General features: G+C 45.9%; 2 protein-coding genes across 9 annotated transcripts; one reads left to right on the forward strand and one right to left on the reverse strand.

The window, feature by feature from the left end:
* The first annotated feature begins 1,086 nt into the window (after positions 1-1,086).
* On the forward strand, positions 1,087-139,717 carry LOC133342866 (protein furry homolog-like). 7 transcript variants are annotated; one of them, XM_061552215.1, is made up of 62 exons: positions 1,087-1,379; positions 10,879-10,932; positions 27,375-27,514; positions 30,768-30,864; positions 37,108-37,187; positions 38,472-38,552; positions 39,530-39,698; positions 40,603-40,695; positions 43,863-43,961; positions 45,226-45,327; positions 52,188-52,232; positions 55,025-55,128; positions 55,873-55,981; positions 56,713-56,974; positions 57,946-58,072; positions 59,255-59,362; positions 66,893-67,190; positions 67,640-67,825; positions 68,477-68,563; positions 70,054-70,313; positions 70,857-71,052; positions 72,095-72,219; positions 72,827-72,884; positions 74,458-74,549; positions 74,982-75,154; positions 75,897-76,057; positions 77,012-77,122; positions 78,686-78,840; positions 79,635-79,734; positions 81,257-81,425; positions 81,969-82,297; positions 83,095-83,235; positions 83,905-84,073; positions 84,909-85,011; positions 86,187-86,287; positions 86,977-87,121; positions 88,156-88,259; positions 89,980-90,168; positions 90,693-90,921; positions 96,230-96,351; positions 99,010-99,197; positions 100,581-100,675; positions 101,746-102,233; positions 103,167-103,382; positions 104,867-104,964; positions 105,231-105,401; positions 108,340-108,480; positions 110,045-110,188; positions 111,000-111,179; positions 112,261-112,335; positions 112,807-112,983; positions 116,623-116,820; positions 117,156-117,248; positions 121,445-121,644; positions 122,356-122,539; positions 123,439-123,588; positions 124,984-125,082; positions 126,155-126,247; positions 127,564-127,581; positions 128,796-128,906; positions 130,581-130,816; positions 133,513-139,717. In XM_061552215.1, exons 1-62 carry the CDS (start codon positions 1,257-1,259, stop codon positions 133,769-133,771), a joined length of 9,210 nt encoding a protein of 3,069 aa, XP_061408199.1. In that variant the 5' UTR covers positions 1,087-1,256; the 3' UTR covers positions 133,772-139,717. The 7 variants fall into 7 exon arrangements, 6 of the variants coding, with proteins under 6 accessions (XP_061408199.1, XP_061408201.1, XP_061408204.1 ...); XM_061552217.1 differs by having other exon boundaries at positions 66,893-67,166; XM_061552220.1 differs by having other exon boundaries at positions 128,711-128,906; positions 133,513-133,678.
* A 32,367-nt stretch (positions 139,718-172,084) lies between these two features.
* LOC133342867 (relaxin receptor 1-like) lies at positions 172,085-482,583 on the reverse strand. Of its 2 annotated transcripts, XM_061552221.1 has the most exons (19): positions 482,279-482,583; positions 398,063-398,191; positions 377,743-377,829; positions 326,933-327,038; positions 314,441-314,512; positions 308,948-309,019; positions 275,422-275,493; positions 271,921-271,992; positions 269,965-270,039; positions 263,454-263,525; positions 237,106-237,177; positions 235,014-235,085; positions 212,719-212,790; positions 210,634-210,705; positions 195,300-195,529; positions 191,564-191,783; positions 189,723-189,913; positions 183,804-184,022; positions 172,085-176,240 (listed from the first exon to the last, which is right to left on the reverse strand). In XM_061552221.1, exons 1-19 carry the CDS (start codon positions 482,319-482,321, stop codon positions 175,678-175,680), a joined length of 2,511 nt encoding a protein of 836 aa, XP_061408205.1. In that variant the 5' UTR covers positions 482,322-482,583; the 3' UTR covers positions 172,085-175,677. The 2 variants fall into 2 exon arrangements, with proteins under 2 accessions (XP_061408205.1, XP_061408206.1); XM_061552222.1 differs by lacking the exon at positions 308,948-309,019.
* Between the last annotated feature and the right edge of the window lie 94,133 nt (positions 482,584-576,716).

Here is a 576,716-nt window from a genome sequence, read left to right on the forward strand (position 1 = left end):
GAGGTTCGGTGCGGCTGAAGCACGCTGTTAGGAAAGAGCCTTTGTTGTGTAAACTAGGTGCGGATGATGTAAAGGTGCATGTAAAAGGGACTGAGCCTTTTTGTTATGTAGAGATGATGCGGCTTAAATCGCTGCCAGGAAATTAGTCTTTGTTGTGTAGAATGGTTGACTGAGCCTATTATTATGTAGAGGTGGTGCGGCTTAAATCGCTGCCAGGAAATTAGTCTTTGTTGTGTAGAATGGTTGACTGAGCCTATTGTTATGTAGAGGTGGTGCGGCTGAAATCGCTGCCAGGAATGCTCCAAATATGTGTAGTTAAATCTTTTTTGCATGGCTAATAACATCTTTCCAATGATTACTAAGTTTGTACCCATCATCACGGTTGAAATTATGTCTGTGTTTGTATATTTGGATGGCCTCGTGTCCAAACCTTTGATGGTAGCAAGGAGGCTTGCAGAGCACCTTAGTCTCGGAAAAGACAATTTCATGGGAGCCCACAGCGTTGTAGCAATGATCGGCAATGGCGGAAGAATCAGTTTTGCCGTTTTTCAGATCTGACTTGTGCTCGCGGACACGATCAGAGATATGACGTTTCGTTTCTCCAATGTAGCAATCACCACAACTGCAACTCAGTTTGTAGACTCCAGGGTATTGTAAGTCAGGAATGACATCTTTGTCTGGTACGTTAGAGAGCGAGCTGTGCTAAGAACCTCGGTGAACTGACTACGATTGTCAGCCACGACCAACATCATCGGCCAGTGATATCAGAACCGGTGCCTCCGCATCCCCCATTCACCAACACACACCGACCAGCATGGTGAAGTATGGCCAACAAATCCCTGTGAAGTGACATGGTGTGGTGGGGGAGACCATCAATTGGTGGATTGAGAAAGTGGCTGCAATATGTTCAATCTTTGTTTGACCTAATTGAGTGCACTGTACATGGTCTATTAATGATGACAGCGGTCGTGCGTTTCTCATTTGTACTCGTACGCTACCGGCAACGCAATCGCTTAATCATTTACGCGGCATTTAATATTCATGCGCTTCCCCCCCCCCGCCCTTTGTCCACCCCAGCAGCGTCGCCACCGTCGGCCAACGGCCTGAACCGCTCTCCCGCTGCTCCTCCTCCTCCGTCGAGCGGCCACCCGTCGTCTCTCGAGCCCCTGGGCCGCAGTCGCAGGGGAGGCCCGGTGGGGGGCGCCGGGGGGGCGGCCGTCACAGCCGCGGCCGCACCGACCTCCTCGGCGGGGGCCATGTCGTCGTCGCCGCATGTGGACCCGGACGTGAAGCCCGGCGAGTTCGTGCTGCGCTCCCTCATCGCCGAGTTCACGGTGCACGCCGAGCTCAAGTTGCACTCGGTGCTTGTCGAGTCGCTGGTGAGTGGGGCGGGGGGGCCGCCACGCGTCAGTCACAAACTCGCCCGCGGAACTGCCCATCGCATCCTGTGGAATCCCTACAGCTTTTGGCTAGCCAAGTTTTTTTTGTGCAGGTCTCATTAATTACACACAAAGTGCTTGCCACAAGTGAACCACAATATCTTGCTGATCACGTGAAGGAGCACAAACCATCGTGCGAACTCGGTCATCCCCGTAGCAGTTTTTGGCTGGCCATCAAACAAAGACGGTCACCGCATCGCACGCTTTCAAATGCACTTCTGCGGCCGTCTAGAGTGCTCTGCCTTCCAATATTACGGAAGCCACTGGAGCTATGCACTTTTAAATAATCTAGAATGAAAACCCATTTCTATAGATCTTATTTTTGTGTTTAGTTCGTTCTCCTTCCCCCAGACCTACAATTAGCACGGTTGGCTACGTATGGTGCATAGCTCCAGTGGTTTCCTAATATCGTGAAGCCACTCTGAACATCGGTAAGCCACACCCATGCCCCAACTGTATATTTAGCATCTTGCCTTTACCCGGTTCTTTTTTGGAGTGTTTTGCATGTATATGGAGAAAATATCAACTTAAATACCCACAGACGTGTCAGGATTCTGCCTTCCCTGCTGCCATCTTTTAGCCACTGTGTAGCTCAGTAGTTTGGGAATCTTTCAGCACATGGTGATCTCTGAATCATCCACTAACCCTACCTCAGAAGTGCTGAATTACAGATTTAAACTACAAGCCCACAGAGATGATCCTATGGATAGTCTGGCCCCTGTTATAAGATTGTGGAAATTTGTAAGCTGGTTTGAGGAACCCAACGAATATAAGTACACCGTCTAACACTCCAATTATCCTGATTTATATGATGCATTATTATTAATGTATGTCACAAACTAAAAAGGACATCAATGTATCCTCCAACTGCGAACACAATTGTAATCTTAACCGTATCCATAATTCCCTTACATAACACTCTCCGTCGATTGGCCCATTGTGAGTCTCACGTTATTTTGAATGAGAAAACTTGTTGCAAAAACACAAAGCACCGTCAAATTGAGACCAAGCTGGCATTGCTCGTGCAAAGTAGAAAATCACTTGCATTTTTCAATAGGGCTCACTGTGTGTGTGCGCGCGTGCATGTCGTGTGCATGCCCTTCATGGTGCGATGTGATTTTTTGAATGAATGCTGCACATGCCGATATTATTAGTCGTGGTAGTAGTACGGTTAATGCTCTCATTCGCATGGCAGAGTTAAGGCGTTATAATGGCTTAGATGTCATTTACTTTCTCAGCCAAGTTTCTTCTTTTTTTCTTGTCATCACATTCTTTGCATCGTGCACTCACGCCAGGCTAATCGCGCACGTCCAAATGGAACGCAGCTATCTCAGTTGGCACCAACGCATTCCATGCTGATATCTTGTACCGAATGTATCGCCATGACCATGTAAAGACATGACCTAGCGTGTGTGGATATTCTACGTTGTTATTGCTGCAATCTTCATTATATCCTGCCTGGTGGTGTCGTGGGTAGATCGCACAAGTAACAGAAGGCTTAAAGTTGACATTTCAAGTGGTAACCAGTTAATCTTTCATCCATCTGGGGGTGATAAATTGTGTAACGATTTGTGGAAATTCAACAGTGGTTGTCCTATGGTGAGACAGATCCCTTCTCGAAGAAAGGTTTCTCTATAAGCTCGTTAAAAAGTGGTAATGTGAGTGACATGCATTGCAGGTTTATTAAAGTGGGTGGAGTGCGCAAACTTGGTGGGTGTTTAATTACAATAAGCCATCATAGCCAATTTATATATTTTTTTTATCATGATGCTTGTTTACCTAGGAAAGCCTCACTGAGCCTCAAGACATTTTCAGGCGAGTCCTGTCAAGTTTTCTTAGTAGGGGGTGATATTGCTGTATGTAATGCAAATTAAATTGCATTTCATAATTCAGCATTGGGATGCTTTGGCATATATATTTATTATATGGTTTTCCTTTGAAAAAAAACAGAGAACTCAGGAAAAATCCCATGCAGGACAGGAGGACATAACACAAACTCCGCACACAGAAAGGAAGCAGAGTTGGGAATTGACCCCGAGGGCGTCTTACTGTGAGGCGCAACTGCTCTGCAACTAGGCCCAGACTGTCCAGAGGGCAGCAGTCCATAGGGCAAATGCCCTTTGGGGCTGGTCTATGTGGGGAAACTGGAAATGTGATCAGAGTAAAACATTTGAATATACATTTTTTTATTAAACTATTTTACTACCTCTAATTTGCACGCTTCATTGCTTATTTAGGTTCTTAGTAGGCAATAAGTCCAATATTCGGCAGCCCCAAAGATTTTTCCTAACCGGCCTATTTGATTTTAGACCCAGCTCAAATGGGCCAATAAGATGGCACTACAAAATCACGCTAATATGTCACAACACAATTCTACCTACGAGTATACATTTTGTCGCACAGCCGATTTTTTGTTCATTAAAAAAATAATTTCCCATAATCCCGAATTTGGGCCGGTGTGTTTACAAATGCTGGGGCCGATTTTATTTCTCCCAGTCCATCACTTGCCTGTAACACCCATGTGACGGAGCTAGACCGCATCGACAGTTGCATCAGAAGGTAAACCATACTTCACCGGTGAATCAACGTAGTTATTTTTTTCAGTGTTTACCTGATAAAATATATATTATTAACACAACGTAAATAATGTCCACCGTAATTAAAGACACATTTTAACATTGAGTGCTGTACGGAGAACCAAATGTCAACCCATTTTATGTACCCCATGTGTTGGAGGATTATTTTACACTAAACCTACTCTCTTTCCATTTATCTGTATACTTTATAACACGGAGCATCCCGTGTTTGCATTGGTCCCCGCATGAGGCTATAGTGTTACGGTGTTGTCGCTAATTGCACTACATTTCAACATTTCAAGAGTACGGCGGGACACAACTCAGCTTCTTCTGTCAATTTAGTGCCAAAATACGTTGTTCGTAAAAAAAACACATTTACAATGTGTGGTGTATAACCCACATATGAGATGATGATTACTGGTGGTTGAAGGGTCATCTTTCACGTCGAATACATTTCATCCATTTGACAAGGTGAGAGTTAATGGATGTGGAGGACAAACTTGTACAGAATCATTAGCTTACTGCAATTGAAATGGTACCTTTATTTCTGCAGTTGAGCATTATATGCACGCAAAAACATTTTCGGGATGTGTGGGAATTTGAGAATCAGAATCTTGATTTAAGCTGGAGGAATCATATGAGCCTGTGAAGCTCATTTTTTCCACAGATGTCCAGGAAACCTCTGATACCAACACGTGCAGCTCTCGCACCAGTGAGCCTGGCTTGGGTAGGACGCGTCGCTAGAAGGGATGATGGCCCATGGTCAAAAATGCTGATGGAGTGACAGCTAATGAAAGGGATGCATCCGAAAGGATGTTGTACACCAAGGAGATGGTGGGTTAAACCCGGGTCATGGAGTAGAAGCTCGGTAGATTGCTACGTCGCAGGACTGTGAGAGATGGCGACGGATTAGGGGAAGGCCTTCAACCAGCAGTGGATTGATTGTGGGTGATGAATACTGATGACCAGCGCACATGCTTTTTGTTATGCCCCATCACTCTATGGATTTCGTTCGTCGATTTTTTTTTCCCCATTCTAATCACTGTCATCACGGGCATGATATAACCATCGTTATCCTCAATTTGGAAAAGAGACTCATGGAATACAACTCGGCATGCAAAATGGCTGTGGGTGAACTAATTGGCTGTTATATCCATGGCTTTATAAGTGTCTATACAGTCATCTTCATTGCCATCAGCATCATCGTCACCACCATTGTGATAGCGGTCCACCAGGGCACAGAATGCTGCATTATGGAATCGGTCAAACGTCCCAAAAAATACTTTGCCAATAAAGACAGTCGAGACTCAGTCTAGGCTTTTCCAGATAAATAAATAGACATATTGTTGTTATTATTATTATTAGCTGGAAATGTCATGCGATTGCCCTTTAGATATGTTGCTCATGGATAAATTGTACCAGATAATGTCCTGCTCAGTGTCTGTGGAATGAATCACAGAGCAATTATGTAAGTCTGCCCTTTCCTCTATCCCTCCCACTCATTCCCTCCGTCTCCCTTGCATTACAGCACTCACATCATAACCATGCATCCGTGACTACGTGATGTGTGCGTATATATACGGTGTACAGTGTCATCTAAAAAACACATCTGGAAAACACAAATTGTTACATGGTATGTGATCTAATGCACACATTTGTTCACCAAAGCCGATCTCTGTGCATTGGTGTAGATATTTCCAGCAGGTAGCATCTTCCAGAGCGGTTTCATGGAACGCATATCACGAATATTCACACTGTGGCCTGGTAAACTGTAATTCAGAAAGGGCGTCACGTATCTGACCGTGCCATATCCACTCTGACCAAGTAACCGCCCACACCCATGTTAGTATTTTTGCACTGTGTAATTATCATTGCCCACCGGTGCAGATTTGCGATAATATATTATACACTGATGAGAATATCTTAATCTTTATTGGTAGCCGTAATGGCTACAGCAGTGAGAATTCCACATTCCTATGACGTGGATTACTCCTTCGGACCAAACGCTGTTGATTTCCCACAGTTATGTTCTCGACATCGAGAGATGATGGGCTGAGTTACCCTATCATTTATCAACCTTGTAATTGGTAGTGAAGTGCATTGACCACAGAGCCGCTCAGCCAGATTGTACCTGAAGGTTAGAAACAGGAGTATAATGGTGGATTGTGGGGGATTTATTACGAGGGAAGGCAAGGGCAAATATCAAACATTTAGCATAACAATGATTCGTCCCTGACACGATGTAATGAATTGTCATCATAGAGGGTCACAATTTCCTGAAAGAATGGCTTTTATGTGCTGCTGTTGTGGCAAATGTAGTGCCTCTAGTGGCTGCAGGTGTCCACATTGAACCTGTTCTGTATGGAGTATAGAATTTATATCTGACCAAATCACCTGGACTAGACATCTGTAAAAAAAACTACTGGACATCTGTGAACAAGCGTTTTATATCTCATCGGATTCCTCCAGTATAAATAAATATTCTATTTCTGATGTGCTGCCACGTCTATACTGTCCGCCTTCACCAAACCGCACTCCGTGACTCATACGGCACACAGAGGCCTTGATCCAGTAGTGGACTTTAAAAAGGGATCTACATCTACGTCCATGCAAATACACAAAATCTTTCCGTGCACGCATCATGATTCCATGCATGCACCGACTCAACCAGGGATTTGTTGCTGCTGCTGCTTAGCACGCCTGGGGTCGTTTTTGCGGCATGATGCAACGCTTCCGTTTTTAGCCCCGGGAGCTGCGACCCGAGACACAGTGAACCCATGGGGGTGAGAGCAGTGGGAGCTATATCCAGTTACTAGGAAATGCTTGTTTTGTTGGCCTACGGGGCGGGCTCCCGACGACTTGGTGGGAAAGTGGAGGTTGTGTGTGCGCTCTTGCTTAGGAATGCGAGCACCGTGTACTGGGAGGAATTATTATTTCTGGGTACACCACAACGTACGTTATTGTATGCAGAACTTCCTTCGCACCGTACATAGCCGAGCGTGCTAATCGGAGATGCGGGGCTGCTGCCATGGTGCAACGGTTCACACATTGAACCCTCTTTAACTCCCCCCCCCCCCCCCGCTTATGTCCATCTAGCAATATAAATGGGTACAACGCAGTCGATTGGCGGGCCTTGGGTGTGGGTAACTGGTACCCCTTCAAAGACGTCTGGCCAGTGCGGAAGAAGTAGGCATGATGATGTACACGTACATCATCAGTTTTTCTTCCGATTCCATTCCGCTTACGTGCGTTTACCTCTTTGGGACGGAATCGGAAGTAAAAGACCGTGTGGGAGTCCGTGTGGCACAGTCTGACGCCAGCTATCGTAGGGTGCGGTCGTGTCGCTACAGTTATGTGCGGTGCATACAGTCTTACAACAGCGGCGCTATGCCTCTCTAAATAAATTAACGTTGAACTGCTTGCGCGTTCCGAGATTCAGCGGCGAACGGGACCCACACCCTGGAAGTATTCACCCTGGAAGTGTGAATAGGAGCTCTCTGGAACTCCCTCTCATGGAAGCTCTCCTGCAAAAAGTGGCGTGATGAAGCTATTTCAGGGCTGCACCTTTACCTTTTTGCACTACATGTATTCATCTGATTGCGAGGTGCTGGAGCAGAGTGCTTGATGCACAGTGGGAAGGTTGCACGTTCAAACCCCAGTCAGTGAGTCACTTTGATCCATCACATTTATGACGTTGATTAAATGAATACCGCTTTGTGGGAAGTGAGCAGTATTTGTCCTGTGGATGGACCATTTATTTCCTTAGTAATGTAGAATTTCAATGACATGTCAGGAATACGAGTGATTTAGATTCACCTTAACTGGCAAATGATTTATTTGAACACATTTGCAAAGTCGATTATCATGGTTAGCTACGTATGGTGCGAAAGAAGTTCAACAAACATAAGTGGCATTTACATGATTTAAAAAAAGAATCGTCATTGATGTCCTTGTCTTTTTTGACTTTGTGATGACGCTTCCCAAATTGCTAACCGTATGTTCCATGGAGTTCATTGCCACTTTTGTTGAAAAAAAAGTTTCAAGCTCAGACTTTCTTTGCACATCTACATAGTGTAGTTTTATTTCAATACAAAGAGGCAGGCGTGTTGTTTCACTTCCTCATTTTTGCTTTGTACGTATCCTGCAATGCTGCTGCTATGTGCCCGGGATTTTCTCTGTCTCTGGTAAGAAGGACACTTTGGGTCCCTGAGCCTTTCGTTTCATTTTAAGGATCGTCGTAGGCTTTAGCTGCCAGCTTGATGTTTAAGCAGCTGGTTCTGTTTTGGCTCGGAAAATTGCTTATTTACCATGAGTGGTTTATTTTGGCTGACACTTGTTGCACAAAGGTGCGGCCTTTCATTTTTTTCTCTCTAGGGGCTTACAAGACTGGATCAGATGTCCCCACAGTTAATCTGCTGTCTCTACGCGTGTAGCGCTGTCATTACTATGTCAGGACTTGTTGCGTGGCTGGTATGAAGCATTCGCTCGCATCTTTTGAATCCTTGATGCCTGTTTGGTGCAGCATCCGCCGTTGATAGATTGTGCAGTGGAGAGAAAGTGTAGTTTCGAGCGCAGCATCGCATGAATGGGACTTTGACGAAGGCGATGATTTGTGGCGATTTTGGTGCCAACTTGTTTGCTGCATCATTGCGCACACGACATTCCCCCATCACGCCATGTTCCCCATCATCAGAGCTCAGTCAAATACCAGCATTTGATATTCAACTGGCATGCATAGTAGTTGAATACAAGTGCATTTTATGGAAATCTATTGCTGTAGAAATGTGGGCCCTTGTGTATAAAGTGTATGTATGTAGACCTTTCACACCGTACGTAGCCAATCGTGTTAGTTGGAGGTGCGGGGGAAGGACAACAAACTAAACGCAAAAAGCATTTATAAAGAAATTACTTTTAATCTAGATTTAAAAGTGCATAGCTCCAGTGGCTTTCTAATATCAGAAGTGAGAGATTTCCAGATGTCCACAGAAGATTTTAAAGGAACATCTCAGTCCTTTTGTTTAACATTAATGAAGACTACATTGAGCCCAACCACCTACAGAACTTGTATCATAAGCCAAATATTTCACTCAACCTCTGCAGAAGAATTGCGCTGCGTTTCACCAGCCATTGGAAACTCATTCTGAGCCAGGCCGGGCTGTTGTACTGGGTACGGCCCATTGTGGCTCGATCTTTGTCCCCAACGCATCGTGGTGGCAGTGCATTGTCGGCTTGTCTTCTCTCTCCTGAATTGCCCGTGCCCTCATTTCCCTCCATGGCCAAAGAGAAGCAATCATTTGAATTTATTTCATATTTTATCAAGTTTAATATATGGTTGCGTCTAGCTTTTACTACCCCGAGCCAACATCTTAATATTTATTTTAATGCTCTGCAATGTTTAAAAACAAAGGCAGCCGGCGTAAAAGGAGTTGCTTCCTTCACTTGTGCCAATGCATTGGGAACCCGGCGATTTGAGTTTCACCCCGGCCATGGCTAACATCAGTGTCGAGTGATATCTGAACTTATCCCCACTGACCAGAGTGGTGAAGTATGGTCGATCCGCTTCGATGACCAACATGGCATGTGGGGATGTCTAGCGATGAATTCACAGAGTTGTAAATTATGGTTACGAATGACATTGTAAAATGAGAATGGTAAAAAAATCTAATTATAACTCTTGATTTTCCATAATGATGATGAACCATCCGATTGGTCCACGAAGAAGAATATATACTTGAGCCATTGTGCTAAATGTGTAATGTAGCTCTCAGAGACACCGTGTTGTCTTTATATATATTTATTATGAATAAAGACGACTCTATTCTGAGACAACATAGCTCTGGCCTAAAGGGGCCTTACATAAATGACGTCACGCACCTGGGTGGGGGGGGGGTCAGACATTTGTGACGATGTGTGACGAGGGGGGGGGGTTTGAGAAATGCGCAACTTTAAATATAGACAACACGTTCTACTTAATTAAATAGACTTTTTAATAAACGTTTTCTCCTACAACATAAGAGTGCAGCACCACATTAAATACGCACTACAATGACAATAGTTTAAAGCGATTTGAAGCATGTTTTATTTTGGGGGGGGGGGCAGAGCTTTGTGACGCCATCTTTGAGGGGGGGTCTGACTTTTTGTGACGCCGTGTGACGAAGGGGGAGGGGGGGTAAAAAATTGTCCAAAATCGCGTGACGTCATTTATGGACGGCCCCCAAGACAACTCGCAGACGATGGAGACGACCCGTTCCAAGGTGACGCCAACAGCTGGTCGCACGACCAGGCCACGCCCCTATTCTCGAATTCTCGCTCAACGCACCTGGCTCTATCAATCTCCGTCAATCTCCGCCCCTATTACACTTTGCCTGGATCACGTGCTTCCCCTCACGTGACTCTGTCAACGCTTGTCCCATCAATCATCATTAGCACTTCCCTTGGTAACCATGGTCCTGGGGAACCATACTGTCCCTCTATTCCTTCGTACTGTCTTTACAAATGGTTTAATGCAGTTTCAACTGACTGTTCAATGTATTATCAAGACGCCGTGTCAAGTTAATGTGAATGCATTTGGCATACCATAGTAAGGCTTAATTTGAGCCAATTACGCCGGTGAACGGTCATCTCGTTTTTATGTTGAAATGAAAAAATGATTTAGCAATAACAAAGTGTCCTGCATCTGATAAAAAAAACATTCTCAATAACAAAATGTCAGATTAAGACGTGTGCCATTAGCACATGCATAGTACATTTTATTGTTTCTAAACTCTCACGGAGTGTGGTGTTCGTAGACTCAGTGCTCTACGAGACGAGAGCACGATGCGATATTCACGTGGCTTTTTGCATTATCTTGTTTGTGCCTGCAGGAAAAGCCTCTGTCCAAGTCATTACAGAGAGGAGAAGACCCACATTTTGATCAGGTAAGTTCAGTAGAACTAGCACACACACACATACATTTGGATTGTTTTGGAGTTAGATTTTATTGGTGTCAGCCTGCATGTGTGTGCGTTTTGTGCTACACCTTGTGACCTCTGGTTGAAAGGTATTTTAGAAATGTAAATTATTATTATTTTTCACAAGTACATGTGCCTTATGCAAATTTATGACATAGAAGTACATGTTTCATGGAGGTGTGTGCGTGCACATTGTGTAATGCTTTTTTTTTGCAGGCCTGTTTTACACATCATCACAATCATCTCTACACTTATATGCTGTTTATAGCGCCTTTAAATTAAGATCGTGGTTCAATGTGTGACTCATATCATCCACAGTGTGCGTAGTTCACAAATAACTCACATTATCTAATAGAAAGCCAGATATAATAGCTAGGACACCCCACAAAATAAATTGAGCGTAAAATAATAAGAACATTAATGTAGTAAGAACATTTCACATCACACATTTCGTGGTATAACAAAAAAAATGGCAGTTAAAATAAACAATAGTATATTTCAAGGAAAGTTACTTGAAAAAAGGAAAGTTTACATAAAGTGTGGCCGGTTGAGTACAATCCTGCGGACATCTTATAAACACATTTTTGTAGTTTCCACAGCCATGATTAAAATCCATATTTCAACTTTATTCGGATGTGATTGCATCACCGGCCGTTTCTTACAAACAAGCATTTGTAGTGTGCTGTGAATAGCAGTGTGCAGGCATACATCATATACCATGGACAAGAGCGGCTGCCTTGCACAGACAAAGTTACGCATACTTGTCCCATGCAGGTGCTCATGTGCGGTGCGAGTGAGTGCGGTGTTCCGAGCCTAGGCCAGGTGGACGGCTTCAGGGCAAAGCACCACTTGAGCTTTATGTGTCAAGTGGTGAGCTACATAGCATCACCATGAGGCATCCAAGTCTTTGAGTCAATAATCGCGTGACTTGGTGCATATGTGTGTGGTAGTGTCGTGGTTAGGATGGGGAGTGGTAATGCAACGGTTAGCGTGCTGCGTAGCTACGAAGCCGGTGACCCGAGTTCGATTGCCGCTTACGGTCAACACCAGTGACGATTATCTGAACCGGTCCTGGACCACCCCTAGGTCGACTCGGCCTCAAATGAGTACCTGGTGCAGTGTGTAAACATAGCCACTTAAGAAGACAAAGGCGGCCGGGCGTGGTGCTGGCCACCCACCCCCTCGTGGTGCCGTGCCAGCTTTCATAGGTGCACGCTAACAGCTTTTGCCCCAACAGCCTGTTAAGCCTATACAGGAGATCTTTGTTTGTGTAGTGGTTAGGGCTCTGCGCGACCAACCCGGTAAGCCGAGATTGGTTCTCGTTTGTGGCTTACATCAGTAGCGAATATCTTAAGTAGTCCTGAACCTCCCCTGGGTCGCCTCAGCCTTAAATGAGTACCTGGTGCAGTGTGTAAACATCAACTTTGACGAGACAAAGGCAGCTGGACACGGTGCTGGTGACATTACGCCCTCATACACCGTGCCAGCCTTAATTGGTGCTCGCTAAGGGTGCTTCTCACTGCAGTCTGAGGATGCAGGGATCCGTCTTTGTGCGATAAAAATAAGTCAAATGTAACCAGCGCATGTCTGGATTCTAAGTAGACCAGCATTAAACTATCAATATAAAATTACCTTGTGAAACCTATTTTATTGTTCAAATGTCAAAGCAATGTATTCTAATAACTGGCATTAAAATGTTTTGTTTGTAAATTCGAAATTAATTTTGAGTAGGCCAGAATATCCTCTAAGTCAGTCATAATGTGCAAATCGTCCAAACGAGCTATGCAGTGGAGCATTATGAGCACAGATTGTACAAATGTTTAACCTAATTTAGTTTAACCTTGATTGAAGTGGAATTTGTGCATGTCCTAATGCGAATTGTAATAGATAGCATCTGTCTTCGTGAATTTTACTTACATCTAATCATAAGTTCAATGACAGTGACATGCACGTTATCAATTTTTGTGAATCATGTTAGAGCTGCGAGATGTGGCAGTTGTAATCTTGTTTGCGATATTTGTCCTTACTCCAAGAGACATCAATAATGGCACTGTGCCTTTATTATAGCAGCAATATTCGACTAATCTCAAATAGCCTTTGCCAGAAATTTTATAAAATGAGGCAATCATTTTTCTCAATGTTGTCTCAAGTTTTGTACGGCAATCATCGCCTGACCTTCCTGGGCTACTCATTAAAATTCTAAATTTCTAAGCAGAATTCCAGTGCTTTATATTCATAGGGCCAAAGTACTTTTGATAGCCAGTTGATTGTAAACGTATCGGTTGTTATTCACTTCAGAATATACTGTAGTACAGTGAAACTCCTCTTATCTGTGGCCATATTTTCCACCGCTATTTATATCCATACCTCCATGTAATTTGGAGACACTCCTGTAGGCTGAGTGTTGTGTCTTAACCACCTCGCCTGGTATACAGGAGCTTCATGGTTTCGATCCCGACCCTGACGCCTGCTGTATATTTGGAGTTTGCATGTCTCTCTCCCCGTGTTTGCGTGGATTTTTCGGGTCTTCCGGATTTTCCCTCCACATTAAGAATCAACAGGCATTTAGAGTATTTGGGTGCTATACATTTCCACATGATAAGCCACTTCGTTGAGCTATCATTTGTGGTGAGGTTGCTTTCGAAATAGAGCTATATAGCTCAGTGGGCCTTGCCTGGTCAAATAAAAAATGGTAATAAATACAATTTAAAAGAGTCGTGGTTACATGTGGGTGAGAGGAGCCACTCAGCAGTAGTGCCAAATTAATTCTGTTATCCACAGTTACCCATGGATAAGAGGCCCTTGGAAGTGGTGGAAAGCTAATCCTATTGTTCATCTTAATGCACCACGCAAAAGTCTGGAATTATTTTCGCAGATTGGCACCGGATAATTGTATCCATCAATGGAGTACCCCGGCCCCCACACACCAATGTTGATCAGGAGAATTTCACTGTAAAAGTCAGGCGATGTAGGGTGTGTGCGATCGTTTGTTACGGATGCACAAGTTAAACGGAAACAAATGTTGCAGTTACACAACTATGAAAGCATAATGAGCAACATGAAGTGCACAGTTTGTTAGTGGAGCGTGACACCCACCCTGTCCGTGTAGCCGGAGGTGAAGTTAACTCACTGATTAGGTGTTGAGAGAGAAGTCTTAATGGAGCAGCTGTTCAACGGGGTTTGGCAGGAACAAGGGTCAGGGCAGGTGTTTGTCAGCATCAATAGAGGATACAATATTTCACTTAATTTTTTTGTGTTGGGATGGCTCTTGTTGGCTGCCTACAAGGAGGGGGCAAGTGCCTTTACACAAGGACACTTCCCACTACTTAAAGGCACTCGCCAAGCACAAAAAAAGATCATCGCCGCCTCTCGTTGCCACGCAAAAAGGGGGCTTTTGGGAGTATCGTGTGGCCCTGGAGCTCTTAAAAGAGAAGACTGCGGCTTTCTTATCAGCTCTTGCGCATTGATGGCGAATTTGGTAATGGTTCGCAATCCTCCAAATTCACCTTCTCCCTTTCTGCACTTTGGGTTCTATCTCTGAATAAAAAAAACACAAATACCGCACAGCAGTGCCATAGAGAAATGGTAATGTCATTGTAATGAAAACCCTTTTGGCCATAAGTGATGGCTATCTTTGCTGCGCGTCCATCACAAGCCCCCTTTTTACCAGGCGAGAAGAGAGACATGCCCTCATGAGTCCGGCCTGGGAGACCTTGGGTTCGGTAACCTTGGGTGGTGTGCTAACCACTTTGGTGTTGCATTACAGACATGGGAAGAAGCTCGAATAGCATTGCTTCCTGAAGCGCCATGCTGTCATATCTTGAGCGTGTTCTTCAGAGAGGGCCTTGATAGCTCAATCGCCCCGCTCGGGAGTGTGTTATAGGCGCTCATGACTGGCTCGGGGACACATTTTTGCTGTCCGAGTTAGAGGCTCGGCAGTTTGAAAACTCAAACCGGTTGCAAGGCTCTGACCGAGTGAAAATCATAACACTTGGCTGGAACGTTACACAGAGGCACCCGTTACTTGGTTGATTTAAGGCATCCCCTAACACTGAACATTGGTAAGATCGCTATGCCACGGTGGCTTTTTAAATCCAAGTTTTTAAAAATGTACATCAACAAAGTCAAGTAACTCAAATTGCCTCCCCGTCCGCGTGAGTGTGAGGCCATGATAATTATCTGTGTTGGTGGCAACTGAGCATCTGTGGAATTTCCAAATTGCCTATTGCGGTAACCACTCTCCACATGAAGACCATTGATGATTTCCCACTAAGCAGTACTCATTTCATGAACCCAATAATGGTGATGAGCTCAGAACAATTGTAGATTTGTCAAATTAATTTCTATAGAGCCATTGATGACCAAGTTAAAAGCAAAATTTCACTAATCTTGATAATAGTTTTTTCACCTTTTATCTGGCAACAAAACTGACACCTTTTTTACAAGGAGTCATGTTTGCATTGACCAAAATACCTGCAGTCGGAATGCAAACAAAAAACACAACTCTGATAATATATGCATTGTCCTTGAAATTGATTGGTCCACACCCGAGACAGCTTTCCTTAGAGCCTAGTCTCACATGGTGTTGGACCAGATGACGCCAAAAGGCGCACAACTCAAAAACAATGCACCATCAGAGTATGATAGCTCGGGGTAACCATTTACACCATTGGAACCGCATTTGCCAGTAGCAAAATATGATACTTATCATATTAGCAAAATATGATACTTATCATATTTTGCTAATGGCAAATGAGGTTTCACTAATCTTGGTTCGAAATGTAATCATGAGTTTTGAATATAGGATTCGAATCCAGGACCTTATAATTGGATGCTCGCGGCTCCAATGCAGTCATTAGGTCCCTGAGCATCACGACTTAATTATATCGGTTAAGTTAGCTGTCAATCTATTTTCATTCATTTTGGAGGTTTTCAGATTAGGCGTAGAGCCATAAATCCCCCACACAACAAACCTGGCATCTGAAATCAATAAAGGCTAAATGAGGCATTAGCTGTTCTCACTTTAGGGTTTAACTTGAAACCACGTGTCCAATAAATGCTGAGCATGGCCAAGTTGCAATAAGTTTCGTGTCTGTGGCCTAATTCATCCCTTATTATGTACAGTACGTTTCTTAAGAAACATTTTACCTTTGAGTTGAACTGCATGGTATTGCCCAAGAAGGTGCTTTCCAATTAGTTTCCTAATATAATGCTTTTTTTTGCCACGTGGCGCTGCTTTCACAGTCAAAAGGTTATACGTTAAAATCGTGATTGCCAATTGACCTTTTGTGGGAATTGAAGTGGTCTTGAGCAACAGCTGGTCCCAGCTATTGCAATGTAAATTTCTCACCAGTGTGGCTTCGGGCTAACAATCAAGATGAACATTGCTCTTGTTTCTTTTACAGGCGGAAATGTTTTTTTACTTTTTGTTCTTGCTGTTTGTGTATATTGGAAAAGACAATACCCCCCCCCCCCCCCCCATTCGGGTGGAGTGGTGGCGCAGTGGTTAGCAACGCTGCACTATTGATCAGCTAACTTGGGTTCAACTACATGCGATGGTTAGCTTTAGTGGCGAGTGATATCTGAACTGGTCCTCAGGCTAGCTCTCTTCCCAAACCCAAACTGACCAGCATGGTGACGTATGGTCAAACTAAACTACCCCCACGAGAGACATGGCATGAGGAGGACCTCATTGAGCAGTGGATTGACAAAGGTCTGTAAAACGACCTCTAATTCTGCACTATATATAACCTAAAATCAACAATTAAGAAACATCGTTCTGTATATTTGTTCCACCACCACGGTCATGGCCGGGTGATTACTTGACATTTAATGATGCGCAGAGCTGAGTGCCCGTCGCCCTTCATACAATTGAGAGGGCATCTCTAATTTCACCATTGTTCAATGGGCTCACTGATGACTTGCTTTGTTCATTACATGTCACGGCAGTCTGTCTTCCTGTCTCGGCCCCCTCTTGATAAGTGTGCAATTGCCTCGTTGGCAGTGGTAAGCTTTTTTGCAGAGGAGAGTCATTCCTTAGCTCAGAAAGCACTGCCACCAGTACAGTTGAACCGTAATTAAATCAATACATTTGTTCTGAGCCAGCAAGCCAGACTTTGAATCAAGATAAAATGCCTTTTGAGCAGTGAATAGTAAAGAGGTTGGACATCACGCCGTTGTCAGTAGGACACATACACATTGAGAATGTGTGTGTGTTGTCAGGAGGAGACGTACGCATTGAGATTGTTTGTGGGTGTTGTCAGGAGGAGACATTAATTGAGATATTGTGTGTGTGTGTCTGTTGTGAGTGGAACATACGCATTGGGATTGTGTATGTGTGAGAGAGACAGAAAAAAGTAGTAGAGCAGTGTGAGGTAGTGGTTCGCAGTGATGAGCACACTAGGCTCTGATTACGGTGACTTTGGCTTGATTTCCAGCCATGAATATCATCAGTGGCAAGTGGCATCTGAAATGCTCCTGAGTCACTCTGAGGTTGGCTCAGACTGAAACAGGGAGGCAATTTTGCTGGCAAAATCACCTCTTTGCATGCATTGTTGGTCCTATTCACTCTGCAATACTAAGATACTGGTCCCAATTAACATTGATAGTGGGTGGTACCTGAACCGGTTATGGGCTTTCAGCTAGGTCGGCTTAGCCTCAAATGAGTACCTAGTGCAGTGTATATAGACGTATGTAACTGGAGAGGCAAAGGCGGCCGGGCATCATGCAGCCTCACCATTCCCTTGTGCATCATGATGGCTCTTTACGAGCTGCGGTGGCTTTAAGAGCTATTCGCTAACAGCACTTTCCCCTATCAGTCTGTATGGTAAAATGGGGGGGGGGGGGGGGGGGGTGTGGGGGGAGGGTCTTTGGCTTTGTATTTCAGGAATATTTGAGCTTAAGCGGTTGGGTAGTGTAATGGTCAGTGCACTTACCACGATTTGAACTCGCAATCTTCATAATTTGCTTGATAATTACGCAACAAAATACTTAACCAAGTCACACAGTGAAAACAATAAAACACCCCACTAATGCATTAATAATGGAGAGATTCACGTGACAGTGCCATCGCTAACACTTTAAAATTGCTCGCGTTATATATACAGGGTGGTGGCCCACATAGGGTTATATATATATATATTTTATTTTTACCAATCTCATCGGGTTTATATAAATTATTTTCTCAAATGTTCATACTGAATTCCATGAACATACATTTTCTTGGGATGAAAAGATTATAGGTGTCATCTTAGAACATTCGTACATTTTTGTCTCGATTCACTCTAGGTTCTTGGTCGAGTTCTGTAACAACGAATTTGAGGTGACCCCCCCAGAAGAAGAATTAAAATAAATATTAATAATGATAATAAATAGAATATTACCTTAAAGAATAAACAATAAAAAATGTTAGTGCCAGTGTTAAAATAAATGTAATAACCCAATGTGTCCTGATCTTTGGGCCACCCTGTTTATATTAAACCTAAACGGCCAGGCGGTATTGTAGCATATCAGAGCAGCTGAATAATTATATATCAGAAGGCTGCAAGTTCAAATTCATGTTGGGGGGGTTGACTTGGCCCTTGATCCCTTAAAGCATCAATAAAATCAGGACCATTTTGTTGAAAGTGGTACCGACACCTACCAAAGCAAAGTAGAATGTTTATGCACGGCTTAGGGCCATCAGATTCTGTGAGCACTGCCCCATATGTCATTGAGATTGTGGCGGTGACTAAAAGAGGTCCTTCAATTATGATATGGTTTGGAAATTCTAGTTTGGCATCATTAGCATGCCAAATGTTGCCCTAAGGCAAAGTTTGGCATGAAAATTCCGTGGTTGGAAACTCAGCACATAGATGTATATTCTTTATAACCCTTGAGCTACACCCATTTCAAACCTTTTTAAAACAGTCTGCCTCAGCAGCAGACCATGTTTTCCCACCTGATGACGGACGCTTGTGTTGCACCCGAAACGTCGTGATTTAGTTTATTTCATACCTATGTGACTTTACCGAAAGAACCAAAGAGTATGGATTCCTGCAGTCACGAAAGCTTTAAACCAAGATGGTATGTTTAGTTATGACAAGCAAAAACGTTGATGGTTTTCATACTCACGACCTGCTTCTGGAAACGTAGATACTTAATCTTCTGAGTAATGTAGTTATTATACATTGTGAGTGATCCCAGACATTCCAAACTGTATGCACAAGGGCTCATCTGATGTCAAGTTGCTATCGATCTCAAGGGATTAGGAACAGCTTGACTCTGGGGTGTGTGTGTGTGTGCATATGTACTTGGCTTTCAGGATCCATACCCAGGCTTGACATAAAGAAGTATTCATTTAATCTAGGATGACACATTGCAATGCAGGATTATGAGAAATGGTGGCGGCTTAGAGCTGCCTTCATCCAGCAGTAGATTGAGCATGGATCATAATGATGATGAGAGCGGAGATGAGTTGAGTCATCTCTTGACTGGGAATTGAACTGGCAATCTTCCATTTGATAGCCAAATGCTTTGCCCCATCAACATCCAGTTAAAAGTCACAATCTGAAATTGTATTAATACGTGCTTGCCTACAGCACTGGCCTAGTCGGTTTTCACGCATTTGAGTTTGAGGCATTGAGAGTGGTGTTACGAATTTATTAATGGGGGGGGGGGGGGGGGAGGATAACAGTACTGAATGGAAAATGCAATCCAGGTTTCTATAGCAATTTGAAGCCACTCGTTAATGTGAAGGAGAGGTCGGACACGCGAGCGCCGAATCATTACGTGTGATGTGCGTGGCGTCACAGCATAAAAATTTAACTAATGAACATAAACGTCAGCTTCGCCCTTAAATTTATGGGTGAGCCGGGTTGAACTGGCGTGGTCTGTCCAGTGTGAATGCCTCAGAAGCGCCTGCTGCATAAAATCCCTTTCCAAATTTTAGACGGCCGCTCAGTTCAGCATTTAGTGGTGGTTCATTTTTACGTTCTGATCGGAGTTAATGGCTATATTCGCAAAGCAAGGTCAGGAGATCATCACTGGCAATACTTTTGACGTTGATTATCATCTTGTTCACAATCGCACAACGATCACACCGAGGGGATTCTGTGCGGTGTTTGTAGCAACGTCTCCCGATCTTCCATGGGCAAGACCCCTTTACATTGCTTTTGAAATGAGAATGAGTTGCAGCAGAGTTCTTGCCCCACACTTGAAGGTTGCGAGTTCAAATCCTGCTCAGTGGTAGCATCGGTCTATTAACATTGCTAGATGGATACAGGGGGCACCATGGCGCAGCAGTGGATTGGCCAATGGGGTAACCACCAGTAATGCATTGGCATGTTTTGTTTACGTGATAAACTTTACTAATTGGCTGTGTCAGGTGGTGGCGGGTTTAACGACACATATTTACGTGATCTAACCCAAAAACCTCTTATGGTTTAACGACACATATTTACGTGATCTAACCCAAAAACCTCTTATTGATAATATTGGTCGCGAAAGTTTACGTGCTCAACCACCAGCCTATTAATTGGCATTTGCATAGATTGGTCTCTGCCATAGGAAAGTGGAATTTACGCAATTGGCTCAGGGACTTCTTACGGAGTTGATCACCCGCCCCTTGCTCGCGAACGTAAACACTTTGCACATTATTAAATAAAGGCTGTGTAAGACTTTTAACTAATTATCTTTAATGTAGCACGTTCTAAATTCCCTTTGGAGAATATGTTAACAACATTTAACACATTGTGATTTTGGTAAATGTTTGGTGTAACTACACGTATTGAAAGTTAAATTTGCACTCGAGTAAACATTATGTGCCCCTTGTCGCACACCATACTGGAGGAATCCGATGTGCGATTAAGCTCGTGTTCACAGATGTCCATTCGGGGTGGGTCAGAACGTTACAACAACAAACAATACAACAACACGATATGAGTGCAAAATATAGGAAAGGTAAGCAAGTCACAAAAAATTACAAGTAAAACTAAACTATTTTTTTCATTTGATCAGATTAAGCCTACTGAGCTATTAGCAAATTTTTCAGAAGTGATCTGGCGACAAATGGTAGCTCAACGAAGTGGCTTAACATGTGAACATTTATCATAGCCAAATAGCCGATATAATTTAAATGCATGTTTAGATTATTTGTGTTTCACAGCAAGAAGGCTCAGGCCCCTTTCTGCATGGCGTTTGTATTTTCTCCCCCTGTTGTTATGCACCGGTTCCTTCTGGGTGCTCTGGTTTCTTCCCATTGCAAAACAATACTTACATTGTTACCAGTTTTCGGCTAAAATATCCCATTGCTAAAATAAATTACCTTCAAATCACTCTTGGCATTGCACAAAGCGACATCGCACCCGACTTGAGAAACTTGACAGGACCCTCCTGAAAGAGAGTCTTGAGACTCGGTGAGATATTCCTTGGTAACAAGCGTCATAATAAAAAAAAATACGTATGAAAGGCAGTTCGTCATGTGCCGGCTGTGGCGTGGAATTTGTGGGAGTCTTAAAAGTTAAACCAAAGTTAAACCATCAGTAAGGTAAACATATAAAGAGGCATTCATAAATACGCAATGGAAATCTAGAGCAGATCAACTGCAGATTACACTCGTTCATATGAGAAGAAACACTTTACGCCCAGTTATGCCCCATTGCTGTTGACTCGCGTTCCATTATTGTCATTTAAAAAGATGTACCATTTCTGGTCACTGCAAAGCACTTATTTTTTTATCTCTTCCTGAAGCCGTTGTTTTTTTTTTGTTCCGTGGCACTGCACCCTATTCGAATTTCAAAACCTGTACCTGCTCATAAACAAGAACCTACGTTCCCATCCTATGATGCAACACCGCACAGAGTAATTAATGCAGTTCAATTTTAGAAACTGAGAGGCGCAGCGAAATGCAACACAGTGTTAATACAACACGCTGACAGCTTTGGTTAATTTCACGAAGACAAAATAAAAAAGCTTTTTTTTTGCTTGCGATTTTAGAAATTTCGAGGCCGAGACGTGCACAGAAATACATTAGTTCACGATGACCAAAGATATTAGTGAGACACGCGTGCATCATAACAAAATAGCTTTTTAGCACTTGTATATGACGTTTTGCGACATTTGAATATGAACTTTAAAAAGTGATAGTTAAGTCAAAATTTGTCTGCTTCAATAAGCAGAGATCTAGTCCACCTCTGTGGGTAGTCCTGAGCCAATGGAAGAGATCTGCCACACTTCCACGGTGGGGGTCACTCTCTCTATGGGGTGACCGCCGCTGACTTCCCACAAAGTGACAGTCATTTGAATGACCTTGAAGGGATGAGTCAAACTTGGAGTAAAACTTTTAATCTTTCCATTGTGCGTGGAACACTCTGCCACGGCCTCAGAAAGTAGGATACTGACCGCTCTAAAGCAGACATTTATTTCCGGTGGCATGAATTTCAATGATCGCAGTCAGAGAGCCAGACACACACACGGTGCTATCAGGACTCACAAAGCCAATGCCAGGTTTGAGATGGATGAGAAAAGATAAAGTTCACACACAAAGTCCCAAGTTTAGCCTCAAGGACAGCAAGACTGATGTGTTAATTATGCCCACAATGTAGTACGATGCTTATGGGAGATTTCATTTTGTAGGGTTATTAATCTGCCAGATTGCTAGACCTTTACGTAAGAGTGACATCACATTTTAATTATAAATAAAAAAAGACTGTGGCTTATTGAAAACACTGGCTCAAAGTGCAGGGCATAATTGAGTTTCAAGATTACTCATTGTTTTGACGCTCAGACATGCAGTCATTCCTCATTTGGTGTCTATCAAATTAAAACAAAAAACAAACTGCCCATCTTGCCAAGATGATGACTGTGGAAGGGCAAATAACAAAACATAAATACTATTTTGATTGGAAGCTTTCGTGACTGCAGGAATCCATACTCTTTGGTTCTTTCGGTAAAGTCACGTAGGTAGAAAAATAATAGATCACGACGTTTTGTTTGCAACACAAGCAATCGTCATCAGGTGGGACAACCACAGCAAGAAAAAATTGCTGAAGTAGGTGAGAGATCTGCCGTGGCACGAGGTTATATAGGCCTCGGCAGTAGGGGGGGGAGTGAGGAGGTAGGGGGAGAGAGGGGGCAGGGCAGAAAGTAGACCCTGCGACAGCACTTGGAGAGATCTGAGAGATCGGCTGCAGGGGGGGAGAGACAGGGGGGGGGGGGAGGAGGCGGGGCAGAAAGTGGACCCCGCAGCAGCACCCGGGTTATTGGAGTAGAGATCAGAGAGAGATGCACAGAGAGAGAGAGAGAAAGACACACAGAGAGTCGGAAATAACAGCTGATATAGGCAGGTAGGATGGAAACATCACAGTCAGTTAATAACGTCCTTCCAATGATTGCTCAGTTTGTACCCATCTTCTCGGTTGAAGTTGTGTTTGTGTTTATATATCTGAATGGCTTCATAAACAAATCTCTGATAATAGCCGGTGGGTTTGCAGAGTACCTTCGTCTTGGAAAAGTCGATTTCATGTGAGCCCACTGCGTTAGAACAATGATCAGCAACGGCAGAGGTATTGGTCCTACCGTATTTCAGATCTGCCTTGTGTTCGCGAACGCGGTCCGAGACATGTCGTTTCGTTTCCCCAATGTAACTGCTGCCGCAGCCACAACTCAGTCGGAAAAAAAATTATCCAGCAGTGGAACTGCTGAAACAGCGAGAGAGCTGTTACAACAATGATGGGCAAGCAAGCGGGGTCTGAGCTGGAAAGGAATTCCATCCCCGGACGCAAGCACGGCAGTCGTGTTAATGGGGGAGATTAGGTAGAGAGATTAGGGAGAGAGATTAGCATGAAATGAGCTTCCGTCGCAGCATAAGAGTATCATCCTTGCATATGCGCACAACAGAAGTGTTAATGGGAGATTAGCACTATGTTGATGGGAGAGATTAGGCAGGGAGATTAGGGGGATTAGTAAGTTAATGTCACGTCTTGGAGGACGACCGCTTATGTTGCGATCGAAACGTCATGATATATTAAATATAATTTTTTGTTTTATTTTATTTTCTACCTACGTGACTTTACCGAAAGAACCAAAGAGTATGTAATTAACGTGACCAATACAGATGTTCGAATGTCCGTACAACTTCATTGACAAGTGAATAAGGTGAACATATTTTGTTCAGGCAGTCAGTCTATCATTTGTCAGTGGTCACCATTCAGCAACTTTTGAAGTCACATTTCAACACTTGAGTGATGCTGTAGGTGGTGCATTGGTTCGCATACTGGGCTTGCGATCCTTAGGTCACCGGTTCGATTCAATCTCCCGTCCCAGCCGTTGAAACAATGGGGCGACTTTCTTGAGACCCGCCACCTCTGTCCTCCGCCAGTATGAATGGGTGTACCGCAGTCGATCAATCGGCAGGTCGCGTGAGGTGGGGTCAAGTGTGGGTATATCCACCTCTTCCAAGACGTCTGGCCAACGTGGAAGAGGAGGCCAAATACCCTCATGTGGGGTTCCCTGTAGCTCCGTCTAGTGGAGGCTCTTCTGCCGGCAGAAGCTTCAATCGAAAAATCAATCTTTATTTTGCGTGCCAATATCGTCCTCAATAAAGTTGACGTCAGTAGGCTTAGGCACCTTATCTTTTACCTGGGAACACCTCTTGTATTTGTATTCACGTACAAATGCAGCGACGCTTGAAAATTGGCAGTTTTCTTAATCTATCTCGCTCTGTTAAATGTACAATACATATGCATCCTATTATTTTGCTTGCTAGCGCGTTACAGTAGGTAGTGTTCAGTCATGTTTGGTTCCAAATTGCAAAACTAAATAACAGGATATGTTCAACAATGAATGCGGTGTTTCAACACTCGCATGAAAAACATGTCCTGTTGAATAAACCTTGAGACCTTTGGACGCGCTAAAACAAAACACAGCTTGGTGCACCCACAGGAATTTTTGGTGCGTGCTACTGTCTGAAGAGTCAGTGTCATGTCAAAATAGGGCTTCGATGCCAGATAGAGATGACAGGTATTGCTCTGAAACGAGTCCTTCTGGTGTTCCACCGCAGTGAGTGAGGTTGTGTCTCAGCAAAGCTTTGCTGAGATTAACAAAAACATATTTTTTATAAGGTGCAGCAGAACCCCACAAAAGGGCCTCAGAGTGCCGGATGGTAAAAACAAACAAAAACATCTCAAATGTATCTAACATATCATGGCAATTAAGTAGGTTTTATTTTATTTATAATTGGGAGAATCTCGCCGGTTATGTGCAGTTCTTCAAGCAGAGCGTTCCAAATTTTGAGGGCCAAGGACCGACAAATCCTGAGCTCCGAAACTTTTTCCCCCCGATATCTTAACAGTACTTGAAAAAAATGATGGCAGATAGTGAAGAATATTTTACCGAGTGTCAACCAAGGAACAGAATACTTCTGAGAGGACATCCACCCAGGAGGTGGAGCGATGAAATCCGCTTTGTGTGCAGCCACATGGTGGATTCTTTTTTCTCAGGATTGTGAGAGATGGTGGCGGTTTGGGCAGGCCTTCATCCGGCAAGTGGATTAACCCAGGCTGAGTGCTAATTTCATACGAAGAGTTTGAATGTGCAGTAAAGGAAAGGGAAAAAATATTTGTGAAATCAGTCTTTGTGTCTCTACACATTTTTCATCGCTTGAGTATGTACGTTTTCTCTCCCCCTATTCTGCATCGGTTTCTTCCGGGTACTTCGGTTTCCTTACATAGCAAAAAAACAATGGAACTGGTCTTGACAGAACATCTTGAGTCCTGAACAATTACCTGCAACTTTGGGATTAAACAAAGCAACAGCAACATCGCAGCCATACTGCGAAAAACTTGTCAGAAACCTCCTGAAATAGACTTTGTAGGCTCGGTGAGGCTTTTCTGGGCCCTTGGTGCTGGCCAAGACCAAATAAAGTAAAACAAAACTCGTGTATGATGTGGTATTTGTCTGTGCAATCATTGGTGACTGGGCTGAGACCCGTGAACTCACTTTCCATCAGAGCCTCGTTTTCATCACGGGCGGCTGTCCCGCACTCACACCAGGATCTCAGCAGCGCTGGTTCAATGCTAACGCAGACATTAGCCTACTGAGCAAACCTGCCACACAGTATTTCCACTCTCTGTTTACTTGACCACATTCCACAAAGCACCGCGGTCGAAATATTGCCGTCCGCAAATGAGGCGGCAACGTATGCAAATCCGGCCGCCTACGTGGCACTCCGTGGCCAGAGTGGTTGTCTCACAAGTTGATGATTGCGAGTTCACGTCCCAAACGGGGGGGGGGGGGATAACGTTCTTCCATCATCACTCGGGGCACGGGGTGGGAAACCTGTGGCTCCGGAGCCGCATGTGCCTCTTTAAAGATTCCTTCAAGACGTTATTCGCATGCATTACGGCTCTTGATATATTGAGGGTTGTTTTTTTTTTACCGAATTCTAAGAAAAATTGCTGCTCTTGTTATTTTGTTTCAGGCCCCTGCTTTGGGGGTCAGTATAAGGCTTACGTGCAATACAGCATAGAGAGTCGGCCAACACAAGTCAGCACCTCGCCTGGTTGATTACGTTCTTCCAAAGATTGCTAAATTTGAGAGAGAGACAAAACACAGACACGGAGACACACAGACAGACATACATACAAACAAAGAGAGACAACACAGACACATAGAGAGAGACACAAAATAGACAAACAGAGACCCAACGCCTGTGTGCCGAGGCCTTAAATAGAGAGGGGGCAGAGAGAGAGGTGGGTCTGCTGGAGCAGAGAAATTAGCATGTCAATGATAGAGCTGTGTGGAAATCCACCCAAAGCGGCTGGGGGAGAGAAAGAGCGAATGGACATATGAGAGCCTGGTAAATTTTATAGAGAGAAATAGGCAGTTTGAGAAAAAAACTTAGCAATTTTTTGGAAATGTATTGCAATGCAATACAGAAAGTCGGTTAACACACAGTTAACGCATAGCCTGGTTGATTGCGTTCTCCAGAGATTGCTAAATTAGAAGTTAAGTGTGAAATTTGACAAACAGACACACAGAGAGAGAGAAAACAAACTTAAATCCTCCCCGTAGAGGTGGTTCAAACTTGATTTGAAGCATTCGTGACTGTAGGAATGACTCTTTGGTTCTTTTGGTAAAGTTTGTACGTGACTTTAAATTTTCTACGTGACTTTACCAAAAGAACCAAAGAGTAATTCCTGCAGTCACGAAAGCTTCAAATCAAGTTTTTATCTATTTGGTGTTGGAAGATCTTAACACCTGCTGTTTTATTACCTTTTCTTATTGTTTCTTATTGTTTCATCAATAATCCGTTTGCTTCGGTAAGGCAAGTGCTCTCATTCACCGAATTCTTTTACAGATAGTAAGTAGCATGATGCAGAAAGCACGTGTTAACCAGCTTGTCACCGTTGTTGTTGTGTCACTGACGGCAGCTCATAAGCTCGCTGAGCGCAGTGGCCGAGTACTGCCTGCCCTCCCTGCTGCGCACGCTCTTCGACTGGTACCGGCGGCAGATCGCGTGCGAGGATGGCGCACACAGCTATCGACCACGCTCCAGCACAAAATCCAAAGGGTGAGTCCTGAGAACTGAGGAGTAAGTGCGGCTCATTTCAGTTTAACACCTCGATTATGGACAGTCCATTCCTTTAGAATAGTTTTGTCTGTTTGTTTAGATTGTTGTCCTTCCCCCGCACCTCCGGTTATCACGGTTGGCTACGTACGGTGCGAAATAAGTTCAACATACATAAGCCAGTGCATCAGTGTGTGTGTGTATCAGTACATTGTCTGTGTGTGTGTCAGTGTGTGCCTTTGGGATATGAGTCTTACAGGTTCCAAGTTCAAATCCTAGTTGGGGGTTGACCCGATCTGTAATCCTTCCAGGTTCAGATAAAGTAAGTGCCCCCAATGTGGAATGGCAACACTGCTTGTCCCATGGAGACACTGCTGGCCCCAGCCATCAGAATGTGGAGTTTCGGTCACTGAGCCAGGGTCCGCCATTGCAGATGAATGCTTACGCCATTGCTTGATGGAGCAGGGAGACACTTTGACTTGAGCGCTTCGTTTTTTTTTTAGGTTATAAATCCCCTTTATTGTCTTGGCATACGGTGTCTGACGTTTTCGCTCTCCGTGTGCCGGCAGCTTCTTTTTGCTGCAAGCTTCAACTGAATTCAGTTCCTGAAGGAGAAGGACTCGAATTACATTTTTTTATGAAAATTTTCCTGCACGTCTCAACTGTGTTCAGTTCCTGAAGGAGGACCCGAATTGCATTTTTGAATTGAAATTTTGAATTGAATACAATTTTAGCTGCGAGCTTCAACTGAATTCAGATCCTGAAGGAGAAGGGCCTGAATTGCATTTCTGAATTTAGTTTTTTAATTGAATTGCATTTTTGCTGCGAGCTTCAGCTGAATTCATATCCCGAAGGACACGAATTTAATTTCAGAATTGAATTTTTGAATTGAATTTTTGCTGCGAGCTCAAACTGAATTCAGTTCCTGAATGAGGAGGACCCGAATTACTACCCAGAAACACGTCGGGAGAGAGCTTATACAGTGCACCCACGAAAACCTACGTTTGTGGTCCACTTTGACTTTACTTAAAAAATCGAGCTGTTTTCACCTGTGTAGTGGGTCCAATCAGGCGCACACTAGAACTTGGAGGCAATGCAGTTTATTAACTAACATCACATAACCCTTAACGGAATAACAACATTAGGTGGTAACCCACCGTTCCTACACTTAGCTATATACACTTGGAGTAGATGGCTATTTACATTCTGGATGGGCAACTACAAACCGGACCGGGTCAGCCAACGCGCTCCTGGTCCACGTGCGCGGCACCCAGAGACCCGAAGACCCGCCGCTGACGATGGTTTCTTCCAGCAGCATCGACCCCAATGCCCCCCCGGGGCTCGGCTTTTATCTTTACGGCGTGGCCAGGCCCCGCCTTTGGCCACGCATCTTTTCCCGATCCTTCGTGAGGGTTCAGAGCAAACCTCACGTGTTCCTCAACCCTGACACCCCCGTCCACACCACCTCTCGTCACGTGCCCCTTCCTATTTACCCAGCCTCCCCTGGTATGCCCATCCGGTGTCCGGGGAGAGGCTCCGCCCCTACAGTACCACCCACAGGGTACTGTCTCTACACAACGGTACTCATACCAACGACACTACATCTGTAACACCCGGTTTCTTATAACCTCGTGCTGGGCAATGTTAACTCGGCTTGGCTTCAAAGTGCGCACCTAGCCTGACACATTCACCACTTAACAGTGAATGGCGGCTGTTATTGCCACATGCTTGGTGTGCAGCATACCAGGCTACGTGCAATACGTCAGCTTGGCATGCAAATATGTACCGAGCAATGAACATCCGCAATGGGAAGACGAGGCAGCCAAGGATTGCATTGGTGGATGCGCGAGCAATGTGGTTGAGCCATAAATCCAGTGGAGCGGTCAACTAAACTACATACAAATGTGAGGGGAGATAACTGAATGCCTCCAGCTAACCCCCCACCCCCCTCCACACATCAGTTTTGGTTGAGAAGTCTCAGGACAGAAAAATCAATGCTTTACACGGTGAAAGTCAAAGTTATCTTCGCAACCCCCCCCCCCCGACTGCATCATCTAATGCCTCGACTGGACATAAAATATCAATAGCTCAGGGATGCTCTTATGCCGCTCATATAGAATTCTTGCGACATTTACTACATGCGGCACACACAGCATAGTCTCCGGAATAATTTTTAAAAATAAATTTTGCCAATTCCTTCAAGCGTGTTGGTTTTCAAGTTGACAAACTGGTCCCTGCCATGGGAATGTGAATGTTTCAACCCTCTGGCTTAGCTCTCAACAGAGATGAGCACAGATTATCTTCTCTTGAGAATGGACCTGATTTGATTTAATTAATGCTCAAATTGGAACAGTTGATGCATCTTATTCTTCGATGTGAAAAGTTGCATTATTGCGTTGTTTGTATAGTACATGTGTATACGATGCAAACAATATTCTACAGTATATTGGTAATATATTTATAATTTCCATTTACACACAGTAACTCAATCATTCCAATGTTTGCAGTCTCACCTGACATTGAATTGTACAAAATTAGAGAAATTATTACATATCTATCATTATACAGGCCCTCATATTGTTCAGTGCCGTACAGTACTATATACTGCATTCAAGTAGGTATTTCTGTGTACACGCGTACGTGCGAGAATACTCACATTCACCTGCATGCCTGTGTGTATAAACCGTGAGGTTGTGATGCTCGCACTGCATTGTAATCTCAACAAACTGGTATTGATTCATGCACAAGACCATTAGCAACTGATGTCTGAACTTGACGTAAGCCTCTCCTGGGCCACCAACCTTAGTACCGTAGAGAAAGAGGGGGCCAGGCACAGTTCTGGCCACACCACCTTCTCGTGTGATGTTCTGTGTATGTACGTATGCTGAACTTGTTTTGCACCATGCGCAGCCAACCATGCTAATCGGAGATGCGGGTTAAGGACAACAAACTAAACACGAAAAGCAGTTCTATAGAAATGAGTTTTTAATTTAGATTTAAAAGTGCATATTTTGGCCTTAATAGGCGCTCGCTGATGGCTCTCCCTCCAACAGTCTGCGTGACTGAATGCGGACAAGCTTCGCCCTGGCTTGTGTTGTGCGGAGGCCAGTATGTGTTTACACGCGAGCCTCCGAGTGCCTCTGCGTCAAGTTAATTATCAAAGGCACGGCTGGTGTGCCACTTGTCTGAGTACGCTAAGCCCCGTGTTGACATCCGAGCGCGCCCTGCAGTGCTTGCTTTGTTACCGTGTTTGCAGGGAAGAGCCTTCACGAGAGCGGGACCCCGTGATGGAGAAACGCGAGCTGGCGATCGACTTCATCTTCTGCCTTGTGTTGATTGAAGTCCTCAAGCAGGTGCAGTCCGCTTTTCCACCCCATTTAGAGTTATGAATGCACCATGTGTTTTCGCATCGAAAATCCTATCTTATTTTTTAACTTATATGATGCTTTAACCAAGGCGCTGAACAAAGAGTCAGCTATTTGTAGAGCAGAAGTGTGTGATGAGATGAGACGAGTCGATGAGAAGGATGGTAGTTGCATGAATATGATTGTGTGAAATGAACGATGATGAAAGTGACAATTAGTGGTTAATGATGAGCGAGTGATGATGAATGGGTCGGGAAGTTGGTAAAGGGGATGATGATGATGATGGTGTTAATGATGGGTAAGGGAGGGAAATTAAGTAGAGAGTTTAAGGAAAGAATGAAAAATAGACTGTGAGTCTGATTGACGTGTAGGGGCAGCTTGTTCCAGTATCAGAATATTGATTTGTACTGAAGGAATCCGATAAACTATGAAGCTCTTTTTCACAAATGTCCAGTAAGGGCATGAGGTCCGAATGTTACAACAACAATCAGAACGTTACAATAACAACAACAAAGGGAGCCAGAAGCGAACAAGAATAGAATCGTGATAGGGCACAGGGAGGATATAAAAAGACCACATCACCCCAGTGCTCCAGTCGTTTCGCTGGCTCCCAATTCAATCCCAGATCAAATTTATGATCCCTCTCACCATATTCAATATCCCCCATGGACTTGCTCCTGCCTACCTCTTCCCACTCATCTTACTCTACTCCCTTCCATGTACTCTCTGCTCCAGCAACCAACCATTTCTCTAAAGCCCCCAGTCAACTTTCACTCAGTGGGATATTGCTCATTCTCCTCTGCTGACCCCAATAATCTGGAACTCCTTTTCATGAGTCATCCTTTCTAATGACTCCATTGAAATCCAGCCTCAAGAACGTTCTTTTCTTTTTCCATCTGTCTGTTTTTCTCTAGAAACTTCAACGTATCAACTATCTCTGTACAGCATCTCGCAATGCGGTTGCATATAAATGCAGCCAAATTGCGAGATGCTGTACAGTTCCGTACTGCTGTGTTCTATTCCCCCGTGTTCGTGTATTTTCTGGTTGGCTCCACCTTTCTTTGCATGCACTGAATATGCAAGAAGGGAAGGGTGGCTTTGTGACTCAAGGCAGAGCGTTTAATCGCGACCACTGAGACCCCTTGAGGTTCAATCTGGGCAGTCACCTGTGATTAATCCAGGTTCTCAAGAGTAGCGAGTTATGGACTACGCAGCCTGGTCAGCGTCGACTGCACGCAAAATGTCATCTCGTTAATCTTAGGATTTTACTTAATTTGCAAAAGTTGTAGCTCTGAAAAAAATGCCATTTTATCGTCACGTGAATTAACATTTAAGTTTCAAGGTCGGTGCGCGTGGTGTGCGGGAGGGAATATGCACCTTCTATTGTGCGGATACAAAAGGGCGCTTTGAACAGATGTGAGAAGTAGTTTCATGAAATCTCTTTCTGCGAGATTTTCAAAACACATGGCGGTGGTAGTGGCAGGGAGGGGGTTAGAGGATAGGCTGCCAAACTAGATGCCAGTCGTGCGATTGGAATACATTTGGGGAAAAAAGAAAAACATCTTTATTAATCCACAAACGAATTTGCTAAAGAACCAAATGGAGGACCATCCTGAAAGTCTGGTGACTCAGTGAAGTTCTACCGGATAAAAAAAGGATATATATTTTTTTGTAAATGGAGAGAATTTTAAATATTGTAAAGGCAAAAAACCCGTCATGATTATGGATTGGCAGATGGATTGTATTCCCTTCTGTATGCGTTTTCTCTTTGGGAAATTTTATTTTAAAAAGTCTTATTTTCATAACAAACATGCTATGTTTGGTTTGGAAATGTGAACTTAATGAGCGTCTCTTTAATGTGTATGCATTATGAGCCGATCCTTAAGCAATGATTAATTTCCACATACATTCTTCCAAAATCTTGACTTTCGTGGCTGCAGGAATTCATATTCTTGGGTCCTCTGGTAAAGCCACGTCGATAGGTTCTTCCTGAAGACGACCGCTTGTGTTGCGATCGAAACGTCGTAGTTTTTTGTTGTGTTGTGATCGAAACGTCGTCGTTTTTTGTTATTTTTTTGTTATTTTATTTGAACCTATCTACGTGACTTTTCCGAAAGACCCAGGAATATATTTTTCCAAAAATTTACAAATCTTGTTTTTGCCAGTAGGCAACTGTTGCATTTTTAAGCATTGACATGTCTATTTTTAATTCAGAATCATAATCTTTATTCAGACTGCAGGAGGAATCCGATGAGGTATGAAGCTCTTTGACAGGTGTCCATTATGGGCAAGTCAGCAAATTACAACAGTAAACAATACAAAAACACAATAGGAGTTCAAAATAGAGAAAAGTTAAGCAAATCACTAAGTATAAATGCATAACCTATCAGTCCGATTTATCAAGCTTGGGTAAGGCAGCAAAACAACTAAAAAAGTCCCAGACCATACTCTTTGGTTCTTTCGGTAAAGTCACGTAGGTATAAAATAAAACAAAATAAATTAAATGTGATTTAATTAAATGTAATTTAATTTATTTAGTTTTATTTTATACCTATGTGACTTTACCGAAAGAACCAAAGAGTATGGATCCCTGCAGTCACGAAAACTTCAAATCTAGTCCCAGACCACACCAAGATAACCCCGCACAGCAGTACTCCCTCAATAAAATGCCACATTAACATTGAACTATCGATACACGGGTAAGGATCAAAGTTACAAATCGCATTGCAAAAGCGACTGCGGTATCTCAGCGCTAATCTTCTGCTTCGGGATATTTTTTTTAAGGAAGATTTACGATGTTAAGGGAGGTAACAAGGTTGTTGTTGTTCAAAAACGTTGGTGCTGCAACGGCAAAGGCTTTGTCACCTATTAGTGGCAGCCTACTCCACTCGCAGTGGCACTGCTCCCATCCCTGGCCCCGACCCCCTTTGTCTTCCCAGTGCAATGCCTCATTACTTTCCCGCGCCCCAACTTTCCGTCGCCTCCCCCCCCCCGCCTCCACCCCAAGATACGGCCATGCCTATCCCAAGCCCTCTTGTTTCACTCTCTCCTGTTCTACCATCACTCGAACTACACCACCACTTTCAATAACCCAATTTTTTATTTCAAATAATTATCATCTTGTATACAATTTTATAATTGCTCTAAAGTGCCGAGGAAAAGGCGCTTTGCAAATCTAGATAAGATAAGATAGAACTGTAATGTTTCAGATGGATACAGTACTTATTACGTCAAGGTCAGTGCACACAGTATAAACCAGAATTTAAATAACCAAAGCAAATGCATTCTCCAAAACACCAGGGTCTATTAGACTACCAGAGTCTATTAGACTCGTTAGTAGAGGCTGGCCTCGTGCCACAATATAAAGCATTTATATTGTCATTTTGCGTTTAACTAAAACTTTAAATGGCAAAGATATAACTTCTATATATATAAAAGGGAAATTTGTGAATGTGTGTCTGTTCGAAATGCTTAGGATACTTCCCGAAATGCAACAAACTTGAAATTTGGCATGTGGGTAGCTTCCAGACTACACAATGCAAAAAGTATAAAAATTTACTTTTGTATTTTGGGGGGCGGGCGGGCGCAATAATGCAGTAGGCCCTGTATTAATCCAAGACTAGAATCCAAGTCTCGGGCGAAGCCGGGTAGTAAAGCTAGTTATTTAATAAAAAATATATGAGTGTTCCCATTATTAACCCATGGTCCACTCTTCCATCTCTTCCAATAGACATACATGCAGAATGCATTGTCTGAATGATTCACATATTCATGATGTAATTTAGCACACACGGTGGTTTGGTCGTTTCGTACCATGGAGAGACGGCTTCTAGTCCAAAGTTTTCTCTTGACTGATGTAAACAAGGAAGCATCATGACGTGAAGCGTGATTTTATCGCCTGGCGTGTGGCGTCATCACCGTGGCCGAAAAGGCTGATTGTTTTTTTTTTGCCTACTTAACGAGTAACCCATTGATAAATTTAGCCTGTTTTCTGTCGGGTTATTCCACCATACCAACACAAATCTACGTGAAAGATTTTACTTATATTGAATATTTTTTATGAGCGTTATCATGAACCCCCGCTGCCGATTGAGGGGAGCTTTTCAACTGTAGTTGGGGAAGTGTTACAATGCACACGTAAAACAATTGATGGGGCAGGGCATCATAAAAAAGTATATTTTTCTTGAGAACCCCACAGATACAGTGAAGACAAGACATGAATTGTGTTGCATACTTTGGACCTTGTATTAAATAATTTTGTTTGAAAACCCAGATTATGATGAATAGCATTTCTACACTTGTGTATGGAATTACGTTCAGGAGCTAATGCCAATGTCGAGGTTTGATAGCCACGAGAGGGCTTCAGGAGAGACAGAGAGTTTGTGTAGTTTTGCTATTTCTCTGTTGAAGGAGTGAAAACTACACTGGTTTACTTAATGGTTCCTAGTTTGGGTTGCATGGCCACAGTCACACGACTGTGGATGGTCTTAAATGTATCTCTATGGGTCTCTGTGTATCTCGATGTGGTCATTATGTGTCTCTATATATCTTTCTGAACTTTATAGTAAACCCATAGAGACACAAGTCACAATTGCACTGTGGCTTGTCATTAAATTTCCATTCATGAAGGAGATGTGTGCATTGGCCTGTTGATGTTCTTAATGCGGTTTATGGTTCCCCAGCCAGTGTCATCGAGGAGTAATGTGGTGGGGTGTTTTTGTCTCGAAGAGCATTGGTAATTTGAAATGCTGTGATCTAGCATTTTTATCTGAAATAATTCACTTTGGCGAAGTGTTGGGAAATTTGGAGGCTAATTAGTTTCCACGATGTATGACCGACATCATAAATTGTCCTTATTGATTTTCTTTGTATGGACGTTGAATATCTCAGTGACGCGCAACAGTAATGTCATTATCCGTTTGTCAACGTTCACCTTGCCGAAGTTTGTCCTAATTGAGGTTGATAATAGTACAAGTTTTACATTTGATGTGGGGAATTTATGGAAAATAAGGCACCGATGAGGACGTAACACTTGGTGACTGCATGTGGTAAAGAGGAATTTAAGGGTGGCAATTAAGCAGAGCGCTTCACTCAACATTTTTACAGCTAGCATCACGACTTCAGCAATTCCCCGTAGAAAATTACCTAGTGGCTTTAAAAATGCAATTTTCAGCTAATCCAACCAATTAAAGATTACAACTCATTCATGTCTCGTAAAGTCAAACTGTCTCCACTAAAACTAGGATTGGGGCAGTGCTCATGACCACTGTTGACTTCCTGTGAGTTGGCTATTACTCTTTTGTTCTGTCGGTAAAGTTAAAATGAATTAAATCACAACGTTTCGGGCGCAACACAAGTGTCCATCATCAGGTGAGACAACCACAGCAATCAGCAATTGTTTCTTGCTGTGGTTGTCCCACCTGATGACGGACGCTTGTGTTGCGCCCGAAACGTCGTGATTTAATTTAATTTATTTTATACCTACGTGACTTTTCCGAAAGAACCAAATAGTATGGATCCCTGCAGTCACAAAAACTTCAAATCTCGTTTATTATTTTATCATCCACCAAAGCAATGTTGGCCTGAGGGGACCCCTCACTGGCATTTGAACTCCCAACCGTCCGATGCTATGTGAAGCACTCTAACTACAGAGACACCTGCCCATACCACATTATCGGTAGCGTTAACAATATGTATTTATGTACGTTGAAGTTCTTTCGCACCATACATAGCGAACCGTGCTAATCGGAGGTGGAAACTGATAGAGGTTTATTTTAGTCGGAAATCGAAATAAGGAGCACCTCCGATTAGCAAGGTTGGCTATGTACAGTTCAAAAGAGGTTAAACATATGAAGTAGTTAGAGATGGGAATGGCTTAAGAGGCACTTTATTCAGCAGTAGATAGATCATGGCTGATGGTGGTGGTGGTGATTGTGATTACTCGAATAACACTTACAAAAGAGCTTTAGGCATTCCATTTTTTAAACATGATGGTTCGCTCACGGTTACCTTTACTGTCCAGATTTCCTCGGCCTCTTTTGGGACTTTTGAAATCACTGCGTTTTAAAAGTCAAATCGCCTATTTAAAATAGGCACACGGCTCATAATTACTTTGAGAATGCTGCCGGCAAACGTTCTTTTAAGGTCAGATGGGGCGAGGCATAAACTGTGCCTGGAGCATTTGGCAATATTTCCAGTTTATAATGTAATGTCACTTTGTTTACTTTGCAGATTCCTGTCCACCCTGTTCCAGATTCGTTGCTGCAAGATGTGATTAACTTAGCTTTTAAGCACTTTAAACCCAAAGAAGGGTAAGTCTTGCCGACATCATGCACATTCTCCTGACAGCAAGTGTAACCACGTAATTAATAATATTTTTGCAACCAGTTACATTGCGTGTCTGTCAGCAAAGGGGGCTTACATATTGAACTTCGTGCACCTCCTTAGGATGTTGTTTTGCCTCAATGTTTGAGCTTTAGTCTATGCTTGATCTAAATCGGTTGAGTCAGTGCACCGAATGTGAGACCGCGCCCAGGCAATCACATGCAGTTGTTATTGTTTCGCTGTGTTGAACTATGCGTGTGACGAAGTATGGAGGATGAGAAAATAATAGTACAGGCAAATCCATACGAAGAGCTCCACTTTATTTTCAACATCGCAAACTTATCATGACTGTCGTTGCATTATCACGCGTGATGAATGCGTAAAAATTGGTTTTCAAATTGAACCTCGCATTAGTTCAGCGTAGCTATTTGAACGACAGCTCTCTTAAAGCATCTGCAACTTATCAGATGTATATCAGTATAGGTATACGGACTACAACTTACTCAATTGGGATTACACATGGCAATCATCGCCCCTTACCGGCAGACTAATTCCCACCAGCAGGTCAGTGCTGAGCCAACTTGTACTGCACAGGCACAGCTGGAAATGGGGGCTCCCCTTAGAATGTTTGAGATGGGATGTGACGCAAGGAGCTTTGAGGTGCGGAGGCTGTTAAGCAAGCGGCATATGCATGCACAGGATTATTATTATTAGAGTATAATTATGATTAACTTGGCTAAAAATGTCATGTACGGAATAATTGTACTGAATATTTTTTTCATAAGTGTTTTATAATGGTAAACTCAAGTATACATGCATAGCTAGTTCAATATGAGTCGTTGGGCAGAGTGTTTGATTAATGTAAGGAACACATGGTAAAACTAACATCCAACTAATAACGTAACATTTTGCCCATATTTGGATAATTGTTCCTGGCAAGCAGCTGGCCATATTATGTGGTCCAAAGTCGATTTAAGCACATTCCACCATGGATATGGAATGCTTGTGAAGCCTAAGGGTAAAACAAAATACCTTGACACTCCTCACAAGTTCAATTATAGCTTTAAAAAAAACTGCACAATAATATTACTGCAACGTAAAAGGTGTGAAATCACAGTGAATAAACACTTCGGTTGTGTTTAAAATGTCGAAATGAAGCGCGTGGGAATAGGATTTTAGAGAAACTTGCTTCTGGTGGTGGTGCGTTTTATTGTTTTTTTTATGTTCGGGTGAATTGTCCACTGACGGTGACATCCCCGCTGCCGCTGCAGGTACAATGGACCGAACACTGCGAATTTGCACATTGTCGCAGACCTCTATGCGGAGGTGATTGGCGTTCTAGCACAATCAAAGTAAGTGTCGCTCGCTCACCTGCAGAACACTCCGCTGGCATTCAAACTGCAATTCTCCAAAGTTGCAAAGTATCTCATACTGTAATATGTAAGGTGTGCATAACGCAACAACAGAAAGCCAGCATTAAGCCAGAGTGTCTCCCTGCCTTACAAAAATTCGGGTTTAGCTCACATCTGTCAGTAGCTCTGAGCCCCGGGGGAGAAAATGTCACATTCCTGTGATAGTCCAGTCTCTCCATAGGATAAACCACTGCTGATTTCTCACGGTAATATGAACTTTTGAATTGAGTCCAGTGGGATACTAGCCTGAGTTAACCCTCTGACCAAGGTTTGAATCCCAGCCTTCCATTGTGAGTTGAGCACTCTTGCCACCATACCACCCGGACAGATCTAACTTTTAACTTGCACGTGATTTGGGATTTGTGCTATAGCACTGCCACACAATTGTTTACTCCTTAAAGAGTGTTCGACTCCTTTATCACTGGCTGCAAGTCGACGCAGGACCCCTTACAGTAATGGGTGGTTTTCCACTGGCTTTTTTCAAAGTTGAGCCAGAACCAAACAATGCCACGCTGGACCTCCAAAAACATCTGAACCTTGCTTGGGGCCAAGCGGCGGTGATAATACATCCATTGCGTGTGACGTCAGTTCATTGAACTACGTGCGTCTCGACGTGTCCATTGCGTGTGAGGCCATCGGTACGACTCTGCTTTTAAAACAACCTCGTGCTTCCTGAGCCAAGCTGGCCTGGCTTGGCACGGATCCAGTACGGCTCGGTTGTCCTATGAAAAAGGGGTTGTTAAAGTCCAGTTTATGTAGCTGGTGGTACAAGTTGTGGTGGTGACTCCGGCAGAATTAACAGCCGCTTACACGAACCGAGTTGAGTTGGCTCGCTCGAGAGCAACATTCGTAGCTTCAGGGTTCAATGATGAGCTCATGGTACCCCCCTCTGCCACGTGTTCCCTAAATCTGGCCAGGTTCCAGGCGGTGAGGAAGAAGTTCATGACGGAGCTGAAGGAGCTGCGGCAGAAAGAGCAGAGTCCCCTGGTCGTTCAGAGCATCATCAGCCTGATCGTTGGCCTAAAGTTCTTCAGGGTCAAGATGTACCCGGTGGAAGAGTTTGAAGACTCCTTTCAATTTATGGGGGTGAGGAGAAGGCTCTTGCCTCCTCGTACACACAGCACATTCGAACAACGATGGACCCTGTCCGCTTTGGCTCTGTGCGATAATAATGCTCAGCCAGGCAAACTTGTGTCCCCGTGAATAATGTGTGCGGCCTTATTCACACATAGATGTGTTTGAGCTTTTGCCTCCCAAATTCCCATGGTTAAATGTTAATATGTGCGTGTGTGGAGTGTTTGTATGAGATTGTGTGGATAATGGAGGCACAGTCATTACCACAGCGCACTGTGATACTTGGCAATTCGATGTCAATTTCTGAACGTGCTTTCTTGTGGGATTTGGTCCGTTAGGCTTACCTGGCCCTGCCCTAGATTGATTTGGCTTAAATGAGCACCTGGTGCGCTGTGCATTCAGCATCCGTGTACTGTGCAGACAAAATGATCCAGGAATGTGTGTTTCTGCCACCCCACCCCCTTGTTTGTCCTGCTGACCTTAATTGGTGCTGGCTAATAGCACTTGCCTCACATTGCTTAAACAGGGGATGTTTATCCGTGTGTATACATGTGTATATGCAGAAGTGTGCCAAATACTTCCTGGAAGTCAAGGATAAGGACATCAAGCACAGGAGTGTAGTGATTGGTTAGCGTGCCATGCTACGAACCCAGCCACCCGAGTTCGATTCCCGCTCACGGTCAACACCAGTGACAATTATCTGAACCGATCCTGGGCCTAGGTCGACTCGGCCTCAAATGAGTACCTGGTGCTGTGTGGAAACATTGCCACTTAGGGAGACAAAGGCGGACGGGCGTGGTGCTGGCCAACCACCCCCTCGTGTGCCGTGCCAGCTTTTATTGGTGCTCACTAACAGCGCTTGCCCCAACTGTCTGTTAAGGCTCTATGGGGGGTGTTTTTGTCTTTGTATATGCAGGAGTGTGCCAAATACTTCCTGGAAGTCAAGGATAAGGACATCAAGCACGCCCTGGCTGGCCTCTTTGTGGAAATTCTAATTCCCGTTGCAGCAGTAAGTCACATTACAAACGCTCAATTGCACGTATGTGTCTGCAAGCCGATGTTTAATGGTAAAACAAGAAACCACGTGATGCAACATGGCATAAAACTACATTTATTGGAAATAATACTGTAACGTATAGTATACTTATTTTTAATAACAAAAATGTTGTTGATCGCACATTATTTAAATATAGTCTCACTCATTGCATGCAATGTCATACTTTTTAAAATTCTAATTCAGTAACAGAGCACATAACAAATGGTTCAGTGTCTTTTGCATTAATGAGTTTTTGGGTCAAACAAGACTATCAAACCGAACTATCTTTCCAATGGCTGCATATTTGACAGAAACGAATAGAATTCGGCTCATTGCATTTTAGCCATTTTCCATCATCTGCACAGCTGTGAATTGCAGTGGTACTTTCACTGTTGATGAATGTTCCGGTGTCTCGTTCACAACCATTCCCTATCATTCTTCTTGCCAATCTGTGGACCTTGCTGTGAACCGCATGGTTACGCATAGGGACCTAGGACTTGCCATTACATTGGGCTGATAAATTAAGCTATTTCTGGTTTGCCTGGCTGTGTTAAGAGACACAGATGTCACCACGTCCCCCCCTGTGTTGTGTTCCTGCACATGGGAAAATGATGTTGGTGTCTTCCGGTTCAAAAATGTTGCTGTTCTCACGGAGCTTAAAATGGTGTGTGAATACGTCCTGAGCCAGTGTTGCATGGAAATTCCACATTTCTATGCCATATGTTGGGGAGTAACCAGTTACTCATTACGTATTACTCTTATCAGATATTGTGATCCAATAGCTTGACATTGTTTTCATTTTTCTTGGTTCTTTCGGTAAAGTCACGTAGAAGGGAAATAATAAAATAAAAGAAATAAAACTATATTTTGTATTATTTTATTATTTCCCTTCTACGTGACTTTACCGAAAGAACCAAAGAGTATAGATTCCTGCAGTCACAAAAGCTTCAAATCAAGATTGTATTACTTTTCAAGACTAAGTGTTGTGAGCACACCTTGGTGTGTTACTAAATACGTTTTACTGACCGTGTAGACACTGATGATGATGGGGCTGAGGTTGGATGACCTGAGTCAGGATTTGAATTCAGGTCCTCTTGACTGGAAGCCTGCTGCTCTACTACCTCAACTATATCCCAGCTGAACCTTTTGATTAAAATAACAATGATTTTATTCTCAGCTGTCACTTCGTGTGCATTTGTGCTGATCTGCAGTTGAACATTATATTTATTGCTGTAATCTGTAGGCTACAGAACTGCCTGAGGTAATCATATATATATAAAGCAAAGGAAGGTATTAAGCATACTTTCAAATTGGATTATATCCCTGGTCAAAAGAACATGAGGCAGTGTTGATCTCCATCATGACCCTAAGTCAGTGGTATAAATGGCACATTCCTGTGAAAGGGTCCAATTATGGAAATGTACCACCTCTGTTGACTTCCTGCAAAATGGTACTTATTTTATACACCCTAGGGGAATAGATGGATGAGTCAAAGCCTAGCCCTGGGATTTCCACTGTCAACCTGCCATTTGCAAGGCACCACCCAGCCGGTTGAAAACTCTTGCATTACAATGAGTTCAATTCAGTATGCTAAATAGCAAGTCATCATCACAGCAATTTGGAGATCTGTTGATATAGGCTATGCATATGACCACGCACACTTTAACACTAATTTAGATTCTTTCTGTAGTTGCTGATAGCTCAGAAATTAATCAGTGTGGCTTGACAATTTTGTGGCGTTTTGTGAGATATAAAAGCACTAGGATTTAGTCGAAGGTGCTGAATTTAAAAATGCTATAAATGTGCAGTAGAGCATGCCTTACCAGTAATGGCTTTCATGTAGCTCTAGGGGGAGCACAGAAATAGTGGCGTCCATGTACTGAAGGGAGGTGAAGGGAAGATTACAGTGGGATGAGAATAGCCTGGAAGGAATTAAATTAAAGTGTGCACATTTATCGCAATAACGGGCCAGGCTGGCACACAATTCATTATCGCAAGGGTATGGAGCAATAACCTAATTTTAATTAAATATTGCAATATTTTGTTATGTTAATGTTACTGCTTATATTTGCCATCACCTTTTCTAATGCGAAGTTTATAGTAACATACAATATCTTTTTTTTATTTCTCATTTTAAAGCTTTTCTTTAAATATTTAAGCTACGAATCTAAAAAACAAGCCACATTTTTATTGCTTTTCTACCTATTTTACTGCTCGTTGTGTATTCAGAAATGTATTTTGTCATATCCACATTTAACACTTGACAATAAGCCAAGGGTCAATGTATTTCTGCATGCAAATATATATCAAGACGGCACTTCCAATGGCAGCCCTAGGTATTCATGGAATTTCCACAGTCCTGTGGCAGAGACCAGTATATTTGTTGCAGTGTTAAACACTCATTTTCAGAGGTGGGCCACTTTCGCTAGTACGACTTTAGTGTGAGGGCCACCACACATTTGAAACCATTGGGGTTGGACAGCATGATGGGGTGTTTTCACATTTGTGTATTGCCAGGGGCTGCACATCAGGGGTATTGCAATGAAGAACACTAATTCATAGGGTGGCCACTGGTGAATTCCTGCAAGTGGTACTCATTTTGTAAACCCTGGAAGGATGATAGCCCGGGTTGAGTGCTGCTTCGATGACTGTGCCACCCAGTGGGATGCTATGTAGCTCGCCGTTTGCCTTCACGGGGGATCCACGAGATTCTAATTGCCCAGTCACCGAGAGTGGAGAATACCTCTGCTATACATTGACATCTCTCTCGACTTCGTCAGCCTCAACGATACGAATGTACATGGTGATCCATTGATAGATATCGCACGGATTTCCAACAACCCTCTTAGATGTCACTGACCTCCGCTTGCACATCATTGGGGCAAATCACGCTGGCTATGTTGTGCAAAGTGTATCAGCAGAGAGTTAAACCACTTAGTTCATGTTTTGAGACTGATTGGAGACATATAGAGGCTTTGAATTCAAATGTTGCTTTCTCCAATATCTCCCCATTATTTTAGTCGGGGGGTATCCATAAACGGAACGGCCAGTTACCCGCATGTTCCATTACAGAGCTGTGTGTGGGTGCCGTATATAATTAATGTTGCGTTTTGTTTCGTGTGTTTTTCTTTTGTTTCCAGACGGTTAAAAATGAAGTGAACGTCCCGTGCCTGCGCACCTTTGTGGAACTACTCTACCAGACCACCTTTGAGTTGTCATCTCGCAGAAAACACTCCCTGGTGAGGCGCGCATCTCTTCGGGCGCCACGGTGGCTCGGAGATGTTAACTACCTTGCCTGGTATACAGGAGGCATGGGTTCGATCCCGACCCTGACGCATGCTGTTATATTTGGAGTTTGCGTCTCTCTCTCTCTCGCTATTTCTCTCCCCGTGGTCACATAGATTTTTATCAGGGTCCTCCGGTTTTTCTCTCCACACTTAGAATCAACATGCGTTTAGAGTTTTTGGCTACTATAAATGTCTACTTGATAAACCACTTCCTTGAGCTATCGTTTGTGGCGAAGGTCGCTTGTGAAAAATATCTATGTAGCTTAGTTGGCCTTACCTAGGAAAAAATCAATGTGTTTAGTTTCATGGTAGTTTTTCTTTGCATGCTTCTCCAGTTATCTCTGCAGTCATCTTATCATGCATTCCCACTGCTCTCTTCAATAAAGAAGTCATCGTGGTCAATGCCTTCGGTTCTTCAAAGCAGTGCCATTGCTTCTTACCTTTTGCCAGATTTTGCAATCATTGTGGATTAGACACTCGACCTCACAGTCTGCCTTTAAAGTAGCCCCCAAACCTCCCCTTCTGTGTGGACCAGAGGTCACTTGCATGTATTTCAGCAGTAGCTCTGCGATATCCACTTACGTGAGCAATTCTCTAACACGAAGGGATATGCAATGGTCTACGAGAGATCCGAATGGATACTGCATCTCATGACTTGATTCTGATAGCACAATCGGAATAAGATTTTGTGAAAATTAATGTTAAAATTTTTTTATGTCAAAGTCCTATCTTGTGGCTTGAAAACCACAGTGCTTCTGCTCTGTACCATTCCCAATAACATAAATACAGTATCCATGATTAGAGGAAAATAAGTTCCCGATTTTAATTCACAAAAGTTTTAAAATAAATAATTTTCATCTCATTTCACTTTCATGGTTTTTGTCAAAATGGTTACATTATATCTGCCTTTTTCAAATGAAGGGGCTATTGATGCCATGGTGCATTGCATTATGTAAAATGTATGGTCGTTGCAGTGCATTAAAGTGAGAAATCAATGAGTTGAGATTTAGAAATTAACATTTTTTGCTGCATTAGTATTAATCGCAAAACTTATTTTAAATTGGAATTAACCAAACATGCTTATGCAGAATCCTAGTCTGAAATATTTTCGACATTCGTGGAGAATTTATTAGCTAAAAAAATATTATGATGATTTACTTTGTTATTTCATGACGGTTTGAGATGGAAAATCACCACCTTGGAATGTTGTTCGCAGGCACTCTTCCCGTTGACCACGTGTCTACTCTGCGTCAGTCAGAAGCAGTTTTTTCTTAACAACTGGCACATCTTTCTCAACAACTGTCTATCCCACCTCAAGGTGAGCAGTGCGAAATACGCAACATGGAAAATGCATCTCCGCCAAGTTAACTGGACCCTTTGGTACATCGCGAGGAGCAAATGAGCCGTGTTTTGGGACGTGTTTAAAAAGATTTGCGTTGAAGAATGCAAGCGTTGAAAATATAGTTAACTGTAGTCGTCATAATTGTTACAGCTTGTACTCATTAAAGTGTAATATCTTCACCACCAATGCAAACAAGCATAATTTTACAATGACACACACTGCGTGTGACACTGTTATAACGTTAAATGTGGAAAACAAATAAATTGTTTGTAAATACATTCTACAACAAGGGAGGACTGTCTAATTCTAGCCTTGTTTTAGTGGCCACTAACTTTGAGATTCTGAGTTTTTGGCTTCAGGCATCAGGCAGTCGTTATGTTATTTTTCTTGGATTTGGCTGTATCCATCCTAGAGACTAAAAGAAGGTATTAGATAATGTCTAGTACTATTGCCTCCACATTTTAAGAGCGTTTTGTATAGAGTGCAATCGTTAAGGGAAGCACATTGCATTTGGGGATATCCTGCAGAGCCTAATTACAGGACCATTCCTTGCCAGTGAATTTCCATCTGGGAAGCAGTTATGAAGATGGAATATAGATGTTCACTATAATTTCTGCCAGTCACGCAATTGGCAAAAAAACTTTGATATTCTGAAAATGCAGTTTACCTTGCACCCATGTGCTAATCTTCTATTCCAAGTAAATTACCTATGATTCAATCATTCTGGCAAGACAACCCTTAACACTTATCTACAAACTCTTTGGTTCTTTCGGTAAAGTCACGTAGGCATAAAATAAAACAAATCACGACGTTTCGGGCGAAACACAAGCATCCGTCATCAGGTGGGAAAGCATGGTCTGCTGCTGAGCCAGACTGTTTTATGACCTTACTCAAGAGAGATTTTAAAAAACCCACAACAAATGTGGTTCCACGATCTTAACAACTTTGTGGTCAGGTGTCTCCACCATGATAAATTGCGTTTGCTAGTTAAGAACTGGAATTGCAAGGGTGCGTGGCAGTTGTTTTGGAGAATGGAGTATGATACAATGCCCCCACTAGTTGGTTGTCCTTCCCCCCCACACCTCCCATTAGTACGGTTGGCTACGTACTGTGTGAAATAAGTTCACCATATATAGATAGGCTGTGCAACAGGACGTCTAGAGACTGGTGTTGTCTCCCATAATTGTATATTATGACCAGAGGGCAGGAGGTCACTGGCCGTAAGATGTGACTGATGAGGGGCCGTGCCAGAGGTACATTTATAGCGATCCGTAATTTATTATTTCGCTTCCCTGGTGCATGAGCGCGTGAAGGTTCAAGGGCTTCAATTAAAAAGAGATGCACGTGTCAATCGTTGAGAGTACATTGGAGCCTGAGGCCCGAATCTCAAGGGCTGCCCTTTCTCACTCGTGCATTGGTCTCTTGCTCCTCTTTTGCAGAGTTCCCAGCAGTGGGCTGCAGATTAGCACATTGATTTTGAAGCACATGTCTAGAAATTATAGCTCACTTGTTTATTGCTGATGTCAGTGCAGAGAGTATGGTGAGGAGCAGTTGAAGAATGTACTCTTCAACTGGCACAGATTAGTGAGCGGTTTGCTATTGGTCAAACTCTCAGTGTCTTCTCTGTTAGTGGGGCTTAAATAGTATTCATAATATAGGTTTTTGGGTCAGATCGCGTTATTTATAAATGTGTCGTAACCCTCCACCACCCGACACGGCCAAACAGTAAAAAATGTCACGTTTTTCAAAGGACGAAATAATTCACTTCTTTCGCCCACCGGTGTGTTGAAGAGAGAATCAACAGCATTTAAAAATTTGAGTATGACGTTTCGCTGGTAATTGCAATCAGCTTCATCGGGCAAGAATGGTGAAGCTCTCCTGTTGCTCCCGGTCTTAAATAGTAGTTGAAATTCGACATTCCAGTGGCAGGAGCTAAGCTATCCAGAGGACAACCACTGTTCTTTTCTCAGGATACTCTAATGAATTCATCTGGATGAAAGATAGGCTGCATAGTCCTTGGGGATGTTATCTTGCCAAGTGCTCTCACTAAAATCCCACCTGGCTGGATTCACTCTGAGAAATCAAGAGATATCAGACACTGGCCCCTCTGAAGCCAAATCGTTTATTTCCAGTGGTTTTGGCCATGAGACTTAACAAGCCCACCCTTTAAAATACTCAAGTTGTCCACTTGGCTAAAATTACCTCTAGAGATAATTAGGAGGCGTTCGACATCAACAGATAAATCTTGGGGTTCTATGAGGACAAACATTTAGCGAAGCAGCCTCACTCTCTTGCCCTTCCCAACTGTGCTGACAATGGGAAATTTCTTAATTGCTGATTATTGACCAGCAGCCCCCACCCGCTTGGCACGCCCGGCACTTCACTTGTAAATTGCTTTTACACAAAGTACTCCAGCATTAGAATAAAATTCGGGTGCCGCAGAAACATTTTCTGTTTGGCCATTGCGCTCTGTGGTTTAAAAGTATTTCGCTTGCAATCAGGTCACAATTCCAGTCCCCTGTCTGGGTTAACTCGGCCCCGCACTCCGCCTTTGTGTCAATGAAATGAAGTTGACGGTGGTTACCCCATCGAAATGCTTGCCCTCCTGTCCCAGGATGTGGTAAAACTAAACTAAACAATTTTTTATTTTACCAGGTAAGGCCCACTGAGCTGTATAGCTCCGTTTTATAAGCGACCTGACCACAACTGATAACTCAAACAAGTGGCTTATCATGCGGACATTTATAGCAGCCAAATACTATAAATGCATGTTTCTAAATGTGGAGGGGAAAATCGGAGAACACGGAGAACAATCCACGCGACCACAGGGAGAACATGCAAACTCCAAATATACAGGCGTCAGGGTTGCGATTGAACCCACGATTTTTTGTATCCCAGGCAAGAGAGTTAACATCTCGCCACCATGGCAAGAGCAACTGCTGGCTCAGGCTTACTGGTGGAGAGTGTCACTTCTCCAGTGCTTATTTGACACTTTAAACTTGATGTTAAAAAATTTTATAATAAGTAAGCAGAATTTAGATTGACAATCGGGAATGGTGATGTTCAGCAGTGACAAGCACACAAAGATCCTAGAAACTTGGCAGTGCAGGTGACGAGAATGACATTGCGCTACATTTTTCTTGCACACTTTTCCCTGTCCACTTGGCCTATTGCTGGGGTGAGACCTAAGGGTGAGCAATTGCGGACGAAGCATTTGCGTTCACGTCACGCGCGGCAGGTGGCACATGGATGAACTAACGTGGCACGTTCCTAGCGTTGCAATGTCATTAAGGATAGGAGGTGAAAAACATTGGGGAGGGTTTTCACGCATCTGTTAGAGCTTTTCCACATTAACATCATGCTAATCCCTCACATTAACACAGCCACTTCCGTGCCCTCGTTTAGGAGGTCGCTCTTCTATCTTACAGTTACATGCTAATTTCTCACAATAACATCACTAGCCCCGGCCACTTATTTATAACCCTTGAGCTACATCCATTTCAAACATTTTAAAACAGTCTGCCACAGCAGCAGACCATGCTTTCCCACCTGATGACGGACGCTTGTGTTGCGCCCGAAACGTCGTGATTTATTTTGTTTTATATCTACGTGACTTTACCGAAAGAATCAAAGAGTATGGATTCCTGCAGTCACGAAAGCCTCAAATCAAGATTTGGCATATTTAGACTTCAAAATAGGGTGGCTTCCTCGGTTTAGAATATCTACCCGTGGGGCACTGTGGTTAGATCCTGCAGTTCACAAATGGAAGGATGATGCACGTTTGAGTTCAGCCAATGGTTGATTCGGCATTTTTTTTCTCTCTCCAGGTGTGGTAACATGTGTTGCAGTGTGAGGGTAATCAACATTGTTTGGTGTATGGACGTCTGATTTCCATCACTGGCATCTGACTGTTAACATGAGATTAGTACCACTCTGTACTTGCTTTTAAGCGATAAGCCACCTTTGTAATTATATTGTTTTACAATCACGCTTTCCTGGTGTAATGGTTAGCACACCGGACTTGCTATCCAGAGATGATCAGTTTGATCCTTCAACATGGCATTGAAGACAATGGGCACGTTTCTTGGATACCCCCTCCCACCACCTCTGTCCAACCAGCAGTATAAATGGGTTCACCACAGTGAAGTCGATCAGCAAATCGTGTGTGGTGGGGTAAAGTGTGGGTACTCCCACCTTTAGCAAAACAATTTGACCAGCCTGGAAGAGTAGGCCAAATATTCTCCAACAGTGACTTCCTCGAGTTCCCTCTACTGGAGACCCTTCTGCCATCGGTTGTTTGAGCAAGCAATTGCAGGGCTGCACCTTTACCTGGTACAATCATGCTCGTGGTTACTGTCCTCCCGCTCAAACATGGGGACACTGATGTGTGCAGTCCGTCTTGTGTGAGCATTATACATTCTTCATAAATGTGACAGTAATCAGTCACTCCATTGGAGAGCGACTTGTGTATCATCAGATTCTTAACCCAGAACTGCATGTGCAGAAAACACACTGCACCCCGAGCGAATTGCACGCTTTCACTAATGTGATTTCTATAATCAGCGTCACCTTGTTCTTTCCGGATGATGGGTTCCTATGCAGTGACTTGGGCGAGTGGACGTGATCCAGTTGAGCAGGTTTAATGTGACGTCTCTTTTATGAAGGAGGCCTGGCCTGGGAATAGTAAACATAGCGTGTTGTTTAAATATCTGGTAATAGCCCGTTTTAATAGAATATATATTTGGAAAGTATTCGCTGGACAGATGATCATAAAATATGAAAACAGTTTCCATGGGATTGCAAAATTGATACTGCATCAAATTATTGTCTATCCAGTGAATTTTGTTTTTAATAAATTGGTGGCTGTAAGTTTCTACAGTGGGTGATCATAGTGGCTCTTAATCAATCCTAGGATTGCTTTTTTTCTCGCGGGCACTGGAGGGAGGGGGAGGCCTTTGCCCTGAGTTTACAAGCACACGCGTGTGCGCATCACGTGCCTCTTTGACCTTGGCACTGCAATGTAAAGTGACCAGTTTTACACACGTGACGTGCAATCACCATTGGCATTGTTCCTGCACGTAGCTTGCTCAACCGTAGCTATTTGCCCCTGCTACATTTGCAATGTTTTGGTTACCTCATAGCAATGCATTTTTGTCACTGATTACCTTCGTTGAGGGTTTTATTTATTTACCTGTTAGCTGTTGATTCTTTGGCAGGGTGGCCCCTGTTTAGTTTTCCACAACTTGCAATTGTAAGGTTTTAGAGTTGTTGGTCAGACATCGGTACAAGTGAAAAATACTTTTGGAGGAATTCAACAGTGGTCACTCTCTGGATAGACTGGTCTCCACACAATAGCAATGTGGAAGTTTTCATCCTGAATCAGGCCTGCCAACAGGGATGGTGGCCACTTCATTGTGCCTCTGTGTTATTTATTTGCTTTGGTATTAAGTGCTGTAATTTATTATGATTAAATGTGTTCTAGTTTCTGTCAAGGTAATTCCTGTCAGAACAGCCTCCACTAGAATGGTGCTCAAGAGTGGTTATCTAAAGGATATTTTGGCCTCCTCTTACACACAGGCCACGCATTTTGGAAGCAAAGGAAGTACCCTCACTTTACTCCACCACACGCGACCAGCCGATCGATTTTTATCAATTAGTGTTGAGGTTGATTTGAATACTGCACTAAGTTACCCTTTGAGAATTTTTATAGATGTCGTGAATTACCTCATAAATATACGCTTTGTGGAAAGCTATTCGTAAATTTAATTACAATAGAACTCCAGCCACATTCCAGCAAATTGTATGCAGGTTTGGTGGTTCATTATAAGAATCTTGTTTGTGAGACATCCATCTCTAGGGTTAGTGGTATGTCTGTAAATAACAGTACAACAAGTAGGCTGATGATCTATCTGGGTGGAATGTAATTGTTCGTGCATCATACTCTTGTTTTCCTCCTATCTGATACCAGCAAGTAATTATTAATCAGACTGATTCGTTTTTAAAAGCAACCCTTTAAACACTGACATCCCATGACATCAAAGTAATCAAAAGTAAATGTCCACTCTCAAAACTGTTTAAAATTAAAGATGAATGCATAGCTTGCATCAGCATTTTGACTTTGCATTTGAAGGGAAAAAGGTGGTCAACATACTAACACCATGGGGGTGTGTGGGAATGGAGTTTGGAAATGTCTGCTTTACAGAATGCCTTTTCCAGCAATTGTTAACATTGTTGTCTCAAAGTGTACACTCGCGTATTATGCAATGTTATTTATATCCCGGCTGGGTAAAAATGTGGAGAAGGCTCTCAACTCACAATCGGAAATTTTTGGCAGTTGAAATCCCAGCCTAGGGGCCTGGTCAACCTGTAATCCCACTAAGTTTGATAAACTAGGTCAGCAATGGTTGCCCTTTGGGAAGACTGCCCCTCCACCTCTCCGCCATAGGACGAACATTTGGGTAGAGAGACACTTTGATATATTTTCTTACTTTATATAATTTATATTTGGCCGTATTTATTTTCTTAAAACGTTTATTTTCAGTTAACTCCTGTAATCTTCAAACTATTTGCTGAATACCATTTCGGAATTGCTTAATGTCAACACTTGCTGAGCAAACGGTTTTCTTTAGGTGTGAAACACATTAACCTGGTTTTGCTTTGCTTGAGTATTTTTGTCCGCTTTTAAAATGTGTTTTTTTTTTGCTTTTGCATTAATGAAATGCCGTGTTTGCCATTTTTTGTTTTGGTTGTGCTTAATACGCATGCTTTATGTTTGTTTTTCTTTATGCCTCCCACGTTTGTTATTTTACTTTTGGCCATGCCTCGCTTAAATATAGATGCCATCCACCAGCACGCTCAGAAAGCCAATCGATTCACTGCAGGTAAGTTTGAAAATAAAACCATCTAATTTTATATAAATAACAGTCGTTGACTTTTTGCAAACTCAACATTTTGAAAACAGTGCATTCAACCTAATCAAAGGCAATATTGGTGAACATTTGCTTTTAGGAGTTATTTAAAGAACATGGTAAATTACTACGGACATACCTATATCAGTAATAAAATAATATTATCGTCAATAATCCTTTGAGGGCCAATGTATTACAGGAGCACGTGTTTAAGCAGGCAAACACGGAACTGGTTTCTACTTGCCAAATTTTATCAGCAACAACCGTACCTGGTGAACAAATGCGAGATGGGTGGCCAAATCCTGTAGGCTGGACCCATCCACATATGATCTGTGATCTGTCTTTGCAAAAGAGTAAAAAAAAACAGATATTGTACCCATGTAAATGTGAAATTTCGTGTTTGGTCACTCGGCATATCAGCCATCTGAGCCAACATTTAATGGGGGAATTTGTATAAGCAGGAAAACTTTTGGCTGGTCTTCGAGTCTCATTGGCAGAGGCGTGATTTATGCTAATTCATTATAGTTGTTCTCGCGGGCAGCACACATTGCATGGGATTTTTACATTTTTGACGTTTTGCACTGAATCGGGACCCACGGAGCATTTGGATGAATGGCTCTAGCCAATAACGGTGGCTGTCCAGCAGCATTTGTTCTTGAGGCTCCCTTAAGTCTAGACGTCTGCTTATGCTGCTGTAAAACAATGGCCCAGAATGCCCTGGGGCTGAGGGATTAATGTGTTATTTTTACGAGCAAACGGATGGCTTTTTGGTTGTTATTTTCCATCAACCATTTCGCAATGATACATAAGGAATATTGCCGTGTAAACTTTGTTTACGCACAAAAAAACACATGGTGAATGCAAGTTTACATTTGCGTTTCTTCAGCTATAATACAAAGTTTGGCAGATTTTAATTTATACAAGACGTCATTATTTTTTGGCTAGAAAATGTTAAACATCTACAATATTGGCATTGCAATAACCAGTACTATATTTTGCTCCATGGAGAATACATTCTGGGAGTAAGCATACATTATATATCAGTATATTTCACTTTTCACTGATTCTGACAATACTTTCTTCTTTTTATTGTGTTCTCAAATCACAATTATCATTTGCATGTAGAACATGCCTTACATGATATCTAATCCCAAATCATTACGATGTCCAGAGAGAGTAGCTTTCAGCCTCGGGAAACCCGCAGTGGCAGCTGTCCCTGTGTGGAACGAGGTGTGCACACCACCGTCACGTCATCATTGGTGTTCATCACGAATCAGACCGCACTTATGTCATGGTTATTCCACCCGCAGTATTCAGCAGGATGGCCAAACCCCTGCAAGAGGTGGCAAGGGCACTACCGCTCAACCATGTAACTGCCCCAGATGATTTCACGCTACCTGTTTCATGGTCGCAAAATTATGACTGCATAGCGGTAGTGTTTATAACGGTCCAACTGCCGTGATTACACCATCTACTTATATTTACCATTGTTTTTAACTAGACGTTTTATTTGTATTCACCACAAAGCGGTTCATAAATAGTGTCGTGTTCTTGAAGACAAATATAATACATTGATGTGCCTCTGTTTAATGGACACACAGCATTGGGATATGCACATTGACTCACACAATAGACTGTGCAGTGCACTACCAGGTGCAGCTCATTAGAGGTTGGGGTTAAAGCCTAATCGTACGTGTACTGGAATACAATCAAGCTTTTTTAGTGCCATTTAACAACATTTATCCAATGCATTTACAATCTAAAAGGAAGTACAGCATTCAAATACAATACAGTCCATTGCGTAGATTTAGCTTGGTCATAAATAATAATAAAAAATCTGCTTTCATTACTGAAATAAAATAAAGTCCCACGACTAATAAACCTTCTGGAGCATGGTTGAAGACAAACAAACTTAACAGTTTTTTTATGTATTTACTACCCACAACCTGCCGAGATGGCTCAATGGTTTTGAAGAGCGTGACTTGGGGGTCCCACCACGATGCTCTAGTAACATCGAGTACCTCCCTGCCGATCCGACTCAACCACGCTCAGACGGTCTCCATGGTTGTCCTTGTGTTAAGCAAATGCTACAGAAACCACATTGGTCTTCATGCGTGTTGTTTAATGGACTTAAATGGCGCATTAAAATTCGATCGAAACACGTTTTAAAGATATTTATTTATAACCAACAAACTTCACTTTTGTCTCTCAAGTATTGTTTTTCATTCGAGAAAATTGACAATTGGATCATGCACAGCCCATCGTGAGACTGTTAATACAATAATATACAGCTTTTTTTCGATCTACTGCTTGATAAATGCCTCTCTACACCGTGTTAGTCTATGGGAATTTTTTGACCATACTTTACCATGTTGATCAGTGCAGGTTGATGAATGAGGAGCATTCCAGGCCCTGTTCGTATATCACTGGCCATTGATTTTAGCTGTGGCCCAGAATCGATCCCAGATCGCCAAGTTCATAGCGCAATGCGCTAACCACTGCTCCACCACTCAATCCATGGGGGCTATTAGCTAGCTGCAATTGCAGATGCAGGCTACACTTCGAAAATTGATCTTGCTGAGCAAAATTTATGAAATCCCGAAAGCAAAATGTGCCTGACATGAACCAAAATAACGCCCAAATTGCAATGAATTTAAAATAAAATGCAGGCGGCACTTTGCCCTGATGTTACGTGGCCCCTGACTGCGCATGGTTACCGGAGGTGTAAACTGAGCATGGGTGCTGCTTTGCTGTCGCTGCATTAGAACCGGGATCCGAAGATGTCGCGAGTGGCCCTGGAGTCGCTGTACCGCCTGCTCTGGGTGTACATGGTGCGCATCAAGGGCGAGAGCAACACCACCACGCAGAGGTGGGCACAACAAAACAAAGATCCATCCAAACTTGTAGCCCTACGTAGGCTGTTGGGAAAAGTGCCCTTAGCGAGCGTCTATGAAGGCCAACACGGCACATGAGAGGGTGGTGTGGTCAGCACCACGCCCGGACGCCTTTGTCTCCCCAGTGGTGATGTTTACCTGCCGTACTAGGTACTCTTTGAAGGCGGAGTCGACCTTGGGTAGGCCCTCGATCTGTGTGCAAAACATGCGTTCACAGACACACGTGACTACCATTGGAACAGCACCATCTACGGAAACATCTGCTGTATTGCATTGGTAGTAATAAGGACAAATGACCGCCCTGGTTTGATTATGATTTGTTTTATACTATATTTCATGAACTTAAGGGCATTTATTTAGTTATCTCGCCAGATGACACTGTGGGTAGAGCACTCGGCCTCACGGTTGAAAGTCGTAAGTTAAAATCTCGTTTGGAGTTGGCTCAGCTCACATCTCACAGTTCCGAAAAAAAGTCAGTGCCCCTGTGCAGGAAATTCAACAGCGGCTGTTCTCATGAGATACTGGTGGCTGTCTTTTTTTTGTTTAAATGTAGAATCACCACCTCTGACTTAGGGGCTAACAATTGAGATGGAGCACCAATCCAAATCTCATTCGAGCAGGGCAGAAACTTCGGCCAACATTATGACCACGGTCAGCGAGAGTGCACTGAACGCGAGAGTCACAGATGACGGAAGAGCTCTCGTTTCCCTTCCCGACAGCCGGCTGCAAAGCATCGTGTCGGCGCTCTTCCCCAAGGGCTCGCGGAGCGTCGTTCCCAGGGACACCCCTCTCAACATCTTCGTCAAGATCATCCAGTTCATTGCGCAGGTGAGCTGCCGAGTCCAGTGGCGTTGCTACACCGTACAGGTCATTTGGGCTCCAAATCGATTTTCGATACACGAGGATGAGGCCGGATAAGGCGCGCAACATGCATCCTTGCATCCGCTTAGAGGATGATCGATTCATGTAAATTGTTTAATAACAATGCCCTTAAATTGTCGAATTTCTTGTGGGTGGAAGAGTGCTCGACAGTCAGTTTGAAGTTTGCAAATTCGGTCCGTGGTAAAATTAGTCCATAATCCTTCTGGGTTTGTTAAAATAGATACCACTGTGTGGGTAGTGAGTGGTTTTAGTCCTATGGATGGACTGGCCTCCACCATGGCAATATGAAATATGCCTCACTAGTTTAGGGCCTACAATTAAGATGTGTGTCAATCTCTTGCTTACTTCATAACATATATATTTTTTTATCAGGGCCTCGTGGTGTACAGGGCAGTCCCCAACTGTTATTCACTCCATTTCTTTGGTGCTTCTATGTGCGATGAAGTAGGGCCATTTGCCCAAAACGTACCCCCGTTTATATTTGTTTCCTCTTAATAACAATATAATTGCAAATTGTGCCAAGGGAAATTGTTGTTGTCGAATGTGTGACGTTTTCATTATGATTGGGTTTGCTTAAGCATCTGGACACTTTAAATGCCTTGAATACTACCAGCATATTGTGAGCCTCTGAACAAAGTAAATGTTCCCTTCTGCCTTTGATCCAATACCCTCGACAGGAACGGCTGGATTACGCGATGCGCGAGATTATATTCGACCTCCTCAGCGTCACCATCAAGATGCCAAAGACGCTCACCATCAACCCGGAGCGCATGAACATTGGCCTGCGGGCCTTCCTGGTCATTGCCGACAGCCTCCAGAAGAAGGAGTGCGAGCCGCCCATGCCGACCACCAGCGTGGTGCTGCCATCGGGCAGCACTCTGCGCGTCAAGAAAACCTTCCTCAACAAGACGCTCACGGAAGAGGAGGCCAAAGTGATCGGTGGGTAGGCAATGGTGGTCCTCTCCTATCGGCGGTTTCATTGGGCTGGCGCTGACGTTGCCGTGCTTGTCGTCATTGCTGTCGAAATGTTGTAAGTAAGGCGCTTGACTTGGATGGCCGTTGTCATCGTCGTCATCGTAGTCATCGTCGGCCACGGTTCCTTCCTCTGCTTGATGGCCTCCCCAAGTCGTCGCCATCTTCGAGCGATGCGACGATCCACCCAGCACTTGCGCACGAGCCGATTTCATGATTCCATCTCTCCGTTGAATGTCCTCCCGGACTCGTTCCATTATTTTGGTTGCCACTGTTATCACACGTCTTGATCCACCGGCAATCATCCCTTCTCACTATGTGTCCTGCCCAAGTACACTTACTTTTCTTAACAGTTTGAGTTCTGTCTTTCACCCAGCGGCCTGTGTTCTCTTAATGCCATGTTCCTCTTTCTATATCTCAGTGTAATTCATGAGATACTTTTCATCAATCCGCACTGAAACATCGTTGATATCATGTATTCATAATAATTTAATTCAAGCTAATTCCATCTCGCAATACCATCATGCAGTAATTACATCCAAATTAGCATTCAGGGCTAAATCCTATTTATTGCAATGATGATTAATAACCACCGTCCTTATTTGGCCAAGTGTCGTTGTGGTTAGAGCTCTCAGCTGATGATCGCGAGGTGAGATTTCACACCCGGTAGAGACGAGTGTCACTCCACGATCGATTTGAGCAGAAATTACTTATTTTGTTGTCATCGTCAAAACTAATTGTTGACCTTATACATTTGTTCAATCACCTTGTTTATACCACTCAGTTACTCGACTTATCTGACGTCATTGCTGTGGCATTTTCGTGAGGCCAGTGCTGGATTTGAATTCACAGTTCCCCGAGTCCCGTACTCGTACCCTCATCCCATCACCCTTTGCCGTGCCGACGTTACTCCTTGTCGTCTGCCACTACCCTTCCAGGCATGTCACAGTTCTACCCGCAAGTGCGCAAGATCCTTGATCTCATGCTGCGGCAGCTCGACAAGGAGGTGGGACGAAGCATGACCCTGGGCGGCGGGCAGAACGTCGCCAAGGAGACCGAGATCACGTGAGCCCCCCCCCCTCCTACTTCCTTATGCTCCGCCACTGAGAGTGAGAGAATCAGAATATATTTGTTTTAGAAAATGTATCTTTCCTGGAGGAATCCGATGAACTGTAAAGCTCTTTTTCGGAGATGTTCAGTCGTGATCGGTGGGTATACAATGGAGGTCTCTCATATCAGCAGTCTCTTTGACCGGCACTGACGTTGCCATGATTGTCGTGATTCCGTGTCTAATTTGGAAGGTGCTTCGATTCACGGGATACCTGTTATCATCATCACCACCAGCCATGGTCCTTCCACTGCTAGGATATCTGCCTTTCATAACCTACTAGGAGAAACATCTTTGTCACTCGGATTGTTGAGTGGGACCTTTTTTTTGTTTAAAGATAAATGCTGATCACCATCGAATTGAGGTTTTTATAAGTAAGGTAATGCCACCCAAATCTCAAATTTCGTTTGGTTTTACTGTAAATATGTGATTGTTTTTATTACTTAAAATTTATTTAGGAGGATTATGACAACACTTTCACAGCAGCATGGTAACTCACCCAGCATGGGTAACTCACCCTTGAAGGAGTAGCTGGTGTGATGTTAAACATCAGCAGTGGGGAGACAAACGTGCCCAGGGCATGGTGTTAGCCACGCAACCACCTCATGCACTGTGCTGGCCCAAATAGATATTGGCTGACAGCACTTGTCCGGACGGTCCACAAGCATAATGCCGGGCGGTGTTGGTGCCGCATGCCTGTGATCCAACACTGTGGAGGCGGGGATTGGTGTATAACAGAAATGTTGAAAAAACTCCTTTCTTGTGGGCCATTGAGGTCCTATGCCCTAGCTTGCAGGATAAGTAATGTGGAGTTTGCCTGATTTGTCTGTATGGAATCGAGTGTTGCATCCTCACTCACATGCGTGGGTTTTCTCCAGGTGCTCCGGTTTTCACCCACATGTAAACGCTCATTAATCGGCTGATAACACCTTAATATATAGAGGACTGCAGAGCTTCGAGGGAATGTGGCAATGGCTCATTGCCTGGCTGCTGCCTTCCACTTGTCTGTGGTTCCTCCCGAGTCATTCTCTCTCATTGAGAGTGAACGAATACTTGGTGCCATGTTACAAGTTGAACTTTATTATTATTATTGCTACAATGTTGGACATTTGCCTTTGTGTTTTTGTCTGCTTATGCAGGGGAGAGAGGAAACCTAAGATCGACCTCTTCCGTACGTGTGTGGCAGCCATACCCCGGCTACTGCCAGATGGGATGAGTCACTCGGAGCTGCTGGAGATGCTGGCGAGGTACCTCCTCAAGCTAAAGCCATAACCCTATGTTTCCTCTAACTCTCGCGGTTATTTGCATTTGTTCATTGGCCAGTGTGAAGTAATATCCAGCCAGGCGGCACTCTAGTTAGAGCACTTGACTCATAGCTTGCTGTCAATTTAGCTCTTCATCCCTCGGTGAGTTCCACTTTGGAGAAAGTTGTCAGTGGTAGTCTTACAAAATACGTTTTTCTTTCTTCTCCCAAATTATGTTCCAGTTGCTATTAGTGTCCTGCTGGCTTGAATCAGACACGCACATTTCACATTTGGATCTCTTGCAGCCAGAATTGCACCACCCTCTGGCAGTGAATGTCACTGCAATTAGGCTTGTGGGGGAGCGGTAGTGTAGCGGTTAGTGCTCTGCGCTACGAACCTGGCGACCTGAGTTTGATTCCCGCTCACGGCCAACATCAGTGATGATTATCTGAACCGGTCCTGGGCCTCTCCTAGGTCGATTCAACTTCAAATGAGTACTTGGTGCGATGCGTAAAAACATCGCCTCTAGGGGGTTAACTCGTTAGAGGTAGCCAGTTTCTGATATCCCATCGTGGCAATTGAATCGGTGGATTTTTTTTATTCTTTCTTTTCCAATCCCTCCACCTCGGGCCTTCCAGCAGTGTAAACCCAGAAGCACCGCGGGTAGGCGGTCGTCAATTCGTTGGGGTGGGGTAAAGGTGTTAACAATGTGCCTTCCCTGCAACGTGTGCTGTGTTGTGAACGTTATCCTTGAAAAATTATGACTGATTGACTGGAGATTTTAAAATAATGTAACATAAAATACTGGATTTACTATACGATGAGCACTCTTTGATGATATTAGGGTGGAAGAGCATACCAATATGTTGTCTAGAGGAGCAACTAGACCTCCTGCTAGTGGAGGCCCTTCCACCAGGAGTGACGTGAGTAAGCAATTGCAGGGCTTTACGTTTATTTACCCTTCTCTTTTCGTATGGATATGAATTAAGTAGCAACTTTCAGTCGATGAATCCGGGTGCTGGCTTCCTGGCACAACAAGTGAATCGCACCTGGGCCCTTACAATGCTCGCAGTAGACATGAGTTTACACACCCATAGACTCGCACACAGACGCATAAACTGGCACATAGACCCATAAACTCGCACAGAGACCCATAGACTCGCACAGAGACCCATAGACTCGCACAGAGACCCATATACTCGCACAGAGACCCATATACTCGCACAGAGACCCATATACTCGCACAGAGACCCATAGACTGGCACAGAGACCCATAGACTGGCACAGAGACCCATAGACTGGCACAGAGACCCATAGACTCGCACAGAGACCCATAGACTCGCACAGAGACCCATAGACTGGCACAGAGACCCATAGACTGGCATGGAGACCCATAGACTGGCACAGAGACCCATAGACTCGCACAGAGACCCATAGACTCGCACAGAGACCCATAGATTCGCACAGAGACCCATAGACTCGCACAGAGACCCATAGACTCGCACAGAGACCCATAGACTCGCACAGAGACTCATAGACTCGCACAGAGACCCATAGACTGGCACAGAGACCCATAGACTGGCACAGAGACCCATAGACTCGCACAGAGACCCATAGACTCGCACAGAGACCCATAGACTCGCACAGAGACCCATATACTCGCACAGAGACCCATATACTCGCACAGAGACCCATATACTCGCACAGAGACCCATAGACTCGCACAGAGACCCATAGACTCGCACAGAGACCCATAGACTCGCACAGAGACCCATAGACTCGCACAGAGACCCATAGACTCGCACAGAGACCCATATACTCGCACAGAGACCCATATACTCGCACAGAGACCAATATACTCGCACAGAGACCCATAGACTCGCACAGAGACCCATAGATTCGCACAGAGACCCATAGACTCGCACAGAGACCCATAGACTCGCACAGAGACCCATAGACTCACACAGAGACTCATAGACTCGCACAGAGACCCATAGACTCGCACAGAGACCCATAGACTCGCACAGAGACCCATATACTCGCACAGAGACCCATAGACTCGCACAGAGACCCATAGACTCGCACAGAGACCCATAGACTCGCACAGAGACCCATAGACTCGCACAGAGACCCATAGACTCGCACAGAGACCCATAGATTCGCACAGAGACCCATAGACTCGCACAGAGACCCATAGACTCGCACAGAGACCCATAGACTCGCACAGAGACCCATAGACTCGCACAGAGACCCATAGACTGGCACAGAGACCCATAGACTCGCACAGAGACCCATAGACTCGCACAGAGACCCATAGATTCGCACAGAGACCCATAGACTCGCACAGAGACCCATAGACTCGCACAGAGACCCATAGACTCGCACAGAGACTCATAGACTCGCACAGAGACCCATAGACTGGCACAGAGACCCATAGACTGGCACAGAGACCCATAGACTCGCACAGAGACCCATAGACTCGCACAGAGACCCATAGACTCGCACAGAGACCCATATACTCGCACAGAGACCCATATACTCGCACAGAGACCCATATACTCGCACAGAGACCCATAGACTCGCACAGAGACCCATAGACTCGCACAGAGACCCATAGACTCGCACAGAGACCCATAGACTCGCACAGAGACCCATAGACTCGCACAGAGACCCATATACTCGCACAGAGACCCATATACTCGCACAGAGACCCATATACTCGCACAGAGACCCATAGACTCGCACAGAGACCCATAGATTCGCACAGAGACCCATAGACTCGCACAGAGACCCATAGACTCGCACAGAGACCCATAGACTCGCACAGAGACTCATAGACTCGCACAGAGACCCATAGACTCGCACAGAGACCCATATACTCGCACAGAGACCCATAGACTTGCACAGAGACCCATAGACTCGCACAGAGACCCATAGACTCGCACAGAGACCCATAGACTCGCACAGAGACCCATAGACTCGCACACATACCCATAGACTCGCACACAGACGCATAAACTGGCACATAGACCCATAGACTCGCACAGAGACCCATAGACTCGCACAGAGACCCATATACTCGCACAGAGACCCATATACTCGCACAGAGACCCATAGACTCGCACAGAGACCCATAGATTCGCACAGAGACCCATAGACTCGCACAGAGACCCATAGACTCGCACAGAGACCCATAGACTCGCACAGAGACTCATAGACTCGCACAGAGACCCATAGACTCGCACAGAGACCCATAGACTCGCACAGAGACCCATAGACTCGCACAGAGACCCATAGACTCGCACAGAGACCCATAGACTGGCACAGAGACCCATAGACTCGCACACAGACGCATAAACTGGCACATAGACCCATAAACTCGCACAGAGACCCATAGACTCGCACAGAGACCCATAGATTCGCACAGAGACCCATATACTCGCACAGAGACCCATATACTCGCACACAGACGCATAAACTGGCACATAGACCCATAAACTCGCACAGAGACCCATAGACTCGCACAGAGACCCATAGATTCGCACAGAGACCCATATACTCGCACAGAGACCCATATACTCGCACAGAGACCCATAGACTCGCACAGAGACCCATAGATTCGCACAGAGACCCATAGACTCGCACAGAGACCCATAGACTCGCACAGAGACCCATAGACTCGCATAGAGACCCATAGACTCGCACACAGACGCATAAACTGGCACATAGACCCATAAACTCGCACAGAGACCCATAGATTCGCACAGAGACCCATAGACTCGCATAGAGACCCATAGACTCGCACACAGACGCATAAACTGGCACATAGACCCATAGACTCGCACAGAGACCCATAGATTCGCACAGAGACCCATAGACTCGCATAGAGACCCATAGACTCGCACACAGACGCATAAACTGGCACATAGACCCATAAACTCGCACAGAGACCCATAGACTCGCACAGAGACCCATAGATTCGCACAGAGACCCATATACTCGCACAGAGACCCATAGACTGGCACAGAGACCCATAGACTCGCACAGAGACCCATAGACTCGCACAGAGACCCATAGACTCGCACAGAGACCCATAGACTCGCACAGAGACCCATAGACTCGCACAGAGACCCATAGACTGGCACAGAGACCCATAGACTCGCACAGAGACCCATAGACTCGCACAGAGACCCATAGACTCGCACAGAGACCCATAGACTCGCACAGAGACCCATAGACTCGCACAGAGACCCATAGACTCGCACAGAGACCCATATACTCGCACAGAGACCCATATACTCGCACAGAGACCAATATACTCGCACAGAGACCCATAGACTCGCACAGAGACCCATAGATTCGCACAGAGACCCATAGACTCGCACAGAGACCCATAGACTCGCACAGAGACCCATAGACTCACACAGAGACTCATAGACTCGCACAGAGACCCATAGACTCGCACAGAGACCCATAGACTCGCACAGAGACCCATATACTCGCACAGAGACCCATAGACTCGCACAGAGACCCATAGACTCGCACAGAGACCCATAGACTCGCACAGAGACCCATAGACTCGCACAGAGACCCATAGACTCGCACAGAGACCCATAGATTCGCACAGAGACCCATAGACTCGCACAGAGACCCATAGACTCGCACAGAGACCCATAGACTCGCACAGAGACCCATAGACTCGCACAGAGACCCATAGACTGGCACAGAGACCCATAGACTCGCACAGAGACCCATAGACTCGCACAGAGACCCATAGATTCGCACAGAGACCCATAGACTCGCACAGAGACCCATAGACTCGCACAGAGACCCATAGACTCGCACAGAGACTCATAGACTCGCACAGAGACCCATAGACTGGCACAGAGACCCATAGACTGGCACAGAGACCCATAGACTCGCACAGAGACCCATAGACTCGCACAGAGACCCATAGACTCGCACAGAGACCCATATACTCGCACAGAGACCCATATACTCGCACAGAGACCCATATACTCGCACAGAGACCCATAGACTCGCACAGAGACCCATAGACTCGCACAGAGACCCATAGACTCGCACAGAGACCCATAGACTCGCACAGAGACCCATAGACTCGCACAGAGACCCATATACTCGCACAGAGACCCATATACTCGCACAGAGACCCATAGACTCGCACAGAGACCCATAGATTCGCACAGAGACCCATAGACTCGCACAGAGACCCATAGACTCGCACAGAGACCCATAGACTCGCACAGAGACTCATAGACTCGCACAGAGACCCATAGACTCGCACAGAGACCCATAGACTCGCACAGAGACCCATATACTCGCACAGAGACCCATAGACTCGCACAGAGACCCATAGACTCGCACAGAGACCCATAGACTCGCACAGAGACCCATAGACTCGCACACATACCCATAGACTCGCACACAGACGCATAAACTGGCACATAGACCCATAGACTCGCACAGAGACCCATAGACTCGCACAGAGACCCATATACTCGCACAGAGACCCATATACTCGCACAGAGACCCATAGACTCGCACAGAGACCCATAGATTCGCACAGAGACCCATAGACTCGCACAGAGACCCATAGACTCGCACAGAGACCCATAGACTCGCACAGAGACTCATAGACTCGCACAGAGACCCATAGACTCGCACAGAGACCCATAGACTCGCACAGAGACCCATAGACTCGCACAGAGACCCATAGACTCGCACAGAGACCCATAGACTGGCACAGAGACCCATAGACTCGCACACAGACGCATAAACTGGCACATAGACCCATAAACTCGCACAGAGACCCATAGACTCGCACAGAGACCCATAGATTCGCACAGAGACCCATATACTCGCACAGAGACCCATATACTCGCACACAGACGCATAAACTGGCACATAGACCCATAAACTCGCACAGAGACCCATAGACTCGCACAGAGACCCATAGATTCGCACAGAGACCCATATACTCGCACAGAGACCCATATACTCGCACAGAGACCCATAGACTCGCACAGAGACCCATAGATTCGCACAGAGACCCATAGACTCGCACAGAGACCCATAGATTCGCACAGAGACCCATAGACTCGCATAGAGACCCATAGACTCGCACACAGACGCATAAACTGGCACATAGACCCATAAACTCGCACAGAGACCCATAGACTCGCACAGAGACCCATAGATTCGCACAGAGACCCATATACTCGCACAGAGACCCATAGACTGGCACAGAGACCCATAGACTCGCACAGAGACCCATAGACTCGCACAGAGACCCATAGACTCGCACAGAGACCCATAGACTCGCATAGAGACCCATAGACTCGCACACAGACGCATAAACTGGCACATAGACCCATAAACTCGCACAGAGACCCATAGATTCGCACAGAGACCCATAGACTCGCATAGAGACCCATAGACTCGCACACAGATGCATAAACTGGCACATAGACCCATAGACTCGCACAGAGACCCATAGATTCGCACAGAGACCCATAGACTCGCATAGAGACCCATAGACTCGCACACAGACGCATAAACTGGCACATAGACCCATAAACTCGCACAGAGACCCATAGACTCGCACAGAGACCCATAGATTCGCACAGAGACCCATATACTCGCACAGAGACCCATAGACTGGCACAGAGACCCATAGACTCGCACAGAGACCCATAGACTCGCACAGAGACCCATAGACTCGCACAGAGACCCATAGACTCGCACAGAGACCCATAGACTCGCACAGAGACCCATAGACTGGCACAGAGACCCATAGACTCGCACAGAGACCCATAGACTCGCACAGAGACCCATAGACTCGCACAGAGACCCATAGACTCGCACAGAGACCCATAGACTCGCACAGAGACCCATAGACTCGCACAGAGACCCATAGACTCGCACAGAGACCCATAGACTCGCACATAGACCCATAGACTCGCACAGAGACCCATAGACTCGCACAGAGACCCATAGACTCGCACAGAGACCCATAGACTCGCATAGAGACCCATAGACTCGCATAGAGACCCATAGACTCGCACAGAGACCCATAGACTCATAGTGAACATTTCACGATGCTTTCTTCTCTTTGTCGTGATGCGGTCACATTTGGGCAATTCATTTATTTTTCAGTTTAACACGTAGGCTTGCGCGACCAATATCATCCATAATATAGGTTTTTTTTTTGGGTTAGATCATGTTAAGTTTATTTTCCATTTGTGGAAGAGGTGCCTTTGCCAGTTTGGATAGACTTGAAGGTAGCCCACTACTTGTAGTGAGCTTCTTGATGTCTGGGGTGGTGCTGGTGGGAGTAGTGGGAACCTCAAAGGGATTTACCCTTTGACATCACAGTGTACATTGGGGTCTGCCATCTGCGACCTCGTGCTGAAGCAGCCTGTGGCTATAGACATCGTCGGTGGCCCCTCCTCCGCACATTGTGCTCAGCAATCTCTCCCCCCTTCAACCCCCCGCACCTCCCTCCCTTCCCAGGCTAACGACGCATGCAGACGAGGAGCTGCGCAACCTGGCGTGCGCGTCGCTGCAGAGCCTCATGCTGGACTTCCCGGTGTGGCGCGAGGACGCACTCATCACCTTCCTGGCGTTCGTGTCGCGCGACGTGGGCGAGCACCACGCGGCAGCGCTCGACAACGCCCTGCGCATGCTCCTGCAGCTGCTCACGCAGTGGCGCCTCGCTGTGCAGGCGACCACGGCAACGACGGCGACAACCGCAGCCGCGAACATGACCACGGCCATGGCCGCCAAGGTGCAGGATGAGCGGCAGGGCAGGGTGAGCGGCAGGCAGCCGAGTGATTTGGGTGCCGCGTTGGAGAGGTGTTAACTACCTCGCCCGGTATGCAGGAGGTCGTGGGTCTGATCTGAATCTTGACCGTAGTATTGTGGTTTGAACATGGCCCAACCAGGCAAATGATTTGTTTGTTACTTTATTTCTCTGGATTATAAGAATGCTCAGGAAAGTGAGATGCACCTAAACTTTTGTCTAGGTCGGTAAGGTTATACACCTACTCGAGTATAAGATGCACCACCCCCCCCTCATTGCTGAAAACAATCAAAGGGAAAAAGTGTGCCTAATCATCTGAAGAATACGGAATATTCCGTGGCAGAATTCTCATCTCGCATATGGATAGTTGTGTGTTCATGTCACTGTTGGCGAGCGGGTAATTTCGATTTTTTTGTCACGAATGCGCAACGGTGGGGTGCCTGTCGTGCCGCTGACAGGCGGAGTGTGCTGCTGCAGTGGCGGCGGCAGCTAGCGAGCGGTCGCTGCACCATTCGCCCGTGCTGCACGCCGTGGAGGGCCTGGCCCTCGTCATGCTGTGCAACACAACCGTGGGCACGCGGCGCCTCGCCGTGCTGCTGCTGCGCGAGACACGCGCCCTCGCGACCACCCTGGGCCACTGCAAGGTGCGCACATGCGTTGCTGCCCTCGAGCTGCTGCGTGCGTGCCTGCTGCCTGCGTGGCTGTGAGCGTTACTTTGAGCGTTGTTGCACGAGGTGCTGTGTAAGTTTGTGCGACTGTTACTTTTGAACGTTGCTGAGCAATTTGCTGCAAGTGTTGCTGTGCACAAATGTTCATTAATGTATTTTGTGCACAAATGATGTGTGCGTGTTTGGGAATGTGTGTGGGAATATGCGTGCATGCGTGCATGTCTGTAGGTGTGCGGGTTGGGGAGTGGGAGCGCAGCGGTTAGCGCGCTGCACTCCGAACCCGGCGATTCCCGCTTTAGGCCAACATCGGTGACGATTATCTGAACCGGTCCTGGGCCTCTCCTAGGCCTACTCAATCTCAAATGAGTACCTGCTGTAGTATAAACATCGCCACTGGGGAGCCGGCCACCCACCCCTTCGGTGTACTGTGCCAGCCTTCATGAACAAGTGCAATGAACGAGTGTAATTATAATAAAGAAATATCTAATCGTGAAGGTTTTTTTTCTCATGTACACAGGACTCTGGGGGGGCTTCAGTAATAAATAGCATCCATCCGTGCTGTATGTTTGTACGTTCACCGTACGTAGCCAACCGTGCTAATCGGAGGTACTGTCATCTGCTCTTTAGGTGGATGAGGAGCTGGTGATCGACATCCTGGAAAAACTGAGTCCCTCTGTCCTGGAGAGCTTCATCCACTTGACCAATGCTGAGCAGGTCGGTTAATGTCCACCCACACCACCCGTGATACCTATGAGAAACATTCATGGGCATTTCGATTTGCGAAATGGAAAGGCCTTTTTTAGCCTAAATTAGTGCGTTTTCTGACCTTGAAAATTAAATACTGAAATTGAGGCCGTAGTCACTATTAATGACAGGTTTTTTTGTCAACAATGCAACGAGATTGGCGGAATACAGAGACACTAGACTAGACGATATTATTGAAGATGCTGCATTGTGTTTGATATACGTATGTAAAACGTGTGATGTGTACGTCCGTTATGTGTATTGCATCATGGACATATGTAATGTGTTATGTATCAACAAATTAGTATCCACTCCGAAAGAATCCATTCTTCGCACAAAGACAGTCACTGCATCGCATGCTTTTAGATTTGATTTTGCGGCCGTCTGGAACGCTCTTCCTTTCGATATTAGAAAGCCACTGGAGCTACGCACTTTCAAATCTAGATTGAAAACGAATTTCTTTTTTACTGCATTGTTGTGTTTAGTTTGTTGTACTTCCCCCACACCTCCCATAAGCAAGATTTGGCATCGTAGGGTCCGAAAGAAGTTGAACATACATACACACAGTCCCTCTGCTCCATGGACTCTGTCCTCTTCCTTGCTTCCATGATCTACTGCTCTACCACTGGCGGCCACTTTCGTAGCCACTCCTGCCCTCCCCTCTGGAACTCCGTAGCCAGGAAACTTCACCCGTGCCCCCCCCCCCCTTCTCTCTCTACTTTCAAGTCTCTTGAAAAAACCTTCCTCTTCAAACTGTTTAGATTATTTAGAGTATTTGGCTGTTATAAATTTCCATGGGATAAGCCACTTCGTTGAGCTATCATTTGTTATAGTTTTTTTGCGATTTGCTTACCTTTCCTATATTTTGCACTTCTATCTTGTTTTGGTATTGTTTGTTTTGTTATTATTGTAACTTTCTGTACATCTGTGGAAAAAAAGAGCGTTATAGCTCATCGGATTCTTCCAGTTTAAATAAAGATTCTGATTCTGCCTCCGGATCTCCTGCAATCGCTTCCTTTCTCTCCTTCCCTTCGCTCAGTCCCTTTCTTTCCCTCCCAAATGTCCACGTGTATCTCTGCGCCCTGGGTCGTTTGTTATGTTATCGGCGTAACTTGTTAAGATCAAAGCTCGCTTTATTCCCCCCACTGCCTCTACTCCCTTACTTAAGTTCTTCCTCCCTCACTTTCCCCTCCCCACATAAAAGTACAGAGAAACGGCTCGCAGTCCCCACTCGGTGGACCAGCGAGCCCAATCTCCTCCCTCCTCTAAAACCAGGAGCACAGTTCGGGACCTACAGTATGTCCACAGAGTTTCTGTGCCCCCTCCCTGCATCACCGTTTGTGGTCTGTACCGGATTCCTATTGAAATATAATAAAAACAGTTGAATAAAATCTCGTGCTATAATTAAGACCAATGCTGCTGCCCTCCCCCCCGCGCACGTTTCGTGTTCCCTGGGCCAGGCCACGCTGCTGCAGCTGCCACCGGCTGTGGACCTGCAGTGGCTGAGCGAGGGCACAGGCGTGCCCGAGTGCAGCATGCTCGACACGCGCAGCGCCTCGCACGTTTGGCTCTTCGCTCAGGCGCGCAACCCCTGGCTGCTGGCGCTTGCCTCCCTCCTCGGGCACGAGCAATTCCAGCGGAGCTGCCCGCTGGCGCAGGCGTGGGCCTGGTCGTATGGCATGGTGCGCCTCACGGCGCTCACGCCCCTCGTCGACCCGGGGTGAGGCCCGTCGTCGCATCGCGGTGAAAACGATGGCGTCCATGGTGATAGGCTATTGGCTTAGGCCGAGTACATCATGGAAGTCGGACTAAAATCTTGACTCCCAAGACCTTGTCTAGATGATGCTTGACGTAGTTTCAAGCGAAAGGTGACATTATCTGCTTGCGAAATTCGCTTACAAGAATTTCTATTTAGTCTACCGGTAAGCTTAAACAATGTTTGGCCTGTTAAACACTTGTAAACGTGACGATTTAATTTGTTTGTCGATGTCTTAATAACACAAATTTGGCCAGATCATGGTGGCCTAACCTAAAAATCAATTCTCGATCTTATTGGCTCGGAAGACCTAAAATATCCTCGGCTCTGTAGAGAGCACTTTAGTGGAGGCCCTTCCAACAGTGAACAAGTCATTTCACCCCAATATTCATCAGGCAGCATCATCTCACATGACATTCAGACACTGTCGCCACCACAGCGCGACATTATCATGAATGTTACTCTCCTGTTCTCGTCTTTCTCCGCTGACCGCGTGTTCCGGCACAGGAACCCCGCGAACGCCAAGCGGATCAGCGCCGTCCCGACCACTGACTCCCCCGTGGGGCTTTGGCGGAATTACCTGGTCCTGTGCTGCAGCCTGAGTCCCGCGGGCGTCTCGGCCGGAGGCGGCCACCAGCTCCGCGGCAGCTCCCCCGAGACTCTGGCCTCCACTCCGGAGAGCTCCTACAGTTTTGACGGCAAGGTGTGTGTGGCGAATGGTTAACCGCCTCGCCTGGTATGCAAGAGGTCGTCGGTTCGATCCCGACCCCTGACACCTGCTGCATAATTGGAGTTTGCGTGTTTTTTTCGTGGTCGTGTAGATTTTTCTCAGGGTCCTTTCCTCTTGGTTTTTCTCTCCATATTTAGAATTAACGTGCGTTTAGAGTATTTGGCTGCAATAGATTGTCACGTGATAAGCCACTTGGTTGAGCTATGCAGCTCAGTGGTCCTCACCTGGTAAAATAACAATAGTTTCGTTTTAGTTTATGTCTGTTACGTACCAATGGACAGCCCCAAGCGAGCTGTCAAAATGTCATATTCCCGTAGTGGGAGCCAGTTTCTCAATATGATGACCCCAACCAGGATTTTAACTGGAATTAAAATCCCAGCATTCGAATGGAATTAAAATCCCAGCACTCGAATCACACTACTCATCTGCATATAACGACGCAATGCCCGATGCACAAATAAGAAGGAGACATCGATACACTCCGCTGCTCCTGATGGGGTTGTCTGGCTTGACCACCTGATATGTAGTTGTTGCCCTGCTCAAACGCGCGACGGGGTGGCGCGTATATTCGTCGGTAGCCCAGAGATAGTCGAAAACATTCCTCATTCTCATGGCAGATGCCAGGTTCTCTGTACAGTGGCCACTGTTGACTTTCCTCAACGTTTTTATTGGCCCACGGTTTGAACTCATATCCTTCCCCCTGTGAGGAAAACACCTCAACCCCGCTGCCACCTCGCTGAATTATACAACTTGTTTATACACTTGGTGGTGTGAATTCTTGTGATTAGAAGTTGTGTTCTCATACAATTATTATTTCCGGGCTCATCTATACTGTCTCATTTGTGATGTTAATAATGTTTCTCTTTTGCTCACAAATAGCTGTCATATAACATTGGCAGCTGATTTTCAGAAATGAAAACCGATTTGGATGAATAGCCATGAGGCTCGTCGCTGGTAGCCTATCTGACACAAGTGCCATGTGCGCCCTGCCCCTGCCTTTGCTGCGTGTGAGCAGAGTGTGGGGGGCTCATCCCCGGCTGCCCTCTTCCACTTGGTGGTGCCGCTCATGCGCTGTGAGAGTCTGGAGCTCACAGAGTGCTTGGTGCTGGGTCTTGGGTGCACCAACTCGGGCGCCTTCCGGTAAGCACTGCCTAGATCGGTGTGAATGCGTGCATGCGTGCATCTTAGGGGTGGAGTATTTAATGCACTGCTCTACAAACCCAGCCACCCGAGTTGGATTCTCTCTCATGGTCAACACCAGTGGTGACTATCTGAACCGGTCCTGGGCCTCTCCTCGGTCAACTCGGCTTCAAAATGAGTACCTGATGCAGTGTGTAAACATCGCCACTTGGGAGATAAAGGCAGCTGGACATGGTACTGGCAACCTACCCCGTCGTGTGCCATGCTGGCCTTATTAATAGGTGGTCGTGAAAAGCACTTGCCCAACAGTCTGCATGTCTATACAGGAATGTGTCTTCTTTACATATGGGGGACAGTGGCACAGTGGTTTGTGCTCTCATTATGATCGATGTGAGCTGGGTTCAATTCCCATTCAAAGATTAAATCCATGGCATGTGGTATTATGTGTCTGTCCTGGGCATTACCATGAGTTTACCAAGCTTTAAATGAGAACCCAGTACAGTGTATACACAGTGGCACTTGGCAGACAAAGGTGAAGTGGCTTGGTGTTGGCCACGCGACCCCCTTGCATGCCATGTTGGAACCTAATGGTTGCTCTGTCTTGCAGTGAACTGATGGAGGAGCTGAACCCGATAATAAAAGAGGTCCTGGATAAGAAGCAAGAGGTAACGTGACTCCCCTTTGACTCAAAACGTCTGCTTACAAATCATGTTGTATGTTGAACTTCTTTCGCACCATACATAGCCAACCATGCTAATCTAAAGCATGTGTCAAGGACAATAAACTAAACACAAAGCAGTTCTAAATCAATGAGTTTTCAACATAGATTTAAAGGTGCATAGCTCCAGTGGCTTCCTAATATCAGCAGAAATATCTTTCAAGCCGCAGAAGTGCATCTGAAAGCGCGCGATGCAGTGGCCGTCTTTGTGTGATGGTTCCCCAAAAGCCGCTGCGAGGATGACCGGAGTTTGCGTGATGGCTACTTATGCTCCTAAACGAGATCAGCAATGTATTGTGGTTCATTTGCGGCAAGCACCTTACGTGTTACGAGTGCAACCTTATAATGTAACAAAAAGGCTCCTCTTTCTCTCATCGTGAGTTTAGACCTCACCACAAGTTAACTTAGACCATTATCTCTCCTGGGTCGGTAAACAAGCACCACAGTGAGAAGTTAACAACATTGTCCGATGGATATAATGGTCCCTGCCATATTCATGTGGAATTTCCACCACTGGCTCAGGATGACCAGCGGATAGTGCCACTACATGATGCTCATTTGAACGTATGGGAAAAATAAGTACAGTCATTTAATTGTAATATTAATGTGTCGTAATTTTAATTGAGCATCTGCAATCTACAGTGTGCAGAATAGGGCCCGGCTTCAGTGATGTACAGAGCTGCTTCTTAAAGAGCATTTAATAAATTCCTTTGCTTTCAAATCCAGGCTACAATACCTCTGTAGAGCCATGATTGGGACTGATGCCATTCATTATGAAATTCACACCAAGACTCGGAGCTTCTAACATCCCATTCTCCATCAGGCTGTCAATCACTGCCTTTATTCAGAAGTTCAGTCCATTCTTGTTGAAAAATGTGACGTTCCTTCAAAGACTCCTGAAAACCTTTTCAAAATACAGTTGTGCATAAATCTAGTAAATTATTTATTTTCATTTTTTGTTAAAACTGAACTGTATAATTTTCATATTTATTCTTCAGTTCAGATATCGATCACAAAATGTAATGCTAAAATACAACAAACCCACATCATATAGCAAATGTAATACACCCATTTACTATACAAAACATATATTTATGCAAAACAGTTTTGATGATCTTATATATTTGGTGATTTGAAATACTGTTTGGTTAATGAAAGTGCATAAGGCCATACTGCACTTCTAAACAAAGCGAATTAATACCGTCTTCAGGCACCAGTGAATGTGGGATGATGCTCATCTCAGACGAGTGAAATGCACTGGGTCAGCTGTGTAAATTTCACTTTTTTCTGAAGCGTCAAGTCTATCCTTCAGAAATTTGACTTTCTGCAAAGCGCTATCTTTTGCATGATGAGCTGTGGATTTGTTGTTGTTGTAACTTTCTGACCTTCAACTGGACATCTGTGAAAAAGAGCTTCATAGCTCGTCGAATTTCTCCATGATGAATACAATTTCTGATTCTGCAAATCCTTCCATCCAGAATTGAATATCATTACGTTCATTGTCGCCCTTTCCCTTACAGAATGTGCGTAAGAAAAAGAAACGAGACATCCTGCGGGTGCAGCTGGTGCGAATCTTTGAGCTTCTTGCCGACACTGGGGTTATCAGCCACAGGTAAATGCCGAGCCAATTATCGGTAACTTTTCAAATGCTCAGACAGGGACCAATCTAGGCATCTTGACGATGACAATGAAACTAAACCTACTAAAACGAAACATTTTTTTTTATTTTACTGGTAAAGCCCACTGAACTATATCACTCTGTTTCAAAAATGACCTGGCCACAAATGATAGATCAACGAAGTGGCTTATCATGTGGAAATTGATAGCAGCTAAATAATCTAAATGCATGTTTCTAAACGTGGATGGAAAAACCGGAGGACTCAAAAGAAAAATCCACGCAACCACAGGGAGACAAACGTTCAAACTCCAAATATACATGTGTCAGGGTCGGGATCGAACCCACGCCCTCCTGTCTACCAGGCGAGGCAGATAACACCTTGCCACGATGATGATGATGATGTTGATTGGTTGGTGCGCCGGACAGGGGTAGTGGTGGTCTCGAGGCAAGCACGCACACTCTGAGCAGCTCGCTGCTGGAGTACGTGGATCAGACCCGGCAGCTACTGGAGGTGGAGAATGACAAGGACTTGGATTCCGTGCGCGACGCGAGGATGCACTTCAGTGCACTCATCGCCAACCTCATCTCACACCTTCCAAGTGAGGACTCGCACTGTATCTGTGCCTGTGTGTTGAACTTCTTTCGCACCGTACGTAGCCAACCGTGCTAATCGGACGTGCGGGGGAAGGACAACAAAATAAACACGTAAAGCAGTGAATCTGGGTGATTTAAAAGTGCTTAGATCCAGTGGCTTCCTAATATCGGAATGAAGAGCATTCCAGATTGCCGCAGAAGCGCATCTGAAATGGAATGAGGTAGTTCACTTACTGAGTCGCCAACTCTTGAGTTCCTGGTTGTAATACCTGAGCAGGGGCAGGCATTCATTGAGATTTGCTGTGACAGACAACGGAATGTATACCACGTGAAAGCTTGTATCAGTTTAAACAGTAAATGCTTCAATAATAGGGTTTTTCTCCTTTTTCTGGCAACAAAACTGAAAGCTTTTTACGAGGATTCATGTCTGCATTAGCCACAATACTTGCAGTCAAATTGCAAACAAAAAACACACTGATAATAAAAAAAGGGGATAAACCCTATTATTATATTTTGGTACTGGCAAAGGAGGTCTAATGATTAAGTAATTGCTTCCCTGCGAAAATGGGTATGGAGCAGTCTTTAAGTCCTGACATTGCTGAGAAAATATATATTTATATGATGGTGACCGGTCAGTATAATGTAACCCTCCAAAACAGTGGCTGCATGTTTCCTTTATTGGTCACGTTTCACCTAGAAGTGACACTGCTGCTCTGTGTTGCCTTTCCTTTCACCGCTTGTGAGCAGTATCGGAGCGACGCTTGCTGTTCCCCCAGCAGAGCTTACGGCACAGTTTATTCCACCTTCTCAGCCAGTGGGCAGGCCCGTTCCGTCTCATCTCCACGCAGCTCGAGTGGAGTACGGAGAGGAGTCAGCCCATCACACGCCAGAATTTCCTCGCTCTCAAGGTGACCTCGCCGCTCTAGTTTTCCGCCGTATGTGCCCAGTCGCTCAACTCCATGGTGCCCTGATTCCAGACTCTACTTGCAGCTTCAGCTGATTAAATGCCAAGGTCAAGAGGTGACAATGGCCAATGCCACCACCCCACCTTCAAAAGCTCACTCTTACAGTGTCCCACCATCTAGGTTTAGGTATTACCATTGGTTGCTGATCTGTGGGTTTTCTCGAGGGCCTGTCTTGATAATGCACACATGATCCACCCATTGCATAATCCTCTTTCTGATTACTCTCCAATACTTTTCTGCCGTGCCCTATTCGTAACTTTTAAGTGGCTTACCTTTCCTTGCCATGGAATTCCAAATATTCCTCTCATCCATATTCTAAAATTTGTTTTCTAGTTGCTTGGCATGCATCTATATTTCAAGGTCAGAAATGTATTTGTAGTCGATTGTGTTAAAAGCTAGCTGACTGACGCACACAGTGCAGCCATTACCTGTCTCAAACATCCATCTCTTTGTACTAAAGTTGCCCTCTCCTCTTTGAAAGTGGTTTATGCAGTCAATAAAAACTCCACCTTGCAAAAGCAACACATTCTCACAGCTGCGTGAACGTGGAGCCGCACTTGAGTCGGTCACTCTTTGGGATTCAGCGTCATGTTAAGTTTAGCATTCAGGTGGTGCTGCGGTTAAAGAGCTCGACTCCCAATTGGAAATTTGTGATTTTAAAGTCCAGTTAAGATAAAGGCACAGGCCTGAAATCGTTTGCTCACTCCTCCGCTGGCAGAAGGACCTCCGATAGATTAACCTGTAGAGAGTCACTTTTAAAGGATATTCTATGGATGTATGTTACCTTACTTTTAAAAGTACAGTTTTATCAGAAACGAATATTTGACGGTAACCTTCACAATAACACTGCGTGGTGCAAGGGGGAGCCTTTTTGTTTACACTGCGTGTTGCTCCCAGGCTATGGCGGCCGTGCTGTGCTGCGGGCCCTTGCTGGAGAGCGTCGGTCTCCCCATGGACGGGTACCTGCAGCGGTGGTTGGACAGCATTCTGGGACACCCGGACCCGCAGGTGGGTCGGTGAAGGAACGTGTTATTGTTTTTATTGTTTCGCTTGTTATATCCCAGGAGAGCCCTCACTAATTCACAAGGCTCGTCTTCAGGAGGGCCCTGTCAGTTTTTTGCGGAAGTGGGCAGGAGGGGGGGGGCTGTTGTTGAGTGCGATCCCAGTGGAGTGATTTTGCAGGGTGCTTTTTCAGCATTTCCATGTTTTTCGCCCAATACCAGTATGGGGCCATGCACCGTCAAATCTTCAGTGAGAACCTCCTTCCCTCAGCCAGGGCATTGAAAATGGGTCGTGGATGGGTATTCCAGTATGACAATGACCCAAAACACACGGCCAAGGCAACAAAGGAGTGGCTCAAGAAGAAGCACATTAAGGTCCTGGAGTGGCCTAGCCAGTCTCCAGGCCTTAATCCCATAGAAAATCTGTGGAGGGAGCTGAAGGTTCGAGTTGCCAAACGTCAGCCTCGAAACCTTAATGACTTGGAGAAGATCTGCAAAGAGGAGTGGGACAAAATCCCTCCTGAGATGTGTGCAAACCTGGTGGCGAACTAAAAGAAACGTCTGACCTCTGTGATTGCCAACAAGGGGTTTGCCACCAAGTACTAAGTCATGTTTTGCAGAGGGGTCAAATACTTATTTCCCTCATTAAAATGCAAATCAATTTATAAAATTTTTGACATGCGTTTTTCTGGATTTTGTTGTTATTATTCTGTGTCTCACTGTTCAAATAAACCTACCATTAAAATTATAGACTGATCATTTCTTTGTCAGTGGGCAAACGTACAAAATCAGCAGGGGATCAAATACTTTTTTCCCTCACTGTAACTTACCGTTAATATTGTAAACAAAGACGATTTATATTAAAAAGATATATATTATACGGAGAGTATTAACATAAAAAGCGATATAAATAAAATAAACATGGAATAAACGTAATGTTATTCTTATTTGTAAAGTAACAGAGGTCGACGCATAATTTTTTTATTTCTGTGCATTTAAATATTTTATTTTAGTTATCTTTTTTTGCATTCCGTGTAAAATAACGGTTAAAAAAGCTCAAAAATTCGTTATACTGAAACGTTGTTTACCAAATATGCGCATGCGAGAGGTATTGTTCTGTATGTTGTTTATACTCTGTGTTATATTTAAATCCTGTTGACGAATGTTCAAAGATTACACCTGTGATCTTTAAAAAAAAAGCCAAATTCATTTCAAAAGAGAACTAATATGCACATTCATGTGAACGGAAGTCGCCTTGCACATTTTGTTGAAGTAAAAATGAAATAATCCCTGGTGTGGACCAATCGGTTTAAAAGACAATGCATATACTATCAGAGTGTGTTTTGTTTGCATTCTGACCACTAGTATATGTAGTTAATGCAGACATGATTCCTTGTAAAAGATTTCCGTTTGGTGTTTTAACATCTTAACACCTGAATTTTTGCCAGAAAAAAGGGGAAAACCTATTCTCATATTTGGTACTGGCAAAGGAGGTCCCATGATGAAATAATCTCATGCGATTTGTTCAAATGAATGCAATAACCCTACGCGCCCTGACTTGTGCATTTAGGTGCACCAGCTGGGCTGCGAGATGGTGGTGCTGCTGCTGGAGCTGAACCCCGAGCTGAGCTACCTGCTGCAGTGGGCCGTTGACCGCTGCTACACGGGCTCGCCGCTCGTGGCCGCTGGCTGTTTCACCGCCATCGCGACCACCTTCACCAGCAGGTCAGAGCTCACCCACATGCCCTGCGCTCATTGTAGCTCACGTGTGTGTATGTGTGTGTCTGGTGGGGAGCGGTGGTGTAGCAGTTGGCGCTCTGCACTACAAACCCCAGCAACCCGAGTTCGATTCCCACTCACGGCCACCACCAGTGACGATTATTTGAATCGGTCTTGGGCCTCCCCTAGGTCTGCTCAGCCTCAAATGAGTACCTAGTGCAATGCATAAACATCACCACTGGGAAGACAAAGGCAGCCGAGCATGGTGCTGGCCACCCACCTTGTGTGCTGTGCCTTCATAGGTGCTCCCTAACAGCACTTGCCTCAAATATCTATTGAGGCTATGGGGGGGAGGGGGTGGGGATTTTTGTCTTTATGGGGAGTGGTAGCAAAGTGGACTGCACCCGAGTTTTATGCCCGTTCATGGCCACCAACAGCAGTGACAAATATCTGCGGTGTATAAACACGACCACTAGTGAGACGACAGCCAGGTGTGGCGCTGCCCATCCACTCCCTCGTGTAGCTCTATTAAGGATCTTTGTGCGTGTCATTCCTCTGTCAAAAAGATCTGTAATGATTCACGCCCTCGCAGTTTGATGAATTTGGCAATGCAATTTGATTAAAAAATCTATTCGTTAATATTTTTCCCTGCTGTGGTGAATATAGCAGCCTTTAGTGGCAGCACCCCTAATATCAGACCTGAGCCTTCTTGTAGAGTCCAATACTTTGTGAATAACAGCTGATGGCTAATGTGGTGGCTATAATGGGCCTCTGTGTGCTGTTTGCCGTGTGTGCGACAGGGATTGGCCAATGGGCATGATCACTTTGCTCAACCTGATCCTGTTTAAAGCGGCTGACCCATCCCAGGAGATCTACGAGATGGCGCTGCAACTCATGCAGGTGTGCATTCAAATTCACTCTGAGAATTGACTGAAGCTTTTGCTACGATAAAAATAAGTAATTAAACAAGTATAACCCGTAAAAACAAAGTTTTTCACTATAAATCCTTTATATGCGTGGCGGCTAGAGTCCTCTCGTCCTCTGGCTTGAGATGGCTGCCACCTATGGGTCAGATGATTGCATGGCACCATTAAGCAATTGGTAATTAAATATAATATTTTTGTCCTAAAAAGTGTAAAATTTTGGAGATTTGATTTCACGAAAATTAATTGTCACGCACAACGAGTCTGTGTGGAAATTGTCAGCTCGATTGGATCACGGGAAGTGGGTTAAAAAACGACCGAAAGATTTGCACGGTCGTAAGCAAGCAAGCAAGCAAGCGCGCAAGTGAACTTAATATAAAGGATTTAAAAAAATGAATGAAATATACCGTACGAGTAATGGCAGAACTCCACGACTCCAGAAAGTGGCCTCGAAGTTTGCCACAACGTAAGGGGCGTGGCCAATTACAGCCAACGTCAGTTGAGCGTGGACAATTAGACCCAAGCCGAAACATAACATATAAAAAAGATTGTTTAAAAAAAAAGTTTTTTTTTAAATGATAGAATAGAGTATTGTCACAAGTATGACATACGTATACCAAGTTTGCAGTCGATATGACATTGGGGAGTGGGTTAAAATTTAGTTACAAGATTTGAGGATACGACAACAGACAGAGTGAGTTTATCAAAGCGTGTAAAAGAATGTTTTAAAATATATGTTTTAGATTTTTTATGATAGAATATAGTCTGGTCATCAGTATGACATAAGTATACCAAGTTTGCCGTCGATAGCACATTGGGAAGTGGGTAAAAATTGAGTTACAATATTTTTTGAGGATACGACAACAGACAGAGTGAGTCAAATAAAAGCGTGTAAAAATACGATGCTGTTGTATACAACAGATATCAGACCTTGCAGTTACTTACTGACACCCTCTGCTGGCAGGCAGAAGGACCTCCACCAGAGGTGGCTGTAGAGGGTATTTGGCCTGCTCTTCCACACTGGCCAGATATATTACAAGAGGGGGGAGTACCCACACTTTACTGCTCCACGTGTGACCTGTCAGTCAGCTAACTCTAGTGAACACGTGTGTACTGCTGGGCGGGGAGCGGGATTTAAGAAACTTTCCCCATTGATTTAACTGCCACACCAGAAGATTGAATCGAACCGGCGACCTCTGGATTGCAAGCCCAGTGTGCCCGAACCATTGCGGCAGCAGCATTCCATGACAAGAGAAATATCACGATATGAAAGTGCATTTAGAAAAATAACATACGATATTCCTTTTGCTTTTAGTTTTTTTGGTTCTCCTCAGAATTAAATTGCTGTCGTGTTACCAGTGTCTCTTAATAAGATGACGATGACACAATGTGCATTTCTGCACACACGCGCACACCCACTCCACCAGTACGGGTGAATTACAAATCGCCAGCAGACGCCTGCAGCATTAACAGTGGTTGTCGCTGTGTCCTTCCACCAGGTGATGGAGGAGAAATTATTTGGGTACACAGAGCGAGACGAGTCGGGAGACGTGGACGGCCTGCTGAGTTCGCCTATGCCACTGCCTCCTCTCTACTCCCTCTCGGCGTACTCGCTCTCTGAAGAGCTCGCACGCCTCTACCCCGAGCTCACCCTGCCACTCTTCTCTGGTGCGGACAGAATGCACCCCCACTCCTCCATCATTTACGCGTGGCTATGGCTACCTAATATCCTCTAATATGTATGTTGAACTTCTTTCGCACTGTGGACGTAGCAAACCGTGCTAATCGGAGGTACGGGGGGAGGGACAATAAATTCGACACAAAAAGTCGTTCAAGAGAAATTCGTTTTCAATCGAGATTTAAATGTGCATAGCTCCAGTGGATTCCTAATATCAGAAGGAAAAGTGTTCTAGACAGCTGCAGAAGCGCATCTGAAAGGGCGGTGCGGTGACCGTCTTTGTTCGATGGCCAGCCAAAAGCCGCTCTGTGTCTTCACACCTCCGAGCTCTTCGTTGTCCTTCCCCCGCACCTCCGCTTAGCTATGTACGGTGCGGAAGAAGTTCAACATACATACATCCATACATTTGAAGTTTTACAATCGATTAATTAACAGTGCACCTGTGGCAGCATTCAAACCTGTCGACTACTTCATGTGCTCATGCTTCGATCCCACCTCCACCTCCCACCGTTTGACCCCGTCCACCCTTACAGAGCTGAGCCGGCGATTCCAAACCACGCAAACCCCAGGCCGCCAGGTGCTGCTCTCCTACCTTCAGCCGTGGCTCAGCAACATTCAGCTGGTGGCGGGTGGCGCCGGCGGCGCCTGGGGTCTCCCAGGCGATGCGGGGAGCGGCGGCAGTGGCGGTGGTGGCGGCACGCCGGAGCGGAGCGCCGTCGAAGGCGCCGGCTGGGACGAGGAGGAAGATGCGGAGGCGAGGCGCGACTCCGGGCAGGGACGGCGCTGGCTCAAAGGCTCCGGCTGGGGATCGCCGCTCGCCACCGCGCTGGTGCTCAACAACCTCCTGCACATGACCGCTCAGGTACGAGCTCCCAGAGGCATCGTGGTCGTCATCATCGTCATCGCAAGCCGTCTCCGCAAGCTGTCACCCTATCTTTCCCGATCCTGATGACGATTGCTTGTGTTGCGATCGAAACGTCGTGATATTTTTATTAATTTTTTATTCACTTTATTTTTATTTTTATTACTTTATTGTTACTATTTTTTCTATCGACGTGACTTTACCGAAAGAACCATAGAATATGAATTCCTGCAGTCACGAAAGTTTTAAGTCAAAATTTGATCACAGAGCACCTGTGCACAGGTTTTGTGCATGGGGTGCGAGTTCACAAAAGGTGGCAGTGCGGCATTATAGAGCAGTGTTCCAAGACAACTTTGGTGATGTTTTTTTCATGTTGACACAAATCTAACGTAAAAATATTTCTCTGATAAAAAAAAGAAGTTGTGGGCAGTGTTCGTCTGCCTTGGTAGTACTGAGACTGGTAGAAATTCCACATCACTATGGCGGTGGCAAGTCTACCCATATGACAACAACTGTTGACTTTCTCCAAAGCGGTACTCAATTTATCATCCCTTTCAGGGTTGTAAGTAAAATCTTCCTCCACCTTACATTTACAAGCCATGTGCTGCGACTACAGTACCGCTTATCTTAACTGGGTCAACAGTGCACGTGTATATATGTATGTACGTTGAACTTCTTTCGCACCACACGTAGCCAACCGTGCTAATCGGGGGCATGCACGTATGCACAGTGGCAATGTGTTTCATGCCGGCTTGTTTTCCGAATAATAATCGCAAACCAACACTCCCGCATGCCAGTACGGGGAGGGCTCCCCGAGTGCAGAGCTGGAGAGTGTGTGGACGGCGCTGGCCGACAGCTGGCCCGGGAACCTGCGTGTCATCCTGCAGTTCCTGATCGCACTCTGCGGCGTGCGCAGTGAGCCTGACCTGCTGCCCTCTGTGAGTTACGCCCACTGCTCCTTGACAGTCCTCGCAACCTTGGCTAATGCACAACTTTGGTATTACTTTGAATGTATGTTTGTATTTATGTGTGGACAAGAAGCAAGAGGTAACGCGACTCCTCTTTTACTCCGAACGTCTGCTTACAATTCACTTTGTATGCACAAAGAAAAACAGTTTTAAAGAAATTAGTTTTCAAACCAGATTTAAAAGTGCTTAGTTCCAGTGGCTTCCTAATATATTGGAAAGAAGAGTGTTCCAGTTGGCCGCAGCAGTGTAACGTAAAGCGCGCGATGCGGTGACCGCCTTTGTTTAATGGCTAGCCAAAAGCCGCTGCGGCGAGGATAATCGGAGTTCGCGTGATGGTTTATGCTCCTTGACAGATGATTTCTATGAGTACAGGACTCATTTCAGGAGATATTAGCACCGATCATAGGGCTTGGCATTTATTAATGCAAGTTTATAGTGTTACGGCGTCTCGTGGTGAAACAGTGCTTTTAATTTGTTCCAGATGCTCCTCGTGACATATGCCGCCACACTTACTTTGCTCTGCATTGTTCTCTTGCCATCTCTTACCTCTCTCTGCTCTCTGCTCGTCGATTTTTCTTCTCTGATTCATGCGTGCTTCCCCTCCCATCGTCACGCCGTGTTCCCTGGCCCTGCGAGCAGATCAAGAAGGTGGTGATCTTCATCTGTCGGGAGAAGACGGTGGAGACCCTGGAAGAGCTGCTGCCCGAGCTGGAGCGCATGGAGCCTGTCAACTCCATCCTCATCCGCACCAAGAACCCGCCGTTCTACAGGCTTCTCACGGGCCAGCGGACCTCCCCGTCAGCCTCTGGTGCTGCTCTCTCTCCGCTCAGTCCTTGCTCCTCACCTTCTCACAGCTCAATTCTTCATCTTTTATTTCATCGTAATCATTTAATATTATCATGAAGATGATGATGGTTAGGATGAGGAGGTTGTGAGTTCAAATCCCGATCAGAGGTTGACTCGCCTAATTGTCCTTTTTGAGGCTGATAAAAATGAGGAGCACTTTGTGGAATTATAAAAAAAATTATTTTTGTCTAGATGGGCTGGCTCCCTACCATTTAATGTGGAATTTCCACTACTGGCTCATGAATATCATTGAAGATAAGCACTGTATCATGCTTGATTGAGCCTGGAGACATAACTGTCAACTGGGATATTGATCATTACATTATCCAGGAATACTTTTTAACAAGCTAGGTAATCTACTAAGTTATTGTAGGCGTTAGCCGATGTATGTATTACGTTGAACTCCTTTTGCACTTACGTAGCCAACCATGCTCATGGGGGGTGTGGGGGAAGGACAACAAGCTCAAAAGCACGTGTGTCAGTAATTAAGAGCTGACCATTTTTATTCTCATTCCCTGCAGTCACGAAAGCTTTAAGTCAAGATTAATTTTTATTTTCGTTTCATGGCTTCAACTATAACATGTTTACATGTAATTGCAAACCAATTTGAGTGCCAATTTCTTCATTTCTTTCTGGCGACCGTACGTATGTGTATGTATGTATCTTAAATGTATTTTTCACAACCGTACTTAGCTAACCGTGCGAATCGTGCTCCTACTGGTTCGTGCGGCCACACGTGAACCACTTCTCGCCACCGTGTCACTACATTCCCTCCTGCCCCTTCCTCCTGTATGCAGGCACGAGCTCCAGCAGCCACACGCTCGCAGGGAGCGGAGGCGCTGCCGGGATTGCGCAAGGGCCCGACAACAAGATGGTCAACGGGGCGAGCTTTGAAGAGAGGTGCGCCACCTTAACGCAACCACTCGGCGTGTCCCCCTGCTGCGCGCACCCAGTCACACAGAGAGCTGGTCGCCTACTGCCAACGGTGGCCCTCATAGTGACGGGGATGCATAGCTGGCAATGGTGAACATCTAGCTAATCAATCTGCCATTGATCATCGTTTATATTATTTGAGAGCCCGTTGAGTTCAGTACCTTTTTTTATAGAAATTTATGCGAGACACCTGGGGTCAAATCCAGAGGTAAACATGATGTGCAAGCAGTAGAGAAGTGCCGATCTCTGCTGCCAGCCCTTAGCCAGTGATAGAAATTTGACGTTCCCATGGCAGGGGCCGGTTTCTCCATAGGATGACTGCTGTGGACTTATCGCGAAGTGGTTTTAACTTTTTAGACCGAAGAAATGAACCCCGCAATGCAAAGTTCCAAAAACAACAATAACAACAGCAACACAAAAACATGCACTGTTCGTACAAAACACTCTCGACCTCTCAGCCTTGTGCAAACCCACCATTTCCTGAAGAACTGCATTGTGGTTCTCTTGACTTAGGTCGCCATCAAAATTTGAACACAATGTGACTAACCAACAGGCAGCAGTGAGACAGACAACTGTAGACCGGTTTCTTGCTTATTAGAACTCATCGTTACGGTAATCTTCATTGCTCGATGCTGCCAAGTCTTTCGTTTGGAACCTCGTATGTGTAGAGACGTGATATCTACACGACGGGGAGCTATTTACTCCCCTAATGGAATCAATAATTAAAATCTGTAAATGACGAGAAAGTCCACCATAAACAAAAATAAAGAATTGCCTGCACGAACGTTTATGTCCGTGGCAAGATGTTAACTACCCCGTCTGGTATACAGGAGGTTGTGGGTTCGAGCCGGACCCTGGTGCACATATATTTCGAGTTTACATGGTCTCCCCGTGGTTTTGTGGATTTTTCTCTTAGTCTTCCGGTTTTTCCAACCTCATTTAGAAACATGCGTTTAGAGTATTTGGCTGCTAGAAATTTCCACATGGTAAGCCACTTCATTGAGCTATCTTTTGTGGCCAGGTGGCTTCTGAAAGAGAGCTCTGTAGCTCAGTGGGCCTTAGCTGATACAAATAAAAAAACATTTTGTTTATTCTTTAGTTTAATGTTTGCTACGTGCGTTGTTTCTCATTGCCTGGGACAGCCACCCTCACCAGGAGGTGAACTACGGCATCATGCGGCCGCACCCCCGGCTTGAGTCGCGCTACAGCAACGGCTCGGGCAGCTCCAGCGAGGACGACAAAAGTACGTGACCTTAGCAGACTGTTGGGGCAAGTGCTGTTAGCTAGCCCTGGTGTACAAAGACAGCGATTCCCTGTATAGCCTGTTGGGATAAGTGATGTTAGTGAGACTCAGCGTGCAACACAGATCCCCCTGTATAGCCTTAGCAGACTGTTGGGGCAAGTGCTGTTAGCTAGCCCTGGTGTACAAAGACAGCGATCCCCTGTATAGCCTGTTGGGGTAAGTGATGTTAGTGAGACCCAGCGTGCAACACAGATCCCCCTGTATAGCCTTAGCAGACTGTTTGGACAAGTGGTGTTAGCGAGAGCACCTGTGAAGGCCGGCACGGCACACAAAGGGGTGGGCGGCCAAAACCACGCCCGGCCTCCTGTCTCCCTAGTTGGTGATGTTTATATGCCGCAAAAGGTACTCTGTGAGCCTTCAGAGTTAATATTACTGAAGAAATCCAGCTATTATCCTAAGAACAACACATTTCCATGAACACTATGTCCGGCATGCTTCACGTAACACTGCCGTGTATGCTGTCCATGACCAGAATGCCATCCGCTCTGTTAACGCGTCGCTCTTTGTACTTCCTTAACGCAATGACCGTAATGTTTTGTTGAAGCGATTCGAATCTTGCTCCATTACCATTAATGCAATGCCCGATACGCTCTGTTAACGCAATGGGGGGGTTGTGACGTTGTTAACAGCTGAGCCAGCATACATGAGCTGGAGGGTGCGGATGGCGGAGGCAACACGCCCGGAACCCCTGCCCATGCCTGCCTCCTTAGGCTACTGGGCTCGTCTTACAGATCACTTGCCTGAGACCTTCAGCCAGGCCCCTCCCCTGCACAGGTGAGAGGGCATGGGGAGAGAGGGACGGAACTTGTGTGTATGATTGTTGAAGTTCGATTTCGCCATACGTAGCCAACCGTGGCAATCACAGGTTGCGGTACTTTTGTTATCGTTTGTTTTGATGCAATTAATTTAATTGGGGTTTGTTTTTGCTTCTGAATTCTCTACGCACCAAACCCAAAGACAACATTTTCAACTTGAGTGTGAAGGTTAAAGGCACAGCCCTCCCAACTGTTCACACAGGCCACTGCTGGTTGAAGAAGCTGCACTATACCGGAGAGGCAACAGCAGAGACATGAGGGACCAGGACAAAATTCACGAATAGACCATCACATCACATCAGCCCTCCATAACCACATTTGTCTTATGTCCCCATGAAGTTACGTATAATCATAAGGTCTGATTTTTCTTCACCAGATTCTTAAAAACAGATCCCAGGACAAATGCTTTGGCAGTCCTTGTTCCATTAGCAAGGCAATAAAATAATGAATACAGAGAGAAGTAGTGAGAGAAATCTATTATTATTATTTTTGTTGTTATCCAGGTGATCTCATGAATGATTGACTCTTCTTCAGGGATTATATGGTGTAAAGATCCAATTACACTATTCGCAAGAGTAGACTTGTTGTGTGCCAGTTCAAATTTTACAATTTACCTGCCAATTATTTAATGGGAATATACATAGCATTCATGGCCCCTTACTGCAAATCTTGGCAGGGCTCGACTGAAAAAAGCCATAACCTTCAGTAAGACTTTCCTCATTCAACAAGCATATTAAAAATTAATTAACACAAAAGTAACGTGTCAAATACGAAGTGGAATTAAATATATACAGGGTGTGAGACACTGGTGAAAAAAATGTAATCGATGCAAACATGCAAAATTCTGCACTGTATCATGTTAAAGTATCGATTGCGGATTTATATGTGTTTGCTATGATCAAAAAATGAAGTAAGAAGTGTTGGGGGGGGGTCTAAAGAAAATGTACCATGTACCAATTCTGTACTGACCCGGCGGCGTGTGCTCTCACACAGGTGCAGCATCGCGATGATCCTGCTGACGGGACTCGTAGTGGACCATGGAGTGCATTTGGAGTGGAGCATTCATTTACCGGTGCTCCTGCACGCCGTCTTCCTGGGTGAGTTCAGCACGCACTCGTTTGCATTTTGACCACAAGTGTTGTGGTTAATGCACACATGATTCCTCGTAAAAAGGTTTCAGTTTTGTTTCCAGAAAAAAAGGGAAGACCCTATTATTATATTTTGGTACTGGCAAAGGAGGTCTAATGATGTAGATGCTTACCCCAAGCCCTCATTGCTTTGATAGTGCATTGTCTTTGAGCTGTACGCCTTTTGGTGTCCTCTGGTCTAGCACCAATTGAGACGAGGTTCAAAAGAAAGCCGTCTCTGGTGTGGACCAATCCGTTTCAAGGACAATGCTTATATTATCAGTGTGTTTTTTGTTTGCATTTTCACCACAAGTATTGTGGTTAATGCACACATGATTCCTTGTAAAAAGTTTTCGGTTTTGTTGCCAGAAAAAATGGGGAAACCCCTATTATTATACACACAAAGTGCCGCCACAAATGAACCAGAGCACCTCACTGATCTCGTCGAGGAGCGTAAACCACCGCAGCAACTCCCGTCATGCTCGCAACGACTTTTGGCTACTGGCCATCCAAATGAAGACGGTCACCGCATCGCGCACTTTCAGATGCACTTCTGTGGCCATCTGGAATGCTCTTCCTTCCGATATTAGGAAGCCACTGGAGCTATGTACTTTTAAATATAGATTGAAAAGTTTTTCTTTAGAACTGCTTTTTGTGTTTAGTTTGTCCATCCCCCGCACCTCCGATTAGCATAGTTGGCTATGTATGGTGCGAAATAAATTCTACATACATAAACTTCACACCATATACACGACACAGTGCGTTTAAGGTTGAATACCTTCATATCAATAGAAGTGAGTGTGATGGTCCTTTGCGTAAGTGAGAGCGTGCAAGCAAAATCAAAATGCGTGCAGCACAATGAAGCTCTATTACAGTCTCTTTGTGCATCAATGGAAAGCGATCGTGAGAGATGTACTGGCTAATATACAAAGTATTATCAGTGGCTTCAGTTCTCTACTAAACTTTAGTTTCACCAATGTGCCAGCACAATTCTTCTTCTATCCACATGACTACAACCGTTGGCTTGTAATAACGTGGGACTCATTTTATTAACCTTCAAGGCATCTTTCGTTGAGTCATCCCCTGGCTGGATTTTGAACCGTGCACTTTTAAATTGTGAGTTAAACGCATGAACCAGAGGGTCATCTGGTGAGACTAAAAATAAGCATATCGTACTCGGTGTCCAGGATGCTTCCACGATGTAATGGTTAGCACACTGGGCAATGCAGAGGGTGGTCACCACTTTGATCTCCCAGCGTGACAGTTGGAACATTTTTCTAAATCCCCCATCCAGCCAGTGGCAGTATGAATGGGTTCACCGCAGTCAGTCGGCACATCTGCGTGTGGTGTGGGGTGGAGTGTTCTTTACTCCCACCTCTTCCAAGACATCTCTGGCCAAATACCTTCCAGAGGGCTCTCGAGCTCCCCTCACGTGGAGGCCATTCCACCAGCAGCGGCATGAGCAAGACATTTCAGGGCTGCACCTTTACCTTTTTTTTGTTACGATAAAATGCCAAAGCTGATAATATTGGTACTCAAGACGATGATGACGGTGATGATGGTGATGACGGTGACGATGATGGCGACGATGACGATGATGGCGATGATGACGATGATGGCGATGATGACGATGACGGTGAGGATAATGCTGATGACGATGCCAATGTGTGGGGTAAACCGCGGTACGCAGGTTTCGACCACCAGCACCCGCAGGTGCCCGAGCACAGCAAGCAGCTGCTACTGCACCTGCTGCTGGTGCAGGTGGGGGGGTTGGATGTCCACCGCTCGGTGGCACGGGTCCTCCTCGCCAACCGAGACTTCAACCACAGCAAGATCCTGGCCGTGCAGGCGTCGCCTGCCCAGCACAGCGCATTCCTCGGTGAGACTGCCCAGCGCTACGGCGCTGCGAGGGTGAAAAGAGTCGGGGGTGGATATGAGAAATACGCGCCATTGGGAATAAACTTCCCCTGTACATTACCTACGATTAGCACCGTTGGCTACGTGTAGGGTGCGAAAGGAGTTCGACAAACATTAAGCAGTTCCCCTCCTTAACCTCCTTCCATTCCTCATTTAAACCTTACCTCTTCTCCATCGCCCATTCTCTTCATCTTCCCTCCCCTTGCCCCTCCACTCTTTCCCAGTCGTGATCCCTCTATCACTCATTCCTCAATGCAATGCCCCCTGCCATCTAACTTATTATTTTCTGTGACTAAGTGTTGTCAGGTGCCTTAGCCAATTATATTAGAACTGGCGTGCCAGAAGGTTGCATTTTAACCGGTGACCTCCGGATCACAGGGTCCGGAGTGCTGTTGCACCACGACAGATCTCCGCCCCAATTTGAAACGTCCTAAAATTTTTTATTGTTGTCATCATCGTTTGTGCGTGCCACGTCCCATGTTGCAGGAGCCAGCGAGCTGCGTCAGATCTCGCAGAGCCCCTCCGCCACCGACTCGGGCCTGAGCCCCAGCTCGACGGGCTCCAGCCTGAGCCTGGGCAGCACGGGCGAGCATGCGGCTGCTCACGCGCCCACGCTGCTCCACGCGGCGCTCACGGTGGCGCCGCCCGACGAGCGGGACGCCTCGTGTGACGTGGAGGAGAGGGCACGCGCCCTCGTCCATTTCATCAGCACCAGGTTCGCCTACCCGTGCTTTCCAGTTGAGCCGCGCTCGCATCTGCAATCCAGAGTTGTTTTTTTACACAACTCCTATTAGCTATTTACTTACTATTTTTTTATTTTACCAGGGAATGCTCACCGAGCTATTAACTCCTCTTTCAGAAGCGACCTCGTCACAAATTATAGCTCAATTAATTGGCTTATGTGGACTTTTTTTGCATCCAAATACTCTAAATGCATGTTGATTCTAAATGTGGATGAAAAAACTGGAGGATCTGGAGAAAAATCCTACGCAACCACAGAGAGAACATACAAACTCCATATATACAGCAGACGCCAGGGTCGTGATCGAATCCGTGACCTCCTGTATACCGGGCAAGGAAGTTAACGTATTGCCACAAAACGCCGATCACAAAACAGAGGGGGAACAGAAACTCTGCAAACAGCGGCCCGGCTTTGGTGCGACATGGCCCAATGAAGGGGGGAAATTGGGCTCACTGCCCCACCCAGGTGCAGACCACATGCGTGGACATGAAGGTTTATATGGGGAGGTGAGAGTGGTAAGGGGGAAGTAAACGAACATACTGGAAGAAAGAAAGGGACAGGGGGAAGGAGGAAGGGGAGGAGGGAACTGGGGGGGAGGGGAATGGTGGGGGCGACCCAGGGTTGTTAAGGAGCAACCAACCATTCATCCGTACCCGCGTGTATAGATTTGTTCAATGTTTGTGTGCAATTTTATTGAGGGGACTGTGTGTTGTCTTGGTGTGGTCTGGACTTCTCTTGCTGTTGTTTTGCTACTCTGCCCAAGAATGGTAATTGGTGTACTTTTGCAATTTGAACATATACACTTTATCTGTTTTACATATTTATTTTTCAACTTGATTTTAAGCTTTCGTGACTGCAGCAATTACTCTTTGGTTCTTTCGGTAAAGTCACGTAGAAAATAAATAAAATAAATAACAGAATACGACATTTCGATTGCAACACAAGCAACCATCATCAGGTGTGAATGCAAGCTCGGAGAGAGACCCATACAGAGAGAGAGACAAACACAGACACAGAGAGAGACAGAGAGAGAGACAAACACACAGAGAGAGACAAACACAGACACGGAGAGAGACACATACAAAGAGAGAGACACACAGAGAGCGAGACAAACACACAGAGAGACATAGAGAGACACACACGCAGACAGCGACACTCACAGAGACACACAGAGAAACAACGCCTCTGTGATGAGGTATTATATAGAGAGCGAAGGAGGGGTTGGGGCAGAGGAATTAGCATGTCAATGAGAGCAGCAGGGGGAGAGAAATTGGAAGTTTGAGAAAACAAACTTAGTAGTAAACTTAGAGAGCGGCAGGGGGAGAGAAATTGGAAGGTTTTTTTGTGTGTGTCTCTCTCTGCGTGTGTGTCTCTCCTCTCTCTGTCTCTCTCTCTGTGTGTTTGTCTCTCTGTGTGTGTGTCTCTCTCTCTGTGTCTATATCTCTCTCCATGTCTGTGTTTGTCTCTCTCTCTGCAAATGTCTCTCTCCGAGCATGCATTCACACCTGATGACGGTTGCTTGTGTTGCAATCGAAACGTCGTATTCTATTATTTATTTTCTTTTCTTTCTACGTGACTTTACCGAAAGAACCAAAGAGTATATTTATTTTTAGTGATTTTCTTACCTTTCATATATGTCGCACTCCTGTCGTTTGCTGTATTCTTTGTTTTGTTGTTGCGACTTTCCTAACTGCCCCATCCTGGATATCTGTGAAAAAGATGAATGCAGATTCCGATTATGATTTTACCAGCTGAGGGAGCTTTCTGACAGTGTTGAAGTAACGAATTTGTGTGTGAGCCAAGTGCGTGCTCTTCATCCTTGGGTTGCGTGTTGTATTAACTTCTCGTAACAGATAAAAAAAACGTGAATTCTCAATTCACAATGGGTGAAGGCCTCCCCCATTTCACGTCGATCTTCCCAGGGTGTTTTTTACACCATACTTCACCCAGCCTGTTCGTGCCTATTGGTAAAGGTGGGGAGGAGGACAGTACTACTTCTCTTATAACTCAACATTGATATAAACTTTGGCCGGGAATTGAACTCTGCTTGCCGGGTTCATAGCGCAGCACCGCTAACCACTTTACTAATTAAGTTTCACGAGCATTTATTAAATGTCCATTTTTTTGCATGTTTGTTTTTTGCAGAAATAAAGTTGTTAACCATTTAAAATAACGAATTATTACCGGGCCAGCAAACAAATTCATTTTCTTTGCATTTTACGCGAGACCTTGTAATGTACTATTTATCCACCTGGCTACAGCAACTATTGACTGACCGACATCAAACTTGACTTGATCCATAGACCCCGGAGTGCATTCATGTTTTGAATGTACTGTGGTTATATTTACCTGCACAAGGTATTCGATGATGTGGCTCCTAATCCCCCTGTCAACCCACACCGTCATCATCTCCCACGGTGATTTTTCGTGACAAGGCTCTGGTGGGAGCCCTTAGCCAGTTGAGGAAATTCCACATTCCTGCGGTGTCTCGGACACAAGTAGCTGTTAATTGACCACGGAAGAATGCTGGACCGAGTTGATCCCTCCACCCTTCCCCTTGCAATTAAATTGATGTAACCAAAGTTACACCCAGTCATATTCCCTTGAGAATAGGTGGCAAAAAATATATGTATTGAAAACATTAAGCGACGTTTTTGGCCACTTATATGGAGCAATACAGCTTCAGATGACATTGATATAATTACCAGAAATATTTGCCTGGCTTTGATACAGAATTTGGGTCATTTAGGTACGTACATTTAAACCTTCTACATCATCACAAAACAACTTGGACAACTATAATGGCAGTTCCTCTTACCACATTTTCCAAGAGTAATAAGAATCACCCTTAGCCGGGGTAAGGTCACCCAGAGAAGTCAGTGCCGCCACACTCAATCAAGCGTGGCCTGCTGTTCATTTCCACTGGCGGCCGTCAACAAGCTAGTTTTTTCCCATCTCCTTATTTCTAGACGCTTAGACAATTTGGCAATTAACGGTGATTTTTGTCTCGCACCCTCCAGTGGCTAGTTTCAATAATTTAACGTAGAAAAAAAAATTGCACTTAAAAAAGCAACTGTGAAACACAGCACAGTGGCTCGTTGCTGAGCACTACTCCGCGGGACTTTCCACTTCGTACGAGCAGAAGGAACGGGGGGGGGGGGGTGCACATGAGTGTCATAATGTTCCTGTAACACCTCAGCAGAAGCACACGCAACACTGGGAAGGGATGATGCATGTGTTTTAATGCCTCTGGAAAGAGGCACGTGCTGGCTGTTTCAAGGTGTGTGTGTGTTTTTGTGTTAGCGCTTCCTAAAAAAACTTCAGATGTCGGGTCAACATGTTCGCAGCGGTTGTGTTACGGAGGGAAACGTCCGTGTTGTGTTCCTCGCAATCCTCAAGCCTCGCGAAATAAGAGTGTAGGTTGTTGATAGGCAACCATGTTATATCAGTGCCAATGTGAAGTGTTTGTAACGTCTCCTGTTGCTACAGGTGTGTTGTCTTAATCTGCAAGTCGTTCAACTGGACATGTTCATTAAGCAAATAAAAAAAAATTGTATTTTATTTACAATGTAAGTTAGACGAATGCAAGACTAGGATCCAGTTTTCAGAAATGCTAAATGGAAGTTATTTCAATAAAAAATGTAAATGTAAATAAAAAATGTAGATGTTTTATCCTCCGAAATAATGTGAGGCATTTATTGTAGAATAACTATTATAATAATAAGTCCTTGTCCTGCTTTATGTGAGCTGACCCTTTGCTGAGGCATTATGCTATTTGGCCACATATTCATTACTATTTAGTTTAATTGTCCATATACTTCCAATCATTATGCGGAACAGCTGATTGTGTGTGACAATATGTGAATGTAAAATTGTTTTCACTAATTGTAACAGTGATTCTCTTGGGCTTTTGCTCATTAAAAAGTTGTTATGCATTTACATAATTTTCAGGGTCAAGCATAATTTTGACCCTGTGGCCATTTCCCAAGCTTGCCTGAGTATAAAGTTATTTAAGTTGAGACAATGTCATCGAATATTTTGGTAAATCAATAATTTACCAACTTGTTGGGAAACATTTTGGCTTGGCTGCAAAGAACAGTTTCAGAAATCATCTAAGCACAACAGCAGTGGACATAGGCGGCCCTCCTCCAAATCTGGTTGCTGGACACAACAACTATGCAGCCTTCCATCAGAGTATGATTATTAGGTTCCTGCACTGCACACTGGTACTGCCTAGTGATGTCGGTTTAACACCGCGGGGTGCCACGATGGCGAGATGTTAAATTCATCGCCTGGTATACAGGTAGGTTGTGGGTTCGATCCCGACCCTGACATCTGTATATTTGGAGTTTGCACGTCTCTCTCCACGTGGTTATGTGGATTTTTCTCCGGGTCCTATGGTTTGTCCCTCCACATTTTGAAACACGTGTTTAGACAATTTGGCTGTTTTACATTTCCACATGATAAGCCTCTTCATTGGCCTATCATTTGTGGCCAGGTCTCTTCTGAAAATAAGCTATATAGCTCAGTGGGCCTTATGTGGTAAAATGAAAAATAGTTTAGTTTATAAGTGAACAGGTTCAAATCATTCCCTGGTGAAGGCTGTGCTGCTATTGATGTGTGGAAGCCACAGCTGAAGCATGTTGGGCGGAGAAAGCTCAAGGCTTAGGCTGCCATCTGCTTCTGTTGCGCTAAGACGCTTGTTAAACATATTGCACGTACAGGCATGATCCATTATTAACGAAGTATAATTATTAAGCTTTTTTTACTCTGGTTGACTGCGAGGGTTATGTGCAAGATTAAATGTGTGCCTAAAAAAACCAAACAGTTTCACCGATCAATCATCGTCGGCAGCGGGAAACAAAAGCAGTTCGAAACGCACGCATCAAGATGTTGCTGAACGAGCAGGGTTCTCTGAGATATTCTTCGGATGTGCGTCGTCAGTTCCATTGCAGACCTGCGAGGGGTTAGCATGATCAAACTCATGATAGAATTAATCATCGTACTACCAAGTGACGTGAGAGATGGAGGAGGCTTGGGAAAATCTTACTCCAGCAGTGAATTGACCATGCCTGATTATGATGATGAGTACCAAGTGTGTGTGGAGTTTATCAACCTAACTCAAACCGCTGTGTAATTATAATTTCTGAACAATGGATGACTGTACCTTTATGGACACCCTGTTTATTATCGAATATATTTTTAGTTTAATAACAGAGTATATATCCACAGAAGTAGCCATAATTATCTTGATTTCTTTTCCCTGCCTGTGTCTCTGCAGAAAGTATGGGCCCCTGTGGAATTACGAAGACATCTCCACCAAGAATCAAAACATTCAGAGTGCAGAGCAGCTTAGCAAGTTCCTCTTGCATGTTGTTTCAATCTTCAAGGACAGCAGGCCAGGTGTGTGTGTGTCTCTGTGCATATCAAAACGTGTGTTATGGTGAGCGGTAGTGCAGCAGTAAGTGCGCTACTCTACAAACCAGGTGACCTGGGTTCCATTCCCGCTCACGGCCGACACCAGTGACGATTATCTAAACTGGCCCTGGGCATCCCCTAGGTCGACTCCGCCTCAAATGAGTACCTGGTGTGCTGTGTAAACATTGCCAATCAGGAGACAAAGGCAGTCAGATGTGGTGCTGGCAACCCACCCTCTCATCTGCTGTGCCGGCTCATTGGTGCTCACTAACAGCCCTTGCCCCAACAATTTGTCATGGCTAAATGGGGGATCTTTGTCTTTTTTCAGTGTGTGTGTGCGCATTTGAATGTGTATAAACAGAGCCTAATAAAACTAAAAGTCCATCTGGCACAGACTCGGAACTGAAAGAAAAATACTACAATAGAGTGTTGAAAATTGTTATTTGTTAGACACCCATGTTTGCCATTCAAGAAAGATTATGACCAGAATTTGCTCGAGAAGCAGGAAGCATGCCCTTGCCCCTAGGCATGTTTCACTAAGCCCTGCGTTGTGTAAGCCTGTTGGCACGCTAGTAAGCGTGTGGGCATACACATGCTGTTTTTGTGTCTGCCCATGTGTGCGCGTGTGGAATTAGTGTATGTGCAATATGTGAAGATTGGTGGCGTTCGATTCCCAGCCACCTTTTCTAACATCAGTGGCGAGTGATATAAGAACCTGTTCTGGGCATACCTTATATCAATTCACCCATAAATGAATGCCGGTTGTGCTGTGTAGACATCGGCACACCATATAATCTCCTCATGGATCATGCCGGCCTTAATAGGTGATCGCTAACAGCATTTCCCCCCCCACCCGGACATTCTTGAGCATAACTATATTTTGGCATTAAGTGTATATGTCTACATGTGCGTGCATGAGTTCCTTATCCGCGTTTGTTGTGGTAGTTTAATGCAGTGGGGAGGGATATTCTAGCGGTTAGCGCGCTGCGCCACAAACCCAGTTACCTGGGTTCGATTCCCGCTCACGGCCAACACCAGTACCGATTTTCTGAACCGGTCCTGGTCCTCCCCCTAGGTTGACTGGGCCTCAATTGAGGACCTTGCGTGATAAGTAAACATCGCCATCGAGGGAGACAGAGGTGGCCAGGCATGGTGCTGGCCACCCACCCCCTTGTGTGCCGTATCGGCCTTCATAGATGTTCGCGAACAGTACTTGCTCCTAAAGTCTGTTGAGGCTATAATAGGGGAAAGCTTTGTCTTTGTTTCAATCAGAAGGGCTGTGTTGAGCTGTTTCCTACAAGGCATTGATCTCTTTATCATTACCGCCTACATCGGGCACCACATGGAATGCACTTTGCCATGTTGTGAATGTATCACGGGGGCGTACAGCTTGTAACTTTGTATTTATTTCATAGTGTTCTTGTTGTTTCGTAATGAAACGGCAGGAAATGTGGAAAACCGTGAGTTCTATTTTGAAATAATTAGGTCACAAGTTGTACTCTATTGGCATTGTTCTTTGGGTTGAATTACTTTGCTTTATAAATAATCTACACAGTGCACATGGAAGAATTCGCATTTGAATCACTTGTAAATGTATACGTATTCATCAGAATAATCCTTCAAGGAGAAAATATATCAAGGCTTGAAAGCGTCATAGACCAAAGGAATGTGATGCAGGTATTTAAAATATCCACAGTAATATAAATGAACAAGGAAATATAACACTGTAACAACATTTTTTGTTTGTTCCTGGGTAGTAAGTGTTATTTCCTAATTGCTTATGCCTCAAAAGTACAGATTTTGGCGATTATTCCCCACAACTTTGCTTTTGTGACCAGGACAGTGATATTTTGAAATGTACCTATTTTCAATGAGAAAACAGGCGAATTTGTGTCTTTTCGTTCACATAAAGTCAGAAAAAAACAACATATGAACCAAAATTAACATGTATTTAAACTAAAGGCAGAGGGGCCAACTCTGTGGTACAACCACTGTGAACCTTCTATGAAAGTAAGAAGCTTAATCATGCCCCAGCCAGGATGTTAACACAACACTTTCTTCTTGCAAGTTGCAACCATAGTACTCCAACAGCAGGATAACCTCAGTGCAAGCAGGCTATAACGCGAGTGCACGGTTAGTATGTAAGTAATTATGCGAGATGATGATACACAGATTAAACAGTGAATGTCCTTAAAACTTTGGTGACTGCAGGAATTCATATTATTTGGTCACATGTTAATTTCAACATCCAGAAACTTTGACTTGGACTATGATATTAAAAGCACATATATTTATCATTCTCCTTGAAGTAGCAGCAGTAGAAGCTTGAAGCGAGGTGTATAGAGACGACACGCGCTTGACGAAGGACCATTTGCAGGCCGGTGCTGTGCACACCTTGTGCCACACAGGGAGGTGTTTGGTGGGTGGGTTCTGAGTAGGTGGGTACCCACCCACCTACTCAGAACCCCCTCGGCTAGACTGCAGCAGGGCAGTGGAATGATTGAGATGCGAGGTGCTTTGAGTTGCTGGGCCTTTTAAGCAATCGCCCTATAAATTTCATACCTTTTTGATGCTTTTTACCCCTGCCCCACCCCAAAACTCACCCGGCCTTCGTTCCGTGATGTCGCTTCCGCGATCCCGCAGGCTCCAACCTGGAGCAGCGACTCGGCGAGATGGCGCTGCGCCTGGCGCTCGCGTGCCCGTCGCGCCACTACGCCGGGCGCTCCTTTCAGATGCTGCGCGCCCTACGTCAGCCGCTGGGCATGCACAGCCTCTCGCTGCTGCTGTCGCGCCTCGTCGAGAGGGTGGGCGACGCGGCGGAGGAGACTCAGGTGCGACGCCCCTCCCTCGACCGCCCTGCACCACCACGCGTTCTTCCGTTGCTCTCCTCGATTTTATTTTTGTTTGTCCTGTCATCAATATTGTAATTGTTCATCGTCACGTGCGTCAGCTTGTCGGGGTTAGGTGTGACTACTTTATCATTCTGGGTAAGCACACATTTACACACAATTGTTAGATTTTGGCAGTCTTTGACAAGTATATTAGCACTAGGTTGGGGAACAATATTTTTCTTAATAAAGTTTTTTCTTTTTGTGTTCGATCGCGGAAATATAAATGTGTCATTAACTCACCACCACCCGACACAGCCAATTACTAAGGTGCCCATCACTGACTACTTCAGCTTACTGGTGTGTTGGAGAGTAAACCCACAACATTTACAGTTTGAGTCACTTTATGCTGGTGATTACCACCAGCTTCATCAGATTATTTGCCAGAATTGTGAAGAAGTCTTCCTTTATCTTAAATAGATTGACAGCTTGCTAACAGCACTTGCCCCTACAGTCTGTCAATGCTATACGGGGAATCTTTTTTTTGTCTTTGTGTGTGGGTTGATGTTTTTGAGTGTGTGGGTCGATGTCTGTGTATGTGTAAGTTGATGTGTGTGTGTCTTTTTCGCCCGGGCAACGCCGGGTACTTCCCTCTAGTCTGTATATATAGGTCCACCCAAGGAATCCTGTTAGTGGGGCTTTGTCACTCACTGGGGCCTTGCTGTGCACCAGGCATTGTACAAACACTATTTTTACTTCACATCCATTTAGGCGTAGCTGGTATATGTTATTGCACGAATGTAAAGTTTATTAAAATACTGATTGAGCAATTTATATAAACGTTACTTTCGATGGCTCCCATATCTTATGAAATATTTGATGGTTGTAGTGACATTGGTGAAACACGTGTAGAGGCTTTGAACATAAATATTTTCAGTGCGTTATTTTACGAGAGCATCGATAAATGGATCGTCCCTCTGTATCTGTGCCAAAGATCTTAGCTCACAATCAGAAGGCTGTGAGATCAAACCCAACACGGCCCATCATCTCTCTCATGTCAATAAAATGAGTACCACTTTTGTGGGAAGTCATCCCATATATTGAATGGCCACAAAAATATGGAGTTTCACCACTGGCTCCAGGCTGCCAATGGAGATGATTTTCACTCCATGTCTTGTTTATAAATGAAACTCTTAAAAGAGAAAATGAAGTAAATGTTTGTTTACTAACAAAATGGTTTTTCTGGCTTAACAATGTGTATGTTACGTTAATTTATATTTATTTGCTTTATTGCTGACATGCAATAACACAAATAATTATAAAGTAACTGTCACAGATCATCAATAATGTATCACTGTGAGTAATGGTGTCTGTTTTATGTGACAGGGAAATGTCTTGGAGGTGCTTTTGACTCTCGAAACCGCCGTGGATACAATAGCGGAGTGCTCCAAACTTAACAACTTTCTCATTGCATTCTCTGGGTGAGTGGCGTTAAGTAGCGCTCAGCAAAAATGACACATCATAAAAGACATTCGGCCAAAGATGGTGATGTAACGTCTGGGTTTCCCCCCCAACCGTGGTGTATGGTTCTGCTTCGGGATGTAGTTTCTGGAATAGAAAATTAGAACATGCCTCAAGCTTTGCCATAACATTGGAAATGTTACTAATGGGATGGCAGGTCTGGTCCAAATGTCTCCATGCACAAATGGGCATGAAAACACCTCCATGTGACACTCATCTCTGTTCCTGGCCCTGAGCCAATCAATGCAAATTAGCATTTATATTGGAGTTTTCATTCTTTCCCAGTAGGACGCCTGCATCCTGTAAAGTGGGGTATGCAGTTTGATGTGTTAAGAAAAAGGAGAAGTAATCCAGTGTTGGTAATTAATTATTGAACATGCTTGTAATGCAGTGCGTTTGGAGGAAGGGTTGCTAGAGGTCTCAGATTTCATAAGGTGCGGTGAAACTCCCATAACCCACTAGGACACGAGGTGGCCAGCGATGGCAAGACATCCAATGGTCAGAAACCCATCGGCATGGTCGGCCCAAGTTTTTTTTATTTTAGGAAAGGCAATACATGCGTAATGTTGATTTATTATTTTTTTCTATTCATAATCGGGACATCGGCAAATGTTTATAAAAAATTATGGCAAAGGGGAACTTTCATCAATGAGAGAATCTGGCCCTTGGAGTGCTGTCTCTTCTTACGCTTATGTTTTATCAGAGCAATGTGATATTTAAAAAAAAAAATGTCCTTGAAGAATAATTTCGCAAACTTCTTAAATGCGGAAACCTGCTCACAAAATAAACTGAGACTTGGCGAGACTTCCCTGTGAAAATGTAGTATATTACATTTCCTACTGTGTAAATTTTTCATGGTTGTACTATAAAGTTCTCTACTATGCGTGTTTGGGTTGTACCACGTGTTGTTTGCATGATATCCGACGTCTCCACACGCTGCGAGCTTCTTTAAGAACTCGTGCAGGAACGGTACGACCTGAGCGCACGTCAGAGATGTATTACATTCATTTATCGCCTTTCTGTTGCTCAGTTCCCTGGACCCGGCGCTCTCCACCAAGATGGAACCGAGCCGCTGCAGCACGGGGCAGCTGCATCTCAGCTCGAGCCCCATCCGCACTGGTAGCCTGTCGAGCTGCCACAGCGCCAGCCCCAACATCATCATCAGCAACATCATCAGCGGCATGGGCAGGCGCAAGCGCAGCAACTCGGCCTCGCAGAAGCACGCGCTGCTGGCGGATGGGGGCTCCGAGTGGCGCAGCATCACGCTGGACCGCCCGTACGAGCGCGTCCGTCGCAGCAGCCCCCTCGCCAAGGCCCGCAGCCTCACCTCGCTTGCCGATGATGGCGGAGGGGCGGCGGGGGGCGTGGCGGGGTCGGGAGCGGGATCGGGGATAGGCACGCCGCCATCAGACCCCTTGGCTCTGCTCACGGTCATGTTCTGGGGGGCAAGTGCCCTGCTCGAGTCGGACTACGAGAGCGAGTATCTCATGGGACTCCGCCTTCTCGAAAGGCTGCTGGGTGAGCATGAGACGAAGAATCCAGCCAATTTTTCGCCAGAGTAGTTGTAACCCTTCGTGTCCCTGGGTGAACAAGCTTTGTAATAATGACATTAATGTTACGGAACAGCCCACAGAAGCAGCTAATACAGAAGCTACCTTTGAGAGCCCTTGAAGTAACTTCTCATCGACATATCAGTGTGCAGAATTGTCCCACGTGGTAAATATGTGGATAATGTTCGACCCATGGTAGTCAAACCAATATATTTTGTTCAATTAATGGACGACCGAATTTAAGTTTATAGGAAGGTTGACCCAATCCTTCATCCCAATTCCAAGGTCGATAAAATAATTACCTAATTTGGGCATCAGGGGCCATGACTGTCATCACCATAGCAGCGTGGCAGTTATTTTGACAACGATTAAGTCACGATCGAGGATGGGCTTTCGAGCAGTGATTGGCAAATTGTAACTTGAACCGAGAGAGCTGCATATGATTCCCGGCCTATAAATTTTCACATGAGAAGCAACTTCATTGAGCTATCATTTGTGGCCGGGTCGCTTCTTAAAAATACCTATATAGCTCAGTGAGCCTTACCTGGTAAAATAAAACATAGTTTAGTTTTTTAGTTTTAAGAACTCCATTGGGAATACAAGAATGGAATTCTACACATGGTTGCTACTTGCCCTGGTCTTCCCAGGAACATCTCCTATTTGAAGTCACTGTCCTGGGATATCTGTTAATACTTCCTGGACATTGGTCGTCCTGTTTTTTTTTTAACCCTTTTCCATTCCAATGCCGTACGTGTACGTCATCGGGATTTGATTGTGTTTTGCGGCCTTGTCGGTCAGTTTTCAAATGCCGTATGCAAAAAAAATAAGATCAAGTTCGTAAAAAAAAAATTATCACTTTTCCGTCCCTACACCCCTCATCGGGCTCCTACCACTGACGCAGGCCACGCGCTACCTCTGGATGATGGAGCCAGTAGCAAGGTGTGGGAGCGCCTGGAGAAGGCCCTGGCCCAGCTGCGGTGGGCCGGATTCCCAGGCCTGCAGCTGTTGCTGCTCAAGGGGCTGACGTCCCAGGCCACTGTGGAGCTCACGACGCGCCTGCTCAGCCGCCTCACTCCCGTCTCCCGTGTCGCCGTTATCGACGCCTCCCAGGCAACAGGTGAGGGCTGCGATCTGTGCTTCACCTTTGTCCATGGTCACCTTGTAAAACAATATACTTTGACCTTACATTTACACATACTGTAACAAGAATATACCGTATTCTTGACACTATAAAACACACCTTATTTTAAGGTAAAGGTTGGTGGGGGGTGCATCTTATAATCCGGAGACTTCATGGTCTTCTGGAAGCTGTGGTTTAATCTAGTTCAGGGATAGGCGACCTATGACTCCGGAGCCGCATGCGGCTCTTTGAGGGCTGCTTCGTGACCACCGTCTTGTATTCACCACCACTGTGAATTTGCGGCTCTTGAAATATTTAGGGGGTTTTTTCACCCAATTCTAAAAAAGTGGCTCTTGTTACTTTGGTGGCTGACCCCTGATCGAGTTGTTGAGAATCATCTTCCGGAAGATAGTTACCAGAGCAATACATTGACGGAGGTGCAAGGGAAATACACCTCGTTATTAATTGCAAAGGCATGATGGGCTGAGTTGACCCCTCAATGTGGATTTGAGCTTATTCTTTGTGAGTTAAACTCTATAATCACAGAGCTACCACACTATGCAAAATTACAGTACAACGATGGGGGGAGGTGTGGCACAGCAGTTCCGGCACTGTGCTGTGTTTTTTTATTCGACAACATGTACGGAACGCAAGCGCTTTCACGTTGATTTATTTTGTACATAGGGACATTCATGATACGTTTCCGTTTGACTTGAAAAAAAATTCTATCATCAGGTGTGAACAAGCTCCGATGCTTTTTGGTTTACAGATCTCCACCATCACTGCGGTGTTTGGATCTTGTCACCTGTAGTAATATTAGGAAGGCAATGAGATAGGTAGCCATTACGTGGAGGGAAAATATAAGAAAAAAGAAACTAGTGAATTAAAAGGCCTGTCTTGTTATGATAGATAACCCAAGCTGTGCGATTGGCGATGAAGGTGTTTTACAAAGTTAAACATTTTGATGATGCACTTTTATGGTTCAATAGCGACACGATGCTGTGGGTAGAGGCATTGGCGGTTTTGCCAGTGTGCCTCTCATTGACTTGGCATTGTTGCCCCATGCTGAGATCTTCTCATCACTGTCCCTCCTTGAACAACGTGACTGCCGTGCAGTGCATGCAGCAGCAGCCCCAAGCCTCAACGCATAATTAGCCCCAGTGTTTATTAAATAATGAGGAACACCCTCAGCCAAACCCAAGTGGCTATCCGCAACTTGTAGTGATTATGTCTGGTGTGCATTGCCTTCAGCTAGTAGTCCATATGTTATCACAGTTTGGACTATTTTATTAACCGCAATTGCCCAGTAACTCCTGCGAGGAAGTATCATAAGTATGCCCTGCATTGCTCACTTGTCAAATCAACATAGAAGACACCCCGTGTGCCGTTGTCACCGAGTGGGTTTGCGGCCGTTTTCTCCACTCATTTGCGATTTGCGTGCGATTGTGTGTGCGCGCGCGATTTGTGTGTGCGCATCGCAGGTTTCCCACTTAACGTCCTGTGCCTCCTGCCACATCTGGTGCTGCACTTTGACAACCCCACACCGTTCTGCAAAGAGTGCGCTGACAAAATAGCGAAGGTAAAGCCTGCCTGTCACGACTGTGCCGAGCGGGCCAGGTGGCTCTCAAGGGGTTAAGTAATGAGCCGGAACCGTTGAGATATCCTGGATTTTAATCCCGACAGCCGCCAGTGATTAAAGTTTGTTCTCGAGTGGAGCGATTTAGTGGTCTCAGTCCAGTTACCAATGACTGTACAAAACCCATTATGTTACATTTTGCTCTTCCACTGGCGATGTCAAAATTCCAGCTCTGGTAACAAAATGACTTTGGCCGTTTGTGGGTGCAGGTGTGCCTGGAAGAGAAGACCACGAAACTGCCCAACCTAGCCCACGTGATGTCAATGTACAGCAACCGCACGTACACGCGCGACTGCACGGTGTGGATCAGTGTGGTGTGCTGCTACATCCACGACACCTATGGCGACTACACACTCAACCTCGTGGGCTACTTGGCAGAGGTGACGAAGCATTCCTCTATACCAGCACAGAAATACTGTCGTACGGATGCTCACCATATATATGCTTAAGACCTTATTAACCCTTTCCCGTTCCGACGACGTACTTGTACGTTATCAGTCTTCGGATTCTGTTCCGGTGACATACAAGTTCCGATGACGTATTTGTACGTACGTGTATGTGATCGGAATAGAATCGGAAGAAAAATTCCAACAAAATAACCTTATCGGTAACGAGGCACCTAACAAGGCCATGCGGGAGGGCGTGGCACAGTTTGGCGCCAGCTATCATGTAGAGTGCGGTCGTGTCGCTACAGTTCTCTGCGGTGAGTACAGTGTTTTTAAGAGTAATGGCGCTACGCCTCTCTAAATATAATTAACGCTGAACCGCTTGGCCGTTGCGAGATTCAGCGGTGAACAGGACCATCCCTGCAACTTGGAGACGTCTTGGAAAGGGGAAAGGGTTAAGACAGAATTGTCGAGGTGTGGTCCTGAGATTGTTTGCTCACGCCACTGCTGGGGAAAAGGTCTCTGCTCGAGTGAACTTGAGGGTCCATAACAGAGTTTTTTTTGGGTTCTATCGTGTAAACATAAATGTGTCTTTAAACCCGCCACCACCCAACACAGCCAATCAGTAAGGTTTGTCACGTAAACAGAACATACCAATTCGTTACTAATACAGTACAACCGGTGTGTTGGAGAGAAAATTCACAACATTTACAATCTGAGTACGACGTTTCGCCAGTAATTTACAACTAGCATCATCAGACGGCAGCGAGATTTAACGACATTTATATTTACGCGATCTAACCCAAAAAAACCTGCATTATGGATGATATTGGTCACGTAAGCCCTACGTGTTGAACTGAACTTGAGGTTGTTTGGACTACTCTTCCACATTGACCAAATGTGTTGGAAGAGGGGTGTGTAAGCACACTCCTCCTCACCACACGCGGAGCTGCGGAGCACCCGACTCTGCTGTGCCCGTGTGATACTGCAGAGTAGAAAGAGGCGGAGGTGATGTGAGGAACGTACTCCATAGTTTTAACTGGTGCGCCGGACGATGTAATGGAACCGTCAAGCTCGGGATTGCAAGTCCAGTGTTTAAACCGTTATGCCGTGGCAGCTCCCTCAGACAATATTATATATGCGCATATGCTTCACGCCTTATTATATATGCGTATTTGCTTTACACTTTGTGAGATGTTTGTTCGTGAGACTTAAGAAACTGTAATACATGAGACTACCGAAAGACCTAAAGAATATGAGACTGCAATTAATGTGCCTCAAAGTTAAGTTTATTATGGAAAAATGATTTAAGCATGGGTCCTTTGCAGAAGACTAATGCAGCCCTGCTGACATCCTGGATTAATATCAGGCAGTCACCCATGCCTAAGTCATGTTCTTGAGTGTAGCTTTAATGTTTAAGTCTAATCACCAATGAATGCATAAATATCCTTCTATAAACATTTAATGGTATGCTTAATTCTTCCAAGATCTGCTTCAAGGGTTTATTTTTCAGATAGAATGAGCAATGAACGTTTATAAGCACAGCTAACAACTGCATCATAGTTGATACATAAAAGACCCTTAAAGGATATTGAGAAAAGGCCCCGTGATTTAGGCAAAACTCTGCTCTAGTGGTTAAAAAAAAGACAACACAGGAATGCATAATTGAGCGCTGCAGGTTTACTCAATGGATGGATGTTTAATTGTGAAATTAATTGCACAAGACGAATGAAATGATGTGTGTGTGTGTGCGTGTGCAAGTGTGCGGCGCGTGTGTACGTGTGTTTTGGTGGGAGGGGTGGCACAAAGGTTTGTGCGCATTACTAACCTGGCAAACCAGGCACCGTTTCCAGCCAACGATAACATCAATGGGAAGTGGTGTCTAAACCTGTGCAGGACCTCAAGGTCAACTGGGCCATTAATAACTCATCAGCGCAAAACGTAAAGCTTCGGCCCCGGAGAGAGACAAAGGTGGCTTGTCGTAATATGGGCCTTCAGCAACCCTACCATCTGTCGTGCCTACCCTTGGGTGCTCGCTCACAAACCCGTGCCTCCTGTAACGGCAAAAAGCGAAGGTGCTCAGCACCTGCAATTTCTTGCTCGTGCCACTGCTGGTGGAAGGGTCCCCACTGGGGTGGTTATTTTGGCCTTCTCTCTTCCACGCTGGGCGTGATGCTTTGGAAATAGGTGAGAGAGTAGCCACGCTTAGCGCCGCAACAGGCAAGCTGCCAAAAGGAGGAATTGATGTCCCCAATGTGTGCGTGCACGCGTCTGCGCTTGTCTCCTTATATATCCGCCCCTCCGATTTTAGCACAGTTGGATTCGTACGGTGCGAAACAAGTTCAACATCATTCATACGCGATGCCCATACCTCGCATCGCCCATTCGTACTTCTGGGTGCACAGAGGCGCATGGTGGGGGACTTAATAAACTTGCACCATCGTTTAATACGCTGTGCCGGGAAATCGAACCGGTGACCTACTATGACAAGTCCGTTGTGCTAACTATTATGTTGCATTACACCACAGCGGCATCCCTTACCCCTAGAATGCATGAGGCTAAACGGATCGTAATACGTGTGTGTGTGTGTACCGGCATTGGGGAGCGGGTAGTGTAGCAGGTAGTGTCGCGATTAGCAAGCTGCACTATGAACACGGTAATCCGGGTTCCATTCCCACTCACAGCCAACACCAGTGACGATTATCTGAATCGGTTCTGGGCCTCCCCTCGGTCGACTCGACCTCAAATGAGTACTTGGTGAGGTGTGTAAACATTGCCACTCAGGAGACAAAGGCAGCCGGGCATGGTGTTGGCCACCCAACCCCTCCTCGTGTGCCCACAGCCGGTCTTCAGAGATGCTCCCTAGCAGCACTTGTCCGAACAGTCTGTTAAGGCTACACGGGGGGGGGGATCTTTGTCTTTGTGCCGGCAGCTGCTGGAAAAGGGTCTGGCCAGCATGCAGCGCTCCATCCTGCTCACAATGCACAGCCTCCTCAGCCAAGTGGAGCTCACTGCCGCTCCCCTCAAGCACTTCAACCTTGAAGTCATGAAGGTCGTCAGCAAGTATGTCCAGGTATGCGTACTACCGGCAGGGAGATCTCCAAGGTGACACTCGGAACGGCGGTTAGCTTTTGTGTTGTTTCCCTCGTCTCGCAGTAAATGTAGGATCGTGCAGACCGAAGATATTTCGCGACCATCGCTGTTGTCTAAATTACCCCCCCCCCAACATCTGTCATGCTTACTCTCACCCACAGTGACTTAATCTTGAATGCACAGTAATGAGCCATATGTGTGTGTTGTGCTCCAATTTTGTTTACTTCTATAAAACTAGAAACTTTTAAAATTTTACGAGGTAAGGCCCACTGAGCTATATGGCTCTTTTTCATAAGTGACCCGCCTATCACAAATGATAGCTCAACGAAAGTGGCTCATCACGTGGACATTTATAGCGGCCAAATACTCTAAACTATCAATTTAAAACCTTTACTGTCTTCGGCAAACTGACAGCATTATTTTGTGAGTTGGCTGGCATTCATATTGAATTGGAAATGTGCAGTCGGTCACCCGTGACAGCGCTGGTAGCTGGTAGAAGCTGGCCCCACCCACCTTGCTCACCAATTTTGAGTGTATTTTTATCTTAAGTTGTGAGTACAATACATTTTTTACCAATATGCCTTTAACTCCTTGTCATCTGTATTGCACGTGTGAACAGGCAGTTTAAAGCTGTCGTGTTCTCTCGCTGTGTGTGTATAGTCCTTGAGATGCGTAACCCTGCCCATTACTCGTTGACCCAGATCACTCTTGCAGAAGAGACTTGTCATCCCTATGAGTTCACGCCTAGTGAAATTAAGTGGAGGTAAAGGTGCAGCCCTGCACTCGCTTACTGATGCCAATGTCGGCGAGCGATCCCTCCATTCGTGGCAGTGTTCTTCATTGCAAAGCCCTCGAGCCACTTGGAGCCCCCTGGTGGCCTTTAGTGCGTCCCCTTACGTGCGGCCCCCGACACAATACGCAAATGGTGAAAACACCCCTTTTCAGGCAGTGTGGCGGCCCTCCCACTGAAGATATCTTATCGGTGATAACGGCCCCTCCCTCTGAAAATGAGTGAAGAACACTGATTTGTGGGCACGAGAGACGCTACAGAGAGCATTCGGCCTACTCTTCCACCCTGACCAGATGACTTGAGAGGGGGTGGGAGTAGCCACACTACACCACCACATGGAACCCCTGCCGATTGATTAACTGTTTACAGCACTGGGTAAACAGGGGCTGGAGGATATAAGAAATATGCCCAATGCTGTGCCAAGAGAATGAACCAGTGACATGGTTGTTATTGTTTGACTTGCATCCCACTGGGATTTTTTGCACACAGCGTTGAAATACGGTGTTTTTTCTGGAAGACTTTGCTGTTTTTTCCAGGATTTTTCTGTTGCGTGCAGTCACTTGAAGATGTTTCTTGTTCATGTTTTTGTTTTGTTGCGGTTGCACCCGAGTCATGAGCTGTATAGCTCACAGGGTTATACCTAATACATGAAACTGAAACTGACATCTATATTGCAAGTCCAATGGTTCATGTGACCATTACACCATAGCAGCATCATAGAAATAACGTATATTATTATTCTGATTATCCCCAGAGCCCACACTGGAAAGAGGCACTCAATATCCTAAAGCTTGTGGTTGGCCGATCAGCCAGCCTTGGTGCCTCCAGCTCTGTTGCGGGAAATGCCTACAAGGGTCTGCCTGGAAAAACCCTGGAGTTCCAGTTTGACATCACAGAGGTGAGTGTGCATTCACGATGTCTTTGCACCATGTCGAGATCGTCGTATGCCGAGATAATCTATTGCCTCCCCGTGCTGTGAGGCACCGATACGTGGCAGTGCAGCAAGTGGGTTCAAGTGATCTTGATCAGTACATGTACTCGTGTAAATGTACAGCCATTGTTAGTCCGCTGTTGATGAGGGCCTCCCCCACACGATTTGGGTCGTGGGGGATATTTGACCATACTTCACACCGCTGCTGGTTAGTAAGATTTTGCGTTGAGTAGAAATGCAATAGCAGTTAACTTTTTTCCACTCAGCTCTCTGTTGCCCACGACACAGCCTCACAATCTATCGCCTTTAACAGCTGTCATGCATGGGTGGTCTCCCATCCAAGCACTTTCAGGATCTTCTGAGATTGGGCGCATTCTGGGCAATGGGGGCTCCACGTCTGAATGTTTGTGTATGCATGCATGTTCATTCGCGCGCGCGTGTGTGTGCGCATTTTTCTCTTAACGGGGAGAGCGGTAGCGCGCGGCATGCTGCCCTACGAACCCAGCGACCCGAGTTCGATACCCGCTCATGGCCAACACCAGTGACGATTATTTGAATCGATTTTGGGCCTCCCCTAGGTCGACTCAGCCTTAATTGAGTACCGAGGGCGATGTGTAAAAACATCACCACTCCGGAGACAAAGGCGGCCGGGCGTGGTGCTGGCCTCCCACCCCTTTCGTGTGCCGTGTCCAGCCTTCACAGATGCTCGCTAACAGCACTTGCCCCAACAGTCTGTTAAGGCTACACGGGGGTCTTTGTCGTGGCTCGCAAACCTCAGATCCCGATAGTTGGGAAGCGGCGGGACGATCGGTTGGGTCGACTGGGGCCGGACGGGCTCCTGCGTGGCATGGCGGTCAGCCGCAGCGTCTCCTCCGCCTCGTCCGGATCGGGAGCCGGATCCGGAACTGGGACCGGGACGTTGCTCCACGTCGGTTGGAAGAGACCCCATCTGTCGCAGGTTGGCAGGAAGCACCTAGTGGGGGACGTTTGTCGCCACCATGTTTAGAGTGATCATTCCGGTCAGGTCAAGGTCGTCCCCACGTTCAAGGAAGCCATGGGGAGTAGTGCTTATTTCCTCTGGAAGACTTAATCCATTAATGGAAAGTCCATGTTTCTGTGACAGGGGCCAGTTGTTTTTCTGTTATTTTTTGTTATTTTCTTTGAACATAGCTACGTGTTTTTACCCAAAGACCCAAGAGGCAAATAAGGCAAGCGATGCGTAAGAATAAGAGTAAAATACTTGAACCAAATTGCCACCAAGCCAGATCACTTATTATTATTCCCCACTAATCATATCTCTTCATAATAAAGGTTTTTGGGTTAGATCGCGTTTTGTTTAAATTTGTCAGAATAGTGAAGCCCTCCACCTACCCCCGGTCTTAAATCGAGCAGTAGGGTGATGTCATCATTTAACCCAATCAGGTGCAGAGATCAGAGGCGGAGAGGGGGGGTATTGTAATTATAAAATAGATTAGTAATCAATCTAGATTTGAAGTTTTCGTGACTCCAGGGATCCATACTCTTTGGTTCTTTCGGTAAAGTCACGTAGGTATAAAATAAAATAAATTAAATCACGACGTTTCGGGCGCAACACAAGCATCCGTCATCAGGTGGGACAACCACAGCAAGAAACAATTGCTGAAGTGGGCCAAAGGGCTGCTGTGATAAGAGGATATATAGTAATCAGTTAATTGTTATGATTAGTTGTAATGTGTATTATTTAATAACTGAACCCAAACACGATACCCAATCAGGTGCAGAAATCAGAGGTGGTGGAGGGGGTCAACAGGCACATGGGAAAAAAAACATACAACAAATTTAAACAACGTAACCTTGTTCTTCCCCCTCACCTCCGATCAGCACATGTTCACTAGGTACAATGCGGAATAAGTTCATGCGAAAATACGAGGCATTTAAAAGGAATACATATAATGCCAGGGTCGTATAGTTAAATGCTTCAGTGAGATACTTCTGCACTATGTCAAAGTGTTGACTTAACAGCCCCGGCCTCACGCGTTTTGCCTGGCGTTGTTTCACAGCGGAGGGTACGAGAGCGACTGGTGAACGTACTGTCCCTTTGCGGTGAAAAGGTTGGCCTGACGAAGAACCCATCTGTGAGTAGTGAACACTTGCACCCATCGTAGTGGCTCCAATTCGTTAATGTGGCCACGTGGCACTGATAAGAGCACATGATTCACGAGTGCGAGGGTTGTAGATTTATTATCCTTGGGTCGGTGTGCAAGTCAACAGCACCCATCATGTGGTTAGATTGACCCCACCGTAGCTGTGTGCAACTCTTAACCACTGGCTCAGGGCCCCCAACGAACACGAGCACCGTGCCCTACTCATTCGAGCAGGGAGACAATTGGACTCTGTATGAGACCGCATTACAAGATACACTTCAAGGTGAACTTGTTTGACCTTTGACCGTGAACTCTATGGTAAAAGTTAACATCTACAATTCCCATTCGTTGACATAAACACAAGCCCATTCGTTGACATGAGCATTAACCCATTCATGTACATGAACACATGGCCCATCGTTGACACGTACATGCTCGGGCCTGCTTGGGGTGACTTTACAGGTGATCTTCTCGTCCGACGGGGAGCTCGAGCTGCTGGAGCAGCAGGGGGGGCTGGGCGGCAGCTGCGAGGAGGCCGGCAGCCAGGACATCGAGTCGACGGAAGACACGACCAGCGAGCAGCAGTTTGGCGTCTTCAAGGACTTTGACTTCTTGGACGTGGAGCTCGAGGACGTGGAGGTGAGGGCTGCGTTGTGCGCGTCTGGCCGACCGGCGGTATCGGCGACACATTTGGCTGGTGTGCAGTACCGGTGGGGTAATTGTGCCGCAGTGGAGTCCACATGGGACACATGCCCTCGAGGTGCCTGTAGGATAAAGGGTAAACAAGTAGGTGCCTGGTCTATCCATGTGAAGGTTTGAACGCTTTTTCCCCTTACAGTTTCGTCGATGATGTGTTTTCGGGTCGTACCCGAATGTTGTTTGGCACTTCTTTCGGTAAAGTCACGTAGAAGGGAAAACCGCCACTTTTTTCAAAATTTCATGCTATGGATTTCACACCTGATGATGATTGCTTGTGTTGCAGTCGAAACGTCGTGAGAATTTGATTGTTTTATATTTGTAATATTTTATTATTTCCCTTCTACGTGAGTTTACTGAAAGAACCAAGAATATGAATCCCTGCAGTCAGGAAAGCTTTAAATAAAAAAATGATGTCAGATGCTTGGCTCCACGTGCTAGAAGCTTCTTCAGGAACTGCCAACATGTGGAGTGAGGCATTTCGCATTGTGCCGGACAGCACCGCGACGGAACACAAAAAAAACGTCCCAGAGTGATGCAAGCACTGTTAGTTTCCTCCTCAACCCCTCAAAGTCCGCGGCCAAGATCCTTGCTTCTCATCAGAAGTTACGACGTCTGAATGTGCCAGTTTCTATCGTCTCAAGCTCCGTAGAAACTCGTTTCAACCTCAAGTTGCTGGGTGTTACACTCGACAGACGTCTCGCCCCTTTGAATCACGCATCAGCGCGCTAATCCGGTGATGCGCTCACCACACCTGAGCTCCATGTGACATCGGACAAGGATGCTGCAATACCGTCGCTTGTAGTCAAGTTTCCACATTCCTTGATTATCTCAACTTCCTGCTGTACGGAGTCAACAATCACCTTGGCAAACGCCACCAGTGTCTCAAGAACACCCTCATAACCAGAACCGTTTGCCTGGCCCCCACGTCTTGCGAGCTCTTTAAACCCTTTGAAGTCGCTCTGCACTGGTTACCCATGCTCGAGAGAGTCCAGATCAAGGTCCGCAAGCGCTCGATTTCATAGCAAAGAGAAACCAGTCCATCCACCCATATGTATCATCACAAAAGCTACACTCATCTGCTATGGAGAAGGGCTGCTCTGTGTGAAATCCACTGAGCTTAGGACAGCAGAACTAAGGTTTTGCATCTGCAGCCTCGTTGTCTGGAACAGTATGTGGCAACTTAAGTCAGCTCAGCCTTGACAATCGGTGCTTTTTAGACCAGACTCAAAATGTTTATAGCCTCTTCTGTATAGTTTAATTTAGTTACATTTTCTCAGTGCCATTCAACTTATGTATCCCGATGTCTTTCTGACTACGGCCAGTGATCATACTTTGGATGCACCGGCTCCTGTCATGAGAAAGTGGAATGTTGGCGACTGAGCATCAAGAATCAGACGACCACTCTCCCACTGTTTGTGCAAGGAAACACTTTGGCTTACTTTTGCTTCGTTCGATGCCCACATTAAAAGTAGGTTATGAATCACAATATGTATTTATACTGGAGGAATTCGATGAGCTATAAAGCTCTTTTGCACAGATGTCTAGTAGTTTTCACAGACGAATGCCATAGCACGGGTGGGGCGGGGCGGCTGTAGGCGCAAAGCATCCCGCTCGCAGACCCCGCGGCGATCCTGCCCGTCCCGAAAAGCCTGGTCGCGGCACACCGCCATGCGAGTTGGCCAGCCTTGGGTTGTAATGCATAGAAATTCCACCATTGCTTATGTGCCGGTCAAACATGCATTGCACGGGAAGAATTCTTGAAAGCCACAGCAAGGAATGGAGCAAGTCAGAATGACGGGGGACTAAACTACTCTCACAGTCGATAGGACGTTCCCACCCACACTCGCTGTCAGATTGAAACCATCTTCACGATGCATATGAAGGCAAGCATGTTTGCAGCGTTATTTACCCGCAAACGCACTGGGATAGCCCTGGCAATCTCTCACCTGTGCGTGCTACATACTCGGTTTGATTTATCCAACGACGGTGTTTTCTACCAGATTCCACTTGTGGTATTTCTTTAACAAGGCGTGCTGGCCTGTTGCTGCCAACCTGTCGAGTCATATAGATTATTTTAAGCCACGTTTCCCAATATTTTACGGTCTCCATGCTTGAATAAGCATTGAATAATGTTCATCTCCATTGAATAATTTCATCTCCATAGGTGGCCTTTAGCCAATGATGGAAATTACATACCGAAGGCGTGATCATCGATGATTATGAGTGAATTTGCAGGGACCAAATTATAGAACAAACAGAGAGAAATTTATATGGGAAGTCAAACATTATTTGAAGCCTATAATTCAAGGCAGTGAAATGGACTTTAACGAAAAGTACTCTTCTAGATACTTAGATTGTATCTATACTTGTGTGTGTAGTCTTATTTTTATGCGCAGCACTTTGAGATACTTCTACATGAAAGGTGCTTTCTTATTATTATAGATACAGTTAGCCACAGGATGTCTGCTACGGCAGAAACACGCTCTGACAGAGCTTTGAAAGAAATGTTGGAACAATTATATTTTGGTAGGTGAAATAATTCATTTCATTGCAGCTGCAACTGAACAAAAAAGTTGCACTAATATAATAAGAGATTTGATCCAAGAGGGAATGGTGCACGACGACGACGATGACGACGACGATGATCATGACGATGACCTGGGAACATTTGTTGAGGGACATGAGCAGGATTCAGTTTCTCAAAGAATTGGATGTCTTTCGTACTTCCTCGTTGTGGTCAATGCTCGGTTCCATTTGGGCCGTTTGTTTCACTTCCTCGTTTCCGTAATAACGCGGTCCCTTCTCTCCTCGCTCCCGCTGACTTGCAGGAGCTGCAGGTAAGCTCACGTTTCGGTCAGCCGTCTAGTCGCAAGTGATGCATGCTTTCTGCCGAGTTGCGTTTGTCAAAGTGCATCTGTCACGCTGTCCCCCGCCCCCCCCCCGTGTTATGTTAACTGCCTCCGCGCTTTCAAGGTTGGTTCGTGACGTCACCATACACGTTAATTAGATGCAGTCCACGGCCACAAGCGTTGGCGAGTGACGTGCTTGCCATTGAATCGGTTTTACACTGTCAGGCGTTCAAGTAATGTTGATTTACTTAACCACACCATTAGTCTACAGTAAAGAGTAGGTCATGGCATGGTGGTTAAAGGTAAAGGTGCAGCCCTGCATTATATTGCTGAAGCCACTGCTTTGTGAAGTGGAAGGGCCTTCACTAGAGGGATCGCTAGAGAGCCCCTCTATGGCGTATTTTGGCCTAGTTCTTCTACTCGAGGCAAAAGTCTTGTAGAAGGAGGGAGTACTCACACTTTACCCCACCACATGTGACCTACTGATCGACTGTCATTGTGGTATCATGGTGACAAAGGGGTAGCAAGACCAAAATGTACGTATGTATGATGAACTTGTTTCGCACCATACGTAGCAAACCGTGATAATCTGAGGTGGCATTTTTTTCCGCTTTATCAATGTAAATAGTTGTTATTGTTGTGATTACAATTAATGAGGGCCCACCCCTCCCCCGCCAGTGCCCTCTCACCGTCGCGTTTCTGCCCTTTGCGCCCTTTGACTCGGCCGCAGGGCGAGAGCGTTGACAACTTCAACTGGGGCGTGCGGCGGCGCTCGCTCGACAGCATCGGCAAGGACGGGCCGCCCGCTGCCCAGGAGTCCAACTTCGCGGGCTCCACGCCCAGCCTGCACCGCCTCAACCCCGACGACACAGACGAGTCGAGCGAGGAGGATCAGCTGACCGTCAGCCAGATCCTCACCCAGTCGCAGGTGCGTGGCACTCGCAGAGAGAGGGCCTTGTTGTTTTTGTCGCGCTCGATTTTGCTCGAATCATCGGTGCTTCAGGGGGCTCTTCCGAGGTGGATGACGGACCAATAAGTGGTGGCTGTGACAATGTGAACCTTTTGACTTCTACTATTATCTACTTTGGACAGAATTGTTATTCCATAGAAAACCTTTTTTTTTGCAGTTTATGGAGGCACAATGTCTGGTGCTTGGAACAAATAAACATGGCTCTTTACCCTTTGGGTCTTTCGGTAAAAAAAGCGCCTGCCCCCACGGGTTGCACGGCACTCACCCCATCATGTCTGCTTTGTGCTTCACAGTTGGCGCATGACTTGCCCGGAGAGGACGTCTTTTATACTCAGCAAACAGATGCACAGAGCAGCGATCTTGTGGCTAGCCTGCTTGGGCATGAGGTGGGCGATCAGTGGGTTGGATAGCTTTCTGCTTCGGCCTCTATAAACTCATTACCCTATCCCTTCCTATCTGTGTTTGTCTGTTTGTGTAAATTCTCTTCTGTGTATAAACACGCTCCTTTTTGGGTGTTCAGGGCTGTGCATTTGGGAAGCTTTGCAGATGAAATTTTGATTTGCTTTTCTTTTGCATAATCTAGGATGCATTTTTCATTATAATCTGTGAATATTACGTGTGACGTGGGGAGTCCCTTAAATTGCCTTCAACCTGCATGCTGGAAAAACTTGAATTCTGCACAGCTTTTTTTTGCGCACTCTAGGCTGTTCCAATTATGAAATTCGTAATTTGTTAAAATATGTACGTATCAAATTGACTGAAATGTGACACATTTTAGTGTAAATGTAATAATCACCATTGCATTGTGCCAAAAGCAATGTTTTTAATTAATGTTGCCAATTGTATTTTGAAGTAATATATCTGTTATTAGGTGTTAAACAAATATGCCATGGAGCCAAAACATATAGCCATGCGCCTTTAATTCACCCTCGGCTGTTTCAAAATAACCCAATCATATCTTCAGACTTTGGTCTCTGGGATATATATTTTTTGTATGCATGCAAACCCCATGCATAAAGGGCCTAGAATGAGGGTCGATCAAAAGCTATTGCCTACCTCTTGATTTTCCCTCGGGTGGTGGTTCTTTGTAATCGATACAAATCTTGCATAACTCTGAGCTTGCATGATTGGTGCAAAAAAAAAGCTAGCCAGCTGCATTTGCAAACGAACCTCTAATCGACCCAATGAAGACCTGAAGCTACAGAATTTTTCTCCAAAACCTGCAACTTTCAACGAAGCCCTCTGTAAAGGTTGGTATCGTTTAATCCACGCCATTTTTGCTTCTTTCAGTGCTGCCCAGATACATTTTCGGAGTTGCATGCTCAAACAAAATTGGAATCGAACTGGGAGCTTGCATGACTCGGCATAAAATGATTGGGTTGTTGTCTATTTTTATTTACCCTTTTAAAATTGGCACAGATTGTACACGTTGAAGCTTTAAAGTGCTAACGAAATTCTATGTTTTATTCAGCGACGTACTGTCAAATATAGGGTGGCTGAATGGCCTAGCAGTTGGCATGCGAGCCAATTGAGTCCGTTTGCATGGATATGCTATTTTTATTTCTGCAACTGCCCATCAATTTGTGGAGGAATGAGCACAGTAGTCTTCTGTTACGGAAGCTGCCTACGGTCATTCACCATGAGGTCACCATGTGCCATAAATTCTAAATGGGGGGAGAAAAAAAACTCCATTTCTTCCTGCCCTATCAAGCTATAGGTTGACGTTCCTCTCTGTCAGCAGCCCTTGGGAAGTGGTGGAAATTCCACATTATCATGACATGGGCCAGTCTATCCATAGGTTGCCTGTAGTTGGCTTCCACGAAAATGGTGCTCATATAATTAGCACCAGAGTTTGAATGAGTCGGATCCACTGCGGGTTTGCACTCACAATCTTCTAATTGTGAATCAAGGACATTTGCCAAAATGCCACCCAGCCCAATTAATTGTAATTGATTGATATCAAAATAAACTAAATATGATAGAAATATAGCATGCGAGCTTACAGGCTTATTTTAATCTTCTCTTTCTTTAAAGCTTTCTGTGTGATAAATGAGGCAGTGCCTGTTTAACGTTTCGGATATTCGAGCTGGGTTAAGGAAAGATAAAGTGTTTGTGTATGTCTGTTTCTTTGCTTTGTGAGTAATGCAAGCAAGCCTAGAATTGTGCATCGATTGCGGTGCTCTTGTTTTCAAAGCTTGTTTGTACGCATGGCACACATTGCAAGTGTGGGGCATAGCGTTGGTGCAACAGCACTGCCTTTGTGTGTAGTGTGTGGGTGTGCCCTCATTAATCAAGAGGATCTTCAGTAGTCTTCTTGGTTCTTTCGGTAAAGTCACGTAGAAGGGAAGTAATAAAATAATAAAAATAAAACATAATAAAATAAAATAATTCTCACGACGTTTCGGCTACAACGCAAGCAGCCGTCTTCAGGTGAAGAATGAGACACTACCAAGCTAGGAGCTTATATATAAGCTGCGTTGGCGTTGGAAGAGCGCCTTAACAAAAAGAATGTGCATATGAAGAGGAATTTAGCATATTCATGGAAATGCGTAGGAGGTGGGTGGGGGGGTTTCAAAGTCATATTATGCCCATGCATTATGCAGGATCAGCAGCACCAAGGGGGGGTGCAGGGATTAGCAGTAACAAAGGAAAGGAATGTTAATGATATGTAGCTGCAGTTACTCAACAACCACGTAGAAAACTAAAGTATAAACTACATAAAAAACTAAAGTATAAACTGCATAGCACCATCAGTATACTTACTATACTCTACAATAAGCTGAGTTACTAACAGCAAGTAATACATTACAATTCTTCAGTAGCTCGCTGTTCAAAAACACGGGCTTGCAATCGGATGGTTACATGTTCAAATCCTACTCGGGTGTATACTTGGTCCATCCCTCTAAGCTCATGAAATGAGTGCCAATTTGTGGGAAGTAAACATTAACTTTTAATATTCTATGATTCTTTCGGTAAAGTCACGTAGATATAAAAAATAATAACAATAAAATAATAAAAATAAAGTAATTAAAAATATCACGACGTTTTGATCGCAACACAAGTGGTCGTCATCAGGAACAGGGAGGTTAGCCTCTGAGGGAAAGCTGTTTATAAAGGTTTAGAGATGGGCGGGGCAGCTAATATTAATGTAGGAGATGGCCCCGACACCGGCAGTAGGTCTCCACCAATCAAAGAGCTGTTTATAAAGGTTTAGAGATGGGCGGGGCAGCTAATGTTAATGTAGGAGAAGGCTCCGACACCGGCAGAAGGTCTACACCAATCAAAGCATTGCACCTCGCTCCACACACCCACACTGCTGACGTGGAGGTTGACAAGAAAACACAAATCAAGTCATGACCCAAAGTGGTTGATGACATCTTTACAATGATTGCTTAGTCTATAACTTTTAATTTACACAACTGGCTCAGGGCTACCTATGGGGATTAGTACGAGCCTATGCTCATTTGGGCAGAAAGACAATTTTATTTCCTCGACCTCACCCTGGGATAACTTTCCCTAAGGGAATACTTGGCGTAGAAGCATAAACTGATCTCGAGCACCATGTTGTGCACAGTCAACATTGGTCATGTGTTGGAGAGATGGGCCCCTGCCATAGGATTCAAAGAATTTCCACTGGCCACCTTTTTGTGACCAACAAAGATGAGTGAAATCCCTTTTTTCTCATTTGAGCGGGGAGACAGTTTGACTTTTTTTAAATCCTTTATATTAAGATCGCATGCTTGCTTGCTTGCGTGCTTGCTTGCTTGCTTACGACCGTGCAAATCTTTCGGTCGTTTTTTAACCCACTTCCCGTGATCCAATCGAGCTGACATTTTCCACACAGACTCGTTGTGACAGACAATTAATGTTCGTGAAAAAAAAAAAATTTACACTTTTTAGGCAAATTTTTTTTATTTTACATTTATTCTAATAGAACTCATTCATGGCTTTGGCTGAACGTCACAGTATAGGAGCCCAGAGCGTAACCCCTCCACAGGCCGTGGCGGAGTAGCGCAGTTGGTAGCGCCCTCGCTTCCCATGCCAAAGGTCGCGGGATCGATCCCCGCGTCCTCCACAGGCGAATATATTTTAAATCCTTTATATTAAGTTCGCTTGCTTGCTTAGGACCGTGCAAATCTTTCGCTCGTTTTTTAACCCACTTCCCGTGATCCAATCGAGCTGACATTTTCCACACATACTCGTTGTGTGTGACAATTAATTTTCGTGAAAATTTTTGTTCCAAAATTTTACACTGTTTAGGGAAAACAAATTAAATATTTAATTACCAATTGCTTAATACTGGCAGACAATCATCTGACCCATAGATTGCAGCCATCTCAAGCCAGAGGACGAGAGGACTCTAGCCGCCACGCATATAAAGGATTTAGAGTGAAAAACTTAGTTTTTACGGGTTTACTTGTTTCAACTGAATTGGCATTAACGGATAGCTAGGAGAGGGATGGCGACAATGGTCATGTTTGTACGTACGTTGAACTTCTTTCACGCCGTACGTGCTAATCGGAGGTGCGGCGGGGGGGGGGAATCGAACGAACTAATTAAACGCGGAACCTCTTGACCGCAGGCGGCCTGCGACGACGCCTGCGATAGTGCCCAGCGGGAGGAGCAAGCCGTGGACAGCGAGGAGTCCCTCACCGCCCAGCCCACCGTCTTCTTCCTGTGCGACGGCCATCCCGCTGACGACATTACCGACAACCTCCTCGCCTCCCCCCACTCCGACGACGGCCGCGATGACGACGATGAAAGCCAGTCGGTGCAGTGGAAGTGAGTGCACGCGGCTGTCATGTTTGGCTGCTATGGTCTGGAATTCCACACAAATCTCTCATTGTTCTCTACACCAATCCCCCCCCCCCTCTCTCTCTATTTAAGGCCTCGACATAGAGGCACTGTCTCTCTGTTGGTCTCTGTGTTATCTCTCTCTGCTTGTGTGTATGTCTATGTGTCTCCATGTCTGTGTTTTCTCAAATTTAGCAATCTTTGGAAGAACGTAATCAACCAGGTAGGGTGTTGACTGTTGTGTTAGCCGACTCTCTGTGTTGTATTGCATTATATTTCCAAGTTTACTATGTTTGTTTTCTCATTCATTCTTACCTGATGGCGGTTGCTTGTGTTGCAATCGAAACGTTGTATTCTATTATTATTGAATTAATTTTCTTTCTACTTGACTTTACTGAAAGAACCAAAAAGTAGTGTTACTCATGTGAAGTGTGAGAGGTGGCATTCGCACACCACCATTATGTAACCGTCACATTTATCTCTCCTCCTTTATGGTAATTTTCTTTAAACCACATGTGCTCGTAATTCGCATGTTCCACTATCAGGCTCTCCCCCTCTGACATAAACCTTGCTTGAGTCACGTTGCTTCAGCGAGATCGTTCAGACGTGAAACCGATTTCATGTGTGTATACTCTCCCCCCCCACACCACCCTGGCCTTCCCTGCTTCCTCTTAAAACCCGTCGCGATCGCTCCACCAGTGAGCCCGAGCCAGCCTCACCGCCGCCACCTGCTCCGTTCTTCTCGGCGATCCTTGCCGCGTTTTGCCCGGCGCCGTGCGACGACGCCGAGGGGACGTGGCGCCGCCACCTGGCCCAGCTCATGGCCGACGCTGATGGCTCCTGCGCCGTCTACACCTTCCTCGTCTTCTCGGCCCTCTTCCAGGTGTCCACATCGTCCCCCCCCCCCGCCCCCATCAGCACCGCCATCACAAAGCCGTGAGGAGGATTATGGTTGCCACCTCGAAGGTGACAAAAACGTCACATGTTCGTCGTAAAGATTTTTTGGGTTAGATCGCGTAAATTTAAATGTGCCATTATATTTACGTGTTCTGACCCAAAAAATATTAATAATATCAGTCGCGAAAGTCTCTGTGTTAAATTGACTGTCACATATATATTGTTTAAAGAATAATATCTTACAATACCGGTAGAGGGTAGAACTGCATGTGCACGCATTGTCTCCAGTGGTGCTGTTGTTACGCAATTGACAAAATACGGGATGGCCAATTTCCTTGGAACACTTATACATATCCCAGAAAAGCGACTTCAAAGAGGGGATGATAATGGGAAGATCAGGGCAAGTGGCAACCAATTCTAGGATGCCATAATTGTGTTGCCGACGCAGTTCTGTAATGATTAAAAAACTAAACACATGAAATATGAATGGCTAATGTGTTGGTTATGTGTGCCTGTGCACAACCATCAACGCGCTGTTACGTTTGTCTTAGTTTATTGCCATCTTTTATGTTAAAACATATGACACTATTACAACTCTGGAGTAAATTGTAACCTATACATAATCTAAATGCAGAAACATCGTGACGCAGTGGCAGTCTTATTCCACGCAGTAATCATCCTAGCATTTGGGAGACATTTAACGCAACGTACATTTTTCAGTTGCCCCTAAAGCGCAGTGGTTCTTAACCTGGGGGGTGCAAGATGCCGTTGCTGAGAACCAAAGGGGTGCAGTAAAGGTTAAGAACCACTGCCTTAAAAGGACAGTTTTGCAATTATTGAAACGTCCCTTCCCCCACCCTGTTCCATTTACCGTGTGGTGTGCAGAGCATTCAGAGCAAGTTTTGCCTGCTGACCAACGACGTGGCCGGTTACCTGGGTGAGGGGCTGAATGGGATCGGCTCAAAGTTCACGAGTTCCCTGGAAGTTCTGCTCTCCTGTGCGGAGTGCCCCACGGTGTTTGTCGACGCCGAGACGGTGAGCTAGCGGCCGCCCTCGCGTGCGTTTCCCTCTCACTCTCTGTCTCTGCTGCCCTGTCCATCCACCCGCTCGGCTGTGGGGAGCGGTGGTGTGTATGCTTGTGTGTGTGCGTGCGTATATGTACGTTGTGGGGGAGCGGCAGTGTCATGGTTAGTGTGCGTTGCGCTACAAACCCAGCAACCTGGGTTTGATTCCCGCTCACGGCCAACACCAGTGACGATTATCTGAACCAGTCATAGGCCTCTCCTCGGTCGACTCAACCTCAAATTAGTACCTCGTGCAGTGTGTAAACATCGCCACTCGGGAAACAGAGGTAGCCGGGCGTGGTGTTGGCCACCCACCCCCTCGTGTGCCATATCAGCCTTCATAGGTGCTCATGAACAGTACTTGCTCCTAAAGTCTGTTAAGGCTTCATGGGGGATATTTGTCTTTACCCCCTCCATCCACCCGCACAGCTGATGTCTGCTTCTGCTGTGTGTATGTCTATTATTAGTTTTCGAACGGGTGTTCTTAAAAACCTTCCTTCAAAATATATCCTGAAGCAGAAGATTAGTGCTGGATACAAACACATTTGCAAACGTGATTTGTAACTTTGATCCTTACCACCTATGTATCGATAGTTACATTTTAATGTGCCACACTCCAGTCCAGTATTTGCGAGTCGTTCTGACTGTCATATTCTGCAGATGTTTTCCCATCCAACCTTTTCACATATCTGCCTGTACCTCCCGAGTCCTAGGATTCTCTTGCCGCACAGGCTTGTTGTTTTACTGTATTTGGGGCACCACGGTGGCGAGATGTTAACTACTACCTCTCCTGGCATACAGGGGTTTGTGGGTTCGATCCTGATCCAGACGCCTTTATATTTGGAGTTTGCATGTCCTCTCTGTGGTCACGTGGATTTTTTTTCGGATCCTCTGGTTTTCCACTCCGATTAGCTATCATTTGTGGCCAGGTCACTTCTGAAAAAGAGCTATATAGCTTAGTGGGCTTTACCTGGTAAAATAAAAAATTTAGTTTGTACCTGATTCAAAATTTAAGATTGCAGGTCTCAGAAAGATGGTAATGAATCTCACATAAATCTCAGAGTATTATAAAATGTACATCATATGTAGGTATTTTGGATGCGTGTATGTGAGTAATGTGTGTTCACATATCAGGGTTTGGTTGTACCATTCGCTTGTGTAGTCAGTGGCCACTTATTTATGTCACTATTTCAATACCGGCACCAACATTTACAGCTTCTCCCATTACACACTTCTAATTGTGTCTCCTGCAAAATTAGGCCTAATTCAGATTCCTACTTTGTGATCCTTGATGGTACTTTTCTGATTCGTTTGGATAAAAACACGTGAATGAGATGTTATGTCCCGTGCTGTGCCTGCCTCTTAGCTGGTGTCCTGTAATCTGCTGGAGAAGCTGAAGTTCAGTGTTCTTGAGCTGCAGGAACACCTCGACACATACAACAACCGGCGGGACACCACCAAGCAGGTGCGTGCACGGAGGGAGGTGCCTTTTAAAAATGCATTGTGCCATGCACCAGACCCCTGACAGTGCTTTGCCATTCCATTTCCACCCTCCCCACCGCCCTCCCACCCCTATTCTGCCTTTCCCCTCCCCCTCTACCCCGACTCGCTAAAAAATAGTTCAGCCCAGAGTGCCAATTTGATGCGGGAAAGCACAGGTGGTGTACAATGCAGAGATTCGGCACAATGTGCTTGATTGGTATGGATGTAAATGTACGTGTCAAAGAAAAAATGAGTGTATAACAACACACCACATCACATTGTGCTGGGAAGTATTTTCGTCTGGGCTGTGTACATTATAAGCCACACTTGCACCAGCGGCATCTCTAAATTAAAACTGAACATTTTAAAAATATTTTTTTAGGTAAGGCCCACTGAGCTTATAAAGCTTTTTTTCATAAGGGACCTGGCCACAAATGATAGGTCAACAAAGTGGCTTATCATGCGGACATTTATAGCAGCCAAATACTCGAAAGTTTCTAAATGTGGAGGGGAAAACCGAAGAACCCGGAGAAAAATCCGCATGACCACGGGGAGAGAGAGACATGCAAACTCCAAATATACAACAGGCGTCAGGCTCGGGATCAAACCCACGATCTCCTGTAAACCAGGCGAGGTATTTGACATATTGTCACCATGGTACCCATGCTCAAACCAGCGCTTAAAAAATGCATGGGGAATATATATTTTTTTCTCCAATTGGCTACCCTCCTCCCCGCTCCCCACCCTACTTAACCAGAATATGTGCCCTCCTCGTGTGAATAAAATTCCCTGTCGGGAGAGTCGCTAGCCCAGAGGACACAACCCTCAGATGGCCCCCACACTTCCCCCCCCCCCTCCCTGCTGAGTGGTCTCTCCCCTGTAACTGTCGGATATGCAATGGGTCCAAAAAAAGGTACATGGGGGAAACAAAATCCAAAAGTATAAATGAAAGCCTACATTTTGACTTGGATGTCTCCACGCTGTGCCAAGAAGACACTGCCATCTCTAATTGGACGCCTCCTGTTGCTACATTTCCCCCCCCCCGTCTCCCGCAGTGGCTGGAAGAGTGTCGGAGAACATTCCCTTCAGAGGAGGCCATGCACCCAGAGATGTTGATGCAGCACCAAAGGAGCTCCCTGGATGAAAAGGTAAGGCGGTTGTGGCAAGATTGGATAATTGCGTGCAATTGCCCAATTCCCTTCGGCACACAGCAGCAACAATTGTTTTCATTGTACAATTGTGATAATGAAATTATGAAGCTATAAAAATACAAATGTTCTCAGGCAATGGTTGAAGATGAGGATATGCAAGTACCAAGGGTAGTGAGTCCCAACCTTTTTTGCTTGTTATGCATCCCCTACCTGACCTCTCAACACTCGGTGTACCCCTGCCAGCATATCGGTATATATACTTAAACAAACCAAGTGGTTTATTTTCTATTTATTATTTGTATACTTCAAATAATTGACACGTCAACACATTCTACACTCAACACGTACGACGTAAAAAACCTGAACAACGATTAGCTAATCCCACGCAACAGATTAGGATTTGCGAGTGCACGCACGTGGAGTGGCACGGCCGAGTGACCCCTTGCGTGACCGCCGAGAAACATCCCGGCGGGCGCCTGTATATCCCCCCTTGGGGGGCTCGCGCACCACGGGTTGGGAACCGCTGTGGACTAGTCGACTTGTGGGTATTTAACACGTAGGCTTTCGCGACCTATATTATTCATAACAAAAGTTATTTTGGGTTGGATCTTGTAAATATAAACGTGTTGTTGACCCACCACCACCCCGACACATCCAATTACAAAAGGTTTGTCACTTAAACAAAACCGGTTGTGTGTTGGGGAGTGAAATGTTGTGGGTTTACTCACCAGTAAACTCACAGCGTTTTACTGACTGGTCACCGGGCTTCTAATCGAGTGTGTTAGCCACTGTGCACTGCCATTCCACCCTTTGCATTTAATAAAAAGGTTCAGTATAGCCGACAAGGGGATATTCACATGCATGTTTATTTGTCATGAGTATGGGATTGTAAGTTCCCGTTGCTCCACAATCTCAGCAATTTCTGTAACATAAATTATTCCACGCTCTTTAGCCTGAAAACTAAATTCAAGTGCTGTGTATGTGTTAATCAATGGGCTGAGTGTACCCTTTATGAAATTAACTTTCTTCTCATTAAAACGTGGCTGGGAATGTTTTTTTTTTAGATTGGTAAGATTGTTTAAAATAGTTATGGGCTTAATGCATCCATTTGTACAAAATGTACCTTAAATATGAACTCACCCATGCATGCTGTCCAACACAATTAAACCTTCTGAAAGTCATTACTGTGTGTACACACACTCACACACGCGTGTGTGCGTGTTTTTGCATCTCTAACCACTACTCATTCACGTGTCTGTGTGCATTTCTTTCTGTGTGTCCTCTTCCTTTTTCCTACTTTCCTGCCTGCTTAGCAAATGGAAACACTAGCAGTAAGTTGCTGATGATAACACCTCCTCCGTTCAATCTGCAGTCCAAACACGTGTCCACATTTGCTCATCGTTCCAAATCAACGTAACACTCGTTCACACGCACCCTGTCGTGCGTGTGCTCTCGGATGGGATGGGAATATTTGTGCATGAATTCTCGCTCTATTCCAGCGCGAGCGTATACCAATCGCAGCCACAGTCTTTGTGTCTCACTTTGCTTTCTCTTTCTCTTATGCATTTATGTTCTGTTGCTCACGCATTATATTTGTATTCAAATCCTAGTCGGGGGTCGATCCAGGAAAGTGTTCCTCCTGCCTTGATACAATGACTTGTGGAAGTCAACAGTGGTTGTCCTATGGAGAGGCTGGCCCAGGTCATTGGAATGTGAAATGTTTACGATTTGCTCAGGGCCTCCAGTGACTTCACTTGACACTTCAGTTTGTGTGGAATGATGTGTAAATGATTCACCAATAATAAAATTGTTTTCTCTCTCCTTCCTGTTTCTGAATCTCTCCCACAATCCTCTGCTCTCATCCTACTCCTGTCATCGTGCATCAAAAAACCAAACTCCCTACCTGTTTGTATCGCTCACTCAAACTCCATCATCAACTCCTCACCATTCCTGAACCTGCTTCCTTACATCCCTCTATCTCCTACTCGGAAACCTCCTTTGCTTATCTGTTTTTCGATTTTATTATTAATCTTCTATTGCTTCTATTGTTTCGTCTTTCTTTGTCCTCTGAATCATCTGTGTTTTATTTTCTTATTCATCTCCAATTGCCTTATTCAATTTATTCCGTTATTTAATATTTCTCTATTGTCTTATTCGATCTCCGATTGCAATCGTCCATCTCAATCTATCTTCTCGCATTGTCTTATCCACGTTACACTTTCTCCTCCATTATTTTCTCTCTCTCTCTATCCATCACCCCAACTATCCTCTCACTTGGCACCTACTTGCTCCCTCCTCATCCAACTCCTCCTTGCCACCACACACAACCCTAAACATCTCTCCCACTACGATTCTCCACTCCCATCGACTCTCTCGCCCGCATCGCCTCTGCCTGCCTCTCTGGACCCCACTGCCCCTTCACTCCTGGCCCCTGGTCTCGCCATCTTTGCCTCCATCCCGGCATCCCTCCCCCCTGGACCCCCGCGACCGCCGTGCGTCCCTGCTCGCTCCGCGGCCGCTGTTGCCCACGGCCGGGCACGCCCAGCGTCTCGAGCTCTCTCGCCGCCTCTACAAGCTGCACTTCCAGCTGCTGCTGCTCTTCCAGGCTTACTGCAAGCTCATCAGCCAAGTGGAAGCCGTGCGGTCGTTACCCTCGGTAATGCGCGGCGACCTACGCTCGGTTTGTTTTTAGAAGCACCGAGGAGCGTGCGCCGTCCACTGGGCGATGTGGCGCAGCCCTCTCTGGTGTGTGTGCGTTTTGTTGTTGTTGTGGGGCGCGGTAGTGTAGCGGTTAGCATGTGCACTGCTGTACGAATCGGTCAAACCCGGGTTCGATTCCCGCTCATGGCCAACACCAATGACGGTTATCTGAACTGGTCCTGGACCTCCCCTAGGTCGAATCAGCCTCAAATCAGTACTTAGTGCGATGTGTAAAAACATTTCCACGAGGGAGATAGACAGCCAGGCAAGGTGCTCGCCACTCACCTCCCTCGTGTGCCATTCGTGCCTTCTAAGGTGCTCGCTAATAGAACTTGCCCCAACAGTCTGTTGAGTTTATACCCCCCCTTTTTGGCCCTTCTCTCCCGATACTTTCCATTCATTGGCTACCACATTCTGATGAGCCCCCCCCCCTCTCCTCCCCCCTCAACTCGCTTTTAAGGGATTACATCTTGAATCATTGCCTCACTTGATGCAGCTGATCTGGCTGTGACTGTCCCACCTGATGACGGAGACTTGTGTTGCCTCCGAAACGTCGTGATCTTTATTTTTATTTTATTATTTTATTAATTTTGATGTTTTACCTACGTGACTTTACCGAAAACACCTAAGAATATTTATACTGGGGGGTTTTTGTCTTTGTGTTTTTTTTGGGTCGTACCTTAGTGCCATTCAAGACGACGGTCCCGATTGTTTCGCTCCATGTGCTCGGAGCTTCTTCGGAAACCGACGTACACGACATGTCACTCAGGAACTGAAGAAGCTCCCAGCTAATGGAACAAATGTCTTGCCGATTTCTACGTGTGTGTGTGTGCACGTTTAACTTATTTGGCATCGTACATAGCCAACCGTGATAATTGGAGGTGTGGTGGAAGGACAACAAACTAAGTGCAAAAAGCTATTGTATAAAAAATAGTTTTCACTCTAGATTTTAAAGTGCATCGCTCCCAGTGGCTTCCAAATATCGGAAGGAAGAATGTTACAGACGGCCGCAGAATCGCATCTGAAAGCGCGCGATGCGGTGACCGTCTTTGTTCAATTGTTAGCCACAAGCTGCTGCGAGAGCTTGCGGGTCGCTCCGCATCCATCTACAAAGTCAATGTAACACTCGCGAAAGTCAGAGTGAGCAGTCAGAGCATCTGCATAGATTAGTAATCTGTCTGGATTTTTGCCCTGATGATGCGTAATGTTGTTTTTAGCGCAACGTCACATGTCTCATTGATACATTTGGGTTGTGAGGATTGTTTTTCAACTCAACGGTGAGCTGCACGGTTTCTAATATCACGGATATGGCCAGATCATTTCGTGGCCTGACCAAAAGCTCAATTCTAATTTAAAATATCGGCTGCAAAACCTACTTGTTATGTTCTTCTACATTTACGTGGTGAGCAGACCATTGTTCAGTCAAATCAATCTATTTTTCATTAACACTATTCTGGCACAAATCTGTCCCAAAAGGCACCATCACAGTTTAACAAAAGAAAATGTAATCAAGTTGTTGCTGTGAGTTGGTTGTTGTATGCAAGCGATACAGAGACATGTTTTGAGGTTGCGTCATTCTGGCCTCAATAGGGGTTCATTGGGGCTAAACTTCTGTTGTTTGTCCTGCCAGCTGCTCGACATGTCCGAGGAGATGGAGAGGCTGAGGGTGGGCTTGCGGGCGGCCTCCGTGAGCCAAACAGGAGAGGCAGATGGGGAGAGCCGAGCGGAGAGCGGAGACCAGGGGGCCGAGGCTCCACAGCAGCCGGAGGGGTCCTGCAGCTGCCCCGAGGCGGCCATCCAGTGCCTGATCGAGTGCCTAAAAAACTGGGAACTTAAAAGGTCCCTGGTCCTCACTCAGTCCTTCAGGTGATGCAACCCGTCCTTTCTGGCATTCAAATGGAACGAACGCCGTTGCCTTTTGACCAAATCACCTGGAATGTACCTGACCTTGTCGGATGTCAGAAGCTAAGCAAGGTGTGAGTCTGGATTGTGCTTGGATGATGTGAATGGACCCCACCGTGTTATCTGGGTAACAGAGCGTAGTGCAGTAAAATCCATTCTTACTCTTTGGTTCTTTTGGTAAAGTCACGTAGGTATAAAATAAAACAAAATAAATTAAACCACGACGTTTCGGGCGCAACGCAAGCGTCCGTCATCAGGTTGGACAACCATAGCAAGAAACACTTCAGCAATTGTTTCTTGCTGTGGTTGTCCCACCTGATGACGGACGCTTGTGTTGCGCCCGAAACGTCGTGAATTAATTTATTTTATTTTATATCTACGTGACTTTACGGAAAGAACCAAAGAGTATGGATCCCTGCAGTCACGAAAACTTTAAATCTAGATTAAAATCCATTCTCGTCCTCGCATTATGTGCCCCCCATCCTCCCCACCTTCAGCAACCTGGACTGTTCAGCTTGGTGAAGTATGGTAGAATAACTCACACTGCCCAGTCGATTGACAAGAGTGGCTGTACACATACGTATATCCATCGTCTTCATAACTTTAAAGAAATATGTGTAATGTTGCTCTTCTCGGTATGACGTTAATCAAATGTGTATTGCTGCGAACTTTAGATTGGAGCAGCAAATGGATTTTGGTGAAGATATGTTTAATGAGTGTGTGTTGCGTTGTTAAATCCTGCTTGTGCGCTCTTTTCTATTCATCCGTGTAACTGTTCAGAGCCCAAAAAACTAATTTCACAATGTTTTGTGACTCGAAAATTGCATCTGTCACAGCATGCGCTTGTTCTTATGCCAGTGAAAAGGACAAAAAAACCACAATGCCATTTGTGTGAAAGGATTGATACCGTTACTGACATTTTTGTTCTCAAAAAAAAGTTGACGTATATATTTGTCGTATCTTGCAATTATATATTTAAATGAAGCTTGTGTTCACGTGTTTTATGTTGTTTTATAACAGAAAGATAAATGACAAAGTAATGATTCAGGTGGTCGTTATTCGTTGCTAACAGATATATTGTATTTGTCAATTGCTTGAAATAGCTTTGTGTGAAATATAAATCTATAGGTGGCCTCTATAAGCCCAAGATCGAAAGTCCACGTATCTTTGGTAGGGGTCAATCTCTCTGTAGGACAATTCATGTTGATTTCCCAAAGGTAGTGCTCATCGAAACCGCAGAGCGATTGTTCTGAACTAAAAACGTATTTGCCTAAATGGTAACTTAATTATGGCTATTTTATTCAATGTGCACACATTTGACAATCACATCAGCCCACACAAGTTAATCAAACTAGAACATATTTCATGGAAGTCAACAGATTTCCTGTTGCAAGACTTCAAATATCGAATATGGAAGTACTACTTTGTGATCAGAGACCAAAAGAAATTAGATCAGCACAATGATTGATTAAATGTGTCGTAGCCCTCCACCACCCGACATGGCCATTCAGTAAAAAATGTGTCACGTTTACAAAAGTCAAAGAGTTCACTACTTTAGCCCACCGGTGTGTTGAAGAGTGAATCCACAACATTTACAATTTTTGAGTACGACGTTTCACTGGTAATTACATCCAGCATCATCGGGCAATTTGCCAGAATAGTGAAGCCCTCCACCTGCTCCCGGTCTTAAATAGAGCAGCAGCAGGGTGACGTCATTTAACCCATTCAGGTGCAGTGATTTGTAAATGAGTCACTCTTCAACACGCCGGTGGGCTAAAGTAGTGAACTATTTTGTCTTTGTCAACGTGACACTTTTTTACTGATTGGCCGTGTCGGGTGATGGGAGGGCTACGACACATTTATAAATAACGCGATCTAACCCAAAAACGTTTATTATGAATAATATTGGTCGCAAAAGCCTACGTGTATTATGCATTGTTTTAGAGCGTTATGGATAAAAGGTTAAAGGTCACACACTGCTGCTGAGAGAATGTTTCCTACTCTTCCATGCTCGCCAGACATCTATGAAGAGTGAACAGCATTGTGGGAATAGAATTACGGGTAACAATTTATGTCAACAGACCGACATTCTCTGTCTGCACATACCCTTACAAATAACACATTTTTGTTAGTTATTAAACATGTCAGCTGTATGTGGAGACACTGAACAGAGATGTTTGTATACATATATACAGGGTGGCTCAAAAGTCAGGACACAGGATTTTTATATTTATTTTAACAAATGCACAAATTTACTTCCATTCACATGAATGCATGCATTTTCTGTAGATTTTTTTATGATTCCAGATGTAATCTTTGACCATTGATCAATTTTGTTTCGTCTCAATGCATTCAGGGTTCTTGGTCGAGTTTTGTCAACGACGGATTTGATATAACCCCATGGGACAAAGACAAATCGATATTAACCATGATGATAGATGCAATCTGAACTTAAATAATAAACTAAAAATTTTTATTCCAGTGTTAAAATTAACTAAATAACCCCGTGGGCTCTGACTTTCGGGGGCCACACTGTAGATATACTTGTCAAATTAATTTCACAAATTGGTAAATTATTAAGCGATTGCGTAAGTAACGCAATTGAATGCACCAAAAACATCTTTCCTCCTCCCCCCCCCACCTCACCGTGCTTGCAACAGGTCTACGTGGCCCGATGACATATTCGGCCGCTCGGAGGATGACATGGTGCGGACGCTGCTCAACATCTACTTCCGGCACCAGACGCTTGGCCAGACGGGGGCGCTCGCCGTGGTGGGCTCCAACCACGACCTCACGATGGCGTGCACCAAGCTCACCGCCATCAACCTGCAGCTGAGCCAGGCTCTCCAGCAAGCTCAGGCTCTTGGCTGTCTCATCGGCCCCTCGGGAAACAAGCAGATCCTGAGCACCAGCTTCTGAGAATCTTCCGCTTCGGCCCGTGTGTTGCGGCGGGGAGTAACACGTTAGTTGTTTAACGTAAATTCGTTACTCCCAAGGCGGGCAGCGATGATCCCATGGCCATTCTGATCCCGTGGCTGGATGCTCCCAGGGTTTGAGGTCCAGGCTGGAAGGCGACATTGGGGGGCACCCTTATTAATTGGCAACATAAAATACAGGTTCGTTGGTGAGGTCATCTTATGTGTGAGGCCTGGGATAAATAGCCCCCCCCCCCCCCCCCCCACCTTCTGTTGCAGTCCTGATCCAATGCTCTTGCTCTCTTTTCAGTTTTTTTTATTCAGCATGTACGAGTTGCTTTCTTTTATGATTACTTTAATTTTTGAGAATTTTAAAATGCCTAAACCTCCTAAAAAGGGGGAAATTATTTGTCGGCAGTTTGAGGATAATGTGGAGGACAGCAGAAGCCAATTCATGTGGGTTATACCACAACGAGCTTACATTTGCGGTTTAGTGCCACACTTTCTGAGGTGAACGAAGTCTCTCTACGAGCATTGGGCAATGCTCATCACTGTTGGAGACCTTCAGCCATTGGTGGAAATTACACATTTCTATGACGGGAGGCAGTCTTGATATAGGACAAACCACTGTTGACTTCCCAATACTTGGTGGTCAGTATTTATCGACCCAGAGAGGTATTGGGCTAACTCAACCCCTGACCGAGATTTTAACTTCGCACCCTTCCAATTGTGAGTCAATCGTTTCAACCACAGAGCCCACCGAGATTAACGTCTTCAGTGTCCGACGAACCTACTGTACGTTCAGCCACAGTAATCGTGGAAGTAATCGGCTTCTCAGATTACATTACAGATATACCGCATGTTTGCATTAATAACATTGCTCAATTAGACACCGATTTATTTTCACATGTAACCCACGTGTGTGGTATGCACACCTGCACTTGTGTGTATGTGCATGATTGCGTAAGCAGGTCTGCTCTTTTTTTTTTATGGTGTATAGGTTTTTTGGGGAGGGAGGTGCGTGAAGTTGGTACATTTACAGGAAACCGCATGCACGGCACGTTGCAGGAAAACCCTGCTGAAATTGAATAATTATGCTTTAATCATGGAATAAGTAAACAGATTTGCATCGAATCATCGAAATCTGTATTTAGACTGCAGGAGGAATCCGATGAGCTATGAAGCTCTTTTTCACAAATGTCCAGTATGGGTGGGTCAGCAAGTTAGAACTCTCTCATTCAACCAAACAAATTAGGTGTTTCCAGACACACATTGACACTGGCACTCAGCATAAGGACGTTCTGAAAGTTACGGTAATACAGCTTAGAGGAGGGTTGCAAATAGTTAACGACTCGTATTAGTGGTGTTGTTATAACTTGAGCATCATGTTGGCACAAGCAAGCACTTGATGCGCAGTGGGAGAGCATTAAAGGGAAAACTCCGTCTGTTTTATTTTGAGTCCACAGCACCTCGTTCTCTGATCACCACGCATCGATTCATTCAAATTTGTATTTTTTTTACGATTCAATTGAATTGTGATAATTTTAAAATTACGTCTAAATCTAAAAAAAAGGAGGGTTAGGGGTAATGACGGTGGAAGTCATCCTTCACCGAAATTAATATTCTGCCGCAGAGTAATGATTGGTTCACGTTATCGGAAATGTTTAGTCATTTGCAAATGTACAATGTTAATAACAAGATCCTCCACAGAGACCAGGGTCCTACTAAGGCTGACAACTGCGCACGGGCTGGTGCGACCGGCAACTGATATTTAGACACTGCGTTGAAGGCTACTTTTTAAGGCTTAGGCAACCTAGTAAACATCCATGATCCACGCAAATAACACTTGCGACCCTTATACACGGCCGGGAATCGGACAAAGGTCACCAGGATCGTAGTGCAGTTAACCACCACACCACCACCACTTGTCACATCTACACATATATTCATAGTATGTGTGTGTATATATATGTGTATGTATGTATACTTGTATATGTACACCCAAGTGTAGACTATATATATACCTAAATGCACACGTGTGTTACATTATATGCATATGTTGTGTTGTAGCTTTACACAAAAAAGAGCTCTAATCAAATACTGTACGAATTTAAAGCGCAATGTTTCCTCTTGGTCTTGCGAGTGATGATGTGGTTTTGTAATCACTGAACTTAACCCTCTGTTATACTCTTCCGTGCAAAACTGCCCACGTGCCCAAGGCGTCAATTACTCGCACATCGTGCTCATTGTGAATGATGCATTGACGGAACCACCAGGATGGCGAAAGCCGTGGTCGTGTAACCCTTGCATGCAGTGCTTCATTTATGACTGTGGTGACCAGATGCGTAATGCTTTTCCAGGCCGTACTGCTGCAGCATTTGTACCAAAAGTTCAGCGGCGATGATGCTTCAACTGAGACGATACTAAATGCGTGTAAATATATACATGTATATATGTGCGTGTGTTTATACGTGTATCTGTGTTCAAGTATGCACAGTAGATTGTTTTATATATATACTTGCATATAACTATTACTCGGGCCTAATACATTGCACAGAATGCACCCCCTTTGCCCAGCATCCCAAGATACACCAAAGTGGATACACTGTACTTTAATTACCCCCCCAAAAAATGATAACACATTTCCCACCAATATTCAGTTGTGCAGTCAAACAAAGAGCGTAATTTCTGCGCAAGTCGTTTCGCTTCCTCTCGCCGTGTGTCGATGTAACCACATTTCACGCCGTCTCTCTCTCGCTGCTTTTAAACGATTCAAAGCCACCTTCATCACGGTCACGGAACTTTTATTTTGTGACATTTCAATGTTTTTGCTCTCCTGCCCCAACTCCCCCACAAAAAAAATGCCGATTGGTGTCAAGAGAAGTCAACATTTTACAACAATCATAACGCGATGCACAAGTCACCATGCATATTTAACTTTTTGGAAAATCAAAATAGATTATGATTAATACGCTTTTTGATATAAAATATCTTGGGGAGAGGGGGGGGGGATAAGGGTTCTTTGTTGTATGCCTCTTTTTTGTTGCACGAATTTGTTTTGTTTTTGAGTCACATCTCTTTAAGTGGCTCCCTGATAGTTTTCTGGTTGCTTGCTTGTGAAATCAATGGTTTCGAAGGCTGATGTGTTGTCGGTGATGCCTACAGAACAATTCCTTACAGCATAGAATATTCATGGTAAAGAGTGTGGTTATGATTGGAATGTTTAGATTTTTTGCATGATCTTCGAGACTACTCTAAAAATCACGAGCTGCTTGTTATCACACTGTATTATATAAGGGCTATAAAACAATTACACTTAACTGATGCTTAAGGTATTTGAGGCATTGTGGCGATAAATTCCTTGCGCACAAAATTTGGTGCTTTAAAAACATTTGGAAAACAACTCTGTATTTAGTGCTTGCTGTCTTGAAATAGTTTTAGGCCTAAATGAGGTTGTGTAAGCATACACATGTGAGCTGCATACGTGCCACAAAACAATAGTGGAAGTACTATCACGTCTTGATGTATTGTATATTTAGAATGTCTTCAGGTTACAGGGTGCCCTATACATCTAAAAAAAACTGCTTATCTTATACGGAGCGTAGTGTTCGTATACGCACGTGTACGCTTATGTGTATGCATGTGTTTGTGCATTTGCGTGCGTGCGTTAATCCGTGCATGTGCGTGTGGTTGTGGGCTAAAGGTTGCCGCGACGTTAGGTTAAGGAGGCAGGCTAAGGAGGCCGAGTGCGTCCCCCCAATTGATGGTTTAAATACTCCGTCGTTACATGCCTCGCTCGAGTCATCGTAGAGATAAGCCAATTATTTTACTCTTTAAAAAGCCGGGTCGCACGGCCAGCACCACCAGAATTGAGGCTGAGACATTGTGTACTCTTTTCTCCAGCGCAATTTGCCACTGAATTAGTTGAAGCGCTGGCCCGCTTTTTCATGTCCATGCTCAGAAAACTCTTAATTGATGGAATGTGGGGACACGATGTTATAATTCAAATTGAGTAAATAATGACATTTAGCGAAGGCATGCCTAGGAAATCATTTCTACTGCAATTGCCATTCTACACTGTTCACTTGTGATATGATTCATCAATGCAAAAAGGGATTATTTATGTTGAAGCTAGTATATATAAAATTGCTATGAATCGCTTTTAAGGCAGTGGTAGATTTGGCAAAACAAGACTGCCCACAGAGGCTATATATTTTTTGCAATGTTTGTTTTTCAAGCATGTGTTTTTTTAGTTGTATTGTTTAGGTCGCCAGGCTACTATGTTATGCAGTGGTCTCTTGACTCCGCAAATGCATGTGGCCAACATTTTTAAAGCATTGCTGAATGTACTATTGGGACGCGAACTTTTTATAGATCTGGATTCTCATAGCTTGCCATCGGTATCTTGTGATGATCCAATGTGTGTTTTTGCTGTTGCTTTTAAATAACGATAGCAATTATTTAAACAATCAAGGCAATTCAGAATATGTATTTATACTGGAGGAATCCGGTGAGCCTATATGGCTCTTTTTCACAGTTGTCAATTAGGGCCTCCGTGGTCCAAATAACACTTGGTAGTGCTCGTATCCATTGGCGCCGGTGCTGCAAGTGGTGGAATTTCCCCATCGTGTTGGACACCGGTATCTGAATGAAACAATCACTGTTGACTTCCAACAAAGTGGTACTTTATAGTCCCCAGATGGATAAGTGGCTGAATTTATATAGAATCACGATTTGAGCTTACATCATTGAGAATCGTGTTCTCTAATAATAAACTACAATTACTGCATTAATATATGTGTATGTACCACTTATGAGCAATATTGCAAGTATTTGTTCACGCTGGTTTAGCTTAAAACTCAAGAGGGAGGCTGCATGAGGGAGCAACTGGTGATCCTTGTTTTTCATAATTTAATACTTGCAGTCACTGTAAAATGTGTGCTTTTAGAGAGGATAATGATCTACGGGTTGATAGATGTCACAGGACATATAATATCCACTGAAAAGCACACTACACATTGCTGTTGCCCATGTTTCTGTAAATAAAAAACGCATCAGTTGTCCATTTAATTTAAAGCTCCACATCGTTACAATAGTACCGCCCAATGACAATTGAATGTAATAGTTACTAACAAAATATCGTGAACAATCAAGTTTCAAATATTAATTGATACTATCATGCAATCAGCTGAGAATCCAGGTCTGTATAATTTTGTGTTCATTGTGAAGGCACAACAAAGTTGCTCTGCACTGGATAAAAACATATGCACAATTTTGTTTTAAATGTTTTGAAAGTAGTTCTTCTGGATTTAATGTTCTACATCTATAATCAAAAGTGGATTATTTAACTTCACCAATAACTCTGTATGTAATGAACCAGCGAACACCTTAACAGATCCTAAGCAAAGTGCAGCATCCAATAGAACTAAAACTCTTATTGAGTGCTAATATGTACAGAGATATATTATAACCTAGCCAGCTTCATTCAGATATCTGTCAGTTTGTAGTTATATTTTCTCTCCCTTTTTATTTAAAAACTAATTAATTTTATCTTGTAGATTCTCGCCGAGGGGTTTTTAAATGCTGTTGTGTTCGATAGGCTAGATGAAGCAGACCTCATTTGCACTACTGAAGGCCTTGGCATGCGTTGTGTCCAATTTATAAGCGTGTTTGTGTCGTGAACTCATGTCAGTGGAATGCAGGTCTATCATAACGAAAACATTTAATTAAAAAAATAAGCAAATGTTCTGTAAGTATACAAGAATATATACCGCCTTACAAGTATGATTCCTTGCATAAAAGGAGGAAACGCAACTGTAACTAAGTTAAAACACTGTACATATTTTGAAACGTGTATAAACAATAAGGGAGGAGCTGTCATTGTTTTTTTTCTCTCTCTGTAAAATCTGTAATGTGAAAATACAAAAGAATAAAAACTTATTTCAATTCATCGCAAGTCTTTCCCCGTGGCTTTTCTCACCAAAGAGGGCGAACTGCTCTGTAATATTCAACGGCTGGTATGCTGCAAGCTCAAAGACGACACTCGGAAAACACTTGACATTTCATACTAAGGACGCTTCCCAACCTACGATTACACTTACGTCGTTGCATGCAGTGCAACGTCGCATATCGCAAATCCGTCCAGCTGACCGATGAGCCCACCCTCACCGGGTGCGCCATTATTTGTGCGCGGTTATCTTCCGTAGATTATATTATCCCACTCTCTCCAGTAGCTCTGTGATATCCACTTCTGTGTAGGCTGTGCTCTCCCATGAATGGTCGTAACTGTTCTTGCTGGAGACTCAAATAAATTCTGAATCTCGTGAAATGGTCCTGATAATGCAATCACCAGCATACAAACATTGATGGGGGGGGGGGGGGGTTGTAAATATATAAAGGTTTGTTTTTAAAGACCCAAGAACGTGGTGGGTGTCTTCCTGCATTTTCTGTTTGCACATAGTCACAGTCACTTTAAGATGTTTTCTTGTTCAAGTTTTTGTTTGTTGCAGTTGCACCCGATTCAAGAGCCGAATAGCTCACGGGGCTATACCAAATAACTGAAACTGGACATTCGATGAGGGCACTCACGTTCGCTTTGTTCCAGACACTGGAAAATGGGACCTGGGCAATGGACAAGCTCGGTGTTTCCTGAGGTGGAATGAAACGTTTGTTTTCCCATGTGTTCTGTCGTTACTTTTTTTTTTAACACGCGCGACATGTGTGTGGACTATTTTTGGTAACGTTTATTCCATTTAAACGGGGACTCGTGAACGTTAACCTTTATGGTTGTCTCCTTTCCAAATACCCATAATAGCTTTCTTTATTCAAGGCCTGTCAGGCTAAAGTTTGAGCATAGGAAGGTAACATCTCGCCACCGTGACATAGTGGTCTCATCCGACATGGTTGCTACGGGTTATTAATTTCAGCGGGTGCTACTTTTCATTTTCGGTCTTGGACCCCTGCAAGTTGACTCTCTTTAAAATTCCCCCTCTCTGGACTTCGCACGTGAAGGGCTCACAAGTGACGTCGTCACATCTACTCCTCTAAGGAACGAAACAGGAGGATTTCTCCACAAATCTGGGTATCACCTGATGATGCCGGTTGTAATTACTGGCGAAACGTCGTACTCAGATTGTAAATGTGGATTTGCTCTCCAACACACCGTTGTGCTGTACTAGTAACGAATTGGCATGTTCTACTTAGGTGACAAACCTTACTAAATTGGCTGTGTTGGGTGGTGGCGGGGTTAACGACACATTTATATTTAAGCGATCTAACCCAAAACAACCTGTATTATGGATGATATTGTTCGTGAAAGCCTACATGTTAAACTTAAATAAACCACTTTATTTTATACATATTAGATTACACACACAGAGTTGCACCCGACATCATTACATTTCAGAAGATAAGCAGACGTTAGTCTGGACTGTGAAGTAGAATGGAATGAGACCGCAGTTCTCACTTTTTGATTTCAGGAAAATAGGATTTTACCTAAAGAGGTCAAGAGATTTCAAATATATTGAATGCTAGATGCTGAATGCAGGGCTGAATCATGGTCCCATGAGGCCCCTGGGCACATGTCTTTTGGAGGACCCCCTCCTCGCAAAAATCATCCACTAGGTCGTCCAAATCAAGCCTGTCTGACAAGGTCTGACTCTATTGGCATAAGTGACAATGAGCTTTGACGTGTTTGGCACATGCTACTCCGCAGCTAATATTTTATTCTGCCTAAAAGGGAAAATGCCCGCTCACCCTGGAAGTTTGTCACAGGCAAAGTTAGAAAAATCCAAAGTGCCAAGAAAACATTGGGAAAACTGACTGCAGAGTAAGTGCCTGCAACATCTCAAGCAATTTAGTTGGGCACTTCTCACCTTCAGAGTCAGATATGAAAGACTTGAATTGGTTTTAGTTCGTTGGCAAAGTTCATATCCAGGTCTGATGGATATGCAGCGGAGAGTGCATTTACCTTTTCCACTTTGACATCACTGTTAGACACCTAATCTGACATAAGCAGAACTCCAAAGAGACTGGTCAAAACACGTTCCTTCGGAGTGGGCAGGTAGGAACTTGGTTGGACAGCGCGGCATTTGGGGGGGGGGGGCAGTTGGATGAGTGGGCATGTTGATTCTTCCCCCCCACCCTCCCCGACATCGTCAACCAATCGCGGCGTAGCTTGGTGTTCGGTGGGGAGGTGCATGGGTGGGCGGAATTCCGGATATGCACGACAGACAGACAGACACATAATCCCTGGTGGGCAGTGTGGAACCTGTTGTTCCTACCTGTGTAATAAAGGACTCTTTCTCATATGTCGATCTCCGTTGTCCTTTATTGGGTTCGTAGAATCTCATTACCACGGTGTCCTCGCTCAGGCCTGCGTCTCTCCCGACGATCACTCCACAGCCACTCTGCTGCTCCGATATGCAGTCTCCCTGCTGCTCCGCCTTGCAGCGACACCGCTGCTCCGCCTTGCAGCGACACCGCTGCTCCGCTCTCCAGCTTCACTGCTGCCCCGTATACAGCTAGCCTCCCACAGCCCGCTAGCTCTCTGCGTCTGACACCGATGGCTGACGGTGTCGACGTCTCCCACCGCGTGGCAACCGCGCCACTCTCCCCGTACTGCCCAGCGTGGCCTCCTCCCGTTTCAATCCGTCTCCACTCCCCGTCCCCCTTCCGGTTCTCTCCCTAAATCCTCTCTCCCACGTGACCCTGACTCCTCCCTCTCCCCACGTGACCCAGACTCCGCCCCCCCCTCAATCCTTGCTCGCATTACACGAAAACCCAGCCGTCCCCGGCTACAATAAATATAATAAAATAATGCGAGCAACATTTTAACCATCTGGCATCACTGGACAACGAAGAATATAACAACGATAACAAGAACGACAAGAACAAGAACAATCAACGAAAGGAAAGGGATTTGGAACGCGTGCGGGTCGCCGGCCCGTCCCGAACGGGCGGCGGTCCCCCCACAGACCGAGAACGCGACGGGGTTTTAAGATTGATGGGAGTAGAACTGCCCGCCGCTGTTGGAGGCCCGTCAACGCCAAGGTCCCGTTCCCCAGAGAGACCCAAGTCCGGGGTCTCTGGCAACCGTGTCTGTGGTGGGTTTGGAGGGGCAGCGGGGTCAAGTGGCCCCGTCGCCGTGGTAGGCCCACCCAGAGCAGGATTCGCCGCATCCGCCTGCGTCACGGCTGGTTCGTCTGTAGAAGGCACGACAGGTGCGCTTGCAGAGTCAACAGGCAAGGGCAGAGGTGCGTCGGGTGCAACAGACACCGGCAAGGCAACATCAGGGGATGATGCATCCGTCCGCGGGGCCACGTAGGGCTTCAACCTAGACGTATGGACGTACCAGCGCCGCGATCCGAACCGAACCTGCGCGGACTGCGGGTTAGGGACTTCAATAAGCTTAACCGGCCCTTGCCATGGTTTGTGAAGCTTAGGGGAGGCCCCCGGCCGCACCTGCGGGCAGTGCAGCCATGCCATGTCCCCCACTCGCCAGGGGCATGTACCGGTCGAGCGCCGGGCGCAACGCTCGTTTCGCGCCTGAGTCTTGGCAGTAGCCAATCGGGCCCCCTCCCGTGCCTCGGCGACGCGTCGAACAGTTTCCTGAATGTACTCGGGGAGAGGTTTAACAGGACCCTTCGCCCCCGTACCCAGCTGTACGTCCACCGGCGGCATATTCTCGCGGCCGTAAATTAGAAAAAATGGAGAATACCCTGTGGACGCATGAGGCGTCATCCGATACGCGGAGAGTACCCCAGGTATATGCAAGTCCCAATCAGCTTGTTTCTCGTCAACCGTGTGACATAGCATGGCCGACAGCGTCCGATTAAGCCGTTCCACCATGCCATCCGTCTGCGGGTGGTAAGGAGACGTACTAACCTTCTTGGTTCCCAGAGCAGCGCACACTTCCGCCAACAATTTAGAAGAAAAATTTCGTCCCTGATCCGTGAGTAGCCTCTCCGGCGCCCCTTTGTCCAGCACATATCCAAACAGGAAGGCGTCCGTGATAGACGCCGCCGACTGGTCGGGTAAGGGCCAAGCCATCGACCAACGGGAAAGATATTCCACCCCGACCAGCAAAAATGTATTACCCCTAGCGGATGGCGGGAAAGGTCCCAAAATATCCAGCGCCACCAACTCGTTGATTCGAGACACCTGTATAGACTGCACCGGCGGCACATAAGGGTTTTTAGGCGGCTTCCGCCGGGCACACTCGGGACACGCCCGAATGTGTCCGACGACATCCGTTGTCATGCCGTGCCAGAAGTAGTCTCGCTGCAATGTTAACAAAGTCTTCTGCACCCCGAGATGTAATAAAGTGTCGCCGTGCAGAGTCCGAATCAATTCGTACCGTAACAACGACGGTACTACCAGACGCCAGCGGTCATGCAATACCTCCCTCCACATGAGCAAACCATCCCGGAGAGCGGCCCCCGGCATCCCACCGAGCAGCAATCCCCCCGCTCCCTTCGCAGCCCGACTCCATAAAGCCCCCAACGAGTCGTCAAGCAATTGTTCGCGAATCCATACCGAGCGCGGCAGGTTCAGAACCCCATCTGCCGGTCCTGGGCACACCGGAGCCCCAGGCACCTCGACAGCTGACACGACAGGCCGAGGGGGTAGCTGAATCGGCATACACCTATTCGTACCCGACGCGCAAGCACAAGGGGACCCCTGTGGTAATCTGGAGAGCGCGTCCGCATTCGCGTGACGCGACCCCTTCCGATATTGAATGTTGAAGGAAAATTCCTGCAGGGTCTCCAACCATCGTGCAAGTTGGCCAGATGGTTGGTCAACTCTCAGGGCATATTGCAGAGCCGCATGGTCCGTGCGCACAATAACGAACGGCCGTATAGATACGGCCGATATTGGCGGAGAAAATAGACAATAGCCAATAGTTCGCGGCGAGTAATGCAGTAGCGGGTTTCTGCTGGGGACAGCACACGGCTACCGTAGGCTACCACGCGTTCCACGCCGCCCTTGGACTGTGACAGAACGGCCCCGGATCCCAGGGTCACTAGCGTCCGTATCCAGAATAAAAGGGCGATCAACCGATCGCGTAGGCCCTCAAACGCCGCTTCCTCCGGCGGACCCCAACTGAACCTCCGACCCTTACCTGTAAGGAGGTGCAAGGGCCTAGCGATCATAGCAAAGTTCAGAACGAACCTGCGATAATATGAGGCAAACCCAAGGAAGCGACGTACGTCCCCAACCGAGGCCGGGGTTGGCCAGTTGCGGACGCACGCTGTCTTCTCTGGGTCCGTGGCCACCCCGTCCGCACTGACTGTGTCCCAAATAACGCACGGATCGTTGCAGTAGGTGACACTTTTTCGGTTTGAATTTTAGATTGGCGGAGCGCATCCTAGCAAAAACCGTCTCCAATCTCTGTAAATGTTCGTCAAATGTGCGGCTAAAGACGATGACATCGTCTAAATAAATCAAACATGTCTCCCACTGCAGACCCGTTAACACCAGCTCCATCAACCGCTGAAAAGTGGCGGGGGCCGCATTCAAGCCCATCGGAAGGCAATTAAACTGAAACAATCCCTGCGGCGTACGGAAAGCCGTCTTTTCCCTCGAGGACTCATCGAGGGGAAGCTGCCAGAATCCTGAGGAGAGATCCAGTGTTGAAAAGAACTTCGCCCCGGACAAGGCATCGAGGGAATCATCCATATGCGGCAGGGGGTACGCGTCTGCGACGGGCACCTTGTTCAATTTTCGAAAATCGACGCAAAATCGCAGTTTCCCATCCTTATTCTTCACAAGGACTACCGGCGCGCCCCATGGACTGTTAGACGGGGATATTATGTCAGCGGCCAGCATGTCCTCCACTGCACTGAAGACCTGATCCCACTCCGTCGGGCTCAACCGATGCGAGTTCAACCGAATCGGAGCGGCATCCCCCGTATCAATGTGGTGGGAAAGCAAGGAGGTGCGTCTCAAGTCAAAATCATCCGAGCTGAACACGTCGGAATAGCCTAGCAACAGCGCGCGAAGCACGGACCGTTGCTCTCCGGTCAGGGATGAATTCTCCCCGCACAACTCGGCAACCCAACAATCATCCTGCCCCGTAGGCCCCGAAACCCCCCCTACCATGTCCCGGCGGCCCCGGTTGTCATGGGCCATGAACGCGGTCGTGGCGTGAGCCAAAACCGTTTCGGCCGGGACACTAACATTCTCTGCACTCCCATTCAGCACCTGCAAGAACAGGGGCTGGCCCGGCCGGACAATCGTTTGTGCCCCAACCAGTGCCGAGCCGCCCGTTATAGCCGTGGATAGCGATAACAAAACCCCCGCCGCTCCCTCAACGCCAGGTACTGGCTTCCGATATATCAACGGGATAAGTATCTGCGAACCAGGTGGAATGTCAACAGATACCTCGGACAGCGCCTGTACCTGGCAAACAGGGGCAGACCGGCCCCATGGCGACGGTAAGAACGAAATTTTCCGCCCCCCTGGTAATTCAATGCAATTTTGATAAACCCTTATTTGAATGGGCATTTTTGCCAGGAAATCAGTCCCCAACAAACAGGGTACCGCGAGGGACCTAGAGATCAAAACGGTCCCTGAAGCCGACACCCCCCCAATCGATATGTTGGCTTCCACCTGGCCCACAATGCCCATACTTCCCCCGTTCGCCGCTATGCACGAATCATAAACCGCTCGCACTCTCCCTGGCGGAATTCCCAAAAGATGGAAAATGACATCCGAAATAATGGTCGCGGACACACCGGAGTCCACCAAAATACGCACCTCGACCCCCTGAATAGAACCCGGTACCGTGGACGACCCAGTAGCGACCGCAACTACCCTCCGTGCCAATCGCCGCCATTGCATCAGCGAGCGACACGGGTCAATCGGCGGCACCTCGTTGTTAACGACACACGGACCGCGCGGCGATGGTGATGCATGAGGTGACAGGCCTTGCTGGGTGTCTGATGCGCACCGACTTGCCTGTCCTGGCTGGTCTTTTCGCGCGACGTCCGTGGTCGAGGCCTCCTGCTGGGGCGGCCCCGGGATGCGAGCCCAACAGTCCCTGGCGAAGTGGCCCTTACGGCCGCAGCGGAAACACTCCACGTCGTTTCGGCGCGCGGCACCCCCTCTGTCCCGACGCTCCCGCGCCGGCGGGCCGGACCTCGGCCCCGTTCCCCCCCGAGCAGGCCACTGGGCGGAGGCGGCCGTCAACTCCTGCGGACCCTTGTCATCAGGAACGTAGACCGCCTTCTTAGGATCCCACCCCGTAGCACCGCCTTCAACGATGGGGCCCCCCGTCCAAGCTGACACCTGTTTCCAGTGTCAGAGATTAAATTGAGCATCCAAGCACTTAGCCGCAGCACGGGACGTCAACTTATCATGGCTGCACGCTGGCATGGGGATCCCCAGGTCTCTAGACAATTCCAGCATCTTGCCCAACACAAGGAGTTCCAACAAATCCGGCTCCGTCTCGGGGTATGCTGCCATCGCCAGTTCCAGAACGGCGCCTCTGAAAGCCACTGGCGATTCTTCAGGCGCCCGTTGCCGCTGTACAAATCTACGATGGGCATCGTCCGGAGGCTCGTACGCATCCGCCATTTCCTCGAAGACACCCTGCAGCGTCCTCTTCTTGTCGGCCTTGATGGAGCGGAAGAACTTGACGGACTCGTCGTCGAGAAGTGTTGGTAGGATTTCCAGTGCCTCCGCGTCCGTCCATTTGGCGGATCGTACGGCCGATTGAAAACGGCAGGCGAATGCGCTCCAGTCGCTGCCGATGGAGAATTCTTTGACCGTTGTTAAATGACGGCTGAGGGTCCTTGCTCCGCCGTCCTCCGCCGATGGTGACTCACGCGGCAGCGACAAGATGGCGTCACTCCGCAACGTGTGCAAGATGGCGGCTTCCCGCGGCGGAGGGCGCAAGATGGCTGCTTCCCGCCGTTCCTCCTTCGGCCACGCCCAAGATGGCGTCTTCGTGCCGCGTGGTCGAGAGGGCTGATGGCGACGGCAAGGCCCCGGCCCGCTGTTCCCCGCCGGGCCTCCCCGAAGTCGTCGCCGGCGCCACAAGGTCGCACAACTGCGCCAACACCGTCTTCAGTGCCTCCAGTTGGGCCGCCACCTGTCGCCATCCTTCATCAGCGTCCACTCGCGCGGATGGGTCCACCGAGGCGGCCACGTCCTGCACGCTTTCCTCCTCCATCGTCTGTAGCACCACCGCTGGAGGGAGGTCGTCGTCAGAAGATGCTGCAGAAGATGGTGCAGGGACGTTCTTCCTTCTGAGCTGTTTTGACATGTCGTTTCACTTCTGACACCAATGTAATAAAGGACTCTTTCTCATATGTCGATCTCCGTTGTCCTTTATTGGGTTCGTAAAATCTCGTTACCACGGCGTCCTCGCTCAGGCCTGTGTCTCTCCCGACGATCACTCCACAGCCACTCTGCTGCTCCGATATGCAGTCTCCCTGCTGCTCCGCCTTGCAGCCACACCGCTGCTCCGCTCTCCAGCTTCACTGCTGCCCCGTATACAGCTAGCCTCCCACAGCCCGCTAGCTTTCTGCGTCTGACACCGATGGCTGACGGTGTCGACGTCTCCCACCGCGTGGCAACCGCGCCACTCTCCCCGTACTGCCCAGCGTGGCCTCCTCCCGTTTCACTCCGTCTCCACTCCCCGTTCCCCTTCCAGTTCTCTCCCTAAATCCTCTCTCCCACGTGACCCTGACTCCTCCCTCTCCCCACGTGACCCACACTCTGCCCCCCCTCAATCCTTGCTCGCATTACACCTGTATAACACTCTAGGTAACTAAGACTCACAAACACATACACTCACTCTCACACTCTGAGACTCACACACACACACTCACCCTCACACACACACTCACTCTCAGACTCACACACACACTCACATCTCACACTCTCAGACTCACACACACATACACTCACTCTCACACTCTCAGACTCACACACTCACTCTCACACTCTCAGACTCCCACACACACTCACACTCTCAGACTCGCACACACGCTCACTCTCACACACACACACTCTCACACTTTCAGACTCACACACACACTCTCAGACTCACACACACATACACTCACTCTCACACACACTCTCACACTCTCAGACTCACACACACACACTCTCAGACTCACACACACACTCTCACTCTCAGACTCGCACACACACACACACTCACTCTCACACACACTCACACTTTCAGACTCACACACACACTCTCAGACTCACACACACATACACTCACTCTCACACACACACTCTCAAACTCTCAGACTCACACACACATCTCACACTCTCACACACACATACACTCACTCTCACACTTTCAGACTCACACACACACACACTCTCAGACTCACACACACACACACTCACTCTCACACTCTCAGACTCACACACTCACTTTCACACACACACTCAACCTCACACTCTCAGACTCAAACACACACACACTCACTCTCACACTCTCAGACTCACACACATACACTCACTCTCAGACTCACACACACACACACTCTCACACTCTCAGACTCACACACACACTCACACTCTAAGACTCACACACATACACTCACTCTCACACTCTCAGACTCTCACACACACACACTCACTCTCACACTCTCAGACTCACACACTCACTCTCACACTCTCAGACTCGCACACACACTCACACTTTCAGACTCGCACACACACTCTCAGACTCTCACACACACTCTCAGACTCTCACACACATACATTCACCCTCACACACACACTCTCACACTCTCAGACTCACACACACACTCTCAGACTCACACACACACTCACTCTCACACTCTCAGACTCACACACATACACTCACTCTCAGACTCACACACACACTCTCACACTCTCAGACTCACACACACATTCAGCGCGGCGTTCAGGGGGGCACAGTTGGATGGGTGGGCGTGTTTATCTTCTACCCACCCTCCCCGACATCCTCAACCCCCTTAACTATCGGCCCCTCCCCCTTGCTTAGGCACCTCCCCTTATCCCCCTCCCTCAGGCCCCTCCGCTGACCCCCCCTCCCTTAGGCCCCTCCCCTGACCACCCCCATATCATTAGGCCCCTCCCCTGACCCCCCTTCCCTTAGGTCCCTCCCCTCTCCGTACCTGGCAGTAGGTCTCCACCAATCAAAGAGCTGTTTGTATTATATATTTATTTATGCATGACAGACAGACAGACAAAAAATCACTGGTGGGAAGTGTGGAACATTGTTCCTACCTGTATTATTGTAAGCGTCCAAGCGATGTTCAAGGCATGCCACTAGTTTATCAATGTTTCTATTTTGAACTTCTCCCTCCCCTCAAGTGTCACACCTGGCTCGGAGCGCTCATCTGAAAATGTTTTGCGTTTCCTCTTTCGCTGAAGATCGTGCTCACAGTGAGGGAAAAAAGTATTTGATCCCCTGCTGATTTTGTACGTTTGCCCACTGACAATGAAATTATCAGTCTATAATTTTAATGGTAGGTTTATTTGAACAGTGAGAGACAGAATAACAACAAAAAAATCCAGAAAAACACTTGTCAAAAATGTTATAAATTGATTAGCATTTTAATGAGGGAAATAAGTATTTGACCCCATCTCAATCAGAAAGATTTCTAGCTCCCAATTGTCTTTATACAGGTGAAGTATTGGAAATGACGGCAGGAACTCCTTGACGGGTAACACACTTTTTATTAAATCTTGACGTGTCACGATACAACGTGTGGTCTCTATTCTTCTGACTATACACTTCACTTAACTCGTGTAGACCCTATGCCTCTGGCTACACACAATGCATTCGACTCGTGTAGACCCTATGCCTCTGGCTACACACACTGCATTCGACTCGTGTAGACCCTATGCCTCTGGGTTACACAGAGTCCCGGTCCCTTTAGGACAGCGGGACTAGGTACCGCAGGGCCCTATCTCTTCGTCCCCGTCTTCAGTCTTCGCTGGTTACACACTGCCTTTACGCCTGTGTGCATCCCCTTATATAGCCCCTGCTCACGGGAGACGGAGTGGATGCGGACCTCGACGTGAGCATCGCTCCTTAGTTAACCAATGACGACGCGCTATCTCTACGATCCGTTTTCCCCAGCGCGTGTTACCACTACCCAACCAATCACACCGCGCTGCCACCCGATCACTCCCTCTCAAGCGCGTCACCGGCACACAGCCAATCAGCACCACATAACCCACGACCCCGCGCTGACCCCTGATCCTTCACCGTCAGCGCGCGTCACCACATACACAGCCAATCACTGCGCGTTGGCACACGATCCCTACCCCAGCGCGTATCACCACTACATCACCCCCTCCCACATAGCTCGCAGCCGGCCCGGCTGCTAACCAACAACACAACCCAACGTCAACACAATAAAAAAAACCCCACCCCCCAGTGTGCCCCGTAACGCAACAACAACAACACAACAGCAACACTTAAATAAGAAGCAATGTACAGCCCGACGAACAACACAATAAAAGCGAACTCCAGAAAACGAACGCGCCAAGTGTCTCTGTGACTAAACGCAGTGACGAGGCGCTCTGGCTGCCTCGACTCCTCACGTGGTAGGTCATAAAAAGTAGCGCGACCTAGCGCGAGTCCGTCTGGCCGGTCCGTCGTATGGGACGGGACGCTGACGACCGTCCGGTGGCTCCGGCAGCTCTAGACGGCGCGGATCGGGCCTGGAAGGACCGGCCCCGCCGCGCAGATCCGGCCGCCGGTGGTCGGCAGCTGTCAGTTCCGAGACACCTGGGAGCGGATCAGGCGGAGACATGTGAGGATCAGGCAAAGACATTTCCCCCTTTGGGTCGTCGGTCACGTCACATGCTCGGCCCTCACGACACAAGGGGAGGCCATATGGAGGCGAGAACGGTTTCAGTCGGGAGGGGTGGACGTACCAACGGCGCTTTCCCCATTTTATCTGAACGCACTGGGGGCGTGCAACCCGCACGACCTCCACGGGTCCCCGTCACGGCTTCAACAATTTAGGCGACGTAGCCAAAGGTGCCTGAGGGCAATGCAGCCAGGCCCTGTCACCTGGTTCCCAGTTGTGCACGGACACCTTCCGTGCACGCAACCGCTCGTTTGCAATTTGGCGAGCCCGCGAATTAAGCCGTGTGGCCTCCCTTGCCTCTGTCAGCTTATGAATATTAAATTTAATATGCTCTGCCAATTTTGAATTAGTTCGTGGTGCGGGCAGGCCCAGCTGCGTAACCATGGGCGGGTCGGCTTCCCGACCGTACATCAGATAGAATGGGGAAAATCCCGTTACTGCATGGGGGGCCATTCTATACGCGGCGAGGACCCCCGGGACTTGCAGGTCCCAATCAACATGTGCCTCACACACCTGCTGGCACAGCATAGAAGTCAAAGTCCTGTGGAGTCTCTCCACCATCCCGTCCGTCTGCGGGTGGTACGGGGAGGTACGCACCTTCTTAGTACCCAACAGGTCGCACACCTCTTGCAGCAATTTACTTGAAAAAATTTTCCCTTGGTCGGTCAGCAAGCGTTCGGGAGCCCCCTTGTCCAGGACGTAGCCCTGGACAAAGGCGTCCGTCACAGCCGCCGCCGACTGGTTGGCAGGTTGCCACGCCATAGTCCACCGGGTAAAATATTCGACCCCCACCAACAGGTACTTATTACCCCTAGGCGTGACTGGAAAAGGCCCCAGAATATCGAGCGCAACGAGCTCGTTAGTGCGCGAGACCTGAATAGATTGCAGCGGTGGATTAGCTGCCACGGGCGGTGGTTTCCGTCTGGCGCACTCAACACATCCCTTCAGAATATTCACCACGTCACTCCCCATCCCCGGCCAATAATAGTCACGCTGAAGCAGGGCAAGCGTTTTGTTTACTCCCAAATGCAAGAGGCGTTCGTGTGCGGCCAAGACAACTTTCCCCCTCACAGCGGAAGGCACCACAAGCGCGTGCCGCCGGGACAAACTGTCCCATCTCATTAACAGGCCTTGCTTAAGTACGTAGGAGCCAGTCCGTTCCTGGTCCTCTTCGGAACCCCCCACCCTGCGGCGCAATGCTAGCAGGGAACTGTCCGCCATTTGGAGACGGCCCCACTCAATCAGCGACAGTGAGAGCAGCGAGTCCTGACCCCCTGGGGTAGCGGGAACATCCCCATTTGGTGCGCCCGCGGTCGCAACCAATGCCCCCATACCTTCCGTAACCGGCGGTTTACAGCGCGCCGATCCCGATAAGCACGCACATTTGTGACAAGGCAACAATCGCGACAGAGCATCGGCATTTGTGTGTCGCAACCCCTTACGGTATGTGGTCGTGAACTGATAGTCCTGGAGGACTTCCAACCACCGTGACAATTGGCCCGAGGGCTGGGCGACCCTCAATGAATACTGGAGCGCCGCGTGATCCGTCCGGACCGTAAAGTGACGACCATAGAGATACGGTCTGAATTGTTGTACGAAAAAAACAATGGCAAGCAGCTCGCGACGGGTGACGCAGTAGCGCTGCTCCGCCGGCGACAACACCCTGCTACCATAGGCGACCACCCTTTCGACCCCCCCAACGACTTGGGATAGCACCCCCCCAATGCCCGTGTTGCTAGCATCCGTGTCTAGCAAGAAGGGACTCGCAAAGTCAGGATAGCGCAAGGGTGGGGCACTCACCAAGGCGTCCCGGAGGGAGCAGAATGCGGCCTCCTCCTCCGGTCCCCATCGGAACTTCACTCCTTTCGCCGTTAGAGCGTGCAAGGGTTTTGCAATGGTGGCAAAGTGCTCAACGAATCGGCGGTAATAAGAAGCAAAACCGATGAAACTGCGCACGTCCGAAACTGACGTGGGCGTCGGCCATGAACTGACACAGTCCGTCTTCGCAGGATCGGTAGAAATCCCCAAAGAGTCGACAATGTGACCCAAGTATCTAACGGACTTACGAAGAAGGTGGCATTTGGCCAGTTTAAACTTTAATTTAGCCGATCGCATTCGCAAGAACACCCCTCTCAATCGCTGGAGGTGTTCCTCAAACGTTTTACTGAAAACAATGACATCGTCAAGGTAAATCAAGCACGTATCCCATTGCAAACCCGACAAAACCAACTCCATAAGGCGCTGGAACGTCGCGGGAGAGGAGTGAAGTCCCATGGGTAACCGGTTAAACTGAAACAGGCCCCCTGGAGTCCAAAATGCTGTCTTAGGTTTAGACTCTTCGTCGAGTGGCAACTGCCAGAATCCCGATAATAAATCAAGAGTCGAAAAATATCGCGCACCAGACAATGCATCGAGGGACTCGTCCATCCTGGGGAGCGGATACGCGTCAGCCACAGAGATCTTATTCAGGCGACGGAAATCTACGCAAAATCGCAAGGACCCGTCCTGCTTTTTAACGAGCACAATAGGTGCTCCCCAAGGACTGGAAGAAGGCGAAATAATGTCGGCTTCTAGCATATCGTTGACGGCCGACTGAACATGTTCCTTCTCAGCAGGACTCAGTCGGAAGGGATTTAGCCTGACCGGTGCCGCATCGCCCGTTTCAATGTGGTGGCGTAACAGGTCCGTGCACCCAATGTCATACTTATGTTTACTGAACACATCAGAAAATTTTATCAGCAACCCGCGCAGCGCACCCAACTGTACCGCTGACAAACCGTCAGAGTCCGCGCACAGCGAATCGACCCATTCGAGGTCCTCCTTCGGTTTAATGTTCTGCGTGGGGCTCGGATCAGCCTGCGCAACCAGCCGCTCTTCCGCAGAGACCCGTGCCGCGTGAGCTAGCACGGTGCCCTGCTGAATGACGGCCGGCCGCGACCCAGCGTTTAAAACCATCACAAACGGATCCCTGTCAGCCCCAACCAAAGTGTGAGCCACCGACAAATCGAGACCTCCGACAGCCCTATTAGAAGGACCCAAAAGCATGCCTTGTTCCGAGGTCTCCCTCACCCATGGTTTCCGCAACCGGAGGGGAATTAACATTTGTGAACCCGGGGGCACGTGCACGGTCTGTGTCGCTAACGCTTGTATCGTAGCGCACGCCGTCCGAATTTCAGTAGGGTTCGTCAAAAATGAAATACGGCGACCCGATGGTAGTTCAATGCAACGCTGATCGATGAGAATTTTAATGGGCATTTTTGCCAAAAAATCAGTGCCCAATAGACAAGGAACCGCCAAGGAGGACGAAACGAAAACGGGTCCCGACAATTTGATATCTCCAATGCAAATGGACGCCCTAATCTGACCGATAATGCCCAACGATCCCCCATTAGCGGCGTAAAATGGCACATCCACTGGAAGCAGTGGACGACATTGGACGGGGAGAATGTTGTAAATGAGGTCCGATATAATAGTCGCCGATGCCCCCGTGTCCACTAACACCCTGACTTCGACCCCATCAATAGATCCCGTAACGACAGATGAACCCGCTGAGGCAGCCACTATTCTGTGCCTCAACTCCGACCATTTAATGTCTCCCCGGTCCCGGCCGAACCCCCCTCGCCGAACCGAATCCCCGAACCCTAACCGGCTCTCCTCCGCCGCAACGCGACGGCCCATGCGTGTCGAGTATGCAGGCCGAGCATGTGAGGTGCCGCGACTTGCCGGGGTTTGTAGGGATGACTTGGGGCCTTGGTCGTCGTCCAGCCGAGGTCCCACGGCGCGCTGACGTGGGGCGCGGCAACCGGACGCCACGTGGCCCCGGAGGCCGCAGTTATAACAAGTGATGAGGGTCGTCGGAGATCTCGGTTGCTCCAGCTTGCGGGCCGATCGCAGAGGCGAACGACCCCCCAACCTCCAGTCCCCCGGTCGTCCCGCGGTGAACGCCTCCTCTCGTGGGCTGACGACTTGGGGTTCGGTGACTACCGGGCCCGGAGCTGAGGCCACGGCAGCGTTGCAGACGACCCCCTGTTTACGTTGAAGGACCTCGTGCGCTTGTATACTTGTAGCGACCCGCAAGGAAGAAATATCGATCTCGTCGGCCGTGTTGATGGGGACCCCCAGGTCCTGCGCCAACTTGAGCAGTTGCTCCAAAACCATCGCATCTTGGCCCTCCTCGTCCATACGAGGGAACGCGGCGTCGGCGAGAGCCAGCAACGCCGTGCGATAGGCGAGCGCGGTCTCCGTATCCGCCTTCCGCCTTGCATAAAAATGATGGCGACACGCCGAGGGAGGTCCGTAGACCTTGGCCATGAGACCCAGCGCAGCCTTAAGCGTGGAGCGGTCCGACCTCCGTGCGGACGTGAAGGCCGCGAGCGCGTTGTCGTCCAGCATGGCAGGCAGTGCCCGCAGCGCCGTAGCGTCGGACCAGGCGGACATCTCCTGATGCGCCAAAAACCTGCGCTGAAATTGGCCCCAGTCCCCGCCTTCTGCCTTGAAGGCTGACAATGTGGGAAGGCGCTGTTGAAAGATGAAGTCGTCCTCCGCCTCGTGGTTCCTCTCCGCCGCCCTGTCGGTGTGTAAGATGGCGGCCCCAGTGGCGGGTGTCTGATGGCGGTCCGCAGCGCGCGTCGGTGACGTAAGCGGGCGCGCTTGGAGAACCGCCGCCACGTGGTGGTGTCCGTTCCCGCCAAAAGTCGGCGCAGATGAAATGGCGGGAATCGCCAAATCATTTTGGCGGGAATCTGCGGGGCGACCCTGTAGAATGTCCGCCGCCGTCCCCGCTCCTCCCGACGAGCTGATTTCCGCCAGCATGGACGCGGCGGCGAGCAGCAGCTCTGCCAGACGGGAGTGCGCCTCGCGGAGCACGGCATCGGTCCCCCGTCGCTCGGCCGGCGCCGTCGGCGGATCCTGCAGCGTGGGCAATTCTTCGTCCTCACCCCCCGATGCCAGCTGGCCCGAGTCGTCAAGGTTATCCTCGCGGTCAATCCCGTGGGTCCGACGGGTCTTCCTTGTATCCATGCTTGGAAGACCGTTTCACTTCTGACGCCAGTTGAAGTATTGGAAATGACGGCAGGAACTCCTTGACGGGTAACACACTTTTTATTAAATCTTGACGTGTCACGATACAACGTGTGGTCTCTATTCTTCTGGCTATACACTTCACTTAACTCGTGTAGACTCTATGCCTCTGGCTACACACACTTCACTTGACTCGTGTAGACCCTATGCCTCTGGCTACACACACTGCATTCGACTCGTGTAGACCCTATGCCTCTGGCTACACACACTGCATTCGACTCGTGTAGACCCTATGCCTCTGGGTTACACAGAGTCCCGGTCCCTTTAGGACAGCGGGACTAGGTACCGCAGGGCCCTATCTCTTCGTCCCCGTCTTCAGTCTTCGCTGGTTACACACTGCCTTTACGCCTGTGTGCATCCCCTTATATAGCCCCTGCTCACGGGAGACGGAGTGGATGCGGACCTCGACGTGAGCATCGCTCCTTAGTTAACCAATGACGACGCGCTATCTCTACGATCCGTTTTCCCCAGCGCGTGTTACCACTACCCAACCAATCACACCGCGCTGCCACCCGATCACTCCCTCTCAAGCGCGTCACCGGCACACAGCCAATCAGCACCACATAACCCACGACCCCGCGCTGACCCCTGATCCTTGCTGGAGAACAGTTTGCATGCAAAACAGTACACACAACCTGTTGAGGGTGAGTACAGTAGCCATTGTCTAGAAACCTTCTACCAATTTGGTAATATACAGTTCAGAAGTTCATTGTTGAAACTTCTAGTCTTTCCACCAAGCGCTCTATCTCGGACTGAAGCTGGGTATTTTTCACTGCGGTTTTGGAAGGGGATTGCTCCTCTTTCAATAAGCACTGACTTAACAATGTCACTGGAAGTGCTTTGCCATAATGCAGGGTCAGTGACCTTATAGCACCAGGAATGGCTTGGTTGCTGATTTGATTCTTGTGAACTGCCTAACTGCTCCTGAAGTGGAAATGATGGTTCTTGTATACCATTAGCTGTTGAGGGTTCGCCTTAAAAGGATGGCTCTGGGGGAGTGACAACATTATTGGAAACTGAACTAGTGATAGTACCTTCCTCACAGCTGACAATAGTGCTGCTGTCATCATTATTACTATCAGAGGATTTTTGAAAGAAGTTGGCAATGAGTGGAACACTTTGAAGCAAAACTGACTCTCTAGCCTCCTTTTTTTTCTTGGCTTTCCTTTTGTAAGCACCACTATTCCAACGTTTGTGGCCCATATTTCAGAACGAGTATGCTATTTATTTGAATATATTTATAGCATATCTCAATCCTTATGAAATAATTATTTAATTAATATTTATTAATAATGACAACACCCTTCAAATCCTGTTGTTGGAAAATACAATCAAGTGGTAGTATTTTCAAGTCTACTTGTACCAAAAGGCAGCTTTGAGTAGATAAAAGAAACAAATAGAAAAGCACATAAAAGAAAATAACCCTAACCCTTTCTAAAGGCTGTTAGAAAATAGTCCTTAGGAGGGATTGTTGAAATAGCCTTTAAAAAGGCTATTGTTTTAGAAAAAGATGAAAATAGTCTGTGAATATATTACTGTGGTGTACCAAGCAAGAAAACAGGCATCTGTTTGTGTCTTTTCCTACCATGAAATGTCTTATATACCTGCCTGACACAGAGATAATTATGTTGCTTGAAATTCAAAAGATAACTTTTTTTTCATTGGCTGAACAACCTACAAAGGTTTCTAATAAGTCAGTGAAATTACTTGGTGGAAACTATGCACATAAGCCACACCCCATTGATGGGGAGGGGAAAAAAGACCTCGTAAGAGTTGTCGACAATTTGCATGTCAACGTTAGCATTATCTACTTCCGTAGATCTAAAACAGACGGTCTATGCCTCTATGGAAACAAATTATGGGGGTTTCCTTCATCTTTAAGTCTGGATTGGGTCTCATATATGCGTTAGTGTATGAAAAAATATATCTTTTGGCATATTTTGTAATGTTTCACAAAACCGCGGTGTATTTTTCTATTATTGACTTGTCAGCGGCTAACTAAGCTCTCAACAAACGACGAGCCCTCGGTCTCACTAGTTGGCTTTTTAATGCAGCTAATTTGGTTGTAAGAAAGCTAGCTGGAAAAAATGGCAGTTAACTAACTAATTTGTATTAACAAGCTGAATCATAATGGCCCCTAGCTAGGGAAAATGGTGCAGCTAGATAAAATAAAGGGATAGCTAGTTACGGTGAGTCAAATAACGAACGGCTTGCCATAATATGATGCCTTTCAAACTGTGCTGTTCTGCAGAATGAACTGAGTTGTTGGTGAATATTGAATCGAATCACAGCATATTGTAGCGTGCCAACCAGTGGCTCAGTTGTACAGAATCACTGTACTCTCCGAGAAGCTCTCGTTTTCAGCATGCACTGTATGTACCAAGGGGCCCAGGTGTTACGCTCGATGTATGCACCGAGGGGCCTGGTGGCCCTAGTGGTCAACTCATGCTTTAGGCGCGGAGGGGCCCAGGGACCCTCACACTGGAGGTGCCGAGGGGCCCAGGGGCCCTAGTGGTCAGCTTACGTTTTAAACACCAAGGGATCTGGGGGCCCTCACATTATAAGCGCCGAGGGTTATAGAGAAGCAACCAGGGGACTATTGGTCAGCTCGCGCTGTGCACACTGAGGGTCCTGGCGTTCAACTTCCTTCAGAAGTCTTGGGCCACGCACAGCGCACGGCCTGAGGCTTGTAGGCCCCCTGGCAGTCCGAGGCCCTGGGGCACTGGCTCCACTGGCCCCACTGGCCCGGTCCATAATCCAGCCTTGGCTGACTGCAAGCAACAGAGATGCTTTGCAACTGTGTGAAAATGCTATTGCAGATCACGCCCTGTAGCACGGTTGGCTACGTACCGTGCGTAGGAAGTTCAACCAGAGGCGTAGCTAGGGGGGCGGGCAGGGGGGTACACATGTCCCCGGGCGCCAAGGTAAAGGGGCGCCAAAATGAGGCTTACAACGTTACATTATAACTTATTGCGGCGGGCGCGGCAGCCTGAAACTACTGCACAAATCTACACCTCAACCTAAAAGTTTATATATCCCGCCACACACAGCCTACATGTCATGTAATAACATTTTGGTACGCGCGCCTATTAAGAACTTACATGGAAGAACGTCCCAAACAACAGACAGGCGCAGTCTTTCAGCCTTAAAGTCACTGGCCTGTTTTTTGGTGGCGAAAACTACGACGGCCTGTGTTTAGTTCTTATTAGTGACACCACCACGCTCCAGGTGGCTGCAGCAGCCGGAGCAGCCCACGCACGTCAACATAGCGTGGCCTTCATTTAGCAGCATTTACTACAAGGCTCACTTATACGTGTACGTCGCTCGTACCTTATATTTGAACTGACCTAAGAGCCGAGCCATGCCCGCTGGCGGACACTAAGTGAGAGTGTTACTGTGTTAGCTAGACCACCGTGCCACGACTACAAGCGTCAACCTCGGCGGGTAAGTCGATGACGTTACATGGCCGCGTACGACCGACAGTATAAGCTTATAGGCGGTGGCATCCAAAGCGGCGACCTATTTTGGTTACTTGAACAACAAGAGGTATGTTTTATGATATTTTTTGATAAATAAATGTAAAAAAAATATATAGAATAAATGTATATCGATATTTTTAAATATCTGCAGCATAATCTGCATTTAAGCGTAGAAATTATGTACTTTTAATCTGCATGTATAGCCTAATTATAATAATTATTTATTGTAGTAGCACTATGCCAGTGCCACTGTGTTATTGTCTAGGCCTACAAATTTTTTTCACTTCAGTGATATAATATATTTATAATTTTTTGTCAGCCATGTCAGGAAGAAAACGAAGTGGAGCTCAATGTCGTAAAATAAAAAAGGAAGCTGAAATGGCATCGAAAAAGTCAAGTACATTACTGGCTAGCTTTTTAAAGAAAGCCAAGAAGAAAGAAGCTGAAGCTGCAAACTCCAACTCTTCAGAATCAGAATATGGCGGCTATCAACCACCTATTTCAGAGCATGTAAACGAGAAGGTTAAAGACATTGAGGACTCGGAGAAAAACATGGTTCAGACAGATGTTACTGTCTATGCTGAGGAAGACTCCGAAAACACTGAAGACCAGGGCGTCGTCGTTGAACAGGTTCAACATGATGATGAACTTGTTGACAGTAACGGGGAAGATGAGATAGAAGAATCTTCTGATAGAGAAGCTGAAAATACTCATTATGATGCTGTTCCTGCTGTACTAAGGTTTCACGATGTTGGCTACTTAGAATTTGATAAAACGACAAAGCTATCGAAAATATCACAGCCTCTTCGCAATGAAATGATTACTCTCGGATCCTTGCCTTTTCAGCACAGAGACAATCTATCATCAGTATCCAGAGAACGCTCAATTACATCAGCATGGTATAAACGCCGACTAGTGAACGGAGAGGAAGTGAATCGTTCGTGGCTATTATATTCACCAATCAATAAAGCTGCTTACTGTTTCTGTTGTCTATTATTTACATCATCGTTCAAACTCACGAGCTTCGTTTGAGTTAACAAACGGTTTTAATAAGTGGAGAAAGCCTATAAAAAATAAATTCTCATGAAAACAATCCTAGCCACCGCACAGCTTTACTACATGGAAGGAAGCCGAACGAGGGATAATTGATGGTACTGGAATTGACGCAGTGGTTCAAGCTCAGAAAATGCTGCTCAGTAACCGGAATGAAGTTCTACCAGAAACCCCTTTGGATCTTCTTGGTTTTGTGTTTTATGGTGACGACATATTTCCGAATTTGAGAATTTCACTGCAAATTTGATTAACAATAGCAGTTTCAATTGCAAGCCGTGAGCGGTCGTTCAGCAAATTGAAACTTATTTTGTCATATTTGCGTGCTTCAATGGGACAAGATCGCCTCAGCGATCTTGCTCTTCTTAGCGTTGAAAGAGAAACATTGGAAAAAAATGATTTTGATTACGTGATTGACCAGTTTGCGACACTGAAATCAAGAAAAAATAATCTTTTGTAGACTATGTCAACCAGTCTACGACAGTGACTGAGTGAGCCATGTAATATTATTTCTATAAATTTGCTTCTTTAAATACAATGTTTCATAAAAATTTAATTTGTTATTCCTTATTCGATGTAATAGGAAAATGTGATTAAACGGGGGGGGGGGGGGGGGGGGGGCGCCAATTTTATAGTTCGTCCCCGGGCGCAAAATATCCTAGCTACGCCTCTGAGTTCAACCGTGACATCCATAACTTCCTCCTCTTCATCCTAACAAATGTATGTATTTATGTTGAAGTTCTTTCGCACCATACGTAGCCATCCGTGCTAATCAGACGTGCTGGGTACATTTGGGTACATTGGTGTCGTCTTCTCTGACTCCTCTCATTCCTTTCCTCATCGTTGTTCAGCGTTCTGGTGAATTCGGCCTAAAGTTAAATGCAAGACGGTGAGGGCGAGCGTTTTGACTTCCCGTCTGCAGCTGCCACGGGTGTGGAACGCATATCCCGCCCTACATTAGCCAAACTTAAGTCCCTTCCACTACTTAAATCCCATTTGAAAACCTTTTTTTGTTTACTGCGGCCTTTAAATGTAGTTGACCTTGCTTTGTCTCCGTGCCGTTTGCCTTGTGAGGATATTTTTTGTTTAATTGTCTTTGTCTATGTCCAGCGTTTTGAGAGGCAGTTTAGCATGGACGATGCTTTTTATAATAATGTAGTGACATAAATGAAGTCACTATGGCGTTTAGCGCCAGCTACTGCAACAAGAGTGGAACTGTGCGTCTCGAGCCTCTCTCTGGCACCAGAGTAGGTATGGCATGGAAGCGGGCCCTAGGAGGCATGGTTCTGGTGAGGGTCAGAGAAAGGGCAAGTAAGACAGTCTGGGTGAACCCGAGAGGGCACGTGACGGGGACAGGGTAGCAAGGGGGGCCAAAAGGGGGCTTGAGGGGCACGTGATGCTCGGTCGAGAACCTTCTGGTGAGATCCAGAAGGGGGCGTGGCCGAAGGCGGAGCGACGCCACACTCGGGAGCATAGAGGGGAGGTCCCGAGAGCAATTGCAGCTGTCTGTTGGAATGGAACCCGTCGGTGCTACGTCTCTTCAATCATCGGTCCTCGGTCTTCGGTCTTTACGTTCGGCATCGTGGGTCAGGCAGTGTGTTACTGACTGACCGCTTATGTAGTTAACCCGTTGTGGTCTAGTTAACCGTGTAGTTATCACCTATATGTATAACCCGTTGTGACGTTTATGTATTACCCTGTTGGGGTTGTGGATTAAACGTGTTGCCTCCAAGTTCTAGTGTGGGTCTCCGTGAAGAACACTAAAATAATAATAATAATAATTAAAAATTATTAATTCAGTCTTGATAATTGTTTTTTTACCCTTTTATTTAGCAACAAAACTGACACCTTTTTTTACAAGGAGTTATAATACTCTGGAGACGGCTTGTGGAATCGGTCCTTTTATTTACTTATCTCAGTTCACAAGCACTCCCCGTTGCTAGCAGGCAACGGGAAGTGGGCAGACAGATCGCAAGAGACGCACCGCCACGTGGCACTCGGAGCCACGCTCGCGCGTGGCCCCTCTCTCTCTTCGTTCCTCGTCTGACCACGTGTCCCTCGGCTCTTCCCTTATTTAATGCCTGGGTCACGTGGTACGCTCCAGCCAATCCTTAATAGCCTGCGCTGAATGTTCCAGATTCCCCCATCAACTCCCGGGACCACGCCCCTGACTTGTCTTCCCATTGGCTGAGGCCAAGACCAGCAGAACCAATCATCCTAGCTGACATCCCTCGATCACGCCAGGGCCATGCTCCCAGGCTCTCCCCCCATTGGCTGTAGAGCAGGACCAGCAGAGCCGATCACCACGTGAGCCGGACATAGGCTCTCATTACATTTGCATTGACCACAATACCGGTGGTCGGCATGCAAAAAAAAAACTCTGATAATGTATGCAAAAAAAGGTGTCAGTTTTGTTACCAGATAAAAGGGTAAAAAACCAATTATCATATTTTGCTACTGGCAAAGGAGGTTCCAATGGTGTAAATGCTTACCCCGAGCTCTCATACTCTGATGGTGCAATGTCTTTGAGTTGTGCGCCTTTTGGTGTCATCTGGTCCAACATCATGTGTGAGACTCGGCTCTAAGAAAAGCTGTCTCGGGTGTGGACCAATCAATTTCAAGGACAGTGCATACATTATCAGAGTTGTGTTTTTTGTTTGCATTACGACTGCAGGTATTGTGATCAATGCAAACATGACTCCTTGTAAAAAAGGTGTCCATTTTGTTGCCAGATAAAAGGGTAATAAAACAATTATCATATTTTTCTACTGGCAAAGGAGGTTCCAATGGTGTAAATCAGTCTTGTTCAGCGTGTCTGTCGTGTTTCATGTCTCTCTCTCTGTGGATTCAGATTAATTTGTTATTCGTTTTTTTACCTTTTCCTGCTTTTTGTAACGCTTCTGGCCATTGCTACGCGAGTCATTGCATTATTTTAAATAGTCACATCAATTTCTACATTTAGTTTCTCAATAAAAAATATACAATCTCTTGTTTAGATTTAATCTTAATTCTGCTTCCTCCTGACCTAGATTTTTTAATATAATCTTTTGTTGAGATTTAATCTTAATTCTGCTTCCTCCTGACCTAGATTTTTTAATATAATCTTTTGTTGAGATTTAATCTTAGTTCTGCTTCCTCCTGACTTAGATTTTTTAATATAATCTTTTGTTGAGATTTAATTTTAGTTCTGCTTCCTCCTGACCTAGATTATTTAATACAATCTCTTGTTGAGATTTAATCTTAGTTCTGCTTCCTCCTGATCTAGATTATTTAATACAATCTCTTGTTGAGATTTAATCTGAATTCTGCTTCCTCCTGACCTAGATTTTTATGCCAATTATCCTGCTTCTGCATGTAACTTACTTTACCCCTAATTGGCTATCTTCTAGTTCACTCGCATCACACCCATGCTTGTGATTGCTTCCTGTGTTCACTTTGTTGAGGATAAAGACGTCTCACAATCTCTATTACACGCTCATACGACTATTTAAAAAAAATATATCAAAAAATGCCTCGAGTTTCCCGGCTGACTGCTGGCTGGGCTACTCTCCACCCAAACAATAGCTCTGTTGTTCGTGGCTGGCGGCCGTTACCGTGGAAACCAGCTGGGTAACTGGCTAAACGGGAATTTCCCGTGTTACAAAAGGCATTGGATTATATAGAAATGGTGGAAAACCACGTCAAGTTTTAACTGCTGTGATTTTCACTCACCCACCCGTGCTGTTTTCGTTTACTAAGTCAAGCTCATTGACATGCTAATTTGTCCAGCCCCCACCCATCCCTGCACGCCACAAACCCTCCCCCATCTACCCCGTGAACTCCTGCAGCCACGACTCTACACCCCCCCCCCCCTTACCGTGCCTATATAAAGCCAGAACAGCAGATCATTCTTTCTCACCTGATGACGGACGTTTGTGTAGCGACCGAAACGTCGTGTTCTTTGATTTTTTTTTTATCTACCTGACTTTACCGAAAAAACCAGAGAGTACACAATATTTATACTGGAGGAATTCGATGAGTTAAAAAGATCTTTTTCACAGATGTTCAGTAGGGACGGGTAAGAACGTTGCAACAACAAACGATACAAAAACACGATAGAAATGCAAAGTACAAGAAAGGTAAACAAATCACCCAAACACATACAAATAAAATAAAGGCATCTCCATCCTACCAGACCAAGTCAACTGAGGTATTAACTTATTTTTAAAAACGACCTGGCCACAAATGATAGCTCACCAAAGTGGCTTATCATTTGGACAAAGCAGCAAAAAATTATCTAAAGAGTATAAATGTGTGTTTATAAATGTGGAGGGAAAAATCGAGGAAAAAAATCCACGCGACCACGGAGGAAGAGGCACGCAAACTCCAAATATACAGCAGGCATCAGGGTCGGGATAGAACCCCCGACCTCCTCCATAGCCATCGAGGAAAATATAACAGATCAAGAGCCAAGAAGTACCCATGAGTTCTCCAAAGAGCCAAGTGTATTTATATATTGAAAGTTTTCGGCACAGCACGGGACACATTCATTATTTCGCGAACACAAGGCAGATATGAAACACGGGAGGACAAATACCTCTGCCGTTGCTGATCATTGTTTTAACGCAGTGGGCTCACACGAAATTGACTTTTCCAAGACGAAGGTATTCTGCAAACCCACCGGCTATTATCAAAGATTTGTTCATGAAGCCATCCAGATATATAAACACAGACACAACTTCAACCGAGAAGATAGGTACAAACTGAGCAATCATTGGAAGGACGTTATTAACCAGGTAAAGTCTTAACTGACTGTGGTTTCCATCCTACCTTGCCTATGTCAGCTGTTATTTCTCACTCTTTCTCTCTCCCTCTGTGCATCTCTCTCCGATCTCTACTCCAGTGACCCGGGTGCTGCTGCGGGGTCCACTTTCTGCCCCGCCCCCTCTCTCCTCACACCTCCTCGCTCCCACCCTGCAGCCGAGGCCTGCTGTGGTTGTCCCACCTGATGACGATTACTTGTGTTGCTATCGAAACGTTGTGATCTATTATTTTTCTAACTACGTGACTTTACCGAAAGAACCAAAGAGTATACAGTAATTATTCTTTGCTACTGTGATAGCGTGTTCTACTTTATGCCCCTTCGATTGAGCCACATGTGGTGGATTAAAGAGCCTCATGGGGCTCGGGAAACGCCAGTTGGCCACCGAAGCACTAGAGGGTATTTGGCCTATTCTTCCACACTGGTCAGACATCTTGGAAGAGGTAAGTGTACCCACACTTTATCTCACAACACAGACATTTCTGATCGTCTAAACTTTAACTATAAAATTCTAACTTTTGAAATAACGATGTTTTTTGGGAAAGAATTACACATTTTCAGACTAAAAAGTATAAATTTTCATCCATTGAGGACAAAATATTTTTACGAGGGATGTTTGACAAATTCTTGGGTAAGTTAAATTTTTTAATAATTTAAATCTGTGGAAACTACGAGCCTCAAAGGCAACAACCTTTGGAAAAACATTACAAACGTCGTGTTTAATGAAATAATTTTTATTTTATTTTAGAAATAATGTTCAATTTCACACAGCATTTAAAATTGTTGAATGTATCATGGCAGAGATTATTATACAATACATTTTTTTGTAATAAAATACATTTGTATATTATTAGTATTCTATGTGAAGGCATATGTATAACATTCCACTTTTTGTAATAGTTTAACGATTTATACCACGATTACTTCGATTTATTTTGCGTTGTTTTCCAAATTGACCGATACACATTTGCACAAAGGTAATATATACTGTTCTCCATTATGACATTACAAAGGGTTTAATATTAAAACAGTGCAATGATGGTTTGTTAACGTCTACGCATTCCTAAAAAGCACGCAAACATTTCCCTTTTATTTTGTTGTAATATTCACAACAAGTATTAATATTTTGGCAAACACATACTATTTTCTATCAATATATATTTTGCAAACACGTATATTTTATATGAATTTCAGCATATGTCTGTGGATTGTCTTAATTGTAGACTGACCTCCAACATAAGAACGTGGAAGTTCAAAGCTGGCACAGGGCCACCAATGGAGGTCATAGATGTCTCATGCTCATGCATGTACATGAACCTAAACATGTTTCAAGACATAAAAAGACTTTCTTGTAAAACACCGTCCCATCTGAAAGAAGTTATACATATAAACACAAAGTGGTAATTCTCATTTTATTTTAACAATATTTTTTTTTTCCAAGAGGAATTGTGAATTCTGGGGTAATTTTGCATAGACATCAGCTCAAGCAAAGTTTCTCAGTGCTCAAATGAGTGTCGGTTGGCACTAATCTCCAATGACAGCTGTGGCCAGTCGTATAAATTTCACATCCTCATGAGAAGGCCATGACTTCCCAGAAAGGGAGAAAAATATTATCGACCGAGAGGTATGATGAGCTGAATCGATCACTGAAATAAATTTAAGGTCCTGACTTTCCATTTGGCCAGATTATTAATCCGTTTGCAAAATAACCAGGATGACGATAATTCGGGAATTGGCTGGGTATACAACAAGGCCGATTGTTTTCCACTGATAGTGTTGTCTGGAGGGTATAGCATCATTTTACACTGTGATGTTACGTTCTGACATCCAATCAAGAGCTTTCGCAGAGGTTTCTGGGAAAGGAGTACAGTGGGCAGTTGTTTCCTGTTTGTGTTCCACTACTAATACCTTACCGAGATTAAATGAAATGAGCGTCACATAAGCAAAGTAATAAAAATACAATCCAACACATTTTGCAAAAGCTATTCGCAAAACAAAAGTATCACTAACTCAAGTATAACCAAAAGCGTGACCAGGTGACTGCTTAGAGCCTTTTGACTTTGAAGGTCAAGTCTGAGTAGAAAGATCAAGTCTGTGTAGAATCTGTATTTCCAATCGCAGATGCTTGATAATTATGATGGCAGCAGGGTGTTTAAAAATATGGACCCGATTTGAAATCGCTATATCTCTGTAACCACGAACCGCCCATGAATGAAACTCTTACCACTTGAAAGGGCGGGGCATAGAGTTTCAAATGATTACTGCTAGATGCCTCTCCCAGCGCAAAAACAGCCCCTAGCCTCAGTCATTCTCACACACTGCCTCAACGTTGGATAGGTCGCACGGGAAAGACGTGGTGCTATACTCTTGGCCCCCAACATCCCCAGATATCACACCCTGCGACTTTTTCTCGTGGGGATACGTCAAAGACCGTGTTTTTGTTCCACCATTAGCGACTAATCTGGATGACCTCAAAAATAGAATCATGACAGCAGTAACTTCAGTGGAAGAAGACACTTTGAGAGGCGTTTGGGACGAATTCAACTAACATCTCGATATTGTCCGTACAGCAGGTGGTGGACACATAGAGCATGTATAACATGGTTAGTAAAACTTGATAACTCATTAAACCGTTTGTAACTTTTTGTGTAATTGTAACATGTTGCCATCGTGAAATATACTGCTTTTAAATTGGGTCCATTGTTTTCAAACACCTTTTGTCCATCTGCTGCCGGATCAAGGCTTCCCCATGCCATGTTCGTCACAGGGGTTGTTTGATTCCACTTCACACCACACTGATCAGTGTAGGTTGGTGAAAGGGGGGGGAGTGACTCAGGATTGGTACAGATATTACTCGCCACTAATGATAGCCATGGCTGGGAATCGAATTCAGATTCCTGGGTTCAAAGTGCAGTAAGTTAACTACTGGACCAACGCTCCACCCCACAAACTGCTTCTCTATACAGCTGCTTCCGTAGCGTATACATGTGTAGTGACATAAGGGAGGGGCTGCTGTAGGCTCTGGGTTCCCAGGTGGGTCCAGACGCGTAAGCCTCTGGGCGCCAGGCACTGGGTTCCCAGGGGGTCCAGACGCTTTTAAGCCTTTGGGCGCCAGGCGTTGGGTTCCCAGGCGCTTAAGCCTTTTTGGCGCCGCCAACGGGGGGGGGGGGGGGGGGGGGCTGTGTGTGCTCTGTGGGATGTCTGGTGGCGCACACGGCCCCACCCCTCGTCGGACCAGGCATAAAAGGAGAGCTCCCTGGACGATCGGGGCCCAGTTGTAACTCAAGACCCAAGACCCACGACCAGCCATCTGAAGACCCTGGGTTGCTGTGAGAGCCAGTGGTGGGACTCTGGAACTCCCGACTCTACGACCTTGTGAGGGCGAGCGTAGCCAGAGTAGAGTATCTAGAGTATATAGGCTGTGTAGCTAGGCTGTGTACCTAGGCTGTAACAGAGTATCAGGACTGTTGGAGTGTTGTATTGTAATAAAGAAGTTACATCTACAAGTGTCTCCGGAACCCGTTACATTTGGTGTTAGAAGTGGCTATGGAGACAAGAAGTAAGCCACGTACCTTCAGTCCTGACGGCGATGAAGAGGAGCAGGCAGCGATGGGGCGGCCAACGCCGGCCGACAGCGACGCCGCACCGCCGGCTGAGCAGCTGTCTGCTCCGCCGACCGTCCCCTTTCCAGCGTCGGGAGCAGAGATGGAGGAGGCGCTGCTTCGCCTCGCAGAGCTGCTCTGCGCCACCGCCTCCCTCCTGGGCGAGCTGCGGTGCTCGCGGCCGATGGCGGGAGGGAGAGAGGAGGCGCAGCGCTCGCCCGAGCCCGCCGCTGCCGCCATTCCCCCCACGGATGTGAGGGATACTTCCGGGTGTGTCGTCACTTCCACCAGAGGAGCAGTGACCGCTGGGAGCGACGTCACTTCCGGGCCCAGCGTGTGCCAACCCGACGACGCCGCGTCATCAGCGCTGCGTCCCTCACCGCCGGACGACAGCTGGCTTCAACCTAGCATAGCGCGTCATCAGCGCTGCGACCGGACAGTGAGGGCGCCATTCTTACTGTAACCAGCGCCGGGGCCGGCACATGGACCGACACGCTGGTCGCCGCCTTTGCTGCTCTGGCCAAAGGTTGGAGGTCGGGAGACCAGGCCCCTCACACTTCGTACATTTACGCGCTCCTGATTAATGATTTTTTTTGTTGACATTTTCTTCGTTGTCGTCGGGGAGTCGTGACTGTTGTTGGGTAAACTGTGTTGAGCTTCGCCCGTGAGTGTTGTCAATGTGTGTGCGAAACTTTGCTTGTGATTGTTAACAATGTATGGTTTATATTGAGCTTATTTCGTGATTGTTAATGTATAGCTTGTGCTGTCATTGTTAACAATGTATATACTGTATGGGGCATTTATCTTGAGATGGTGACATGCTGCCAAGGATTGGAATTGTAATGCTGGCTCTCAAATATCTTGGGGCGCAGATCCTGACCAGGATGTCCCAGCGGGTGTTGCGTGTCTAACACGAGAGTTGTGGTCCCGTCATGCTATGGCTGACGGCTTGACCTGACAGCCCGGAGATTGAAACACTCCGTGGCATGTCTAGCCTAGTGGGCTGTGTGCTCACATGGTTCGGAGAGTGTGGTCCCGTCATGCTATGGCTGACGGCTTGACCTGACAGCCCGGAGATTGAAACACTCCGTGGCATGTCTAGCCTAGTGGGCTGTGTGCTCACATGGCTCGGAGAGTGTGGTCCCGTCATGCTATGGCTGACGGCTTGACCTGACAGCCCGGAGATTGAAACACTCCGTGGCATGTCTAGCCTAGTGGGCTGTGCGCTCACAGGGCTCGGAGAGTGTGGTCCCGTCATGGAATAGCTGACGGCTTGACCTGACGGCCCGGAGGTTGAGACCCTCCGTGGTACGTCTGGAGCAGTAGGCTCGCCCTGATGGCCCGGAGATTGAAACACTCCGAGGCGCGTTGAAACAGTGGGCTGGAGATTCGTGGTGTTCAGGTGTAGTTGTCCCGTTACGTTGGGACTGTATCCCTCAGTTGTTAGAGTGCATGTTGTGCAGGGAGTGAACAATGGGTCGTCTCAGATCGGTCGGTACAGCTATATGCTGCGATGCGAGTCTTGGAGAGAGGTTGGGTCTCAGATCGGTCGGTACAGCTATATGCTGCGATGCGAGTCTTGGAGAGAGGTTGGGTTTCAGATCGGTCGGTACAGCTATATGCTGCGATGCGAGTCTTGGAGAGAGGTTGGGTCTCAGATCGGTCGGTACAGCTATATGCTGCGATGCGAGTCTTGGAGAGAGATTGGGTCTCAGATCGGTCGGTACAGCTATATGCTGCGATGCGAGTCTTGGAGAGAGATTGACTTCTCGACCCGGGACGTAGACAGACGTCCGGATAAGTGTGTGTAGAGGGATGCTCGACATGTTAGTCTTCGCCTTCTCTCCACCTGACGTATGGGAGGCTGGCAGAGTGGTGTGGATCCCTGCCATCCATGCGGTGGTTATGTGATTTCGGTTCGATTACCGGTGTTGGTTGTGCATCCAACGCGTCGGAATCTGTATATTTGTTGTTGTTAATTCCCCGTTTTCTATGCGGATCCCGAGGAGGGCTAGGTGTGCCGCGGGTCGTTTGTTCACGTGTTATTGCTTCACCTTTTTGTTGATTGATGCTTGTATATAGTGTAGAGTTGTACAGGTTGGTTATGGTTTTTATGGTTGCTTTCTTGTTCTCTTTTCTTTTCCTGTTGAGGCTCGCATATTTTTTTTCTCTCTCTCCCTTTCGTTAATTTAAACTTTCTAATTATTGACAGCCGGGACGGCTGGAGGCTACGTAGAGGGGGGTAATGTAGTGACATAAGAAGGGAGGGGCTGCTGTAGGCTCTGGGTTCCCAGGTGGGTCCAGACGCGTAAGCCTCTGGGCGCCAGGCACTGGGTTCCCAGGGGGTCCAGACGCTTTGAAGCCTTTGGGCGCCAGGCGTTGGGTTCCCAGGCGCTTAAGCCTTTTTGGCGCCACCAACGGGGGGGGGGGGGGGCTGTGTGTGCTCTGTGGGATGTCTGGTGGCGCACACGGCCCCACCCCTCGTCGGACCAGGCATAAAAGGAGAGCTCCCTGGACGATCGGGGCCCAGTTGTAACTCAAGACCCAAGACCCACGACCAGCCATCTGAAGACCCTGGGTTGCTGTGAGAGCCAGTGGTGGGACTCTGGAACTCCCGACTCTACGACCTTGTGAGGGCGAGCGTAGCCAGAGTAGAGTATCTAGAGTATATAGGCTGTGTAGCTAGGCTGTGTACCTAGGCTGTAACAGAGTATCAGGACTGTTGGAGTGTTGTATTGTAATAAAGAAGTTACATCTACAAGTGTCTCCGGAACCCGTTACACATGCACGGAATATAAGTCGGACTCTGAACGACATCGCATCGATCCAATGAAACCTTGCAAACAAGGGTCAGTTACAGTATTTTGAAAACAACATTAAAACTTTGACCTCCCTGGCGAATTCAATCTCCACGCTAAAATACGCAGTGTTCATTTTTCTTCGTGGCCCTGCGCCAATTGTATACATTTCCGCATTCACTTGTGGAAACTCAACAGAAACACAACTGCTGTTGACTTTCCACAAGTGGTACTAATTTTATTGACAAACAATAAGCGGCCTGACTCGACCCCTGACCGGAATTACAATTTGTAAATTCTTCCCCGCTGTTTTGCACTGCATTAACACGTCGCTCACACGAGTGCTCGAGATGTTGGTCACTTGGCGGAGCTGCAGGGTTCACGATTGCTATAGTTCACGGGGGTTCAAATTCTGGCCAGGGCAAACGGGAGTTGGTCACTGCCCCGCGAGACATTTGCTGATAACAAATTCATTTTGGCGCGTACTGGCTCCCTCCTACCATTGTCCCCCTCTTCCCTCGTTTTCTCGCTCCCCTTTATTAAAAAAAACCCCGATACTCCTGTTCATAATCCCCACGTGTGTGGGGGCAGTGAGCTCAATTTCTGCCAACTCTTTGGACGCAGGAGTACTGAGTTTGAGGGCTTTTGGTCCGCAGGAGTTTTCTGTCCCGCCTCCACCCCCCTTGTTGCGGTTTATGCCTCGTACCGAGTACTTGTCTTGCAAAACAAAAATTAAAAACATATTCTGGTCAAGGTCTGCTCTCAGACTGTCATTCCTTCTGGGTCAGTCAAATGAATGAGCACCACCTCGTGAAACTTTGCCAATTGACTGGACTTTCTCCCATGGACACACGACTGCCAGTGGACACGAGCACAGCTCAATGCTCATTTGGGCATGGGTTACATTTAAGCCAATAATTTAGAATCCTTTGTCAATCCACCACTGGATAAAGCCCCCCCCCCTCCTCACGTGGTGTTGGTCATGGAGTTTGCTTGACCATACTTCACAATGCACATCAGTGTGAATCCATTAAGAATTGAGCCAGTTTTTCTCTCTATAGAATAGTGCATCGTCTGTCTGTTTGTATTGGTGTGAGCACCAGTTGCTCGGCTGATCTCAATCTTCTAATTATGTTAAACAATTGTGGAATTGTCTTGAAAATGTTTTATCGACTGAACTTTAAAGTTCCACTTTTAATTATACCATATAAAAATGTTGTACTTCGTAATTTTTAAACACTCTTCCCATATTTATGTTCTAATTCCTTCACAGTTGTGCAATTGTGTGTAACATTCCTACGTAATCGTAGTAGTACAGCTCTAGAGCTTACCCAGTAAGTCCAACATATAAATAATGTCATATAACACTTTTCATAATGAACTCCTACGTATGCCCGTCATGTAATTATTACTTTTCTTCAACTATTACTCTCAAAGTACGCCAAAAAAATTATGATATGCTTAAGTTGATGCGAAACAAGTTAAATACATGTTAAATATTTTACAATTCCTATGGGATACCCACACAATCGGTTTAATAATTAATTTGGTCATTAAGAGGATTTAATCCTGTGGTAAAATGTCCTGTGGGAATTTCGTTGTCACTGGACTTCCGGTATAAAATGGTGGCGGCTAATGGCTCCAATTTGAGAAGGCAACAAAGCCCCAGTTTTCCGCCTCAGGTGACACGTTTAGGAAGATGTATTGAAAATTGGAAGGCGATAAGTACAAAGCAAATAACGTTACGATTTTGGCACGGTAATTTTTTTGTAAAATTGGTGAGGTGCAGGAAAAGGTAAGGTCATGGAATAAATGCGGGGGTGGGGCACCGCCTAAAACATGTATTATTTTTAATTACATTACTTTTTTTACGGTGGCTATTTTTTTAAATGTTATTTTTAAAATGCTATTTCAAGGGAGAGCCTATGCCCCCCTCCACTGTCCTCTCCTGAAAATGGAGACTTGTACTTTAAGCGCGAAACATTTTTGAAAGGAAGTTAAAGAAGCGGCTAAGTTAAATGTGTGTTGTTCAGCCCATCGTGAACAATTTACGGATTTTACTATTAATTTATGTGACCACAGTGACCCCCGTGGCTTCAACAAGGGGGTTGGGGATCGATATCCAGATAGCTTCCAGAATTATCTTAGAATTTTAAGATAATATATTCCAATGTAAACGTAATGCACATTAATGTATAGGTTTTCTGTAAATGTGATTAATGTACCATCCGTGAAAATGTATTTGAAGCAACGAATAAAGTAACAATAACCTGAAATGTATCATGGTTATTACTGTGGACTTCATAAAGATGTAATATTATTATTGTTATTTTGACATACACCAGTGTATCAAGTTTATTAGGCAAACATTCTGAACACGTCTACGTTTGTACGCATGTAAATATTACTATACTGTATATTATATACGTAGAAAACATGTATTTTATTTTTAGATTTTATTTCAATCAGCTTATTTATAGTCCCTGACTTAGAAACACGCAATTACACAAGTATAAACGGTTTAAATCATATAATTTGTTTTATGCTATAAACGCCCATATTTACACAGATGATTTGGCTAAATGTGCAGCAACACTGGAGACTGAGGATAATGAAGTTTAATTTTGTGACATCCACGTTGCTGTTTCTTTTTTTCCATTGTCGTCTTGCACATTATCAACAATACTGAAAAAAATATCCAAATGTTACCATTGCATGCACACTGCACGTATATAAATAATCGCGTCCTATGACTGCAAAAAATATTATTCAGACTAACTTCAGCCAGTGATCGGCATTAACGGTTCACTAGCTTAGACGACAGTAGAATCTAGTGAAAGGGTAATGCTCAAAGTCACATAACTCAAAATATTCGCGGTGCAAACTGAAGGCAAAACGGTTTAGCTTTTCATAAAGCTGCATTTCCAAACAAGAGACTTAGTTGAATTATAAAATAAAACAACAGAAAAACATTAAGACTGAGACCACTCTGAATTATTGGTCCAAGAGATGTAATAGACTAAAAATTTATAATAACCGATTTGTCATGATTATGAAAAACATTGCTGCCAAAGCCACCGATGCCCCACACCTCAACTGCCACTGCCCTGTGTGGCTCCACAGCTGCTGCACAGGCACTACCCGACCTCTAATGTCCACTCTCGAGAGCGCAACCCTTCCCACATCTGCCTTTGAAATATCTACAACCTCAATTAAATCCATTGCGGGCTTTTTTCCAGTCCTCTGTGCTGCGCAGACCTTCCATCAAGTTCCCCTCGGCGGTGGCGGCGGTAAGATGATCTGATCGATGTTGGAGAAGCGTTTGAGGAAGCCGAACCGGCACAGCGCCGACGTGGAGGACGAGGAGGAGGAGGACGAGGACGACCGCGGGGTCGCGCCACCGGCGCCCGTCGTTGTCATCGCCGTCGCCGCCACCACCCCGGCCGTCGCCGCTCCGGCCATCACCTGCCCGGCGGCACCCCCGTTAGTCGTCACGATTGCCGTCGACGCGACGGTGGCGCCGGAGGTCTTGCCGTCGAACGTCTCGAGCCATATGAGCGAGCTGGTGAAGCCAACCTTGGCGTGGCTCGGGGAGGCAGACGGAGGTACGGATTGGGCACCGCCGGCGGAGGCAGCCGTGCCGGTGACGGCGCCGTTGGCGGCGGCGGAGGCAGCTGCCTCGCTGAGCTCGGAGCGGCGGCGCCAGCGCTCACGCAGCAGGTGGCGCACCTTCTCGCGGAAGTAGCGCGTGGTGAGCGTGTAGAGGATGGGGTTGAGCGCGCTGTTGATGGGCAGGATGAAGATGACGACCCACGACGTGATGCTGCCTGTGTGCGTTGGGAGAGGGGGGGGAGAGAGTGGAAGGAAAAGCATGACGGCGTTCGTGATGGAGCGGCGGTTTGGGAAAAAACGAGGTTAGGATTGAGCTTTGGGGTTTTTACGTTTGCCAAAGTTACACATGGTTGATGACAAGATATTATTATTAGCAGTCATAACAAACTTCCCCTCCACACTGGAACACATTAAGCAAGCACCCTCCCCGTCTAGTTTCTGCTCCTCCCTCAAGACACATCTCTTCTCCTTGGCCTCATCCATCCCTCCATCCCTAGGTACCCCCCATAATTCTCATTCCCACTAACCTCCCTCCCCATACCCAGACCTATCGCCCTCCCCTCTTTCCCCTCCTCCTCTCATATGCCATCATATCACTTTGTGAGAGGTCTCTGGGTGTCACACCAGCCACATTGCTGGAGGGGCGCCGAGCGCCGGGTGCCTAGGACAAGTTAGCCGCACTTAACAACAGAATCCGGTGTTCAGTGCTTTGTTTAATAAACGCATTGCCTCCTACAACAGTGTGTATGCCTCAGGAACGCCGCGGCAGGAAGGAGTGTCTCAACGACCTCGTCTCTGCCGTCGCTGCTCTCGCAGCCGCCCTGCTGGAGGAGGACGATGACGATGAGATGCCGACGCCGTGTGCGGGAAACGGGCACAGAGGGGGATGTGCGAAAGCCTGCCAACTCTCTCGACGTCCGTGCTGCTTTCACCGTCGCCCTGCAAGCGGGGGATGACTGCAGGACACCATGCCCACGGACTTCAGCGGAAGCTGTTTCCTGCGGGCGTGAAACCGCAGGAGCGTGCGGCACGCCAGAGCCCACCAAAATGTTTAAACCGCCGGAAGGCGCCCTTGCCAATGCCGTCTTCCCGCCGACGCCGCTGGCTCCCACCCGCGGACTAAAGAAGCGCCTTCCTTTCTTCCGGGAATTCACGGTAGCGGGCGGCGACTGGGTGGCATTCCAATGCCGCTTTGTTGCCGCCTGCAGCCTCGTGGAATGGACGGAAGAGGAGGCGCTGCGAGCGCTACCTACGGCGCTCGACGACGATGCATTGGCGGCCCTCAACGCCATTCTCGACGAACAGAAGACAATGCTTACCGCAAGCCCTGGTGCAAATGGGGGCGATTTTTGCTCCAGCCTCCGCCAAGCGCCACAAGTTCTCCACGCAGCAAAGGGGAGAAGCAGAGACGTCCCTCGCTTATCGCGCCGCTCTTCTGGCGTCCACCAAGGCGGAGAGAGACTCCCTGGTCCTGGAAAAGCTGCTGTCGTGGGCCGAGGACCTTCAGGTCATTATACCGGCCACGGAAGATGATGACATCACCTTGCTCAAGGTCACCCGCTGTCTGGAGGCTCACCTCCATATCCGGCGACGACGCGAGATGGTTACAGGTACTGCACCCCCAGTGGAGGAATGAGCAACCACCGGTGGACTGCATCTACAGGTGGGGGTTTTTCGAGTCCTGCAGCGCCGTTGAGGAATTCTGGAGAGGACCGTTGGGGTGGGCGAGATGGGCCGGCGAGGGTTACCCCTCGTCAGAGAGACGGGCCCGTCGTCTGTTTCAAGTGCGGCCTGCCCGGGCATGTCTCCGTGGGATGCCGCACGCGACAAGGAGGATCCTCATCATCGACACTGGCCGCCGATCATCGCTCCTTCTCTTCACCAGGCCCTAAAGTGAGTCGTGGTACGCACAGTCCCCTCACTCACCTCACTCATCGGGTTCGGGGTCACGGGTTGTGAACTTGCGGCGGGGGGCATCTCGTGATGTACCTCGACTTTCGGATCCGGAGTCGCGGGTCGCGGGATTACGTCAGGGTGGATCGCGTCCCGATGAAGGGTTGGTGGGCGAGGGGTGGCCCAAACGCCCCGCGCAATTGACGGCCCTGGGCCGCCGTATTGTGGCGGCGGCAGCGGGTTCGTCCGCGGTCATAGGGACGGTCGAGGTTGTTGACGTATGCCTCCTTGACACCGGTGCGTCGGCCACCATCGTCTCAGACATGTTTTTCGAAAGCTTCCCGCCTACAGTCGTGCGCCATTTTATCCGTCGCGATTCCCTGTTTCGCCGTGAACGGCCAGTCACTACGGTCAGATTTCGGCCACAATTGGCATTGGCGACATTCATTTGTCGGGTCCGGTACTAATTTCCAAATCTTTAGCCGTACCCTGTCTGTTAGGGACCGATTTCCTAGGTAGAATGCCGCTCAAAATCCTGGTGGATCAGGGCTCCATTGAGTTGCCGTCGGGCCGCTGCATGGCTTTCTTGTCATTACCAACTTTGTTTCGCACAGCGAACGTTTTGGTCCCTGCCATGGCGAACCAAATGGTTAAAATTCCCCCCGGGGTGCAGATGCTGATCCCCTTGCAGTTTAAAAAGCACCTAGATCGCAAAATGACTGCGCATGGGTTGTTGATGGTTTCCTCCACCAGGGCGGTTCATGCACAAAATTTGGTTGCAAGCGATAGACAACCTTTTATTCAGGTCCTGAATGTCGGTCCGGATACGTCAATGATTCAAGAGGGCACTGTCTTAGGTCACGCGTCAGCCGCAGGTGGCGTTCATAAAATATAGGTATTGCAGCGGCTGCGGGGCAGGGTGAGGACATTGACGAGGCATGGTTAAACACGCTCTGTTCTGAGAGCAAGGACCTGTCTGATGCACAGAGGCTCGAGCTGCGTGCGCTCTTATTGGAATTTTCCGATATATTTAGTAAATCAGAATTCGACATTGACTGCATGCCTCTATTGCGCCATCACATTGACATGGGAAATCTGGGCCATATTCGTCAAAACCCGTAACGCCTGAGACCTGTGGAGAAGGCCCATGTGCGCCAAGCGGTGGATGAAATGCTGGCCGCAGACATTATCGCTCCCTCCAACGGTCCATGGGTTGCGCCCATCGTGCTAGTAAAGAAACAGGACAGTAGTTTGAAGTTGTGCATGGACTTCCGCAGACTCAATAAAGTCTTTGTGGCGGATGCGTACTTCCGCGGAAGGATGACTCGTTGGAAACGTTGTCAGGGGTGCGGTTTTTCTCCACGCTCGATTTGCTGTCGGGATTTTGTCAGTTGCCCTGAGATGACAGCTCGAGGCCAAAGACTGCATTTCGCATGCCCCATGGTCTTTTCGAGTTCTACCAGCTCCCGATGGGATTGCACTCAGCCCCGGCCACATTTCAACGGCTGATGGAGCTAGTGCTAGTGGGCCTACAATGGGATGCGTGTTTAATTTATCCCGACGATGTCATAGTGTTTGGACACACGTTCGAGGAGCACCTGCAGAGGTTGTGGGCTGTTTTCCTCAAAATGTGGGCTGCTAAATTGAAGTTTAATCCACAGAAGTACTATCTGATGTAGAGATTGGTCAGATACCTAGGCCATATCATCGACGAATCCGGGATTTCGATGGACCCTGACAAAACCGTGTGCGTGTGCACGTGGCCAACCCCCAAGTCGGTTGGTGACGTACATAGTTTTGTCGGGTTCGCTTCTTATTATCGACGTTTCATCCCCAGGTTCACCACGATCGCAAAGCCGCTCCATGTCCTCATGGCCAAGGGCCAGACATTTCGGTGGGGGGCGGAGAAGGCTGCGTTTGCCGAGCTGCGCGACAGCCTGGTCAACGCACCTCCCCTTCGGTACCATCATTTTGATTTGCCCTTCGTCCTCGATACTGACGCTAGTAATACTGGTATTGGCGTTGTTTTGTCGCAGGTGGTGGATGGAGTAGAGCGTGTGGTCGCATACGGCAGTAAGGTGCCTTCTCCGGCGGAGCAATGTTATTGTGTTACACACCGTGAGTTGCTGGCGATTGGTTTTTTTTGTTCAGCAGTGCCGGCCGTACCTCTATGGGCGGAAATTCCAGGTGCGATCAGACCACGCGGCCTTGCAGTACGCACTGCGTGTTGAGAAGCCGTCCGGCCAGCTGTCCCATTGGCTTAAGGTCCTTCAGGACTATGCATTTGAGGTCTCATATAGAAAGGCCGTCCGCCACTCGAATGCTGACGCGTTGTCTGCCAACAGGTGACGAGTGCGCGTGCACATTGGGCGCGGGACGGTGCAGGTCCGCTGATTCCGCTCCGCACCGTGAGGTCGTCCATGCGGCCGATGTCGCGCACACGGACGCAGCTGACACATGTGACCACACGCTCGGTCTCTCCAACTCCAAGTGGGGGCGACTCCAGGCCGAGGATGCCTCCTTGTTAGCCAACAGACGCCGGGTTCGCGACTCTGCAGAGGATGACAGCCGACGACCGTTATCCGCGGTCATTCTGAGAGGGGGCCTCCTCATGCGCTGGGACTCAGAATTACTAAATTATAACGTCGTGGTTTCCACCGTCCTGCGGGGTAGGTTGGTATGGGCAATGCACGAACATCTTATGCATTTAGGGGTCGCGAAAACCCTGTCCACCCTCCGCCTGAACTTCTTCTGGCACGGCATGGGGGCGGATGTCCAAAATGTGCTTAGAGAGTGCATCGCATGTGCCCGCCGGAAACCTCCACCGAAATTGGCATGCCCCCCTCTCCAATCCATTTATGTATCGTTGATGAATGAGCTCATCGCACTCGATATGCTGGGTCCGTTCCCCACCATTCCACGGGGTAACAAGTATCTGCTCGTGGGGGTAGAGTATCTTTCTTGGTGGTCGATGGCCTGGCCGGTTCCGGACCAGTCGGCAGCCACTATTACGGATGCCTTTCTCCACAGGTACGTTCTGGATAAGAGAGCCCCAGAATTCCTCCTTATGGACCAGGACAGAAATTTTTCGTCAAAACTGCTTAAGGAGGTGTGTGACCTATTGGGCACTAAAAAGATCCGCACCTTGCCCTATCATCCGCAGACCGACAGCATGGTGGAGCGCCTAAATAGGTCGCTCACATCCATGCTATGCCATCAGGTCAACGAACAACAGACCAACTGGGACTTGCATGTTCCAGGGGTCCTGGCCGCATATAGATTGGCCTCCCATGCGTCCACCAGCTACTCACCTTTTTTTTCTATGTATGGGAGGAAGCAAGATCTGCTCATTGACGCACAGCTAAATCCGCATCTGGCTCAAAAGAAACAGCCCAACCCCGTAGGCTTACCCTCCCGCGCCTCCCGCGGGAATTTGGCTTTGAAGCAAGCTGCTAACGAGCGGCAGTTAGGTGCCTGGGAGACTGGGACCAAATGAACCAGTCGGGGATGGGGCGATGCTTCATTGCCCCCAGGTTCCCGTAGGGATGTCCCCTAAGCTCTACAAACCATGACGGGGGCCCATGGAGATCATCAAGGTAAAAAGGCCGCAGAGCATCCGCATACAATTCGGTCGAAGGCGCTGGTTTGTACATACAGTTGCGCCTCAAATCGTTTTGTCCGCTGGATGACGCTCATTCATCTCAAATCCCTGGGGGCTGTGTTTCCGGTGTGCCCAACGAGCCAAGGCGCGCATCCACGGGAATGATGCCTCAGAGATGTTCCACCTCTTCCCCCTCAGGGTCCCAGCTACTGAGGTCTGGGGAGCGCAAGTCAGGGGCGGACAACCATCGTCGGGTCCTTTCTCTCCGGTCGGGCGGCCTTCTCCTTCGCCACCTAGAGAGGGGCCGCGGGCCTCGGGCCAGCCTTGTCACACGCCGGAACCACCCGCGGAGGTCTCCCCTAACCATCGGCTGGCGGTCTCGCTCGCGAGCCGGGGGGGGGAGCCGGGGGTGGACCTGGCCCCATCCTTTGCTACGTGGGGGGGGGGGGGGGGGAAGGCATGCGTACGGTGGTGGGACGGGGCTGGCTGTCGGGAGGGTGAATCACCCCTTGAGATTGCAGTCCTTTCTTCTTTTAACTCACGGCTCTTGTGTTGTGTTGTTGGGGCACGTCGTCCGGGATTATTGTTACGCTTACCATTCACATTACATTTGGGCTCGCGCTTTGTTGAGAAATTGGCGGTGAGACGAGTTGAGGAGTTTTTTTTGGATTGTTCGGAAATTGTTCTCCTCTACTCCTTCCATTCGGGGTTTCACAGCCAGGTCGGCTGAAATTTTATAAAAAGGGGGGGGGGGTAGTGTAGAGACACAGTTAAAGATCTCTGGGTGTCGCCCCAGCCACAGTGCTGGAGGGGCGCCGAGCACCGGGTGCCTCGATTGGTGGAGTTAAGGGCATGTGACCAGAAGCAGGGAGCCCTGGCCTTGATACAGCAAGGGGCATGGCCGAAGGCGGAGCGGAGGTGCGGCCAAGGGATAAAGGGAGAGCGCCAAGGGGATTCGGGGCTCGTTTCAGGGATCAAGCAAGAAGGGGAGCTTGGCTTGGACGCCGCTCGTCGTGAACGTGGAGTTTAGCCGGGAAGCGTGGTTAGTGAGCAAGTGCTACAGACCCATTCGCTAGCTAACACACACGCACATAGTGGGCAGCCTAGGACAAGTTAGCCACACTTAACAACAGAATCCGGTGTTCAGTGCTTTGTTTAATAAACGCGTTGCCTCTTACAACAGTGTGTATGCCTCAGGTCGTCATACACTACACATTTATAACTCTTGTAAAGCGCCTTGGATATAATGCGCTATATAAATATAGGTAAGATTGTGCAGTGTATTTATTTGGGAAAGCGTCACTGATCTTGAGGTTACTTTCAAGGAGGTGCCTGCGCTGGACCAGAGCCAACAGTGAAGATGATCACCACCCTCATCGCTCAAGTGGAACAAGCGGAATGGTTTTAATTGCTGCACATGAGTTTCCGACGTTTTCGTTTTTAAAATTCAATGTCAAGCAGAAGAAAACATGAAAAAGGACTGCATTGGTTTGTGTTTATAAAAGTCAACGTCTCTCCCCAAATGAATGAGGCAATGCTTGTCCTCCACATGTCTGATGGTGGGGTTCACAAAACAAAAGATATTGAGAATGTAGAAAGTGGTACTCAATGTACAATTCCTAGAGGAATGATGACGATGATGATGATGACCTGAGTGGATCCTTGACTGGCATTTTAACTCATGGTCTTCCCAACTGTGATTCAAATGGCAACCGTAGCGCCATTCAGCCAGAAGACGCGCAGGCGACGGCTATTCTTATAATTAAGGCTACGATTTTGACGCATTTAGGTGGAGTAAATGTACGGCCGCGATGTGGGGAAATAAACAACGGCACAAGGGAAGGTCAAGGGGACACGGTGAGATGGCGGCTGCTTTGTTGTAATAATTTTTTAAAAATAAAAAACATTTCAAATAACCGCTTAAAAGTTTTAACAAAAATGCCACCAAGTGGCTAGTTTAAGTCATTCTCTTAAGTTGTTTTATTTTGACAGACTCAATAAAAATTAAACATAGGGCTCCTAGTTTTCATCGCAACAGCCCGATTTCTCTCATCATCCCTCCACCCCCACTACACCCCTCCACCCCCCTCCACCGCCCCCACAGCCGATGCACACTGAAAAGACGGCCCACGCTGTCGGGCGAAATTCGAAAAAGGCGAGTAAAGTAAGCGCCGATTCTCACGTATTTCCGTGACCACCTCCAAGACTTCACTGATGTCTGCTCAAAGTCAACGTCAGCCCTCTCCAGTTGCGAGCCTCATTTCGGTATCGGGGCGTTACACACCGGGGATCTCGGCATGCAGCAGCGACAGCAGCTTGAGCAGGAAGATGGGCAGCCAGCAGAGTGCGTCAGTGAAGACGATGAAGAAGAAGCGCTTGGCGATGCCGATCTCCTTGCTGATGCGGTTGCACAGTTCGGCTGTTTGGAGGCCCGTGCGCCGTACACTGCAGAACATGCTGATGTAGCAAAAGACGATGGTGACGAACGCTATGAGGTTCACTCCTGCACACCGCACAAACAAGAGGGGTTAAAGAGGACTTCAGCAACGCCAGTGCAGGTCAAAGGAGAGAGAAAAAAAAGCAGCGGCAATCAGTCAAATCCTTCATTTCAGAAGCCAACGTGTCTCGAAGCTTAAAACAAGTTCCAGGCAGAGCTCATATCCATTTGTAGCCATGAGCCAGTGGTATGATCTTCACATTTTCGTGAATTCCTGAGGAGGCCAGATATTTCAGAGGTCACACCACTGAGCTGTTACCATGGAGATCCTGTATCTGCATCTGGGATTCAGCCATTATTAAAGCAGGTGCTAGAGTGTTTTGAATTGGTGGTTATAGTCCAGACACTAATGAAAACATGAATAACCCCATGATACAAATACAATTTTCCTTATTTCTGAGTAGCACGGCTATAACACATACAATTTGTAAATACATTGGAAAATTACATGCAGTGACCACTCCTTAGAGAACATGCAGGAACGCTATAACATCTTAGAGGTGCCACAATGGCGAGATGTTAACTACCTTGCCCCATACACAGGAGGTCGTGGGCTCGATCCCGACTCTGACGCCTGTATATTTGGAGTTTGCATGTTCTCAGAGTCGCGTGGAATTTTCTCTGGATTCTCCGGTTTTTCCCTCCATATTTAGATTCAACATCATGCATTTAGAGTATTTGGGTGCTATAATCGTCCACATGATGAGCCACTTTGTTGAGCGTGAATTTGAGGCCAGGATCACTTCTGAAAAAGAGCTATGTAGCTCAGTGGGCCTGACCTGGTAAAATAAAAAATTGTTTAGTTTTAGTTGGTATTCAATTGACACGAGAGGTAGTTCTTTGGTATCATCGTCTGGGATCACTCCCTGATGCAATATTAGGTTTTATTGAGTCACAGAGGTCACAGATGTCCGATGTGTTTTCGGACTGCACCATGTGTTGTTCGAGCGGGGATGTCTGACATTTCAATCCACATGCTCGGAGCTTCTTCCGCTCCGAAGCATTTCATTTCCTGAAGACGCTGCCAGTACATGCAGCGAAGCATTGGACACCATGCCAAACAACACGTGGGAAAACACATTGGAGAGCGACGCAGCACACCCGTGAAAGCCTACACAGTGACAGAGATTATAGTAAGAACAATCAGTCAAAACACAACGCATATCTGAGACTCCCATGATTCACAGCACAGTATGATGGAAGCCAACAATGGTTGCTCTTTGGATGTTTCAGTGCCTGCGCTGGAAATGTGGAATTCCCACCACATTTTCTGCATCGCCATCTTTTTAACACGTACAGTTGCATCAGTGAGACTTTGAATTTGGGTCAAAAATTAGTGACGCAAGTGCTGTTTATAAAATGGACTTTACTTTAAGAATAAAATTAATGCCAAATCCCCGTGGGGTGGGCCCTCACCCGGGTAGGCCCTCACCCGGCGTATGCAGTACAGACCCTTATTAGAATGATTGCATTTGGTTCATCCAAGCCGCAGTTGCGTACATAATACACACATGTGTCCATGATTGTCCGCATTGAAACAGTATAATTTATTTGCAATGGTGAGATATAACTCGCAGCCATATCTTTTGAGCATCAATAATGGAGCAGTAAGAAAAAAGCAGGTCTTTTGATAAGCATTGACAATGTAATTATTTTCTCCCCAGGAGATGCACGCACATGGTTCCCTTGGAATTGTATGTTATATCCTGGTGTGTTTGTCATCAAACTGCCTTGACTTCCCCCAATGAAGTTGTACGCCGTGATGAATAGCATGATTAAATGGACGACGTACGATGTTTACCTTACAGCTAACGTGAGAACATTCAGAGTATTTTCCGTCCTGCATCTGCACCCCCCCCACCCAGAATGTGCCAACAATCTATTAGATTACTAGCGGGAAGTACCCGGCGTTGCCCAGGGGCAAAATATATTTAAAACTTTCACTTAAAATTCTAAATGTAACATATACACACTATTGTGAAAGCCAGGCAGGCCATTTGTCTGTATATTTGTCCATTAACAAAATTAAAAGAGGCTTGCAGAAGTCCAAGAAGTTATATAAAGTGGGGGGTAGGTAGCTGATCTAAAAGGTTTCTTAAAATTGTCGACCCCCCCCCCCCTCAAAAAAATGTTTTGCCCCCACGTAGGCATATATACCTACACACCCTACATACAATAGAGTGAGTAGTATCTAGTGACTCAATAGCAGTATCTGAATATACTGACTCTACAGTAGTATATATTGACTCTATAGTCGTATCTACAGACTCTATAGTAGTGTAGTGTATGATATACATGGAGCCACACACACTATAAGTTGGAGGCAATACGTTTAATAAACGTCTATGAACACTCTGAGTCCGTTTGCTAGGTGTGGCTTTCTATCGCTATGTGCGTGTGAACTAAACAAACGGGTCAGCAGCATATAGCAGTATCTACTGACTAGATGTGGTATCTATTGACTCTATAGTAGTATCTACTGACTCTATAGTAGTATCAACTGACTCTATAGTAGTATCTGCTGACTCTGTAGTTGTATCTACTAATTGTACAGTAGTATCTAATGAGCCACGTAGTAGCACTGACTGTATAGTTGTATCTACTGACTATAGTAGTGTAATAAAGGACTCTCTCTCAGATGTCGATCTCCGTTGTCCTTTATTGGATTCGTAGAATCTCCGTACCACGGCGTCTCGCTCAGGCCCGCGTCCCGCTCGACGACCTCTCCACAGCCCTCGGCTGCTCCGTTGTGCAGGCTCCCTGCTGTTCCAATATGCAGTCTCACTGCTGCCCCGTCAGGCGATCCTTGCAGCCGCACCGCTGCCCCGCTCTCTAGCGTCACTGCTGCCCCTTACACAGCTAGCCTCTCACTGCCCTGTTAGCTCTCTAGCGTCTGACACCGATGGCCATCGGTGTCGACGTCTCCCACCGCGTGCCAACCGCGCCACACTCTCCGTCTTGCCCAGCGTGGCCTCCTCGTATTTCACTCCGTCTCAACTCCCCCTTCCCCTTTCGGTTCTCTCCCTAAATCCTCTCCCCCACGTGACCCTAACTCCACCCACTCCCCACGTGACCCAGACTCCACCCCCCCTCAATCCTTGCTCGCATTACAGTAGTAACTACTGACAGTAGTATCTGACCCTACAGTAGTATGTACCGCCTGTATAGTAGTAGCTACTAACTCTATAGTAGTATCTGCTGACTCTATAGTAGTGTAGGACTTGGAATATGGCGCGCCACGCGTTCTCTTGCGCTGTTGCTATGCAAGAGAGCAGTGTACAGTGGGGGGGTATTTGAGGACGATGTTGTTGTTGCTGAGGCGTGAGGAAGACGCCGTTAAGTGGCGTAACAGGTGTTAAGGGTAACCGGGGATACAGGCCGGTGATTGGTTAAGAGGGTGAGTGCTTAATGACTGGCGTCGCCCAGGCGGGAATAACAAGGCCACGTGAGGCTGGGGGCCTGGGGGCGAGGGGTAAAGCGGGGGGTGAGATAATTAATAGGGACTGATTGGGGTGGAAGCTGGAGTGATGGTGGCCGGTGATGGAGAGTACGGTAACGGTGATAAATAGAGCAGAGAGTACGGTAACGGTGATAGAACGGAGAGCACGGTAACGGTGATAGAGAGAGAGCAGAGAGTACGGTATTTGGGATAGAGAGAGAGAAGAGTGTAGAGTAGAAGAGAATCGTACGGACTTTGGGAGAGAGAGAAGAGTGTAGGGTAGAAGAGAAGCGTATGGACTTTGGGAGAGACGGAGAGAGCGGAGCGGGATTGCGGAGCGAACGGGGAGACACGGAGCGGTGACGATGAGGAGGTGAACTCTAAGTGAATAAAGCGAACGGAAAAACAACCCGAGTACGAGTCCTACACTAGTATCCACTGACTGTAGTAGTATCTACTATCACTATAGCAGTATATACTGACTGTAGTAGTATCTACTATCACTACAGTAGTATATACTGACTGTAGTAGTATCTACTATCACTACAATAGTATATACTGACTGTAGTATTAGCTACTATCACTACAATAGTATATACTGACTGTAGTATATACTATCAATACAATAGTATATACTGACTGTAGTATTAGCTACTATCACTACCGTAGTATATATTGACTGCAGTAGTAGCTACCATCACTACAGTAGTATCCACTGACTGTAGTAGTAGCTACTATCACTACAGTAGTATATATTGACTGTCGTAGTAGCTACTATCACTACAGCAATACATACTGACTGTAGCAGTATTTGCTATCGCTACAGCAGTACATACTGTATCTGCTATCGCCACAGCAGTACATACTGACTGTAGCAGTATCTGCTTTCACTAAAGTAGTACATACTGACTGTATCAGTATCTGCTATCACTACAGTAGTACATATTGACTGTAGCAGTATCTGCTATGACTACAGTGGTACATACTGACTATAGCAGTATCTGTGCTCATTACAGTAGTAGCTACGATCACTACAGTAGTATATAATGACTGTAGTAGTAGCTACTATCACTACAGTAGTATCTGCCGACTCTATAGCCATATATACCGACTCTGTAATAGTATCGATCGAGTCTATAGCAGTTAACTATTAACTTAAGAGTGTCGTGGTGAGGCCTAGTCCCTTGCAGAGCCCCCAGCCTCGCCTAGATTGCCCAGCCGGCCAAGGTGGCACCTTGGCAGGCTGGGGCTGGGCCACTACACCCCCCCCCCCCCCACCGCTCTACAGTAGCAGTAACTACAAACTCTACAGTAGTATCTACCTACTCTACAGTAGCATCTACCTACTCTTTAGTCGTATATACCGACTCTATAATAGTATATATCGACTCTATAATACTAACTTCACAGAGTGCCGTGGTGAGGCCTAGCTGGCCGGTTTGGTGCCTTGGCCGGCTGGGGCTGGGCCGCTACTCCCCCAGCCCACCATCCCCCCGCCCGCACTACAGTAGCAGTATCCACGGACTATAGTATTATCTACTGACCCTATAGTAGTAAGTGCACACATTGGGGTGGAGGGAAAGATCATGACATCACACACAGCGTCGTTTTTTTTTGTGACCCCTGTGTTTCCTCTGTTACAGTCACTCATCCCTTGGCCCTTTCACACCCCTGCCATCTAAATCACTCTATTTTCGTAACCGCTTTTAGACTATGTAAAGTGCCTTCAGCTAAGGCGCTCTAGACATATAAAATAAGTCCACTGTGGTCTCATTTTATTGTCAACCAACTAAATTAAGCAATCAGATAAAGTTGTGTGAGGGCTGAAAGGGTTATTCTTTCAACTCTCCGGTGAGGTAGAAGAATGATAATTTGCATGTAAAATTTTTACACACCGCATGACAATTTTATTTATTTGGCTGTGGAGAGTCTTCACGACAAAAATTGCGGGACCAAACCTGAGGCCTAACAAAAAAATCTACTTATGGTTTGTGATATTGGCTGCGATAAACCAAGTAGGTGCTGGCTAATACCACTCGCCAATTTGTAATACAAGGCTGAGTGAGGGATCTTTGTGTGTGTGTGTGGCCACACCACCCCCTCGTGTGCCTTCATAAGTGCTGCTGCTACTCGCTACGTACAGCACGTATCCCTCGAGCCTGTTAAGAGGCTACATGGGGGGCCTTTGTCTTTGTAACGTATGGCACACCAGCCTTCACAGCCAGCTGAGAGTTTATGAATATGTTGTTTTGTGGATGGGCTGTTACCTAGGAATATGGCCACGGAGTAGGCCTGAGCCCCGGGCCTCTCGGTCTGGTCCGAGTGCAGTGGGAAGCAGACCCCGTTGCGGCCATAATAATTCCCAAAGAAGTCTTCATTCCACAGTGGCGTGAAGGCGACGGCGAATCCCAGGAGCCAGATAGCGGTGAGAACGGAGAAGGTGCGGCACCGCTTCGGCCTGAGCGACAACGGAAACTGCTTCAGTTCACATTACACTTTGCTAAGGTTGCCACCTCTGGGGTAAAAAAAAACCGAGACATATCATATCGTATCATCATGTCAAGGAGCATAAACCATCATGCGAACTCAGGTTATCCTCGCAGCGACTTTCACCTGGCCATCGAACAAAGACGGCCACCGCATCGCGCGTTTTTCAAATGTGCTTCTGCGGCCGTCTGGAAGGCTCTTCCTTCCAATATTGTGAATCCACTGGAGCTATGCACTTTTTAATCTAATTTCAAAACTAATTTCTTTAGAACTGGTTTTAGTGTTTTGTTTGTTGTAACTCCTGCACGTGCGATTACCACGGTTGGCAATGTACGGTGCGAAAGAGATTCAACATACATACATTCATACATGTTTATGCATTTTCTTGAGTGGTGTATTATAAGACCTTCAGATATGCCAGGACAGCTAACTCAAATAAAAAATTATCCTGGAAAGAAAATGGAACAAGTGGCAAACCTGTTAACAGTAAAACATGATAAATACTGCTGCGCTGCCTGATGTCATCGGCAAGAGCCATCCTCCATGAACACCGTGGGCCCGTTCAGCGCAGTATCTAATTACATGTTGTCTTGGTAGAATGGGAAAGTGCGGCACAGTACATGAGGGGATGGGAGTGGTGTGGCCAGAACCACGCTTGGCCGTCTTTGTCTCCCCAGTATTGATATGTACACTGCACCAGGTACTCATTTGAGGCTGAGTCAACTCAAGAGAGGATCAGCACTAGTTTGGACATTCTTCACTGATGGCAGTAGGAATTTAACTCAGGTCAACAGATCTCACCAATACCATAAAAAGTATATATTTGTACGTTTAATTGAATGAAAAATGCATTGAGCTATACAGCTCTTTTTCAAAAGTGACCTGGCCACGAATAATATCTCAATGAAGTGGCTCATCATGTGGAAAATTATGAAAGCCAAATACCCTAAACGCATGTTTCTAAATGTGAAAAATCGGATGACTCGTAGAAAAATCCACGTGACCACGGTGAGAACATGCAAACCCCAGATATACAGACGTCAGGGTCAGGATGGAACCCACGCACCTCCTGTATACCAGGCGAGGTAGTAAAATTCTCGCTACCATGACCTCTCAGTACTTAGAAGAAAGCGCTCCAAAGAACTCAGGGACCTTATTGGAGTGTAAAATGTAATAATTTCTTACAAATATTGCGGGGATAATCCATTGGGCATCTTGTAGGTCATTGTTTAAATCCGGGAAGCTGCCCTGGTGAATAGCGCGGGTGTATTAACCATCAAGATATGCAGTTCGCTTTGCAGCGGACGTTAGCGATCTCTTGGCGTCTTCTGAAATTAGTGGGTTATTGTGTGCTGGCATCATGGTTCAAATTTGAACATCTGAAACAATTACAGTACAGTACTCGTTTGGAATTACACATAGCAGCGTCGTTTCCCCCTGCTGGCGGACTACATCCGTCTGAGAAACGGCGCATTCACGATAGCCACGTGCTGTAACGATGGTATATGTATGTATGTTGAACTCTTTTCGCACTGTGCGTAGCCAACCGTGCTAATCGGAGTTGCGGGCGAAATATCAAACGCACCGGATTACAATGATCGTAATTTGTAGAGGCGCACACCTGAAGTTGCTGAAGGGAAAGACGATGCAGAGGTACTTCTCGATGGTGAGATAGGTGAGCAGGAGCACCGAGACCTCGGTGGACAGCATGGCGAGGGAGCCCATGATGCGGCACGGCACGCTGGCCATCCAGAGCTGTGCGTGGCGGTTGTACTCCCCGCGGTAGCGCAGGTCGTACGCCCCCACGAAGAACAGGTAGATGCCCATGAGGCAGTCGGCGCCTGATACAGAGGGTGCACATGATGGCATGCTATGGGGTGGTGACTTAACTCCTTTCCTGTTTGCGAGAGGTCTGCAAAGTCGGTACGGTGGGGTGGGGTCCCGTAAACCGCTGAATCTCGGATCGCGCGAGCGGTTCAGCATTGATTTTATTTAGAGAGGCGTAGCGCTGCTGTTTTTAAAGACACTGGACTCACGTAGAGAACTGCAATGACATGATCGCACTCCATGATAGCTGGTACCAAATTATGCCACACGCCCTCCCACATGGCATCATGGGAGCCTCGGAACCGATAAATTATTGTATTTATTCATTCCGATGACGTACACGGAATTGGAAAAAAACTGATGTACGTCATCTGAATGGGAATGGGTTAACAGACTAGTGGAGTGTTAGCGACACAGTACATGAGGGGGTGGTATGGCCAGAAGCATGCTTGGTCGTCTTTGTCTCCCCAGGCTCAAAATCAGTTTAGACATTCCTCACTGATGTCAGCAGGAATTGAACTCGGGTCGCCAGATCCCACAAATAGCATACAGAGTATATATTTTAACGTTTAAGTATTATTAATTTAATGAAAACTGCGCTTTTAAATCGTAATTGAAAACGAATTTCTTTAGAACTGCTTTGTGCGTTTCGTTTATTGTCCTTCCCCAACACCTCCGATTTTCACAGTTGGCTACGTACGGTGCGAAAGAAGTTCAATATACATATGAAAATAGGTCCTGTAGTGCTGGCTACGCCAAGTCAGTGATGGGGAATTTCTGTTCTTTTATTTTTTTTCTCAATCTTTGGTTGGCCATTGCTTGCCCTATTTGCCAATTAAAATTATAATAACGTGGCATGCACATTCTATCAAGAGAGATGTGTTTATTCTGCATGCTAATTTGTGTGATCTGAACATATTCTGTGGCTTTATTTGAAGGCCAATACATTGCGTGATGTATCATATCGAAATTTGCAGACTTACCTGACAATTGCTAAGTTATTAGATTGTCCTTGACCAAACAATTTCTGGAAGTTCATGCCTACAACACCAATGCGGTGGATATTTCTGTTTCGTCCAAAGCTCAGGCAAGCCAATCGTGTAACTTGGTATATGGATGATGAATGGAAGTTAAAATGCTAATAGCCACATTAACCCCCTCCCTCGGGATAGAGCAGTGGCACAGTGATTAGTGGACTACACTGAGAAGTCAGATACTTGAGTTTAAATTCCAGGCTAACATCAATAAAGATAAAAATGCATTCCTACACTTGCCCGCTCATGCCACTGTTGGTGGAAAAGCCTCCACAACAGAGAACTCTAGAGAGGCTATATTGGCCTACTCTTCCACCCTGGCAAGACGTCTTAGAAGACGTGGGAGTACCAACACCTTATCCCACCACACGCGACCTGCCGATCGACTAACTGTGGCGCACCCATCGTTTCCGATGGGTGCCCAGGATTTAAGAGACTTGGCCACTGTTCAAATATTTCGCCGGGAGACCGAACCAGTTGGCCTCCGGATTGCAGGTCTAGTGTGATAGCCACGATACCACGGCAGCATCATCATCAACAGCGAGTGTGATAATCGAACTGGTCCTGAGATCCCCCCCCCGACCCACCCCTTTGCAAATTAGCATTGACCATTGTGGAGTATGGTAAAACAACCCCCCCCCCCCCCCCCATGGGAGGCCTTAATCATGCATTTGGATTTCCAAAGGGGTTTCGAAATTTCCACAATTTTTTTGGTTTATTTTAAATAAAGGGGTATATCCCGAGCACCAGAACATGCGCTCTTCATATTACTTGCAATTCGGGCTATTTAGGTGGCGGGGGAGGGCGGGGAAACTATTGCTAATAATGAAAGCTTTATTAAAGTGATTATATCGGTAAAAAGGTGATAAGTAATCCATATAACCTATTCTGATGCAATAGAAAAACAATATTTTTTGTTAATCACTTTCTTTACGTTTTAGATGGCAATTAATTTGTTTTTCATTTCACGTACCCGTTGTTTTGCAGAATTGTATGCATTCAAACAGACATGTTTAAATAGTTTACTCCAAAAATTTCGAGATGTCTTTTTTAGTGGATTTATAGATTACGTTAGATAAAGATTTATGTTTTATTTTTTTACATTTACTTTTAAAGGCAAATTTATTTCGTTCATTTGGCTTGCGCAATACACTTTGTATTCTTTCCACGTCTGGTGGTAACTGATTTGAATGTCACACGCAGTGCACATCATACAGAGTGGCAGTCGTAATGTATATATGGATAAACCGGCCCCCAAGATAAGAATATAAAATATCCACTACTGGCTCAGTACTGCAAATGATTCGCCCTGCCGTAATGCCCATAACAGCATAGAGGCATGTTGACTTAACTTCAAATGTATAACTCCAGTATACATAATTGTCCATTATGCATGCATTCAAACAGACCATACAAATGTCTTACACATATACACACTCATAGTTGTGCACATTCAGTCTATTTAGAACATATTTCGATTTCACATTCACAGTAACATTTCTCTGCAAATAAAAATAATAATGACGTCTTAGCACTATTGTTGAAATCCCAAAAGTCATTGGAAGTCATTGCTATATTTCTTGTAGCTTTTTCCCCCCAAGTTAAGAATAACAATACAACTATACCTATAATCAACACAAAAATGTCCATTAAATCTGCTGACCTAATTAAAATGTCATTCCAAATTTACAAGAAATGCTTTGGATCCCATTTATCAAGCCTGAAATCTTAGAACACGGTAAACGAACGCTGTATACACGTGTCATCGACATACATTCTGCCAAAATTGCATAGACTTGTTATTTTACAGAGTATTATTTCAAACGCACAGCAGAGCCATTACACAACACAATCGTGGAGCCAGCCAAGTGGCAACATAGTTTGAGCACTTGCCTGACAATTGGAAGGTTCTGAGTTAATATCCGACTGGGCAATTCAATCAGCTTATCATCCTTCCAGAGTTAAACAAAGGAGTAACACTCAATGTGGGAAATTAACAGAGGTTCTCCAATTCTTCAGAAATAATTTTACACTTGGTTTTACGCAGGAGACTCTCCCCTGAGTCTCAAGACTCTTTTTCAAAAGGGTCCTGCCAAGTTTTCGTGATGTTGCTACATGCAATACCGACTGAATGATTTGCAGGAGATCAATTTTTTGCATCGAGATGTTTGGCCAATACCAATTAAATTTTACCCGTGAGTAGAAAACCAGAGGACCCAGAGGAAGCCCATGCAAAACTGGGGAAGACCATACAAACGTCACGCAGGAAGGCGCCCGAGTCGGAAATCGAACCCAGGCCCTCCTTGCTGCGAGACTACGAGTGTTACTGCTACGTCGATTTGTCTGTGCCACAACATAATTGCATTTTTTACCACAGACTCAGGGCGGCCAAACAGAGGAAACGAGTGGCGGTCCCAATGCTCATCAGCACTTGGGTCAGACAGAAGCAGTCGCCCGTAGTGCGGTGGCCGTGGGCGGCGTGGTGTGGCCACTTACAGCAGAGCGATTTGATGGACAGGGCGTGCAGCTGATTCTCGGCGCGGATGTACGTGCGCATGCACACCACGAAGAGGTTCCCGAAGCATGTGGCGAAGGCCACCACCCACACGAAGACGCGCAGCACCACGTTGGCGAGGAGGTCTTCGAAGGACGAGATGCCGTCCGTGTTGGGCTTGCAGCTGCGCACGTGCGGAGCGTAGCCACAGTACTGGAACTTCTTAAAGTATCTACATAGACAGAATTGTAAAAAAAATTTACACTTAAGTCTCACGTAGCGAGTACAATGCCAGCGCTGTTTTGGTGAATATAACCCCTTAGGATAAATAAGGACTGTGTATCCATTCCATGGACAAGAATGTTAAACATTTTTGTTACGTATTTTTTTGTTGTAAAAAATGCAAAAAAAACATGTTTTGAAATTGCTAATTCAGTTCTCGGATGTCCAGGCCAAAAATGCATCAGAAAAAACCGGTGGTCTGTTCAAGTTACTCATACTATTTTTTATTCAGGCCAGTCTAGCTTGTGGGCTTAGTTGATATGGAAGTGTTGCAATCGGTGAGTGAGTAGCACGTTTTGTGCACTGTGACTGGTACAAGCTTGGTATGGCCAAATTTAAGGATAGCTCTCTGTCCAGTTGCAAAGTGGAAACATACATCCTTGCCTATGCGTAGTCTGTCAAGCTTATATCAGAAATATTTACTCATTGTTTTCTGCATTCAGAAGTATTTTAATTACACAATAGTTATCAATAATAAAATAACAAATTTACTATGGAGAGTATGACCCTTGCCATAAGAATATGGAATTTCTACTATCTTCTCTGGGCCACAAAAACATATGCATGTCACTCTGTAGATAATTTCAGCCTCGGAATTGCATTGACTGGACTGACAAAGGGCATCATCAATCCATTTCTGACTGAGAGCATGGGCATGCCGTGAGGATCATGGGGGCCTTTTAACCATACTTTATCAGTACGGGTTTGGGAAGACATAGAGCTTCGATGTGGGAGCATATAAGTAGAGTACAACAATTTATTTAACTGTATTGCCCTGTGTTGCTCACCATTGTCGCCCACACAGCAACACTATGACAATTAATTCATGCGTGGTGGTCACCCATCCAAGCACTATCCAAGATCAAAACCTGTGTATATTTGAGATCTGACGAGACTGGGCACATTCCAAATGATTCGGTCGTAGAAAAAAAAACACGTAGGAAATGTCTGTTAGGTAACAGAACATTGTTATTCTTTCATGTTTTAAGCTACGTATGTTATTGATGATTAGCACAAAACCACAGATTCAAAAAGTACATTTACTGTGTCCTGAAAAACAAAGTGTGTTATTATTGAATGTGGATAATGGGAATCAGCTCAATCTAGATTTGAAGTTTTCGTGACTGCAGGGATCCATACTCTTTTGTTCTTTCGGTAAAGTCACGTAGGTATAAAATAATTTAAATCACGAAGTTTCGATCGCAACACAAGCAATTATCATCAGGTGGGAAAACCACAGCAATTTTTTTTGCTGTGGTTATTTTTATTTTATACCTACGTGACTTTACCGAAAGAACCAAAGAGTATGGGAATCAGCTCCTTAAATGAATCAACTTGTGCTATCGTCACATCAACCCAAATTGCCAAAGTGAAAATTTACCCAGTTGAATCGTTTTGTAATAATTTTACTTCGCTTTTAATCGAAATAAACATGAAGGGGGGAAAAAACTTCACTTCCGCAAAAACCGAGTCCTCGGCCAGTTGGGACAATCCAGAATCCCAATGACAGATACTGGACCCCCACGTGGCACCCATTAATTCTAGACTTGAAGCTTTCGTGACTGCAAGGAATCATATTCTTAGGTGTTTTCGGTAAAGTCACGTAGGTAAAACATCAAAATTAATAAAAATAATAAAATAAAATAAAGATCACGACGTTTCGGAGGCAACACAAGTCTCCGTCATCAGGTGGGACAGTCACAGCCAGATCAGCTGCATCAAGTGAGGCAATGATTCAAGATGTAATCCCTTAAAAGCGAGTTGAGGGGGGGAGGAGAGGGGGGGGGGGGGCTCATCAGAATGTGGTAGCCAATGAATGGAAAGTATCGGGAGAGAAGGGCCAACAAAAAGGTGGGCGACGGCGTAGAAGCTATTGTGCGCAAGCGACACACTGCTGCCCACGCCAACGCATAGGGCAGAGAGGGGGGAGGGGGGAGGTCTGATACACATGATAGAAAAGAAAAGAAAATGCGTATGTTTATACCAATGCTGGCTAAACAATGAAGAGATTACTGTTAAACACTGGGGAAGTTAACACTCGGTAAAGTAAAGTAAACAAGTGTCTGTCAGATAAGATGGTCAAAAAGTGTAATTAAGTCTTTTTTGCGTGGTTAATAACATCTTTCCAATGATTACTAAGTTTGTACCCATTATCACGGTTGAAATTATGTCTGTGTTTGTATATTTGTATGGCTTCGTGTACAAACCTTTGATGGTAGCCAGGAGGTTTGCAGAGAACCTTGGTCTCGGAAAAGACAATTTCATGAGAGCCCACTGAGTTGTAGCAATGATCGGCAACGGCCGAAGAATTAGTTCTGCCGTGTTTCAGATCGTGTCCGCGAGCACAAGTCAGATCTGAAACACGGCAGAACTAATTCTTCGGCCGTTGCCGATCATTGCTACAACTCAGTGGGCTCTCATGAAATTGTCTTTTCCGAGACCAAGGTTCTCTGCAAACCTCCTGGCTACCATCAAAGGTTTGTACACGAAGCCATACAAATATACAAACACAGACATAATTTCAACCGTGATGATGGGTACAAACTTAGTAATCACAGCATTGGTATAAACATACGCATTTTCTTTTCTTTTCTATCATGTGTATCAGACCTCCCCCCTCCCCCCTCTCTGCCCAATGCGTTGGCGTGGGCAGCAGTGTGTCGCTTGCGCACAATAGCTTCCACGCCGTCGCCCACCTTTTTGTTGGCCCTTCTCTCCCGATACTTTCCATTCATTGGCTACCACATTCTGATGAGCCCCTCCCCCCCCTCTCCTCCCCCCTCAACTCGCTTTTAAGGGATTACATCTTGAATCATTGCCTCACTTGATGCAGCTGATCTGGCTGTGACTGTCCCACCTGATGATGGAGACTTGTGTTGCCTCCGAAACGTCGTGATCTTTATTTTATTTTATTATTTTTATTAATTTTGATGTTTTACCTACGTGACTTTACCGAAAACACCTAAGAATATGTGGCACCCATTGTTATTTTCCAATGAAGCAGTACTTATTTTGTCAACCACGGAGAAAACTGGGTGACTCAGGGAGTCAGAGCGCTGAGCCAGCACCACAGAGATCCTGGATTTGATTTTCCCAGATCTCAATGCAGTGGGTTGATAGTCTCAGTCCAGTCACCAATAATGGCACGAAAACAAAACGCACATTGAATATCGTTTTTACATTAAATTGCCTTATTTGAACAATGAGCATTGCATTTTTCAGTTTGATAACATTGCGAAAAAAATATGTGCAGGGCATCAAATGTGTAGCTAAAGATGTATATTCGTGTGAAGTCAGCAGTTAACCCTTTCCCGTTCCAAGACGTCTGCAAGTTGCAGGGTGGGGTGGTCCCGTTCACTGCTGAATCTTGGAGCGCGCAAGCAGTTCAGCGTTATTTAATTTCGAGAGGCGTAGTGCCGTTGTTTAGAAAGACATTGTACTCACCACAGAGAACTGTAGCGATACGACCGCACTCTATATGATAACTGGCACGAAACTATTCCGAAATTAGGAATTTCGATCGGATCATTGGGGGGCACGTGCCACCCCCTCCCCCCCCCAATTGGCTCCGCCAGTGGTCTCCGGTCTTTGCGCACGTGGACCAGGCAGCGTGTTGGTTGCCCTGGTCCGATTTAGTAGTTATCCCATCCAGTATGGATATAGTCACCTGTGGTGTTCACCCCTCCAAGTGTATATAGTTACTCGTGCTGGTCACCACCCTTAGTCGTTATCCAGTTAAGTAGAGAGTTACCTGTTGGAATTAGTGAACTAACGTGTTGCCTCCAAGATCAAGTGTGCGCCTAAATTGAACCCACTACGCATGTGGACAATATGTGCCGGAGTTGAATGCCAATGATAAGGTCTGCGAGCTCTGAGAGTGCTTAGGGAGAGAGAGTTTGTGAAGTTTTGCTATTCATCCTCTGTTTAACAGGTAGGCTTTCACGACCAATATTAATCCAACTCTGGCTGTCGCCTGATGAGGCCGAGTTATAATCACCAGCGAAACGTCGTACTCGAATTGTTAATGTTGTGGGTTTACTCTCCAACACACCGGTGTGCTGAACTGTTTTTTAAGTGACAAACCTTACTAATTTGCTGTGTCCGGTGGTGGAGGGTTTAACAACACATTTATATTATGTGATCAAACCCAAAAAACCTCTAATATGGATGTGGGTTGCATTGGCACAGTCGCACTCCTGTGGTCTGCGTCTTTAGGTTTCCACTTATGAAGGAGATGTGGTGCGCATCGGTCTGTTAATGTTCTGATGATGTGGTCGATGGTCACACCACCGGTGTCTTCGAGGATGGAATGTCAAAGCCAGGGGAGGTGTGATGCTTGGGTCTTGAATGAGGAGGTGTTTGTTCTGGACATCTATGTTGTTCCGCTCTGTTGGCCAGCATTTTTCTGGATCTGGGCGAGAGTCTAAGATGGTGACAGCGCGATCCCAAAAGGGGGATCGGGACTTGATTCGGTTGTGAGGGACATTGTTGAGGTCTGGTTGTAGTTGGCAAGAAAACTTGTGAACTCCCTTGTCGTTTGCGCGATGTCTCTGCAAATATTTAGAGGCATTGATGTTCGCCAGAAGAGGGAACCAGGGGATTGGTGTCAGTTTCAGTGTGCCGATTATGATGCACATCACTTTATCAGTTTTGTGTAGGAGCTGCTGGACCAAGCTAGAGCGCGGTGACTCTGACACTTAGTAGACTCTGACACTGAGTAGACTGACACTGTGGTGACTATGATACAGAGTAGATCAGTGAGAGGGTGGCAGTTCGCAGCACATCTGCTGTGGCATCCCAGATCGTTCCTGATCGTTTCTGTAGCAGAGCCATTCTTGACATGGTCTTTTCACAGATTGGTTTAATTTGTGGCTTGAAGGTCAGGCATCTATACTGTTCCCTAGATATCTCGGATTGGGGTCGTAGCATATTGGGTTACTGCAGAAAGACACATCAAAGGTGATATCTGCTGCATGGTTGTTCAGGTGGAAAGCACTTGTGGTGGTTCTGGAAGGAATTGGTTGGTGTCTCCAGCGACACAAATATGCCCCCAATAACATTCGACCAGCCGTTAGAGTTTTAACAATGTTCTTGAGATTCGTGCCCTGAGTCAATCTCCACCTGGGATTTGAACTTAGAAGTTTCTGATTGTTACTCAAGCACTGTTATCATAGCACCACCAGGCCGGTCGCGAATTACCATGTGATGGGAATCGAATTGTTGACTCTGTACAAAATGTCCAAGTGATGAGTACTCCCGAGAACAATTTTCCATTACCTTGCTACGAAAAATACACTTAAACAAATCAAACACACGAAAATGACTACTATTGGCTTTTCCTATAAAAAAAAAGTTGTATGTGTGGCTGATGTGCCACCCTGCTGACAGCCACGATCCATCCATTGATCCCTGTCTTTTCTTTGACCCCGCCACCCCCCCCCCCCAAGTGAAAACAATTGACCAATGAATAGAAATATGGAAAAAGAGAATGAACGATGCCTTTTTTTCAAAATTAAAACATACAGCCGTTACCAATTGCAACTGCCATCATAAATAACCTCCCTCTAGAGATATGCAACTGTTTGAAGTAGTGCATTTTATAAAAAAATATAGATTTTACTTCGTGCTATTTTATTAACGTACATTGAATAGTTTAGGTCGTCAATGCTTGTTGGACATGCAATGTGAACGTGAGCGTGATGAAAACATACCGTAACTTTTGACGCATTACCCAATAATTATATTGGTATTGCGTGTGCAAACATGGATATCTCATACCAAGTCTGGTGAATAAAGGAACATGTTTTTTTTTAAAGAAACTGTCACTTCGTGATAGAACTACCATGACTGAGAGCACGAGGGCTATCGAGTCAAGTCGGTCTTTGCTTCTTTAACCTGTTCGTGTCCATCCACTAAAGCCAGATGTCCTTCCAGCATTGCGCTCATCTCAGCGCTTGCAGATCGCCTGCTGCAAGATCTCACGCTGTGCAGGGGCCTACCTCAAGCAGTGGGCAGAGCGAGAGGTGCCACGTAGTGGGCAGAGCGAGAGGTGGCACGCAGTGGGCAGAGCGAGAGGTGCCACGTAGTGGGCAGAGCGAGAGGTGCCACGTAGTGGGCAGAGTTAGAGGTGCCACGTAGTGGGCAGATTTAGAGGTGGTACGCAGTGGGCAGAGCGAGAGGTGGCACGCAGTGGGCAGAGCGAGAGGTGGCACGTAGTGGGCAGAGCGAGAGGTGGCACGTAGTGGGCAGAGCGAGAGGTGGCACGCAGTGGGCAGAGCGAGAGGTGGCACGCAGTGGGCAGAGCGAGAGGTGGCACGTAGTGGGCAGAGCGAGAGGTGGTACGCAGTGGGCAGAGCGAGAGGTGGCACGTAGTGGGCAGAGCGAGAGGTGGTACGCAGTGGGCAGAGTGAGAGGTGGCACGTAGTGGGCAGAGCGAGAGGTGGCACGTAGTGGGCAGAGCGAGAGGTGGCACGTAGTGGGCAGAGCGAGAGGTGGTACGTAGTGGGCAGAGCGAGAGGTGGCACGCAGTGGGCAGAGCGAGAGGTGGCACGTAGTGGGCAGAGCGAGAGGTGGCACGTAGTGGGCAGAGCGAGAGGTGGCACGCAGTGGGCAGAGCGAGAGGTGGCACGTAGTGGGCAGAGCGAGAGGTGGTACGCAGTGGGCAGAGCGAGAGGTGGCACGTAGTGGGCAGAGCGAGAGGTGGCACGTAGTGGGCAGAGCGAGAGGTGGCACGCAGTGGGCAGAGCGAGAGGTGGCACGTAGTGGGCAGAGCGAGAGGTGGTACGTAGTGGGCAGAGCGAGAGGTGGCACGTAGTGGGCAGAGCGAGAGGTGGCACGTAGTGGGCAGAGCGAGAGGTGGCACGCAGTGGGCAGAGCGAGAGGTGGCACGCAGTGGGCAGAGCGAGAGGTGGCACGCAGTGGGCAGAGTGAGAGGTGGCACGTAGTGGGCAGAGCGAGAGGTGGCACGCAGTGGGCAGAGCGAGAGGTGGCACGCAGTGGGCAGAGCGAGAGGTGGCACGTAGTGGGCAGAGCGAGAGGTGGCACGTAGTGGGCAGAGTGAGAGGTGGCACGTAGTGGGCAGAGCGAGAGGTGGCACGTAGTGGGCAGAGTGAGAGGTGGCACGTAGTGGGCAGAGCGAGAGGTGGCACGTAGTGGGCAGAGCGAGAGGTGGCACGTAGTGGGCAGAGTGAGAGGTGGCACGCAGTGGGCAGAGCGAGAGGTGGCACGTAGTGGGCAGAGCGAGAGGTGGCACGTAGTGGGCAGAGCGAGAGGTGGCACGTAGTGGGCAGAGCGAGAGGTGGCACGCAGTGGGCAGAGCGAGAGGTGGCACGCAGTGGGCAGAGTGAGAGGTGGCACGTAGTGGGCAGAGCGAGAGGTGGTACGCAGTGGGCAGAGTGAGAGGTGGCACGTAGTGGGCAGATTTAGAGGTGGTACGCAGTGGGCAGAGCGAGAGGTGGCACGCAGTGGGCACAGCAACAGCAGCAGCTTCGTGACGTTATTCACGAAGGACCACCGTCTCGCATTCACATTGCATTGCGGCTCTTGGAATATTGAGTGTTTTTTTCCCCGCACTCGAAATGAGAGTCTCTTCTTGTTATTTGGTTGCCGACAACCATAGCAGAGAAGGGCTACTAAGTGCATGTTTAATGACTGTAATACACCCACTGTTCATTACAGATGGTTTGTTGCAAAAACATCAAAAATAAAATATTGTACTGCAGTATATTATTAGTATTAGCACGTCACCGTTACGGTAATTAAAAGCCAATCCAAACTGCGTGCCAGATTGGATCAACCGATTGATTCTGATTGATTCAGTTGAATCCTGGATCGAAACCTGGATTGGATTTCCAATTTCAAAAAAGGATCAAAGGGGTGTTTTCACCCCCCATCCAAACTCCACACCCCGAGCGAATAGGCTGCAGATCTCTCTCTCCGTATTCTCAGTGCTATCCCCTCATGGGGGCTTGTGTTGTTTTTATACACGTGCAGCCCAGCACTGAGAGACACAATTGTTCCAAAAGCAGACACGTTCTAAAAAACTAGTCTCAGAAAACGTTTTTTTACGGGACAAAACAGGGGATGTTTAATTAACGCCAAAAATTTAAACACAAGCCTCCAAATGTCACATTGTGCTCAATCAAACGTGTTTTAATTCGATCAGGGTACACGTGAAGCTAATGCCAGGATTAATTGCTTCAATTGCAGCCAACGCATCAGTTAAATCAGGTGCAATTAATGCACTGGATTTGCAAATTAAGGCGATGATGTCAAGCGCGGTAGCTCGTGTGCTAACGGGATGGAGACGGTCGTACGGAAATAACTCTACGTCCAGTGCAGATAAACCATCATGCAGACAAGGTCAAGGCACCAATACGGAAAATGGCATTAATACCACCACACTTTGTTCCCGTTTATCTCGTTCTGCAACTGATGCACAGTAGACACGTACAATACGTTATACGCGGTGACGGGGCCTAGTGGTAGCGCGTTCGCCGCTTGTTGTTTCAGAGGCTCACGGTGTTGAATCCAGTGGGCTGCCCTGATTAATATTGCGGTGTGGTATTAACCGAACAATAATAATACCACACGCAGTCTGCTTCACAGTGGAGGTGAAAGATCCCCTGACGTCATTTGCAAGAGTAGGCAATTGTGGGCCGGCATCAAGGTCAACGTTTTCCACGTAGAAAATTAAATGTACCCGTAAATTAATCAATTGAGATTAAACATAACCGTCATCACCCCGTACTGGCAGACTAATGCCCCAGGTCACTTACAAATGAGACCCATCCTGGTCTCTTCAGCTCCCACCTGCTTAAACAAAATACACTTGAAAGATTACAATTTGTATGCGTGCAGCACCGTAATGCAATGGCAGCGCAAGCCGTTGTACCGAAACAGCATGCATGTTTTATTGTATAGTGCAAGGCAGTCGGTTATAGACATAGGTGAAAAAGTTCTGGAGCCTGAACTTGAATAGGCACAGCGAGTTGACTGCAGATATTTCTGTGGAAAGGGAGTTCTGCAGTCAGCAGCAGCAGAGACTGAGCAACCTCCAACTGAGCAAAAGTTTACTGGGAACTTCAACCGAAAGCCTTGGTTGCTGGAGCAGAGGGTGCGTATAGGGGAGTAGAGTGAGATCAGTGGGGGAGAGGTAGTGTGGAAAAGGGGCGAATCCATGAAGGATCTGAAAAATTATGAGCATAATATTGAAATTAAACCAGCATTGGATTAGGAGCCAGTGGAGGAAATGGAGTCATGGGATAACGTGGTCTCATTTGTGGATGTGATTATCTAGACTAATGTCCACCAAGGGGTCTGCCCATATGGTGATTTTTACAGCTGCCTTGATACGTGTTAATCTGGGTGATGTCAGAGTCAGAGTGGGAAACAAATGGGTGTAATGATGCACCAATCAATATCATTTAAATGCTAAACATACCTGCATAATATTACTCAAGATTGAACTGACGTTTTTTTTCCATTCACGCAAATTGCGCGCACACGATATGCTGCTACGTTTAAGCTAAGCTGAGCGATCAAAACATACCAATGAGGGGGGGTGGGGATTTTGAGGGGGAATGCAACAAGGCGATATAAACTTGATTGGAAGCTTTCGTGACTGCAGGGATTACTCTTTGGTTCTTTCGGTAAAGTCACGTAGAAAGAAAGTAAACAGAATAAAAGAATACGACTTTTCGATGTATTTAATTTATTTTATTTCTACGTCACTTTACTGAAAGAACCAAAGAGTAATTCCTGCAGTCACGAAAGCTTCAAATCAAGTTTGAACCACCTCTTCGGGGAGGATTTCCACACAACTCACACTTAACTTCTAATTTAGCAATCTTTGGAAGAACGTAATCAACCAGGCAAAGTGTTAACTGTTGTGTTAACCGACTCTCTGTGTTGCATTGCATTACATTTACAAATTTTACTCAGTTTGTTTTCTCAAACATCCTATTTCTCTCTCTAAATTTTACCAAGTTTGTCAAGTTCCAATTTTCTTTGTCTATAGGTCCATTTTCTCTCCTCCGGCCACTCTCATTGACGTGCTAAATTATCTGCCTCAAACCCCCCTCTCTCTATATAAGGCCTTGACACAAAGTTATTGTTTCTCTGTGTGTCTCTGTGTGTGTCTCTCTCTGTGTGTCTCTCTCTGCTTGTGTGTCTCTCTATGTGTCCCCGTGTCTGTGTTTTGTCTCTCTCTCAAATTTAGCAATCTTTGGACAAATGTAATCAACCAGGTAGGGTGTTGACTAGTGTTAGCCGACTCTCTGTGTTGTCTTGCATTACATTTCTAAGTTTACTAGGTTTATTTTCTCATTCATTCATACCTGATGACGGTTGTTTGTGTTGCAATCTAAACGTCGTATTCTATTATTTTATTTATTTTATTTCTACGTGACTTTACCGAAAGAACCAAAGAGTAAGGCTATACAAATTTAGGCAGAAATATATTTTCAGTACATTCTTAAAAGCAAATCATGCCCCCTTGAATCCTAAAACATTTGTCAAATCACCGTCCGCAGAAGAATCGTTACACCTCTGTGTAGGACGCGCTACGGTGCGGGGTTGGGTGGCTGGCAGGATGCCTCTACTATCGCTCGTGGATGTCGTTCGTTAGTAATGTTTTCCTCTGCTATTGTTTACGACCGTCCAGGGTCCCGCTGCCCTGCTGCGAGTGCTGTTGGTCCTCGGGTAGCAGCACTGCACTGGGGGAGCCAAACTTGTATTGAAGCTTCGGGGGTTGGGGGTCGTGGATGGTTTGCCAACGTCACTCTCAATAGGAAGGGCGCAGCACGTGCCGTGCAGTTCAGAGCCAAGTCCTACAAACCTTGTTATACAGTCATTACGAAACCGCACATCTGGAGCGTTATGAAGGTGTTCATTAATGTTCATTAATTAAATAGAAGATGTGCTTAATGACTGTATACAACAACATCACAACCCCTGTTTCCCACCTACATTTCATAAACGAATGCATTAAGCGAAACGTTGTCCATAGCTATTGTTCAACACAAGACATCGATGAAAATGTCAGTTTTTTTTTCTTTTCAATAATTCACTATCATCTCACGAGTAAATATGTATGAAAAAAAACAACAAAATAGTACAACACCATAAAATTATAGCTTTCCTTGGTAGGAAATGTCACGTGCAAATAAGAAAACAAAGCATTTGCAATAGCAGAACCCTTGTTCCCGCGAGTTGTGATTTGTTAGACTTAAGCTTACGGATGAGTCAGCAGTGCTAATGGCGATGCCTTTGAATGGCCGATACACTTCACAACCATCGTGTCCTTTTATATCCGCGCACTTGCAAGCAGCAAAGCATCGATGAAGTTTACTGGGAACTTCAACCGAAAGCCTTGGTTGCTGGAGCAGAGGGTGCGTATAGGGGAGTAGAGTGAGATCAGTGGGGGAGAGGTAGTGTGGAAAAGGGGCGAATCCATGAAGGATCTGAAAAATTATGAGCATAATATTGAAATTAAACCAGCATTGGATTAGGAGCCAGTGGAGGAAATGGAGTCATGGGATAACGTGGTCTCATTTGTGGATGTGATTATCTAGACTAATGTCCACCAAGGGGTCTGCCCATATGGTGATTTTTACAGCTGCCTTGATACGTGTTAATCTGGGTGATGTCAGAGTCAGAGTGGGAAACAAATGGGTGTAATGATGCACCAATCAATATCATTTAAATGCTAAACATACCTGCATAATATTACTCAAGATTGAACTGACGTTTTTTTTCCATTCACGCAAATTGCGCGCACACGATATGCTGCTACGTTTAAGCTAAGCTGAGCGATCAAAACATACCAATGAGGGGGGGTGGGGATTTTGAGGGGGAATGCAACAAGGCGATATAAACTTGATTGGAAGCTTTCGTGACTGCAGGGATTACTCTTTGGTTCTTTCGGTAAAGTCACGTAGAAAGAAAGTAAACAGAATAAAAGAATACGACTTTTCGATGTATTTAATTTATTTTATTTCTACGTCACTTTACTGAAAGAACCAAAGAGTAATTCCTGCAGTCACGAAAGCTTCAAATCAAGTTTGAACCACCTCTTCGGGGAGGATTTCCACACAACTCACACTTAACTTCTAATTTAGCAATCTTTGGAAGAACGTAATCAACCAGGCAAAGTGTTAACTGTTGTGTTAACCGACTCTCTGTGTTGCATTGCATTACATTTACAAATTTTACTCAGTTTGTTTTCTCAAACATCCTATTTCTCTCTCTAAATTTTACCAAGTTTGTCAAGTTCCAATTTTCTTTGTCTATAGGTCCATTTTCTCTCCTCCGGCCACTCTCATTGACGTGCTAAATTATCTGCCTCAAACCCCCCTCTCTCTATATAAGGCCTTGACACAAAGTTATTGTTTCTCTGTGTGTCTCTGTGTGTGTCTCTCTCTGTGTGTCTCTCTCTGCTTGTGTGTCTCTCTATGTGTCCCCGTGTCTGTGTTTTGTCTCTCTCTCAAATTTAGCAATCTTTGGACAAATGTAATCAACCAGGTAGGGTGTTGACTAGTGTTAGCCGACTCTCTGTGTTGTCTTGCATTACATTTCTAAGTTTACTAGGTTTATTTTCTCATTCATTCATACCTGATGACGGTTGTTTGTGTTGCAATCTAAACGTCGTATTCTATTATTTTATTTATTTTATTTCTACGTGACTTTACCGAAAGAACCAAAGAGTAAGGCTATACAAATTTAGGCAGAAATATATTTTCAGTACATTCTTAAAAGCAAATCATGCCCCCTTGAATCCTAAAACATTTGTCAAATCACCGTCCGCAGAAGAATCGTTACACCTCTGTGTAGGACGCGCTACGGTGCGGGGTTGGGTGGCTGGCAGGATGCCTCTACTATCGCTCGTGGATGTCGTTCGTTAGTAATGTTTTCCTCTGCTATTGTTTACGACCGTCCAGGGTCCCGCTGCCCTGCTGCGAGTGCTGTTGGTCCTCGGGTAGCAGCACTGCACTGGGGGAGCCAAACTTGTATTGAAGCTTCGGGGGTTGGGGGTCGTGGATGGTTTGCCAACGTCACTCTCAATAGGAAGGGCGCAGCACGTGCCGGGCAGTTCAGAGCCAAGTCCTACAAACCTTGTTATACAGTCATTACGAAACCGCACATCTGGAGCGTTATGAAGGTGTTCATTAATGTTCATTAATTAAATAGAAGATGTGCTTAATGACTGTATACAACAACATCACAACCCCTGTTTCCCACCTACATTTCATAAACGAATGCATTAAGCGAAACGTTGTCCATAGCTATTGTTCAACACAAGACATCGATGAAAATGTCAGTTTTTTTTTCTTTTCAATAATTCACTATCATCTCACGAGTAAATATGTATGAAAAAAAACAACAAAATAGTACAACACCATAAAATTATAGCTTTCCTTGGTAGGAAATGTCACGTGCAAATAAGAAAACAAAGCATTTGCAATAGCAGAACCCTTGTTCCCGCGAGTTGTGATTTGTTAGACTTAAGCTTACGGATGAGTCAGCAGTGCTAATGGCGATGCCTTTGAATGGCCGATACACTTCACAACCATCGTGTCCTTTTATATCCGCGCACTTGCAAGCAGCAAAGCATCGATGAACCCAGGTGACGTCACCGAGGGCCCCTTGCGCGCGATCTGCCGCCGAAAGGCTACTCCGCCGAGCATCTGGCCACTTTGCCTCGGACGGGAAAGTGCCCTGACCAAAACTTTGGTGTAAACATGGACCGGGATTCAAATGAGCATTCTTCACGTTGCATTTCATGGCTGCTTCCCGCTCACGAGTTCTCATGTCACTGGCTGAGCGGCATTCGGCGTTCTACTCTCCAAGTGAGTGACAGCGGCCTCTGTCCTTTGCAAAGGGGTGGTTGAGTTTAAAAGAGGCGAGAGTGCCCAAAGCAGTAATATGGAAATTGCACCTCCTACATTTTGCTGTGCATAGGCCCATAGGTCAATGTTTTTGCGAAGCAGTTAACAATGAAGACCATCATTGATGGTATATTTGATATTTACTATTAATTAATATCGCAGTGGAATAATATATGATGTATAATAGTTATATTGTAAATTACATAACACCCTTTTTTCAACCCATCACTGCATACAGTCCTCCGCACACACCTTTTGGTTGTATATGTTGCCTGACCATATTCACCACACTGTTCAGTATGGGTCGGTGAGTGCGGGTAGAGGGGGGGGGGCAGGAACAATTTTAAATCCCACTCACCATTGATGTTAGCCGTGTCTGGGAATGGAACTCAGGTCGCTGGGTTTACAAAGAAACGAGTGTGACAACTGCCGCACCATCGCTCCACCCCACTTATAAAATGATAAAAATGTACATACCGAATTCCCTCGTTATTCGCGAGGGATACGTTCCGGAGATACTCACGAATAGCATATTTTGTGGATAATGATATTTGCGTATGGATTACCTTAAATTAATACGTAAATATGCTTTTAAATGCATGGAAATTACCGTAACACATTACTTTCTCATAACTTCATCTCGTTACTCGATCTCTCATCACTTTCTCAGAAAGCATTTTCTCTCATCACTTTATCTCATCTCTCTACAGAGTCATGTCGAGTTTCAGATGCGATTTGCTGACAGCAAAAATCGCGTCTAGCAAGTTCGTGGGGAATACTGTAGTTTTCTCTGGATTGGCAGGTGCAACAACAAATGCATGAGGTGACTCAAATTTTAAGCATCTACTCAGCGTTTCCCCTGCTCAAAGGACCATTGTGTCATGCACATGTACAGAGGTTGTGATTGTTGGCTACATAGGGTGCGAAAGAAGTTCAACATACATACGTAAATTCCACATTTCAATGGTGAGGACCAGTGTCTCCATATGATAACCGCTATTGATGTCCCAACATCTGCCCGAGAGGGTGGATGAGTTGAGTTGTCCGCCGTCTATGATTTAAATTCGTAAACTTTCGGTCGAGACTGATCTCTGGCACCGCACCAACCTGGCCCAGAGATATATCCTTAATAAATAATAAATAACTACGTGAAGAAAGATGAACTCACATGTGGGAGAGGGCACGGAGTGGCTTGAACATTCGATTCTGAATGTTGTTGATCTCAATTCCTTCCATGCTCCTGTAGGGGGCAAAGCAGAGCTGTGTAACGTATCCGAGGAGAAAAACCTTGTTATTCGTAGCTACGAAGGCAACCGATACGCTGTTATTGAGCAAGCAAGCAAATTTTGCCTATGGGCCAAAATAATTTTCCACAATGTATCCATAAAAAATGTTTTCCTCCAATAGTATGCAATTATACTTGTATTAAGTCATGGACGCGCACATGTGTCTGTTTAAGTTTTATTTGCATATTTTGGCTATTGAGAATGTTGGATTTTTACAATATCTGCTTTAACTATGAACTGTTCTATTTTTGCCCTTCAGTTTATATTTTCGTTGTATTCTGCAATGTCTCCTTCGCAGGGGATGTCTTATCTCATTGTCTGTAAAATTAAATGTACAATTTCCCCTGTGCATGTGCACTGTGTCATTACAAATCTGTCACTGAGACTGGGTGTACTGCTTATCCACGCTGGGTAATCTAAAGTGTCCCAAAGTGATGTTGGAGGTGTACACGGTGATTATTTATAGAATTAAGTTTAGAATCGTTGATACATTTCATTTCCACGGTTAATAGGCCACACACAGCTGCACAAAACTCAATTTAATTCCATTTTGCATGAAATTTTTGTATGAAATGTGCGGTTCATGAACTAGCTCGCGAGATATATATTTTATCTAGATGTGAAGTCTTCATGACTGTAGGAATCCATACTCTTTGGTTCTTTCGGTAAAGTCACGTAGGTATAAAATAAAATAAATTAAATCACGACGAGTATGAGTAGATATATATACTTGTTTTACTCCATTCGAAATGACAACTCTATTCTTCACTTAAGTATTCATAGTCCAGGCATTGTTATATATAAATGCACCAGAATATGTATCATTCACAAAATGACGTTCATGGTCACAAATATGTTTGAGTCGTTTATTGCATATTCTTTGGTTCTTTCGGTAAAGTCACGTAGATAGAAAAATAGCTAAATACAAAATGCATTTATCAAGAAATTAGTTTTCAATCTAGGTGATTTAAAAAGCGTGCGATGCAGTGACCGTCTTTGTTCGATGATTAGCCAACAGCTGCTGCCAAGCTGATGGAAGTTTGCGTGATGGCTTATGCTCTTTGACGAGATCAGCAAGGTATTGTGGTGTATTTGTGGCAAGCACTTTGCTTGACTATGATGTTCAGTGATACCCCCAGTTTACGTCGGGGATGAGTTCCTGAAATGTGCAACGACAAATATCGAAACGATGCAAATCAAAGTGATTTACAAGGTTAGGTGGTGGAAGCGAAGGTCGAGAGGGGACGGATTACGAGCAAGGACGGACCATGCTGCCAGCGATGAAAGTGTGGATTGAGGCGATGCAAATCAAGTCGTGGTATCAATTAAGTGACGGCGTATTTGTGAAACGGGGGAGACATAAACCGGGGTATTACTTCACTATATTCCAAACTTGGCCACTCTAACTTGAAATAGTGAAATGAAATGACACATTGACTTTTCAGTTTTGTATCCACAACACATTTATCTATGACTAAAGTACAATTACCTTACAGCTACTTATGGTTTAATCATTGAGATTCATACAATTGGTGAATTAAAAAAGTCGTCAAAATTTTTACTCAAGACCAAGATAAAGCGTATTCCTGTGCAAAATAGTATTCACCAGTACTTATTTTCATTGGTGTTTCGAGACAGTTATGGAAATTACACATTTACATGGCAGGGGCATGTCCATCCATAGGACATTCAAGCAACATTCTGAGCTGCATTTAATTAAAATAAAATAAATACATCTCATCATGTGCACTATTTCTGTAGAAAGACATTCCGTGAATTAAACTTAACAAATATCACATACAGCTGCTGCGTTTGCCTCGGGCCAAGAGAAATATGAGGTTGATGTGGTAAGCATTTTGCTCACGGAAGAAGCACAAAAAAACCAGGGTATATTGTCTTAATATAGTACGAAAAAAATATGAGAACGTGACAGATATAATCCCAAAGAAAACAAAATGAATACTTACAAGGACTCCAGGCTCTTCAAAAAGTCAAACTGCTGCGAGTGTATAGACAGCGAGGGATTATAAGAGAGGTTCCTGGAAGAAAAATAGTTATGCATGAAAAAAGTTAGTAAAAAACTATTAAGAAAACGTCCAGGAAACAGTTTCTGCTTGTAAGGAATATGACCGAGCTACTGCCTTGAGAAATGTTGAAATGGTATATTCTCTGACAGGTTACATGCTCATTATTATTGTAGTGTTTGAAGCTTCGCTGAAAGTAGATACCGCACTTAAAATGTATCTCACTGAAGGTAAAAGTACAAGGTGCAGCCCTGCAACTGCTTGTTCCCGGCACTGCTCGCAGAAGGGCCTTCACTAAGGGGAGCTCTTGAAGAGAGCTTCTCACAAACGGTATTTTGCCTCTTACACGCTGGCCACACATCTTGGGAGGGTTGAAAGTACCCACGCTGTACCCCACCACATGCCACCTGATCGACTGACTATGGTGTGCCAATACACTGATGGGTGGACAGACACAGGGGGATTAAGGGAATTACGTATTCAACTAAACTATTTTATTTTACCAGGTAAGGCCCACTGAACTATATAGCTCTTTTTCAGAAGCGACCTGGCCACAAATGATAGCTCAACGAAGTGGCTTATCACGTGGCAATGTATCGCAACCAAAGAGTGTAAACGCATGTTGATTTTAAATGTGGAGGGAAAACCCGGAGGACCTGAAGAAAAATCCACGCGATCGCAGGGAAAGCGTATATAACTCCAAATATACAGCAGGCGTCAGGGACAGGATCGAACCCACGACCTCCTGCATACCAGACGAGGTAGTTAACATCTCGCCACTGCAGCGCCCTTGTATTCTAGAATTCCCCTGCTGCACTGTGGCAAGGTTCCACTGTATGTATATGAAATACATTTAATAAATGACTCAACTTTACCACACTATTTTTAAAAAATTAGTCTTCAATTCTCCTCAGACATTGCTGAGCTTCTAATTATATATATGAACAATGTACAATAAAAGTTGGCACATAATTAATTATTAATCATATTTCAGAGCACCTGATGCAACTGTTTAATGGCTTAATTTTTGTTTGTTTAAATGTCTAGAGTACATGGCGACATTAAAGTTCTGCACACAATGTGCTCATTGCCAAAGTGATCTTTCATACAAACATTGCGATGGAGAGATGTGCTTCCGATAAGGTCGTGTGACTGCTGAACATGTGTAGTAAGTTGCAGGAGGCTTTGGAAGACGTGGTTGGAGGCACACTTATTTATTAATACCAACTTCGTACAGTAACGGGAATACACAGCACTTGAAGGGGTATCGTCCCCTTCACTCGTCTAACAGGGAGACACCACGTCTAACCCCGCTAACCTACGCCCGAGTCCTCCACTACGGAGCTAGGGGAGGCTACCTATCCCAGCCCTGGTCAAGCTGGGATCCCGGCACCCTGAGTCTCCAGACCGGCTCTTATAAGAACGTCAGTCTGGGCTCTCGGGACCACGCCACCGGCTTGCCCTGGTCGGTCCTGACAAGGACAGCAAGCCAAGGGAGCTCCGGGGCCTATTCTAGCTGGTCTTCACTCTTCGCTGGTTAAAGCTAACACTCGACCTCGAGCCCTCCGGCTCACCACCTTTTATAGCACTGGGCCCCTGGGAGGGGCCCGTGGGGGATGCAGGTGCGGACGTCGGTGCGAGCACCTCCTCTGTGTACGGCCCTAACCACGCCCCTTGTGTTTGTTACCCATCCGTGCCCATACATCTTTACAATTACACCTCTACACATGTAAACAAAAGTAACACGGTCTGGAAATCATGAGTCCAATGGCGACTCTCATCTCAGCGTTGTTAATGAGGCTTTGCAGCTCAGATGTTGAGAATGATCCCTGTTCATTAAATAAATAAAAACATAACTCGCAAAGGACATCACTTAGTCACTCTCAATTGACGCTGTGCACACACACTAGCAGTGTTCCTGTGTTCCTGGCTACAACCATGAAATAACATAAGCTCACATAGTAAGAATCCCACCGGTCAAAAAATATTTTAAGTTATTTCTTGTAAAATTTGCTCTGCGGCAGTGCTCACGTGCTGTTTACAGCTGAGGCAGTGGCGGGAGGTCCACATTCCTGTGACAGGGATCTATACGACACATTCCGAGTAAAAAAATAAGGATAGAATGTGTCGTGTGTGTTGCAGTTGTAGTCGGCTTCCACGCCGTAGAGACGCTATTTACTTATCTACAAATGCATAACGATACACGTATTACAACAGCTGCTCTCTACTGAGACGGTACAGATGTTTGCGGTTCCAGTCAGGGGGGCCACCCTGGTTAATACTGTGGGTGTATTTACCAAACAATACATGTTGTCCACATCACAGTGGGTGTTAAATATTCCATGATGTAATTAGAAATGAGTAGGCCATCGTGTGCCAACGTCCTGGTCCAAACTTGTCAAATTCTAAAAATTACCCGCAATTTACTTCATTTAGATAACACGTAACAATTTTTCCCCCCTACTTGCAGACTAATGTCCACGCGCAAGCCAGTACTAAATTGCCTTGTGTTTCACGGGGACAGCTGACAATGGGGGTTGCCCTTCGGATGTTTGAGATGAGATGTTATGTAAGGCGTCTTGAGTATCTGAGGTACTTAAGCGAGTGGCACTGCAAATGCAAAACATTATTGACAGTCCTGAGGCTGAAGCCGAAATTCAATATTTCCATGATGTTAGCCATTCTCTCAATTTGACCATAACCGTTAACTTCCCAAAAAGTGGCCCCGATTTTATTGACCCCAGAGGAATAAAGTATTGAGTTGAACCCCGAGAACCAAATATATACTATATGAGCAGCATATTAATAAATAAAATAAAAAATTTACACGATGTGCATCATGTATGTGTAATAAAAGGACTCAGACGCTTCTCTCTGACTCCGTGTCCTTTATTTGGGGTTCGCGTTCTCCTTCCCACACGGCACTCCTCCTGAGACTCTCTCCCCGGCAGCCCCACATCTGCCTTCGCTCCCGTAGCCTTCCACGCTCCTGCAGCTCCGCTGCAGGCTCTTGGTGCAGCCCTCTGGCTGCTCTCACAGCAGCTCCATCGCTGCTCCCTGTTCCTCCGTGCGTGGCGATCTCGCCACCTCCCAACGTCAGCCCTTCGTGGCCTCTGTGGCTATCTCGCCATCTCCTACCTCAGCCCTTCGTGGCCTCTGTGGCTATCTCGCCATCTCCTACCTCAGCCCTTCGTGGCCTCTGTGGCTATCTCGCCATCTCCAACCTCAATCCTCCACTCTCTCTTCCACCCCGCTGGCTGGCGCCGTCATGAGCCCCTCAGCCACCAGGCTGAGGCACGGCGACCACCCAACGTGTTCACCACCCTTCACTCCCCCGACTGACCCAGATGGCTTCCTGTCTCCCCGCTATAACTTCTCCCCCACGTGACCCTGACTCCTCCCTCTCGGATCGTCATATCCGCCCCGCCCATTTACGCCCGCATTACATATGTAACATTGTTTACCAGGCCGACACAAATCTCTGTGGATCACACTGACGCTGGGTAAAATGAATGATGCATGTCAGCAGAAACGGATTCGCTATTGCAGAAACTCGTTAAAACTTAGTTTTGGCAGGACTGTAACTTTCAGGGTGGCACAGTTAATTCTCTTGACACAAGCAAATTACAATGCAACTTTTCCCCCTATTTTATATTACAACAGTATTAGCGACGACAACAACAACAAAAAGCAGATGCATTCTTATTTGTAACTACACGATAGACATGTCACCTCTATTTTAATACAAGTGGCACCTCATAATATAAGACCGTGTAAATGTTTTCTGGCCCTACTTTGTATTTGGATATGTACCAGTTGTCAAAGTCACCATGTTTTCTTGGACTCGTTGGTTTGGGTTTGATTCCTAAGAAAGAACCCTTGGCAATATATGTTGAAATTTAACCAAATCTGTCAAATATTAAGGATAGTAGGGGCGGACAACTGAAATCCAGAGCTGGGTGCATTGTAGAGAGACCATTATGTGCTTGGATATACCCGACTAGCTGGATAACAAGTGGACCATAAACCTATGGATTTCCAGCCTCCGCTGTTTTTGTCTGTTATGATGGGTTTCTCTTTGTCGCGTACAGATTTGGCCATTAGATGGCAGTACAACAAGTGGGATGCTGACATATCTGTAAGGACTGTTGAGCGATATCCAATTGTATCAGACGTGCAATGATTCTCTGCCATCGCGATGCAATGCATCGTTGTAATTTGAAGTAACGATTCAAGAATGGATGTTTAAATGCTTTGATGAACATAATGCCTCTAGCGGCAGCAGGGCTCACGTGAAACTATTATATACAGCATACGCATGACACAAAATAACGTATTCAGATGTGCACAATTTGATTAATGTATCGTGAACGTAAACATCAAGAGTGGTAAATGCCTGTGTGGTGCCACGACCGCGGAGCAACTCCGCAAGCGCCGCAATTCCCCCTATCCCCCCCCCCCCCCGAGTGCACGCACGCACGCAGCACACACACACACACGTAGTATCCCGGCGGGGGATCGCCTGGCACAACGGGTTTTCATCCAAAGGGCCCCTAGGTGGGGAGTCTCACGGTTTCCTGGTGCCAGGAGATTGTCCGACCCTCCCAGCACAAATTACATTGCGGTGCCCCTAAATTGGCTTAAAATTGTATGGGCGCACCAAGGTTCACCGGGCCAGCAACAATGAGTTACGCACAACATCGGGGAAAGGGCTGGGGGGTAATATTAAGCGAGCAGAGCAGACAATGAGGGCGATGGGGGTTATCCTAACGCCACCGACCAAGTACACACACCGGGTGTGTATTTGCCAGCCGGGTGCCCTCCCAGATTAAACCGGCTGAGTCAGGGATTAATGGGTATGGGCATGGAGACAATGGGCCGAAAAATAACGAAACATAACGCTCCATGTAAGGACAGAAAAACGTTCGAAAATTACAGGTAGGCGCACGATTGGCTGTGCAGGATAACGTAACCCCGGGTATTTTTATCGAAATCAAGGGGCATAAAAAGGGGAGCCCGAAACGGTTCAGGTCAGTTTTCTCATCTCTGACCGCCTGGCCGCCTAGACCGACTCCCTGCCTGCCTCCTCGAGCCGCTCGCAGCATCCGTGCGACGCGAGCGAGTGCAGCTACGAGACAGCGATAGGTAAAGTCCTCTCTCATCTCCGTCACTCCGACTCTCACAGCATCCGTGCGACGCCGTGAGTGTGGCCGTGAGGTACGTAATAGGGCATGTGATTATCTTGAGAATTGGGTAGTAATAGGATAGGTTCTGCACGCAGAATATTCCCTCCAGGCAGTACAGAGTTTTGCACCGCGAATAAAAACGTTAGCACAGAGTATCGGTGCAGTGTTGTGATTCGAGTGTGCGTGGAGCGACTGTCCGCCGGCATGCGCGTGTTCGCGTAGCCATTTTAGAGCGAGTCTTAGTGCGGGTGCGGGGTAGCGGATAACCACCCGCAAGCGCGCGCGTGTTTGCGCAGCCGCTGTGGTGTTAATCGTGGGGCGTGCGCATCTTAGAAATATAGCTGCCTGCAAGCGCGCGCGTGTTCGGACCGCCACTGTAGTGTTAACAGTGGGGCGTGTGCATTACAGAATATGATCGCTGGCAGGGGCGCGCGCGTGCTCGCCGCCGCTGTAGCATTAGTGTTGATGTGTGTGCGTGTGTGGCATAACCCCGCGTGGCGGTGAGCCAGCAATTTAGCTATGTCCCTCAGAGGGGGCGCTAACGCGGGGGGGCCGATCACCCGGTCGGCGGGGGCCCGGCGGGGACCCGGCGTGGGCCGATCGATGCGTTGGAGGAGGGAGTGGAGGAGGGAGGGGAAGGGGCGGACGTGCAAGAATTTTCACCAAACATGCGCACTATCTCAATGTCAGTCACACTGTTTGCAGCACCCAAAACACTGAACGGCTCCACTAAAGACGTGACAGCCATTCAGGAATGAAAACAACCCCCCCCGCTCTTCCTACCCCCCCCTTTTAATGCTCGTTATCTGCCCCCTTACCTTTCCCCCTCCCCATATAAACGTTCAACTTTTTTGCTCGAGGCTCCCCCACCAGGGTGGATGAGCAGTGAGCCCAATCCTTCACCAAGCCTGCCCGCGCGTCCATCTCGAGGCCTTTTGCTTGTGGGATTTATGACCACCCCCTACCACCCCCCACTTCTTGTCCTGTGATCGGTGCTATTTACCGGGGCTCGCACTGAGTTGAAATGAAAAAAAGAATACGAAAATAAAACTTCGCCTTCGACAAGACACGCACATTTGTAAAGTAAAATTCATGCAATTCACTGAGTTTGGGTAAGCCCGGTGCGGTGACACGAATGTGTAGTCACAAACACTTTTGCTGCACTTCTCCTGCTGCTTGCTCTTCCCGTGTAACTGTTCAAACTTTAACATTCCCCACAAGCGTCTCTCTCTTTTTTTTTGTATTGATGACTACGTTCGGCGTGCCGTTTATTGCTTGGGTCCCTTTGGCATTTTTGGGCCTTAAGGGCTGGTGCTCGGTATGAGAGAAACGGCAGCCTGTGTGTACGGTATTCACTTTTTTTGAGAAGCGAGGCCTTAAGGAGAGAGAGACAAGGAGGTAATGATGACATCGCAATCAGCGCAAAGGGCTGATGATTTTTTTTTGTCGGGGCTGAGATTCACGTGGGGTTTTTGGGTGGCTGGGGAATGCCACTTCATAGGCAGTACAGCAGAACCCCTCTTAACAACGCCCTGTTAACGACTATTCGCTTAACGACGGGCCTCCATAGAGCCCAATGTGTCGTGTATAGTAGTGTAGTGTATATTAGTGTAGAGTAAAACACCTCTTAATGACCACCCCCTATTAACAACGAATCACTTAACGACGGACCCCCATAGAGCCCAATGTGTTCACTTACCGACCATTCTCCCGTTAACGATGGGCTTTTGTAGATGCTGTAAATATTAATGAATGCATTGATTAACCATGTTTCTTTTAATAATACGTATTTGCAAATGTATTTAGTATATTGATGTATTAATATCCATTGTTTAAATATGAATAAATACTTTTTTGGATGAAATGGTGTAACTTTCGATTCTTTCAGAACGAATTAAGCCTTTAACGTGTATTTCCTAAACTCGCTTAACGACCTAATCACTTAACGACCTAATCACTTAACGACCGGTTTCGTGGAACCAATTACCGTCCTTAAGGGTTCTACTATAAAGTGATACCCCGATTAGTGCCCTCCCGTTTTACACACATTCGCTGTAACGTACTCAATCTATTTATACCCAATCCCGTTCCACGTACTGTGTGGCACACGTTGCCATAACGTACTGAGATTTACGAACACTTCCACGAAAGGCCACAATTTTTGTTACATTGCACGGCAAACATTCAGGCGCCAAAATGGTGCCCAAGCATTAAGCGTCCCCTGACTGTCTCTTTCATTTGTACATGGTACACGTACTCTATTCATCTCCCCCCCCAGGGCCGGATCATGGTCCCGTGAGGCCCCTGGGCACATGTCTTTTAGAGCCCCCCCCCCCCGCTTTCCTATATTGGTGACTTTTTTTGCCTTCCTCCTCGCAAAATCATTCACGGTGTAATGCGAGCGTAAACGGCCTCGCGGATATGACGTAACAGGGGGGAGGAGTTGGGTCACGTGGGGGGAGAGGAGAGCTTTTAAGGGCAGGAACCGGATGGGCTGGAGGAGAGTGTGGGAATAAAGACAGGAGGAGGCCACGCAGGGCAGGAGGTGGAAAGTGGCGTGATCGCCACAGGTCGGGACTCGGCACCGTTGGCCAGCGGTGTCCGGGCACGAAGGAGGCGGAGAGCCAGCAGCGGGGCTGCATAGAGAGCAGCCGTGGGGCTGCAGGTCGGGGACAGAGAGGCTGAGGGAAGAGCCAGCAGCGGGGCTGCATAGTGAGCCAGCAGCAAGTCTGCAAGAGCGACGGCAGCAGTGGGGCTGCCGAGCGGGAGACGGAGGAGACTCTGAGCGAGACGCCGTGCGGGCAAAGTTGTACGAACCACAATAAAGGACAACAGAGACAGACCCAGTGAAAGAGTCCTTTATTACACTGGTGTCAGAAGTGAAACGGCATGTCAAAACAGCTCAGAAGAAAGAATATCCCCGCACTATCGTCTGCTACATCTTCCGACGACGACGACCTTCCTCAGGCAGTGGGGCTGCCGACAATGGAGGAGGAAATCGAAGCGGGAACGAGTGGTGGGCCGGGGGTGCAAGAGGTCGCCGCGTCGGTTGATCTGCCCGCGCCGGAGGACGCTGACCAGCGATGGAGACAGATGGCGGCCCAGCTGGAGACTTTGAAGACCATCTTGGCGCAACTGTGTGACCTCGTCACGCCGGCGACGGCGTCGGGGAGGCCCGAGGGTGATCGACAGACCAGGGCCTTGCCTGCGCCGCCAGCGCCCTCTGCCACGTGGCGGGAGGACGCCATCTTGGGCGTAGCGGGAGAAGAACCGCGGGAAGCCGCCATCTTGCGCCCTCCGCGGCGGGAAGCCGCCATCTTTGACACATTGCGGTGCGACGCCATCTTGAATATGCCACGCGACGCGCCGTCTGCGGAGGACGGCGGAGCGAGGACCCGCAGCCGTCACTTGACAACAGTTAAAGAATTTTCGATTGGAGGCGATTGGAGTGTGTTCGCCTGCAGATTTTTGGCGGCGGTGCGCTCCACCAGATGGACGGACGCAGAGGCCCTGGAAGTTCTGTCAACTCTTCTCGAAGGTGAGTCGGTCAGATTTTTCCGTTCCATCAAGGCCGAGAAAAAGAAGACACTGAGAGGGGTTTTTGACGAGATGGCGGATGCGTACGAGCCACCGGATGACGTTCACCGTCATTTCGTTCAGTGCCAGTCGGCACCCGAAGAGTCGCCTGTGGCATACAGGGGTGCTGTCTTGGAATTGGCCATGCCCGCATACCCTGAGACAGAGCCTGACCTACTGGAACCCCTGATTTTGGGCGAAATGCTTGAGCTGTCGAGAGATTTGGGGATCCCTATGCCGGTGTGTGGCCATGAGAGGCTGACGTCTCGGGCGGCTGCGAAGTGTTTGGATGCCCAGTTTAATCTGCGCCGTTGGAAGCAGGTGACAGCGTGGATGGGGGGGCCCATCGTGGAAGGGGGTGCCATGGGTTGGGATCCCAAGAGGGCGGTGTACGTTCCTGACGGGGGGGGTCCGCAGGAATTGACGGCCGCCTCTGCGCAGTGGCCGGCCCGCGGAGGATTGGGGCCGCGATCTGCGCCGCCGACGCGGGAGCGTCGAGATGGGGGGAGTGCTGTGCGTCGTAATGACGTCGAGTGCTTCCGCTGCGGTCGCAAAGGCCACTACGCCAGGGATTGCTGGGCCCGTATCCCGGGGCCGCCCCAGCAGGAGGCCTCGACCACGGACGTGCCGCGGAAGGACCCTCCTGGACAGGCAAGTCGGTGCGCATTAGACACCCGGCAGGGCTTGGCACCTCATTCATCATCGTTGCCGCGCGATCCGGGTGTCGTTAATAACGGGAGGCCACCGACTGGCCCATGTCGCTCGGTAACGCAGTGGCGTAAATTGGCGCGGCGGGTTGTTGCGGCCGCTACTGGTTCGTCCACTGTGCCGGGTTCTATACAAGGGGTGGACGTGCGCATTTTAGTGGACTCCGGTGCATCCGCCACGATTGTATCTGATGTCCTTTTCAATCTGTTGGGCATCCCACCGGGCGCAGTGCGCCCGGTTTACGATTCCTGCGTAGCAGCGAACGGGGGAAGTATGGGCATTGTGGGCCAGGTGGACGCCAATATATCCATCGGGGGGGTGTCGGCCTCGGGGACTGTGTTGATTTTGAGGTCCCTGGCGGTTCCGTGTTTGTTGGGAACTGATTTTCTGGCCAAAATGCCCATTCTAATAAGAGTTAATCAAAATTGCATTGAATTACTGGGGGGTCAAAAAACAACATTTTTGCCGTCGACCTGGGGGCGACCCGCTCCAGTCTGCCAGGTGCAGGCGCTGTCCGAGGTATCTGTTGACATTCCAACTGGCTCACAGATGCTTATCCCCTTGCGATATCGGAAACCGGTGCCTGGTCGGGAAGGAGCGCCTGGGGTTTTGTTATCGCCGTCCGCAACCATAACGGGCGGATCGGCGTTGGTCGGGGCGCAAACTATTATCCGGCCGGACCAGCAGCCATTTTTGCAGGTGCTTAATGGGAGTACGGAAAATGTTTGCGTGCCGGCCGGAACGGTCGTGGCCCATGCCACTACGGCGTTCACGGCCCAGGACCATCTGGGCCGCCGGGATATGGTTGCCGGAGTTTCGGGCCCTGCGGCCCCAGATGATCGCTGGATCGCCGAATTGTGCGGCGAAAATTCTTCCCTGACCGGGGAAAAGCGATCAGCGCTTCGCGCGCTATTGTTGAGTTATTCCGATGTCTTTAGCTCCGACGATTTGGACTTGGGACGCACCTCCCTGCTTTCCCATCATATTGACACGGGGGACGCTGCTCCGATTCGGTTTAACTCGCATCGGATGAGCCCGGCGGAGCGAGACCATGTTCGTGGAGCAGTGGATGACATGCTGGCTGCGGACATATCTCCGTCTAACAGCCCATGGGGCGCGCCTGTAGTCTTGGTCAAAAAGAAAGACGGGAAATTGCGATTTTGCGTCGATTTTCGCAAATTAAACAAAGTGTCCGTGGCGGATGCGTACCCCCTGCCGCGTATGGATGATTCCCTCGATGCCTTGTCGGGGGCAAAGTTCTTTTCGACGCTGGATCTCTATTCAGGATTCTGGCAGCTTCCCCTCGATGAGTCCTCGCGGGAAAAGACTGCTTTCCGTACGCCACAGGGTCTATTTCAATTTAATTGTCTTCCGATAGGGTTGAATGCTGCCCCCGCCACATTTCAGAGGTTGATGGAACTGGTATTAACGGGGTTGCAGTGGGAGACATGTCTGATATATTTAGACGATATTATCGTCTTCAGCCGCACATTTGACGAACATCTACTGAGACTGGAGGCGGTGTTCGTCAGGATGCGCTCCGCCAATCTGAAATTTAAACCTAAGAAATGTCACCTACTGCAACGGTCCGTGCGCTATTTGGGACATATAGTCAGTGCCGACGGGGTTGCCACAGATCCGGAAAAGACGGCGTGCGTCCGTGACTGGCCAACCCCGGCCACGGTGGGGGATGTGCGTCGTTTTTTGGGGTTTGCCTCATATTACCGTAGGTTTGTTCCCAATTTCGCAATGATCGCGAGGTCTCTGCACCTCCTTACGGGTAAAGGACGGAAATTCAGTTGGGGACCGCCAGAGGAGGCGGCGTTTAAGGGCCTGCGCGATCGGTTGGCAACGGCGCCGACGTTGGACTATCCCGATTTTGATCACCCTTTCATTCTGGACACGGACGCGAGTGACACGGGCATTGGGGCCGTGGTGTCACAGTCCAAAGGCGGTGTAGAACGCGTGGTGGCGTACGGTAGCCACGTTTTGTCCCCCGCCGAAACCCGCTACTGCATCACTCGCCGGGAACTTTTGGCTATCGTCTATTTTCTCCGCCAATTTCGGCCGTATCTCTACGGCCGTTCGTTTATTGTGCGCACGGATCATGCGGATTTACAATATGCTCTGAAGGTAGACCAACCATCTGGCCAGCTGGCACGATGGTTGGACACTCTGCAGGAGTTTTCCTTCCAAATTCAACATCGGAAGGGGGCGCGTCACGCGAATGCGGACGCGCTCTCCAGGTTACCGCAAGGATTCCATTGCGCTTGCGCGTCAGGGACGCATAGGTGTACGCCGATCCAGCAGCCCCCTCGGCCTATTGCGTTGGCGGTCGAGGTGCCTGAGGCTCCAGTGTGCCCGGGACCGGCCGATGGGGTTTTGAACCTTCCACGGGCTGTGTGGATTCGTGAACAAACGCTTGACGATTCATTGGGGACCCTGCGGAGTCGGGCTGCTAAGGGAGGGGGGGGGACTGGTTTCCGGGGGGATGCCGGGGGCCGCTCTCCACGACGGACTGCTGATGTGGAGGGAGGGGTTACAGGATCGCTGGCGTCTTGTTGTACCGTCGTCGTTACGGTACGAATTGGTTAGGACTCTGCATTGCGACACGCTATTACACCTGGGGGTGCAGAAGACCTTGTTGACGTTGCAGCGAGACTACTTCTGGCACGGCATGACGACGGATGTCGTCGGGCACATTCGCGCGTGTCCCAAATGTGCCCAGCGGAATCCGCCTAAACACCCATATGTGCCGCCGATACAGTCTATTCAAGTGTCTCGAGTTAACGAGTTGGTGGCGTTAGATATTTTGGGACCCTTCCCGCCATCCGCTAAGGGTAATAAATATTTGCTAGTTGGGGTAGAGTATTTCTCCCGCTGGCCGATGGCCTGGCCCTTGCCTGACCAGTCGGTGGCGTCCATTACGGACGCCTTTCTATTTGGATATGTCATGGACAAGGGGGCACCGGAGAGGCTGCTCACGAATCAGGGCCGGAATTTTTCTTCTAAATTGTTGGGGGAGGTGTGCGCGGCTCTGGGGACTAAAAAGATCCGGACATCTCCCTACCACCCGCAGACAGATGGCATGGTGGAACGACTAAATCGGACTCTGTCCGCCATGCTGTGTCACACGGTTAATGAAAAGCAAGCTGACTGGGATTTGCACATCCCTGGGGTACTCTCGGCATACCGGATGACGCCTCACGCGTCCACAGGATATTCTCCGTTTTTTCTCATGTACGGTCGCGAAAACGTGCCGCCAATGGATGTGCAGTTGGGAACAGGAGTGAGAGGACCTACTAAGCCTCTCCCTGATTACATTCAGGACGCCGTTCGCCGCGTCGCTGAGGCGCAGGAGGGGGCCCGAATGGCTACTGCCAAAACCCAGGCCCGAAACGAACGTTGCGCTCGACGCTCGAAGGGAAAGTGCCCCTGGAAGGTGGGGGACATGGCTTGGCTACATTGCCCGCAGGTGCGAGCAGGGACCTCCCCTAAGTTACATAAACCATGGCAGGGGCCTGTTAGGCTCATTGAGGTTCCTAACCCGCAGTCCGCGCGCGTTCGGTTCGGATCTCGGCGCTGGTACGTCCATACGTCTTGCTTGAAACCATACGTGGCCCCTCGAACGGATGCGTCATCTCCTGATGTTGCCTTGCCGGTGTCTGTTGCTGCCGACGCACCCTTGCCTGTGCCTGTTGACCCTGCAAGAGCGCCTGTCGTGCCTTCTACAGACAAACCGGCCGTGACACTGCAGGAGGCAGAGGACTCTGCTCTGGGTGGGCCTACCACGGCTGCGGGGACACCTGGCCCCGCCGCCCCTCCAACCCCACCACAGACACGGTTGCGGGACGCCCCGGACTCTGGTCCTTCGGGGAAACGGGACCTTGGCATTGGCGGGCCTCCAATAGCGACAGGCGGTTTTGATCTTGTCGCTCATAAAACCCCGTCGTGTTCTCGGTCTGCAGGGGGGCCGCCGCTCGTCCGGGACGGGCCGACGACCCGCACGCGTTCGAAGTCCCTTTCTTTTCGTTGATTAATGTTGTTCTCGTTCTTGTTGTTATTGTTATATTCGTTGTATTCTCCGTTGTCCATTCACGGCTGATGGTTGGTGGTCGCTCGCATTACTTGTTCTGTTTCAGCCGAGGACGGCTGGAATTTTCTCTACGGGGGAGGGTGGTGTAATGCGAGCGTAAACGGCCTCGCGGATATGACGTAACAGGGGGGAGGAGTTGGGTCACGTGGGGGGAGAAGAGAGCTTTTAAGGGCAGGAACCGGAAGGGCTGGAGGAGAGTGTGGGAATAAAGACAGGAGGAGGCCACGCAGGGCAGGAGGTGGAAAGTGGCGTGATCGCCACAGGTCGGGACTCGGCACCGTTGGCCAGCGGTGTCCGGGTACGAAGGAGGCGGAGAGCCAGCAGCGGGGCTGCATAGAGAGCAGCCGTGGGGCTGCAGGTCGGGGACAGAGAGGCTGAGGGAAGAGCCAGCAGCGGGGCTGCATAGTGAGCCAGCAGCAAGTCTGCAAGAGCGACGGCAGCAGTGGGGCTGCCGAGCGGGAGACGGAGACTCTGAGCGAGACGCCGTGCGGGCAAAGTTGTACGAACCACAATAAAGGACAACAGAACAGACCCAGTGAAAGAGTCCTTTATTACAACTAGATTGTCAAAATCTATCTGTCTGACTATTGACAAAAGTGACAATGAGCTGAGACGTGTTTGGCACATGCTACTCCGCAGCTAATTTTTTATTCTGCCTAAAAGGGAAAAGTTCCACTCACCCTGGCAGTTTGTCACTGGCAAAGTTAGAAAAAGCCGAAGTGCCACGAAAACATTTGGAAACACTGACTGCAGATTAAGTGCCTGCAACGTCTCAAGAAATTTAGTTGGGCACTTCTCACCCTCAGTCAGACATGAAAGATTGGATGAGTTCGTTGGCAAAGTTCATGTCCAGGTCTGACATAAACAGAACTCCAAAGAGACTGGTCAAACGCTTGTAAGCATCCAAGCAATGTTCAAGGCATGTCACTAGCTTATCAATGACCACAAACAATGTTTATATTTTGAACTTCTCTGCCCTTTCAAAAGCCTCAAACTGGTCTCACTGTCCCACCACAAAATCCCTCAACGAAGACAAACGCTGTGCTGCTACAGAGATGTCAATGTCACTTTTCTGTAGGTGCATGCTTGTAGCATGGAACCGGTCAAGTATGACGTCCTAGAAATGTGCCATTAACACCATCTCTAGGGTGTACAATTTGAGACATAGTCCAGTGGCCTCAATTCGACTCTGCCCAAGCACTGCACTGAGTACTGGACAGCGATTTTAATGTCAGTCAGACATCTGTCTTCCGAAAGACTTTCCCCCATCTGTGTGTGGATGAAGAGCAAAATGTGTACAGTGACTGCAACATGTTAAAAAGACTCGTCAGCCTCTGGGCTACTGCCGTCTAAGGTGTTAACACAACTAAGTTAAGTGAATGCGCTGCGCAAGGCACATACTCTATCAGAGGTTTTTTTTTTTCAGGTGGGCCTGTAGCCCATTGTATTTTCCTGACATGTTGCTTGCATTGCCACATGACTGACCTCTACAGTTTGAGAGGTCCAACCCAAGGCCCTCCACCATCAAAGTCACACAGGCTGCAAACTTTTACCTGTGTGGCACTCAATTGGCTCAAAGCCCAGGAATCGCTCCACCACATTCCCGCTGCTGTTAACAAACCGGAATATGGACGTCAATTTGTCCACATGTGACAGGTCTGGGGTGGAGCCAACAATTATTGAAAAATATTTGGCATCCCGAATCTCATCTGCTATTGTTTGGCGAGGTTTCTGATCCATTAGCTCAATGAGTTTTTCACACATTGTCGATGACACATAGAACACTGTGCCACTTCCTTTTCTGCCAAACTTTTTAAAATGTTCAGCGAAGAATGGGTCAAATTGTGATAGCAATTCTAGGATGCCAAGGAAATTACCATTATGGGTTGACCCAAACCATTCATCATCTCCCCTAAACGCAAGTCCTCTTTCACCCAAGAACTTGATCACTGCTACAACTCTTTTCAAAATGTCACTCCAGTATTTACATTCCCCGTTAAGTTGCTGCATGAGATCTGCATCTATAGCACTGCAATTTGTCCGCTGGTGCAAGGCAATCATGCATGATCTGTGTTCTGCACTCTTTTCATATTCCCCTATTCTTTCAGAGTGCTTCCAGTCACTAAACCCCTGACTAAAGCCACCAAGCTTTCTGGAGAACAGTTTGCATGCAAAAGAGTCCACACAACCTGTTGATGGTGAGTACAGTAGCCACTGTCTAGAAACCTTCTGCCCATTAGGCAGTTTAGAAGGTCATTGTTGAAACTTTTAGTCTTTCCACCAAGCGCTCTATCTCGGACTGAAGCTGGGTATTTTCCACTGCGGTTTTGGAAGGGGACTGCTCCTCTATCAATAAGCACTGACTTAAAAATGTTAATATAAGTGCTTTGCTATAATGCAGGGTCAGTGACCTCATAGCACCAGGAATGGCTTGGTTGTTTATTTGATTCTTGTGAACTGCCCAACTGCTCCTGAGGTGGAAATGATGGTTCTTGTATACCAGGGGTGTCCAAACATTTTGCAAAGAGGGCCAAATTTGATAAAGTGAAGATGCCCGGGGGCCAATAGTTCCTTCTGCCATTTTTTTTACCACAAGTTACATGGAAATACACACTGTTATAAAACAATTTTCATTATCACAATTACCTTTATTTTTCAAATGACAATGTAACCAAATATAAGCCACTCAGGCAGACGTGAACAACTCTAAACACACGATTCTGCCTTTCATTCAGTCAGATAACATTGAACAAACTGTATAGAATACCTTAAATTTCCATGAGTTAAATATCTTTGCCTCATGAACATTTTAAACAGGAGTTATAAGTAATGCAAAGTGGTCTGTTATCATTAAACTTTAAAACAAGTGAATTTTGCCCTTGTCTTTTACAAGATCTTTCAGAAAGCAAAAGTTTGTGTCACATCTACAGGTACATAACATCAACAGTTATAACCAAATCTTATTCAAGAGTTTAATAAAACAAGTGCCATAAGTCCAAGTGCATTAGTGTGCTTTAGGCTTTTCACTGTTAATAGTGACAGATGTTACCGTTCAAAACACTCAATTTCAGATTGATCAAGGAACAGATAACTTGCTGACACTAATGAGAAGGGTGATACTGAAATCTAGATTTCAGTAAAGAGACCAGGTCTGGCTTGAGGGCAGTGTCACGCAAGTGGGAGTCATTCATCCTTGACCTCAATCGGTTCTTGTTTAAGTTCATGACTGAGAATGTTTGCTCACACAAATATGTGGAGCCGAATAAGCTCAGCATTTTCTTAGCGAATGCCCGCATTTCTGGAAACCTGCTTTTGTCCAGCTGCCGGTAAAAGTCAACAAGAGAACACTGCTGGTGTTTTCCATGGCACTCATCGTCACACTGCAGCTCAATGAGCTCCAGCTGCAGCTGTGGAGGAGCATCATCAGGGTCCACGGAGAAGGGAGAAGAGAAAAGCAACATGTCCTTTTCAATAACTGCAAAGTCCCGAAAGCGTTTGTTAAATTTCACAAAGAGATGCGATAGCTGTTGCATAACTCTTCATTTGCGCACCGATGTTGTCCTGTGGGAAACTATCAATGACCTCTTTCAAAGCTGGGAAGTGCGCGGTGCAGGGCTCTGTTTGGGACAAGTGTCTTTGGAAAAGTTGCAATTTGGTTCCAAAGGCCTTTATGTGAGTGTATAGCTGGCTCACCACTGCATCTTTTCCTTGAAGATTAACATTCAGCGCATACAGATGCCTCGTTATGTCAACCAAAAAAGCCAGATTTGCCAGCCATACAGGATTGGACAGTTATTCCATTGGTTGTCCCTTCTCACCCAAAAAATTTCCAATTTCCTCTTTGCGAGAGAAAAATCGCTGCAGTGCGGACCCCCGACTTAGCCACCTCACATCGTTGTGATATATTACGTCACCATATTAAGCCTGGATGTCACGCAAGAACTGCTGAAACTGTCAGTGGTATAGAGCTTTAGAGCGAATAGAATTGATTGCCTTTGCCACTGGTTTCATAACATCGTCAAATTTGAGATGTTTGGCGCAGAGAGCCTGCTGGTGAATGATACAGTGAAGTTTAATAGCATCACCTGCTTCTTCGCTGACTTTATTGCAGATCAGTGTGGACAATCCACTTCGCTCACCAGCCATGGCAGGCGCACCATCGGTAATGATCCCAGAAACTTTACTCCATGGTAGTTTCATATCATCAACAGCTTCACAAACAGAAACGAATAAATCTGTTACTCTGGTTTGCCCTTTAAGGCTTTTGAGGTCAAGCAGCTCCTCTGTCACGTTCATGTTGTCATCAACTCCTCTTAAAAAAATAAGTAGTTGTGCAGTGTCAGATGCATCGGTGCTTTCATCGCAGGCTAATGACGATATGTCCTCAACTCTCCGTGCCACAGTGTTGCGTGCCAGGCAAACATTCATAAATTTTTGCTTCTTCTCGGGGCAAATGTTCTCCACCATTTTCATGACACAGTCTTTGATAAACGCACCTTCAGTAAAAGGTTTGCCATGTTTAGCTATTAACATGGCCACTTCATAGCTGGCTTTGGTGATGTTTTCCTTTGACTCACAGGCCCGCGTGAAGAATCGCTGTTGCCGATGCCAGAGCAGCTTGGAGTTGCTTCACTTTTTCAGCGCAGTCACTCCCTGTTAGCTTATCGTATGTTGTAGCATGTTTAGTCTCGTAGTGTCTCTTTACGTTGAAATCCTTAAACAAGGCAACCGTCTCTTTACAAATTAGACAAACACAATTGCCTCGATTTTCAGTGAAGAAGTATTGTAATTCTCACCGCTCCTGAAAGCGGCGGCCCTCACTGTCAACTTTCTCTTTTTTTTATCGCCATGGCAGAAATGACTCGAGAAGGGTTCGCGGCACGGATGCAGAGCCAGATAGCATTAGAATGGTGCTGCCACCGTGTGGTGAAAGGAGGAATTACATCTTTAAAGATTTATGAGTTATTTATTCTGACAGAGCTAGCGAGCCATAAATAACACATTATAAGATCGAAGCTGCGGGCCGTATGAAATCGGACTTTGGACATGCCTGTTGTATACCATTGGCTGTCGAGGGTTTGCCTTCAAAGAATGGCTCTGGGGGAGTGACAACATTACTGGAAACTGAACTAGTGCTAGTTCCTTCCTCACAGCTGACAATAGTGCTGCTGTCATCATTATTACTATCAGAGGGTTTTTGAAAGAAGTTGGCAATGATTGGAACACTTTTAAACAAAACTGCCTCTCTTGCTTCCTTTTTTTTGAAAGCACCACTATTCCAACGTTTGTGGTCCATATTTCAGAACTAGTATGCTATTTATATGAATATATTTATAGCATTTTAACTGCATGCCTATACAAGTCACCATATGTCGATGGTGATTAACTGTGGCAGTATGTGCATGCATAATGTGCATGCGTAGTATGCATGCGTAACACTATGATTCAATGTGAATACTCAAACCAATACTAGATTGTAATTTATATGAAAACATGAACCGCCCCCCGCCCCCTCTGGTCCTCATGTAGTGGCGTAACGCGTGCAGGGTTTGCAAACAGCAGTTGCATTCATGTACGGGGTTTCAAACAGTGAGGTCAGCTTAGGATAAGCAGGTGCAGGCGGGAGGCCTGGATGACAGCAGACAGAGAGACGCCAGCAATTAGGGAAAGAGGCAGTGATTGGCTGGCTGTAAATGCAAACGTGGAGTAGGCGCCATGGAGGCGAGAGATAGAGGCGATAAGGGGGAGAACACGTGCAAGAAACGCTGGAAAAACGCCGGCTTGATGAGGGCCATCTGAGGGCACTTAATGACGAGGGGGATATAATGGAAACGTGTGAGGCAGTGGGGTTGAGTTGGTTGGAGATGAAGCAGTGAAGAGATTCAAGAGAAGTCCGGGACCTCGCCCTCCACACCTCTTCCTCCCCAGCGGTGTTGGCTGAACCCCCGCTGGGGGCACGGGCGAGGTTGGAGGTGCGGGTGTAGACAGGTTAGCAGTGGAGAGGCTAGCGGAATCTTCAGTCTGAGTGTGATAGGCTAGCGGGGTGAGAAGCTAGCAGAGTATACAGAGAGAGAGTTCGTGACAGGCTAGGAGAGTGGGGAGTAATAGGCTAGCGGAGCGAGAGAGAGTAAGCTCGAAGTAGCAGGCTATCAGAGGAAAAGTTCGCGATAGGAGTATGTGGTGTTGAACAAGAGGAGAATCCGTGTGGGATGCTGTGAATAAGTTGACACAGGAGAAAATACGAAGTTGCCCACGTGAATAAACACCACACTACACTCGTACCTGATTGGCTCACAACAGACGATGTCACATTTACCCTCTCTATTTAAGACCAAAATATGAGGAGGATATCTCCACAACTCTGGCTGTTGCCTCATGAGTTGTAATTACGGGCCAAACGTCGTACTCAAATGGTAAATGTTGTGGGTTTACTCTCCAACACACCGGTGTGCTGAACTAGGCACGAATTGTGTTGTTTACATGACAAACCTCACTAATTGGCTGTCGGATGGTGGCGGGTTTAACGACACATGTTTACGCAATCTAACCCAAAAAAAAACAAACCTTAATTATGCATACAATATTGACCAGCAGCGCATCACATGATGAATTCAGAGTTTAAGAATGAAAACCCAGGTTGAAAAAGTACGATTTTTTGCAGTTTCCAAAAGATATTTGAGCAACAGCAAAACAATTGAAAAATACTCAAGACGTCAGCCTCAGATGCAGCCATTTTCTATAAGTGCTCTCTTGCAACTCATCTTCACAATGGAAAAGCAAAGTTGTCTTAATGCTATAAATTGTTTGGCAGCTGGCATTACTGACCAAGCATTAAGCCCGAAACATTTGGTGCGTGCAACATAACCCATGGAACTGCTTAACAGTACATGTAATCCATTGTGTGCTGATGTCCTGGCCAAATGTGGGCGCTTATCCATTATATCTAGTTACCAAATTGTTCTTCCCAGAAGGCCTATTAAAGCTAAACATGCATGCACTTAAATTGCAATAATTCTGATATATTGTAGATGGTAACTGGCACGATAAAATACTTGGTACGATTACGATAGTTTTGTTTAAAAAAAGGTACGGGCGCAGTCCTGAAATCTCGCCACTGCTGGCAGAAAGTTGCGTGTTTAATTACCAATTGGATACCTCTACATTTTTTGTGAGCATTAAATCTAATGGTCTCATATTTCGATCAATTTTAAACTTGTAAACTGAAAGAGCGTGTAAATATAAACATGAACAAATCATGATGTTCCATTTGATAAATGGGACCACTAGGTTAAATCTCAAAAGAGAGGCAGTGCTAATGAATGAAGTGTTTTATTAAGTAATGTAAAGCTTACATTGATTATATTCTCACTCAAGATACCTACTATGCAATGGTTTTCAAAGAGGCATTACAAGCTCCCGTTATTTTCACTTCTACAGATATGCATTTGGTGCCGCCGTGGGAAAGTGTGGTGGGCTAAAAAGGGACTACTCCAACATCTTTCAAGAAGTCTGGACAGCGTAGAAGAATAGTGCAAAATATAATCTTCAGGGTCTGTCTAGAGCTCCTTATAGTGGCATGAGCGGGTAATTGCAAGGCTATACCTTTATTTTTTATTTATTTTTGCTGTTGCCTTTGATATGGACTATGCTCGGTGTGACGGGTACGGACATGAGGGCACAGTCAGGTTGCCACCTTTCCGATGGACCAAACCCTGACAGTTCTCAGTAGTCAGCCTCGGTCGGTTGAAACTGTGATGCAATTCAACACAATGTCGGTACCAGATCTCGGTGCAAATCCATTCCTGCCACTCGAACATAGACGCCAATTAATGGTCTGTCCAACCCGGCCCAGTGGGAACTTTCGGGAAAAGTTTTTCTGCTGCTAAGTATGTGATTGGGACGTGATGGCCAATCACACAAACAGCTCAAACACTGAGTTGTGTAAATCCCTTCATCCTGTCATGAGTCACACCCATTATGTCCTCTCTCACCACCACCACACCTTGCTGGCTGAGTGGCTGCTTGTGATTCCAGGCATGAACCTGCATGCCTGGAATATAAAAAAAAATCACACGTATAAAGAATATAAGTGTGTGTGTGCATGTTTGTTTGGTAATGACAACAACAATAATCAGAGCGCCGGGTGGCTAAAACACAGCAAATTGGCAAAGTAGTGGGCACAGGTCATGCATCTGCCAGTCATCTCAGTCAGTCAACCCATGGCATCTGAGTCTGTCCCGTGACCTGTCAGCGGGTGTTCGACACTTCACATGGTCTTAAAGTGCACATAGCCTGGCACAAGCGCCATGGTGACGTTACCGCCACTTAGTGGTGAACGGCGGTTGTTGTTGGTAATGAGTGGGGAACAGTGCTCTGTTTACTGTGTTCAGATATCAGTGTCTTAGATTCAATTCCTGGCTAAGAACAACATCGGTGGGGAGTGAAATCTGAAATTGGTCATTGAGGCTTCTCTAAGTCAACTCAGCATTAAATTAACGTAAGTGGTGTGTCGTGATTTTCACCGGGGAGACAAAGGTGGCTGGGAGCGGTGATGACCACACCACCCCCTCGTGGGCTTTCCCTGCCTTTATAGGTGCTTACTAACAGAATGTAGGGGAAAGTGCCATGTGCACATATATATATGTGTATGCATTATACGTTCCAATACTTACAAATTTGAAAGCTCTTGCAAATTCTGGAAGATGTTCAGCGGCAGCTTCTGGATTTTATTTGCTGAAATGTCACTAGAAAGAAAAATATAAATAAATATTGTCATGGAGCAAATTAATACAGAATAATGGTTAATAATAAATGTTATGCTTTGTCCAAAAGCCATAATCCATGTAAGATTTACACAGCAACTTGGCATGTATTCATTCTCATACATTCACCATCATTGATCCAGGCCTCCATGAAGGCTCTCACTTTGTGACCCCAATGTTTATTATCTTAATAAGCAAAATAAAAGACAATGGAAATTAATATAATTAATAATCAAAGTAACTTATTAACAATATATATCATCAGGCCTCTCATGGTCTTGCGATGTGACAGTCCATCTAGCTGCTGTACACAAGCTGATATAATCTCTGTTGTGGATGTCACCCTGGGCTTATTCGCCAAATGATTTATATGCCCACGCAATTATAAATACTACCTTATACGTCTCTACTGGCTTCGAATTCAATATTATAATTGGTTAAATCTCTCTGCGAAACACTGAAAGCCCATTTATCCTACTTACCTTCGAACTACATGACCTATCATTTACTCTCTCACTCTGCCTACAGTACTGTTTTGTCGTTTGTGCTCATTCAAACTTACGTACATTGTGAAGCCACTCTTTTTCCTGTACCCTTCCATTGTAATCATTCTGCTTGTGTTTTATTATTTAAATGTGTTTTTTAGCGACAAAATACAAAAGCATGATGTCGCAAGCAAAGCCTACACCTTCAAAATACTAATAAAGAAATGCTATTAATGTCTGCTTTATTTATCCATTAAAGTCTAACTCAGGATCATGATTCATTTTCAGCACTGGTATGTTTGGCCAATTACTTCAAATTAGTGTCATTCACACTCAAGGAATGATACTCAACAAATCTGCACAGATGGGTTAATGGACCCACTTGTCATACTGCTGTTTCATGGCTGTCCCACTACCCAGCAAGTTTGGAGTCTCATTGCAAGTGATGATTTCCTGAAGGTCCACAAAGCTTGGGTCCAAAGAGCTGCATTGTAGGCATGTGGCAATTTTACTACTCTCTCTTTCAACCCGAGACGAACATAAGACATTGCAATCAGGCTTCCCTTTCCAGCGACGCATTAATCAACCCTTAGCGGACTACGCAACGTTACGTTTGCTTAAAACTACTCCTACTCAATAAGTCTATATCTTGGGGAGTTTTGCAACTGCAAAACTCTATATCAGTGTGGCTATGTATAGATAATGGAGTAAGACTCCGTTCATCTGAGGTGATGTGGGGAACAAACATCGTGGATCCTATTATCCACAATGCCATCTACGAAATGACTCCATGTATCCGTGCGGGAAAACAATGTGGATAATCGCGAGGTAATTGGAAGAATAGAGGTTAATAAATAGGGGGTGTTGCAGACCCTGCAGATTCTGCTGTAGAGTCTGCTCTGTGCCAATGAGCCCTTATGCATTACATGTGAAGAGGAGTCGGAGGCTGGTTACGCACTTATTTATTATTCAAACCACAGCCACACTCGTTCCTAAAACCAACCCCGAACACGCATTTAACAGCCCCTTTCAAACCCTCCAGTCTCCGTCCGTGTGACATCAGTGCCTTTTAACCCTTGACTCCCGTCGAGTGTATTCCCACGCGTGTGATTGGTGTGTGCTATGCTGAGTGCGGAGATTTCGTGTCTGCGTGGCGCGAGTGCGTGAGGATGTCTCGCAGATTCCCTACACATGGACCAACTGTTTGAGCACGTGATGTTATCAAGCACTTAATAAACTGGGCATGGTGTGGCAAGCACCACTCCCCAGCTGCCTTTGTCTCCCCAGTGCTATATACACACACACACTGTCAGGTATTGATTTTAAGTTTGTCTTCTAAATTAAACAAGTGTTTAACAAAAAAAAGAATCGGTCATGATCAATCCACTGCTGGATGAAGGCCTCCACAAGCTTAAATCCACTCCTTCCTTTTTGTTCACCAAAAACAAAACACGCTGCCATTGAAATCACGTGTACAAACATATCAATGGCATGGTTAATGAGAGGCTTGTTCTTACAGTTCTCCCAGCTTCTTCAGAGGTGAAAATGTATTTTCGCCAAGAAGACTGAGTGCATTTCTCTGCAGAACTCTGCAACACACAGAAACAACACAGGGGAACAACCAGACACGACAACCATATCAGTACCTTCCCTTTGGGTTTGTAAAGATGTACATTTTGATTTAAGATTCGTGATGGAATTTTGGGCTAGGCCATGTAATGATCTGGCGAAATTGACACCCTCCACCACCAGAGAGACGCAGAAATTAAATTGTCACGCCGTGTACAAGCATTCAACGCCCCAATTATTATTGTTGTTACAGCTCACTCAGCGGTGAGTTGAAAAACATTTCTCGCAGCCATATTTATCAATTAGATAATGACATTTTGATTGAAACTGCTCCAAGAGTGTTCAGGTCAGAAACCAGGATGTCAGAATAACTGAAGGTGCTTGATGCCGGTTCAAGATCGCAATATGGCTGTCCAGTGCTCGCCGAGCTGCATTGACTTGCGGATGTCGAACGAATACATTATATTATCGCACTTATGGCACACAAAGAGCTTGCCACAAATAAACTACAATACCTTGCTGATATCGTAAGGGAGCATAAACCATCACGGTGAACACCGGTCATCCTCGCAGCAGCTTTTGGCTAGCCATTGAACAAAGACGGTCACTACATCGCCCGCTTTCAGATGCCTTTCTGTGGCTATCTGGAACACTCTTTCTTCGGATATTAGGAAACCACTGGAGCTATGCACTTTTATAATCTAGATTGGAAGCTCATTTCTTTAGAACAGATTTTTGTATTTAGTTTGTTTTTATCACCATGTACCTCAGATTAGCACGGTTGTCTATGTGCGGTGTGAAAGAAGTTCAACATACTCTTAGGTTCTTTTGGTAAAATCACGTAGATAGAAAAATAAATAAATAATTGATCACGACGTTTCGACCGCAACAAAAAGCGATCGTCCTCAGGTGAAAGAGAGAAACATGCCTCTGTGACAAGGCATTATATAGAGGGGGGAGGGGAGGCCGCAAAGGGGCGAGAGGGTGGGGATAAAATTCAAAGAGGGCTTGGATGAAAGAGAGAAAATAAATGTGACAAGGAAGCTTAGATATCAAACTTAACAACATTTTGAAAGGTAATGCAACTCAGAGAGTCGGCTAACACAACAGTTAACACTTTACCTGGTTGATCCAGTCCTACCAAAGATTGCTAAATTTTGCATCCATCTTCTCGGTTGAAATTACGTCTGAGTTGTGTGGAAAACCTCCCCGTAGAGGCGGTTCAATCTTGATTCGAAGCTTTCAACAATAATGCAATTAATAACACGCGCCAATCGGCGGATGTAACGGCCGCAATTCAGAGGCGCGGAGCCAAGCTCAGAGTCACTCGAAAGTGTCTCTTGAAGGAGACAATTGAGGTGATGCTGCGAATGTGCAGAGGGATTGCGTTTCAGACTGTTGGGGCAGCCACCGAGAAGCGGCGCATAGACCTGACCATCCTGGATCTTGGTATCAACATACAGTACATACATAGCACTCAAGAATCTGAAGGTCGTGAGTTGAAATTCCAGTTGGGTTCTACTCAAGATATCATGTCTGAGTAGATACAATGCACAATTTCGAGGGGTTGCCCTATGGCAGGGACTGCCATCAATATGTGGAACTTACACCATTTGCTTAGAGCCACCAACACAGACGGGCACCACCACCCCATGGAGATAATTTGGCATGCAAAAACAACAATGGATGAACATAAGGTGAGACTCTCAGTGCAGAAATTGGTTGCAGATGCCCAATGCTGGCTGAAGGGCCTCCACTAAAGGGAGCTCCAGAGACCCCTTTTCGAGGGCATTTTGCCTACTCCTCCGTGGTGGCAAGACATCTCAGAAAGTGGTGGAAGTACTCACACTTTACCCCCATCGCATGCAACCTGCCCATCGACTAACTGCAGTGCACCTCGTCCGCACTGCCGGGGGCGGAGGATTTTCAGAAACGTGCACCGTTGTTTCGGCTGCCGCACCAGGAGATTGATTTGGCGCCCTCTAGGCTGAAAATCCAATGCGCTCACCATTACGCTATGGCAGTGCGACATCGGCAAACACAGTGCGCCTTAAAAAAACAACACACACACACGAGCTCATTTGATCTTGGGTGGGTGGTCTGATTCGAACACGGGACCTCGGCGGAGCTGAATCAGCACTCTAGCACCCTGAGCCGCTCAGCCACCACGGGAAGCTATACAAATTAATAATAATACTTTCAGATTAAATGTCAGGTGCGTTAGTCATGTTCTGCAGGTTCTCTTGCCATGCACCACTCTTAGGGAAAAGCGTTGATATGCTGAATCTTGTTGGCATTTAAGAAAGTGTTGGTATGAGAACACAGAGTAGACATGACAATTGTAAACGCATGAGAATTGTTGCATTAATTAGAATTAAATATGAATTAGTATATGTGTACATTGTCCTGCATATACGTACATATACTGTATAAGCAATTGCACTTGTATACAATTACATATATATCTATACTCTTTGGTTCTTTCGGTAAAGTCACGTAGGTATGAAATAAAATAAATTAAATTACGACGTTTTGGGCGCAACACAAGCGTCCGTCATTAGGTGGGACAACCACAGCAAGAAACAATTGCTGAAGTGGGCAAAAGGGCTGCTGTAACCAGAGGCTATATAGGTAAGAGAGGGGGGAGAAACCAGGGAGGAGAAATAGAGAGAAAACTTCAAATCTATATATCTCTCGCAGGGTAATGGCATACAGAGCAAGCAAATGGGAATGCACCAATATGTTGGGGCACTTATCAGTGGACAATGACATAATTATTTGATTATAATCAAATGCTCTGAAAATGCCTTTAATTCAGCAACAATCATTCTGATCACGAGCAAATCCTTGTAATGTGTTACCCCTTGAAAATGTACAAACAGGCTACGGATGACGGTGTTTATATTATGTTGGTAATTATAAAACATAGCAGCAGTGGCACCATTTTCAAGAGTTAGCCATTATGTTCCATTGCTATTCCAAAGTTTTTCCTAGCCATTTTAACTCATCATAATTAAATGACTTTAACGTTTAATGCAAGAGATAGATTATTTTTAATCTCTGCACATTTTACAAATACAGTGCAAGAACTGATGAGATGCACTTTAATTGTGAAGAGATGGCTTTGCGGTTAGAGTACCCGACTCTCAACCAGAAGATTTCTAGTTCTGATTATGGTGTTTGTCAATTCAACCAATTACAACTCAGGGGTCGATAAATTGAGTACCACTTTGCCAGAGGTCAACAGTGGTTTTATTTGAGAAAACTACCCGCCACCACAGAAATGTATGCTTGGTTTATAGCAGAAAGACAATTTGACTGAAAATGGCAAAGTAAATCATGTATAGTCCTTTGTGAGTCAACTGCTCCATACCATGTGGGGGTTGCTTGACTATACTTCACAGTGCTCACCGAGCTGCGCTGGCTACCGGTTGCTGAACGAGCGCATTGTAATGTTGCACTCATTACACACAAAGTGCTTTCCACAAATGAACCACAATACCTTGCTGATCTATTCAAGGAGCATAAACCATCACGCAAAGTCTGGTCATCCTCACAACAGCTTTTAAGCTGGCCATCAAAAAAGATATGGTCACCGCATCGCGCTTTTCAAATGCGCTTCTGCGGCCGTCTGGAAGACTCTTCCTTCTGATATTAGGAAGCTACTGGATCTATGCCTGATAACTTGATCTAAATTGTCTTATGGTTGTTATTGTTAGACTTGCATCCCATTGGGATTTTTGCACACAACGTTGATATACGGTGCTTTTTTCTGGAAGATTTTACTAATTTTTCCTGGATGTTTCTGTTGCGTCTCGGCACTTTAAGATGTTCTTTGTTCATGTTTTGTTTGTTGTGGTTGCACCCGAGTCAAGAGCCTCATGGCTCACAGGGCTATACCTAATAAATTAAACTGAAAGTCCAGATTGAAAACTAATTTCTTTCGAACTGCTTTTGTGTTTAGTTTGTTGTCCTTCCCCCGCACCTCCGATTATCTGTTTGTATGGTATGAAAGAAGTTAAATATACGTAAATATAAGGAGGTGGCAGGAGGAGAGGCCAGGAGCATTTCAGATATCCCACGACTTTATCAGATATCCAAAACATAATCAGATATCCCATGCCATTATCAGATACCCCACGGCATTATCAGACGTTCACTTGACCTAACGGTAGCACGTTCACCGCTTGTTGAAGAGGTTTACGGAAAGAATCTGGCAGCTGCCCTGATTAATACTGCGCTGTGGTATGAACCATGCCGTCTACTTCACAGTGGACATTAAATATCCACTGACATCATTTGCAGGGTCAAAATTTGCCAAAATAAAAAGCACCCACAATTCTTTGGTTCTTTCGGTAAAGTCACATAGGTATAAAGCGTGGTCTGCTGCTGAGGCAGACTATTTTAAAATGTTTGAAATGGGTGTAGCTCAAGGGTTATAAATAAGTGGCCGGGGCTAGTGATGTTAATGTGACAAATTAGCATGTAAATGTAAGATAGGAGAGCGGCCTCCTCGACGAGGGCACGGAAGTGGCCATGTTGATTATCATTTACATGCTAATTTCTCACATTAACATCATGCTAATCCCTCACATTAACATAGCCACTTCCGTGCCCTCGTCGAGGAGGCCGCTCTCAAATCTTAGTTACATGCTAATTTCTCACATTAACATCACTAGCCCCAGCCACTTCTTTATAACCCTTAAGCTACACCCATTTAAAACATTTTGAAACAGTCTGCCTCAGCAGCAGACCATGCTTTATACCTACGTGACTTTACTGAAAGAACCAAAGAATATGGATTCCTGCAGTCACGAAAGCTTCAAATCAAGAAAGCACCCACAAATTACTGAATGTGGATTACATATCGCAATTCTTTTGCCCCCCCCCCTCCCCTATTGGCAGACCAATGCCACAGGTCAATCTTGAAAATTTTATTATTCTGGTCTCTTGAGGTCTAACCTGGTCAAACAAAATAAACTTGAACTGATGTTAGCCATGGCCAGGGGTTGAACTTGCCAGGTTCACAGCACAGTGTGTTAACCACGTACTCATGCTCCAGTATTATTATAAAATCAGCAATTCTTACGTTCAATGTTTTTAAATATATATGTCAGTTATTTTAATAGCAACATCAAACAATTAATGAATCCTTGCTTAGCGATATTATATTGCAAGACATGCTCCTTAATTTTTGTTGCCATCATGGAAAGTGGACTCGATCCATGTGCATAATACAGAATGTCTAGGAAATTGTGATCTCTCTCATTTTTGTTTCAGCACAGCACTGCACGCCACATTTGCCCCATGTTCATAAGACGTGTTTCCACAAAAATCTGTATGTGCTTGCTGCGCTCAAATATGCGTGACAGTCAACAAATGGCCTCATCTCTACTCGAGCTGAGAAACAGCTACCAGCCATCATGAACATAGATTGATCTTCAAGGCAGAGGTGTACAAACTGCTCACAGTACACAACGTGCAATGTTTAAAAATTCCAAAATGTAAAATTGTCTCCGTGTATAAATGTGCAATCGGGTGGCGCTGACCTAAGATGGAAGCCTTGAGTCATTGGTGGAAACTTCTACGGCAGTGGCCAGTTGACCGATCACAAGAGTCCCATTGTGAGGCAAATCTACAGCTGTTGTCGAATGGAAAGACTGGCCTCTGTCATAGGAATGTGGAGTTTCCAACACTAGCTTAGGGCTACCAATGCAGATGTACACTGCCCCATTAGAGTGCCTGCTTGAGCAAGGAGTAGACAGTCTTAATATAATTTTATATGATTTGTGAAAACAATGTAAAGAGCTAAACTTATTAACTAGTACAAGCTCGGTATGAAGCAATAAGTGGTAAGGAATAATGGCCATACTTTAATAATGGGTAATAAGGCACTAAATGTTTGTTTGTCACAATCTTGGCCTACCGAGATGTGATATTGGCATTTGTTGAGCACGTGCAATCTGGGACACGTGCAACACCGCAGCTAAATAAAACCAATTCTCCACTGATGCCACATTCTGTTCATTCACATGCACCTCAGAGGTGTCACCAAAGTGTTGATGCAATGTAAAATCAATCGGAAATACTGCCAATGATTATTAGTTATCACTACTTATGAAGAAGCGATTTTTCATGTTCATGCGCTTTAGGTTATTTGTAAAGGGGAGAAATATCGGGTGAATGTAAGATGTTGCAAATATGTTCACCTAGAAAACAAAGTAAGTGTCTGGCACTTGAGTTTAGGTGAATCTGGAGAATGCTTTGAATTTCATGGCAGGATAGGGTGCAATCGTTTGGAACGCATTATGGGCATAATCAAAAACAGGAGAATGTAATGTGTGGAGCATGTGTTTGCTGAGACAAACAACGTAATGAGCACTCAGAGGTTGAGGACCAAAGGGAAAATGTAAAGAGCAGAACTTGGAGGCCGGGTACTGGCTGTGAAACAGCTGTGTGATCAGGAGGAAGGAAGTCGTGGAGAGTCTTGGTAGCATCTGCGCCACTGGCTGTGATGAATGCCTCACACATTTTAAATCCAACTCGCAACTGGAGTGCACTAAAGAGTTGAATGTGATGAAGGTGATCTTAATGGGAACGAGCTGTTAGTTGGAACATAGTTGGAAAACACATCACGGTGTTCCAATGAACAGTTCGGCGATCACAGAATTGCGTTTGCAGTTAAACACAAACATGGGATTTTTCCTTCCGGATGTTAACCTTTCACACTTAACGCTCTACTTTCAAAGGGGTTGTGAATACGATTCTTGATAGCACCCCCCTGCCCCCCCCCCCATTGAGGTGATACAAAACATGAAAAACAGTCACCGAAAACACGTTTACAATGTTAAACACACCTATTGTGTTCTTTCCCAAACGAAGTAACAATAAACTTTGTCAAGTGGCACATTCACGAGTAGAAATGGGCCAAATAAAATTGCTGCGTGCGGGTGAAAATTGTTCGCGACTAAGCCAACGGGCATATTTCACGTAATTATAAGCATACAACACTCTCTGTTGATCCAAAAACGCATCACTGAGTCTCAAGACAAAGATATATTGTACCACATCAAAGGGGGAAGGTTTTTTTCTGTGAGGATTCCGCATTGGGGATTTGGTTGGCTATTAATAATGCTTGAACATGGGGAAAAAGCAGTGCCTAGAGAAAGCCAATATATAGGAGGCGATAACACTAATAGGTCCACACAGACAGATTTAATTACTATTTACTCTACTGCAGGTTAAAGTATATATGTGCTCAAATATGTGTACGGAGGCTCTCATCTCTGTATGTAGTTTTGAGTAAGAAGTAAAAATTCCACACTTCTCTGGAATTAGGATATCCTTCCTAGAGGACAACCACAGCAGACTTCCCACAAAGCAGCACTCACTTTCCCATTTATAAAAAAAACATTCACTGAGTTAATCCACCACTGGAATTTTAACTTGCAACCTTGGAACTGTCAGTCAAGTGCTCTAAACCACACTGGCACCTGGCCTAATACTGAATCATTTACAGCCCTTTGCCATTTCCACCGTTGAATGAAAGTGCGCCCCACACTGGGTTACTGCCATTAGAGGTTTAATTCGCTGGCCAGTGCAGATTGGCGAAGGGTGGGGCCCAGGTCTGTTCATGTTGTCACCAGCCACTCCTGTTAGCCATGGCTGGGAGTCAAACTCAGGTCAATCATATTTATGCCACAGTTCGCAAAAGACACTCCAACGCCATTCCCGCACTAATCACCCCGTGTAGTTTTATCTCCTGAAAGATGAAAGCAACTTGAACACAACGACGAATCACAAAGCAACAATTTTTAAATGAAACCATTTCATTTAAAAATAGTTGATAATTGGTTCTTTACCCTTCTATCTGGCAACAAAACTGACACCTTTTTGCAAGGAGTCATGTTTGCATAGACCGCAATACCTGCAGTCATAATACAAACAAAAGAACATAACTCTGATAATGTGCACTGTCCTTGAAGTTGATTGGTCCACACCCGAGACAGCTTTCCTTCGAGCCTAGTCTCATATGGGTTGGACCAGATGACGCCAAAAGGCGCATTTTGGCGTCATCTGGTCCAACCCATATGAGACTAGGCTCGAAGGAAAGCTGTCTCGGGTGTGGACCAATCAACTTCAAGGACAGTGCACATTATCAGAGTTATGTTCTTTTGTTTGTATTATGACTGCAGGTATTGCGGTCTATGCAAACATGACTCCTTGCAAAAAGGTGTCAGTTTTGTTGCCAGATAGAAGGGTAAAGAACCAATTATCATATTTTTACTGGCAAATGAGGTCCCCATAGGGTTAAAAATAGTTGTTGTGGGGTAGCAATAAACCAAATGGTGGATGTGGCCATTTTTTTAATAGGGCGCAGGTAAATAGTGGATACATTCCCGTTCTCTCTCTCTGCCTGCTCTAAAACTCGCAAGGACAAACCCCCATCACTATGGCAGGGTAATGACCCAAAAGGTGGCCAAACGATTAAGGATTCCTGCGTGAATCCAGTCGTGGTGTCCAAATACACACACGTGAAAATATCACATAGTTCTCACACTATGTACTCTGTGCAGGGAAAAGGCTGCTTGCATTGGATTCCTTTTAATGGAAAACTGCGTTATTTATGACATCAACGTTGGGATATTTTACAGCCTACTTTGAAACACCTGGTTGCATTACAACTAGCTGTTAGCGTTTGGCACTAGATGCGTACCATACCCTCTGGTGTTTGGTGCACACTTCGATGTACAACATTTTCGTGTAAGAGAATAAAATGACAAGGCAGTCGACTAATCTCTCCTCTGAAGTGAAAGAGGGGTATTTCTGATCAAGCATCAAGAGTGATGGCACTTGTTTAAATTGGCAGAGGCCAATCTCGGCATTGGACCACCTGTTGAGCTGACTTTCAGAAAACTAAATAAATAAATGTGGTACTCATAAATCCTCATATCAACAAATTCAATGTAACATGTGTATGATTGAGTTTGGTAGCTCTCACAATATCTAACCTGGAATTAGAATTCAGATAGAATTTCGAATTTGAATCGAGGGATCGCAGGGGCGGCAGACTGCCATGTCATGTATTGAGCAAAAAAGCAGGGCCCATTCGTGGAATCTATATATATAAAATCGTGCATGTCTGTCTGTGTGTGGATTTCGGACCATACGCACTTTCATTGGACGGCGGTTGCCCCTGGCAACGGCTAGCGACGCCTTCGGCGCTTTCATTGGACCTGGCAACGGCTAGCGACACCTTCGCCAAGGGCTGCAGTTTCATTGGACGGCAGTTGCCCCTGCCAACGGCTAGCCACGCCTTCGCCACTTTCATATGCTCCGTAAATAATTCAATAATAGCCATTACACAGTATTGTTGGAGCGCTGAGGGGGGGGGGGGGGGGCACGCCACCCGTACCCTGCCTTTGCCGGCTAGACAATTTTGGCGAGGCCGCAGGCTCTGCACGCTACTAGGCCTCGACACCCACCACGCCACTCTGAGGTAAATTCATCAAAGTTTTTCCTACTATTCACTCCACCCCCACCACAATGTGTGCAATTTATATTACTTTTAAACCCAATGCGCCAACAATCGATTACTTAAATGTTCACTGTACAAATAGTCATTAAGCTGGGTCAGCGTACTGCCAGTCTATCATGTAGACTGTAGCCTGCTTATTAAACTCGGTGAGCGTACTGCCACTCTATCATGTACACTCTAGCCTGCTTATGAAGCTGAGTGCGTGTACTGCCAGTCTATAATGTGGACTGTAGCCTGGTTATTATAATCGATTCTTTATATGTTCTTTGTACAAATAGTCATTAAGCTGGTTGAGCGACCCCAGTTCCATTCCAACTCACGCCCACCACCGCTGACGATTATTTGAAACGGACCTGGGCCTCCCCTAGGTCGACTCAGCCTCAAACGCGTAACTGCTGTCGTGTGTGAACATCGTCACTGGGGAGACAAAGGCGGCCGGCCATCGTGGATCCAAGTCCCGGGCGAAGCCGGGTCATGTGTATGTGTGTATGTGTTTATGTGTATGTCTGTGTGTCTCTATGTATGTGTGTATGTATGTGTGTGTATGTGTTTGTGTGTATGTGTGTGTGTATGTATGTCGGTTTTTTTGTATGTCTTTATGTGTATGTCTGCGTGTCTGTATGTATGTGTGTATGTACGTGTGTGCATGTGTTTGTGTGCATGTATGTGTGTGTGTATGTATGTGTGTGTATGTGTTTCTGTGTATGTATGCGTGTGTACGTATGTGTGTTATGTGTGTGTCTGTGTGTCTGCATGTATGTGTGTGTGTATTGTGTATGTGTTTGTGTGTATGTATGTGTGTGTTTGTGTGTATGTGTTTGTCTCTGTGTATGTATGTGTGTATGTATGTGTGTGTATGTGTTTGTGTGTATGTCTGTGTGTGTATGTATGTGGGTTTTTTATGTGTTTATGTCTATGTCTGTGTGTCTGTATGTATGTGTGTATGTACGTGTGTGTATGTGTTTGTGTGTATGTATGTGTGTGTATGTATGTGTGTGTGTATGTGTTTCTGTGTATGTATGTGTGTGTATGTATGTGTGTTATGTGTGTCTCTGTGTGTCTGCATGTATGTCTGTGTGTATTGTGTATGTGTTTGTGTGTATGTATGTGTGTGTTTGTGTGTATGTGTATGTCTGTGTGTATGTATGTGTGTGTATGTGTGTGTATGTGTTTGTGTGTATGTGTGTGTATGTATGTGTGTGTATGTGTTTGTATGTGTTTGTGTGTTTACGCTCGCATTACACAAATGTCTTGCAGGTCTAAGGCGTTCCTCGCGCAGCATTGCCGCTTTATTTTTGCAGTTGTTTACTGCCGTGCGCACCCTGAAAGTCGTGTGTGTCTGCAGCAAGCGCGTGTATGTGTACCTATGGACGCGCGCGCGTGTGTTGTGTAGGGGGAACGGTAGTGTAGTGCTTAGCGTGCTGTCTGTGTCTGTGTGTGTGTCTGTGTGTGGTGTGTGGGGAGCGGTAGTGTAGTGCTTAGCGTGCTGTCTGTGTGTCTGTGTGTGTGTGTGTCTGTCTGTGTCTGTCTGTGTGTGTCTGCGTGTGTCTGTGTGTGTGTCTGTGTGTGTGTTTGTGCGTGTGTGGTGTGTGAGGAGCGGTGGGTGTAGTGCTTAACGCTACGCTGCGCTACCAACCCGGTGAACCGAGTTCGATTCCCGCTCACGGCCACCACCGGTGACGATTATTTGAACCTCCCCTAGGTCGACTCAGCCTCAAACGAGTAACTGGTGTGGCGTATTAACATCGGCACTGGGGAGACAAAGGCGGCCGGGCGTGGTGGATCCAAGTCCCGGGCGAAGCCGGGTCATGTGTATGTGTGTATATGTTTGTGTATGTCTGTGTGTCTGTATGCATGTGTGTATGTATGTGTGTGTATGTGTTTGTGTGTATGTGTGTGTATGTATGTGGGTTTTTTGTATGTGTTTATGTGTATGTCTGCGTGTCTGTATGTATGTGTGTATGTACGTCTGTGGATGTGTTTATGTGTATGTATGTGTGTTATGTGTCTGTCTGTGTGTCTGCATGTATGTGTGTGTGTATTGTCTATGTTTTTGTGTGTATGTATGTGTGTGTTTGTGTGTATGTGTATGTCTGTGTGTATGTATGTGTGTGTATGTGTTTGTGTGTATGTGTGTGTATGTATGTGTGTGTATGTGTTTGTATGTGTTTGTGTGTTTACGCTCGCATTACACAAATGTGTTGCAGGTCTAAGGCGTTCCTCGCGCAGCATTGCCGCTTTCTTTTTTCAGTCGTTTACTGCCGTACGCACCCTGACAGTCGTGTGTGTCTGCAGCAAGCGCGTGTATGTGTACCTATGGACGCGCGCGCGTGTGTTGTGTAGGGGGAACGGTAGTGTAGTGCTTAGCGTGCTGTCTGTGTCTGTGTGTGTGTGTGTGTCTGTGTGTGTGTCTGTGTGTGTGCGTGTGTGGTGTGTGGGGAGCGGTAGTGTAGTGGTCAGCCTGCTGTCTGTGTGTCTGTGTGTGTGTGTCTGTCTGTGTGTGTCTGCGTGTGTCTGTGTGTGCATCTGTGTGTGTGTCTGTGCGTGTGTGGTGTGTGAGGAGCGGTGGGTGTAGTGGTTAACGCTACGCTGCACTACAAACCCGGCGAACCGAGTTCCATTCCCGCTCACGGCCACCACCGGTGACGATTATTTGAACCTCCCCTAGGTCGACTCAGCCTCAAACGAGTAACTGGTGTGGCGTATTAACATCGCCACTGGGGAGACAAAGGCGGCCGTGCGTGAGTGGTGAGGGAGGGAGAGTGGTGAGGGAGGGAGAGTGGTGAGGGAGGGAGAGTGGTGAGGGAGGGACAGTGGTGAGGGAGGGAGAGTGGTGAGGGAGGGACTCAGCCGCAAAACGAGTAACTGGTGTGGCGTATTAACATCGCCACTGGGGAGACAAAGGCGGCCGGCCGTGGTGGATACAAGTCCCGGGCGAAGCCGGGTAGTACAGCTAGTCACTCTTGAAACGTATGGGTGATGCCTATGTAATGCTTGTCATTACCAGCTGGCTGATATTAACCATATTCTCAATGTATAAGTATTGCATGGCTGATGTCTAATGTATGGGACTGGACGATTTCCAACCCTGCATGGAACTGAGGCAAGGAGAGGGGGGGCCTGTGTGGCTTTGCTGATCCAGGTGTAATGCCACTGAATGGATTGGGAATTCTAGTGGATGATTAATCTCAACGCGATGGCGAGAAATTAACTGCTTCGCCTGGTATGCAGGACATCGTGGGTTCGATCCCAGCCCTGACGTCTGTATATTTGGAGTTTGCGTGTTTTCCCCGTGGTCGTGTGGATTTTTCTCCGGGTCCTCCGGTCTTTCTCTCCACATTTAGAAAAATACGTTTGGAGCATTTGGCTGCAATTCTTTCCACATGATAAGCCATTTTTTTAGCTATATTTGTGGCCAGATCGCTTCTGAAAAGTAACTATGTAGCTCAGTGGGCCTTACCTGGTAAAATAAAAAAAAAATATTTTACATTAGTGATTTATGGGCTCTCAAGAATCCGCATTCATTTCAAGGTTGAGTCCTGCGTCTCTAACATTGAAGCTAATTATTTCAATGTTAGAATCCTATTCAAGTGATTGGAGATTTTATCATGGGAATCACCCAAAGAGGTAATCGTGATTCCTGCAGGAATCGCACAACCCTAATCAATACTATTCCAGAAAGAACTATGTCTGAAAGAGTAAGTGACTGATCCCCATGCATCATATAATATCCAGTACGATTCAGAAGGTTGGGTTGCTAACAGTTGTGTCTAAATAACTCTATGTGGCTGTTGTAGATGTGTTCCCTCACAATAGTAATGGGACATTTCCACCACGAGCTCAGTGCTTCAATTCCCACATCCGTTCTCTATTTTCCTACAAAGCTATCAACTGTGGTGGCCATTAAGTATGCTATGATATGATCATCGTTCTCACGAGTTCAGCAACGTAAACATTTATCGCAATTCGCATATTTGAGGGATGGGATGTAAAATGCAATGGAGGCGTGCCATGCAAAGAAAGTAATAGATCTAAATGGACTATCACCTGATCAAATAAAGGACACTGATTAATCAGAATTACATCCATTATTAAAATAGATGTTGATAAAGGTGTCATACATTTTAAAATAAGTATAATGGGATAGCAATTTTAATTAGGTGGATGAAATGTTGGCAACTTATTCCTAATGTGCTCGTTATTATATACATATAAAGAGCTTGAGTAGATATTTAACAGCATGTAACAGAAGCTTTTGAAATAATGACACCCATGATCCTGATGAACGCCTGGGGTTCATTTCCCAACAGGATTGTTGTTCAACTCTGTTGAGAGTATTTGGCTGCTATACATTCCACGTGATAATAAGCCACTTCGTTGAGTTATCATTTGTGCCCAGGTCACGTCTGAAAAAGAGCTATATAGCTCAGTGGGCCTTGTCTGGTAAAATATAGTTATTATAATTTTTAGTTTTTACATGTTGACAATAACAAAGTAGTCAGGAGGCAATTGTTAACTTTTTGCACACGTGGTAGAATGACCCAATTAATGTCACAAATGGTCTTACGGACTCAATAACACAATGTGCCAGCCTGCATGGATAATGTACTTTGTTTTTGTAACATGAAAAGACGTGGGATTGTTTCTACTATAACCTCTATAAGACGTTAGATAAATTGGGTGGCTTCCGAGCAATGCCTTCTTAACGTAGGGGTATGTGCTATTACTTTGTGTGCCAGAGCACACAACTTCAAAGGTCACGTGAGTCAACCTTTGCCGAGTTTATAAATTGAGATGGGGGTTCTGTAAATGTAACGGGCCACATGAAATGAGCATTCTATATGTGATGTCACTCCTGCGTTGCCAAGCGCCGGACCATTCATTATCACATGTGATAAATCCACTGCTGGATGAACGTCTCCCCAAAGCTGCCACCAACTGCTACGTATGTATGTTGAGCTACTTTCGCGTAGCCAACTGTAGCAATCGGAGGTCCTGCGGTGCAGAAATCTATGTTGCTACTTCACACGAGCTGATCTCATCACTCCAGCTCCTTTGTGGGCATCCTTGTGAGCACATTCCTTCCTTTGCTTGCCATTCGCGTTAGTTTGACAAATAAATAGGAGGCTTTCGCGACCAATATTATCCATAATAGAGGTTGGTTTTTTTTTTGTTAGATCGGGTAAATATAAATATGGCGTTAAACCCGCCACCACCCGACACAGCCAATTAGTAAGGTTTTTCACGTGAACAAAACGTGACAATTAGTTAATTGCTGGCGAAACGTCGTACTCGAATTGTAAATGTTATGGGTTTACTCTCCAACACACCAGTGTGCTGAATAATTAGAAAATTGGCATGTTTTGTTTACGTGACAAACCTTACTAATTTGCTGTGTCGGGTGGTGGCAGGTTTAACGCCATATTTATATTTACGCGATGTAACCCCTCTATTATGCACTCACATTAGCTTCCACTACCGGCCATCAACCATTCCTAGCGACGTTGTCCTCCCCAACCCCACGTACTTTTCTCAACAACCAAAATTACGTCTCTGAATCTGGTATGTTCTCCAATCAATTAACATGTTGCCATTTCTGCCTCTCGGTGTAATTATCAAAATGCACAGCTCCACGCTTCTTTGCACACTTTTCAGTTTTTGTTCCATTTTCAACACCAATGTCCGTGTTTCTGATCCATATGTTCATGAGCAAGTATAATACACTGATTTGAAACGTTCTTCTCAAAGCACATTGCTACATTGCTTTAATCGTTAAGTGTAGTCTTCCAATAAGTTAAACCTGCTGTTGTCCACCTTCAGGAGTGACTGTCCTAAGTATGCATACTCTGATGTTTTTTTACTCTCTAAATGGTGTCCCTCCAACAGATATTTTAGAACGTTGAGTCAACTTGTTGTACATGACAGTTGTTTATCCTGAGCACAACCGTTTTCTTTTGTTCAATTTCATGGTTTGCGATAATGATCACAACATTTGCATATCTGAGATGAATTATTATTTTATCCATTTGTGTTTATGCTGAGATGTGACCAGGTGCTAGCTGCATGTACACATGTTGAACTTCTTTCGCACCGTACGCAGCCAACCGTGTTAATCGGAGGGGTGGAGCTGTGAACACGGGGACCCAAACGCCACAAAATACTTACTGCAATTAACAGATTATAAATATATAAAAATAATGATTAATTAAAATAAAGATCAGCCTATCAGCATACACTTTCATACCATGGCTCTCAGTTTTCTGAAAGCTTCATATATTCATACTAACCAAACAGGTGACACTAATACATCACACGTTAACCTTTTTGTTTCAGAATGTTTTCCAAACAGACATTTCCCACAGGTGATGATGGCTGGGCTAACATTTTCTAAATTTGGCAGAGTGTGCAGGAGCTGACATCAGCTGAAATAATACACCTCGTGGGGGCTGGTCGACATGCCACGCTGTATTATGACACTGCGATATGCCCCTCACACAATTGCCCTTCACATCTTGGCCCAAAAGAATTGAGTTACTGGTACAACTGATGGTGGCAAATGCTAACAGTCATCTTCTTGAAGAAATGTATCTTTCGATCACAACCATGTACGATAGCAATGTTCTCGTGGCAGCCTTTGACTCGAGAAATGTTGATAAAAATGGTACCATAGTACGTTTTATAGATATGAAACGTGTTTAGATGAATAATGTATGGAATATAATAAAAATAGGAAGAGTGAATAACATACGGTGTCTTAAATAAATGGTGTCTACGCCCAGATTTCTTACCATAGTGGATACTACCGACAGTAGATATTAGTAGAACTCACCACTCCAGGCAAGGACTGATCAACCCCCTTGGCTCTTTGGTTAATTATGGGAGTTGTGGTAAGTTGGCTACACTTTTTTTGACCAATTTCACTTTCCTCCATGTGTTAAATGTGTCACCTTAATTCAATAACGCATATGATATTACCCACGAGCAAGGATATCATGGAGGAGAGCAGGAGTGGTAGAGGGGGACTGGAGGAGGAAAGAGATATGGAGGATGTACCAATGACATAGTTTTGTATGTCAAGAGTAGTTTCCATCTCCTCCCCTACGCTACCCCGAATGATTGCTGATGAAATTGTCTAACAGTAATGAGAAGTAGAACTGAACTTTAATGGGAAATTCACTAAGTGAGAATTACAAAGCGAAGGAGGAATAAATCTGGATGAATATTCCGTAGAGCAGTAAGCAGCTCTGCATTTTTCTTCACAGAAATGTGAACATGTTTCATCTTAGTCACTCGGCAGGTCACGTGTGGTGCGGTAAAGTATGTGTACTTACACCTCCTCAAGGATGTCTGGTAGAGTAGGCCAACTACCCTCACACCACTGCCTTCACAGGCAGTGGCGTGAGAAAGCCATTGCAGGGCTGTGCCTTTGCCTTCACCTTTACATGGTTTATATTTGACAAGGCGAAGGACTTAGAGTAATTACGACAGATTTCTCTACCTCATTGCTCCAGGTGCGCCAGTGGTTCTATTTGAAGTCCCATTATACAATTGGGGATATCCATATTTCAAAGATATATTTTGTAAAGATAATGTAATGGTACAATTTTTGTTTTAGCATTTAAACATATTGATTTACTTTCATTTCTTGTTTTCGTTGGAATGTACGTAAAACAGTAATAGCTTGAAAATAAAACTGTATTTTAAAACGTAGCATTCCTGTATGTGCAGGCTGTTGCCATAATTTGAGCAATCATAATAATGTTTCATTTGTATGACGCTTAAATGCCTCGGCAAACTCATACGCCTTCCATGACATCTCATCTCAAACATTCAAAGGGCACCCTGAGTGGTAGCTCTCCCTGTGCAGAACAAGGCAACTCAGAACCAGGCAGCAAGTGGAGATTCGTCGGCATACAGCATACAGGGGTGTGAACCCCATTGCGCCATTTGTTGCTCATTCAAATCAGGGTATGGGGACAATTTAACCCAAGGTTGATAAAATGTAGAATTAGAATTTGGAATTCAATATCTTTTGCTCAAGGCTTCGTAAAGCAAACAGCTGCACATGAGCATTGTTTTAATGAGTCACCCCTGAGAAGTATGACATTATTACTGTTATAGAGCTTGCCCAATGTTCCAACTAACCTGGCACGTGTGCCTCTCAGCTGCCTGCTAATGCCACTCCATCACTGGGCATGGAGCAGTGCTCCCTATAATGCACGAGTAATTGATACTCATTCCTCTGGAACGTCATCCATCACTCTGTAACCTCCACGACAAACATCCCTCGAGCTGTCAGTGCACGAGAGGGAACAAAAAAGTTTTGTATTTGCTCGATGTGATATTACGCTGCTGGGATTTGAAGCTATCAGCGGTCCTTTAACACATCTCAATAATTAAAATAAATAAAAAATAAATTACATCGTACAATTGTTGCTCAGGCATTCTTATTGGGCAGGGCTATCATGCAGGTGGATACGACGGCAGTGAATTTTGCTCATCCTATGCACTTTAAAAAAATAGATTGAATATTAATTTCTTTATAACTGATTTTTGTGTTTAGTTTGTTGACCTTCCCCCGCACCTCCGATTAGCACGGTTGGCTACGTACAATGAGAAAGAAGGTCAACATACATACGTATATACATACATACGTAAGTCTGCCAGGACAGAGTGATGTTGCTCTGAATAAACTCAATTGAGTAATTTTGCGGATTTTTTTTTAATTTGGAAAATCTGGACCATGACGCCAAGCACACAATGGCCTACTCGTTTCGAATGACGTCGTGGGATCTCGAACATCCACCGGAGAAGCAGGGAAGCAGGCGGCACGTGTATCTGTGTCGTCAATACCCAGGTGGCCTGGCGGATTCTCACCGTGACCCTCTAAACTAAACTATATAAAAATAATTATTTTACCAGGTAAGCACCACTGAGCTATATCGCTCTTTTTTCAGAAGCGACCTGGCCACAAATGCTAGCTCAACGAAGTGGCTTATCATGTGGACATTTACAGCAGCCAAATACTCCCAACACATTCTAAATGTGTAGGGAAAAAAAGATAGAGAAAAATCCACGTGACCACAGCGAATACATGCAAACTCCAAATATACAGGCGTCAGGGTCGAGATCGAACCCACGATCTCCTGCATACCAGGCAAGGTAGTTAACATCTCGCAGATCGTGGCGCTCTCAATGAGCAACGAGCAGCAAATGCACTACTGCTGGGGCCTTGTCACCGCTATGAATGAGTCAGTGTAGGAGGGTCTCACCTTTGCTATATTACGTGGACACGACGAACCTGGTGACCCAGATTGATGTTTTTTTTTATACATGTGTAGTGAGTCCAACTAAGACGCAGACGTTATTCTTTAGAGGCAACACATTTATTGTAACACGTATATACAAAGGGGTAACTGCCCCTTTACCAGATACAGCCTGGGGTGGTGACCACAAAGGGTCGGACCCTCACTCGGGTCACCGGCCACGTGTTGATGCCTCTTCAGACATAGGACGTAGAGCTTCCAGCTTGTAGAACGAAGCGACCCCGGGTCCCTCTCAGGGACCCACCTTATATCCTCCCGGGTCGGGGCCGGCTCTGCCCTCAGCCCCGCCCACCTTCGCGAGCGTTCCAGCTCCCTCTCGATCACGTGTCTACGGGGTCAACCAGAGTGCCATGGCCCGGGGCAACCCTGCCCCTGGGCTTCCGCTCCCCCTTGTGGGAGCCCACACTACACGCTATGCGTGGTGCCCGCGCTATCCCAGCGCTCACCAGGCCCCACTGGGGCTGGTACGACACCCACCTACGGGGTGTACGCGATGACAGTGCACCGTGCTGTGGTAGAGCCGGCCTCATACAGCAACCCACATGGTGCTGTTCGCGACGTAAGTACATCGCATGCTACGGCCCCTCCGGGCCGGCACCATACAGTGACATCCCCGATGGCTCACAACAGTGTCAAGTGGTGTAGGAAACTGTCTTGCAGCCTCTACTAGGTCAACTCAGCCTGAAATTAGTACCTATGAATATCAAAGCTACGGCGACGTGGCCAGGCATGGTGCAGGCCACACCACCAACCTTGTGTATTCACAGACTGCTATGCTGTGCCGGCCTTAGTAGAGGCTCACTAAAAGGAGATGCTCACTTAAAGCATCCACTTCATAAGATCCCAAGTCAGGGAAAACCAGTGGTGATGGAAACGGAGGAGTGAATGAAGAATGTATGTTTCCTTAAAAGCACACGAACCATAGTGAGTGCAATGAGTAATGAGGAATATCTTGAAACTGGGTAATTGCATGTATTCTCATATATTTGAATTCAGTTAAGGGTCAGATCAACCAACCAACGTCACCCCTCTTGAGAATTTATTCCGCTTCTATTGACACCACATTCATCAAAATACCGTATACTAATTTATGGAGGGATGGATAGCTTGCGTACATACACAAAAATACAAAGATCCCCCATATAGCCTTAACAGCCTGTTGGGGCAAATCCTGTTAGCGAGTAGCAACAACTATGAAGGCCGGAATGGCACGCAAGGGGGTGTGTGGCCAACATCACACCTGGCCGTCTTGGTCTCCGCACAACGTACTAACATGTGTGCACACACGAGACAAAAACAAAGATCCCCTGTATAGCCTGAATAGGCTGTTGGGACAAGCGCTGTTAGTGAGCACCTATAAAGGGTGCCACGGCACACGAGGGGGTGGGTGGCCAGCACCATGCAAGGCCGCCTTTGTCTCCCTAGTAGCGATATTTACACAACGCACTGGTACTAATTTGAGGCTGAGTCGACCTAGGGGAGGCCCAGGACTGATTCAAATAATCATCACTGGTGTTGGCCGTGAGTGGGAATTGAACTCGGGCCACCGGGTTTGTAACACAGCGCACTAACCGCTACACTACCGCTCCCGCATGCATGCATATATACATCCACACACATATCATGACTGTTGCACAGTTCAAATCTGACCTACAGTGAGTGTCATGAATCCTGTAATCTGGATTCGAGCCTTTCCAAGATCGCCAAAAACTCTGGGTGCCACCTCCAATGTCTGTCTTAGTGACCTGCTCCTCCGCTGTCCTGCGCAAGTGTTCCACACGTAACCGCATCCTCTTCCTCATTACGCTGCTAAGCTTTACTGGCACATGCTCGTGAAGACAACTTCCAAGTTTATTTGCCCTATTTTGCAGTGACATTAAAAACATCCTCCTCATGAAACCGACACTCAGAGTTATGTTTTTTTGTTCATAATAGTTATTTAAATTTAGAAAGCACCCTTAAACAATCATTATCAGCAACAAAGGCAGTATTTGGTGTCTTACACACCGGAGCTCTTGTCAGGATGGGTGACGCTCCCACACCTCCATCACCCCCACCCCCTCGTGTTTCCAAAATTATTCATTTCGTCAAAGTTTTTAAAATTTTAATTGAGGAATCACAGTAATAACCAATTACTTTACTGCGACTATAACGTTATACCATTTCTGACCTGCTTGATTAAATATCTAGACTTGAAGTTATCGTGACTGCAGGGATCCATACTCTTTGGTTCTTTCGGTAAAGTCACGTAGGTTTAACACGTAGGCTTTCGCGACCAATGTTATTCATAATCAACGTTTTTGGGTTTAGATCGCGTTTATTTATAAATGTGTCGTAACCCTCAACACACCGGTGGGCTAAAGCAGTGAACTATTTGTCTTTGTCAACGTGACACATTTTTACTGATTGGCCGTGTCGGGTGGTGGAGGATTACGACACATTTATAAATAAACGCGATCTAAACCCAAAAACGTTGATTATGAAAGTCACGTAGGTATACACCTTTTATAAACCTTTTATACCCACGTGACTTTACCGAAATAACTGAAGAGTATTGATTATGGCGAGACAAGTTGTATCCAGAAGTTGAGAGTGACTTTTCAGTTATTTTGTTTCCCGTCAGTAAGTTTTGCCTGCTTCCTTTGTTACCGCAACAGCACTGGAGGATACATTGCGAGACCAAGAGGTCAATGTGTGGAATGAATTTGAAACCAATTTTTGCTACCAATAGCCGACCGAGGCATTCACATAAGTACCATGCACTGCTGAAGCACGCACCCAGAAAACAATACCTTTGCTGGTCTCAAGACGCAGCGACGTCAAGCTAATTTTGCAACTTTCAGCCCAGCGTCTACAGCGAATTGTATTATAGCAATGTGAACATGTTGTATGCCCCCTGTATCCTTTGCTGATTATGGAAGGTTGCATACACCCAAGAGAGATGCGCTGAAAATGTACAGAGCGGAATAACGAACGTATTGAGTTTTTTTGGGTTATTGTAGCCAGATAAGGCTTCTGAATCACGCACTTGTAACTGCTGGCGCAGAGTGTGGCAGGATTATATCCCAAGGGACTGTGTGCTGCATGCGGATAGTACATGAGACGCTGTTTTAAGCTGTATAACCCAGGAACAGATAAAGAAGCAAATTCCCAGAAGCAATACATTTCATTCTCTAAAATCAAAAGCCAAAGAATATCCTAGCTGAAATGAGCACGAGGCAATGCTCATCTCCTTTGCAAGTGGTGCAAATTCCACTTTGCATGGCAATATTTTCCACCGTACAACCACTACCTGCCTAATGTTACCCGTTAAATTTAACCTGGAACGGCAAATGGTTAAGATGATCCTTGGAATTGAAATTCTAACTTGCAACCAGCTGACTGTCAACCATTCTGCCACAGCATCACCTGGACAGATTTATACAGATATAAGTAAGCAAAAACTGTTAATAAGTGCTATGAAATTAGAGCTGGTCCAGAGTTTCCTGCCAAATCAAATGCTGCAGAGGAAAGCATGATCCTAAAGACCCCATAACCTTACTGACTGACAATTGTATTGCATTTTGTATTTAGAAGAACAGACTTTTTGTCTGTTTCTTTACTATTTAATTAAACTGTAAATGTAACTTTGATCAACAAAAAAGTTAACAATGAAATATTATTATTGCTATTTATAACAAAATACTTCCATAATATATCAGTCTGTTGTTTGAGTACCAAATGACACAGCAAGTTGCAAATACCAAATGCATGTGTAGTGACTGTGTATGTCACTGTGTGGTGCCGGGCTTACGAAGCCACGGCGGATAATGTGTTGGCATTATGTGTAGCCCGCTTACCGGGCGTAGTACCAGCCCTAGCGGGGCTTGGGTGAGCGCTGGTCAGCGCGGAGACACCGTGTGCAGTGTGCGGTGCGGGCTCCCGGTGAGGGAGCGAGAGGGAGCGTCAGCCAGCCAGGGTTACGTTGGGGCATGATATGCTGGTTGACCTGCCGACACGTGACCGGATGATATTGGAGGGGGGCCACCGGTGGACGGGGGCCGCTGGGCGGTCACGTGGTATAAAGGAGCTCTCGGGAGCCTTCTGGAAAGCGCTCGAGAGATCTAGAAGGTGGGCGGGGTGAGAGGCGGAGCCAGCCCCAGCCCGGTCGGATATAACGGGGCCCCGTGAGGGGCTTGGGGTTCTTCGTGTTGCTGGTGATGAAGATCCACGTCGGGTAAAAGAAACCTCTAGCCATGCGGTCCGGGACCCAGCTTGTGGTCCGTGCTGGGATAGTGAACCGTGTCTAGTTCTGCCGTAGCGTAGCTAGATGGGCATTCAACACCCAAGTGTAGGTTGTGTTATGTTATGTTGAATTACTGAAACAAATAGTGTTGCTCCCAAGACAACGTCTGCAACTCAGTTGGACTCACTACACATGTATATATGTTGAATTTCTTTGGAAACGTACGTACCCAACTGTGCTAATCGGAGGTGCAGAGTATCCACTCATGTACTCGAACACCGGACTGATATATGCTCACACACCAGGTTACATTGTTGACAACAATGAGACAAGCAGCATAGAATGCTGTTTGCCTCATTTACCGAACTTTTTTTTAGCTGTTGGAGCCGCTGGTAGTTGCGAATGAATTGCATTAACCATAAAAACCCAATTGCTTAAGAGGTTTACATAAGCCCACCCATGAAGCATGGAAACAGCGTTTTAGTCACCCATTACGTATTTTTGAAATGCAAGCGTGCAGCCACAAACATTACAATTGTTCCATGACACAAAATCTAGTATTAAATATGGCTTGAAAACATTGAGTTTTAAGGTTGAGCAAATATTCGTATTATGACATTTGATGTGCGGTGCATGTGGACTTTGCTGTTAGTAACTTATTGTCGTACCCACATTGACTCACGGCAACAGCATAAACAGCAGATTGCATTTACAGATAACGTTAATTTAAGATCTAATTTAATGGCTTGGACATGTACAGTGTCAGTTGCATGTGTAACTGGGTGGAACCTGTTCTAGTTCTCTCTAAGGTCAACTCAGTTTTAGGGGTGCCACTGTGGCGAGATGTTAACTACCTCGCTTGGTATGCAGGAGGTCGTGGTGTTCGAACCCGACCCTGACGCCTGTATATTTGAAGTTTGCATGTTCTCCCTGTGGTCGCGTTGATTTTCCTCTGGGTCCTCCGATTTTTTGAGTATTTGGCTGCTATAAATGTCCACATGATAAGCCACTTCGTTGAGCTATCATTTGTGGACAGGTCGCTTCTGAAAGAGAGCTATATAGCTCAGTGGGTCTTACCTGGTAAAATTAAAATAGTTAATTTAAAAGGACTAACAGGTTGGCATTGTGGCACATGCCTATAAACCAGCACTTTGAAGGCAAGGTCTTTGTGGATCACAGAGGTGAGTGAAACCTCCAAACCCGCTTGGCTGCAAGGTGACTAGCAGCTGCCAGTACCGCAAGAGGGATTGTGACTTCATCTGTTTGGAAGCTTGAGTCTCATCTACTTGTACATGTTGGCTTTCCATGGTTTTATGTCTTTAAAAAGAAAACGGCCAAACAATGCAATGCTAAAGTCTCCGGCAAAAGTCTTGAGACAGTGAAGCTTTTTCTTTTTGGTTCTTTCGGTAAAGTCACGTAGAAGGGAAGTAATAAAATAATAAAAATAAAACATAATAAAACAATTCTCACGACGTTTCGGCCACAACGCAAGCAGCCGTCCTCAGGTGAAGAACAGGTCTGTCGAGAAGACAGAGTCTGAATGACAACCCAGGCTTGGAGCGTCTTTTTAAGCTGGGTTGGAGGGGGGGAAGAGCGCCTTGACAAAATAATTTGCATATCAAGAGGAATTTAGCATATATATAAGCTGGGTTGGAGGTGGAAGAAGAGCGCCTTGACAAAATAATTTGCATATTATATGATGGTTCTACAGGAAAGCCACCCACACGGATGCTTACCTAAAACCGGATTCCCACCACCATCCATCCCAGAAGAACTCCCTCATCAAGACTCTATACCATAGAGCCCAATGCATCTCCGACCAGGAACACATTGCCAGTGAACTCAAACATGTACGCCAAGCTCTTAAGGCTAATGGTTACTCCGACTACACAATCCGCAAAGCCATCACTCCAACCATCAAGAAGGACCCTGTTGAGGAGCCTCTCAAGACCATCACCTTACCCGACATTACTGGGGTCACAAAAAAGATCTCCAAAATCCTGATTAAACACAAGATCCAGGTCCGATTCAACACAGTACATAAAATCCGTGATCTGGTCCCGTCTGTAAAAGATGTGGTTCCAGACATACAGTACCCTGGCGTCTACAAACTAAGTTTCCTCTGTGGTAGCAGTTACATTGGAGAAACCAAACGACATGTCTCGGACCGCATCCCTGAACATAAAGCAGACTTGAAACACGGTAGGACAAACACCTCAGCCGTGGCAGATCACTGTTACAATTCAGTGGGCTCACATGACATTGACTTCTCCAAGACGGAGATTCTCTGCAAGCCATCTGGCTACCATGAGAGATTCGTTCATGAGGCGATCCACATATACAAACACAGAGACAATTTCAACCGAGAAGATGGATTCTGGCTCAACAATCATTGGAAGGACGTAATAAACCATTTCGGATCTTAACTGATTGTTGGTCACGTTTACGGTGACTTTCAGACCGCAGTCCACTCACTGGGATTGACTGTGTATCTTGTGTTCTCCACAGGGAATGCATTATTTGCTCCGCTGCGGGTCTCCTGCTTCTACATACTATTAACATTCCCTCCCTTTGTTAATGCTACCCCCTGCTGATCCTGCATAATGCATGGGCATAATATGACTTTGAAAACCCCCAGCCCACCTCCTACGCATTTCCCATAAATATGCTAAATTCCTCTTGATATGCAAAATATTTTGTCAAGGCGCTCTTCTTCCACCTCCAACCCAGCTTATAAATATGCTAAATTCCTATTGATATGTAAATTGTTTTGTCAAGGCGCTCTTCCCCCCCTCCAACCCATCTTAAAAAGACACTCCAAGCCTCGACGGACCTGTTCTTCACCTGAGGACGGCTGCTTGCGTAGTGGCCGAAACGTCGTGAGAATTGTTTTATTATGTTTTATTTTTATTATTTTATTACTTCCCTTCTACGTGACTTTACCGAAAGAACCAAGAAGATGAATCCTTGCAGTCACGAAAGTTTTAAATCGAAAAGTGAAGCTTTTCTCGATAAATAAATTATTATTACTAAATAACCTGGCATGGTACCTAAACATTAACACTGGGATGACAAAGGCGGCTGTTTATGGTGTAGGCCACACCACCCCATCATATTCTGGTGCTCACTAAACATCACTTGCCCCAACAATGTGTATTCGCTAAATCTGGGAATTGGTGTGTGTCTGTGGGAGTTAGTGGAACTCACAATACAGTCAGTTGATCACAGCCCAAGAATGTAGAATTTCTCACCGACTGGATCTGGTTTCCTTCCAGGTCACTGCCATAGAAAGAGGTGAGAGAAGGCAAGACCAAATTAAAGTCACAGTCGTCGACCGGGTGAGCACGCACATGTCAGCACACATTGGTAAAAAGCACGATACGCATTGGACATTTGTATAGTTTATGAAACTATAGTTTCCAGCCCTTTAATTATTCATAACAAACACACCAGTCTTACAGCACAAGGTTATCAAAAAGGGCTTATGTTCCACAGATGGGTGTAGTCTGCCAGTGGGTGCGATGTTGCAATGTGGTTTAATCCAACTGAATAAATTTGCTAATAATTTTGCAAGTAACGTTGAAACATTTTCTGAATTTGAATCGCGATGCCAGCACACATTGGTACACTTTTTTTTATAGCACCACCGGGTTTTTAAGAGCAGACGGCAATATTTACGTTCAAGTTTATTTTGTTTACCAGATGCGGTTAATACATCCATGGTACTAACCAGGGTGGCTGCTTGGTTTGAACTGCGAACCTCTGCCACAAGTGACAAACGCCCTGTTGTTCGTTCATGCCGCTGGCACGTCACATTTGTCAAAAGCAAGGCTGGATGAAGGCTTCCTCAAGCTGTTGGTCATGAGGAATAATGATGATACTTCACCACACTGGTCAGTAGGGATATGTGAAAGGAGGGGGGGATGCTCAGGACTCGCTGGCAAGAGGTCACGGGGCAGACCCAGATGCCACAGGTCGACTGACTGAGACGACTGGCTGATGCACCCCCTGTGCCCCCTAATGTGCCAACTGGCTGTGCTTTAGCCACACGGTGCTCCACTCATTGTTGAGAGCATCGCTCCTCCACCCTCCATTGTTGTTGGAGGGCAACTGCCTCCAACTGGCCAGTAGCGTCGTTCAAGAGCCTCCTCCACAGACGCCGATCTTGACAGGGCTGGTACCAGTCATCGGCAAGTCCACTCAGCTCCACATCTTCCTATACCACATCATCCATCTCATCTCTAGGCCATTCCGCACCCGTTTAGCCTCCTTGATCCGGCCGAACAAAAGCTGTTTAGGCACGCGGTGGCTGGGCATGCGGGCTACATAGCCCAGCCAACGCAGCCTTGCCTGCCGGAGGAACTCACCAATGGGACTTTGTCCAGATTTTTCAAGGATTTGTGAGCTCCTCACACAATCCAGCCTGGTTAAACCCAGGATGGATCGAAGGCAGGCCAGCTTAAATGTTTCTAACCGGAGATGTTCCATTAGGGGGGTCCACGTTTCGCAAGCGTAGACAAGGGAAGGAATGACCATGGCCGAGAAGACCTGAAGCTTCGCTAGGAGCGACAGACCAAGTAGGTTCCACACAGCGTGACTCAACTGATGAAAAGATAATGCCGCTCGACTGATTCGGAGTGAGACCTCTGCTGTTAAACCGGAGCTGGTCATGAGCACACTGCCCAGGTATGGGAAACTCTCCACTCTCTCCACAACTGCCCTATCACCAATTGAGAATTCTGGGGTAGAGTGTCCAATGGTACAAAATACCCAGGCAGGTGCTTAGTTTTGTTGGGGCTGATGGTAAGTCTCCACCTCTTAATGGCAAGCTCCAGGTTCAGCAGCAGTGCCTCCAACTCCTCCTCTGAGTCAGCAGCAATTACCAGATCATCGCCATACATAACATAGTTGAGCAATAGGGAGCCATTCCTTGACCATACCCAGGCATCGATCAGCCTCCCATTGTATCTAATCTAAGATGAAATTTACTCCGGTACAGCTATTGAAGGCTTCACAAACTATGTGGTCGAAATAGATGTTAAATAATGTGGGAGCTAGAGGACATCTGTCGCACCCCAAGGTGTATAGGGAATGGCTCCGACTCTCGGCCATGTAGTTTTACCTGGGCCTGCTCACCATCATGAAGGTCCTTAATGATCATGAGCAGAGGGTCAGGGACTCCGAAAGCACGAAGAACATCCCAGAGCCCAGGCCTACTGATGGCATCATAGGTCTTGACCAGGTCAATAAAGCAGAGATGTCAGTCTTGTTGGAATTCCCTACACCTCTGTTGCAGCCATCTGTGCAGGACCGCCCTTTCCTGAAACCGCATTGGGGCCCCGCAAGCTTCTCCTCAGCGTGCCTAGCACGGTGATGTTGAATAATCCTTGCCAAAACCTTTCTCGGCAAACTGAGGAGTGAGATGCCCCTGTAGTTGTTACATTCTGTGCGGTCCCCCTTCTAAAAGAGGTGGACCACCAGGGCATCCTTCCAATCCTGCGGAACCCGTCCAATGGTCCAGATTGTTGTTATGATGTCATGTAGGGCAGTCTGTGCACAAACGCCACCGTCCCTCAGCATTTCGCTTGGGAGATCATCTCTGCCCGGTGCCTTTCCTGGTCTTAGGCTCTGGATCGCCTTCAGTACTTCCTCAACAGATGACACCTCAGCCAGCCACTCACAGGGGGTGACTTCTTCTTCCAATATTTGAGGCACCGCAGCCTCGGCAGGTTCATCTCCACTTTGTTCATGTTGTTTTCCAGGCTGAGGGATTTTCAGCAAATCTGCAAACCTGTTCCTGGGGTTTGAAGTTTTCGTGACTTCAGCAATTGTTTCTTGCTGTGGTTGTCCCACCTGATGACGGACGCTTGTGTTGCACCCGAAACGTCGTGATTTAATTGATTTTATTTTATACCTACGTGACTTTACCGAAAGAACCAAAGAGTATGAGTATAGTTCTGTTCCTGGGGGTCAGAGATTGGATCACCGTTCTTTACCCTAACGATGGTAATAGGTGTGGTGCTGCAGGTTACTTTTTTGATGGAATTAAAGACCAATTTGTGATCGTGGGCCATTGAGGCAGACTCCATCTCCTCAGCAACCCACGACCACCACCCATCCTTGCAGTGCCTTACGGCTCTCCGAACCTCCGAGTGAAAGCTGCGGTAAGCCTCCTCATTCTCCGACGTGGGATGCTTAGCCGATGAGAGTGGGCCTGCCGCTTTTTCTCAGCCAGCTTGAACACCTCCTCTGTCAGCCAGGGTCTCTGAGGAGGTCTGGACCGTGTACCCAAAGCAGTCATTGCGGCTGGATGAGCCACAGTCCTAAACCTCGCCCATTTCCCCTCGACATCAGGAGGAGTGGGGATCATGCCAACCCCAGTCGCAAGCGATGATGCAATTCTCGCTTGCAACTTTGATCAGCTAACTGAGACCATGCCACTAAGGGTTTGAATGGGGTTATGGGTGTACTCCCACCACCGGAGTGGAAGAATGGCAGGCGCATCTTACAGATGATAAGTCGATGGTCAGTGGGCAGATCAGCTCCACGATAGGTACTGGTGTCAAGGACATGGGCCCACATCTGCTGTTCCGTCACTATGTAGTCCAGCAGATGTTCTTGCTTGGACCTGGCATGCATCCATGATGTTGTGTGGATGTGCCGATGCCAGAACAGTGTGTTGGTAATTACAAGCTCATGGGCTGCACAAAAATCTAGCAGCCTCCTGCCGTTGTTATTGAACTGATCTGGCCCATGCCTTCCAATCACTCCAGACTAGGTGCCAGCATCCTGACCAACTCAGGATTACTCTATCCCGAGGGGCCACATTAGCTATCACCTCTGACAGGAGGTCATAGAAGGCATTTGACTCATCGGCCTTGCCTGCATTCCTCCACGGATGTTCGTCTTCGGTGGGGGCATAAGTAACCATGACCACCACTCTGGTTGATGGGAAGGCGAGCTCAATGTAGCCTGGGGATTACAGCTTCCCATACCTCACCGCCACGCTCCCACGCCCCCTTCATTCTTTTGTTCAGAAGAAGAGCCACTCCCTGCTGTTTGACAGTCTCCTGCCCCGAGAAGAGGACTGTCCACCCCTCATGGTGGCAGGAGCCAGAGCCGGTCCACCGGACCTCCTGAATACCACAGAGATCCAGGCGGTACCGGTCCAGCTCCCGACAGAGGAGTGACAGCCTCTCCTCCGCAGTGAACATTCGAACATTCCACGTGGCCACACGTAGTGGTTTTTTGTTGTTTCTGGAGGAGCCCCGAGAGTAAGGATTCCGTCTCGACGTACACACACGCACATCGACTCACACGCACATTTGAACTTAGACACACATTATTATTGTAAAAAATACTAACTTAATTGTCAAATATTAGTTGTCTACACACACACTCCACACACACACACGTTGACTAACACACACACATCGACTGACACACACACACACATCGACTGACACACACACATCGAATCACACACACACAGGGACTTGCACACACGCCCATCGACTTATACACACAGATGTACACACACATCGACGCACACACAAACACATCGACTTACATACACATACATCAACTGACATGCACACATATCGACTGACGCACACACACATCGACTTGCACACACACACACACATCCACTTATACACACACACATGGACGTACAGACACACATCGACTCACACAGACACATGGACCCACGCACACACATGGACTTACACACACATATCAACTAACACACACAACCATGGACTCACACAAACACATATCGATGTACATACACACACACGTCGACTTACAAACGCACATGGACTCACGCAGACACACATTATGGCTGTTGCCATGGAGTTTTAGATGCTGCGCACAAGAATCCATTCAGACCTAGTTTAAAGCTTGCTCTAATCTAGCATTACTGTAATTGGCGCTGCATGGCACCGGGAAATAACAATAAAAACCAATTGGGCACCTAGTGATGTTATTACAGATGGTCACTGTCCACCCTGTGGTGGCAAGAGAAATTCGAATCTAATTGGTCTCCAATTACAATTGCTGCATTGCCACATGCTGCCACCAGTGCCACACGATTGCATAAGGGTATCGTCCCACATACAGCTTAATCATAGAGAATATATAAGTCTAGCAAAAAATACATCTAAAGAGCAATTCAATTGCAGGGTTAACTCACTCAACGGAACATTGGGCTCATATTTTGGTGGCTCCTTTCTCGTATTAATTTAAGCCCCCAAGTCAACGGTAAGAATCGTGCATTATAACGTCTGGGAATGGTCACTCCCAAGCAAAGTCGCTCCATCGCTTTCCACCAAATGTTCTACTTCAGTTTATGTGCAGGAGAAATGATGCCTATGCTCCCAAGACCGCAATTTGAACACAGCCTTCTTATTCTCCGATTCCCTTATTCAAAATCTCATATTTTACTTAACCGCAGTGAGATCACACATGTCAACTTACAAACGCACAGGTTCATTCAGACGCTGAATGACCTGTTCTTCACCTGAGGACGGCTGCTTGCATTGTGGCCGAAACGTCGTGAGAATTATTTTATTATGTTTCATTTTTATTATTTTATTATTTCCCTTCTACGTGACTTTATCGAAAGAACCAAGAAGATGAATCCCTGCAGTCACGAAAGCTTAAAATCGAAATTTAAAATCTAGTTTTGATTTTAAAAAATGTACACCCAGGTTCGTGAAAGCTTTAATCACTGCATATTTTTCCAATGAATTGTGTGCATTATCACAGCAGACAATGGTTAGGTATAATGGCATTTGAAAATTTAATAGGTCTTTTAGATAATCGGACTGACAGCATGCATGTTTTAATATGACCCATTTCTAAAACCACCTAGCTCTCATGGTTGATTAGTCTCTAAATCCTCCTTTATTTAGTTCCCTATAATCTTTGTGAATAGTTTATATTGGTGTGATAGGAGGCTAAAGGATCTGTATTTTTTCAATCAATTTTGATTCTCTCTCTCTCTCTTAGAATAGAATAATTATTGAGGCCTAATTCCATGACCGAAGCATTTTACTCACGTATAAACATTTAATAACGCAACTGGTGGAAGTATAAAAAAACTCAGATCCGTCGAAAACAATCGCCTCGACAGACCTGGTTTTCACCTGAGGATGGCTGCTTGCGTTGTGGCCGAAACGTCGTGAGAATTGTTTTATTATGTTTTATTTTTATTATTTTATTACTTCCCTTCTACGTGACTTTACCGAAAGAACCAAGAAGATGAATCCCTGCAGTCACGGACGCTTTAAATCGAAATTTAACAATGAGTGGTATTGAGCAAACGATCGAATAGCAACAAGTCTGTAATATTGACCTCAACATAAATTTGCAACAAACGAACGTCACGTGCAACAGGTTTTCTGAACAGACACAAATAATTGTCTTAAGCACGCAGCTCTAAGAAATATAGCATTTATATCCAGGGCAAATGCAATTACAGCACAAAATAAAGAGGCAAAGCGTGAACATGATGGAGTGTTTTTGCAAAAAAAAGTGATGAAAACCAACATACACCAATGTGCCAGAGGATTTCTTTTCTAGTTAAGTCACTGCATATGCACCGCTAGAAAATATTTATCAGCTAAAAAAGTATAAATATAACATTTAAACGTAACACTTCCAGTGATCTCTGCCCAAAGGTTCCCCTTCATGTGCATTTAGTGGCGGTACTCACAACCAGTTCAGCTGTGGCATTCCTTTACAGATGGACTTCCTGGGTAATTCATGAAGTGTATTGTTCAGCAATACCCTGTAAACACAAATTTTAACATAAATATGGGGGGACATTATGTTACACAATATTCACGCGGCTTCAGTGTGCATCTGTTCACCAAAAAAACTAAACAAAATGAATGATTCACTACAGCTGAATAACAAGTCAGCATTTCATCACAGATAACATCCAATGACAGATGCTATCGCATGCTCAAATATCTCTATAAGGAATTCAACGTGGCAGCAGTCTTCTGGGTATGGATGGCCCTGAGCCATCAGTGGAAATTTAATATCCTCATGGTGGGAATCCAGTTTCTGAAAACAATGACCACTGTTGACTATCAACAATGTGGTACCTATTTTATTGATCCCAAAGGGTGTGGGGGGGTAAGAGGATATGTCAACACTGACTGGGATTTTAACTCGAAATATTCCAATGTGGGTCATGCCGAGGAAGATTGCACATGGGATGTCCTCAGAACAAAAAGAGACCACCCTTCTCATCAACTGGTTTCACCGAGACACTAGAACCTGTCCCACGCTCGGCGAATTAGCCCAATGCAATCATTTGCAGAGGTACACTGCAGATGATATTTTTTTTTCACCGATTGCCCTTTTATGCCGTTGTCTTTCATTCTCGGGAATTGGTTTGAATGCCACATTTTGGAAGGTGGATTTTTTTTGCCAAACGATTAAATATTCAAGGTGAGACTGAGATGGAAAATACGAGCTCTTTATTCCGACACGCGGAGGCTGCTGTCTTTCATATTCGTGACAGGGGCATGAGCCCTTGGAGCTACATAAGCACCTATAAAAGTGCTTTGTTTCAGCAGACATCATCGTACATTCACAGCTAAAGAAATACGATTCCTCCAGTGTCAGGACTATAACTAAACCAGGTGGGGCTTAGATTATTCAAATGGGCCAAGCTGGTAGACGTAATGTTTTACCGAATAATAAAGGTCGAACTATTTAACGATGTTCTTTGCTACTGTGCTGCCAATAAACACAGTTAATATATAGTTGCATGCTTATTATGGGTAGTTTGTCTCTCCCAGCATACATATGCTATAAACACCATCTATAAACTATGTTTACTGCAATACTGCAGTCGTATATATTTCAGCAAATGTTGCTTTGGGACTTTTAGTCAACCACCATGTGTGTATTGTAATTCCAATATCTGGAGAATAATCCACAAAGGCGAGGAGGGAGGGAAATTTAAAATGTATCTACTGATGGGTCAGCAACCTACATGCTACACTACCTCGCATAGGTACCGATCTGGCCCTGCAGGTGGCAGTGTGGTGCCACCTGATCTCTGTGTGATCCACCAACTTTGACTACAGGCATGAGCCACCTACACCCGGCACAAAGTTATAATCATTTACAGGCTACGCATTAATTTACAAATATGTATACGTACTGTGATTATCACCAACAATAACATATTAACAGTGACGACTTGTAGTAACGGTCTTAGATTTGCTCGTACTTCCGTCTGGTGATATTTTTTTATTAGTCAAGTCAAAGTGCCTACATACTCAAATAAACATTGGGCATTCATCTTCTTGGTTCTTTCAGTAAAGTCACGTAGAAGGGAAATAATTACCGAAAGAACCAAGAAGATGAATTCCTGCAGTCACGAAAGCTTTAAATATAAACTTTGGGCATGCTAATTTTCGTGATTGATCACCCCAAGCCCACAGTGGAAATGCAATGCCACAGTACCACGGCATGGCCAGTCTATCCAATTGTGAGCGGACCACTCTGGGGAACAGCGAGCATCACATCATATGAATGCAGTTCGAGCTTCACCGAACGAAAAAGACATAACCAGTTGACTTATCTGCCTAGTTTTCCAGTGCCAACAATGCATGCAAAGCTGCAACGCAAGAAATCAAAGGAAACTTACAGCATAACAAGGGATTGCAGGCCAAGGAAGGACTTCTGTGATATTTTAATCAGCCTGTTGTTATCAATGATCCTGCAGAGAGGGAAAGGGGAGGCGGGAGAAATGAAGGCATTTTGCATTAACGGGCACGTGTGTGTGTATCCCGTATTCTCGGGATTGTAAAAACGCAGTTGTGTTGTGTTTAAATTTCCAAAAACAGTTTGATGGCCAAGCGTTTGGGGGTGTGCACCTCATAATTCCGTATGTGGCGTGAATGCTGGCACGTGGACATGCAAATTCACAATCTCACTCCGGCGTCCAATCTATACGCAAGCCACGCGCATTCCACCGGGTGGGTTTAAGGAAAGAAAAACATGCGTATACTTGGTACTGCACACAAGCGCAGGATAGATACATGTTTATTTATTTATTTACATGTGGAGATGGAAATCAGTTATGTTTATGCGGTATATGATTTTCCTGGTCCCGTAACAGTGTGAGACTAGCAGCTAGCGGTTGTGCACCATTCCCAAGGCAACAGCGACGCTTGTACTAGTGCGGTCATTCTCACAAAGTGTGTGTAAAGTTGGGGGTTGCGTCTTATTTTCTGGTGCATCGTTTAATCCAGAGAATACGGCGAGGGAGCAACGCATAAAAAATCTGTCTACACCAGCGGTTTTTTTTCCCGTCTGTATGTACATCTAAGCTAATCTCTCACAATTGCTTACAACCAAGTTAAATATAGCCGACCAATCTGGAAGGTGTTCACGAGTTTAAGGCTTAAACCTTTAAACACGGCAGCTGGAAAGCGTATACGCTGCATTTAACCATGTTTCTTGAGTGGATTATCATTTTCTGGAAATGAGATACTATTTGCCAATAAGGGATATTAGTTTCTAACACCTCCAAGCAAGAGTTAATCACACGCTTTGCACTGATGTTTACAGATAGCTCTGGGGAACTGAGTGAACGTCAATCATAAATGATGATGGGGTGAAACCGATTTTCATTTTTCACATGCTATCATTTACCAATCAAAATCAAGTCTAAGTGGCCCTATTCTTCATTGAGCGATGGTTGTCATCATCATCATCATGATCCATGGGCAGATATTTCGTAGGTGCCCACTGCACATTTCGTCATTTGTTTCCACTTTCCTCTGTTTAGAGCCAGTGCCACATCTTTCTGGTATTAATCTCTTATGTCGTCAAGCTCGCGGTAGTTGCACTTTTCTTTACTGCTGGCCTTGAGCATGTGATGGGAAGTTCCACTTTTTCAAAGGAGGAGACCAAAGTCATCTTGAAGGAAAGTTGCGACTCAGTAAGTGCAAGGCTATTTTCTTGTAGATGTGCATCGAGGCAGTGTGTCCCCAGGCTCTCTGCCATGAGTTTGAAGCTTTGTTCATAGAAAATATAAATTTAAACACGAGGGTCTGGTTCATCGCTTTTAAAGTGCTCTTGCAACGGGCATCGTTAATGAGTGCCAGAAAATAAGCTTAAATGTAGTTTAAGTCTCTTTTCCCATTTTCTCATTAATGCAGCCTCAAGCGCATGTCAGTTTTGGGCACACAGTTCCGGCAGGTAATTACCAGACAATGTTGTTCTTTTGAATTGAAAATATGATTCATTCGTTTAGAATGAATTTAAGATTCTGATTTTATATTTAATGTATCCACCGATGACCTTCCATTTTACTGACTCAAAAGACTAATGATCTCCGTTTACTCTGTTCAGAATTCAACTCATGACCCTGTAACGATTTGTCCATTATTCCACGTAAGGCTTGTGCTCAAAACTGACTTATCGTAGGCAGGGTTACTTTTGAAAGAAATTCAGCCTCTTACGTGCTATTGTCTAAGTAATATCGTAATCATGTGTTTGGTATTTTATGAGTAACATAATGTGAGTCATTTTGTACATACAATAAAACTTCGTTATTTCGGTATTTGATAATTCGTAATTGGGGATAATTCCACACTGCTGTGCTTTCGACATATATACAGTATAAGTTATTCGCCATGAGCCGAATTGCCGTACTGAATGGTCCAATTTCGGCATTCACGTGGAGCGACGCTGCGAGCCACGACCAAAACAATGACTCAGTCTAGTGGCGGCGCGCGTGGTGAGCGTTAGTGCAGACCTGTTGCTTTGGACTACACCTTGTTTATGCACTCAGTACAAGCCAACCCTTTGAAAAATGTAATGGAAAGGGACAAGTATAAATCCCTTAGTCTGCGAGACAAATCCAATGTTTTGGATAGAATTGAAGCAGGTGTGTCAATACGTATGGTGTGTGAAGAGTTTGGAAAACAAATTTGGAAATGTTTTTTTTTTATATTGGGGCGGGAGACATAATTCGGGATATTGGATAATTTGGCAAGGCTAAAGTCCCATGTATATTGAATTAACAAGGTTTACTGTACTTCGTTTGGTTGATTTAAAAACAGAAATATTGATCATTCTAGGCGATGTAATAAGGTCAAAATGTTTTGACTGCTGCTTGTGTTAGCCAAAGTAAAATATCCTTTGCAATAGGTTTACAGTATATGAAAAGAAAAATCATGATCAAAATGAATCAACTTGTGCATGCTCAGCAAAGGTAAACTGATTGCACAGCAATCAGGAGGAATAATGTGAAACTATAAACTAAACTACTTTTTATTTTTGAAGGTAAGACTCACCGAGCTATATAGCTCTATTTCAGAAGCAACCTGGCCACAAATGATAGCTCAACGAAGTGGCTTATCACGTGCAAATTTATAACATATACATCAGACATCAGTGGCGAAATGGAACCCATGGCCTCCTGTACACCAGGTGAAGTGGTTAACATCTCGCCAATGTGGCGCCCAAATACGAATTACCAGTACATGCCAGGAGCAATATGATAACCCTAATGCCTCACTTGCAATGTCTCCCTGTTTGACGTTGAACACACACACTCGTTTATAAAAGGCAAAGGTGCAGTTGTGCAATTGCCTGTGCTCACTGCTGTTTTCAGAAGGACCTCCACTGAAGGCAGCTGCAGAGAACCCCTCTGTGTAGTATTGAGGCTAATCTTGCACGCTGGCAAGAAGTCTTGTAAAAGGTGGGAGTATCCACATTTTACCCCACCATACGGCCTGCCAATAAAGAACTGATGTGTACCGATTTATTCGGCTGCGGACCCAGAAGGACGGGTGGAAGTTAGGACCTCTGGATTGCAAGCCCCTAGTGAGCTAATCACTTCCACCGCGAAGCCAACCCGGCACTGCGGATTCCACTTCCATCTGGGACCGCGTGGTGCCCACAATGCCCAAAGGTCTGCTAATCCAGAATTGGACTCCTCAGCCACCTCCACAGAAACCACCCAACCTGACGGACGTCATCCTCGAAGGCCGAGGGACTGTCGCCGACGACGACCACTTACTTACACCGCGACAGCATCCATGCACCCGTGTAGTATAGCTTGTATATAATGCAAGGCATGCATGTGTGTGCATCTACAACAACTACTAGCCAGAACGGTAGCGATGTCTCTTACAGCCACTCGAGCCAACGCAGGTCTTGAAACACTCTTGGCTTGAGCACGGCGATATGGTTGTGACTGAGATACCTGCAAAGTACAAGAACACTTTGGTTAGCAACAGTGTGAATAAGCGCTTTCACCAAGTGGCTTGAAACAGCAAATATCACAACATCAACCCCGGTTTTTTGCTATTTTTAGATGTGCCGGCCTGCGTTATGCTTTGCTGCAGACACAACTGCGTGTTGATCTTTCCGCCAGCATGCGTCTGTTTGCCATTATGGGTACTTAAATCCCAAATGCTCACACATCCACTCTCCCCTGAAGTTATAAACAACATATTTTTTAAATCGTCTCCTTTCTCACACCCAAAAGTGTGGATATTTACAAAGCTTGTCCATATAATGATGAGAATAATCTACAACCCGTTTGTCAATCCACTGTGAGATCAAGGCCTTCCCACACCATGTCGTCCACAGTGGTTGTTTTGACCGTACTTCAGTTTGGTTTGCTGATGGGGGAGTGCAGGACCAATGTCGATATCACACATCACTGACAAAGAACCCCCCGTATAGCCTTACCAGACTGTTGGGGCAAGTGCTGTTAGTGAGCACCTATGATGGCCGGCACGGCACACGAGGGGGTGGGTGGCCAGCACCACGCCCCGGCCGCATTTGTCTCCCCAGTGGCGATGTTTACATACTGCACCAGCTACTCATTTGAGGCTGAGTCGACCTAGGGGAGGCTCAGGACCGAATCAGATCATCTTCAATGGTGTTGGCCATGAGCGGGAATTGAATTCAGGTCGCCGGGTTCATAGCGCAGCGCGCTAACCGTTGCACTACCGCTCCCCACATCGTGCAAAACTGTACTGTACATACAGGGTTAACCATTTATAGATACCCCACGTAAATACTAAACTAACCTTTTTATTTTACGAGGCAAGGCTCACTGAGCTAGTTTTCAGAAGCGACCTAGCCCCAAATGACAGCTCAACGAATGGTTCATCATGGAGAAATTTGTAGCAGCCAAATAACAGCAAGCCCATACACATCTCCCACCAATTTCAGTACACTTATTTAATCGCATCACAGTCTCCTCTGAAACATATGGAGCCTTGGCCTTCATGAATTCCAATCACATTTTGAGGAGAAAGTGAAAGTTTACCACTATTTGTGTTTCGATTATAGTTTTTCTCCCATACCTCCGCTTAGCACCGTTGGCTATGTATAGAGCCAAAGAAGTCCAACATATGTAGATACAATAGGATCATTATACATCAGTGGGGTATCTATAAACGGATCGCCCTGTATGTGTGTTGTTTTTCATAAATAGCTCCACATTTTCAAGCAAAATTCCAACCATACATATAGCTCTTGGGCAACCAAATGGAGTTGTACGTACTTTACAATTTTTGTCCATAATATATTCCAGCTTCTGTGTTTCTGGGCAACTTAAATTAATGAGAACTCATTGGGTTTCATTATGTTTCCAGGGACACCTGGGGCGCCGTCGCTAAGTATGGGCTCGGCGAAGGGGAAAGCCCATTCCCAGTTCAGATATTGCTTCAGCCGTGGTCAACAATCAAACTCAGGTGGCCAAGAACATCGTGCAGTGCGTGATCCCCTGTGCCACCCACCACCCCCGCCACCACCCGGGGGCATAATAATCATCAACAACAAAGTTGGTCAACTCATTGCTAAACGAAAGTCGCCCCCAGCTGCCAACATCTCTCTTGATCCCAGATGTAATCATTCATTGAGCACCTGTGCGCACACCGATTCCATCGCTCCGTCTCCTTGGAGGACGTTGCCCTTGGCAGCAACTCCATCATTATTCTGGACCATCGGCCATCAATCCCTTCGAGCAGTGTGTTCTGCCCGAGACCACTTGCTTTTCTGAGCAGTTTGAATGATGTCATTGATCTGCCTATTGCACTCACATCCATCTGTTCCTCTTTCTTTTTCCCCAACGTAACTCAGAGAGTGCATCTCGCTTCGTGGCGCGTATTCAATATTTTTTTGTCCCCGTCAATCGCCGTGTCTCTGAACCGAACCCCACAGCAGGTAATGCGCACTAATTGTGCGGCGGTCTTTATAACTTTACGAAGTGCATTTACAACTTCATGCGTACATTATTATGTAGTGCGCTGCGTCTGTTGTTTTTAATGAACGGTTCTAAAAGCTCGAAGGAAACATGACCGTCGCCAAAACGCCTCGGGCAACTGAGTGGAAAGAGGCATGTGCGTATTACAACTTTGTCAACATTGCTTAATGATATATTCCAGCATTTGTGTTAATGGATAGAAGCTGCGCAGTTTTATTCATAACCCGTTATTTAACCTAATGAGAACTCACTGGATGTCACCATAATCTTTGCAATAAAAGTTGGACACTGTAGTTATGTGGTGCATTTGTTTATCACTAATATAGATTATGGTGATTTTATGTGTATTCACCAGGGCAAGTAATGCTGTGCCTGAGCAATGGACTTATCATGGGTATAGGTTGTGAATTTAATCCCAGTTGTGGGTCGACTTAGCCCATTATTCCTGCAGGGCCAATAAAATGAGGAGCACTTTGTCAAACAAATGGTGGAATATTTATCACTAGTTCAGGGTCAGCAAAATAAATGACAACCACTCTTTTAAGCTGACAATGTTGCTTGTTTTATGGAGCTTGCACATGTTTTTACTTAAAAGTTTGAATCTCGATTAAAATTATACAAATTAATTATGGATACAGTATAACTCTACTGCTGCTTATGGTAATAATTCCCTCTATGCGGGAAAGCCTCATGAAGACACTATCATCGGATTGTTTCAAATCTGTAAATGGTGAGAAAACCCATCACAATAGAGACATTGGTGCAAGATGGAAAATATAAAGTTTGGAGTGTTTTGCCAATTCCATGAACGTATTTTTGGCATGTGGGAGCAAACCGGAATACCTAGGAGAAAACTCTAGCACACAAAGGGCACATACTCCTCACAGAAAAATTTAAGCATCCATTTTTTGCACTGCCATCTCCTGACCACCTCTAAGCCCAATGCCACAACAGCCCAACGCGTGCCAAGTACTGGGTCTTTGTATGTATGTTGATCTTCTTTCACACCGTACGTCGCCAACCATCACTTAGACATGTAGGCTTTCGTGACCAATATTATTCATAATAAAGGTTTTTAATAATTGGGTTTTTACCCTTCTATCTGGCAACAAAACTGACACCAGTTTTGTTGCCAGATAGATACTGGCAAATGAGGTTCCCATAGTGTAAAGGTTTTTAAGTTAAATCGCGTAAGTCTAAATGTGTCGTTAACCCGCCAGCACCCGAAAACCTTTATTATGAGTAGCCAACCGTGCTAATCGAAGGTGTGGGGAAGGACAACAAACTAAACACCAAATAAATTCTCGAGAAATTATGCCAGGTGTGGCACCACATCTCGCTGAACGAATGAATAAATGAAATAGAAGTGGTAAGGCTGATTTAATGGAAATATAAATCAATAAATAGCCAAGCAACTAAGACAACAAACATAAACATTGAATAAATATTGCAATCCTGTAAGAAATGCAGTTTGCCCTTCATGAGCCAGTTTAAGTAGGCCTCACATTTGACTTGTGTCGTAATCGACATTAAAAATGTTTTTCTATTTCCCTTTAAGAAAAGAACAACCAACTTGCATGTCCTTTTTTATATTCCACGGTAAAATAGAAAGAAAAGAAATAATTACATTAATAACTTAAGAAATGCATTTAATTTGCTACACATCACATTCACTCGATATAGAATTATGCAACATTGCAATTTTTGGAATAAGTGGTTTACAAACACGAATAAACCTTTAAAACTTTAAATATGTCAATGTTGTCTACTTGCTCAAACAGGCATCTCTGAGCCAATATCGCATTTCCATGGCCGATTCTAACATCACTAATATACTCTTTGGTCCTTTCGGTAAAGTTACGTAGAAAGAAATTAAATAAAATAACAATACAATACGACGTTTCGATTGCAACACAAGCAACCATCATCAGAGAAAACAAGTGTCCAGCTCGTCCATCTGCTGTGGGCATGAATTCCACACAACTCCCCATATGCCCCCCCTCTCTCTATTTAAGGCCTTGACACAGAGACGTTGTCTTTCTGTGTGCCTATGTGTGTCTCTCTTTCGGTTTGTCTCTGTGTGAGTCTCTCTCTGCCTGTGTCTGTCTGTGTGTCTCCGTGTCTACGTTTTGTCTCTCTAAAATTTAGCAATCTTTGGAAGCACGTAATCAACCAGGTGGGGTGTTGACTGTTTTGTTGGCCGACTCTCTGTGTTGTATTGCATTATATTTCCAAGTTTACTATGTTTATTTTCCCATTCATTTGTACCTGATGATGGTTGCTTGTGTTGCAATCGAAACGTCGTATTCTATTATTATTTAATTAAATTTCTTTTTACGTGACTTTACCGAACGAACCAAAGAGTAATTCCTGCAGTCACGAAAGCTTCTAATCTAATTTGAATCACTAATATAATTAGCAAAGAATGTGTGTGTATTCCTGCTCATGACGTCACTCCACATGAGGCCCAAACCCCTCATTAATATTCATGAGTGGGTGGATTTTGACACTAACGCAGAGGAAGGTCGAGCTGAATTAAACATTGACTTAAAATTTCGTGACTGCAGGAATTCATACTCTTTGGGTCTTTCTGTAAAGTCACGTAGATATAAAAATAATAAAATAAAATCACGATGTTTCGATCGCAACACAAGCAATCGTCCTCAGGTGAAAAAATACAGCAGGCGGACTGCTGAGGCAGAAATAGTGCCCGTGTGGAAATTTACACTCACGCACAAGAAGGTCGCGCACTCCACATGCCGCACGCCTCCCCTCATTAATAATTATGAGCAGGTGACGTCACTCCACATACCGTACCCCTCCACAATAACCATTAATGGGTGACGTCACTCACGTGGGGCAAGTCCCCCCTCCCATCCTTATTAATAATCATCAGCTGAACTATTTTTCTATTGAATATTTCAGATTTACTGCAATATACACCCGTCCTTGGACGGGCAAAAACAACATTGTTAATCATCATCATCATCATCCGGAATGCTCAGTGCTCTGAGCACCTGGGGAACCAGGCCAACCATGCTAATCGCACCTCCGATTAGCAGAGTTGGCTAGGTACGGTACGAAAGAAGTCCAACGTATGTACACACATACAATAATCTGCCTCAATCGCTCATGATCTTGTGCTAGCCTCATCGCATCTGTAGCGGCCATCCCAAAGAGGCATCCCTCATTAAGCGGCACCTCAACGTGGACATTTTCACTGTAACGTAACTAAAATGCGATATGCGTTATGTTCAATTTGCATTAACGGAATTCTGAATCTCTAAAGTGTAATTTTTTCCAGGTGCGCATTTTTTATTATCCTGCTCGAGGTGGTTAGCGTGGTGTTTACTCCGTTCTGGTTTCCCGCACTTTCCCTGCCATTGCCCGAAGTTGGAGCAGTTTTGGCTCGGCTCCTCGTTGTTTTTGACTCCCGATCCTGTATTGTGCGGGATCTCTTACTCTTTTTTGACGTTATTACACGAGCCGAAGTCAATATGTCTGGAAAAAGAGCATTAAAGTACTGTACAAGTGTCGTGAGTTCAACTGAGTGGCAGACGTACTCTTGGAGGCAACACATTTATTTAACAACAACACACGGGGTAACTGCCCCTTAACAGAATAACTACCTATGGTGGTGACCACCAGGCTAACTACACGAATCACAACGTAACTAGCTACTATGGACCACACCACAGCGCGGATCCAGGTCCACGTGTTGGAGACTCGGTAGAATGTAGACATAGACAAAGGTTTCTTCAGGATGAACAACAACGCCGGTCCCTCTGGGGGACCCGGCTTATATTCTCTGCGGCGTGGCTGGCTCCACCCTTGGCCATGACCACTTTCCAGAATCCTCGAGCAGGATCTGGACCCCGACCACGTGACCACCCCTAGCACCCACTTGGGGCACCTTTGTAGACTTAACTGGTCACGTGTCCTCTCGGGTCAACCAGAGTGCCGTGGCCTTTAGTATCCTCATTCCTACGGCCGACACTCCCACACCCTATCCTGTAGGGGTTGGCACTGTACGCCAAGCGTAGTGCCATCCAGCGCTATCAATCAGTGCTCACTGAGCTCCTCTAGGGCCGTTACCATACCCACACCACGTGGTGTCCGCGATGTCGTTACACTGCATGCCGTGCCTCTCTAGAGCCGGCACTACACAGTGACATCCCGTGATGTCACTACACAAGTAGTAGCAGAAGTGCAAAAGAGACTGCAAAGCAATTACCTTGGATTTATGTACTGGACAGTATATTTATTTCAAGACTTATTTTAAGTTTTGTTAATATTTTATGATAAAGTTATTGATTTCCCTTGAAATATGTGTTTTAAAAGTTGGTTGCATTCTTAAATGTGATGTTATTCTATTTTGGGGCAACATTTTTTTGTCAGTAGGAACACATCAATTGTAGAATGGATGTAAATGGAAAATTGAGTTCCATTAATGGAATTTCGCTTCATGGACAACTTTTATGGAACATATCCACTCCGTATATCTTGTGATGCCCATATCGCGTTCGCACCGCCTATTCAATGCACCTTCCGCTTCCCTCTGCTCCATTTTCTGTAAATTATCCTCTTCATCATATCTTTACCTAGACCATGGCTTATTGCTATGTGCCCAAGGTGTTTTAGCCTTTGTCTTCTGTGGACAATACATTTTAGTCTCGACTGCGTGGGTTTTCACGGGCCGAGCCGCATAGCTCTCCGATGTGTTTTCAGGTTTTACCGCTTTTGGTCGACATTGTCCGGCGTTTTGCTCTATACGCTAGCAGCTTCTTCGAGGACTGAACTGAGCTGCCAACAACACCGAGCTGCCAACAACACCTACAGGGTGTTTTAAAAAGATGGATCCAATTTCAAAGCAGTATATTTCACGATGGCAACATGTTACAATTACACAAAAAGTTAAAAACTGTTTAATGAGTTATCAAGTTTTACTAACCATTTTCTAAATGCTCTATGTGACCTCCACCTGCTGTATAGACAGCATCGAGATGATAGTTAAATTCGTCCCAAACGCCTCTCTTCTCACGTTTTCCTCTGAGGTGCATGGTCGCCCTGTGCTCTTCCCCTTACATAAACAGCCTGTTTCCTCAAATTGTCGATACCAACGACAAATGATCTTTGACATGGGCGGATCAATGCCAAAACGACGTTGAAATGCACGCTGCACCGCAATTACGGATTCAGTCTTGCTGAACTGCAGAATGCAAAACGCTTTGTGTTGCAGGGTCACCATCTTGCGAATGACTGAGGCTAGGGGCTGTTTGTGCGCTGGGATTGGCATCTAGCAGTGATCATTTGAAACTCTATGCCCCGCCCTTTCAAGTGGTAAGAATTTCATTCATGGGCGGTTCGTGGTTGCAGATGTATAGCGATTTAAAATCGGGTCCATAACTTTTAAACACCCTGTACAGTATAATTAATCAAGGGAGAACCTGAGCTAAATTCAGGAAGTTGGAATAAAATCGAGTCAGCTTTTTGCAAAATAATTGTCCCATGTAGCATATTTAATTCAATAAAGAGAATACGGACATGTCATTATAATGATTCCACCAGCACTGCAAGTTATAGCTATAGCTGGCCAGTCGGTCAGATGATTCATAATTATTATTTTTGTCAGCACAAATGACTCGATTGGGATTACACATTAGAAATCATTGCCTGCTCCTGGCAGACTGATGCCCACTTTAGTCGCCTTGTGCTGTAACAGGGATAAGCTCTCATTAGGGGGTTCCCTAGGCAACAAAACTGTACTTTGAAACGTTTCCTCATGTTATGGGCATAATATAAAATAAACTATAGAATCATTATCGTGCAAAGCAAACGTGCATGCACCTCCGATTAGCACGATTGGCAATGTATGGTGCGCGAAAGCAGTTGAACACACATAGTAAAGCAAGTAGGTTAATAATCTGTGTGAATATTAGTAATATCCTCTTGGATGTGCAGCAGTTGAGTCCAACATGAAATAAAAAAAGGACTATCTCAAACACCCAAAAACAGAAACCCCTAAAAATGCTTCTCAGATTCAAAGAATATTCGTTTGAGGAAATAAACAACACTGAAGATGATTATAATATCTCAGAGAGCAGAAAACCCATATACTGCTCTGCAGCGTTTACAAAGTGCACATGTGTAATGCGAGCACAAACGGGGTGGTTGTGGGCCTTCGCGCCAATCACGCGGGCCGGAGCATTGGGGGGCGGAGCCTGGTCGATGGAGCGTGTGGAAAGAGCCACTGCTTATCTCATCTCAGCTCCAATGGGAGACGGGGTAAGCGGGGGCGGAGACGGGGCCAGGAAGGAAGGAGGAGTCTGGGTCACGTGAGGAGGAGGATATAAGGGGAGAGCCGGAAGGAGATCGGGAGGGAGAACGGAGCAAGAATAGGAGGAGGCCACGCTGGGTAGAACAGGAGGAGCGAGCGCCATCTGCCACGTGGCGTGGGGTCGACGGGGCTAGAGGGGTGTGAGTGCTAGCCGAATGTGCGGGGCACACGTGGCTAGTGAGTGACTAGCGGAGTGTGCGGGGCACACGGAGCGGGCGGTGTGGCTGGCGCGTGCGCAGGGCACACGGACGGAGACAGAGCGGAGCAGCCACCAGCGAGGCGGCCCATACGGAGTGTGCGCGGGGCGCGCGCGGAGGTGGTGCGAGTCGGGCCGAGGACCAGCGGGGTGCGGTGCAAAGAACCTAAATAAACGACACAACGGAGACCCAGAAAGCCTGACGGAGTCGTTTATTACACATGCATAAATTATCTTCGGTAGTTGTTTGGATGCTCAGCAGCATTAATAATTGGATACCAAAAATGTACAGGTCCAACGGTTATCAATGTTGTGCTTCATGGCCAGTATCCTGGCAAACAACAATAGCTAGAAATGTTCCCTTTTTTACTGTTTTGATGCCACATTTGGCATCCTTGGGGTATTTGGTCTCATTGCCAGGTTTCTGGGTCCAATGGCTCACACACAGTGTGGCTTTCCAAACTTAACAACGAACATATGCGTTTAATGTGCATTACCTACTATGCATACGAATGGATGCAGACTATTTAAATATGAATGCACAAAATCGGCTTTTGTCCACACCTGTAATGTTGGGCCTTGGGACTTTGAAGTAAAACAATGACAGTTTACACAGTACTGTATAGTTTTTTTTTTTTATAAGTGGATAGGTATCTGCCCTGAGCTTTTATATGGTAAATTCGTGATATGCTCGGGAATTAAAGAATGCCATCTGCTCGCTCTGCGAAATGTAATATTTAAACTAGAATCTTTCTTTCATGACTGCAGGAATTACTCTTTGGTTCTTTCGGTAAAGTCATGCAGAAAATCTAATTAAATAATACGACGTTTCGGTTGCAACACAAGCAACCATCATCATTATTGTTTCCGTGTCTCTGTTTTATCATTCATTTTTATCCTGATGATGGTTGCTTGTGTTGCAACCGAAACGTCGTATTCTATTATTATTTTATGTTCTACGTGACTTTACCGAAAGAGGCAACAAATGATTATTTAATTATTTATTTGCTACAGGAGACTCATTTGTTTCAATTCTCCTCAGCAAACAAGTAATTTTCCTCAATAGCCAAAGCAAAAAACACAAAAGAAAATTGCAAGCAGCCTAATAGAGCCACTTTTATGAGAAATAAAAGTGACACAAGTAACCTCATTCTTAAATTTCATCAAAGCGAGACATTATATAACGAATGCTGTAGTTCAGTCATGGATTGTCAATCGTGATATGATGTTATCGTTTAACCTCATTCGTAACATATGCTGCAATCAACAGTTTAGTAACCACAGAAACAAATGTTATTTTTGTCCATGCCAGAAAGAGCTTCAGGCGTAGATTTAATTATTTAAAAAATTTGCTCAATAACATTGCTACATTTTGTTGTACATTCATTCTGACTGCATGAATTGGCATATCGTGTAGACATGCATGGTTCATTACAGGGTTGTTGCAGATGTATTGTTTGTTGCTGTTATCACAAATATGTGGTGCATCATGATTATGAAAGCCGCAAAGCACACTGAGCTGAATTAGAGGTCAAGCTAAATATTCGCCTTTGGTTCAGAGATAAAAAATAAACTAGAATTATTAGTGAGCCCCAAGAATCTGAAGGGAATGCGTGAAATAATGTCAACTGATCCAATGCGGATACTTAAAACAAATTCAGTAACAAAAGGTCAACACATACTGATGTCTCATTTAGATAATTATTACAGTGTTATTATTATTATCATCATTTAAATTACATCTGGCTGCGTGGCTCTATGGTAGGAGCACTTGACTCACAATTGGAAGCTTGCGCGTTCGTATCCCAGTTAACATAAACTATTACCCCTCTGGGGTTGACACAAATGACTACCACATTGTGGGAGGTCACGCCTGCAAAACAGAGCTGAGAGCTCACTCATAGCTCATTTGATGAGGGAGACACTGCAACGTTTACTCGGATTATAAACATAAGTAAAGTTTCCAAAACAGACTGGATTTTTATACCATTATGTTTCCCATCGCAATTTGTCATTATACAACTGTTATTCTGCGGTGGGTCTGGCCTGACAACGTTTATTGTGTAAGTGCACGTTTCATTTTGGACATTATATTAAAACGAGATGTTTCCAGTCTGCCGGCGTGTTCCTGTGGTGGTATCATCATGCACCGGTGAGAAAAGCCGGTAAGTGTTCCTGCTCTTAATTATTCATTGCCTTTGGCTTTAAGTGGCTATGTCCCTAGATCGCTATAGAAAGCCAGGATATTCCGAAGCAGGTACATATCCGTGTGCTTTATGACTGCGGATGTGACTGTTTTTCTGAATGACTATCTCACAATGCCAACACATTGTGTTTACAACTTGTTTAAAGCTTACATTTTAAGAGAGTTATATTCGGTCGTCAATATGACAGGAGGGAGAAAAAAAATGCTTGCAGGAGGCCGTAGAGTCTCGCGATGGCCAATGATGAGCAAGGAGCCAGCACTGCTGAGTTTCTGGGTTAAAATGGAAGACATCCACCTGGTTAACCCTCCCGCATTTTTGTTTTTACATTGGGTGCTCTATTGCTCTCCAACGTGTTGTTCAACGTTTCGTTTGATATTTCGATCTGGGTGCTGCTGGGAGACTTTTTTCAGCAACTGCGATTAAAAACCTCTTCCCAAGCACGGTGCGTTTGAAGAGCTGGATGTTGTCAACTTGTAAGTGGCCATGGTCACCCAACGCAAGACCTCTCCTGAGCACAAGCCTAACTGAGATCATTTAAGCTTTTCTCATATGAAGAAATGGCAAGTAAAAAAAAAAAATTCACGTAATTTGCATAGTTCAGCTCTGAAGGTTGAATATTAAAAACAAATATAATCAGTGTACATGCTATTTCCAGACCATGAAGGAGCATCTTCTACAGATAAACTATGTCGATCCAATTTGTTGTGGGAAACACTATGGACAGATGTTGCTATTTAAATATTTCCCCATGCAAATGACTCCATATATCTGAGCAGTAGCGTTTAGATAAACACAAAAGAGAATAGATGCCCCACACCTTGCGGATCAGGTCTCTGACCTACACTGAATGCTCAGACTGTGGGATGAACGTAGCGCATCCGGGGAGATCAATCTGTCTGGGTCACTCTTTTCTATACAAATTCTCGGATAGCAGAATACATTTTCCACCACTTCTTCAGTCCGTTTTGTTATCTATGCATTATAAGGCTCGGATAATTATCCGAGCCTTATAATAGAATGAAGTTGATACCACTCCTGGGTTTATCCTGCTTATCTGTGAAAAGAGGGGGGACAAGAGTCATCATGTGTGTAATAGGATTTTGTGCTGTTTGATTTTGTATTTCTGGAAGTAGGAAGATTATTTTTGTATACGGCATATTGATATGACTGCGGACCTCCAATGGTGATAAACACTGCCTCAATTTTGTTTGAGTTCACCTAACAACATCATCGTAATCAATCCACTGGCAGATGTTCCTTCGATGCAATCATCCATTTAGCCCCCGCACGTAAAATGACAGAGAGACAGGGGGAACACACGACCACCGAGAGCAAGTACACATTACAGACAACATATTGACCGATTATGAAAGCAGACTTGGGTAGAAAACGTCGCTAAAAGGGATGAGGACCCGTGGTCCAGGTTAATCGCGTCGTGGCAGCCAAAGGAGGAAACAAGCCCAGCGGTGCACCCACCGAGGAGATGGAGGGATCAGGTGAATGGACAGTGCCAAAGTAGTTAAACATACATACTGTACATACGAAATAAGTTTAACATACATGAAGAGGTGCATGTTCACCTAATGCAGTGCAACTTAATTCGTCCTCAACACACACATACAGTAGTGCATGGACAATGGGCTATACATATGTAGTAACATAAGAAGGGAGGGGCTGCTGGGGGCTCTGGGACCCTGGGTGGGCCAGGCGCTTAAGCCTCTTGGCACCAGGCGTTGGGTTCCCAGGCGGGTCCAGACACTTAAGCCTCTTGGCACCAGGCGTTGGGTTCCCAGGCAGGTCCAGACGCTTAAGCCTCTAGGCGCCGCCAACGGAGGGGGGGGGGGGGGCTGTGTGTGCTCTGTGGGATGTCTGGTGGCGCACACGGCCCCACCCCTCGTTGGACCAGGCATAAAAGGGGAGCTCCCTTGACGATCAGGGCCCAGTCGTAGCTCAAGACCCAAGACCCAAGACCAGCCATCCGAGGACCATGGGACGCTGTGAGAGCCAGTGGTGGGACTCTGGAACTCCCGACTCTACGACCTTGTGAGCGCGAGTTCCAGAGCGTAGCCAGAGTAGAGTATCTAGGCTGTGTACCTAGGCTGTGTACCTAGGCTGTAACATAGTATCAGGACTAGTGGAGTGTTGGACTGTTGGAGAGTGTTGGGTTGTAATAAACAAGTTACCTCTACAAGTGTCTCCGGAACCCGTTACACATACATACATACATGTGTAGTTACATATACTGTCACTCTACTGTTAGCGCCAGCCACTATTTCTGGAGTGCCGCTGAGTGCCGGAAACCTTTATAGGAGGCTTGAGAGACACATGACTCGGAGCCGGGAGCTCCTGACTTGATACAGTAGGGGCGTGGCCGAGGGCAGGGCATGGCCGAGGGCGGGGTGAGGCCGCAGCCAGGGAAATAAAGGGGGAGCCCGGACAGGTATCAGGGTTCGTTGTGGGGATCAGCCTGGGGTCTCACGTCTCTTCATCTCTTCCCGCTTCGCTCCTCGTTCGTCGGTTAAGTTGTAGCTCGATATCATGGGTCAGACAGCATGTGTGCTGACTGGCCCATTCGCTACAGTAACTCGCACGCACATAGTGAACAGAATCGCCACACCTCGCTATAGAACCCGAAGTGGTTAGAGGTGTGTTATTAAACGTGTTGCCTCCAACTATAGTGTGTGCGGCTCAGTGTTATACACACTATACATGCATACTTGCTTTCAAGCATACATATGTAGTGACATCGCGGATGTCACTGTGTAATGCCGGCTCGAGAGAGGCACGGCGTGCAATGTATTGACATCGCGGGCACTACATATAAGTGGGTGCAGTACCAGCCCTAGAGGGGCTCGGTGAGCACTGCCTGACAGTGCTGGATGGCACCACGCTCTGCATGCAGTGCCAACCCCTACAGGGTGCTGGACACAGGAATGGGGTTATTATAGGCCATGGCACTCTGGTTGACCCTAGAGGACACGTGACCGGTAAAGTCTACACAGAGGCCCCAGGTGGGGCTATGGGTGGTCACGTGTCAGGGTAGAGACCCTGCTCGAGGGTTCGATAAGGTGGTCGTGGCTAAGGGCGGACCCAGCCCCACCACAGAGGATATAAGCTGGATCCCCGTGAGGGACCGGCTGCTGTTGTTCATCCTGAAGAATTTATGTTCTACGTCCTACAAGAGTCACCAACACGTGGACATGCACCCAAGCTAGGGTCCGGTCCGTCGTAGCTAGTTCCAATGTAATTAGTGTAGTTAGCCTGGTGGTCCACCACCATAGGTTATCTTGTTAAGGGGGTAGTACCCCATGTGTTGGTTTTAATAAATGTGTTGCCTCCATGAAGTGTGTCTGCGACTCACTACAACTGGTGTCGGAAGTGGCCAAACATTCTTTAAGTAAGCTAGTTAGCTTAGGATATGTACGCACGAAGCCAACCATGTACCAGGACGTCGGACGATGAGGACAAAGACCTCATCCCTCAAACAGCCCCGGGGATAGCAACCCCGGAGAAGGGAAGCGAGGCGTCGTTGGTGGAGCAGCGTACTGACCAGCCACGCGACAGCTCACCGCCGTTGGTGAAGGAGCGCCGGACAGCACACTCCCGCCTCGCAGAGCTCTTCCAAGCCGCGGCGTCCATCATCGCGGAACTCCACCGTGAGGAACCAGCGGTGGAGGGGAGAGCAACGAGCTGCGTGGGAACGAGGATCCTGCCGCCATTTCCTCCCAAACGGGAACCTCCGTGGTGCAGCCCACGCTTAGGGCCACCATTTTGATGGAGGACCAGAGCATGGAGCCCACCAAATCTAAAGATGCACCGAGGTTGCCTGTGGACGTCCCATCTCTTCGGCGATGATTGCCTTTCGTAAAATAATTTACAGCCACCGGAGGTGACTGGGTGGCCGTCAAACGGCGATTTTTGACGAATGCCGACCTGGTGGGGTGGACGGAAGCAGAGGTGCTGAGAGCGCTGCCCGCAGCTCTTGACGACGATGCCCTGGCAGCATTTTTCACCATACCGCCATCAGAGGGCCACGTTGACTGAAGCCTTTGAAGAAATGGCGGCGATCTACGAACCGCTGTCGAATGTGCGCCATAGGTTCGCTGCGCGGAGGAGGGGGGAAGCTGAGACACCCCTCGCTTTCCGTAGCACGGTTTTGGCGCTAGCGAAGGCTACCTTTCCAAAGATGGACCATGACGGAGTCGAATCCCTGGTCCAAGAGAGACTGCTGGCCCTAGCCAAGGACCTCAACATCGTCCTGCCAGCGGCCGACGACGACGACGACCTATCATCCATCAAAGTTGCAAGATGCATCAAGGCATAACAGCTCTTGCAGCGGCATAAGGTGTTGGCAGCGTGTACCGCGCCTCTTGAGGCTTGCGATACACCTGAAGATGTGGAGCCCGTTCCAGCCTGTGCTTCGACCCAGGGTGGAGGCTGTCAAGGGGACGGCATGGTGCGACGTACAGATGATGGCGGAAGTCATCTCCTCGTCCTGGGAGCGGGCTCGTCGTGTGCTACAATTGCGGCCTGCCAGGACACGTCTCTTCGGGCTGCCGCGTGCCATGACAATGCCTCCCCGGACCACCGCCATCATCCGGCCGACCATTCTCCACTCCATTACACCCGAAGGCGAGTCGCGATTCATCACACACTCGGCCCCTGAATCTACCTCACCAATCTCCGTCGTTCAGTTTCCGTTACCATTGTGTGTCGGTGCGGAAGGATTCGGACTTGGATCGGGCTGACCGGCCGCTCCGAGCAGGTCAGTGGTCGGAGTTGGCCCATAGATTGGTTTGCGCAACTACAGGTTCGTCTGCTGTTGTGGGATCGATAGAGGGGGTGGAAATTAGGATTATCGTTGACATCGGTGCATCAGCGACCATCATTTCTGAGCTGATTTATAATATCTTGGCCCCTAAATGTCATACATTATGCCCTGTCGAAGCTCCGTGCTTCGCCGTGAACGGCGGCTCATTGAGCATCATTGGGAGAATAGCAGCCGAGGTGTGCATTGCGGATGTCAAATTGACAGAACCGGTCCTTGTATTGACATCCCTTGCTATTCCTTGCTTGCTCGGAACAGACTTTTTGGGGAGGACGCCCCTGACAATTTTGATCAACAAAGGGTGTCTTGAAATACCATCCGGTCGTCGAATGGCATTCGTCTTCTCCCACTTGCTTGTGCACAGCCAACGCTACCGTGCAAGCAAATTGCACGTATGCCGGTTAAGATTCCCCCTGGCACGCAAATGTTAGTCCCTTTGAGACTGCGGAAGCTGCTAGACCAGCAGGCAATGGCAGGAGGAATCCGCTTGGGACCCTCTAATAAAGCCGCTCGTGGGTTGACGTTAGTAAGGGCCCAGACGTTGGAATCCAACGATCAAGAACCCTTCATTTCAGGTCCTTAACGCAGAGTTAGACACGTTGGTCATTCAAGAAGGTACTGTGCTAGCTCATGTATCGCCAACACTTCATGAAGGTAGCATCATTGGCAGTGTGGGGGCTGCATCAAATACGCGGCCACACGAGTTCTGATGAAGGTTGGATATAAGCTTGGTTCAGAAAATGAGGAATTATCCGAGGTCCAGAGAGGGAAATTGATGGCGCTTCTGCGCAAATTCTCGGATGTCTTTAGCAAAGACAAATTTGACATCGACCGCACTACGCTTTTGAGTAATCACATTGATATGGGTGACGCCGCTCCCATCTGGCAGAATCCCGACTGGCTGAGCTCTTAACAAAAGAACACGTATGGCTGTTGGTTGACAAAATGTTAGCTACGGATATTATTTCACCGTCCACCAGCCCATAGGGAGCCCCTATTGTCCTTGTTCAAAAGCAGGATGGTAGCTTGCACTTCTGTGTTGACTTCCGTAAGCTTAATAAGATCTCTGTTGCTGACGCGTACCCTCTACCTCGGATGGACGACTGTCTGGATGCTCTAGCAGGAGCATGGTTCTTTTCCACTCTTGACCTCCTATCCAGGTTTTGGCAGTTGCCACGAGATGAAGCCTCTAAGCCCAAAACCGTCTTTCGTACACCACAAGGCTTGTTCGAATTTAATCGGCTTCCGATGGGCCTTCATTCCATGCCAGCTACATTCCAGCAGTTGATAGAACTGGTTATAGCTGGTCATCAGTGGGACACGTGCCTGATATATCTCGACAATGTTATAATTTTCAGCCATACGCTTGATGAACACCTCGAACGGTTACGTGCCATGTTTCTTAAAATATGTGCAGCCAACCGAAAATTCAAACCACAGAAGTGTCGCCTTCTCCAAAAATAGGTTCGATATCTTGGCCACATAGTCAGCAAATCGGGTATTGCGACTGACCTGGACAAAGCCGCGTGTGTTCGTACTTGACCGACCCCCACGTCAGTAGGAGAGGTGCGCAGTTTCATAAGATTCGCATACTATTACCGCCGTTTTGTCACCGGGTTCATGACCATCGCTAAACCTCTCCATGCCTTAACGGCAAAGGGTCAGAAATTCCATTGGGGGGAGGAGGAGGCCGCATTTGTTGCGCTCCAGGATGGCTTAGTGAACGCCTCTCCCCTCCGCTACCCCGACTTTTCCTTGCCGTTCGTCCTGGATACAGGCGCCACTAACACCGAAATTGCAGCTGTTATGTCTCAAGTTGTCAATGGCGTCCAAAGTGTTGTCGCATATGGAAGCAGGGTACTGTCTCCGGCTGAACAACGGTATTGTGTCACACGCTGGGAACTGTTAGCTACCATGTTCTTCATGCAACAGTAACGCCCCTATTTGTATGGGAGATGCTTTGAAGTGTGCTCTGACCATGCAGTGCTACAGTACGCGTTGCGTATTGAACAGTCCTCTGTCCAACTTTCACGTTGGTTGGAAGTCCTCCAGGACTATTCCTTTCATGTTACTTATCGCAAAGGCTCCCAACACACGAACACAGATGCTCTGTCGTGATGCCATGTCAAGGAGGCTGACGGGGGTGGGGACTGATGAGGTGTTTCCTCTCTCATTCTGAGAGATGGCTTGCTTATGGATTTGGATGGAGGTTTGCGCCGTTATAACATTGTTGTGCCCACAGCCCTGTGGGGTAAGGTCATTTGAGTGGTACACGAGTGACTGATGCACCTGGGGGTGCATAAGACGTTGGTCACACTTAAACTGGACTTCTTCTGGCCTGGCATGGCGGAAGATGTCACTAACTTGCTGATAGGGTGTGTACAGTGCGCGGCAGAAACCGCCGTCAAAACCCTGTTATCCACCGTTGCAATTGATTCAGGTCTCCCGCATAAACGAACTGGTTGCTCTGGACATCCTTGGTCCATTTCCCACTACCCCTCGTGGGAATAAGTATTTGCTAGTGGGAGTCGAGTATTTCTCATGATGGCTGGTGGCTTGGCCGCTCCCCAATCAGTCGGCGGCGACGATCACCGAGGCATTCCTCAATGGCTATGTGATGGACAAGGGTGCTCCCGACCGATCAGGGCAAAACATTTTCTTCAAAATTGTTGTGCGAGGTGTGCGATTTGTTGGGAACAAAGAAAGTATGTATGTCACCATACCACCCGCAGACGGATGGCATGGTCGAGCGGCTGAACAGGACTCTGGCCTCCATGTTGAGTCATCAGGTCACGCAAGCCCCAACTTGACTGGAATTCTGGCTGCTTATGGAATGGCTCCTCGCACATCCACTGGCTACTCCCCGTTTTTTTAATGTATGGGAGAGAACACGACCCCAGATTGATATCCAGTTATGAGCCGCGCCAAACAAGGCTAAATCGAAAATTTCTGACACCATGTGCTTTACCCTTCAGAAGCTTTCCGAAGCGCGGGAGGCTTCCAGGGAAAATTCCAATTCATGCCAATTGGCAAATGAGCGGCTGAGCGATTTCCGTACTTCCGCACATGAGTGGGTGCCAGGGGACAGAGCCTGGTTGCATTGTCTACAGGTACCGGTGGGAACGTCACTCAAATTGTTTAATCCCTGGAGGGGGCCGGTTGATGTGATTCGGGTCGTTCGACCACTGTGTTCAGATTCTCTTGGGTCAGCGGAGTTTGTTTGTACATCCCTCACGCCTCAAGCCTTTCATCACTCCGCGTGAGTTCGTTCCATCTCCACACCGCAAAGGCCGAGTGTCAGATGTGTCCGGTGAGCTGAGGTGCTTACCCGCTGAGGATGGTCCTCAGCGGAGTCATGGGATCCCGTCCTCAGGTGCTGCGCATCTAACATCCCTGGAGCCGCCGCCTGCGCCGTCTCCACTGGATTCGGGAGAGGAGAGCCCGTCTACCCGACCTACTGCTCTTCGTGAGGAGCCGAGTTAGAAGGGACATTTGCATATTCTCCCCGGGACCTCCAGGGAGAGCGAGCCCACCTCCCCTGGGGGCTCGGCCACATGGACTCGATCAAAGACTCTTCGGTTTTCGTGATCCCCATACACACACACTCCCACACCATCAGTTGGTTGTCGCACTCGGCAGGCCATGTCGGTAATTGGCTGAACCTAGCCTTTATTGTGCTTGTGGGTGTTGTTACATGGTGAGGGTGGGAGATATTGGTGATGGAGGGGGTTCCAAGCGTCGCGTTTTATTGCATTTTGGTTTTCTTCTCTATCATGGTTGTTGTTCTGTACTTTCACCCTTTTCCCTGTCCTTTACTGTACAATTGTAGATAGTGTATTTATTGTATAGGTGGGCTGCGGTATTTATTTGTCAATGATTATTGTTGAGGCACACATTGAGGTTTTTATTCACTTTATTGAGGTTATTTGTTTTAAAAGGGGAGTTGACAGCCTGGATGGCTGAGTGCTACGAGGGGGGGGGGTGATACAGTGACATCACGGATGTCACTGTGTAGTGCCGGTCCTAGGGAGGCACGGTGTGCGATGTATTGACATCGTAGGCACCATGTATATGTGGGTGCAGTACCGGCCCTAGAGGGGCTCGGTGAGCACTGACTGACAGTGCTGGATGGCACAACGCTCTGCTTGCAGTGCTGACCCCTACAGGATGGGGTGTCAGGGTGCCGGACACAGGAATGGGGTTAATATAGGCCATGGCACTCTGGTTGACCCTAGAGGACACGTAACCGGTAAAGTCTACACAGGGGTCCCAGGTGGGGGCTTGGGGGTGGTCACGTGTCAGGGTCAAGATCTTGCTCGAGGGCTCGAGAAGGTGGTTGTGGCTAAGGGCGGAGCCAGCCCCGACACAGAGGATATAAGCCAGATACCACTATGGTGTGGGTGTAATACCGGCCCAAGAGAGGCTCGGTCAGCACTGATTGATAGCGTATAGCCTTACCAGACTGTAGGAGCAAGTGCTGTTAGCGAGCACCTATGAAGGCTGGAATGGCACACGAGGGGATGGGTGGCCTTCAGCCACGCATGGCCACCTTTGTCTCCCTAGTGGCAATTGTTATGCACCACATCAGGTAGTCATTTGAAGCTGAGTCGACCTAGGGGAGGATCAGGACCCATTTAGATAATCATCACTGGTGTTGGTCATGAGTGGGAATCGAACTCAGGTCGCCGGGTTCGTAGCACAGCAAGCTAATCATTACACTTCCACTCCCCACATATATATACACAGACGCATAATCAAATCTATAAAGCCAAAGTGTTTACATGCTCAAGCAAGCATTTTGGCAGTGCTCACTTTTATATGTTGGCCCCGAGCCAGTGATAGAATATCACATTCCTATAGTGACGGTAGTCTATTCATAGGACATCCACTGTTAAACGATCACAAAGTCAATCTTGCTGGAATAATGAAACGAGGATCATAATACACACATATATGTGTAGTGACATCGCGGGATGCCACTGTGTAGTGCCGGCCTTAGGGAGGCACGGCGTGCAGTGTCTTGACATCGCGGATACCACTATGGTGTGGGTGTAATACCGGCCCTAGAGGGGCTCGGTCAGCGCTGATTGATAGTGCTGGATGGCACCATGCTCGGCGTGCAGTGCCAGCTCTACAGAATAGGGTGTGGATGCGCCGACTGTAGGAATAAGGTTATTAGAGACCATGGTACTCTGGTTGACCCGAGAGGACACGTGACCGGTTAAGTCTACAAAGGTGCCCCAAGTGGGGGCTAGGGGTGGTCACGTGGTCGGGGTCCAGATCCTGCTCGAGGATTCTGGAAGGTGGTCATGGCCAAGGGTGGAGCCAGCCACGCCGCAGAGAATATAAGCCGGGTCCCCCAGAGGGACCGGTGTTGTTTTTCATCCTGAAGAAGCCTTCGTCAACGTTCTATGTTCTACCGAGTCTCCAACACATGGACCTGGCCAAGAGCTGTGGTCCGGTCCGTCGTAGCTAGTTATATTGTAATTAGTGCTTCAAAACTAGAAGTAATTAGTGTAGTTAGCCTGATAGTCACCACCATAGGTTGTTATTCTGTTAAGGGGCAGTTACTCCGTGTGTTGGTGTTAAATAAATGTGTTGCCTCCAAGAGTACAGCTGCGACTCAATTGAACTCACTACACATGTGTAAATGCCAAAAAATGCCAATTACATTAGCTCCGAGCTCGTTAGAAGATAACGCCGCTTGACTGACTCAGAGTGAGACCAACTGCTGCCAAATCAGGGCCTGGCCAAGTATGGGAACTCCTCCCACCTCTCAACTACCAACCCCAATTATTAAAGTATATAAGGGTGGATGGAGTGTTCAGTGACACGGAGTGCCTAGGCAAATGTTTTGTTTTGGTTGAGCTGGTGGTGAAGGTCAGCCTGTTTGCAGGTGAGCTCCTGGTAGAGCCACAGGGTCTCCAACTCATTCAAAGATTGGGTAGCAATTAGCAGCATACACGAACACGATTAACCAACAAAATAGATATGCCTCAACGGTGCACATGGGCACCAATCCGCTCCCATAGTAACTGTACCAGATGGACATTTCACTGGTATGGCCATTGGAGGGCTTTTAAAAAAAAATCATCGTCAAAAAATATGTGAAATAGAGTAGTCGTCATAGGATATATTTGTTACTGGACATCTGTGAAAAAAAGCTAAATATCTCATTAGATTCCTCCTACAGTCCAAATAAAGATTCGTATTCCGATACTTGTCACAGCCCATAATAAAGACTCTTGCTGATTATGATCAGCAATGCTCACACATCTTCCTAAATTGCAACTACTTGTTGGCTTTAACAAAACGCATAACCCCCTATAGCGTGCAAACTTGAACTGCAACCATTTGCTTGCATAGCCAGCATGTTTCATTTGTCAGTCAGGTATGTAAAAACCAAAGTGCCGCTATTTATTAAAATGCTTATTTATTTATATATTTTTTGCTTTAAGTAAAAATGATAGGTTGGCCATGCAGCAGCAGCGTGGTGTACCAAAGATTGTCAGAAAGCACACAAAATGTGTTTTCGACTATATCTTTCCATAAAAGTATCATGCGTCATTCTAGAAAAAATGCTCCCGATCCATCCTCACTTGCAAGCAGATCAACAGCCTTAAATCTGACCCTCGTGTTGTTGCCTATAGGTCTGTCTCATAAATGTGCCAGGGCATTAAGTTTTACTTTCAGATATTCCAATAAATGTTGAGAATTATTTCCCCAAAAGAAAAGACATGCTCTTTCCTTCTCTGATGTTAAAGTGCTCCGAGTTTAGATTTCATAGCTTCTGGCTCTCAGTGGAATGCACAAAAACCTCACCCAGCATCGCAAATGCATGTCCCCTATATCCATAACATTTCACATCTGCTGTGCATGCCAATTTAATTGAGAAGGCTGTAAAATAGCACGTAAAGTGATTTGGAAGGCTGAAATTCTGAAATTCAGCAGAATGTGTATGCATCTTTCTCATTTTGAGATATACAATATCCAGAGGTGATCATGGGCGATTCCAATTATGCCACCACATCTTAAAAAGTGCTTGCCAGATATGAACCACAACACCTTGCTGGTTTCGTTAAGGAGCATACACTCTCACTTAAACTCCGGTAATCCTTACAGTGGCTTTTGGCTGGCCATCAAACAAAGATGGTCACTGCATCACGTGCTTTCAGATGCGCTTCTGTGGTCGTCTGGAAAGCTCTTCCGATATTAGGAAGCCACTGGAGCTATGCACTTTTAAATCATCTAGGTTGAAAAATAATTTGTTAACAACCGTTTTTTTGTGTTGAGCTTGTTGTGCTTCCCCCACACCTCCAATTATCACGGTTGAATAGGTACGGTGTGAAATAAGTTCAACATACATGCATACAATGTTTTCTTCTTTCCTTCCTTTTGACGGACAATGCCACAGTTGCACAGTCTATATCAGATCTCCGAATCCTCTTATGGCATCATACCCTCTGGCTCTCAGTCTTTCTTTGATCGCCAACCTTTGGGTGCCACACAAGTGTCTATCTCAGTCACCTAACCTCCTCCATCCCGTACACGTTCCTTACCCATTGCAACCTCAATTTGATGCATCCCTCTATAATGATGTTCCATATTCTAGTTGTTTATCAGTATGGTGAAGTATGTCAATAGCCCCCATGAATGGAATGGCATGAGGAGGCTTTAATCGATTAAATTATTGAGAATGGCTGAAAATATTTATGTCAAGCTAAAGTAAATCATTTTTTATTTAACCAGGGAAGGCCGACTAAGCTATGTGTCTCTTTTTCAGAAGAGACCTGGCCACAAATGATAGCTCAACGAAGTGGCTTATCACATAGAAATGTATAGCCGGCAGCCAAATGCTTTAAGGGCATGTTTATAAATGTGGAGGAGAACTCGGAGAAAAATCCACGTGACTACGGGAAGAGAGACACGCAAACTCCAAATATACAGCAGCAGGCATCAGGGTCGGGATCAAACCCACGACCTCCTGCATACCAGGCGAGGAGTTAACATCTCGCTACCGCGGCTAATAATTGATTTATTTTACACACCGTGTGCGGTACATATTTGTATATAAAAGTATTAAACTATCACTGATGGCCAAAATATATATATATGACTAAAGTGTTAGGACAGTATTTTTTATAGACTTATTCCATATTCAAAAATTTAGGTTACATAATTGTCTGGAAATAAACATTATAAGCGATAATTCATAAAGAAGAATTCTGATTAGCTGTCATAAACAATGTTTTGTAAGAATATTATAACTAATGCCCTCTTGCTGTTATGGTATTAATGGAAACTTGTAATTTCAATGTTTACCATGTTTTTTGTAAAATGCAGGTGCTTTGAGATCCATTATGCCTATAATGTCTGCAATTACTCAAATGTAGAAAATTATACTACATTATATTGCCATCATTATGAAAATGCATCACGCCTGCCTTCAAGTGTTTATATGTTAATAAAAAATGTTTTACTGCAAAGGAACGTTTAGTAATGCCTAAAATGTTGTCCTCTTGCTCATGAATCTATCATCTTCAAGATCCGTGGATTATCTACTGCTGAATGAAGGCCTCCCCATGGTCCCATAATGCTACAATAAATATCACCAACACAAATGAACTGTTCTCAATGCTCCACGTTCAAGTTTGTTGTCCTCCTGGGCATATTCCTTACTTAGAATGCCACTCTGCCTGCTGTCATTATTTCCAGTGATGTGCATAGATCGAGCCCACTTAATTACACCTTCATCAATAATGTTACGTCCCCGATTTTTACTAATTAGTTCCCTGATCCTTGTGTTCCTCGCTGTCTGTTAAGTGCTGCTCTGTGCATGCTCATGAAATATAGAAAGTAATATATTGCTTTTATATGTCAATTGTTTAATGAAGGACAACAGGAAAAATCAAGACTGGTAATATTGTCAAACAATTATAAAATGCTCACTGTTTGTATAGCAAGTTTTCGGGTATATTTTTTATTCAAAAGAAGACCAATGTTGCAAGCTGTTATTATTCATAAATCTGGCCCATTGCACATCACTGTCAAATAATGCAGATGAGCGTACCACTAAGCATGTATTGAAAACATCTTATGTTTTCGTATGGCTGATGTTGATCCAGAGCAACATCGATAATTTTACATTTAGGTGGTTGAGCTAGCTAATTGCATCAAGAGTAGCAGAGTGAATCGTTGTGATGTTGCCTCCTTTGTATTTGTGAATCGGGCATTGAGTCGTTACATGTTCAACAGTCTGTTCTGGATGACCACAGTTGCACACTGAAAAGTTTTACATTTTCCACTTGTGCATTGAGTAACCGTATGTGCCATGATTCATGCGGATGCGGTTGAGGATTGTGGTCCATAAGCTCCATGGAAGTTCAAAGTCAGGGATTTTCTGCATCACTTCTTTCACAAGGTGTTCATTTGCAACTTCTTGTGAACTCCAATTAACTTAATAATAGGGCAACAAAACTGAAACCTTTTTACAAGGATTCATGTCTGCATTAACCACAATACTTGCAGTCAAAATGCGAACAAAAAACACACTATGATAATATATGCATTGTCCTTGAAACTGATTGGTCCACACCAAGGGACGGCTTTCTTTTGAGCCTCGACCCAATTGGTGCTCGACCAGAGGGCGCTAAAAGGCGTACAGCTCAAAGACAATGCACTATCAAAGTAATGAGGGCTCGGGGTGAGCATCTACATCATTAGACCTCCTTTGCCAGTACCAAAATATAATAATAGGGTTTTCCCCCTTTTTTCTGGCAACAAAACTCAAACCTTTTTACAAGGATTCATGTCTGTATTAACCACAATACTTGCAGTCAAAATGCAAACAAAAAACACACTGATAATATATGCATTGTCCTTGAATCTAATTGGTTCACACCAAGGGACGGCTTTTTTTTTGAGCCTCGACCCAATTGGTGCTCAACCAGAGGACGCCAAAAAAGGCGTACAGCTCAAAGACAATGCATTATCAAAGTAATGAGGGCTCGGGGTGAGCATTAACATCATTAGACCTCCTTTGCTAGTACTAAAATATAATAATAGGGTTTTTCCCCCTTTTTTTTCTTCCAATTAGCTTTCCAAGCATCATCATCAGGGTTGAATTTGCATTGCCGAAGGTTTAGTGCGGGCGTCCAAAATAGCTTGCGCGACTTCAAGCAGTGGTAATAAAATGTCATTTGTTGATGGTAAGGAAAGCTAATAATTGTTTCTGAACCTGGATTGCTAGGATTGTAGCTCAATGCGCTCACCAATACAACAGCATTGCCCATAACGGAGGTAATGACAGAGACACGTGGACCCACACAAGCACGGCAATGCTTGGGTATGCACACGGGCACTCAAGACATGCAGGAGTACAAATGCCGCACGTTTCTCAGCTCTGCTATACCATTTTTCACCATGTCCGTGACACCTCCTGTCTGTGCCAACATCCTTATTTCCCTACTGCTGAGACACGCATTCGTGCTTTTATTACCCCCGGCCTTGATTAATGCAGCACTCTTCTTTATAGCTGACCTAAAATCAGTAATCCGCGCATTAAAAGAGATACAGAACACCGCTGATATGCCCCCTTTATCACGGTAATAAATTACTTATATTCCAGAATTATCTTCAAGACTCAATGTACTTGCGCTTACTCAACTCCTTGGCAAAATAAATAACTTACATAGCCCCACAGCATTGGTGGGGCTGGAGGGGTCAAGCCTCCCACCCTCGTTGAAGGATCAGCCCCCCTTCTTTGAAGCTTTATTGGATATGTAATCTGTATGCAAAAGTGGAGGGATGCTGGACAGAGTGCAATAATTAGTGCAATTAAGCAATGTCAGCTACCTCGCCTGGTATGCCGGAGGTCCTGGATTTGATCCCGACCCTGACGCTTGCTGCATATTTGGAGTTTGCGTGTCTCTCTCCCTTTAGTCATGTGGATCTTTCTCCGGGTCCTCCGTTTTTTTCCACTCCACATTTATAAACATGCGTTTAGAGTGTTTGGTTGCTATACATTTCCACTTGATAAGCCACTTCGTTGAGCATTTGGGGCCAAGTCGCTTCTGAAAAAGAGATATAAAGCTCAGTGGACCTTTCCTGGTTAATAAAAAAAAGTTTAGTTTAAATAGGGGTGAGAGCTAGAGCAGAATACAGAATAGACCAAAGCTTATAATATTTTACCAATTATTTTTAGCGTTTAACATTTGTTTCAAGCAAGTAATAGAAAATGAAACAAAACAAACAAGCTGGTAGATACACCACTTGTATTTTGGGTGAGTTCCACTACAGGTGTCTCCGAGTCTGAATGAGCAGAGGACGGCGCTCATTTCTTATGGAGGCCTGAAGCCAGTGACTGGAGCCAGTATTATTAGCAAACCTGTCACCTCTGACACAAGACCTCAGTTTGGCTGTCCCTGCAAAACAGCAGACTCCAAGCTCGCCTCACACTTTTCCATTAAAATGTTGCTATTCCCCCAGAAGATTACATAACACCGAAATTCATCCAGAACATGTCAAGGACTTGGTTTTTCATACCGTCGCATATCCCCAGCGACCAACTTGTATGAAGATGCGGATGTCCAGTGCGCACGTGGAAAATAAAAGACTCCCCTGTGTGCAACCGCGGCTACGTACACCAAACCATGGGCTGTAGAACTTTGCACTGCCCCAAAAATAGATCTTAAGGCGGTGGTTGGGTGTATGCGAAGTTCACTACCTGTCAGACAAAACAATAGAATAGCTAAATCGCTCACAACTGAATCTCTAAGAGTCGTTCTTATTTGGCCATACGAGAGACCAATTGTGCACAAATAATTTCACCCTTGGAAAAGGGTGCCTGAAAAATTGCATGAAATAACAATTAATCAGAAGCAGACACAGGCACCTTCCATTTTAGTACGGTTGGCTACATCGGAGCGACGGTGCCGGCCGTCATGCCCCATTAGGGGGCTCTGCCAACGTAATCCAATTTGGTGCACGTCTCTCCAGGGAACCACCGCCATTGACGTCCCACAACGTGGGATTAAATGTTTTTGTTATTTCAACGCGGAGAGACGATGGTGACCGAGTCGACCAGCGTTTGAACTCAAAACGTTGTAAATTGTCAGACAGTTTCGACTGCTTGACTGTGAAAGCGTTGGCGTGTTGGTGATATGGGCGCACTCAGCTGCATTTTACATCAGGAGGTGTTTGCGCTAACGTCACCCGAGGAATAAAATGACATTTTAATAGCTACATTCTTTTAAAACAATCTGTTCTCAGTGGTGTTGTCACTCGAGGAAATTACTACGGTATATTCCCAGAGCAATTTGTTCAACTCAGATTGGATGGACCTCTGTGTGTTCAGCAGAAGTCAATGCGTACATACACAAGAGGAGTGAAGTCATACAAAGAATAGTAACAAGAGCTCAGATGTATTGTATTCATGGATTGGAGAACATGCACAGTTTATAGACCATAATTCAAGACAAATAATCGGCTTGAGTAGGACGCATTGTTGGAATTGATGATGTCCAATTGTCCAGAAATAATAATGGAGCTTACTAGTGAGTTGGTGAGATGAAATGAGCTAGGTGGATTATTACATTTCAGAACTGTGAGAGATCGTGGCGATTTGGGGAAGCTTTCATCCAGCAGTGGATTGACAATGGCTGAGGACAATTATTCAATGTAACAGGGACAAAATCCATCACTGATGTCAAGTTTATGTGGAGAACCTGAAAAAGAACTTAAAATAAATTCACTTCCACCAATGGTAAAAAATTAAGATGTTATTATGTATATTAAACCAGTGTTCGAATGAGGCAGTAGTGCACATTCTACATTCTATTGGCAAGAGACTAGTTTATGGGCCTTGGACAAATGATACCTCGCGAGGTGGTAACGACGATACTCGTCCCGCACCTCCCATTAGCACGGCCGGCTACCTACGGTGCGAGAGAAGTTCAACAAACATACGATGATGCTGATGGTGACCCTTACGCGACTCCTTATGTAGTGATATTGACCACTGACAATAAAGTGGACACAAACTAATACGTCTGGCTTTCCCAGATTGTCTGAGGTACATGATGTTTAGCTTTTTCTTCAATCTTTAAAGAGATATAGGCTCCATTTATCTCCTCAGCCCCTCACTCAACACCACCTCCTAGGTGCTGGTCTAGGTGGCTAGGGACCCGGTATACAAGATCTTGTTGCACTGGAAGTGCTATCATCGACATTTGGCGTCACCCATATTTTCAAAAAATATTATCCACAATTTTGTTATAAGTTTGAAACTTTAACTGATGGTAACTCAGATGATGTGCAGGTGGCTGTGTGGTTTAAGGTAACAGGGAAAAAAACGCTTACACGTTTTATATAATAATAGTGAATAATGTAGTACATTTAGTACGTGTTTTATCGTTCTTATAGTGCGAGGCTATCACTAAGGCGCTATATTTAATAATCATAATAATGTAGATGTACTGTATAAGGCGGCCTTAAACAAACGGATCTCAGTCTCACTGACATCGTCTGCAGTAGTTTTACAGTGGGGGGCGATGCTTCTGTGTGTGATCCCGATTGGGTAATTCGTGGGTAACTTTTTAGAATTTGGAAAATTTGGACCGTGACATGGGCACACAATGGCCCACTCATTTCGAATGGCATCACGAGATCTTTAACGTCCACCGCGCAGGAGACGATGCATAGTATTCTATGGCTAATGCACGGTAGTAGTAACATAGCGGCGAACGTCGGGTCATGTCACTACCTCATTATTATATGAATTATGAGCTTGTCTGTTTTCAGTATAAACATTGAGAAAGTAATATTACAGGCTAAACATGGGTTCTACTGAAGCCGCCCCCCCCCCAACACTGCCAGAAAGCCTTCTAGACTTGGCAGAGAGCCTACGTGTTTTATTAAACACGCGAAAACCAAATGACTTGAAGAGCCGCAGGAAAGCTACGTGCCGTGAGCTGCCCGATGATTTTGTTCCACAGTTGTAAATGCCGGTGTGTTTCCAGCTTTAAACACTGCTGCTATTCTAGAAAGAGTTTTGTCTGTTGTGTAAGATTCATTTTACCATTGCGATAAACCTTAACTTCACATATTGAATGACTGATTGTAAACAAGAATGCATTGCTTCAAATGTGGATATCCTGGCAAGAATGATGGTCCGTGGAATGCATATAACTAACTACATCTATAATTGCTTGTTTTGCACATTCTGTATTTTCTTTATTTTCCATGTAAATATTTTCTTAATAGTGTCCTGGTAGTTTATTTTTTTTATCCATGTGAATTATAAATGTACATTTTCAGTTTATAAAGGTTTCAATCTTCGTTTGTCCTTTGGACAGACTAAAGGTTGCTATAGGAATGTGGAATTTTTATCAGCCACTCATGGCCACGATGAGCACGAGTACAAACCAACTCTTCCTGGAAGCATACCAACAGCCAGAATAATAATTTTAATAACAAGTGTTAGTGGTTATCCAGTTTTAATTAAAAAAAAAGATATATTTCAGTTGAATGTCTTCGCCTCAATTTCAGGTCAGAGCTCAGGTTGACACAGTTGGTTGTCTTAACATTTGTGATGCTAACCAAACACAAGAGACCAGGATGTAAACATTCTTAAGTAGGGGATAAAGATTGTCCCCCACTTCCCCGCCGCTGTGGCTAATCTTTAAAATAATATATTTCTGGGATAAAAATAAACATATTGTAAAGACGATTTAAAATGTATGTGACAGTGTATGGGTCAGAGAGATGAATTAAGAAAAAAAACTGATAAAACAACAGACTGTGGCCTTTGAATGCACGTGTATACAGAAAATGCCAGTGATTTAGTGGCAAGATAGGTAGAATGAACTTGGTAGTTCAGAACAATACATACCTGTCAACTCTTTATCAGTGCCTACCTTATTATAGACCAAGTCAGACCTCATTAGTCACCTCGTGCCATTATAAATCTCAACGTTCATTCTACAAAAACCCATTACAAGGGAGAAACACGAACAACTAGGCAATGTTTTGTTGCCCGTATTGAAACGGCTGTACGCCCTATGGACCTGGAAACTCAATTTCCCTATACAATAATGCGGGTAAAACGTATGGTTTGACAGCTATGAGAATATAGCAGGAAAGTACTATGAATATAATCTGGAAGAAGAGGCTTTTGTATTGGGTGGGGGGGGGGGGCAAAAAGAAACGCAGGGGGACACGACACAGTCATTGCTAACCATGGCTGTAAAACAATGTTAAATGGAAACAGCGCGAGTAATGGATGTGGTCTGCTTTTGTCTACCGTGCATTCCAGTGTAGTTCTCACCCCCTATACACATACTCTCATATAAGCGCGCAACTTTATCTGTGATGAACGCTGCACTTTCCGTCGTTTTCATGCAGGGGGCGCTGCAAACCGACGTGCCCCCTGCATGAACGATGGAGGCGACGGACAGACGTTCGATTACGTTGGAATCGATCTGCAGACGGCGGTCTTCTCGCACGTCTAGCTCTATGTCACCTTATCTCGATCCCGCAATCCCAAACAGGTGAAATACCGCATCTAACCGAACGCCCAGCAAGGCCATCTACTTAACGACCAGACAAAATTCACACGAAATGTCGTTTTCAATTAAGTCTTCCAGATGTAAATTGATATAAGCTTTTAATGAAGAAATTAATTATCTAATCAATACAAACGATACAATTCAAAGATGTTTAATTTAAAAACTTCAAAATGGAGCATCGGGTGCTTGCGTGAATGCGTCGTTCATGTGCAATTTTTTTTGTGACTTTCCTGGCCAAAGGCCGTAAATTATATGAGGGGCGCCATAGGCGCCCCCAAACAACCCCACTGGTGCTAAATATTGAATCAACATTTTCAGAATCTTGGAGGAATCCAATGAGCTACAAAGATCTTTCTCACAGATCTCCAGTCAGGGGCAGGGTCAGAAAGTTACAATAACAAACAATACAATAACACGATAGGAGTGCAAAGTATAGGAAAGGTTAAGGAAATCACACAAAAAAACCATTTAGATTTTACCAGGTAAAGCCAAATAGTGTTCATAAATGAGCTAAGTATGGCACACATTTGCAAATATGTTTCCTGGATGAACAGAGCCCAATGTAAATTTCTTGTTACATCAAGTGATGTGAGATTGGATTTCAAGTAGAGGTCACAACAGCCGGTCCTGTATGATACATCGAGTGCAAATCGAAGAGCACAATGATGAAGCGGGTTTGGTCTGTTGAGCGATTCATTAGTAGCTGATGTGTAAACAGCGTCACAGTAGTCAAGAATTTAGGGCGGTGATCCTTGATACACTTTTCAATCTAAATTGGAAACTCATTTATTTTGTGTTTTTAGTTTGTTGTCCTTCCCCCGCACCTTAGATTAACTTGGAAGTTAAGCATATATGCATATAGGGCCAGGTGGAGCATGTGTGCATTGGAGTGGCCACCCACAGAGGTCAGGAAGAACCTCAAGTTAGATGCTGGGATACTATAGGTATCAACTGTGCATAATTTGTGTGATATAGCAAAAGGAAGAGAGTGGAGATGAGATGTGGTAGAATCAGTGACATTAGCCGCAGTAACTACTTCATTTTGATTGTAGCACTCAATAACAGTGCTTGTCAAAATTAAACAAACTGCATTCATAACGATGGATATTGCACCAAGAATATGTGTGAGGATAATTTAATTACAAGCCATGCAAATTTCAAAATTACTTTATGCTGTTGCAGGATATCTGTACATCTGCATGATTGCAAAAATAAAATGTATCATGTCATATTATAGGAAATCGTTCATAATAAAGGTTTTTGAGTTAGATCGCGTAAGTATAAATGTGTCATAACCCTCCACCACCCAACACAGCCAGTAAGGTTTTTCACGTAAATAAAACGTGCCAATTCGTTACTACTTCAGTCCACCTATATGTTGGAGAGTAAATACACAACATTAACAATTTGAGTATGATGTTTTGATAGTGATTACATCCAGCATCATTGGGCGATTTGCCAGAATAATTAAGCAATCCACCTGCTTCCAGTCTTCAATAGAGCAAGATGGAAATCGTTATTTTCATGCATCATGTGAGGAGTTAAAATGTATAAAATAATGAGTAAGTAAATTAATTATAATGAAGATGTATGTTTCAACCTATCGTTAGTTCACTGCCAGATGAAGGTCTCCCTACGCTGTCTCTGTCTATAGGGTCTATTGACTATACTACACCATGCCGGACAGTGCAGGTGGAGACGTGGGGGGTGGGGAGAGAGGTGGGGGGCAGGATTGGTTAAAATATTACTTGCCACTGATGTTAGCTATGGCCAGGAATGAAACTCGGGGTTGCTGAGTTCATAGTGCATTGCCAACTATTGCACAACCACTCCACCCCTAAGCAAATCACATGAATAATCATTATTTATTTCCGTGCTGAGAGTGATGGCTTGGTGGAGGGAATTGAAAAATCCCAATTTATTAAGAAACAACACTCAAAGACCAACAGAGACAGGCGAACATCCTACTTGCTCTTCTGTCTCACTCAAGGCTCGAGACATGCGACGACGTCGCTACATTAGGTATGCACCCACAATGTCCAGCTAAATATATATTTTCATCAGTCAACAACATAGCATCTATCCATTTACAGACACCCCAACGAATTTCTAATGAGCCTCTAACTCCCTTTCTCAACAGATGATTGAATATTCTGACATTGATGGCTCCTTATTTATTGTGCAGAGAAGAGTATTAGTGGGGTTTGTGAAGACAGATCACCCTGCACATTCACGAGGAGGTTAACCAAATAATGCCTCAATAATATATTTAAAAACGTAATTGCGTCACTAATCGTTACTCACAGGCGGGTAAGGTTGTGAAGTCCAGAAAATGCTCTGCTGGAAACTGATCTTATCTGGTTATTCTGCAGGTACCTGTGTAAACAGAAAAGGGTAAAACAACAACAGATTCTAAACGGTCACTGTATGGTTGCTGTGAAGAGGATGCGTCTTTAAAAACAGTTCACCAATAAATATATATTTTAGGAACAACTTGATGTTAACAGAAGCCTAGGTTACATTGATGATTCTAATGCTACAACACAACGCAAGGTTGGCGAAATACATATTGGATCTTCTTGGTTCTGTCGGTAAAGTCACGTAGAAGGGAAGTAATAAAATAATAAAAATAAAACATAATCAAATAATTCTCACGACGTTTCGGCCACAACGCAAGCAGCCATCCTCAGGTGAAGACCAGGTCTGTCGGGGAGACAGCGTCTGAATGAAACACCACCACGCTTGGAGCGTATATTTAAGCTGGGTTGGAATTTAGCATATTTATGGGAAATGCAGGTATGTGATTAGTACTACTTGTGAAATGCGTAGGAGGTGGGCGGGGGGGGTTTCAAAGTCATATTATGCCCGTGCATCATGCAGGATTAGCAGCATCAAAGGGAGGGAATAGGGGTAGCATTAATAAAGGGAAGGAATGTTAATAGTATGTAGTTGGAGTGACTAAACAACCACGTAAAAAAATTAAGTATAAACTACATAGTATCATCATGTTTAGTCACTGCAGCTACATACTATTAACATTCCTTCCCTTTCCCTCCCTTTGATGCTGCTAATCCTGCATAATGCACGGGCATAATATGACTTTGAAACCCCCCCGCCCACCTCCTACGCATTTCACAAGTAGTACTAATCACATACCTGCATTTCCCATAAATATGCTAAATTCCAACCCAGCTTAAATATACGCTCCAAGCGTGGTGGTGTTTCATTCAGACGCTGTCTCCCCGACAGACCTGGTTTTCACCTGAAGACGGCTGCTTGCATTGTGGCCGAAACGTCGTGAGAATTATTTTATTATGTTTTATTTTTATTATTTTATTACTTCCCTTCTACGTGACTTTACCGAAAGAACTAAGAAGATGAATCCCTGCAGTCACGAAAGCTTTAAATCGAAATATATTTGATCGTGAAAGATCACAATCTTACATGAGAGGCCAATTTCTTTAAATTACTGCTGTTGACGTCCCACAAAGGTTTAGCAACCCTGCCGGACTGATGGGCCAGGTCTCACCCCAAACCAGGATTTGAACTTGTAACCGTCACATTGTGAGTAAAGTAATATAACCACACCAGTTACTCAAATGGACATTAATTAGCAGGCTTGTAGCAAATGATTTGATTTGAACGTATCCTTACACTCATGATACAGTAATCGAATTGGGTTTGTACGAATCAGTTGTTAACCATTCAGATGCGTTATAAGCGATTGATTCACAAAAAACCGTCACAGCCACTCGAGGTTATACATGCTACACAGGGTAAGAGATGCTGCCGTGATATCACAGGCAGGGGTCCCCAGTCCGACTTCCGAGTACAGCATTTGTCTCAACTGCTGTGCTTGGAGATTGAACTGGGAAAGTTTCTTGAGTCATAATGAACCACTTCGTTGAGCTGTCATTGGTGGCCAGGTTGCTTCTGAAAAAGAAGCTAATAACTCAGTGGACTTTACCTGGTAAAGAATTGTTTACATTTCCTATACGTTGCACTCCTATTGTGTTTTTGTATCGTTTGTCGTAACTTTCTAACCTGCCCATACTGGACATCTGTGAAAAAGAGCTTCATGGCTTATCGGATTCCTCCAGTCTAAATAAAGATTCTGATTCTGAAATCCCTCCTCTGTCCACCCAGCAGGAGAGATGGGCTCTGCACATTTAGTCCATCGGCCGGTCCTGTGTGTTGGGGTAAACTCTTGTGTACTCCCATGTCTTCCAAGGTATCTGGCCAGCATGGTAGAGTAGGCCACATACCCTCGCTAGAGGCCCTTCAGTCGAGGCCCTTCTGCCAGCAGTGGTACAAACAGGTAATTATAGAGCGGCATCTTTAGCATTTACCTTTATACAAGAGTGAATAAAAATATATAATAGCCCTCTCCATGAACTCTACCTGACTGTAAAACGTACGTCCTAACTATTATATATATCTTCATTCATGCTCATTTAAACGGTGGCAGCGTGCTCGTATTGTAATGAATAGAAAGGTCAATAGTTCAAATTGCCATCAGAATCGGAACTATATCTCTTGTACAAATAACCAATTTAGTGCATTAAAAAACCCACAATAAATCATAGGATTACATACGCAAATATTTAACTCAGCTGTGTAAATATCAATGTCACAGAAGCATCATCGTATGCGTTACTGACTTAATATCCATTGGTGCGCATCTCTCGTGTACATGTAAAAAATTTCAACTTGTAGGCAAAGCGTGATACAGAACCCACACACCGTAAAATGAGTCCATCAGTTCTGGAATGAAAGAGCCCATGTCCCATTACACGTAAATTTCCCTCCAGGGTATAGATATTGTGAAGTAAACATTGCACAGAAAGTAAACACATTCAATGTGAATGTATGTTAACAACTGAATAATGATGTACTCTTTAGTTCTTTCGGTAAAGTCACGTAGGTATATAAAATAACTACGTCACTTTACCAAAAGAACCAACGAGTATGGATTCCTGCAGTCACGAAAGCTTCAAATCAAGATTGAATAATGACGTTTTCAGTTCATAAATATCCATGGTATAAGCCACCTCGAGGCTTATACCAGTAAGTGCCTGCATGTTGTGGTAGTATATATATCGAGCAAATTGTATTCTTAATGGGCAGATGTTATACGACTCCATAATATTACATTTTCGTGGACCTAGGCATTCACAAATTAAAATTCTCCTCGGGTGGAGCACTGCTTACTGTTGTGGTACAATCCTGGTCACCTGGGTTAAATTCCCAACTGAACACCAGCCTCCCCTAAGTCAATGAGCCTTAAATGAGTGCCTAGTACAATTTGGTAAACATCAGCACGAGGTAAAAAAAAAACTTGGACGTGTCCTAATCCAAGAACAAATATGTATTATTGTTTGGCAATGAAACACCTCGGATTCAATTAACGGTGAACGAGCTGATTGTGCAATTACGCCACTCTTCATACTGTGATTATGGCCCTAACCCCTGTATTATCTAAGGGTAACCAGGACATCTTTATGTCAGCAAATGGGAGAAGTTTGTATTTTGTGTTGCGTGTGTATCTGTAATATGAGGATATATCCAGCTCACTGACATATCACAACTCGTCATGGTGATTGGCTCTGCCGGTCCTGGTTTACAGCCAATGGGGGGAAGCCTAGGGGCATGGCCCTGACGTGATGGAAAGGTGACAGCTATAAGGATTGGTTCTGCTGGCTTTGGCCACAGCCAATGAGGAGATGAGTCAGGGGCGTGGTCCCAGGAGCTGATGAGGGAGCCTGGAAGATTCCATGCAGGCTAACGAGGATTGGCGGAAACGTACCACGTGACCCGGGTATTAAATAGGGGTGGAGACGAACGACACGTGGTCAGAACGGGAACGAACAGAGGAAGGGGGCCACGCGGGAGCGGGGCTCCGAGTTGCCACATGGCAGTGCATCTCTCTCTCTATATCTGTCCCTCTCATGCTGCCTATCAGCAGCGTGAAGTAAACTGTAATATAAGTTGAATAAAAGACGGATTCCAGAAGTCGCCTCAACGAGATTGATTACATATCCATCTAGAGTTCCTCGAGCGAGATGCAATACATGTTAATTATGATCACGCTACACAGAATGCTTCAACCAATTTACCTTATTTAGCTGTCATTAGTAAACCAAATAGTTGTCATACACTTGCCATTGTGGTACAATTATACATTCCTTTGGTGAAAATTTGAATCAACATAATACAACCGCTGTTGATTCCCACGTGACACAATTGTTAATTTATCAGCCTCGGAAGGATGATGGACTGCATCAGTCCCAGACGAGACTTTAACCTAGTCATAGAGACGTTGCACCTCCACCATAGCCGAAGGATGGTGAAGAAATACGGAGTATTGCCAATGAGTCGAAACGCGTGGGATAACTTTAACGTTGAAATATGCGGCAGAACAAGAACTGTTTACGTGAACTACGTAAAAGAGCATACAATCAGTATTTCAATGAAATAGACTCGTCCAACATGTGCATTTGCAATTATTTGGGCTTGGAGGCTCGCAGTTCTAGAATGCTGATGTTGAAGCATGTCGTAAAATATGGCACAAAGTCGCAAGTTGCTGTGTTCAACATGTGAAAATTATTTCACGATAAGCGTTGGACTCTCTCTTTGCCAAGAAACCACGTGTCACAATAGGCTCTCATCTAATCTAAATGAGGTGTTTAAATTGTTTGATAAATTATAGACTATCAAAATCATTCAACATGGCAATCTCTGAAGTCGGGAAACAATGGGGCGCATCAGACCATATTCTTAAAATTTCGCCGCGTGCCTTGGAAACCAAAATGCAGCAAACAAGGCCATGATATTAATATCCTGCTTGTGTTTAAGTCAATATTTACTTTCCAATGGACAGACCTGCTCATGCCATAAGAGTGGCTCAGGGCCACCAATGGACATGAGCACCATCCAAGAACATTTTACAAACTTGATTTGAAGCTTTCGTGACTGCAGGAATTACCCTTTGGTTTTTTCGGTAAAGTCACGTAGAAAAAAATATATATTATTTAATTTATTTTCTTTCCACGGGACTTTACCGAACAAAACCAAAGAGTAAAAATTTTACACTTTTAATTTTGACTTTTTACAAAGAGAGTATACTCTAAGACTGATTGTTGAATGTACATACTGATGATGCAACGTGACATGATGATATGATCAATTATTTTGTCTAGGAATACCTTGGCTAAGAGGTTATTCACCTTTTCAAACACATGGTGAATGGACTGCTTATGCTTTCTGAAGCACTATGATCGTTGTGGGTGATATTTTCTTTTTAGGTTGAGAAATGATACATTGGCCTATTCTTGCGAGTCTTATTAACAATGCAGCCCTGTAATTTATTGTTCACGCTACTAGAGAGAAATAGGGTATTTGGCCTCCTCTTCCACACTGGCGAGATATCCTTAAAGAGGTGAGATTACCTGCATTTTACCCGACCACACCTTACCTACCCATTAATTCGAGGGGTACCTATATATAGTTAAATTGACAGATGCAGGAAGATTTAACAAACGTACCCAATGTTTTAACTGCCATGCCAGAAGATTCAACTGGTGACCTCTGGATTGCAAGTCCAATGTGATAACCATTACACTATGGCAGCATCCCAGTGTTCTTTGTGGAAGGATGCTGTATGTTAATAATTAAAATGTGGAGGAATGATGTGGAATAATGCATGTATGTTGAACTTCTTTTGCACCGTACATAACCAACCATGCTAATTGGAGGTGCGGTGGAAGAACAACAAGCTAAACAGAAAAAAGCACTTACAGCTTTTCCAGGCTTGCGTATCTTCGAAACACGAATGCCGGAAGAGTTCGGAGTCTGTTTTTCTGCAAAGAACTGTAAAACACAACAAATTACTCTCATTACAGTGACAAGAATCAAGTAAAACATGCAAATACATTCAATTAGACATTCAGCAGAAAGCCAGTGCAAATGTGGGCTTTGTATACAATTCCCAAAGAGGCAATGTTGTTCAACAACATTATTTAAAATGTGACTGTTTAGACTGTAGCTATGCACTTTTAAATCTAGATTGAAAAACTAATTTCTTTAGAACTGCTTTTTGTGTTAAGTTTGTTGAACTTCCCCCTGCACCTCCGATTAGCACAGTTGGCGAAGTACGGTGCAAAAGAAGTTCAACATGCATACATACAATTTATAAACAATTGCAATTCCACTATCAAAACAATCCACATAATATGTTAGCGACCAAAACACAGCTTTGCTTATTATCATAATAGTTATACTTTCTGGGCCGTAATAATTTGTAAATATGATAAGCCAAAATCTATCATGTCAAATATTATTGAACTCTTCTGACATTTAAAATTGTCATGGCTTAGCCTTCCCGCAACACGCTTTGATAAATGCTACAAATTGTTTGGGCAATTGTAATCGAACCCAGGTGCCATCATTCTTAGCACCCTCTCTTCATTGTTTAACTGACTTTTGTCATCTGCTTAGTAATTTCCAAGTTTAAAAATAGTTTTTGTAAGTATGATATCAATGGATGAAGGTCTCTTCACATTTCGTCACAGATTTGAGTTATTGCTGCCATTAAGAAAGCTTTTCTCCCTACCTCTATGAGGTTGGCAGAGGCAGACAGCAGTGAGCATTGGTGACTGTCCTGTACTGATGATTCTTAATAAGGACAAATCCAGTCTATAGTTGTTTCCCTGCCTGCCTGTTGATTGGTCACATTTGCGCAATGTATTGATGTGACCGACCAACAATGCAGTTCTTCAGGAACTGCGTAATATTTACGGCTAAGGAATCCTTTTGTACAGACACACACTGCACCTTTTTGTGTGTTGTCGAATCAGTGCATATGGTACAACCCAAAAACACCCCGCAGAGCTATGCAGAGCACCTGCACAAATGCTATTTGAAGTCTCCAACTGTTTCCAACAAAGATGAGTGCCACTCCATAACTTGTTTGAGCAAGGCGACAACTTTACCCCGAGTTTTAACTTACTTTAGTATGTATTTATTTAAAAATCGAATAATTTGATTAGGTCTCTGGATTGAGCTTCAAGGCTTGGGATTAAGGAATGCCGATGTTGACACTTGCCATGTCAAATTATAGTAAGTCACAGGTGCATAGGGTAAATATTTTTTTTTGAAAGAGAAAACTACTAATATTAAGTTCACCAAAAAATTTCACATAATGCTGTATAGGCTTACACAGAAGTCAAGTGAGACAGCTATAAAATAAGGTTAAGGAAATTGTGTTTTATGCAATTCTTAGCAGTGATGCTGAAATGCTTATATATTAGAGTTTGCGTATGAGACCTCATATTCTGCAGACCACTCAACATGCTTCATAGTTCCGTTGGAGTTTCACTCAACGCCATGACCATGCACTTACAGCAATGCATGTCACGGTTGTATTCATACAAAATGCATTACTGCTATTTACTGTCGATCAACATGTTACTATAATTACACGTTTGTGCAAAGGCAAGATAATATCACAACGGAGTAATTACACGTTCTGCTTGCCAAGCAGTTGCAGTTCTTGGAAAACGTTTCATAATATGCAGCTCTAAAGGTGACTTATTTTAAATACAGGGGGGGAAATTAAACCCCCAGCTTAGGAATATGATTTCAAGGCTGAATTTGCTTAACTAAATGCTTGAGATGCATTTCAAGGCTAGATTGCCACGTGCTGTGCATTTCAAGAACATATTTATTGCCGAGACGTAGGACAAAGCTGTTTACTGTTACCAGAGCAGGGTTAATCTTGTGATTATTTAGAATGGTAATTACCAATCATGGTGCACGTATGCAGTTGAATTAATGGAATACTTATTCAGCTCATCTTCCCAGTTTGTGATTATAGTTGTGTGTGTGTACACGCATTTCGACTCGGCCTCAAATGAGTACCCCGTGCGGTGTGTAAACATCTCCGCCAGGGAGACAAAGACGGCCGGGCGTGGTGCTGGCCAGCTACCCTCTCATGTGCCGTGCTGGCATTCATAGGTGGTCGCTAACAGCACTTGCCCCAAAAAAGTATGTTAAAGCTAAACGGGGGAACTTTGTCTTGCATGCACACACATATACACAACTGAGATGAATGGGGCATATAATTTAAATCAATACCAATTAATGTTATATGTTGATAAGCCACTGACAATCCATTTTAGATCATATCGATGAAACAAGGTTTGGGAAATAAGTGTTAGCACTGCAATGACGCGCATATTACAATATTTACCCATGATAACAATCAAACTCTGCGAAACAGTCCCATTAACATAATTGCTTAATATAGTACTCTCTGCCTAGCCCTAACCCCTGACCATACATCTTGGAAGAGGTGGGAGTCCCCACGCTTTAACTCAGGCACAACCTGCCCACCGACTAAACTAGCATAAACCACGCATACAGCTTGGGTTGACAGGAGGGGATTAAAAAAACGTGGCCATTTTAACTGCCGCGCTGGGAGATCAATACGACCTGTTGATCTCTGGAGTGCAACCCAATTGTGCTAAACGCTAAACGAGGGTGACACCTCTGTTGAGTGTCTACTCGCATGCTAAATCCCTGCATGTACATTAAACGTTTACATTTGGCAAGTTGCCTCATACAATGCAATGCCGCGTCATTGACCGTCACATATCTCCTCCCATGTCAATTAACTGCCCACAACCAGAGCAGTAATTGCACAAGGTGCAGCAGTAATTTTCTACGGATGTTCACCTATCTAACATTTTCACATATCCACCTATACCTCAGTGCCCAGTGAGTCAGATATGTGACACTGTATAATCAGTCCCCTTGGCTATTCTATTGGCATTGAGATTCTCGGTCGTGATCCGATTCACGCGTTGATTTTTGTATTTGGAATGATGTGAATGATAGCGCCTCTAGTGGCTGTAGGTCTCACGTGAACCCATTGCATAGAACACATTGACGATTCACTCGTTTTATTTTACCAGGTAAGGCCTACTGAGATATGTAGCTCTTTTTCCGAAGCAACCTAGCCACAAATGATAGGTCAACGAAGTGGCTTATCACGTGGACATGCATATCAGCCAAATACTCGAAACGCCAAATATATAGCAGAAGGGTCGGGATCAAACCCACGAGCTTCGGCATGCCAGGTGAGTGAGATAACATCTCGCCTCCGTGCTACAATTTATCTACTGCTGGATGAAAACTTCCCTAAGATGTTGCCATCTCTCACGGTCTCGTGATGTAACAATCCATGTAGAGCATGTGATCGAGCCGATTTCATTGCCCCTTCTCTGCGGTGGATACAATCTTCGGTGTGTTCCCTCCTTTGGATGCCCATGCTGTTGTGAGTCTCTACCACCTTCTGGTAACGTATACTGACCAAGCCCACAAGATATTTTATTTTTACAAAGTGATGTCTCTGTGATTTGCATTTTGTGTCGTGATCCAAACGCTTCTCTGTGCATCTCTGTAATTCCGAGAATGTTAATTAATACCGTGTAACAGTCTGGAAAAAAAAATCCAACTCCTTGCCAATTACGTATTCAAAAACAGGAAACGAGGAATGTTGGTATTAACCGCAAATACTGTCAATTTCAAACTATTGCATATTTTCTCTATTCCATGTGTTGTTTTTTGTTTGCAGTCTCTCAGTATAACATAAACACAGACATTGACAGAGAAAATAGAACAAATGCTGACAAGTGTGAAAAGAAGCACGGAGCGATCCCCGCTTGGCATAGAACGTTTATGAATTGAAGATCATTGATTATTTACGCACCCACGATGCATTTGGTCACCCGTGTGTTCTTCTCCACGGGAGCTCACCAATTAGAAGGCTTAAGTGAATTCACTCACAGGACAGTCTCGGAACAAGCAGAACCACTTCGTTGAGCTATCATTGGTGGTCAGGTCGTTTCTGCAAAAGCAGCTAATAGGTTAGTTGGGCTTTATCTGGAAAGATAAACAATAGTTTCGTTTTATTTGTATAATATATTCTTTCTAAGTGATTTGTTTACCTTTCCTATACTTTGCACTCCTGTCGTGTTTCTGTATTGTTTGTTGTTGTAACGTTCTGACCCCGTACCCCTACTGGACATTTGTGACAAAGCTTTACGGCTCATCGGATTCCTCAAAGTAACACATTCCTGCGGAGGGAGCTGGAAGGAACGTTGGGTTGCTCGGTTAATGGCCAGGGTCAACGGCGGCGTGGTGTATTCCGCAAATATGCCCGACTGTGAGGGCGGGCACAAGCCGGCGTGAGTAGGTTAAACGTTGAGTTTTATAAGGGCACCACGGGGTGACCAGCCCCTCCCCACCCAGCCCCACCCCTCCCACCCCCCACCCAGCCCCTCCCCACCCAGCCCCACCATCCCCACCCAGCCCGTGACACGCGCATCACAGGCTTGATAATCGATAATTGCATCGAATGACAGCTTTAACCGTGTGAGTTTATTCAGTCATAATATCTCTCCTGATGGAACAGCTGTTATTCCTTCTCTGTTTCATTTTCTTTTACTTGCTCGTTTATTTTATTAAAGGAGTTGTGAACCTCGAATATCTGGAAGTTTTTATTTTATTCAAGCACTTATCATTAATAGAGTGATACAAACATTACTGCCTTCGACATTTCCTTATAATTAATCGAATCAATGTAAAGATAAAATATAAAATATCTGCATGCCCAAATGAGTAATGATAACTAATAATTGAGTGCATTTAGTGGTCGTGTCATTCTTATGGTGTAAGACTATCACGAAGGCGCTACGTGTCACGTGACATCATTTGCAGTCGTTCCACAGGAGTGGGCACTGTTGCTTCGGTTGAATCCTAATTGAGTAATATGTGGGTTGCTCCATGACGCCGGCACACAATGCCCCACTCACGTCGAATGACGTCAGGGGATCTTTCACGTCCACTGTGAAGCGGATGGCGTGCATATTGTGGTTACTACACCACCGCAGTAATAACTAGGGCGGCCTGCCGGAATGGAACCGCGAACCTTTGCAGCACAGTGGTGAGCACGTTACCGCCTAGTTACGTCACCATGGATACTGGGCAATGGTCGTCTTCACTGGGCAGCCGTGGGCAAGTGGTGAAAATTCCGCATTCAATCGCGAGTTGGACACCGACTTGGCATTAAGTTCGCACCCTTCCGATTTCGAGTCGAGTTCCCTAACACAGAGGCACGTGGCTGGATATGCTTGCTTGCCACAGGGTGCTGCACGTACACTACGGCGATTTTAAGAGGCACAAGCTACTAAAATTTTTAACACCTCCTAGGACGGTAATAAGACAAGAATGAATAATCAGTCCCAGATGCACCTACACTGAGACCCCACCGCCATCACCGCCGCTAAACTCTTCTCTGTTGTGTCCTTTAAAAAAATGTTCCCTTGTGTGTTCCCAAATTTAACAGCCCCTAACTACATTTGGCACTGCATGAATTGCATACCAATTCTATAACCCAATGCAGCATTTTGTAAGGAAAGTAAGCATTAAAACGCACAAGTGTGCAGAGACTTGTAAACTTCTTACAGGCGTGGGCTTAACATTTTTATTTTCTGTGGTTAACAAATATGGAACATTAACCATAATGAGCACCGAGGCTATATACATTTTTTCCCCTTTCACTCTTTTCCTAGGAGCAAAGACAAATATTTTGCTACTTGCACAGTCAATGAATTACGTAAAAATTCTACAGAAAACTAATTAATGTCATGGTCCAATTTAGAAGTGAAAGATTCATGTTTACTTTTGAATGATAGAAATGTTGAAGTTAAAACGCGCGGCTCTGCGACAGCTTTGCTGAAGCCACTGCTGGCATGGGGGACTCAACCAGACAGAGGTCTCCAGAGTTCCTGTAGAGGCAATCGGTCAACTCTTTCGTGTTGACCAGATGTCTTGGAAGAGGCGGGAATACTCACACTTTACCCCCAATTACACGCAATCTGCTGATCGACTAACTGTGGTGCACCCATTGGATGGACTGCTGGCAGGACAGACGACTAACTGTGGTGCACCCATTGCATGGACTGCAGACAGGACAGATGACCCGTTGGATGGACTGCTGGGAGGACAGAGATGGGGCGGGGGGGGGGATTGAAGAAATGTGCCCATTGTTTCAACTGCCGCGCCGAGAGATCAAAACAGCGAACAGCCTATCATCTGTCCGGGGTCAATAAAGTGATCACCAATTTGTGGGAAGCCATGAGTGGTCATCTTGTGTGGATAGACTGGGCCCAGCCATGGGAATACGGTATATCAGGCACTAGTTTAGGTGCCACCACTAGAGATAAGCACTGCCCTGTGTTTCATTTAAACAGAGCAACACATTTACTTAGCTACGCCTCCAATGCCGTGCGTCCAATGCCGTCAATCATCGTGACTATTCGGTGACCATTGGGTTGTCGATCGAGTTCCACATCTAAACTACCGACAAAACGTCAAAAGTAAAGAATTACTCATCATAAACGTTTGTCGTTGAAGGCTCCATGTGATCAACGATAAGCAACGGCTCTGTACCAGTCGCAAGTAGCGGACTTTCATGTTATGATAGCTGAAAGTACTGGGTTTGAAGCATGACATGCATACGACTTTTTGAGCTTCGTCTTTGTATTTAATTAATTGTCCTCTCTGCATTTATAAACGCTCTTTGAAGTTAAATTGGTTTCTTTTGGAAACCATAGCCACGAAGGGATATTGTTTTTCATAGCCAGCCACCTGTTGGATGAAAGCAGTCAGTGGCCATCGCGATCCACCATCACAGCCTTACAATTTCAAAATTCACTTTACTTCTCATCATTCCACCTCCACGGTGGTCATCCTCTCGATAGTGTTTGTCATATATCTTATCTTAACATACTCTTTGGTTCTTTCGGTAAAGTCACGTAAATAGGTTTCGATCGCAACACAAGCGACCGTCATCAGGCGGAACCGATACAGCAGGAAAACTACTGATTTAGGAGAAAGATCTGCTAATAAGAGCTTATGAAGGGTTTTGGTGGGCTCAACCGCAGGAGTAAGTGGGCGGAGCATGAGACAATTAGCATGTCAATGGTACAGGATGCTGCAGCGTTGGCTGCCGTGCTGTGAGCCAGGGGGGAGGCAAGGAGGGAGGGAGGAGGGAGATGGGTAGCCAACGCTGTAACATCCTGTACCATTGACATAATTTTCTCACATTAGCATCACTAACCCAGCTTCTCTATACCTTCCATCTATTACCTATGCCCAACTCCCTCCTCCCTCTCTCCTTGTCTCCCCCTGTCTCACAGCTCGGCAGCCAACGCTGCAGCATCCTGTACCATTAACATGCTAATTTTCTCACGTTTGCACCACTAACCCAGCTTCGCTCTACCTTCCATCTATTACTTGTGCCTAACAATATGTCCTGATAAAAAAACAGCCCTTGGCTACTTGAGATACGTGGCCACTTCGTCATTGAGACCACCCCTTGACTACATAGGAATTTGCGATATTTACAGTGAGGGAAAAAAGTATGATCCCCTGCTGATTTTGTACGTTTGCCCACTGACAAAGAAATGATCAGTCTATAATTTTAATGGTAGGTTTATTTTAACAGTGAGAGACAGAATAACAACAACAAAATCCAGAAAAACGCATGTCCAAAATGTTATAATTTGATTTGCATTTTAATGAGGGAAATAAGCATATGACCCCCTCTGCAAAACATGACTTAGTACTTGGTAGCAAAACCCTTGTTGGCAATCACAGAGGTCAGACGTTTCTTGTAGTTGGCCACCAGGTTTGCACACATCTCAGGAGGGATTTTGTCCCACTCCTCTTTGCAGATCTTCTCCAAGTCATTCAGGTTTCGAGGCTGACGTTTGGCAACTCGAACCTTCAGCTCCCTCCACGGATTTTCTATGGGATTAAGGTTTGGAGACTGGCTAGGCCACTCCAGGACCTTAATGTGCTTCTTCTTGAGCCACTCCTTTGTTGCCTTGGCCGTGTGTTGGGTCATTGTCATGCTGGAATACCCATTCACGACCCATTTTCAATGCCCTGGCTGAGGGAAGGAGGTTCTCACCCAAGATTTGACGGTACATGGCCCCGTCCATCGTCCCTTTGATGCGGAGAAGTTATCCTGTCCCCTTAGCAGAAAAACACCCCCAAAGCATAATGTTTCCACCTCCATGTTTGACGGTGGGGATGGTGTTCTTGGGGTCATAAGCAGCATTCCTCCTCCTCCAAACACGGCGAGTTGAGTTGATGCCAAAGAGCTCCATTTCGGTCTCATCTGACCACAACACTTTCACCCAGTTCTCCTCTGAATCATTCAGATGTTCATTGGCAAACTTCAGACGGGCATGTATATGTGCTTTCTTGAGCAGGGGGACCTTGCGGGCGCTGCAGGATTGCAGTCCTTCACGGAGAGTGTGTTACCAACTGTTTTCTTGGTGACTATGGTCCCAGCTGCCTTGAGATCATTGACAAGATCCTCCCGTGTAGTTCTGGGATGATTCCTCACTGTTCTCATAATCATTGCAACTCTACGAGGTGAGATCTTGCATGGAGCCCCAGGCCGAGGGAGATTGACAGTTCTTGTGTTTCTTCCATTTGCGAATTATCGCACCAACTGTTGTCACCTTCTCACCAAGCTGCTTGGCGATGGTCTTGTAGCCCATTCCAGCCTTGTGTAGGTCTACAATCTTGTCTCTGACATCCTTGGAGAGCTCTTTGGTCTTGGACATTTGTGAACAAGTGTCTTTTATACAGGTGTAATGTGAGGACATATCCGGGTTGCTGATGGATTACACCTCGTTAAGATGATTGGCTCTGCCGATCCTGGCCCATAGCCAATGGGGAGAAGTCTAGGGGCGTGGCCCTGACGTAATGGGAAGGTGACATCTGTAAGTAGAGGATCGGTTCTGCTGGCTTTAGCCACAACCAATGGGGGGATGAGTCAGGGGCGTGGTCCTGGGAGCGTACGATGGATTCTAGAAGATTCCATAGAGGTTAACCAGGATTGGTGGAAAGGTACCACGTAACCCAGGTATTAAAAGGGGTGGAGACGAACAACACGTGGTCAGATCTGGAACAGACGGAGGGTGAGGCCACGCTGGAGCGGGGTCCAGGCTGCCACGTGGCCGCGCGTGTCTCTCTCTTTCTATTCCTCTCATGCTGTCTGTCAGCAGCAGTGAAGGAGTGTTGTAAAAGAAAGGCAAATAAAGACCAGATTCCAAAAGTTGCTTCCACGACCTTTATTACACAGGTAACAAGCTGAGATTAGGAGCACTCCCTTTAAGAGTGTGCTCCTAATGTCAGCTCGTTACCTGTATAAAAGACACCTGGGAGCCAGAAATCTTTCTGATTGAGAGGGGGTCACATACCTATTTCCCTCATTAAAATGCAAATCAATTTATAACATTTTTGGCATGTGTTTTTCTGGATTTTGTTGTTGTTATTCTATCTCTCACTGTTCAAATAAACCTACCATTAAAATTATAGACTGATCATTTCTTTGTCAGTGGGCAAACGTACACAATCAGCAGGGGATCAAATACTTTTTTCCCTCACTGTAGCCACGTTGTCATTTTGAGAGTACCCCTTTGCTATTTGGGATATTTGGCCACTTCCTCATTGAGTGCACCCCTTGGCTACTGGGCTACTTGGGATATTTAACCACTTCCTCATTTGGAGAGCACCCTTGGCTACTTGGGATATTTGGCCACTTCCTCATTGAGAGCACCCTGTGGCTGATTGGCTCTTTCGGATATTTGGTCACTTCATTATGGAGAGCACTTCTTGGCTACTTGGTTACTTGGGATATTTGGCAACGTCGTCATTGAAAGCACCCCTTGGCTACTTGGGCTATTTGGTCAAATCTTCATTGAGAGCACCACGTGGCTACTTGGCTTCTTGGGATATTTGGCCACGTCGTCATTGAGAGGACCCCTTTGCTACTTTGGATATTTGTCCACTTCCTCATTTTGAGAGCACCCTTGGTTACTTGGCTACTTGAGATATTTGGCCACTTCATTATGGAGAGCATGCTTTGGCTACTTGTAATATTTAGGAACATCCTCATTGAGAGCACCCTTGGCTACTTGGGATATTTGTCCATTTCCTCGTTGAGAGCACCCCTTGACTACTTGGGATATTTGGCCTCGTCGTCATTGAGAACACCCTGCGGCTACGTGGCTACTTGGGATATTTGGCCACTTCATCATGGAGTGCACTCCATGACTACTTGGGAAATTTGGCCACTTCCTCATTTTGAGAGCACTCCTTGGAAACTTGGTTACTTGGGATAGTTGGCCACTTCCGCATTGAGAGCACCCCTTGCACTGTGACTCTCAATCAGCACGACTGGCATTCAGCATGGCTACATGAGTTTCTGCATATTTGAATGGCTTTTAATTAGTCGACAATAGTCTAAGGTAGTTTCTAAAAGCTGGTGTTTGTAAGTAATATCCCTTTTCTAGAATTGGATTCATAATCTGGACAGATTGGTTATCCGTGGGCACATTATCACGTTGGCTCATTAACTGTGTTACTGGGTTATTCCTCGTCTGTTTCTGTTATTAGCCCCTCCACAATTGTTCATGGTCAGTGACTGAGTGCCCACAAGGCCACAAACATGGTGGCAAGTAAAATACTAATGCTTGGTTTGAACAATTCATGAAAAAACTTGACATTGGTGTAAAACTGCAAAAAAATAAAGAAATCCCATCGATGAAACAAAGGATGAGCGATTACTTTATGTTACACAAACATAGGGCACTTTTATTGAATAAAGTTGTAATTAATTTGTCTACATTGTGTTCAGTATTTAACGCTAATTAGTATTTTCCCTTCGTGCGTTATGATTTTCTGTATGTAACGTGTTTTCCGCATATCTGTGTAGAATAATTGCCTCATTCTATATCTTAACCCCCATTATACAGAGATAAACAATTGATGTATTTATATTGTCTACTTTACATGTTTTACATTATCTCGCCCCTCCCTCTCATTACCACTGACTGCAGAAGTACACCTAGATTTGGATAAAGTTCTGTTTTGAAATGTCAAAAAAGTATAGTTTGTTTTCATTCGCATATAAGCATTTAAAAAACTACTCACTTATATCAAAAGCCAAGGGTGAATTGTGCCAATTCTGCTATTTTATAGCAGGGACTCTTCTCTCAATAGGACTTCTAACCCAAAAACAATGTTTGTGGTTTTAAATTCATCATAAACCACAGTGCTACCTAATCAGATCACAGAAAAAAAAACGTTATATAAAAAAAATGAATTATTCATCTGCAGTCCGTCACTGGCTTTGATGAGACCACAACATTCCTAGCAAATTGCGAGGCACTATTGTTTTTTATCACTTGTTCAAAGTCTCATAACTATAGCTATAAGCAGTTTTCAGCCAAAGCAACACTGTGAACCTTCATAGAACGCCAGATCTAGCACATATAATGTCTACGCACAAGCTCTGCCTGAAATTTCCTGAATTCCACGTGATGGTGAAGCCCAATTGTGCTGTGTTTGGCCAGGTGGCAATGTGGTAAAACTGCGTGACTGTCAAACCTGGTTTGGGTGGACACAACCCATCATCCCTACAAGGTCCTTAAAATGAGAAACACTTTGTACGTCACCAACATTGGTTGCTCTATGGATATATTTCCCCTCACCAATGAGAATGTGGAATTTCCACCACCAGCTTTGTGCTGATAATTGTTTCGGGCAAGGAAATGCATTCGCATATATTTTTTAAACTCAGGAGCAGTCTAACATGAGCACACATTTTTCACTGGACATCTGTGAAAAAGAGCCTCATAGCTCATCGGGTTTCTCCAGAATAAAGATTCTGATTCTGAAGAAACAAAAAACAAACCCGAAGTGGAATAAAGATTCGAGCTCCAACAATTGGGGTGTCACAATCACAATTATTAACTAGTTATTAATTCTAACACTCACAATATATATGTCGAATTGTGCAGGTTCGAAATTATCAGATTTAATTTGTGTACATGTCGAATTACATTTGTTCATATGACCCCTGCAGCCACTATGTATGTATGTTGAATTTCATTCGCGTTATAGGTAGCAAACCATGCTAATCGGATGTACACCACATTCTTAAAGAATTGATTCTTGGATAAAATCGTGATCCCGAATGGTGATCATGCCATTCATCGTGAGGGAGTAAATTGTTACAGGCAAAATTAATTATAATTTCTTATTAATAAACAATTTGAATATTGTAAACTTTGCAGGCTTGGTCTTATCTGAATACGTTACTGACAATTCCGCTGAGTAGAGAGACGTGGATGTTGAACTTACAAGACGGTGATGTTGGATGGAGCGTTGGGAATAGAGCGTAAGTTTAAGCCATCGCAGTCCAACTCCTTCCCCTGGCATGTGCAGCTCTTGGGATAGATTTCTAGCACTGTGGATACACAAAGAAAAACAAAGATTCCGATACAGCATATATAGACTGGTGGGATAACAGACACACACACAAGGACAAAGATCCGGTATCTAGCCCTAATAGCTGTTTGAGGTGCTGTCAGAAAGTGTTTGGAGACTAGAGGTGTTATTTTGAAGGGATACGTGGATTAGAAAAAAGAACAAAGTGGAAAAATCAGTAAGAGTTGCCATAACACAAAGCTGTCAAAATCCGTTCAACTCTCCAACACTCAGGTTATATGTGACATTAGAAAGTGTGCAGCAGTTTCACATGAACATAGTCAACAAACCAGTGCCAACGAGATCACAACGAAATGTGGTTGCAGGAAATAATCCAAAGCGTTTATGTTCATATCGTCCTTGCGTGGAATCCAGTGTAAGTCCATACAGTATTGTCATGTCAATCAGTGGGGATGCGTGTATGTGTGTATGCTGAAAGACAACAAACTAAAAGACAAAAAGCATAAGCATAAAAGGGTGCAAACGATGTGTCCAGCGGAATACCAAGACGTGAACACATTTTTTTTGCACAGGTGCTCAGCGGTGCGCGTATACCCAGCAGGCGGAAAGGAAGCATGGCTATTGCGAACAGCAGCAAATTCAATGAGGCGTATGGGGTATTTTTAGTACGGCTTATTTTCCACGGAGTGGTGGGGCAGTGGTTAACACAGTGCACCACGAACCTGCTGACCTGGCCAGTTTGTATGAGAATTGAGCGGTCTCTGAATCGATCCTGGCTGCCCGCCCTTACCTTCATCAACACTTCTAGATTTGAAGCTTTCGTGACTGCAAGGATTCATATTCCCAGGTTTTTTCGGTAAAGTCACGTAGGTAAAACATTAAAATTAAAAGTAAAATAAAATAAAAATCACGATGTTTCGGAGGCAACACAAGTCTCCGTCATCAGGTGGGACCGTCACAGGCAGATTTGCTGCATCAAGTGAGGCAAGGATTCAAGATGTAATCCCTTAAATGCAAGTTGAGGGGGGAGGAGAGGGGGGGGGGCTCATCAGAATCTGGTAGCCAATGAATAGAAACGTATCGGGAGGGAGGGGGGCGGGGCTCAAAGAAGGCACGAAGTACCACGCAGAACGCACCGGTGCGTTGGCGTGTGCGGCAGTGGTTGCTTGCGCACAACCACGTCCACGCCGCCGACTCTCGTGTGCTTTTCTGTCATGTGTATCAGCGGGTGCTTGTACATGCGCATGTCCACGTACACTTGCACCCCACGCTCTCTTTTGGCCTCCCCTCCCCCTCTCTGTCCGGTGCGTTGGCGTGTGCGGCAGTGGTTGCTTGCGCACAACCACGTCCACGCCGCCGACTCCCGTGTGCCGCGTCGTCCATCCTTTTGGCTCCGCCCCCATCCCCCTCCCGATGCGTTCTGCGTGGTACTTCGTGCCTTCTTTGAGCCCCGCCCCCCTCCCTCCCGATACGTTTCCATTCATTGGCTACCACATTCTGATGAGCTCCCCCCCTCTCCTCCCCCCTCAACTTGCATTTAAGGGATTACATCTTGAATCCTTGCCTCACTTGATGCAGCAAATCTGGCTGTGACGGTCCCACCTGATGACGGAGACTTGTGTTGCCTCCAAAACATCGTGATTTTTATTTTATTTTACTTTTAATTTTAATGTTTTACCTACGTGACTTTACCGAAAAAACCTGAGAATATTCATCAACACTCACTGACCAGCGTGGTGAAGTAGGGTCAAACTACCCCCATGACCGGTGGCTTGGGGAGTCTATCATCCAGCAGTGGATTTATAAAGGTTTGAAAATTCTTATTTTCTATTTCCTGTTTCAGCTTTCAGATATGTCTATAATGTTATGTTTGTGTATATTGTATGTATTGTTACATGTGTTGGGTTGTGTGTATTATTTGTATTACTCTTTGGTTCTTTCGGTGAAGTCACGTAGAAATAAAATAAATTAAATAATAGAACACGACGTTTCGATTGCAACACAAGCAACCGTAAGCAGGTAGAACTAAATTTGAGAGAGACAAAACAGACACGGAGACACACAGACAGACACACAAGCAGAAAGAGACAACATAGAGACACACAGAGACCCAATGCCTCTTGTGTCGAGAGAGAGAGGGGGGGCAGAGAGAGAGAGGTGGGTCTGCTGGAGCATCTGCTAGGGCAGAGAAATTAGCATGTCAATGAAAGACCCAACAAGACTGTTACATTTTAGAGAGACTTGTGTGGAAATCCACCCCGAAGCGACCGAGGGAGAGAAAGAGCGAATGGACCTATGAGAGCCTGGTAAATTTTAGAGAGAGAAATAGGCAGTTTGAGAAAACAAAATGTAGCAATTTTTTTTTAAATGCAATGCAACACAGAGTCGTCTAACACACAGTTAACGCATAGCCTGGTTGATTACGATCTCCAACGATTGCTAAAATTAGAAGTTAAGTGTAAAATTTGACAAACAGAGGCACACAGAGAGAAAGAAAACAAACTTACATCCTCCCCGTAGAGGTGGTTCAAACTTGATTTGAAGCTTTCGTGACTGCAAGAATTACTCTTTGGTTCTTTTGGTAAAGTCACGTAGAAATATAATAAATTAAATAATAGAATTCGACGTTTCGATTGCAACACAAGCAACAGTCACCAGTATAAATGGTTGTTTCATAAAAAATCTCAACAGGGTGACTTGTACAGCAGAGCACTAGACTCTACTGAATATTGCGAATGCACATTTCACTTTCCGGTCATGAAGTCTAACAGCGCTTGCCATTTGATTTCCTTGCAGCAACAACAACTAAAGCTACCGTTAGAATCAAGACACGATAATTGTGTGTCTGCTTGCTCAAACGCGAGTGGCTGGCGGACCTGAGTGAACGATCGACCATCGAGACAAAAAGTGCCGCCTCAGGAGAGAAGACAGTTTGAGTGTGCACCTCCCATACTCTGACATCTCAATGGCCAAAAGTGTTCGAAACCTTGGAGTTGCTGTTGATCCTGACCTCTCATTTTATTCCCCACATCTCAACTTTACACGACGTCTGATTAACACGGTTGGCAACGTATGGTGCGCGAAAGCAGTTCAATATGCATACCTTATGCCTTCATCTTCTCAACAACCTAACCTTTGCTGATTGGGAGGTCACCAATTCTCCTGTGGTACCTGCATAGGTTGAGACTCAATTCCCCCAACTATAAAAGCTGTCGACTTGCTGCTCCTGTTCACCTCGGCGGAGCAAGGGGAGGGAAAGTAAAGAGAACTGTAATGAGCACAACAGCCTCTAGACATGTGTGCTTTTGCTTGAAAAAAACAGAAAGCACCTGTTTTGCCTGGAAACACAAAATGAACGCAGCTCCCCTCTATTTCCCAATAAAAGGGAAATAAGAATGCTTGCTCTGCTGAGGTCGTTGCTCTTGGTGCGATAGCCCTTGTAGAGGTGCCCTTCGAGTTGATGCGATTTTTTTTGTTTGGAGTGACCGAGTTTGGCCGTCGAAATTTTGAAAGTTTCTGCCGTGTTAGCAGCTTCAGTGTTAACACGTGGTCAGACTAAGCAGAGATGTGTAATAAAATCGGTTTTGCGGCCGTAAAACATCACCGTACGGTACTCATTACCAATATAATAAGCCAAGAATGTGTGTGTGTCCCACGCGGGACATCACTCCACGTTGAGCAGCCCCTCTCATTAATAATCATGAACAGGTGACGGACCCCCCCCTTATTAATAATCATGAGCAGGTGACGTCACTCCACATAGAACAGCCCCCTCAGTAATAATAATCATGAACAGGTGACGTCGTCCAAATGGACCCCCCCTTATAATCATGAGCGGGTGACGTCATTCCATATGGGGGGGGCGTGGTGCCTCCTCCCCCCTCCTCGGCATCAACTTACAACCCTCACTACAAAGGCAGAACCCTCACCTCACGCGATCCAGGGTTGCGATTTCCGCATGGAAAATGCGGAAGGAGGGTTCAAATTTTCCCGCATTTTTGCTAAAGTCAACCGCAAACGGTGGAAAGACTACTCCTGTGACCGCGCGCTTTTAACAACACGTTAATGCGTTCTATTGGAAAGGATACATGCAAGGCCCAGCATCACGTAGGGCTTTGAGTTACTGATTGGAATGAATATATGATTTCCGCATTTCCGCACAAGAACCACATACTTTATTCAAATGCGGAGCCGTGATTACGAGCACATGTACTTTCACTTCTTCGCATTCTTCCAGCGCTTCATGTCGTCTTCGGCGTGAAAGATGCTGAGTTTTGGCTTGTCGCGGGCGCAAACTATAAGCGCGTTCAACTGCTTGCACGAGAGGAGCAACCACTCCTCGGGCTTGATGTTGTTTTGCAGAGAGAAAGCCCTCTCACAGCCGACCGACCTGTGCGCCAAAGTTTTAATCGTTAGCAGTAAAGTGTATATATTCGCAGGAGGTATAAAGTAGCTACGACAGAGGAAAATGAGCGTACGCTGGACAAGGATATTACCTGAGCGGAAACGCGTGTGTATCTGAGCGTATCGAAAACAGCGTGGGTATCTGAGCGCTTGGCCAAAATTACCAGTGGATTTCCCAACGCGCTGCAATCTGAGCGACGATGAATAGTTTTGCATATCGACAGAATATGAATAAAGAAAATGCTACAGTTTTTTGTTTTCCTTTGTCGCTACGAGTACTGCGAGGGCTCCGAATGGCAGACGCTAGGAGACATCATGGGGCTGGACAAAAGGGCCTGAGCACAGCGCCGGGGGTTGCGTCGATCCGGAAAGATGCAACCGTAGGGATTCCTATCGGCGACAAACATGTCAACGGTGGCGTCGTGTACTTGTGGCAAGTGTGCTTCATCGACGGCATCGACAAGTACTTCGACGCACAAGAGCTCGCGGCTCTCATTGATTTTTTCACAGTTCGTGCGCACCAACAACGCTGTCTGAATGCAGGAATCCATAGTTCATATATACATATCGTTTTTTCCAGAAGTCAGCAGAGCCAAATGGGCATACGCAAGATATGTGCGCCAACCGCGCGAGTACGGCACCGAGAAAGGCGGGAATCGAAGTCACGATTTGCGGAAGTCTTCACAGGAATCACCGCAAATTGCGGAAATTTGTGCGGAAGAGGGTCACAGAAACTACCGCAAAATGCGGTCGAAAACAGCATGTTTGCGGAAATTGGTGCGGAAATCGCAACCCTGACGCGATCTCCGTGACGCTGTTGAGACATAGGAGTAAAAAGGACGTCATGATGAACAAGGGATTATGACCTTTAAATGAAATAAGTCTGTCACCGCGGCCTTACAAATTGCACACGAATGGATGCAATGAATATGACGTCACGGTCTGCTCTTCACTTGCAAGTTTCAGATTTTCTGCAGTACACCTGTCCTTGGACGGGCTTTAGTCTAGTACTATAATAATGAGCCTAGAATGTGTGTCTCACGCGTGACGTCACTCCACATGAGGCCCACCCCACTCATTAATATTCATGAAGTGAGTGGATTTTTACACTAACGCAGAGGAAGGTCGAGCTGAATTAAATCATTTATTACGCGAAGTCGTGTCATATGACGTTTCTTTACAGAAAGTGACGGTAAAAAAATAAATCTAAGCAGCACAGTGCTACATCTGTGCGTTACGTCACTGCAAAAGAGCCCCCCCCCCCCTTCATTAATATTCCTGCCCGCGTGGAAATTTACACGAATACACAAGGTCACACTCCACATGCCACACCCCTCTCATTAATAATCATGAGCAGGTGACGCCACATGCCACATGCCGCACCCCTCCCTAATAACCATTAGCGGGTGCCGTCACTACACATGGGGCAACCCCCCCCCCTCATTAATATTCATGAGCTGAACAATTTTTCTATTTAATATTTGAGATTTACTGCAATATACACCCGTCCCTGGATGGACAAAAAAGCTAGTAATTTTACATATATTTTTAACAATAGTCTAAACTTTCTTCCTGTCTGAACAAGCACCGAATTTGCTCTTCTTCCTTGGCAGTACCTCAGATAGTAAAAGGAAATTCCATATTGCCATGACGGGTGGCGGGAGATAGTTTATGCATAGAATGATCCCTGATGACTTCTCAAAATGTTATTGATTTTGGAGGAACGACGAATTGACAATAAATTTGAGTTGATCTTTCTAACCACTGCGCCACTCAGCCAGACCTGCAGTGCACCTGTACACTCGTTTAACGCTTCACCATTTTGAATTCACAGCGATGCATGGAAAACACCCACGTCAGACTCGTCTCCTGTGTTCACAATCGCATTTAACAGGAGAGACACTTAGTTTTGATGGCTCTTCAAATATACGAATGTACCATGAGTATTATTACCCATAAATTGGATGCGTCATCCTGGGTTTTTTTGCCACACTAATGCACATTTTAATGTCTGCAAGGCTTGCCAACAAACGTTCCCTTTTTATGCCATTAACAATTTATCTGTGTATGGCAATGGCGTTTTTTGGCAGTCTGGTTCAGCAGGTAATTAAAGTGGGAGCAGCTTCACCTTGCATCTGTCTTTGTAAATGTTGCATAACCATGATTTTTTGTATGAGGCAATCATCTCAATAGCGACAGAAGTTCTGAATAGCGTCATATCATCATCGCTCAGGAATTGTAAAACATTAGCAACACAGTCTCCCTGCTCAAACGATGACTAGACCGCTGCTCATTGCCATGGTGGTGAGATGTTAACTCCCTCGCCTTGTATGCAGAAGCTCGTGGGTTCGATCACGACACTGATGCCTGTTGTATATTTGGAGTTTGCATGTTCTCCCTGTGGTTGTGTGGCTTTTTCTCTGGGTCTTCCTTTTTTTTTCATCCACATTTAAAATTAACAAGCGTTGAGGATTTGGCGGCTATAAATGTCCACGTAATAAGCCACTTCGTTGAGCTATCATTTGTGGCTAGGTCGTTTCTGAAAAAGAGCTATATAGCTTAGTGGACCTTACATAGTAAAATAATAACTAGCTTTTTTGCCCGTCCAAGGACGGGTGTATATTGCAGTAAATCTGAAATATTCAATAGAAAAATTGTTCAGCTCATGATTATTTATGAGGGGGGGGGGGGTTGCCCATGTGGAGTGACGTCACCCGCTAATGGTTATTGGGGAGGGGTGCTATATGTGGAGTGACGTCACCCCCTCATGGTTATTGGGGAGGGGTGCGGCATGTGGAGTGACGTCACCCCCTCATGGTTATTGTTGGAGGGGTGCGGCATGTGGAGTGCGTGAGTGTAAATTTAATGGAGGGAGGGGTGCCTCTTTGCACTGACGTCACGCATGGATGTAGCACTGTGCTGCGTTGATTTATTTTTTACCGTCACTTTCTGTAAAGAAACGTCAAATTTGAAGCGACTATGCGTAATAAATTATTTAATTCAGCTCGACCTTCCTCTGCGTTAGTGTAAAAATCCACCCACTCATGAATATTAATGAGGGGGGTGGGCCAGTGGCACAAATCCCAGGTTCCTATGCTCGGGGTCATACTTTTTACAGGACAATCACTTCTGGCTTCCTCATTATATCAATACCAGAGGGCCGTTGGGCTGAGTTGAGAGATGACCGCGGTTAACTTTACAACCCATTGGTTGTGTATCGAGTGCTGTAATCTCAGCTCCACCTGGCCGTATATTATCTTCACACCTACATTAACATGACATTTGTAATGTGGTGACCGTCTGAGGATCAGACCACAGTTATGGGTGTTTGCTGTAGCTCATTACTCTGAAACGGGTATTGGCGCCTTGACAGAGGTGGGACAAAGTCATTGTTATGCAAGTCCAAGTCGAGTCTCAAGTCATCAAATTCATGACTCGAGTCTGACTCGAGTCCAAGTCACATGACTCGAGTCCACACCTCTGCGCCTTGAGCCACCGAGCTATTTAATGAAGGTTTCAATGGAGAAGATTAAAACTGGCAAGGAACGATAAGGTTTAAAGGAGGTAAGGGTTAAGGTTGACATAGCTTATGACTGAACTACCAACGCCTCTTAAAATGCTTGAATAAGATCAGATAGTTCAGAGGAATTGCTGTTGTCACAGAAGCTGTTTTAACAACAGGCACCGCTCTCAGCCCGCGCGCGCTCCAGCACGCACAACACGATGCGTCTCCAATGCCCTGCGTGCATGCGAGGGTTTATCTTAGAGCGCAGCGCTCATGGACGAAGAGACGCCGCCTGACATTATCACAGACCACCTACAAAAGGAACCTCCAAAGGCACTCATTCATCCCTTACCCGAGGTGTCGAGCTGACACCTGATTGATACGAGATGAAGGCTTTTGCACAGGCCACGCTGACGGATGCTCCATTGTCGTCGTTGCATTCTTTATTGAACCAGGAGATGAAATGAACCCATTGAGATGCGGAAACAGCATTGCCCTCTTTTGCAAGGTTGACTTGGGCGACATCAAGATAAATGTAAAGAATACCAAAATATTATTTTTGTTTAAGTTCAACAATAAATGAATACAATACAATGTGAATAGAGTTCAGTGAAAAGGGTAACTTGCACTTAACATGATAAATATAAAGGGTATCATTTAACTTTCAAAAAGGAAAGAGGCTAACCGAGATAATGGAAAACATTGCTTAAAATATAATAAAGAGTAAAAAAAATGTCTTCGGCAGTCAGCAGACATTGACATCAAAATATTTACAAAGTTTGCGTGAAACCTATTCATATATTTTTCTTTAAACTCAATTATGAGCGGGATTAAATTGAGACAAAGTAACTCCATTTTGCAGGCACTCTCAATCGAAGCCTTCTTGAGGAGCTCGGGGCATCTTCAGAGCGAACGTTTTCAGCACCTCTGCCACCGAATCGAAAGACCTCGATAACATCGTGCACTCCTTTTGTCGGCAGTACAACTTTTGTCGAGTACAGTCGAGATTGAAAAAATAAAGTAATGTCTTCCCGTGCACTTGGGAAGGCACACACAAGCAATTTAATTTATGTGAGTCCACACTGCCAGCTGGTTCTGTTATATAACGCTTTTGTCGGAATGCCATTATGAATAATGCAAGCCACACTGAGCTTGCCTTTTGATAGCCCGAAAAAAGACAGCATCTGAGCTTACCTTTAGTCATTATTCTGCTCTCTTTGCCACTGGGCTTGGCTCCGTAAAGCTCGCTGTTGGAATCTGTTATGCATAAAATAGCACTGCGAGGTATTGTGGCGGGTGTTTTGTGACCGAATGGTGGCGTTCTTCTAGATTGAGCCAGCTTGAAAGTTGTCGGCAGTTTAAACACTGCGTCTGCTCACCAGTATTTGTGAGGAATTAACAAAGCGTCATCTTACCCGCCGAGACAGATAAGACGTTAAAGAACCCGCGACATCAAGATCTGTGAGGAAAGGGTCATCGTGTCCCGGTGTCATACTCCATGTCCAAAAATAAATTTTGGGAAATGACCCGTGAATTAGAGTATGAAACAAATATCTCCATTTCACTTAGTTTGTACTCTGGTGCAACAATAAATTTCAACAAAAGGGAACAAAAATCACTAATATTTGAGTAGAGAGGGATATATCATGAGGAATCGCAGTAATGTTTTGTAATTAATAATGAATATTCAATATTCATGTAGGACTCGTACTCGGGTTGTCTTTCCGTTCGCTTTATTCATACTTAGAGTTCACCTCCTCATCGTCACCGCTCCGTGTCTCCCCGTTCGCTCCGTTCCACCGTCCGTCATTAACGACACTCCCTGTCTCCCCGTTCGCTCGCTCCGCTCCGCGATTCCGCTCCGCTCTCTCTTCGTCTCTCCCAAGGTCCGTACACTCCTCTTCTACCCTACTCTCTTCTCTCTCTATCACTGTTACCGTACTCTCTGCTCTCTCTATCACCGTTACCGTACTCTCTGCTCTCTCTATCACCGTTACCGTACTCTCTGCTCTATCTATCACCGGCCACCATCACTCCAGCTTCAACCAAGACCCCCGTTCTAGATTTGAAGCTTTCGTGACTGCAAGGATTCATATTCTTAGGTTTTTTCGGTAAAGTCACGCAGGCAAAACATCAAAATTAATGAAAAAACCTAAGAATACCCCCCCCCCCCCCCGCTTTACCACTCGCCCCCAGGCCCCCAGCCTCACGTGACTTTGTTATTCCCGCCTGAGCGGCGCCAGTCATTAAGCATCTCACCCTCTTAACCAATCACCGGCCTGTGTCCCCCGGTTACCCCTAACACCTGTCGCGCCTCTTAACGGCGTCTCCCTCACGCCCAACAACAACAACACCGTCCTCAAATACCCCCCACTGTACACTTCTCTCTTGCATAGCAACATCACAAGAGAACGCGTGGCGCGCCATATTTCAAGTCCTACATTCAGATGACATTGCTGAATGTCTTTTCCCTTCAGTCATAATAGGTTTTGATTTATTTTCATTTCAAGGCGATTGAGTGGGAGGAATAGGACATATAATTCGCTCAGCAGACACCCCTTTATTTATCGAATGACCAGGTGGCACGATGGTTAGAACCTTTGACTTACAATCAGAAATCATGAATTTAAATCCAACATAGGGGTCAATCCAGCCTAACATACCTTTGGGGCCAATAAATCGAGGTCCATTTTTTGTTGCCCTATGGGTAAACTGGCTTTCACCAGAAAAATGTGGAATTGTAACTAAAACTAAAAAACTTAACTATTTTTTGTATTTGATGAGATCTGGTCCACTAAGGTATATAGCTCTTTTTCACAAGTGACCTGGCCACAAATGACAGCCCAAAGAAGTGGCTTATCACGTGAGAATGTATAGAAGCCAAATACACTAAACGTGTGTTGATTATAAATGTGGAGGAAGAAAAAAAAAAACTGAGGACCCGGAGAAAAATCCATGTGACCATGGGGAGAACATGTTGGCTTCAAATATACAGGCATCATGTTTGGGATCGAACCCACGACCTCCTCCATACCAGGCAAGGGTAGTTAACATCTCTCCACCACAGCACCTAATGGATATGGGCAGCAAATAAGAATATCTGCCATCCCTAGTTACATTTGAGCAAGCAGACAATTTTACCTTTGACAAGCATATTTTAAATGTTTAGAATTATACTTTAATCTGGTGATTCTCGGTCCAATGTGCTCCACACAGGCTTTAAAAGCCATAGGCGTGACCGAATAACCACTCATCATCCATCACACACTTTTTATCGTGCAAATTAATACGTCTCCGCTGCCTTGCCGATTCATTTCACCGGATGAATGTGCACTACATATTGGAGAATCTACGCCCTGCCAAGAAGGGGAGAATAGGTTGGCCAGAGGGAAGGCAAAAAGAGATGAGCGTGAGAGTGCATGGAATACACGAGTCTCGCTCATATGGTTTGGGGTTGCTGGATCTTGTTAAGCAGAGTTGACATAACAGTTGGGGGCATAGCTGAATAAAGGCTGAGAACCATTACCCCCAAGAGCATACAGCGATCCGTTCAGAGTAAGCACTGCCATTTGGATGAGCAGCAACTTTGCGTGCGTGAGCACATGTGTGTCTTCATCCGTATTTGCATCTTAGTGGCACATAGTATCTGAACCTGTCCTGGGCTCTACACCCCCCACCCTCCACCAGATCAACTCAGTCCTACCTGAGTGGGGAGCGGTGGTGTAGCGGTGAGCAAGGTGCGCTATGAACCTGGGAACCCGGGTTCAATTCCCGCTCACAGCCAACACCAGTGACGATTATCTGAACCAGTCCTGGGCCTCTCCGAGATCGACTCAGCCTCAAATGAGTACCTGGTACGATTTGTAAACATCGCCACCCTCCACTAGATCGACTCAGACCTAACTGAGTACTTGGTATGGTATTAAAACATTCTAAATAATAATAGGCATGGTCCTGGACAACAACGCTAATCATGTCGGTGCTCGGCATGTGCACCTGTGTGATCTGTTTTTGTGCGTGAATATGAGTGTTTGTGCGTGTATGCGGAACAATGGCACCAAGTTACTTGAGATGAATTCTCAGCCATGGCTAGCATCAGTGACAAGTGATATCTAAAAAAAAGTCCTGGGCTTCCTCTAGGTCCATTCAACCTTAAATAATCCCTTTTTCCTGTGTGCAAATAACAGCATCAGGCAGAGACGTGGCCAAGCATGGTGCTGAATGCATCGCTCCCATGCACGACCCGCTAACGGCGCTTGCCCCAGCCGTCCGGTGAAGGCTTTGTCCTTGCTGTATGTAAGCGTGCACATGAGTGTGCGTCCATGTGTTCGTGTGTTCGGGTTGGACTTGATGCAAAAATCGGGGAAATCCTTCGCTGAGACGAAGAATGTTGTATTTACCGAAGGACACAGCTGCAATTACAAATCACGTTTTTAATTGAGAAACTAAATCCAAATTGCTAAAATGGTAAGCCTGTGCACAAATAATGTGTTGAAGAAATCGAGAGAGAGAAAGAAAACTCAAGTGGGCTTAAGATACAAAAGTATCTACGCAAAATGCACCTCACTGAAAAGTAATAGATGAACATGTCAAAACGAATTTAAAATATATTTTTTGCGCATTTATTTCAACTACAAATATACTTTTAAAGGGCAAGGTTAAATCCCATTGAACAATTGACGAGTATATACAATACTGCTCTTTTTAATGTTTTGAACAAAGATGGCTGGGTGGCTCAGAACTGAGGGTAGCGAGCTGGTGCCACTGTGAGATACAGGGTTTTAATCTGGGTTTCCATCTGTTTGTGATTAAACAGGGTTCTCAAATACTGCATAAAAAATGTATGGCATCAGCCGGATCACCAGTATTGGTCTGAGCGATACTATTCTTAAATTGAGACGACTCACCCCTGCCATCCCACCTGACGTCAATAAAATACTTACCACTTTGGAGAATATGAGCATTGAAAGGATCCAACGGGCACCACCATGTGAATGCCGTAATTGTGGAATTTCCTTTGTTGCCTCTTGGCTAAGGGTCATTCATTTGAGGGTAGCGATACTTTGATCGTTTAAACAGCTGAAACGGTCTTGCCTATTTTTAAGGCGCAGTACATCTTGATGTTAATGGGTTAATGAGGTAGCACTCCGCAGTCAAGTGGGGGAAAACAAACTAGGCAGAGAAGGGGACATGAGAATAGAATGGGAGGAAGGAAGGCTGAAGATGAAAGGTGGTAATGTAAATCAGAAAAATAATGGCAATGCAAACGTATATATTTTGATTTAAAACTTTCGTGACTGCAGGAATTCATATTCTTTGGTTCTTTCGGTAAAGTCACGTAGATAGAAGAATAATAATAAAGTGAAAACATTTAAATAATGGAAAAAAAATCACGACGTTTCGATCACAACACAAGTGGTCGTCATCAGGAAAAGGGGGTTAGCCTCTAAAGGCAAACTGTTTAACGTTTAAAATGGGCGTAGCCCAAGTGTCAGCAGCATGGGCGGGGCAGATAATGTTAATGTAAGTGATGGTAGTAGTGGGCAACGACGGCGATGGTGGTGGGTTTCCGCCAATTAAAGGGCTGCCAGGTAAATGTTTCACATGGGCGTAGCTCAGGTGTAGCAGCATGAGCGGGGCAGCTAATGTTAATGTAAGTGATGGGCAACGATGGTGCTGGTGGTGGGTTTCCACCAATTAAAGGGCTGCCAGGTAATCATTGCACCTCGCTTTACAAACTCACACTATTGACGGTGGAGGTTGCTGCTAGAGGTGATGGTAGTAGTGGGTAAGGATGGTCCTGGTGGTGGGCTTCCACGAATTAAAGGGCTGCCAGGTCTAAAATGGAAACATTACAGCCAGTTATCACTTGAACTGGTTGATAACTTCCTTCCAGTGATTGCTGAGTTTGTACCCATCTTCCTCAGTTGAAATTGTGTCTATGTCTGTATATATGGATGGCTTCATGAACTAATCTTTGTTGACAGCCTGTGGGTTTGCAAAATACCTTCGTCTTAGAGAAATCAATGTCACGTGAACTAGAAGCATTCAAATAATGATCAGCCACGGCAGAAGTATTGGTCCTACCGTGTTTCAAATCTGCCTTATGCTCACGAACACGGTCCGAGACATGTCGCTTAGTTTCCCCAATGTAACTGCTGCCACAGATACAGACGGACGCCATCCAGGCATCCACTCTACGCCCATCCTTGTGGAAAAGGTACGTGGAAGACACGTTTGTCATCTGGCCACATGGCCGACCAGCTCGAACCAATTCCTCAACTACATCAATTCCATACACACAGCCATCAAATTCACCATGGAGGTAGAAAAGGCTGGCAAGCAACCTTTCTTGGATGTCTGTCTACAGGAAAGCAACCTATACAGATGCCTACCTAAAACCTGACTCCCACCACCATCCATCCCTGAAGAATTCCCTCATCAAAACAAACTCTACACCATAGAGCTCAATGTATCTCTGACCATGAACACCTAACCAGTGAACTCAAACACGTACACCAAGCTCTCAAGGCGAATGGATACTCTGACTACACAATCCGCAAATCCATCACCCCAACCGTGAGGAAGGAGCCATCTGAGGATCCAATCAAAACCATCACCTTGCCATGCATAGCAGGGGTAACCAAAAATATTTTTCAAATCATGAACAAACACAAGATCCAGGTCCGATTTAACACAGTACATTGAATTTGTGATCTGATCCCATCTGTGAAGGAGAAGATCCCTGACATGCAATATCTCTGCGTCTACAAACTAAGCTGTGTCTGCGGCAGTAGTTACATTGGGGAAACCAAGCGACATATCTCAGATCGTGTTCGTGAGCATAAGGCAGATTTGAAACACGGTAGGACCAATACTTCTGCCGTGGCTGATCATTATTTTCACACGAAATTGATGTCTCTAAGACGAAGGTACTTTGCAAACCCACTGGCTATCAACAAAGATTTGTTCATGAAGCCATCCATATATACAGACATCGACACAATTTCAACCTAGAAGATGGGTACAAACTCAATCACTGGAAGGACGTTATCAACCAGTTCAAGTCATAACTGGCTGTAATGTATCCATTTTATACCAGGCAACCCTTTAATTGGTGGAAGCCCACCACCACCACTAGTACCAGTACCATCATTACCCACTACTACCATCACCACCGTCAAGTGTGAGTTTGTAAAGCGATGTGCAATGATTACCTGGCAGCCCTATAATTGGTGGAAACCCACCACCAGCGCCGTTGTTGCCCATCACTTACATTAACATTAGCTGCCCCACCAATGCTGCTGAAACATTTATAAACAGTTTGCCTTTAGAGGCTAACCCCCTTTTCCTGATGATGACCGCTTGTGTTATTCTTATTCTTCCATCTACGTGACTTTACCAAAAGAACCAAATAATATGACACGTATGTATAATTTTATGTTTCCAACCGTGCTAAATCGGAGATGCAGAAGGGATTTTGTACTGGAAAATCAGGTTTACATTTTTTTTTAATGCATCATTTACAGGCCTCTGTCAATCCACCACAGGATGAAGGCATCCCCACATTGTCAGTCACGGGATTGTTTCACCCTACTTCACCATGCATGTCAGTGTGAGATTGGTGAAGGGGGACTTGCATGACTCTTTGTTAATGTTAGCTATGACTAAAACTCAATACAAATAACTATTTTTATTTAACCAGGTAAGGCCCACCAAGCTATATAGTTCTTTACTCTTTGGTTCTTTCGGTAAAGTCACATAGGTATAAAATACAATAAAATAAATCACGACGTTTCGGGCGCAACACAAGCGTCCATCATCAGGTGGGAAAGCATGGTCTGCTGCTGAGGCAGACTGTTTTAAAAGGTTTGAAATGGGTGTAGCTAAGGGGTTATAAAGAAGTGGCCTGGACTAGTGATGTTAATGTGAGAAATTAGCATGTAACTGTAAGAAAGAAGAGCGGCCTCCTAAACGAGGGCACGGAAGTGGCTATGTTAATGTGAGGGATTAGCATGATGTTAAAGTGAGAAATAAGAGGGCACGGAAGTGGCTATGTTAATGTGAGAGATTAGCATTATGTTATTGTGAGAAATTAGCATGTAACTGTAGAAAAGGAGATTAAGAGCGGCCTCCTTGATGAGGGAGTGCAACCCAACGGGTGTAATCCGAAGGGCCTGTGAGCATGAGAGTGTAATCCAAAGGCATGAGAGTGCAATGCAACGGACATGTGAGCATGATCGATCTAAGAGAGAGGCATAGAGAGAGAGACAGAGTCGAAATAACTGCTGACATATGCAGGTTGGATGGAAACATCAGTCAATTAAGACTTTACCTGGTTCATAACGTCCTTCCAATGATTGCTCAGTTTGTACCCATCCTCTCCGTTGAAGTTGTGCCTGTGTTTATATATCTGGATGGCTTCATGAACAAATCTCTGAAGGTAGCCGATAGGTTTGCAGAGTACCTCAGTCTTGGAAAAATCAATTTCGTGTGAGCCCACAGCGTTAAAATGATCGGCAACGGCAGAGGTATTGGTCCTACCGTGCTTCAGATCCGCCTTGTGTTCACGGACGTGGTCCGACACATGTCGTTTTGTTTCCTCCATGTAACTGCTGCCGCAACCACAGCTCAGTTTGCAGACACCAGGGTATTGCATGTCAGGAATCACATCTTTGACAGATGGGATTAAATCACGGATTTTGTGTACTGTATTGAAACGAACCTGGATCTTGGAAATCTTTTTGGTAACCCCTGCTATGTACGGTAAAGTGATGGTTGGATCCTCAGAAGGTTGTCTCCGCATGGCTGGGGAGACAGCTTTGTGGATTGTACGGTCCGATTATCTGTTCATCCTGAGGGCTTGGTGTACGTGCTCCAACTCGCTGGCTAAGTGGTGCTGGTCGGAGATGCAACGGGCCCGATGGTGTAGTGTTTTGATGAGGGAATTCTTCTGGGCTGGATGATGGTGGGAGTCAGGCTTTAGATAGGCACCCGTGTGGGTGGCTTTCCTGTAGACCGAATGTCCCAATGAGCCATCTCTTTTTCTTTAATATAGCTCTTTTTCAGAAGTGACCTGACCAAAAATGATCGCTTAATTAAGTTAATTATCATGTGGAAATGTATAGCAGCCAAATACTCTCAAATATGAATTTAGCTCAGCTTGCCAGGTTCGTAGCACAACGTGCCAAAACACTGCACCTATGGTTGTCATCTGTCCTTGATTTCCCAGTGTTGTTCTGTTGTTGAGGTCGATGACATGCGAAATCGTAAGTCATTCCAAGACGTTAAAAGTTCAGATTTTTATCAGTTGCGTATTGACACACTACTCAAGATAATGCATTTACCTGCACAATACTATAAGTACTCCGCTCGTCTGGTATCGTGAGAGATCCTTCTTCCCATGATCCGTCCCGTGTTTTTTCTTTGTACCTCAGAGGTGGCAACCCTAACCCCTTGGGGTTTTTGCCCAGTGCCAAATAAACCATGCGGTGCACAGTATATCCGCATGTGCTACAGATGCAATAATACTCTTTGGTTATTTTGGTAAAGTCACGTAAAGAACCAAAGAGTATGGATTCCTGCAGTCACGAAAGCTTCAAATCCAGATTAGATGCAATAATCTGTCGGTGAAAAGGTAAGACTACAGCCTGGCAACGTGACGCCCATTCATCTGAACGGCCCTGCTGTAAATTTGTATGCATAGAAAGGTTGGCAACATTGCTGTTTCTGCTTCTGGTGGCGGTAGAGTAACACTTTGCAGGAAAGTCAACAGTGTTGGTCCTATGGATGGACTTGCCCCCATCATTGCAATGTGCAATTTTTTTCACTGGCTCCGTGCTGCAAACCAGGAGCTGAACACCGTCTCAATGCTAATTTCAGCAATAAATCACTTGGACCACTTTCATATTTTGTGGAGATTTCCTCTCTGTGTTACTGATACAAAAATAAAGGTGGCTGGCGTTTGGAAGGAGTGAATTATATCACCATCAGAAGTCATTACACATATGGATCTCGTTTGAGTGAACTGTACATATTAATTCAAGTGAAAATGAAAGGGTCCATAATACTTATTAGCGACGATCCACTTTTGTGATGTTTTGGCAAAGATATGCCGTGTCTGCATCGTCAGAAAGGGGGCAGATTGCCAAGGTAACTACGTTTGTTGTTTTGTCAAGATACGCATACGGCTCCAAAGCGTTTCTATGCTTATGCAAGTGCGGGGTGGCATTTGTCCTCAGAGCCAGTGGCAGAAATTCGTGATTCCTAGGACAGGGACAAGTCTCTACATAAGGATGACCAGCGTTGCCTTACCGCGCGGTCATACGAAAAATGTGCCAACTCTGCAGAGAAAGCGTGAGCCGAATCGACCTCCCATTAAGTTTGAGCTCGCTAAATGTTTTTTTTGTGAAGCAGGTGGTGAAGCACTCTCAACAATGGGGCCACACAGCCAGATAGAACCATTTTAGACACTGAACATTGCCAAGCCAAACAGCGTGTCTTCGGCAACGACTCGGGTGTGCGTTAGAAAACAAACTCCATTACAGCCTTCGTGACCTGTTAATGCGTTGTGCCATACATAGCAATGCAGAATGTAAAAAAAATAGAATAACAGTTTTTATAAGAAAACGGAACAACAGATGGACGGAGTAGATGGGATACTTGAGCCTAAAAAAAAACGAGTGGGAGTGATGACGTTATTTTGTAAACATTGAGTGAAAGATTTTTTTAAATGGGGGGCGCTCACTAACATCTCACATGAGACCTCATCTGCATTTTAATCCTGGCAAAGTAAAACATACCAGTTTCGGGAACTTTTAAGTCAATGGGAGCCATTCATGAACGTTTGTTCATAGTAAAAATCAACACTTGTGGAAATGGCGGTATCGGTGCAATATCATATGCAGCTGAAGGCTTTGTAATCTATATATATAAAATCGCAAATCTGTCTGTCTGTCTGTGTGTGTGTCTGTGTGTGTGTCTGTCTGTCTGTGTGTCGCCGGACCATACGCAGTTTCATTGGACGAAATGTGAGGGATTTGCGAGACGCGATTGGTCCGTTTGGTTTTCCACGGCGGTTGCCCCTGGCAACGGGTAGCGACGCATTCGCTGCGGGGTGGACGCCATTTTTAATTCCCATTAAAAATATGCGCACGCATTAACACGCGACTCTCAGGTAAATTCATCAAAGTTTCACGTCCTCTTCACTCCCCCCCTCACCACAATGTGTGCAATTACTATTATAGGGTCGGTAGATAATAAAATTATAGCGATTAGACAGTATTATTTTAGCGCGGGGGGGGGGGGGGGGGGAACGGCACCCGTACCCAGCCTCAGCCGGGTGGGCAATTTAGGCGAGGCCGGAGGCTCTGCACGGTACTAGGCCTCGACACCCACCACGCGACTCTGAGGTAAATTCATCAAAGTTTCACGTCCTCTTCACTCCCCCCCCACCACAATGTGTGCAATTACTATTATAGGGTCGGTAGATAATAAAATTATAGCGATTAGACAGTATTATTGTAGCGTGGGGGGGGGGGGGGGGGAACGGCACCCGTACCCAGCCTCAGCCGGGTGGGCAATTTAGGCGAGGCCGGAGGCTCTGCACAGTACTAGGCCTCGACACCCCACCACACTATAGGCCGTACGTATTACTGCACAGCGGCCGAGGAGATCGTGGCTGGGGGGGGGGGGGGGCAGGGGTAGCAGCCCATCTGTGTATATATGTAAGGTTATTAAGAAATATATTTTTCACCCGGACAACGCCGGGTACTTATGCTAGTGTAGTATAAGTAACAACAGGGCCAGGCCTAGGGTGTGTGACATGTACAACAGGGCCTCACGCGAAACAGGTGTAGTTGTGTTCATAATAATTCCAAGGCCAGTCCTGAGTAACAAGTGTAAAGCCACAGTGACGTAGGTCATTCGTGTAATGACATAGGTCATTCGTGTAATAACATAAGTTGTAGTAACAAGTGTAATGGAAAAGTGACGTAGGTCAAATGTTTCTCGGGTTCAGAATTGGAAATGTTTATTTATACTGGCGGAATCCGATGAGCTAAAGCTCTTTTTTCACAGATGTCCAGGACCAATAATTCGTCGTGGCCAATGCTCCTGATACCACCACACACCCTGGCCATTGCTTCTTTCCTTCTGCCAGATCCCGTGAATGGTGCCAGTTGACCCCCGATCTCCATTATCCCCTCTTACAGTGCCCCACCATTTGGATTCAGTGCTTGCCTTTGGTCACTGAGATCTGGGTGCCACTCCAATGCCCTTTCCAGTAAAAAATTCCCTACTCCAAAATGTTCATCCTTCACCTATCACAACCACATCTTCCTGATTATATTTGAGATTATGTTTCTGTAAAAAAGTTTTTTGGTTAAATCGCGTAAAATATAAATGTGTCGTTAATCCACCACCGCCCGACGCAGCCAATTAGTAAGGTTTGTCACAAACAAAACGTGCCAAATAATTACTAATTCAGCACACCAGTTGTGTGTTGGACAGTAAACCCACAACATTTACAATTTGATTATGACATTGTGCTCATGATTAAAACGAGCTTCATCAGGCGATTTGCCAGAATTGTGAGGGAGTCTTCCTTTTTCCAGTCTTAAATACTGTAGAGTACATGTCATCACTGTGAGCCTATCAGGTGCAAGGATCAGAGGGGGTTAACGACACATTTACATTTACACGATCAAACTCAAAACAATGTTTTATTATGTGTAATGCCCGAAAAATAATCCCAAGCCAATATGCAGCCTAAAGGCTATTTGAAAATAAACAAAGGTCTCCGATTGGTAGAAAAAGGCCTCCACGGTGATTGATCACGAGGCAGACTTTTAAAGAGATTAGAAAAATAAGGTTTAAACGAGATCCATCGGGAAAACAAAGAGTATCCGTTAGAGGGGTAGTACAGGGAGATTGGCTAAGGGAAAAACAACGACAAGAAGGTTCCAGAAAGAGGGCTGAAGAATATAAAAGGGGAGAGCATAGAGAGTGGAGACGTTCGGGAGGAAGTTACAAGCTGGAAGACAACCACGAAGCCTATGGTCTCGTATTATGGCTGTGTCACAATAAAGTGGCTCTTATTACATCGTCGTCAGAGTCGTTACATATGAATAACATTGGTCGTGAAAGGTGACGTGTTAAACCTGCAATTATTTTTTTGACTTACAGCTTTCGTGACTGCAGGAATTCATATTCTTTGGGTATTTCGGTAATGTCACGTAGATAGGTTCAAAGAAAATAACAAAAAACTACGACGTTTCGATCGCTACACAAGCAATCAATGGAAGGAAATGATCAACTAGTTTAAGCCATAACTGGCTGTGATGTTCCCATCCTGCCACCTTCCGATGTTAGTTGTTATTTTCGGCTCTCCGATTTTACATTGACAGGTTAAATTTCTCACACCAACACAGCCACCTCCGCGCGCCGACCTTGATGTGGCGGCGGCTCTGCGATCTCCCATTAACATGCTAATCTCTCACATTAACATAGCCACCTCAGCGCGCTCGCCTTGGGAGGCCGCCTTGAGCTCCCATTAACATGCGAATTATTACCTGGCAGCCCTTTAATTGGTGGAAACCCACCACCAGCGCCGTCGTTGACCATCACTTACATTAACTGCCCCGCCCATGCTGCTGACTCTTGGACTACGCCCATATTAAACCTTTATAAACAGTTTGCCTTTAGAGGCCAACCCCCTTTTCCTGATGGCGACCGCTTGTGTTGCGATCAAAACGTCGTAGTTTTTTTGTTATTTTCTTTCAACCTATCTACGAGACATTAACGAAAGACCCAAATAATCTGCAATTATTTGTTGGCCGTGTTATATTCTGAATGTACCATTCTGTGAAATGCTTAGCATTCTAATCATGCACATGTAAAAAAAAACAAAGGTTCCTTTTGCAGTTGCTTTGCTCCGCTCCAACTCTGACCTCTAGAATAACAGACATTGCTACTCAATTAAAAACAAAATAAAAAATACAACAGTGAGACTCGTGAACTACGAATGTCATGACTAGCTGTTTCTGCTTTCTACTCAATAATGGCCTCCAAATAGGGTAATTTATATTGACTAGAAATTGTAATTAATTATATTATAAAAAGTAACTGCACGAACTACATGCTTTGGGTTGTTTCTCCCAGTACTTGCTTCCAATAAAAACAACATAAATACGAATAAAGCAACAGTAATAATACAACAATAGCAATAATAAAATTATAGCAATAATAATAATAAAGCAATTATAATAAAGCACTAGTAATATCAGAGGTGTGGACTCGAGTCATGTGACTTGGACTCGAGTCAGACTCGAGTCATGAATTTGATGACTTCAGACTCGACTTGGACTTGCATAACAATGACTTTGTTCCACCTCTGGTAATAATACAATAGCAATAATAAAACAATAGCAATAATTAAAAGGACAATAGTAATAATAAGAATAAAAATGTATAGCCCTGGCTGCTTGACCATACTTGTCCACGCTAATCAATGAGGGTAGGGCAAAGGAGAATCCAGGGCCGATTCAAATATCACTCGCCACTGATGTTAGCTATGGACAGGAATCGAACTTGGGTGATCAGGCTTAAGGTGCAACGCACTGACCACTGTACAACCCGCTCTACCCCAATTAATTAATTTAAATGTAATTTCTCTATCCAAAAATTATGTTGTCCCATGTTTATTTAACAACATTACTTAACCGAAGGTTGTGCTAAGCCAGTAACTGTGTGTACAGTTGTATTATATCAAACACATTGTTTTTTGTGATACTGTACAGAAATTGTAGGGCAACTATAAAAAAGGTCCGTCCTGAAAGGCCAATACGTTGCTATCTTGCAACAATATTTTATTTGATTTTCAGGATTGATTTTTTTTCAGAGATGGGATACACTGGATTTCTTTGATAAAATGGGAGCTATATTTGCTTTAGTTTTTTATGCTGCACGTGCTGTACGTGCAAATGTATCAGACGTTACAACAGACACCATTGATACTGGTCAATCGCCAAGCTCAATCCACCAATGAATTACGTCCTCCCGGAGGCGTTACATCCCTGGGCTGCCACTCCATTGTCATCCTTGGCCATTGGTTACCGTCCCATATAGAGAGACGTGTCCTGGCCAACCCCATCCACTTTTCTTTAGCAAATAAATGAGCAATGTGTTTCCCTCATATCTCCATTTCTCCACATAATACATATGATTTCTACAGGTCCTGAGCCACACACTGCCTCAATAGTTAGAATGATGTCGTTAACTTGGCCGGTAATGACAATGTAACAACATAACTGGTATCCAATTATCAAATACATATCCCTGTTTTCATTGTGTTCACAATGGCGGGATTGGTATATACTAGGTAATAACCTTTTTTATGCCTATGTTCACTTTGATAAAAAAAAATTACAATGATTTCTTAAAGCAATTAAAATATGGAAATCGTATCATCAGCCGCCTCTTGTTCTCATTTGAGCACAGAAGCAGCAGAAGTCACGTTCAGAGTTCTCAAGCCATGCTCCTTCGAGCAGAGTCCAGCTAATCAAGTTAAAGTTCGAGTGATTGCCAGCAATAAAGAGCACGGAGGCAGTGGTCATCTCCCGTTTGCAGCCCCCGAGACAGCGGCATAAATTCTACATTAAATATTCCCCACAGAGTGGTGCTCTATCTACTATCGTTTTTTTGGTATCGTTTAATGTTGTAAACTTCTTATCCCGTGCCCATACTAGACATCCGTGAAAAAGAGCTTCATAGCTTATCGGATTCTCCCAGTATAAATAAATATTGTGACACGTTCTGTTGACCCCAGGATTTGAACTTACAATCTTTCGCTTTACTGTGCGACTCTAAAATATACCCGATGTATGTTGACCAAAACAATTATGAATTTCATCAAATTATGAGACTGCGTTGCATTTAAAAGTCATAATCTGGTCTTAACTTTAATAACTTATGAATTCAAGATATAAACCTCGATGTAAACTGGAGTGTATAGAGTTGCGCTGGTGTTCGACCACTCAGAGCCCTGGCTGTTAGGGATGTCAGCTTTTTTATTACTCCCTGAGCTGACACCGACCACCCCAGGCAGAGGAGTTACAGCCGTGGAGCAGGCTACCACAAAGACAAGAATCAATACAAGATGAATCCACTCACACCTACGGTCCCTACCGCTTCCCCGAGACACACACAGAAGCTTTTTGGGGGGGGAGGGGGGGGAGGGGGGGAGGGGGGAGGGGGGGGAGGGGGGGAGTCGTCCACCTCCCCTACGCAACTCTGCTTCAGAGTTCCCACGTCCCTCCTCCAGGGGTTTTCCCCCTCCACTATGCAACTCTGCTTCGCAGAGTTCCCGTCCTCGGACAGTGGGAGATGTCCGTGGGCAGCCCAAGCGGGCACCCCGGTAACCGACTTCACTCTCGGCCAGTGCCAGGCTTGCAACTCGCTTGCTTCCCTGCTCCTGACATGCTCTTGTGGTCTCTGACGTCCCACCGGCCCTGGTTCATTCCCCAGGTTGGCCGCTGGAAACATATAACAATAATAATACCATCTGTGGCACATTAGGAATGGATCACTCTTTTAAGTATGTCCTTGTGCAGCAAGGGAGTAAAGTGTGGTTCTGTGAAGGTCCTGATGTACTGTGCAGTGCATCAATGCATGTGTACAGCAGCATGTGATGACCGAGTCGGGCCTGTAGGTGGCTGGCAGGGTTATTGAATGACCACGCGGATATACCAGTCAATGGTTAATGGCGGCTCTGGAGCAAGGCTGGTTGTAACACACGTGTTGTTGCATTTTACAGGTAAAGGACCCAAAGGTTGTTTTTGATCGTTATATAAATGTTCTAGACTTGTTCTAGACTTGTTCTAGACTTTAAGCTTGGATTTGGATTGTTCGTTTGTGATATATGCAATTAGAGGCGTTTTAGCACTGTGCATTGTAAAGGGATGATGCACTGTAATTAGTTACTGTCATTGTAATTCTCTAACTCTAACACTGTTTAGTCTATAACCATGCCCATGTACCCAGAGTATAACTACTTGCAATGTTATTGTGAATAGAACACATGTAAAGTAGTAAGCTGTACAATGGTGCGATACAGTACATATACTGTACACATACAGTACATAATGGGTGTAATATATCAATATAAGTGGATGGTATAGATAGACATACAGCTTAGGATTAAAATAATATTCGAATAGTGATGTGCAAATGTGATTGTCAAAGACAAAGATGGTTTATCAGTAGTAGAATTGGGTTTAAGAGAAAGGTTTAATGGATAACCGCACGTGTAAACCAGTCACATGGTTAATGGCGGCTCGGGAGCAAGGCTGGTTGTAACACACGTGTTGTTGCATTTTACAGAGTGACGGTGCTGTTCTTCCCAAGATTAATATTAACCACAATAAATAAATGTGTGTGCCCTCGATTTGGAGCACCTGCCCACGTCCTTCATTTCGAGTGTGCAACATATTTTGGCGAGCCTAGCAGGAGAGTTTCCCTGAGTTCACTGACGGGGATCAACTCTTCCAATAAGACGGACCAAGCAATTATAAAGGCAGCCTATATAAAGACATTCGTGCAAAGATCTGAACGGTCTTCACATCATGGCACTGAAACAGCTGCAGGACAAGGCCAGTACTGCTTTGGATCAGCTGCAGAAAGCCCAGCTCATGGAAACATGCAGATATTTGAAGTGTTTCAATGATGATGAGACTGGTGAAGATAAAAGCAGACGGGCTTTGATTTGTATGGCAGAAAGAGTACTTTATGGAGTTGAAGACCAAGAAAAAGATGATGAGGCCATATATTCAAAACCTGCTGTCTTTCATTGAAACAATACAGCAGAAAGACAAAGACAGCAATGGAACAAGTCAAACACTGCCACCATCAAAACTTTCTGAAGATATGGATGGTGAAATACAGGAGTCACAAGAAGAATCCAGAAAAACCCTTGAGGAAAAGAACATCTCAAGTGAAGGTGCAACAAAAACTACAGCAGCATTGAATCCCATACGAATGGCCAGACTAGGAAATGTGCCGGAAGTCACAATACGGAGAGAATTCAGGATCTGCGGGCAGATTGGTGAAAGAGGGCAAAAAGACAAGTTATCTTACACCAATCTGATGCACCAGATCGACACAGGAATCCGTAAGGGACATGCCGAGTCCGACATCATTGAGGCAGTAGTCAGAGCAATCAGTCCTGGTCTAAATTTGAGGGACATGCTAGAAATAAAAAATGATTTGACTATTTACAAGTTAAAAACCATTTTGAAAGGACACTTTAGAGAAGAAAGCACATCTGATCTCTATCATAAGTTGATTAACATCTCTCAGGAGCCAAGAGAAACTGCACAAAACTTTCTGTTCCGAGCTATCGAATTAAAGGACAGACTATTATTTGCATCTAAAGAAAAAGGAGCTGATGACCAGTACAATCCAGATTTGGTACGCAGGAAGTTCCCGAGATCGATTGGCACAGGATTGCTCAGTGACTCTATAAAATTCCAAAAAAAGCCTCATCTGGATGACATCACTGTCACTGATGAGATGCTGATTGAAAAAGTCAATGAAGCAGCCAGCTTGGAACTTGAGACAAAACAAGCTAAAACAGAATTTGGCTCCCAAAATAACTCGGATGAATGAACTGCAAGCTAAGTTGAAAGGGAGTAGGGAAGGCTGTCAGCAGGACTCACAGGGACCATTTAAAGTGGTTACATCACCAATACCACCATCCAACAACGGAAATGTCAGGACCAAAAAAGAGGGCAACAAAACATCAGCAACTGAAAGGCCATCTCGAGATGGAATTGAAAAGATGGTAAGTGAGTTAAGGGCTGAAGTTGCAGAGATCAGGAAGAGGTGGCAGGATGATATCACCCCAGACACCAAGCGAGGACACTGGAAACAACCAGCCCAAGACAGAGCAATACGACCAAGAGGCTGTAGGATGTGCCAAGAGGCTGGAGCAAGTGGTACATGTAACCATTGTTTCAAATGTGGCCAGCCGGGACACCTGGCCCGTGGATGTCGAGCCTCTCGACAGCAGCAGGGAAACTGGCTAGGGTTGCTGCAGGGGGACCAGCAGTAACCTACACATCAGTGTCCCAAGGGTATCATTACTGTTTCCGTGAAGAGAATGATGTTTACACTATGTGATCTCTTTTACCAGTGGCAAAATATAGTAGTAGGTTTTTACCCTTTTAAACTGGTACAAAACTGACACCTTTATTCAAGGCATCATGTTTGCAATAACCACAACACAAGTAGTCAAAAAAGCAAACAAAAAGAAGCAACTCTGATAATGATAATAATATGCACTGTCCTTGAAGTTGATTGGTCCACACCCGAGACAGCTTTCTTTAGAGCCTAGTCCCCATTGGTGTTGGACCAGATGACACCAGAAGGCGTACAACTCAAACAGTGCAATATCAGAGTATTGAGAGCTCGGGGTAAGCATTTACACTATGAGATCAACCTCTGCCCTCTGGGACACAGGAGCTCAAGCCAGTGTTATAAATGACGCATGGCGAATTAAGCATCTACCTAAGTCAAAAGTGAGACCAGTTGAAGAGCTCTTGGGGACTGGTACAATTACTGGAATGGCAGTTAACCAAACAGAAATACCATTCACAGGTTGGATAGAGGTGGTATTCAGATTGAACAGTAATATGGGGACCAGTCAGTGCTTTCTCATTCCAATGCTGGTATCCAGTGACCCCAGGGTTGCAGAAGATCCCATTATTGGTTTTAATGTCATCGAGGAGGTTATCAATGGGCTGGTGGAAGGAGGAGAGACAATTGCGGACCCCATTAAAGTGGGGGTGGTGGGTGAGGTTTTCTCTATCACTCCAGGAGACACAAACGTCCTCATCCACCTGTTGTCTTCTGGAAACCGGGACAGTGATGGTGGGGCAGTCAAGACAGGCAAACAGAGAGTGGTGCTACCACCAGGGCAAGTCACAATGGTTCGAGGTCGTGCTCATTCGGGACAGCTGGGGGGAAATGAAGTGATGCTGTTTGTCCCTGAAGAGAAGCCCCAATGGCCAGAGGGTTTACACATCAACGAGGTCCTGGTGACACTGAGTAGAGGCAACTCATCCTGCATACCAATCGCAGTGATCAACACAACCAAACACAGCATCACACTTGATCAGCGGGTCACCCTAGGACAATTACAGCCGGTGAAATCTGTGTATCCAGCAGCAGTAAGACCTGTGGCATACCACCAAGGCACCCCTAGTCAGGATCAGAGATGCCAACAAACACAGGATGGCCACACAACTGGTGAAGCAAAAGCTAAGGGGCTGCAGCTGAGGCCAACAATTAAAGAGCAATCCGAAAAATGGGACCCACTGGTAAACCTGGACCACCTAACAATGGAGCAGCAAATGGCAGCCAAGATAATGCTCAGAGAGGAATGCCATTCTTTTTCAAGGGATGACAATTATGTTGGGAGCATACCTTCATTGAAAATGCATATCACCCTCAAGGATAGGACTCCAGTGCAAAAGACGTACATTTCAGTCCCAAAACCATTGCATAATGAAGTGAAGCAGTATCTGCAAGACTTGATCAATCGAGGCTGGGTGACAAAATCGAGATCATCATATTCTTCACCCATAGTCTGCGTAAGGAAGAAAGACGGAAACCTGAGACTATGTTAAGATTACCGAGAGCTGAACCGGAAGTCGGTTCCTGACAGGCATCCCAGCCCAAGGATCCAAGACATGCTTGACAGTTTGAGTGGGAGTTCTTGGTTTTCGGTTTTAGACCAAGGGAAAGCCTACCATCAAGGCTTCCTCGATGAAGAAAGTCGCCCCCTCACAGCTTTTATCACACCATGGGGATTATATGAGTGGGTGCGTATTCCCTTTGGTTTGAGTTCAGCACCAGCAGAATTCCAGAGGAGCATGGAGGACTGCCTGTCTGGCCTTCGGGACGAAATCTGTCAGCCTTACCTGGATGACAACCTTGTTCATAGCAAGTCCTTTGAAGATCATGTGCGGCATGTACAAATGGTATTGCGTTGGTATCAACAACATGGTGTCAAACTGACAGCAAATAAATGTGAGTTGTTCCAGAGCAAGGTGCGATACTTAGGCAAAATCGTATCGAAAGATGGCTATACTATGGACCCAGCAGAGATTGTCCCAGTTCAAGCACTTAAAGCAAGGAAGCCTAAAACAGTGGGAGAGCTCAGGAAGATGCTGGGATTCATCTCTTACTACAGGTCGTATATACAGAACTTTTCAAGTATTGCCAGGCCACTGTATGACTTGCTTTTAACAACACCTAGGCAATTTCAAAAGAACAAAATGGTACAGGGAACAAAATCAGGCCAACTGCTGAGCAGAACACCAATAACATGGACAGATTCCCATCAAAGAGTTTTGATTCAATTGGTTGATCACCTATCCAGTCCACCGATATTGGCATACCCAAACTTTGATCAACCATTCGTCTTACATTGTGATGCCTCACAAGAAGGCCTGGGAGCTATCCTTTACCAGAGGCAAGATGGAATATTGAGAGTCATAGCTTATGGGTCCAGAACTCTCACTCCACCAGAGAAAAATTACCACCTTCACTCAGGCAAACTGGAATTTCTGGCATTGAAATTTACAATTTGTGAACGTTTCCGGGATTATCTGTATCATGCCCCTTCGTTTGTGGTATACACAGACAATAATCCCCTCACATATGTCCTCACCACTGCCAAACTCAATGCAACTGGACAAAGATGGGTTGCCGAATTGGTCGACTTTGATTTCACAATCAAGTACCGCCCGGGTAGGACCAATGCAGATGCGGATGGACTGTCAAGGATGCCCCTGGACATTGATGGATTCATAGCTCAGTGCACTGAAAAAGTCAGCCCAGAGGTGATTTGTGCAACAATGCAGGGAGTCACCATTCAGCATGAGGAATCAACAGCCTGGTCCAGATTGATACCACTCCATGCCATTGAAATACAGGAGGATTGTGACTCACTAGCTTGCTCGATTCAGCCGATCCCAAGGGGTGAACTCAGACAAGCCCAGCAAAGAGACCCAGTCATTGGCAAAGTATTGGAGTACAAAGGCAAAAATCGAAGGCCCATGGTAAAAGCCAGCCAGACAGAAAACCGTGATGCGAGGGCATTATTAAGAGAATGGGCAAAGCTTCACATCAGTAAGGAGGGAATTCTGTACCGGAAAACCAATACCAGGTCCCAGCTGGTATTGCCTAAACTGTATCACCCACTGGTCTATAAAGAAATGCATCAGGAAATGGGCCATCTTGGCGTGGAAAGGACATTGAACTTGATCAGAGATTGATTTTATTGGCCCGGGATGCAGAACGACGTCGAGCATTTTGTCACAAAGGTATGTGACTGCCTAAAGAAAAGAAAGCCAAACATACCAACACGGACACCTTTGGCTAACATCAAAACCACATACTCTTTTGAGATGGTTTCCATTGATTTCCTGCACCTTGAAACATGTAAGCAGGGATATGAATATATCCTGGTTGTAATGGATCATTTTACACGGTTTGCTCAAGCTTATGCTACAACCAACAAAACAGCAAAAACAGTGGCTGACAAGCTATTCAATGACTATGCCCTTAAATTTGGTTTCCCCACAAAAATACACCCTGATCAAGGAAGAGAATTTGAGAATCAGCTGATGGCCCAATTAAAGAAAAATTGTGGAATAAGAGGCTCCCACACTACCCCATACCACCCACAGGGTAACGGACAGGTAGAGCGATTCAACAGGACCCTGCTGTCAATGCTAAGGACTCTGACTGAAGAGCAGAAGACAGATTGGAAGAGCTCCCTGGCCAAGGTAGTGCATGCCTACAACTGTACTCGTAGTGAAGCCACAGGATTCTCGCCTTTTTATCTCCTGTTTGGGAGGTCTCCAAAACTACCAGTGGATCTGATTTTTGGGTTTGAACACCAGGGAGAGGAAGGATCCTATACGCAATATGTGGAGAAGTGGAGACAGCGGATAGTGGAAGCCTACAGAATAGCATCTGACTGTGCAACAAAAGGAGCCACTAAAGGGAAGGACCAGTATGACAAGAAAATTCATGGGACAGAGCTACAACCAGGCAATCGTGTCCTGGTGAGAAATATGAATGAGAAAGGAGGACCAGGCAAAATTCGCTCGTACTGGGAGGACAAGGTGTATGTTGTCATTGGAAGAAAAAGTAATGACAGCCCAGTTTACGAGGTGAAACCTGAAAGCGGTGAAGGGAGAACTAAAGTGATTCATCGGAATTTGCTGCTACCTTGTGACTTCCTCCCAACTGAGCAGCCATCACAAAACCAACAAAGTAAGAAAGCAACAAAGAAAACTCACCAAACAAGGACGAGAGGCCCATGGAAGGACATGAAGGAACCAACAGACACTGAGTTGGAAGCAGAGGATGGATTTGACAGAGGTTACTTCAGTTGGCCAAAAACTGTTCAGCAAGCTACAGTAATACAAGACACGGAGTCACCATTGAACCCAGAAGCTGAAGAATTCCACCCGCACAACACAGAAGGTGAACAACAGTTATCGGCAGCAGCCGAGGAACATTTATCACCAACTGGTACGGAGAGCAGGGAGACAGATTCAGAGAGTGAATATCAGTTAACTGAAGCAACTGAGCGACGGTTGTTGCCGAAGGGATCAGAATATAGTGAGACAGATTTGGCTATAACTAATGAAGGAGAGCAGTTGAGTCCAGCAGGTGAATCTGCAAGGGACCTGGAACAGAGTGATGAAGAGGATGAGAGTAGTCATCACGACAGGAGACTCCACCCTCAAAGAGAGAGGAGACAGCCAAAAACACTCACCTATGACAAGTTAGGTGAACCGACCATCGTGAGAAGGAGCCCGAGAGCACTAGGGATAACTGTTGGTTGCTACTGGAGACCATGGTGAAACAAGGAACTTTTGACTACAAGATGGGTGATCAAGCCAAACTGTAAACTGTGGTCATATAGTTGTTAGTTGTTTAAGATGTTTTTGTTTGTTAGTGTTGTGTTTAATATGTTAATAAGGGGTCATTGTCTAAGAAAAAAAATGGTGAAGAAAAGGTGTCAAGTATGTTGGTAGGCCATTAAGTAAGTACCTAAGAGGTAAATTCCACATGGCATTGACACGTTGTAAAGGATTTTATCTTGACAGGTACTGGGAAAAGAATCCTAACCATTTCTGGTTAGTAAATGTGAAGCATGGTTTAATAATACTAGAATGTCTGGTAATTCCAAAAGCATCATACAATGCTTGGGCTCCTATCTCTTCGTGCACAAAGAGTTGGAGCTCACCCCAAAATAGAGAGCTTCTGGAGTGGCGCTATCTTGGAAGGGATATGATCCCTAGAGAAATTGTGTTCAATTTCTCTAGGGATCATATGTTTGCAAGGAGAAAGGTGGAGTGTCGAGACGACACTCATTCTGTGGGGGAGAGTGTGGCACATTAGGAATGGATCACTCTTTTAAGTATGTCCTTGTGCAGCAAGGGAGTAAAGTGTGGTTCTGTGAAGGTTCTGATGTACTGTGCAGTGCATCAATGCATGTGTGTACAGCAGCATGTGATGACTGAGTCGGGCCTGTAGGTGGCTGGCAGGGTTATTGAATGACCACACAGATATACCAGTCACATGGTTAATGGCGGCTCGGGAGCAAGGCTGGTTGTAACACACGTGTTGTTGCATTTTACAGGTAAAGGACCCAAAGGTTGTTTTTGATCGTTATATAAATGTTCTAGACTTGTTCTAGACTTGTTCTAGACTTTAAGCTTGGCTTTGGATTGTTCGTTTGTGATATATGCAATTAGAGGCGTTTTAGCACTGTGCATTGTAAAGGGATGACGCACTGTAATTAGTTACTGTCATTGTAATTCTGTAAGTCTAATACCGTTTAGTCTATAACCATGCCCATGTACCCAGAGTATAACTACTTGCAATGTTATTGATAATAGAACACATGTAAAGTAGTAAGCTGTACAATTATGCGATACAGTACGTATACTGTACACATACAGTACATATAATGGGTGTAATACTAGTAGGAACGAAGTGGACCAGCCTACAATAGATTATATCGTCCGTCCGTCCGTCCGATTACGTGTAGCAACATCGCCCCCTACTGAAAACACTTGGCATGACCCTACAAAAACCTTTAGACTCTGAGGCTTTTCTGGCTAAACAAGTGTAACATTCCCTTATAATTCCCTCAGATAGCTTTTAATTAAAACATTTAAATTAATAAGGCTTTCCTGGCTAAACACGTGTAACATTCCCTTATAATTCCCTGAGATAGCTTTTAATTCAAACTTTGAAATTAAATAAAAAAACTCACAGCGCCCTAAAGCCTACAGCTAGGCCTAAAGCCTAGAACTAGGCCTCAAAGTCTCCCTTCGTATCATACCCCCGCGTGTGTGAAAGGGAGTTAATGTTTAACAATGTTACATTCCCTGTTTTAAAATAGAAACATTTACATTGAAAGCTTTTACATTATAATTAAAACATTTAAATTATACATTAATAATTAAAACATTTAAATTTAAAATTAACTCACAGCGCCCTAAAGCCTACAGCTAGGCCTAAAGCCTAGAACTAGGCCTCAAAATCTCCCTTCGGATCGTCCAATTAGGTGTAGCAACATCGCCCCCTACTGCAGACACTTGGCAGGACCCTACAAAAACCTTTAGACTCAGTGAGGCTTTCCTGGCTAAACAAGTGTAACATTCCCTTATAATTCCCTGAGATAGTTTTTAAGGAACATTTCAATTACAAATGTACTCGCAGCGGCCTAAAGCCTACAGCTAGGCCTAAAGCCTAGAACTAGGCCTCACACTCTCCCTTCGTATCGTCCGATTCGGTGTAGCAACATCGCCCCCTACTGCAAACACTTGGCAGGACCCTACAAAAACCTTTAGACTCAGTGGGGCTTTCCTGGCTAAACAAGTGTAATAATACATTATGTTTATATTCTTTGGTTATTCGTTCCTACCAGCCCACCCCGCAGGGTCCTGTTATATCGATATAAGTGGATGGTATAGATAGACATACAGCTTAGGATTAAAGTAATATTCGAATAGTGATGTGCAAATGTGATTGTCAAAGACAAAGATGGTTTATCAGTAGTAGAATTGGGTTTAAGAGAAAGGGTTAATGGATAACCGCACGTGTAAACCAGTCACATGGTTAATGGCGGCTCGGGAGCAAGGCTGGTTGTAACACACGTGTTGTTGCATTTTACAGAGTGACGGTGCTGTTCTTCCCAAGATTAATATTAACCACAATAAATAAATGTGCTTGCCCTCGATTTGGAGCACCTGCCCACGTCCTTCATTTCGTGTGTGCAACACATCACCTAATGTTTCCCTGTCCGATATCTATTCTGTAGAGTTGGAGACAGCACTCAACTCCTACTTGCAGTGCCGATCGACGACCTCCGACGCTGCTGCTGCTTCTGAGTTGCGCGCCAACACTGCCGATTCGGGCTCTCCTTTTATAGGGCTGCGCAGCCCATTGTTCGGTCCCTGGGCCAATCCCGTAAGAGGTCCATCTTTAAATAGCCTACGTTTCCATAGACCTGGTTGGCGTGTTCTCCCCCAAAACCCGTTCCCACACCGGTCTGACCACATCTCTCTCTAGCTCACGGGGTAGACGTCACGCACTCTGCCACATAAACTGTAACAAGAGGCTGATTACTAGGTCTGTAACAATTTGTCCCCTTGCTATTCAGTGAATTGCAATTCGATTTAAGACTCAAATTGTTTTTGTTGGGAGAAATTTTGCAGCCTTTAGTGGCAACAGGGGTCATGTGAAGCCATTACATACAAGCTATAATAATGGAATATCATTTATTTAACAAGCACGGTTTGATGCATGTATCGTTGACATAACAAATATTGCATCGTTGTTCCCCTACTAATTCTCAAAAGTATTTGTCTCAACACAGCTCACGAGCTAACCAACGCACATGCCCATTCATGACAAGTAACTGAAAGGAACGCATCCCAGGCTACAGAACATATGTACGTTGAACTTTGCCTACCAAGCCAACTGTGCTCATTAGAGGTGCGAAGGAAGGACAACAAACTAAACACAAAAAAGCAGTTCTAAAGAAATAACTTTTCAATCTAGATGATTTAAAAGTGCATTGCCCCAGTGGCTTCCTAATATCGGAAGGAAGAGCATTAAAGACGGTGGCAGAAGCGCATGTGAAAGCGCGCGATGCGGTGACCTATTTGTTCGATGGCTAGCCACTGGGAAGATGACCGGAGTTTGCGTGATGGTTTATGTTCGTTAACGAGATCAGCAAGGTATTTGTAGCAAGCTTTTTGCGTGGAATTAGTGTGTATAATATGCGACTAGGTGTAAGCGAGTACATACATTGGGGAGATGGAATGATGACATCACCTTGTGTGCAGTTCCGAGGTGGATTATTACATTGCAGGATTGTGAGAGCTAATGGCAGCTTCGGGAGGCTTTCATCCAGCAGTGGATTTATAATGACTGCTGATAATTTTACATTTACAGTGTAAACCAGTGGAGGCACGGGTATTGTGTGCAAAAATTGCACGGCTGCCGAGCTTTAAGTCAAAATATTTGAAGAGCCTGAGAATGACTCTCATAGCCATTTATGACATTTCATATATATTTTGAAAGCTTACAGCATTCTATTCAGATGTCAATGAAAAGTTCCATGAATGTTGATGCCACGTGCTTATATATTTAAAAAAAGTGTTATTGGATGGAGCTATTATTATAATCACCGCATGTTATCACACAAATTAGCTAATTATATCCATTCAGTGTCACCCAATTAATAGGCGTCCCTCCTGTGGCTTTAGGTTTTTGCGAAAATTAAGGTTTTTGTTGAACTCGATAATTTACGTATGGGTTCGTGCAACATAATTAGTTACAACCATACTGTTATTATTATGAAAAAACTGCAGCCTGCTGTGCTGATAAGGCGGCAGATGATAGGGAGGTAAAGTCAAGGCAGTCGCTCTTTGGGGATGCTAAGCCCGACGGAAAGGAAGATGTGCGGAATGTGTGAGTGTGCTGCCAGTGAAATACACCCAGGGACTCATTTCCACATTTTAAAGAGACGGCTTGAGAATAATGATGGCAAAGGGCATGGGTTTCAGGTAAAAACGTGTCCCGATTAGTAGTGCCCCATTGCTCATACTACGCTCCCGCAGTCGTAGTTTTAAGTGAAGATTTTGGATTGTTGGTATTGTGCTTAAATGCGTCCGTATGTTTACCCGTTTCTCTGTCCGTCAAAGCCACGTGAAAGCCTTTGTGAGTTCCTGCTCAAACGAGCGTGGGATGAGTTTCATAACAAAATAGTACTGATTTTATCCACCTCAAACGATTGATGGGTAGGGTTATATAGGTTGAGTGCTCAGTCGTTGTCACTCAGTCGTTGTCTTTCCATCAATCTTTGTGTATACATATTTCATACTGTCTGCTGAAACTTACAACTATTAAATGTAACCAAGTTGACAACTCAACGGTTAGAAATGGCAAAAACCAATTCGATGTTGGTCGCAGTTCAACTTGGTTTAGATAAAGGAAAACCTACATATATAAATACAATCTTGGCTTAAAGCTTTCGTGACTGCAAGAATATAAAAATACAATCTTTAATTTTAAATGAGAATTCTCATTGTGTAGAAAAAACTTTCAATTTAGCCTTTCTAAGAAGTATCCTGTGGTTCCATTGCCTATTTATAGGAGCAATATCAAGCTGTTGATAACACATTCCATTCACAAGGGCTCGCAGTGCTATTTGAGTAGATCATTAAATTATGCTTGCATAGCATCAGAACACACAGAAACATCTTACTTGTGGCTGCACTGGAAAATATTATAGAGACAAAAAGAACACGATTCATTGTAATATATATTGGTGTGACTTTGCTCAGACATAATGGCGTGTCTTCACGTAATTGATTGGCTTGTAGGCTTTGTTTTCATTTGGAGTCAAAATGTCTTCCAACTCAAACAAGCACGGGGTGGTTCTGCTCATCTCATTTGGTCAGGGATACAAATCCACACTCCTATGACAGAGGGTCAGTCTATCCATGAAAAAAAGAACACTGTTGATATCCTTAAAATGGCACTAATTTAACAACTTCGGAGAAATTGTGGTCTGTCTCAACCCCCCCCCCCCTGACTGGGATTTGAATGCATGCGCTTCTGCGTGCGAGTTGACCACTCTAACCACATTTCCACCCTTTTCTTTTCTCTCTCTCTCTCTCCCATGGTATGAAACAAACATGTTACTGATGACCCACAGCCAATGGCCACTGTTTAGGCATATATGCACCTCGACTGTTCACAGTCAAAGACATCTGAGGATTTTCTTTTGCTCGTTGGTATCGGTCAGGTGTTTGGGGCAGCACATGTTCCAACATTCCAACTGTTAGAATGTATAACCTGTAACCTGTTATCTAGCCCTGCATTTAAGAGTAACGGAAGGTTAAGAGGTGTATCCGAATGAAACAGGCTGTATCCAAGAATCATGCCTTTAGCGATCATTCAGCACCTGTTAAGAATACAAGAAGAAGCTCGTGATCTTCTTACGGTGCTCAGTAGTGTTATATCATGCGAATGGAACGCCAAATTCAAGTCATAGTGTCTTCCCTTTCCAACGAGCTATGGATGTGGCAGTGCTCATCTTCGTTGGGAGCCCTGAGCTGGTGTTGGGCAGGTAAACCTGTCTATTAATGACACGTAAACAAAAACAATCGCTGAATTACAACCATTTTGACTTTCCACAACGTGGAACTTATTTTATTGAGCTCAGCAGTTATAGTAGGTCGAGTGAGCTTACAAACCTCTGATTACAAGTGGAGCACCAGCCACAGCACCACTGGTTTGGGTGTCTGTATACCAGTTTCACCTTCCTTGAGTTTTGTAGCTTCACTCAGTTCAAACTAATCGTCTGGATTCTAAGCCTGCAAACGTTTGAATGCAAGTACGATGATATTACATGTTTTTTTTTGGCAGGAGGTATCTCCACCATTTTGAACACTATGTGTCTGTATCACTTCTACGAGCTCATAACCTTACAACATTCTGTGATTGATAATGATCACTTGTCTCTATTTATGCAAATATTAAAGTGAGAATGATAGGCTTTTGATTATGGCAAGCTGAATACACAAATCATACAGTAATGTAATTGACCGCAAGATATACAGGTAGTCCTCTACTTACGATGGAGATGCGTTACGACGACCCCATCGTAAGTCAAAAATATCCTAAGTCGAAGATGGCCTAGCCTACCAAGGAGTCTTAAAGAATGGTGATAATTTATCAAAACAGAGCAATTTACAGTACCGTACTGTATAAACAATATATTGTATGTATTTATTAATTACAATACTGTATTGCACAGTAAAATGTAAAGTAAAAAAACAAGGTGAATTCTTAGCCTACCTATATGAACTGCAATCTAAAATTTAATAGAAAGGCGGGAGACGCATACGTATAGTATCGTACCTCGTACGCTGCTGTGTTTGCCTGCCACGCGAAATTAAAAATATTTTACAATTTTGTCATATCGCTATCGCCATCGTAAGATCGAAATATCGTAATTCGGGGACTATCGTAAGTCGTGGACTATCTGTATATTAATCGACCCATGCATTTCACACCTTGCAAATTGTCTCTTAAGCAGACCATGGGCTAAATGCCGTTTAGTCTATGTGGCCGCATGTATCTGGGGGGGTAGCCTTGCAGTTGGAGACCATCTCTCAATCACCAAAGTGCCACATGGCTGTGAATGTGACATTAAAGGTCCCATGGTAACATTCACAAGAGTAGACCAACTTGTATTGGTATCATATTCAAAATCCCATATTTTACGAGTTATTATTGTTCTCATCATCATCAGCCATCATCATCAGCCATCATCATCAGCCTCCAAATGTTTACCCACCCACTGCTGACATAAGGACCTTTACTAACTAAAGGGAGCTCAAGGGAGCTACTTTAAGAGTGTATTTGGCCACCTTTTACACAATGGCCAGAGGACTTCGGAGAGGTGAAAGTACTCACACTTTACCCCACCACACAAGATCTGCCAACAAACTAACTGTGATGTGCCCATTTATTCTGCTGGGTGGACAAGAAATCGGGAGGATTTAGAAAGTTGCCGTTTGTCCCATCTGCGGTGCCAGGACATCAAATCGAACCGGCGACCTGTGGATTGCAAGGCCAAAGGAGCGATTGGATCGTGCTCATCTTTGTTGGTAGCCCTGTGTCATTTGTGTAAATTCCACATTCCTATGGTAGATGCCAGTCTATCCATTGGTTGATATCTGCTTACTATCCACAAAGTGATCTAAATTTTATTGGCCATATGGGTTGAGTCACGTTCCCAATTGTGAGTCGTGCAACTTGCCCACAGCTCCAGCCATGCAGTAATATGTATATCATTTGCAAATGTTACAATTTTAGCAACGACAATGCAGTACTTATTACTCGCAGCTAGAAACAGATAAACGAAGCGAGTGATTAATTAGGCTAATATTTGCAAAAGTCCTTGTGTTACGGTGACACAAAGAACACTATGTTTAACACGTGCTTTTATGTTTATGAGCAGAAAGTTGTGCTTCCACATTCTTCCAGAAGACTGACAAAGAACAGCATTGTATAATTTGGCAGAGTTTAACATTTTCCAAAGTTTCCAGGTAGTGTTTAACTCTAATTGCCTTCACAGGATATTGCCCCGTACGTTTGTGCATTTGTCCATGTAACGTGGCGTATGCTGCATACAAGGGAGACAAAAAAAACTGTAAAATATCACGAAAAGGCCGGCACCAGTAAGCCTGTGTCAATACTGCTAATTCAATGTGTCGTCAGATTAACATTTCGGCAATGACATTTTATGCTTGCTTGGGGCGGGGGGAGAATGGCGGTGTCAGCAGCTTGGGTTAATGTGAGGTCAGTCAGTAGCCAACACACACACACGGGTCACGCTAAATTGCCTGAATATCATAGCTCGTGCTGTCATTTTACATTGACCTAAAATGCATTAACTTTAATAAAGTAAGCATCAAAAGTATTCAAGTAATCAGGTAAAAAAAATTGTTACGGTCAAGTAATCAAGTAAAACAAATATTGGAATGATATTACATTACTCGTAAAGCACAACATAATTAATAATAAAATACTGATTATTTATAAAAACAAAACTTCCCAACACTCTGCACACATCATCCCATATTGCGCTAACGATTCCAGAAATGTGTCCAGAAAATACTCCTGAAACACGTATTGACATGTACAAGGGTACTGAACAGACACACCGGAATAAAAACAAGACGAAGTGCATGTTCATCATCAGTAGCAGCAACGGAACCAGCGGCCATTGACAATCCACTGCTGCCGCCCCATGCCATCGCTCTTAATCACGCTTCTGTGAAGCCAGAATCCGTCTCACTCCCACGTGCGGGCTCAGTCCATCGCTTTGTCTCCTTTGTGGCCATCCTCGTGGTCATCGTTTCCTCCTTTGTTTGCCATTCCATCAACAGTCTTGTCCATTGCCATCGTTCCTTCTAGCGATGCATCCTCTCCGAACACGTCCGTAAGGTATATATGAACAGTCGATATGATGTCTCTGATCATGCACGTGTTCATCTTGTTGCTTTTCACTTTAATTCAAAGCACGCATCTTTCTACGCTTCTTTGCACATTTTTTCAGCTTTTCATATGTTTTCTTTGTCAGGATCCATGTTTCTAATCCGTATGCACTGATTGATTTATTTCAAACACGTTAGTATCTTGCTTTTCACTATCAAGTTTGGTGTTACAAATATACTCATTCCTGCTCTAATTTGCCTCTATTTCATCATCTTTATCCTGACCTGCTTTCAATAATTGCCCAAGGTATACATAATTCGTAACGTTTTACAGTTGTGTTCATCCCGTAATTATATTCTCCTGTTGTGTGTTAAACAAACGAAAGTAAGTGTTCTAAACAGCAACACTTGACGTATAAACATGTAACTCTATGGCAATGAGTTGTCTAACCTTATGGACGCTTGCTATTTAGACAGTGAGTATGTGCCCATTAGTTAAAATGTTAGTTTCCTTTTGAAAACAATTAGGCTTTAAGTGGACTCGAAATAAAATCTAAGACTATTAGCCAAAGTAGGCATCAGTGATCTGGTAGCATGGCCTAAATTCCATGTTAAGAACATACTCGGAACTAATTTACAAAACGTTACTGCTGCATTAACATCCAATTTATAGCCTGCTTACACATATTTTCACGCCGGTGGGCTGTAACATGGCCCTAAATAGAAAAGACGGAATTTAATTAAAATATTTCTAAAAATGGCAGCTGCAAAATTCTCAATGAATGTAGCATTCTAAATGTGTATTCTTCGCAAGTTATAGCAGTGAAAAGACGTAATTTTCACTCTTTAAATACACGATTTAAACAAACCACAACTTGCCGCTTAATTGGAGTCTATTCATGGCAAACCAAACGTGTGCACTGCATGAAATTAACACCTCTGTTTAGATATCCCCGTGGAACATAGCCAAGCTATAACCAAGCCAGCTCCGATCTTGGATCTGTCTATTAATTGTTTCTTCTGCAATGCTCTCGCAAGATGCGGCTACACTATTGCGAGGTTAGGTCTGCTCATTCTTCCGAGTGACGTTGGACGTTTCAGTTGTCAGTGTATTCCCTAGGTAGTGGGCCGGGGAGAGGACTAGGAAGAAGGCAATGGATCAATGTTGTTTTTAAATCACTCAAATTATCGTTATTATTATTGAGCAACAAGTGCTTTCCACCTGAATAATCATGCAAAACTAAAACTTTTCGAAATTTAAACTATGAAACTATAAACTATATTTATTTGACCAGGTAAGGTCCACTCAGCTATATAGCTCGTTTTGAAATTTGGAGGCAAAAACTGGAGGACCCGGAGAAAAATCCATGCGACCACAGGGAGGGAAACATGCAAACTCCAAATAAACAGCAGGCGTCAGGTCGGGATTGAACGCACGACCTCCTGCATAGCAGGCGATGTAGTTAACATCTCACATCCCTTGATGTGTTCTTCCGTGGTAGCTCAATGTGCTACGACCCCACTCCAAGATATCTAGGAATTATCATGGACAGAAGCCCCATATACGGCTAAATTCACAATTAAATGACGCGATGCGCATCATCACCGGCCCACTAAGTTCGACACCAATTCCCTTGGCTCGCTGTTCTCGTCAACATCCTGCCACCAAATATCTGCAGAGACATCGGCGCAAACTGCAAAGAAGTTTACACGTTTTCTTGCCAGCGACAACCTCCCACCCATCAACCAAGACCTAAACAAAGCACCTCGCTAACCGACTCAAGTCCCAATCCAACCTTCTGGGATCAAGTCGTCACCATCCTAGAATCTCACTCAGATCTGGGAGAATACTGGCGAACAACAGCGGGACAATAGCAAACGTCCACAATGAACCCCTCCCCATTCCAGCCCCAAACATCATCGCACTGCCTGGCTTTGACATTCCTTCAATGGAGGACTAGCAAAACTACACACACTCTCTCCTGAAGCCCTTTCAATGGCTAGCACACCTCAACGTTGTAATTTAGCTCCTGAACACATCGCTATCACACGCAATTAGACTGAGATTAACTTGCAATTCAGAGTGACTTTTATTCACCAAGCATATTGTGACATGAAGATGTCACAATATTCCTTCTCAAACAACATTGCCTCCCCGAGCCATTTTATTATTTTTTTATTTTATTTTCACCTACGTGACTTTACCGAACGAACCAAAGAGTATGGATCACTGAGCCAGTTAAGCAATGATATATACACATTTTATAGAGCCTCCCTTATTCAAGAGGCAAGTTAATACAAATTGACATAAAACAAACTATACACCCTTATTGAAAACCACGGGGTTTATATGGCCACAAAAGCAGACAAACCAGACTTTTTTAATGTGGTCATCTAACAGTTATTTAATGTGTTAGATAATTACGTGTAGTCTTCACAAATCCTGCTTCCTAGTTAATTGCACTGAGAAAATTATTAAGACCTAAGGGCTACATAATTACTGTTTAGACACTGCAGTTTGTTCACGCAACAGCTGTCAACGATTATAGAAGGCACAAATGCACTGTTAAAGCAATGTTATTGTTACCATTATATCAAGTGCTGTATGTCAATATGGGATGCGGAAAATTATGCGGGGTTTAATCTTAATTTTGGAGCTTTCGTGACTGCAGGAATTATTCTTTGGTTCTTTCGGTTAAGTCACGTCTAAAGATAAAATAATAAATTAAATAATAGCATATTACGACGTTTCGATTGCGTATAATTAAAAATTAACGCATAATTGTGTGTTGACCGACTCTCTGTGTTGCATTACATTACATTTCGATATTTTACTAGGTTATTTAATTTTAGTGTGTCTTTCTCCTGATTTTCAAGCTTGCGTGCCGTGCCGCGTCGTCATCTTACTTGCAGCATCACGTTGTCGTCCACTCATTGACATGCTATTTTTTTCTCTGCCCCCTCCCTCTCTCCGCCCCCGCCCCCCTCTCTATATTTAAGGCCCCGTCACAGAAACGACCTCTCTCTTTGTGCCGATATGTGTTCTCTCTCTGTGTCCTTGTGATGTCTGTCTGCTTGTATGTCTGTCTATAGTTTTCTAGTTAGATTTTTGTTGCTATTTCTTTTATGCCTGATGATGATTGCTTGTGTTGAAATCGAAACGTCGTAATATGCTATTATTTAATTTATTATTTTATCTTTAGACGTGACTTAACCGAAAGAACCAAAGAATATGCGGGGTTTGTTTTGAACTCAGAATAATGGACGTTAAACTAACGTTTGTGTTGTACCAAGTAAAATGCCAGCGTCTTCCTGCTCATACGAGCAATGATCAGTGCTCATCTCCACTGGTGACCCGATCCAATTGTGGAAATTCCATATTTCTATGGTTAGGGCCAAGTACAGTGACACCTCGGTTCACGAACTTAATTCGTGAACTGACTGGTCGCGAACCGAATTGGTCGTGAACCGAGGCACATTTTCCCATAGGGTTCAATGTAAATCCGGTTAATCCGTTCTGACCTTTTTTTTTGGTTTTTGAAGCACAAAAATTTGAAACAATTTACAATACACATTAGTACTGTACAGTATAGTAATGTATAAAGAGAGAACACTAACCTTGCTTGAGAGGACTTCAGTAAGCACTCAAACGGGTGAACTGTACAATACAGTAAGTACAGTATTGTACAGTACAGTAGTACAGTACAGAACTGTATGTGCTAAAAAGCACACCAAAAAGCAAAAAGTCACTGAAAGTGTCTTCACAGTACTCACAGTACTTATTTCTGTGTCTCTTCTTCTCTCCACGATCTTCCTACAGGAAGTCACGACCATGTGACAGCCTGGAAATAGCATTAAAATGGCCGCGGCTCCTGTTCGTGAACCGAAGCGGAATTCGTGAACCGAGTTGTTCGTGAACCGAGGTATCACTGTACAGAGATTGTGCATGGCCATAAATCAAAACCAGTTTGTTAGGTTGATAACACAGTGAGCTGAACGTTATTGCATAATGATGCAAACAATTATTTTTTGCTCCTTTTATCTCTGTGATACAATATACAACAACCGCCATTCGCCACTAAGTGGCGGTGACGTCACCACGACGCTTGTGCCAGGCCATGTGCACCTTGAGGCCACATGAAGTGTCGAACGCCCACTCGCTGGAGGTCACGGGGCAGACCCAGGTGCCACGGGTCGACTGACTGAGATGACAATATAATATACACACACACACGCGAAACACACGCGAACACACATAAATATATTTATTATATCTAACACACAAAATACCAGGCAAATGTGCCACTTATGAATAGTAGAAAGGGTTTAAGTATCTTTGTCGACGGAAATTCAAACTAACCGTGAAATTCTGCCATTATATAAATCACTCCAGATAAAGTGTAAAACTGTGCAAAAGTGTAAAACTGCGCAAAACTGTGCACGGACCCTCTGGGTGCTACACATACGTTGTCCATTTTGATAGAGGCAGCATCCATTGCAGTTGCTTCGCATGTGACTGACCTACAGTATGCAGACAGGACGTGGGACATTTCTACAAATGAGCCGTGTGCAGCCTTTCCCTTTTACCTCCCCTATACCATGACCTTCAACACCTGCTATTGACAAATCTGTCCGTCCACTTTGCATCCTAATTGCTGGTTTTCTGTTTCGTAAGACATGCCCTGAAATATATTCTCTGTCGGTATTAAACAACCCCTATCTGCCCAATCGTTACAGTTGCCTTGAACGTGTACACTTTTTTCCTTAATTTTAGATCTTTTTTTTTATAGCCGTCAGAATGATGAACACATTAAGCAAAATGGGTCCCGCTTACCCCCCCTCCTAAAAAATATGTTATTTCTCTATTGCGCATGCAATGCTCGCCACAGCCTCAGAACATTCACTAATTTAACATACATGAGTTTTCACAATTCATTGTTCCCTTGCCAAGGCAATTAAAGGACTCTAAAGCACATCTCTCCAGCGAAAACGCGCCACAATTAGATGTGCCCTTGCCGCGATGGCATTGAAACCACCCTCATGGTCATCTTCAGTCGTGTCCCGTGAGCCGTTTGCCACATTCTGCAGTGGCTGATTAAACCCTATTCAGCACGGCTCTGTGATCCATACAGGCTCTGTGATCCATACACGAGTTTCAACCGGAAGGTCAATGTCACCAGGAAACAGCCACTTATTAGGTGTTATTGCATTTATTTTTGCTCCTTTCATCTCTGAGATTTAGAAATCTTCATAGACTGCGTTGTATGCCAAATGTTAAACATGTTCCCTTTTCCTACTGTGTGTTTATTTTTTTATTATTTTCCTTATGCATAGATGTTATATTGTCAAAGTTATACTCAGATTTTGCTGTTGCGGTTATTGCACTTTGGGTAAAATTGTCATCTGCATTGGGGGGCCCCGTAGTCAGTGGAACATTGTGTCACATTGAGGAACGACCTTGGAAAAAACGCCACACAATTTATTCTGCCAACTCACATCATGGTCATTAGAAGCTGCCCCTTCAGCTGCCCCGTATATAAACGCATATATTACGTCGATAGAAGTGATCTCATAAAATTATGCATCTCTGTGTTCAATGGCAGCATATTTGTTGCGCATTTACTTATAACCAGGCGGGGTGGCACTGTGGTTGGAACGCCAATCTTTAAAACATCTAACTTTTTTTCTCGTTTGTTGTCACGAAGGGGGTCTTTAAGTGCATACCTTGTGGGATTGCATGGACATTGACTTTGCAATGGTGCAGAGCATCCTGGGTAATTAAATAAATATGTGAATGGACTTCCATTCTTCTCTTCATATTACACATATTTCAGTCCAGCCTATGGGTCCACCAGACTAATGTTATCCAGCAGCATTTGTTTTAAGCCGTGCCTAATTCATGTATTGCCAGAAAGTCAATTCCTGCAAAAATTCTGGCAGAAAATATGATCAAACTACCATTACATTCTTCATTCGAGGCCATTTCTGTAACAAATCAGCAACAAAGCGATTTCAGCCAACACATGAATCAGTACGTTTAAGGTAGCACAACAGAATTGGTAAATCACACTAGCATTGCTTTTTTTATTGTCAAACTTTCCACTTGCTCGGCTGCAAGGCAATCCAGGCAGTGTAACAGGTGGGCCCGTGACACGCTACAGATTTTAGAGTGATCCCCCCGCCTCCCTCCGGTGTCTCAAGGTTTTCTCTTAAGTCCCTGCACTTTATACCCACATGCAAAACGCCCAATGTAAGCAAAAAAATTGTTAACGTCATGATAGAACTCTATACGTAAAGAGTCCTGCACTGAGACCCAGCGAGGTTTTCCTGGCTAAATGAAGAACATAAGCGCATTTCTGAGAAAAAAAAAAACACTATTCCTGGCTTTGCATGCAGGATTTTCAATTATTCTAGTTCAGAGCTCTGACAGGAGTATTAGCCCTCTGAACCACAAATATAGGTTTCCATTGCATTTTTATCACAAGTCTTAGCGTGGTGAACGTTGCAATGCTCTGGTAAATGCAAACTGCAGCCTGAAATCTTGCTTGAAATAGCTCATTATTGGGTAGTGTGGCTACCAGCCCATGATCCTAGAGCAGATATTTAACTTTGCGGTACTACCTGAAGTGGCATACATTTTGCTGTTCGGTTTTTATTGATGTGGTCAATGACAGTGAATTATGTGATAACTATTTGAATTAGGGAGTTATGAAATAATAAATTCTTAAACACATCAATAAATCGGTACTACTACAGTTTAGCTACCTTGGGTGGTAACAAAATCGAGCTCTGGCCCATGAACAAAGTCCTTATCTTCAGGGCTGGGCCAGAGAGAGCAGTGGAAACTCCACTTTGTGGCGACCAAGCCGCATTATGTATTGGCCCTGTCTGTCTGCCTGTAAATGCAGATTGCAATACTTATCTTCAAGATGATCCAATGCAGATTACATTTATGAGACGTGTTGCTATTAGGGGACTTACCCTATTGACAACTGGACAAATTTATTAGATGGTTTGACGGAAGCTCGGCAATGAATGTGAAAACTAGCGCTCAATAAGAGCCTTTAAGCGTGGCTATTAGCCATACCAGTCCAGCGCCAGGCTTAGCCACAAACGATGAATCAAAGGGAGCAGCGCTGGCTCGATTCACTGTTCAGTATTCGTGTGGCTTATTCGAGTATGGGGAAAGAGCCGACCACAAAGACATACAATAAAAAACAAATACAGACTGTGGCCAAATTCCACATTGATTTATTAAACTTCCCCAATCTTCAGAGCTCATTGTGAACAAATGCCTCTTGAAGTCTATAAAACGCATTACCAGCATATGTAACACCTTTGTATGATTTACAGTCTGCGTGGCACGCAGCACAGAAAGACACGGCATCCAATGCGTTGGTTAGAAGTGAGTCAATTTACTAGATTTTTTATTTTAATTTTTGAACCTTGCTTAAAGCACTGGGCATGATGCATGAAAATCAATCACGTTTTCTAGGCAGTCTCATTTAAATGAATACGCTGCATAAGCATTCCTCACAATGTGCCAGCTTCGCTCGAGAGTGCATATTCAATTTCACAATATCACTCAGCTCAAACAAGTAATTTGGCAGCTAGTCCATGGGCCCAGAGGAGCTATTTTACTTGTCAATATGGCCAAAGGTGGCATAATCTCCGTGGGTTACAATTTCTTAATGTGGCCAATAGCAGTGAATTGTATGATAACCATTTAGATTGAGTTATCAAGTAATTCACTCTCACTAGCCGTAAAAATAAATTGGCACCAGTAAAGTTTGCTACCTACGCTGGTACCAATTTCAGCTCTGGCCCATGGACTAAGTGCTCATCTCCATTGGCCATCCATAAAAGGAGTTATAGAAATTCCACATTCTAGTGACAGGGGTCAGTCTACCCATTGGATGATCAATGTTGACTTCCCACAGCAGTGCATATTTGATTGTCTCTGGAGGAATAAAAGGCTAAGTTGGAACTCTGAGCCTCAAGGCATGAGAGTCGACATACTCTGGCCTGCTGGCTAGATAATGGGTGTGTAGCGATCCTCAGTCTTCACGATTCCATTAATTATCGCGATTTGATTCAAGAATTGCTAATTGTTTTCCAGAGCAACTGATGCCATGGTGGATATATGACGACATAAATTTCGTAGCCTATTTAATTATGTGTTGTATGACTGACAGCTGTGTGTATTATAAGCATTGTAGAATGTAAAGTTGCAAGCATTAGAAGATTTATGAAACGCTTATGTTCAGTGAACTGTATTTGAAGAACTCTTAAGGATTCTTTAGTGGTGCTGGAAGCACATTCAGAGCATGCAAATTAAACAATCAAAAAGCCAGTATGCTACGACAAAGTGATGGGATACACAAATCGTAATAATCGTCCTTTCTGATATGGTATCATATCCTAGGGTGGAATCTATATAATTTCCTGAAAGTAAGCTTATATTAAATGTAGAAGCAGTGGGTCATTAGATTATTAATACAAACGCCCTGCAAAATTCGTGTTTAATCCCGTAAAGATTAATGAACACACGTTCTTAAATTCACAACGTACCCATTGAATCATGCGTGCGTAAAATAAGCAAACGTTTATTCGTTTCGTGCACGGTGTACAGAATGAATCGATGGTGACCTCTTCAGCCACTAGAGGCCGACACACTAATCACAATGCAAACCTAAAATAATTGGTTCTTCAGTGAAATCTCAGCGCTGAAATGTGGCAGGGAATCGAATGACAAGGGTAATGAAGTGTGAAGCCTCTTACCCTGCGCCTTTGGGACGTCAGAATGTCAAGCTCAGCAAACGTGAGCTTTCGCACGTTTCAATTATCCACAGCTTGCAAGTTAAAATTACACTTGAGAGGGAAATGAACTGGCATTTTCGATGCACTACACAGCAGCTTACGTAGCATGCAGCTTACATTTACTCAAATTATTTCGATATGTGCAATAACATTTACTTGTATGCACCCACACATGCATGCAATGAAAGTCACGGAATGAATTAGAAATGTTTATCTAAAAACCAAGAGAAAATGATGAGTAGGTCTAATGCTAGAATCCATATGCGTGCATTGTTAGTATCTTACAAATTGTCTTTATGTATACGCACCGCAGGAAGGATAATCCACGCATCTTTAAGTAAATGAAAAGAGTATCCCACTGCTCAAGTGAGACATAACAGGCACTCCGATCCTGAGTCAATACAGAACATTCCATATTTAATATTACGTGGCAAGGGGCCAGATAATGTAAAGGACATCTCATGAAAACGTCCTACAAAGTAGTACTGAATTTGTTGAGCCCAGAGGGTTGATGGGCAGAGTCGATATTGAAGGGAATTAAAAATTGTTCGCTCCTTGTTGTGATTTGGGAACTCTCCCACTGCACCACCTGGCCGGAATATATATTCACATATTTTGACGTGACACACACAAACTTGGGGATACTGCTCTGATGTAATTGTCAGAACACTGGACGAGCATTCCACAGGACGTCGGTTTGTTCTCCCGGGGCGACAGTTTTAACAACGGGAAAGTGTACTAAACCATCACGCCTCTGTCCAATGAGCATTATAATGTACGTATGTATGTTGAACTTATTTCGCACCGCACCGTATGCAGTCAACCATGCTAATGTATAAATGGGTACCAAGCAGTGGAACCTTCGGGCCGCCTGCAGTGGGGTAGAGTGGAGGTAGTCCCATCTCTTCCACGATGTCTAACCAGCATGGAAGAGTGGGTCATCGATGCCCTCTAGAGCAGTGATTCTTAAATTGGGGTGCACGCCACCCCCTGGGGGTACCAGATGCCCTTTCTGGGGCTGCAAGACATGGCCATATTTTTTAGAAGGTAAATAATCGAAACACAAATTAAGCACGGGCACGTAAGTACAACTACTTTGTTTCATTAAACCTATGTAGTTATTAACATTATATATTTTTTGTTTACGATTGAAAACCAAAGGTGTGCAAGCCTGCAGTCAAGGTTAAGAACCACTGCTCAAGAGTGGCTCTCTAGAGCTGCCTCTAGACGAGGCTCTTCTGCCAGCAGTGACGTGAGCTAGACATTGCAGATTTGCACCTTTATTTAATGCATAAATATGAATCTTGCGATGTATGCTTGAATGACAAGCACGTGCAGCACACACACACAGACAGTGCCGAGTAACATAGATCTCTTGTACTCACGGCATTCTGTTAATTTCCCCTTCCTCGAGTAGGGCGACATTACTCCGAAAAACTTGTCGAACAGTTGGGGCCAGCCACTGTTGTCGCCTGCGTGGAGAGGGACAGACGGTTGGGAAGTGAGAACGTTAGATTGCATGATAGGTGAAACATCCATAGCGCACATTTGCGTTACTATGTTATATCCGTGTGAAATACTGCTTTTATGCACGTGGCAAAATTCACAAGATAGCCTTATTATCATTAATGTCATGTGTACAGCAGAATACTATAAAAAAAACACACACACAAAATGGGTATACAAAGCACATGCTCAAAAACTGTCCCAAAATTCAAAGAAGATGACCATCTTTAAGTGATCTTGAGACTCAGACTTTTATAAAACTTAAAGAACTTGTAAATATTATTATTAGATAGTGTGACGGTCAAATTATCGCCCATCATAGATGAGCAATGGGACAGTGCTCATCTCCACTTCTGCCTCTCATCAGTGGCAGTCACTTGGGTTGGTGTCACCCAGTGTGGTAACTCATGGTGTCATTCTAGATTTGAAGCTTTCGTGACTGCAAGGATCCATACTCTTAGGTTTTTTCGGTAAAGTCACGTAGGTAAAAAATGAAATTAAAAATTAATAAAAGTAATAATAGAAATAAAATAATAAATCACGACGTTTCGGAGGCAACACAAGTCTCCATCATCATGTGGGACCGTTACAGCTAAAATTACTGCATCAAGTGAGGGAAAATTCCAAAAGACCAGCCCTTAAATACAAGTTAAGGGGGGAGGGGCTTATTTGAATGTGGTAGCCAGGGAATGGCACGTGGGGGTGGTGGGCGGGGCTACAAGATAAATTGGCCAACGTCGTCAATGTGCAAGGGAACAATCGGTGTACCTCGACCTAAACCGGTGTTGGTTGAGAATCCAAATAAAAAAAAGCAGTACTGTTAAACGCTGGGGATGTCAACACTCGGTAAAGTAGAAAAGTACCTGTCAAATAATATGGTGTCATCCCTCACGGACCTCTTGCCCGTACTAGACCATACATAATCCTTAGTAATGTTTTTTTGTACTAATGTTACTCGTAAATCGTAAAGTTATTGATATAGGTTCACAAATACTAATTACCACAATATTGTAGCTAAAACACCAGGAAGTTTGACAAAATCAGCGACTATAAAAACACGAGCAGTAACGAAACCAACAACCTGAAGACGGAAGCTTGTGTTGCCTCCGAAACGTCGTGATTTTTATTTTATTTTTATTTTACTTTTATTAATTAAAATTTTTTACCTACGTGACTTTACTGAAAAAAACCTAAGAATATGAATAAGAATATCAACAGTGCGTGCTTGTAGCACGTGCAGACGAAGCCACGTGATTCGATGCGTCATTGTAATTGGGTAACAATGACTGCTCTGACCGGAGCGCATTAGAAGGTTCAAAATGTAAATTAGCATAGAGTTTTAGCCTTGTAGGTATATTGTACATGTAAGCTGGGCTTACGAAAAATGTTTTTTGTTGTTATAGCTAACTACAGGAATATTTTTGATGAAGAAAGAAAATACATTTCTGCTGAAACACTGCACAAACATTGTATAGACAGTAATTTTGGTGTCATCCCCTCTGATGGTGTCACCTGGTGCAGTCCGCACCCCCCTCGTGACGCCACTGCCTCTGATCCATGACGAATGAAACCTGAATATTTTCATGAGGAGTCGGTCACTGACTTAGATGAGACCACAGCAATTCCAGCAAATTTTGAGGCACTATTGCCATTTGTCACCCCCTAAAAGTCTCATAGCTGCGGCTATAACATTGTGAACTTTGAAATAACACAATATCTAGCATAGAGCATGCCTTGGCACAAGCTCTGCCTGGTTGTTTCCTGAATATTTTTTTTTACAGATTTAGCGTTTAAAAAAATGAGTGACCGTCAATTGTAAGAATGTGAGTTGAAAACCTGGTTGGAGTTGACACAACCCATCATCCTAAAGAAGGTCTTTAAATAGGTACCACTTAGTGGATCACTAAGACTGCTTGTCCCTTGGGGAGATTGTCCACCGCCTTGAGAACGTGACAGTTATTTTGTCTCCACAGCACAACCAATGTTGACTTTCTACAAAATGATAGATATGTATTGGCCCTCGAGGGGTGATAAGCTTGTTGCTCGAACTATGAGAAGTACATTCGTGTCAAGAATGTTGCAAGAGTGAGTACCTTGTTCTAAATATGAAGAGATTTACAGAGATGTAAACATCAAACATTAATAATGGTCATATATAGCGAACAAAAACCTTTGACTTCAATTATATTGGTAGTAAAAAAATTTTTTTTTACGGATTGCCAAAAGTCCAGCGCATTTAAAAAACACCATGCCTGCGATTTAAACCCACTGGGCGAAAATCACAGCCGGGGCAAGGTTTGTCCAAGGGTACACAGCAATTACGGTTGAAAAAAACAATTCCTGCTTTGAAAAAAATATAGCAGAGGTGAATAATATGTGAATAGTTGTTCCAGAGGGTGGAAAAGATTGTATTAAGTGAAGCAACATTCCATAACTAAAACGCAAACGAGCTGAATATCAAAAATATTTTCCCTGACCCACGTGGCTGAAGCCATTGGAACGTAGTGTGTGTTACCTCAAAGTAGAAGGTGGGAAATACCACAAACGTAGCCCGGCTAATGCCAACTGAGGGGAAATGATGATAGAGAAAGCAACAACAACAATTAAAACAAACTAAAAAACCAAACGGCTGCTCGTAAATGCTTTCGCAGAGCTGATTTATGGAATCTAAAAGAGAAAAAAGTCTTTGCAAAACCAATTCGCATTGCAGAACCTGATTGGCTGTTAAGTGTGTTTTACTCGAGCACTTGTTTGTTTCTACTAATTAGGTTTTCGCATGATGCTCTACAGCACTCGGCTGTTGTTTTGTGCGAGCTTCTTCAAAAACTGAATTGAATGTTAATTTACAACTCAAAATCCCCATCGGAGAGCTGGACTCGTTTGCCGGATGTCTGTTGGCTCCAGGAGGTGGCTGATGAGGCCGATCCGGGAATCAGCTGACTGTGGTCGCACAGTCAGCTGATTGTGATTGAATTTGGTCACGACTGCGCTGCTGCCGTTTCTACCGTTCCAACCTTGCTTCCCTCCTGTTGCCATTGTTGCGCTTTTCGAAGAGCCTGAGATCCCTGCAGCAGAATCTTCCTGCATCTGGGGCGATCGATGGGCAATAGCCTCCTCGCGAGCCAGCGTCGATGTTGCAAAACTCTACATGTCGGCCTTGAGGACGGTCCTTGGAAGCGCTTTCTCTGCCCTCCTCTTGAGCATATGAACACCTCGACTGAGCTGGGAGAATGAAACTCGCTTCAAAGAGTCTGGAGTCGGACATCCAGGGGATGTGGCCGGGCCCAATAAAGTTGATGTTGGATAATCGTCGCCTCGGTGCACGTGGGGTTTGCCTTACGAGAGATAGCATGGCGCGACTCTATTGCAATTTCAAGCGTTGATTCATTGGCTGAAATATCGCGTGGGCGGTTTGTCCAACTGTTGGTGATGAAGATTGGAACTTTTCATACAAATGGATGAAAAGGCACACCTGCCAAAAGATGTAATCGACTAAACCTTTTCGACATTCATAGGAGCATGGGGTACTGCTCATCTCCGTTTAAGACCCTGTGCCAGTGTTGGAATTGCTACTTCCCTACGGTAGACACCACTCTAAGCGGAAGGTAACTGTTGACAATATGCCAAGTAGTACTCATTTTAGTAACCCCAAAAGACATGTTCGACTCCGAACAGAGGTTTGAACTCCTGACCGTCTTGGCTTTGATTATCCGCTCTGACCACGATCCCAACCTCCCGTAATCAATTAATTTATCAGTTCATAATTAGTTTCTTAAAATCATCCACCTGCACCGAGGCTGGCACAGCAGTCAACCCATGGCACTTGCTGGGTCTGGTCCCGTGACCTTCTCCTCCTGCACATAGCCTGGCACAGCAGTCAACCAATGGGACCTTCTGGGTCTGGTCCCATGACCTCCTCCTCCACATCCTCCTACACCTAGCCTGGCACAGCAGTCATCCCATGGCGCAACCTGGGTGTGTCCCGTGACCTCTTCCTCCTGCACCTAGCCTGGTACAGCAGTCAACCCATGGCACTACCTGAGTCTGTCCCGTTACCTCTTCCTCCTGCACTGAGCCTGGCACAGCAGTCATCCCATGGCACCTGCTGGGTCTAGTACCGTGACCTCCTTCTCCTGCACCTAGCCTGGCACAGCAGTCAACCCATGTCACCTACTGGGTCTGGTACTGTGACCTTCTCCTGCACCTAGCCTGGCACAGCAGTCAAGCCATGGCACCTGCTGGGTCTGTCCCGTGACCTCCTCCTGCACCTAGCCTGGCAAGCAGTCAACCGATGGCACTACCTGGGTTTGTCCCGTCACTTCCTCCTCCTGAACCTAGTCTGGCACAGCAGTGAAGCCATGGCACTAGCTGGGTCTGTCCCGTGACTTCCTGGTCCTGCACATAGCCTGGCACAGAAGTCAAGCCATAGCACCTGCAGGGTCTGTCCCGTGACCTCATCCTCCTGCACATAGACTGGCACAAGTCAACCCATGGCACCTGCTGAGTGTGGCCCGTCACTTCATCCTCGTCCTGCACTAAAATCAATAATAGTCTGCCAATGAGATGGAGCGATTAAATCAGCATGTGTGCAGGAGGTTCTGGTTCGAATGCTGCTTAGCAGGAGCGTGAGAGGTCGTGATAGTTTGGGGATGCCTTCATCCAGCAGTGGATTGACGATGGCTGAGGATAACATTATACTTTTTCGGGAGCACCTTATTCGTTGCTTAATAATTTCACTTGCATTTAATTCCTCTATAATAATGCAAGCTTTAAAAAAAACACATTTTATACGTACTGTAAATTTATTTTACAAGCATTCTAATGGCCCCTGAGTTACTGGTAAAAAAAATCCAGTGTGTGGATTTGTAAACTTATACATACAACGCAACACATGTAAAACTATTTATTGCAGTCTTACAATGAACGCCAGAAAAATGCACGTGGGAAGAATTTGTAATTAAATGTTGTTGCTTTTATAGCATATGTAGGTAAAAGCAATACGTTAGAATTGTTTCAAGCCAAAGAGGAAAATGGCTGAGTGAGCGGCTGTAAAGGCCAGCAAACATTGTTAGTGGAACGTCGCTCGACCAACCAAAGTTGCCTCCTGAACCTCCACATGTACGCACTGCACCAGGTGCTCTTTTAAGGCTGAGTCAACTTAGGAGAGACACAGGACAGCCTTAACTAGTGCGTGTTATTCATTTTGCGTATAGGCAGGAATCAAAGCAAAATATCTAAGCACTACACTACTATTCCAAAGACAAAGAGACCCCAAATAACCTTAACAGACAGTTGGGGCAAATGCTGCGATGCTTACACACCACACCAGGTACTCATTTGAGGCTGAGTCGACCTAACGGAGGCCCAGGACCGTTTCAGATAATCGTCACTGGTGTTGGCCGTCAGCGGGAATTAAACTCATGTCGCCAGAGGTTCGTAGTGCTCACTACTACACCACCACTCCCCACTACTCCACACATACACCCTACTCAGCATACACACTGCCCCAGACACACATATTTCAGATATACACCCACAACAGCAAAGTCTGCCAATCACCAATTCGACGGTGACGTCAACACAGCACTTGTGCCAGGCTACGTGCAATTTCAGGCCACGTAAAGTGTTGAAGGCTCACTGTCATTACGTCACAGAATAGCCCGAGATGTTATGAGTTGACTGATCGAAATGACTGGCAAATGCACCACATGTGCTACCCACTGTGTTAGTTTGCTGCGATTTAGCTACCCGGAAACTCTATTCGTTGTTGTGAGTATCAAATCTTTGCCTTCAATTGCTGTACAAAAACACACATACAACAACTGCCGTTTCGCCATTAAGCGGCGGTGACGTTACTACAGCGCTTGGGCCATGCTAGGTGCACCTATATACATACACACATAAAACCATAGGGATGCCTTTTGGCGTCCTCTGGTCTAACACCATTTAAGACTGGGCTCCAAAGAAGGCTGTCCCTGGTGTGGATCAATCAGTTTCAAAGACAATGCATATATTATCAGAGTATGTTTTTTGTTTGCATTCTGACCACAAGTATTGTGGTTAATGCAGACATGATTCCTTGTAAAAGGTTTCAGTTTGGTGTTTTAACATCTTAACACCTATATTCTTGGTTCTTTCGGTAAAGTCACGTAAAAGGGAAATAATAAAATAATAAAATAAAACAATAAAATTATCATGACGTTGCGATTGCAACACCTGATGATGATTGCTTGTGTTGCAATGGAAACGTCGTGAGAATTTAATTGTTTTATTTTCATAATTTTATTATTTCCTTTATACACGACTTTACCGAAAGAACCAAGAATATGAATCCCTGCAGTCACGAAAGCTTTCAATCGAAATCTTAACACCTGTTTTGTTTCCAGAAAAAAGAGGAAAACCTATTCTCTTACCACACACACCCATAGAAAACAAAGATCCCTTGTATAGCCTTGCAAACTGTTGGGGTAAGTGCCATTAGCTAGCACCTATTGGTGGTTGGTGGTATTGACAGCATGTAGCCCTGCCACCTGAATCACCCAAGAGCTGACGTTTACATACTGCACCAGGTACTCGTATAAGGCAGAGTCTATCCAGGAAAGACCCAGAATTTGTTCAGACATCGCTGGCCACTGATTGTTAACAGTTGCTGAATGTCGAACTTAGGTCATCTGATTTATTGCACGGTTCGCTATCCGTTTCATCACGCCCAACTGACTTGCACCGAAAACTCGCACACACAAACCCAAGTAGAGCGTTCATTGCTATTCATACATCTATCTTTTTTTGTTCCAATATTATTTTACGAACAAAAACATATTCATCTTCTTGGTTCTTTCGGTAAAGTCACGTAGAAGGGAAATAATAAAAATAAAACATAATAAAATACAATTCTCACGACGTTTCAGCCACAACGCAAGCAGCTGTCCTCAGGTGAAGAACAGGGCTGTCGGAAGAACAGCCCCTCTACGTGATTTTACCGAAAGAACCAAGAAGATGAATCCCTGCAGTCACGAAAGCTTTAAATCGAAATTTAAAAAACAAATTCAATTTAAATCTATTCATTCGGACAATAAACAGCTGTTTTGGTCTTGGCATAACACACGTTTTTATTCAAGCTTATGTTCTGTAGTCACACTGCCCTGTCAGATGTTCCTTGCCACAGCAAATGGTGTTCCCACATTCACACCTTTCCAGCCCAGCTAAAGTGTATCCAATACAACGTTTCTAGACCAACGAAGGTATCGGTATTTTAAGAGCACGAGATTAATAATCTATCCATTGAAGACATAAAAACCCACGACTCTGTGATGCAATTTAAGGTAAAAAGGCTCAAGCCTGAAATTGCCTGCTCATGCCATTGCTGCAAGAAGAGTCTCCACTAGAGGGAGCTCTGGTGAGCCCCCTAGGGGGGATTTGTGTACCGCGCTTTCACATTGGTCAGCCGTCTTTAAAGAGATGGAGGTACCCACGAAAAAAATTTGTTCTGCAGTCACACTGTCCTGTCAGATGTGCTAAAAACAATTGTTTTAGTAAGTAAGAGCCAACGGAGCTATTTAGCTCTTTTTTAGGCGTGACCTGGCCGCAAACAATAACTTGACGAAGTGGCTTATCGCGTGGAAAATTTTGGCAGCCAAATACTCTAAACGCATATTGCTAAACGTGGAGGGAAAAACCGGAGAACCCGGAGAAAAATCCACGCGACCACGGGGAGAACATGCAATCTCCAAATATACAGCAGGCCTAAGGGTTGGGATCGAACCCATGGCCTCCTGTACACCAGGCAGGGTAGTAAACATCTCGCCACCATGGCATCACACACGATCAGCCTATCACCAGACTGTAGTGTAACTATTTATACTGCTGAGTGAACAGAAGTCAGGGAAATTTGAGAAATGTGCACCATTGTTTCAACTGCCTTGCCAGGAGATTTAACTTGTGACCTCAGGATTGTAAGCCCAGAGTGCCTACCATTACAGCAATGCAGCTTCTTGCTATGCAATATATATCACTGTATTGTATTTCTCTGCTTCCCACTATGATTTTTATATGTAATAATGTTGACAATATCTGCAATCACTCACCACCATGTAAATTACTTTTCCAGTTGGCGGTCAAAGTTGTTTTCCCTTAATCAGGTGACTTTGGCCATCATCCCTCCAGGACAGTACTGATGAGTACCACTTTGTTGACATTCAGTGGTGGTCGTCCTATTGATAGACTGGCCCCTGTCATGGTAAGGTGGAATCTACACCACCGAATTAGGACCACCAATCCATATCAGCACTGCCAAATGCTCATTTTCGTAGGAAAACACTTTAACAATTGTTAAATAACCCTATATGAAAAGTGCATTATTAATAAAACAGTATAGATATGTAGTAAGTCCAACTGAGTCGCAGACGTACTTTGCAGGCAACACTTTTATTATGACATCAACACCTAACACAAAGGAGTAATTGCCCCTTCACCAGATACAGCCTAGGGTGGTGACCACCTAGCTAACTACGCTATACTGAGGAGTTACAGCTACGAAGGGTCGGGCCCTCTCACTCGGGTCCTCGACCACGTGTTGATGTCTTGCAGGACGTAGGGGTTCAAGCTTTTGGACATAGAGCTTCAGCTTGTAAGATGCAGCGACCCCAGTCCCCCTCAAGGACCCACCTTATATCCCCTCACGGGTCAAGGCTGCTCCGCCCTCGGCCCCGCCCGCCTTCTGGAGCCTTCTAGCTCCCTCTCGATCCCTCTCGTGAGCTCTCCTGCACACGTGACCACCCCCTGGTCCCCCACCTGGGGGCCTCTCTATGGACACTCTAGATCACGTGTCTACTGGGTTAACCAGAGTGCCATGGCCCAGGGCAACCCTGCCCCTGGGCTGACACTCTTCTACTCCCCCCTAGGGAAGCCCGCGCTACACGCTATGTGTGGTGCCGGCGCTATCCCAGCGCACGCCAAGCCCCGTTAGGGCTGGTACTACACCCGCCTACGGGTGTACGCAATTACAATGCATTGCGTGCCGTGGCCCTCTCAGGCCGGCACCATACAGTGACATCCCTGATGTCACGACAGATATATAAGGAACACATTTCAGGAGCTATGCACTTTAAATTATCGACTGATATATTTTACTGCCCCTACTATGAGCATCAAAATTTACCTTACAGAATAATATTTCCATTTAAAAACGCTGAATAAATGCTGCATATATGCATTCTTTGCCATACTTGCTTATCTTGGTTTTTAAAGGGCATATTTAGCTTTTAAACCTGAAAACGTGAATGTAACACTTTCAACCTCAACAAAACAATTCGCACATTCTTATCTAATGACGGTTGCTTGTGTTGCAATTGAAACTTCGTATTCTATTATTTAATTTATTTTCTTTCTACGTGACTTTACCTAAAGAACCAAAGAGTAATTCCTGCAGTCACGAAAGCTTCAAATCAAGTTCGCACAAATCTGTTCCGTAATGTTTTCGTGAAATAAACGTTGTTATTATTCAAGAAGCAAGCAGCGAGTTAAGGCTTTTGACAGATATTGTGTGCATGTTGAACAACTAAGTACAATTTCAAGCGGACTTCCCTGCGCTGCCAACAACATTCCCCGGAATTGTGATCTCACAGTGTGAAAAACAAAGAGGAGTTTCTTGATATGGTGATTCAACTCTGCAATGGGAAAGGAATTCAGAGAACGGGAATGGACTACTTGTGGATATAATCCGCTTCCCTCTGACGTAGGAGTGTGGAATGTTTGAAACGAGCTCAGAACTGCTAGTAGAGATGAGTGCTGATCATTGGAGAATTAAGATACTAATAACTTTGTGGCTGTGTATACAGCACACTGACCTGTATAGGGGATCTCAAGCACTAGCATTGTAACTGCCAAATTGATATTTACAAAATAATGTTGAATGCCCTTTCTCCCCAATTTATTCCAATTGTGTTATTGGCATCGTGTCACGAGGTGACGAAGCCATTGGCATACAATCCCCTCAAAACGGTCCTGTTACCATTTACATAGCAGTGGTCAAACCTTCCCACACACTCTGCTATGACATGAATTATCACAGGAGCAGTCAAACCAATAGTTGTATTACTCAGAAATGGAATCTATTTTTTTATTTCTTTAGAACTGCTTTATGTTTAGTTTGTTGTCCTTCCCTGCGGCTCCGATTAGCACGGTTGGCTACGTACGGTGAAAAAGAAGTTAAACATACATGCACACATATGGTGACAGCTTGGGATAGCCTTCATCAAACTGGATATTATTTGTATTACTATGCTTGTTTACCAAAGAAAGCTTCACTGAGTCTCATGACTCTTTTTCCAGGAGAGTCCTGCCAAGTTTTCACAATAGGGGGGCGATGAGTGACAGGATTACGTTATTCCAATGGAGTAATTTTGTGGTGTTATTTTCCTGTTTTTTAAATTGACACCAGCACGCAACGGCCCACCCTTGTGAACGACGCCACGGAATCTATAACAACCATTCTGAAACAAAGACGGTGCTGCATTCGTATGGCAAATGCGCCCGCAGTATTAACCGGGCGGTCACTGGAATTCGAACATACACACATTCAAATAACGTGCAAAAGCACATTTAATATAGCAGGGTGGTCCCACACATGGGGTCACCCTGCTTTAGATGTAACAGAGATTGCTATCTATCACACGACAGTCTAATCGATATTTTAATTCTTCGGGCTATAATGTGAACAAACGAAAGTGTACAACCAAATTTCACCGGCTGGAGTTTCTGTGCAGCCATATATGACTGGGCTGAAACCTTTAAGTCTCATTGGCATCACATCGCCGCTTCACTTGATTGAGATTCCAGTTAAATCGAACGCGGATCTCTGCCGTGCCCTGACCTCTTTGCCACCTGGCCAACTCAACATTTAGCTGCTTAGCTCAATACCGTTTTCGGCAGATACTGCAGTTGCTTTGCTGTTGCTATGTTCAATGATTTTCAATGCATGAACATTCTCTTTTACCACAATCAAATATGCACTGTGCAATATTGTGTGTAAGTGATAACTCCAAAAACTCGCAAGTCTTCATTGGAAACAATGTCTCACCATTTTGTGCTTCCTAACGAAAACCACGTATACAAATCACATATGCAGGGCTCTCCGTTTACTGATACTCCACTAAGATAAGAAAACAATTCTAGAGAAATGTTTTTTTTATTTCAAAACATCTAAATGCTTCTCAGTACGCACAATCAATCGTTCAACACCTCTCCCCTGTAACGTACGGAGTCATCGGCTTCACAACATTCAACGAGCTGTTGAAAAGCAGGTAAGATAAATCAGTGGAGTTTCTCTTTCTCTGTGGATCACCGTGGGTTAACGCAGCTGATTATGATTGGCTCAACCCAGCACAATCACCCCTGATGCAACTTATGTCAGAAGAAAAAGTTGCGCGTAACTTTTTACGAAAGTAAAAGCACATATCAAAAACTTCCAAAAAGAGCACGGTACAGCAAGTCCTTTGGTAAATTATTATCCCGTTTAAAGGATAGGTTGATATATTGACTGCGGCTCTCATTGAAATAGCAGATGCCACACTCCACAGGACACCGTCAGCTTGTTGAAATAGCCACACTATTTGATTCCATCGTTTTTTTATTATTAAGAGATGTTATGGTTCATCGGGAGCGAGATATATTTGAGTTCCTCTTTATGTATGATTTTCAGATGATCAAATTAAAAACTTGGGCACTTTGAAGCTCAATGTTGCGTGAGTGTAACTATTTTAGGACTTACACATTCATCCACGTGATCATCAAACATAGTGGCCGACGCATGCAAACCGCTTAGAGCCCTGTGACAATCCGCTGATGCCTGAAGGCCTGCCCACACCTTTTGGTCATGGGAGTTGTTTGACCATACTTCACCATACTGGTCAGTGACGGTTGGTGAAGGGGCAACCAGGAATCAATTCACGTGTTACTTCCCGTGATGTTAGCCATGCGCGGGTATCAAACTCAAATTTCCAGGGTCCATCTCATCTACCACCCCCCCCCCCCTTTTACAAATATTTTTCTACATGTATAATGGGAAAAAATGCTTGTGGGATGGCAATGTAGTTTGTGAACAGCCTTCATCCAGCAGCAGATAGACAGTATGAGTTGTAAAGTTGTTGCTTGCTACTCTATTCATATAGTTATAATTTTTACGTCAGTCATAGTTTTCTTCGAGTCGATAGCAACCTGTGCAGTTTTAGTCAAGTTTTGGTCTGCATAGCATATCGAGTCACTCTCTTGGTCCAGATGACTGAAGCAGCCAAGATGTAATTCACCTCTCGCTGTTAAATGTTCCGAGTGGTGCATGCGAATCCATAATTATAAGGTCAGACAATCAGTAAACTCATTAAATTTTGTATACACATATATAGTACAGTAGAGTCAATTACCATTTGAGTTTCCCTCAGGGTAATGAAGTCTCTAATAACATTACTAAATTATCTTAGTATGCGTCTGTGTTCAGAATCGCGAACATCGTTTTGTCTGAGGCGCGCTTCTGTCTGTGGTGGGTATGCATAGCTGCCGTTATGCTTGTTGATGTTCATACACTTGTGGTCAGTGTTGTCCAATTAAGTGAAGTACTTTGTTGAGGAATTTTTCCTCGCAAATTGCATTAACAAAATTAGCACCGTTGCCGCTTCATTGACAGAGCAATTTATTTGCACCTTAAGGTCGGTTGGCGGAAATTTAGAGGTGTTATTTTCCTCTCATACCATGAACACATTCCTGCGAAGGGAGCTGGTAGGAATGTTGGGTTGCTCGGTCAATGGCCAGGGTCAACAGCGGCGTGGTGTATTCCGCAAATATGCCCGACTGTCAGGGCGGGCACAAGCCGGCGTGAGTAGGTTAAACGTTGAGTTTTACAAGGGCACCACGGGGTGATCAGCCCCTCCCCACCCAGCACCACCCCTCTCACCCCCCCACCCAGCTCCACCCTCCCCACCCAGCCCCTCCCCACCCACCCTCCCCACCCAGCCCCTCGCCACCCTCCCCTCTCCACCCAGCCCCACCCCTCACATTTTTGGATGCACGACGGATGGACGGACACAATAATCCCCTGTGGGCTGGTGTAACCAGGAGGTTCCTACCAGTAAAATGCCCACTTATTGTCTTTGATTAACCTGTTATTTTATCTAGATTTGAAGTTTTCGTGACTGCAGGGACCCATACTCTTTGGTTCTTTCGGTAAAGTTACGTAGGTATAAAATAAAATAAATTGAGCAATCATTGAAAGGATGTTATTAACCAGGTAAAACCCTAGCTGCTTTGTATTGGTTGTCGTCTATCATATCTGCCGGGTACTACTACACCACGCAGCGCTCGCCCTCCCCCTACACCACACCCCCCTCCCTCCCTCTCCCCCCTTGCTCCTCCCCCTTTCTTACCTATACAACCTCTTACCACGGCAACTCTCTCTCCCACTTCAGCAAAAAATGTTCTTGCTGTGCTTTTCCCACCTGATGATGATTGCTTGTGTTGCAATCGAAACGTCCTGTTATTTATGTTGAGGAAATAATGACTCGTGCCCATTTTCATCAGCTCTGTAAATATTTTCTGAGATATTTAAAGAATAAAATACGCGTGAAACTCCTATACATTTCCAAAATAACATTCTGCAATAACTTCCAACTTAAAAACCACATTTGAACATTTTTCCATTGTTTCTCAATATTTAATTCATATTTTCCACTGCTCAGATTGAAGGAAGAAAATACTCAACAACTGATTTTCTGTGTACAAAAAAATAAAAACACACTTTTTAAACTCGGTTAATCAGCTGGTCTTATTCTATTTGAGAGTTTACGTTGATAATACATCAGATACATCTATGTTTCGATTTAAAGCTTTCGTGACTGCAGGGATTCATCTTCTTGGTTCTTTCACTTCCCTTCTACGTAGGGGTCGGCACGGTTTGAACCGACTCAGACTGGTTTCAAATTGAGCAAACCAAACCAAACCAGCGACGACTGAACCAAACCAAACCAAAACCAAACCAAACTAAGCTAAACCAAACCTCTTGAGTTGGCTTGAACCGAAAAGATGCGCGGCAAACAATATTCGCATTCAATACAAATATCAAGTGTATTAATCGCTAATTTCTACGCAGGCTTTCTTTCTTCATATTGAGATTCACTAGCAAGTACTGGACGACGATGTCGTCCACAGCCATCTCCTCAAGCTTGGCACGCCCAATGTCCTTGAACGCAGTGTGGTAGTTCAATGGCAGTGAAACCCCAACACTAGGCAACATCCGCGCCCACGAGCGCACACACATCTCGGCCTTGAACGTGCACTTGTGCAGGTTTGGTCGGTCGAGAAAGGAGCGCTTGGCGGCCGAGTTTGCTCTCTCGGAGGGCACGGACGACGCCGGGATAGGCAAATAGTCGAGGGCCACGCGTCGTAGGCGCGGGTACTTGCCGCCGTATAGCTTCCACCACTCGACGACGTCCATGCTCAGGTCCTGAGTCGGCTCAAGCAGGAAGCGGTCGACCTCGGAGGCGGCGCCGTCGTGAGCGTTGGGCGCGTAGACCATGTCAAAGAGGATGTTAATGCCGCCACGCGGCGCCGCCTTCGACGCCGCGTCCGTCGTCAACGCTGGGTAGCGCTGGTTGAGAATGTCCGTCATCATGTCCTTGATATTGCTGTACTCGGCCTTTACAACCAACCAAACTAGTTTGAGCTGGTTCCACCCTGTCCGAGCCAAACCGAGTCGGTTTTCGTAGCCCCAAACCAAACCGAACCAGTTCAAACAGAGCCAAACCAAACCGATTTGGTTCGGTTCAAACCGCGGTTTGGTGGTTTGAGCCAAACCGTGCCGACCCCTACTTCTACGTGACTTTACCGAAAGAACCAAGAAGATACATCTATGTATTGAGCCAGAAACCAGTATAATAGTGTAATGTAGCTCTCAGAGACACCATCTTGTCTTCCGTATATTTATTATGAATAAAGTCCACTGACACCTCAACGAGTAACCACTAGTGACTCTATACACCGGGGTAGTTAGACAACTCTATTCAGAGACAACATAGCTTCTAGTCTCAAGACAACTCGTAGACGATAGAGATGACCCGTTCCAGGCGACAACGACGACGGCGATGATTCCCCACGCCGGCCCTTAAGCCTCGCCCGGTCCGGCCACGCCTCTATTCTAGAATTCTCCTCGCCACATCTGCTCCTGTCAATCACTGCCCGAATTACACTTCCCCCGCCATTGGATCCCGTGCTCCCCCTCACGTGATCCTGTCAACTTTGTCTCATCAATCGTCATTAGCACGTCCATTAGTAACCATGGTCCAGGGGAACCATACTGTCCCCATATCCCTCCGTATTGTCTTTACATCAGTGATCTCTCATTATTTGTGACACAGAATTTATTTCCGGGAGGCAAATCCTCACAGATATTATCCTCCCTTTTGACTTGTCATTTTACTCTCAGAAATCCACAGCTTGATATACGAAGGCATACAGCCAAGGCAAGGCAGTGTTCAATCCCTAATGCTGCTGTACAATTTGTATTGTATACTGCTTAATTCTTAAATCGATAGATTACCTATATATAACAACAGTTTCAGTCTGTATCACATACAAATACAATTGGATGACAAGCAGCTTTACAATAAACACGTAAAGTATGTAGATTGTAGTAGATATAAAGTTATAGCCATTTTCAATCCACCAATGGACGAAGGCCTCCCCATGCCATATCGTTGATCAGTGTGGGTTGGTGAAGGTGGTGAGGGAAGGGTGGTGGGGAGACTAGGACCCGGTTGATTGTGGCCAGGAATTGAACTCGGGTCGCAGGGTTGATGGTGCAGCACACTAACAACCGCAACACAGCTCCACCCGGGGTAATAAGAGTTTTTGGTGGTGCAACGGTGTTTAAGTGGTTCGCACATGGCTCTAAATTAAGTGGGAATACTATGTATTGTCATCCTGCTGATGAGTGAAATAAGGTTTTTTGGAATAACTTAAGGATATATTTTTGTCCAGCATATCAAATGTTTTAATAACTTTTATTGAAATTTGCTGACCCGACCCTCTTGGACATCTATGAAAAAGAGCTTCATAGCTCACCAGATTTATCCAGTCTAAATAAAGTTTCGGATTCTAATGCATTGAATTTAACTGAATATAAAGGTAAATCAGAAATCCGGTGTAATGACTGGGAATATGGCTACGTTTAAAAATGTTACAAGATATGTTCCGTCTTTAAATTACCTTCATTTTTTGAAAATGGCTTTAACATGTGACTACATTTATTTTCAGGCAAATGTAACGTTAATAAGCATACAATCCAGGGAGGTCGCCAGTTCGATCTTCTGGCGTGGATGAATAAATGATGACTGCAAGTTTCTGAAATCCCTCCCCACGGCTTCTGGAGGCGCCACAGTGGCGAGATGTTAACTCCCTCGCCTGGTATGAAGGATGTCGTGGCTTCTATTCTGACCCCGATGTCTATATATTTGGAGTTTGCATGTTCTCCCCATGATAGTGTGGATTTTTCTCTGGCCCTCCGGTTTTTCCCTCCACATTTAGAAAAATGTGTTTAGAGTGTTTGGCTGCTGTACATTTCGTCGAGCTATCATTTATGGCTAGGTCGCTTCTATCTAGCTCAGTGGGCCTTATCTGGTAAAATAAAAATATAGTTTATAGTCTATCCACCCAGCAGTGTCATGGGGTTCACTGCAGTTCGTCTAACAGGAGGCCACACGTGGTGGCTGGAAATAACGGGGGGTACCGCCGCCTCTTCCAAGACGTCTGTCCAGCTTGGAAGAGTAGGCCAAATATCCTCTGGAAGGGTTGGCTGAAGTTCTCCCGACACTCCGGAGGCTCGTCTACTTTGAGTGGCGAAAGAAAACGATTGTAGGGTTGCACCTTCATATGATTTGGCCAAGACAGATATGTGAATTAATGAAAACAATATTCAATCAAGTGATCATGTTTCTTGAAACCAAAAATAAGCTGACAAGATTCGGTTTGGTCATTTAGCCTTGCACAATTGTGATAGGTAATCCAGCAAGGGCAGGGAGTGGGTTAAATGTATTCTAAAACATTGTGATGTAAATCATACGCTCGCAACATTCAAATAATCTAAATTTTCTACAAATATTCCTGTGCAGACATGCACGCCACGTGTACAATGCATGAAAACCCCTCAGTTGCTTTTTTGTTAGACTGCATGGAGAGCCTGGAGCTGTTGGATTCATATACGAACTACCCACCGAGTGCTTTCTCTGACAACCTCTCCCTGCTTTCATTAAACTTTTGTTTGTTAAATAACGGTAAAGATGCCCCCAAACTGCCAATGCCTGCCCAAAAGCCACTTCAAGACGCTGCTCAATGTCATTAAAAAAAGGAGCAGCGACATTTTATTTCGCCTTCATAGAATTCCTTTGTCAGGCCTTCAAAGACGACCTCCATTTGGCAAAAAAATCCCTCGCCTTAAAACCGTTCACCTACTCTAAATCTTAGATCACGTGTTTGCCCCCATGTCTAGTCCACATTATTTCTGCGACTTTCCTGGCTTCCAAAAACACAGTGGGGGTTTTGGCAGCGCATGTGCATTTTTTTTCTATGATCATTTAAGGTCTCTAGTCAGGGGCAAGTGCAGCAATGAAAATGAAATATATGAACGTACAGACAAAACAGATGGACAGAAAATGCAATAAAATTAAAAAAAACAAACACCGCTGATATAGATTCATATAGAAGGACCACTGTTTCCATTCATTAAATGTTATTTTATCATGCAATTAAACACGTGTTTAATTATTTCATTAAAACGTGATTGTAGTTGGCTTGCATGCATCCTGGTTCATAGTCATTAGTTTAAGATATACTCGAGGGGACCTATGATTCACCACCACCCACAAACCTCCAGCAATTTAATTGTCACGATTCACGGACTGCCATTTGGTTCAACGGTTATATTTTTGTTAAATTTTTTACATTTCGATGTCATTGTTTCTCCTTTTTCCGTCTTGTTCCTTCGGTTGTATATATTTTGGGAGTCAATGGTTAACATGACTCTATCATATCATTTTCATAAAAAAAGCATATTTATACTTACACATATTATTTTTATGCATATGTCATGATCTTTTAGTATGTATGTGAATAATTTTGTTTTACCCATAGGGAGCAGGTAGGTGGGTAGATGGGTAGATGCCTAGGTAAGTAGATTATAGCAAATTAGTTGCCAATACTGCATTGGCAGTGGTACACAAGCACAAATAACAGAAACGCAACACATTAAGTATCATTAACACCGCCTTAAATGTGTTAGGCAATAGCCCAGCTTCACAGCACATAGAGTCGCCAGAGAGGTAGGATTGTTGAGCCCTTAAGGAGCTAATCTGTCAAATTATTTAATGGATTCATAAGTTTTTAAAGTGCCTGGCACAGGATTGAGTTCAATAGTTATCAGTCGGAGCATGTCAGTGATCACCTACGAAAACCATAATTAGCGTAGGTACTAAAATCCAGTTTACTAAACAAGTAAACAAGAAATAAATGTGCCACGTTCATCTGTTAACACTGCTTTCTAACAACAAACAGTGCACGAGGCTCATGGTTCATGCAACTGTCCATCTTCAGATTTGAAAGAGGCCAAAAATATTCGCTGACCCATCACAGAATACCACATTTCACAGTGCCAGCCAACTTTTACCTATGTGTTTTTTCATTTCTTAGTTGTTTGATAAGTAGGTCAATAGCTGTTATTTTAACCAAGTATGAGCCCATAGAGGCTGCATGTCTGTTTTGAAGGCAAGATTAGAGGGAATGCCATTTCAATTTAGCATGCTTCTCCATTTCGGCAAAACAACTAAATGCAGTGCAGAAAGCTAATATATGAAAATCTATCCATTGAGCCAACTGTTATCTGTAACTCAAGCACAATTGAAACACATTTTTTTACAAAATGAAGGCTTTTTAGAAATATCTAGAATAATCTTGGAGCAGTTTGGCAATTCGCTTGATAATTTCCCCAACGATGCTCTAATTTGTTAGTTTTTTTCACGAGCCTGTTATTCTTTAAATTCTCAGATATGCAGAAGATTATTTTTTTAAATGAAACTCAGAATTAGCACAAATAAGTAATAAAAATGGTATGTACCAGTAGAGTGCCCAATGTGTTTTAAGGGTTTTAATTTACCATCAAGTTTCCAAGCCAACCTTGCCAATTAGGTCACGAATGGCCAAGTGTGTTTTGGGGTACTTAAATATTCAGTCGCCGCATTTTTACGACCGCTGCTCTTGAGAGTCCACTGCCGCTTTGAGCTTGTAGACGAACCTAATCTACTTTGACAAATTATGCACGGCTTCAGTGTGTGCATATGCTGTGATATAACTCCCATGCCATGGTTTTCTCTCGACAGTGGCAAATACAATGTTACCTTGGTGATATGTACAAATAATTAACATTACAGCAAGCAAACATGTTCTCTCCTGTAATTTAGTCGGTGGTAAAATTCCACATTCCTATGGCGGTAGTGTAACAACAACTTTTGACTCTCCTACAAAGTGGTTCTTATTTTAACAACCCAGAATGATGACTGGCTGACTTGACTGCAGAGCTGGATTTTTACGATTATGTTTGTCTAGAAATTCAATCGGGCAAGGACTGTAATAAATTTTATTTTCTATGCGGATAGATAGACCTTTGTGTTTAAATCCTATTCTACGCTCATCCCGCCCAGGGTAGATAAAATTAGTACCAATTTGTGGGAATTACTACTGCCTACGCTTTCGCTGCTGTGTTGCTCTGATGTCGGAACGTGTGCCATTCCTCGTGACCATCCCGACTCTGCTCTTTGCGCTGCTGGTAGCTTCTCCAGTTTCTAGGATTTCAGTTCCGCCAGAATTTCCCAGCACACGGAGTAAACATGAACACATGGGAACAATCCAAAACAACAACATACACGGGGAGAGAGAGAAGCTTGTGGGAAGTCGGCTAAAGTGGTCAACCCCCGTAGAGTCAGTCACACGTGCTCGCCGTGGGGAAATGCGAGAGAGAGAAAAAAATCCACCACTGGCTTAGGGCCCTTTAAAGGACAATGAGGGACAATCTCGCCACGCTCGCTCTGAGAGCGCGGGGACACAACGTGGTGCGAGCGAGGTGGAGACAGTGGAGGGGCCGGGTGATATTGGATTGACGCGAGCCCTCACCGCAGTTCTCTTCGTCGGCACCATTCCCGCAGTCGACGATGTTGTTGCAGTGCAGTGGCTGTGGCAGGCACACGTCGCTCAGATTCCCGCACGGGAAATGGCCCAGCGGACATTGCCAGGCCACCACACCTGGGAGACGGGGGAAGGGACACAAAGACAAAGATGCCCCTTATAGCACAAACAGACTTTTGGGGGCAAGTGCTGTTAGCGAGTAGCAGCACCTATGAAGGCCGGCACCGCACCCCTCCGCCTTATCTCTCTAGTGACGATGTTTACACACCGCACCAGGTACTCATTTTGAGGCTGTGTCGATCTAAGGGAGGCCCAATACCAGTTCATATAATAGTCACTGGTGTTGGCCAGTGAGTGTGAATCGAACTCGGGTCTCCCCCTACATATATACACGTGCACATTCACACACGTGCACGCACGTGCATAGATGAGTATTCATATAGGCACACACTCGAACACAGCACGCGCATACACGTGGGTGCACGCATATGCACGCACAGAAAAAATACGCACAAAACGCACGTGTAGCGCACGCAAAATCTGTTTCCGTTAATACACGTTCTCATCATCCAACTATTGCCGTCAAGAGAAAGGGAAGCCAGATTTATGTGAAGTTGTTGTAGGGGAAAACCTCTGGATGCGCAGCAGATGAAAACCTCGGGTTTTGTTCGCAGACTCGAATGGAGCCAGTACTGTGACTGAAATAACACAGCGCCAAGACCATCCACGTTCCAGTGGTCGCAAAATCTGATACGACATCAGGAGCCTTCATGCCAGAGCCGGCCCAGCCACTAAGCGACCCTTGCAATTGCAAAGGGCCCCGTGGCCAGCAGAGGGCCACATAGAGTCACTGCGAGCTCGTGGGTGAAAAAAATAATACATCAAAGGGGCCTCCAAACAAATTTTGCTTAGGGCCCCCAAAGGTCTAGGGCCGGTTCTGCTTCATGCCGAACGAAAAGTTATTAAGAAGTGTCCTGGAGCATCTGTGAGCTGGACGCGGAAGGGGACTGGCTCCACCTTTGTTGATGCATTTTTATTAAGGCCAGAAATACTGATTTGTCACGTATGCTGTAGTTTGTTTACTATCCTCATATTCAAATACAGTACATGGGTTTGAAATATAACTCAAAAAAGAAACATGGTCTAATATAGCTTTAGAATGTTTCATTTCCTTTTCTTGGAATGTATTCCTATTTAGATGTGCACTCGCTTTGTTTAAAATCTAGCTGACATATACAATTTTAATATTATTCATATTACAATTATATTTCTTTACGCAGTATCGTTTATAATCTCCATACAATAATATTTAGTTTTTAAGCTTGACAAAAAAAATCTGAAAATCCTCTTTGGATTTAGAATTTTAAATAGAGTATGTATATACACATACCCAGGGAATTTTCAATCGGTTTCAAGGATTTTTGCCACGAACATCGTCCTACTTTGAATGTACGGAAAAGCCTTGCCGAGTAACAACCCACAGCACACAAAGGAGAACACGTAAAAGCTGCGCAGAGGAAAAGTAAATTTGTTTTTATTCAAAGTGGATTTTAAAGCTTTTAAAAATCCTGGTGCATTGGCTAAGATGCGAGTCCACAGTTCAAGTGCCGAGGTCTCTCTGCATGCCTAACGAGCATGGGATGATTATGCTCATATCCCGGACCAGTTGTAAAAACAAAAAAAACTCCACGATCCCATGGCAGGGACCAGTCGTTCCGGAGGACAACCACTGATTTTTCACACAGTGGCATTCCTTACATTGACTCCCCCCCTCCACATCAGAACAACGGAACAAGTCAAGTCTTCACCTGAATTTGAACTCTCCATTTTCTGAATATGATCTGAGCACCCAGACGTATAAATAGGCAGTACAACCGCTCATCCCTACTGGAATACATGCAAGTTTGCCTCGAGTAACTTTCGGCACATGTGCAGATGGCCCAGGCTGATGTTCTATAAGAAGGCAATTTATTCTAAAACTTTAAACATGTCAAAAAGCTATATTGGTGGTGAGCCCACAACAATAAGTGCTGGCAGATGCACGCTATAGCCCAGTATATTGTTATAATTCTAAATAAACTACAGCCAGATAATTTTCAGTACTTGCTGTCCTGGTGGACTCGGACGGCAAGCAAGCATGACAAATAAAGTAAAAAAAGTAATCCAAGACAGGCCATTATGTGAGTATGTACTTTGAATGTGCTGGAAAAATTTAGCTGACCTCTTAATTTTGCACAGAGCAGATAATGAATGTGTGTGGATATAATCAATAAAATAGGTGTTAACCAAATCCTTTTGAGTGTGAGGCTGCTGACCTGCCTCCGACGTGCTATACTATTTTGACAGGTTTGTTAATTATACATCATTAAACAAACAAGGTTATGGCTTTCCACAGTATAATTTGAATCCCCTGCTTCGTTAACTTATCAAACAATTACATTTACAGTTAATTGGCTCATTCGCACTGTGCCAGAGAGTCAGCGTGCCACTGAAAGCAATATTAAATCCAGTCGGTGGGGTTAATTCACTTAGCCAATTATTCTTCCAAGATTCATAAAATCATTACCACTTTGTGTGAAGAGTGTTTCTTCTATTTGAAAACTCACGCCTGGACGTAAGAATGTGAAATGTTCACGAGCTTGTTGTGGGCACTTTTGAGTGTTTGAATTGGAAAAAGCATTTGATATCCAACAACCCGTCGCAGTCAACATCTGATCCCTGGCGTCTACTGTTACTACAACCACCAAACATGCACATATACCATAGTTTCCGAAATACAAGATGCGTTTTTTTTTTACCTGTGTTTTAATGCAAAAGTTGGGGGTAGGTCTTGTAATCCCATAGGTAGGTACGTGTGTGTGTGAGGGCAGATTTATATAAATTAATCAACAGTGGCCACAAGTTTGTGGTGCAGCTTAATTCCTGGAGCATCTCATAATCCAGAGATTATGGTAAGACATGTGCATATTATAGCCAGTCAATAGTGGACAGTCCATGGACAGAATAGCCCCTAACCATAGAAATCTGGAATTTCCAGGCACTGATGGAGATGAGCACTGCTCGACTGAGCATGTACACCCTTTGGCATTGAAAATAAAGCACAGCAATGGCTGTTGCACATTCTTTCAGCTGTCCTACTCCGTCCAATGGACTATCCAACATGAGGCAAAATAGTCGAGACTGGAGGCAGCCAAGCCGGAGCATTGTTCCTAAGCTCGCGTTGTCCCAAGAGAAGCTGGAGCTTGCACGTGGCTACGGGAAATAGAAGCAACTGCACGCGTGCGTGTGTTTGTTTGTTTGGGATCTATTCACAGTGGGTCACATTCATGGTGACACCAAGGGATTTGGCGAAGAGGACTTTGGGTGCATGGAGGTGTGTGTGCGCGTCTGCCTTTTTGACACGCTTTTATTTAACTCACTCTGTCTGTTGTTGTTGAAAATCTTGTAACTCAATTTTAACACACTTCCCAATGTGGTATCGACTGCAAACTTCGTATACTTATGTCATACTGATGACAATACTATATTCTATCATAAAAAAATTAAACAATCTTTTTACACGCTTTCTATTAACTCACTCTGTCTGTTATTGTCGTATCCTCAAATCTTGTAACTCAATTTAAACCCACTTCGCAATGTGCTATCGACTGCAAACTTGGTATACTTATGTCATACTGATGACAATACTATATTCTATCATTAAAAATTAAGAATAAAATTTTAAACCATATTTTTTATATGTTATGTTTCGGCTTGGGTCTAATTGTCCATGCTCAACTGACGTTGGCTGTAAATCACCACAGTTCCTTACGTTATGGCAAGCTTCCTGGGCCACTTCCTGGAGTCGTGGAGTTTTGCCATTACGAGTACGGTACATTTCATTAAATCGTGTTTAAAAAAAAGTATTTTTAAATATTACTTATTTTTGCTTTTTTTTAACCTAATCCAAGAGATGATTTGTGCATTTGGAACATTCACGCAGCACTGCAATGTGTCCATTTTATAAAACGGCTCGTGGAAAGAGATATCACTGAACTAATTCTGAAAGTACTTCAAGTGACCTCCTATCCACTCTGAGGAGCACACTTTATTACATTCCTCGCTAAATATAAAAGTTTGTTTCAAGAACAGTCAAAACTAACTTTTCCAGTCTGAAAGCTGCAATAAGCCACGTGAAGCACAGAACGAAATATAATATGATGGGCTCTTTTTGTTGTTCATGCACAGTTATTGGTGACTGCCCGAAGATCATCCACTCGCTCTGCTTGAGAACCCAGTTTAATCATGGATGACTGAAACCCAGGACTCAAACCCAGGATTCCAGCAGTGCTGGCTCAGTGCTCTGTTTCCTGAGCCACCTGGCTACCCCCTTGGCTCCACTGACTCTGAATACCATCATCTCTGCGAATGCTCCTGAACAATGAGGTAAACATGATTGTAGCCAATTACAATTCTGCTGCCTCCAGAATTCTTGCGCTAATGCATGATCGTCAAAATAAAAAAAAGTCCAAGCATCCCCCTGCTCAGATGAGAAAAGGGTGGCCACATTTCGCTGTTTCCACCCATGATTCAGTTTTGGTAATTCCACATTCCTATGACAGAGTACAATCATTCCATAAGACAAACTATTTACTGCCCACAATGTGGTACTGAATCTAGAAACCGAAAAGAGATGGTGGCAGAGTCAAGCTTTTAATTGTGAGTCAAATTCCCCGCTGCAGTGCGACCCAGCAATAGAATAATTTTAACAACACATTTCATCATAATATTCACACGTGCGCCGTCCAAGCCAACTCATGTGGGTGACGAGCCTTGTGTCACCTGCAACACACTGTATTCAGAGGAACAAACATTTAACTTCTTAAAAGTGTGTAAAAAAATGTGAACATTTAGAAGACTTGGCCAGTGGTAGACATTGTACTGTGTCACATGCATTCCATAACGGTGATTTTTTTTCAGCTTGTGACATCAGAACGTTATTTAAACAATAACTTGTCCTCAGGGCTAGAAAAAAAACCTTTCTTTCAATGGCATAATAACATCTAAACTCTAATATAGTTAGGCACTGAGACCTGAAAATACCTTGGATATTAAATTCTAAATAGATTTTTCCAATAACCTAGAGCCCACATACCTGTGCGTGCCAATGTGTTTTTATATATAAATGTTAAACAATATTACCAAATGACATGCTTTGCAGAAAATTATTCTGGGTGTCAAAGCTTATTAAAAAAAATATCTACGTATATAAAATGTCAGAAATAAACTTGGCTGCCAAATTGTGGAACTAAAATGTAATAAGTTTAACGCTCTCAATGTAAAGCTGTCAAAACGCCTCCAGGTTCCAATGAGCCGGTTGTGAAAAAACCCTACATTCCTGCGGCGCAGATCGATCTAGGTAAATTCTCCACTTGGGAATACCCTGGTGATCCGCCCGCGAATACCAGTGGGCAAGTGTCACACGTTCACAGATAACCTCACTCCACGTTGGAAGCATTCAAAGCTCCCTCTACTCTCAGGAGTCGGCACTTTGTGGAGGCCCGCGTATGAGAAACCCACGGAGGTGTTCCCCCTATGCACCTCCACGTTCGCAATCGAACAACGATTTGTCAGTTGCGTAAAATTTGTGTGCTTTACAAAATGTTACAATTATTTATGTTATTATGATAAATAGGTCCCACGATGTTCGTCCCCCACTGCACCGCGATTTAAGTTCTACCGTACTTCAATGGGATACTGCCTGCGAATGCTCAGGTGGTTGTAGGCGCAGGCTACAAGGCAGCCAGGAGTTGGGCGTACCGGCAAGCAGACTCTGGAATTAATCTGTGAGAAGCGTTGAGCGGCACACCTTTGAATGTGCGGGTTTTCTCTGGGCTCTCCACTTCATGAATGGCATGGGCCAAACGTCCCGCTGCAGGTACTTCATAAGAAGAAAACACTTTTTAGGCCCGAGGTTTACCCAGGCTTTCCTGGGTAAATAAAGGGCGTTATTAAATATATTAATTTTTCCTCTCCACTGGACAAACACTGTTAACTTCCCATGAAGTGGTGCATATTTTGTCGCCCATGAAGTGACGTTAGACTGTGCTGACCTGCGATCGTGATCATGAACGAACTACCGTACCTTCTGATTGTGAGAAGAACATCTATTTATGGGTTTTCTTTTCCAATTTATGGTTTTCTTTTCAAAATATCGCAGTGAAAAGTGCCAAAGGAAATGTTTAAATATCCCAAGCTGGTGTCCACAGAGGCTTGTTACCTTGGCGCATGCCAGTGGCCTAACTTACACATTCATTTTTGAAAGTTTGGCTGTAAATGTCACGAAAGGAAATCTTTCATTAATTTGCTCAGTAGTTTGCGGTTGAAAGTGAAATTGAGATTGCATATCAAATTTAACGGAACAAAGGCGTTTTAGTTGAACGAATGTGAATACATCTTCGAATACACACACACCTATACTCTAACATGTAACAGTATAAAGAGGAAACTAGGAATAATATTACTGTTAATTGAGATTCATTTAGTTATAACCACACTCATATGGAGAAAACTGTAATGTACAACAAGCAAGTGTCATTCTGCTGGGTTGCGGCATAAATAGATGTTCTTCTCACAATCAAAAGGTAGTTCGTTCATGATCACGATCGCAGGTCAGCTCAGTCTAACGTCACTTCAGGGGCGACACAATTTGCACTACTTCATGGGAAGTTAACAGTGTTTGTCCAGCCAAACTTTCAGAAATGAATGTGTAAGCTAGGCCACTGGCATGCGTCAAGTTAACAAGCCTCTGTGGACACCAGCTTGGGATATTTAAACATTTCCTTTGGCAATTTTCATTGCGAGATTTTGAAAAGAAAACCAGAACAGCACAAGGAATGCCGGTTCAGTGGAGTTTACTGTTTAATCAAACATTACAAGTTTGCTCGGTCATGTGAAATATCAGCAATCGCACGTCGTCTCAAAACCGCTCACTGACACCCACACCTCCCTTGCGAAAGGTATATTGCTTCTCCTGGATACATAAGTGACAAACGGCGCATCAACAGTGATCGTTCTCTGGAATAACTGGCGCCTGCCATGAGAGTCGGGAATTTTGCACCACTTGCTTTAGCACTGCACCTCTTGCTCAGTTGCACCACACCATGTTTTAAGTAACTTTTCAAAGTCACCAAACAGACACAACATCACAATCAAGAGACGTTTGTAGCCATAGCTGTTGATACCACCGTGCCTAACGGACACTTTTTTCTCTTTGCCAGATCTTGCAATTACTGCACAGTCGACACCATGCCACAGGCCTTCTCTTACATTATCCATTAAGCAGTGCTGACGTCACCACGGCGCTTGTGCCTGACTCAGTAAACGCTTGAGACAACGTGAGGTGTCAAATGCTCTGGTAGGAGCTCATTAAACAGGCACAGGTGTTACGGGTTAACTGACTTAAACAACTGAAACATAATGAAGGTTTTTTTGGGTTAAACCGCGTAAATGTGCCGTTAAACCCGCCACCATCCCACACAGCCAAATAGTGAGGTTTGTCACGTAAACAAAAATGTGCCAATTAGTTACTACTTCAGCACACCGGTGTGTTGGAGAGTAAACCCACAGCGTTAACGTCAAATGCCCAATGTAACTGAAACCTCTGTACCAACTTGCTGGTACAGAGAAGAGCACAACGAGAGGCAATGTCTGTTGCCGAGAAGACCCTAAGCTTCACGTGGAAGGACAGGCCAAGCAGCTTCCATGCAGCACAATGCAGCCAACGAAAAGATAATGTCATTTCACTGATCTGGAGTGAGACCTCCACTGCCAAACTGAAGCTAGGCTTGAGCACACTGACCATTACTCATGAACAGTGAACAGGAGATCAAGTGGAGTGTTTGATGAGACAAAGTGCCTAGGCAGGTGTTTGTTTTTTGTGGGGCTAACAGTAATTACGGTCCCACCTCTTTGGGGATAGCTCAAGGTTCTCAGCAGTCTCAAACTCCTTCTGAGAGATAGCAGCAATTGCTAAAACATCAGCAAAACATAACATGGTTGACCAGTAGGGAGCCATTAATAGACCTCAAAAGTGCATTGATTACCCTCCAATTGTATCTGCTAAAGACGTAAATTCCACTGGCAACTACATCGTTGAAACATGAAATAGTGTTGGGGCCAAAGGACATCCCTGTGAAACCCCACGGTGAACAGCCAATGACTGACTCCCAGCAGCACAGCTTTACCCAGGCCTGCGACTCTCACGAAGGCCCTCAATGATTGTGAGTAGATGCTCAGTCATGCTAAAAGTATGAACAGCAACCAAAATAGCTGACCTCAAGGTGTCATCATAGGACATGGCCAAGTTAACAAATCAGAGCTGTAGGTCATGTTGAAATTCCCGACACTTTTGTGAAAGCAGACGGCTTGGGATTTGATCTCACGACTTTTCCCTACCTGAAAACATGTTTGGGTTCCACACACGTCTCTTGTGGCATATCAATGCTGGACAATCCTTGCCAGCATCTGAGGAGGGTGATACCACAGATATTATAATTGGTGCCATCCAACTTCATATAAAGGGGGAGCCACCAGGACATCCTTCTAATCCTGCAGAATTCATCCAGTGATAAAAATTGCTTAGAAATGTCATTTTAGGGAGCCTGCACACAATCGTCACCCTCCCTCACCAATTTACTTGAGAGGTCATCTCTGCCCAACGGTTTACCTGGGTTCAGTTTCTGGATCGCTCTTTGCACATCTGCAGTGTATGACACATAAGTCAGTCACTCATAGGAGGGTTGGATACTTCCTCCAATCGTTGCGGCTTTGCAGTCCCCCCACACCGCAAGACCTCACGGAAATGCTCAGAAAATGTGCATACTTTATCCTGGAAGTCAGAGATCGGATTGTCATTCTTCCCCTTAAAGATGGTAATCGAGGTGGTGATACAAGGGTTTTAATAGCATTTAATAGTGATTTGCGCACCTCTGGTTATCACGGTTCGCTACGTACGGTGCAAAACGTACACATACAGTCACGGCCAGATTAACCCACAGGCCTTAGGTCCTCCTATATGTAGACCCTCCATTCAATATTGAAGCAACAGCTAAGGGACGGTTGTGCAGCCATCGGAATTCTGTTTGTCTTTGAATTACGATGACATCATTCATGACTTTGCCACAGCCAAAGCTAGGGGGAAAACATTGTTTTTTTTAAGAGATTGGTGTAGTGAGTGATATATGTTCAATGACTTTACCTTGAGTCGAATAGATATGTTAATTTTACATATATTTGATTACTTCATAATTTAAGTCACCTCCTGTTAGCCTTAGGCCCCTCATAACCTTAATCTGGTCCTGGTCGGAGAGGCAGTTTTCCATTCCTCAGTACGATGCGAAAGAAGTAAAAAATACATATATACAACCCACGACCAGCACTCATCCTTGCAGTGCCAAACAACTATCCGAACCTCCGAGCAAAGGCCGAAAGTTAGCCTCTCAATCCCGGTTGTGGAATTTTGCATTTGGCGATAATGGGCCCTCTGCTTCTTCTCGGCAAGAGAAACACCTCTTCTATCAGCCAGGGTTTCCAGGTAACAACGAGACGTACCTTTAGATTGAGGCATTTATATATTGTGGTAGGGTATATATGCACAGACGTGCACTTGAATTTATATGTAATTGTTTAATATTAAATTATGGGAAGTGGATAAAAAATCTACGTGTTGCCTAATATGCATTCTTCAGGATTTTTTTTATTGGCAAACTGGGAGAATTATAACCCAAACACCTCTATTATGAACTTTTTCCATCTCCGTATGAAACACATGTCCTGTTTTTATTTTCTATATGCTTGCTCTATATGATGCTATAATTGTCAAAGCATCAGTACATAATTCTTATTGACATTCCGAATTTAGGCTCACAGACCGTTGGTCCAAGTGTTGTTCGCGAGCGCCTATCAAGACCATTACAACACACAAGAGGCCGGTGTGGCTAAAGTAATGTATTGTCACCTTTGTCTCCCCAAGTGCTGATGGTGCACCACGACAATGTGCTAAATATAGACAAAATGAACCTACAACCAGGCCATTCCAGGTTCAGAAAGCAACTTCCATTCGTGTTTTACAATGGCCCAAATTCAATCCTGTACTTTCCGGAACTTAACACGTAGGCTTTCATGACCAATATTATTAATGGTGCTTGTTTGAGTTAGGATGCATAAATGTAAGTGTCGTACACCCACCTCCACTTGACAGCCAATTAGTAAGGTTTGCCTTCTCATCAACTCATCTAATCTCATCATGCTGTTCTGTTGTACAAATAGCTAATTGGCTGTCCAGCGCCTCGGTTAAGGCGCTATATAAATAAAACTAAGTTAAGTTTAATATTTACGCGACCTCACCAAAAAATATTTTATCAGGAATTTTCCAGAACGTTGCTAGGCTGACTTCAAGTAAGGATTATCCGCATATGGCATAACAACGAGAGGACAAGAATGACTGTAAACTACCATTCTTGGATATTCTGTTTGAGAGGAGGCCTGACGGATCCTTGGGACATTCTGTCTACAGGAAAGCCACCCACACAGATTCCTACTTGAAACCGGATTCCCACCACCACCCATCTCAAAAGAATTCTCTCATCAAAACGCTATACCAGAGCCCATGGCATTTCTGACCAACACCACTTGGCCGGTGAATTAAGACATGTACATCGGGCCCTCAGGATGAACGGATACTCTGACCGCACTATCCGCCAAGCTGTTTCTCCCACCACACAGAAACAGCCACATGAAACTCCGACCAAAACTATCACGTTACCATACATAGCAGGCGTGACCAAAAAGATCTCCAAAATTCTAAACAAACATAAGATCCAAGTCCGATTCAGTACAGTGCATAAAATCCGTGATCTGATTCCATCTGTGAAGGATGTCGTTTCTGACTTACAGTATCCTGGAGTCTACAAATTGAGTTGCATTTGTGGTGATTGCTATATTGGAGAAACGAAACGTCATGTTTCTGATCGTGTCCGCGAGCACAAGTCAGATCTGAAACACGGCAGAACTGATTCTTCGGCCGTGGCCGATCATTGCTACAACTCGGTGGGCTCTCATGAAATTGTATTTTCCGAGACCAAGGTTATCTGCAAACCTCCTGGCTACCATCAAAGGTTTGTACACGAAGCCAAACAAATATACAAACACAGACATAATTTCAACCGTGATGATGGTTACAAACTGAGTAATCATTGGAAAGATGTGATTAACCATGCAAAAAAGATTTAACTACACTTATTTGGCCAATCTTATTTGACAGACAACTATTACAGGTTTACCATGTTCAGTTGTTTTCTCCTTGTCACAGGTTGAGTCACAAACCGTACCTCTCCATAACAAAGGCTCACCCTCTTAAGTACAATGTGCTGTACTTGGCCCTTCCCCCCTCTCCAACCATTATATAAACGGAGTGGTAGCTCCTGCAATCTCTCATTTACTTGATACAGCTGTCGTGGCTGTGGCGGTTCCACCTGAAGCCGGAAGCTTGTGTTGCCTCCGAAACGTCGTGATTTTTATATTTTTTATTTTACTTTTATTAATTTTAATGTTTTACCTACGGGACTTTACCGAAAAAACCTAAGAATATGAATCCTTGCAGTCACGAAAGCTTCAAATCTAGTATTATTATATCCTATATTCCTACAATCCTGTAAACAGGTTCATAACAGTTACATGGACAAAACAAAGAGAGATTGAAATGGCATGCCAGCATAAATACCGGACCATTGTTTTGAACCTGTCCAGCTAAAGTTGAACACTAAGCACATCACATATATGTAGAATCAGTCCACAAACACGTGGGCGTTGTCAACCGAACGTTCGTTCCATGTACATATACCCATGCAGGCATACAGCCTGTAACATACTAAGAACTTGGTAGAAGTTCAGGAAAAAGAAGAGAGAAATGCCTAATTACGAGTCACTTCTAAAACGCTACTGTGGGTACTTTTATGAACGTGCACAACGTGGGCAGGAGATGGCAGTGACGAATGTTGCTCCCACACGTGCTTGGGTTTTATTATGCCTCCCCAAATATCCCAGTGTTGGACAAATCCTAACAAAGATAGTTTTTAGACTCGGCGAGGCATTTCTGGATAGATATGTAGCGAACATTGTTATTATTGATTTGAAGCTTTCGTCACTGCAGGAATTTATACTCTTTGGTTCTTTCGGTTAAGTCATGTAGGTAGAAAAATAATCAAATAAAGCAAAAAATCATATATCACGACGTTTTGATCGCAACACAAGCGGTCGTCCTCAGGCGGAAAAAAACATAATCCAGCAGTGGAACTGCTGAACCAGCAAAGAGCTGTTACAACAAGAGGTTATTTACGTGGCGATGGGCAAGCAAGCGGGGTCTGACATGGAAAGGAATTCCATCCCTGGACGCAAGTACGTCAGTTGTGTTAATGGGGGAGATTCGGGAGAGAGATTAGGGAGAGAGATTAGCATGAAATGAGCTTACGTCGCCGCATAAGAGTATCGCCCCAGCATATGCGCACAACAGCAGTGTTAATGGGAGATTAGCACTATGTTGATGGGAGAGATTAGGCAGGGAGATTAGGGGGATTAGCGAGTTAATGTCATATCTATGTGTAACACAAGCTGCGGCGCTGCCAACTGTACCGTAACGGTGGTTGCGCTGGTGAGACATGAAGCCCATCACACAGCCAGAACCATCGATACATCGAGGCTAAGGGAGCAGAGGTGGCCATGTTAGTAAGACCCCAGCCCGTTAATGCAGAGGCACCCAACAGGGCAATGCAACTCAGAGAATCGGAGATAACAGCCAAACGGCAGAACCAATACCTCTGCAGTGGCTGATCATTGTTACAATGCAGTGGGCTCGCACGATATTGTTTTTTCCGAGACCAAGGTACTCTGCAAACCTTCGGGCTACCATCAAAGATTTGTCAATGAAGCCATCTTCTATATATATAAAATCGTGCATGTCTGTCTGTGTGTGTGTGGGTGTGTGGATTTCGGACCATACGCACTTTCATTGGACGGCGGTTGCCCCTGGCAACGGCTAGCGACGCCTTCGCCGCTTTCATTGGACCTGGCAACGGCTAGCGACGCCTTCGCCAAGGGCTGCAGTTTCATTGGACGGCAGTTGCCCCTGCCAACGGCTAGCCACGCCTTCGCCACTTTCATAGGCTCCGTAAATAATTAAATAATAGCCATTACACAGTATTGTTGGAGCGCTGAGGGGGGGGGGGGGGAAGGCACGCCACCCGTACCCTGCCTTTGCCAGCTGGACAATTTTGGCGAGGCCGCAGGCTCTGCACGCTACTAGGCCTCGACACCCACCACGCCACTCTGAGGTAAATTCATCAAAGTTTTTCCTACTATTCACTCCACCCCCACCACAATGTGTGCAATTTATATTACTTTTAAACCCAACGCGCCAACAATCGATTACTTAAATGTTCACTGTACAAATAGTCATTAAGCTGGGTCAGCGTACTGCCAGTCTATCATGTAGACTGTAGCCTGCTTATTAAACTCGGTGAGCGTACTGCCACTCTATCATGTAGACTCTAGCCTGCTTATGAAGCTGAGTGCGTGTACTGCCAGTCTATAATGTGGACTGTAGCCTGGTTATTATAATCGATTCTTTATATGTTCTTTGTACAAATAGTCATTAAGCTGGTTGAGCGACCCCAGTTCCATTCCAACTCACGCCCACCACCGCTGACGATTATTTGAAACGGACCTGGGCCTCCCCTAGGTCGACTCAGCCTCAAACGCGTAACTGCTGTCGTGTGTGAACATCGTCACTGGGGAGACAAAGGCGGCCGGCCATCGTGGATCCAAGTCCCTGGCCAAGCCGGCTCATGTGTATGTGTGTATGTGTTTATGTGTATGTCTGTGTGTCTCTATGTATGTGTGTATGTATGTGTGTGTATGTGTTTGTGTGTATGTGTGTGTGTATGTATGTCGGTATTTTTGTATGTCTTTATGTGTATGTCTGCGTGTCTGTATGTATGTGTGTATGTACGTGTGTGCATGTGTTTGTGTGCATGTATGTGTGTGTATGTATGTGTGTGTATGTGTTTCTGTGTATGTATGCGTGTGTACGTATGTGTGTTATGTGTGTGTCTGTGTGTCTGCATGTATGTGTGTGTGTATTGTGTATGTGTTTGTGTGTATGTATGTGTGTGTTTGTGTGTATGTGTTTGTCTCTGTGTATGTATGTGTGTATGTATGTGTGTGTATGTGTTTGTGTGTATGTCTGTGTGTGTATGTATGTGTTTTTTTATGTGTTTATGTCTATGTCTGTGTGTCTGTATTTATGTGTGTATGTACGTGTGTGTATGTGTTTGTGTGTATGTATGTGTGTGTATGTATGTGTTTCTGTGTATGTATGTGTGTGTATGTATGTGTGTCTCTGTGTGTCTGCATGTATGTCTGTGTGTATTGTGTATGTGTTTGTGTGTATGTATGTGTGTGTTTGTGTGTATGTGTTTGTGTGTATGTGTGTGTATGTATGTGTGTGTATGTGTTTGTATGTGTTTGTGTGTTTACGCTCGCATTACACAAATGTCTTGCAGGTCTAAGGCGTTCCTCGCGCAGCATTGCCGCTTTATTATTGCAGTCGTTTACTGCCGTGCGCACCCTGAAAGTCGTGTGTGTCTGCAGCAAGCGCGTGTATGTGTACCTATGGACGCGCGCGCGTGTGTTGTGTAGGGGGAACGGTAGTGTAGTGCTTAGCGTGCTGTCTGTGTCTGTGTGTGTGTGTCTGTGTGTGTGTCTGTGTGTGTGTTTGTGTGTGGTGTGTGGGGAGCGGTAGTGTAGTGCTTAGCGTGTTATCTGTGTGTCTGTGTGTGTGTGTGTCTGTCTGTGTCTGTCTGTGTGTGTCTGCGTGTGTCTGTGTGTGTGTCTGTGTGTGTGTCTGTGCGTGTGTGGTGTGTGAGGAGCGGTGGGTGTAGTGCTTAACGCTACGCTGCGCTACCAACCCGGCGAACCGAGTTCGATTCCCGCTCACGGCCACCACCGGTGACGATTATTTGAACCTCCCCTAGGTCGACTCAGCCTCAAACGAGTAACTGGTGTGGCGTATTAACATTGGCACTGGGGAGACAAAGGCGGCCGGGCGTGGTGGATCCAAGTCCCGGGCGAAGCCGGGTCATGTGTATGTGTGTATATGTTTGTGTATGTCTGTGTGTCTGTATGCATGTGTGTATGTATGTGTGTGTATGTGTTTGTGTGTATGTGTGTGTGTATGTATGTGGGTTTTTTTGTATGTGTTTATGTGTATGTCTGCGTGTCTGTATGTATGTGTGTATGTACGTCTGTGGATGTGTTTATGTGTATGTATGTGTGTGTATGTATGTGTGTTATGTGTCTGTCTGTGTGTCTGCATGTATGTGTGTGTGTATTGTCTATGTTTTTGTGTGTATGTATGTTTGTGTTTGTGTGTATGTGTATGTCTGTGTGTATGTATGTGTGTGTATGTGTGTGTATGTGTTTGTGTGTATGTGTGTGTATGTATGTGTGTGTATGTGTTTGTATGTGTTTGTGTGTTTACGCTCGCATTACACAAATGTGTTGCAGGTCTAAGGCATTCCTCGCGCAGCATTGCCGCTTTCTTTTTTCAGTCGTTTACTGCCGTACGCACCCTGACAGTCGTGTGTGTCTGCAGCAAGCGCGTGTATGTGTACCTATGGACGCGCGCGCGTGTGTTGTGTAGGGGGAACGGTAGTGTAGTGCTTAGCGTGCTGTCTGTGTCTGTGTGTGTGTGTCTGTGTGTGTGTGTCTGTGTGTGTGTGTCTGTGTGTGTGTCTGTGTGTGTGTCTGTGTGTGTGCGTGTGTGGTGTGTGGGGAGCGGTAGTGTAGTGGTTAGCGTGCTGTCTGTGTGTCTGTGTGTGTGTGTCTGTCTGTGTGTCTGTCTGTGTGTGTCTGCGTGTGTCTGTGTGTGTGTCTGTGTGTGTGTCTGTGCGTGTGTGGTGTGTGAGGAGCGGTGGGTGTAGTGGTTAACGCTACGCTGCGCTACAAACCCGGCGAACCGAGTTCCATTCCCGCTCACGGCCACCACCGGTGACGATTATTTGAACCTCCCCTAGGTCGACTCAGCCTCAAACGAGTAACTGGTGTGGCGTATTAACATCGCCACTGGGGAGACAAAGGCGGCCGTGCGTGAGTGGTGAGGGAGGGAGAGTGGTGAGGGAGGGAGAGTGGTGAGGGAGGGAGAGTGGTGAGGGAGGGACAGTGGTGAGGGAGGGAGAGTGGTGAGGGAGGGACTCAGCCGCAAAACGAGTAACTGGTGTGGCGTATTAACATCGCCACTGGGGAGACAAAGGCGGCCGGCCGTGGTGGATACAAGTCCCGGGCGAAGCCGGGTAGTACAGCTAGTCCCGATATATAAACAAAGAGACAATTTCAACCGAGAAGATGGGTATAAGCTGAGCAATCATTGGAAGGACGTTATTAACTAAGCAAGTCGTAATTTGCTGTGGTGCTTCCATTCTTCTCTGCCGTTTGGCTGTTATCTCCGACTCTCTGAGTTGCATTGCCCTGTTAGGTGCCTCTGGATTTTTCTACCTACGTAACTTTACCGAAAGAACCAAAGAGTATAGTTATTATTGTTTCCTTGTGTCTACTGTTTTCCTACACGACTCTCTGGCATAATTGGTTACCTACTGTAATATATTTTTCAATAAAAACACAAATATAAATTAGGATTTATGGAGAAAGAAAGAATAGAAAAGTGCTTAATGGATCAAAACAAAAAGCAAATTCCATTTCAATGTCATCTTTAAAAAACAAAATTCACGTGTATGCTATGACGCTTATTTGATGCAATTGTCAATGATACATGAACAACCAATACGTGTGTGGTTTTGGGCAGTGCAATTGTGATGTGGTGGTTAGCACACTGTACTATGAACTCAGGGGCGGTTTCTTCATTAGGGCGATTAGGCGACGCACCACCAATGTCATTCAACCACAGAGTCACGCTAGCCGTCACTGCAGCCTCTGGATATAGTCCAATCAGCGTCATGTCACGTTCTGTGGAGTACCGCCTCTTTTGGGCGATTTCACTCCGGCTGAGAATCGCCCCGAGTAGCCCCATAGACTTACATTCAAAGATGTTTTTTTTCGAACGGGGGCGCTGAAATGCATTCTCTATGGCTTCCGGGAGGGCTCGCCCTAACGTGCTTACGTCATCATACGTGCTTACGTCATCATACGTAAGCACGTTTCATCCAACAATATAATTTGTGGCCACCTAGTGGAATCTTTAAAATAAACTTGAGTGGTTTGTTTTAATAGTGAGTATAGAAACAAACAAGATGTATTGTAAGAGTCACTTTATTTTTCATTAATATTAAAGAAGTGAAGTTGCCTTTACATGCTTAAGCTGTTAATTTATTGCATGGGTGGACCTTATCCTTATCAATCATCCAGACATTTGCCCCCCCCTGAGAGATTTTGCAGGAGCCGCCACTGTATGAACTCAATAACTAGAGTTTGATTCCCGGATACAGCTAGCATCAATGAGCGAGTGATATCTGAACGGGTTCTGGATCTCCCCTTTCGCCAGCATGCAGTAAATGCATGATATTAGTGTGATTTACAGACGCCATAACCATCGTGTGTGTGGGAGACACCCACATCCAAAGCTATCATGTCGCCAGGATAATGCAGTACAGCAAGTACGTTGTTGACTCACATATTTATTCGTGTTATCCACTTCGTGTGAGTGTGATTCCTCTGGACACGCTGGTGCCAAAATGCTTTATAATGAGCTGACTTTACATCCTACGCAGGAGCCTTGTGAAAAGCAACCTGGAAACTATTCGAGACGATCATGGATACAATAAAGGACATCGTTATTAGTTTTTTTTGACCGATGTGATATTCTTTGCAACAGCTGCTATAAATAAGCAGCCAATCAAGTCTAAATAATATTGTTAGAAACCATAATCTGTGGAACAAGACTATGAAAGATTCCATAAATTCTGAACTGTTAGTCTCACCACTTTAAACATATAACTTTTCAATTATCCATCAAATTACCGTTTTTAGCTCGGTATTAAATGCACTCAGCTTTGCTTCACTCGAATTAAGACAATCTGTTGTGCATATCCTCCACTTTGGCAAAATTTACAATCCATCAAATACTCTAAAATAAATGCACAAATTATTCACAAAACGATTCAGAAGTGCATAGGAAAGTGATTTCCATAAATCTCGAGTGGAAATCCAAACAGTTTTCTTTGCCATAATTCCACATTCTTATGGCCGAGACCTTTCCCTCCATAGTATGACCACTCCATTCCAAAAAAATATGAAATTGAGCTTTATAAAATCAGGAGGGATGATGGGCTGAGTTGGCACAAAAATGTATACTTATTGTTGAGTAACTATCGCCACAAGATATTTTTATTTAGACAAGTTTATTCTACTTCCCTTGCGCATTCATCTTCATACCCAAACAAACGTTAACTGATGCGGTTGGTTTATTTACTTTCCTTTGGTACGTCGAGCTTCATTTGCTTTATTCGTGCACGTGCTGAATTCCTAAAAACTGTGCAACTCCATTATACTACATTGTGCATTAGGTTGAGGAATCTGCATGAGTGAACATAATGTCTTAGCTTAAAGTTGGCAAAGAAATTGCCATAACAACCTCAACAGGGTCTCTTTCCTCTTTGCACTAATTTGCTTCAGGAGGAATGTGGCAACTGGAATATTGCCAGCTCACGACCCTAACCAGCGAGGGAAACTCAACTGAATCGGCCAGTGGCATTGTTTACTCGTAATTTTCTTTTTTAAAGAAATAACTATTATTTTTTATTACAGGTCATTAATTTTTAATTGACGCCGGAACACTCTGACCGAGAGCTTCGAAGAATTGTTATATAAAGTGTTCTGCAATCAGATGTGATAGCAAGTTAAAATGCCTCACGTGAAGGGCAGCCCTGGTTTTCATTTAGTGACGGAGCTCGATTATCATAGGCCGGTGACACGTGTTGTAGCGAACAAAAGACCTTGAACACAAGGTGGCTGGGCGGCTCACAGTGTGGATGTCATGTGTCACAGCACTGGTGCAACGCCACTGAGATACCGTGTTCAAATGCATCGCGTTAGGTGTTGCCGGGACAGTACTCATCTCCCATTCATATCCTGGTCAAGGGCTAACTCAGCCCATCATCAACTTCCAGAGTCAATAAAATAATTGTCAACATAAGGAGTCAACACTCGTCAACAACAACGTTCATTTGTAAGGCGCTAAATGACGTAATCACATTTCTTGAAGCTCCGCATAACTGGAAGTGTTCCAATCATCCTGTAGTTTGTCTGGACCCTGCCATAGGATTGCGGAATTTCTACCACAGGCTGAGCGCAGCCTATGGATATATCGGCACTCTACCACTATATGTTTGAACAGAGTAACGCTACCTTTCAGGCCTATAGTATTCGGGATGTGTTCCAATTTTTTTGATTAACCTGAATATTTGGCCTATGCCACTTAAGAACATATGTAGATTCCATCTACAATGAATTGAGACTTGGCAAATGGGAGTTGTGTTCTAAACTGCGTGTATAAATTGAGCTACTGTAATCCAAAAACAATATTTCAAATGAGACAACAATGTGACATCACTTATATTCCGTCACCTCTATGATTTTACTCCCAAAAGTATCATCACCTGACATAATTTAAACTATATATGAGCTAACTTTGTATATATATTATTTAATTTAATGTAAATATGTTGACATTCAAATGATAGTTTTACTGGTGAAACTTATGCTAGAAATACAATTGTTATGATTAATATTGTTAAAATGTGTTTTTACAAAGATTATATTTTCGTGCATAAGCAATAAAATCTAATAAAACGTAACAAATAAAAGTCTGAAAATACTAAACTAAATCTGAAATTATGCCCAAAAAAATATAAAATCGGATTTATAAAAAAATGCAATATGATGCTCATTCCTCTTCGATGTGAGTGCAGATCTCATTAAACTTCACAAAAAAATTACAATTAATTTAATCTTGATTTGAAGCTTTCGTGACTGCGGGAATCCATACCGTTTGGTTCTTTAGGTAAAGTCACGTAGATAGAACATTAATAGATCACGATGTTTCGATCGCAACACAAGCAACCGTCATCAGGTGAAACAAACACAGCAGGATAATTGCTGACGTAGGAGAAAGAGCTGCTGGAATAAGAGTTTGTATATGCTTTTGGTGGGTCCAACCCAAGGATATGTGGACGGAAGTAGAGAATGAATTTGTACGTAAATGTCAATGTAAGAGATTAGCATGTCAATGTGAGACGGCTCCAGTAACCGGGGGTGTGCCAATGAGAAGAATAGAATGTCAATGTCAGAGAGCCGGGCAACAGAAACCCGCCCAGGCCACGCCCGCCTTCTCGAGCGTTCTAGCTCCCTCTCGATCCCTCTCGAGAGCTCTCCCCGGACACGTGATCATCCCCTTGCCCCCACCCCCCCACCTGGGGCCCTCTCTGTGGATACTCCGGATCACGTGTCTACAGGGTCAACTTGAGTTGCATGGCCCGGGGCAAACCCGGTCCCTGGGCTGACACTCTCCCGCTCTCCCTTGTGGGAGCCCGTGTTAGGCGCTATGCGCGGTGCCCGCGCTATCGCAGCGCTCACCAAGCCCCACTATGGCTGGTACTACACCCATCTACGGGGTGTACGTGATGACGATGCATCGCACGGCCGTGCTATGCTAACGCCGGCATCACACAGCAACCCACTCAGTGCTGTCCGCGACGTTGGCACATCGCACGCCACGATCCTCCCGGGCCGGCACCATACAGTGACATCCACGATGTCACTACACATGTGTAGTAAGTAGCGGAGGAGACGATGTCGAAGTTGAGACACACTGTTTATTAACTCCGGGACAGATACAATAGTTGAAGGGGTATCGGCCCCTTCACCCGTACTATGGGAAACCCACCCTAGTACTAAGCCCTCTGTCCTGTCCCCCAGTCCTCCTCTACTGGGCTACGGGAGGCTGACTGATCTGGCCCTGGCAAGCACAGATCTCGGCACCAGCTAACCAGCCTTGCCCTGACAAGGGCAGCGGTCTGGAAGCTCCTGGGCCGCGCCACTGGCTTACCCGGCTCGGCCCTTATAAGGACGGCGAGACCGGGGAGTCCCAGGGCCTAATCTCCGAGTCTTGGATCTTCACTGGTCAGCTTCGTGTCCAACTCCTCGAGCTCTTTGGGTTCCACCTTTTATAGGGATCGCCTCCAAGGGCTGGGGGCGTGGGCAATAACTGATGCGGACGTCGGTGTGACCACCCGTGTATGTGAGTGCCGACAGCCCTGTGTTTGTTGTCCGCTGTTTCTCCCGTAATAACCCCTACATCACCCCCCCCGTACAGCTCGCAGCCGTCCCGGCTGCAACAATCCCTCAACCCCCAAGAATAAAGATTAACACCGTCAATACACGTGTGCCTCGTAACAGTAACAATAACAAGAACAAGCGTAACATCAACCGATGGTTCCCTATATAACAAAAAAAAAAAAACCCCCACGCAGAACCGCAATACATATACAGAACGGTATAACAGCACATGCAATCAGCATATCGCGATCACACGCGTACATTGAAGCACAATAGCAAGCAAATCTGCAGGCGACCAACACACCATCAATCCCGTCGCAACTTTGCAACCACAACACAATTATTCTCTGTCATGCAACGACCGCATCGCACACCGCACCTCGCAGCACAATACAGCCCAAAAAAAAACATTTTTTTTTTCTCTTTTTTTTTTCAATTAAGCCCATCGCGCACGGTAACCCACGAGATGGTACAGCACAGGGTACCCGACGCTCCCACGTTAATAATTAACTATACCATCAAGATAACAACTCCACGCAGCAGCGCACACACTCCCTTTGAAACTCAGCAACCACAGCAGACTCTCCGTCCATTCCCAACACACGCACACACTTACATGGACAGCAAGCAACAAGCAGATAGCGTGGTCATCGTTATTACACACACATACAACCAAAAAAACATATATACAATGAGCCGGTTCCGCAGCAACGGAACACGCGCGGAAAGCGAATCATAACAACCGGCGCGTTTTGGCGCGAGTCCGTGCAGCGGGCCCGTCACAAGGGGCCGGCTTGGTAGAGTCGGTGGCAGGTGTCGCATCAGCAGGTGCCTGGTCGTCCGGTTTCCCGGACGTGCCAGCGCCGCCCCCCACGGGGGAGGCTGGCAGCCCAGAGGGCTTCAGTCCTGGGGCTCCTGAAGACGGGACAGTCATTAGTGGATCAGAGGCTGGCATCGATCCCGCCCCCCCGGAGTCAGAGGACTCCCCACATGTTCGGCCATTTTCGTGGGAGGAAGCGTGCGGAGCAAAAAATGGCTTTAACCGTGAAGGGTGTACAAACCACCGACGCTTCCCCCACTTAATGCGCACACATTGAGGCCGTACAACCTGCACAATTTCAACGGGGCCCCTCCATGGTCGCAACAACTTAGCCGAGGTGGCCAATGGCACCTGGGGGCAGTGCAACCATGCTCGGTCGCCCGGGTGCCATTCGTGCGTGTGAGTCCGGCGCGACCGCAACCTCTCGTTTTGTTTCTGGCGGGAGTCAGAGTTTTGCATGGCCGCCTGCCGTGCCTTCGCCAAGCGAAGGATGTTGAATTTAACATGGTCGGCGATTTTCGACTTAGCATGAGGCGCGGCAATCGCCAGCTGAGTCGCGACAGGCGGGTCAACCTCGCGACCATACATCAAAAAAAATGGCGAGAACCCGGTCGCCGCGTGAGGAGCCATCCTGTATGCCGCCAGGACTCCCCCGATCCGTAGATCCCAATCGTTTTGGGACTCAGATACCTGGTGGGATAGCATGGACGTAAGAGTCCTATGCAAGCGTTCCACCATCCCATCCGTCTGTGGATGGTAAGGCGAGGTACGAACTTTCTTTGTACCCAGAAGGCCACATACCTCGTGTAAGAGGGTACTAGTGAAATTCTTTCCCTGATCGGTCAACAACCGTTCCGGAGCGCCCTTGTCGAGGATGTAGCCCTGAACAAAAGCCTCCGCAACGGCCGCTGCGGACTGGTTGGCGAGGGGCCAAGCCATAGGCCATCGCGTGAAATATTCCACGCCAACCAGCAGGTACTTATTACCCCTCGGCGTGGAAGGAAACGGTCCCAAAATATCAAGGGCGACCAGCTCGTTAACCCGGGTGACCGAAATGGACTGGAGCGGTGGACTGGCTCCCTTCGCCGGCGGCTTCCGTTGTGCACACTGGGTACAGGACCGCAGCAGATCGTCCACGTCTCTTGCCATGCCCGGCCAAAAGTAATTAAGCTGGAGCGTGGCAAGTGTTTTGAGGGTACCCAGGTGCAGGAGCCGTTCATGAGCAGCCCATACAGCCCTACCCCTCAACGTGGAAGGCACCACCAGCCTGTGACGGCGGATCGTCCCGTCCCAATGCATGAGTACGCCCTGGCACCACCCCCATGAGTCAACGCCCGACTTCCCTGGACCCGATCCTTCCGCGCGACGTCGTAGTGCCAGGAGGGTCGCATCCTCCATTTGGAGGCGGCCCCACTCAGCACTCGACAAGCCAAGTAGGGAATCACTCCCACCCTCCGAAATAGGACCAGCGTCCGAAGGAGTATCAACTGCGGCCGCAAGAACCCGATCCTGACCGTCACTTGCCGATTTGCAACGGCCCGAACCCAAGAAACAAGTGCAATCCGGGGCGATCGGCAGGCGTGATAGGGCATCGGCATTGGTGTGGCGAATCCCCTTCCGGTAAGTTGTTTCAAAATCGAAATCCTGCATGATCTCGAGCCATCGGGACAACTGCCCCGATGGCTGGTTAATTCGTAGGGCATACTGCAATGCCGCATGATCTGTACGGACGGTGAAATGCCGGCCGTACAGATATGGCCGGTACTGTTGGATAAAGAACACGATAGCCAACAGTTCGCGGTGGGTGACGCAGTACCGCTGCTCGGCCGGGGACAGTACTCTACTACCATAAGCCACAACGCGCTCCACGCCACCCACAATTTGTGACAGCACGCCTCCAATCCCGGTATTGCTCGCGTCCGTGTCGAGCACGAACGGCATGGAAAAATCGGGGTAGCTTAACGGCGGGGCCCCCACCAGGGCATCCCGAAGAGAGACAAAAGCGGCGTTCTCCACCGGCCCCCAATGAAATTTGACCCCTTTTGACGTCAAGGCATGTAGTGGCTTAGCGATGGAAGCAAAGTCCGCAACAAACCGACGGTAATATGAAGCAAAGCCGATGAAGCTTCTAACCTCCCCCACCGAGGTTGGGGTAGGCCAGGAGCTGACACAACGCGTTTTGGCGGGATCGGTTGAGATACCTGACCGGCCGACGATGTGACCCAAATATTTAACAGATTCGCGCAGCAAATGGCACTTTTGTGGCTTGAATTTCAAATTTGCAGCGCGCATCTTGAGAAAGACGGCCCGAAGCCTATCAAGGTGTTCCTCGAACGTCTTACTGAATACGATAACGTCATCCAGGTAAATCAAACACACCTCCCATTGCAAGCCAGCGAGGACCAATTCCATCAGGCGCTGGAACGTCGCGGGAGCAGAGTGTAATCCCATGGGTAAGCGATTGAATTGGAAGAGGCCGTGCGGCGTTCGGAAAGCAGTTTCGGGTCTAGATTCGTCGTCCAAGGGAAGTTGCCAAAATCCTGAGAGCAAATCCAAAGTGGAAAAGAATCGCGATCCCGCGAGGGCATCCAGCGATTCGTCCATTCGAGGAAGCGGATAAGCATCGGCCACCGAGATCTTATTTAATCGCCGGAAATCAACGCAGAACCTTAGGGACCCGTCGTGCTTTTTAACCAACACTATGGGTGCACCCCAAGGGCTGGTTGAGGGAGAAAGTATGTCCGATTTCAACATGTCATCTACAGCCGATTTGACATGATCCTTTTCGGCGGGACTTAACCGAAAAGGATTCTGGCGGATAGGAGCGTTGTCACCGGTGTCAATATGGTGGCGTAGCAATTCGGTACATCCGATATCGTATTTATGTTTACTGAAAACGTCGGAAAATTCTCGCAATAAGGCGCGTAATTTAGCACGTTGTGCGTCGGACAGGTCAGGTGACTCAGCACACAACGCATCCAGCCAACCCTCGTCAGCGTCTGAGGCTAATCGCGTATGAGAATCGGTGGCCACCTGGCCAACGATTGGCGTTTCCGCAGGTACCGGAACCGCATGTGCGAACACGGTACCTTGCGAAACCACTGCCGTCCGTGTCCCGACATTGAGGACCGCGATAAACGGGTCCCCATCCCCTTTAACAATAGTCTGGGCCGTTACCAGATCTGGCCCACTCACCCCGGCTCTAGATGGTCCCAAAATAACGCCTCGGTCAGAGACCCCTTTATCGAACGGACGACGCAAGCGCAGGGGTACCAACATCTGTGCCCCCGGGGGTACACGCACCGTCCGAGCAACAAGCGCCTGTACCGTAGCACAGGCAACACGCACGGCAGGGGTGGCAGGTAGGAACGTCATACGTCGGCCTGATGGAAGCTCGATGCATTGCTGGTCAATCAGAATTTTGATGGGCAATTTGGCCAAAAAGTCTGTCCCCAACAGGCACGGAATAGCCAGCGAGGAAGAGACGAACACCGGCCCAGATAGTTTAATGTCCCCTATGGAAATTTGCGCTCGAATTTGACCGATAATACCCAACGAGCCCCCATTTGCAGCGTAAAACGGTATATCGACAGGGAGCAACGGGCGACTCTGAACGGGCAGAATATTATAAATCAAATCCGAAATGATAGTTGCCGAAGCTCCCGTATCGACCAATAACCGTACCTCCACCCCGTCAATATGTCCCGCGACAACGGACGACCCCGCCGATGCAGCCACAACTCGGTGAGCCAACTCGGACCATTGGCCCGGTTGGAGCGCCCTCCCCGACATGCCGCGACCCGACGCACCAGCACCCAACCCCCGAGAATTGTGTGTCGGACCATGTGATAGGAAAGTGGGTGTGTGTGCAGGCCGAACATGTGGGGTGCCATGACTTGCCCGAGGATGTTGCGAAGGCTTGTGAGGAGGGCCGTCCGCAGCTCCAGGTCTCGCACCGCGCTGTCGAGGAGCCCGGCATCCGGACGCCACGTGACCCCGGAGGCCACAATTATAGCAGACGACGAGCGTTCCAGAGGACTTGGGCTGGTCTCGGTGGCTTGGGACGTCCCGAGCTGGACGCTCGGCAGATCGCCATCCTGCAGAACGATCCGCAGCGAAGGCTCCCTCCATTCCGGAAGAGGTCGCCGCCACGGTGTGTCGTGCAGCAGCCATGTTCGCCTTCCTCCGCTGGGAGATGAGATTGGCGTGAATGTGCCTTGCAGCCCGCAGTGATGACATATCCGCATCGTCCTGCGCTAAGATGGTGAAGTCCAGATCGTCAGCCAGCAGCAAAATTTTCTCGGCCACCATCGCATCGATCCCCTCTTCATCCATACGTGGGAAAGCGTCTTTCGCCAATGACAGCAGGGCCGTGCGATAAGCGAGTGGCGATTCCTTGTCACCCTTCTGCCGCTCATAGAAGAGCTGGCGACAATCAGAAGGCGGCCCATAAACGGTGGCCAGCAGCTGCAGCGCCGACTGAATGGTGGAGCGTGCCGACTTGGGTGCAGCAGTGAGGGTGCCCAGGGCGTCGCCGTCCAATAACGCCGGGAGAGCACACAGCGCCTCGTTGTCCGACCAGCCTGCCATCTCTTGGTGGGCCAAGAACCGGCGCTGGAACCCTCCCCAATCGCCGTCGCTTGCAACAAATACCTGCAGGGCCGGCAGACGTTGTTGGAATGTCGGCTCCGTCTCCGATCCTCTTGCAGCATCCGTAGCGCGTCCCCGTACAGTATGAGTAATGGCGGACTCTAATGGGTGTCGCGCCGTCAGTGACGTGTTGGTCGGGGCTTGGTCGGTGCTGGCGTCCGCTGGTGGTGACGTCGCAACCCCTGACAGGCCGCCACCGCGACCCGCCTCCGCCGATGACGTGGCGGCTGCTGGCTGGGCACCGTCCCCCGCGTGACGAGCTGGGACTCCTCCCTCCGCCCCTACTGTCTGTGAGGCGGGAATTTCGAGTCGCCCCGCTGTTGTAAAGGCGGGAGTTTCTGGCGGGCGTTGTCCATCTTCCCGCCGCGTCGCTCCTCCCGGCCCCAGGCGAGTTATTTGTTCGAGCATAGCGGCCGCTGCATACAAGAGCTCCGCCAGCCGCGAGTGAGCCAACGCCAACTCGTCAGTCGACGTCCCGGCCCTCTCCGACGACCCCGCCGATGTCGGAGCCGGCAGCAGTTGTGCAGGTACGTCGGCGGCGATGTCTTGCACTGCCCCTCCCTCGTCGTCATCCTCTCCTGGGTCTTGGGCACGAGTCTTCCGTCTCGTATCCATGCTTGGACCACTTCTAACACCAGATGTAGTAAGTAGCGGAGGAGACGATGTCGAAGTTGAGACACACTGTTTATTAACTCCGGGACAGATACAATAGTTGAAGGGGTATCGGCCCCTTCACCCGTACTATGGGAAACCCACCCTAGTACTAAGCCCTCTGTCCTGTCCCCCAGTCCTCCTCTACTGGGCTACGGGAGGCTGACTGATCTGGCCCTGGCAAGCACAGATCTCGGCACCAGCTAACCAGCCTTGCCCTGACAAGGGCAGCGGTCTGGAAGCTCCTGGGCCGCGCCACTGGCTTACCCGGCTCGGCCCTTATAAGGACGGCGAGACCGGGGAGTCCCAGGGCCTAATCTTCGAGTCTTGGATCTTCACTGGTCAGCTTCGTGTCCAACTCCTCGAGCTCTTTGGGTTCCACCTTTTATAGGGATCGCCTCCAAGGGCTGGGGGCGTGGGCAATAACTGATGCGGACGTCGGTGTGACCACCCGTGTATGTGAGTGCCGACAGCCCTGTGTTTGTTGTCCGCTGTTTCTCCCGTAATAACCCCTACACATGCACCGGTGGCTTCAGATTAAAAAAAACACAATTTCTTACTGCGCCCAGAACTGTGTGGCATATTTTTTAATATAAAGTAGCACCTGAAAATGTATGAACCTCCCCCCCCCCACATCAATCGCTTCTGAGTGAGAGCACCTGTAAGTCTGACAGCAACTTATGAGGGGCCACAACGACAAAGATCCCCCAAATAGCCTTGACAAACTGTTGGGGCAAGTGCTGTTAGAGAGCACCTATGAAGGCCGGAACGGCACACGAGGGGGTTGGTGGCCAGCACCACGCCCGGCCGCGTTTGTCTCCCTAGTGACGATGTTTACACACTGCAGCAGGTACTCATTTAAGGCTGAGTCGACCTAGAGGCGGCCCAGGACCGGTTCAGATAATCCCCAGCGTGCTAAACGCTACGCCACCGCTCCCCACTACACACACGCGTGCGTATGTGACATTAACTATGGCGCTTTCCTCCATACTGCGCTCTTCAATCAGTGGAAGAGTCAACTCGAATGTAATATCCATTGACAAAATGAGTTTCATTGAAATCAGGTGACGGTACCATTGTGATGGAGACATGGGGAGATACTGAGAGAGGTAGGGGCCCTTCAGGGTGAGTGGCAAGCACGCTTTGTGGTCATGAGCCATTGATGTACATTCCACATTCTTTTGGCGAGGATCAGTCTCTCCATAGGAGAACCACAGTGTGTCATAATGGTACTTCCGAACAGTAGAGGGATGTTGGGTCATATGAAAATTACTCCTACTATTTTTATTTACCAGGTAAAGCCCACTGAGATATATAGCTCTTTTTCAGAAACAACCTGCCCCACAAATGATAGCCCCAACGAAGTGGCTTATCTTGTGGAAATGTACTGTATAGCAGCCATATATTCTAAAAGCGTGTTTTTACATGTGGAGAGGAAAACCGGCAGAGCCAGAAAAAAATCCACGCGACCATGGGGAGAGAGAAAGACATGCAAACTGCCAATATACAGCAGGCCTCAGGGTTGGGATCGAACCCATGATCCTCCTGTATACCAGGCAAGGTAGTTAACATCTCGCCACCGCAGCACCCCTAAACATATGGGCTTCCACAGAGAGAACAATTATATACAGCAATTATATCGTACAAAACACATGATTCACCATTATCATAACACTATGTAACACGATTTTTGTTCCTGGGTAGTAAGTGTTATTTTCTAATTGCTTACGCCTCAAAAGTATAGAAAATGGCTATTATTCCCCACAAACTTTGCTTTTGTGACCAGGACTTTACGTGAAGGAATGACACAAATGCACACGTTTTCTCATTGCAAATAGATACATTTCAAAATACAGTATCACTATCCTCTTGACAAAGCAAACTCACTACCCTTGTTCCTTTACTTTCTATAACAGTTCAATATTAACATACGAAATGCACCAGTAAGATAATAAAGGATGCGCAAAACACAATACAGTACAATTTAAATTAACACAATGATTAAATGGTGTTGAAATAAAAAGGAATTGCTGCGAAATTTCTCAGAACCAACTTATATATTAAAAAAACACAACGTACATTAGGGTTTAATGTCTGAGGATCACAGAGCCATGGAAAGGCACATCTAGGATTTGTAAGGTTCATTGCTAATGCCTGAAGTTCAGAGAGCCAGGACAATACGCGTTTAGGATTATCATGGTTCACAGGTCATGTTCTGAGGTTCATAGAGGCAGATTAAGACATACGTAAGATGCTTAACATTTAATGTTGAAGTCAGAATCTCAGACAGCCGGTTTGAAGAGTGGTAAATCCACAGACAGCCGCCTCGTGTGTGTGTGTACTGTATACAGGGGAAGAACGGAGCTAATATGGTGGGAGTGGTAGTGCAATGGTTAACGCGCTGTGCTACAAACCCCGCTACCCGAGTTGGATCCCCGCTCACCGCCAACACCAGTGACGATTATCTGAACCAGTCCTGGGCCTCACCTAGATCGACTCAGCCTCAAATGAGTACCTGGTGCTATGTGTAAACATCGTCACTCGGGAGACATAGGCGACCAGGTGTGGTGTTGGCCACTCACCCCCTCTTGTGCCGTGCCGGCCTTCATAGGTGCTCGCTAACAACACTTTCCCCAACAGTCTGTAAAGGCTATATGGGGGATATTTTTTCTTTGTATATAGGGGAAGAACATAACTAACATGAAAGACACTGGTGTGGGCCGATCGCTCAGCCCCCTGTAGACATCACTCGCCTTTGTTTGCACTAAGCGTGACCTCCTGCTGAAGAGTAACCCCGGGGTCTCAATCCTGTTAGGACCAAAATATCTTCACACGAGGCAAACACAAACACGGTTTCAGGCATTATCTGGCAATCGCATGTCCGCACGTGTGCACATACCAGTGACGATTATCTATTATCTATTGCCCCCATTTAGCCTTATGGGCTGCAGGGGGCAAGCGTGCAGGTATGGCACACGCGACCATGCACGGCTGCCCTGGTCTCACCAGTTTTACACGCCAATGGGCCAGGTACACATTTAAGGCTGTGGCTAAACCTCTGGGAGGCTCCGAACAGATTCAGATGTCTAGCCACAGTAGATGACCTTTACCAGTAATAAAACACAGGCTCTTGCCTAACTCAGTTGTGTTATGTGTGACAGGCGACTCAACTAACAATTTGGTCGATCTTGCATTCAAATCCATGCCAAGGGTCATCTAATTCTATCACCATCGTTCTGGGGTTAATTAAATCAGTACGACGTAGTAGCAAGTCCACAGTGGTTGTCGCTTGGATAAACCGGCCCCTGCATTGGAATGTGGAATGCTTAGGGCTACTAGAATCAGATTCTTTATTTAGACTGGAAGAATCCGATGAGCTATGAGGCTCTTTTTCACAGATGTCCAGTATGCTGTCCTCGTAATGTTGAGTTGAGCAATGGGGACACTTTAGCTTTTTCCTGAGTGCACTAAGCCAGTAAACCATAGTTCTCACACACAAATACGTACAAATTGCTTTAAATTAACAGTGGCTGAAGCAACTGCTATTTCAGAAAGGTTTAGCAGAAAGCAACAAACAAAAGTGTAGAAACCCACGGCGTCCTGCGAGGAACAGTGTATTTCTACACAAAACCTAAATGATGCAATCGGCATGAAGAGTGATCCTATGGTAACTTTAACGATCCCATTAACGGAGTTCCCATTTAAGAGGTAGTCAATTTGAATGTATGTGAATCTAAATGTGTTCATACAAAATGAGCAACGTATTGCTTTACAAACTGAGATTTCGTTTTTCTTCAACAGCCATAACTGGCATCGCGTGCCGTAATTAATGTAGTATTTACAATGTCGTCAGCCATGACCAATCCACCGCTAGATGAAGGCCTCCCCAATTTGTTGCCATCTCTCATGGTTCCTCGATGCAACAATCCATCGAAGTGCTTGCGCACGAGCCAATATCATTGCGTCACCTCCTCAGTGTATGCTAGCACTGTCAGTGTTTCCTGTATTGGATGTTGATCTGTCACGTGTAAGCTTATATGTAGGCCTCGGCAAGGTAAGGTAAAAGTTAAAAGTTAAAAACAACGAGCCTACCTTTACCCTACCTTTTACCCTTACCCCATACAAATGACCCGATTACAGGGTAATTACTGGGGTACTACTGCACATGAACAAGGTTTATAACGGTAAATGCTGGGTAGAGCGCTTTATTCATATAGAATACTCTCGATGATTCCAATTTTACACGATTTCTTTTAACTCACTTTGTTGTTGTGGTCGTTGTTGTTGTATCCTCAAATCTTGAAACTCTAATTTTACCCACTTCCTAATGTGGTATCGACTGCAAACTTGGTATACTTATGTCATACTGATGACAATATATTCTATCATAACAAAATATATATTTTTTAAACATTATTTTTTATATGTTATGTTTCGGCTTGGGTCTAATTGTCCACGGTCAACTGACATTGGCTGTACTTGGCCACGGTCCCTTACGTTATGGCAAGCTTCGGGGCCACTTCCTGCAGTCGTGGAGTTCTGCCATTAATAGTACATTTCACAAAAGCGTGTTTTTTAAAAAGTTTTTTAAAATATTACTTATTAAATGGAGGCCACGGACTGCGCCACGGAGCTTTTAGTGGTAAACTAGGTACTGTATTTACCGGGTAATATTTCGCGCTTCCTCTACCCTACCGGGTAATTCTTCTGAGCTACCTTTACCCGACCCTTTATCTTACCCCTTGGCATGTCGACACCTTTACCCTTTTACCCGGTAAAAAGGGTAAATTATCTTACCTTGCAGATGCCTACTTATATGAGTGTGTTACTTATTAACTGCATCCTAAATTATATATGCATTTATGCAACGATATAGAAAGGGTTTATACATTTTTACATCTAAAAACAACTTTTTTCGCAAGCAGGACGATTCATTTTGGAAGGTCGTATTAACCTTTATTCATCCGACCAATTCTCTGAGCAGTGTTTAATTGAGTGAAATAACACTTATTTGAACAAAAAAGTTAACTGGCATACCCAGTGTTGCAACCATGTAGGAACATGTGTGATTTATTCCGTCCATGTATTCATCTTCCCACGGGCGTCCTGGGCTATTAACTGTCTGCCAGTGCTTTGATGATACAATCATATTGTTTTACCTTGGTGACCTACCTATTCCAACAAACTCGCCTCATGCTAATATAAACATCACTATTGAAGGTCATTTAAAGTCAGCCAAATTCTTTTTGGTAAAGGTCATGAAAGACTATGGGTATTCCTGTGATATTCACTCCTACCGGTTTCGTTATTAATGTTATGCACAGACCAAACGCATTCGGTAACCGCCGGCAGGTTAGGGCATTAACGTCACGGAAAGCAGCTGACTTCTCTGTAAAATACGGAAAATAAAATCCAACATTTGTTTCCACTGTATGTATGTTGAAATAGCCAACCGTTCTAATCGTAAAACAAACTGAGGCTACTATTCACTGTGTATCATACATATATAAACTTGACGTTTAATTTAAAAGAAGTGCAAAAAAAGTTTTGGAAAAACACTCCGAAAAGAATGCCACAATAAATATTACATGTTTGGAAATAGATTGTAATGGATATATTCTTATTAAATTCACACCAATTAACTTTTTTTCCATACAGCTCGGCGTGTTCTATGAAGTCAACTTCTGCCTAGATGTTAGTGTTTTATGAGTTTTGACTTAAAACTTTAGTGACTGCAGGAATTCATATTCTATGGTTCTTTCGATAAAGTCACGTAGATAGAAAAAAAAATAACAATAAATAAAAAATGAAAATAAAAATAATACAAATATCACGTTTCGATCACAACACAAGCGATCGAAACGTATTGGTATCATGAGGCTTTCTTTGCCAGTATCAAAATATACTAATAGGGTGTTTTCCCTTTTTTTCTGGCAACAAAACTGAAATCTTTTGCAAGGAATCATGTTTACATTAACCACAATACTTTCAGTCAAAATGCAAACAAAAAACAACACTCTGATAATTTATGCATTGTCCTTGAAACTGATTGGTCCATTTCGATTTAAAGCTTTCGTGACTGCAGGGATTCATCTTCTTGGTTCTTTCGGTAAAGTCACGTAGAAGGGAAGTAATAAAATAATAAAAATAAAACATAATAAAACAATTCTCACGACGTTTCGGCCACAACGCAAGCAGCCGTCCTCAGGCGAAGAATGAAACACCACCAAGCTTGGAGTGTATATTTAAGCTGGGTTAGAGGGGGGGAGGTGGGAAGAAGAGCGCCTAAACAAAATAATTTGCATATCAAGAGGAATTCAGCATATGGAAAATGCGTAGGAGGTGGGCGGGGGGGGTTCCAAATCAATACTATGCCCGTGCATTATGCAGGATTAGCAGCATCAAAAGTGGGGGGGGGGGGGAGGGGGTAGCATTAACAAAGGAAAGGAATGTTAATAGTATATAGCTGCAGTTACTAAACAACCACGTAAAAAAACTAAAGTATAAACTGCATAACAAACTAAAGTATAAACTACATAGCATCATCAGTATACTTACTATACTCTACAATAAGCTGAGTTACTAACAGTAAGTAATATATAAAAACTCTACGTTGTAAAAAATTATATAATATGCTTCCATCTAAACTTTATTCTCTTACATCACACGCGTCTATACCGTACTATATACTGCCATAGGCAAACCCAACATTAAATTACATACTGTATTGCTATAAACCACCCTATACCTTATACATTTTAATATAACACTATGTATTATTCTACCCACCCTAATGTGTATGAAAATGGTTAATTACCCTAATTGCCCTGTCCCCAGACGACCTGCTTGTCAGTTTTGATGTGGTTTCCTTGTTCACCAAGGTGCCTGTGCCTGACACCATCGCAATCATTGAAGACTTGGTTCATCAAGAACTGAATGCTGGGGTACCCCCCCTGGTGAGACACTGCTTAACCAATACATACTTCACCTGGAATGGAACCTTCTACAAGCAAATTGAGGGCACCCCAATGGGCTCCCCCCTATCTCCGGTTGTAGCCAACATCTTCATGGAGAAATTTGAGATGGACGCCATCCAGACTGCCACTCTACGCCCGACCTTATGGAAGAGGTACGTAGACGACACTTTTGTCATCTGGCCACATGGCCGGCCTGCTCTAGACCAATTTCTCGACCACATTAATTCCATACACCCAGCCATCAGATTCACCATGGAAGTCGAAAATGATGGCAAGCTACCCTTTTTGGATGTCCTAATCAAAAGGAGACCTGATGGTTCAATGAGCGACTCTGTCTACAGGAAAGCCACCCACACGGATGCTTATCTAAAACCGGATTCCCACCACCATCCATCCCAGAAGAATTCCCTCATCAAGACTCTATATCATAGAGCCCAATGCATCTCCGACCATGAACACATTTCCAGTGAACTCAAACACGTACGCCAAGCTCTTAAGGCTAATGGTTACTCCGACTACACAATCCGCAAAGCCATCACTCCAACCATCAAGAAGGATCCTGTTGAGGAGCCTTTCAAGACCATCACCTTACCCTACATTGCTGGGGTCACAAAAAAGATCTCCAAAATCCTGATTAAACACAAGATCCAGGTCCGATTCAACACAGTACATAAAATCCGTGATCTGGTACCGTCTGTAAAAGATGTGGTTCCAGACATACAGTACCCTGGTGTCTACAAACTAAGTTGCCTCTGTGGTAGCAGTTACATTGGGGAAACCAAACGACATGTCTCGGACCGCATCCGTGAACATAAAGCTGACCTGAAACACGGTAGGACAAACACCTCAGCCGTGGCAGATCACTGTTACAACTCAGTGGGCTCACATGACATTGACTTCTCCAAGACAGAGGTTCTCTGCAAGCCATCTGGCTATCATGAGAGATTCGTTCATGAGGCGATCCACATATACAAACACAGAGACAATTTTAACCGAGAAGATGGATTCTGGCTTAGCAATCACTGGAAGGACGTAATTAACCATTTTCATACACATTAGGGTGGGTAGAATAATACATAGTGTTATATTAAAATGTGGTTTATAGCAATACAGTATGTAATTTAATGTTGGGTTTGCCTATGGCAGTATATAGTACGGTATAGACGCGTGTGATGTAAGAGAATAAAGTTTAGATGGAAGCATATTATATAATTTTTTACAACGTAGAGTTTTTATATATTACTTACTGTTAGTAACTCAGCTTATTGTAGAGTATAGTAAGTATACTGATGATGCTATGTAGTTTATACTTTAGTTTGTTATGCAGTTTATACTTTAGTTTTTTTACGTGGTTGTTTAGTAACTGCAGCTATATACTATTAACATTCCTTTCCTTTGTTAATGCTACCCCCTCCCCCCCCCCTTTGATGCTGCTAATCCTGCATAATGCACGGGCATAGTATTGATTTGGAACCCCCCCCGCCCACCTCCTACGCATTTTCCATATGCTGAATTCCTCTTGATATGCAAATTATTTTGTTTAGGCGCTCTTCTTCCCACCTCCCCCCCTCTAACCCAGCTTAAATATACACTCCAAGCTTGGTGGTGTTTCATTCTTCGCCTGAGGACGGCTGCTTGCGTTGTGGCCGAAACGTCGTGAGAATTGTTTTATTATGTTTTATTTTTATTATTTTATTACTTCCCTTCTACGTGACTTTACCGAAAGAACCAAGAAGATGATTGGTCCATATCAGAGACAGCTTTCCTTAGAGCCTAGTCTCATACGGTGTTCAACCAGATGAGGCCAAAAGGCGCATAAATTATCGGAGTATTGTTTTTTTGTTGCATTTTGACTGCAAGTATTGTGGTTAATATTAACATGATTCCTTGCAAAAGGTTCCAGCTTTGTTGCCAGAAAAAAGGAGAAAACCCCTATTAGTACATCGTGATATTTTTTTTTATTCACTTTATTTTCATTTTTATTATTTTATTGTTATTATTTTTCCTATCTACGTGACTTTTCCAAAAGAACCATAGAATATGTTTTTCAAGTCTCATGTGAACAATCATTTTTTCATGTGCTGGATTGTGAACGCTGACGGCAGCTTAAAACACAGTGGCGGTGCTGTGCCTCAATCCGTGCAGCTCTTGTAAATTGTTTGTTACAATCCCCGAATTTTGGACCCCGTGAATGTAGCTACTTTATGCATTTACAACAAGCAAGACAAGCAGAAATCTGTTGTTTTATGTTCAGGCCATCGAAGTTCGTGTTTATTTGTGCGATATCCGGTCTGAATGACGGGCAATTAAAATTAACTTGTGTAATGGATGCGCAAAAGTGCATGGCAATTTGATTGAGGGTTGATGTGTTATCAAAGCAACATTAATGTACGGCCCTTTGTTAACCCACTGCTGGATGAAAGCCATCCGATCCTTTTTGTCCGTGGGGTGTTTAACCATACTGGCCAGTTTGGATTAGGGAAGGGGGTTGAGAGGCCAATTAAGATATGGCTTGCTACTAATGTTAGCTGTGGCCGGGAATTGAACTCAGGCACTGGGTTCATAGTTGAGTGCAAAAAACCCACTCCACCCGTTGGTTCATCATCAGGAGAAAATTGCGAGCGATTGTGGGGTGTTTGACCGTACTTCACTGCTGGTCAGTGGGAGTGGATTGAAGGAGCCCAAGCAGGATCGTTTTAGCTATCACTCGCCACAGAAGTTGGCCATGGAAGGGAATTGAACTCGTGCTGCAGTTTGCTCGCCACGCAATTTAACCTCACCCGCTGGGTAAATATGAACTTCCACTTTGTACGTGAGGTTCATCGGAGATTTAAAAATAAAACGTATATTTGGATTGCGATGGCATTAATACACTGTAAGAACAAATGTCAACTCATCTCTATTAACCGAAGCGGCGCTGGGTGGTGCTTATCACAACTGGCAGCCCTGAAGCATTAGTATAAACTCCACATTCGTATGGCAGTGGCAGGTCTCCCTATAACCAATACGGACCTCGACAAGTGGCACTCATTTTTATCGACCCGAAAAGAATGATGGGTCGAGTTAGTCCCTGACCAGTATGTTAACTCGCATACTTGCAATTCTGAGACTCGTGATCTGACCACCCAACGAGATGCCAGTTGTGCTGCATCAAGGATAATGCACGGTTCTGTAGTATCTCATTAGAAATGGTTGGTGTGGACTGTAGAAATATTTCCTTAAAGGACAACCTCACGGTGTGTTGCCTCGCTGATTAAACGTTTTACATGAGCCTGATGGTTCAGTCTTGCAGCCAACTCAGTAACCTTTGTGGAGCATCACCAAATCCTGAAATCCGTTACGAAAGGAACACTAAAGTCCTACAGATGACATCATTTTCAAGTCAAGGCCATTGCGTTCTAATGTTAGAGCAAAATTCCCCAATTTTACGCCTATTTGCTTGAAACTAGATTGCAAGGGAAAATTAGTTTTCTTAAATAATTCATACACCTCAGATACTTTTTCAAAAACACATCATTAATCTCAGCAGGCTCCCACGTAGGTATAAAATAAAATAAATTAAATCACGTTTCGTGCGCAAAACAAGCGTCTGTCATTAGGTGGGACAACCAAAGCAAGAAACAATTGCTAAAGTGGGCAAAGGGGGCTGCTGCAACAAGAGGCCATATAGGCAAGAGAAGGGGGGGGGGGCAGGAAGGAGAGACAGGGAGGGTGGGGGTGTGGGGTAGGGGGAGTGGATGATACAAGTAAGAGTCAAGCATGGCATAAAATGCCGGGGTGGGGAGGAGAATTGGACGGGGATGGGAGTGGGAGGGTTAGGAAACTGGAGATGCGGATATGAAGGCAGGCCAAAAGCAGTTATGGTTTTACCTGGTTAATAACATCCTTCCAATAATTGCTCAATCTGTATCCATCTTCCCAGTTGAAGTTATGTCTATGTTTATATATCTGGATGGCTTCATGAACAAACCTTTGATAGTAGCCCGACGGTTTGCAGAGCACCTTGGTCTCGGAAAAAACAATATCATGAGAGCCCACAGCGTTTTAGCAATGGTCAGCCACGGCGGAGGAGTTCTGCCGTGTTTCAGATCTGCCTTGTGTTCGCGAACACGGTCCGAGACATGACGTTTCGTTACCCCAATGTAACAATCACAACAGGTGCAACTTAGTAGACTCCAGGATATTGCATGTCAGGAATGACATCCTTCACAGATGGGATTAGATCACGGATTTTGTGTACTGTACTGAATCGGACCTGGATCTTGTGTTCGTTTAAGATTTTGGAAACATTTTTGGTAATACCTGCTATGTATGGTAACGTGATGGTTTTAATCGGCGTCTCAGGGGGTTGTTTCTCCATGGTTGGAGAAACAGCTTTGCGGATAATACGGTCCGAATATCCATTCATCTTAAGGATCTGGTGTACGTGTTCCAGTTCACTGGCTAGTTGGTGTTGGTCAGAATGCAGTGGGCCCTTTGGTGTAGTATCTTGATGAGGGAATTCTTCTGTGCCGGATGGTGGTGGGAATCAGGTTTCAGATAAGAAGCTGTGTGGGTGGCTTTCCTGTAGACAGTGTCCCAAGGAGCCATAAGGTCCTTCTCCACTTCCATGGTAAATTTGATGGATGGGTGTATGGAATTAATGTGTTTGAGAAATTGGTTCAATGCTGGCAGGCCATGTGGCCAAATGACGAAAGTGTTATCTACATATCTCCTCCACAAGGAAGGACGTAGGGTGGATGTCTGTATGGCATGTGTTTCAAATTTATCCATAAAAACATTCGCTATCACTGGTGATAAGGGGGAACCCATGGGGGTACCTTAATTTTGTTTGAAGAAAGTACCATTCCAGGTGAAGTAAGTGTTGGTAAGGCAGTGCCTAACCAGCGTAGGAACATCAGGGTTCAGTCCATGTTTGACTAAATCTTCAATTATTGCTAAGGTGTCAGGCACAGAAACCTTGGTGAACAGAGAAGCCACATCAAAGCTGACGAGAAAATCATCTGGGGACAGTGAAATGTCCTTGATTAGAGAGACCAAGTGAGCTGAATTATGTACTGCTGAGGTAGTCTTGCCAGTGAATGGAAGCAACCCCCTGAGACGCCGATCAAAACCATCATGTTACCATACATAGCAGGCATAAACAAACACAAGATCCAAGTCCGATTCAGTACAGTACACAAAATCCGTGATCTAATCCCATGTGTGAAGGATGTCATTCCTGACATGCAATATCATGGAGTCTACAAACTAAGTTGCACCTGTGGTGATAGTAACATTGGGGAAATGAAACGTCATGTCTCGGACCGTGTTCGCGAACACAAGGCAGATCTGAAACACGGCAGAACTAATTCCTCCGCCGTGGCTGACCATTGCTATGACGCTGTGGGCTCTCATGATATTGTCTTTATCCGAGACCAAGGTGCTCTGCAAACCGTCGGGCTAATATCAAAGGTATGTTCATGAAACCATCCAGATATATAAACATAGATATAACTTCCACCGGGGATATGGATACAGATTGAGCAATCATTGGAAGGATGTTATTAACCAGGTAAAACCATAACTGCTTTTGGCCTGCCTTCATATCCGCATCTCCAGTTTCATAACCCTCCCACTCCCAGCCCCGCCCAATTCCCCTCCCCACCCTGGCATTTTCTGCCGTGCTTGAGTCTTACTTGTATCATCCACTCCCCCTACCCCACACCCCCACCCTCCCCGTCTCTCCTATCTGGCTCCCCCCACCCCTTCTCTTGCCTATATGGCCTCTTGTTACAGCAGCCCCCTTTGCCCACTTCAGCAATTGTTTCTTGCTGTGGTTGTCCCACCTGATGACGCTTGTTGTTGCGCCAGAAACGTCGTGATTTAATTTATTATATTTTATACCTACGTGACTTGACACGAAAACTTCAAATTTAGATTAAATTGGTCAGATATTTGTAACGACAGTTGGGAAGCCTCTGTCAAGTGCTGATTCTGAAAAACCTTTACGTGTCCCCGCATTTAATTCATAGCAATGCTTAGTAATGATGCTTGTGTGACATGTAAACAGCATTGGCACAGCGCCGCTTGGCCCAAACACGTTCCTTCGAAGTGGGCAGGTAGGAACTTGGTTGGACAGCGCATTCGTGCACGACAGACAGACAAATAATCCCTGGTGGGCAGTATGGAACCTGTTGTTCCTACCTGTGTACAAGATAACTTGACTTGAGGTAGCCAGGCAGACAGCCAGGTAGCCAGCCCCCTTAACTCTCGGCCCCTCCCACTTGCTTAGGCACCTCCCCTTACCCCCCCCCCCCCTCCCTTAGGCCCCTCCCCTGGCTACCCCCCCATATCCTTAGGCCCCTCCCCTGACCCCCCCTCCCTTAGGCCCCTCCTCTGATCCCCCCCCTCTCAGGCCCCTCTCCTGACTCCCTCCTCCCTTAGGCACCTCCCCTCTCCGTACCCGGCAGTAAGTCTCCACCAATCAAAGAGCTGTTTGTAAGGTCTCCACCAATCAAAGAGCTGTGTGTATTATATATTTATTTATGCACGACAGACAGTCAGACAGACAGACAGCTAAATAATCCCTGGTGGGCAGTGTGGAACATTGTTCCTCCCTGTATAAATACACTGCTGATGGTGTCCTGAAAGCGAGGACGAAATTAACCAATGGCACAAAAGGACGTTGTGTAATGAATCTCCAGTGACCAATGTTCTATGACGCTGCTGACAAAGGGCTCCCCTCTCTCCTTCACCACGTCAATACTTCACCACACCCATTGGTGCAAATAAACTTTCTGAAACTTTCTGATGTCCAGTAAGTGACTCACTTTTGCATTTCTTGCTTGAGCAAACTGTGCCCAGCTTTGGACTAAATCGGGAGCTTCCATGATAAATTACAAAATTCGACTAAAATACGTTGGCCATGTAAACAAATAACAAAAATTCAACACGTTCATCAATAACCCTGCATGAAAAAGAAAACATTACAAAACAGGCCGCCATTTCTGGCTATGGCACTTTTTGATCTCTCCGCAATGATGAAGGGTAATTTAGTGAAAACTTATCTGTTATATATAGACACAGTTGTTATTCATTTGGAGAAGTGTTATTAACAAATGTGTTGAGTTTTTGTTCTATTATGAATATACATTAAATCTGTGTATATATTTAGACTATAACTCAATTCATTTATCATTCTCTTTCTTCAAATATGAGGAAGAATAGTGGTGGTGGGATTGTTGATGCACTGCGCTATGAAACCTGAGTTTGATTCGTAGACCTGAGTGTGATCCCTGGTCATGGCTAATATCAGTGGCATCCTGGGCTGCCCCTTTTCGACCTGCAGAGAGCAACATGGAAATATATGGTGACACAACCCCCATAATTGACACGGCATGGGGAGGCCTTGTCTTTCTGCGGATTGACAAAGGGTTTTGAATAGTCGTATATAGTAGAGCAGTATATGGCATTAATTACAGTAGTTTCCCTGTGTATTCATCGTGGCTGTAAATAGTAGTTTATTAATTTACAGCTCTCTATCTTGAACAACAACCAAATGCCAACAGTGTTATATTTATAAAAAAAAAATAGTGGTGGAGTGTGGTAGAGAATATGAAATTGATGGATCATGTAAAGATCATCAAGTGTCGTATGACTCCCAACCTGCTGTGCTGAGCTGCAGGCAGTCGATCAAGTGGATTCCAGACCTGGTTGTGTGTGTATATTGACAGTTATACCCTCATAGTTGTGTGTATTCTCCAAGTAATCCACTTTCCTCCCACATGCTAAACACTCCTTAAGGAACTGTCCAAACTTCCCAATGCGGGACCTATGTTCAAATTAGTCCCTGCATTGTTACTGGCAATGGGGCTTTCCTGGATAAAGTGCCGGATTGATTGAAATACCATCATGAAAAAAGCTGCATCGTCAAAAATGGCACTGTTTTTTATTTTGTGTCGTCACGTGTGTGTTTTTCCTGAAGGTTGTGGCTGTCAAATTTTACGAGGTTTGGTGGAAGCCGAAAAATGTCCTGCACAGGGTGTATGCTGTTGGGTGGACAGAGGCAGGTGGATTGAATTAAACGGTGCCATTTTGTTTAAATTGTCGCGCGGGGAGATGAACTCGAACCCGCGCAATCTGGACTGAAGGTCCAGAGCTCATGAACCGTTATACCACGGCAGCATTCAACTCCACGAATTGTATTATAGTTATGGTCCTAATACATGCGTTTGACACGACTACAAAGTTATACATTCAAATTCATTAGAAATATATCGTCTTTTAAAGTTGTCAACATCTGGGACTTGAATTGACCCCATGCTAAGCTGGAGGCTCAGCACACTGCAGGCAAAGAGTTCAACATTCTCAAGTTACCCAAGGCTGCCAACACCTTTTTGCGAATGCCTTCCAACGTCACCCTCATATCGATACATCTAGATCAAAGGGAGAGAGAGTGGAAGGAGGGGATGATTAATGATCATTCAATATTCGCACTCCTTACTCTGCCAGCAAGTCTCTGGACAATATTCAATCATCTCTTCACCTCCACATTCCTGCCTACTTGAATAATCATGCGCTTAAACCACCATCCGCACCTCTAGCTGTGCCGAGTAGACCATTCGGCTGGCCTTGTCATCACCACCGCTGGTTTTGTTTCATCGCTCTGTGCTGTCCATGAAATGGCGAGCAGCGTTATCAAAACACTACGTCATGATGTTATATAATGCAATACTATACACTGTCCAAATGTATGGTATAAGGGATGGAGCGGTGTTGCTCAGTGGTCAGTGCACGGTGATCTGAGCCCAGAAATCTGAGTTAGATTCGTGGCCAAGGCAAACATCAATGGTGATGTAAACCGATCTTAGCACCCCCCCCAACCCCCAAAATGTATCAACCCACACCCACCAGCGTGGTGAAGTATGGTCAAGCAAGCTGCATAACTAAGATGGCATGGGGAGGTTTTCCTCCTGCAGTGGATTGACAAATAGCTGCTGGTTGATGATGATGAATCTGTTCATCTGCATGGCACTTAAGAGGGGGACACAACCCAAACACAGCTCTTACCTTGTAGATACATTCACACGCGCTGTGTCACGAGCTGTGCCACACGAGTGTAAAACTTTTTTTAAATGAGTTGAACATCAAGGGCACTCCCAGTGACATCACTGGGAGTGTCACTCCTGCACTCTCGAACGCATCACTGCAGCGGCATCACGAGAGCAATCATGACCGTAACTTTTAACTCTTTTTTTAAATCTCACTAATTAATCTTAGAAATCACGTCAGCCTTAGGTGCGTGCGGTATCCACAAAAGATATTCGTGTTTTCCTTCAGGTGCGGTGTGCAGCTAACAATAGCTTCTCAAGTCCAATAAAGTTGATTTCGATCGCCAAGCCAGAACACAAGAGACAAAGATAGTTTCGTTTGCAAGGGTGACTTCGGCCAGACTGCGTGCTGAAAATAATCATGTTTACTGCACAGCGCTGTGTGAGTTCCTATACCATGGATAGAGAGGTGGGAATAAGTATAACCCGTAAAAACAAAGTTTTTCACTATAAATCCTTTATATGCGTGGCAGCGAACTTAATATAAAGTATTTAAAAATATATTCGCTTGTGGAGGACGCGGGGATCGATCCCGCGACCTTTGGCATGGGAAGCGAGGGCGCTACCAACTGTGCTACTCTGCCACGGCCTGTGGAGGGGTTACGCTCTGGGCTCTTATACTGTGACGTTCAGCCAAAGCGATGAATGAGTTCTATTTGAATATATGTAAAATAAAATTTTTTTGCCTAAAAAGTGTAAAATTTTGGGAATTTTTTTTCACGAACATTAATTGTCTCGCACAACGAGTCTGTGTGCAAAATGTCAGCTCCATTGGATCATGGGAAGTGGGTTAAAAACGACCGAAAGATTTGCACGGTCGTAAGCAAGCAAGCAAGCACGCAAGCAAGCAAGCAAGCGACCTTGATATAAAGGATTTAAACAAGGGGCCAGTACAGCTTCTGTGTAACAATACAATGTGACGCTTTTCTCGCACAGCCGTACTCTACCGGTGCAAAGTTCGTTCTCGCTTTCAGTAAAGACACTATTCGCGGCTCAATAAGCTATGCCCGCACGCTTTCATCAGATAATATACATCGTATGTGTTCTCGCACATGGTTGCTGCGTTATTAGCGCCCGACTCACAACTCAGCCCGTTTTCTCTCCAGGGTCGATAAGCCGAGTACCAGACTTTGGGAAGTTTCATTGCCCTCGTTATAGGTACGGATAAAGATGCAGCCATGCAATTATTTACAGCGCTGCTTGTGGAAGGCCCTCTGCTATAGAGAGCCCCTAGATAGTGGACAATGTCTGTGAAAAAGAGCTTAACAGCTTATCGGATTCCTCCAGTATAAATACATGTTCTGATTCTCATTCTTCTGATTCAACAGATGTCATCAGTATCCACGCTTTACTCCACTATAGTATATGCGAATGCACCCATTTATTGTACTGGGTCGACAGAGGCAGGCAGGGGGGGAGATTATTGCTGCAGGAGACCTGTGGATTGCAAAAGTCACGTGCGCTAACCATTGCACCATGTTGCATCCGGCTCTCGCTATAGGAATGTGGAGTTTTCTCCACATCCGCAGAGCTGCTAACGGGAGTGAGCGTTGCACCTTCACATTTTCCTAAAGGAAGCTTTCACTCAAACATCTGGGTCAATACAAGATTACAGCAATTTTCAAATGCCCCATTTCCAACATGAGCAACGGCAGCTTTCTAAGCACAGCGCCTGTATTCAGGTAACCCGAACAATGCCACGTCCATCATCGACAGCAGTGTTTCTTAACATGGGATGCATTTACCCCCTGGTGTGCGAGATGCTCTTTCTGGGGGTGCGAGACATGTCTGACTTTGTTATATAGTAAACTAGCTTTACTACCCGGCTTCGCCCGGGACTTGGATTCACCACGCCCGGCCGCCTTTGTCTCCCCAGTAGCGATGTTCACACACCACACCAGTGACTCGTTTGAGGCTGAGTCGACCTAGGGGAGGCCCAGCACCGGTTCAAATAATCGTGACCGGTGGTGGCCGTGAGCAGGTGACGTCACCACATCGAACAGCCCCCTCATTAATAATCATGAAGAGGTGACGTCTTCCAAATCGACACCCCCCCCCATTCATACTAATTAGCGGCTGACGTCACTCTACATGGGGGGCCGAGGCGCCTCCTCCCCCTCCTCAGTGTCAACTTTAAACTATTACTACAAATGCAGAACCCTCACTGCACCCGATCTCCGTAACGCAATTGAGACATAGAAGCAAAAAGGACGTCATGATGAACAAGGGATTATAACCTTTAAATTAATTAAGTCTGTGTCACGACGGCCTTACAAATTGCACAATGAATATCAACGTCGCCGGTCTGCTTTTCGCTTGCAAGTTTCAGATTTACTGCAATACACCCGTCCTTGGACGGGCAAAAGGCTAGTTTAAGATAGTTTCCAATTTTATAAATGCTCTCACGTAACAACAACCACAGCTAAAAATATTTATCTAATTGGTCCATCCATAGGTCAAAGGCAATAAATAGGTAGTCATTGCCAACACTGTTGATTCTAAATCCCATAAGTTGTCGAACCCAACCTTCCATATGTTGGTCTTATACATGTGCAGTGCATAATTTAGATGCAGACTTGTACTTGGAGGCAACACGTTAATTTAACACAATGGGTAACTCTAACAGGATAACAACATAGGGTGGTCACCACCACGGCTAACTACACTGACACTGGCAGACAATTATATCGCCGGACCTGGACAGCTAACGGGCTGCCTGGTCCACACGTGAAGACCGAGGATCGAGGACGGCGACTTCATTCTCAGGGTTGAGCCCCGGTCCCTCTCGGGACCCAGCTTATAACTCCCCTGGCCTGGCTGGCCCCGCCCCTGGCCACGCCCCCCTTCCAGAACCTTCGTGGGGACTCTGGAACCTCATCACGTGATCCTCTCACCCCCGACTGGTACCCCTCTGCCCCCTCTCGTCCGGTCACGTGTCCCCCCGGGTTCACCTCGCGGTCACGTCCTGGTGCGACCCCCTTCTCAGCGACACCCGTGCTCCGACCTTACATTACCACCCCTCACGCGGCACTGTGTCTGCACCGTGGTGGCCCCTTTGAGGCCACCACACATGTTCACAAAACTTTGCGTGCCATTTCAATGCCTGTCTCGGCAACCTGCCCTTCTCCATCCTGCACGTGTGTCCCACATATCGCAACGTCCTCTTCCTGATCACTTCCATATATCACTTTCTTGCAAAGATCTGTTCCAAACTTCCAAGTTCTTCACCCATCCTCCAATTAAATTGCTATTTCTGCGCATGCATCTGTATGCAAAGGCAAGACTTTTTTTCCAGTTGCTACGTTATGCCTCGAACACAACAGCTGTCCTAACAGTCTATGTTCTTAAACAGTGGTTGTCCGAGGTCTATCAAAAACCCATGCTACAAACACGACACATTTCTTAATTTTCTTCTCACAATCCATAGACAATGTGTGATACATATATGCTTTTCTGGGGAGAGGGGGGTTGTGAAACGGTGGATTGCAGTAGAATGGACATTCGAGGCGAGAGCATGGAAACTCTTTGTCTTTTGTGCTGAAGCGATTAACAGCTATTCCGCCTTGACATGTGTTCAATTTATATATTTTTTTGAAGCCACTCAAAAAAAAGGATCAACAGCACAAGAATTCTGCAAGCTTCAAAACAGCACAAAAAGCATGTATCCAAATACTTAACTATTTTAGTGTTGGCTCTTGTTCTAGATTGAGTAATTTTCAAGAGTAAAATAAAGACAAAATCAAACAAATGTGGGGAGTGGTGTTCATCTCTGTCGGTGACTCTGAGAATTTGTGGTGGAAATTCCACGATCCCAGGGCAGGAGCAAGTCTCTGCATATGAACACCACTGTTTTATTCTCATTGTATTAACTACAGGAGAGATGCTGGGTTGTGTCAATCACCCTGACCAGAAATTGAACTCGGAACGTTCCAACTGACCTGTCACCTGGATGGAAAAGTTGTATTAAACAAAATAATTTGATTGGCACGTGGAGTGTGTATATTTAACTGTACCAATGTCAGATCCAATTAGAAACATACTAATATATATATTTTCATCCAGGGTCTGACACATGAATGCTTTATTGTCTTTTCCGTGCGTGGAAGCAGGTAACTTCATCATGAAAGTAACAGATCTTCCCTTCCTTTAAAATGGCCAATGCTTAATTTACTGCACCTTCTCGAAGCCAGTATGGATGAAGTTGGATTTGAAGAACAAAAATCCATAGCATCCCACACTCACCTGCTCATCGCTCATCTGTTCTAGTAAAAAACCAGAACATTTTACTGCCTTTTGTCAACCCACTACTGGATGAAGAGCCTTCCCACACCAAGTTAGTTTGAGGAGGTTCTTTGACCATACTCTACCACACCGGTCCGTGTGTGCTGGTGAGGCATTTAAACCATTGTAAAGGACTGTATATTTTTTGGGGGCCCATTAAGACTGGTGGCCCTGGGCTGCAGGCCCTATAGCCCCCTGCGTCGATCTGTCACTGAGTCTAAACTACTACAAAATGAACATATTCACTCAGCGTATTTAATCGTTGTGCTAATGATGCCATACATCGAGCCATCGAACTATTTTCACCCTCAGCCAATGTTGGTTGGGGTTGAGGGGTGGTGGGGATCGAGTGCTCATCTCCATTAATCCAGTCGTGGAAATTCCACATTCTTATGACAAGGACCAGTACAACTATTGTTTTACCACTGTTGGTTTCTCACAAAGTGGGTACTAATTTGGAACGCAAATAGTTCGTACAAACGTTTTCAGAATTATAAAAAAAAATAGTTGACTGCCCCTGAAATGATGCATACAATTTACATACCATACCTTTTGAAAACGACTCGGCTATCCAGATACTAACCTATCAAATATTCCCCGTGCACATATTGTTTCCTTCAACATTAATGGAAAAATGACTAATACAAAACACTGTTAATGTCACTTTATTTTGCAAGGAGAAAAAAAAAGAGGTGGACGTTATACCTGTGGTAATGACAGAACATTCCAAAGGAGAACACCGCTGCCAACATCAGCAAATGTAGTCAATCAAACTGCACATCATGTTGCACTGACTTTAATCCCTATTGTATCTCGGAAAATAGGCAGAACAGCAAGGTTTCCAAAGCAAAAACTATCCAGCAGCATAATTCACAGTGACCAACACAGATAGTGCCCTCCAACGTTAAGGTTGAAAAAGGTGATTGCAGATGCATGCAGCGTATTACAGCGCCACAGTGGCGAGATGTTAACTACCTCGCCTGGTATGCAGGAAAGTTCATGGGTTCGATCCAAACCCTGACGCCTGTATATTTGGAGTTTGCATGTCCTCCCCGTGGCCGTGTGGATTTTTATTCGGGTCCCTCCAGTTTTTCCCTTCCACATTTAGAAAAATGCGTTTAGAGCAGCGGTCGGGAACCTATGGCTCGCGAGCCATATATGGCTCTTCCAGTGACGGCATATGGCTCCCAGACAATTTTGAGTTGAAAAAAAAATAATAATGAAAAAACAAAAAATCAGTTTGGAACTGATTTTAAAATACTTGTGATATTGTTTAATAATACTGTGTCATTTTAAAGTAAACAGAAATTAGTTTTGAAGATAAATTCCACGGGTCACGCTTGCATGAAGCTCAACCTCACCACGTATGAACCAGACTACAAGGCCATCAGCAAAACCATGCAGCACCAGAAGTCGCATTAAAAGTAAGACATATTTAATTTATTATACGTTAAAAATACTATATGGCTCTCAATGAAATATATTTAGAAATATTTGGCTGTTATGGCTCTCCCAGTCAAAAAGGTTCCCGACCCCTGGTTTAGAGTATTTGGCTGGTATAAATTTCCACATGATAAGCCATTTCGTTGAGCTATCATATGAGCCAGGTTGCTTCTGAAAAAGAGCTATATAGCTCAGTAGACCTTACATGGTAAAATAAACATTTATTAAAAAAAATTGTATCGCGCAGGGAATGTTTTTTTGTATTTTGATAATATGTAGGGTTTTTTTAAAACTGATCTTCCACTGGACATAGTGATGATCGTGGACAGATGTGGTTTTGGAATCGCACGCAGTCTATTCGATATATCTGAGAGATGTATGGAAAATTACATTCCTGTTTGTATTGAAGGTTTCAAATCCACTGTGCTTACTAAATATACAGAGTGCTTAAAAAAATGTTAACACTTCTGAAAATTTGCAACAATACCACACGAAATGTGCATCCGGGCTTCAGGCATGTGTTGACTATGATGGCGAACTCTTTGACTTTCTGAAGCTATAAACATACATTTGTTATGTTACAGTCTATTATCCGTTGTTTTTCCATTAAAAACGATAGTTCCATGTAAGTGTTAACATTTTTTGAAGCACCCTATATATGCGGAAGCACTTCAGGAACATGTAATCAACAGCAGTTCGAGTGGCAGCATGACCCAGTGGTAATGCTTGTGCCTTGTATACAAAAGTTCCTGGGTTATATTCGTGATTTTTGAACCTTTATGTGTGGAGTGTGTATGTTCTCTCCCTGTTCTACATGGATTTTCTCCCTTCAAGTAACTGCTGATCAATACTAAAGGGCAATACATAGCAATGCTTATCACATGACAGTCAAATGGAATTTAACCCCAGATTTCAGAAATTCCAGTTCAGCACATTGAATCGGAATCCTTTTTTATACTGGAGGAATCCGATGAGCTATGAAGCTCTTTGTCACAGGTGTCAATATCCACATTGACATGGGCCACCAAGCCATCTCAAAATGAGTGTTTCGTAATTTTTCGATTTAAAGCTTTCGTGACTGCAGGGATTCATCTTCTTGGTTCTTTCGGTAAAGTCACGTAGAAGGGAAGTAATAAAATAATAATTATGTTTTATTTTTATTATTTTATTACTTCCCTTCTACGTGACTTTACCGAAAGAACCAAGAAGATGTTTTGTCATTATTTAATAATGGATGACCTTAAACTGATCCTTGACATAGAAATCGGGAATTTTCACCACTGGATTAAAACCATCAATGGAATTAAAACATTCTGTGGTATAACACATATCGAGTGGCGTTACAACAAAAAGGACCACCAATTGCCATTGCAATAGATGAAATTTGCAATGTTTTAAAAATTGTTTGAGATCATATTATCATAGTAATATAGAACAATCCAAGGAAATCTGAAGAGAGGTTCAGATATATCTGAGGAAAACCCAGCCTCATACACTCAATGGGTGGAGACGAGGCAAAGTAGTTCGTTCACTGCACTACAAACCCACTGAACTGACTTTGATTCCCAGCCACAGCTCACATCGGTGGTCAGGGATATTTAAACCAGTCTTGGGTCCTCTCCGAACCTTCACCAATCCACACCTGCCAGCATGATGAATTCTGGTCCAACAAATCCCATTACTACATTGGTCAAGAAGCTAACATATAGCAGTGGATTGTGAAAGGAATGTAAATTATGTATTGCTATTGTTATATGCTGTAAAGTAATGATTTGAGGAGCAAGACAAATAGTTATTCTAGGTGGGGTTCAAACCCTCGTAAAATTAATGGAGCAGGTGCATTGCACTTGAACGGGAGTGTGTATAAAAAGAACACGGGTCCATGAAGATTAATCATTGCCTTATGTGTTAAGACAAAAACGTTTCCATCATCATGGGGAATACATGTAACATGTGTAAATGTATTCGTGTACAATACAGTACGTGCAGTGATTACACATCGACTGAACACAACACTAAGATATGATGCTGCTTGCTTGCTTTCTTACAGATGTGCCGGATCAGTGTCTCAGCACATGCCAGACGTGACCAAGTTATATCATATCCTGTGAGCTTAGCTGAGCATGGCAGCCCTAGACTAGAGGCACGAGAGCGAAGTAATTATGCGAGAACTGCATTACAGTATTGAAAGTCAAGAGGTTCTGCATCAGCCTGGTTTGAAGAACTCTTGCGGCGCTACTGTCTTAACCGCTAACTAAGCCCTCTGAGATGTGCATTCCACAGCATCAACAATGTCGTGCGTACACTCTAGCCGTGTTCATAGCACGTGCGCACTGCCTGTAATTATCCAGCGTCGAGGAGCCAAGATTGGTGGATCACACACAGACGAAGCTACCAAGCAGCAGAAATAAACATGCTGTCGGAATCAGTGAAGCAGTCAGGTTTCAGCAGTCTATATGCAGTGTGAGTATTACTTCGTAAGGGATGGGTACCATTCCCAGGTTTCCATTGCGGATAATACCGCAGTGAAACATGCCACTGACAACTGCATAGATTTTCACGGTAGTGCTGTATAGCAGTCTGATGAGTTTGTCGGGTTTGTACTGCCGCAGGTTGTTCGGCATGAGGTTGGACGTTTCGCTCCACAGGCCGTGAGCTTCTTCTAGAGCTCAATTGAAGCTCCCAGCACGTGGAGTGAAACGTCGGACATTGGCCAAACAACGCTCTGTATCACCCGAGAACGCATGGGAGCGCTTTTCTTTTACCTGTAAAAAAACTACGACTTTTATTCTGCCATTTTCTATATATGTGTAAATATAGAGTAAACATATGCTTCCCCCAGAAAACCTCACTTGCGTTTCAACACTCATATTTGAAGAGGCTCAAACTTGGGATATATGGTCAACGTATACCGGAATCATTTTCAAATCTGTAAGTAATGAGAAAAACCAATCATAACAGAATAATAATAGTGTTTTGTTTCAAACAACACACCAAATGTTGTAAAAGGCACGTGGCTTCTGTGCATATGCGAACCGCCATCAGCAGCATTCCCCCGAAGAAGTGCATTATGGACCTCTTGTATTTGGTCACCATCAACGTGAATTTCAGCGAACGTGACCAACAAACAGGCAACAGTGATACCGTGGTGGACAACCGTGGACCGGCTGCGTTCTAATTAGGACTCATCAGCACAGTAGAGTCGCATATTCTCACTGGAAATCAGAGGCAGACTCTGCAGAGGCAGATTTTTTATTCATATTGTGCGCTCTCTGTCGTGTAGCAAAACTTCTCAGAGCACAGATTCCCCTTCATTCATTCATTAAATTTATGTTTTGAGTAAAAACTCGCCACGACTAAAGAGGGCATCGCAATACTTTACAGTATAAATTAAACAAAAGTAGTCTGACCTATCGGCAACACCTGACATGGCGATGGGCATTCATCTGCCAGTAGGGGGCAGTGATTGTTACGTGAATAATGTGGGTCAATTTTGTTTATGTTTACATATTTGAACCGAAATTGACATTATTTGTTTATTTAGTTAAAGTTTGGGCAAACACTGACAATGCCCAATTTTAACATGCTTCAAAAAGTAGTACGCTCAAATCAGGATTCACGTGCATTAAGTTAAAACTGGTAAGTGACTAGTTAACATCAGCACATCTCAAAATAAACATCAAAACTGGGAAAATGTATTAGGGAATAAAACATTTGAGAAAATATGTAGAGTGAAACATTTGTACCTTACAAAACATCTCATTGTACTAAAATCAGCAATGGGTGGTCATTACATCTCTATTCTTGGCAATACACTTGTAGGAGGAAATTCCACAATCTCATGACAGGTCACAGTCTACTCACACAACAACTGTTAACTTCCCACCTTACGATACCTATTTCACCGACCAAAAAAGGGATGATTGGCTGAGTCATTCCTCCAATGAGATTTACAATCATGGAGCCCAGTACTCGACTGAGAAATCTCAACCAAACAAATTATTTGGAATTTACAATGAGCTAAATATAAATGTCGACGCTTCACGTTTTTCTTTACATAGGTAAAGGATTGTTAAATAGTTTAGGTCGGTCCAGAACGTATTGAGTTTTAAAAAGAGTCTCTTTTTTTTCTTTTACTGAATTGACTATCCTCGCACCCTTTCCAGACGAGGAGGAAAGCAACAAAAGGTTATAGAGTCGTTTTTTAAAATATAACAGTGTTCTCGTGCTAATCATCGCGTAGGATGGCATCACAGGCCCTCCTTTATAATTGGTGCTTTTAAACATAGCGTTCTTATCGCGGGATAGTCAATCGCCTGTCCCTTCGCTGGCTGATGTCCTTATCGCCGTTTCTCACACAACCATTTTTCACGGTGACATTTCCAATTTCTATTACTTTGCCCGTATGAAATTGCATTGTGCCGCGTTACCCCCGTAATGTGCCGACCTGTTTTTGAACGTTGGAACACGACAATGAAGAGACACTGCCTTGGAAATGCAACTGTCTTTACATTGAGAAGTACGTGCGTGTCGAAAATTGTCGTTTAACTTGCTGGCACCCATTAATGTCGCGTCAAAGTGTCTCCTTGCTCAAATGAGCAATGAGGAGACATTCTCATCTGAGACAGGTGTGAAAATTTTTGTTTACCATGGCAGGGGCTGAGTCTGTCCATATTATAATGGATCCAGTATGTAACTTTCATGTTATTTTACTCTGTGGCCAAGCATGAGTGCCCGATTCACAATTGGAAGATTGCAAATCCAAGTCCCGATTCATAACAATCATACAAGAAAATTATTTACAGCTTTTTGTAAATCCACTGCTGGATTATGGCCTCCGGACGCCGCATGGCGGTTGCTGTTACTTCACCACACTGGTCATTTTGTGGGTCAGGGAAGGGGTGAGGATGGTCGCAAGGCCTGGTTTACTCACTTGCCACCGATGCGTTAGCCGCGGCAGGGAATTGAGCTCAAGTCATCGCCGTGTTTATAACACCATCTACTTCTTCTTTGTGTAATGACAGGGTGCCATCTGTTGACTAGGAGGGGTAATCACGAGTATGGGTGTGTTATATAATATTAAATTATAAGAGGGGCATAACTGGGTTAAAGGTAAAAGGCGGGGTCAGTCGGGAAGCTCCGGGCAACCTGCTTGAAGGTTCTAGAAGGGGGCGTGGCTGAAGGCGGGGCCTCGCCACCCTGGGAAGTATATTAGGGGGACGTGACTGACGGTTCGGGGCTGTCATGGGGTCCCGGGTCTTGGCTGCCGTCGCTGTCTTCGCCGTCATTTCTCTTCATCGTCTGGCCGCGTGGCCAATCAAATGCACTGCTCCTATCATCGTCGTCGCTATATTAGTCAGCCAGCTATATGGTTAGACGCCGACGATGGGGCTGTGTTGGTGGGTCAGCGATGCGTAGCCGTGTATGTATATTAGTCACGCAGTGATTGTAACTGAAGGGTGAAAATAAATAAGCCCTCTACACGTTGTGTCTTGAAAGTCGCTCACTACATTTGTATGGCTGGGGAAGCGGCTAGAGTTGGATGTCGAGGTTAGCGGTCCATTGAACGGCTTCAGGTGAGGCAAAGTCAACGGTTGTGATTCCACTGGGAATGGATCTCTGTTGTAACCACTGTGCCACCAAGTCCTGGTTATGTTGACAAAGCCCATATATAATACCTTAGGACAAATAACAAAACAAACAAATAATGCAATACCTTAGGGATCAATAGAAGTTTGACCAACATCTCTTTGCAGTTTTCCTGCTTGAAATACAGCAGATGATGCCATGGTGTAATGGTTAGCCAACTGGACTTGCAAATCTGGAGGTCACTGGTTTCACTTGACCTCCTGGTGTGGCAGTTGAAACAACGGTGCAAGTTTCTTAAATCCCACTCCCCCACCCCGTCCACTCGCCCATCCATCCTGCAGCAAATGGGTTCACCACAGTTAGTCTATTGGAAGGTCAGGTGTGGTGGGGCTGTCGATACTCCCATCTCCTCCAAGAAGTCTGGCAAGCGTACAAGAGTAGGCCAAACTCCCATCAGAGAGTAGACTCTCTTAGCTCGTTTGAGCTTCCTCCAGTGGAAGCCCTTCTGCCAGCAGTGGCATGAAGAAGAGATTGCAGGACTGCGCCTGTACCTTTCACACTTGTGAGTGTGGCGGGGGGGGGGGGGATTGTGAAGTGTTTCGGTTTCCTCACGATGCATTGCAGGCACTCATCATCGATTTCACCTGCACGTGCAGGTTGAAAGATAAAAAAATCATGCATACTCTTGTGATGATACGGCTTCGTGTTTACCACGTGGTCACACATTTGTGTAAACGTTTGATCATAATGTCACAACTCGCGTTTTTTACTTGGGTTAATCCAATGTGACCTGGCTTTGTAAAAGTGTGAAAAGAGAGCTCAATTCACAATTGGGAGGTTGCTAGTTCAAAACCTAGTGACAGGTCAACTCTGCCCAACAAACCGTTTGTACCACAATGTCGATAAATCAGATAGTGATGTTTTTTTTATGGACAGACTGGCCCTTACAATAGAAATGTGCAATTAACACTACTGGCACATCATTAACAATCATGAGCACTACCCCACTCTTGTTACTAAAGTCAATTTAATTTGGCTTGAATCCGACAAGACCAGAAAATACAACAATTACTTCCACTGTTATTGCCTATTCTGATGCAATAACTTCAAAGTATTTTGCACGCATACCTTTGCAGTAACTTAACACAGTCAATTCACATGTGTTGCACATGAGCACACAAATGAAAATAATTTAAGGTACAGCATCTGGTTTTCCCATTTTGGTTTTCTTTTATCAGATCAATAGTGCTTTCTTAACGGGCTTTCTTAATGGGCTTTCTTAACGGGCGCTGCTACTGTCTTACCTAACCACCAATTAAGCATAACCAATGCTTGAAAACATTAATTGAATCGCCACTGCATTATCTATACAATCATCAACTTCACTCACCATTTTTCGTTCCTCTATTTAGACCCATCTTTTTAAATAGCATATACCTCTACTACTTCCTGTCCTCATCCTTTAAACCTTAATCATACTCCCCCTTCACCATCCTAACCTTGCCCCTCCCTTTTCCTATCATCAACTTTCCTTACCCACCCTTCCCCTCCCGAACACTCGAATCCCATCCCTTTCCCTTTCACCCTTCCTTGCCATTCCTTCCCCTCAACACTCAAATCCCCCTCCCTTTTCCTATTGTAGTGTAATAGCGCTGGCTGGTGCCCAGCGGCAGCAACTGCGGTGGCAAACAGTACACATACCGATGAGCGTATACACGGGTGTGTTGGCAGGGCGGAGGAACTGGGGCAAGGGTAATGGAAGACCCCATCTGGAAGCCCCTGGATCCTGCTAGTGGGTTCGAGAAGGGAGGCGTTGACAGGCCGGAGCCAGGCCATGCTGGGTAGCATAAAAGGAGTTGAGAGTGGGAGCTCAGGGCTGCCGGTTCTGGGAGTGAACTTGTCTCGTCGTCGCTGTCGTCTTCACCGCCTTCGTCACTGTTGTCTTCAGTAGATATTGCGTGGCCAGATAGTTCTTGGCTATCTCGGTCAGTGCCATCAGTATTACATGGTCAGGGTTGTGTTTAGACTGGGCGAGATGACTAGGGAGAGTGCAACGATGAACCTGTGAAGTGTGAAGGTGATAATAAAGAAGGTGCCTTCTGGAAACCCTTATCTCCGAATCACTGACACCACACTATCATCACCCTTCCTTGCCATCCCTTCCCCTCCCCAACACTCGAATCCCATCCCTTTCCCTATCATCACCCTTCCTTGCCCACCTGGTTAATACTGCGGGCGTATTTGCCATAAGAATGCAGCACCATCTTTGTTTCAGAGTGGTTGTTAAAGATTCCGTGGCGTCGTTCGCAAGGGTGGGCCATTGTGTGCTGGTGTCAATTAAAAACAATTGGAAAATAACACGCAAAATTACTCTATTGGAATAACGTAATCCTGTCAATCATCGCCTCCCCCTATTTGTGAAAACTTGGCAGGACCCTCCTGGAAAAAGAGTCATGAAACTCAGTGAAGCTTTCTTTGGTAAACAAGCATAGTAATACAAATAATATCCAGTTTGATGAAGGCTATCCCAAGCTGTCACCATATGTGTGCGTGCATGTTTAACTTATTTCGTACCGTAGGTGGCCAACCGTGCTAGTTGGAGGTGCGACAGGACAACAAACTAAACACAAAAACGCAGTTCTCAAGAAATGCGTTTTCAATCTGGATGATTTTAAAGTGCATAGCTTCAGTGGCTTCCTAATATTGGAAGGAAGAGCATTCCAGACAGCTGCAGAAGTGCATCTGAAAGCACGTGATGCAGTGACAGTCTTTGTTCAATGTCTAGACAAAAAGCCACTTCTAAGATGACTTGAGTTCGTGTGATGGTTTATACTTCTTGACGAGATCAGTAAGGTATTACAGTTCATTTGTGAAAAGCAATTTGTGTATAATGAGTGTCACCTTATAATGCATTTGTTCGGTATGCAAGAATCCATCTAGTTCCTACACACTTGCTGATTTGAGTAGCATCCACCACATCCGTGGCGGATGCTACTTTTGGTTCCCTCCTTCGGCTGCCACTCCATCATGAGTCTTGATCCCACAGCCATCATCACTTCTGCTGACATGTCATTTCAAGTCCCGCTAATTGTTCTTAACACTTAATATGATATCTCTCATTTGTGGTAGATGAAGGCCTCTGTATGCTGTATCGGTCATGGGGGTTGTTAATCCATACTTCACAATGCTGGTAAATGTGGGTTGGTGAATGAGTAGCCCGTGGTTGATTCAGGTATCACTCGGCACTTATGTTAGCTTTGGCCAGAAAATAAACATGTATTGCCCACTGGGTTTTAACGGTGTCAAAATATATATTTGTATACAAACACAAATAGCTGTGGCCATTGCACAGTGTGCTAACTGCTGTGCCCATTGCACAGTGTGCTAACCGCTATGCAACCATTCCACCTGATACAATGTAAAAAGTAGGCTATGTTTTAGGCAATGCCCTTCTTCAGAGTAGAGGACAGTGAGATTTTTTTGACGAAGATTGAAACCACATTTTACAATCCCATACCTGTGAAACACTGAGAATTTAAGATTACTCACTTATCAACAGTTTCCATTTGCACATGTTTTGTACCAAACAAAGCCCTGAACAGGAAACATGACATTCTTTATGTATTTGTTTTTGCTAACATCTCAGACTGTAGAAATGCATATCCTGAAGTTCACCACTTTTGGTAAAAAAAAGCATTTTTTCTTATTTCGTGTTCCTTAGAAAATGTCAATCCATTTTCAAATGGCCATAGTTCATAAAGTTGGGCAGAATTGTTCAGCTATCAAGTTTGTCAGTTTTTAGTACAACATTGGAACACTGAGTTAGATGGCTGGGTGCTTCTAAGTTAGTATGCACTGAATTTCGAGCAATCCAATGGTGTCTAGGGCAATAAAATGTGCTGGCTTAATTTTGGGCCGTGCATGTCGTGTCGTCGTAGAAACTCGGCGTGGGAGAGAGAATGAGCGGGGAAGTTAATGAGAGAGAGGAGGCGTTCCATTTTGAACCTTTGTTGGATAAAGAAAGAAGAGTAGCTATAAGGTGAACATCATCAGAGATGGCACACTTATTGTTCGTACAGTTAAGGTAGGTTGGAAACTGCTGCTATCTGGGAAATAATTACCATCTGTCCATTCTTCTAGGAATAGACTGAGAAGCATACACTCTTTAAGCTGTAATCTTGGGACATTTATAATTATCAATGGTACATCCGCATGTAAATTCCGATTACAATCGGGCGAGGATTATAGGCTATAAATCACACAACAAAATCAAATGTGTTGCATTGTGAGTTAACTGCCTTCAGGGGCAGTCTCAAATTAATGTAGAAGTGAAAAAGTACATTCTTAGTAAATGGAAACAGTGTTCATATTGGAATAATCTTTTGAATAAGTACAGTGTATAATAGTCGTACAGGAACTGCATTAGCATTAGGGTATTAAGGTCAATTGCATACAAGTGCAAAGTTGTGCATTAGCAATTTTTTTTTTATCAAGAACACAAATGGAGATGGAAAAATTATTTTAGAAACACAAGTCGAGCGGAGGAGCCAAAATATTTGTATGCAGGTGGTCAGACAATAACTACTTTAACCGAGCTGCAACCCAGATACGTGAAGAACACAGTTAAAATAATAAATTGGAGGCAACTGGGTGGCTCAAATTTCAAATCACAGAACCAATACCGCTGAGATGCTGCGTTTGAGTCGGAGTAACTGCTCTAGATTACACCAGTGGTTGATTGTAGCAGTATGATGTATATATGATGTAGCAGTATGATGTAACAGTATGTATGATGTATGCATGATGTAGCCGTGTGATGTATGATGTAGCAGTATGATGTATGATGTAGCAGTATGATGTAGCAGTATGTCTGATGTATGTTTAGTGATATAGAATGGATCACTATGTCGCATAGCGATAAGTACAGTAGAATGAGAAGATATGGGTGTAGAGGCTAGTACACTATGCAGTACCACACAGTGGGTCACTAGGGAGCGTGGTACTGTGTGCTAGCAGAGAGAGGCTGATGAGTCCTACCAACAGAGTAGGGGATAGCAGCCACTCCGCCAACACAGCGAGTGAATTCCACGTAATTGGTCACTAGGGAGCGTGGTGCGGGCTGCTGGTGGAAGGGGGCATATGTGGACGAGTCACCCCAGCCTCGGGTGAAACACGTGATGGGTCGGGGTGAGGAATTTGGGGCAAAGGTGACCGAGGGGACATGGGAAGTGTAACTGGGAATCTTCTGGAGAGTTCCAGAAGGGGGCGCAGCTGAGGGCGGAGCGAGGTCATGCCGAGAGAGATAAAAGGGAAGCCCCAATCAAAGATCGGGGCTGTCTGCAAGTAAAGTGAACCCGAGGTGCTACATCTTCGTCTCCGGCGTCGTGGGTCAGACAGCACATTGGCTGCTCTGACCGATTTATAGTTATCCTGTGTGTAACGGTGTGTAAGAGATATGCCTATTGTAGTCCCGTGTGTAACAGTGTTATATAGTATAGAATAAACGTTGTCGCCTCCTAACTAGTGGCTCCGAAGTGATTCACTAGATTTGGTGTCAGAAGTCTTAGTCAGGAAAGATTAGTTAATTAAAATGTATATGTCGACGCGGCGGAAGACACTCACCATGGTGTCTTTGGATGAAGAAGACGACAGGGAGGTGATTCCCCAGACAGCTCCGGGACCCGAGAGCCCAGAGACGAATCCTGCGAAGGCGCTCCTGGCGGAGCAACGTGAGGAGGACTGCAACTCTGTGCTGCGGCCGCCCGGAGGGGGACGCTAGATCAGGAGCATGCGCCTCTTGGACCTGTTGTCTACGGCGGCGGCGCTGGTTGCCGAAATTGAGATGAAAGAACCGGAGGAAGAAGCATCGGTGCAGGAGAGACGCATGGACAGCCCTGCCACCGCCATTTCGTGAGCACGGGAAGTGGCGGAGCCGCAGCCCACGCGGGCGGCCACCATTTTCTCGGCAGGGTGGTAAATGACAAATTTTACGCACCTCTGACTTCGCGCTCAGAGGTGCCCATCCAACATGCGACAAAAGTTTGCCACGCGGAGACGGGGGGGGGGGGGGGGGGAGACCGACACACCCCTCGCATTACGCAGCGTACTGATGTCACTGGGCCAAGCTGCATACCCTAAGCTGGTCCAAGCGGGGTTGGACTCCCTAGTATTGGAAAGGTTGTTGGCATTGGCACGGGAGATGGAGGTCTTTTTGCCCGCCATGGAAGATGACGACTTGACGTCCATTAGGGTAGCACGCTGCATCTAGGCACATTTTTAATTTGTGGTGGAGGGTCGAGGTGGCCATCTGTACTGGATAGTCGGGGAAGGTCAAAAAGCTGGAGGAGAAGGAGCTCCCTCCAGTCTGTGCATTTCTGGTGAGGAGTCAGTGGACGAGGACTGACGTGGGATGGCAGCAGGAGCAGAGACAGCAGGGGAAAGTCATCGCTTCTCCGTGGAGGACTCCGTTCATCTGTTTCAAGTGTGGCCTGCAGGGCCACGTTTCCAAGAGATTCCACACTGAGCAGGGACAGCTCGTCGCACCTCCGCCATCTTCTACCTCGCTGACCTCCACTCCTTTGAGCCCAAAAGCTCATCACACACCCGGCCTACACGGTCATCTCAGGCATCTCCATCACAGACTGTGTCGGGTTCGCGTGTCGCGGGTTCTAGTTGTATTGCGGCACGTGAGATGTGGGAGTTTGAGGGTGCTGGATGGCCACAGCGTCCAGGGCAGTGGGCAGCACTGGCGCATCAGGTCATAGCAGCAGCAGCGAGATCATCTGCAGTCGTAGGGATGGTGCAGGGTGTAGAGGTCCAGGTACTCATTGATGTCGGCGCATCCGCCACCCTTATTTCAGAGTTAATATATAAGTCGTTGCCGCCAAAATTGGCTTGTTTGGGACCTGTTGGTAGTTCTTGTGTCGCCGTTAATGGCGGGAGTTTAGGTATTGGGGGCCAAATATGTGAGATGGTCCGGATTTGTGATATTGAGATGATGGGACCAGTGCTGGTTTTGAAGTCACTGGCTGTGCCTTGTCTGTTGGGGACTGATTTTTTTAAGAAGATGCCCCTTAAAAGTCTAATTGACCATGGTTGTTTTGAACTGCCATCGTGGCATCGTTTGGCGTATTTGTCTTCCATGACTCGGTGTAGTATGGCTAATGCTACAGTTCAGGCCCTGGTGAGAGAGACTGTTCGAGTTCCCCCAGGTGCACAAATGCTTGTACCTTTGTGACTGTGAAAGCAGCTCGACCAGGAAGTTACTGCAAGGGGTATGAGGGTTCCCCTGATCCCCTTAAACAGAGCTGTTAAGAGTCTTATGCTGGTGGGGGCCTAGACGATAGTGAGGGGGGATCAGGAACCCTTCCTACAGGTGTTGAATGCAGGATTACGTACCGCGTATTTTCAGGCGGGTACAGTTTTGGCCCATGCGACGGCCGTGTGTTGTGAAGAGACCAGTGAAGTGGCCACTCATGTTGTGGCCTCAGTAGAACGAGGAGCAGTTTTGGATGAGTCGTGGATGGATGCGTTATGCTCGAAAAATCCGGATTTGATAAGTGAGCAGAGGGGCGAGTTGCGAGCCCTGCTCCGGGAGTTCTCCGATGCTTTTAGCAAGAGCAAATTTGACATTGGTCTTTGATGCATCATCATATTTATACGGGTAGCAACACTCCCATCCGACATCATTATTTTCGGTTTAGTCCTAAGGAAAAGGACCATGTGCATCAGGCGGTCGATGAGATGTTGACCGCGGACATTATTTCTCCATCCACCAGTCCGTGGGGAGCGCCCATCGTTCTGGTTAAAAAGGACGGGAGTATGAGATTTTGCATGGATTTTCAAAAGTTAAACAAGGTCTCCGTGGCTGATGCATATCTGCTCCCACGAATGGACGATTCATTGGATGCCTTGTCGGGTGCGTAAATCTTCTCCACCTTGGATTTGCTGTTGGGGGTTTGGTAGTTGTATTTGGATGAAAGTTCCAAACCATAAACAGCGTTTCACACCCCACAAGGGCTTTTCATTTCAACTGTCTTCCGATGGGATTTCATTCAGCTACGGTCACGTTTTAAGCGACTAATGGGATTGGTGCTATCGAGACTCCAGTGGATTTCATGTTTGATTTATTTGGATGACGTAATCGTCTTTGGGCGCACATTTCAAAAGCATTTACAGCGATTGTGCTCGGTGTTTGTCAAAATGCGGGTGGCAAATTTGAAATTTAAGCTGCAGAAATGTCATCTATTGCAAAAGTTGGAACGTTACCTGGGTCACATTGTGAATGAGGCCGAGATTGCCACAGACCCCAACAAAACAGCTTGCGTGTGCTCGTGGCCAACCACCACATCGGTGGGTGAAGTTCGAAGTTTTGTGGGGTTCGCATCATATTGTGCCCAAGTTTGCGACAGTCGCGAAGCCGCTCACACTAGGCATTGTGTTGTCACGGGTCTAAAATGGGGTGGAAAGTGTGGTCACTTACGGGAGCCAGGTGTTGTCGTGAGTTGCTAGCCATCGTGAATTTCATGCAACAATACCGTTCGTACCTCTACGGTAGACATTTTGTGGTACACTCGAATCATGCGGCCCTGCAATATGCACTGTGAGTTGATTAACCATCTGGACAGCTCTCGCGCTGGTTAGAGGTTTTGCAAGATTACTCCTTCACAGTCTCCTACATAAAAGGGTTGCATCACTGTAACGCGGATGCTTTGTCATGATTGCTGCTGAAGGACCAGCGTGCGTGTTTGAATCGGGCCAGGCGTTGTAAACCAGTACATGATGGAGCGCCTTGTGCCATGGTAGCGTCCGTGGATGCTTCACTACCCATAGCGATAGTCAGGTGCGACAATGCCATCGGTCTTGCGCACAAAGAGTGGGGGCGCCTCCAGGCAGAGGATGCCTCCCTTCTAAAAATACATTGCCGCATTAGTACAACGAGGAGCAGGAAGGGTCCAGGGGGTATATCTCCCATGGTCCTTCGGGACAGGCTGCTGATGAGGTGGGATGCAGATGTGCAGTGCTACTGCATCATTGTGCCGACTGCCCTGTCAGGGGGAAAGTTGTGAGAGCTGCCAATGTGAGGTTAATGCACCTTGGTGTGCAAAAGACATTGTCTTCTTTGAAGTGAGACTTCTTTTTGCCCGAAATGTCTGAAGATGTCCACAACATTCTTCAGGGATGGGTGGAGTACACGTGTCGAAAGCCCCCGCCAAGGCTGGCCCGACCACTGTTGCAGTCTATTGAGGTGTCGCGCATAAACAAGCTTGTTGCTCTTGACATCCTCAGCCCGTTTCCCACCACGCCGAGGGGAAATTAATATTTTTCTGCTCGTGGGAGTAGAATACCAGTCATGGTGGGCTGTAGCATGGCCCCTGCAGGATCAACTAGCTGCGTCTATTACTGATGCTTTCATTCATGGGTATGTGTTAGACAAGGGGGCCCGAGAACATCTCCTTACGGACCAAGGCCGAAATTTTTCTTCAAAGTTGTTAAAGGAAGTATGCGACCTATTGGGCACTAAGAAAATTCGGACCTCTCCCTACCATCCCCAAACTGACGGGATGGTGGAATGTCTGCATAGGACTCTCACGTCTATGTTGTGCCAGCAGGTCAACGAGGCACAGTCTGACTGGGTCTTACACGTTCCGGGTGTTCTCGTGGCCTATAGAATGGCCCCTCATGCCTCTACCAGAATCTCCCCGTTTTTTTGATGTACGGGATACAGTGTAATCCCCCCATGGCATCCCAGTTGAATATCAAGTCGAGTGCTAAAAAGATCGCTGTGCCGGAACTTATGCACCTCACACTTAAACGTTTGACTGAAGCACAGGGAGGCATCCTGTCTGAATTCGGCCAAACGGCAAGTAGAAAATGAAAAACTGGCAGGGCTTCAGGAGTCAGGGAAGCCGTGGAACGTTGGGGACAGGGCATGGTTGCACTGCCCTCAGGTGCCCTTGGGCACGTCCCCTCGGTTGCATAGACCATGGCAGGGCCCGGTCGTGGTGATAAAGGTCGCAGACGTTGGTATGTTCACCCGTTGTGGCTGAAACCGTATTTTCTGCCTTGTCAAAATGTTTCATCCCCACTGCCCCAAGGCCGGGTGTCTGATGTGCCCGGCGAGCCCGGGCGTGCTACCGCCGAGGTTGTGCCTCAGCGGATTTTTGTTCCTCCACCCACAGAGATCCAGCACTTGATGACCACGGAGCCACCCATTATGCCTTCGGAAAGCCATCCAAGGAGGAGAGAGCGGCCCACATCCACTTCTCCTCCTCTTCCATCTTCTGTCCGGGAAGAGCCGTGCCCATCAAGCCATCTTCAAGTCGTCCCGGGGGTCCCCGGGAAGGCTGCCTTTGTTCCACCTGGGGGCCCGGCGACGAGGACCCATTTGAAAACTGTGCGGTTTAAATTACTGCCCTGGTCACCCTATTTATTCCACCACCACCTGGCAAGAGGCCACTTCCATGAGCCGGGCTGTGTTTGCCAGTTAAACTGGGTCCTTCCTGGGTTCGTGGGCTGCGCTGGGCCAGGTGTTGTACATAGTTCAGGGGTAGGTTATTGCAGTGCATCGCTAATTTTGTTTGTTTGTGTTTTTGCATTGTTGTTGTTGATTCGTGAGGGGGGCTTACGGCTGTTGTTATGTTGACTCACGAGGAGGGCTTAGGGTTGTTGTTGTTGTTGATTTACGAAGGGAGCTGACAGTTGATCGTTGTTGTTGTGTCAGAATTGTCGTTGATTACTGTTGGTTGTCCCACTGCACGAGGTATAGAGGTCAGCCGGGATGGCTGTGTTTTATAAGGGGGGGGGGGGGATGATGTAGCGATAAAGAATGGATCACTATGGCGCATAGCGCTAAGTACAGTAGAATGAGGAAATATGGGTGTAGAGGATAGCATACCATGCAGTACCACACAGTGGGTCATTAGGGTGTGTAGTACTGGGTGCTATCAGAGATAGGCTGATGAGTCCTACCGACAGAGTAGGGGCTAGCAGCTACTCCGCCAACACATTGGTCACTCGGGAGCGTGGTGAGGGCTGCTGGCGGAAGGGGGCATTTGAGGACGAGTCACCCCGTCCTCGAGTGAAGCGCGTGATGGGCCGGGGTAAGGAATGTGGGGCAAAGGTGATCGAGGGGAAACGGGAAGTTTAGCCAGGAATCTTCTGGAACATTCCTGAGGGGGGCATGGTTAAGGGTGGAGATGGGCAGGTGGCACGTGCAAGGTAGCCTGGAATCTTCTGGAATGTTCCAGAAGGGGGCATGGCCAAGGACGTAGCTATCCCTCGCCGAGAGATAAAAGGGAAGCCCCGATCTTTGGGCTGTCTGCAGGTGAAGTGAACCCTAGGTGCTACGTCTTTCTCTCAGTCTCCGACATCGTGGGTCAGACAGCATGTTGGCTGCTCTGACCCGTTTATAGTTATCTCGTGTGTAACGGTGTGTAAGAGAAAGGCCTATTGTAGTTCCGTGTGTAACGGTGTTATATAGTGCAGAAGAAACGTTTTCGCCTCCTACCTAGTGTCTCCGAATTGATTCACTACATATGTGTAGTGACATAAGAAGGGAGGGGCTGCTGTAGGCTCTGGGTTCCCAGGTGGGTCCAGACGCGTAATCCCCTGGGCGCCAGGCGCTGGGTTCCCAGGAGGTCCAGACGCTTAAGCCTCTGGGCGCCGCCAACGGGGGGGGCTGTGTGTGCTCTGTGGGATGTCTGGTGGCGCACACGGCCCCACCCCTCGTTGGGGACTGGGCATATAAGCGGAGCTCCCTGGACGATCGGGGCCAGTTGTAACTCAAGACCCAAGACCCACGACCAGCCATCTGAAGACCCTGGGATGCTGCGAGAGCCAGTGCTGGGACTCTGGAACTCCCGACGCTACGACCTTGTGAGGGCGAGTTCCGGAGCGTAGCCAGAGTAGAGTATCTAGGCTGTGTAGCTAGGCTGTGTACCTAAGCTGGAGCAGAGTATCAGGACTGTTGGAGCGTTGGACTGTTGGAGTGTTGTATTGTAATAAAGAAGTTACATCTACAAGTGTCTCCGGAACCCGTTACATTTGGTGTTAGAAGTGGCTATGGAGACAAGAAGTAAGCCACGTACCTTCAGTCCTGACGGCGATGAAGAGGAGCAGGCAGCGATGGGGCAGCCAACGCCGGCCGACAGCGACGCTGCACCGCCGGCCGACAACAACGCCGCACCGCCGACTGAGCAGCTGTCTGCTCCGCCGACCGTCCCCTCTCCAGCGTCGGGAGCAGAGATGGAGGAGGCGCTGCTTCGCCTCGCAGAGCTGCTCTGCGCCACTGCCTCCCTCCTGGGCGAGCTGCGGTGCTCGCGGCCGATGGCGGGAGGGAGAGAGGAGGCGCGGCGCTCGCCCGAGCCCAACGCCGCCGCCATTCCCCCCACGGATGTGAGGGACACTTCCGGGTGTGTCGTCACTTCCACCAGAGGAGCAGTGACCGCTGGGAGCGACGTCACTTCCGGGCCCAGCGTGTGCCAACCCGACGACGCCGCGTCATCAGCGCTGCGTCCCTCACCGCCGGGTGACAGCTGTTGGCAACCTAGCACAGCGCGTCATCAGCGCTGCGACCGGACAGTGAGGGCGCCATTCTTACTGTAACCAGCGCCGGGGCCGGCACATGGACCGACTCGCTGCTCGCCGCCTGTGCTGCTCTGGCCAAAGGTTGGAGGTCGGGAGACCAGGCCCCTGACACTTCGTACATTTTACGCGCTCCGGATTAATGTTTTTTTTGTTGATATTTTCTTCGTTGTCGTCGGGGAGTCGTGACTGTTGTTGGGTAAACTGTGTGGAGCTTCGCCCGTGAGTGTTGTCAATGTGTGTGCGAAACTTTGCTTGTGATTGTTAACAATGTATGGTTTATATTGAGCTTTGTTCGTGATTGTTAATGTATAGCTTGTGCTGTCATTGTTAACGATGTATATACTGTATGGGGCATTTATCTTGAGATGGTGACATGCTGCCAAGGATTTGGAATTGTCATGCTGGCTCTCAAATATCTTGGGGTGCAGATCCTGACCAGGATGGCCCAGCGGGTGTTGCGTGTCTAACACGAGAGTTGTGGTCCCGTCATGCTATGGCTGACGGCTTGACCTGACAGCCCGGAGATAGAGACACTCCGTGGCATGTCTAGCCTAGTGGGTTGTGTGCTCACATGGCTCGGAGAGTGTGGTCCCGTCATGCTATGGCTGACGGCTTGACCTGACAGCCCGGAGATAGAGACACTCCGTGGCATGTCTAGCCTAGTGGGCTGTGCGCTCACAGGGCTCGGAGAGTGTGGTCCCGTCATGGAATAGCTGACGGCTTGACCTGACGGCCCGGAGATTGAAACACTCCGAGGCGCGTTGAAACAGTGGGCTGGAGATTCGTGGTGTTCAGGTGTAGTTGTCCCGTTACGTTGGGACTGTATCCCTCAGTTGTTAGGGTGCATGTTGTGCAGGGAGTGAACAATGGGTCGTCTCAGATCGGTCGGTACAGCTATATGCTGCGATGCGAGTCTTGGAGAGAGATTGGGTCTCAGATCGGTCGGTACAGCTATATGCTGCGATGCGAGTCTTGGAGAGAGGTTGGGTCTCAGATCGGTCGGTACAGCTATATGCTGCGATGCGAGTCTTGGAGAGAGGTTGGGTCTCAGATTGGTCGGTACAGCTATATGCTGCGATGCGAGTCTTGGAGAGAGGTTGGGTCTCAGATCGGTCGGTACAGCTATATGCTGCGATGCGAGTCTTGGAGAGAGACTGGGTTGAAGTCCCCCCCGATATGGCCGACGTGCGCGGTTTTAGGATGGAGACGCCACGTTGGAAAGGCGGGGGGTGCAAACGGTTGACATGTAATGTGAGTGGTGGTCCTCATTGAGGGCTGCTGGGACGCAAGCACGGGATGCCTTTTGGAGATGCGGTTCATGCGTGCGGCCACCATTTATGGACAGGAACAGGCAGATTTATTTTGTTTGTGTCATGTAAATTTTATATATATATTTTTAAAATGTAGATACTGGAGCAGCCCTGAAGTGCGACTTCTTTGCCCAGTACATGGGTCGGCCCTGAAGTACGACTTCTCGACCCGGGACGTAGACAGACGTCCGGATAAGTGCGTGTAGAGGGATGCTCGACATGTTGGTCTTCGCCTTCTCTCCACCTGACGGATGGGAGGCTGGCAGGGTGGTGTGGATCCCTGCCATCCATGCGGTGATTATGTGATTTCGGTTCGATTACCGGTGTTGGTTGTGCATCCAACGCGTCGGAATCTGTATATTTGTTGTTGTTAATTCCCCGTTTTCTATGCGGATCCCGAGGAGGGCTAGGTGTGCCGCGGGTCGTTTGTTCACGTGTCATTGCTTCACTTTTTTGTTGATTGATGCTTGTATATAGTGTAGAGTTGTACAGGTTGGTTAGGGTATTTATGGTTGCTTTCTTGTTCTCTTTTCTTTTCCTGTTGAAGCTCGCGTATTTTTTTTTCTTCTCTCTCTCCCTTTCGTTAATTTAAACTTTCTAATTATTGACAGCCGGGATGGCTGGAGGCTACATAGAGGAGGGTAATGTAGTGACATAAGAAGGGAGGGGCTGCTGTAGGCTCTGGGTTCCCAGGTGGGTCCAGACGCGTAATCCCCTGGGCGCCAGGCGCTGGGTTCCCAGGAGGTCCAGACGCTTAAGCCTCTGGGCGCCGCCAACGGGGGGGGCTGTGTGTGCTCTGTGGGATGTCTGGTGGCGCACACGGCCCCACCCCTCGTTGGGGACTGGGCATATAAGCGGAGCTCCCTGGACGATCGGGGCCAGTTGTAACTCAAGACCCAAGACCCACGACCAGCCATCTGAAGACCCTGGGATGCTGCGAGAGCCAGTGCTGGGACTCTGGAACTCCCGACGCTACGACCTTGTGAGGGCGAGTTCCGGAGCGTAGCCAGAGTAGAGTATCTAGGCTGTGTAGCTAGGCTGTGTACCTAAGCTGGAGCAGAGTATCAGGACTGTTGGAGCGTTGGACTGTTGGAGTGTTGTATTGTAATAAAGAAGTTACATCTACAAGTGTCTCCGGAACCCGTTACATATGTATGATGTAGAAGTATGATGTAGCATTATGTATGATGTATGTATGATGTATGTATGATGTAGCAGTATGATGTAAGCAGTATGGTGTAGCAGTATTATGATTGTAGCGATATGATGATCTCAGTCTAAAACACCAACGACTGCACAGGTTTTACAATTAATTGGGCTCAAGTCCATGTCTGAGAATTTAAAACGTTGTTTTGACCATTATATGACAGATAATCTGATGGCAAAGTGTACAGGAAAGTGTGACCCCCTCACGTGTAAATGATAAAAATGCCACTTCCAACGATTTTCAGAAGAAACCCTCTGAAAAATCAAAATCCACAGCCTTTCTATAATGCAACGAGATGCACCACTGTGCAAGGTTTCCAGAGGGATTCTGTGTCTCACGCCGTGATGCCGATAGCATGAATTGAAGTAAACTGGCCATATGATGTGCATGCCCACGATATATATTACTTCTGTTACAAACACTGGCGGAGCCAGTGGGGGAGTAGGGTGGCACGTGCCCCCCCAATGATCAGATCGAAATCCCTAATTTCGATCGGATCATTGGGGTTTATTAGTAATAAATCGGCATTTTGCGACCCCCACTGCCACTGTGTAGCATATTATTACGTGACAGGGACTCTATGAGATGATAGGACAATAGTCTGAGTCCATAATTGGCAATAAGTAATCGCAAAGCAGTTATAAGTGACTCACAGAATTGTGTGAAGGCATACCTTCAGCGAGCACGAAACCGATCATACATGGTTCTAATTTGACCCTCGATCGATGGCTGCGCCATCGACGCACACGCATCAAATAAAAAGCAAGAGACAAGTCTAAATTTCGATTTAAAGCTTTCGTGACTGCAGGGATTCATCTTCTTGGTTCTTTCGGTAAAGTCACGTAGAAGGGAAGTAATAAAATAATAAAAATAAAACATAATAAAACAATTCTCACGACGTTTCGGCCACAACGCAAGCAGCCGTCCTCAGGTGAAAACCAGGTCCGTCGAGGCGACAGAGTCTGAATGAAACAGCACACGAGCTTGGAGCATATATATAAGCTGGGCGCATTGACAAAGGAATTTGCATATCAAAAGGAATTTAGCATATTTATGGGAAATGCAGGAATGTGATTAGTACTGCATATGCATGTGCATTATGCAGGATTAACAGCATCAAAGGGAGCTGCAGTTACTGCTGCTGCTGCAGTTGCTGCTGCTGCAGAAACTGCAGCAGCAGCAGTAACTGCAGCTCCCTTTGATGCTGTTAATCCTGCATAATGCACATGCATATGCAGTACTAATCACATTCCTGCATTTCCCATAAATATGCTAAATTCCTTTTGATATGCAAATTCCTTTGTCAATGCGCCCAGCTTATATATATGCTCCAAGCTCGTGTGCTGTTTCATTCAGACTCTGTCGCCTCGACGGACCTGGTTTTCACCTGAGGACGGCTGCTTGCGTTGTGGCCGAAACGTCGTGAGAATTGTTTTATTATGTTTTATTTTTATTATTTTATTACTTCCCTTCTACGTGACTTTACCGAAAGAACGAAGAAGAGACAAGTCCTTACTTACGAACAACTCCTATCATTTTTCATTGTTGAAGGGGTTGCCCCCCCCTGCCTGAAAATCCTGGCTCCGCCATTGGTTACAAAAGTTCCTTCTTTATAAATAATGGCGTGGACCTGAGGTCGTTTGACTATACCTCGCCACACCGATCAATGTGACATAATGAAGGAGGGTGCCCAGTACTCGTTTAGGTATCCCTCACCGATAATGCAAATCTTAGCTGGGAATAGAACTCCAATAATCAGGTTATATGTTACTATTTTCTTTACCAGATAAGGCCCACAGAGCGATATATTTATTTTTCAGAAGCGACCTGGCTATCACAAATAATTGATCAACGAATTGGCTTATCATATGGGCATTTATAGCAGCAGCCAAATATTATAAATGCGTGTTTCTAAATGTCGAGGGAAATGCCGGAGGAAAAAATCCATGCTACCATGGCGAGAGAGAGAGAGAGACATGCAAACTCCAAATATACAGCGAGCGTCAGGGTTGGGATCAAACCTACACCCTCCTGTATACCAGGCGAGGTAGTTAATATCTAGCAGTGTGCTAACCAATGCAACTCCACTCCCCTTACAGTAACATTATAAGTGAATTAATATCTTCACTTATGTATTAGTTGTATGTGACTTGGTTCCTTTGGCGAGGCTGTCACACTCTGAATAGGTAAGTTAGTCTCACGTTGACGTTAATTTAGTGTCAGGGAGCTAAAGAATGTTCCTTAAAACCTATATATATATACACATAGAGGACCACAATATATAGTTTTTATTAAAATAAAGTTTAAACCAATTAAGAATGCAATGACGACTCAAGAATGGTTAAGTATGATGATGATGGTCTTTTAATTTACAAGAATATTGTGTAACTACTTTCAAATGTGTAACAATCATAATACGCGGCAGTAAAAATAACGAACTTCAAAATGTGAATTAAATCAAAGGAAATATAATTAATTATTTGGCAAGCGACCTTGGAATACCTACTATAATCATCCAGGAATGTCCGTCCTTAACGCTCTTGACGTCACTGCACGTCGACCAGCCCCCCTCATTAATAATCATTATAAGGTGACGTCCTCCAAATGGACACCCCCCCCCCATTCATAATAATTAACGGTAGACGTCACTCCACATGGAGTGCCGAGGTGCCTCCTTCCCCCTCCTCGGCGTCAACTTACAACCCTCACTACAAAGGCAGAACTCTCACGTCATGCGGTCTCCGTAACGCTATTAAGACATCAAAGTAAAAAGGACGTCATGATGAACAAAGAATTATAACCTTAAAAAGAAATAGGTTTGTGTCACCGCAGACTTACAAATTGCACACGCATTAATGCAATTAATATCATGTCGTGGTTTGCTTTTCGCTTGCACGTTTCAGATTTACTGCAATACACCCGTCCCTGGACAGGCAAAAGGCTCGTAAAAAATATTTATTGAATAAAATGCATACAAAAAAATGCGATCACCAAAAAAAATCCCTCTTCCCAATCTGAAAGGAAATACTCTGCATCGTTTTATGCTCCGTTGTGCTCTCAAAATGTTACGGAACGACTGGCGCCACACATTTGAATGTTTATACACAGCAACAATAACAACAAAAATGTATATGGCTTAATCGCTGGCGATAAAGCAACCTTCTATTTAAAGTTTTCTTACAACTACACACCGCAAGGCTCACGCTAAGTCCAACATATTTTGTTCTCACACCGTCAGTCAAACTGCGATTCATAAACGAGACGCCGTGCCACGAAATGTCACTGACCAAACGTCACCCACCTTTAAATCCATTCGTTATTGAACAGCTATAAAATAAAATAAATTAGATAAATTGTCCGCTTGCCCCCAAGGGGAACGAGGTGTTTAGCAATGGGACAATCGCTGTTGTTTGTCAAAAGTGCTATTTATTGTATTATTGGTACTGGAGGGATGATGGGCTGAGCAGGCAGGTTATTTATTGTATTGCCTTATATTGTGTGCAGTTTTTTTTCAAGTTAATCTATAGGAATACAATCTGTGAACAAACTAATTTGGTGTTTTCATAGAGCATTAAGGGTAGAAGCATATACATATATACACACAGAATTCCGTTTTGTGTCTCTACATACACAGTAAGTGCCATATGTTTTGGTTCGTCGGACTATTCCCTTTCTGGAATGCCGCTGGAAAAAAAGGTGTCTGGAAAGGCAAAAACCCGATGGACTGAAATGTATGTGTCTTAAAAATGTAAATATATTTAGGAATAAATAAGAATAATTTGCCACCATTAGTTAACCCGCTGCTGAATAAAGACTTCCCCATGCTGCATCAGTTATAGGGGTCGTCTGACCATACTTGACCACGATGATCAGTGTGGGTTTATACGAATAATAATTATATAAGGCAACAGAATTCAACGCACGTGCCATGTTTCCATTGCCAATACAGTTAACATTATGCAATTCAGTTACAATTAAAGTTAATCAATGTTAAATAAGATACAGGCAAACGCAGTGCATGTTTCCAATAATTATACTCGTTTTGATCATTTTGAATCAATATATGTCAACTGTAAGTGAAATTGTATGCGGTAAGATTTTAATTACATATCAGAGCAGCCGCTATGTTTAATGTATTCTTAGAGCTGATTGATGAACGTTAAATTAAGGCACATCCGCCCGCGTGACACTGTGGTTGGAGCACTTGACTCGGAATTCGAAGCTTGCAAAGTAAAATTCCAGTTACCAGCTGAGCCCATCCTCGCCCCAGGATCAATAAAATACGTTCCACTTTGTGAGAAGTGGTTGCCCGAGATAAACTGACCTCGATCGTGGGAACGTATACCTTTAAATGCTGTCTCAAATGCACCAACATAAATGAGCGTTGAGCCATTTTTACGGGAAGATATTTCGAATTTTATTTGACAATAATTAGTGGTATATATTACTTTCAATGTTAAATTATTTTTGTACAACCTTCCACTACCTCTCACCCCCCCCCCCCCCCCCACCACACGACAGCTCCAGCCATAATAAGAGGTATACTAGACGTGGTATGCTGAGTGCAAACATTTTCAATGTCACCAACGTGGACAGATTTAACTAAATTTAAGCCTCAACTTACCCACCACCCTAATATATGGAGTAGGATATGCACTGACAAAAGGTTCACAGTGAATTCCCAATAAAATGAGTACTGAAGCAGTGTTCGTGTCATGTTTACAACCCAGAGCCAGTGGTGGAAATTCTGCATTCCTATGACAGGTGCAAGTCTCCTCATAGGACAACCACTGTTGACATTCCCACAAAGGGGTACTCATTTTTATCAACCTCGAAGGGATAATGAGACAATCCTCAAGCAGTATTTGAACCTCGCAAACGCGTGATTGCAAGCCGGTCGCTCTATCACTGGACAACCCGGCTGGCTTCGTGCACTTTGTGAAATAATTCATTATACCCCGAGAGATGGCTGTGAATGGATCAAAAATGAAATTGTAATTTAATATGAAATATGTTTCAATCATTTATCAATGTGTTCATGCCATTAAACCTATGAGAATATTTCTCCACACCTGGCAGTTAATATCTTAGATTTATCAAGCACCTTACCACCACCTAAAGGGCCACTTCATATATGCAGAAGAATATGCACTTTTGTGATGTCGTTATTTATTACCTCCGAGATGACGATGGATAGATCAAAAAATCAAATCAGAATTTACGATGCGGTCTTAAAAATCGTCGCTTAATGTGTTGACGTCATAAAACTCTAGATTCGAGAATAATCCTCCACTATAGATCTCAGAATTGGCATCTGATTCATGAACATTTTTAATCAATTTTAGAACATGGTATGTATTTTCTTTAATACAATGGCCACTCGTTATTGCATTCATCTGTAAATGCCCCAAAAAAACTGCCGTATGGTCATGATAGTTTGTAAAAAAATGTAATGTACAAAATATATTGTGCGCTTGCATGCTTGCCAAATACTTTATGCTTTAAATGTGTGTCATTTTACCCATTGTATTCGATATATGTGAAGGCACTTCTACTAAATTACATGAAAACAAATCTTAAGCAGTTGATTTTAATTCATTTTCCATAAAAGGATTCCTTACTTTCTAAGTCTTTCAAAGGTTTCTGTTTCACATCAGATGGTGGACATTCTGATATTCATATACTGCAGCGTATTACTGACACAATTTCCTTACTCACTTTTTTAAAAATACCATGGCTATTAAATTCCCATATCTGACAGGTTTATTTCATACACAGAGAGCACGTGTGATTTGAACATAAACGAAGGAAATTGCATGTTTGTTTACTTTCTTTCTGTGCTGTATTAAACCTTACCACACCAGCAATTAAGGCATGCGTGCAAATATCTAAATTAAGTGGAAGCAAAGCATGCACACAACTCCATATACATCAACTATTGTGCATTGCCAATTGAGTTGCAAGGCTCGTGCGTGCATTAGTGTAACAATATATGACTGAGAGCCACTTAAAATCACACACACTTAATGGAACACAAATGGAAGCACAAATATCAAGCAAAGGGCTCTTTTAATTGACGTTGAGCACTGACATTATAAACACGGTGTCTCGCCAATAATTTGGTCCACATGAATGCTGAAGGAAAAATAGAATTCCTGAAGCCTCTGAAATGTTACACCTGGAAGCCCAGCCTGTGTGATTGATCCCCAAGAGTGTGGGCAGTGTATTAACTTATTTTATCATTTCGCATACAGAGAAGCACTGTTGAGCTCCTTTTCAAGAATACCCGGTGGCTCACTTTACACAAATAAAGTCAAAGGTGTCTCCCTGCGCAATCACTGGGGGGGGGGGGGGGGGGGGGGGGGTGGCGCTCATCGTTGTTGCAGGCCCATAAACTAACAGAAATAAAAACGATTTTTTATTGTTTTGCCAGGTAAGGCCAACTGAACCATATCGTTATTTTTCAAAAGCGGCCTGGCTATCACAAATTATAGCCCAATGAAGTAGCTCATCATGTGGACATTTATAGCAGCCAAATACTCTAAACGCACGTTTATAAATGTGAAGGGGAAAAAACTGGAGAACCTGGATAAAAATCCACACAATCACGGGGAGAACACAAAAAACTCCAAATAAACAGGTGCTAGGGTCGAACCCACGACCTCCTGTATACCAGGCGAAGCAGTTAACGTCCTCGCCACTGGGACACCCAAGTGCGTGTACATGCACAGCCCGTGTTTGTCAATAGACAGTTGGATGAGGGCCTCCCCATGCCTTGTATGCCGTGTCAGGTATTCGACGATACATCACCCGTGTGAGTCGGTGAAGGTGGAAGGGGTGAAACTGATTTTGCTGCTCGACCCCCTACTACCCACAATGATTAGCAAGCCTGTGCCTCGCACACGGTGGACACTCATCCGAGTGCTACCCAGGCTCAAACCTGCTTATCTCCCGATATATAAATGCGATCGGGTGCATTCCCGTTGGTACTGAGCCAGTGGTGATTCAAATGAAAAATTCCCGTGTTGTTCGTTAGGCGGCCTGGTGGCCCAGAAATAGAGTAAGGGACCCGCAATCGGAATGCTGCAATAGTTCAAATCACGCATTGGTTGGGGATTGACTGAGCCCATCATCCCTTGAGGGTGATTAAAATAAGTGCCTCTTCGTGGAGAGGTCAAGAGTCATTGTCCGGTGGATAAGCACGTCCCTGTCATAGGAATGTAGAATACACACCATTGTCTCAGGGCTGTAAACAGGAGATGAGCATCACCTCAATGCTCATTTGAGCATGAACTCATATTGACATCTTAGAACCACTGTTGACTTCCCTACAAAGTCTTAGTCTTTTTTTATTGACGCTGGTGAGATGATCAGCTAAGTTGTCTCCAAAATGGGATTCGAACTCGTGATTTTTCCTATTGCAAGTTGAGCCACATTTTCCAGCTGGATCCTCACTTTACTGAAATGACCCATCTAGCAAACACAGCTAAATTTCCACGCAAGCTTGGCTCTGATGTTGGCACACATTGAACTTCCCTTTGCAAAAATAATTGTCGGGATGTTTTTGAAGTCCCCGCAGTAATGGATGAGGGTGCAGACTTAATGAGGCTGAAAGTTCCCTCTGTGGATGGCTCTGAGAGAGACTCTGGTGAATCTCTTGTGACTCGCTGATGTTTTCCTAGGTACACAAAAGTACACAAAGGACATTATTGTCTAATAAAAAAACGTGAAGGTGTTTTTTTCCTTGCCAATTTTAAATGGTAGCTCTGAGCCAGTGGTTATAATTCCATAGTCATATGGCAGAGGCCACGATTTCCATAGAACAGACACTGTTGATTTCCTACAAAAGTGGCACTCACTTTATTGACCCAAAAGGGATGATGTGTCGACCACTGATTGGGAATCTGAACGAGCAACCCTCCAATTGCGAGCCGAGTGCTCGACCACAATGTTAACATGGTATATCTTAAATATTTTAGATGTGTTGCATTATATATTGAGTTCATATACACTGCCATCGTGCGTCTATCTTACACATCTGTATTTACATGTTCAAGTTCATTTATTAGGTATAGCCCTGTGAGCCATTCGGCTCTTGAATCGGGTGCAACTGCAACAAACAAAAAACAAAAACATGAACAAGAAAACATCTTAAAGTGAATATGTGACTAAATGCAAACAGAAAATCCAAGAAAAGACAACAAAATTTCCAGAAAAAGGCACCGTACACCAACGATGTGTGCAAAAAACCCACAGTAATGTATTGCTATACTACAAAGAGTCGATCCAGCATATTATATTGTGATTGTTATAAGGTAGAGGAGTTTAGACTAAGCAGGAACAAATGTGTACGTTCATTGTGTTGTTCTATTAAAGAGACAGGTTCATATACTGCAAGATTCATCACTCATTATTCGCGTCGTTTGATAGCATTCACACCCTATGAGTGCAGGTAGTCATTGAAAAATACCCCCCAAAGCATTCATTTTTGCGGCTCTCTGAATATATTCTAATTGATTTTGATTAATGGTTCAAAGAGTTATATCAGGATGCTTTTTAACGCCACATAATATATAGTGTATCACTTGAGCTGTTTATCTTGATAGTAAGTACAGGGTGTGCCCGTGGGTTCTAATTTCTAACCAGGAAAGGGGCGATACACGAATGCATTGATTTGCAGCTCTGCGCCACATTGTGCGCAGCATTTCACCTGGCCAGCAACTGGAAGAGCGCCGCGGCGTTCACCGATCATTCTACGTACGCACAAACAACTTGTCCTTTAGTGCTCCGCGGTTGTCGAGGTCGTGCGTTGCGAGGTGGTGTAAGTGCGGGCCGGTGATTACAGCCGTCACAATGGGCTTCCCATTATCACCCTCGCGACAACCTGGGCACCATTCACCCAGCCGTGGAGTCAACAAGGTGTCATAAAAGAGGAGAGAGCACTGGCGTATACTTTCATTTCTCCACAATTATTGTTGCAAAGATTGTGTGAAAAAGATAAAAATTGCCTGATGCAATTTGGGTGACTTTTTTAAAAAGAGGAAATGGATTTTAAGTGTATATGAATAGGGCTATCAAAGGAATTGTGGCTGTATGGATGCAAACTGAACCTAACAATTGTTAGATAATGACTCTGCATTTTGACCACTAGTACAATCATGCTAAATTATATTTATATGCATTAAATTATTAAAGAATAAACAAAAGCATGTTTGTTTTATTTAAGGGACTTCTTTATTAATTTTTGAAATATAGGAATGGGCTAAAGATGACGATTACTGGTGAATGTGTTAGAAAGACTATAGGTGTTTAAAAAACTACATCCATAGCAGCATGAAACAGTATAAATACATACATGAATTAATGCACTTTGTTCTGATGTACTTTAAACGAGAAGAACATCCACTGGGAGGCCAAACTATTTGTCGAGTGGCCTAGGAAAATACAGAAACATTTGTACGTGCGTATAATATTAGCGCAAGCACCAAATGTAATACGATTATAATAAAGAGATATTAATCTTTTGTGCATTCTCTGCTCTAAAATATCCATTACTTATGATGACAGTCAAACTACTGAAACACGCTGAACGTGTATATAATCATTAAATAATTAAAATATTACAAATGCTTCTGCTGTGATAATTTATTATGAAAATACCGAAAAATATGTAAATGATGAAAATTACCTTTCAAACGTTTGTAGAAACAACTATGGAAAACCACCTCTTATTCCAGCTTTAAAAATAAGAGCGTACATGTCTCTTTTGGTCAATGAAGAAAGGAAATAAAGTAATAGTTATACAATAATAACGCAACACATGTAAAGTGAACGCATAAAATAAATTGGATAAACATTATTTATACGTGCGGGCATATGTAATATTAAAATAATACCTGGAGCACACATTGCATATGCATTGTTGCGTGCACAGATCCCTTTGTAATACCCATTAACCATTCCAGAGCAGGCGTATCATATTCACGTGACGGTGCAAAAAAGCTAAAGATTTGCATTTGACCTTGCCATTCGCATATTCCTCGTGAACTGCAATGATATACATTTTCACGCTCGCGTCAGCACCTTCTTTGCAATCACACTACAGTCGTGACAAAAGACACTTGCGTATAACTTGCGGTTACGTGCACCACACCTTGTACGCTCACGAATCCATTTTCCACTATGCACTTGGAAGCCTCCTTGCGAAGAGAGAGCGCGCGCGCGGGCCTCAGGTACAGCGGCTGCGGTCAAATCACTCAAAGTCCCGAAATCCTCGACACTTCGAGAGAGTGTTGATGTCGATAATAAGGACGCACGATTCACTTCATTTGTGTCGGGCTCTTTTGTGCGACAACGCGCGTCCGTTCATTCACCCTCTACCCGACGTGCGCAAACTTTGCTTTCAGAGTATTTTGTTTGAAAATCTACGTCGTTTGCCTTTCGATTTTTTTTGTATCTAAATCGACAGGAGTTTAGGATCTGTACGTTCATTTTAAATGTTCTCCAAGTTATGATGTTCTTAATACGGTCCATCGCTTCACCGTGTATAAGATAAACAATATTTATTTGAATGTCATGTTTTTATATCTGTCGAAGGAGTAACGCGCGTGGGGTTTTTGCAAGCAGTGTGCATGCACGTGTGAGCCGCGGATAGTGAATTCACGCCAGGACAAACAGGTGCGGTGTGAGAACAATCCAGAGAGAGAAACGGCCAATTAAGATGCGTAGCGGTAAATGACTGGCTGCAAATGCAGACACGGTGTAGGCGTCTCGGAGTCTGCAGATTGAGGCGATAGCAGCGGACGCCACGTGCGAGGGGCGACGGGAGGACGCCAGCTTAATTAGGGCGTTTAAGGAGGAGCAGGATTAATAGGACAACGTGTGAGGCAGGAGGGGAGTTGTTGGTTGGAGCAAAGAGAGGAGCGAACGGAAGGGAAGTCCAGGGCCCCCGCTCTCCACACCTCATCCTCCCCAGTGGTGATGGCCGAAACAAGGGTGAGGTTGGAGAGGTGAGGGTAGAAAGGCTAGCAGTGGAGGTAGAGAAGCTACCAGTGTAGTGAGAGGCTAGCAGAGTGAGAGAGCAGAGCGAGCGGAGCGTGGCAGATAGGCCAGCAGAATGAGAGAGCAGGCTAGCAGCGGAGAGGCTAACGGGGTGAGAGCGGGGCAGGCTAGCGGTGAAGAGGCAGGGAGAGAACGAAGCAGGCGAGCAGCGCAAGCGGGCGAGTTGCGACGGAGTTACGTGGTGTTGAACGCGAGAAGTTCTGTTCGAATAAAAGTGACACGGGAGGAAAATAAAATTTGTCCGCGTGAAATAACGTCACTACATCTTTACAACGATTCAGTTGAGTTAGATTATTCTAATCTTATGTGCGGTTATTTTGTATGATGTGTACGAGTTCACTTTTGGTGTCTTTATACTAAACTTAACTGGGCCAGTGCTCCTTTTCTCTATTCAGACCTGAGCCCAGGTGGAAATTCCACTTGAATTTAGCAGGAAAAAGTATATGGATAGGATAACTATTATTACATGTACATGCGTACACGCAAATATGCCAAGAAACACTTCAAAATAATATACACTATTGTTTCTTTCGGAATATATTAAGGCACTGAACTGGAGCAATTAATCTGGATTTGAAGCTTTCGTGACTGCAGGAATCCAAGTGGCAATTAAGTAGTAAATATGGATTGAGAAGATTAATTATCTCGGATTTGCTGATGACCGATACATATTAACGAAATGAAAGTCGGGCATAACAACTTTGCTCAACAATTTAAGATATCCGATGGAGGGACACCAAGGAAATATCTACCAGAGAATTATTATACCACGGGCAGTTACTGAAGGTGAACCAGGATCACTTGAGCAAATGGGTTGTGAATAAGCGAATATGGATCACTATACACAGAGCAGGCGCAGCAGCTGTAACACCAGGAGACATACAGTCATGATGTGCCTCACAGTCTAATGTACGAGACACTGTCGACCTAATAATATTCAGTATCTCTGCATTGTTGTGTTGCCGAGCCCCGTTGGCCAGAGCGATAGACAAGGGATGTAAAATGCACAGGTGGCTACGTTTATTGTGTGCTTACCGTATTCATTATCTTATTCCATTCAGTACAGTGACTCCGCATCGACGACAGCCAATTCTGACAGTGTCATCATTACAGTGTGCCCAGAGTGTTTGGAAAATGCACGATAATTACGTTGTTCCTCTAAAGCCTGACAACCCGTGCATCGCCTCCCATTGTTCCGTGACTATTGTTTCTTTTTAAACGACCCTATACGAATGCATGCTGGTCCATAACTGGTTAACATCCCTTTTACCGTGAATGGAATGCTCTGCATCGTTCTATATACCCAGCGTACAATGCCGTATTACCGCGCGTAATCAATTATTTTCATAAATGGAACCGCGAAGTCATTGTTACTGTGGGATAAAAGTACATTGTCCCTTTAACACGCTTCGCGTGGATAATTACCGCAATTAAAATTAGCTGCAAACACCTCGATTAACACAACCGTTGCAATGTTCGTGAACAATGGGAACTAGCATGTGCTTCCATTATACATTGATTTGATACCACTGGTATTTCTTATTGTTCTTGCAATTAAATAGAATAATATTGCATGTGCAGTTGCTCAGTGCTATATCCCCTCATATAGATTTCCTGTATATAATTGAATAAGCATTTAACATAAATGTGCACTTTATAAACACTTGATATTTATGAGGTATGAAGTCAAACTATTCAATACGTATAGCCCAAAATATATAGCCACATTAACACTGACATACACACGTGTAATTATGTAATGGCTTTTAAGATGATTATTTTTTATACTGAGCAGCCCTTCGTCAATCACTACTTGATAACATGTAGTGTTTGTCATTGCGCATAATTATAATAATCTAAAGAAATTAGACCCGGAGCACCTAACCCATACGGTTTACCCGTATTCTTGTAGGAAATTGAGTTTTCAGGTCCATACGGCATACAGCCGTTTCAATCCTGGCAATTTGTATATATTTTTTTAGTTTCTCCCTTGTGATGGAACTGTAGGATGAACGTTGAGATGTATAAGGGTACGGGGTGATCAATAAAGTCTGAATTGGTTTGTAATAATGTAGGCACTGATAAGGGGTCGACAGGTATACGAATGGAACAGCGCCCACTTTAATTTACAAGAAGATTACTAAGTAGATTAACAGCTCTTATACCCTGACTTAGTAACCTACGAAGAACCCTCGACGATCTGGCAAGCACCAATTACTCGCATAGTGTTTATTGGGCAGGCATGTCCAATATATATCTACGCAATCGCCACCGGTTAATTTACCTCTACTGAACCCTTTCCGACCGCAAGTATTTCAATATAAAAAAAGAAACAATTGGTTTAATTTGGAACAATATTTCACAATACACGTGGCGCGTATAAATACTATCCTTGTAAACCGTGACAAATCTCTTCGGTTGATCGAAAGTTAATGACAACGTTGGCGTAGACGCTACCTCGTGGCCTAACACAATTACGGATAATTTCACACTGTTTTTGTCATTATCTTGTGGAGATTACCAAGGGCTGCCTTCCAACATTTACTCATTATTCTGCTTGGGATTTTGATAATAACTTCACGTTATTGCTAAATGTTCGAGTGGAGCCAGAATCGAAGTGGATGATTGCGTGGACAAGTTATTACCGAAAAGCACACTAATGGTTACGCTTCAACACGGATTCTGTAACGCGCAATCACGTTGAACAAATAAGACATTCAAGTAAAAATGGTAATATTAAAGCACAGTATGCTAATCTAGATATTTCAAACGCACAGATATTGAACCTAAGATAGTCATGTATTTATTGTGCATAATTACTATACAAAAGGGGCGATACACAGTGTTGAAAATTGGATGTAATTAAAATCACACACTCCCATGATCATACTTCATGACTGCCATCTCTTGTTGAATATAATTACGCAGATCAACATAATGACATCAAAGTAGCTTTAGAAAGGGAGCTATATTACGCCAACGTGACACTTTTACCGAGGTCTTGTTCTCAAAACTTTCTGACAGTCGCTTACGTACAAAATGTTACACGTGTGCGCGCATACATACATGTGCTTTGTGCGCGCATGATTAGTCCACGTGTGCACGTGCGTCCGTGTGTTCGTGTCTGCATACAGAAGTATAATTGATTACTCACCGCATATCAGTACTCCCATTGCGAAATGAAGCAGAAGCAGCATTTGAAGTGTCTGGAGTACAACTGCCCTTGTGTGTACACATCTACCGTGTACGCGTGTAAGAACAGAGAGTTGGGGTGGGAGGGGGTTAAACAAACGCCGTCGCCACACTCCAGAATCGCGCAAGGCAAGATAGCTACCGAGGCGCGTGCTTCAATGCAGCGACAGTGCGCGCAGGTCTCATTCTGCGGGGAGATAATCGCACTCTCGCTTTTAACGCACGACTACATCGACTACATCGACAAAAACTCGAGATAGATGGGACGCGAGAGGTGGCATCTGGAGGGGGACACACAAACTCTTGCCCTCTCGTCGCGTCCCACTGTTTGTCGCGACACAGCAGCAGCAGCAGCCGACGCCTGCTTCAACGCTGTGTCCCGAGACAGGTTCTGAGAGCCAGAGTTTGTGTAGCCGGCTTTGTGCTTTGCGTCTCATTGGGCCAGGAGAATGAGTCTGAATGGTGTGGGTGGTAAACCATCTAGAGCATCTGAGGGTGATGGGGGGGGGCTGTGTGTGTTGCGGGGGGACATGAATGGGTGATGGTGGTGGGGGGCGGAAGGTGTTGGGAAAGAGTGGGGAGGGAGGTATTGGGGGGTGGGGTGCACGGGATGTGATGGTGATTTGAAGAAATGCTGGGTCCACATGGGAGGACGGCGGGAGGGGGGAGAGATAAGGCGAAGGGCCGTGGAGCCAGACCTAAGCCACAGATGCACCCTGGTGGCAGAGGCGTGATCTGTGCAACAGCAATGCGCTGCATACAACACACGTTTTATTATGCACGCACACGCACACACGAGATTCCCTCCGTGGCACTGTGGCTTGGAGCATTCGACTCGCACCCGGAAAGCCCCGAGTTCAAATCCCACCACGGGTTCAACTACCGCCCATCGTGCTTCAGTCAAAGTGATCTCCTGCTGTTGCTGCTCATCTCATGTTTACAATCCCTAAGCCAGTGGTGGAAATTCCTCATTCCTATGGTGGGGGTGAGGCTATGCATACTAGGACAACCACCGTTGACTTCCCTGTTAACTACCTCGTCCGTTATGCAGGAGGTCGTGGGTTCGATCCCGACCCTGACGCCGTGGTCGTTTGGATTTTTTTCTCTCCGGGTCTTCCGGTTTTCCCCTCCACATTCATAAAAATTCGCTTCGAGTATTTTACTTGGTATAATTGTCGACTTGATAAGCCAATTTGTTGAGCTATCATTTGTGGTTAGGTCGCTTGTGAAAAAATAGCTATCTAGCACAGTGGTGCCTTATCTGGTAAAATAAAAAGTTTCGTTTAGTGTATTTAAACCACCCTGAAGGGATGGTGGACTGAGTAAACCTCCAACCTGTATTTTATCTCATGGCCCTTGCGATTGCGAGCCACGCACTTTGCCACTGAGCCACCTGGCCAGACTGGGGCTCTACAAGTTCAAGTTCATTTATTAGGTATAGCCCTGTGAGCCATTCGGCTCTTGAATCGGGTGCAACCGCAACAAACAAAAAACAAAAACATGAACAAGAAAACATATTAAAGTGACTATGTGCAAACAAACTGTGTGCCACACTCTATGAAAGTCAGGTGACCACATATCTACGCATACAAAAAAACATTAAGATCCCAATTATCTACATAAAGAGGCAGGGCAAATGTAGTCAATGCATTTAGCACACTCTGTACATACGCGTATTACCGTAAGACACACATAGTGTCCCCGATACGCTTTTGCAGACACGGGGAACGTATGACAGGCTTAAATAAAAAAAAATGTATTAAAGATAAAACATTCTGCCTTTATAGATAAGTGATGTTCATTGACAAGTGCTGTTAGCAAACAAGCACCTATTAATGCAAGCAAGATGCCTAACAAGCATTGCACTGAAATGCGTCTCTTCCCAGTGCTGATCTTCACGCAGTTCAAATGATAACAATTTTGTCCTGAGCTGACCTAGGCAGAGCTCCAGCCAGGTTTAGACGTGATCGGAAATGGAACCTGTGTCAATAGGCGCATGAATTACAATGCCATTGATCCCAAGTTTTTGTCCTTAGTTTTTATGTCAACAAAGACGACGATTGTCCCTGGCTACAAAGTGAACTGCTGTGGGTGATCTCCTGCTCAAGCCGGCAAAGCAGATGAGCAGCAGTGTCGGCAGCACCACTCGTGGCCACATTAGTCTCTCCTTTGCTGATATTCACATGCCACAACAGATACTCATTTAACGCCGAGTAGATCTAAACGAGCCCCAACCCACTTTCAGATACCACTTGCCATGAATGCGAATGCCACAACATATAAACAACATAGGAATCTGATCTGCCAGAGGATTGTATATGTTGAATATATATCAAAGATGCCCAGTACAGCAAGCAATACAGTGCATAGAGACAGGTGACGTTAGCGAGCACCTACTAAGACAGGCACGGCACATAAGGGTGTGGTGTTGACAACCACCTTTGTTTCATTGTTGATATCCTTACGCCGCACGAAGTAACTCATTCCCACACAGGCACACAGAGAGAAAGGCAAAGATCCCCGCGTAGGCGTGGAGGCATGTGCTGTTGGTATGCACCAATGAAAGTCGGCACAGGGCATGAGCGGATGGTGTGGTCCTCATCACTCCAATATTTTTTATTTTACCAGGTAAGGCCCACTGAGCCATATAGCTCTTCATCAGATGCAACCTGGGCCACAAATTATAGCTCAACGAGTGGCTTATCATGTGAAAATGTAAGCGCATGATTCTAAATGTAGAGGGCAAAACCAGAGGCCCCGGAGAAAAATCCATGCGACCACGGGGAGCAGATGCAAACTCCAAAGATACAGGCATCGTCAGGGTCGGGATTAAACCCACGACCTCTCGTATACCTGGCGATGTTGTAAACCTCCTGCCACAGTGGCGCCCGTGTCTTACCACCCCGCCTCTGACTTACCTTATCGGTGTTTACACGATGCACCAGGTATTAAGGCTGAGTCGACCTCGGGGAGGCCCAAGACTGCTTCAGATATTTGTCACCGATATTGGCAGTAAGCGGTAATGGATCTCGGGTCGCCCAGGTTCATAGCTCAGTGCACTAAACACTAAACTACCGCTCCCCACACACACAGATGCACACTCTCTCCAACACATTTATTTTGTTTTCTGCAGAATGAATAGTTTACTCTGAATTTGCATGACCTTTATCCATTGTGGGAGGACCGAGGTAAGGTCTGTGGTAATATTGGCGGAATTGGCAATAACTTAACTGGTAAACTAAAGCACATAGAAAAAATACACTCACGTGGGAGGATAACAAAAAAGTCTGCACTTTGCTCAGCAACCTACTTGGTGTACTGTACTTGCATTCTACAGGCAATCCACCAATCCCGCCTGCAAAGTTCTGGTCGGGAACGGGCCCACGACTTCCTGTATACCAGGCGATGGAGTTAACATCTCCGAGCCACCGTGGTACCCCATACCAGCCCATGCAGGGGCACGTTGCCCAACAACTTGATACAATGCACCGACTCACAACGGGGTTCATTATACACGTGTAGTGGCGTGTATCATGTCTCTGTGGTGTAGCACCAGTGCCGAGAGAAGAGCGGTACTGTATGTGTGGAGTCTGTCTCTAGCACCGGGATGAGTATGAAACGGAAGGGCCCCGAGGGGGCATGGTTCGGGTGACGGTGAGAGAGAGGTCGGGTGAGGACGTGGTAGTCTGGGTGAAGCTGAGAAGGCACGTGACCGGATGAGGTAGAAATGAGGGCCAAAGAGGAGGTGAGATGGACACGTGCTGTGGGCCTAGATTCTCCGAGAAGGATCTGTAAAGGGGCGTGGCAGAGGGCGGAGCCTAGCTACGCCGCAGCCAATAAAGGTCGAGTCTCGAGAGCGATTGTGGTTGTTCATCTCTGGGAATGGAATCCGCCGGCTACGTCTTCGGTCTTTGGGCTTCACGCACGGCATCGTGGACCAGGCAGGGTGTTAGCTGACCTGGTCCAAGTATATAGTTATCCCATTGAGTGGTTACGTAGCTTATCGTGGTGGTCACCACCCTCAGTCGTTATCCTGTCGAGTGGTTATGTAGTTACACGTGGTGGATACCACCCTATATCGTTATCACGTCAAGTGGTTATATAGTTACCCCATTGTATTGAGAATTAACGTGTTTACTCCAAGTTCGAGTATGCACCTCTGTGGAACCCACTACACACGCATCAAAGCGCGCGTACAAGAGTTGTTGATTTTTCGATTGATGCGATAGGCTACGCTGTGGTGCAAATGTTGAAAACCTGGGTTCGATTCTTGGACACGGCTTAACATCATCAGTCACCGCAGCCGACTGGCAGGTCACATGTGGTGGGTTAGAGCATGTGGACTCCCGTCTCTTGGCCAGCGTGGAAGAGTAGGCCAAATGCCATATCGAGGATAATCCCTAGATCTCCGCTGTGGTGGAGGCTCTTCTGCCAGCAGTGTGGCGTCAGCGAGCAATTGCAGGCTTTCACATTGATAGCTAAAGTCTTTACCAGGCCACCTTAATCACCAACCTGTGGTGAAGTATGGTCACAAGAAAATAAACTTTATCCTCCAATAGTGGGTTCAATATGAATATGAAGGTAAAAGTGCAATCCTGAAATTACCTAGAGGGAGTTATAGAGATCCCTCGTCTAGAGGGTACTTAGCCTACTCTTCCGTATCAATTGTATTTCACGCGCCGTTATTCTCCTGCTATCGTTATGTCGATGGAACAAACGCAGGTTGTGCAAAGCGAGACGAACACAAGGAGAGCCGGCAAAGCACAGCGATATGCTGACAAAAAAATGTTTAACCCGTGACCATAACGAATACAACCACGGCCATGAATTGCAACATCTCGACACGTTACCTGGCAGGTCGAACACCCGCACCGCTAACATGCAGCGGCGTGGACTCTGGTCTGGGACGGTCGGCTGCCCCAATAAGCTGGAGGCAAGTTCTTGTTTGTCACGCAAGGCTGAGTCCGGAGCACGCGTGCAGCTTACTCCCCATCACTGTTTACCCCTAGACAATGCGGAGTCAGGCAGAGCCACAAAAACTGGGACATCCCCACCCCCTCCTCTTGTGGCCGAGCCACAAAACCTCAGAGGTGTGGTTTGGACCGATTTTATTGCCAACAGCTGTCCACGCTGATACAACATATGTTGTAGCCGTTGCAACGCGCCTCTTTATAAAGTCACAGAGCTGTTTTTTATTTGTACCCTGCGTTGGTTTTGATAATGTTGTTTCATGCATTGTAATACATAAACATAGCGTTGCTCAACCCAACGTTATTTACGATATTAATAATACAAGGACGGATGATAAACAATGGCAGGCCTTTTATTTTATTAAAAAAAAACTGTTTCGTGGTGCACAATTTTGAGAAGTCAACAATTGGTTTGTCGTGTTGGTCTCTTGTCTCGCAAAATATGGAAGTATCACCACTGGCTCTGGGCCACTAAGAGAGATGAATGGCCACTCAGGGAGATGAGTGGCCACCCCACGCTTGTTTGAACACGGGATACACGTTGAACTTCACTTTAACATGTTACAGTCTGTTCTCCTATCACGCGTGTTTTCATAACGCGAATTGGATATAGCGCGAGGAATGTGCTCGGGAACACATTTTTTTTTTCATAACGTGGATGCGAATTGGATATGTAACGCGATCCAGTCAACGGAACTATGCCACGGCACGAGTAGGAACGAGCGGTCATACGGCAGCCACGGCATAGCATCACACACGGCGGGATGCTGCTGGATGCTTATCGATGCTACCCACGCGCCTTAAGTCTTTGTTCAGCCTGCATGTGCATCTCATGCGTTATCACGGACTACGCTTTACCCCATAGTACGTATTATTAATTCTAACGCGATTCTTCCACAACACGGTGTTCTTCAGGAACGCAACTACAGCCGCATTACAGGAGAACGGACTGTACGTGGTGAGTTGAGGGAGACGCGGCTGTCTCACTTTGTGGACACGTGGCCCGTCTCGATGCGCAACACTCCTGCGGAAAATTGCGCTCGCTTCACTTGGTGGTTCGACGTTCAAAGTGAGAACTGCGACTACTCAAAGGAATTGTGCCACCCCACGTGGCCCCCCCCCCTCGCCCCCCTTCGTGATCCGTGGATCAAACAAATAACTCTAACACGCCGGTGTATGGCAATCAAGTGCAGTTGATGCGAACGCTGCACGCGAGAGGCCACGCGTTTGGCACCCTTCGCTGACTGTGCGTGACGAATGAATGAATGGTGAGTACACCATTGGAACCTCCTTTGCCAGTGGCAAAATATGATCATTTGTTCTTTACCCTTTTATCTGGCAACAAAACTGACACTTTTTTTTACAAGGAGTCATGTTTGCATTGACCACTATCGCGCCTTTTGGCGTCATCTGGTCCAGCACCACGTGAGACTAGGCTCCAAGGAAAGCTGTCTCGGGTGTGGACAAATCAATTTCAAGGACAGTGCATACATTATCTGAGTTGTGTTTTTTGTTTGCATTCCGACTGCAGGTATTGTGGTCAATGCAAACATGACTCCTTGTAAAAAATGTGTCAGTTTTGTTGCCAGATAAAAGGGTAAAAAAACGATTATCGAATGGTGAGTATTTCAGGAAAACTAGCGACTAAAATGTGTAATTTTCACATTCCAACGTGAGATTGGGATGAACGCAAGTGCGCAGTGGAATAACAGGCTGTTGTTTAAAGTCCCCTTTACCACAAAAAGGCAAGAACAAAAACATGTCGGTGACTCCCTGCTCAAATGAGACCTGGAGCAGCTGTAGTGGAAAGAATGCCTACACTCCCTTGGCAGGGGGCAGCATGTACAAGAACATCCATAATTGACCTCCCTCAGAGTGACTCATTTTATCAAGCCTGGAAAGATGATAGGTTGGGTAAAGCACCGACCAAGATATGAACTGCAACCTTCTGATGTACGAGTTGTGTGATCTGCCACAGTGCCAAGGTGGCTGGATATAGCCACGTGACCTCCTTGGCTCCAGCTCAAATTGCTCTTGGTGGCCGGATGCGCCTTACTGCACCACGACTAAAATAATTCAGTAGCAGACAAACGACCTCCGGCAGCCTTGCTGAGGTCGGTCACAGCATCAATTCTAACGATCGTACAGCAAGCAGCTCCTGCTATCAAATCAATAAAGGCCTTGGACGAGGTTCTTCACACGAATAATAAAAAAACACGTGATAAGCAGCTGAAAGAGCTTCCCCAGAGTTAAGAGCAAGTAGGGCCCCACCTGGATTCCCTCCGCAAACAGCCGCACGATTCTTCTCTCGGGGATACAATCGGTGGCATCTGGGGGCGGGCTTTAATTGTTCATCCGTTTGGTGGCCTTGGAGTAGGGAATTATTCGATGGGCCATTATTGTCTCAATGGGAGGGATGAAGGAGATAGGGATGTTCTCATCATTGCTGTTGGTGTTATTAGGACTATGCTTGTTTACGTAGGAAAGCCTCACCAAGTTATCAAGACTGTCCTTTCACGGTCGGAGTTGATGTTGCAATGTGTAATTGATTCATTTGCAGGTAATGTTTTCAGCGTTGGGATGTATGTACAGTGAGGGAAAAAAGTATTTGATCCCCTGCTGATTTTGTACATTTGCCCACTGACAAAGAAATGATCAGTCTATAATTTTAATGGTAGGTTTATTTGAACAGTGAGAAACAGAATAACAACAAAAAATCCAGAAAAACACATGTCAAAAATGTTATAAATTGATTTGCATTTTAATGAGGGAAATAGTTATTTGACCCCATCTCTATCATAAAGATGTCTGGCTCCCAGGTGTCTTTTATACAGGTAACGAGCTGAGATTAGGAGCACACTCTTAAAGGGAGTGCTCCTAATCTCAGCTTGTTACCTGTATAAAAAAACACCTGTTCACAGAAGCAATCAATAAGATTCCAAACTCTCCACCATGGCCAAGACCAAAGAGCTCTCCAAGGATGTCAGGGACAAGATTGTAGACCTGCACAAGGTTGGAATGGGCTACAAGACCATCGCCAAGCAGCTTGGTGAGAAGGTGACAACAGTTGGTGCGATTATTCACAAATGGAAGAAACACAAAAGAACTGCCAATCTCCCTCGGCCTGGGACTCCATGCAAGATCTCACCTCGTGGAGTTGCAATGATCATGAGAATGGTGAGGAATCAGCCCAGAACTACACGGGGGAATCTTGTCAATGATCTCAAGGCAGCTGGGACCATAGTCACCAAGTAAACAGTTGGTAACACACTATGGCGTGAAGGACTGAAATCCTGCAGCGCCCGCAAGGTCCCCTTGTACAAGAAAGCACATATACATGCCCGTCTGAAGTTTGCCAATGAACATCTGAATGATTCAGAGGACAACTGGGTGAAAGTGGTGTGGTCAGATGAGACCAAAATGGAGCTCTTTGGCATCAACTCAATTCGCCATGTTTGGAGGAGGAGGAATGCTGCCTATGACCCCAAGAACACCATCCCCACCGTCAAACATGGAGGTGGAAACATTATGCTTTGGGGGTGTTTTTCTGCTAAGGGGACAGGATAACTTCACCGCATCAAAGGGACGATGGACGGGGCCATGTACCATCAAATCTTGGGTGAGAACCTCCTTTCCTCAGCCAGGGCATTGAAAATGGGTCGTAGATGGGTATTCCAGCATGACAATGACCCAAAACACACGGCCAAGGCAACAAAGGAGTGGCTCAAGAAGAAGCACATTAAGGTCCTGGAGTGGCCTATCCAGTCTCCAGACCGTAATCCCATAGAAAATTTGTGGAGGGAGCTGAAGGTTCGAGTTGCCTCGAAGCCTTAATGACTTGGAGAAGATCTGCAAAGAGGAGTGAGACAAAATCCCTCCTGAGATGTGTGCAAACCTGGTGGCCAACTACAAGGAACGTTTGACCTCTGTGATTGCCAACAAGGGTTTTGCCACTAAGTACTAAGTTATGTTTTGCAGAGGGGTCAAATACTTATTTCCCTCATTAAAATTTAAATCAATTTATAACATTTTTGACATGCGTTTTTCTGGATTTTGTTGTTATTCTGTCTCTCACTGTTCAAATAAACCTACCATTAAAATTTGAGACTGATCATTTTTTTGTCAGTGGGCAACGTACAAAATCAGCAGGGGATCAAATACTTTTTTCCTTCACTGTATATATAACTTTTGAGCACCACACGTGCTAATCGGAGGTGCAGAGGAAGGACAGCCAACTTAACACAAAAAGCGATTCTTAAAAAATGAGTTTTAAATCTGGATTTAAAATTTCATAGCTCCAGTGGCTTTCTACTATTGGAAGAAAGACAGTTCCAGACAGCCACAGAAGCGCATCTGAAAGCACGCGATGCAGTGACCGTATGGCCAATATCGGTTACATTGTGTCTTTTTTTTGCGATGGAATTAAACCAGAGAACCCAGAGGAAACACATACCGGACAAGAGGAGAACATGTATACTACACACAGAAAGGTGCCTGAATTGATAATCGAACCCATGTTCTTCTTCCCGCTAGGCACGAATGTTACGACTGCTCCACCCTGCCGCCCTTGTGGAGACGGTAACGACCCGACTCTGCCTTGGTAACCATGACCCTGGCCAGCTGCTAGAAAAATTATCCAGACCCTCATGCGTATTAACATTTGTGTAAGGTTGGATTTGTATGTTATTACGTAATATGTTCATCTGGCTCTTTTGTAATAACAATGGAATTTCCACCCACGGCTTAGGGCTGTTGGGAGAACATTGCTCCACGCTCATCAATAACATGGAGACAGACACGTTTTCTACGAATAAATTATAGCTTACCGTGGCTTCTCTGCACGAAAAACCTCCATCACTTAAATTAAGCTTACATTTTGGGTGTTAATAACGCAGCAGTTATTTTGATTGTCCGTTTTAACAAGCGCATTGTTATACACACACACAAACCTGGGTGGGTGAGACTACACAGGAGTCTATCTGCCCGCAATGCCACCACCAAAACACTAACGGTGAATGACTCATGCAATCCCCATGTAAAAATTAAACTGAGCTCTACAGGTCTTTTTTCAGAAGCGACCTAACCATCACAACGAAGTGGCTTATCAAGTGCACATTTACAGCAGCCAAATACTCTAAACGCGTGATGTTGATTCTAAATGTGGAAGGAAGAACCGGAGGACCTGGATAAAACTTCACACGACCAAGGGGAAAGATACATGCAGACTTCAAATATACAACAGGCGTCAGGGTCAGCATCGAACCCACGACTTCCTGTATGCCAGGCAAGGTAGTTAACATCTCGCTGTACAGCTCATGCACGTATTAGAGTTAAGTTGCGCTTCAGTACCTCCTATAGATAAGAAGGCCTTCCGTCACCATGTTTATTATTGGTGAATCGGCACCGGTCTGCTGCTGCCATGAACCCATTCTTTTAAAAGGGTTGGGTATAAAATTTTGGACTCCAACGGCACTCAATTTCGGAGGTAGTAAGCTGCCTTATTCGTGTTATTCCTTTGTGTTTAGACTGCCTTGACCATGATCATTGATCACCTCAAGCATATGATCGCGTTTCTCTGAATTGCAGTGTTTGCGCTGTTTCTCAAATGTACGGCGGGATTATTAACGTGGCCGGGCACAGGAGCCGACCTTGGTAGTGACACCCGAGTGAAACACATGGCATTGACAGCAGGTATTTTCTAATGCGACGAATCGCTGGTCATGTGTAGTGTTTCTAGCTTAACATATTTCTACAAATAATCTGCTACCGCAGTCCGAGAACCAACCGCAAATTGCATGCATCGTGTAAAAAAGTCACAAAAACGTTCCTCCATGAGCATTGCGTTTAAACCATGGGTCCATCACACTGGATTGCCTTGCCCGAATTTCGATTCGTAGGATTTAATGGAAATGCTGATGACTCACCGAGTCAAACTGATTGTATTAAGCATTCTAAGAGTATCAGGATAAAAAATGTCCAAAACCTGGGCTGCGTGGCTGGTTTGTTAATATTTGCACTCCACGTGAAACAACGTGAAACCACATGATGGGCAGCTGTGCCTCACAGGAAGAAGAGCCTGGAGTTCAATAGCCCCTCTTCGGCCCCGTTCTGCGCGGAGTCTGCACGTTCGCCCCGTGTTCTGCATGCGTTTCTTCCAGGTTGTCCAGTTTACTCCCATAGCTAAAACAGCACACACACACAATGTAACTTGGTATTTGCCCAAACGTCCCCATCCTTAAAAAATATTGCAAATTACTCAATCGGGATTACACACGGCAATATCGCCCCCTACTATGAAAACCTGGCTGGACCCTCGTGAAAAATAATCTTGGAACTTGGCAAGGCTTCCCTGGGTAAACGAGCAAAATAATAATTAATTATTTTCAACAGTATGCACTGAAACATGTTTTGCTCAATGTCCAAATCACTAAATTACTCACAATGCGGGACACTATTTACGTAACATTATGCCATGCATTCTGCCATAGCTAAAGTATTCGTTCAGAAGTTTTTCAGGAATTGCATATAATTCCACGTCACCAACACAAATATATTTTTAAAAATATATACAAATAAGATGATACATCTAATTTTGTGTATACCAGTAAAATATATTTTAAAAATCCAGACAAGTTGTGCTGTGAATAGGATGATCTCAAGTTAAAATTCGGGTGTCATAAAATGAATACCCCGTTGTGGGAAGTGGAAACTGGTCATGCTATGGATAGATTGAGACCCTCAACATATAAATGTTGATTTACCATTGCTGGCTCATGCCCACCAACAATCATGAGCACTGCCCCATTGTCTTGAACATTAATGTATAGAGGGTTTATTTCAGGCTTACAGAGGATGATTTCTTTTTTCACCCAGATATGTTCATTAGCACACCTTTATACTTACCATGAAAGGCCAAAAAATATTATGTTCGTTCACTACGATTAATTGTGATTTGCTCTCTTTCATGTGTCATAATTTACATCAGTATTGACAACTATTCCTTTTTTTTACTTCTGTTTAGTCAAATATATTGCCATATTCATTGATGATCTTTTATTACGTCCAAACTCAGCGCTGATCCAAATATGGAAAATAATCCCATGGCAGAGACAAGTACTTTATGTACAACTTCTGGTAACTTCCCATCAATAAAAAAAATCCACATTATTACAGTGGTCATTTCTATAGATAAACTGGAACCCACCACAGGAATGTGGAATTTCCACCATCGGCTAATAGCCCTCAATGGACATGTGCACTGCCCTGTTGTTTATATGAGCAGGGTTACACTGTGACTTTTAACTTCTCAACTAGATGCTCGATGCTTTTCCCAGTTTTTTATAGGACTATAAAATAAGTTAATGTAAAAGAAATGAAAAAAAAATTTTCTTCCAAAAACACTAAGGACAACAGAAGAAACATTCCAAGTTACAACGTGTCCAAGAATGCCATCGGTAGTAAACGCCACGTGGTTTTAAATAAAGTGTGTTCTTCTGATTCAAGAGGGTAAACAATGTTTACTAGCCTTGGGCCCGCCCAAGGACGGGTTTATTTCAGTAAATCTGAAACTTGCAAGCGAAAAGCAGACCGCGACGTGATATTCATTGCATCAATTTGTGTGCAATTTGTAAGGCCGCGGTGACACAGACTTATTTCATTTAAAGGTTATAATCCCGTCCTTTTTACTTCTATGTCTCAATAGCGTTACAGGGATCGCATGATGTGAGGGTTCTGCCTTTGTAGTGGGGAGCGGTAGTGTAGCAGTTAGCGCGCTGTGCTACGAACCTGGCGACCCGAGTTAGAGTCCTGCTCATGGCCAAAACCAGTGACGATTATCTGAACCAGTCCTGGGCCTCCCCTAGGTCGACTCAGCCTCACATGAGTACCTGGTTCGATGTGTAAACATCGCCACTCGGGAGACAAAGGCGGCCGGGCGTGGTGTTGGCCACCCACCCCCTCGTGTGCCGTGCCGGCCTTTATAGGTGCTTGCTAACAGCACTTGCTCCTACAGTCTGTTAAGGCTATACGGGGGATCTGTTTTGCCTTTGTAGTGAGGGTTGTGAGTTGACGCTGAGGAGGGGGGAGGAGGCGCCCCCCCCATGTAGAGCGACGTCACCAGCTAATTAATATGAATAGTGGGGGGGTGTCCATTTGGAAGACGTCACCGCTTCATGATTATTAATGTGGGGGGCTGTTCGATGTGGAGTGACGTCACCCACTCATGATTATTAATGAGGAGGGGGGGTGCTAAATGTGGAGTGACGTCACCCGCTCATGATTATTAATGAGCGGGGGGGGTCCATGTGGAGGACGTCCCCTGTTTGTGAGTATTAATGAGGGGGGTCGACATGGAATGATGTCACGCGCGGGACACACATACATTATTGGCTCATTATAGTACAGTATATGTGGAAAACATCTAAGGGCCATATGTTATACCCTTTGCGTGGATATGTTTTGCTTTAAACGCACGTGTTGTGGCACGAGACCGTTCTCAATCAGATGTCGATCAAATTAACGCACGTGCAGACATTTAATGTGTTTATAATTGGTGAGTCTATTGCTCCTAATGGATTGTTTTTCAGCATGGAGCGCCGAGATACTTGTTTAATCTCTGTTCACAACAACACATCCAGAGCCGTTTATACATTTAATCAAGGCCGTAGCCATGGAGTCAACATTGGTGGGGACCAAATCTTCCAGGGGGTTTGGAGGTTCACCCCCAGAAAAGAAATCTAAACTTGAAAACGAATTTCCTGCCTAAAATATTAAAAAAATTCACTAACACATAAGATGGACTTTTTATTTATTTTTTACAATAATGTTTAATAGTGTATTGCATTACATTGCTCTGTTTTTTTCTTATTTACATTTTCTTGTTTCATTGTATGTAATGGCAGAGATTAGGGATGAATAAAGTACAACCATAACCACAGTCGTCATATAAACAGAAATCTATTTTATAGCAATATATTGGGGGGACATTTTGAGCATATTTGTATATTATAATTACGGCCTTGTGTTCAATTATATTTGAGTCACGCAAACAGGCGTTAGTTGCAGCAAAATAACACAAAGACAAAGATCCCCCACATAGCCTTAACAGACTTTTGAGGCAAGTGCTGGAATGAGCACCAATATAGACCAGCATGGCACATGACAGGGTGAATGGCCAGCACCACGCCCGACCGCCTTTGTCTCCCCAATGGAGATGTTTACACACCGCACCAGGTACTCATTACAGATTGAGTCGACCTAGGGGAGGGCCAGAACTGGTTCAGATATTTTGATTTAAAGCTTTCGTGACTGCAGGGATTCATATTCTTGGTTCTTTCGGTAAAGTCACGTAGAAGGGAAATAATAAAAGAAAAATATATTAAAAATATATATTTTTATTATTTTATTATTTCCCTTCTACGTGACTTTACCGAAAGAACCAAGAATATGCTTCAGATATTCTTCACTGGCATTGATCGTGAGCGAGAATCGAACTCGGGTCACCGGACTCAAAGTGCTGTGGACTAACCACTACGCCACCAGTCAATGTGTCTTACTGATTAAATAAGTGGCTGGTGGTGCTCATTCCGATTTGCAGACTTTAGCCAGTAGTGGAAGTTCCACATTTCCATTGCAGGAGCCAGCCACTCCATTGCACGATCATCGCGGTACTTATTTGATAGATTGAACAAATTTTAATTGTGCTTTAAACAGTCTTATAATTTGCAACAATTGCAGTGCATTAATAATAAAAACCTTTAGGAGATATAAATAAGAAAAGCCATGCTTTGTAGAGGCTGGGAGGAGCTGAAACAAAATTAATCATATGAATGGAGGTAAAAAAGATTTGAAAAATATACAGGCTCTGTCATCCATATATTTGACCGAGTTGCTCAAATGTGGCAGACCACGTCGCTCGACTGTCGATCAGAATGCAGCACCAATCATGTCAGGGGCTCAACCCACCAGCATCCTCTGGGACACTCCCATTTTGCCATGCCAAAGTGAGGTTTATTCCATACATATGTAGTGAGTCACTTCAGAGACACTAATAGTAGGAGGCATACACGTTTATTCTACACTTTCCACAGTATAGGGGATAACTATAGGACAGCCGGCACACTGCCTGACCCAACACCGATGAGGAGGTGAAGACGGGGACGAAAACTTGTGAAGACAACGGGTTCCATTCCCAAACCACAGCAGCCCCGACCCAGCGTTGGGGCCTCCCTTTTATCCTCCCCAGCATGGCCTGGCTCCGCCCTCGGCCACGCCCCCTGCTGGAACCTACCAGAAGGTTCTGGGCTCTGCCCCACGTGTTCCCTCTGTAAACTTTACCCTACATCCGTGCCTATCACGTGCCCTACTGGCAGACCGGCTGCTGTATCCTCAAATGCCCTTCACTGCCAGCAACCGGCACTACGCGCTCCAGGGCACACTTCACCTGCCCTGCTGGTAGACCAGGCTATTCCACCCACGATCCCGCTCTCTGCCAGTAACCAGCGCTACGCGCCGTAGTGACCCATTCTATGTCACGACACATAGATGGACTGACCCCACTTCAGCAATGTGAAATTCTCACTAGTGGTGCAGGTGGAGAAAAACTACATCCAACACATTTTTGTGAGCACGGCGACGGTTTGAAACATTTCACTCGATTTTTCATGTGCTTTTAATTTTAACGTGTTTAGCGTCAAATCCAGGAAAGGCATTGCCAAACAATTTCTTGCTTTCTCAATCCAAATTTACGAGTTCATGTGTAGTGACATCGCGGGATGTCACTGTGTAATGCTGGCCCGAGAGAGGCACGGCGTGTGGTGTATTGACATTGCGGACACCACTAAGACGTGGGTGCAGTACCGGCCCTAGAGGGACTTGGTGAGCGCTGATCGATAGCGCTGGATGGCACCACGCTTGGAGCGCAGTGCCGGCCCCTACAGGATAGGGTGTGGGAATGCCGGCCATGGAAATGGGGTTACTAAGGGCCGTGGTGCTCTGATTGTTCCCAGAGGACACATGACCGGTTAAGTCTACACAGGGGCCCCAAGTGGAGGCTAGGGTGGTCACGTGTCAGGGTCGAGATCCTGCTTGAGGATTCTGGAAAGTGATTGTGGCCAAGGGCGGAGCCAGCCACACCACAAAGGATATAAGCTGCATCCCCCAGGGGGACCGGTGCTGCAGTTCATCCTACAGAGTCTCCAACACGTGGACCTGGACCCGAGCTGTGGTCCAGTCCATTGTAGCTAATTACGGTGTAATTAGTATAGTTAGCCTGGTGGTCACCACCATAGGTTGTTTGTCTGTTAAGGGGCAGTTACCCCGTGTGTTGGTTGTTAATAAATGTGTTTCCTCCAAAGAGTACGTCTGCGACTCAGTTGAACTCACTACACATGTATAACCTTTCATGTTGATGACGATACATTTTCAGGCTTCAGCTTAGAAGGCCACTGGTTCTATTCCAAGCAGTGAGGAATTTTACAAGCTGGTGAATTTCCACACAAAACTCAGAGAGAATAAAGTGTAGCAACAGCTCACAACGTCGGAATGTACTATTATAAATGTGAGCGTTTAAACATTTTTTTTTTCAATGAAACTTTTTTAAACATTTCAAGATCTATTTTGGTTCAGGTAACTAACAACACATGTCATGGAGGCATTTCATTCAGAAACTGACGCAAAATTACAACATTTTTATTTTACTGCAATTGCATTGTATGGAACTCTTACAAGTGGCATTCTTCTTAAAATACTGCAACATCATTGAGACAAACAAGACTGCTAATGACAATTAAGAAAATGGTCTGAAATTTCAACTTAAGTCTCATGAAATTGCACTACCAAGAGATTTAAGTTTAATTTTCATACTGCTTTGCCCATTGGATTTGTGTGTATGTATAGCTTTAGTATATTACTGTGACTTTAACAATGAAAGATCAATGAGGCTAATGCCATTGGCGCTACCACATCTAGCCATGCCCTCATTCCTTCTAATTGATCCCATAACTGCTGCTTATTCACTCAAACTCCAAGATCTGCCACCATTTGGCTTCAGATTGTTTTTGCTTGCCACCAAACTCTGGGTACGACTCCAATGGCTATCTCGGTAACCCGCTCCCCTCTGCCCTGCACATGTGTTCCATCCATCACAACCTCTTCATCCAGATTTTGTCTAAAATGTTCACTCTTATTGTTCAGTCCAAACTTCCAAGTTGCTTACCCTGTTCTGCCACGAAATTCCTAACATCCTTTATATGGCAAGACAAAGACCAGCTCTCTGACCTGGATAGCAAAATACACGTCAGAATTGAACCCCAGATCTCAGCAATGCCAGCTCAAAACATTGAATCAGAATATTTATTTATACTGAAGGAATCCGATGACCTCTAAAGCTCTTTTTCACAGATGTCTAGTAGGGGCAGGTCAGCACATTTAAACAAACAATACAAAAACACAATAAGAGTACAAACTATAAGAAAGGTAAACAAATCACTTAAAAACACACGTAAATAATACGAAACTATTGTTTTTTTATTTTACCAGGTAAGGCCCGCTGAGCTATTAGCTTCTTTTTCAGAGGCGACCTGGCCACAAATGATAGCTCAATGAATTGGCTTATTATGTGGAAATGTATAGTTGCAAAATAATCTAAATAATATAGACGCATGTTTATAATTGTAGAGGGAAAAAACCGGATGACCCGGAGGAAAACGTGACCACAGGGAAAACATGCAAAATCCAAATATACAGGTGTAAGGGTCGGGATCGAACCCACAATCTCTGGCATACCAGGCAAAGAAGATAACATAACATCACCGTGGCGCCCCTTAAATCATAAAAAAAGTTCAAATGCATTGGTACGTAAATTTCCCAGTTTGGGAAAGGCAGTGAAACAACAGCAAAAACAGTCCCAGAAACACACCAAGACAACACAGTCCCTCAATAAAATTGCCCATTAAAATGTAACTATCGATTCCAAAGAACACAGGATGAGATGTTACTATCCTTTGTGCAAGCACTTCCAAGAGTTCATGAACAGTGAGCCTGGTGAAATTTGGGGAGCGCATCGTCAGTAGTGACCCTTTGGTTCCTAGGGTGTTTCGGCCTTTCATACTATACACCCTCCCTAAAGGCGGCCAGCGACAGGGTGATCAATCCTACGCTTGCGTCCCATTCCCAATTAGTCATAGGAGTTGCCTTGTTGTTGGTAGCCAACATCCCATGGGACTATGCATGACAGGGGCGTCCTCCTCCCTGAGTCAAGCATTGTTGACTGCATACCTCCTGGCCCTCTCACTTTGGGGCCCAGCTGGGGTCTTTCCTCTTCATCCAGAGCCACTGACTGCTGCCTTCTGCCGCCTCCGATACAGCTTTGATTGCCGAACGCTGGCTCTGGCCCTTAATTCCCAGGTCTCTAAGCAGTCTGGTTGTAGATGTTGCCACAAAACCTCTGCAGCCCACCTCCACTGGTCGGACTTCTGTGTTCCAGCCATGATGCCGTGCTTCGGCAGCTAGATCGGCATAGCGCAGATGTTTTCGCTCATAAGCCTCATCTACTGAGTCCTCCCAGGGTACTGTGAGCTCAATGATGAAGACCTTCTTGAGCGAACGGGACCAGAGCACCACGTCAGGTCTTAGGGTGGTGGTTGCGATCTCCGGAGGAAACACAAGTTGCCGGCCAATGTCAGCTAGCATTTTCCAGTCGCGGGCCAAGCGCAGCTGGTCTCGCTCTATTGGTGTAGAGCTGCTCTTCGGTGGTTTAGCCCCTTCGCGGACAAAGGTCGTCCGTAAGGGGTGTGATGCTGCTGGGGGTGGTAGGGAGTTGGTGGCAGCTCGCTTGTCCTCCAGGGCGGACGCAAGGTTTTTAAGGACTTGGTTGTGACGCCAAGTGTAGCGTCCTTGGGTGAGGCTTGTTTTACACCCTGTGAGAATGTGCCTGAGGTTGGCTGGCATGGAACAGAGGGCACAGTCCGGATCTTCACCATACCATTGGTGAAGATTAACTGGTGTTGGAAGGATGTCATATGTTGCTCTGATGGAGAAGCTCAACCGCCTCGCTTCCGTGGCCCACAGATCCTTCCAGCTGATCTTCCTCTTCTCCACACTGTCCCATCGAGTCCACTGTCCTTGTTTGGCAAGGGAGACTGCCTTGGCCCACCTTGCAGCCTCCTCCTGATGGTGTACTTCCTGCACTACCATCTTCCACCGCTCTGGTGCAGTGGCCTTACTCCAAGCAGCACGGCTAGTTAGCCCAAGGCCTCCTCTCCCTTGCTGAACATGACCCACAATGTCAGCATGTCTGAGGGCTGCTGTTGCCTCCTGGACTGCTTTTCCTGGCCTCCATTTGCGCCCAGTTGCCAAGGTCGGCGCGTTGTTGCTCACCACTGGGTCTCGAGATTCATTCAGTGTCATCTGGAGCCTGGTTTTTGCACACTTGAATTCCTCGGTTAGACTGGTGAGGGACAGCTTGAGGACACCATCTCCATAGAGGCCTATGGTGGTAAGGCATCGTGGAACTCCGAGCCACTTCTTTAAGTAGCTCGTGGCTCCTCTTTCCATCTTCTCCACTGTTGAGATTGGAACCTCATACACTGCTAGGGGCCACAACACCCGGGGTAGGAGACCAAACTGCAGACACCAGGCCTTTAACTTTCCAGGTAGCTGGGTGTTGTCGATGGACTGTAGGCTACTACTGATGTCTTTGCGCAGCTGTTGCACCTGGTCTTTGTCCTTCAGGCTTGCATCATACCACCTTCCAAGGCTTTTTACCGGCTGCTCAGACACTGTTGGGATTTGGTCATCTCCGATGAAGAATTTCAGGTCAGAGAGTACTCCCTTCACAATCGAGATGCTGCGTGACTTGGATGGTTTAATCTTCATACGGGCCCAGCTGATGTTCTCCTCGAGTTTTCTGAGCAGTCTCCTGGTGCATGGGACAGTGGTGGTCAATGTTGTAATGTCGTCCATGTAGGCTCTGAGTGGAGGGAGGCGAAAACCAGAGTCGACTCGCTGTCCACCAGCAACCCATTTTGAGGATCTGATGATAACCTCCATTGCCATTATGAATGCCAATGGAGAAATGGTACATCCCGCCATTATACCTACATTCAGGCATTGCCATGAACTCTGAGGTGGTGAAGCAGAACTGCAGATCCTGAAAGTACGACTTCACCAGGGTTGTGATGGTGTCCGGTATGTGGAAAAATCTGAAGGCAGACCACAGGAGTTCATGGGGCACAGAGCCAAATGCATTGGCGAGGTCGAGGAAGACTACATGGAGGTCCCTTTTCTCCACCTTGGCCATTTGGATCTGGTGCCAGATCATGCTGGAATGTTCCAAGCAGCCAGAGAACCCTGATATTCCTGCCTTCTGTACAGATGTATCGACGTACGCATTCCTTTGCAGGTACTCGGCCATCCTCTGGGCAATGATCCTAAAGAAGATTTTACCCTCGACATTCAGTAAGGAGATTGGGCGGAATTGGCTGATGTTCACTGCATCCTTCTCCTTAGGGATCAGGACCCCGCCTGCCCTACGCCACACTTTGGGTATTATCTTCTTTTGCCAAGCTGTTCTCATAAGCCTCCAGAGGAACCTCAGGACGTCTGGTGCGTTCTTATACACTTTGTACGGGACTCCATTTGGCCCCGGGGCTGATGCTGTTCTTGCCCTTCGAACTGTGTTTTCCACCTCTTTCCATGTCGGAGGGCTGGTCTCAATATGATGTTCCGGGGGTTCAATGGGTGGGATATCTGATGGGATGGCCAGATGTTCATGTCGCTTTGAGTCAAAGTTTGTTGTTCTCAGGTGCTCTTCTAGGTCTTTCTTTGTTGTTTTTAGAACTCCACTTTTTTCCTTCGTGAAGAGACTTTTAAGGAACTTGAAGGGATCTTTATAGAATCGAGTTCTAGTTTGTTCTTTCTTCCTTCTGCGCTTCCGTAGGTTCTCTGCTCTACGGAGGGATGCCAACCGGGTTTTGATGTCAGCCTGAAGTGCCTCTATGCCCTCCTTTTCCACTTCCGAGGCTTTCTTCCACTGTTTCTTAAGCTGTCTCCTTTCTTGAACGAGGCGCTTGATTTCTTGTTGCCTCCTGGAAACTGGTGGGGTTGGAACCTTTCTCCCGCCTTTTGCCTCTTGCACTCCAAAGCTTTCTGCCCCGTACTCATAGATGATGTCCCCCATCCTCTCCAACTTCTTCTCCACAGTGCCTCGAAGTTTCTCGAGGGTCAAGGTAAGGTCAGTATTCACTGTTTCCCACAACTTCTTGTCACTGGCGCCAGGCCACTTCACATACGGTCTGTGCCCTGGTAGTCTCCTCTCGATTGCAGGTCTCGGAGGCTGGGTGAGTTCCACTCCTGTTGTTGGTTCCACCTCAGTTGTTACTTCGGTGCTTGAGTTTACGTCCTCCATGACAGTGGTACTGATGCACTGCAAACTATGGTTTGCGTCCAGTTGCTGTGCTTCATTCGACTGATTTGATCGCTTTCGCAGAAAGTAATCAATGCGAGGCCTCTGTCTCTCTTTACCCAAACACCCCTTCTTCCCCTGGTGGATCCTCAACCCATGGTGTGATGTAACTTTCCTCCAACCACAGACACATACCTGCATCTGTTTGTGGCCTGCTGTTGCAGCGGAACTTGTGACAGTTGCTGTGGTGTTCTCTTGTGCTGTGCTCTCATTACTCGTAGTCGTTTCCGGTCCAGTCGTTACCATGTTGTCAGTCGATGAGTCATCTTCCGCCCCCGCTCTCGCAGACTCTAGGGGTATTCTCGTATGTTGACTTTCTGTAGCTAAATCGGGTGTTTCCAACATACTGCGAAGCATGGGAAACTACAGAAATGGGAAGCTAACCCATGACTGTCCCAGTGGGGTATATTCCCTCCTGTCAGCCGTCTCTCCGTGCCGCCACAAGGACTTTCCCCTGTTGTCAGCTGATCTTTCTCAGCAGTCACTGGACAAGTCCAGATATTCAGATTCCAAAGAACACAGGATGAGATGTTACTATCCTTTGTGCAAGCACTTCCAAGAGTTCATGAACAGTGAGCCTGGTGAAATTTGGGGAGCGCATCGTCAGTAGTGACATTGTTAAGAATTAAATGGCTGCAAACACCAAACCTGTATACGGAAAACGACTATCGCTGACCTTCCAAAGAGATTCAGAATGCAATACATCACCCCTTACCCCCTACCATGATTCATTTACCAAAGATCCCGCTGTGATGTTCTGAGAAGAATCAAAGGCATTACCATGCAGGACATTTCTACATCAGTGGGCATTTGTATGAGATCAATTTATGACGTACATTTTTTTTACTTCCATTTCGGAATGCATTAAGCACATTGACCACGCTAATTCTGCTGCTGCTGCCACCGACACTGCTGTCCACAGTGAAGTCCACTCTCCATCGACACGTGTTTGACGTGGCACCACACGCAGCTCGATCTCTCACACGTGTGTGCGTCATAGCGCACACGTCTAACAGAGAAAATAACCGCTGGCCCTCGTATTGAAGCTTTTTTTAGAGCAAACCGAATCACGCTCATTCATCAGCCGAGCACCGGCTTGGGAAAACAATATCATATTTGTATTAAATACACGAAAGAACAAGGAATAAAAACACTGGAAAGGCCCAGGATCGGCGAGACCTGTACTAGTTCTTTAAATAAAATTCTGAATCATCACGCGATACGAGTCTTTGTAGAAATGTTCAGATCGTTAGCCTTCGTAGATCCGAAGATATGAAACGTCAAAGAGTTGCAAGAATAAAAACAGACAACAGGGCAAGTTAAATAAAAGTGTGTAAAAAAGGCAACAGCACGTAGCGTGTTTCTACGCAAATTGCCACAACGTACACGCTGTTTGTAATGATTATAAACGGAGACACGTTGTTAAGTGATGGTGCTAATAAACAGGGAATTGCAGCTTGCAAAACTGGCACAGCTGGTGAAATATTTTGACAGAGTAAGACAACTCGTGAGTATACCTCATTTAGCTGGAATATATTTTTCCAAATAAAAAAAAATGCAGACATGCAAAGTTACAGAACATTAGGCGAGTCAAAAACCCTGGCCCCAAATGTCTACTTCTGCCTCCCATTTATATTAAGATGGTATTTTAATATTATATACCCACAAGTGTTCATCACGTGGCGATCTGGTTGGGTGACTCAGCTTTTAAGAGCCATTGACTCGCAGCAATCATCATGGGCCGTACCTTTATTTTTGTGGTCGATGACTTTGGTCTTTTAAAACACATTCCTGCGGAGGGAGCTGGTAGGAACGTTGGGTTGCTCGGTCAATGGCCAGGGTCAACGGCGGCGTGGTATATTCCGCAAATATGCCCGACTGTGAGGGCGGGCACAAGCCGGCGTGAGTAGGTTAAACGTTGAGTTTTGTAAGGGCACCACGGGGTGACCAGCCCCTTCCCACCCAGCCCCACCCCTCCCACCCTCCCCACCCAGCCCCTCCCCACCCTCCCCTCCCCACCCAGCCCCACCCTATCCACCCAGCCCCTCCACACCCTCCCCACCCAGCCCCTCCCTCCCCACACAGCCCCCCCCTCCCAACCCAGCCCCTCCCAACCCTCCCCTCTCCATCAAGCCCCACCCCTCCCATTTTTGGATGCACGACGGACGGACACAATAATTCCCTGTGGGCTGGTGTAACCAGGAGGTTCCTACCAGTAAAATGGCTTCCACTTTCCACATCCTGCTCCTGGAATTCCTTCACTAAGCCTCGTCCAGTGGCACACGTGGCAACAGAGGTGAGACGGATTTCTTCAATTCCAACTACATTTGCGCTGTTCGATTTAGTTTAAAAATGAGAGTCAAAGCAGAGTCAAGGGACGTCTCAGCCTATTGCCCTTATGTGGTTGCGGATGTAAAAATATCAACTCTGTGGGAATTCGAACAATCTTAATTTTGGAGCTTTCGTGACTGCAGGAATTATTCTTTGGTTCTTTCGGTAAAGTCACGTATAAAGATAAATATTATTTAATTTATTATTTTATCTTTATACGTGACTTTACCGAAAGAACCAAAGGAATTCGAACACTATCGGACTCAGGAGAGACGAGTCCAGCATTCGGAAAAGTGTGGAATGTCCATCGCTGGTTCTGCACCACCAACAGACGTAGACACCACCTCATTGCTGGTTTGAGCATAGACACACTTTTGTCTATCAAAGCGAATCTTAGTCTCAATACTCATGATGGGAGGGTCCTATCTAGATCTGAAGTTTTCGTGACTGCAATAATCCATACTCTTTGGTTCTTTCGGTAAAGTCACGTAGGGTCCTCCTTTATTCTTTTACGAAAGAGCGACGAATCTTCAGCTCATTACACGTGTATCCAACTGTGTGCAAAAATCAATGTTTGTTGTGATGGGTTCACGTGACCCTTCTAGTCACTAAAGTCTATTACGTTCACCACTATACGAGAGCTGAATAAGTTGTTGAACTGAATCGCGACGCCGAATGGGCGACATCGTTAAATCGCAGTGGGTGCGAATCGCTTCACCTATACGACTTAATGTACTTGCTTTGCGATCGGTGCGAAAGTGTCCAATGGAACATTTAATCCCATCAAAACGTTGCACAGAATTCGGCTTTATAATCAAGAGGTTGTGTGTTCAAATGTCAGTGGGGGAGGGGCTATTCAGCCTGGCATAATCCCCTCTGGGGTCGTTAAAAAATACCACTTTTCTGGAAAATCAACAGCTCACAAGTGTGGTACAAACTTGAAGTGCAGAAAACATCGGACGTGGAATAAAAAAATACACATCGGAAATAATGAAAGGTGAAGGAGCAGCCCTGTAATTACTGCAATTGTAGCGCTGCCTACTGGGTCTCTGTGAAAAAAGAGCTTTATAGCTCATCGGATCCCCCCACTAGTGTGGCAGGAACGCCTCCACGAGAGTGAGCTCTAGAGGGACTCTCTGCGATGGTGTTTTGTCTACTCTTCCATGCTGGCCCAGTGTCTTTGAAGAGGTGGGAGTAACCACACTTTACCCCACCACACATGACCTGCCGATCGACTAACTGTGGTGTATCCATTGACACCGCTTGCGTGGACAGAGGTGAGGAGATTTTAAAAAGTTTGCACCCTCGTTTCACTTGCGCTACCGCGGGGGGATCGAAGCGAGCGCACTGGACATGCACACCGCAGTGTTGCAAGTCCAGTGTTGCGAACAATTACACGATGGCTGCATTCTGGGATCCAAATGCAAGAAATAAATGTATTATTTTCCATTTCAGTGCAGAACACAACAACAAACCACGGCGTAGAATTCAGATCAAACAGAAATTGTAAAAATAATGGATGACAAAAAAATAACCATGGAGTGAAAAGTTAGAAATTACTTTCTTTTGAACGAGTGTTTCTCGTGCAGCACAATTACAGGAACCAGATGGTTGGATTGGTTTTGCTGCTTGTTACAAACTGGGACATGAAACCAGAAACATTATCCTCTGGGAAAAACAACATATTGTCAGTTTCATTAACGCGCTCAGGACTTGGCTGTGACAACAATGCACCATATCTCTCCAGCAATAATGCTATAATTGATAGATATGCAATTTTCTACCCCATTATCCCTTAAAGCAGTTTCATTGTGTCCGCGGACAACTTTACATTTAAATGTCATAATTGTTACACTTATCACTGTAATACCACGAGCTGGTATCATTATCATTTGCTCAGTACTGGAAGCTTGCACAAACAATACTGCAGTGTTAAAACTGGATTCGCCTTAACATTTATGTTTCTCATATTTAAACCCGTAATTCATCTTTTGTAAATGAATGTTGCTGAAAAAGAAACCAGTGCGTCCCTGTATGTTTAACATTAAAACAAAAAAGGCAGTGTACACATGCAACAAGTCTCTCCAGATGCGGCAGAAAATTCTGAGAAATAAGACAAAACTTGGCCGCAGGACATTGCCGAGTGCACGAGCCACTAAAGCCACAACAACCTCCCCGCAGGTGGCAAAGAGAGGCGTACTGTCGACGGTAGACAGTCGTTATGGGCCAGTGCTTGTCATTAGAAATTACAGCTTGGGGGAAACACGATGGGCCCGAGACCAGATTGGCACGACGGGCCAGCACTCATCACTTGGCATCACAGCTTAAGCAGGAGGACAACGAGCCTGCGTTGGGTCCGTGTGCGGGTGAAACGTGAAACTAAGGAGTCGCTGCGATCCCTCCTTTTGCCGTGCAGACACGCCATGCCTAGGACTGCTCCAGCGAACCCTCCTCCCTCCCCCCACGCTGTTCGGCTGCATGACCCCATGTGGCTCATCTGCCCATGCCAGCCGCTACGGACGTTCTTGCGAGGCGTGCAGCCGTCACTGGCCGAACCACAACACCTCGCTCATCTTGTCAAGGGGCATAGAGCGTCACGCAAACTCCGGTCATCCTCGCAGGAGCAGCAGCGGCGGCTTTTGCGCGGGCCATTGAAAAAAAGGCAGTGGGGTCACAGCATCGTGCGCTTTCAGATACGCTTCTGGGGCCGTCTGGAACGCTTTTCCTTCCGATATTATGGAGCCACTGGAGGTATGCACTTTTAAAATCATCTAGATTGAAAATGCATTTGTTTAGAACTTATTTTTGATTAGCACGGTTGGCTACGTACGGTGTGAAAGAAGTTCAACATACGTAAACTCAGTGTTGTGCAAGCGCGTTTAGGTGTCAAGCTCAACGCCTTTCTGACCTTTAGTAATTGTCAATATTTCGGTGACAAAGACAACATAATTGGACAACTATTTGGTTTTCCACAGTTGTGCTCTGTAACTCTCCAACGGGGATTTCCCACCGCTTGTTGTTCAGCACGATGCCTTAAGTTTCGCTCCACGTGCTGGCAGCTTCTTCATTTCAGTTTCCAAATTACGGGACTAAAAATGGGGCAGCACAGTGTACAATAGTTAGCGCAAACCTAAGTTCAAGACGTCATAATTGTGCATCCTGCCTGGATTTAATTACCGACAATGGTTCCTACCAACGTACGTAGTATTACAGTGATGCGTGTAACAATGACGCCTTTTGCAAGGACCCGAGTTCAATTCCTGACGCGGGCGCATTTCTGTGCGGCGTTTGGGTACGTTCTCCCCTTGGTCTGCATTCATTTACTCCAGGCTCTCTTGTTTCGTCCCATAGCTAAAATAAACGTACAATGTGACTCGTATTGCCCAATCATCCCAAGCGAAAGAAGGACCTACTAATTAATTAAATTTTCATTACACATCGCGACATTTCCCCACCTACTGAAAAAACTTGGCAGAACCCTGCCGAAAAATAATCTTGAGACTCAAATGAGGCTTTCTTGGGTAAACATGTGGTAAAATGAAAAAAAAAACAAAGATATTTTTAGAAAATATATACATTTTTTGTTATAAAAATAATAATTCCAAATTTCTGTTACAGCGGTTGCTTTATAACATTAGGAAGATCATATATTAGGCAGGGATTCGATTCCATAACTTTGATTTAAAAAAAGCTATAAATCAGTATTTCCATGCTCAAATGAGCATAGGGAGATGCTCGTCTGCAGTGGCAGCCCTGAGCCAGCGTTGGATTAGAATATTCGACATTCTTATGGAGGGGGCCACTTGGTCCACATGACGAGGATAAATGCCAACCGAGTCGAACCCGGAGAGAGGCCCAGAACATTTTGAGAATTTAAACTCACGACGATTCACCGTGGAATGAGATTCGATCGCTGCTAAGAGAAATGTGTATGGGTAAAGTGGTCGTGCCGAGATAGAGGTGAGATTGTCCACTGGTGCTCTCAGGACTCAAGTGAGGTAGTTGTTGTGCCATTACCGATAACGTTGTTGAGCTTCAGACTGTATCCAGAGCTAGCAGCACCACACCAAACTCTGCCCCCTGGGTGAGCTGGTCTCAAATTAGTTCTGTATTTTCGGTGCCGATAGCATGGGAAATGTGGACTATTCCTTTCCCACACCTCATCGTGTCACGTGTCATAAGTAAAAAGGTCAAAATGTCTCCATGTTCAGTTGAGCACTGGGTATTGCTTCTCTACTGTATATTGACAGCCCTGAGCCAGTGGTGGAGATGCCATGTTCATATAGTTCGGCCATTCTACCAATATAATAACTATGCGTTTATTGTTATTTACCTTGCATTTGATCAATATTTTTAGTTTTAACATTTTTTTATGTAAAACATTAAATCGTAATGTGTGCAATTAAATATTTATTTTCAGAGTTTTTTTTTTATTTGGTTCTTTCGGTTAAGTCACGTCTAAAGATAAAATAATAAATTAAATTAAATAATAGAATACGACGTTTCGATTGCAACACAAGCAATCATCATCAGGTATAATGAATTAGCGACATAAAATCTAACCAGAAAACTATAGACAGACATATTAGGAGACAGATATCACCAAGATACATAGAGAGAGCAACACAGGCAACAGAGAGAGGTGATCGTCTCTGTGGGGTGGCCCTAAACAGACAGAGGGGGGGCGGAGGCAGAGAGAGGGAGGGGGGGTTAGAGAAAAAACTAGCATATCAATTTTTTTTTCTCTAACCCCCCCTCCCTCTCTCTGCCTCCGCCCCCCCTCTGTCTGTTTAGGGCCACCCCACAGAGACGATCACCTCTCTCTGTTGCCTGTGTTGCTCTCTCTATGTATCTTGGTGATATCTGTCTCCTAATATGTCTGTCTATAGTTTTCTGGTTAGATTTTATGTCGCTAATTCATTATACCTGATGATGATTGCTTGTGTTGCAATCGAAACGTCGTATTCTATTATTTAATTTAATTTATTATTTTATCTTTAGACGTGACTTAACCGAAAGAACCAAATAATAATTCCTGCAGTCACGAAAGTTCTAAAATTAAGAGTTTTTTTTTTGTTACGGACTAAATTTGACCTTTTTTTCACAATTTATTTGTGGTTGAGGCCAATTTAATATTTATAGAGCGCTTTCACTCAAGGCGCTTAACATAGCTTAAAAATTAAACGGTGACAGATTCGAATCATTTAGATGGCAAGGAAGTGCAAGGGTTGAGGAATGAGTGACCGCGATAGAAGGATACTTATGGGTCACGAAAGGGTAGGTGTGACCCTCCACGACACAGCCCAGGAAATTAATCGTCACGTGCACAATCATGAGACCTACTTTGACAAACTGTAATGTATTACTTAGTTTTACGTTTAAACGTGAGAAGTGTAGAGTGGAGGGGATTGTTGTTTTTTGCACTGAAATTCAATACTAAATCTATTATTTTATTTCTGTATTTGGAACAAAAGTATGCGTTGCAAGACATTTTTGTTTGTAATAACAGAAAGCAATATAATTAATTAACGAGCTGTTGACTTTCCTTGAGTGGTACTAGATTTTATCGACCCCAGGGGGATGATGATGATGGCCTGTTTCATTGCCAGAAAGGGTGAAACTTATATTTTTTCCATCATTTTGGATACTGGCAAAAAGGTCCCATAGATTTAAGGTGAAGCCCTGCAATCACACCACGCGTGGTGGAAGGGCCTCTACTAGAAGGAGCCCTAGAAAACCACTCTGAAGGGTATTCGGCCTACTCTTATATGCTAATCAGACGTCTTGGGAGGTGGGTGTATCCCACAGCTCACCCCACCACATGTGACTTGCCGATAGATAAACTGTGGCGTCCCCATTCATGCTGCTTAGTGACAAGAGGCATTTAAAAATCAATATTGCTCCTTGAAAAATATATTTAAAAACTTGCCCAATGTTTGTATGTTTGTTGAACTTCTTTCTCACCTTACGTCGTCAACCATGCTAATCAGAGGTGCGGGGGAAGGACAACGAACGAAGTTTCAACTACCACATTGGGAGATCGATCTGGTGGCCTCTGCATTGTAATTCCAGTGAGCTAACCGTTACACCATGGCACCATGCACGACGGAACATGTATAATAATACGAATTTTATCAAGATTTTCTTATATTCGACATATACAAAACTAGCCTTTCATCAATATATTCCATTGACAAATGTGTATAATTTGCTTAAGTGTCAGAACGAATAAGCGACAGCCATATCATTGTGAATGGGAACATACCATTACGTCATCTATTACAAATTACTCTGACAGATTGATCTTTAGATCCGACCATGTATGTCCGATGTTCACCCAGCTGCATTGGCTTCCAGCCAAACGAATACATTATCATGTCGCATTCATTACACAAATAGTGCTCGCCACAAATGAACAACAATACCTTGCGAATCTCGTTAAGGAGCATACACCATCACGCGAAATCCGGCCATCCTCGCAGTAGCTTTTGGCTAGACGTCACTGCACTGCGCGCTTTCAGATGCACTTCTGCAGACGTCTGGAATGCTCTTCCTTCCGATATTACGAAGTCACTGGAGTTATGCACTTTTACATCTAAATTTAAAACATTTCTTTATAACTGCTTTTTGTGTTTAGTTTATTGTCCTTCATCGTATCTCCAATTAGCACGATTGGCTGCGTAAGGTGCGAAAGAAGTTCAACATACATACGTTATATTTAATTTACAATAGGTCCAAACCTAAATGTGGACTTATAAATGACACATGTTTATTCTTCGCTTAAGTTAGAACCAATAAGTCACTGCCATATCATTGTAATTGGGATCACATCATTATGTCATTCATTATGAATTACTCTGACAGATTAACATTACTCTTTGGTTCTTTCGGTAAAGTCACGTAGGTATAAAATAAAATAAATCACGACGTTTCGGGCGCAACACAAGCGTCCGTCATCAGGTGGGAAAGCATGGTCTGCTGCTGAGGCAGACTGTTTTAAAAGGTTTGAAATGGGTGTAGCCCAAGGGTCATAAAGAAGTGGCCGGGAATAGTGATGTTAATGTGAGGAATTAGCATGTAACTTTAAGATAGGAGAGCGGCCTCCTCGACGAGGGCACGGAAGTGGCTATGTTAATGTGAGAGATTAGCATGTTAATGTGACATCGAAGAGTGGTGCAATCCAAAGGCATGAGTGCAACCCAACGGGTGCAATCCAAATGGCATGTGAGTATGAGAGTGCAATCCAAAGGACATGTGAGCATGAGAGTGCAAACCAAAGGTATGAGAGTGCAATGCAAAGGACATGTGAGCATGAGAGATCTAGAAGAGAGGCATAGAGAGAGAGAAACATAGCGAGTCGGAAATATCAGCTGACATAGGCCGGTAGGATGGAAAACCTCACAGTCAGTTAAGACTTTACCTGGTTAATAACGTCTTTCCAATGATTGCTCAGTTTGTACCCATTCTCTCGGTTGAAGTTGTGTCTGTGTTTATATATCTGGATGGCTTCATGAACAGGCTGCTCGTCAACTTTTCACAGATGATATAAAATTGCGTACGAATGAAAATAAACGCCAAGTGTTCAATGCCGTGGTTCATTTAACGTCACTCGTAGAAAATTATTACCCATAAAATGAGAGAGAAAATGTTGCACATTAAAAACAAACATCACCATCATCATCCATTGTCATTGCACTGTTAGATTGAGGCCCTCGGCACCCAATCACCACACTTCAGGCCCGCGACGGCACCCTCGAAAACGAATGGGCAAATGAGAGGAGACTCGCAGACAATTTTGCCCTCACAGCCTCCTGAAAGTGCAGCCGAGCGCACTGCAAAGTGACAACTTAAAAAAAAATCAACAACCCGTCTCAAAATACTTTAACAAAGTGAAAAACACTCTGCACCTCCGATTAACACGGTTGGCGACGTACGGTGCGAGAGAAGTTCGACGTGCATTCATACATAATTAAATAAACAGGTTACGGTACAGGTGTCATCCTGCAATTCAGTGCTCACGCCACACTGCTGGCAGAAGGGCCTCGACTAGAAGGGAGATCTAGAGATCCCCCTCTAGAGGGTAGTTTTGCCTACTCTTCCAGACGTCTTGAAAGAGGTGGGACTACCCATATATTTTACCCCACCGCACGCACCCCACCGATCGACAAAACTGTGTGGCGCACGCATTTATAATGCTGGGTGGACAGGCTAACGGAGAGATTCATGAAACGTGCTTACATTGGTTCGACTGCCGTTGCCGTGAGATCAAATGGAACCGACGACCTCTGGATTGCAAGTGCAGTGTGCGCTAACCATAACACCACCCGCAAGCCACAATGAGGCTGCTTGCTTGATTGCTGATTGGTTGAGGAGGCACGAAAGAAGTTGTGGTGCCACGACCGCGGAGAAACTCCGCAAGCGCCGCGATTGTCCACTACCCCCCACCCTGAGCACACGCACACACGCAGCACTTGCACCCACGTCGTGTCCTGGCGGGGGATTGCCTGGCACATCAGGTTTTTAAAAGGTTTCCCGGTGCAAGGAGATTGGTCGATCCTCGCAGAACAGGTTACATTGCGATGCCCCTAAAATTGGTTTAAAAATGTATGGGCGCAGAAAGAAAAGTTTCCCTGTGCCAACCGCATTGAGTTACTCACAACACTGGGGGGAGGACGGAGGGCGGAATATTAAGCAAGCAAAAGCGCACAAGCCCTTCCAGACAATGGGCAACGAGGGACAATGGGTGGCCGCGCAGCACTCGAGGGACGACACGGTAACGGGGGGGGGGGGGGTAACCACAGGTAAGCGCACGATTGTCCGCACGGTAGAATGGCACCCCGGGCCTTTGAAATTCAGGGAAAAAAAAGAGTAGCTCGGGACGATTTTGCTCTCTGGTCTTCAACCTTCGGGCCGTCAAGACCCACGCCCTGCTGTCCTGCCTCCTCCTCGAGCCGCTCGCAGCATCCGTGTGCTGCTACGAGGCAGTGATAGGTAAAGTTGTCTCTCGTCCTTCTCCCTCCGACTCTCACAGCGTCCGTGCTACGCCGTGAGTACAGCTTCGACTGGATTTGTAGGCAGAGTTAGGCAAAGCTCTTCTCGCAAAATATTCCCCCCAAATAGTGTGCATGTGCGCCGTTAATAAGTTTTAGTACAGAGTATCGGTGCAGTGTGATTTCTGTGCGCGCGGGTAGAACATCGGCGTGGTGTCTGCGATTTGTGTGTGGCGCGACTGTGGGGGGACGGGGGACGGTGCGCGTGTATTAAACATAGACGGCCGACGCTCACGCGTTCCGTGCCACGCGAATATTAGGGCGGGGGAGGGCTGCGTTAGAACCCGCTCGGCGAAGCTCGCGCGGGTTCACACAGCAACAATAGCAATGACGGCGAGGCGCGCGCGCAAATTCGCGCAGCCCTTTAGCGCTCGCCTTGTGTGCAAGCGGATTAGGGCTTAACCACCCGGAGGCACGCGCGCATATTCATACCGCCGCTTTAGCGCTAGCCTTTGTGTGAAACGAGCGCCCGCATGCGTGCACACAGCCGCCTTCGTATTAGTGGTGGTGTAACGTGGGCATGTGTGGAGTAGCCCCGTGCGGCGGTGAGCCAGCGATTTAGCTATGTCCGTTAGAAGGAACGCTAACGCTGGGGGGGGGGGGCGATCACCCAGTCGGCGGAGGCCCGGCGGTGGAGGAAGGAGGGAGTGGAGGGGGCAAACGTTGCGGTGGGGCGGACGTCGGCCCCTACAAAGTTTGAGTTTGAATTTAAAGAGGGCCCCATCCTGTAAGGGTATTGTGAAGCAGATTGTGAGGCTGTCACCGGGAAATCTATCATTGAACAAAAATCCAAAAAGCTCTTCTCAGCCAGACAATGTGTACTCCGGTGCCAGTGGGCTTTCTGTGCTAAGAGAGAGAAGAAAGTGGTGTTTAGCAGGCACCAGAAACTCATGGGAAAGAAAACAAAAAAAATACGGCCCCGTTTACAGCGCAATAAAATAACTGGCGTAATGTATCTGCTGCTGTTAACAAGGCACGTGTAATCGTAGGTGGCATTGTTGAACATCGATAAAGAATTCTGATAACCCAGGTTCTAAGAGTTGGGCGTTTATAAATCTACTTACCTTTAAAAATGACAATTTGCAGCGCTTTGTCAAGCAATTGCTGGACTAATGCCTCTAAGCACCGTAGGTTCATGCATGGTTATTCATCGTACCTACACTACACCGGCTAGTGCGGATTAGTGAAGGCAGGAATCCCAGGACCGGCTGAGATTTTACTCGCCACTGAGATCAGCTGTGGCCGAGAATCGAACGCAAGTCACCAGGCTCACGGTGCAGTGGACCAACCACTGTGCTGCTACTGCAGCTCCACCCAATTAATGGGTTAACCTGGCATAAAATATACTACGAGGTTATACATTGCGATTGAAAATAATGTATAATAAATCAACGTATGACTTTGGAAGAAATACTCATGTAGTGTCAATAATGAAGGTTAATGCGAAGAACCATATTTAAATGAGTAATAACGTTATCACTCATGTATAATGAACGCCTGAACTTGCAAACTGGTGCCTAAGAAACAAAATTACCTTATATACACAATATTTTAAACTCTTGACGGACACGCCAGTGATTTAAAAAAACGCATACACGTGTTTTATTATTGTTGTTTGTTGTTGTTGCAAATCTGCTGTTTTTGGAGAAGGCGTACTAAGCTCTCACGATCATGAATAGAAGACGATGTCTCGCGTGATTTCAACGGAGTGAACAGGAAGGGTTGCATTGAGAAGGAGACAAAGCCAGATGGATTAAATGGCACTTACATTTTAAAATGTCTCTTGTGTCCTGATGTTCCTATAAAGATACAGTGGGAATGTTGGCCCAAGTATGCTCGCATCCTCAGTGCTGTTGTTAAATGGTCATCATACGCATGATACCAGCGATGGCGTTTCACTACTCTGCTTGGGACAAACAGCCGTTCTCTTCCTCTGTGAGAGCATCCCATCGTCAGTAACTCCACGTAACCTGCTAATCGTGAAGTCACTTCTCTGGGCACTTCCCAGTGTGTTTTCGCGTCAATCGCTGCATCCTAACTCTTCTGTCAGCTCGTGCAACACAGCTTAAATCGCAGAAACTTAATATTTTTACCAAATGACATATTTGTTTTTACCATAGCATTCGGTGCACAGTTTCCCCATGTGAATGTCAGAGACAAACGAAAAATGTTTAGGCTCCATCTATGCCAGCAGTACTCTAGAGTGTATCCTAAATTAGAATGTATGCTCCAATTTCTCTGTTATTATTTTATATGTGTGCTATGTATATGCATCCAATTCCTGACGATTGACTTTGCCCCACTATTTTAAATGTGATCGCATTTGGATGTTCCATAAATCTAAACCCCAATGTTTGTAGTGTACTAATCCAGTCTTTTTTTTAACGATACATACAATGGGTGATGCTGTGGCCGAATACGAAACTCAAGTCGATTTTTCGGTAGATTAACAGTTGTCATCTTATGGGATTTACTGGCCTCCACGATATGAATGTAGAATTTCCACCAATGTTTCATGATAATGCCTTGAGAGTCCCAGAAAAATTAGAATATCGCTCTGCTGGATGCAGTATTGGAATGGTATCCACTGCATGGTAGTCTGTATTTTGTCCGTGTCGAAGTGGTTGTTCCGGGATTTATCCATGGTAACCAGGCGCATGAAAACATGACAAGATGTGAGCAACACTCGAATCAATAAGCCTTCGGTTAAGTGTCAGCAGTCAGTGAAAAAAAAAACGTGCCAAAATTTAGGCTGACCCTACCCTACAAGTGAAACCGATCAACCTACGGTGCCAAGATATTTGTGCACGATTATTCGAAAATGTCAACATCTTTAGCACGTCTGGAACATCTTTAGACTTTAGATAAGTCACTCGCTTATTCACAATGGTCTCTGGGCATTAGACGTCATAAACAAGCAATGGTACTGTCGTTAATATGTCCAGCCAGCTGGCCTTGGAGATAGGGTACTCGACTCACATTTGGAAGCTTTTAAAATTCAAATCCCGGTCAGGTGTCAACTCAGCCTGCAATCCCCATCGGAGTTGATAACGCAGATACCACATTGTGGAAAGTCAACTGTAGTATTTCTGTGCGGTAATTTGTCTCTACCATAGTAATGTGGATTTTCCCAGCACTTAGCTTTAGGCCACGAATGTAAATGAACAATGTCCAATGTTAATTTTAGCACGGGGACACACTGACATTCTGTTTATCATTAAGCTGGATTTGTAGCAAATCAGAAAGCAATGGCTTATTCATTTATACATTTAACAACTGCTTAAACAGACCATGACATGTATTGGCACACCTTGAGGACACATTGCCATTCAATATTGAATTGGGAAATACTTTCAGCAAAGACAATCACAGGTTGTTATTTAAAGTCAGGTAAGCCTTGATGAAACGTATGCTAAGTATAAAACCTCTAACAAATGAAAGATGAGGAATATTTTTGTAATCAACTTTCACTGCAACCTGCAAATACGATATTTGTATTTTCGCAATTAATTATAACAATAATTATACAAAATCAAAGTACAACATTCGTTTAAATAACATTGAAGGTGTTTTCTTGTTTAACTAAACAGTGGGTGGCATTACTTTTTCTTTGATGGCTCTAAGCCAGTGTGAGAAATTTCAGGGGCCAGCCTATCCATAGGATGCTGATTTAATGCAAAAAGGTTTAATCTTTATCAGCCCATGAGTTATCCCCTCAATTGCATTTTAATTCACAACCTTCTGATTGTGAGATGAGTTCCCAAAGCACAATGTCACCCAGCAAAATACAATACTGCTCGTTAAACGACAATTGATAAATTAGTGGCCTTTTTAAGGCCAATGCTGGATCAAGGCCTTGCCAAGCTGTCTCAGTTTTGGGGGTTGTTTGATCATACTTCCCTTTGTTATTCGGGTTGTTATGGGGGTTGTTTTAGCATACTTCTCTTCCTTTTCTACACGTGGGTGAAATAGATTATAATATAGTATGCATTGGCTTATGGCATGATGGTAGCTTTTCTGAGGCTAAGTGTCATTGCTAAGGCTCTTTCTGGCCCCATGATTTACTGCGATAAAAGTATCAAGGCATCCTCAAAGGGGGTGTTAAGATGGCAAGCTGTGTCTCGTGGATGAATCATCGCTAAGTTTTCCAAGAAATGTTTGGCTTTGCTTCATTGAACAGAAGGCTTCTTGTAAACAAGCCCCTTGCATTTCGATTTAAAGCTTTTGTGACTGCAGGGATTAATCTTCTTGGTTCTTTCGGTAAAGTCACGTAGAAAGGAAATAATAAAATAATAAAAATAAAACATAATAAAATACAATTCTCACGACGTTTCGGCCACAACGCAAGCAGCCGTCCTCAGGTGAAGAACAGGTCTGTCGGAAAGACAGCGTCTGAATGAACACCACCAAGCTTGACAGCGTATATTTAAGCTGGGTTAGGGGAGGAAGGGCGCCTTGACAAAGGAATTTGCATATCAACAGAAGAATTTACCATATTTATGGAAAATGCAGATATGGGATTAGTCACTACTTGTGGAATGCGTAGGAGGGGGGGGTCTCAAAGTCATATTATGCCCGTGCATTATGTAGGATAAGCAGCAACAAAGGGAGGAGGTAGGGTTAGTAATAAAGGGAAGGAATTTTAATAGTAAGGAGCTGCAGCAGCCAAACCACCACGTAAAAATATATATATAAACTACATCAATATCATCAATATACTAAATATACTCTCCAATAAGCTGAGCTACTAACAGTAAGTCATACATTACAATTCTATGTCGCAAAAAATATAATATCCCTCCAGCTAAATTTTTTCCTTACATCACACGGATCTACCCTGTACTATATACTGCCATAGACAAACCCAACATTAAATTATATACTGCATTACTATACACCACCCTATACATTAGACTATACATTGTAATATTACACTATGTATTATTCTACCCACCCTACTGTATACCACACTGCTGTATATCTATATATATAAAATCGCGAATCTGTCTGTCTATCTGTCTGTCTGTGTGTGTGTGTCGCCGGACCATACGCACTTTCATTGGACGCCGGTTGCCCCTGGCAATGGCTAGCGATGCCTTCGCCGCTTTCATTGGACGCCGGTTGCCCCTGGCAACGGGTAGCGACGCCTTCGCCACGGGCTGCAGTTTCATTGGACGGCGGTTGCCCCTGGTAACGGGTGGCCACGCCTTCGCCGCTTTCATTGGGCGGCGGTTGCCCCTGGCAACGCGTAGCGACGCCTTCGGCGCGGGGTGGACGCCATTTTTTATTCCCCTTAAAAATAGGCGCACGCATTAACACGCGACTCTGACGTTCATTCATCAAAGTTTCACGTCCTCTTCACTCCCCCCCCCCACCACAATGTGTGCAATTACTATTATAGGGTCGGTAGCTTATAAAATTATAGCGATTAGACTGTATTATTGTAGCGCGGGGGGGGGGGGGGGGGGAACGGCACCCGTACCCAGCGTCAGCCGGGTGGAAAAATCAGGCGAGGCCGGAGGCTCTGCACGGTGCTACGCCTCGACACCCACCACGCGACTCTGAGGTAAATTCATCAAAGTTTCACGTCCTCTACAGAGTCGTGAGGGAGGGAGAGCGGTGACGGAGGCAGAGCGGTGAGGGAGGGAGAGCGGTGAGGGAGGGAGAGCAGTGAGGGAGGGACAGCGGTGACGGAGGGAGAGCGGTGAGGGAGGGAGAGCGGTGAGGGAGGGAGAGCGGTGACGGAGGGAGAGCGGTGAGGGAGGGACTCAGCCTCAAAACGAGTAACTGGTGTGGCGTATTAACATCGCCACTGGGGAGACAAAGGCGGCCGGGCGTGGTGGATACAAGTCCCAGGCGAAGCCGGGTAGTACAGCTAATTCACTATACAATTACGATACTATATATTACCTTATACATTATATTAAACATTACACTTTTATACTATTTATTATTATACAATCTGCTATACACTATACCATTGACCGTTGCGTGAAAGGTACTAAGAGGAAGCAACGAAATATGTCAATGGGAGAGTGGTGAACGGAAACTTGCAGCGGAGCAAAGACCCAGTGAGTGGACTGTGGTCTGAAAGTCACCGTAAACGTGAACACAATCAGTTAAGATCCAAAATGGTTTATTACGTCCTTCCAAAGATTGCTGAGCCAGAATCCATCTTCTCAGTTGAAATTGTCTCTGTGTTTGTATATGTGGATCGCCTCATGAACAAATCTCTCATGGTAGCCAGATGGCTTGCAGAGAACCTCTGTCTCGTAGAAGTCAATGTCATGTGAGCCCACTGAATTGTAACAGTGATCTGCCACGGTTGAGGTGTTTGTCCTACCGTGTTTCAGGTCTGCTTAATGTTCACAGATGCAGTCTGAGACATGTCGTTTGGTTTCTCCAATGTAACTGCAACCACAGAGGCAACTTAGTTTGTAGATGCCAGGGTACTGTATGTCTGGAACCACATCATTTACAGACGGGACCAGATCACGGATTTTATGTACTGTGTTGAATCGGACCTGGATCTTGTGTTTATTCAGGAATTTGAAGATCTTTTTTGTGACCCCCGCAATGTAGGGTAAGGTGATGGTTTTGAATGGCTCCTCAACCGGATCCTTCTTGATGGTTGGAGTAATGGCTTTGCGGATTATGTAGTCGGAGTAACCATTAGCCTTAAGAGCTTGGCATACGTGCTTGATTTCACTGGCAATGTGTTCCTGGTCGGAGATGCATTGGGCTCTATGGTGTAGTCTTGATGAGGGAATTCTTCTGGGATGGATGGTGGTGAGAATCCGGTTTTAGGTAAGCATCCATATGGGTAGCTTTTCTGTAGACAGAGTGTCTCATTGAAACATCAGGTCTCCTTTTAATTAGGACATCCAAAAAGGGTAGCTTGCCATCTTTTTCGACTTCCATGGTGAATCAGATGGCTGGGTGTATGGAATTGATGTGGTCGAGGAATTGGTCTAGAGCAGGCCGGCCATGTGGAGAAATGACAAAAGTGTCATCTACGTACCTCTTCCATAAGGTCGGGCGTAGAGTGGCAGTCTGGATGGCGGCACTCAAATTTCTCCATGAAAACGTTGGCTACAACCGGAGATAGGGGGGAGCCCTCAGTTTGTTTGTAGAAAGTTACATTCCAGGTGAAGTATGTATTGGTTAAGCAGTGTCTCACCAGGGGGGTACCTCAGTATTCAGTCCTTGATTAACCAAGTCTTCAATGATTGCGATGGTGCCAGGTACAGGACCTTTGGTGAATAAGGAAACCACATCAAAACTGACAAGCAAGTCGTCTGGGGACAGGGAAATTCCCATGATTGTCGATACCAGGTGAGTAGAGTTTAGTAACGCAGACGTGGTTTTTCCAGTGAAAGGCCGCAGGATTTCAGACAAAAAACCCCTTGCAGTGCAGAGATACACTATATGCATATGTAGTGGTGTGTATTGTGTCTCTGTGGTGTAACGCCAGTACCGAGAGAAGAGCGGTACTGTATGTTTGGAGTCTGTCTCTAGCACTGGGATAAGTAAGGAACGGAAGGGCCCCTATGGGGCATGGTTAGGGTGACAGTGAGAGAGAGGTCGGGTGAGGACGTAGTAGTCTGGGTGAACCTGAGAAGGCACGTGACCGGATGAGGTAGTAACGAGGGCCAAAGAGGAGGTGAGAGGGATATATGATGTGGGCCTAGATTCTCCGAGAAGGATCCGGAAAGGAGGGTGAAGCCTGGCCACGCCGCAGCCCATAAAGGCCGAGTCCCGAGAGCGATCTTGGCTGTTCGTCTCTAGGAATAGAATCTGCCAGCTATGTCTTTGGTCTTCGGTTTTCGGGCTTCATACATGGCATCGTGGACCAGGCAGGTTGTTAGCTGACCTAGTCCAAGTATATAGTTATTCCATTGAGTGGTTACGTAGCAAACCATGGTGGTCACGACCCTCTATCGTTATCCGGCCAGATGGTTATATAGTTACCCTGTTGTATTAAGAATAAACGTGTTGCCTCCAAGTTCGAGTGTGCGCCTCTGTGGAACCCACTACACATATGTATGTGTTCAACTGAGTCGCAGATGTAGATTTGGAGGCAACACATTTATTCAGTTCCAACACACGGGGTAACTTTACCCTTAACAGAATAACAACCTATGATGGTGACTACCAGGCTAGCTACACTAGTTACAATGTAACTGCTACTATGGACCGGGACCAACAGCTTCAACCCGGGTCCATGTGGAGACTCGTTGAACAGAGAACATAGACGAAGGTTTCTTCCAGGAGGAACATCAACCCTGATCCCTCTTGGGACCCAGCTTATATTCTTTGTGGTGTGGCCGGCTCCGCCCTTGGCCACGTCCACCTTCCAGAATCCTTGGGAATGATCTGGGTCCCAATCACGTGACCACCCCTAGCCCCCACCTGGGACCCCTTTGTAGACTTAACTGGTCACGTGTCCTCCCAGGTCAACCAGAATGCCATGGCCTCAAGTAACCTCATCATTTGGCCGGCACCAATACACCCTGTCCTGTAGGGTTGGCACTGCACGCAAAGCATGGTGCCATCTTGCGCTATCATTCAGCGCTCACCGAGCCCCTCTAGGGCCAGTACTACACCCACACCAATGTGGTATCCGCGATGTCGCTACACTGCACGCCCTGCCCCTCTAGGCGTCAGGGTCAGGACCTGACCCACAACCTCCTGCATACCTGGTGTGGGAGAAAATGTCACACTAAGTACAGTGTATCAAGCGCTGTGTCACCGCTCCTTGCTACTTTAGGTCTAAATTAACTCGTGGTCTGAATGGAAAAGGATCTAATTAAACAAAAATACGTGGCATAGACTCTCAATTAGAGAGAACTGCTTTCGTTTTGTCTCAATTTATTTTTTAAATTGACATTCTCTCAAAAATGTTCAACAGTAGGAATTTAGCACCCATCTCACTGTTTGAATGATCTTTGAATTACAAAAAAACTAATTTTAATAGAATATTAAGATTTATTCAGCTGTGCTAGTAGTGGCTGAAAAAATAAATGCTATATATTGCCTCCATTACACGCCGATCACATCAACTATTGTCATCTGCGCCAACAGATAAAAATGGAATACCTCTAACCTATTAGCCATGAACACAATGGGCAGTGCCTGAAATCCTATATGGGGGGATTTGAAACTGATTAAAAAAATCAGTGTGTGGAGGATTAATGTCACATAGTTCGGCTTATTTTAAACAAATGAAATAGTAAAAACGATGACATCTGCAATGCAATTAAAACAATTAAACTCAATATATTGTGGGAGTAAATGATAAACTGGCTAAATTATTGGCAAAACTGAAAATCCGAGTGAGATTTGGCACAGTACAAAGAAAATACTAAAACGGTTAACTAGTACTAAATATGATCTCCCGAAACCATCAACAGAAGGTGTTTACCAGGTTACTTGCTCCTGCAGCAAGTGCTATGTTGGTCAGATGGGACAAAAGATTAGCACGAGACTAAAAGAACACAAATAAATGATCGAATACTCACAAACACAACTGTTCCCAGGGTGCAGAACACGTGCCAAAAAGGACATTCAATTGATTTTCACAGCGATGTTGTGTAAAACTAAGTATTATTGGGCATGCCTAATTAGAGGATCTATTGAAATTGCGATAAAACAATAATGTGTCATCCATTCTGACAGCTATAGGCTTAGTGCTGTTTGTAAGCATACTATACGTGCCATGCACACATTGCTACACTGAAACACACACAACACAGGCAACCCGTGCCCTGCACACAACAACAAAAACCACGCAAAAACATGCTCGCCACTACGGTTTGTGCGTACACCACGAGCATCTGTTAACGCAACACTGCCGACTATTCAATAGTCATGAATAATCTCAGTATGTTGATTAACTGTGACTAACAAAACCTGTTACATGTGTAATGAGATAGTGACATCTACTGGTTGGAAAAGGGATCCACGGGTACAGGCACCGCTATAAACATTATCCAATCCCTAAAGGGAGAGGTATCTGAGCCAAAGGTGAAGGGCGGGGCCGGCCGAGAAACTCCAAGAACCGGCTATAAAGTTCCATGAGAGGGCGTGGCCGGAGGCGGAGCCTTGCCGTGCCTGCGGCAATATAAGCGGAGGCGGAGGAGGACTCGGGGTCGGTGTGTGGAGTCTTGGGTCCAGAATATGTCGCTGCTCGCCGTCATATTTCTCCGTTCGGCCACATGGCTGATCTTCTGCGGAGTTCCACCGCCCTCCCAGGCACGCCATCAGCCAGCGGCGAGACCGGGGGCGGACGGGCGGAACCCGCCGTGTGATCAACCGTGCGTGTAGTCTGTAGAACATAAATATCTAAGTGTGTACTTGGAGAGGAAGCCAATAACGTTGGCCTGTGCTGTGCCCATACATGGAATAAAGAAGAGTACCCTCTACACGACGTGTCGCAGAAGTCGCTCATTACACATCTATAATTTCATCTGTGACAAATGTTTGAATAAACTAACCCCCCCTGGGTACTTCTCACCTGTAGGCGCACAGTGATGATATCACCTTCTCTTATTTAAGACAAAAAACCATTAAGCCATCTCTTCACACTCCTGGCAAATTGCCTGACGATGCCGGTTGTAATCACCAGCGAGAGGTCTTACTCAATAGTAAATGTTGTGGTTTTGTTCCCCAACACATCGGTCTGTGCTGAAGTAGTAATAAATGGACATGTTTTGTTCACGTGAAAAACCTCACGAAAAACGTCATCGTGACTTTAGATTGTTTTCTAAAGCACTCGCATGAATTACTTTGCCTGCATCTACCAAAATGACCTTGAAACGACTGCCTTTGATTTTTAAATGCACTATTTTGCAGCCAAATCACACCTGAGTGCATTTATAGTGTTTTCATTTGCAGACACACTTGTGGAGGCAATAACTTTTATTCATACAATGCAAAACCATTACACACGGGACTAAATCACCTAACTCACTTCGGACGGCTACATACACCTGTAATAAAGGAAGTGGAAGCAACTTCTGGAATCCGGTCTTTATTTGTATTTTGTTCACAACACTCCTAGCTTACTCCTTCACGCTGCTGACAGACAGCGTGAGAGGGAGAGACACTCGCGGCCACGTGGCAGCCTGGACCCCGCTCCAGCGTGGCCTCACCCTCCGTTCGTTCGTTCCAGATCTGACCACGTGTTGTCCGTCTCCACCCCTTTTAATACCCGGGTCACGTGGTACCTTCCCACCAATCCTGGTTAATCTCTATGGAATCTTCTAGACTCCATCGTACGTTCCCAGGACCGCGCCCCTGACTCGTCCCTCCATTGGCTGTGGCTAAAGCCAGCAGATCCAATCCTCTACTTACAAATGTCACCTTCCCATTACGTCAGGGCCACGCCCCTAGACTTCCCCCCATTGGCTATGGGCCAGGACCGGTAGAGCCAATCATCGTAACGAGGTGTGATCCATCAGCAACCCAGGTATATCCTCACATTACACACCTATCCTCTCCACACAGAATAACTATATATTTGGTCAGAGCAGCCCTCATGCTGTTGACCACTTCGGACGAGATAACTATCTCTGGTCAGAGCAGCTCTCGTGCTGTTGACCAACGATTTTGGAGCGCGCGGACCCAGGCGACGAGCCGGATTCTTCCATCCACAGAACAGCCTCGAACCTCGCTCAAGACTTGCCTTATATCCTCTATCCCCCCACTGCCCCCGCTCCTCCCTCTGCCGCCCCTTCCCTCGGCCGATCCGGCCAATTCCAGTTCCCTAGCACCTGCTTTCCCCTCCTGTCACGTGCTTAACCTGAGCCAAGGTGACTTGTCCTCATGTGCTCCTATACCTCACCCCGGCCCATCACATGCATCGTACTGTACCCTGCTAGTTATCTCCACAACATACACACAGCGCAATGCGCCGTAGTGATCCGAATAACGTCACTACATCACCCCCCCCCCCTTTGAAAAACTCAGCCGTCCCGGCTGACCCCTCGCTCGCACACAGCCGGGCGGCGCCCCAATCATCCAACCAGGCCCCACCTGCCAAATACAAAACAGCAACCGCGCACGCTTCAACCAACAACTCGGCCTCCGTAATGATGAGAACAGTAATGCAATAACAACAACAAAACCACACAACACTAGAACCCCCTTTCGCAACGTTCAACATCACCCCCCCGGAATATGTAGACACGTGACACCAACCGGCCCGCCACAGCCCATAAGCCCAGGAAGGACTCAGTTCCCCCTAGCTGCCAGGCCCTCGGACGGGACCGTAATGACTTAACGGGGGTCCCCAGGGACAACTGAAGGTTGCCCAACCGGGTGTAGCTCCTCCGAGACAGAAGATGGGGGGGGGGAGGAGAAGCGGATGCCGGCGACTGCTTGTGGGCTCTTCAATAGCATAACAGGCAACTCCATGGTCGTCACGGGGCAGATCCCTGTGGGCGGAGGAATAGACATCCGCTGAGGCAGAAATTGAGAGTTCGCACGCCCGGGTTCGTTGGGCACATCAACCACCCGGTCTCGGGGAAGTGAAGATGATATATCGTGACAAGGTGGATAGAATGGTTTCAATTGCGACGGGTGGACATACCAGCGCCGGCGACCGACGTGAATCCGAACACACTGGGGTTTTCTCACCTCTATCACCTCGACCGGGCCCTGCCATGGCCTATGGAACTGGGGGACGTGGCCAAAGGCACCTGAGGGCAATGCAACCAAGCACTCTCCCCAACCATCCATGGCATCCCCGATTCCCGAAGCCCCGCCAATTTTTCATTAGCCGCTTGCCGCCTAGATGTATTCTGGCAGGATGCTTCCCATGCCTACGCCAAACGAGCAAGCGTGCGGTTGCATGAGCTCCGACACAGTGGTCTTTTTGGCACCCACCCTCACATTCAACTGGGCTTACATAGGGGGATCACGTACTCTGGGGCTGGCGTCCCACTCCAGGCGGTTGCAGGCCAGACGTGCCTTCCGCCGCACTCTACTCCATGGGCAGTATCTCCGCAGGACTTTCCTCTGGGCTCCCGCCCCCCGGGGCTGTCGGCAGGATCACCTCTTCTCCGTCTTCGTCATCCGATGACGCCAAGGTGAGTTGTAATCATGACATTGTAACTAACTAACTTTCCTAGATAGGAATTAAGTTTACTTCTGACGCCAAATGTAGTGTTATCATTTGCATACACACTAGTTGGAGGCAAAAACTTTTATTTATACAACACTACACCATTACACACGGGACTAAATCACATAACTCACTTTGGACGAGATAACTATATTTCTGGTCAAGGCAGCCACGTACTGTTGACCCACTTCGTACGGGATAACTATCTCGGGTCCGAGCAGCCCTCATGCTGTTGACCCACGATGTCGGGGAGCGCAGAACCAGGCGACGAGCAGGATTCTTCCATCCACCGAACAGCCTCGAACCTCGCTCGAGGCTTGCCTTATATCCTCCATCCCCCGCTGCCCCCGCTCCTCCCTCCGCCACCCCTCCCCTCCCCTCGGCTTTACAGTACTATGGTCTCACGGTCACCTCGCAGCCTAGCATATTTGGAGACTAATAGCATACTATCTCTGTGATCCACCAACCCCGCCTACAAAGTGCTGTATTACAGATCTGAGTCACCTTGGAAAATGCATTTAGAAGTGCGAATTTGATCATAAATCATCCTGAATGTGCCAATGTCATATAATGAAAATGCTTGGTTTTATATGGCGTCATTCGTTTAAATGCCATCTCAAAACCCATCACATTTTGACCCACACAAACATCCTAGAACCCCAGAAATGTACGTAATAAAAAGGTAAAAGAACACCACAGATAAACAAAACCATAACTAAGGGCACGGAGGTGACCGGAGCATGGACCGGGTGGGGCAACATCAACCACGGAGCACTCGAGCTCCCAACATCCAAGAAAGTCCAGGGAGCCATGATGGAAATAACTGGATTTCATACAGCGTTACGCATGCGAACAGAAGCCCCAAAACACTGAATACGATGAAACCCTCACGCATATCAACTAAAGCAGAAGCAAACAAGAACTTTTTAAGTGTGATTTGAATATGAAAAGGGAGATAATTAGACCCACGTCCGATTAGCATTCCACACAGAAAGTTCGCCGGCCAAAAGTGATGCACTTGATCTTTGGTATGACTCGCAACTCAAGACGAGATGAGTGACGAAGTCTAGATGAGGTATATACGGAGAAATGAGAGGTGAAAGATGAGCCAGAGCAAGAAGACCATGCAATATGTTTGAAGACAAAGAGTGCGATTTTGAAATGACTTCGAGACCTCATTGGAAGCCAGCGAAAGAGAGAACGAAATGGGTGTCATGTGACCGGACAGCACGGTTACGCGTGAGCACCCTTGCGGCAGCATTTTGTATGTGTAATAAGAGCCATGTATGGCTCACGTGGCGATCGGCTTGCCGGTCCCGCTTTGTAGCCAATGAGGGGAGAGCCCGGGAGCATGGCCTCGGCGTGATCACGGCATGTTAGCTAAGGTGATTGGCTTGGCCGATCTTGGCCTCAGCTAATGGGAAGCCGCATCAGAGGCGTGGTCCCGGGAGTTGACGAGGAGTGATCTGGAACGTTCGACGCTGACTACTGAGGATTGGCTTAGGGCTACCACGTGACCCAGGGGTTAAGAGGGGGGGAGACGGAGGAGTCGGGAGCAGACCTGGGAATGAAGAGAGCAGGAGCCATGCGCGTACGGGGCTCTGGGTGCCATGTGCGTGGTGCGACTTCGCTGGCTGTCTGCCCGCTTCCCGTTGCCTGCCAGCAACGGGGAGTGTGTGTAACTGTGGAAGTGGAAAATAAAGAACCGATTCCAGAAGCCGTCTCGAGAAGGTTTATTACATTGGTGTCAGAAGTTCTTCTGGGACCGTTTGGACGATCTTCAAGATGTCCAAGCACCTCAGAAAGAAGAACCCACCCGAGCCTCCATCGGAGAAAGATGTCGAGACGGACGAAGATGATCTGTTGGGAGCTACAGCTCCTCTGCCGCCGGCTGCTGCTACTCTCCTCGACGCCTCTCAACGCCGACAGGGTGAAGATACGACCACCTCAGGGGCGACGGACGGATGGCGGCTGATGGCGGAGCAGATCGAGTCATTACGCGCAATTCTGCTGAGTTTGGTGACAGCGGTGGCATCCTCACCAGCCGTGGGTCACCAGATAGCAGGCCAGCTTAACGCCGCGGATCGAGATCCTGCCCAGGAATCTGCGTCCACCATTGCTCCTGCCACGCGGGAAGAGGCCTAAATCTTGGGCGGGGCGGCAGCACCGGAGCCGTTGGGCGCCATTTTGTGCGAGGCTGCCACCACGCGGCCGCCGGACGCCATTTTGACTGCGACAGGTGGAACGCGGGAAACGAAATCGGAGACGCCCGCGGCGTCTGCCTGCCACCGCAGACATCGCCTTCCACAGATTAAGGAATTTATCGCCGGGGGCGATTGGAGTGCTTTTACGTGGCGCTTCGAGTCGGCCTTCAGATCCGTGCGATGGACGGAGGCGGAGGCGCTGGAAGCGCTACCTACACTGCTCGACGATGTTTCTCTGGGGGTCTTCCACTCCATCCCGGCGTCCAAGAAGAAGACGCTTCGTGATGCTTTCGCAGAGATGGCGGAGTTCTACGACCCGCCGACAGCAGCCACGAGAAAATTTATGTCACGTCGCCGAGGATCAGAGGAGTCGCCTTTGGCTTATCGGGGGGCGTTGATGGCGCTGGCCATGGGCACTTACCCCGACGCGACGGCCGATCATCTGGATCCTCTCATCTTTTCCCGTATGCTGGAGCTGTCCCAGATGCTCAACATTTCGCTACCGGTATGCGGCCATGAACCGCTCACATCGCGATGGGTGGCGCGCTGCCTGGACGCTAAGTTTAACATCAAGCGCTGGGACCAGATGGCGGCGTGGACGGGGAAACCCAAGATCGACGGCCCACCCTTGGGGTGGTCTCCACGACGGGTCGTCCACTGCTCCGACGACTCCGGCGACGACGAGGTGCTGGCTGCTGCTGTTCCACACGGGATTCCGAGACGGCGGCTGCGCGACCAGCGTGGTGACTACGCGAGCCGTCCACGTGCGGGGGCCGAGTCGACCGACCGCCGGCCGACGACGGCCACGTGTTTCAAGTGCGGCCGACAAGGCCATTTCGCCCGCGACTGCCGCTGCCGACCTCTGCCTTCGCCACTTCCGCCGAGGGGGCCTCCATCTCCTCCACCGGGCGCGGAGCCACAACACCCTCGGGCGAGTCGGCACAAATCGGACACCCGCCAGGTCGTGTCACATCATTCATCCACTCGCACTCATTGTTGCACTTCTGATGATAATTGTCATTCTTCTGCATAATTTCCATGCTCTACTACACAATGGAAAAAATTGGCTCGTAGGGTTGTGGCTGTGGCATCGGGCTCATCGACGGTACGGGGTACCATCGAGGGCATCGACGTCCGTATTTTGGTGGACACTGGTGCATCTGCCACTATCATTTCCGATGTTATTTTTCATCTTTTGTCTATTCCCATGTCGCGAATACGTCGGGTTAATGATGCGTGTGTAGCCGCAAATGGGGGTAGCATGGGTATCTGCGGTCAGGTCGATGTGTGTATCGCTATCGGGAATATTACCACTAAGGGATCCGTGTCGATCTCGCTTGCTAGCCATCCCATGCTTGCTAGGCACAGATTTCTTGCGCCGAATGCCACTAAAGATACGGGTCGACCAGGATTGTTTGGAAATGCCGGGGGGTCGTAGGATGTCGTTCCTGCCTTCCCTGCTGGCCAGTTCGCCTCTGGGTAACGCAGTTACCGCCGTGGTCACTGCTACGGTAGAAGTACCATCAGGCGCACAAATGCTCATTCCGCTGCGTTACCGGAAACCCCTTCAAGTTAAAAAGGGTGCAATGGGCGTGCTATTATCCCCGTCTAATTCGGTGGCTAAATCTTTTTCCTTGGCGGCGGCCCAAACGATCGTACGGCCAGGTCAGGCACCGTTCATACAGGTGTTGAATGGGGGGCCGGACCGGGTTGTTGTCCCGGAGGGATCGGTGTTGGCTCACGCCACTACCGATTTCGCCACTTTTGACGAAAATCCGCACGCCCGAATACCCACTGGTGGACCTCCACGCGATCGTTCACAGGAACGGTGGATCGCGGACTTGTGCGGGGAAAATTCATCCTTGTCGAACGAGCAAAGAACTGCTTTGCATTCATTATTGTTACGGTACGCTGATGTTTTCAGCAAAAATGACTTGGATCTCGGCCGCACGTCACTTTTGTCACACCATATTGACACCGGTGCGACACCTCCCATCTGTATGCATCCGCATCGCATGAGCCCGGCAGAAAGGGAACATGTGCGCGGCGCAGTAGACGAGATGTTGGCGGCAGATATTATTTCGCCGTCCAACAGCCCTTGGGGTGCGCCCGTGGTTCTGGTTAAGAAAAAGGATGGTGGGACAAGGTTTTGTGTAGATTTCCGCCGGTTAAATAAGATTTCCGTGGCGGACGCGTACCCTTTACCAACGATGGATGACTCATTGGACGCTTTATCGGGTGCTAAATTCTTTTCCACCCTCGATCTGTCCTCGGGCTTTTGGCAGCTTTCCCTCGATGATGCGTCAAAACCCCTGACGGCATTCCGCACACCGCAAGGTCTCTTTGAGTTTAATCGGTTGCCTATGGGCTTGAATGCGGCTCCGGCGACGTTTCAACGACTCATGGAATTGGTACTGGCTGGATTACAGTGGGAAACGTGCCTCATATATTTGGACGATATCGTTTGTAGCCGCACGTTCGAGGAACACCTCCAACGCCTGGAGACGGTTTTTCAAAGGATGCGGTCGGCTGACCTAAAGTTTAAACCTAAGAAATGCCACCTTTTGCAACACTCCGTCCGTTACTTGGGTCATATTGTCAGTTCGGATGGCGTGTCCACTGACCCTCAGAAAACGCAATGTGTCTGAGAGTGGCCCACACCCACTTCGGTGGGCGATGTTTGGCGGTTTATTGGGTTTGCATCCTATTATCGCCGCTTCGTTAAGAACTTTGCAACATTGGCTAAACCATTGCATGTTTTGACGGGCAAAAATCAAAGGTTTAAATGGGGCCCGGAGGAGGAAAGCTCTTTTCACTCGCTTCGGGATCACCTCGCCATGGCGCCTACGCTCGATTACCCGGACTTTTCCCAGCCGTTCATCCTTGACACGGATGCTAGCGATATCGGCATCGGGGCCGTTTTATCACAACGTAAAGACGGGGATGAGCGAGTGGTTGCGTACGGCAGCAGGGTTCTGTCCCCTGCAGAAACACGATATTGCGTGACGAGGCGGGAACTTTTGGCAATTGTGCATTTTGTCCGCCTGTACCGGCCGTACCTGTGTAGAGAAGTTACCGACAGGACGTACTCGGAGACGGAGGTAAGTTAGGGGCTTCCGCCAGGGTTTATTACTCTTGGTCAAAACTACACAGGGTGCACAACTCCCAGGGGCTAGGGGTCCTACTCTGAGTCCGGGTCCCTGCCGGCTAGCTCCGGTCTCTCTCTCCCGTGTCGGATCGTGGAGTCTGCCGACTCCACCGACCGGAGAGAGAAGCACCTCTTCGGCTACCACCGGCTTCTCCCCAGACTCCCTATTTGATCCCTCTCACTATCCCTGGTTCCCTCTTCACCCTGTTTACTATCCCCGTTCCTATAGTGACCCCGCTTACGTTACGGGGTCTCCCTTATATACCCTCGGAGGGGTGATGTCACGTGCACTGCCCAGCGCGTGCGACCCCACGTCCCGTGAGGTCACCGCACCGGACAGCGCACACGACGCCACCACTCTCCACTACTCCTCTACATCACCCCCCCCTGTGAAAAAAATTCAGCCGACTCGGCTGTAAACAATATAAAAGTAGAGGAGTCCCAGAACCACAAACCAACATATTCACAACCAACCGACAACATCCAGGCAGCATGACAACAATCAATCAAATTTCAAAACTTTGAAACTCTCATCACGCGCTGCCATCAATACAAAGGCGGAATCCCGATGGCCCAGACAACACACACCAACAAACAACAATTGAACAATTGAGCAGCCCAGACAAAACACACCAAAACGGACAATTGGGCAGTCTTAGACAAAACACGCCAACATAACACAATTGAGCGATGAGGGCTGGAGGCCGACGGCAGCGTTTCCACAGGCCATCAACAGAGCGCACGCCTCCCCATGTGGCACGAATCGCCAGGGCAGGCATCGTGCCAGCTAGTGACAGGCCCCGGGAGAGCCGCAGCAGCCCAGCAGCCCAACGCAGCTCCTGCCAGGCGCGCGCCGGCCCGAGCGGCGGCTCCTGCTGCCCATGCCGCGGCAAGATGCAGAGCCGCGGCGTCGGCATGGCAACGCCCAGGCACCGCGAGGTGCGGGGCCGCGTCGTCGCCGGCGGCCCCCACCGCGATCGCTGCAGGCAAAATAGCAGCCTGGTGCGGCGTCGCCGGCGGCAAACCCCGCATGCACAGCGAGGTGCGGTGCTCCGGCGTGACCCTCGGCCCACCCCGCGGCCGCGGCAACTATAGCAGCCGCGGTGGCGGGCGCGCCAAACCCCGCAGGCACGGCGATGCTCGGAACCGCGGCAACTTCCGCGGCGCGGCATCGTGAGGAGCCGCGGCAGCGATGCACGGGGCCACGGCGACACCCGCAGCGTACCCCGCCAGCGCGGCGATGGCCGGAACCACGGCGGCACCCTCGGCAACTCCCGTGGTGCGGCGAGGTGTGGAGCCCCGGACGTACCTGGGGCTCCCCCGGCGGGCGCAGCATGGTGCGGAGCTGTGGCATCGCCGCTGGCAGACCCCGCGCGCGCGGTGTGGCGCGAAGTCGCGGCGGCACCCACGGTGGACAACGGCGTCGCAGTTGCCATGGCAGCCATGGCGCCGACGTGCGGCGTCGCATGAACAATGGCCGCCACCTGCAGCGTCGCAGTTAAAATGGCGGCCGCCTGAGGCGCCCCAACCAACATGGCCGCCGCTGGCGACGTCGCAGGCAAAATAGCCAGCTGGGGCGTCGCGGCGAAGATGGCGGCCGCCTCTCGCGGCGTCCCGGCAGTTGACAGTTGCTCCCATCCCGAGTGCGGACCGGGAGGACCCAACTTCGCCTCCGCGATGTCGAGACGGGCACAAAGCTGCGCGATCGCCTGCAGGAGCTGCCTCAGCAGGTCTGCAGGGGTGCTCCCCGTCTCCAGCGGTGGTGGCGGCGAGCTGGCACCCCCGCCCGTCGTCTTCTCGGGGCCTGTCACCGGAGCCCCGGACTCCGGGGTCACTGCCGAAGCCTCCTCCCCGCCGTCTTCATCCTCCGATCGTCCCGTCGCTGGGTTCTTGCGCTCCGCTCCCGATGTAAACATTGTAGCAGCAGTGCAGACACTCTGACACCAGTTGTAGAGAAGTTACCGACGGACGTACTCGGAGACGGAGGTAAGTTAGGGGCTTCCGCCAGGGTTTATTACTCTTGGTCAAAACTACACAGGGTGCACAACTCCCAGGGGCTAGGGGTCCTACTCTGAGTCCGGGTCCCTGCCGGCTAGCTCCGGTCTCTCTCTCCCGTGTCGGATCGTGGAGTCTGCCGACTCCACCGACCGGAGAGAGAAGCACCTCTTCGGCTACCACCGGCTTCTCCCCAGACTCCCTATTTGATCCCTCTCACTATCCCTGGTTCCCTCTTCACCCTGTTTACTATCCCCGTTCCTATAGTGACCCCGCTTACGTTACGGGGTCTCCCTTATATACCCTCGGAGGGGTGATGTCACGTGCACTGCCCAGCGCGTGCGACCCCACGTCCCGTGAGGTCACCGCACCGGACAGCGCACACGACGCCACCACTCTCCACTACTCCTCTACACCTGTATGGAAGGAAATTCCTCGTTCGCACTGATCACGCGGCTTTGCAATACTCCTTAAAATTGGACCAACCGTCAGGCCAATTGGCTCGGTGGTTGGAATCATTACAGGAATTTTCCTTCGATATTACGTAACGTAAGGGGGCCCGCCACGCTAACGTGGACGCGCTCTCCAGGCTGCCACCCGTTCCCCCGTGCACTTGTCTGACGGGTATGCACTGCTGCGCGGCGCCGCTCACCTCGCCCTGTCCGGTTATAGGGGTGATATCGAACGAGGATGACCAGGAGGTGTCATTGTGGACACTGATGATACCCTACAGCTGCCGCACTCGGTCTGGCTACGTGAGCAGGAGGCCGATACCTCGCTGGCTCCGCTGCGGAAATTGATCGGGAAACAAAAAGCTCAGTTGGCGGGATGGAAGTGGCGGATGTTCCGAGGCCAGGCGGGACTATTGATGTGTACCGACGGGTTGCCTGACCGACCACGCTTGGTCGTGCCTACTTCCCTTCGCTATGACCTGCTTCCCGCTCTGCACGCTGATAAATTGATGCACCTCGGCGTGCAGAAGACTTTGGCCGCGATGCAAAAAGATTTCTTCTGGCCCGGCATGACGGCAGACGTTAATGACTTTGTCCGCTCATGCCATGATTGTGCGAAGAGGAAACCGCCTCGGAAACAGTATGTGCTGCCATTACGTTCCATTGAGGTGTCCCGCATCAACGAATTGGTTGCTCTGGACATTCTCGGCCCGTTCCCTCCTTCGGCTAGGGGCAATAAATACCTTCTGGTCGGAGTAGAATATTTTTCTCAATGGCCGATGGCCTGGCCTCTGCCCGACCAAACGGCCGCATCCATCACCGATGCTTTCTTGAACAGGTATGTCATGGATAAGGGGGCACCCGAGAGGTTGCTCACAGATCAGGGACGCAACTTCTCCTCCAAATTGCTCAAGGAGGTTTGTGAGGCGCTGGGCACAAAGAAGGTCCGCACTTCCCCGTACCATCCGCAAACGGATGGCATGGTGGAACGATTCAACGGCACCCTCTCGGCTATGCTTTGTCACACAGTGAGTGAAAAGCAAACCGATTGGGACTTGCACATACCGGGCGTCTTAGCGTCCATGGGATATTCACAATTTTTTCTGATGTATGGCCGTGAGAACGTACCACCCATTGATGTGCAACTGGGTACGCCGAGTAAACAACCGTCCCGTTCCTTGCCTGATCACGTGCGGGACTCGCTTGAACGGGTTACAGAGGCGCGAGAGGCCGCCAGATGTGCGACGGCCCGTACGCAGGCAAGGAACGAGAGGTATGCGCGTCGATCGCGTACTCAAATGCCCTGGTCGGTGGGCGACCTGGCATGGCTCCACTGCCCTCAGGTGCCGGTGGGCACATCCCCTAAACTGCACAGGCCGTGGCGGGGGCCTGTGACGTTGGTGGACATTCGGAATCCACAGAGTGTTCGCGTGCAGTATGGAAAACGTGGGTGGTACGTCCATTCGTCGCGACTTAAACCCTACTTTAGTACACGTGTTGATCCCTCATCTCCACTTCTTGACCTGCCGGGATCTGCTGTGCCGAATACGCCGCTTGCCTCGCCCGTTGATCCCCAGTGGGACTGTGTTGTGCCTCCTGCAGATGAACAAGTTTTGAGGGCTGATGAAGCCCCCGCTGTCCCCCCTCCAACGGGACCTGCCGTGGACATGACCGAAAACGAACAATCTTCTTCTTCATGCCTACCACCTCCTGTCGAACCGGGGGCAAGAACCCGTGCACAGGAAGCGGAGAGGGTCCCGCGTCGCGTACGCGATCTAAATCTCTCCCGTTTCCTTAGCGTCTGATTGTCTTGCTGTCCCTTCCCTGTCGTTACCGCGCTGCAGGGGCGCCCTAATGTATGTTTGGTTGTCTATGGGTGATTCTGTTTTTAAGTGTTGTTCGGCGCATTGACGCCGTTTCACCCTTTATTGTTAAATGCGCCTTGGCGCCCTAATAAGCAATTTTATGGAATCGGTTAATCACCCTTTTCCCAGCCGAGATGGCAGATTTTTTTCACCGGGGGGGGGGGGGGGGGTGATGTAATAAGAGCCATGTATGGCTCACGTGGCGATCGGCTTGCCGGTCCTGCTTTGTAGCCAATGAGGGGAGAGCCCGGGAGCATGGCCTCGGCGTGATCACGGCATGTTAGCTATGGTGATTGGCTTGGCCGATCTTGGCCTCAGCTAATGGGAAGCCGGATCAGAGGCGTGGTCCCGGGAGTTGACGGGGAGTGATCTGGAGCGTTCGACGCTGACTACTGAGGATTGGCTTAGGGGTACCACGTGACCCAGGGGTTAAGAGGGGGAGAGACGGAGGAATCGGGAGTAGACCTGGGAACGAAGAGAGCAGGAGCCACGCGCGTACGGGGCTCTGGGTGCCACGTCCGCGGTGCGACTTCGCTGGCTCTCTGCCCGCTTCCCGTTGCCTGCCAGCAACGGGGAGTGTGTGTAACTGTGGAAGTGGAAAATAAAGGACTGATTCCAGAAGCCGTCTCGAGAAGGTTTATTACATATGCATTGAATAGGTTGAATGAGAAAGTTGGGAAGGCCGAATAGGAGAAAATTTAATTCATCTATTGTGGAGGTAACAAACGCATCGATTGACGTTTCAGCAGGATCTTGGGGTTGGGAGTCGAGGATCTGAAAAAATATTGTTGAGAGAAATATGTCTCTAAGCCCAAGATGACAATAAGATTATGCACTTTTTTATTACAAAATCCACGTCAGAGTCTACGAAGTGAACATAAGATGACTGGAATTTAGTACGAGTAGATCTTTTGCCAACAGTAAGGATTTCAATGTTTGTTAAGTTGAAGGGAATTTTATGCAAAGCACTCCGAAATGTGGCATTGTTGTTGTCATTTTCAAGTTGTCATTATTTGGAAGCTTAGCACGATTACTGGACACAGAACTGCCCCGTGTATATGCTTGCCTGGACAGGTCCTGACAGGTCCTGACAGGGCCTTTCAATCTTGTCTGATCGCCATGCCATAACCGTAAAGGAAATTGTAAAAATTTTGAACATTAGACATTGACCATGAAAAGCAAGTTACATATTCATCGGCCATACATCTCAGTTGTGATTCCACTCGGCCAGTGAGGCCCCACAGCTCCCATACCTTTTTTCCTGAAATGCCACGTAGGGCTTGTCATGATTCCACTACGAAATGTAGTTGATTCCAAGAATAAAATTGTGATTCCAGACTAGGAATCATGAGAATCACTCAGTTAAATCCACATGCTGCAATTGCCACATGAAAGGAATGTTTCATGGTAACATGTTAACCCCTGGGATGAAGACTGAAGTATATTTTACTTGGGAATTGCACAAACACAATTGAGAGTATAGATATTCATTGGTAATTGAACATTCCCTGTAATTACCATACAAAATCCCAACGCGAGCTTGTTGGCATCATGAGCTCATTGTTTACCAAGCAATGAACACATATACCTTGCTCTATATAGGGCTCTGCTACTGTGGGAAATCATTGGTGGTCTCCCTATCAAAATTGCTGATCCCCACCATAGGAATGTGGAATTTACATAACCGGTAATATGGTTGCCACCTCTGAGGCACAACACACTGGGCCATATCGTGGGAGGGAAAAAAAGATCTCACAATACCTAAAAAGGAAAGAACTATTATGAGACATCTCCTTTACCAGTAGCAAAATATAGTAATAGGTTTTTACTCTTTCAACTGGTACAAAAACTGACACCCGTATACAAGGCATCATGTTTGCAATAACCACAACACAAGCAGTCAAAATGCTCGTGTGCTCCGCACACTCCGCAGCCCCCTTGCTGCCTCGTGTGACTCCGCACACCCAGCAGCCACCCTGCTGCTCAGTGTGCTCCCGCACACTCTGCAGACACCCCCGCTGCTCCACGAACACCGCTGGCCGACGGTGCCGTGACTCCTGCCTCGTGGCAATCGCGCCACTCCCAGCACTCCGCGTGGCCTCTCCCTTCTCTATTCTGTCTCCACTCCCGATCCCCTTCCGGTTCTCCCCTTATATCCTCCCCCTCACGTGACCCTGACTCCTCCTCCTCCGCACGAGACCCTGACTCCACCCACACTCACGTGACCCTGTCCTTGCTCGCATTACACATGTAAGATATACTTGCTCATATAATCCCGGACCAAAAAAACAGCAAAATTACGGTATATAACCAGTAAATGATTACAACGTAATTACCTTAAATTGTTACAATTGTAACGGGTTCCGGAGACACTTGTAGTGGTAACTTCTTTATTACAATACAACACCCCAACAGTCCAACTCTCCAACAGTCCTGATACTCTGTTACAGCCTAGGTACACAGCCTAGCTACACAGCCTAGATACTCTACTCTGGCTACGCTCCAGAACTCGCCCTCACAAGGTCGTAGAGTCGGGAGTTCCAGAGTTCCAGCGCTGGCTCTCACAGCATCCCAGGGTCTTCAGATGGCTGGTCGTGGGTCTTGGGTCTTGAGTTACAACTGGGCCCTGATCGTCCAGGGAGCTCTCCTTTTATGCCTGGTCCAACGAGGGGTGGGGCCGTGTGCGCCACCAGACATCCCACAGAGCACACACAGCCCCCCCCCCCCCCCCGTTGGCGGCGCCAAAAAGGCTTAAGCGCCTGGGAACCCAACGCCTGGCGCCCAGAGGCTTAAGCGTCTGGACCCCCTGGGAACCCAGCGCCTGGCGCCCAGAGGCTTAAGCGTCTGGACTCGCCTGGGATCCCAGAGCCCCCAGCAGCCCCTCCCTTCTTATGTCACTACACAATTATAGACAGTTTCTGAAAATTCACATGGGACCAACATAGATCCACCTGCCTCCCTTCCAGCAGACACCTGTCACAGGATCTTAATTGTCGTGGACAAAATGAAACGTCAAACTGGCATTAAGCAATGAGATGCAATCATCACGTGCATGAGTTTGTGTTTAATGAGTTAAGACTCGCCCTGTGCAACTTATGGAAAGTAATTAACAGATGGTAGAAGGCTCTCTTTGGTTGGAAGTGCCAACAGACAGGAACATTTGCATGGGGTTTATTGCATTTTCTTCTCCCATTTATATGTAAAACTAGCGGGAAGTACCTGGCGTTGCCCGGGCAAAAAAGACACACACACATCGACTTGCACCCACACAGACATCGACCCACACACACAACACATCGACCCACACACACACACATCGACTCACACACACACATACATAGACTCACACACACACATACATAGACTCACACACACATCGACCTACACGCACACACATATGGACTTACACACACAGATATTGACTAACACACACATGGACTACACGCACACATGGACCCACACACACATCGACTGACACACACACATACATCGAATCACGCACACACACAGCAACTTGCACACACACACATCGACTTATACAAACACACACACGGACGTACCTACACACATCGACTTACACACACACATAAATACTCACACACACACACATGGACCCACGCACACACATGGACTTATACACACACATTGACTCACACACACACACACATCCATAGACTCACGCACACATCGACCTACACACACACACACACATATGAACGTACACACACAGATATATCGGCTAACACACACAGACATATCGACTAACACACACACATCGACTCACACACACACATATAGATGCACACACATATCGACTTACGCACACACGCATAGACGTACACAGACATATTGACGTATACAACAACAACAACCGCCATTCGCCACTAAGTAGCGGTGATGTCACCACGACTTATACACACACACGGACGTACACACATACATCAACTCACAGACACACGCATACATAGACTGACACACACATCGACCTACACATACATATGGACTTACACACGCACACACATCAACTCACGCACACACATATATAGATGCACACACACACATCGACTTACACACACACACACATAGACTTACACAGACACATTGACTTATCGACTCACACACACACACATAGACTTGCACACACACACAAACATATGGACTTACACACGCACACATATGGACTAACACACACAAATGGACGTACACATACAAATATCGACTCAGACACACACATACATCGACCCAAATACACACATCGACTTGCACACACACACACAGCGACTCACACACACATCAATCTACACACACACAGTCACTCACACACACATCGATCTACACACACAAATATCGACTTACACACACTTATGGACTTACACACACACATCAACGCACCCACACACATGGACTCATACACACGCGTGGACTTACACACACATTGACTCACACACACATACTTCAAACTCTCACACACACAGCAACTCACACATACACATCGACTTCCACACACACGTACATAGAGTCACACACACATCGACCTACACACACACATATATATGGACTTACACAAACACACATATTGACTAACACACGCACACATGGACTCACGTAGACACACATTTCGACAGACACACACACACATCGACTGAACAACATGGACCCAAACAACACAGACACATCGACTAACACAAACACATCGACTTAAACACACACATACATATTCACACGCACATGGAACTACGCACACACATATGGACTTGCACACACACATCGACTTAAACACACACTGCACACACATACATGGACGGACACAAACACAGCGACTGTCATACACACACATTGACTCACACACACAAGCACACTCTAACTTTCAGATGGACTAAATAAGTTTGTAAATAATAGTTTTCTGTGTACGTGACTTTAGCGAAAGAAGCAAGGGAGAGGGGAAATGCACGCGTGTATAATAAGTAATTAGGAGCGACTCCGAGAATGTTCCGCCATTTTGGTGCAAATATTTGCCACAAGCAACAGCGGCGAATAAATGAAAGTCAACTAGTACAAAATTAACCTAACCTACCTGTAACTATGAGCAGATGCACACCATTCAAGCGTCATTGACATACTGTCACTGCTCAACCACCGTACGGAGGGGGCAAGCGTAAATATGAGAGAATGAAGACTAATAGCAATGAATATATTTATTGGTTTGCCCCTGCGCAGTAAGTGATATTACATGTCTGGTTATGCCTCAAGGGTACAGAAAAAGCCGATTCTTCCCCTCAAACCTGTTTTTTGTGAGCAGGATAGTGATATTTATAAATGTACCTTTTTAGAAGAGAAAACGTGTGCATAAGTGTCATGGCTTCACATAAAGACGTGGTCGCTAAAGCAAAAATAGTGGTAGTCGGGGAGAAAAATCGCGTTACTTAGGGTAACTGTCATAAAACATTAGTTAATCCTTGTCATTAAATGTAACCTATAAAAGGCAATTTGTAATAAATAAACAGTCATGGTAATACATGTTTGAAGGGAGGTGTAAATCTGTGTGTTACCTTGCGCAGTGTCCACACGAAAGATAATTCCCCCCTCACCGCCACCGAACGCGTGTGAGTTGGTAGGGTCGAGCATGCGCTAGCTAATAAATAAATAAACAAAAACAGCACTAAATCGCTAAACACGTTCCTTCGGAGTGGGGAGGTAGGAACTTGGTTGGACAGCGCCGGCGTTCGGGGGGGGGGGGGAAGTTGGATGAGTGGGCATGTTGACCCTTCCCCCCCACCCTCCCCGACATCGTCAACCAATCGCGGCATAGCTTGGTGTTCGGTGGGGAGGTGCATAGGTGGGCGGAATTCCGGATATGCACGACAGACAGACACATAATCCCTGGTGGGCAGTGTGGAACCTGTTGTACCTACCTGTATAACACTCTAGGTAACTAAGACTCACACACACATACACTCATTCTCACACTCACTCTCAAGACTCACATACACACTAACATCTCACACTCTCAGACTCACACACACACTCACTCTCAGACACACACACACTCTCACACTCTCAGACTCACACACACACACTCTCACACTCTCAGACTCACACACACACACTCACTCTCACACTCTGAGACTCACACACACTCACTCAACAACAACAACAACCGCCATTCGCCACTAAGTGGCGGTGACGTCACCACGACGCTTGTGCCAGGCCAAGTGCACCTTGAGGCCACGTGAAGTGTCTAACGCCCGCTGGCAGGAGGTCACGGGGCAGACCCAGGTGCCATGGGTCGACTGGCCGAGATGACCAAGATCACAGGCTGATGCACCACCTGTGCCCCCTACTGTACCAACTTGCTGTGCTTTAGCCACCCGGTGCTCCGCTCATTGTTGTGAGCGTCGCTCCTCCGCACTCCGTTGTTGTTGGAGGGCGACTGCCTCCAACTGCCCAGTAGCGTCCTTCACGAGCCTCCTCCACAGAGGCCGATCTTGACAACGCTGGTACCAGTCATCGGCAAGTCCACGCAGCTCCACGTCCTCCTGTACCACATCACTCCATCTCTTCTCTAGCCCGTGCCACGCCCGTTTAGCCCCCTCGATCCGGCCGAACAAAAGCTGTTTAAGCATGCGGTGGCTGGGCATGCGGGCTACATGACCCAGCCAACACAGCCTTGCCTGCCGGAGGAGCTCACCGATGGGACTTTGCCCAGATCTTTCAAGGATTTGTGAGCTCCTCACACAATCCAGCCTGGTTAAACCCAGGATGGATCGTAGGCAGGCCAGCCTAAATGTTTCCAACCGGCGAAGATGCTCCATTAGGGGGGTCCACGATTCGCAAGCGTAGAGAAGGGATGGAATGACTGTGGCCGAGAAGACCTGAAGCTTCGTGCGGAGCGACAGACCAGGTAGCTTCCACACAGCGTTACGCAACCGATGAAAAGATATTGCCGCTCGACTGATTCGGAGTGAGACCTCTGCTGTTAAACTGGAGCCGGTCATAAGCACACTGCCCAGGTATGGGAAACTCTCCACTCTCTCCACTACTGCCCCATCACCGATTGGGAGTTGTGGAGGTGGAGTGTCCGATGGTACAAAATACCCAGGCAGGTGCTTAGTTTTGGTGGGGCTGATGGTAAGGCCCCACCTCTTAGTGGCACGCTCCAGTCTCAGCAGCAGCATCTCCAACTCCTCCTCTGAATGAGCAGCTATTACCACATCATCGGCATACATAACGTGGTTGACCAATAGGGAGCCATCCCTTGATCGCACCCGGGCATCGATTAGCCTCCCATTATATCTGTACCAAATGGAAATTCCCCCGGTACAGCTAATGAAGGCTTCACGAACTACGTGGTCAAAATAGATGTTAAATAATGTGGGAGCCAGAGGACATCCCTGCCGCACCCCAAGGTGTATAGGGAAAGTCTCTGACTCCCGGCCACGTAGTTTTACCCGGGCCCGCTCACCATCATGAAGGTCCTTAATGATCGTGAGCAGAGAGTCAGGGACTCCGAAAGCACGAAGAACAACCCAGAGCCCAGGCCTACTGATGGTATCATAGGCCTTGACCAGGTCAATAAAGCAGAGATGTCGGTATTGTTGGAATTCTCTACATATCTGCTGTAGCAGACGGACAGAAAATATGGCGTCTGTGCAGGACCGCCCTTTCCTGAAACCGCATTGGGGCTCCACAAGCCTCTCCTCAGCGTGCCTAGCAAGGCGATGTTGAATAATCCTTGCCAGGACCTTTCCCGGCACACTGAGGAGTGAGATGCCCCTGTAGTTGTTACAGTCTGTGCGGTCCCCCTTCTTAAAGAGGGGGACCACCAGGGCATCCTTCCATTCCTGTGGAACCCGTCCAGTGGTCCAGATTGTTGTTATGATGTCATGTAGGGCAGTCTGTGCACAAACGCCATCCTCCCTGAGCATTTCGCTTGGGAAATCATCTCTGCCCGGTGCCTTTCCTAGTCTCAGACTCTGGATCGCCTTCAGTACTTCCTCAACAGATGGCACCTCAGCCAGCCACTCACAGGGGGTGACCTCTTCCAATATTTGAGGCACCGCAGCCTCAGCAGGGTTATCCCCACTTTGTGCCATGATGTTTTCCTGGCTGAAGGATTTCTCCTCCCCCAGGACCTCACAGAAATGCTCAGCAAATCTGCAAACCTGTTCCTGGGGGTCGGAGATTGGATCACCGTTTTTTACCCTAATGATGGTAATAGGTGTGGCGCTGCTGGTTACTTTTTTGATGGAATTAAATAGTGATTTGTGATCGCGTGCCACTGAGGCAGACTATCTCCTCAGCAACCCGCGACCACCACCCATCCTTGCAGCGCCTTACGGCTCTCCGAACCTCCGAGCGAAGGCTGCGGTAAACCTCCTCATTCTCTGACGTGGGATGCTATAGCCGATGAGAGTGGGCCTGTCGCTTTTTCTCAATTAACCTGAACACCTCCTCTGTCAGCCAGGGTTTCTGGGGAGGTCTGGACCGCGTACCCAAAGCAGCCATTGCCGCTGCATGAGTCACAGTCCTAAACCTCGCCCATTTACCCTCGACATCAGGAGGAGTGGGGGACGATGCCAACCCCAGCTGCAAGCGATGATGAAATTCTTGCTTGCAACTTTCATCAGCTAACTGAGACCAGGCCACTTTAGGTTGGAATGGGGTCCTCGGTGTACACCCACCACCGGAGTGGAAGAATGGCAGGCGCATCTTACTGATGACTAGTCGATGGTCAGAGGGCAGATCAGCTCCACGGTAGGTCCTGGTGTCAAGGACATGGGCTCACATCCGCTGGTCCGTCACTATGTAGTCCAACAGATGTTCTTGCTTGGACCCGGCATGCGTCCATGATGTTGTGTGGATGCGCCGATGCCGGAAGAGCGTGTTGGTAATAACAAGCCCATGGGCTGCGCAAAAATCTAGCAGATCTCCTACCGTTGTTATTGAGCTGATCTGGCCCATGCCTTCCAATCACTCCAGACCAGGTGCCAGCATCATGACCAACTCGGGCATTGAAGTCACCCAACAAGATGACTCTGTCCCGAGTGGCCACTTTAGCCAGCACCTGTGACAGGAGGTCATAGAAGGCATCTGACTCATCGGCTTTGCCTGCATCCCTCCACGGATGTTCGTCTTCGGTGGGGGCATAAGTAACCACGACCACCACTCCTCGCCTCCGGTTGATGGGAAGGCGAGCCCAAAGTATCCTGGGGCTTACAGCTTCCCACACCTCACCGCCACGCTCCCACGCCCCTCTTCATTCTTTTGTTCAAAAGAAGAGCCACACCCTGTTGTTTGGCAGTCTCATGCCCCGAGTAGAGGACTGTCCACCCCTCATGGTGGCAGGAGCCAGACCCGGTCCACCGGACCTCCTAAATGCCACAGAAATCCAGGCGGTACCGGTCCAGCTCCCGGCAAAGGAGTGGCAGCCTCTCCTCCGCAGTGAGTGTTCGAACATTCCACGTGGCCATCTGTAATGGCTTTTCGTTGTTTCTGGAGGAGCCCCGAGGGTGAAGGTTCAATCTCCTGGCTCTGCCAAATGGGGTTTGGCCAGGAGACGTCATAGACGCCTGTCCCCCCGGGGCCTCCGGCACAAGCTTATTTGTTACAGGTTTATGTTTAATTCGTAGTTTCGTGGTAATTAATTGAAGATGGAGGGGTTACCAGCCCCTCGCACCCATCCAGAGCCCCCGTTTAGCCACTGTGGTGGTCACAAACGCCATGAGGGGAGAGGCCAATGAGGCATTGGCCCTCCCCCCACAGCACTGTCCACGACAGTCTTGCCCGTCCAGAACCACGAGGAGGTAGGAGGTTGTTTTGCCGGACACACACTCACTCTCACACTCTCAGACACACACACACTCACCTCTCACACTCTCAGACTCACACACACATACACTCACTCTCACACTCTCAGACTCACACACACTCTCAGACTCACACACACACTCACTCTCACACTCTCAGACTGACACACACTCACTCTCACACTCTCAGACTCACACACACACACACACTCTCACACACTCAGACTCACACACATACACTCACTCTCAGACTCACACACACACTCACCTAGCACACTCTCAGACTCACACACCACACACTCACATCTCACACACTCACTCTCACACTCTCAGACTCACACACACACTCTCACATTCTCAGACTCACACACTCACTCTCACAAAAACACATACACTCAACCTCACACTCTCAGACTCACACACACACACACCCTCACACTCTCAGACTCTCACACACACACTCTCACCCTAACACTCTCAGACTCACACTCACTCACTCACCCTCACACTCTCAGACACGCACACTCACTCTCACACTCTCAGACTCACACACACTCTCTCTCACACTCTCAGACGCACACACTCACTCTCTCAGACTCACACACACACTCTCAGACTCTCAGACTCACACACACACACTCTCAGACTCTCAGACTCACACACACACACACTCTCAGACTCTCAGACTCACACACACACACACTCACTCTCACACTCTCAGACTCACACACATACACTCACTCTCACACTTTCAGACCCTCACACACACACTCACTCTCACTCTCACACTCTCAGACTCACACACTCACACACTCACCCTCTCAGACTCACACACACATACACTCACACTCTCAGACTCACACACACACTCACTCTCACACACTCAGACTCACACACACTCACTCTCTCAGACTCACACACACTCTCAGACTCTCAGACACACACACACACACTCTCAGACTCTCAGACTCACACACACACACTCACTCTCAGACTCACACACATACACTCACTCTCACACTCTCAGACTCACACACTCACTCTCACACTCTCAGACTCGCACACACTCTCAGACTCTCAGACTCACTCTCACACTCTCAGACTCACACACTCACTCTCACACTCTCAGACTCGCACACACACTCACTCTCACACACACACACACTCACTCTCACACTCTCAGACTCGCACACACACTCACTCTCACACACACACACACTCACTCTCACACACACTCTCAGACTCACAGACACATACAACAACAACAACCGCCATTCGCCACTAAGTGGCGGTGACGTCACCACGACGCTTGTGCCAGGTCAAGTGCACCTTGAGGCCACGTGAAGTGTCGAACGCCCGCTGGCAGGAGGTCACGGGGCAGACCCAGCAGGTGCCACGGGTCGACTGACCGAGATGACCGAGATGAGTGGCTGATGCACCACCTTTGCCCCCTACTGTACCAACTTGCTATGCTTTAGCCACCCGGCGCTCCGCTCGTTGTTGTGAGCGTCGCTCCTCTGCCCTCCGTTGTTGTTGTAGGGCGACTGCCTCCAACTGCCCAGTAGCGTCCTTCACGAGCCTCCTCCACTGAGGCCGATCTTGACACCGCTGGTACCAGTCATCGGCAAGTCCACTCAGCTCCACGTCCTCCTGTACCACATCACTCCATCTCTTCTCTAGCCCGTGCCGCGCCCGTTTAGCCCCCTCGATCCGGCCGAACAAAAGCTGTTAAGGCATGCGGTGGCTGGACATGCGGGCTACATGACCCAGCCAACACAGCCTTGCCTGCCGGAGGAGCTCACCGATGGGACTTTGCAAGATCTTTCAAGGATTTGTGAGCTCCTCACACAATCCAGCCTGGTTAAACCCAGGATGGATCGTAGGCAGGCCAGCCTAAATGTTTCCAACCGGCGAAGATGCTCCATTAGGGGGGTCCACGTTTCGCAAGCGTAGAGAAGGGAGGGAATGACCGTGGCCGAGAAGACCTGAAGCTTCGTGCGGAGCGACAGACCAGGTAGCTTCCACACAGCGTTACGCAACCGATGACAAGATATTGCCGCTCGACTGATTCGGAGTGAGACCTCTGCTGTTAAACTGGAGCCGGTCATAAGCACACTGCCCCAGTATGGGAAACTCTCCACTCTCTCCACTACTGCCCCATCACCGATTGGGAGTTGTGGAGGTGGAGTGTCCGATGGTATCCTTCCAATCCTGCGGTACCCGACCAGCGGTCCAGACTGTTGTTATGATGTCATATAGGGCAGTCTGTGCACAAACGCCACCCTCCCTCAGCATTTCGCTTGGGAGATCATCTCTGCCCGGTGCCTTTCCTGGTCTCAGACTCCGGATCGCCTTAAGTACTTCCTCAACAGATGGCACCTCAGCCAGCCACTCACAGGGGGTGACCTCTTCCAATATTTGAGGCACGGCAGCCTCAGCAGGGTTATCCCCACTTTGTGCCATGATGTTTTCCTGGCTGAGAGATTTTCCCTCCCCCAGGACCTCACAGAAATGCTCAGCAAATCTGCAAACCTGTTCCTGGGGGTCAGAGATTGGATCACCGTTTTTTCCCCTAATGATGGTAATAGGTGTGGCGCTGCAGGTTACTTTTTTGATGGAGTTAAATAGTGATTTGTGATCGCGGGCCACTGAGGCAGACTCCATCTCCTCAGCAACCCACGACCACCACCCATCCTTGCAGCGCCTTACGGCTCTCCGAACCTCCGAGCGAAGGCTGCGGTAAACCTCCTCATTCAACGACGTGGGATGCTGTAGCCGATGAGAGTGGGCCTGTCGCTTTTTCTCAATTAACCTGAACACCTCCTCCGTCAGCCAGGATTTCTGGGGAGGTCTGGACCGCGTACCCAAAGCAGCCATTGCAGCCGCATGAGTCAGTCTTAAACCTCGCCCATTTACCCTCGACATCAGGAGGAGTGGGGGACGATGCCAACCCCAGCTGCAAGCGATGATGAAATTCTCGTTTGCAACTTTCATCAGCTAACTGAGACCAGGCCACTTTTGGTTGGAATGGGGTCCTGGGTGTACACCCACCACCGGAGTGGAAGAATGGCAGGCGCATCTTACAGATGACTAGTCGATGGTCAGAGGGCAGATCAGCGCCACGGTAGGTCCTGGTGTCAAGGACATGGGCTCGCATCCGCTGGTCCGTCACTATGTAGTCCAGCAGATGTTCTTGCTTGGACCCGGCATGCATCCATGATGTTGTGTGGATGCGCCGATGCCGGAAGAGCGTGTTGGTAATTGCAAGCCCATGGGCTGCACAAAAATATAGCAGCCTTCTACCGTTGTTATTGAGCTGATCTGGCCCATGCCTTCCAATCACTCCAGACCAGGTGCCAGCATCATGACCAACTCGGGCATTAAAGTCACCCAACAAGATGACTCTGTCCCGAGTGGCCACTTTAGCCAGCACCTGTGACAGGAGGTCATAGAAGGCATCTGACTCATCGGCCTTGCCTGCATCCCTCCACGGATGTTCGTCTTCGGTGGGGGCATAAGTAACCACTACCACCACCAGACACATACACTCACTCTCACACACACTCAATCTTACACTCTCAGACTCACACACACTCACTCTTACACTCTCAGACTCACATACACTCACTCTCACACTCTCAGACTCACACACACACTCTCAGACTCACACACACACTCACTCTCAGACTCACACACACTCACTCTCACACTCTCAGACTCACACACACACTCTCACACTCTCAGACTCACACACATACACTCACTCTCAGACTCACACACACACACTCAACTCTCACACTCTCAGACTCACACACCACACACTCACATCTCACACTCTCAGACTCACACACACATACACTCACACTCTCAGACTCACACACACACTCTCTCAGACTCACACACACACTCACTCTCACATTCTCAGACTCACACACTCACTCTCACACACATACACTCAACCTCACACTCTCAGACTCACACTCACACACTCTCACCCTCACACTCTCAGACTCACACTCACTCACTCACCCTCACACTCTCAGACACGCACACTCACTCTCACACTCTCAGGCTCTCAGACTCACACACACTCACTCTCAGACTCACACACACACACTCACTCTCTCAGACTCACACACACACTCTCAGACTCTCAGACTCACACACACACACACTCTCAGACTCTCAGACTCACACACACACACTCTCACACTCTCAGACTCACACACATACACTCACTCTCACACTCTCAGACCCTCACACACACACTCACTCTCACACTCTCAGACTCACACACTCACTCTCACACTCTCAGACCCGCACACACACACATCTCACACTTTCAGACTCACACACACACTCTCAGACTCACACACACATACACTCACTCTCACACACACACTCTCACACTCTCAGACTCACACACACATACACTCACTGTCACACACACACTCTCACACTCTCAGACTCACACACACACACACACTCACTCTCACACTCTGAGACTCACACACACTCACTCTCACACTCAGACACACACACACACTCACGCCCACACTCTCACTCACACACATACTCACTCTCACACTCTCAGACTCACACACACATACACTCACTCTCACACTCTCAGACTCACACACACATACACTCACTCTCACACTCTCAGACTCTCACACACACTCTCAGACTCACACACACACACTCACTCTCACACTCTCAGACTCACACATACTCACTCTTACACTCTCAGACTCACACACACTCACTCTTACACTCTCAGACTCACACACACTCACTCTCACACTCTCAGACTCACACACACATACACTCACACTCTCAGACTCACACACACACTCACTCTCACACACTCAGACTCACACACACTCACTCTCTCAGACTCACACACACTCTCAGACTCTCAGACTCACACACACACACTTTCAGACTCACACACACACACTCACTCTCAGACTCACACACATACACTAACTCTCACACTCTCAGACTCTCACACACACACACTCTCACTCTCACACTCTCAGACTCACACACTCACTTCCACACTCTCAGACTCGCACACACAACACACTCACTCTCACACACACTCTCACACTTTCAGACTCACACACACACTCTCAGACTCACAGACACATACACTCACTCTCACACACACACTCTCACACTCTCAGACTCACACACACACTCTCACACTCTCAGACTCACACACACACTCACTCTCACACTCTCACACTCTCAGACACACACACACTCACTCTCACACTCTCAGACACACTCACGCCCACACTCCCACTCACACACATACTCACTCTCACACTGTCAGACCCACACACACATACACTCACACTCTCAGACTCACACACACACACACTCTCAGACTCACACACACACACTCACCCTCACACTCTCAGACTCACACACACACTCACCCTCACACTCTCAGACTCACACACACACTCACCCTCACACTCTCAGACTCACCCACACACTCTCACACTCTCAGACACACACACACACTCTCACACTCTCAGACTCACACACACACTCACCCTCACACCCTCAGACTCACACACACACTCACCCTCACACCCTCACACTCATACACACATACACTCACCCTCACACACGCACTCACTCTCACACTTTCAGACTCACACACACACTCACCCTCACACCCTCACACTCACACACACTCACTCTCACACACACACACTCACTCTCACACTTTCAGACTCACACACACTCTCAGACTCACACACACTCTCACACTGTTAGACTCACACACACATTCAGCGCGACGTTCGGGGGGGGCAGTTGGATGAGTGGGCGTGTTTACCTTCCCCCCACCCTTCCCGACATGCTCAACCCCCTTAACTATCGGCCCCTCCCCCTTGCTTAGGCACTTCCCCTTACCTCCCTCCGCAGACCCCCCCTCCCTTAGGCCCCTCCCCTGACCACCCTTCCCTTAGGTCCCTCCCATCTCCGTACCCGGCAGTAGGTCTCCACCAATCAAAGAGCTGTTTGTATTATATTTTTTTAATGCACGACAGTCAGACAGACAGACAAAAAATCCCTGGTGGGCAGTGTGGAACATTGTTCCTACCTGTATTAAACTACTTAAAAGGTGACGGACGCAAAATCGGAATAGCGCTGGCTCAGCACAGGGCTTATGGCCTAGTGCCTGGCTACTTTTTTTTATATGTAAACCCCACGGTTTGCGAGTCAAATCCTTTGCAAGTTTCGGCCACACACACACAGACAGAGGGACAGACAGACAAACAATGAAATTTATAGGTAAGATTGTGCTATTTACATATGGCAAGAGACAAAACACTTTCATTTTGGAACTAGCGCAATGAGAGTAGTGCATCGCCTTGCATCACAGAATGGCTCCTGAAAGACGACTTCACGTAACTACTGTACTTCTTAAGTTACTACAAATGGGTCTCTTGTTCACCAAATGTTGTGTTTCCCATACCACTGGCAAGCAAACTCGGTAGCCCAGAAATAGTCCCTGGACTGTTCCAGCCACAGGCTCGGATTTTGTTGCCAGCACTCGGTGAGTCGCAGGACTCCGTGGACTCATCACCTCCCCCCCTCTGGCCAGCCTGGCTTTTCCCCCTTATTGACTCGTGATGAAAAGAATTAACAAAAAAACTCAACGTATTCGTCAATAACGCTGCCCTAATTAATAGGAACATCCGTAAAGGGGACATTTAAGGCAATGGCCCTTCTTGCTTGTGCAGTGGATACAAACGGAGAGACTTCTCTGGAGGTAACACGTTTATTATACAATAACAATAACAGCTTAACACAAAGGGGTTACGGCCCCTTCCACCTGATATCCTAGGAAGGTATGTCCTCCACACTGGCGTGCCCTACACACTGGGAGGGTCATTTACTCAGGGTCCTCCGGCTAGCGGGACCTAGGCAGGCTATTCTGACCCGCCCAAGCCAAGGTCCTCGGGTCCGGCCCCGGCTCCAGGTCTTCAGGTTGGCTTCTTTGAGTCTTCGAGTGGACAACTGCTGGGCCCGTTCAGGGGTCCGGCTTTTATACAGAGTCCCTGCTCACTCCGCCCCTAGCCACGCCTTCCTTCTGGAACCTTCCCGAGGGACCTGGAGTGTGACGTCATCCCCCAGCCCCCTGCTTGGGGGTCTGGGGTCTACACCCCTGGTCACGATGCTCCCTGGGGATTACCTTGGCCCAACGGCCCGACTTCATCTAACTATACGGCTCAGCCTCTCTTCCGCCCCCTGTTGACACGGGGCCGGTACTACCGGCTTAAGAGTAGTAGTGATCGCGCATCGCGCCCAACAATGCCACGACACTTGCGCACCAATGCACAATGCAGTATCACTAATTTTTATGGAAAAAAATCACAACGTTTGATGTATGTTTGGGCCAGGTTAAGTAAGGCTAGACCTAGTGAAAATGTTAAAGGTATTTTTTCGATTACATTTTTTTCAAAAATACATCCTTGAAGTTGAACTCGGCAAGGCATGTAATTAGCCACTCCTCTCACATCTACACTCACCATGTAACGTCACGGGCTGGTTCCTTCTATGTGGCTTCGGTGAAAGTGTGCAACACACGTCGGAAAGGAAGCTGTCCAGCCACTTACACATTCTGTTTGTTGCTGCCGGGCCCCTGCCTAAGACTACCTTGGGACTCGTAATGCTGCTATGTCTGCCCCTAGGACTTGTTGGTAAGGGGCCTTGCCTCCCTCTGGATCCACCCTGACACTCGTTGGCCCTGGGCCATACAACGGTGTTGCTCCCTCTCTCTCCTCTACCCGACGTCCTTGTAAGGGCCGGGCCGAGCTCGGACCAGTGGTCGAGACCCCTACCTTGGCTGGGTCGGGTCAGTTGAGCCTCCCCTAGGGCACAGATAGCCGGAGGGCTGAGAGCCAGGTATCCCAGTGTGAGGGCACGCTAGCCCGGAGGCTGTACCTCCCTAGATAGTGGTAGTGAAGGAGAGTTCTGGTAAAGATTATAATAAACCGTGTTGCCTCTGAAGACAACGTCTCCAGTCTCCGTGGAACGCACTACACAAGTAAGCTGAATGCAGATATAGAATGCTAACACAGAGCCTATACTTTCCGCGATAGTTTACTGTGAGGAGTTTTACAATATTATTAAAATAGCATTCACTATGTTATGCCAGAGCACTGCTCATTAATACGGTTCACTTTGGGCATCAGCAACGGCAGACACATCCATGATCATGGGGGCTCACAAAATACAAGTCACTGCCAACGAAGGATTTGCAAAGCATCTTAAATAAGCCGTGCAACCACCACTTCACACACAGTTCGAATCCGCCATTTCACGTTCGTTGAATATATCAGAAATTTGAAAACATCATACTCTTTGCACTAGAGCTCGTGGGAGACTTGACACAAAACAGGTTCTTATTGTTGGCAGTTGTGATGGCCTGAGCTTTGTTTGTTGGTGTTGCACAAAGCGCAACCACCAACCACGTTCCGTAGATTTAGTAATTGCGCAAAAACGTAACCCATCGCGGCTACAAGACCGTTGTTTTGTCATATTGATGCAGCAAGGAACAATTCCCTACGCCACTTACCTGTGATTTCTCTGGACATAGATGTGTAAAGACAGTACGAAGCGATAGAGGGACAGTATGGTCCCCCGGAACTATGGTTACTAACGGACGTGCTAATTATGATTGATGGGACAAGCGTTGACAGGGTCATGTGAGGGGAGCACGGGATCCAGGCAAAGTATAATATGGGCGGAGATTGACAGAGCCAGGTGCGGTGAGGAAAATTCGAGAATAGGGGAGTGGACGGATCGAGCGAGGCATAAGAGCCGGCGCGAACCGGACCTGGGGGGCTGTTGGTGTGGGGAATCGCCGTCATCGACGTCGTCTTGGAACGGGTCATCTCCATCGTTTTCGAGATGTATTGAGACTAGAAGCTATGTTGTCTCAGAATAGAGTCGTCTAACTACCCAAGTGTATATAGTCACTCGTGGTTACTCGTTGAGTTGTCAGTGGACTTTATTCATAATAAATATACAGAAAGACAAGACGGTGTCTCTGAGAGCTACATTACAGATGTATTCAATATACACCAGAAGGTATACTTCAAGTCGTGTACTTGACTTCGTGCCAAGTGACTTCTGCCTCGAGAAAAAAAAGTTACACAACGCAGTTATTATTTCGAATAAATTATTTGTATACCCATAAATGCCTCAGCAGCTCTCCAGACTCTTTTTTTATGAGCACCTGGCTTATGAATCTTGAGCTAATTCCTTTGAACTGTGTGTGTGTGGGAGGAAATCAGTGTGCAGAATAAAATAAAATCACGTATACAAAGGGATAACACAGAGGGCCCCATTTTTAGCGGTTACTCGGCTTAGGCTTGACCCACACGGTCGCTTTCAAAGATGCACGAGCGGCATCAGCCGTGGCTTGGCTTAGGCTGAGCTCATTAAACATGCCTGAGCACGGTAAGGACAGATGCTCAGAGCCGGCTCAAGCTAAGCACGCCTATAAGCAGACTCGCTCGAGCCAGCAGAGCCAAGGCTGAGCCTAGCGGCAGTTATGAACACATGGCTTAAACTCTCCGTGGATAAAATCAGCCACCTCCTTTCCTTACAGTCCAATAGTGGCACTTAACTGTTCGCACAGGTGTGTATCACACACACGGTCGCGGTGTTATTGCACCACGCTGCCTGCAGAGATCCCACATGTGGAGACAAAAGTCTATATTCTGCGACTTGACATTTAAAATACACAGGGATATTCCTCGTCATTGGCAGCTCTTTTCAATCCACTGCTGGATAAACCGCCTCTCGAAGTCGTTGCCATCTCTCATGATCCTGTGATGCAACAAATTCATTTAGCTCTGGCACGCGAGCGGATTTCATCACTCCTTCTCCACAATCGACGTCCTTTAAGGTGCGTCCCATCCCTTTCCTCCCACTCGTTCATTATTCCTGACCCTAGGCCATGGAATGCCTTCGAGTGGCACGGCCCTGCCCGAGCCCACAATCAATGTGATGTCTAACTGTCGTATATATTCTCTAATCCACGTGTTTCGATGTCTTTCGATGCAACATCCAAGAATGTATCTCGTGGAAATGTTAATTACAAGTAAATTCTTCGATACCATAATACAGCATTGTGGAGGAAAGGTTTTTTTTGTATCAAAGAGTAGATTGAAAAACGAGCTGAACATGAATATGCCAACATCATTCGTGAGTGTCATCAGGTCTCCTACTGAGCTCACTCCCATACAAATCTGCAATGACCAGCATGGCGACGTATTGTTAAACAAATCCGCACTACTGAAAGGTGAGTAGGGCCTTCATGCAGTATTGAATCGACAAATACAGACCTTTAATTTATTTATTCTTCCATTATCTTTACAAAATAACGTATGTTTGCACAATATTTGTATTCATACATTGGATAGCTACAAAACATGCAGAGGTTTTAAAGCTCTGGACCGGAACTTTCCACTCTAACCTTTCTATGTGCAGCCACATAAAGCAACCCATGCTGAGATGCGTCGGAGCTGTCTAATTCGTTGTGGCAGGCCATCAGAGAGTCATGGTAAGTGATGAGGGCAGGGCCAAGAGAGAAATATATGACAAAACCATATACGAGTCCTCTGCTCTCAGACCCCTGGATCTCCTGTCCTGTTATTCCATGAGAAATGCTTCGCTGCAACTGCAGCTGGTGTAACGTGGAAACAATACCAATAAAACATATTCTAGGTCTTTTGATGGGCTCAGAATACTGTTTAAAAGTGCGACCGTGAAATCACTGCATATTCAACACACAAGGTCAACACACTCAGCATAAGTACACTGTCAAGGGGCCAGATTAATGTCGTGTGCTATCATGATTTTGCTGAATTTTAGTCGAAATCACCGGAGCGGAGGCTCAGAACAGACGCCAATGATATCCGCCACTGCCGGGAATCAAACCCAGGGGATGTGTAGGGCAGTGTCTCAGCCACAGTGCTACAGCTGCCAGCATATAAACATAAAGATGAAGCGATACTAGAATGATAATGGGTTACAAATAAACTATTATTATTTTGAAACAAAGGCACATATCACTGACAGCGATAAAGGTTGTAAAGACAGCCCAGTGTTCTTCATTGCATGGCCCGCGTGCCACCGGCGGCCCCTGATGTGCAGCCCTCGCCCCCCGACACAATACACACATTGTGAAAACACCCCCCAACCACCATCATCATCATTGTGATATCAACAAAGCTAACGATGCCACGTAGTTGATTTATTTCTAACTACGTGACTTTACCGAAAGAACCAAAGAGTATGGATTCCTGCAGTCACGAAAGCTTCAAATCAAGATTAAAGCTAACAATGGTTTCAAATGTGTGTCGACGGCCCTCCCACTGAAAATTAATGAAGAACACTGCTCGAGATCACCAGTCAAGAAGCACTAACAGTGTACACATAGCAACGCCACTGCCCACTTCGATCATTCGCCAGCGGCGTTTTTTTTATATTCACCGCCTCGCTCAGAAATCTCTACGGGATCACACAAATGTCACTGATCACACCCGCCTACCGTCTGAAATATATAAATAAGGTCTCCAACCAGCCGGTGGTAGGGTAAGTTCGCAATACGTACACATATTCTTAGAAAAAAAGGCATTTTTTGTCTGTTTGTCCGTCCATCTGTCTGTGTGTGTGGACGCACACTTGCGAAGGATTTGGCTCGCAAACCGTGGGGTATACCATAAAAAAAATAGCCAGGTACCACGCCGTAAGCCCCGTGGTGAGCAAGTGCTATTCCTTTTTTCCATCACTCAACGTTAAAGTAGTTAAATCAACGATTTAGTGCGATATATCTTTATTTATTTATTTACTTGCGCGCTCAACCATACCAACTCACACGCCTTCGGTGGGGGGGGGGGGGGCCCTACCAAGTCACACACGTTCGCTGGCGGGTGAGGGTGACATTTCTTTCGCGTTAAAAATGCAATAAAAATACACAAAACGCTGAGGTTAATTCTTCACAGTGTGATGTCCCCCCCACCCTGATACGTGCAGTTACTACTATACAGTCGGTAGATGCTACCACTATAGGTCGTAGATAATACTGCAGAGCAGCCGGGGGGATCGTGGCTGGGGGGGGGGGGAATAGCAGCCCAGCCCCAGCCTGCCAAGATGCCACCCCGGCTGGCTGGGCAATCTAGGCGAGGCCGGGGGCTCTGCACGGGACGGGCCTCACCACGGCAATGTTAAGTACTATTTTCTTGCTTCTTTCGCTAAACTCACGGAGATAAAAACCTATTATTTAAATAATCACCTTGCAAATATAACATTAATAATGTTTGTGTGCAGACAACTAATATTTCTAAATTTACTTGGTACTTATTAATATAATTATTGTGTCTAAGTCCTTGTGTACGTGTGAGTCCATGTGCGTATCTGCGACGATCTTGGTGTGTACGTCCGTGTGTGTGTGTGTGCATGAGTCTATATGTGTGTGTGGGCAAGTCAATGTGTGTGTGTGGTGTGTGTAGACAACTGATATTTAAAAATTATATTAGTAAATGTGTTAGTGTGAATCAATGTGCGTGTCTGCGTCCATGTGTGTGTGTAAGTCGATGTGTCTGTGTAAGTCGATGTGTGTGTGGGTCGATGTGTGTGTGTCAGTGTCGAGGTGTGTGTGAGTCAATATGTGTGTGTAAGTCCATGTGTGTGTGAGTCCATTAGTGTGTGTGTGCGTCGATGTTTGTGTGTGGGTTGATGTGTGTGTGTGAAAGTCGATGTATGTGTGAGGCAATATGTCTGTATGTTAGTCGATGTGTGTGTGTGTGGGTCGATGTGCGTGTGTAAGTCCATGTGTGTGTAATTGCATGTGTGTGAGTCCATTAGTGTGTGTGCGCGTCGATGTTTGTGTGTGTGTGGGTCGATGTGTGTGTGTAAGTCCACATGTGTGTGAGTCGATATTTGTGTGTGTGTGAATCGATTTGTGTGTGTGTAAGTCCATATGTGTGTGTGTAAGTCCATGTGTGTGTGAGTCCATTAGTGTGTGTGTGCGTCGATGTGTGTGTGTAAGTCCATATGTGTGTAAGTCTATGTGTCTGTGTAGGTCGATGTGTGTGTGTGAGTCGCTGTGTAGGTGCAAGTCAATGTGTGTGTGTGTGGGTCGATGTGTGTCTTGTTTGCCCGGGCAATGCCGGTACTTCCCGCTAGTTGCTTTTTCAAAACACATTCCTGCGGAGGGAGCTGGTAGGAACGTGGGTTGCTCGGTCAGTGGCCAGGGTCAACGGCGGCGTGGTGTATTCCGCAAATATGGCCGACTGTGAGGGCGGGCACAAGCCGGCGTGAGTAGGTTAAACGTTGAGTTTTATAAGGGCACCACGGGGTGACCAGCCCCTCCCCACCCAGCCCCACCCCTCCCACCCCCCACCCAGCCCCACCCTCCCTACCCAGCCCCTCCCCACCCTCCCCACTCAGCTCCTCCCCACCCTCCCCACCCAGGCCCCAGCTCCTCCCCACCCTCCCCACCCAGCCCCTCCCCACCCTCCCCTTCGCTTCCCACCCAGCCCCTCTCCACCCTCCCCACCCAGCCCCTCCCCACCCTCACCTCCACACCCAGCCCCTCCCTCCCCACCCAGCCCCTCCCTGCACGATGGACGGACGGACACAATAATCCCCTGTGGGCTGGTGTAACCAGGAGGTTCCTACCAGTATAAGCCGATGCTTACACTCACTTGCATATGTCGACAACGATGACACAAAAATCCACCCCCCACCCCGTGTAGCCTTGACAGACTGTTGGGGAAAGTGTTGTTAGTGAGTAGCTCTTGCCGCGATGATGTCGTCACATCCACACGGCGGTGACATCTCAAGCATATTTGGCCTACTCTTCCACACTGGTCAGACATTTTGGAAGAGACATTTACCCACACTTTACCCCACCACACATAACCCCACTGACCTGATTTGGCAAATCAGAGAACCCAGATGAAACCCATTTATACGAGGGAGTGCATCAGAATGTATATTTATACTGGAGATATCCGATGAGATATAAAGCTGTTTTTCACAGATGTACTTAGGGACACCTCTACAATCTCCTGGCCATCCCGCAGCCCCATACCCACAACACCTTGCAAGCCCTGGTGGTCTCCCATCTAAGTAAGTATTACCAGGTTTGAACCTACTTATCTGGGTGAATTCAGGATGATTTGGTCAAATGCACTCCCCATACGACTGTAAGTGTTAAGTCCTAAATAGTTGCTTTACTATACTCTTTGGTTCTTTCGGTAAAGTCCTGTAGGTAGAAAAATAATAATAGATCACTAAGTTTCGATCGCCACACAAGCAACCGTCTTCAGGTGAGAAAGAGAGACAGGCTTCTGAAACAAGTCCTTATATATAGAGCCGAGAGGGGGGAGGGGGGGTTGCCGCATCGGGCAAGAGTGTGGGGGCTAGAGATTGTGCCTAAGCGAGTGGAAAATCCAAAGATGTGAACCGAGATAGGGGGGGAAAGGGAGGATGACCTCCACGACGACGACAAGCTGAGGTGGCCATTGCATTGTGAGAGATTAGCATGTCAATGTGTAATAAAGCACTTCCACGACGACTGTAGACTTGTGTCTTTTTACTAACAATTACTGCACAGCTCTGCACTCTCTTCCCGTCGTATATGTACGCGCTCCCTCGTTCTCTGTTGCGGCGCGTCTCTCTCTTCTCACGCTCGCCGCTGGCTGGCGGCACGCGGGGAGTAGAGGGCTGAGGTCGCCACGTGGCCGGTGGCGAGACGAGGTAGGCGATGATGTAGTCCGGACTCCAGGCTTCCCACACCGACCCCGAGTCCTCTCACTGCCTCTCCTTATATTGCTCTTGGCGGAGCTAGACTCCGCCTCAAGCCACGCCCTTCGTAGATCCTTCTCGATACTTCCCGAACATACCCACGAGCTCCACCCATTACCTTTGACCCAGATAGAACCCTTCCCTCTGATTGGATATGAGCAACCCAGCAGTGCCTATGCAGCCCTTCGTCGTCCCTTAGGTGGCGCTCTCTCATTACAAATATCAACGAGCCAACGCAACGGTGGCTGTGCTAGTGCGACATCCAGCTCGTTAGAAAACGAGCGAAACAAACGAGGGACAACATTAAATCAAGGAAAGGAGAGAGACACACCGAGAGGCACACACACACATATATAGAGAGAGACACACACAGAGAGACACACAAAGACACAGACAGAGACACACAAACAGAGAGACACACAGAGAGAGACCCACACAGAGACACACAGAGGGACACATCCAGAGAGAGACACACACACAGAAAGACACAACCATACACAGAGAGAGACACACACACAAAGTGACAAACAGAGAGAGACACATACACACATAGAGACACAAAGAGAAAGAGACATACAGGGAGACACACAGAGAGAGAAAGAGATACAAACCGTGAGACACAGAGAGAGAGACACACACACAACAACAACATCACAGCCAGTTATAGTCTGCTAAAAACGAGAGCCACCACCATATCGAGGGAAAGGGGCAACATTGGCTTTGTTCGTGAGACATTTAGCCCAGTAAAGTAAAGACATTTCACTTGGTTATGTAACTCAGTCCGAAAAAACTGCTGACAATGGCAGGTAGGATGGAAACATCAACAACTAGTGAAGGCTTTACCTGGTTAATAACGTCCTTCCAATGATTGCGCAATTTGTACCCATCTTCTCGGTTGAAGTTATATCTGTGTTTATATATCTGGATGGCTTCATGAACAAATCTTTGATGGTAGCCCGAAGGTTTGCAGAGTACCTTTGTCTCGGAAAAAAAAACTGTCGTGTGAGCCCACCGCGTTCAAGCAGTGATCAGCCACGACAGAGGAATTGGTTCTGCCGTGTTTCAAATCTGCCTTGTGTTCACGAACACGGACCGAGACATGTCGTTTCGTTTCCCCAATGTAACTGCAAACGCAGACACAACTTAGTTTGTAGACACCAGGGTATTGCATGTCAGGAATCGCATCTTTCACAGATGGGATCAGGTCACGGATTTTGTGTACTGTTGAATCGAACCTGGATCTTGTGTTTGTTCAAGATTTTGGAAATCTTTTTGGTTACCCTATGTATGGCAAGGTGATGGTTTTGATTGGGTTCTCAGATGGTTCTGTACCCATGGTTGGTGCTTTACTAATCGCTCTTACTCTCATCAGGCTGGATGGGAGAGCTTAGTATTGTTGCATACAGCAAGCCGTGGTGTTTGGTTGTGCATTGGCTTTTATTCAGAGTTGGCGTTAATCGGTGCTCACTAACAATAGCACACGGATACAATTTAATACATTTTAATTGTATCTTATTTTAATTGACGTAGCGCCTTGACTAAGGCGCTGAACAAGGAATTAACTATTTGTGTGATAAGAGGAGTTCGTGAGAAGGATGGTAGTTGCGTGAATATGGTATTGCGTGAAATTAACTATGATAAAAGTGTAATAAAGGACTCTTTCACTGTGTCTGGCTCCGTTGTCCTTTATTCGGGTTCATTACAACTTGTCCCACACGGCCCTCGCTCAGAGCCTCCCCGCTTGGCAGCTCAACAGCTGCCGTCGCTCTCGTAGCCTTTCTCCACTCCGATGCAGCTCCGCTGCAGGTTTCCTTGTGCAGTCCTCCGGCTGCTCTCACTGCAGCTCCACCGCTGCTCCCCGTTCCTCCTTTGCTCGGTCACCGCTGGCCGACGGTGCCGAGTCTCACCGTGTGGCGGTCTCGCCACTCTCCACTCTCCGCCCTGCGTGGCCTCACCCTGTCTCTATTCCCGTACTCTCCCCCCGTCTCTTCCGGTTCTCTCCCTTAAGACCTCACGTGACCTAACCCCTCCCCCCGTGACGTCATATCCGCGAGGCCGTTTACGCCCGCATTACAAAAGGTACAATGAGTGGTTAATGATGAGCGAGTGATGATGAATGGGTAGGGAATTTGGGAAAGGGGATGATGATGGTGGTGGTACTGGCGAGGAAGGGAGGGAGGAGATGAGTTTGGGTAAACGAGGAAAATGAAGAGAGAGTTTTCAGGGAAGAACGATGAACGGACAGCGACGCCAATTGTTTAACGTGTAGGGACAGCTTGTTCCAGTATGAGGGGGCCAGATTCGAGACAGAACGGAATCGTGATTGGGCACAATGAGGAGGGGGAACTGAGACAGAGACAGCTGGCATTGTGAACTGAAAGGATGAAACGGAGCATCGAGACAATATTGAGAGAAAGCGAGATGATATGTTGGGAGCGAGATCATGGGGAGAGATTTGTAAACTCGGGTGAGGAAATGGAAAAGGCGACGTTGGTGGACAGGAAGCCAGTATGGTCGAATGAGGAGAGGCGACATGTGGAGGTGTGTGGGGATATTTGAGGTAATGCGGGGAACTTGTTGGAGTGGTGTAAATGCTCAGGAGGGAAGGCCGAGGCACGAGGGAGTTGCGGTAATCGAGTCGTGTGAAGATGAGGGGAGTGAATTGCAAGTGTTTGTCGCCGTAGTTGAGGCGAAGGGGGGGGGGCGGACTTTGCGAATGTTGTACAGGTGAGAGCGGCAGGAGCGGGTGGTGGTGGACGTGTAGTCAGATGGAGAGAGATAAATCCCCAGAATAGACATCCCAATTAACACATCTGACGCCAATTCTGAATAATATGTACCAGCACTAAATTTGTGTCTCAACATACCGTAGCTCAACTCAGCCTGTAATATTCTCTAAATATCAATGAATGCTGTTGTTAAAGGTTTTCAAAATCCAATTCACATTGTACACAGGCTGTGTACCCTGGGCTGTCCAATGTGGGATCGAAGCTTCATTAGTGAGAAGTAAGACTTGTTGCGTCTTATTCTGACGCCAAGACAGAACACAAAGCGGTGCTTTAGTCAGCGTCACACTCCAACATTGCCTGCCTTTGTTTGACAACTGCACTAAGTACTCATTTTAGGCCAACTCAAAAAAGAGGAGGTCCAGTCCGAGTTCAGATTCCAAATGTCACTGATGTTTTGTGCATCATGTTAAAGAACTTCAGCTGGGTCACAAGGATGTTAGCGCAGTGTATACTAACCACGAGTCCACATATACATACAGTATAGCCGTAACAGACTGTTGGGGCAAGTACTTTTAGTGAGTACCTATTAAGGCCGGCACAGCACACCAGGGGGTGGGTGGCCAGCACCACGTCCCACCACCTTTGTCTTCCCAGTGGTAATGATTTTACACCGCACCAGGTACACATTTGAAGCTTAGTCGACCTCGGGGAGGCCTAGGACCGGTTCAGATATTCACCACTGATGTTGACCGTGAGCTGGAATCGAACTCGGGGACGCCGTGGTCGCAATACAGTGCGCTAACCGCTGCGCTACCGTTCTCCACACATACATATATACGAACATACACACACAGATACACCCACCCACTGTCGCTTGTTGGCATATTGCTATGGCTGGGGGCAAAGGAAATGATTGACTGCTGCACCCCATACTGGGCTTGGGAACTGCCAGACTAAAAATAGAATTGCATCCACCCGCCTTCACGATAGTAGGATCACTTCTAAGCTGCGGGAGGGTAATTGCATCGTAACGTTTTGCCTCTCACATTTTACATGCCGCAAATAACCTTGCAGGTATTTCTGCACTTCCGTACCCCAAATCGTACCAAGGGTGGCCATCCTATGGAAGGACTAGCCCTCCCCACCGTAAGAAGGTGAAATCTTCACCACTGCTCAGGGGGGCGCACTGGTGCTCATTTGAGTGGAGGAGGAAAAGGAGGATATAAAATAACACATGCAGTATTCCAATGGTCAATGTGACGCAGGCATAAAAAACAAATCGATGATACATGCACAAATGTACAGTATAAACAGAAAATAGTAGATACTTTGTGCGCCCTGAAGACAAGAGGATTAGAATCATGCTGCTCTACAGACTAAGAGATGGCCATCAGTGAGTAATTAATTGTATGTACACTATGTATGTTAAACTTATTTCGCACCGTACGTAGCCAACCGTGGTAATCGGAGGTGCGGGGGAAGGACAACAAACTAAACACAAAAAACTGTTCTAAAGAAATGAGAATTGCTATATGTGTGTAGTAGTGGGATTCCACCATTGTATAACGGTTATATAATGGTTATATACAGTGGCGGCTCCTGCAAAATCTCTCAGGGGGGGCAAATGTCTGGATGATTGATAAGGATAAGGTCCACCCATGCAATGGATAAATTAACAGCTTAAGCATGTAAAGGCAACTTCACTTCTTAAATATTAATGAAAAATAAAGTGACTCTTACAATACATCTTGTTTGTTTCTATACTCACTATTAAAACAAACCACTCAAGTTTATTTTATTAAAGATTCCACTAGATTTTGATTTAAAACTTTCGTGACTGCAGGGATTCATCTTCTTGGTTCTTTCGGTAAAGTCACGTAGAAGGGAAGTAATAAAATAATAAAAATAAAACATAATAAAATTATTCTCACGACGTTTCGGCCACAACGCAAGCAGCCGTCCTCAGGTGAAAACCAGGTCCGTCGAGGCGACAGAGTCTGAATGAAACAGCACACGAGCTTGGAGCATATATATAAGCTGGGCGCCTTGACAAAGGAATTTGCATATCAAGAGGAATTTAGCATATTTATGGGAAATGCAGGAATGTGATTAGTACTGCATATGCATGTGCATTATGCAGGATTAACAGCATCAAAGGGAGCTGCAGTTGCTGCTGCTGCTGCTGCAGTTGCTGCTGCTGCTGCAGTTGCTGCTGCAGTTGCTGCTGCTGCTGCAGTTGCTGCCTTATCCATTTTAATATAACACTACTAGCTGTACTACCCGGCTTCGCCCGGGACTTGTATCCACCACGGCCGGCCGCCTTTGTCTCCCCAGTGGCGATGTTAATACGCCACACCAGTTACTCGTTTTGCGGCTGAGTCCCTCCCTCACCACTCTCCCTCCCTCACCACTGACGCACGGCCGCCTTTGTCTCCCCAGTGGCGATGTTAATACGCCACACCAGTTACTCGTTTGAGGCTGAGTCGACCTAGGGGAGGTTCAAATAATCGTCACCGGTGGTGGCCGTGAGCGGGAATGGAACTCGGTTCGCCGGGTTGGTAGCGCAGCGTAGCGTTAACCACTACACCCACCGCTCCTCACACACCACACACGCACAGACACACACAGACAGACACACACACACACAGACACACAGAGAGCACGCTAACCACTACACTACCGCTCCCCACACACCACACACGCACACACACAGACACACACACATACATACACACACACATACACACACATACATACACAGAGACATACACATACACACAAACACACACATACATACACACAAACACATACACAATACACACACACACATACACAATACACACACACATACATGCAGACACACAGACAGACACATAACACACATACATACACACACATACATACACAGAAACACATACACACACATACATACAAACACACATACATACACACAAACACATACACACACGTACATACACACATACATACAGACACGCAGACATACACATAAACACATAAAAAAAACCGACATACATACACACACACATACAAACACACAAACACATACACACACATACATACACACATACATAGAGACACACAGACATACACATAAACACATACACACATACACATGACCCGGCTTCGCCCGGGACTTGGATCCACCACGCCCGGCCGCCTTTGTCTCCCCAGTGCCGATGTGAAAACGCCACACCAGTTACTCGTTTTGAGGCTGAGTCCCTCCCTCGCCACTCTCCCTCCCTCGCCACTCTCCCTCCCTCACGACTCTGTAGAGGACGTGAAACTTTTATGAATTTACCTTAGATTCGCGTGGTGGGTGTCGAGGCCTAGCACCGTGCAGAGCCTCCCGCCTCGCCTGATTTTCCCACCCGGCTGACGCTGGGTACGGGTGCCGGGCCCCCCCCCCCCCCCCCCCCTAGCGCTCGAACAATACTGAGTAATGGCTATTATTTAATTAATTACGGAGCCTATGAAAGTGGCGAAGGCGTGCCTAGCCATTGGCAGGGGCAACCGCCGTCCAATGAAAGTGCAGCCCTTGGCGAAGGCGTCGCTAGCCGTTGCCAGGTCCAATGAAAGCGGCGAAGGCGTCGCTAGCCGTTGGCAGGGGCAACCGGCGTCCAATGAAAGTGCATATGGTCCGGAGACACACAGACACACAGACAGACAGATAGACAGACAGATTCACAATTTTATATATATAGAAGATGTATGTATGTATGTATTATTCTACCCACCCTAATGTGTATCACACTGCTATATCTATATATATAAAATCGTTCATGTCTGTCTGTCTGTGTGTGTGTGTGTGGACTTTGGCCCATACGCACTTTCATTGGACGGCGGTTGCCCCTGGCAACGGCTAGCCACGCCTTCGCCGCTTTCATTGGACCTGGCAACGGCTAGCCACGCCTTCGCCAAGGGCTGCAGTTTCATTGGACGGCGGTTGCCCCTGCCAACGGCTAGCCACGCCTTCGCCACTTTCATAAGCTCCGTATTTAATTAAATAATAGCCATTACACAGTATTGTTGGAGCGCTAGGGGGGGGGGAAGGAACGCCACCCGTACCCTGCCTCTTCCAAGCCGACAATTTTAGGCGAGGCCGCAGGCTTTGCACGCTACTAGGCCTCGACACCCACCACGCCACTCTGAGGTAAATTCATCAAAGTTTTTCCTACTCTTCACTACACCCCCACCACAATGTGTGCTATTAATATTACTTTTAAACCCAACGCGCCAACAATCGATTACTTTAATGTTCACTGTACAAATACTCATTAAGCTGGGTGAGCGTACTGCCAGTCTATCATGTACACTGTAGCCTGCTTATTAAGCTCGGTGAGCGTACTGCCACTCTATCATGTACACTCTAGCCTGCTTATGAAGCTGAGTGCGTGTACTGGCAGTCTATAATGTGGACTCTTGTCTGGTTATTATAATCGATTCTTTATATGTTCTTTGTACAAACAGTCATTAAGCTGCTTGAGCGACCCCAGTTCGATTCCAACTCACGCCCACCACCGCTGACGATTATTTGAAACGGACCTGGCCCTCCCCTAGGTCCACTCAGCCTCAAAAGCGTAACTGCTGTCGTGTGTGAACATCGTCACTGGGGAGACAAAGGCGGCGGGGCATCGTGGATCCAAGTCCCGGGCGAAGCCGGGTCATGTGTATGTGTGTTTGTGTTTATGTGTATGTCTGTGTGTCTCTATGTATGTGTGTGTCTATGTATGTGTGTGTCTATGTATGTGTGTGTATGTGTGTGTCTGTGTCTGTCTGTGTCTGCATGTATGTGTGTGTGTATTGTGTATGTGTTTGTGTGTTTGTGTGTATGTATGTGTGTGTATGTGTTTGTATGTGTTTGTGTGTTTACGCTCGCATTACACAAATGTGTTGCTGGTCTAAGGCGTTCCTCGCACAGCATTGCCGCTTTATTATTTCAGTCGTTTACTGCCTTACGCACCCTGAAAGTCGTGTGTGTCTGCAGCAAGCGCGTGTATGTGTACCTATGGACGCGCGCGCGTGTGTTGTGTAGGGGGAACGGTAGTGTAGTGCTTAGCGTGCTGTCTGTGTCTGTGTGTGTGTGTGTCTGTCTGTGTCTGTCTGTGTGTGTCTGCGTGTGTCTGTGTGTGTGTGTCTGTGTGTGTGCGTGTGTGGTGTGTGGGGAGCGGTAGTGTAGTGCTTAGCGTGCTGTCTGTGTGTGTGTGTGTCTGTCTGTGTCTGTCTGTGTGTGTCTGCGTGTGTCTGTGTGTGTGTCTGTGCGTGTGTGGTGTGTGAGGAGCGGTGGGTGTAGTGCTTAACGCTACGCTGCGCTACCAACCCGGCGAACCCAGTTCCATTCCCGCTCACGGCCACCACCGGTGACGATTATTTGAACCTCCCCTAGGTCCACTCAGCCTCAAACGAGTAACTGGTGTGGCGTATTAACATCGGCACTTGGGAGACAAAGGCGGCTGGGCGTGGTAGATCCAAGTCCCGGGCGAAGCCGGGTCATGTGTATGTGTTTATGTGTATGTCTGTGTGTCTGTATGCATGTGTGTATGTATGTGTGTGTATGTGTTTGTGTGTATGTCTGTGTGTGTATGTATGTCGGTTTTGCCGCCGTGGTGGATCCAAGTCCCGGGCGAAGCCGGGTCATGTGTATGTGTGTATGTGTTTATGTGTATGTCTGTGTGTCTGTATGCATGTGTGTATGTATGTGTGTGCATGTGTTTGTGTGTATGTATGTGTGTGTGTATGTATGTGGGTTTTTTTGTATGTGTTTATGTGTATGTCTGCGTGCCTGTATGTATGTGTGTATGTACGTCTGTGGATGTGTTTGTGTGTATGTATGTGTGTGTCTATGTTTGTGTGTGTATGTGTTTCTGTGTTTGTATGTGTGTGTATGTATGTATGTGTGTTATGTGTCTGTCTGTGTGTCTGCATGTATGTGTGTGTGTATTGTGTTTGTGTGTGTTTGTGTGTTTACGCTCGCATTACACAAATGTATAATGCGGGTCTAAGGCGTTCCTTACACAGCATTGCCGCTTTATTATTTCAGTCGTTTACTGCCGTATGCACCCTGAAAGTCGTGTGTGTCTGCAGCAAGCGTGTGTATGTGTACCTATGGACGCGCGCGCGTGTGTTGTGTAGGGGGAACGGTAGTGTAGTGCTTAGCGTGCTGCCTGTGTGTGTGTGTCTGTGTGTGTGTCTGTGTGTGTGTCTGTGTGTGTGCGTGTGTGGTGTGTGGGGAGCGGTAGTGTAGTGGTTAGCGTGCTGTCTGTGTGTGTGTTTCTGTCTGTGTGTGTCTGCGTGTGTCTGTGTGTGTGTCTGTGTGTGTGTCTGTGCGTGTGTGGTGTGTGAGGAGCGGTGGGTGTAGTGCTTAACGCTACGCTGCGCTACCAACCCGGCAAACCCAGTTCGATTCCCGCTCACGGCCACCACCGGTGACGATTATTTGAACCTCCCCTAGGTCGACTCTGCCTCAAACGAGTAACTTAACTACTGTAGCGTATTAACATCGCCACTGGGGAGACAAAGGCGGCCGGCCGTGGTAGATACAAGTCCCGGGCGAAGCCGGGTAGTACAGCTAGTATTTACTATACAATTACGACACCATACATTACTCTGCACACTGCACCATGCCAGTGAGTGGAACGTTGTGGCCGAAACGTCGTGAGAATAACTTGCGTTGTGGCCGAAACGTCGTGAGAATAATTTTATTATGTTTTATTTTTATTATTTTATCACTTCCCTTCTACGTGACTTTACCGAAAGAACCAAGAAGAAGATTCCACTAGGTGGCGATAAATTATATTGTTGGATGAAACGTGCTTACGTATGATGACGTTAGCACGTATGATGACGTAAGCACGTTAGGGCTTGCCCTCCCGGAAGCCATAGAGAATGCATTGGAGCGCCCGCCGTTCGAAAAAAACATCTTTCAATGTAAGTCTATGGGGCCACTCGGGGCGATTCTCAGCCGGAGTGAAATCGCCCAAAAAGAGGCGGTACTCCACAGAACGTGACATGACGCTGATTGGACTATATCCAGAGGCTGACAGTGACGGCTAGCGTGACTCTGTGGTTCAATGACATTGGTGGTGCGTCGCCCAATCGCCCTAATGAAGAAACCGCCCCTGGTTATATACTTTGTCTTTATTTCTTTTTAGTGATTTGTTTACCTTTCCCATAATTTGCCTATCCAATCGTTTAGTTGTATTGTTGTTAGTTTTATTGTATTGGTTGTTATAACTTTCTGACCCGCCTCTCCTGGACATCTGTGAAAGACAGCGTCATACCTCATCGGATTTCTGCAGGATAAATAAAGTTTCTGACTGTCAGCACCGAAATAAAAGCAATATTCACATGTGACTTTGTAAATTGTCCACAAAATGTGATACTCAATCGTAATTTCAGCGGTGCATGCGACGAGTTCAATTCCCTGCAGCAGCTAACATCAGTTGGCGAGTGATATCTGAACCGGTCCTAGGGTGCCAACCGTCACTAACCCACGTTGACCAACGTGGTGAAGTATGGTCAACTACATTAAACGTACAACAGGTTAACTAGACCACAACGGGTAACTACACCACAACGGGGTAACTACATAACCGGGTCAGTCAGTAACACACTGCCTGACTCACGATGCCGAGCGTAAAGACCGAGGACCGAAGAGACGTACCACCGACGGGTTTCATTCCAACAGACAGCCTAGATCGGCTCTCGGGATCTCCCTTTTATGCCCCCGAGCGTGGCCTGGCATCGCCCTCGGCCACGCCCCCTTCTGGATCCTGCCAGAAGGTTCTGGGCCATACATCACGTGTCTCTCTCGATACCTTTTGGCCCCTCTCATTATCCTATCCTGGTCACGTGCCCTCTCGGGTTCACCTAGACCAGGGGTCGGCAACCAAAATAACAAGAAGAGCCATTTCTTTCCAATTCGGTACAAAATTCAGTATTTCAAGAGCCGCAATGCATCTGAGTACATACTGTACATACGTACATATCGTCAAGAAGCAGCCCGTAAAGAGCCGCATGCGGCTCCGGAGCCGTAGGTTGCCGACCCCTGACCTAGACTGTCACGTCCTCAACTGCCCTCTCTCTGACAGTCACCAGAAGCATGCCTCCTAGGGCCCCCTTCCATGCCATACATACTCTGGTGCCAGAGAGAGGCTCTAACACGCACAGTTCCCTTCAGTCAGTAACTGGCGCTAACGCCGTAGTGACCCAATATACATCACTATACAATGGTAAAATGTATCTATGTGGTATTGTACAGTATACGCATTTCGTGCAAGCTCAGCATGAGGAGCTGACGCACAGCAAGTTGCCAGATTGCAAAGCAAGAGGCATATCATCCGTTCCCTTCGGATGTGATCATTTCTAACTCACTGAACCACTGGGTTTTTACAGGAGTCAATGTTATTTCCCATGATGCAATCTGTGCCCTCAAAGTTTTCCCCTAATTAACGTATGTGCTGATGTATATGTGCTTTTACATTTATCAAAAAAAATTAATGTAATACGCAAATGACCGAACTGCCACATTAAATTCAACACGATCCAGGTGGTGAATGTTAAAACTCTTGATGTGGAAACCCGCTCCACGGTGGCATGTGTAGTAAGTTCGAGGAGACGATGTCGAAGTTGAGGCACACTCTGTTTATTAACTCCGGGACAGGTACAATAGTTGAAGGGGTATCGGCCCCTTCACCCGTACTATGGGAAACCCACCCTAGTCCTAAGCCCTCTGTCCTGTCCCCCAGTCCTCCTCTACTGGGCTACGGGAGGCTGACTGATCTGGCCCTGGCAAGCACAGATCTCGGCACCAGCTAACCAGCCTTGCCCTGATAAGGGCAGCGGTCTGGAAGCTCTTGGGCCGCGCCACTGGCTTACCCGGCTCGGCCCTTATAAGGACGGCGAGACCGGGGAGTCCCAGGGCCTAATCTCCGAGTCTTGGATCTTCACTGGTCAGCTTCGTGTCGAACTGAACTCGAGCTCTTTGGGTCTCCACCTTTTATAGGGATCGCCTCCGAGGGCTGGGGGCGTGGGCAATAACTGATGCGGACGTCGGTGTGACCACCCGTGTATGTGAGTGCCGACAGCCCTGTGTTTGTTGTCCGCCGTTTCTCCCGTAATAACCCCTACATCACCCCCCCCCTGTACAGCTCGCAGCCGTCCCGGCTGCAACAATCCCTCAACCCCCAAGAATAAAGATTAACACCGTCAATACACGTGTGCCTCGTAACAGTAACAATAACAAGAACAAGCGTAACATCAACCGATGGTTCCCTATTAAAAAAAAAAAAAACCCCCACCCAAAAACGCAACACATATACAGAACGGTATAACAGCACATGCAATCAGCATATCGCGATCACACGCGTACATTTAAGCACAATAGCAAGCAGATCTGCAGGCGACCAACACACCATTAATCCTGTCGTAACTTTGCAGCAACAACACAATTATTCTCTCTCATGCAACGACCGCATCGCACACAGCACCTCGCTGCACAATACACCACAAAAAAACTTTTTTTTTTCCAATTAAGCCCGTCACGCACGGTAACCCACGAGATGGTACAGCACAGGATACCCGACGCTCCCACGTTAATAATTAACTTCACCATCAAGATAACAACTCCACGCAGCAGCGCATACACACCCTTTGACACTCAGCAACCACAGCAGACTCTCCGTCCATTCCCAACACACGCACACACTTATATTGACAGCAAGCAACAAGCAGATAGCGCGTTCATCGTTATTACACACACATACAACCATCAAAAAACATATATACAATGAGCGGGTTCCGCAGCAACGGAACACGCGCGGAAAGCTAATCATAACAACCGGCGCGTTTTGGAGCGAGTCCGTGCAGCGGGCCCGTCACAAGGGGCCGGCTTGGTAGAGTCGGTGGCAGGTGTCGCATCAGCAGGTGCCTGGTCGTCCGGTTTCCCGGACGTGCCAGCGCCGACCCCCACGGGGGAGGCTGGCAGCCAAGAGGGCTTCAGTCCTGGGGCTCCTGAAGACGGGACAGTCATTAGCAGATCAGAGGCTGGCGGCGACCCCGCCCTCCCGGAGTCAGAGGACTCCCCACATGTTCGGCCGTTTACGTGGGAGGAAGCGTGCGGAGCAAAAAATGGCTTTAACCGTGAAAGGTGCACAAACCACCGACGCTTCCCCCACTTAATGCGCACACATTGAGGCCGCACAACCTGCACAATTTCTACGGGGCCCCTCCATGGTCGCAACAACTTAGCCGAGGTGGCCAATGGCACCTGGGGGCAGTGCAACCATGCTCGGTCGCCCGGGTGCCATTCGTGCGTGTGAGTCCGGCGCGATCGCAATCTCTCGTTTTGTTTCTGGCGAGAGTCAGAGTTTTGCATGGCCGCCTGCCGTGCCTCCGCCAAGCGAAGGATGTTAAATTTAACATGGTCGGCGATTTTCGACTTAGCATGAGGCGCGGCAATCGTCAGCTGAGTCGCGACAGGCGGGTCAACCTCGCGACCATACATCAAAAAAAATGGCGAGAAACCGGTCGCCGCGTGAGGAGCCATTCTGTATGCTGCCAGGACTCCCCCGATCCGTAGATCCCAATCGTTTTGGGACTCAGATACCTGGTGGGATAGCATGGACGTAAGAGTCCTATGCAAGCGTTCCACCATCCCATCCGTTTGTGGATGGTAAGGCGAGGTACGAATTTTCTTTGTACCCAGAAGGCCACATACCTCGTGTAAAAGGGTACTAGTGAAATTCTTTCCCTGATCGGTCAACAACCGTTCCGGAGCGCCCTTGTCGAGGACGTAGCCCTGAACAAAAGCCTCCGCAACGGCCGCTGCGGACTGGTTGGCGAGGGGCCAAGCCATAGGCCATCGCGTGAAATATTCCACGCCAACCAGCAGGTACTTATTACCCCTCGGCGTGGAAGGAAACGGTCCCAAAATATCAAGGGCGACCAGCTCATTAACCCGGGTGACCGAAATGGACTGGAGCGGTGGACTGGCTCCCTTCGCCGGCGGCTTCCGTTGTGCACACTGGGTACAGGACCGCAGCAGATCGTCCACGTCTCTTGCCATGCCCGGCCAAAAGTAATTAAGCTGGAGCATGGCAAGTGTTTTGAGGGTACCCAGGTGCAGGAGCCGTTCATGAGCAGCCCATACAGCCCTACCCCTCAACGTGGAAGGCACCACCAGCCTGTGACGGCGGATCGTCCCGTCCCAATGCATGAGTAGGCCCTGGCACCACCCCCATGAGTCAACGCCCGACTTCCCTTGACCTGATCCTTCCGCGCGACGCCGTAGCGCCAGGAGGGTCGCATCCTCCATTTGGAGGCGACCCCACTCAGCACTCGACAAGCCTAGTAGGGAATCACTCCCACCCCCCGAAATAGGACCAGCGTCCGAAG

The sequence above is a fragment of the Lethenteron reissneri genome, chromosome 16, assembly GCF_015708825.2.
Source record: "Lethenteron reissneri isolate LAM-NWPU_2019-01 chromosome 16, ASM1570882v1, whole genome shotgun sequence".
NCBI classification, from domain to species: domain Eukaryota; kingdom Metazoa; phylum Chordata; class Hyperoartia; order Petromyzontiformes; family Petromyzontidae; genus Lethenteron; species Lethenteron reissneri.

Coding starts and splice junctions, on each gene's coding strand:
- LOC133342866 (XM_061552215.1), top strand. CDS start 1,257: ATGTCGTCGTCGCCGCATGTGGACCCGGACGTGAAGCCCGGCGAGTTC. Junction 86,288..86,976: donor CTCCAGCGAGGACGACAAAA/GTACGTGACCTT, acceptor CGTTGTTAACAG/CTGAGCCAGCATACATGAGC. Junction 123,589..124,983: donor TGTTTGTCGACGCCGAGACG/GTGAGCTAGCGG, acceptor CCTGCCTCTTAG/CTGGTGTCCTGTAATCTGCT.
- LOC133342867 (XM_061552221.1), bottom strand. CDS start 482,321: ATGCTGCTTCTGCTTCATTTCGCAATGGGAGTACTGATATGCG. Junction 314,513..326,932: donor CCATCCAACATCACCGTCTT/GTAAGTTCAACA, acceptor TGTGTTTTACAG/TTCTTTGCAGAAAAACAGAC. Junction 270,040..271,920: donor CTGCAATCCCTTGTTATGCT/GTAAGTTTCCTT, acceptor TTGTGTTTACAG/GGTATTGCTGAACAATACAC.